Source organism: Phoxinus phoxinus (assembly GCF_949152265.1).
Source record: "Phoxinus phoxinus genome assembly, chromosome: 1".
NCBI lineage: Eukaryota > Metazoa > Chordata > Actinopteri > Cypriniformes > Leuciscidae > Phoxinus > Phoxinus phoxinus.
The window spans coordinates 33226648-33723447 of NC_136876.1; the positions used below are offsets into that span (position 1 = coordinate 33226648).

At 38.5% G+C, this 496800-nt stretch overlaps 19 protein-coding genes across 52 annotated transcripts; 9 read left to right on the forward strand and 10 right to left on the reverse strand.

Moving 5' to 3' along the window:
* Nucleotides 1–41444: 41444 nt before the first annotated feature.
* Nucleotides 41445–99763, forward strand: cacna1ha (calcium channel, voltage-dependent, T type, alpha 1H subunit a). 2 transcript variants are annotated; one of them, XM_079611656.1, is made up of 33 exons: nt 41445–41551; nt 43018–43151; nt 43510–43607; nt 50868–51027; nt 52163–52475; nt 54723–54815; nt 55553–56330; nt 58543–58898; nt 70366–70517; nt 72069–72254; nt 72451–72568; nt 73224–73379; nt 75022–75109; nt 75441–75649; nt 77471–77848; nt 80705–80805; nt 80899–81016; nt 81130–81198; nt 81282–81466; nt 81786–81912; nt 82007–82132; nt 82345–82434; nt 82555–82747; nt 86937–87088; nt 87402–87511; nt 89834–89967; nt 90085–90155; nt 90437–90515; nt 92897–93018; nt 93118–93414; nt 96100–96268; nt 96367–96521; nt 96618–99763. In XM_079611656.1, the coding sequence occupies exons 1-33, from the start codon at nt 41459–41461 to the stop codon at nt 97614–97616; spliced, it is 6609 nt and encodes a 2202-aa protein (XP_079467782.1). In that variant the 5' UTR covers nt 41445–41458; the 3' UTR covers nt 97617–99763. The 2 variants fall into 2 exon arrangements, with proteins under 2 accessions (XP_079467782.1, XP_079467783.1); XM_079611657.1 differs by having other exon boundaries at nt 93208–93414.
* Nucleotides 99764–102884: 3121 nt separating this feature from the next.
* On the forward strand, nt 102885–109376 carry ccdc97 (coiled-coil domain containing 97). Of its 3 annotated transcripts, none has more exons than XM_079611932.1 (7): nt 102885–103181; nt 103312–103450; nt 104692–104841; nt 104934–105261; nt 106021–106260; nt 106640–106763; nt 109103–109376. In XM_079611932.1, the coding sequence occupies exons 2-7, from the start codon at nt 103352–103354 to the stop codon at nt 109260–109262; spliced, it is 1101 nt and encodes a 366-aa protein (XP_079468058.1). In that variant the 5' UTR covers nt 102885–103181; nt 103312–103351; the 3' UTR covers nt 109263–109376. The 3 variants fall into 3 exon arrangements, with proteins under 3 accessions (XP_079468058.1, XP_079468060.1, XP_079468059.1); XM_079611934.1 differs by having other exon boundaries at nt 104695–104841; XM_079611933.1 differs by having other exon boundaries at nt 103315–103450.
* Nucleotides 109377–110561: 1185 nt separating this feature from the next.
* Nucleotides 110562–152296, reverse strand: llgl1 (LLGL scribble cell polarity complex component 1). Of its 2 annotated transcripts, none has more exons than XM_079611731.1 (23): nt 152028–152296; nt 149668–149765; nt 136305–136386; nt 135919–136049; nt 135676–135819; nt 131705–131867; nt 131242–131377; nt 129124–129178; nt 128874–129028; nt 126936–127153; nt 126226–126293; nt 125857–126010; nt 124302–124406; nt 123507–123799; nt 120899–121052; nt 120646–120787; nt 116671–116954; nt 116318–116582; nt 116107–116221; nt 115174–115250; nt 113776–113899; nt 113594–113695; nt 110562–112141 (listed from the first exon to the last, which is right to left on the reverse strand). In XM_079611731.1, exons 1-22 carry the CDS (start codon nt 152106–152108, stop codon nt 113617–113619), a joined length of 3123 nt encoding a protein of 1040 aa, XP_079467857.1. In that variant the 5' UTR covers nt 152109–152296; the 3' UTR covers nt 110562–112141; nt 113594–113616. The 2 variants fall into 2 exon arrangements, with proteins under 2 accessions (XP_079467857.1, XP_079467858.1); XM_079611732.1 differs by having other exon boundaries at nt 110568–112135; nt 152028–152274.
* Nucleotides 152297–152611: 315 nt separating this feature from the next.
* Nucleotides 152612–185764, reverse strand: myo15aa (myosin XVAa; the record flags this gene model as incomplete). Of its 6 annotated transcripts, XM_079611680.1 has the most annotated exons (64): nt 152612–153174; nt 153336–153476; nt 154336–154469; nt 154560–154693; nt 155514–155647; nt 155788–155948; nt 156075–156171; nt 156428–156505; nt 156591–156685; nt 156772–156902; nt 157008–157090; nt 157209–157282; nt 157398–157470; nt 157902–157974; nt 158080–158222; nt 158312–158517; nt 158801–158875; nt 159433–159544; nt 159630–159771; nt 159897–160015; nt 161143–161258; nt 161354–161429; nt 161753–161812; nt 161919–162034; nt 162123–162276; nt 162415–162505; nt 162713–162854; nt 163232–163310; nt 163975–164085; nt 164166–164224; nt 164383–164577; nt 165271–165394; nt 166682–166770; nt 166896–167002; nt 167521–167712; nt 167990–168062; nt 169079–169257; nt 169328–169563; nt 169828–169923; nt 170046–170176; nt 171721–171802; nt 172249–172302; nt 172389–172473; nt 173506–173681; nt 174198–174315; nt 174437–174561; nt 174654–174699; nt 174811–174965; nt 175046–175123; nt 175232–175357; nt 175468–175599; nt 175684–175779; nt 175894–176017; nt 177096–177154; nt 181623–181736; nt 181856–182017; nt 182120–182233; nt 182344–182407; nt 182655–182758; nt 184299–184389; nt 184973–185047; nt 185240–185349; nt 185534–185597; nt 185682–185764. In XM_079611680.1, the coding sequence occupies 64 exons, from the start codon at nt 185762–185764 to the stop codon at nt 153073–153075; spliced, it is 7170 nt and encodes a 2389-aa protein (XP_079467806.1). In that variant the 3' UTR covers nt 152612–153072. The 6 variants fall into 6 exon arrangements, with proteins under 6 accessions (XP_079467806.1, XP_079467802.1, XP_079467801.1 ...); XM_079611676.1 differs by lacking the exons at nt 158801–158875; nt 184299–184389; nt 184973–185047; ... (1 more) ...; nt 185534–185597; nt 185682–185764 and adding an exon at nt 183570–183670 and having other exon boundaries at nt 163232–163253; XM_079611675.1 differs by lacking the exons at nt 158801–158875; nt 184299–184389; nt 184973–185047; ... (1 more) ...; nt 185534–185597; nt 185682–185764 and adding an exon at nt 183570–183670.
* A 15829-nt stretch (nt 185765–201593) lies between these two features.
* On the reverse strand, nt 201594–210145 carry drg2 (developmentally regulated GTP binding protein 2). 5 transcript variants are annotated; one of them, XM_079611965.1, is made up of 14 exons: nt 209807–210145; nt 209628–209696; nt 209293–209392; nt 209025–209185; nt 208865–208954; nt 208607–208667; nt 208437–208527; nt 207198–207270; nt 206631–206721; nt 206453–206550; nt 206191–206356; nt 203733–203791; nt 202998–203051; nt 201594–202906 (listed from the first exon to the last, which is right to left on the reverse strand). In XM_079611965.1, exons 3-14 carry the CDS (start codon nt 209354–209356, stop codon nt 202820–202822), a joined length of 1095 nt encoding a protein of 364 aa, XP_079468091.1. In that variant the 5' UTR covers nt 209357–209392; nt 209628–209696; nt 209807–210145; the 3' UTR covers nt 201594–202819. The 5 variants fall into 5 exon arrangements, with proteins under 5 accessions (XP_079468091.1, XP_079468090.1, XP_079468089.1 ...); XM_079611964.1 differs by having other exon boundaries at nt 209628–209745; nt 209995–210144; XM_079611963.1 differs by having other exon boundaries at nt 209628–209745; nt 209807–210144.
* Nucleotides 210146–210197: 52 nt separating this feature from the next.
* Nucleotides 210198–213625, forward strand: gfer (growth factor, augmenter of liver regeneration (ERV1 homolog, S. cerevisiae)). The gene is made up of 3 exons (XM_079612092.1): nt 210198–210785; nt 212694–212902; nt 213009–213625. Exons 1-3 carry the CDS (start codon nt 210576–210578, stop codon nt 213169–213171), a joined length of 582 nt encoding a protein of 193 aa, XP_079468218.1. The 5' UTR covers nt 210198–210575; the 3' UTR covers nt 213172–213625.
* Nucleotides 213626–215340: 1715 nt separating this feature from the next.
* On the forward strand, nt 215341–221183 carry syngr3a (synaptogyrin 3a). The gene is made up of 4 exons (XM_079626238.1): nt 215341–215484; nt 216885–217119; nt 217350–217495; nt 219152–221183. The coding sequence occupies exons 1-4, from the start codon at nt 215383–215385 to the stop codon at nt 219353–219355; spliced, it is 687 nt and encodes a 228-aa protein (XP_079482364.1). The 5' UTR covers nt 215341–215382; the 3' UTR covers nt 219356–221183.
* Nucleotides 221184–225155: 3972 nt separating this feature from the next.
* znf598 (zinc finger protein 598) lies at nt 225156–236757 on the reverse strand. 2 transcript variants are annotated; one of them, XM_079633386.1, is made up of 12 exons: nt 236406–236738; nt 235438–235550; nt 234522–234651; nt 234216–234427; nt 233429–233646; nt 233213–233330; nt 232783–233138; nt 232601–232694; nt 230023–230879; nt 228140–228296; nt 226935–227079; nt 225156–226451 (listed from the first exon to the last, which is right to left on the reverse strand). In XM_079633386.1, exons 1-12 carry the CDS (start codon nt 236727–236729, stop codon nt 226092–226094), a joined length of 3084 nt encoding a protein of 1027 aa, XP_079489512.1. In that variant the 5' UTR covers nt 236730–236738; the 3' UTR covers nt 225156–226091. The 2 variants fall into 2 exon arrangements, with proteins under 2 accessions (XP_079489512.1, XP_079489511.1); XM_079633385.1 differs by having other exon boundaries at nt 225158–226451; nt 230023–230882; nt 236406–236757.
* A 363-nt stretch (nt 236758–237120) lies between these two features.
* flii (FLII actin remodeling protein) lies at nt 237121–251565 on the reverse strand. Of its 2 annotated transcripts, XM_079623174.1 has the most exons (31): nt 251254–251565; nt 249317–249427; nt 249129–249200; nt 248403–248483; nt 248146–248231; nt 246841–247002; nt 246586–246689; nt 246324–246499; nt 245974–246131; nt 245791–245875; nt 245300–245447; nt 245007–245140; nt 244704–244916; nt 244392–244571; nt 244219–244301; nt 244053–244127; nt 243881–243964; nt 243629–243800; nt 243439–243543; nt 243136–243327; nt 242845–243033; nt 242593–242732; nt 242161–242368; nt 240639–240793; nt 240484–240544; nt 240204–240332; nt 240010–240116; nt 238997–239102; nt 238615–238680; nt 238368–238516; nt 237121–237889 (listed from the first exon to the last, which is right to left on the reverse strand). In XM_079623174.1, the coding sequence occupies exons 1-30, from the start codon at nt 251314–251316 to the stop codon at nt 238382–238384; spliced, it is 3780 nt and encodes a 1259-aa protein (XP_079479300.1). In that variant the 5' UTR covers nt 251317–251565; the 3' UTR covers nt 237121–237889; nt 238368–238381. The 2 variants fall into 2 exon arrangements, with proteins under 2 accessions (XP_079479300.1, XP_079479299.1); XM_079623173.1 differs by having other exon boundaries at nt 237121–238516.
* Nucleotides 251566–251829: 264 nt separating this feature from the next.
* Nucleotides 251830–261162, reverse strand: top3a (DNA topoisomerase III alpha). 2 transcript variants are annotated; one of them, XM_079611758.1, is made up of 19 exons: nt 261045–261162; nt 260173–260232; nt 260008–260081; nt 259837–259912; nt 259650–259758; nt 258670–258813; nt 258404–258574; nt 258207–258310; nt 258018–258092; nt 257208–257290; nt 256749–256956; nt 256166–256351; nt 255953–256082; nt 255766–255879; nt 255480–255645; nt 255228–255374; nt 254991–255113; nt 253283–254016; nt 251830–252482 (listed from the first exon to the last, which is right to left on the reverse strand). In XM_079611758.1, exons 3-19 carry the CDS (start codon nt 260064–260066, stop codon nt 252328–252330), a joined length of 2784 nt encoding a protein of 927 aa, XP_079467884.1. In that variant the 5' UTR covers nt 260067–260081; nt 260173–260232; nt 261045–261162; the 3' UTR covers nt 251830–252327. The 2 variants fall into 2 exon arrangements, with proteins under 2 accessions (XP_079467884.1, XP_079467883.1); XM_079611757.1 differs by having other exon boundaries at nt 260364–261148.
* A 5-nt stretch (nt 261163–261167) lies between these two features.
* On the forward strand, nt 261168–264380 carry smcr8a (Smith-Magenis syndrome chromosome region, candidate 8a). Its single transcript, XM_079611775.1, has 2 exons — nt 261168–263707; nt 263889–264380. Exons 1-2 carry the CDS (start codon nt 261585–261587, stop codon nt 264334–264336), a joined length of 2571 nt encoding a protein of 856 aa, XP_079467901.1. The 5' UTR covers nt 261168–261584; the 3' UTR covers nt 264337–264380.
* Nucleotides 264381–266559: 2179 nt separating this feature from the next.
* Nucleotides 266560–321326, reverse strand: shmt1 (serine hydroxymethyltransferase 1 (soluble)). 5 transcript variants are annotated; one of them, XM_079611869.1, is made up of 12 exons: nt 321044–321178; nt 320160–320258; nt 285241–285383; nt 284965–285080; nt 283806–283936; nt 283456–283537; nt 276613–276825; nt 269814–269930; nt 267534–267656; nt 267303–267419; nt 266833–266943; nt 266560–266742 (listed from the first exon to the last, which is right to left on the reverse strand). In XM_079611869.1, exons 2-12 carry the CDS (start codon nt 320244–320246, stop codon nt 266570–266572), a joined length of 1413 nt encoding a protein of 470 aa, XP_079467995.1. In that variant the 5' UTR covers nt 320247–320258; nt 321044–321178; the 3' UTR covers nt 266560–266569. The 5 variants fall into 5 exon arrangements, with proteins under 5 accessions (XP_079467995.1, XP_079467993.1, XP_079467994.1 ...); XM_079611867.1 differs by having other exon boundaries at nt 283806–283966; XM_079611868.1 differs by lacking the exons at nt 320160–320258; nt 321044–321178 and adding exons at nt 290853–290951; nt 300206–300281 and having other exon boundaries at nt 283806–283966.
* Nucleotides 321327–321634: 308 nt separating this feature from the next.
* On the reverse strand, nt 321635–327191 carry pdap1b (pdgfa associated protein 1b). Of its 2 annotated transcripts, none has more exons than XM_079612071.1 (7): nt 327053–327191; nt 326692–326830; nt 326384–326475; nt 325440–325535; nt 323916–324034; nt 323538–323689; nt 321635–322166 (listed from the first exon to the last, which is right to left on the reverse strand). In XM_079612071.1, the coding sequence occupies exons 2-7, from the start codon at nt 326702–326704 to the stop codon at nt 322102–322104; spliced, it is 537 nt and encodes a 178-aa protein (XP_079468197.1). In that variant the 5' UTR covers nt 326705–326830; nt 327053–327191; the 3' UTR covers nt 321635–322101. The 2 variants fall into 2 exon arrangements, with proteins under 2 accessions (XP_079468197.1, XP_079468196.1); XM_079612070.1 differs by having other exon boundaries at nt 326934–327059.
* Nucleotides 327192–327285: 94 nt separating this feature from the next.
* Nucleotides 327286–329816, forward strand: bud31 (BUD31 homolog). Its single transcript, XM_079612103.1, has 4 exons — nt 327286–327426; nt 327647–327769; nt 327856–328022; nt 329620–329816. Exons 1-4 carry the CDS (start codon nt 327333–327335, stop codon nt 329668–329670), a joined length of 435 nt encoding a protein of 144 aa, XP_079468229.1. The 5' UTR covers nt 327286–327332; the 3' UTR covers nt 329671–329816.
* Nucleotides 329817–331028: 1212 nt separating this feature from the next.
* cpsf4 (cleavage and polyadenylation specific factor 4) lies at nt 331029–335105 on the forward strand. 2 transcript variants are annotated; one of them, XM_079612051.1, is made up of 8 exons: nt 331029–331727; nt 331868–331918; nt 332007–332159; nt 332822–332917; nt 333155–333248; nt 333341–333413; nt 334270–334464; nt 334570–335105. In XM_079612051.1, the coding sequence occupies exons 1-8, from the start codon at nt 331625–331627 to the stop codon at nt 334636–334638; spliced, it is 834 nt and encodes a 277-aa protein (XP_079468177.1). In that variant the 5' UTR covers nt 331029–331624; the 3' UTR covers nt 334639–335105. The 2 variants fall into 2 exon arrangements, with proteins under 2 accessions (XP_079468177.1, XP_079468176.1); XM_079612050.1 differs by having other exon boundaries at nt 331312–331727; nt 334273–334464.
* Nucleotides 335106–335354: 249 nt separating this feature from the next.
* Nucleotides 335355–337024, reverse strand: atp5mf (ATP synthase membrane subunit f). The gene is made up of 4 exons (XM_079612117.1): nt 336878–337024; nt 335924–336031; nt 335687–335803; nt 335355–335575 (listed from the first exon to the last, which is right to left on the reverse strand). Exons 1-4 carry the CDS (start codon nt 336993–336995, stop codon nt 335547–335549), a joined length of 372 nt encoding a protein of 123 aa, XP_079468243.1. The 5' UTR covers nt 336996–337024; the 3' UTR covers nt 335355–335546.
* A 333-nt stretch (nt 337025–337357) lies between these two features.
* On the forward strand, nt 337358–371929 carry slc29a4a (solute carrier family 29 member 4a). 9 transcript variants are annotated; one of them, XM_079611789.1, is made up of 11 exons: nt 337358–337484; nt 360029–360246; nt 360748–360879; nt 361728–361841; nt 363323–363451; nt 363566–363640; nt 363737–364002; nt 367814–367937; nt 370390–370577; nt 370673–370913; nt 371067–371929. In XM_079611789.1, the coding sequence occupies exons 2-11, from the start codon at nt 360084–360086 to the stop codon at nt 371198–371200; spliced, it is 1566 nt and encodes a 521-aa protein (XP_079467915.1). In that variant the 5' UTR covers nt 337358–337484; nt 360029–360083; the 3' UTR covers nt 371201–371929. The 9 variants fall into 9 exon arrangements, with proteins under 9 accessions (XP_079467915.1, XP_079467922.1, XP_079467919.1 ...); XM_079611796.1 differs by having other exon boundaries at nt 363737–363978; nt 371067–371805; XM_079611793.1 differs by having other exon boundaries at nt 337359–337484; nt 363737–363993; nt 371067–371805.
* Nucleotides 371930–395499: 23570 nt separating this feature from the next.
* On the forward strand, nt 395500–464226 carry tnrc18 (trinucleotide repeat containing 18). Of its 4 annotated transcripts, none has more exons than XM_079596746.1 (30): nt 395500–395695; nt 397088–397423; nt 416620–416763; nt 424910–425014; nt 426156–427904; nt 429515–429617; nt 434370–434575; nt 435126–435272; nt 435440–435624; nt 435881–436307; nt 437006–437971; nt 438374–438525; nt 438831–438964; nt 439096–439251; nt 439336–439513; nt 439777–440149; nt 440634–440894; nt 444370–444594; nt 445329–445774; nt 446164–446292; nt 447754–447898; nt 449065–449182; nt 455193–455268; nt 455706–455814; nt 456349–456465; nt 456918–457076; nt 457404–458689; nt 459693–459929; nt 460060–460134; nt 460220–464226. In XM_079596746.1, the coding sequence occupies exons 2-30, from the start codon at nt 397213–397215 to the stop codon at nt 460424–460426; spliced, it is 8826 nt and encodes a 2941-aa protein (XP_079452872.1). In that variant the 5' UTR covers nt 395500–395695; nt 397088–397212; the 3' UTR covers nt 460427–464226. The 4 variants fall into 4 exon arrangements, with proteins under 4 accessions (XP_079452872.1, XP_079452874.1, XP_079452873.1 ...); XM_079596748.1 differs by having other exon boundaries at nt 447757–447898; XM_079596747.1 differs by having other exon boundaries at nt 437009–437971.
* Nucleotides 464227–480228: 16002 nt separating this feature from the next.
* actb2 (actin, beta 2) lies at nt 480229–484070 on the reverse strand. Its single transcript, XM_079585292.1, has 6 exons — nt 483824–484070; nt 482407–482536; nt 482040–482279; nt 481292–481730; nt 481009–481190; nt 480229–480920 (listed from the first exon to the last, which is right to left on the reverse strand). Exons 2-6 carry the CDS (start codon nt 482527–482529, stop codon nt 480777–480779), a joined length of 1128 nt encoding a protein of 375 aa, XP_079441418.1. The 5' UTR covers nt 482530–482536; nt 483824–484070; the 3' UTR covers nt 480229–480776.
* Nucleotides 484071–496800: the final 12730 nt, after the last annotated feature.

The following is a 496800-nucleotide window of genomic DNA, read 5'->3' on the forward strand; positions in this document are numbered from 1 at the left end:
ATAATTCCACCCTGTTGTTATCTCAGAATAAACCCCGACAGGATGATCAGGACTTGCATCACCCTGAAGGGGGTTATTCTGCAATAACAACCGGCTGGATGTACATTATCCCGCTTATTACACAGCTAATTTCCACATAAGTAAAAAATCAGACACAAAATATTGACTAAATATTTTATTATGTCTTTAAATGCAAAGCTTCCGCAATGAAAGCAGTTGCTAGCACGCGGGTTCAAACTATATTGAACCCTATTATTTAAGGGATACGGTACAGTCATACCACTTATAACATGGCATTTTGCCACATAAATAATTATGGGGATAAGAGATATTGATTTGAGATGAAACCGTTTTAAAATTGTACCTGTTTGTTATCGTATAATCCATTACAGTGTACAAAACAATCGTTACAAAATGGCAGCAGCTGCGTTTGTATGAAACGAGAGAGCGAGTCCATGATACCGGATCACATAATTAAATAACTGTACACAAAATATTGATTTGAGTTTTAATATTTTATTAGCTCACCAAACGCAAAATTTTCCAAGCAAGCGGAAAGCGCTGACTTCAGTTACCCTTCAGTTTTGTTGGCACAAAATGTTTATTTCTTCATCGTTCATGGAATGTGTTTTTTTTCTAAAACACTACTTGTTTCAGAATGTTCAGAGAACATTCAAAAGTAACGTTCCCATAATGTTTGGGAAAATAATAAAATTGAATGTTACCTTAACATTTGCATAACCTAAAAAAAACCACTAAGAGATTTTTCTGAGTTTTCAGAGAACATCGGAAATATAATTTGTATAACTTAATGGCAACATTAACAAAACATTCTTAGTGCATATTTTTGTTTGCTGGGATTAGCTAATGTCAGAAATGTCATTTTGGGTGAACTACCTCTTTAAGTAAAAAATTAAGAAAGACTAATTGGGTTCAATCAGTAAAACTGGATTCATATATCATGTTCATATCATCAAGAGGGTTTGTAGTGTTGTAAATTTAAATAATCCCAAACTTGACTTGGCATTGTACGAGATCCAAGTTACCAAAGAAACAAAAACGATGGCTATCAGTATAATTTCCTCTATTATCAGGAAATATTGTCATCTAGCACAGCGCAAGCTTGTCTAGCTGCAGGTCTTTTTCCCACCCAACGCAACTTCTCACCATTAAATAAAAGCATGTGTTTACGTTGTGGATCATTCAGTTTGGCACTGTGGGATAGGTCATGGGTTGTGCATCACAGAGAAACAAAGAAAGGCTGCATGCGCTGGCAGAGAAAGGGTGAGACACAGTGAGAGAGATTGCAGTCTCTCAACATGTTCTCTTTTTTGAAACCCCACTCAGGGCACAAAACAGACAGGAACAAATGCACTTATAGCTTCACGTCACGACATAAGCCTACAGTACATCCTGATTTAGGTTCATCATGTTGCATCTGTACTGTGTTTAAAGGATGAAATTAGAGTGGACGTTTGGAGATCTGATGCTGTTTCGGTCGAAGACAGCAGAGTCTGATGGGAATCGGTGCTTGTTTAACCTCTAGTCTTTGAATGTAGCTATAGGAGAGGAAGCTGAATGATTTATTGGTCCAGGGCATATGGAGAAGAGAAGTCAGTCACAGCCAAAGCATGCTGATCAGAGGAGTGTTTAAGGATTAATATCATTTCAGCTGGATTTCTGTGTTTCTTTAGGCCTGCAGCTCGCAGTCTTTAGAGCAATGGCACGGAACTAACAAGGCTGTCTTCTCGTAGTTTTAGGTCTTCAAATGCACAATAGTGATAAAGGCACATGCGTCTGTGCCTTAAAAGGACAACCTGTACACATGTTTCAGATCTGCAGCACAAGCGAGCTTCATTGGTCAGGGCATGACTGTAAACATTAATGCACGTTTAAACTTTCATACTGATCCTCCGGGGTGGTAAAAGCTCTGGATGGCATTTTTACGACACTGTGTGTTTGAGTCTAGATAATGATAATGGGTCTCAGGCTTAACAGGGCAAAACAACAGCTATTCGTGCCAAAGTCACTGAGGGGCAACGACCTGGATATGTAGTTTAGACTTGACTTCAAGATTACAAACGATACAGCAGGTGGCAGCCTGTTCCCCGAAAGCAATTTGGACAGGTTTCTAATGTTGGGCTTAGGATGGGTGTATTGTATTGTAGCTTTAGATTGCTGTTAAAATGCTGCTTGCTGGAACATCAGTCTCTCGAGTGATTTAAAGCTTCTTTATTTAACATTTGTTGTATCTTAGCAACAGTTTTCTACATTGATATGTGTGCAGAATTGTAATCAAGGTAAAAAGCAAAACTGCGGTTATCAGTGCCAATCAGTGGTTGTCAATTTTGTCAACAAAAAAAGATGTATGACAATAATTAACCAATTTTAATTAGACCATATCGATGGTGAAAATATGCAGATAAAAAATTCTGAGGTCACACCTACAAATAATCAGATTTGAGTATGGATATTTGGCGTGCTGTCTGAGGGGAGGGCTCCGAGCTTGGAATTTGACCCCAAACCCAGAGTACTCCCCCTGTATCCCTGGCTGGGATAGGAACCATTCGAGAGTGAGGTGTCGGGGTGGCTGAGGGATGCAGAAAAACTGTTGAGAAACATAGGTGAGTCGGCTATGCATATAGGCCTCCTCTCGTGCTGATTGGGTTGATCATTTGAACGTGCTCCTCCTGAACTCCTCCTGAAAATCATGAAACATCATAATGTTAAAGTAAAGTATGATTTCCCTTTTTCTAACTTTAGTTAGTGTGTAATGTTGCTGTTTGAGCATAGCAACATCTGCAAAGTTACAACGCTCAAAGAACGCTTGCTTTTAAAGAAAAGGACTACAACAAACGGCTGGTTGGAACTACACGACATTCCTCCGGGGTTAGTGACATCAGCAACCCTAAAATGTACATAAACCCCGCCCCCGGGAACACACAGTCCATGTTGAGAAGAGGAAGATTTGTTGTATAAGAGTACATTTGCGAGTCAGCTCAAACTTTAGTATCCATCTTTTCATATGCAATAGAAAGTCAGTCTGTGTGCATCTCACAACAGTTCCTATACGAGCGATTTATAGATTACCATGACAGAATATGCTAATTGATGATAGTTAACGCCACATCAGCAACATACATTCATCAACTAACCTTTCAGAGACGTCCTGTTGCATTCTACATGTTGTCACTTCTTCTTGAGTCTCTCCATTTTGTCTGACTCCGTTTTAACATTAAAGGCAGAACAGTTTCTGTCATTTTAGTGTGTATGCGCGAAGTAATCGCAGCTGCTAACACATACGAGCTCTTTAAACCATTTAAACCATTAAACCATTTTAAACCCATTTAAAGGGCCAGACACAAAACGTTGCGTTTTTGCTAACCCTCAAAAAGTGACAACTTTAACATGCTATATAAAAATATCTGTGTGGTATTTTGTGCTAAAACTTCACACACACACTCTGGGGACATCAGAGATTTATTTTACATCTTTTACACTGTTTTTAGAAGATTTTTTTTATAATGTACAAATCATAGTATGCTGGCGATTGATTTTGAATTTGAATAGATGTGAATTTACTTCAAATCTACTTTACTTTCCCCCCATTTACTTAATTTTCCGGCTATCCATGTTTTCACTGTTATACAGTAGGGGGAGCTATTATGTGTCTTCTAGTACAGAATCTCCGGAAACACAGATGAAGAAGAAGCAGAAACAGGTGATAGGTAAATGTTAAACAACGCAATCATCAAACATTAAACAGCATAAACTTACAAATTCTTGCAGTATACTAGTAGTTTACTGAGAGAATACTTCAAAGTGTACTTTCATAAACTAAAAAATGGCTACACGTAGTATTTGACTAGTAAAATATCAATATACCTACCGGTAAATAAGTTCACTTGTATTGTTGCAGTACAAACAAAAACTTAGTTGTAAACAAGTTGTGTACTCAAAGTTTACTGCTGTTACACGTATACTTTAATACACTAAAAGGGCCAATTTAGTCCCAAGCAGTATTGTAACAGTACACTTACAAGTATACTTCTAGTACATTGATATTAGTGTTCTTACTAAATAAAGTATTCTTTTAAATGTACTTGAACTTAACTAAAGTACTTAAAAATGAACTTGAAATATTTTGTGACTTTGTCACAACAAAACAAAGTCCTCTCACTCAATCAACAGCTGACAATGTATATATCCTACATGTCACAGTCTCCGAGGTGTTGTTGATCTCAGCGGTTATTGATTTGTTCGTGGAAGGTGTGGCGCAACAAACTTGTGTGATTTATTCCCAACAGACAGTTATAAACAAAAGACAGAGAAGCAAAGGGCATGATTGAAAAACTAAGTGGCAATCGATTTTGAAGGCTGCCATGGACGGGTCCCTTTGGTGAACCTCAAATCCACCTGGCTCTGTGAAGTGTTTATACGAGGTGAGAACTGAAAGGATGATATTTGAGTGGCTGGTGGGAGGTGGCTGTTTAGGTCGCAGTGGACCTCCCTGGGGAGCAGCGGCCAGCTGGGATCCACTGCATTTGAGGGAGATGGATATATTCCGGCCTCATAAAAGAGCCAAAACAGTGGCAGAAAAATTTCCCATCTGTGAAAACAATACCACCGCTACTTTTTGTTGTCTGGCGGCCCCTGTCTGTATTTGAGTCTCTATTAAGTCTCGCTTATAATACCAGTTGTCAAAGGAGTCAATTCTGAAGCATCCGTTCCCAAATACCAGCGTGCTCTCGAGCTGGGCTTCTCTCAGACTGAGATGTTTCACGATTGTGTTGATTCAGCTGCCTTCTCACTTTGAAGTTAGACCACACACACAAATGACAGTGTGTTAAAAGCTGTGGATCAGGTGTTGATGCCAGTTTGAAATGTGCATTGAGAGTGACAATTGGACACAAGGAGAGCAAAGCTCACTTGACAGAAGATGACAATAAAGCTTGTTTTATGTTTCTGGTTCAGCAGATGTTAAATGCACTCGGCCCTAAACATGCTGGGCATGTGAATTGAGTTTTGTACCCTTTTCCTCTTGATTTGTTTTAGGATTTCTATGTGGATAATTAATAATGCCTTTTTATGCAAGAGATCATATAAAATACTTGACTTCTAAATATGCAGTCTTATGGTGTCAAGATAATAAAAATAATGCATTTTTAAAGATGGCTGTGTTTTGCAGTCTCATTGGGCGGCAGTAAATCTACTGCCAGAGATATCTAGAGTTCAAAGAGGAGAGGTTGTAGGAAGTAGATCACGATGATATTTTCTTGTTGTGATAAAATATCTGTTCATCTGATTATCATTTCCTTTGGCCTTGTTCAGAAATTAAATTATTAATGTTTATATATAAATGATTAATGTCTGCACTTCTTATATGGGAAGGAATGATTTGCTTGGGTCTTACTTAAATCTGCACATTAGCATCGTGCTCCTCCTATTTGTGTTAAAATGACATCACCCTTGTGTTTTTCCAAACCTGTATGACTTGTTTTCTTCTGTGGAACATAAAATAAGATATTTTGACATTTTCTTGTCCATACAATGAAAGCCAATAGAGTCCACTGTTGTTTGGACCCTATTGGCTTTCATTGTATGGTTAGAGAGATGGAAACTATAAATAATGTTTTTATTGGGCACCGTTCCTTACATCTTCACACCTGCCTCAGCCAGTCATGCTATTTTATGTGAGCTACAGCTCCTGCTTGGCTGTCAATCATGTGAGTTTGTGCACTGAATTCTCTGTGCACGATGAAAGCAGAAACTGATGAATAAATAAAAACTGCATTGCAAAAACTGGTGCTAACGGCAAGGTCTTTGTCCGCCACACTGAGGTTGTCATGGCAATGTGGACCATTAGTTTATATGGGGCTTATGAGGCATGTTCTCAGCACAGCAGCGTATTTTTCAGCATGACAGCAAAACAGCGTACGTTCTGTATTTAGATCCATTTTAAAACAGAGCTTGTATGCAATGGCGATTACACATTGATACGTGAAATTGAAGGAATACCATTATAGCTAAAAGTATGTACATATTTGAATTGGTGTGTGCTGAAATGAAGTATTAGGTAGTTTCGTAAAAGGTGAGTTGGGAGGGGCCTGGGGGCGGCACTTTGGGCTTTCACTGCATTATAGTATGAGGGGGTTTCTCTGAGGAGAAGCACTTTGCTAGGAACTACCTGGTTGCCAGGCAACAGACGAGCTCATGCCTCACACTTCAAGAGAAAATACAGCTCCCCTTCATCCCGAAAGCATGGGCTTTGCTGAGTCAATATCATACATTATTAATGGCCTGGGTTATGAGATGGTGTGGAGAGAGGGCAAAGGGGAATTAGGGTGGGAGAGGAAAGGATGGAAAATGAAAATTCCATTTGGACCAATTTAAACCCTCTGTGTTCATTTGTGTCGGTCAAGCAAACAATAAACTGCGGTAGATCCTTCAGATTAAGTCCTAAGGGCTTAAAAAGTTCCCTTTGGTGTTCTGAAATTTGATTTAATCATTGATATGATAATGTGCTGTCAGGTGTTTTACTCCAGACTCTAGTTATTAGAAATTAGACCGTTCCAGAGGTATATTTCCTATTCATTTTCTCGCATATGGATATAAATGAATTCCTTAATAAAGAGCAGAAGTCATAAACCAAGCTCTGAGATTTGATGAGATGAGAAAAGACAAAGGTACTATGAACTACATATCCCATGAAGCATTGCAAATAAATCAATTGACTCAAGAACAACCATACAATATAAATAATATTAACATATATGTTCAATCTCTAACATTCAAAATGCTTCAGGGGAGTGGGAGGTCACTGTTGAGCTGTTTTGGTCTGGTTTTGGTTTCTGGTTTGTGGTAACAGTGACTTTTCTATGATTGGAGGATCCAAGGAGAATCCCTCCTCAGGATTCTGTGTAGTGTAGTTCTTCTCTGGGACGTTGGCTAGTTAGCGCTTTTTTGTGTTGAAATCACCATGACTTATGGCTTTTATAGAAGCATACTGTAAATCATCACTGGGCTCACGGTAGGGCTGCCTTTAAAGGTTTAAACATAATCGTTAAAAATCAGTTCCTCTACACTCTTAAAAATAAAGGTTATTTTTGCATTTATGGTTCCATGAAGAGCCTTTAACATCCATAAAAACTTTCAATTGCACAAACCTTTGGAAAACTGTTCTTCAGATTATTAAAAAAGTTCTTCTCACTAAAAAAAAGTCATTTTAAGAACTATTTGCATTGCATTGATCCCATATTCCTAATAGTAACATTTATTTTGAAGAGTGTATGGTGAAAGTGATTGGGTATTTTATCACTGTTATACTAATATATGGTTTCATATCAAATCTGAGTAACAACCAACATGTTGCAGATTTCAACCTTTGTGATCTTGAGCAAGGCACTTGACCCAGTGGTACTTTACGGAGAATGTCTCTACTTTACTTAACATTTTAAAAAAATTACTCTAGTAGTCCTGGTCCTGTTGTTCTTTTTTAAAGTCATCATGAAATCAAAATGGACCATTCTTATTTTTGTGGAATATTGCAGTATTTATTATAAATTGTTTATCTGTTCACATCATTATTATTATTCAAATTCATGTGGCCTCATAATCTTCATAATCAAAATAACTTCCCCTCCCCCTGGCAGCGACATCTCTTCTCTTCTCTGATGTGTTTACTGGCGTGAGGGCGGGACAACCTGTCAATCACTTTTTCATGTACAAGAAGACGTTTCACTCTGCTATATAGGGAAGAATAGAATCACAACTTCCGTTTCATGGCGACTCTAAGTTCCTCTGTAATCCAAAAGTGCAAAATGTAATTGCTTTTGTAAATCAAGCAGTCTGCTTCAGTGAAGCGAATTCATAATTTAGCCAGAATTCTGTGTAGTTTGGCTCGCCGGATATATGAAATGTTAGGCAGCACTTATGCAGGGTAGGCAACCCCACAGAGAGACTTGTGATGGCTGGCATTTTGTGGTAACTCAATGGTGTTTAAATTGCCATTTAAAAGCACATTAGCTAATGTCAATGATGTAATGAAAAAATGTTGATACTCATTAGCCTTCCCACTAGGCCAGATGGAGCTTTATTATTACTGTATAAAAGAGATCACATTTGCCAGCTCAGTCTACCATGATCCACTTGTATATGATAAAAAGCTTTTTGAAATGGCCCACAAAACAACCAGCAATTGTACAATAAATAGCTTATTTTAGCTGAAGTGGCTTCCAACTTGCTGATAACGGTTTGTTTGAAGAGGCAGATGTAGTCGTCTTATCTGTGGATGTGCTTGAGAGAGCTGTGCTAATGTTTCAAATAGCCATGAGGTACAGCTACATGCCACAGAGCATTTATTAGCTTATCTGACAGGACGCCTACGCTAATGCCCTGATCTTGTTTGTTCCAGTTCATGGCCCTGAAGTCAGTCCAGTCCTAACACTTCCTGTCTTGACCGTGTGCCGCCCATCTCGTTGTTTAGCACAGAGAGACGGCCAAAGTTAATTGTCTGTCATTAATGCAACAAGGAAGACTCACTATTTCTGTCTGCCCCTCATGGCCATGTTTCTCTGATTGTTATTGCTCTACGTATATCAGATATGACCGCATTATATTTCAGAGTACAGTGTTAAAAAAGAGGTAAAATGCAACAGTTTGCATGTTTTTTTTATGGAAGCCCATTTCCATCACATAAGAAAATAAATTCATGCTTTGTTAAATCATAATTAAGACAAAAGTGAGATCCTAAGTCATAACTATGAGATAAAAAAGCTAAATTATGACATAGTCATAAATACGAGATAACAAGTAAAAATTAACATTTAAGGTCAATTTAATATAAAAATAAGTCATCATTATTACCTGAAATGTCAAAATTGACATAAGTCAAAATTATCACATACTAAGTCATAATTATGATATAAAAAGTCATTATTATGAGAAGTTGAAATTATGTAAAAGTCGAGACTGAAGGTCATAGTTAAGTCCATAGTTAACAATATTTCTCATAATTACTGTATGACTTATGCCAATGACTTTTGACTTTTTATGTCTTAGTATCCAGTCATTTCAACTTAATATGTTATAATTTAGGTTTACCAAAGCATGCTTTTTTATGTGGTGGAAATGGGCTTCCATACTTCTTTTACAGTAGGTGATTTGATCTTTAGCTAGCTGCTAAAATTGCCTACCCTACATTTAAGTTCCTCCAGTTGTCAACTTAAACTGAGGCTTAAGCAAATTGTTCCCTTTATTGAAGATGATTTTAAATGTTTCAGTATTTTTTTTCATCTAAGTTTTAAAAGATATCAGAAAACTTATTTCAATGCTGCTTGTTCTTTTTCCATTACAAAATACACAGAGCTTAAATTATATAATTTTGTAACAGAAAAACTGCATTGAAATGACAATTTTTTTAATTGTCTGTTGGTTAAACTTTGGAATAATAAGAAAACCGAAAACTTTTTAGCATTCAGCATGTGATCTAAGACTCATGTTTTATATAGTAGTGTCACTAGATTATATCAGTTACACACGTGACATTACAACAGTGGACATTTGTTAACGTGATTATGAGGGCAGAAAGGAAATATCCTGTGAAGCCATGTCATAATTCATCTTAGCGGTTGCGAGTAACAGAAATGTCCTATGGCAGTGAGGGCTATTTTAATACAGCTGTCATATTTGCTCATATTTAACGATGTGCTTGCTGTGTCTCTCTGCGCTTTACCTTGTTATTTGAGTCTTCTGCACCTTTGTGTGCCATATAGACAACTGTGATTTGAGCGTATGACCTACACACTATCAACTGTATAAATAGCCCACATTTGGCCTATTCATAATCACAGGTTAGTGATGAATCAATGGAATACATTTCAGAGGGGCTGTGACACACTGATTTATGGAGGTTGACTTTAAAATCAAGGCTCTGAGGGGCCACACAGGTGGACGGTCCTTAGTTGGCACCCTTACTAGGCGGCCCTATACCAGTAACTCACCAGGTTTACAGCGAGACCACCCGGGGGCTTCAGAAAACACAGACGAACTGCTCAGGCTGCTTGTTTTGCAGTTGCTCAGCATCAGGGCTGTATTTACACACGTGTGTTTGTTGTTTTTCATTCGGCGCGGCTGGATGTTTGCATGACGGTCAGGATTCAATTCCTAATTAGGTAAATTATCAGAGCGTGTTAGTGTGTTATAAATGTAAAATGCCAAGGTATCATATAAATCTTCCCTTACTCTAAACGCCACATTCCTTTGTCTGTGCTGAGTATAGAGTGTTACTGTTTGTAAGCATTCCTCCCCCAAGCGCTCTGGCAGACTGTCCAAATACAATCGCCTGCACCGGCAGACATGCGGTCCCTCAGCCCACGCCAGAAAGGAAGGACGAGGGGTTTCAATGAAGCTCTGCGAACATGCGACTTTCACACTGCTGCTTAAATATGATGGGCCCTTATATGTTGTTTATGAATCTTTATTTAAGCCCACCTTATTAACTTACCTTTCAAGAGCTCTCTCAAGTTTAGAGTGTATGTCATGCTCAGTTTAGACTTGCATAATTGAGAGGAGTCAGCTCAGGGCCAGCGCTCGAAACTTATGAAACTCCATGAGAGAAGACAGAGGAACATTCCCACTGTGTTTATATCCTGTGAAGTACAGCTTGTTAATCCTCACTGTGAAGAATCTCTCTTTTAGGTCCAAATGTTTATGTATTTGTATTGTCTTACATGGACAAATGTAAAAAAGGCATTGATGTATTGGATTGTGTGCTCGGAGGGATTGTGAAGACTGACAATTAGGATTGAGATTTATCTTTACATACTTTTGAGTGGCCGATCCTCACAGTTTGATTACCTTGTAATTGATTCCTTTAAAATAATGAGAAGCTTGAATGATTGTTCATAGTTCCAGTGATGGCTGGATCGTAGCCCAGACAGGCCCCTGATAGTCCTGGATTGCTCTGAACAAGCTCTGTATGGATTCTTCCCAATACTCCTGTCATTAACGGAATCTCGGCTGATGACGTTCTTTCCAAAGTGAAGGGAAAAATAGTGTGTTTAGAGGCATGTGTAGAAGGATACAGCAGGTCAGTCTTTGTGAAAAATAATGTCTGCGGTGTTTATCAGGCATATATATATATAAACAGAAATAATGCACATACAGTTTTAAATGCATAACCATTCAAAGGTTTAGAGCCAGTAAGATTTGTTTTTGTTATAATTTTAAAAGAAGTATCTTTTTTTCACCAAGGCTGCATTCATCTGATCAAAAATACACTAAAAGCAATACTATTGTGAAATAGTATTACAATTTAAAATAACTGTGCTAATATATTTTAAAATGTAATTTATTCCTGTGATGTCAAAGCTGAATTTTCAGCATCATACTGCAGTCTTCAGTGTCACATGATCCTTCAGAAATCATTATAATGTGATGATTTGCTGCTCAAGAATTTATTATTATTATTTTCAATGTTGACAACAGTGCTGCTTAATATTTTTGTGGACTGTGATTTTTTTTTCAGGATTCTCTGATGAATAGAAAGATTATTTTGAATGGTAGTGTGGATGTGGCAAAAGATGTGGCAAAAGTTTATTTTAGACCCTGAGATATCAGTTACACCAAAAACTGAGGTGAGGAGAGGAAACTAGAAGGAATTAAGGGAATCAGATAATGTCACAAGCTGGATTCAAACCAGTATAATCGGCAGTATTAACACTTACTGCTTGGCTGTTTCTCCAACAAAGCTGGTTTGTATTGTTGTTGCTGCTGCTTTTATCCTAAAATATCCAAATTGAGCCTTTTGCATTAAAGAATCCAGTCAATTCTGGAATGACCTGTGCCTCTAGACACAAAACAATGAGCTGCTTCTCTACAGACAGCACTTCCTGCTCTTTCAGGTATTAAAAAAAAAAAATAATCAGTTTTTGAGATCCCAATTCTACCATATAAGGTTCAGTAAGTAAAAGAGCTCAGAAATATCTTCCAAGATAGTACAACCTTGAGATCCATGATAATGGAAATTCCCTATGGAGACTGAGCAGAATGCCTTTATCCGTGTTCTGTCCCAAACATGATGTGTGGTACTCTGCTCTCTGTCATCTGACATATGTCAAATTCTTCATCTTTATACAGAGCCTCAGTTCTGATAAGATTTACACGCCTGCATGGCAAAAACAAATTGATTTGTAAATGTGTCAACGCTGAAAGGCGGTCACTTGTGCCATGCTAAGATAACCATGTTTTATAGTGGCTGCTGTCTCTGCTTGTTGACTTCTTGTCAACCAGCAATGGTAATGAAAGTGTTGTTGGGGGTAGAAAGATAGGTGCACTTACAGAGAACCAAAATGAACTATGGAATGGCTGGAAACCCCTAGATACCCCTCATTTAATATAATAAAGTGCAGCGTGGTGGAACGTCTGAGCAGCAGCATTTCTCCTGCCGTGGAAATGTAATTAAGAGGCCAGACTCAGATGCCATGGCTTCTCACACACTCACAGCTCTATTTCATGCTCAGGTAGACAAAAGCATTTGTTTTCTAATGGTTAGAGCCAGTTGGGTAATGAACACATCACATCATTTCTACTCTTGCCACTGTTTACGAGGTGTTGTTTATGTTTATGTCATTGTAATTATCCAGAGGACACAATGGGTTAAATGAAGTACACAAGTTTGTTGTAACTTTCTTGCTCAGAGGGTAGTTTGACTGTTAATGTATGCATTGTTGCATGTTATAATGGCTTGCTTGGAAGATTCTGGTGCACAATGCCTATGTGGATATATTATATGAAATATGGCGTGCAAGTCCTTTAGTTATGTGTGCCACTCAGCACAATGTCAGAGGGCCCTTCTGCTCACTGCTTCCTGCTCTGCTTTAAAGGGCTTGAGAGGAGCACTCTATAGGGATTCTCATTTGTCATTTTACTCTCATTTTTGTTGTCCGTCGAGGCGTAGAGAGGAGTAAAATCACAGGCAGCTCATAATTTGAGTGTCTTTACTCTCTAAGGACATTAAAGTGAAGATTTTCTGAACAGTCACGTCCTGAGAACATTCTGCACAAGCCCATATTTAGGCACAAGAATAAAACCACAAAACCGTGTAAAGGGAATTAATTACACTACAACAATCCTATTCTTAATCCTATTTCAGTGAAGTGACGTGAAGGCCAAGTATGTTAACCCATCCAAGTTAGTGCACACACATTAGGAGCCCTTCACTGCGGCGCTCAAGGTGCGATTGGGGGGTGAGGTGCCTTGCTCATTCGTGGGTATTGAGGGTAGAAGAAAGTGCTTGTTTATTCACTCCCCCCACCTACATTTTCCTGCCGGTATTCACTCCCCCCACCTACATTTTCCTGCCGGTATTCACTCCCCCCACCTACATTTTCCTGCCGGTATTGAGGATCGAGCCCACTACCTTTGGGTTACAAGTCCCTGACTCTCTAACCATTAGGCCACAACTACCCCACAAGTAAAAAGAGTTATCCCTAAAACGATTCATATTTACTTTATATTTACAAAGAGCAAAATTGCATAAGATATTAAAACTCATTTTTAGAGAATGTAATGTGAATGTAAGTCTTGTTGGCTGTTTTTTTTTTGCACAGTAAATATGTTATTTTTATTAATTTTTTTGCATATTTGCAATTATATTATATTATATTATTATAGTCATTGTTATGCAAATGTGGGCAGTTATTTGTACTCATGTTCGTGAAGTCAGAGAAAATTCAGTTGTCAGTAGTACAGTATGTCCCCTTTGAATAATGCGGTAATAGTGTTTAGTAATGAACACACAGCAGCATGTGTGTGTTGACGTGGTATCTGCAGCACTCTTAGTCCGTGTAGAGCAGGAGGACCGTGTGTCTTCCTGCTGCTGCTACTCTCTGACAGGCTTGTCAGGCTATGGACACCAGCAGCTCTAATGGTGACGGGGGAATTCTCCGCTCCCCTGGAACATCAAAGAAACCGTCCTTAATTGGACCCTAGGCAAGAGTAGCCAGATCTGCCCTGATTCAAGCGGTCCCGGCACCACTGCCGCAGTCTGCTAAGCTCGTAACCAAGGCAACATTAAGTTGGTGATGAGCTCTCACATACAGCACAGAGACTCGGCTCGGGCCATGATAGGAGCGAGTTCTCCTTTAGCTGCAGGCAATTTCTGAAGTTCATCTGGGCTCGTGGACAATTAGTCAGACCTCACAATACACTCGCGTGTGTCACCGCGTCTGCTATGGATGGGTGCCAGAGAAGAGCCTGTAATGAGTCAACTCTCAGTGGATCACAGACTCCGGATCAGCCACATTTTCTTTTACCTCTAATAAAGAAAAAAAGGGTCTGATCCCAGCCAAGAGGCATGCCTGTCTCTATTTGTTCTGGAAGCGCTCACGCTCGGATGAAATATGCATAAACTTCTCAAGTGCTGTTTTGTTTAAGCTCCGAAAGGGACGAGCTTTGGTTGAGGAGGCTTTGTGTGTTACTCGCTGCATCCGCCTCAGTCTGCCTGTGTCCTTACTTGGAGGACAACGTGAGCACAGGAAGTGAGAAAATATCACTTTCTCAGAAATACGGGGGCAGCTCTGAAATGCTTCACTGGCAAGTTAAATCTGGTTGACAGAGGGAGATATATTTGCAGCACCTCTGTGAATGGATCTGGCAGCAAACTATTAACACCCTGCGAGCCTATCGCAGTCCTCAGCGCAGTGATGGGGTCAAGCTGGAAATGAAGTTTTCTGCAGGCCCTCCGAGATGCATTTTACACATGAAAAGGTGTGACTGACCCCATGGTGGTGTGAAAGATCATGACCACGGACACACACCAATTAATGGCGGCCCCGTTTCAATCTTTTGGAGCACTTCACAGCATGTAATGTCAAAAAACTTTAGGCTGACACATCATTTTGATGGTGGTTTACAAGCTTTTCCCTTGTTATTCGATAAAAGTCCATAAAATTAAGTGTGTAGCATTCTGTTCTTTGCTCGTCGTATTGAATTACGTATTTATGCTTTTATATTTTCACTTAGGCACAAAAGGGAACAACAAACAAATGCAGTCAAGTGGAAATGATTAGGCCAGCTGAAAGCTGTTGAGTGGTGCAGAAGTGCAGCAGTGCACATCTTGCACTGTGAGTAATAGTATTATGGGCTGTGCATTCAAAGTTGTGAAAATTGATCTACACTGTTTCCTGAAACAGAAAAATAAGTTCATACATATATATTTATTGGATCTGAACAAGGAGGCGTGAATTGCCCAGATACTGCATTTCCATTTATCTCAATGGCAGTTGGTCGAATAGTTGGTATAATTTAGTCTAAGCTGTCAATGTCATGCGACTAATCACTCTGGAGTCAAGTGCAAATGATGTCATGACAACACTGATTGACCTCATAAAAAAACAATATTAATGAACTGTGATGGGAAAAGCAGTAGAAGATGAAATAAAGTATGTCTATTTCACACTTTTAACAGCCATCCAAAAAGAATTGGGCACTGGGAAAATGTCTACATTAATATAATTCAATATTTATAATGTGTATGTGGACTGCAAACACATTTCCTACAGAATATACTGTATGGCAACATTTCAATGGCTGTTAATGTGGGATATATGCTTTTTTGCAGGTGTGGTTACTAACTGTGCCATGCTATCATGCCAACTCCTTTGCAGCCAAATGATTTCAAACTGCATTGGTGGTCTGCACTGCCGTTACAAAAAAAATGTAGGGCTGTCAGTTTTAGTTGTACTCCCCGCTCTGTGTAAGTTTGTTTTAGTGAAGCGTGTTGCCTGTAGTGCCAGGCTCGACTTGCACAACCATTAAAGGATAAGGTTGCTTTGTATTGTTACAACTTACAATGTTGCTAGTATACAGTATGTAAATGAACAATATGTGCTCTTTTTTTCATCTGCACCATCATCTACCCATTTATTTGTCAGCCACTGTCAAATAAACATCTACCAGTTGACAGAAAATTGCGTGCAGACTTTTGACGGCTCCGGGGCTTTTGTTAAAAATGCAGATTGAACTGTATTCCCGCCCATGGACAGTCAGATCAACAGAAGTCTGATGCCAAAATCAAAAGTGGATTATGAGTGTTGAGGTATCTTTCTACTGAATAGACAGCCATGTTTTATTAAAAGCCCATCTTGTCTACCCTCTAAGCTGGTACTTCAAGCTTGAATTGCTCCTAATGTAGGAAAATCCATTATTGTGGAAATATACAGGTCAGGGCGCATGATTCATTTAGTTTTTTTTATCAGATCATTTTTTTAATAATTAATCACTCTAAATTACCATGTTTATTTGACAGTTAAATTATTATGCAACGGCTTGGCCTGCGGAGAAGTGTTTCGCATTTGAAAGGACTGATTTGTTTAGTGTTTTTTTTTAGGTGAGGTACACAGAGACATGTCCTCTCTGATTAATCAGAAGCTGTTTGGGGCGGTCTGACAGGACTGACCTTTCGGCGTACTACACTGATATTTTGCGCCGCAGGGAGTTGGGTGGGGCTGAAGTGAGAAAACGTAAATGCTGTCAAGACTGATGTGGTCCTTTTTTGACAGCTCAAATGGGAGAGGAGTGGGCAGTTTAGGCATCCATCCTGCTTTGTGCACGCCTGCGGACCTATGATTAACTGAGAACACCTGTGAGAACAGTGAAGCGCACACACGCACAATAGAGTACATAGACATCATCTGAGCATGTCACGACACACTGCTCTTGCTCCGGGAACATTAGCGCTCAATGATGATAGACATTATGCAATGACCATTACCATTACAGCCTAAACAATGCAGCCAGCTACCTCAGTGAAACAGACATGTTACATTCATTTTAACATGAATAAACAGCAATACACTACTGTTTGGATTTTTTATACTTTTTAAAAATTGATTTAAATTTAAAAAAAAAATGTTTTGTAGAAATTTGTACTTTGATACTTTTATTTCATTCTTTTGAACGGTCTATTCAATAAAGAATCCTGATTTTTATTTATTAATTAATAATTTATGCAACTATTTTCAACATTGGTAATAGTAATAAATGTTTCTTGAGCAGCAAATCAGAATATCTGAAGGATTTCTGAAGGATCACGTGAGACTGAAGACTGGAGTAATGATGCTGAAATTTCAGCTTTGACATCACAGGAATAAAATAAAATTTTATAATACATTCAAATAGAAAAAAGTTATTTGAAATTTTTAAATCATTTCACAATATGAACTGTTTCACAACAGTTTTTAATGTATTTTTGGTCAAAGAAATGCTGCCTTGGTGAGAATATAAAAAAAAAAAAAAAAAAAAAAAAAATCTTAAGTCCAAATGGTAGTGTATATGAAATAATTTAGATGAGGCATTGTTTTGGAATCCATTATCTAAACGATTTCATATATCTAATCTCAATAAACAATTACTATATGCAAATTGCTTACCTCTTTCGAAAATGATATACATATACAGTATACTACACACACACACACACACACACACACACACACACACACACACACACACACACACACACACACACACACACACACACACACACACACACACACACACACACACACACACACACACACACACACACACACACACACACACACATACACATATCATGCATATGTCTGCTCTTATGTATTATTTTGGAGATATGCATCATTAGTCCATGAGCAGAATTTTGAGGGAAACAAAACTTTAACTATCCCATTTTTTATGTAATAAAAAAATAACATTGAAAATTTCACAGAAATCTGTTCACCTTAATAAAAATTTATTAATCATGACAGGCTGTAATGATAAAGCAGTGCCATCTTTTGAATAAGTATTTAAAAGCCATAGAGCAAACGAGATTAGCAGGGTTAGCACAGATACACACAGCACATTCACACGCTTTTCTCTGCCCAGACTGAGCTGCTTTCTGTCATAGCAACGTTATCTAACCGTGCGCCAGATCTCCACAGGTGGATCTCAGGTCCTGCGCATGGTGCCGCTGAGTGTGGAGGTGGCATTGGCACCGTCGCTCTGCCACACACCCATAATTAGCCTTGCTAACCGCATGACCAAACTTGACCACCCATACTATTTTGTGTGGGTTTTGTTGGATGCAATGACTAGGGGGGGAAAACAAGGTTTTGTTACAGGAAATATTACAGGAAGTTCCTAATTGTCTGCAGAAATCATAGTGCGAGCATTGCATAATGTCTGCCACAGTGTCCTCGTACAGTGGACGACTGAGACTATCAGAATTCAAGATTACAGTGCGATGAGTGGTGAGCCGCATTACTTTAAATGTACGTTGGTTTCGTACAGTCATAAATTTGCATAAGCCTTAGCGGAAGCTTGCAGGATTTTGTGTATTATGAACTGTTGTACAGAAACCAATTGTACTCTATGAATTTTAATCTGCTCGGTGTGAGTTTATCGGTCTACCTTAAAGAGAATTCCTGCAGCTAAAATGCAAATCAAGACTCAAACCACAAGAATATGCTGATGATAATCCTTGAGCACCTCTTGTAGAGTGTTGCAGGCTTGCTTTGTGATGGCTATAATGAGTTTAACATGGAGAGGTGGCGTTTTCGCTTGCTTGAGTGGCTTTAGTCACACACATATATACACGGGTTAGTCCATCAAGTGGGGCTTGACAATCTGCAGTGACGTGCTCTTGGAGTCCTGTCAATAGAGTAATCAGAAAAATAAAGCCTGGGGAAGCCCTGTCCGTTCGAATGCATGACAGTGTCTGTCTTTGCTTTGAGCTGCAGGATGACACCCATGTTTCTTGGCCTCTGTCAGAAGAAAGAATGTGACAAAACACAGACCACTGAACACGCCACATAGTTAGAGCTAATGCTTTACTTCATCTATGCCTAAAGGGGGAAATCAAATCATAATCATGCCCATTGCTGTCAAATAAAAGATGACAAACAATATTATCAATTAGCAGCCGTTCAAGTTCAGTTTGTAAAAGGTTAATGTTGCGCAGCATAATGTATAGCTGTAATATTGCTTAATAAGTTATTTATTATGTTACCATTACTATTTAAAAGTCTATCTGTCTGTCTGTCTGTGTTTACACTTGGCATTAACATGCGATCACCATGATCCGATCAAGCAGATCAGATCATTAGCCAATCAGGACACGGTGCGTTTACATTTGTTCATATTAAGTAGCCTCTGTATCTGGATAACCGGTCGGATTTCTGTTTCCTGCATAATATTTAAATTAGGTCTGTTGCACGACACCAAATTAAGAGTAAAGATGATACAAATTAAGCAATGTCCCAATTGCTTTCACTCACTCACTTTACTTTCCTGGGCAATCTCCAGTCTTAGATCAAATTACGTTTTTTGAATGAATGAAGTTGATCATACAAAAATAACTGGGTTGATCATGTTAAACAAGACACATCATCGATCATCAGGGTTTTAGGTTATAGCATGCAATGACTATATTAACAGAAATGGGAGATTAATAAACATGCTGAAATAATAAAAACATTCAACATTTAAAACATAATTTTTTAAAAGTTTATTCCCATTATTCCTCTGGCAAGCGCACGCTCTTCATTAAGATCTCATGACTGATCACAGCTGTGATTGTACAGGCGATCGCCTCGTTCAGATAATGTTGCACAATTAAAATGAAAAATGACACACAGTATCATGTAAGTCTAAATAAACTGTTTTAAATATTGACGTTTATTGAAAGGCTCAAATAAGTTTAATTTATTGTCTGAACTGCCGTCTGGCCATTCTTTTCTGACAGCACGTGGGGAGACTGGGCGGGGATTTAAATGACGTCCACCTGTGAATGCAGACACGATGGCTGGATTGCGTTTACATTACACTGAGATCCGATCACAATGCGTCCTCGACTACCTCTGGACCTGGACATGCTGATCGGATAACATTCCGATCAGAAACGCGTTTACACTCGTCTTTTCAATGTGTATGTGGACAACATCCGGATACAGGTCGCATGTTAATGCCAAGTGTAAACGCAGCCTAGATTCTATCTGTCTAGATTTTTTGTTTATATATTTATTTTTAATTAATTATTGTTATTATGGCTGCCAGAGAAAAATTGCTCTCAGTCTTTTTTCCTCACATTTATTTCCCACAAATGAACAGTACAAAATGTTATTTTTTTTGTGAGCAGGTCGACACACAGTAGTCAAAATGTTGAGTGAATCTGAATATCACTTCACCTCTTTAATCTATTGTTGTTTGTCACTTTCACACGTACACCAAAAAAAAAAAAAAAAAAGGAATAATGTCTGACAGTAATTAGTGAATTTATGGAATCGATAATTGGAAATGCATCCACTACTGCACTACTCTGTCATACTACTGCAATATCGACCAGCACAACATAAATAAAAATGCTGAGTGTGCCTTTTAACTAATTATAAACATTTTTATCACTTAAATGCACCGATGAAACAAGGTTAAAAGCATCCGAGTAAAAGACAGCAGTGTGTCTGTGCTGACAAGCTCAGTATGATGAACATGTATTCCGTCTACTCTGCCTTCTACGTCTTTACCTCATCAGCATTCTGACAGCATTTTCCAGTTAGTCTTTCTGTTTTTTTTTTTTTTGAACAGTTTAAAGTGTCTCTTTTAACATCATGACAAATCATGTCCACAACATCCAGTTCTATGCCACCATCAGTGTTGCTGAACACACACACACACTTACGCATATGCCGACAGCATCTTCCAGTCGTGACACATTCGTGTCCAGCATGTAACTATGTCATTTGACAGACTAGGCCACGAGAAAAGTAAAAGCTTTTTCCAGTCACAGGGACGTATCACAGTCACATTTCCCCCTGCACACGGATTCCATATTTTCATGTTAGCACATTATATTGCTGCTTTGGTGCAATGAACTAATAACCTGAGATAAAGTGGCTGGGCAAAGAGACAAGGATAAAACACATCTATGATGTACTGGAGGCTGTTTGAGCACAAATATTTGATAAAGGCCATGAGTTATTTATTAATCTTGTTTCATGGCTCCATGTAGCCCTCGTGATTCTGAGGCTCATTAAAGCAGAGCTGTGCTGCAGTAGATTGACGGCAGAGACTGCAGATTGTCCACCCACAGAACCAAACCTGAGACTTTTGTGTGACAAAGCAGATGTGCCCTTCTATTTGTTTCATTTGCAATTATCACTTTTAGAAAATCTTAGGGAGTACTCAAGCACAGGGTATCACATTTTATTTATTAGCAACTATTTTTTATTTTATGTTACTTTACTTCAGTAGCACTTTACCTCAATAGCCCACTTTAGAGGTTCTACTGTAACTTTGCAACTACATGTCAACTAGCAGTCATTAGATTATTAGTAGACTGTCTGCTTGATATCTGCCAGCACTTTACTTTGATGGTCCCCTCAACACGTCAATCTATTCTTCTAACCCTGACTTAGTCTACTAATACTCTTAATTGACATGTATTTGCAAAGTTACTTATAGTTAGTAGAATGTCTAAAGTGAACTATCAAAATAAAGTGTACCTTTTATACCCTACCCTACTACTCTACTACTCTACTCTACTCTACTACTCTACTCTACTACTCTACTACTCTACTCTACTCTACTACTCTACTACTCTACTCTACTACTCTACTCTACTACTCTACCCTACTCTACTGTACTACTCTACTCTACTCTACTACCCTACTCTACTCTACTACCCTACTCTACTCTACTCTACTCTACTACTCTACTCTACTACTCTACTCTACTACTCTACTCTACTACTCTACTCTACTCTACTCTACTCTACTACCCTACTCTACTACTCTACTCTACTACTCTACTCTACTACTCTACTCTACTACTCTACCCTACTCTACTGTACTACTCTACTCTACTCTACTACCCTACTCTACTCTACTACCCTACTCTACTCTACTCTACTCTACTACTCTACTCTACTACTCTACTCTACTACTCTACTCTACCCTACTCTACTGTACTACTCTACTACCCTACTCTACTACTCTACTCTACTACTCTACTCTACTACCCTACTCTACTCTACTACCCTACTCTACTCTACTCTACTCTACTACTCTACTACTCTACTCTACTACTCTACACTACTCTACTCTACTACTCTACTCTACTACTCTACCCTACTCTACTGTACTACTCTACTCTACTACCCTACTCTACTCTACTACTCTACTCTACTACTCTTCTACTCTACTATACTACTCTACTCTACTCTACTACTCTACTCTACTACTCTACTCTACTACTCTACTCTACTACTCTACTCTACTACTCTACTACTCTACTCTACTCTACTACTCTACTCTACTACTCTACTCTACTACTCTACTCTACTACTCTACTCTACTACTCTACTACTCTACTCTACTCTACTACTCTACTCTACTACTCTACTCTACTACTCTACTCTACTACTCTACTCTACTACTCTACCCTACTCTACTGTACTACTCTACTCTACTCTACTACCCTACTCTACTCTACTACCCTACTCTACTCTACTCTACTCTACTACTCTACTCTACTACTCTACTCTACTACTCTACTCTACTACTCTACTCTACTCTACTCTACTACCCTACTCTACTACTCTACTCTACTACTCTACTCTACTACTCTACTCTACTACTCTACCCTACTCTACTGTACTACTCTACTCTACTCTACTCTACTACCCTACTCTACTCTACTACCCTACTCTACTCTACTCTACTCTACTACTCTACTCTACTACTCTACTCTACTACTCTACTCTACCCTACTCTACTGTACTACTCTACTACCCTACTCTACTACTCTACTCTACTACTCTACTCTACTACCCTACTCTACTCTACTACCCTACTCTACTCTACTCTACTCTACTACTCTACTACTCTACTCTACTACTCTACACTACTCTACTCTACTACTCTACTCTACTACTCTACCCTACTCTACTGTACTACTCTACTCTACTACCCTACTCTACTCTACTACTCTACTCTACTACTCTTCTACTCTACTATACTACTCTACTCTACTCTACTACCCTACTCTACTACTCTACTACCCTACTCTACTCTACTACTCTACTACTCTACTCTACTACTCTACTCTACTACTCTACTACTCTACTCTACTGTACTACTCTACCCTACTCTACTCTACTACTCTACTCTACTACTCTACTCTACTACCCTACTCTACTACTCTACTCTACTCTACTCTACTACCCTACTCTACTACTCTACTACCCTACTCTACTCTACTACTCTACTACTCTACTCTACTACTCTACTCTACTCTACTACTCTACTCTACTCTACTACTCTACCCTACTCTACTCTACTCTACTACTCTACTCTACTACTCTACTCTACTCTACTACCCTACTCTACTACTCTACTCTACTACTCTACTACTCTACTCTACTCTACTACCCTACTCTACTCTACTACTCTACTACTCTACTCTACTACTCAACTCTACTTACTCTACTTACTTACTCTACTCAACTCTACTTACTCTATTCTGCTTACTTTACTCTACTTACGCTACTCTACTTACCATACTTTACTTACCCTTTTCTACCTTTACCCAAGTGGTACAATTTCATGTTTTGTGAATGTGATTCTCCTAAAGCAAATTTATATTTATATGAATTAATAATTCAGATAGGGCTAATTCAAAGAAATGCATGAATATTACATTTAAAATGTTTTTGAAAATAGTAATGAAAATTGTGTGTGTGTGTATGTGTGTGTACTGTATATATATACTGTATATGTATACAAATACACAAATTATTCATTCATGATAAACAGTAATTTAAAGTGTATGTAAGAACTTTTTTTAAATAACGATTAAAATGTGTACAACAAATGTAACGAACTTGAATGCAAATAATACATTTCTAAGAATAATTAATTTAATAGATTTTTTTTGTAGATTTTATCTTTAACATATTTGTCACCGACCCATTTTCATTATATGGAAAAGGGAGTATTTTTGATAACTGCTACAAGTGATCTGCGAAAGGTGTGACTCAATTTGACCGATCAAATTTAGACGTGTCACTGGGTGATTTCTGCCACTGTGTTTTAGACAAACACTGTTTACCTACTATAATAGGGCATTGTAATTATAAAAGATACAAATATATATATTTTTCTTTTCTTTTCGGAGGCTGCAATCAAAATCCACTCCACTCACAAATTTGAGGGGGCACATACCCTCCCAGTTTGAACGATCGTGTTGCTTCTGCCCATGTGGGGTGTCTTTTTTTATCAGCTCGGCATGAAACTCAACCCTCTGCAAGCACCAGTCTCCCTCAGCAGTCTCCAGAGCCTGAAAGGGTAGCATGCAGGGTGATGATGCCTTTATTTGAAAGCCCACGCCGGTTTCTCTGTCCCCTCTTCCTCTGGTGTGGCTTACAGCTGGGATTGACCGCAGAAAACCATTCATCCCGACAGGCATTAAAGGATGCGATCTTGCCTGGGACATCAAGGCAGAGCACTAGTGTCAGCTAGCTGACTCGGGAGGAAGAAATTCAGTGTTTTGCCTCCTTTAGCTCCTTATTTTCTGCCATAAGCACGTGTGGATGTGTGTGCTCCCTGCGGAGTGAGAGGATTTGTTGGCTTAACTAGATCTTGGTCTCTAGAAGCAGATGCATCATTGCTAAGTCAGAGGTTGGGAGAGTACATTAAGGAAAGCAAATCATCACAAATTACAGTCTTACAGCTTTAACGCAAAGGGGAAATAAAGGAGAAAGTTTTGGCAGACACCATTGCCTGAGTTTTATTATTTGTATGAGGACAGTCGTAGATCTGGACACCATTTTGAAGAGTATGGAGGAGGAGCGTTGATGTGACAGCACCTGCCAAACGTCTCTCCTGTGCAATCGACGCATGTGTGCATCCACTGGAAGAAAAACCCCAAGCCACGCTTTGTGATTAATACAGTCTAAACCACCGCAAACTGTTATCCTCTTGTCCCTTGAGGTAAAAAAAAAAACTTTGAGGATCTGTCAGGGTGCTAAAATACGCAGGGGAGCTTTCAAACAGCTCAAAAAATACGTGGGCGTTTTAACGGACTGTGGAAACGGAATTTCTCATTCAAGCAGATGCACAGTCACGTATCTCCATGGCAATCAGGAGTGTGCTAATTGCGTGTCTATGTGATTCCCATCCACTTCGCTAGTGCTAGTGGGAGAACTTACTGCACAAACGTAGACTTGGACATATCAGTTTCAAAGCTGAAGACGCTCTTATTGACCGAGGGCCTCTGTTTAAACATTTATTTACCAAGTGAAATTGTAATCAATTTGAAGAAGCTGTTGTAGCACTTGGTTTTAAAGATTAATGCATGTTTTATTTACATGGGCTTTAGCATTTAGTGAAGGTAATGGAGCCAGAACTTCTATTGGGATTAGAAAAATATATATATTTATGCTGCCATTTTATGTCTTTAAAATGTGAAATACAGCATGTAAAAGTACAATAACTTACAAAATTGTTCATTGCAATGCCACAGACTTTTTTGCTCACTTAAAGGAACACTCCACTTTTTTTGAAAATAGGCTCATTTTCCAACTCTTTACCATTTTCGAATCCATTCAGCCGATCTCCGGGGCTGGAAAAATATCGAAACTCTTTGGTCATTTTTTTGAGAGAGATGCTAACGGTCTAATCAGATTCAATTATCTATGCTAAGCTATGCTAAAAGTGCAGTGTTTCTTTAACTCTAGATTATATGATGTCATCTATATTAAGTGCTTCCGCCATGTTTCAAATCGACACAACACTTCCAACATTCCAACTCAACAACTAGAATTGAGCGTTTCCGCTTGTAGTAAATACTACTTTGCGTACTCATTTTTATGCTCTGTAACTCATATGATATTACCGACTCAAAAGGAGACTACAGTTAATGCATTTAGTACCCTGGATGCTGTTTTTCTTCTAAATGTTGCTTGTTTATGGAAAGCTTTAGCTGATGTAATGTTACTAGTGTACGTGGGCTCTAATATTTGTGACTGATATCTGCACCTGCTTCTGTTTTTCTCTCATTTGTTGTGTCACACTGCATGTAAACTGGTCCATGGCATAGTGTTGCTTCTGAAATTGCTTGAATTTATGTTGCACAAAAATTAGGCTGTCCTTTCCATCTCTGAACCATTTGTAATCATGTTATGTAAGTTGCTAATTTCCACACACAAATCAGGCAAGCGACATATGGAAATATTGTTTATTGTCAACAGAGATGTGGGACAAAATATATAGAGTGCTTTTATCTCTCACAGGCTATCACCACTGTTGTGCCTGTCCCTTTTTAAAAGACTCTTAAAGTGCACAAGCCAAAATATGACATATCTATTGTCTGGCTAAAATTCAAGCTGCTGTGCAAAATGGATCCCACACTCTCTTTCAGAGGGGTTACATTTATAGTCACAAAAGCTGTTGCTTTGCAGGTTTGAAGTACAATAAAATGTTCAAAGGAAAGCATTGTGGGCAACCAACCATCACTTTCAACCATAAGCCTCATTACAATTCCTATTCACCCTTAGACCTAATCTTTGAAGGTAGGAAGTTACTTTTTACAAATTAATTTAAACAACTAGTGAGATTTATATGAAAAAAGCTTCTCTATGTGTATGTGCTATTAAAATGGCTTATTTAATATCACACAGATTATTTATTTATCAAGCAGCAGGATTGTTCATTTTTGAAGAATGTTCTGCCCATGCTTTTCCATACATTGAAAGTAAATAAGGACTAGGGGTGACTATCTTTAAATAAAAATCATTAAAAAAAACAAAAAACATATTATTTGTGTGTTCCAAGTCTTAGGTCACATGGTAGATAGATTTGAGATAAATATTTCTAGTATATCGATCCAATTAATACATGGATAATTCATTCACAAATCATGAATTGGTTCTCAGTTCAACTCACTGAATGCAGAGGTTTACAGCTCAATGGAGGGGAAAATTATTAGTGATTAACGACTTAAATTTAAGTCTATTAATCACCCAAACCTATTGAATAACTTTAGAGAACTTGAAACGTAACTTTTATAATACTTGTACGGTGCTTTTGTGTCCTTTTTTTACTTGAAAGCTTCAGATCCCATGTATCAGACCAGCACAGTCTTCAGAATTTAGCATATTCCATTGAAGGCAGAAAATCAGAAGGTGCATAAATGATGACAGGTTTTGCATTTTTGTGCGAACTATCCCTTTAAACTACCTTTCTTTCTTTTAAAAAAAGAAAAGTGCTATTATGCCCCTTCACAAAGTCTTGATTTTGTTTTTGGTCTGGTCTGCTAGAACAGGTTTTTATGCTTAAATGTTTTTAAAAAAACATTATTTTTCAAATATTTTACATTATTGCAGGACCTCTCTTCCCAGTCCATCAGTAAATCTCTGTTTAGTTCCGGTCTCATAGAAGCCCCGCCTTCTGAAAAGTGTTATGTGCTTTGATTGGTTGGCTGGGCCAGCATGTTGTGATTGGTCAACCTCTTCGAGCGTGTTTCGGAAATGTCACACCCCTTACCATAACCAAGAGTTTCAACACACTACTAACGCTACTCAACCAGGCCTCGCCCCCTTTTTTGCATATACTCTGGGAGGGAATTATTTAAATGAGGAATATTGTGACGTACTTTCCCAAAGAAAATGCAAACGGGAGTTCAGAAACAGAGCTTACTGATATAACTCACTTTGGAGTGGACTGTGTGCTTTGTACATTTGCAGATGTTTTTCATGCTCAAGCAGCAGAATTACACACTAAAGAAAGCTGAAAAATAGGTCTTCTTTAAAATGTAGTTGTGGAGGTTCTTCTCTCTCTGTCTTTGTTGTCGTTTTGAACAGAGAATTGACAGATGAACAATGGCAAGGACGTTAGACAGGAAAGCTCTCAGGGTGCAGAAGATTATAGGCCTGTTATGTGAAATTACAGCGTTGGCGATATCAGACGCTATTGTTTACACAGTATAGATATAATTTGTTGATTTAATTATTAATTAAAGAAAGCTGCAGGGCCTGCATATGACAATAGAAAAATAACCAAAGAACTTGTTGAATATTGCCAGAGGGGATGAGGTGCCAATAATGGAGGATGCTTCACCCGTTTAATGCAACGAACAGCATAAAACACGCTGCACTTATACGGAGCATTGTTTGGAATAATGTGTGTGTAATGGATACTGTAATGGAGTAAAAGAAGATAGACACACATTAAAGACAAGAGCATTGTAATATCTCTTAAAGGTGTTTTTTTTTTACTAGACTCTTAATCTAATGTAAGGCAGCAAAGGTTTGTGGGAAAGGAAGCTGCTGAACACTTATGCGTTGTCCCCAAGGCAGACACGTGTTCCTGTAGAGACAACCAAAGAGGAAATTAGATTATTTTTCTCTGTGCTCCCTGCCTCTATGTTTCTCCTCCTTATGTCTTTTCTTTTCTTATATGAAAGGAGGGTAATTTCAGACATGTTCCCTGCTGCAAAGAGCTGAGATTGCTGAATCCAAGGCAGTGTTTTAAAGTACAGATAAGTGAGTCGGAGCGAAGGACTTTTTTAATGATGCAACACTTACTGGCTGTTTAATCACAATTGTGACTTTTTTTCTTGCAAGTATGAATTTATATTTCGCAAATCTGACTTCTTTTCTCAGAATTCTGAGATATAAACTTTCAATTGTGCTAAAATCCAATTCTGAGAAAAAAGTCAGAATTGCGAGTTTATAACACGCAATTGCGACTTTATAACTCACAATTCTGACTAACTCAAAGTTCTGACTTTATTACACGCAATTGTGACTTTATATCATGCAATTCTGACTTTATAACATGCAATTCTGTTTATATCATGCATTTCTGACTTTATAACTTGCAATTGTGAGTTTATATCATGAAATTCTGAAAAGTAGCAATTACTTTCTTTCTTTTTTTGTGGCGGAAACAAGCTTCCCTAGTTCACAGCTGTTTCGCTAGTCTGTATTTGTATAGCCGTATCTTTAAAGGGGTGGTAAAATGCCCTTTTCACAAGATGTAAAATAAATCTCTGATGTCCCCAGTGTGTGAAGTCTTAGCACAAAATACCCCGCAGATATTTTTATATAGCATGTTAAAGTTGTCACTTTTTGAGGGTTTGCAAAAACGCACCATTTTGTGCCTGGCACTTTAAATGCAAATTAGCTGCAGCAGAGGGCGGGGTTTAAAGAGCTTGTGCGTGTTAGCAGCTGCGATTACCTCACGCAGACACACTAAAATGACACTTAAAAAACTAAAAAAACTGTTCTGCCTTTAATGTTAAAACAGAGTCAGACAAAGATGGAGAGACTCGAGAAGAAGTGACAACATGTAGAATGCAACAGGACGTCTCTGAAAGGTTAGTTGATGAATTTATGTTGCTGATGTGGCGTTAACTATCTTCAATTAGCATATTCTGTCATGGTAATCTATAAATCGCTCGTATAGGAACTGTTGTGAGATGCACACAGACTGACTTTCTATTGCATATGAAAAGATGGATGCTAAAGTTTGAGCTGACTCACAAATGTGCTCGACTATAACAACTTTTCCTCTTCTCAATATGGACTGTGTGTTCCCGGGGGCGGGGTTTATGTACATTTTAGGGTTGGTGATGTCTGGTGATGACGTTTCCAAATATCTTTCTTTGCTTTGAACTTTGAGTGTTGTAACTTTGCAGATGTTGTTTACAGTATGTTCAAACAGCAACATTTCACACTAACTAAAGTTAGAAAAGTAAAAATTACTCAACCACGCCTTTAAATCACTTCATTATAATCGTGATGGCTTTGGTGATTTACAGAACAATATCATAGATATCATTTTTTATATATTCTATATATTTATTATTATTTTCATGTATTGGCACATGTAAAGTTGAGCTGAAATAGCAGATTTCAAATGTTGAATTGGGATGAATTCAAATATACTGTCGAATTCGCTCTTTTACAAGTTCGAACAGTGATTATATTTGACAAATAGCTCATTGTGATGTAATAACTGAACTAATCTTTCTGTTTAAACCTGGAATTGACAAGATACATGCTAATTCAGTATGTGACCGTACCCACAGTACACTTTTTTTTTAAAGGAAAGTAGTAATAGATTTTTTTTAAACTAAGAACTGGATCCAAATTCTCTCTACTTATGTTTATTAAAAATGATTTTGTGTCAGAAACGTTTTTGGATTTTGTTACTATAATCACATTAGAGTGAGATTGGGCAAGTGCTTTTTAAAAGGATTGCAAGTGAATGTATATTTCAATTATCAGTGAAAGTGAATGCGCATTTAAGCATTTCCTCGGATTTCCTTTTTGCTGTTGTTTTTTTGGCTCACACCATCTGCTTAGCCTACAGTTTTTATGTTATACATCAACTACTGTCAATCAATGTCAGTGATATGCATTCATGCAATAAAGTGATCTTGCACAGAAGACATAAAACAACAGTTACAGCACTGCAGCTTCTCACTCTCTCTAGTGGAAGTAGTTTAGGTGGGCTGGTTCTCAGATGCCTATCTAGGACTTTAATGCTAAAGTGTCAGTCTGTGATTCCACTCTCTGTTCCTGTATAAATCATTTCTCTGTTGGTGTGTCACACCGCAGATGGCCTGTCCCAGTCAACGGCTGTTCCTGCTGTTACCAAGCAATAATAATAATAATAATAATAATGCTTTAATAATTTTTCATAAGCAATCTAATCAGTGCAATCAATGTTGGCTGTCTCTGTTGTCTCTGTTCCTGATAGCCTTTTTTATTTGCATCATGCACCTTTTTTTTAGTTACACAAATGGCAGTTTTAAAGACATGTTCAAATGGGAAGAAAAAACACTTTTCTTTTTAACTTGGTCGTAATTTACGTACAGGTGCTGGTCATATTACAATTAGAATATCATCAAAAAGTTGATTTATTTCAAGAATTCAACTTAAAGGTGCTATTAAAGGACGCTCCTGAGCGTCTCGGCTCTCGCCTCGTCTACTGACTTTGCACTCAACAGCGACGACACTGCAACTTTATGACATGGAGTCTGCTAATACTAGGAAACGACTAGCACAACACAGACTCCAACACAAACTCCACATAATAATAAAAAAACAAAAGAAAGAACACGCACGAGCACTCGCTTGTAAACGTATTGGTTGCAATCTGAAACATCACCGCTAGATGCAGCTGAAAACTCCATACAGCACCTTTAACAGGTGAAACTAATATATTATTATACTCATTACATGCTAAGTGAGATATTTCAAGCCTTTATTTGTTATAATTTTGATGATTATGGCTTACAGCTTATGAAACCCACGAAATCAAAATGTGAATATTACATGAAATCACACAGTAATTAGGCTACACAGTAATACCATGATCATTGAACCAGGTTTTGGTTCTTTTGGCAGTGTGGGCATGTGCAAATTCTGCTGGAAAATGAAGGAAGCATGAAGTGCTCTGTCCTGGTAGACAGCTGGTTGACTCTGGATTTAATAAAGCACAGTGGACGAAAGTCCTCTTTTCTGATGAGAGCAAATTTTGCATCTCATTTGGAAATCAAGGTCCCAGAGCAGTGGCGTAGGCGGAAATTTTATTTTGGGCGGGCCAATGAAAAAATGAAAAGCCTATAGTTTTTCCTAGAAAAAAAAATTACTTAAATATAACTAAACCTTAAAGGGGGTCGCACACCGGACGATAAGCGCAGTGCAGCTTCTAGGACAACTCGAGGTATCGCAGACCGAACGCGCACTTTCTCAGTTTATGGCCAGCAATATTGTTATGTTTAAGGACATTATGGAATTAAGATCATGTCTGTACTATGTTATGATTGTACTGTAGGCTACAATTAAATACAATTGTTGCTGAGTCTGCAGTCTGAACACTTTACCTCCGAGCGTCCGTTAACTGAATGAATTGAGAATATTACCTGAAAATCCGATAACATCAGCCATTTTCATTCTGCTGCTGATTTATGTAAATTAATGTAAAACTAAATGTCTATTGCAGCACAGGGTGAAGTGAGTATATACATTAACGACGATTTGAGACAAATAAGTGTAAATTTTATATATTAAAAATATATATATACATGGTGCTCTGTGGCGCGGCAGGATTTTGAACAAGGTCCTGCAGCCGTTTCTGGGCACCGCGGACAGACGCCGAATGGCGCCGCCGGTGTGTGTACTCTCATAGAGAATAATGTGTTCGAAATTTAAAGACGAGGCGCTGCGCTGCTCTTCTCGTCCGGTGTGCGACCCCCTTAAAAAGGCCGCCAGAACCTGCCGCCCAGAGTCTTCCTGTCGGAACCCCTAACAACCGTAGCAACCAATTACGGAACGGAACGGAAGGAGGCTTTCCACAAATTGCTTCAACAGTTACATTTTTCGGAAAACAAATTAAATACACACACCAGTCAACAATAAATCAGGTTTATATTTATATATTTTCTACATTTGAATAATAACACTAAACTAAAAATGTATTTTGATCAAACTTGCCTGGGCGGGCCAGTGAGTAATGTGGTCGAGCCAGTGCCGCCCTGGCCCATTACTGGCTACGCGCCTGTCCCAGAGTCTGGAGAAAGAGAGGAGAGCCACAGAATCCACGTTGCTTGAAGTCCAGTGTAAAGTTTCTACAGTCAGTGATGGTTTGGGGTGCCATGTCATCTGCTGGTGTTGGTCCACTGTGTTTTCTGAGGTCCAAGGTCAACGCAGCCGTCTACCAGGAAGTTTTAGAGCACATCATGCTTCCTGCTGCTGACCAACTTTATGGAGATGCAGATTTAATTTTCCATCTATGGGGTATTGTGAAGAGGAAGATGTGATACGCCAGACCCAACAATGCAGAAGAGCTGAAGGCCACTATCAGAGCAACCTGGGCTCTCATAACACCTGAGCAGTGCCACAGACTGACCGACTCCATGCCACGCCGCAGTAATTCAGGCAAAAGGAGCCCCAACTAAGTATTGAGTGCTGTACATGCTCATACTTTTCATGTTCATACTTTTCAGTTGGCAAGCATTTCTAAAAATTATTTTTTTGTATTGGTCTTAAGTAATATTATAATTTTCTGAGATACTGAATTTGGGATTTTCATTAGTTGTCAGTTATAATTATAAAAATTAAAATAAATAAAACATTTGAAATATATCTCAAATGTAAGTTTGAGTAATATATATATAAGTCTGTGTAATGAATGAATATAATATACAAGTTTCCCTTTTTGAATGGAATTACTGAATTAAATCAACTTTTTCATGATATTCTAATTATATGACCAGCACCTGTATAAATAGTATGGAGTTTTTGTATGATTTTATCCACTACTGTTCAAAAGTTTGGGGTCATTGAATGTTATTTTGGAAACAAATGAATACCTTTGTTTAGCAAGGATGCTTTAAATTGATCAAAAGTGACAAGACCACATAAACAAAATATGTATTTCAGATAAACACTGTTCTTTTAAACTTTCTATTCATCAAAGAATCCTAAACAAATGTACCATGGTTTCCACAAAAATATTAAGCAGCAAAACTGTTTTCAGCATTGATAACATTAATAAATGTTTCTTGAGCACCAAATTAATTAATGATGCTGACTAAATTACATTTGAAAATATGTTCAAATAGAAAAAATTATTTTAAATTGTAAAAATGTTTCACAATATTACTTTTTTTGATCCAATAAATGCAGCCCTGGTAGGCATAAGATACTTATTAATAAGATAAATCTCATCAACCCCAAACTTTTAAATAGTAGTCTGTAACATTTTAGATTTTGCATAATCTCATATAATAATAAATAATATAAAAAATGAAGATACATTTTAGAAGTTGGATTTAAAATCCACTGAAATCCACTTTATAAGTTATCTTACAAGTGTACTTCTGTCAGGACCACTATCGTCAAATACGATTGGCAATTTCATAAAGTTAGAATTGGCGGTATGGTTCCGTTCTGGGCAAGAACTCCCTGCGCATCCATGCAGCCTAGCATGGATATAAGAGCAGGGAGAGCAGCAATAACCCCCCTTAGGGTAAACAGAACAGAACCAACATGAATGTATTGCAGATATCATTCATTCAAGATTTTAAAGTACAACATGATTCGAGAATTTATTCTGATTCAAGGGGAATCAAAATGCTATCCTGTCTGACGAGAGGAGGAGCTGGGGAGGGAGGAGGGTAATTCGCTCCTGAAAAACGCGATAGCTCCTAATAATACTGAAGGAGCTTACATATGTATACAGTGATAAGTGTGGTATTCCTATAGGTAGACGTGGATCAGCTGAGAGTCAGCTGATGTGAGCTTGACTAACGTGACCTGCCAGAACTGACCCTACGCTTGGTTTGTGTGCTAAAACCAAATGCTGTCCACTTGCATTCTCCATGAAGTTTGAAGATTGGTGGCATTCAATAACCTTTTATTTAACGCCACCGTTGTGCCTGTTTCTTCTCCCGTTTGGAAGGCGTGTGATACTCCAGATCATTATGCACACAGCTGGCAGCGGCTGCGGTGGTTCAGCTGAAATAAACGGCATCTCAGCTCAAGGACACAGTGGAGGGCCACCACACGGGGCTTGTTTAATTGCCGCTGTACGTCCTCTATAAACAGACGTAGGTTTAACGGAGAGAACGGCCGGCACGTTAGCGAAGCCAGCGGTCGACTCAAGGGTCTGCTACAATTCCAGATGTTTCACTATTCCTGGACAGCCCAGGGCCCTCGCACACGTCACATGTGCGTTCAGAGCTTTGATTTTCACCTTGGCCTGGTCTCTAGATCATTCTCACTGATGTGAATCCACACATGATGTATATAGGTGTGGAGCAGCACATGCCCAAAGGGAACATCATGATAGCTTCAGCATTGCACGTAACGATTTCAATTCTCTATTGGAAACATGAAATATGTTAACCTTTTGTGAGTAATATTCCCTGTCTCTCAGATGTATGCTGCATTCATCTGAACACTTTACCATAAAAGATGTGAGCGCTTGTCAACTGCTCTGAGATAAATGTTTAAGCTATAAAAACTACAACCTTCTTCAGAGAAACAAAAAAGTGCTAATTGTCCTCTATGGTAGACTAAAAGCACCACTTTCAGGCAATGATGACCTGGACGTTTTTGCGCAAACTTTGAGTAGGCCTCATGTCGGGGGTTTTTGTAATCTGATATTGTAATGCTTGATAGTAGCCTCAGTAATTTATTTTTAAAGACCAAAATGTTATTGCAAGAATGCATGGGAGCTGTGGTACTTGATCTGTTTTTGTCCATACAGGAAAGTCTTTTATTTAGTTAAAGACATTTTTCAAAAGGGTTGCCAAGTTTTGTAATTTATACACCCCGTGGACAGCCATTTTAAAAAGTGTGTTGTGGGCAGCATTGGCTGAAATTTGTAATGCATTTTAAAAGGTTCCTGTAAAGGTTTTAAAAACCTACGTATGGAAAATGCAATACAGATGTAGCGTTAATTGAAATATATTTTGTCTTCTTTACACAATAATCAATTTGATGCTAATAAATTAATATAAAGCATGCTAAAATATGAGCAAGCGTGCAAAAATATTGCAAGCACTTTGATCTTTTTAGTTGTTCTATTTATATTAATTTTGCATTTAAGGAATTATGACCTCATGACCTCAGCGCAATTCAAGCTGTAGCCGTGCAATTTAAGAAACTTGAGTTTTTGTGTCACTATCTATGTTAGAGTGACTTTGCCTGTCAATCAAACACTATGACCTCTATTTTCTGCACACAAAAGCAGCTGCGGATTCTGGTTCACCAGTGATTGATAATTTGAGTTTGTCTTTGCTCCCGGGACCGTTTCTCCGTATTGTTCCTGTGGATGGAAGTGTTTAGCAGCATGTTGTGGAGACTAAGAGAAACGATGATGGTTTGGATGTGATCAGCAGGTTTTCTTGCAGTACAGCTGGCCTGGTGCGGTTCTTAGATCCGCTGGATCTGTTGTGGGAATTCAGCCACCTGACAGTGATAAATGGCTCGTCTCTCGCAACTGCATTCTATAAACCTTTTACTTATCCAGGTCCGTGATCATTAAAAGCCACTCAGCTTGTGGAATCTGGTATTTTATCATACTCCTTGTTAAAAGGATCCGACTTAGACCAGGAATGAATTTCCGTACTGTTTGATGCTGGTTAATGATGGCATCTGCCTGTCGGCTGACAGGAAAACGGATAATAAAAGAGGTCAGACGTTCAGCGGTATTTAATGTATAGGATTAATGATGTTAAGTGGTGGTGAATGGAGAACACAGGAAATGAGAATGAGATTATCTTATTTCTAAGAAGCCGCTTACACTATCACAGCCTGATACATCCACTGAAGCAGGGAGGCTTTATTGTATTTCAAGGCCAGGACTTACTCCCTCCCATCATTATAGTGTCATAGTTCATAGATGGTATGCTGAATCGCTGTTTTAAGGCATTGGATCTTCTGTCTCCTCTAAAGTCTCCCCAAAGTCCTTTTAAGGAAAGTCATTTTATTCAACGGCCATCTCGCCAATGACCTGGGTAGCAATTTTCTATATAGGTAATACATATACAGATAAACATGTACAGTACAGCTCCTATCTACTTGAATGGGAGAAATACTGAAAGCTACAAAACAGTTTGTTAAGATTACATTTCAATAGCATGTATGAGAATGTTGGGACTTTCATTCATACATCTGCCATAATTGAGCGATACAATTTCTACAATTTTTTTTACTGAGCTCTTACAGTCTTATTATATTTAATCACAATTAAGTAAACACATTTATTTGCATCCTATTAGGCACATTGTCAATTGTGCAATGTTGTAAAAACAAGTTATATTCAATAATTAATTAGTCTTCAGTGCTTGAGCTTGACCTGAGAATATTTCTGTCTGCTAAGTCTGGTACATACATAGTAGTAAATACTACTTTGAATTACAACACCAGAATATTCTTTGTATTCATATGCTGTAAGTCGCAGAGTACTGCAAAACAGGAAGGACCCAACAATATTGTCTGTCCCTGGGGTTTGGACCCTCTGACCTTACTGGAGAATGTTATTACAGACTGTCTTGATTGAATTTGCTCTCTGCTAATGAACGCACAGCAGAGGGGAGCAATACATCTCCACTTGCAATGTGATGAGTTGGCTGACTCAGAAGAACCCGGTCACCCTTGTGTCAGTGCGGTCCGTTAGTCTAGGTGGCAGGCTGTGACGGTCCTCTTGGCTTAATCAATGTGACGACTTCATTAATCCTTTTCTCCTACGCTAGCAACAAGCAAATAATCCAATTGTTAGCAGTGACAGTAAGCAGTGAGACTTCCAGTTTCAGTTTCAGAGTCCTTTTTTTTTATGGGGGGGGGGGGGGGGTCATGATGCTGCCAAGAAAGGTGAAACCAGCACTCAGCGAAAGCCCATTTATCATTTTGAAGGGTTTCACAGAAAAAGGAAGCCTCTCTTTAAGCTTTAACATCGCAGGATATTTGTATTACCGGTAGTATAAAAGGAATCTATAATGTTTTTTTCTGTACGTCAGTCATTCATAGGTTGATTTCCCACTACTGTGGCATTATGAAAACAACTTTTCTCATTATAAAAACAAGAGGGTGAACATTGTGAACAAATCTATTTAGTCAGTATTTTCTCGTCATATTCGTCAATTTTAAACTGACTGAAAATGCATCTAATTTTACTCAACAAAAACAACTCACCAAATATTCAAACATTTTATATGTTGCTAAAACGCGTCACTTGTAAAACATGTGAGATGAAAAGACTGAATTTGAAAATAACACAACATATTTTAATAAACTCAATTGTAATGTATCCAAATTCCGTCTTGCTTATTGCCACTTACTGGGGCATTGATGTAATCTGCAAAAAAAGTTCAGTGAATGAATCAGAATAAATCTTTTTAGTTAACTGATTCAAAAGTTTCAGTTCACTGCATGGGAGAAATCAAAAATCACGCATACGCTTTTAAATACCCAGAACAATCTTTTGTATATTTTTACCTAACTTTAATGCTGTTATAACATCGGCAACTATCAGAGAGAAAAAAATAAAGAAGCTACTGCTAATAATCTGAACAGCAGTGCCAAAAACCCACATTAGCACCTAGAATGTGTAAATGAACACCTCTGTTAATTGTCTTATTACTATTGCTTTATTTGCCAACTAAATGCCTTATTTATTCAGCAACACGATGCCAACTGCTGCAATCACAGGGATTTAAGTTTAAAGTGTGATTTCCAACCTCAATAGTTTTTCAGTGAGTCATGCATTTGCATGTTAGTGGGTTTCAATCAGGGCGGTAGCTGCGGCTTCCTCAGAAAAGAGATGCTGGAGGTTTGTTCTAACACACAGACACATTTTGCAACAGTCATATGGCAGATGTTCACAATTGAGCGTGATAAAGGAGGCAGTCTGCCACTTAGTGTACCACTTAGTCGGCAGGATGAGTTCTTCAAGGACAGACAATGTATTGCACAAACACAGTTCCATCTAACCATCAAAGTCGTGCAACTTTTCTGTGATGTTGCAGAAAGCCCAGTAAATTACTGCCATAAGCCCCATTGCTAGAGCTATCTGAAGACAATAACTGGAGGCTTTGGATGAAAAAACACTCAGACGAGCCAAGTTTTCTGTGTTGTTGCTGTGTAGAGAACGAATAAAATGACAGCGATTTTCATCACTGCAGGTCACCAGGTCGCTGTATTGTTGGTCTCTAGTAGGCGTTCATGCTGCTGGATGCCCTAATACCCATAGCTTTGAAAAATCTGGTCACATAATAGATCTGTTGATTGTAAAAAATAAGATCCATTTTGACGAGAAATCAGTTCTTGCTGCTTCACATTGTGCAGGGCAAGTTTGTATATGGCAGTGAATAATGTGTCATGTCCTGAACAAGATGAACAATTATCAATCAAAGTATGAATTAAACTCACTCAGAATACAGACAATTAAATCATATTGCTGTATGTGGGCAGCGACAAATCATCTAGAAGAGATTAATCATTCACAATAACATTGAACTAGATTGCTAAAAATGGCCCTTATCACATACACACTTTTAATATTTCTCTATAGGGAAAATGGACAAATATTGACTCATTCTGCACTACACCAGTTTCAGATGCTCTCTAGAATAAGAATGTCCCTCTCCTGATGCCGACAGACAGAAATTCATTAAATTTATCAAAATTGACAGTGAAGACTTTGTCATAGAACAATTCCAAGTCAAATAAATGCTGTTCTTTTGAACTTTCTATTGTCAAAGAAACCTGAAAAACACAACTGTTTTCAACATTGGTAATTATGAGGACTGGAGTAATGTCTGCTGAAAATTCAGCGTTGACGTCGCAGGAATAAATTTAATTTATGTATTCTAATATAAATCAGTTATTTTAAATTGTAAAATTCCATAATCAAATAAATGCAGCCTTGGTGAGCAAACAAACTTTTCAAACGCATTAGAAATCATATTAAACGAACACATTTGAATGGTTGTGTAACTTGTGTATATAAAGTCTATTTAAAAAAAAGAGAGAGAGAATTCTTTTAATAGGTCCAGAAGAAATATGTCAACACAAGACCAAAACTGTGTTCATCATGTGATTTCATGGCTTCTTTAAGACTTCCACCAAATGTGCTTGTTTGGTGACTCTTATTTTACTGTAAGTCTCTATTAACTAGTATGAAACACTTACATTTCCAAAACACATCATGTGCAAAGTATTATGAAGCAATGTATTTATTGTAGCTTGTCTGTGAATAATACAAGAAAGGTAAGAAAGGGGGAAGAATGGTGGAATAATAAAGGAGTAGAAAGAAGAAAACAATCTTCACAGTGGTTGGAACATTTTGCCTCCCTAGAGTTGGCTCGACTGGTGGTTGGGGAAATTCTTATTTTAGCAGCAATGCATTTCCATTTACCTTTTAAGGGGATGGATAGACCGCAGAGCTGGTAAACTTGGCCAGTTCGTTTCAACAGAAAAGCATTATTTATTAAGTGACAGATTATCAATTTAAGCCACTCCACTCAGACTGTAGACTGTGAGTGGGAACGTGACTTGTTAAAGTCCACTCCATTTCCTGTATTTCCCTGGAGAGTGTAGCCATCTTTATGAAGTGGGATTTGGGACCTGGATCTGCTTGGAAGTATGACTGAGACGTTATGTCTGTCATGCTAATCAAAGTATTCCACATCCTGATTTACCACGGCCCCCCCGGGCGGCCACTGTCCATCCTGGAAAATCATGTCCAACCCTATTTTTCTTCATTGTGTGCAAGTTGAATAGAAATCCTTGAAACTCTTGAAAATATTTTTTTTGCTTCCGTTCTCTTTTCTTTACACCTTATCTGTTGTTTGTGAAGGCACAGTGACTTGAAAATCCTCAGGGTTCATCAGCACCTGATTTCAGTCACTGCTCCATTGTGAGGGAACACAATGTTGTGACGCCCACAATCCGAAGCTCTGTGATTGCTTATGGAAATGAGTCCATGAAACAGTGTTCAAATTTCTCATTTGTGTATTGCATGGCAAATGCCCATCATTTGCCCCATTTTAGATGAGCGGACCTGCTGCATAATAGATGAGTTGCGAAGCCCTTGGTGGAACGAGGATGTCATTTCAACCCTAGGATAGCTGAGTGTGTCCTTGGAGGGTTTAAGCGCAGATGTTTTAAAGATTGTGTTTGAATAGAGCTAGATGATCAGAAATAATCTGGAGAACATCAGGATCCATAGGGGCCTGTGGGTGTTGTTGGTGCTGATTTGTGGTGTGACGGCCGCTGGTCATGATGGTCGTGATCTTCAGTGTAGCGGACAGCGCTTATGGAGATGCTGATAGGTCGTGCTTGGTGACAGCAGCAGCAACAGCTTGTTTCGGCCTCGTCGCTGACGGTTCTTATGGCATCTGACATCTCAGACAGCAGTGGAACCAATAGTTGTGCAGCTGAAACAGACATAACCCTGTTTCTGTTGCACTCACTAAATATTTCAGCACATAAGCAGTGAGAAGAACATTTTATTTCTGCTTGGATCCTTGATATGGCTGCTTTGGCTGTATAGTTTATTGAATGTCTTACGAATTCAGACACATTAAACTTAACAAAAGTGATGGCAAATACATTTATAATCGTCATATTAGAAAGATTTCTGAAGGATTATGTGGAGTAAGAATGGAGTAATGATGCTGAAAATGTAGCTTTTTTATTTAAATTTTTTGCAAACCCATAGTGTTGTTTGCTCTAATTTGTTAAACTCATAACTAAGGGATCAATAAAATCAATATTGGTGTTTACCATCTATGTATCTTTATGTTCCAGAGACATATTTCTTTGCAATTAGCTAAACACAATCCAGAAAGCATGACTATATGATATCTGTGATATACTGTATTTCCTTGACTCTTGTGCACATGGTTTGAGCATGTGAGCATGCTGGTGATTCTGTTGAACTGTGTGACTCTGGGCATGTTCCAGCCATGTGAGGACCTCAAGTGCCAGTCTGAGTGGTGTATCATCTTACAGGTAAGTCTCGCTCCAATATGCTATGAGAGATGGACTCTGAAAGCTCATTATATGATAATGTTCCCTCAAACATCATTCAAAGATAGTATTCCATAAAAGTTTTGGATAGAAAGTAGATATTGAATTGTATATACTGTAGATATTAAATTGCACAAAATAGCATTAAACCAAATGGCCCCTGCAATCAAATGTCGTTAGAGCTTTTCTCAGAACTAGCTTCAGTTTTCTGAGCCATTACTTCAAATCAAACTAGTTTCAATGAGATTTGTAGTGGATGTACTGTATGAAGATCAAACAGGCGTCCTAGAATAACAGCCATTGTTCATCACATTTTAGACTAACATGCTCCATGTCAATTTTTTTTGTCTTTAATCGGTTTATCCATATTTTTCATCATTTGAAACCTGACAACCTTTCCTTGTCTGCATGACATTCCTGGATTTTATATGTGCATCAGGGTATAGTTAATCAACTAATACTAAAGCAATACAATTATTATAATTTTTATTTTTATATATATATACCGGTAATATAAAAAAAATATTTTATTTCAGTTAGTTGGCAAGGCAACATTAACATAAACATCTAGTTCAACTTTATGTATTAAAATAACTAAAACTGAAAAAAAGATAAACTATGGACATTCAAGCAAAAATACACAACAAAATTACTAAAACTTTAAAACTAAAAAAAAAAATATAAAGATAAACATGTATTCAAAATATTAATAAAAACTATAATAGTATCTAAAATAACACTGGTGTGGATTATGGTGGATGTCCAAAATACTTTTTGGGGCCACAATACATCAGAATTCACATTTTAGTCTTAAAAAGATTCGTTACCCTTTATTTTATCTGTTTATTTTATCATTTTTGTGTCCAATGTCTGTGTTTAGGACTGTCCCACCATAGACTTGGCGTTAAGCCCATGTTTTGTGGCACACACAGGTCTAGGGGTCACTGGAACCTTTGCCAGATATCAGACTGAAGCATTTTGCTTCCTTAGTTTTGTAATTCCCTGTAATCCTGCCCACGCTCCCACCAAAGTGAGCTGGGTTGTATACATGGTACTGTGGGAAATTGTTATGTCCAGAAGAGCCTGACATCAGCATCGGCAGGATTTCGGAGAGCGGTTCAGCTGAGGCCAGAGCTGAAAATACTACATAACATGAATCATAGCTGATCTTCTCACTCTCTCCCTGTAAAACTCTCAAATGGTGCCCAAATTTATATACACACATTTTTGAAGTTCTTAGCCTGCTAAAGCGACATGGTGATGGGGAAAAAATGCATGAGAGGAAACAATTATATTGCAATGCTCTTGCGTTCTTTCACAAAGCAAAAATGTTGCACATAAGCAAAAGCATTGAAATATAATAGTTTCCCCCCATCTCATGTTCTCCCTCCTACGTAAAATGTCGGTCCTTCTATATGATTGAAAATACTGTGAGTTTTTGTCCTCAGGCATTTGATGACTGCATCTTCGCCTTCTTTGCTGTGGAGATGGTCATCAAAATGATAGCCCTGGGGATTTTTGGATCAAAGTGTTACCTTGGCGACACATGGAACCGCCTGGACTTCTTCATTGTCATGGCAGGGTGAGGAAACCTGTCTCTTTTCTCACTTGTCACTCGTGCATTCAGCCATTATCACCACGGTAAAGCTGGTCAGGAGGGACCCGCCGCTCGATTTACGGGCTGTCAGTTGGGAAATAGAATTACTGTGAGATTTCTCAGCGCTACGATTCATTAACCATTTAAAAAACATTCCCCTTCCCCTTGTTGTTTAAATTGACCTTTTAAATTGACACGAGTGATGAACGCATCAAGTCTTCTTTAAAAAAAAAACACTTTTCTTTCATTATCCTCACGTAAGATCGACAAAAAGAAAGGTTACAGAGATTGACCTTTAGTGTCTGACCCTTGCAGTACGTTTCCTCTGCTCTGCTTCCTCCAGGATGATGGAGTATTCACTGGACGGTCATAACGCCAGCCTGTCAGCCATCCGGACTGTGCGAGTGCTCAGGCCCCTGCGAGCCATCAACAGAGTGCCTAGTAAGTGTCTTTCATGCTGGAAAATCCTGATAAAATGATGCATTTATGGTCATTGATTGGATCAAGGTGGTTTAAACATATTGATCAATCAGGTTAAGTCGACCGGGTCACCTTGCCTGAGCTGCTGGGGATCCAAGGTGATTAATCACATGACATTTACGGCTAGCAATTTGTATATTTCCAGGAGAATCTTTTTCTCTGCTATGAATTTCCTTGACAGCAACAAACTAGCTATTATATTCCAGAAAGCAGCTTTAACCACCTGAGGCTGCCATGACCTGGTTTTTCCAGCAGGCTGATCTTTGGCTGCTGATGCTACCTGCCTCTCAAAGACATTGTTATGTGTCATTTCATCTGTGATGAAAGGAGAAATCAGCTGCCTGATCTATGACATGTGAAGCAGAGATCATCTCAGCCAATCACGTGATGAGCCTGTGTGCAGGAAAGACAACTTACAGAACACACTAGTCTATAAAATTACCCAGCAGAACATGTCCCACAAACGAGAGGCGTATTTCTTTTAGTAATGAACCTCTGTGTGACGGACTGACAGTTATATTCGATCTCCTAGATCCTATAAGAAAAAACAGCGAGTCCCATAATGTGTCCCATAAGTCTAAGGGAAAATAAAATTACAAGTGTGTCCAGTTTGCCTCTGTTTACTGTTAACAGACTTTTACAAAGGCAAGTGTCCTATATAGACAGTGCGTTTAAAACTTTCGGAATAGTTAGATTTTTTTGTTTCTGAAAGAAGCATCTCTTATGCTTTCCAAGGCTGCATTTATTTGATCAAAAATACAGTGAAAACAGTAATATTATGACAATTTTTAATTTAATTCATTATTATTATTAAAAATGTAATTTAGTGATGGTAAAGCTGAATTTTCAGCATCATTACTCCAGTCTTCAATTGACATGATCGTTCAGAAATCATTATAATATGATGATTTGCTGCTCAAGAAACATTTATTATTATACCATGGTCTGTCTGAATACTAAATTCTGATTGGCTGTGCAATAAAATGCACAGCTAGTTCCAAGTCAGTTTAATCAGCATTCTATATTAATGCGCTGCTTTCATTGAAGCAAACACACACATACGTCACTGACTCACACTCAGACAGCATACACTCACACACTCAAAGCTTCATTGCTAGAGAGACACTGAACAGACACAGGTAATTCACACACACATCTCTCTCTCTCTCTCTCTCTCTCTCTCTCTCTCTCTCTCTCTCTCTCTCTCTCTCTCTCTCTCTCTCTCTCTCTCATTCAAATAAAGTTAACCTTACTGCACTACTTTATCTCTGTCTGATTTAAAATGGAACGAATGCAAGATCTAACGAGTCGTAGCGGATGAACCTAAGTAACCACCATTTTAACCCTTCCAGTCAAATTTAAAACTGCAAACATCAATAACAACTGTTCAGTGCTGCATTCAAATGACCATGGTATAGACCTTATTTAGAGCAGCGCCATGTCAGGTATGAAAGCGATGCTGTGAGGGATAGACTTTCCATGTTTTCATTGGCATCCACTGTAAAACGCTGTATAAAGTTTCTAGATCACTTATCATTTTCCACAGCTCATGTTGTCTGGAGTTAGATTGTCTTGGAAAGATATTTTTGCAGTGTTTCATCAGCGGAACAATCCAAAAGCCCATTAAATAACAGTGCAACCCACTGAAGAGATGTATGTCTATACCTCACAGCCTCGCTTTCATTCCCGTTAAATAGATGGCGCTGCTGTGAATAAGGTCTATTAATAGCAGGATAATCCACAGCTAGCTGTGAATTAAACAATTTGAATGCACTTGATTCGGGTGGTTCTTTGCCTCCACGGCATGCATTAAAATTGTTTAATTCACAGCTAGCAGTGTATTATCCCTGACTAATTATCAATGTTGAAAACAGTCGTTCTGCTTACCGGTAATATTTTGGTGGAAACCCTGATACATTTACATTGAATAGAATGCTCAAAAGAACAGCCTTTATTTGAAGTAGTTTTTTTGACAATGTTTGTTCAATTTAATGCATCCTTGCTGAATAAAAGTATAAATTTCTTTCAGAACAAAAAAAAATATTTAGACTTATAGGTATATATGTATATAAGTGTGGTATATAGACTTAAAAATCTTGACAGCATACTTTATATAAAATGTTTTAAAACACTGCAAGAAAACCAACCCCCAATTTGTTTCTTTGCAGTGTTTTTTTAGGGAGCAAACTTTTAGTCCACTTGAATTTCAAGATTCCCTGGGCAGTGCACTCACTACTAAACTAGGGGGTGAATTGAGACACACCCCTGGAGCTGTAGATTTTAAGTATGAGTAAGTCTGCTCCACCACATCAGCTTTAATGACTTTGCTGTTGCCCAGATGGAAGACGAGATACCGTGATTTATTTGTCTCGGCGGAGTGTTGCCGCCAGCAGAAGTGCTTTTAGTATGCAATGATATTACTATTCGCTGGAGCGAATTGTGGATGTTACAGTAGTTTGAGTGCATGTGTGCGTCTCCGTTGTTTTGTTATTGCCGACATGCCATCTCACACCTGAAGCCGTAATTCAAATATCAAGCTAGAAATGCTTGGCAGAGCGATTCTCTATCTCCCCTCTATCTGTTTACCAGAGAGCGAGTTAGCATGTTCATCCTCTTCCACTGACCACGCTTTTCTCTAGGGGGCTCATTAGAGTGTCCGAGCGACACTGTGGCTCCACGCTGTCTTTGGTGGGAGGGATGCAGGCCATCGAGAGGATGTTCACACTCAGACAGGCCCATTTAAAGCCCTCTCCTCCCCATATCATACACTCAAATTACATCAGTCACACACACCCACATCAAACACATTAGTCACACGGATCCACCGGATGAATCGCTTCTCTCCTGGGGCACTTCTCTCAATGATGTTTGCTGATGTTTTTATGCGCATTTGAGAGAGCAATGCAGTGTCTTTTTGCTGCTTTTCACCATTGTTGTGTCATCTCAAGAAAGCAGAGTGATAGACAGGATTGTTTCATCTTAAATGAGAATGAGTACCTGTAGGTAACAGGTTACTCATTCTGCATGAAACATGCTGAACGGTGATGCTCTCTGGCTTATCCATTCTGACAGTTTTTTACACACGGTCTTAATCACTGGGTCATGTGACAACTGAATTACATATGCATCCATGCCTGTTCTTTTGCTCTTTGTTTTTTTTTGTTTTTTTTTGTCAGGGCTGTCAATTGATTAATATAATTGATTGTAATTAATTTCACATAATCTCACATAACATTTCAATTGCAGCTAAATATATGTGCACTACAGAGATGATCTCACTTGCACAAAAATATAATCTGCATATTGTTCAATGACAAATAACTTTATGGACCCCCCACCATCACATACTTAATAGATTATACTTGTAAAATTACTTTTGTCCCCTTAGACCAACCTTAGGCTCATTGGAAAAACATACCTCTACCTCAATTTTTTTTTTGGCAAAACAAAAAAAAACATACCTACATGCAATTCACAGCAGTTTCTAGCTGGAATGAGCATTAATGACAGTAAAACACCAACAACTTCGTTTCCACTCTCTGAACATTTCATTTCCGAACAACCAACTCAATAATATATTGCCAGATTCACGTTCATATGTTTCAGACAAAATTAAACACACTTTTAGCACCACTTACTGGACATTTCACTTCGAAAGTGTTGCAAAATTTCCCCAATGATCCTAGGTTGCCTCTGACAATCATCTAATGTTTGTCCAAATTACATTTCACTTCTACAGCGGGGATTTTTTTTTTTTGTAGAGACAATTAATAAATCCCTTGAATTAAGTATAGTAATCATTAATTCAGTTTTAATAAATTCTAACATAAAAACTTTTGCTCTTTTTAGTAATCACAGAATAGAATAAAGCCGTTATATAATGTCAGATTTAATGTGTTAACTGTGCGTAATAAAAATAACAACATTTGAGTTCAATTAAATGCATACTGTACGTACGTTAATGTGCTAAATTTGACAGCCATTGTTTGTATTCTTTAGGACAGTGGTAATATTTAACTGCCTGAAAATTCTGATGTGAGTTTATATTAGCATGTGAAATACATTCCTTAAGCTTTTCCTATTATGGTAATTCTCAGCACTACACTAGAATTCTGCATCCAGTCTCAAGAAAATGTGAGTGTTCCTTGCCTGCAAAACAATGATACTGTAGGGTGTTGCAGGACATTGCTACTTGGTAGCTGAGGTGTTGTGGGTGGGCTGCTAATGTGTTTTGACTGGTTGTTAGCACATTGCTATGTGGTTGCTAAAGTGTTCTGAGTGGTGGTTAGTGGTTGTGGGAATGGATTTGGAATGGGTTTTTGTTCAGTGGTCTTAATTTTCCATTAAAGTTAGACTCAGTCAGTCTCTACGGTCCCTCAGCAGAGCACTTAAAATATGCAATTTGTCTGCTCTGTTGAGCATTATTAAAAGTGGGCCCAATTTAGGTTAAAGGTGTCATTCTACAACATAAGGGCCCGGTTTCACAGACAGGACTTAGATCAAGCCAGGATTAGGTCTTAGTTCAATTAGGGCATTCAAGTAGCTTTAATAAACGTGCCTTAGGAAAAACAACTTTAGTGGTGTGCATCTTGAGACAACAATGCCATTTTATTTTAAGATATGTCAGTGCAAGTTGCTTTCAGTTAAAACAGCTCAAACATGCATTTTAGTCAGGGACTAGCTTACAGTAAGCCTTGTCTGTGAAACCGAGGGAAGTTTTGCCTTTTGATCTACATTTCACTATATACACTGTAAACAAAAATGTTACGGTTCTCTTAACTATTGTTTTAAAAAAATGTCCCAAGTAACCTTACTTGGTCCCACTTATATTAAGTGGCTTTAAGTACTATGTACTTACATCGAAAAATATGTACAATGTACTTATTGTGTTCATGTTTTATTGTAAAACACTTTTGCTGCTATTGCGGTGTGATACGGGTAGGGACAGGTGTGCTGGTATGGTCAAGTTTAAGGGTGGGATAAGGTGTAAGGGAAGGGTCAACTGTGTAATTAATTACAGCAGGTATTTTAAATATATAAGTACAATGTAAAAACATGTATGTACACAATAAGTCCATTGTATCAAATTATTAATTTCAATGTAAGTACATAGTACTTAAAGCCACTTAATATACCCATTACTTTGTTTTGTAAATTTTAATTTGTAAAATGCAAAATGACTCATTCAGGCAATAAATTCATTAAATTCATCAAGTCAGCTACATGTAACCGAGCTGTATCAAAAGGTCACACTTAACTCCCAAATATGCCACCGGGGACTTACAAATATATCATTTAACTTTCATTTAAATGTTAAAATCCCATTTTGGAGTTCTGAAACGTATGCCAAAATATTAAAACCACAACCCAGCACTTAAAATATTATAGGTTATACTTAGCCTGTGGGAAGGGAAAGAAGCAAAGAGTCATCGGACCACAACCCACAGTTTTAAGGGCACATGCACTGATATCTAAATCACTAACATGTAACTTAATAAATGCGGTGAACAATACAGGTCACTTGATGAATAAACTTCATCTCGATGTCCATGTAGTAAATAAAACCTCAAGCCCCCATGCAGTGAAGAAAGGGGAAGACCCTGATGACCACAGAGGACAGATACTCTCACTCAGGCTGTCTCCTGAAACACAGAGAAAAGAATCAAAAACTCCCCTTTGAACAATAACACAAAATAAACCTTAGCGGTGGGCTCATCCTTATCCCAGGTTTTAAAATCACACACTTAAACCAAATACATGAGTACAACATAAACACAAAGCCAAAAAACAATACAAAACTAAACAAAGTATACATAATAAAACTAAAATAAACCATAATCAAAATAGCAGGGCCTAGACATCAGAGGTCCATATGTACACAGCTCCACAATAAAACATCTGTACCGTACTCCAAAAGTGGAACGAAAACCAAATTCAACGTGATATTCCTCACTGCTATTAGGCTAAACATGGCGTCCTCAATCCTGCAATTAAACCCAATAACAGCTCACACGCTCACATTTATGAACCAAGGAGTTACGTCCCTCGATATGGCACTTCAAGGTCACAACACCGGAAGTCAGGAGAAAAAAAAGTCACGAAATTATGTATCCTATCCAACCTCGGGCCTATATATGTATAGGGCCTATTTATAGGGCCAAGCAAATATGTACTCCCCACACTATGCACCATTCTTATTTATTCACAAGGTCACATATATATGAATATATATATATATCTGTCAGGGCCACTATCGTCAAACACGATTAACAAATAGCATACAGTTTGGATTGGCGGTATGGTTCTGTTCTGGGCAAGAAGGAGAGCAGCAATACCCCCCTTAGGGTAAACAGAACAGAACCAACTTGAATGTATTGCAGATTTCATTCATTCAAAATTTTAAGTACAACATAATCGAGAATTTATTCTGATTCAAGGGGAATCAAAATGCCATCCTGACTGACGAGAGGAGGAGCTGGGGAGGGAGGAGGGTAATTAGCTCCTGAAAAACACGATAGCTCCTGATAATACTGAAGGACCTTATATATGTATACAGTGATAGGTGCTGTTATCTGTGCACACAGCCTCACACACTCGAAGCGCGTTCACGCAGAGAGAGAGAAAGAGAGGGAATGAGAGGAAGGCTCTTATCAGGCAGCACTTGAACACCGAAACACCTCTTTTGCGTTTACTTAAGCTTGAACGGACACATAGACACAAAATTATGTCAAAATACCCTTCTCTTATGTCATAAGTGAACAGTTGAGAAAGAAACCGTATGTGTGTCAGTATATTCGGTCCGTGCATTCGGTCTTAAAGTGACAGCAGCCTAATATTCGCTGTCTGTGTCATTAATGTTAATAAAATAAACATAAAAACATCATCATCTATCCTCGCTCATGACTCCTCAGGAAACTTCCTCGCTCCTCGTTCCTTGCGGTGCAATTAGAGAATTGAGATGTCCTTCAAGTTGGCTGAGTTCGATTGGATTCCTGTCACAGGTTTGAGGACGTAGGAGCGAGGAAACAAGGAAGCATCAATTTGAGTATTGAGAAGCACCCATTGTCTGATTAATCCATACACTGGTCTATCCACAATTTATACTGATACTTTGATAAATAAAGCATTGGATGTTATGCAAACCATAAAAGCAGTATGGAGTTAGCACAGGATAATTAAAATGCTGTTGCGTCTGTGTTCTCTTGTGCCTTTGTATTTCAGGTATGAGAATACTGGTGACTCTGCTTCTTGATACTCTGCCTATGTTAGGCAACGTCCTCCTGCTGTGCTTTTTTGTCTTCTTTATATTCGGCATTGTCGGGGTGCAGCTGTGGGCTGGACTTCTTAGGAATCGGTGTTTCATGCCAGCTGACGTGAAAGCGTAAGTACTGTCCTGCTCTTATCTAACCGGCAGCCTTCTTCCCCTCTTCTCCTCTTTTACCCTCTCTCCGCTGGGAGCATGTCAGCGCTATCAACATGATCCAAAGTGGCAGCCAACTGTTGCCAGCAGCAATGGCATTTCAGCCACTGACAGTCTTGTAAACTGAACATTGCACCCTGGTGTCAAATCAGTGGCGAGCATTGGTCCCCGAGCACTGAAGGTACACACACCTCCAACAAAGGTACAAGAGTAAAACAACATTACATAAAAAAGTCTTTAGAGGCATTGATGAGTACAGACTGCAGTCGTCAAAATGGGTTGAATTATAAATCGTATATTTTGATGTAATGGGACAAATTGGTGCTCTGTAAGTGCATGTGTTTGTGTAATGGCCCCTGTGATTCAAGGGGCCATTACACAAACATTTTCATCTGCCAGTTCTTATTTAGCATGAAATATGAGCTAGCGACATGTCCTGTTCTGAAGTGTTTTTCATTTTATTGAGATTAAATTATATTAAGCAATGGGCAGTAAAAGCAGAGTTTTGACCCTGTTCAGCCCTTACATGCATTCAGTTGATTTAATTTTTTCTTAGCAGAACCATTCGTGACATGAATATTCCCAGGCCTTCCATGGCATCAGAGTATATATTGTTTTAATAACAATGTTTGACCGTCATGTTCTGTTTTAAATTTAATTTGTTATATGCTTGGGGGTTCCAGGGTCCCCAATGATGTTCATATAAAATAATATTAGCAATTTAGAAATGTTCTCATTTAAAACACATTTTCCAAGTTTGTAGAAAGGTATTCTTTGTGTCCGGTTGGTTTCAGATGGTTTTGAACAATGTTTATACAATTTTCAATTTTCCCCCATTTTGGAGGAATCGCACCACATGACATTTTACAACCTGAACCAATCTTGCCTTGTCATAAAAAGGTCAAATATCTGATATTTTAAGAGACTTAATGACCTTGGCACGCAGTCCTGAGGTTCTGCAGGGGTCCTCAGTCTCATGTACATTAAATGACTAATGTAAAGATAAGGAAGAAGCTGTGGTCTCTGAGCATATAATGTGACAGTTACAGTCTGTTTTATATATATATTTCTCATTGTTTTTCATGTGTTTCCACAGCCTTTATAATCTGTCGTTTATGAGTCCGTACTACATGAATGAAGATGGTGAGGACAACCCCTTCATCTGCTCCACCAATAAGGATAACGGCATGCTGCGCTGCAGTGAGGTGCCCCGCCTGAAGGAGGGTGTTGAGTGCACTTTAAATGCATCTCCACCGGGACATGCCTACTCGGGCCTGGATGGGACCAGCAACAGCAGCTGTGTTAACTGGAACCAGTATTACAATGTGTGTGAGGCCGGGGAGCTCAACCCGCACAAAGGGGCAGTGAACTTTGATAATATTGGATATGCCTGGATTGCGATATTCCAGGTACGTTCCTCTTGAAATGGTGTTCTGTTCAGTTCTGTAATCCGGATCTTTTTTTCACATCACTGATGATCTTTTTGTTGGACGCTGTGGGAATGGAAATGCATTAGTAAGCATCAATGTTCTTTTCCCTGAAGTCAAAGGCTCTAGTTATTCGAAATATAGATGAGGCTTTTTACAAATTTTTATTGCTCAATCTTCTTCTTGAAAGGACAAAGTCTTGTTAAGCACGCTCCAACCACACCAAATAATTGAATCTCCAGTGAGCAAATGTCTGTTTTAGTCATTTCTGCCCCTTTCTCGGAAGGAGCTCTGCAAAGTGATGAGATTTTTCGATGGGAAAGTGATATCTTGTATCACAGCCTGTGTAAATTAGATAAGAAAAGAATAAGCATCACGCTGCATATTTAAATCATCAGTACTTTCAATCCATCCTCATCAGCAGAGTTGAATCACCACAGACGGACTGATGGCACAGACCTCTGTTAAAGTGTATTTTAATATGCGCAGTCATGCTCTTGGTGGAGGGCCCACCATACGGACATATAACGAGACCCATTCTATGGAAATTAATGTCGGTCTCATTTGTCCGATCATTACAAGTGGGTCAGTCACATGGCGTCCCTTTTGGCTGGGCTATAATGACAGTAAAGGTTATGCAATTATAAAAGAGGGCCTTTTCATCTGTGTCAACATGATATTTTAATAAGACCTGGATTCTACTCATAAGATGACACCCCCGTGAGCAGGTTATTGCCTTTTATGTCCAGATAAGCCTTCTTATATAATGATTACTTTAAAATTAAACTTACACATACCATGCCATCATATATTTTTTATTTCTTTTTAGAAACTATATTTGTTTTAAAGTTGTTCCAGATCCAGACTTACAGTACAATCTTCAAAAATAAAAATAGATAATAAAAAAATAGGTTTTACATTTTAAGTCATGAATTGTAACATGAATAATATTTTAGTTTTTTTTTTTTTTTTTTTTGTGAAAATGGATTTAAATCAGTTTATATAAAGAAAAGAATAGAAAAGAAATTTAACTTGTGAGCAAATATTTTTAATGTCTATTTGTAATTCTGCAGATATTTTGCTAAATTATGTTAAAAGTTTGAAAATATGAGTTAATTGTGTGTGTTTGGAATGCATAAAATGCTATCTATGAAAGTTTACTTAGCCACAAGCCGGCAGTTTTATTCTAAAAAAAAAAAAAAAAGTCAAATTAAACACCTGCCACATAAGGAAATATTCAAGGATTTTCGTGCTATGACCAGCTGAAAACAATCCAAGTAACAAGTTTTTGTTAGTCTGACATCCAATAAATCCTGAGCCCAAATGGACTCTCAAGCAATATTTTGGAAATTATGCCTGGCTGTGTACGGTATGTAAAAAGAGGCTATAATAAATGATGTTAAAATTGTGTGTCTAGCAGTACAGTCCCATTTACAAAATGTAAATGTGGCTAAGTTTTGAATCAGCTATTTTAAAGCCAACTGTGTGGATCCACTGTTGAAATCAAGAAAGAAGATTCATGTTTTTGTTTTTATGTGAACAACAGAAATTTGTCTCTTGTTAGACAGCATAGAAAGAATGAGAAAAACGGGGGTTCACACATGAGGTCTAATGCTAAATGATACAGCTGGATGGGAATGAAATGCAGTGCTGCAGGCGCAGAGCTTCCAAAGCAAATGACTCAATGCTAATAGACGTACCCCTGCGCTACTACTTTTACTGCAATCAAACTAACAATCAGACCTCTGGCATCACTCTGTACCATGAAGACTTTGCTATATTTCTCTTTGATTGATATGTCTTTATCTATAAAAACAACAACACAGACACACACATTCAAATTGAATCCCTGGGAAGAAACAACTCTTCCTCAAGAGCTTAAGTGTCTAACAGTGTTCAAGATAAAAAATTAGACATGTCTTAATCTGAGGTAAGGTAATTTATTTAAACTTTACCTCAGGTCAAGGTGTACTACATTTAAATGTGTTTGAACTCAATTATAATTTTCAAAACCTTGCAGAAAAAAAAATACAATAAACTTGCAGGCTTTCCATTCCCCAGACAAACTCTCAAAACTCTGTGTTTGAGCCACCAGCCATCTGCACAGTTGGAAATGAGAGCCAGTCCCTTGAGACTGCTATTGTGCTGAGCCAAGCTCAAACTAATGATCACTTGAATCTTCCAGCTCACAGCAATTCTCCTAATTTCTCTTCTGTTTTTTTTTTGCAGGTTATTACTTTGGAAGGATGGGTGGACATCATGTATTACGTTATGGATGCCCACTCCTTTTACAATTTTATATATTTTATATTGCTTATTATAGTAAGTATACTCTAATTTAAATTATTTCATAATGTCGGCCTGTTTCACACCGTATACATGAATCGAGTGCAATAACAGGAAAGTGGAATTTACTGAATTAAAATTCAGACATATGTAACAGGTATAACATTTCAGGAAATGATATGTTCCTCAACCCTGGTCCATACATTTGTTAAATATAAAGTGGTATATACAAATTTCTACGTGTTCAAATTTCAAATTGACATTACAAATAGATTTATCTGTTTCTCAGTGTGACCTATGAAAACTTAAATTGAAATTTTGCATCCTATGCGTCTTATTTTGGAATTCAAAGTTTTAAATTTGATTTTAAATTTAGGAAATTGAATTGAGAATGGGTATAAAATTGCAGTTAAGTTCCTGAGTTTGAATTGAGCAGAACCCCGGTTAATAGGGATGCCAAAATATACAAAACCATACTAACACTGATAATGATAAGAAATGTTTCATGAGCATCAAACCAGCATATTAGAATGATTTCTGAAGGAGCATGTGAGTAATGATGCTGAAAATTCAGCTTTGACATCACAGGAATAATTAAATTTTAAAATATATTAAATATTACTGTTAGTGAGCGTAAGAGACTTCTTTCAAAACAGAAATCTTGGCGACCCCAAACTTTTGAACTGTGGTGTATGTGCACCACTTACATGTGAGGTGTAAAACAGGCTCATCTCATGTTCATGGTAAACTACAGTGACCTTTGTGTCCCTCAGGTGGGTTCCTTCTTCATGATCAACCTGTGCCTGGTTGTAATAGCAACCCAGTTCTCAGAAACAAAGCAGCGTGAGAACCAGCTGATGCAGGAGCAGCGAGCATGCTACCTCTCCAACGACAGCACCCTTGCCAGCTACTCTGAGCCGGGGAGCTGCTACGAGGAGATGCTCAGGTACATCAGCCACCTGTACCGCAAGGTGAAGCGTCGCGCTTCCCGCATCTACAACAACTGGCAGAGCAAGCGCAGGAAGAAGGTGAACCCCAACAGTGTGCTGAGTGGAGGAGGAGTCACTGGCGGCGGGGTCAACGGTCACAGCAGGCACAGGGGTGGCGGGAACTGGGTCCGTTCCATCCACAACCTCATCCAACAGCACCAACGACAGCACTGTCACCTCAGCAACGGCAGCCCCAGTCCTGTGGTCTCTACTGGGTGCGGCGAGGCTCTGGAAATGAGGTCTATCGCAACGGGGCCGCAACTGACTGTGTCCTCTCAGCCAACCGGCATGCACAATCTTTCTTCCAGGACTCAGTCAGTGCACAGCATTTATCAAGGTGACTTTCACGAGGCCCCACAAGGGCGAACGAGCGCCACGGTGGGCGTGCCTCCGCTCGGACGACTAAACGGGGGTATGAACTATCCAACCATCTTGCCCTCCCTCATCTGCAGCTATACAGGCAGCAGTTCAGCTGGGAAAGGGAGAGGGGAATCGGATGAAAATGCAGGATGTGAAGCGATTGATCCCTTTGAGAAGCTGCACCAGCTCATGGGCGAACATAGTAAGTTTTTCATAGTCATTGTTTCCACTTCCAGGCTGTTCCAGTTGTCCTCCCCCTGCACAGCCTGTTTCAGGACAATGAAAGGCGTTCTGTGAAGTGATTGTCGGGCAGCCCTTTACGAACGCGGCAGAAAATCAATACCTCAAATGTTAAAGTCATTAACACAATCTTTAAAGGAGTGCGGCGGCAGCCAGCACTCCACTAGCGATTGTGGCTATCAAGCCCTTTGAAATCCTACGTCAACCGTTGATTCCTTGTGTTAGACGGAGGCAGCAGGCTTATTCTGTCACTGGAAGGAAAAGATCAGTTGGTTTTCAATGATTCAGACTACTGGTGTTTCTAGTTGAGTAGTATTAAAGATTTAGTTCACCCAAATATATAAAAAAAACATAAAAAATTAAAACCCATATAACTTTTAATTTTTACCACACATTCACATACTGTTTACATACAGTATATCCACATTACTTATATCTGTAAGGCATCTGCTTTTTAGAAATGTCACTAGTTTGATATCTATTAAATTATTTTATGTTCGCATTTTTAATTTGCATTCAAGTAAACAGTAAATTAAAATTCATATACAAGTTTATGCACTATAGGCTGAGATTAATTTTCTGTTTAATGTTAAGTCAAAATTTGACTTTAAAGTTTAAGTTTTGACTGTCTCACACCGAATAAGAGGCAAGGCGCTGGCATGTGTTCATACGACACTTCAGGCAAATGTTCAAAATTATGAAAGATTTGGAAAATGTGAAAGATTTGAATGGAAATGCAGCAACTGGTTATTTTGTGTTTGTAACCAATCATAATGGGAAATTGTTAAATGCAGAGGTGCAGATTTTCATTGAAAAATAACTTTTTTTAAATGATAGATCACCAAAAATTGACCTTCTGTTCGATTTTTTCAACATTTTTTCAACATTTAATCACCCTCATGTCATTCCAAACGTGTATGAATTTTTTTTTTTTCTGGAACATAAGAGAAAATATTTTGAGAAATGTTTCAGGTTTTTTTTTTTTTACATACAGTACAATGGAAGTAAAAGGTAACAGCACTGCTTGGTTTCCAACATAAAATCATACATTCAAAATCATACAGGTTTAGAGTTACATGATGATCAGTAAATTATATTTCAGAATTTACCATTTTGAGTGAACTATCGCTTTAAATTATGCCCTGTTCTTCACATAAAACTATTGTATGACTTCAGAAGACATGGAATATAAAAATATGTTTTTTGATAAAAAGACAATTATTCCTTTAAATGTTTGACACTTATATGAGTTCAAGTGACACATTTACTGCAGGAGCAGTACATTTTGTCCCAGTACTATACTAAATAGTACTACTATATAGTGCATTTGGTTTTGCATTATATCGTTTGTTCTGCCCCAGATAATCAAAGCATCTCTTTCATGCCCAAGCCAGTTTTCATTTTTATATCAGTCTGAAGCAGAATGACTATTTGTGGATTTCTGTCAACAGGAATGTGCACTGCATGTTTACTTCAAATTCACTGCCTCTGCCAGCAGTAATTTTTGATTGCTGCTCGAGTCACCTCCACTTCAGCTCATTACCACAGACTAAAGTGGGCCACGGTGTAAGATTATGTCCTCAGGAAACACATTAGTATAAGAGTACAGCCACAGACATACTCTGATTGGACCGATTAGTTTTATTTAAAGTAGTGAGATCACAAGACCAAGAGAGGGCTCAAACAGAATGCATCGAGCACTGACTTGACTGTGGCTAGAAAAGTAAACTGTTGAAGTAACTGATTTTATTGGTTTGACTAGTAAAGTGGAACAAATTAGGTCCAGATATGTGTAATCATTCATCACACAAGATCTGTTGATGTTTGAGTTATACGCCAGGTAGAATAAATCATGTGAAAGATTTAATTTAATCATGATTTAATTTGATTTAATTTGATCATGTTCCTCCTGAGAAATGTCCTCAATCCAGAAGGAAGTAATGCACAACAGAAACAGATAAATTAGCATTCAGTGTTAGGGAATGTTACTTTTAAAAGCAGTTAGGGTTAGGTTAATATTACAAATTGCATTATAAAAAATACATAATTATGTTACAGTGTTACTTTTTATGTGAAGTAATGTTTGGGAAACAATAATGTAATGTATTCCTTAACGTATTGAAATGCATGAAACGCGGTAACTTGTTGACTGATTGTGTTTTTCCCCCGTGTAGGCCACAGTCGTGTGCTGTTGCAGATAGCTGGTGTGGTGCCCACTCAGTTGCTTCTGGAGCTCCTGAGTTGCCCGTATTGCTCAAGGGCCCTGGAGACCATGGATCTGGAGTTCGGTGATTCAGACTACTCCAGATCAGAAGGGGACGTGGTGTACGAGTTCTCCCATGGAGCAGAGTTCAAACCCAGCCGTGCATTCCATCATAAAATACTGGAGAAGCGTAACCGCCTGGCTCAGTTCTGGGAGGACTTCCGGGACCGATTGACACGCATAGTGGATAGCAAATACTTCAATCAAGGAATTATGATTGCCATCCTTATCAACACCTTGAGTATGGGGATTGAACACCATGAGCAGGTGAGTGCAAGTGTGGGTTCCTTCATGAATTTTCTGCTGCAAGGACAATGTATTTTGTTGGCCAAAACCCAAAAACAAGTTATCATTTTTGCACTTCCGGTTCTGTTGCCATGAAGACAATGGGTTTTAAATGGGCTTTTGGCTAAATGCTTGCAATTAGGTCTTGGTTAACAAAAGCTCAAGACATTTTTACATTTTATTCTATGACCTAAATACAATGCACTCAAAAACAACGTGGTGTTATAATGATCTGTGGGGTATTTTGAGCTGAAACTTCACAGTTTTAAACACATATTACATCTTATATAAGGGGTAATATGTCCCTTTTAAAGCTTTTACAGTACTTGTCTTCGAAAGAGACTGCTGCTAACAAAATGTAGCTAAATATATGCTACAAAGGATGTCAGAGAAACGTCATCACACAGAAACAGGAAAAGTCCTACTCACTAGTCTGCCTTTACAGCTTTGTTGTGTTTATTAGTAAGCTCTAGCAAACCATTCTCACTCAAACTTTCAAATAAAATGTTTTTTAAATCAAGCCCAAACGAATTCCCAGAAGCTGTAGTTAATTTAAAGCCTACATTTAGCTTTTTATTTCTGCTTGATGTATTTAGGAGGGTGATGCTAACTTCTAGGTTGGCCTAACAAAAATGTGCCATCACTGTAGCACTCTATATTGATTGTTGAAAAGGAAAAACATAAGGATGGAAGTCCCCCTGTAGTCAATCATTGTATCCCTTAAAACTCATCTTTGATCACCAAAATCAGATATTTGAATGTTTGAATACCTGATCCCCTCGCTCAATTTCACTGAAGTTAATGCTTGGCAAGTGACCATACCTGTATGTTTGAACCAGAAGCTGATTCAGAAGAAGAAGTGGAAGAGTTAATTATAAAGGCTCGTATACAAGTTGATGTATCAGAATGGTAATGTGTTTTATGTATTGCTCTCTACAACGTCGGACACATAACGGTAATTAATATGAGTAGCCTTTTGCTTGACTACGTTATCAAGCAGCTAATAATGTGTTGCTAATGTTCCATCTCAGAGTCAGAGCTGCCTTCTTACAATCAGTATCCTTAGAAACGCTTTGAACAACTTAGAACGACAGTGGAGAAAGACATATAGGTCATCATGACATGATAATATACATAATTCACCCGCTATATTGCTAAATGTACCCGATTTTTCATATCAACAGAAATATATACCAGGATATCCTGGCTTCTCTTGAGACTCCACTGCTTCACAGCATATAGTTAATGATGATTTGCTAAAGAAGCCCATCCACAGGTTGACTAGACTACCTTTTGTTCCAGGGTTCCCACTCTTTTTCAGCGATCATTTTTCGGGACTTTTCCAGGACATTTTGAATTTTACTATGACGGGAATAAAAGACAAGGATCACGCCCTAAAGTAATATATTGCTCTCTAAATCTTTAAAAGGCATACAGTTTATTGCCATGAATTAACTATGAAATCACTTTTTATTATGAGCTCTTAATCAGACATCATGACTATGGAAGCTGTGCGATTTAGGGAAAATATCTAATTGCGATTTTTCGGGACAGATATTGCGAATTGATTTGTGATTCAATTTTGCAAAGTCAAGCTTCAGCTCAATATTCTCAATAGTGTGCAGAACACATTCTAAATTAAAGTAGTACAACATGTACTATGGCGCCAGGGGGGCCGCAGCAAGTTGGAAGAAAAAAAAAAGAAGAAAACAAATTATAGCATTATAATAATTTGTCGCATAGCCTATCTGAACATTATACTTTTAATGCTAATCTGTTAGAGATTAGGCGACCGGCCAATCAGTCTGACATATGCAGATTTTATGCCGGTCAAATGCACTCGGGTGCCGCATGATTAACATCGCGCAACATCAGCATCACACGTGCACACGGAATGGACATGTAGGAAACCTCGTGAATTAAGGCCGTTTCACACCGCAAGCGTGAGCAGCGCGGATTTTTTCCGGCGTGCATGTTAATCAATGAGTGCGTTCACATCGCGAATGTAACCCCTACACCCGGGTCCTACTCACCCCGCTCCGTGCAGGTCTTGAACCCGGGTCTCCGGCATGAGAGTCAGGCGTTCTAACAAGGAGGCTAAAGAGCTCTTACACGAGCAGGAGCGTGAGCAGCAGTGAAGCGGGGGTTTTGCTGCGCTGCTCACGCTCAATTAAAGTGAAAGCACACTTTTGATGGACAAAATAAATATGATTTCACACAAAAAGGGCCTAAAATACACATTATTTGCGTGTGTTTTGACAAGAACTGGAGTAGGCAATGTCAGAAAAGAAAATGAAAACTCAAAAATATTTATAGAAAATGTACCCATTTAAACTCGTTTTTATTATTCAGTTTGGGTAAAAGTATATGGTGTTTTATAATAAAAAAATATAGAATATAAATATTTGTGTGTGCTGTAAAGTGGTTTGGAAAATGAAATCGGAATCGGCTAAAATCTGTATCGGCAGGTCAAACTCAATGAAAAATCGGAATCGGCCTAGAAAATTGTAATCGGTGCATCTCTAAAATCTTTCTGATTGGCTGGTATCAAACACCATCACATAATCTGATGTTAACAGATGTTTTATTTATTTATTTCTACATTTGCCGTAGTATTGTCGATAGGTTCAATAACACATCCTGCAAAAGGGGGGCCTTGGCCAGAACCTAGATGTATTTGGGGGGGCCATGTCATGGAAAAGTTTGGGAACCCCTGGTCTAGCAGATGCAGAGTGCCTTTCTATTAGTGTTAGTGTCATGCATTTTGTCAGCTACTTTTATTTATTTTCAGTATTCTTAGTCCTGTGTCCAATGTACTTTTTAGTTTTTATCCGGTGTTTTAGGATCCCAAAACTCAGAATCCGTTTGTATCGAAACGCTGATAAGATACAAAGTTTTTACGTATACAGCTAAACGCGTCTCCGTGTGGATGAGCATTTACACTTAATGCACACATCTATTTTGACATCAGAATTTTTTGTCCCATCCAATGTCAATCTCAATCAATACAATTTTGGATTAAATCCCGCATTCATTCGAAAACTTTTTTCAAACTGCGAATGGGTTCTCGCCTAAAGAAAAAACGAATAACTTTTTTAAAAATAATTTTCCAGGACAACAACAAGATTTTCCGGGACATTTTACACTCTCTCTAATTTTCCATATGGTTTCCATGACTGGAAAGTTTATCATCAATTATCCAGGTTTTCAAGGTTTTCCTGGACGAGTAGGAACCCTGTGTTCACTGCAGTTTTAAGGAGAACATACTCAGCAATGGTGTTGACTTATGAATTTGCACATGGTTTGTTTTAAAGCATATTGAAAACACCACATAGACATATAAACAACATTAGAAACTTGATTTTCACCACCGGGGGTCTCTAGAGGGGTGGTTGATTATGATTTCACTTTTCAAACTTTAGTTAGTGTGTAATGTTGCTGTTTGAGCATAAACAACATCTGCTAAGTTACAACGCTCAAAGTATAAAGCAAAGGAAGATATTTGCTTTTAAAGAAATAGTTTTTTAAGGACTACGACAAACGCCTGGTAGGAGCTAAAGGAGCTTAATCCTGGGTTAGTGACATCATTAAAATGTACATAAACCCCGCCCCCGGCAACACGCAGTCCATGTTGAGAAGAGGAAGAGCACTGTTGTAGTCGAGCACATTTGTGAGTCAGCTCAAGCTGTCGCATCTGTCTTTTCACATGCAATACAGTACGTGACACAAATGCCATAGCATTTCACTCTATACTATAGGCATCTTACAACAGTTCCCACACAAGTGATTTTATAGATTATCATGACAGAATATGCTAATCAAAGACTTGAAGATAGTTAACTCCACATCAGCAACATAAATTCATCAACTAACCATTCAGAAACGTCCTGTTGCATTCTACATGTTGTCACTTCTTCTTGAGTCTCTCCATCATTGTCTGAGGCAGAACAATTTCTGACATTTTAGTGCTTGTCTGCGTGAGGTAATCGGAGCTGCAAACACACACAAACACACACACACACACACACACACACACACACACACAGAGAGAGAGAGAGAGAGAAAGAGAGACACACACACACACACACACACACACACACACACACACACACACACACACACACACACACACACACGCAAGCTCTTGAAGATCCGCCCTCTGTGCCAGGACTCCAGGAGCACCAGCTTATTTGCATTTAAAGGGACACACACGAAACAACGCGTTTTTACTGACCCTCAAAAAAAGTATCCACTCATAAAAAAATTATCTGTGGGGTATTTTGAGCTAAAACTTCATATACACACTCTGGGGACAACAGAGACGTATTTTACATATTGTAAAAAGGGGCATGATACCACCCCATTAATAACTGTTAATAAGAAAACAAAAGTCCTTTGCAGTTAAACTGACTATAATAATGTATTCCCCAGCAAAATGTCATTGTGACTCGAGCAGAGGTTAGCTATTTACATGAACAGTGATGAGGATTCAAAGCCTTATTGAGCAAAGAGATCTCCTTACATAACTGTGTTGTGCTGCAATGCACCTCTATCTCTCCTCACCATGTTTTTGGGATGTTACTACTCATGGTTTCGCACCCAATCCTGTAGTTTGACATTTAGCCAATCTGATAGAGGTCTCACAGTAAGGAATGTGTGTGGAAGCAGTACTGACATTTTCTGCAGCTGGTTTTGAGGATAATATTGAGGAATTGAGTCTTGCGTATAAAACTGAATAATTGTATGCAGGGGGATAAAACATTTACCTACACTGTTGTAATAGTAATAAATACTTAATCTTGGATTTACAGTAAGGATGGCCCGAGGGCCAACTGGCGGGGTTTCGTTAGTTGACTCAATTGACAAGATACACTTTTTTTATGCCTTGCAAACAGAGATGTACTTACTGTTGTTGTAAATTCGATTGATTTAAATGTCATCAAGTTTTCTAGATTTCTAACACAAATTAAGTTTTGTCAAAATTTGGGTTATGCGCAACAAACTGTATTCGACATAGTGGGTTATTTTACAAACTGTAAAACGGGTCTCATCGCTTCCGGTTCTGGTCTTTACTCTTTATGCATGTGCGTCGTTAAATACAGAGCCGTTTTACTCAAGATACCTTCAAAGGAGCGAGTCCATCGCATATGCAGATTGATATCTAAAAGTTTTTTTTCTTTTTTTCTCACCAACATTTACATATTTAAATCGAATAAAACAGGAAAAATAGCTGATTACCTTTAAAGTCATAGCTATTGCTGTCAGTTTGTAGAGCCGCGGATGCAATGAGACCTGTTTTCCTGTTTGTTCATGTGACATTCAGCATAAAGCCTATTGCATAAATGGCTTGTGATAAATGATATTGTTACTTTGCTAAAAGGTGGTTTGGAGAGTGATTGGTGTTGAAATAATGTTTAGCTGCTCTGGTAGAAATAAATTTCAGCTGCACCTTGACTTTTTTCACCATTGAAAGAGCAATTTTCACTATAGGAAGCTAGTGTGCTAATAATAGATCTGAACAAACCCTTTTATCTTACATTTAATTATGTGTGATTATATATGATGCGGGGCCAAGATAGCACATCTGCTTTTGAAGTAAAGTCTTTAATCGTTATGTTACTTTAAAGAACAGTTCATGTTGTCTAATTAACCCGAGACATGAAATAAGGCTCTTTTAATCCTTATTTGAGAAGCAGAAGAGGTGAAAATTGTTAGCAGACATTTGTTATGGTGGCTTTGGGGTTTAGAGACTTCCTTCCTCTGAGATTCTTAGATCCATTTTAAAGAATTAACATGAATTCTTCAGTAAAATGTGTCTTGAGGAGGGACTACTTTTTTAGGTTGAAGAACTTGTGATTATGTCACTAATGGCAATGTCAGTGCTTTACAGTCAGTTAAATGAGTTATGCTTTTGAGTATGTCTGATAGTAGCACATAAGAATCTATTTAAGTCGCTGTCTGCTTGCCTAGTCTTCCATAATATGTGTATTTTTTAATGTATACATATTTTTCCAGTTTGAAATTATTGTTGGCATGTCAAGTCAAGTCAAGAATATTTGTATAGCGCTTTTCACAATACAGATTGTATCAAAGCAGCTTCACAGTATTCAAATAAAATAATAATAAAACGTCCATGTTTGGTAATGCTAATCAATAGTAATATTGATTGATTCATTAAATTGAATATCCCCAACTGAGCAAGCCAAAGGCAACAGTGGCAAGGAAACGAAAAACTCCATCAGGTGACCCAATGGTGACAAAATGTCACAAAAGCTGATTCCATTTCAGAGTATGCAATGTTATTGCGAGGTTACTTCACTACTGAATCTTTGTTAATTGTAATTTTGACTTTGTATTGTAATTGCAACTTTATTTTTCATCTGAGGTGGTAACAAGCCTTCATAGTCCACATGCATTAAATTAAAGAACATAAATGTATGATATTATAAACAGGATGTTTACGGAGTAACTGCCGTTATTTGAAATCAATTGTTTTAAGGCTTATCCATATACAGTAGGTGTTTGTTCCGTTATTGGGAAAAATTGTCACCAGTCGTAATTGAGGGAGGATTACAGTAATGAGATAAGGCTCGGTTCATTGATCTATGTACTGAATGCTCTTGGCATAGTGGAGAGAAAGATCAGCAACTCAGCAGAGTCTCCACACTCTCGAGTCAATCAGCCCCCTAATCGGATTTACATGGGGCCACTGACAGTCTTCATTACTGCATTAGTCAGTCACCCCACTGAGATAACTGTTCACCCCATCACCGAAGATGCATGCATGTCTTGACTGCACATACTGTTATTTCCCTTTGATAAAAATTAGGCTGAGGGGCTGACATGAAATTCTTTTGGGAAGTTGACATATCCTGCAGTGTGATGTGCTATTCTCCTTCTAAAATTATTTTCAATTCAATTCAATTCAATTCAAATTTATTTGTATAGTGCTTTTCACAATACATATTGTTTCAAAGCAGCTTTACAGAAAATGCATTTCAGAAATGTACATAGAAAAATACAGTTAGTTAATCATGTATTAATTTAGGGCATAACATATCGCCGGCGTTGGGTCGTCTCTTCACAGGCGTCGAGTCGTCTCATCACTGGCGTTGGGGCATCTGAAGTCTCCATGAGAGGCTGGATACATAACTGGAGCTGACGAACTCTATTCAACAAACAATAACAACAAAAAAGGCAGATGGGAAATAATTAGCGTAGCTGCTGTTCATAATATGAATGCATTTGATCTGATTTAACTGTAGTATAAAAGGTATGAGATGCATCATGTGAATGCTTGGCTAAAGAGATGCGTCTTTAGTATAGTTTTAAACTGGGAGAGCGAGTCTGAACATCGGACAGTATCAGGAAGGCTATTCCAGAGTTTAGGAGCTAGATATGAAAACGCCCTCCCTCCTTTAGTGGACTTAGATATCCTAGGTAGGCTTCTGGTCGTACCTAGGATATCTAAGTCCATTAAAGCCATTTGTAAGTCATTTATTGGCTGATTCCCCTGAATGTGTAAACACAGTGACTCAAAACATTGCTCTGTTTGTTTGAACATCCTGATTAGCACAACATAGCAACAGTTGCTCAACCAATGGCACGAGTTTGGGGCAGGGCTATATGTTTCTGCCACCAATGGCAGTTTTTGGTTTTAGGTATTTCTGATTTGATTTGCATACAATCAATTATTTGTCATTTTTTTTGTCATTATGCTTGACAATTTTTATAGCATATTAATTAAAATACTTGTTTTTTTTTAAATGCATTTGTCACAGTGCAGACAATTTGCTAGTGGCAACAAAAATGTGAGTATCACCAGAATAGTTTTAGTTATGCTACGTTAATTACTGTAAAACTTCTGTACAGCTGTTTTACAGGATAATTGATGAATTGTGCAACTTTAACACCGTGTCTACACCAGATAAAAGCATATTGGACCCATTTTAATCAATGATGCTGTCTACACTGGTCACTGGATGCGGTGCGGCACGGCACAGACACAATAAATTCCCAACAGTAAACTGATGCCCCGTTCTATAGCTGACGTACTCCAAGCTCTCGAGCTACTTTTGATTCAAAGTACAAATGAATTTGCAACAGTCGCTTTGTTGCGTACACTGTGGATAGCTTCTATCTGTTGCAAAAATATGTCCATATACACATTATGCATAATCTACTTAGCTTCACGCAGAATCTTATCATCATCACACATTTATCTGTCACACCATGCCGTGTTTATCTTGAGATTGTGCTGGTCACTGATTGGTTTAGAGCTGTGAAATGATGTGATAGCTGTGAAGTCAAAGACAGTGTTGTTGTTTTTCCATTCCTTTTGCCTTTTCTGAGTTGTTCTGCACTCAGAGGTGTATAAAGAAGTGGGAATGTGTGCTATGCATCATGGGAAATGATGAAGGAAGGGGGCAATAAAGGTTGCAGCAGCCGACTCCCTCTGGACTGTCCTCTGCTAACACACGCTCTCCTTTAGTCTGCCATGTTGCCGCCACTGAAAGCCCACTGTCCCGACATGCATTTTCACTGTCATTGCTTTTCCATTGCTCTGTCCAGCAAATGTGCTGGATGCAGCAGCAGTGGGAATTTGTAGCTTTGCACTCAAGCAGACCATTTTCAGGAAAGCTGGGATGGATTTTCGATTTGTGTGTAGTGTACAGTAAGTGGGGTAGTGGTTCAGTCGGGAAACAAAAATTTCATCATTTACGCACCCTCATGTTGAAAGGACATTAAAAGAGTCTTGAAAAAGCCCCCAAAACCAGTATAAAAATATATAAAAATAGTCCATACACTATATTCCAAATCTGACCAATATATTTGTGTGAGAAACGGACATTAATTTACATTGATGTTTACTGATAATTTTCCCATTCGGGTGGTACAATAATTGCTGCGATCATTGAGGATCATTAAGTCATTGAGGTCAAGAACCGAATTAGTCTGATTTGTGAACAAATCCTTCAGACCACTTCTGTATAAGTGATTCCGATTAAGTGATTCATTGATCTGACATAAAAGAAAGATTTGTGAAAAAGTTTTGTTCTCAAATCGAACTACGCTACTTCTCTCATAAACTCATATCATGCTCCAAGGAAATCTGGGGTGGATGACAAGATTGCCAGTGAATTATTTTGGTTGTATGATACTTTCATACACACAGTCCTTTTTTGTCATGATGGAGGTTGACAGCCCCGGTCCTCATTCACTTTTATTATATTAAAGAGTGGTCAGGATATTGTTTTGATATTGATAGTGTGTGATTGTGAACCATCCCTGGTTTTGTTGCGGGGGATGAGCAAAAGGGTCTGGGGAGGAGGGATCAACAACAATACAGTTGTTTAATATTTTAAAAATAGACATGCACTGATCATCTCTGTCACTGGAAAAATGATGCACAGGCTTGAAGATTGTGTTTAGAATGAATCACGACTGAGCTCAGGCTATGGCACTGCATAATGGCACGTGTCTCACTTTATGAGGAAAACTACACTAAACAATGTTTTTGCCCCATAGTGTGTTTTATGAATCTGTAGCATTACATTTTATTTCAAGCCAAATTAGAGTTAACACACTTCAACAATCTTGGCACCTGAGGTGGTGTCCGCTGCTGCAATAATGATTCACAAAGCAACCTGTTCGACACGACACAAGCACATCTGTTTATGTATATATGTTGCATAAATTGTAAGATTTAAATGGAAATTTACCCACTGAAAATGTGACTACCATCTGTTTTATGTTGACACCGCTAGCTTGTATTAACAGATATTCTGGGTTTTTGTTTATTTCTTGTACCCGGCAATACCAATTAGCCTACAAATAGCCTACAAAATCTGTGATGCTAAAACTGTTTAGGACTACAAATTGATGCCTGTAAGGCGGAAAATGTTTGTCTAATCTAACATTGCAGTAGAAGATAGTATAATGAAAGGTTTTAATTTTTCTTTTACTAATCCATTTCTAATCTGTTGTTCCTGGGTAACAAGTAGTCTGGGGAAGTGGCATATAAATATTCATGAAGTACATTGATTAATGTATGTAGATAAATGCAGGCACCAGAGACAGTGGAGCCCCCTAGTGGTGATCTGTCAGCACAGGTTATTTTACTTCAGTTATTTACAGGGCATGAGTTTATACTTGCAAACTAATTCAATTATGAGACAGGTATAGATAACCTTCTGTATAATTTGTAATAGAAACATACTTCACTGGTAACAATTTACAATACAGGTTTCATTCAGCATTCTGTAGTAGGAATCATGAACTATCAATGAACAGCAATTTACAGCATTTATTAATCTAGATCATGTTAATTTATGTATTGTTGTTTTTTTGTTATAAAGAGAAATGTCTTAAATGATTGCATAAAAATTTCAAGTTTAATGGGTTATTTCAATTTGTTTCTAGTGATAACGTGAGCTGTTTAATTTATAAGATTGAATACAAATTAATTAAAGCAAAATTAATTAATTAATTAAATCTAAATCCATAAAATAATAACATGATGGGAACCTCTAAATGGTTCTAAATATGAAGAGCCTGACAAAACACTTTAAGGTCCAATATACCTTTTCTTCTTAGAGTGTAGATTAATAAATGCTGTATTGTTTGTTGTTATTTCATTATGTGCAATAATGCAGTTTTATGTGTCTGTGTTTGTCATATCAGAAGCAGTGAAACCTTAATGTAGCCGTTTTTTTCCTTCTAAATGGAAGTGTTTAACGTGATGACCTTCAGTTTGCCCATAGCAAGGGCGATTGTCTAACAGTTTGACATATTGATTTTATAACAGTGTGTTAATGTGAACAGTATCCAGGTGAATTCTGAGGGTTGCTGCTCTTATAATGGGCCGCAGAACTAAGAGGTTCATATAATTTATGCTTCCTTTAGAATGTGTTTATTGATTTGCTCTGTGCTAAAGAATCGAAGAGTGCAGTGGTAATTCTTCAGGCACAAGACTTGGTACAGTCTGCATCAGCAAATGCCCTGAAACTGCTTATGATGGACAGATTTTAGAGGTACTGTTGGTCTGATTGATCGGTGTTGCTTTTCTCTTAATAAAAGAGCTTATAATGCTTTGCGTTTGATTTTGTTCATCCAAGCACAGCGCTAGAGCTGTTTGTGTAAAACTGAACAATTGTAATTGCTTTGTAAGTGTGCTGAAATATCTTTCTCATTTGACCCAGAGGTACTGTGTTTACATAAACGCTCCATTTATCGTTTGAATGTTGCTCAGTTAGTTTTGCAGGTCTCTGTTCATATACAGTACTCTGACTCATGGCGTTTCACGTGATGTTGTGAGAGTAAAGGTGTGTGAAGGTACCATTATGAGGGTCAGTGAATAAGGTCACTCACATGTTGTATTCCCTGCAGTATCTTGGCATGACTTTGGTCTGCAGAAGGTAATGAGGTGTGGCTCTGTTTCCTCTCGCAGCCCACGCAGCTGACGAATGTCCTGGAGATCAGCAACATCGTCTTCACCAGCATGTTTGTCCTTGAAATGGTTTTCAAACTGCTGGCCTTTGGTACCTTCGGCTATATCAAGAACCCCTACAACATCTTTGATGGGATTATTGTAGTCATAAGGTAAGATCTGTTATATATCTATACTTATATTCATATCCCTGCTGAAAAATCCAGCATAAACCAGCATGAATTCCATGCTGGTCCTAATGCTGGTCACCAGCATCACATGCAGGTCTTAGCATGCAAAACATACCTTATGCGATGACCGGCATAAGGGAATTATATTATATATTAAATAGATTATATTGTAACATTCAATAGATGGAAAATTGATAAAATGCTTATCAGAAGTTTTTTAATGATTTTGAAAAGAAATATCTTATCCTCATCAACTGCATTTATTTGATCAAAAATACAGTAAAACAGTAATATTGTGAAATAGTATTACAATTTAAAATAACTGTTTTCTATTTTAATATAATTTTAAATGCCATTTATTAATTTGATGGTTACATTTTCAGCATCATTACTCCAGTCACCTGATTCTTCAGAAATCATTCTATGATTTAATGCTCAAGAAACATTTCTTATTTCTTATCAATATCTAAAACAGTTGTGCTGCTCTGTATTTGACATTTTTAGGATTCTTTGATGAATAGAAAGTTCAAAAGAACAGGATTTATTTGAAATATAATTTTTTGTAACATCATAAATGTCTTCGCTGTCATTTTTGATCAGTTGAATGCGTCCTTGCTGAATAAAAGTATTAGTATCAGTATATTTCTTACAACAACGACGACAACAACAACAAAAAAAAACTTATTTTTTCTTATTGACCCCGAACTTGGCAGCAGATTATAAAATATTTTAATACAATTATTATTAAAGATTTTGTGATAATGAAATGAAACATACAAAGGTTTTAAAGGGGTGATGAACTGAGAAATAAAATTTTCCTTGAGCTTTTGACATATAAGAGGTCATCATACTATAAGAATATCGTGTAAGTTTCAGAACTGAAAACTTTCTTGTTAGTCCAATAAAAGCTTTTATTGACACCAGGCACAGAAAACGACAGGGTTTTCAAAGTGGGGATCTATGACGTCAAAGGGTATGAAACATCGCCTCCGCAGAAGAAGACCAAAGCCTACTTAAACACTGCCTGTTTAGCCCCGCCCACCGATCTGCGCATTACATGAAACTCATTATAATATGCTAAACTTTTATCCAATCATAGCAGTGAGCGTTTACTTCCAAGTCTTCAATGCCCATAAAATACGAGCGTTTCAGGAGCTAGGCTTAAAACCTGGGTAGAAAATAACCTATTACTTATTCATTTTGATGTTTTTGAATGTAAAAACCAAACGAACGTCATAAGTTGACCTCAGACAACAATATAATTATTTTTTTTTAAAGCCAGTTCATGACCCCTTTAAATAAATTACATTAAAATTACCTAAACTTTTATTGATTAAAAAAATTCTTGGACATCTACCCAGATGCTATTGCTGAAAGATAGTGGAACATTTTAGCAGAGCCTTCTTGTTAATATGTTTAAAATATGTTTAAGCGCTTGTAAGCATACACAAGCAATGTTGAGGTCATGTTTTTTTCATCTGAACTATTCAATATATAAACTCCTTAAATATAAGCATGTGTTTCCGGTGTCAGTGTGTGGGAGATCATAGGGCAGGCGGACGGGGGTCTTTCAGTGCTGCGGACGTTTCGTCTCCTGCGTGTACTCAAACTGGTGCGCTTCCTCCCTGCACTGCGCAGACAGCTGGTGGTGCTGATGAAGACCATGGACAATGTGGCAACATTCTGCATGCTGCTCATGCTTTTCATCTTCACATTCAGGTGCAGACCAAACCCACATCCTCATTCAACCAGTTAGAACCGAGCTTGCTGCACAGTGCCACCAACACTATAGCTAATCTTGAACGTTTGATTTAAAAAAACACTGTGCTACATTAATTCGATTTTATTGAACGTAATTCTGGAATTATGCGCTTAAATGTTTATGCATTTCATTTTTATTTGACTGTCAATACAGCATTCTTGGAATGCATCTGTTTGGATGCAAATTCAGCCAGAAGATGGAGAATGGAGACACCATTCCTGACAGGAAAAACTTTGATTCCCTGCTGTGGGCCATTGTCACTGTGTTTCAGGTCAGAACAGAAACCATGCTAGCTGTACATAGATCTGTCCTTACTTACAATGAATAGAATAGACATTTTATCATACTTTGAAATATTAAAATATCAAATGTAAAGTGTGTTTTAAATAATTGCTTATTTTTGTCTAATTTATAATATTATAAATATTTGTTTATACCATTAACCAATTTATTAACTCCATATCTATATATTGAGCTAAAATAGTTACTAATGTGCAGCTCACTACAATGGAAAGCATCAGCATCATTTTGCATCAGCACAATTTCCTGAATTGCTGAACCTGCACTGTTATCTTCCTACCATGCGCATTTACAGCTATTCTCACTAGATTATCCCAACTCCATTTTGTGGTTAAAAAAGACTTAATTGCTAGACTGGGAAAGCCAATTACTTTTACTTCAGTAAGGAGCTGAACGCTGAATAGTTTGTACAGTATCATCACAAAACACAATTCAAATTGGAGCTACAGCATCAAATTCTGTATTAATTTCCCCACTGTATAATTCAGATACAGGAAAACACATGCACAAAACACTACTCTATTGCACATCTAATTAATATGTCACCGTTTTTATTTTTTATTTTTTTACTCCGCCCGTTCTATGTCCTCTGTTTCTCAGACAAACTGTTTGCGTGTGTTTTTCAGATTCTGACTCAGGAAGACTGGAACGTAGTCCTCTATAATGGAATGGCTTCCACCTCCCCATGGGCGGCTCTTTACTTTGTGGCTCTGATGACTTTTGGGAATTATGTCCTCTTTAATCTGCTTGTGGCCATCTTAGTGGAGGGGTTTCAGGCAGAGGTAAAAAAAAAAAAACATATATTACAGCTGGCTTATTTACAGTATTTTGTTTATATTTCTTAAGCATTTGTGCAAAGTAATTGCTTTCTGCAGATAGTCTAGGGAGTTAAACTTCATTGCTGTTACAATACTCCAGTCAACATAAGTATTTTTCAGCTTTTTGTTCTTTACATTACATAAATAAATAAATAATGCATTAAATGAAAAAAGTAAAGAATGTAAACTGTAAAATGCAAACAGAATGTAAAAATTGGTTTTCATTATTCTATAGATTCATAGTTTGAAAAAAAAAAAAATTCATCTTATAAACCAGCTCCAGATCTGAATCTAGTACTAAATATGTAGTCAATATGCTTTGGAGTACTTCCCCACTGGCAAAGTGGGTTTTTAATAAAACTTGGCTGCCTATGCAGAAGAAAGGCGGAAAATGTGAAAAAGATATCAGTGCTACCTGACTAGAGAAAACAGAAAAAAGGCTGTCATCTTTCCTTTTGCTAAATAAAACTTCAACACTGGGCATGTTGCCCTCTAATGGTGCGTTCACACTGGACGCGAATAGTGCGTCAGGCGCGAGTGATTTCAATGTTAAGTCAATGCAAAGACGCGTTACGCGCGTAAAACGCGTAAAAATCTGCGAAGTTACACTTTAAAGGGATAGTTCACTTTAAAATTAAAATTCTGTCATCATTTACTCACCCTCAAGTTGTTTCAAACCTGTATTAATTTATTTCTTCTGCTAGACACAAAGAAAGATATTTTGAAGAATGTCAGTAACCAAACAGTAGTCTGTACCCATTGACTTCCATAGTATTTTTTTTTCCTACAATGGAAGTCAATGGGTACAGACTACTGTTTGGTTACTGACATTCTTCAAAATATTTTTCTTTGTGTTCAGCAGAAGAAATAAATGAATACAGGTTTGAAACAACTTGAGGGTGAGTAAATGATGACAGAATTTTAATTTTAAAGTGAACTATCCCTTTAAGAAGCTTGTGCTGCTTTTTCACGACCCTCACAGCTTGTTTTGTACATTTAATGTTTACATTATATACAAAATATAATTTCAATATTGAATAGAAATTAAATCTAACACACTTAATTTATATGTATAGCTAAATATGTAGCTAATATGCAGTGTTCACCCCTTGAAGAGGGTCACTCTCTGGCACACAAGTTGATCTTGTGCTACAAAACATTTCTGAATTTGGCTTCTGAAGGATACATATTTTTGCACAAACTAAGTACTGTAGCTGCTCTCTCCAGATAGTCTGGGGAGTGGAACTGCATTGCTGATACAGTGCTGCAGTGTTTGGCCCATCTGTCATCCTGGGGACTGTGTGAATTGTGAGCTTATTATTAGTAGGTGTAAACCTGCAAAGGCTAAAACAAACACCAACTTAAAACAACCCTAACCATATTTCTAACAGAGTAGCAGGGCACGGAGAACACGGGCACCGCTGCTGTCTGTATGCACAGCAGGCTGTGACTGAGTGAAGGGCAGTTTGTTGTTGATGCCAGAGGCCAGCATCCTCCGAGAGAGCGACTCCTGTTTGGCTTCACAGCACCCTGAATAACACTTTAGTGGGCTGAGCGGTTACTGAAACACTGTGAGCTGTCCACAAAAACCTCTTGTGCTTTGCAGGGAGATGCTAATAGGTCAGATGTGGATGAAGAGAAGCGATCTGTGAACTTTGAAGAGGAGGAGAAGATGGGGGAATTACGAGCTTCAGGTTACTTCCTTTTTCACATAAAATGTTATTGCCAGGTTACAAAAAATGGCTTTTATGCACACTTTTTACACTACATAGATTTTTCCTATTCTTAGCCTGATCATTCAGAGTGAAGTCCGTTAAGACCCATTAAAGTGGGGCAGTGGTCCTCCAGAGTCACATTAAAGTCAATGCGTACCCATTTCACATAAATGAATCTACTGAGGAAAATGCCCTTTTTATGCTCTTCTGCCATGTACAACTTTGAGTAGTTCCTGGATAATCCATTTTACTTTTATTCAGTGAATGGTGTTGACTTTCATTGAATAACCTCTTTCATTTTCACAAATAGAGTTGAAGATGTACTCTCTGATGATGTCAGCGAATGGGCATGTGGATCCTCGTGGCACTTTGCCCCCTCCAATCATCATGCGCACTGCTGCCACACCCATGCCCACTCCAAAGAGCTCTCTTGGCCCGGAGTCAGTGTTTAGTTTGACTGAGTCCAGGCGGGGCAGTGGGATCTCGATAGATCCAAATGCTTTTGATCAGAAATCCCTGGTAAGAAAAAAAAAACCTATGTCAACCTATTTCAGAGGTGAAGTGATGTCATAATTTATATTTTTTTGACATAGCTAAGTTTGATTCAATTGTGACGTCATGTATTGTGGCTCCTCAAAAACGTAGTGATATTTATAAGTGAATAATTTATGATATTTTACTTTTTACCATGAAAAAGATGTGTGCATGCAACTGGTTAAAGGATAATTCCGGTATTTAAGACCTTGAGTCTATATTGTAGTTTGTTTTGGATGAACAAGAGTGGTGGACAAATTTTTTTTGACAATGGTTCCTCTCTCGAGTTTTTGACTATAATAGAATTGGCCATGGACCCATTTAACATTGGAGTCAATGTGCATGTCCGAAAATGTCATTAAAACAGCCAATGATGTTCGTTTACAAATCTGTTAAACTCACCGAGTGGTTAGTGGTGTTCGTTGATGATTATAAACAATATATCGTCGCAATATATGATTCCAATCCGTTTATTTTGCTATAGTGGAACTATTTTTTCAACAATGGGATTTTACAAAACGACGAATAAAACACGACAGAAACTGTATTTCGCAACACTTTTTGTTTCTGGAACATCAACTAACATCACTAATCACTCGGTGAGTTGCACAGTTTTGAAAACTAATGTTAAAGGTTGTTTTAATGACATTTTCGGACATGCACATTGACTCCCATGTTAAATGGGTCCATGGCCAATTCTTTTATAGTCAAAAACTCGAGAGAGGAACCATTGTCAAAAAAATGTTGTCCACCACTCTTGTTCATCCAAAACAAACTACAATATAGACTCAAGGTGTTAAATACCGGAATTATCCTTTAAGTACATTATGTATTCAAGTTGTAAGTTGGAAAATATGATATCACTATCTACTTGGTTACACCACATTACATTCTTAGATTCATTACATTTAAACTTTGCCTGAAATGGTATAAATGTTTTTTTTAAACAATATGAAACCAACATGAATACAAAGAGCAAATTTTTTACGAACATGTCACACGTTTTTAAAGATTTCTTTATTGTGGACACTGGTATTTGTTATTGACTTAAAAATCGAATGTAATGTCACTTTGGATAAAAGTGTCTGCCAAATGCATAAAAGTAATTATTTTATGTTGGTTTTAATTTCTCATTGCTATTAAGGGGCTTCGCTAGACCCTTTTTACTGGGGCATGAGTCCCAGTCAAATACCCCTGTGCCCCACTAAAATATTACTAATAAATCCTTTTCTATCACACTGGATATTACTGTATACAAATCTGAGAATCATTTTCTCTACTAAAATTTCAGAAATCAAATCAATTGTGTTTTTACAATCACCTGAACAAAATCAGAACAATCCTAGTTTTGCAAATAAATGACCCTTTTGATCTAATTAGTCAAATGATCAGTTTAATTCATTCGAACAGTTCACTCACGCACTGAATCTTTTGATGCAGTTTTCTCACACCGAAATAGTAACGGATACTTTATAAGACAGAAAACAAAGAGTGTGCTGGATACGGTGGGAATGTACTTACAATCCATCGTAGGAAACAAAACTTGTACTGTAAATGTCTTCTATCGTTTGTCAATGACAAACCAGCTGTTTATATCATGCAGCTTTTGCATGACTATGTACTGCAGGTACAGTAAAGCAAATTTATATCCATATATCCAAAACAGTATCAAATTATGGGGACACTTATTTTGATGCCCCAGTACCGATGAAAGGCAGTACTTCATTGCAGTAACAAGCAATATGTGTAACATAAGCACTGTAATGTAACATCTTACCAGGACAACATATTCTTTTACTAACTCAGACTAGCCCAAGAAGATCTCCGTGCCATCCACGTGGCTCAGGCAGTAACTGGGGCAGCCGCAGATCCAGCTGGAACAGTTTGGGACGGGCGCCGAGTTTGAAAAGGAAGGACACGTCTGGGGAGAAGGAGTCTCTGCTGTCTGGGGAAGGCAGGGGTAGTTTTGAGGACGAGGACCTGGAGGGTGAGAAACTGGCCAATATCAGTGGGGGCTCGCTGCAATATCCCAGCTCTCTAGATATCCCTGAGCTGTCCCAGACCCCCAGCTTCAGCTCTTTGGGAGAGTACCACGACTGCAATGGGAGAAGCCTGCACGTACCCACTGACCTGTACACCAGCCTGAGCAAAGAAGACTCCATCACAGAGGAGGACATGGATGATGTAAGTCGTGGCTTGACACTTGAGAAACACATCTGTGCTGTGCTGTTTGTTACAGTCAGGCATTGCTTATGACTTGTTTTTCGAAGATGTCTTCCCAGGAGTTTGTCTTGTGAGGAGACTAATTGTCATGCTGTAATTGATTCAGCACGGTAGTTTGAAGACAGTAATTGGTTTTCTTGGTGGGTGGAAAATGACCTTTATTGGTGTAAGTTAGATGATATCTCCTCACTCAAGAGGCCTTGTCTTGAAATTGAGTTTCAAGTGCTGTGAAATTACCAGAAACAATGGGGCTACAATAAAGGCCCACATACAAACAACAAACACAACGGGCCCTATCTTGCACCCAGTGCAAATTACTTTGAACGATGTATCATTCTTATTTTGCACCCGACGCACAGGGGACTTTTCCCTCCACAGACGCATGTCGGTAAATTAGGGAATGAACTTGCGCGGTTCAGCAAACAGAGCGCAAACGTTCCCTGGTGCTATTTTGCAGTTTGAGAAAACAATTCCGCCACAGACCGGGAACCGCGTCATTCAGATGTTATTTTAAGGGCGCATGCTTGGTCATAATGTAGCCTGTGCACAACGCACATACACTTTGCTTCTCTCATCCACACAGACGCAGCAGTTCCCATTTTTGCAAACCATACATAATTACAAGGAAAAATATTACCACATGAGGGAAATCATTGTGGTGTCCATGAAGATGTGTGAAAAAATATGCATAAATCTAGCTTACACATTTACCCAAATTATTCAGGGTAATTGTAGTAATGACAGATCAAACCTGTTTGATCAATAGTGGCAAGACACATAGGTATAAGGACATCTGACAAAGTGGGTTGTCCGTCAAGAACTAGGAAACAAAATTCTGAAGACTGCGAAATCACCTTTACCATCATGTAAGTTGCGTGCCCCGGCAAACACAATGTTATAATAGCAATCCCCCGTGGAACAAGCGCGTCTGCTCTTAAAAGGGAATGTGAGATGACCCTCTGATTGGTTTATTTCACGTTACGCCCAAACCACACCTATGAGTAATGTAGCTACTTCATTTTAGATTTGCGTTGGGCGCAAGAGTCATTTATCCCGCCGGTATAATAGTAACAGTGAGATACGCCCACAAAGTTACTTGTGTATTTTTCGTTTGATACTTGCATTTCAGATTGTTAAAATATGGCCCAAATAGTCAAAAGTCTGGACACACCTACACATTATTTATTATAATTTCTTTTTAGACATTTTAGAAAAGTAGTACATTTTAAAACAATATATACACTACCGATTCAGATTTGCCATCACAGGAATTCATTTCATTTTAAAATATATTCAAATAGAAAACTGATATTTTAAATGGATAGTTCACCCTAAAATGCAAATTAAGTCATAATTTACTCCCCCTGGTGCTGTTGTAATGCCATATGCCCTTCTTGCTTTTATGGGCCACAAAAGGATAATAAAAAAATTAAACACTCACACTCATTCTCACAAGAACAACACAAGGGGGATTTCATTTTCATTTTAGGGTGAACTATCCCTTTAATTGTAATATGTCCCAATATTACTGTATTTACTGTATTTTTTATCAAATAAATGCAGCCTTGTTGATCATAATGAGACTTTTAAAGAGACCAGTTTTTGTTTAGTTTAGTTTCTAGTTTTGCACATTCTGTTCATTTACTTAACTAAATACTTTTAAGCAGTACTGAAGGACAGTGTTGGTTTGCATTAGATAATGAGATTAATATGTAATGTAATACACCATAATATCCAAGTTTTGGGGTTTTCAAATAACCTACATGCATTACTTTTCTAATTGTATTGAAAAATACAATTGAAAACCCTTTCCTTTGTAATAGAATATAATATATAAAATAATAATAAAAATAGGTTAGGGTGTAATAATAGAGGTTGTAATATCCGTGAACATATTATTTTACTTTTAAAAGTTGCATTTGAATTCATTAAAGTTGCATTTAACATTGCATTACTCATATGAGTATTTATGAGTAATGTTCCCCAACATTGGGCACTTGTTGTTTCCTGTTGTTTCCTGTTGTTGTTTTGTTTTTGTTTTATTCACTATCTGGTCCAGCTTAACCATTAATATTAATACAAAAAGAAACAAGTGTGCCCAAACTTTGACTAGTTCTGTATTTATTGTTAGATGTGCAGATTTAAAGCACACGTTTATAGGCAAACTCCTCTCATCATTGTCTTGTGTTTTTTTTTGTGGCTGTTCCAGGAAACCAAATTGCATGTGTACATTTGTCTTCATGTTTCTATTATTTCTTGCAAAGGAAATTTGAGTTATGCATCATGAAGGAGTCTGAGTTGTTGAGGGAAAAACACTTTAAATTGTTGTTTAAAAGGTGCTGCATGGCGGTGAAACTGAAACTGCATAATAGAGTGCATAAAATGTCCATAAAAACAGCATAAATGTGTCAGTGCTGGAAATAATCTATAATGATTTCCCACAATTGTATTACAAGCTGCATAATTACAGCTGCATCATGGTGTCATTTCTTCAAGTTGAACCATCTTTCTTGCCAAGTACCTGGCAAATCAATTAGACATTGAGGCAAAGTGGATTTTAATTGCGCAAAATCTATTTTCCGGAAAACACATTTGCAAAATAAACAGCTAGTTAGTTAAATGGTAATTAATCACATTTAAACAAGCATGCATTTGAATCCCTATTTATTGATGTATTGAATCAAGACCATTAGCCTAATGCTTATAACAGAGGTTCTTATCTACCTCAAACACTTTAAACTCCTGACAATTTAGAGCTGTAGTAATTATCTGTAGATCTTGTTCAATTTGCTGACGCCTCTCTCTTGTGTGTTACAGAGTTTCTGTCTGCGTCTCAAGAGGACATTGGAAGCATATAAACCTAAGTGGTGTAAAGATCATGACGACTGGTCCCTTTATCTGTTCTCGCCTCAGAACAAGTAAGCATTTTCCATCTCCTAGCATCTCCTGACCAGTTTGTTCTTTTAAAGTTTCACGTTCACTTCTGTAACGGCTATATAATTCTGTCCTAGGTTTCGGATGATGTGCCAAAGGTTAATTTCTCACAAGATGTTTGATCATGTAGTCTTGGTATTCATCTTCTTAAACTGCATCACTATTGCTCTGGAAAGACCCACTATCCAGCTATCTGTAAGTTTGCTTGAGTGAAATCTTATCCTTAATAGTTAATTTGCATCTAATATTTGAGATTGGCATGCTTACTGGATGTATGATACAGTGTGTCATTTTGTTTTTCACTTCAGGAGCGAATGTTTCTCAGTATCTCCAATTATGTTTTCACTGTGATCTTTGTTGCTGAAATGACTGTGAAGGTATGTATATATTCTTATATATGCTGTAAAGAGGGTTCATTCCACAAAACAATTGCACTGACGTGATATGGCTTGTGTTAAAGGTGGTGGCCCTTGGCTTCTGCTCCGGGAAGCACAGTTATCTGCAGAGCACCTGGAATGTTCTGGATGGGGTGCTAGTCTTTGTCTCTCTCATTGACATTCTGGTCTCTCTGGCTTCCACTGGTACAAACCGAATCTTTGGCATCCTGAGGGTTCTTCGCCTGCTGAGAACTCTGCGGCCACTGAGGTGAGTCAGTGAAAGGTCACAACATGCCTGTCTGTGGTACAATCAATCAATGAAATCCGCTACACAGTCATTGTTCTAGTTAGGAAATAAACTCAAGGTTAGTTATGTGGTTGCATTATCTCTCGAGTCTACACGCTTCTCACTTACCGATTCAACTAAAGCTTGGCAGAATTAAGTTTATTATCCTTGCAATTTATTTCAGAGGTAAGACCAAGCGGTGGTTTATCGATCTTAAAGGTCACCCAGTCTATTTTACCATTACATAAATGACCATGTACCGTAAATAAATAGGTTGTGTCTTTGTTTTTGACCTAAATAGAGTGATTAGTCGTGCTCCTGGACTGAAGCTGGTGGTGGAAACGCTAATAACGTCCCTGAGGCCCATTGGGAACATTGTGCTGATCTGCTGTGCCTTCTTTATTGTCTTTGGAATTCTTGGAGTTCAGGTAATTGCTTCAACTGGAACACAATACATGCTTTTCAACAGAAATATGAGTGTTTTTTTTTTTTATAACATAGCATCGATATTATCTATCACAGCTCTTCAAAGGAAAGTTTTACCATTGTGAAGGTGGCGACACCAAAAACATCACCAATAGGTCTGATTGTCGTGATGCAAAGTACAAATGGATTCGAAGAAAGTACAACTTTGATAACTTGGGACAGGTAACTGTTATTCACTAGACATTATTCATTGGTTTGGACAAATTGAAGGCATTATAATGTGATTGGCTGAGTGAGAAAGTGAGGTCATGTCGCCTTTTCATTTTTATAGGACCTCCAGAAAATGTTTTTTGCTGTAATTTTTTTTAAATGATTTCCCAAACTGTCTGACTGAATGAATGAGGGTTTTGCTGGTTACTGTCTCTCTTCCCCAGGCTCTCATGTCACTGTTCGTGCTCTCCTGTAAGGACGGATGGGTCAATATAATGTATGACGGGTTGGACGCTGTCGGGGTGGACCAGCAGGTTTGGATCTGCTTTGCTCATTCTGGCCGGTGCTGTTTCAGTATTAATAAATTCACATGACTTTTCTAATTTGTCATATGATGGATGTGTCCTCTATCTTCCTGTCCTTCACGCCTGCAGCCTGAGCGCAATCACAACCCCTGGATGCTCCTCTACTTCATCTCTTTCCTGCTGATCGTCAGCTTTTTTGTGCTGAACATGTTTGTGGGAGTGGTTGTGGAGAACTTCCACAAGTGTCGTCAGGACCAGGAGGAAGAGGAGGCGCGCCTGCGCGAGGAGAAGAGGCAGAAACTGCTGGAGAAAAAGCGCAGGAGTAAGGAGAATTGCGGGTCTGGTCGGTAGTCTATTTTTCTGAGCACTGCCTGCTTCCAGAGCCTGAGAGAGAAAGCTAGAGAAAGATTTGTTTTAAAGACAGAAGCAGTCATAAGGCTGAGTAAATAAATTAAAAAAACGTGCACATTTTTGCACCGATCTGATGTCAGCCTTAGATTGTGATTGACTGCAGCATGTTCCTGCATGAGATGCCCGCAACACAAAATGATGCATGACAAGCCAACAGGGGAAGGTTTCACAGTACATATGGGGTCAGCATCAAGACCAAAGCAGCTGAGCGTCTTGCTATCAATATATAGTGTGATCGGTTAATAGTACACGCAGATTTATTTTGAATATAAGATTGAACCAGTACTAATTAGTGTTCATTTTGTGTTCATTTTCCTACCATCGGAGCAATTCAAGATTTTAGTACCAACCTTGAGTGTGTTGAGTCGACACACCTCGGTAAACCAAACTTACAGAGAACAGGCAGCACAAAGTGAGCAAGAAGCCATTCGCACGTCCGTGCATGCAAAAGCAGTTTTAAAAGTTTGCGACTTTAAAACTTGAAAAGTTGATTTTAATACAATAGAATCATGGCACAATATGCAGCGCAATGGCCAAAGAGCTGAGATCTACATCAGTCTGTATGTGTACTTAGACCAAGAGCGCATCCTGTGTGAACGAACGGCCACCAAGTCTACACTACTGTTCAAAAGTTTGGGATCTGTAAGATTTTTAAATGTTTTTGGAATAAGTCTTTTGTTCACCAATGCTGCATTTATTTGATCAAAAATGAAGTAAAAACAGTAGTACTGTGAAATATTATTACACTTTGAAATATTCCTGTGATGCCATAGCTGAATTTTCAGCATCATTATGCCAGTCTTCAGTGTCACATTGTCCTTCAGAAATCATTCCAAAAGAAACATTTTTATTATCAATGGTGAGAACAGTTGTGCTGCTTAATATTTTTGTGTAAACTGAAAAAAAATGATTTTGTAGCATTATACATGTTTTACTTTGACTTTTATTCAATTTAATGCATCCTTGCTGAATAAAAGTATTTTTTAGAACTGATCCCAAACTTTTAAACCGTTGTGTATCTCAGACAGGTTGACAAACTCGATTGCATAATAGGTTGCTGTGGACCATAGCCCAGTGATAGACTTCAATGACAAAGTAAACAATGTATTGACTTCTAAAGCTACTTTTTATATATTCAAGGATTCAATCCTCTGCCATAGTCACATCATGCCTTTGTTTGGGGGCTTTGCTAAGAAAATATTGCTAAATGCATTTAATTTAATTAATCTGCAAATGATTTAAAAACAAAGTACCTAGTCGTAATGCATCCAAAGAGGTGGTGAATTTTGTTTAATAGGGGTGGGGGATGTGTGGCTGATATTTATTAGAGCGCTGAACTCAAACATATGTAAAATGACATTGAGGAAAGTTACATCATATTATCCAGTTGAGAGATCAGAAATGGTTAGTTTGCCAATGATCTGGCTGTCTGTTTTAATCAGTTTGGCACACTGAGGACACTTATTAGGGTTGTCTGGTTCACTTCTGTGAGCATTAAGGACTCTGAGAATGCAGGCCATGATTTTACGTGACTAAAACGAATAAATGTGAAGAAGTGTTTTCTTTGTTTAAGCACCACGCCTGCCAGGGCAAAGCTTCCTGATAAATGATCTTTAGCATAAAAGCTGACGGTTTTATCTACGTTTGTCACACTTGGCTCCTCTAGCCTTTACTGCAGTCAGGGGATTAATCGTGTATGAGAGTGTGACTTATAGTACTCATAGCTGAGTCCATAGCAGATGAGTTTTTTATTTCCCTGGATATATTCAAAGAGCCCCTCAGTGCATTCATCTGGGATAGATTAAAGGACGTCTCACAAAACAGAGTGACTTTAGCAGGACAGGAAATAAAAGAAGGCAAATATTTGAATACATGATGCTTTTTCAACTTTGGCCATGTGGACTTTTGTGGAAAACATTTGTCATATATCACAGGAGAATTTTTTTTTTGTTTTTTTTTTGTTAAGTGTTGAAAATTCCTACCACATCTGAAATTATGTATTGTGTTCAGTAGCATTGGAAATGGAAATTAAATTTTCTAATATTTTTTTAATTAAAATGGTATACTAATTTGACTTTGTTTGGGCTAATTATGCATCCCAAATATGCTTTTGCATAATTTGACTACATTTTTATGGAAAAGGGACCTCTTTATTACCTCAATGTTTTGCTCCATTGTACACTCAGTATTATTTAATATTATTTCATTGCAATAAATAATGCAATTGTTTATATCACATTTTTAAGATGATCCCATTTGGGACATAAATCATATAAACCCATGGGACACAAATGTGCCTGAAGTTGAAGAAACAACCCTATACAGTATATATAACATATCCAAATAACATCTGTGGATCTGTGCATTATCCAGACTCACATGGAATCTGCTCCCACAGAAAGCTCAGTGGATTGCCTCAAAATTGCAATATCAATCTTGTACCACTCTTTAAATATTTTGGCTAATTTGCTAAAAAAATAAGCGTTTAACTATCATTAAGAGTACAGTGAGTTCAGCTTAACTAATTTTATATTCTGCAGATTTGTCCCCAAATTCAGAGCAGAAAATGTGGAAAATATCCAGAGATTCCATCTGGGCCTGCCATTATCCCATCATATTGAAAGACAGGCTGTTTCTGTGTGCAACTGTAAAAGACTTTCAAGGTGGCCATGAGTGTCGTATCTGCTAGGGAGAGATGTTCCATGTAATGGTTATGCTCTACCTGCATGTTTAAAGGGGTGGTTGAGTATGATTCCACTTTTCTAACTTAAGTTAGTGTGTAATGTTGCTGTTTGAGCATAAACAACATCTGCAAAGTTACAACACTCCAAGTTCAAAGCAAAGGGAGATATTTGCTTTTAAAGAAATAATTTTTTTAAGGACTACAACAAACGGCTGGTTTGGACTACACGACATTCCTCATGATGTTAGTGACATCACCAACCCTAAAATGTACATAAACCCCGCCCCCAGGAACACACAGTCCATGTTGAGAAGAGGGAGAGTTGTTGTATAAGAGTATATTTGTGAGTCTGCTCAAACTTTAGCATCCGTCTTTTCACATGCAATAGAAAGTCAGTCTGTGTGCATCTCACAACAGTTCCTATACGAGCGATTTAGAGAATATCATGACAGAATATGCTAATTGAAGATAGTTAACTCCACATCAGCAACATAAATTCATCAACTAACCATTCAGAGACGTCCTGTTGCATTCTACATGTTGTCATTTTTTCTTGAGTCTCTCCATCATTGTCTGACTCCATTTAAACATAAAAGGCAGAACAGTTTCTGTCATTTTAGTGTGTGTCTGCGTGAGGTAATCGCAGCTGCTAACACACATGAGCTCTTGAAGCTCCGCCCTCTGTGTCGGGAGCAGCAGCTAATTTGTATTTAAAGGGCCAGACACAAAACGGTGCGTTTTTGCTGATCCTCAAAAAGTGACAACTTTAACATGCTATATAAAAATATCTGTGAGGTATTTTGAGCTAAAACTTCACACACACACACACACACACTGGGGACATCAGAGATTTATTTTACATCTTGTGAAAAGGGCATTTCACCACCCCTTTAACTCTATCAGATATTCAGTAGCTCAAAAGGCTTCTCTCTTGGCATATGGTACTATTTACCTGTAAACATGCTTTTATGGCAGACTCAGAAAGATGGGTTCAAACTCAAATCAATTTTATGGTTGCTGTCATGTCCAGTATATCACACACAGTTCAACTAGGCTAATCGATAAACAGTCACCTCTAAGCTCTCCTTGGTAAACACTCAATATGTCCCCGTCACTGGTGCTACTCGCAGAAGTCCTTTCATATGTTCTCCCACACCCTGCCATGTTTACAACGGCATGTTCACCAAAGCGGCATGCTTGAAATCCATGAAGGCACAAGTGCTGCATGAGAGGACTGTAAACGGTTAACGTCCCAATAATAGCACAGCGATTAAAAGAGAAAGTACTGGTCCTCTCTGCAGCAGTCGTCCCCTCACACCAGTGCCTTTTGCCTCTGCCTCAGTGATTTGGTTTATCTGTATTTACCCTGCACTGACTCTTCTGTGCTGTCTGTCTGTCTGTATGACTGTATCAACAGAGGCCCAGCAAAGACCGTACTATGCAGATTACTCTCCAGCCCGGCTCTACATCCACACACTGTGTACCAACCACTACCTGGACCTCTTTATCACCTGCATCATCGGCATCAATGTGGTCACTATGTCTATCGAGCATTTCAATCAGCCTCGGGTGAGTCTGTGAACACTTTAAACACATCTTGATTTGTTTCATCTAGTGATCTACCATTGCATAAAGTTGTATTGCATAATTTGAAACCTGAAGTAACAAACTTATTTTTGTGAAATGTTCTGCTTGGAAAGTGTTTGTGCTCGTCATTCAAATAAATGACACATGGTTTATGATTTTTATAGAATTTATCCAATTTATAAAAAATGCAAAGGCATTTGTGCATTATTAAATGTGGTTTAAGTGTCAATATGCTACTTTACTATAAATTGTACTACATTAAAACTGGTGAAATCATTGCTCCTATCTCCCACAGTACCTTGAAGAGGCACTGAAATACTGTAACTATGTCTTTACCGTCATCTTCGTAATTGAGGCTTTGCTCAAACTTGTGGCATTTGGTGTTCGGAGATTCTTCAAAGACAGGTATTGTTGCCTTTGTGGCTCTAATGTGAACGCCATATAATGTGAATACCCTGTAAATAAATGTAACAATGGATGCATGTATGCAAATCTGTATTGTACTGAAGAAATTTCTGGAAGTAAAATCAGTATTTACAAATGCTTATTAGGGCGCACTTTAGATGGTATTATACTGACTATATACATTACATTCTCATTACCAATTTATTTTTAACTAAGCCATCTTATTCTAATTCTAATCCTGATTATACTAAAGTCAATTTTAAAAGGTCTAAGGGGAGTCTTGTCAGTCTCCAACCCCTCAGTGACCTTGTCCCTTATCACAGACTCTCTTTGTGCAGTGGATAAACTTGTGTTTTAAGATAACTGTAGTCATGCTGTAATTTGCAAGTGCTTAACCCAATCAAGTTAATTAAAGACTCCATCAGCTTTGTGTACAGCAACATATTTTTAATCTTCATTCAGAGATGGTGTGCACTAATTATTAATTAATCAAGCCAACAAAAATCAACGCATGACTGGCTGTTACTCAGATCAGAAAAGATAATTGACACCAATGTCCTTCAAAAAGATGTGTACTGAAAGGGTTAGTTCATACAAAAATGAAGATTCTATCATAATTTACTCACCCTCATGTCTTTCTAAACCCATAAGACTTTCATTCATCTTTGAAACACAAATGAAGATATTTTTAATGAAATCTTAGAGATTCCTGTCCCTCTATTGACAGTCCATGCAACTACCACTTTGTCACACCGAAAAAGTAAAAAAAAGATTGTAAAATAAATCCATTTGAATTTAGTGGTTTAGTCAAAATTTCTGAAGAGACACAATCGCTTTATATGATGAATTTAGGCTTTTATTCACATATAAACATTCATCAACACACACACATTAGATATGGTAAACGGAAGCTTAAGGATGTTTGTTTGACATGCGTGAACCAATGAGGTTCATTCTGAAGGCCCGTTCACACCAAAAATTATATTCATAAAGATAACAAAAAAATATAGAGGTCTAAAAATCATTCTAAATATAAAAGAATAGCAGATTCCACACCACAACGATAGCGCCACAGAGAAACGCTCACTTTCAGAACGATTTTTCCAGCTGATAAACAATAAAAACATTGACAGCCTATCAAAATCCATCCTGCCTTAAAGAGCTCGATCAATTAAAGCGGCAGACGACAAAACTGCAGCACGTGCTTAGAACAAACAGATCAATATCATCATATGTGGATGCAAATATAGTTATCATTTTAGTTCTCTTTATAGTTATAATTTTTGGTGTGAACAGGCCTTTACGCAGCCAATTGAGCTTCTTCAAGAACCAATGAGGTTTGTTCTTTTCTTGCACATCAAACAAGTACAGTTGAGCTTCTGTTTATGTTTACTGATCAATATTTATATGTGAATAAAAGCCTAAATTCAATCTGTTCATCATATAAAGCAATCGAGTCTCTTCAGAAAATGTGGACTAAACCGCTCAATTCATATGGATTAGTTTTACGATTTCTTTATGAAGTTTTTGAAGCGTCAAAGTGGTAGATGCGTAGCTGTCAGTTCCCACAGCGTCTCGACGCAGCTCGAGTTCCCTTGAAAGGGTACGTTTTAGGTTACGTTTGTAACCCTGATTCCCTGAAGAGGAAACGAGACGCTGCGTCGCCCTGCCATACTCCCAGCATGCCTGTGATCGACACTAGTGCGGTCTGATTCTAGGTATGCTTTATAGTTTCCTGGTCTGTGACGTCAACCGCCTATGACGTTCCAACATACCATCATGACTGATTTCACACGTGTTTCACGACGCAATCACTCAGGGGCGTTCCCACAGCGTCTCGACACAGCTCAAGTTCCCTTCAAAAAGGGAACCAGGGTTACATACGTAACCTGAGATGTTCTTTTGGCAATATTCAAAATATAACTGTAATTAACAACACCCAATCAAGTATTGAAATTAAAATGAATTATGTATACAGTATTATAAGAAGACACCTTTGTGATTAAGCGTGACAGCGTGATTAAGTCCTGTTTTAATATGTTACGTCTGATGTCATGCATAGGGAATGGGATGAATCCTTTGTTTCAGTAAAATGAAACGTGCCAAATTAAAAGGAGTCATGATCCCTGTTGTTTATCATTAATCCCACAATAGCACATGTACAGCTGCAATCAACCGTATGTTGTTGTATTTGCAATATGCTTATAAATCTGTGTACGGTTTGTTTGCTCAGCTTGCTTAATGTTCAGACACCGATTAGCTAAATGACACTCGTAGCTGGAAGTCGTATTGTAACTGTATGATGTTTTAATGTGCTGGCAGATGGAACCAGCTGGATCTAGCCATAGTCCTGCTCTCTATCATGGGCATCACACTGGAGGAGATCAAGATGAATGCAGCGCTGCCAATCAACCCCACCATCATCCGCATTATGAGGGTGCTGAGAATAGCTAGAGGTACTGCAGTTTTTTAGCTTCTTGTTTTTCTCTCAGACCATACAAAATGTATTTGTATGGTCTTTTACAAGTGGATGTGTTTTTGGATATGGGTTTCTCTGTGCTTTTGCCCAATAGTACTGAAGCTTTTGAAGATGGCTACAGGTATGAGAGCCCTGCTGGACACAGTAATGCAAGCTTTACCACAGGTACCTAATGTTGTGTGTGTTTTTGTTTATACATACAATTTATAGTAGAGACAAAATATGTTTACAGTGTGTATACAGCATGCTGTTGTGTGTATGTGTGATTTTGCTTTAGAGAGATGTAGATGTACTGCACAATTGCATTTGTTTGTGTCTTTGTGTGGATATGTAATTCATGTGGGAGGACAGAGTAAAAGTTGGAGATAAAGTATCTATAACACAATGCTACTCCCCATGATTGATTGTTTAATAACATACAGTGATATTGCGCTTCCTCTCTTTAGGTGGGAAATCTGGGCTTGCTGTTTATGCTCCTCTTCTTCATTTATGCGGCACTTGGCGTGGAGCTTTTTGGGAAACTAGGTCAGTGCTGCAATCCTGCTCACTCTTCATACTGAGCTCTCCATTTCACAGTTTTAGCAGCTTTGCTTTACCTTAGCTGACACTCTTATTTTTAGGCCAGAATTGCTTCAGTTTGGTCCCCATGAGAATGCTTCTCTCACAGTTTAAGAACTCTCCTTGGACTATACAGTACTGTCATAATCAGGGGTTAAATTGGGATTTGTTATGTGGGGGGCTCTGTGGTGTCAATGGCCCATGACCAAGTAAACACTGTAATAAATAAATCATGTAATATATTTGTAGAAATAATAATACTGGAATGCAGAAATACTACACAGAACAAACTGTCATATTATTTAAGACAGCATGTTAGAAAAAATACATAAATTGAATCATTTTTGTGCTGCATGTGCTTATAAGCTGGTGTCAGGTTATACGAGAATGTGCTGTCTTTATGTTTCTTTTGTGTGTGTGTGTGTGTGTGTGTGTGTGTGTGTGTGTTTTAATAGAAATCTTATAATATATATTTTCTTCAAAAGACAAATAAAATTGTATCTTAATTTAAATGGCCAGCAATACATTTAATCATGTCTGGCCATTTAAAAAAAATAAATTGGTGTCTATAAAAGTTAAATAAACATTTAATGATTTATTTAATTATATAAAACTATACTGTCAGTACACCATAGTTATACAAATGAGCAAAATCAAAGCATTTCCATTAAAGGGTATGGAAACTGATAGGACAAACTATTTGAAAGATCCTGTGTATTCCTAGATCCTAGTGTACAACATTAACATCACAATCTTCATCTTTTATTTAAAATGGCTGACCATTTATAATTTGCAGTTAGCCTCTCGAGCATCATAAATTTATGAAATCGAGCATGTTTGCTTTATGGAAATCCGCTGCTCCAATGCACAAAGAACTCAAAAAGAAAACGTATCCCTTTAACGTAATACAAGCAGCCAATCATAATAATAGTTTCAGAGAAGGCCAGCAGCCAATAGCATTTGTTAGGTTTGGACCCCGCTCCTATCAAAACGGACTCTAGTGCATGAAGATTTCAGCTCGTGCGGTAGGGATGTGACGGTGAGGATATTTTCTCACCGGTTAATCGACGTGTGACAACAGCGGTAATACCGCTATCACAGACGGGAGCTTCTTTTTTTTATTGCTAATTAAAAGGCGAAAGTAAAATGCGCACGTCCGCACATGCATTCATAATGGTGCGGAGCAGAGCGAGCATTTTTCCATAGGAATGAACTGGAAATGCTTGCTCTGTTCTGCTCACTTGTTAACACGTGTGGCCATGCGCATTTTAGTTTCGCTTTCAAATAAGCGCCAATTTGGGGGCGGATTGCTTGAATGGGGAGTTCATTAACCTATTATTATTAATAAAAAACACAACAACAAAACAGTGCAACAGTGCACTTCACATATCTCATTACAATTGTCATTGAAGACCTAGAAGCTAAACGGTGCTTACACAACAAACAAAATAATTATTAAGCATGCTACATAAAACATAAAAGCAACAATTATTAATAACACTTACAGGTTGTGATACGGAGGAGGAAGCTGATGCAAATACACTTGGAACTGAACCTTCCTTCAATATCAGCCGGCTCGCGAATCCAAGTTTGATTGCATTTAAAAAGCAATCGTCTTCAAAATGGCGCGAACAAAGCACAAGGCTCGGACTATACTTCTGTGGTATAGTTATATATATGAATTGTAGCCACTTAGTCTTCAAATGCTCCTCCTTGGGCAGATGAAAAAAGTTGGCTTTTGAGTCGCACTTCAGAACACAGCGTCTCGTCGCCATGATATTTTCCCTGGCATTGGAGAGCAATAAGTGGGCGTATCGTATTCAAATAACTTGACAAGTTGACGTCATCTAGTAAGAGAAAAAGCTTCGGTCTTCTAACGATTCATAAAAATGACTCAGAGTCGACTCTTACTTTTGAAAGACAATAACTTTATATACGGAGCACTTTCATATTTCAAACTTTGCAGGATGTTTTTGTTCACTTAGATCTATTTTACACACTACATGAAAGGTAAATTTCAAAATTCCATAATAGGTGCCCTTTAAATCCCTGCGAGAAGACTCTGGAATACAAATGACAGGATTATGCTTTCTCTTAAAGGGCAAACACTCTAATTACTTTCAGTAGCCTTCAACTTTAAAATCAATGATAATTATTGTGTCAGACGTGTCTGGGAGTAACGGCTCATTTGCTTCTTTAATGATAATACAGAAGACCCTGTCAGGTTATCTTTACTTTTAGCAACACATTCAGTGATAATCTGGGAGTCTAGCTATGCTTTTTGTGTATAAGATGTTTAAAGGTATTCGACTCTTGGTAAACTATTGTCTACCAATATTTTCATCTAGAATGCACTGACGACGACCCATGTGAAGGATTAAGTCGCCATGCTACGTTTGCGAACTTTGGAATGGCCTTTTTAACGTTATTCAGAGTATCGACGGGGGACAACTGGAATGGCATAATGAAGGTACTGCAATGCAGAAGAGTTTTTCATTGTTCTTCTGTAACTGTATTGAGAGGGTTTCACAGGTGCAGGTTTAATCATTAACATGTTGCACATGTGCAGGACACTCTGCGAGAGTGCCCTAAAGATGAGTACTGCTATCTGCCTCTGGTCTCCCCCATCTACTTCGTCACCTTTGTGCTGATGGCTCAGTTTGTGCTGGTGAACGTGGTGGTGGCCGTATTGATGAAACACCTGGAGGAGAGCAATAAGGAGGCAAAAGAAGATGCAGAAATGGATGCTGAGATTGAGATGGAGATGAAAATGGCTCGGCGTCTCAGCAACATCTCAGCGGGGAGTTCTTCAGGGCCTGAAGGCAGGGCAACTTGTGTAGGACCACACCCAGATTCACCCAAACAGGTATACATGCCCAGGTTTGCCCAAATTACTCAGAAGTTATGAATTAACATTGTCAAGCTATGTATTTATGATAATAGTATAACAAGGGGTTTTCAAACTGGGATCTGGGAAACTCCAGGCGGCTGCAAGACGATGCTAGGGGATATGTGAACATTTTCATGAAAATCAATATAGTACTAAATGTATTTTTAGGTCTGTCAAAGTTAACATGTTATAACTAAGTTATGGAAGTAAAATAATGACAAATATTTTTGAAATAAAAAAGCTTGTTGAATTGAAAGCTTGTTGAAATATGCATTGCATCAACCCTGCTTGCATTTTTATGGGCTGAAATTCAACATTGATAAAAATGCAATAATCCATATTCACCTTTCAGATTTCACTTACAAAATATTCATTCCGTTTAAAAATACAACCTATAATATTCGACAGGCAATTTTCTATCCATTTTATTTCGCTTTACGAATTCACTTCCACAAATTCAGTGGTTCAAATTTGACAAAAATATCAACATTTCACATCCGGGAACGGCAGGAATATCAGTAGATTGTTGATTGACAATCTCCATAGCTGTTAGTCGACCTCACCAGCAGGGGGTGCAAGCGGCTGTTGATGAAGAAAACGTGTGAGAGAGTCATTCATTCATGAAAACGGATTGACAAAAATGGAGCAAGTATTTGTGATGATGATATATCCAGTATATATACTGGTATATGGAAAAGCTGGTAAAGACACAAAAGCTGTGTTAACATTTAAGTCTTAGCAGTTATTGTAAGCAGCCTCTACCGTGAACGAGATTATGATGTTATTCCCAGATGCTGATGTACAGATAATACGTTAAATCGGAGGTATTTAGATAGGTATTTACACATAACTACTTTCTATTTAATTTTTAAAGCTGCAGTCCGTCGTTTTTCCTCATTGTCGCCATCTCTGTTTGAAATCTGCAATTGCAGTTATTCGTGGAATTATTAACTGTGCGTGGGTAGTAAATCGGCATGAAACAGCGCGGATGAACACAATGTATTGAGGAGAACCTGTCGCTGTGGATACTGTAGCCTACTGTCATCAGCAATGTCAGAGTATACTTTTTGAAAGTGTATAACCAACATTAGAATTTTCATCTGTAAATGTCATCTGAACAAGTAAGTAACATTCACTTTTGTTCTGACCAAATTCGGGGGGTGGGGGGAAGCATTGCAGTAACGTTAGGCTATATCATGCTGAGTAAATCTAACGATTGCTTATATCACGTCAAAACGTGAAAAATATATTTTGTTCTCAAATTATTAATGTTAACTACATCATTATTGCGTGACTACATTTAATGTGTATTAGGGCTACCTGTAGTTCAGTTTTCATTTCTGTGCAGTATAAATTCTAATTGTCATACCAACAAATTAATGTTCCTTATAACTGTTCCTCTTTGAAATAAAAAACACACGTATGTGTAATCAAATGCTTATTTAAAACTGTAATATAATCAAATTTTATTCACATGCATTTTGCACCCCTTCAAAACACGGAGTTCACGCCACCTTTCAAAAGCCCTGCCGATGTTTATCCTTGTTTTAGCATGGGCTCGGTTGCAGTCTCTTCTTTTCTGTAGCCACTGTGAAGTCCGAAGTCTTTTGGGTTTTACAACTGGTGAATCTCCAGTTGTCCCTGGTGATTGTCGCTTTAAACTTTCGGGATCCGCCATACCAAGTGCTAAGCTAAATCTCCACCTCCATCATCCACACACGCTATATAGCCGACTAGCCGGGGACTCATTCTCTATGCAGAAGTGATGTAATGACGCAAAGACATGCTCGAAATTCCCGCGGAAATCCACCAGTACCACTGGAATTAAAATCATTATTACAAGCTTACCGTTTTGAATCGAGGTAAGGCAAGGCGATCGTTTTGAACACTGGCTGGTTACGTTTTTTTTCAAAAATGTCTTTTTTGATATTTTTAAACACAAAAAAGTGCCGGACTGCAGCTTTAAGGAATATATTTCAGCAATCATGAAAATAAATAATCTTAAAACATACAAAAATATGCCATACAGACATTCAAATTAACAAATGACCCTTTTACACAAATTTACTCCCAAAACCTAAACAAAAGATATCTTAATACAAAGTAAATATTTTGTTATTTTAGATAATATTGTAATAATTTGCTTTGGTACAGTGACACTATTAAAACATCACACTTAATATTTGTCTTAATACAAATATATAGATGACTTTTATATTTTAGGTTTCTTATTAGGGGATCATCATATTGTGGCATCAAAAAGTTTGAAAACCCCTTGTATAATGAACTGGTCATATAGTATACAAAACATTGTCCCATTTGTTTTAGTTTCTTTAGTTTAGTTTTGCACTTACTGTGCACCATTAACTTTATAAGGAGCAGCCTGAGTTGGCTTCAGGCAACAGGATTGCATTTGTGTTTTATTGGATGCTGAGTTGTCACATTACAAAGAAAATATGCTGAGGCGATGTGGACAGTGAGAAGTGAGGCTCTACAGGGAGGCCAGAAACATTTGTTACCCCTCATGGGCTGCTCTGGCAAAGAGTAAATTTGCTTTGTCAACTGCAGTGAGCTGGTGAATGAACCTGGCAAACTTGGCTCTAGGTGTTTGTGAGTTTATGTGTGAGGGAAAAAGCAGTGGAATACATTTCTCTTCCACAGGAGGAGGAGATGCAAAAAACACAGGAGAATTTGCTATCTCCACGGAAAATGTCTGTGTCAAGGATGCACTCTTTGCCCAATGACAGCTACATGTTTCGCCCTGTGAGGCCAGCCAGTGCTCCATATCCACTAGAAGAAGTGGAGAACAGTCAAGGGTACCTTGAATTAGGTATAAAGACCCAGAATACATGACTTTATGCATGAATTAGTATTGACTTCAAAAGAACAAAAACTTAATGAAAGTATTCAATAACTTTTCCCATATAGGCTCCATCACCTCAGTCCACTCCCAGCCATGTGAAAGTCGTTCCCTGCTTCAGGTCCCTGGTGTTCCTCCCCATTCCCAATTCAGCTGCCTCCCCAAGATTACCCCTCCCATTTCCTCTCCAACCCACAGCATTGGCAGGACTTTATGCAGACAGGTATACTCTAAAATGTCCCATCGATATCAAGTTATTCACTGTTGTGCTCTGATTGCAGGCCACATGTTCATGAAGTCCTATGTTTATTCTTTTCAGGAAGCAATTAAAAATGAATCCATCGACGTGCAAAGTTTCGACTCCAAAGACAATCTTAAAAGACAGGCAGGGATAACCACAGGCAGCTTCAAGCTGCATTTTCCTCGGATCCCTGGCCCTAGCATTCCTCAGGAGTCACCCTTGCTGCCCCCACGTGGACATGCACCCAGTGTCCGCACCTTCCAGCAGCCCTATAGCCAGCACAATATCCCTTCACGACCTCCCAGCCTGGCCAGCAGCAGCAGAAGCACCAGCCCCAGCGGCTCCATGTTTGACTCTGCTGATCCGACCGACGAGGAGGTCCGCCACATCAACAGTACAGCACGTCTGTGGGCAGGGGTCCAGGCAGAAGCACGGAGTCACTCCCTTTCTCCTTACGCCACCTCAGGGACACTGCTTCCCATCCTCGTGAAGAACTGCAGCAGTGCTGCCAACTTAGGCGAGTTAAGCGTCAAAGACTCAAAGGAGTGCTTCGGTGTGGACACTGAGGGTTTTCTGGCAAAACCCTACGGTGCCGATGACCATCGCAGGCACTCAATTGAGATTTGCTCTTCAGTAGATGATGGGCTGTTTGGTCAAGAACTCAGCGAAAAGAGGCACGTTCCGATGCGCGGACAGTCGTTGCACATTCCCCGGAAGAAAAAGATGAGCCCTCCCTGTATCTCCATCGAGCCTCCATTTGAAACGGAGGCCCCTGCCTCTCTTGCATCCATGAAAAAGCTGTCAGAGAGCAGCATGTTACTGCGGAGGAGGACGCCATCATATGAACTGGCCCTGCAGCGGGACTCTCTGGATATGCCAGAGAACCAGCTGTCTACCCAGCCGCTCATCAAAGTAGAGCGGCACCCCTCTCACTGTGCCGAGTATCTGTCCCTGCCACACCCCGCCCCAATGGGCAGTCTGGCAGGCATTCTGTGTGAAAACACACAGCCACCCCCCTTTGATAGCAGATTTGAAGAATCCACGGACTTCAGCTCTGTAAACAGGACAGCCCAATGAGGGACATCGGCTTTAGCCAAATTTTACCGTTCGCACTCGAGGGTGCGGCAACTAGTTAAACAGGGGATGTTGACCTCTTTCTGTAGCCAAAGTTTTCTTTGTTTCTTTTTCAAATGTAATTTCATCATGAAAGCCAGCCAGGAATGGCAGCCGATCCTAGTGGGAACAGCGTTTGATCTGGAAGGGTGTTGAACATGGGATATGCAATTTCAGGTTTCCAAATGGAACTCTGGTTCTTATTTTAGTCCCAGTGCTCAATCACATTGATTTGAGTTCAGGATGTGTAGTGTTATGTATCATCTGTATCATATTTGTCAGTCTTTCCTCTCTTTGTCATGAGCATTGCTAATGTTTTCTGTAAAGACAGAGTATACAGATTAAAAGACTAATACGAACTGTACAAGTTATGTACTTTATTGACTCATAATGTGTAAATAGAGAACATATTGTATTAGTGGAGAAACAAACTCTATTCATATGGACATATTTTTTATAGAGATCTATAATGTTTTTGCACATATCTATTTGAATTGTCCTCTGTTGTCTTCTTGTGAATGTACAAGTTTTTTTTAATCGAATAGCTGTGGGATCAATTCTAGTCTGTTTAGGCCTACTGATACTGAGATGATTTTTATTTTTCTATTGAGAGGACGGAGTGTGTCGTGTTACATAGATCCAATGAGAACCAAACTACAAATGATCTGTAGCCTGAGTGCAATACACTATAAATGTTTCTGTAAGTTTACCCAGTTAGGTTACTCACTTTTTACACAAACATAGCCAGTAACGTGCATCTCACATTTACAACCCTTTACCATACTCAGGTTCATCTCTAAATGTATATTACAATTTCTGCTACACTACATTATAACCTAATTTAACCACAACATGCTATTTTGACATTTTGATGCCCTTAGCTGTGGCACAAGTTGCATGTGAAGGACAAAGTAATTCAAATGTAAATGTGACCTTGTTTTGTTTCTCCTGATGTTCAAACTTTATAACTATCAAAGCAGAAGACTAAGAGAGTTTATATCAGTACACTTCTGATCTATTTTTTGATCTGTTCTGCTTTGAAATGGCACCTCTGGGTTTGTGTGCTTGTGCAGCAATGACACATGTTTAATGAAAGGGACATATGAAAGGTTTTTTTTTTAAAGGGAGTAATGTGATTTATGTACAGTTAAACTAAGCCATGATATTTTTGGGAATTCACAGGTAAATGACTCCTGCAGATCCTGCTCTTTAAATGATCAAACTCATATCCAGTGTCATCAATGTATCACCTGAGATTTAAAAGACTCGATGCAGCTTTTGTGCTGTGTTAATTTACTATTTTCCTTTATTTCTGAATCTCCTCAAAAGATGGAGAAGGAAAATCAGTTGCATGTTACCGAGAGGTTTAGAAATATAAACATCTGGGTGTTATTTTTTTTAAGTTTTTGATATTTTGATTTTCAGATATTTTCAATTTGTAGACTTATCTAATTGCACTGAGATGTAATGACAAGGTATTCCTCATTGTAAAACTGAGTAAACACACTTGTTGTCTAATGCAATATTTTATGATAGTCTATGTTGAGATGAGTGCAAGAGGATTAGTTGTAAGCGAAACTCATTGATGATTACAAAAGTATGTACTCTGACAACATAATCTGACATCAGTTTAATATTGGGCTTTGAGACTAATGTGTGCAGTGTTTCATGCATCTTATGTGGTACTAGAGCCACTTTTTTTGCAAGAGGATTGTTGAGAGTTTTTTTTTCTAATTGCTATTGAATAAATGATAGATCTGTATGGATGGAGTAGTATATAATTGCTTAAAGTGTTTTAATCACTTTGGGCATGTGGACATTATTAGCTGTTTTTTTTTACTTGAGCTTTTGCCATCAAGCAGCCAGTCCTTTACCCTTCAATAAATAATCAACGCATTTTCCTCAAGCTTTCATGATTACAGTCATTTCTCAGTTTTTTTTCTCTTCTGTTATTGCAACTATAGGACTTGTTTATTTACACAAACTGTCTGCAATAAGTTATTTTTGGGGGATTTGATATGAGTTGGTTGATGAAGCAGAAGTGTTTGAAAAGCTATAGAATTGTATTTCTACATTGTATTACCTTGTATTGTGTAATGACCACAACTAATCTGAGGGATATTCTCTGTGAAAATACACATAAATATTTTATAGCAAAAGGAAGATGTGTAATTTGTTTTTTTGTTTTTTATTTATATAGACATTTCTATATTATTTTTATTATAATTAATTATAATTTGAATATATTAAACCATACCCCAAAAAAAATGTTTTCAAACAAATGCACAAATGTATTTTGACACGCATAGACAGTGAGAAGCAGTGGCAGTTCAGAGCCTTAAAATAGTTAACTAGTTTGAACCTCCAAATGTTGTTGCATGACCAGAAATATGATCACAGTAACTAAGGGATTGCAGACAAGCTCCCAGAATTCACCTATATGCTTTTCCAGCCATAGACCAAGTATGTTTAATATCATGAGATGCAAAAGTAAAAATTCAGCCATTTACCAAGGTGTCAGGCCAGGTTGGGCTGGTTAGCATGTTTCTGTTAGCTTCTGCTGATAAATGTAGTAACTAGTACACCATCTGGGGAGAAACATAACATTCGTACTGGGGTCTCCGGCGGGGGAGGCTGCACGCTAACAATAACGCTAAAGGCCGTCAGTCGCTAGCACGCCTCCTGAGACCAGGGGAGTGAGGTTTACTCTCACAGCTCTTACTGGCCTACAACAGTTACATACACAGGCATTTTCTGATGTTGCTTATCTGAGTAGTGTTAACTAACTGGTGTGGAACGCGGAACTACGGCAGTGGTGAATTGCCCTGTTTCAATCACTTTGTCTTTTATACGAGACCTCGGACGGCCCTCCATGCTCAAGCATACAGATGCAACAATGGCTTGTCATTATAATTTTCATATCTCCGGTCCATCCCTCTAAGGAAGTACCTCCTCTCTCAAACTTAATCTGGCACCCCAATCCAGAATTGTGGAATCTGGCCGCTCAGCGGAGCCTTCCGCCGTTACTCTGCCTCAGCGCGTGCTGAATACGATTAAAGTGAAGGCCTCTTCTACAAGGTGCTTTTATGCTCATTAATGGAGAGTTTTTGAGAGCCTGTGCAGCTCAAGGGTGGAAGACCCAGTGAATTGCTCAATTACAGTCATCCTGTCCTTCTTACAAGAGTGCCTAGACTGCAGCACACCTTCTACGCTAAAAGTATATATTGTCACTGTGTCATCATTTCACAGAAAGGTTAATGGCAAGTCAACTGGCATGAATGACCTGGCAGTCGTGTTTCTACAAGGTGCAATGAGGCTTTATTATTTTTTGAAGAAAGTTGTTTCCCCAGATAGTGTCATAGATGATCTATGACACACTATATGGGGAAACAACTTTCTTCAAAAAATTCAGGGAACCGAGGTTATGTCAGTAACAGGAGATGATTTCATGATGTTTTAAATTTGCCTCGTTGAAACGAATATGCACTGTCTGCTGTTTTTCATAAGGAGTGTTCGACTTCAGCAGTGAGTGCCGCTAGAATTTTTTTTGTCCGACTTGAGACGGCGACGACGCTACTTCACTGTGATGAATGCCGTACCGCAAGAGTAATTTGATAACAGCCATCAGTGCAGCTTCTTCAGAGCGACTGCACAGGGTCAGGTGATGACAAAACTGATTTACAATTGGCCGAATTCACAGATGACAGCGACCTTGTGTTTCATGTTTATTCTTGACACCTTCAGTTTCGCTGATGCTAACAAATCCGTAATTTTATAACAGTGAAAACTCTTTTCATGTAATTTTAATGTTATATTGTATCGTGTTTAGGAAAAATCATTCTGATAAAAGTAAATATATATATATATATATATACACATAGACACTCTATTGTTATTCAATCAGACATAATGGACTTGTCATTCACTTACTCAATCCAAATCCACCCGTTCCATTTCTCTTCCTCAAATCTTTGTGAAAATTGTGTCTCAGTTGTAGAATCTTTTTAAGTTCCTACTAATATTTATCCATGTTAAGAAATTTGCTGGGAAAAGGTAGGCTAGTTGAATGTGAGAGGACGTTTCTTTTTTCTTTTGTTGATAATATAACCATGTTACCAAAGATTTATTAGTAGGGGAGACTATATCTATACTATGTCTATATCTTGGAGTACTTTTAAACCAGTGTGCTCAAAATGTGATTCAAGTTACAAGTTACAAGTTACAAAATGTGACTAGTTACATGTGTCTGCTATCAAATGACATACCGGTAGCTATTATCTTTGCAACACAAACAGAAAATGCTTGGTTTAATTTCAGACACGAGGAGTGAAATTTTACAATTCACCCCATAGTCTGGGTTAGTTGTAACATACCCTGGGGTGAGATATAACATTATGATGTCCACCGGGGTGATAAGTTAACATAATGAAATGAGGATTATGACAAAAAATTGATTTTGAAAGCTTTTTATTCAACAGACTTTTCGATACTGATGGATGTGTGTGTGTGTATGTGTGTGTGTGTGTGTGTGTGTGTGTGTGTGTGTGTGTGTGTGTGTGTGTGTGTGTGTGTGTGTGTGTGTGTGTGTTAGGTTGTAACATTTAATTGTTGACTTATTACAACTAACCCCGGACCTTGTTGTCTTGTTACAACTAACCCAAAGTCTTGTTGTCTTGTTACAACTAACCCCGAGCCTTGTTGTTACAACTAACCCCGAGCCTTGTTGTTACAACTAACCCAGAGTCATCCATGACCATGAACTAGCTCACCTTACAGCTAACAGGCAAAACATTAGCACTAACAACTTGCATGAAAAATATCTACACAGACACACAATAAACAATTTAAATTTGATGAGTTTAACTACAAAGCAGAAAATCCCATAACAAAAATAAACAAAGTAAAAATAGTTACTTTCTTACCTCAAAATTAGTTTTTCCACTCTAACATCTGCAGTTTTTGCCGCAGGGCTCTACTTTATCACATGTGGAATACTAAACTCAGCGTGCGAAGTGAATCAGGTGATTTGTAAATGACCCGTATTACCATAGATACATAATATATCTATGGTTACAACCATCCCTGGTCTCCCCTACACTTTGGCATTTTGGCGACAGGTTAATGTGATAATTTTGTATGCGTTATTCAAGACTTACCTGGCTGGTTATTAAACAAGTTCTCAGTAAAAACCTAATTTTTTTTAAAAAAAATTATTCTGGTCAGATAATTCAGAAAGCTGTCGCTGTAATTTTTTAAAATTTCTGACCAGACAAATGCAAAGTAGTATAATGGAGTGTTGTCGTATGTCGCCATCTACTGGACAATGGTGTATTTACACAGGTTGAAATAAACGGAACCATTATGTATATCTATGAACGGAACTACCGATCTGCATGATGTTCCACACGGAACTGATATTGTGGCTACACTGATGGGCAGAACGTTAAACGCTAACGTTACTGTTGTTGATTATTTTTTTTTAAATGCAGAACATTTTAAAGGATCAATGTAAAAAGAGTACTTTAAGAGGTAGGGATGTCCGTAACATATCCTACTACAAATAAAGCCGATATTATTTACATCTTTCTGTACGCATAGTTGCACATTATTTCATTAGCGTTATTTGGCAGAAAACTAATTATCTGTTATATATCAACAGCAGTTAGCACTAAAACTGTCTTCGGTAGTGAAAGACAGACATGTGGGGAGAAATCGAGCCATGTATCAAACCCGATGAGGGTGAAAAGGTGAAGAGCTGCGATACAGACCAGAGATGGACACACTCCCCAGATCTGCAGGTGAGAGAGATGTCATCACATTCACATAACGTTACATGTGCTCAGCTCATTTGCGTTGACTTGACTAAACACTCTTTCTGTCAAAATAGTCTTTTTTGATTCTAAAGTATTTCAAAGTTTTACTGTGTCAAATCCAAGTGCAAATTTCAAGATAATCCATTGCCAACAAACAAAGCATAAGATAAAAGAGAGATAAAAGATTGCTTGCAATTGAAGAATTCACTCCATTTTGACAACATTTTAAAAAAATAGTTCATTATTAAAAAATGAAGAAAATGTGATGGGTTATGATAAAAGTCTTGACACATAACTTAGGAACACAACTAGAGATTTATTAAATACATTTGAAAGTCGGCATGAAATGGGAATTCATCTTTCTAAATGCATGTTTTTGATCTTATTGTGAATAAGTAATCTGTGCATGTTTCTTTTTCTTGACCTCGTTATGTTTAATAAAAATGTAATAATGACTTCTCTACTTCTTACAAACAACTGTAAGCTCAGATATGTCTCCATCCAATCAACCTATGGACAAAACCAAGACTGCATCCGAAATCACATACTTATACCTACTATAAAGTATGCATCTGAAATTGCATACTTCCCTTCTATATAGTAGGTGAAAAACAGTACGTGATGAGAGTAGTATGTCCGAATTCACAGTACTCATAAAAGTGTAGGCAAAAAGTAGGCTACCCGGATGACCTACTATTTCTGTTGAGACTGTATACAATGGACACGGGAGAGGATTTGTGAACGGCAGTGAAGCATCTGACGCTGGTTGGTCACATGATAATGACAGCATGGTGAATGTAGTACATCTGGATTACATTCATACTATATAGAACATACTTTTTTAGCAGTCACAAAGTACGTACTTGTTCAAAATAAATACCTACTCATGAGAGTATGTGATTTCGGACGTAGCCAAAGTCCCCATCCTCCATTTTTATCTTTTTTTGATAATCTGTTTTACTCGGATGTACGTCATATGAAAGAGAAGATCTGTTGCTACTTCAGTAGTTCCGTTACATCGTGATTTTAAATAAAAAAATAGAGAGAAAAGTGACAATGAAGACAAGATGCTAGCTTTTCTCACTCAAGTATTTTCATCAAAATGTGCTTACCATATATAAGCATATACCATATATTTATATATATATATACCATATATATATATTATTGTATATTGACCCAAAATGAGTCTAACCTCTTGAATCTCTGTGGACGCTCCTCTTTAGCAGAAGACAGCACTGTGGGGAGAAATCGAGCCATGCACTAAACCTAATACATCTGGCAACTGCAATAAACCTGCTCCTCAAGAAAGATGTCCTCCTGAGACAGATGTTAAGGAGGCCCAAAACACTACAAGCTACTCCCCAAATCTACAGGTGATGTTTCACCTGTGTTAAGCACATGAACTAACACGCAATATAATTCTGTACATGATTCTGACCCTGTTGCTCCTGCTTGTTTTTCTCAGGATGAGCCATCCAGCTGTCTGAGCGCAATGATCGAGGCTATAGCAGCCAGTGGGAGTCCGGTGAAAAGCCAGCAGCTGGGGGAGCCAGACTTAACTCTGGAGGAGAAGAAGGGGGTTTTAATAGATCAGTACAAATCCAAGCCCTTAGTCTTTCTAGAGCGCTATCAGGCCCATCTGAAGCCAGAGCACATGGACGCTTTCTCACACCTGAGCAGTGACTGCAGGGCGCAGTATTACTGCAAGGAGATTCAGAGACGGGCATCTGGCTCGGCAGACCGGACAAGGATCCGGAACCATCGATACGCAGCTCTTCGTGCTCTTCAGAAGGGTAAGCACAGGTTGTTCGAAGTGTGTTCCTGAAGGTTGCATAGGGATACTGCCGTTAAGACGCAGCATCACTTAAACCCTTCACAGAGGAGGCAATCCCATAACACATTATAAAAATACAAGATAGTAAATGATGCAAGATAAATGTTGATTCATTCAGCACTGAAAAGAATTGATACAATACAGTGCGCTACAGTTCAAAAGAGTCTAAGATTTTTCTCTTATGCTCATCAAGACTGCATTTATTTGATAAAAAAAAAAAAAAAAAAGCAAGTATTGTAAAGTAGTAATACAAAAAAGTTTTCTATTTGAATTTATTGTAAAATGTAATTTATTCTTGTGATGGCAAAACTGAATTTTTAGCATCATTACTCCAATCTTCAGTGTTACATGATCCTTCAAAAATCTAATTTGCTGCTTATTAAACTTTAAAAAAAAAAAAAAATTATCAGTTTAACACTTTTGTGGATTCAGGATTGTTTGATGAATAGAAAGTTCAAAAGAACAGCATTCATTTGAAATATAAATCTTTTGTAACATATCTCTTTACTCTCAGTTGATCAATTTAATGCATCATTTCTAAATAATAGTAGCAATATCTTTTTTTAAAAACGTTTCATTTTTAAACGGCAAGAAAAAAATCTATAAAATAACCCCTCTAGCACTTTGTGAACTTGCTGAAGAAATGCTTATGACAAGAATAGCATGCTTTTTTACTTAGAAGATACTTCTGTCTTGCTCAAAAACGTTGTCTCGGCAGAGGGCCAGTACTTCAGCGAGGAGCAGATGCGTGTGCGAGATCCACTTCTGTACGAGCAGTACATCGGACAGTATCTCAGTGAAGAGGACATCCTGCAGCGCTCAGAGGAGGCCATGAGGAACGGCCCAGGGGGACTCGCTGACCTGCTTATCAACTCCTACCAGGAGAAACTCATCCAGAACCGCCTGGAGGAGCAGGAGGAGAGAGAGCAGTGTGCAGTGGAGGAGTCGGATGAGGAAGGTATGAGTCAAAACTCCGATTCCATCTCATCAGTTTGATGGATGATTGGGTGTGATCTGGCATTTGTGGTTTATGAGGACACAAATGTGTTTAATGAATGACGTGGTTATTACAATGGAAAGGTTGTTTATTAGTACACTTTCTGTGTCGTCGTAAAACAAATGGCTTAAAAAAAAACACACTAGACGTTTTTTTTTACATTTAAAAAATGCTTTCTAAAAAAAAAAAAGTCAATTAAAATTAAAAAAGGTTTTCTGTGATGGGTAGGTTTAGGGATAGAGTTAGTGTAGGGGGATAGAATATACAGTTTGCAAAGTATAAAAATCATTACGCCTATGGAGAGTTCATGTAAACCGTGTGTGTGTGTGTGTGTGTTTAGAATGTGAGGAACCCAGACCGGCGGAGTGGGAGCCGACTGCAGAAGAGAAAGCCATGCTGAGGGAGGAGTTCCTGAGTCAAATGCATCAGCGCTTCTTGGATGGAAAAGATGACTTCAACTACAGGTTAAATCAGAGGACTTTCTCATTCTCCAGTTTTACTATCAATTAGGTCTAATTTAATATCAACTCTGAGAATAATATTAATAAATATTGCTTTGGCACAATGTATTTCTCTTCAAATTAGTTATTAAAGGGGTCATGACATGGTTTTTTTTATTTTATTATTATGTTCCCTTAGGTGCAATTATAGTATTAATATAGTTTTTTTACAATTTTTTTTTTAAATGTAGTGATTTATGACCTTTTCCCACCCTGTTTCTCATCCTCTGATTCAAACAGTCTGTTTTGGGGGTGTTTCCCCTTTAAGAGTTCAATGTTAACGCCCACTGTTATGATTGGCTAACGTCAGTGCCTATGCATCTGACGTTAACGCCCCCAGCCAGAACATTTGCGGATTCGGCGCAACTGTTTAGTAGCGGGTGATGCATGCGAAGCGATGGCTCTTGCGATGATAAAACCTTATTATGTTTGAGCCGGAATCAGAGGAAAATGAACCATCACCACAACAACGAAGACTGGATCAGCCTGTGTCCACATGTAACGTCAAACTATTTTGAATTAATAAAAAAATTGTAATTGTGTCTTTGAGCAACAGTTTTCTGGCAAAGCCAGCATCATATTGGGATTTTTTCCTCAAAACAGTCATCCTTAAATGTATAGAACAAACGCTTAAATTAACACTGCCGTGACTGGGACGTCCGCAAAAAATAAAGTGCATCCATTTTCCCCCTGACGACTGGATCTTTCGGCAGCGCATTCAGAGATGTTGTTTGTCCACCGCCAGGAACAGCACATCTGCGGCATCGTAATTTTCCTGTACACAGACCCACTCGCTGTCCGTCGACTGAACACTTGTGAGGCGCGCAGCGCGCGACAAGGATACGAAATGAGCGTAGTTGCCTTGCGCTTAAAGCGTAGTTGTCTTGTGCTGGAGGCGGTCATATGCAAACGCTGGTACATCACTTCTTATCGTGACGTCACTTCTTACCATGGATCCAGAACGAGCTGTATTTAGAGCTAGATTAAATAAATGATTCGTTTATAATGGGGAGGACGTCTTAAGCTATGAAACTTGCAGGACGTTTTAATGGTACAAAGACCTCTTATATACCAAAAGATCAAGGCAAATTTGGTTTCTCATGTCATGACCCCTTTAAAGGAATAGTTCAGCCAAAAATGAAAATTAGCCCATGATTTACTCACCCTGAAGCCATTCTAGGTGTATATGACTTTCTTCTTTTAGACGAATGCATTCTGAGTTATATAAAAAAAAAATGTCCTGGCTCTTTCAAGCTTTATTAATGGCAGTTTCTGTTTGAAGTCCATAAAAGTGCATCCATCTATCATAAAAGGATTCTACTTAAAGGATTAGTTTACTTTCAAAAAAAAAATTCTGATCATTTACAGATGATCATTACATTTACATCTTTCTTTCTTCAGTCGAAAAGTTAGGTTTTTGAGGAAAACATTCCAGGATTTTTCTACACAGAATGGACTTCAATGGTGACCATCTATCCCAATGTTCAAAAGAAGGTTCAAATGTCCGTCTGAATGCAGCTTCAAAGTCTCTACGCGATCCCAGTCGAGAAATAAGTCTTATCTTGCGAAACGATAAGTCATAAAAAAAAAATATTAAAAAAAAGTATATTCTTTTTAACCACAATTGTTCGACTTGTGCTGGTCTGCAACGCATATTGGTATAGATGGTCACCATTGAAGTCCATTCTGTGTAGAAAAAGCCTGGAATGTTTCCCTCAAAAAACTAAATTTCCTTATCGACTGAAGAAAGAAAGACATTGATATCTTGATGACATCGGGGTGAGTACAAAAAGTGAACAAATCCTTTAAGTCTAAGTGCAGCTTATGCGAGTAATGCAACGTACTGCTGATATTTACACTACGGCATGACGCACTACACTACTTCCGACGTCACAAGTTGCGTAAGTTGTGCTTTAGGCGCAAGTAGACTGCGTATGGCCATTTGGCCGGAAGCTAGAATTTTACTTTGTAACATTTTAAATATGAATATTTTTCTTACACAAACGCTTCAGAAGGCCTTTATTAACCCCCCGGGGCCGTGTGGAGCACTTTTATGATGGATAGATGCACTTTTATTGACTTCAAAACATAAACAGCCATTCATTGCCATTATAAAGCTTGGAAGAGCCGGGACATTTTTTTATATAACTCAGATTGTATCCGTCTGAAAGAAGAATGTCATATACACCTAGGTTGACTTGAGGGTGAGTAAATCATTCTCTAATTTTCATTTTTGAGTGATCTATTCATTTAATAATGCTATGTAATGCTTTAGTCTTTAATCTTTGATATTTTCATTGCAGTGAAGTGGATAGGAATCCAGATTTTGATAACCTGGATATCGTAAGCCATGATGCAGAGGAGCGCTACTTTGATGATGATGATCAGGTAGAAGAGGAGGAGGAGGAGGAAAAAGAAGAGGAGGAGGAGGAAAAAGAAGAGGATGATGATATGATGCAATAGCCCTTCATGTTTAAAATGATTTTCATATTTCTCCTGTTTGATATTTTTGTTTGTGTTGGTTAAATGTGATTATAAACACTTAATTGTCTTTAATAAAAGAGTACTATTTTTCAAGGTGTAGTTGCGGTCACATTTGAGGAATTCTTGTGACAACCCAGTAACTTTGTTTTGGTAAGCCTTAGCCTTTCTCTGAAAGCATATCAAAATATAAACTGATCAGGTTACGCTCCCCTTCTGACGTAGGAAGGGGATCTTATAATATTACCGTCCCTTAATCTGCACGTTTCCACCCACAGCGCCACCAATTGGTTTTCGCTAGCGACAACAGTGTAACCAGTTCTAACGCAATGGCAAAAGTTCGAGCAAAGCATGCAAACTGTTCTGTCTTTGGCTGCACAGATGAGCACAGAACACTATTTGAACAAAACAAAAGTCACAACTGTCTTATAGACATCAGGGAAATGTGTCAACTAACTTGTGTAAAAGTTAAACATGACATACAGGTCGATGAGATGAATCAATGTAACTCCACAACAACTACATAAATGTATCCGCTAACCATTCAGAAACGTCCAGGTGCAGTCTAAAAGTTGTAACCTCTTCCTGAGTCTCTCCATAAGGCTTCACTCCGCTACTGGTGGTTAGAGATTTTGGAATGTGAAATTGTTATTGCTGGATTATCCTAAGCTCGTGTAAAGGATCGACTGTCTTCTGAACTTGGGCGGGAAGCAGCAGCTCCCGCATTTGCATTTAAAGGGACACACAACTTTGACAAGCGATAATGAATTATCTGGGGGGTATTTTAAGCTGAAATTTCACATACATTCTGGAGACACCATAGATGTATATTACATCTTGTGAAAAGGGGCACAATGTCACCTTTAAAAAAAAAAAAGCTGAGAAAAATCAGTGTGTACAGATCGGATTTAAAATGCAAGCATTAGGGGATTAGCATGATTTTGATCATCAGAGTCCTATAGCTTGTTCTGGATCGACATTCCATTCAGTAATATAACATTAGGCATTTTTGATTTATAATCGGTTTGTCAATGGTCGCGTTATTATACATATGCATATGATTACATATCGCTTGTTTCTGCGCCTTTGCATGCCTGTTGAACAGGAGATTCAGTCATTTTTCAGAATATATGTAATAGCGTCCTCCACCTTATAACAGTGAAAACATGGAAAAATGATATCAATGGTGGCGAAAGAGTTAAATGTATAACATCAATAACCTATGGAATGGCATTTGGTTTTATTGCTAATTTGAGTACAGAAAACACAGACAATTCAACGAAATATGGAGTAAATACTTTATTAACATTCAAGATTTCATTAGCATTGCAATATCTCAAATTAAAATTCTACAAAATAAAAATAAAAATTAAATACTTGTTCACAGGATAGGTGCTGGCTGGATGAAAAGTAAAGGTTATGAAGGGCAAAAATATACAAACAAAAATTAAATCAACTACGATTAGTGAGGGCCCTTGGACATGTAACAAACAAAACAAAAACCTGGGAATATGTGTCAGTACCAAACAAATTGTTTGTGCAGTTTTACAATGTAACTAAAGCCTTTCACTTTTTAAGTCATGCTTCTAAAAGCACACGGACTAACATCTGCATTATCTGATCTGAGCATCCAAATGTGTCTGTGCAACACTTGTCCTATTGATTCTTTCCCTCTAGTAGCTACACTACCACCTATAGAAGTCATTTCTACTACACAGCTGTCTATACTTGCCCAACAAAATGCAGTGTTAGAAAGGCCTAGTTACTTAAATGCCAGTGAAATATCTATAAAATACAAAATACCAACCCTTATAAGCCATACAAAATTATTGGAATACTGTGTAAATAGAAAAGTCATTAGCTCCTTCATAATGTGTTAATACTGTGGCAAAAACAAACTAGTTAGAATTAAAGAGGAGAATACTGAAAGGTTACATACACACCATGTTCCTTCAAATTACACACTTCACAGTTAACTGCCAGAATTACTTACAATGGCAAGTGGTTAAGGGACATTATTTAAAAAAATAAAGATGACTGAATGAAATGAAAATATCTCTATCAAACCCACAGGGTCCATAACTTGAACTTTTCAATAGATTTGTGGTCAGAAACCATCACAGTATCATATATAGATAAAAAGGCAGGGGGAAAAGTAAACGCTTCATACAGACTATATACCGTTCTCCTTAGTAAATGAGCAGGGCACATTAATGTTTCAGCTTCTAAATGAGTTTTATGTTTTAATGGTTATTTTCTGTTGTGCCACGATAAACAACCTACGTGGAGCAGTTGTTTGCCCTAAAGTACCATTATAATTCATGAACTTTACTGTAGCAGCCATGTATTCTAGGAATTCAACTGATAAGGCAAAATATAAACTTCTGAATACAAGTATTTCAATTTGATTTAGCATAAGATAATTAATGGCACACAGTGAGAAGAGAGGTGACGTGAGAAAAGAGGAATGTTGAAAGACAAACGAAGAAGAAAAACTTCATGGGGTCAGTGCAAGCAGCCCCCTACCGTCGTACGGACATTGTGCAACACATCTTGGCTGTTTTATCGCTCGATCCCTTTAAAAGTCACCTCTCAAATGTACCATTTTATGGCCCCTCAAAGGAACCAATGGTTGCGGGGAGAGAAAAAAAGGAAAGGAAAACTGGAGGAAAGGTGAAGGAGAACAGGATAATAGAATGAATCATTCAGTCTTTTGGCACAGGGGGGAAAAAAGTGCAACATTCCCACTGTAAAACCTTGATGAACAATGTTTGGTGCAACTTCCGGAGTCACAAACCGCTCTTTCAAGATCCAATTTGAAGTAATGAGTTCAGCTGATGAGTTTTCATCCATAACTGCCCCTGAAAAGATACATCTTCATCAAGGCTTAAATACGGATGCAATTATATATAAATCACAGGCACTCCTCCAAACACACCATTCTCAAACCATTCTGCACTGCCAAACGTGTCCACAAGGAGGTACAATAAAACAAATGTAAAATGGCTAAGGCTAAATGAACGATGGAAAACGTAGTCTGTTCTTCATTTTCTGTACATTTACAGTTCAGATAATAATGCCTAAGGCTTAACTGAGGAGGATGAGAGAGGCAGATGCCCCACTGAGAGCCAGCTTGGAGGAATTTGGACTGCAGGAAACGCAGGAGTACATGAGAAGCTCACATGTACTAACTAGACAAGGAGAGGGATTAAAGGGTCAAGCATAAAGTGGAGGTCATTAGCAAACTAGAAAGTCACAAAGCATAGGACGAGGTGGTGATCTCTGGCAATGAAATACACCACGTGTGTGTGTGTGTGTGTGTGTGTGTGTGTGTGTGTGTGTGTGTGTGTGTGTGTGTGTGTGTGTGTGTGTGTGTGTGTGTGTGTGTGTGTGTGTGTGTGTGTGTGTGTGTGTACAAAATATACATATGTAGTACAAATATATACACTATATAAAATTAATGAATATCAGATATTCTGAACAAAATCATACACTTAAAATGAAAATGCATTGATTTTATATATATTTGTACATCTGTATATTTTGTACACACACACAGTAAAATTAATGAATATCAGAAATATATTAACAAAATCATGCACTTAAAATGAAAAAATGCACAGGGACTAAATTAATTTGTATAAAAAAAATAAAAAAAATTACTTATCCATTTAAGACTGTTTATAAGATCCATCTAAAAAAAAAAGGGATTTACTTGACTAATTCCCAAAACTAGATATGATTTCCTTCTAATTTTAACCAAAAAATTATTAAAAAACCCAAGATTATGAAAAAAAGATTCAAAACGGATACATAAGCACCTATTTTACTGGGATTTGTGATGTTTCCCTGACATGTTATCTTAGTAGTTTATGTTCGGTTTACTGCATAACTCTCGTTGGGTTCTCTTTTTAATCATATTTATTTTCTTGTAAATGTTCTTGGAAAAAAAAATAGCTTATTAACACAAAGACATTTTTGATATACCGCTACTGAACTTGTTGAAAAAAAGTAGCTTGTTAAAAGCCACAGGATTTAGAAAACAAGTGAACTATTCTCACGCAGCTAAAAAAAAAAACCCGCAGTGATGTTAGAAGTACATGTTGTTCCTCCCCTTCACGAAATACAGTAACACCACTTTTTTGCAAACTAAAGTCTAGCACAGATCTGCACAATAAATAACTGCCAGGCTCAGCGGGCTGCATGTCCTCAGTCAGACACACCTCCCTTCTGCATCCAATAACAAATCTCCTGTCTACTCTTCACAGACCACAGCGCTCCACAGGCCTGCTCGAGTGCTAAACCTTCCTCACCTCCAGCTGTCTGCCGGCTCGCCTCAGTTGATGAGAATTCCAGGAGGCCTCCCATCCTCCTCTGTGATGTTCCTGAAGTTATTCTCAGCTTCATCCACAGTCCTAAAGAAGCAAAACATTGAGAGGAACCCAAAAAACACTCAACTCTAATAGACCAGAACAGATCAATAAAAGGCGCTCACATCAAGAAGTCTTTGACGTCCTCAACGGTGAGATCGCCAGTGGTGTCCAGAGTGATGTCAGCACTGCTGTTGGGAGAATCCAAGACGGGCGAGGACAAAGCGCTCCTCATTTCCTCCAACAGGTCTGAGAGAAAGACCGCATATTATCTTATTTTATGCTTTTATAGCCTAAGCAATGCAATCATTGTATTTCATGAAATACATGTTCTTGACAGTGCGATTTGCATTGTCACAAATGGGGTGAGATCATAGTTTAACCCTCGGGGGACGAATTGGGCGGTACCGCCCAAAATGGCATACTTTTACAAATGTGCAATTATCTTTAAAACTATTAATGATAGAGAGGTCCGGTCTTTTTTGCCGTCTTCCTCAGATTCCGCTGAAAACAGTGATATCCCGTTTGTATTATACAGACGCTTCGCTGTTGCGCAATACCACTGCATAAAAAGGCCAATGAAATCGATGTTGTTAGGCAAATTCCACCAATGGAAAAATTGCCGCTGGGAGGATTTTTTTTTTTTACCCAATCAGAGGAAGGTTACCATGACGTATTCTAGCCAATCAGAGGACTCTGTAGCCTTCAACATGTACAAACAAACAGCGTCATGTGGACGGAGAATGAGACAGATCGCGAACGGAGCGGAGTATTACAGAGCGCACAGAGATCTATATAAGAGAGAGACAGAATAACTTAAATAGCATTATTATTGTATTGTTTTAGCACTTTTATGATGGCAAGCAGTAAGATTTACGGCAGAACAAGCTCTGGAACAATTACTGGAAAGTAAATCTGCCAGGTTGTGAGTTTGTCTGTTCTTCAGAGCAAGCAGTTCTCATTTAGTTCGAAGCAGACGCTTTTTCACGCCTGGGACTGTTTGTAAAAAAAGTTCCTTATTTCATTGTTCTTAACACATTTGATTGAACAATTACAAATGGCTGTCAAGCAAAGGGTTTAACAAATATTTTTTTGGTTCAAAAACTGTTCACTATTGTTGTGTGAGGTGTGATTTTCAGTAATAAATGACAAAAATCTAATTTTCGTTTTTGAAATTCTCTCGATTATTGTACATTTTTCACTCATACTTCCTTTATAAACACATTACATGCATGCTTATGTTAGCTTAGGGTCTTCTGAATCCATAGATACCAAACACATGGTGTTCCATCTCCATTACATATGGTTTATAAGCCCAAATGTAAAAATAGAGAAAACGGACCAAAAAGGGCTTAGTCCCCAGAGGGTTAATAAAAAAAGATTAACTGCTGTACAAGTACATAAATTAGACCTCGGTCATAAAAATTCTAATTTCCAGTAAAACAAAACCCAGACTAATTCTGGTTATTATGAAGAATGACATATATTTTCCATTTGTCAAGAGTTGCGTGCAGACTCGTTACCTTCAGTTTCAACAGAGTTGCTCTCTGCTTGTGTCTTGTGTGTTCCATTAGCCTGTGGTGGGAGCGTCGTGCTGGAACTGCAAAAAAAAAAGATTGAAATGTGCTGAAAATGCAGAAGTGCTTTTCTCTGAATATCAGGGACATGGCTGATGACTGATCCACCAAAAATTACTCATCTGTAACAACTGTTCAAAAGTTTAGAGTTAACGTTTTTAAAAGAAGTCTTTTATGCTCACCAAAAATACAGTAATATTGTCAAATATTATTACAATTAAAAATTATTTTAACCTATTTTGAAATGTGATTTATTCCTGTGATATCAAAGCTGAATTGGCTTTATGCACAGCTGCACTACTTCCTTAACTTCAGCCAGCTCCTTTGTTTCCTGTTTGTCATTATTGGACAAACTGATTAATCCAGGTGTGCCTGACCTAAGTAACATAATCAGACACACCTGTATTAATCAGTTTGTCCAATAATGGCAGACAGGAAACAAAGGAGCTGGCTGAAGTTCAGGAAGTAGTGCAGCTGGACATAAAGCCAATTCTCAGCATCCTTATTCCAGTCTTCAGTGTCACATGATCCTTCAGAAATCATTCTAATATGCTGATTTGCTGCTCAAGAAACATTTCTTATTATTATCAATATCGAATATTATCAATATTGAAAACGGTTTCCACTAAATATTAAATGGCAGAACTGTGATATATTCAAAATATACTTGAGTAGCCCTCCCAACAGTGAAATCTCACTGATCCAAAATAACAATTGCATTTTGTACATCAAATATCTTCTAATTGGCTGTGACTGACGCCCAGGAGTACGATTTATTATAATTCAGTGTATGTAGCCTATATAGAGGTCGATGTTTGGATGAATATTTAGGTGGGGCTGTGGCTGTTTAAACTTTAATTAGAGAAATCTGTTACTCACCTGTGTGCAGAGAGATCGTGAGGTCGCTCCACATCCATTCGGCACAGTGGCTCTGTGATCACACGAGCTGACAGCGAGAAGCGCTCGTACTCCGAGGGCGAAATCAGGTAGAACCCTGATAAAGATGAAGGCAATTTAGTTGAACCTCATTCCAGTGGAAAGGCTTCGAGCTAGAAATGATTTACAGGCTGTTTGAGAATGAACTACTAACCTTGTCCAGTCTTCGTGAACACACAGGAAGCAATGCCACTGATGTCTTCTTTGCGAATGCAGTCGTAGCGGACTTGCGGCCTCAGCGCTGGCACACTGAACACATGGAGGTCACCCAGATTGGTAAGGCACACTAACGCGTTCTCAGAGTACTCTTCAGAGCTCACGCTGGTGAAGTTCGACAGCGCCACCTTCCGTACTCGACAGCCCTCATGGGCGGTCAACTTGAACTTGGTTTTTGCGCTTACTTTAGGCAGCGTGAAAATCTACACAAAGCAGAAGATCGATTATTCACTTCCAATTTAGCTTTTTACGATCTAGTTAAATGGTAGATTTAGTTGTAAATATCCCAACCTTAAACTGCTCTTCGGAAGCAATAAGAACTGAGTGGCTGCCCTGCATGTCTGGAGCTTTGGCCAGATCTCTGGAGACTTCATACGGCTCTGGCAGAGGGGTTCCTCGACCATCCAGCACAGCGATGGACACCACTGGAGCTCTGTGCATGAGCTGGATCTCTTTCCCCAGCAGGGCCTCCACACTCTGCTCAGAGAACTTCTCCAGCGAGGGTACGTCCAGAGCGTATGCGTACACCGAGCCAGAGTTTGTGCCGGCCCACATTGTAGGGCCATGATGCGTTCCTGAGAAAAGAAGGAAAAATAATGGTGGCCTATAGCATGCCATAATGAAGATTATTTTGCATATCAATACATGATTGTCTTAAGAGCCTGGAGTCTTATTTACAAAACGCAAGCATGATTTGATCTTAGTTTAAAAAAAGAAAGGCGGCAAAGGCTGACGTGAAAGTGTTATTTGCAGCATTGTAACTACCATAGATATAGGCCCTGTTTCAAATGGCACACTTCATATGCACTTTCGGTCTTGTGGAGTTAAAATGGCTCCCGTGTGCATGTGTCCGTTAAGTCCACGAGACAGAAGGGTGTCCCATTTGTCATTTTACTTTACTTTACTTTACTTTATTGGTTTATAGTAATGTGGACAACCTCTTTTAATGAAAAGAGCAGCTTTAGCCTCTACGGCTAATTTCCAGCTGTAGTCCCCAGCCAGTTGTTAATTGGCATACATCAATAAATACATTACAATTAAAACAAGGCTTAAGCAAGAGCTTAGACAAACAGACAAGGTGGTACAAAATTGAGACAGACAAGCAAGCACAAATTACAGAGACATAAAAGCAGGTCAAGCAATAAAATAGAGAAAATTGACACAAAAGGTAATCATGCAAAGGCCACATAAAACACATATAGGACATAGCATTGAAACAGTCAGCAAAGATCGAGTGGCAGAAGCATGATCATGTCACATCTAGTGCGCACATCACATCTAGCATATTAATGTGTGCAGGTGTAATTGTCGATTAGCCAATTTTTAAGGTGTACAGTAAAAGTCGAATACATATGTATGTTTTTAATTGTAATGGGCAATGAGTTCCAGTTATGTATTGCAGTAAATGAAAATGATAATTGACCAAATGTGCTTTTTCTGAGTGGGATTACTAGATCGCCACGTGTGGTGCTTCTGGTATTATGACTGCTGTTATTGCGTTGGATTATAAATGAATTGAAAGGAGGCGGAGCGGTATTATGTAAAATTTTGTAAACCAGACAAATATTTTTGAATTTAATTACATTTTCCCAGCTCAGCAGTTTATATTTTTTTAAGATTATACAATGGTGTAAACTGTTGGGCTTCTGGTCCAAAATTTTAAGAGTTTTTTTATAAATAGTTGCTAGTGGCTTAAGTGCTGAACTGTTAGTTTGTCCCCAGCTTGTCAGACAATATGTTAGATGTGACATAATCATTGCATCCATAAATAATTTAGCAGCATTAAAAGTAAGGGCACTTCTAATATATCTAAAATTAGCTAAACTAAACTTGACTCTATTGCAGACTTTCTTAATATGTGTTTTAAAAGAGAGATTAGAATCAATAATAACGCCCAGATATTTAAATTGTGGCACAATAGTAATGTTTTGACCCGAAATTGATATGTTTGACACACTATTACATTGTCTTTTTGTAAAAAACATTCCCACAGTTTTATCTACGTTTAATTGAAGACATGAACGATTTAGCCAATTGGTGATCTGGTCCATGGCTTTAGTCAATTTTGTGGCAGCCAGATTTTTTTAGGTTTCAGAAGGGTGCTTTGCGGTCGATATGCACACTTTTGCAGAGGCCACACTGATACAAACTTCTTCCCAGCAGTCAAAGCGGTGTTACGTCACAAAAGACTCTTAGGAAGACCGCAAGTGTTTAGGGTGCCATTTGGGACAGGGCCACTGTCGCCTTTTGCTTAACAATATTCAACAATATTATTGATCTGCCCGCATTGACACAATTATATGAGAACTGAACTGAGCTGGACAAATGACATCACCGTTTTCTACAGAGCGGCTATATACACACATTGGATCAAAAAAGTCCCAATACAAGAATGGGGATTGTTCAAAATTCATGTATAACTTTGATAAAAGGGTTTGATCCACTTCAAACTGTATAAACTAACTAAATTATTATTATTTTTTACAACAAAAATGAACCATCACTGAACTTACTTAAGATAGTTTGTTTCTGCTGTACAGCAGCTCTAGGAGACAATCCGTTGCATTAATTTCCTGTGAAACAACCTGTATTGTAAAAAGCGCTATATAAATAAAGGTGACTTGACAGGGCCATAAAGGGGTATATGCTCAAGTGTGATTTTCAATTGTGAAACTTTTGCACTACCAAATGTTAAACTAAATGTAAAATAGGAATTTCTAATAGGAATTACTAGACTATGTTTTACAACTGGTCTACCATTGAATAAAAATGATTGAATTGAACGAACTAAAATACAGCGTAATGAATGGCAAGAGCAAGCTGAACTAAAGAAGCACATCTTATCTTACTGAGAAGTCATTTTGATCTTTAGACAAACTATCACAAATGCCACAAATTTTCAACATTAATGAAAATAAGCTTTTTTGGAGCAGCAAATTATCATATTAGACTGATTTCTGAAGGAAGACGATGCGTATTCAGCAGATTCAACAGGAATAAATTACATTTTTAAATGTATTAAATTAGTAAACTTATTTTAAAGTGTAATTTATCCCTGTAATGTCAAAGCTGAATTTTCAGTACTTTTTAAAGTACATAGTACTACTGTTTTTACTGTATTTTTGATCAAATAAATGCAGCCTTGGTGGGCATAAGAGAGTTTTCAAAAACATTGTGAAAAGAATCATGCAAAATGTCCAATATCTGTAAAAAAAAATCATGCATAATTTCCAATATCTGTATCATATTGAGTTACCTATAAACATACTTTTGTTCACTGAAATTTTGGGTATCTCTGTTATATAACATCTGATTCCACTTAAAAGATTATTACCGTAGTAGAATTCTCCATGACCTGATTTGCATTTCTCAATTTTATACGTTTTGTGTGACTGAACAAATTTTTTAGTTTTCCCTATTCAGTCAGCACAGCTGTTTCAGACAATAGCAACCTGACTTGACCTATTATAATGTTCCAAAAACAAACCACTCACACCCATAACTGCACAGTAAAATGTTTCACAATAATTGTAGGAATAACTTATTGTTTGTTAGTGCAATAAATTACAAACACAAATACTTTGTTTGGAACTCTCTCATGGAAATGTAGCTCTCCCTAAAAATGATCTGATCACTATTGTGCAAGAGCCTGTTTTGAGTTAAGAGGTCATATATTTTGAAGATGAGGGAAATGAGCCTGGCCTCATGCTTGTGACCCAGACATCATAATATAGAGTGATAGCATACATAACTTTAACACCACAAAAAAGTGGGTGACTAACAGCCTTGATCAGGATAGATATTAATATACACATCAGCCTACATATTTCACACAGGACAGACAAAACTAAATAAATAAAATAAAATTACATTCCTTCTCTCAACACTCAAGAGTTCTAGATTAGACTCGAAGCAAAATAGCTTATACTGGTCTGATATTTTGGCTTAAACTGGCACAATAACCGATGGATAAAACAGGCGTGTACAAATGTTAATTCACGAGTTCACACTTGCATACAATTAGAGGGGGTAAAGTTGAATGTGTATTGCTGAGTGCTCTCCATTTGTGTTAATTATCTGAACGTGCTCCGCTTTAACTTTTTTAATAAAACAATTTAAATTCAAGTACTATAAATTACAATGCACCAACATGTATGTACAGAAGTAAATTGTATCAAATGGTTAAATACAGTTACAGTAGTAGTTATAAAAAATAAATGAAAAAAAAAGCTAATTTTAGTCGTCACACTGTGCCCTTTTTCTCACCATCTCTGAGGAATGTGTCAGCAAAGCAGAGGCAGCGCACCACCCCAGACAGCGAGTCGTCTGCAGAACGGGGCTCAATCCGTCTCTGCACCGGCGTCACCTCAGCATCGCGCTCCGCCAATTGGGCGTTAGCCTCCCGCACCTGATGGAAACAAAAAGATCATTTTCTAATAATCAACAGGTCAGCAGACTCAATGGCCTCATTCCCTGTGTGAGATTGTGAGGCACGTATGGGAGATTTCCAGACACTCACTTTACCGGTGGGACTATTAACCACGGCACGTTTCTTTCCTGAGACTCTGCTCTTCCGGATTCGTCTGAAGGACTGGCGCAGGGATTTCTTCAGAGACTTTACTCGAGACAGCGGGCCCTCCATAGCCAGAGAGTCATTGGGGTGTAGGGTGCACCTATGGAAAGAACCTTCCTTTGAAGCAAACTCCATTCATACAAAAGTCAGATCTTTATTAATATCCTATGAGGTTATTCTGCTGTAACGGCTGAGGAAATGCTTATTCAGATTAGGGTTTAATTGCATACCTATAACAATCCAATGCATGCATTGGGTAATTCAATGGATAATCAATTACCGTTACTATACCAAAAAAAAAAAAAAAGAGGATTATAAAATCATATTTTTTTTTATAAAGTAGCCTATAATTATAATTATTTATATTAAATACAATTATTAAAGGGGTGGTTTACTGCTTTTTTTCTTTGCATGATTGTGTTTATGGGGTGCAATATAACATGTCTTCGTTTTTTTAAGCCTTATTTGTCATAAATTTGACCTTTATTGTAAGCCGCTTTCTCCTCAGTCATTTGAACGACCGGTTGACTTCCTGAATCTATGAAACCACTCCCTCAGAAACAGGCATGGGCTCAGATTGGTTAGTTGGGCCGGTGTGTTGTAATTGACTAAACTGCGTAGTGCACGTTGTCCGGAAACTTCACGCCCATCACCTTTACGGGCGAAAGTTGCATGTGCTCCGGTCAAATGTAAATAATGGTGTCAATACTGCAGTGTCAGTTTGAGCCAGAATCAGAGCCAATGAAGAGAGTCAAGCAGAACCTCCCCAAACACGGCTCTTACAGAACGTCTCTGAATGGTAAATTTTTATTACTATTCTATTCTATTATATAATAATTTCGATACGCTGTTACAATACGTTGTTTTCTCCTGATTAAACATTTAATATAACTGAATAAATGACTGAGTAATACCGCAGCTGAAGTTTGCTGTGCGATTACATAAAAAATTGTAAACTTTATACACGTGTCTTATACACACAAAATAGCATCAAACTAGCTACTATATAAACAAACTAGTGTTGGGATTGGTTTACGTTCTTGATCAAATACATTTACAAAATTAGTACATGATTACAAATTCAGGTCCAAAATGTTTGTACGTGTTTGTCATAGACACACGAAATAGCATAACTAATAAGTGGCTACTAACGCCAGCGCTAGCATTTGTTTACCTCCTTGATAAAACTGAAACATTACGTCTGAAACTATACATGCAAATACATTTAAAATGATTAAGTCTTACTAACAGGTTGTGGCCCAACAACGGCTGCCTCTGGGTTTAAAGTTGGAACTGCTTCATGTTTTAGTAACAGTTTCTTGTTTAATCCGGCATTGAATTCGTGGAGATTCTGGAAGCTGTCTTCCATAAAATGCGCAGCACAGAGAGCTAAATTACGGTTGTAATTTTCAGGAACTTAATCAAACATAAATTTTAGCCATTGTTGACGAACTACAGCGTCCGTAGGAAGCCCGAAAACAGAAGACCTTTTTTTGCATATTCCGGAGGGAGGGTTGATGTAAATTTATGGGTTAGTTACGTATAAAACCCGGGAAGTATCTCGTTGTAGTCCCATTCGAGTCGTTTTTGTAGGCATTAAACTTCCTGATTTTTAAAAGACGATATCTCTGCTTACGTTGAACTTTCAGCGCAGCAACTTTGCAGATACTGTTCATGCACCAACAGCAACATTACACACTATTTAAAATGAAAAAAGTGACATCGCAATCATCCACCCCTTTAAGAATTTTATATTAAATACAATTATAAAATGTATTATCTAATAAAAACATAAATTATCACTATTGTTGTTGTTAGTATATAATACTATTACTACCACATTCTTGTGACATGCTGAATATGCGAGAATATTATATGATATAAATACATTGTATGTGAATCCAGTTACATTTTTATTTTTGGATCATACATTTTATTGAGTATTGAGTTTGTGTTCTAGAATATTTGTAGAATTTGTTTGGAAATGCAGTTTCTGATGAGACATGCTCAAGATAATTCATTTTATGACCCTGCTAAATTTGAAGATGGGCTTGTACACGACAAATTTCACATATTTTAATTGTTAATTTAGTAAATGTTTCTACAAATCGAGTCTCTTCAGGAACTTTGTACTAAACCGTTCAATTCATACGATTAGTTTTACGATCTCTTTATGAACTTTTTGAAGCGTCAAAGTGCTAGAAGTGTAGCTGTCAATGGAGGGACAGGAATCTCTCAGACTTCATCAAAAAGACCTTCATTTGTGTTTCGGAGATGAACGAAAGTCTTACAGGTTTGGAACAACATGAGGGTGAGTAATTATTACAGAACTTACATTTTTGGGTAAACTATCCCTTTAAGGTATTATTACCAAGTTACCAGGGCCAGTATCTACAAACTCGAATTCTGCCATTGAGCCAGTCCCAACTCAGAATATTTCAATATCTTCATAGCGAATGACATCAATCTTTCAGTTTGAAGCGCTGATTATAAGTGCTCCTGAACAAGCATTTGGCCAAGTAATACAGCAGCCTTGGATGGCCCCATGAGTTACCTCGCCAGCACCGGACTCCGCCGATGGTAGTCAAAGAGGCCAAAGCCATGACTGGTGCCAAAGGCAATGAGGTTCCACTCTGCGTGCAGGGTTACCGCAGTAACGGCCGCAGGCGGCATGCACTGCACCAGGACAACCGGCTGGAATCCAGGAGCAAACACTACCGGGCCCATCTTAGGAGGCAGCCGGTCGTGACCCTTCCACGTAAAACCCTCTCGGTCCTGGAGCAGGTCCACCGTGGCCACATCAATCATGTGATCTGACTTCTCATCACTTAGAACCATAACTATAACCTGTGAAAAGAGCTTATGTTATAATATTACTATCATTTATTTTTGTGCAGACTATAGTCATTTGAAAAACTAGTGAGCTTCCCATCCAAGCAACATTAAGGCCCGTTCACACCAATAACTATAGCGATAACTACATTAGCATTCACGCCAGTGGATGACATCATTCGGTTTATTATGCTGCAGTTTTGTCGTCTGCCGCTTTAAATGCTCAAGCTCTTTAAGGCAGGATGGATTCTGATTGGCTGTCAATGTTTTTATTGTTTTTCTGCTGGAAAAAAACATTCTTTTAAAGTTAATTTCAAACAATATAATTTATATGTGCCGTTATCGTTATAGTTGAGACGTGAACTGCTATTGCTTTCCCCTAAGGAAGTGGGATGAATCCATGTTTCACAGACGATTTTGGATGGACAGAGTCAAAATGTTATGAGGTTTCATTAAGTGTATTATGCTGCCTATGTGGATATATTTGCATTAAATCATTAAAAACTAGTGATCTTACTTGTCCAGCAGTTCCAGCCACCACCAGTTTTCCACTGTATTTACAGAGGCTGATCTTCTGGATTCCTAGTCTAGGATCATCACTGTATGGGTCGAAACAGCCCACCTGGAAATAAATGAAAAGCAAACATAGATTGTTATTATTATTCATTGATTTCTAAAGCTGCACAAACAGTGCAGCAATATCCTATTTATGAGGAATGTATAGTGTAAAAACACACATGAACCAATTAAGTCTAGTAAAGCCCAAAGCATACTTCGGTTTTTGTGTGTACGCGAGGGTCCGCGTACATTATGTGTGATGCGAATTTCATCACTAGAATAGTACGCTCACCACCCGTTTTTGTAACCACTCATGCTTTTGGTGCGTTCAAGTCAGTAAAGTCGAAATGATGGTATTTACAAGTTAAACGCACATGAACGCCACCACAAAGTCGTAAATACGAGTTGGAAGCACAGATCTTTACGAATTGTTAGAGAGAAAAACCTGGATATACCACAATATTTACAGGCATTTAGCATTGACATTCTCAGGCTTTTTCATTTACAACAAAACAAGCTAATTGCCTGCACAAAATATAATAGCACTGTAATATAACAAAGTTTACAGTGGATTTATAAATGAATTAAAAACATTAAAAAGCATAACACACGTGATGAACATTCTTTGTTCTTCATTTTCTGGAAGTAGAGTACAAAAACCTTTGTTTTTTGTGTTAATTAAGAGAAGGTACACCACCATCTTGGTCTACAAAAGTGACTTGAACGCACATGAGGGCGTAAACAACTTCCCAACTCGTAAAATACAAACTACCCAGGAGCACTTGAACGCACCATGTGTATGTGCAAGTCGCACAGAATAAGAAAAATAGGCTACTTTAGCATGTAGAAGTTATTTTGTTTGTTTTTGTGACAGTTAAGACAAAAGAAGAAAAAAAAGAAAAACCATACAGCCTTAAAGAAAAAGCATCAGCCATATAGCGTGACTACATGTTATGAACATTATATAATGCAATCGGTAACAATATAAGACTGTATTTCCTTCCCCTCTAGACACATTGACCCTCAACCGCGTCTGCTCCCGCCCAACCAAATGCCGACAAAGTCAAGAACAAAGAAAAGAGGAATGTGCATGTTAGGGGGGGGGGGGGACAATAAAATAAAAAGAAATACAGCAGTGCCATCCAGAGCAACAATGTGCTTTATGTTCAGCAGACGCTAGCAAAGCATTTCAGTCGTCAGGCAGACAGTCTGCTTTTAATTAAGGTGCAAACGGAATCAACTCCAGTGTGAATCCCATATGCTTAAGTGGGCCACACGCCAGACTGCAGTCGGCATTTTATAGAGAAGCTGAAGAGGAGGAAAAGGTGGATTAGGAAAACAAAAAGAGAAGTGAGAGGTCAAGAAACTTGCAGAGCTGAAGCTGCCCTCGTAAAAAAGAAAACGGAGTAAAATAATATAAGATAACATAACATATATCCCAGTGTTCAGATGATGTGATAGCTTTGTTTTTAAAGTGAATTAAAAAACATCAGAACTCCCAAATAATCCCTGACCTTTCTGAAAGGAGGCCATTCCTCCTCCCCAGCCTGCGTCAAGCTGTCATTGTGGTCGCAGTCTGTCTGAAAGATGTTTGCTGTGCTCAGTTTGTACAGAGGTTTGAGCGACACTCCCGATGCATCCCAGAAGCGCACTGTACCGTCCTCATGACTAAAAAACAAACAAACATAGCCACACATCATCCTGACAACTGATCCAAATAAACTAATGCATTTCCTTAAAGCCTGTAGGACGTTTTAACCTTTAAAACCTTTAAGAGCAGCTGTTCAAATAACTCTATTTTGATTTGTAATATGTAAAGGAAACAGAGCTTAAAATAAATAAATAAATACTATTTATAAAAATAAAAAAATAAAAAAACTCACCCAGTTAACAGTAGTTCTTTTTGCTTTGGATCAGGTGCTAAGTTTTTCCCTCCACATATTGGCCAATTCTGTCAAAATACAGAGGAAAAAACACTTCAGGGCAGCCACTTCAACGAAAAAACATCTGGCAAACTTTTAATTCTGTAATGAAATAAAAAAACTTTGATGCTGGTTCATGTTTTACTGGAGGTTGTTAAATAAAATCCATTTCAGAAAGTCAAAATCACTTGCTCCTAAGCTATTAAATCTAAAAATACAGTATGAGCGTGCTGTATTAACTTAATTCATTTACATAACAGTAACAAAAACGAAGGGAGGTGTTGGTTTAATAATGTTAACGCTATACACATAACAGATGTTATATGAAATGCAGCAGTTTTCTGCTGAATTGGAAAAAAAACATTACACATAATAGTTGGATTTCCTACATTTACATATGTCTTGTTATTCAAACGGCAACACAATTTGAAACATTCTACACATTATCCAGAATTAGGCTTTATATTATTTGGCTATTATACAGTATTTTGAATAAAATATGAAACAAATATAATTTTTTTAATATAACTCAATATTTTCAGCTATTGCTCCAACATTTAAAAAGTATTCCACCAAATTTAATTTCAAACCAACACAGAACATGTATATAAAAAAATTAAAAATAAAACCGCAAGTTTTGGGTCTTTGTGTGGAGTCCTTAATTCACCCACATCATAGTTCTGCAAAGGACACTGCTGTTGGCCAGCACTGATCATTCTCTCCCAAAACTTGGGTGGCACGTTTGAGATGTGACTTGAAAAGGTGATGGCGGAGGAGTGCAGAGGAGCCAGATAGGGAGCAGGGACAGTGGGCCAGCCAGACATCTGAAGATCAATCACTACCAGCTCCTCTTCCAAAAGAACCACAAGGGCTGATGGCTCATCAAATTCTGTGAGGCACAAAAATAACTAAAGTCCATGCACAGGAAATAAAAATAACCATGTAGCAGACACATGCATCAGTGATTTATAGAACGGGTTATTACAGCCCTGGTCCAAGTGCCATGATCAAGGGTAAAATGGTGACAGTTTAGTGATTGCCCCATGTAAGAGTTTGAACTACGGCTGGGCGGTATGATGGTTTAGATTCAGCTGTACGGTTTATATGACAGTATGTATTTATGGTACCATTTTACTAGGGATGCACCAATGAATAAGCCAATTAGTATCGGCCGATAAAAGCAATTATTTTGTTTAAAAACAGCCAATGATCAGGGCAGATTATATCCTGTCAATCAAAAGGGGTCGGAAAAACATATCACACTGCTGTGGGAACTCATACTACAGTGTGTGAAGAAAATGTCTTTTGTTGAATTTATGACTGTTGAAATTAAAGCGACAATAACAGTTACAAAAAAAAAAAAAACAGATGTTAAAGCTGGCTCTACTTGACCCTTTGAATCACCTGTAGTAGCCATGGTTGCCATGTCCGTGGTTATTCAATACACTAAATCGCAAAGAGCTTACCAAAATGTATGTCATGTAATCACTCAGTGTTTCAACAACAGAAAAAAAATGTCAGTAAAACCGCTTGTGAACGATGGCACTTAATGTTGGCACTTATCACGTGGATAAATTTTACAAAATTGAGATTTAAACATCACATGAAAGCTGAATAAATAAGCTTTCCATTAATGTATGGTTTGTTAGGATAGGACAATATTTGGCCGAGATACAACCAACTGAAAATCTGGATAAGGGTGCAGAAAAAACAAAACATTGATAAAACTGCCTTTAAAATTGTCCATTTATGTTCGCGGTTGTGCTGCATTCACTCACAAAAATAAATGTTTGATATATTTACGGTAGGAAATTTACAAAATATCTTCATGGAAAATGATCTTTACTTAATATACTAATGATTTTTGGCATAAAAGAAAAATCAATAATTTTGACCCATACAATGTTTTGTTGGCTATTGCCACAAATATTATTGTACTTGTTTTCATAAATTTGTCATGAATACATAGCAGTTGAATACAATTGTTTAGGCTCTGTTGTTAATTTTAACTTGGTAACTTGGTATATACTTGGTAATGTATCAACGGAGAGTGTTCCCTGTATAGTTTACAGCATTGAGAGATTTTTATTTATTTTGTATATAAATCTAAATCTGTATCGGCAGATATCATTCCGTATAAACAGCTATCGGTATCACTGGAGAAATTTTGTATAGGTACATCTCTAAATTTTACATAATGTAGTGTGTTTTTGCATTGATGGGAGACTAAACACTGTATGCAAGTAAATTTATTAAGCTATTAATATGCATTACATATAACAACAACATTAATAATAACAATTAAATTACTTAATATATAATTACTGAATAATTATAACAATTATCGAATAATTCAATAATGATTATTATTTATCATTAATATTGTGATTATCGCATTTACAAGGAATTTATAGTTTCTGGTTTGCATCCAACAAGCAAATCTATCAACAACAGTAAGTGTTGTTGTTATTATTATTATTATTATTATAAAATACTTATAATTCAATAACTATTCAATAATTATTATAATAATAGATTATTATTATCATTACTAGACAGTACAGTGTTTTTAAGGATTCAACAATAACCACACCACCTGCCCCACTCACCCTTATCTCTGTCTGTGCAGTGAATGGTGAAGAAGTCTATGACACGCGAGGTGAAGTCCAGGGTGACGTGGCTGCTGTCCTGCAGGATGGTTAAGCAGTGTCTGTCTCCATAGCTGGCTCTGGGCATACCGCCACTGAACAACACTAGAGGAGCTCTACAGAGACAACAGAGGACACCCTCCCGAGTCAAACCAGCAGAGCTGAAACATGAGATTATGGGATTTCATTTCTCACACATTACGGCACGAACCCTGATTCTGTTGTCCTCCACAGGATCTTGTTCACGGCTTTGCAGGGAAAGGGGCCTGAGATGAATAACACACAAAAAGAGGGGGGGGGAAAAGACCAAATAAGTTTGAGAGAAACCACCAAAAATACAGTCATCTTGGCAGAGTATATGTTAAAAATTGGAAAATATGCGTAGATCCCCAAGCGGTTTGTGTCAACAAACCATCAGCTAATAGTGAAGAGTGCATTTGAGGTTTACGATCCCTTTAATAGGTCTGGAAAAGGATTTTAATGGCCTATTACAAAAGTTGAACAGACTCTAAGCTTCGCTATATAACAACATTTCCTGACATTGTGCGACTATGCAAACATTACATTATAACCTAATGGCTAATGGCTACTGGAATTACTACAGTGTATCTGCACAAAAAAAAATTCAATGTCCATTTACATGCATGTTAAACGTTTAGACTTCAATCAGAATAAAACAATAGCTAGTCTTTTTAAAATGTCATGCAAATGCTTTAGTGCAGTGGTTCCTAAACTGGGGTACGTGAGGTGACAGAGGAAAGGCTGAGTTTTGCCATTCATTTGATTCTAACCCACCTTAACAATAACACTAAAAAAAGAGCATGCATTTCTAATGCTACCTCTAATGCAAAATGCTACCTCTAATGCAAAAACAGGAAAATGGTAGTGCCGTAAAACGTCAAATATATGACATCCAATCAAATTAAACCAATCTTTTGTGATCAAAACTGACTGAATCCACACAAAGAGAGTCGATATGATAGGTTCTACACTATTGCCATTCTTTGTAACTTTGTAACAGTGGGGATTTAACATTTACTAGCATGACAAACAAATTTAGACAGACTGTGTCTTCAACACAAAAACATACCCTGTGTGAGTTCGTGTTTGTAAATGTGGATAATATATTATACGAGCAAGAATGCAATTTTTGCCGAATATCCACATGCTTGCAAGTGTGACATTTTATAAAACAGTTCAACAAGCAAAAGGGTAAAATTAAGTGATGTACATTTGCATTGTCAGTATTGTGTGCTCTATTTTGAAACTAAATAATAGCTACAACAAAAGCCTCAGCAGAACTGTTGTGCGTCTCCAAGCAACACACAGCCGTGTTTTGTTAGTACCGGTAAATGAATCTGTGGCTTTGAACGAATCAGGAGCGTCAATGATTCGATGACCCATTCGTAAATACAGCCATTCACTTTATTGCTGAATGAATGAATGACTCACTCATTAAGACAGTGACTAACAGCCACCAACTGGCAGTTTCAGTTTGAAATTTAAAAGCATCACTTCGTTTTTATCATCATTTCATATTTCTCTGTTGAACTTTTTAATTTAAAACATTATCTCATAACACTATTTATGCCATTGTAATTGTATTCATGCCACCTCTGAGCAGCATTTATCTGTATGAATACATCTATATGCAGCTTGTTGATACTGATTTCACTTTTGATTTAGTTTAATTTATTTCTTTATTAATTGTATTAATGATTAAATTAATGGAATTTAAAGAATTTGACAAAACATGAAATACATTTAATAGGGTTAGAAAAACTTTGCTTTTATAAAAGTAAAATAAAAAAACTGCACCTAAAATCTATTTATGGCTATTATTGCCCCTTCATGGAGAAGGTGTACAGCAGTCCAAGTGGAAGAGAGGTGGTACACAGAAAGATGTTAAATGCCTCCGGTTGTATGCCAGTCTAAATTGTTTAGGAACCACTACTTTAGTATGACTGAAATTGTACCAAACTTATATCAAGCAACTGGAGCTTGGCTTTGCTCAAAATGTATATGAATCATACAACAACTGGCCTCAGTGATGTTGACTCATATTTAATCCTTCAAATATTGTGTCATGTACAGTATATTTCATCCTTCATATTGTGTACAGTACCAATTAAAAGTTTGGGGTCAGAAAGATGTATGGTTTTTGAAAGCAGCAGCCGTCATGATCTTTCAGAAATCACTCTTACATGCTGATTTGTTGCTCAATCATTTCTTATATAATTGTGCACCAAACTTACTGCTAACAAAATCTGTGCGAGTGAAACAAAAAGAAAAGGGAAAGGCTGTCTAAATGGCATGTGTTGTGGCTCACCATATGGTATGGTGGATGAGATCGGGTCATGGGTGCAGGGATTGCTGCTGCTGACAGCCCACACCATGTATCCGCCATCACTATGGGAACTAACAAAGTTGTTCCCGGACCGTTCCCAGACCAAACTCTCCAGCTGCTGCAAGAGTGACAGTCCCACACAATACAGTGTCAAAAAAGGACCAAACACGTTGAAAGGAAGTCAAAAGGTTTGAGTTCAACCATCTGGACAACTTAACATCAAGCATGGATGATTTAAAGATGCAATTTAAGCGGAGTTATGAGTCTCGGACAGATCTCTTGACCTGCTCCCCTTTGAAGGTCAGGAGTGTAATTATTTGACATTTACAGACATTTTTTGAATTAAAATAGAAACATAGACATCAATGTTTAAAGTTTCAAGCTCATGACCGCAAAGAGTGTTTAAAGCCATTTGAGAGACAAACACACTTGCACACACACCCACCTGCTTTCCCAGGAAAAGGTTGTCTACATGCCGACTGTTGAGGTCCCAGAGTACAACCAGACCTCTGCTGTAACCAATGAGGATTTTATCAGAGTCTTTTGGATGTTCCTGCAGGGACTCCACAGGCCCCAATGATTTTCCACACTTGTACTCTTCTGGAACACTGAAGAGGGGAAGGAGACATGAGAATAAAATTACAAGATTTTATTCAGAGTACATCGAAGATAGAGAAAACCTACAGATAAATGACGAAACCAAGCACTATGCTACACAAGAGGACATTTGGGAGATTTATTCTCCTAGTGCCGCTCAACTGCACTTCTATTTGGTATAAAAACCCAAATCTGAGTACACACTACTTAACTCCCCAAACACAGAGAGCTACTGAAGTACACATCAGAGGTTACAGAAAACCTTCACTGCGAAACTTCACTCAGCACTTTCATTCTCAGCAGATTCAAATGCAGGCTTGTGTGGAAAAGCATTTCACATGGAAAAATGTGCAGGTCTCAGGGTTCAATGAGTGAAGAATAAACCAAGCTGCAAGCTTTGAGAACAATGTATTGAACATTTGGTAACAATTACTCTTGATTCATGTTTGCAAAGTCTAACGGGGTGAAATGGAAAGAAAACGCAAAGTTCAATAAACAACTGAAAAACATATCAGCGGTTCAAACACAAAAGTAACACGGCAGAAGTTGACACACACACATTATCAGACGCTGACATGCTTAAATTCAGTTTGAAAGCCAGACAAATGATGACCAATCAAAAGCCACAGTTCGGGATTCCTCTGTGGCTGTGGCATGGATTCAAGAGCTGGAATGTGCATGGTACACCCACAGAGTCGGGATGAGATGTAGCCAGGGAGAGGAAAAGTGGAAAGCGCATGGAAAAGAAGGACTGGAGTAGTCGTTTAATGGCATTGCTTGGGATGAAAACAGCCACAAGAAACAAAATTCACGCAAACAACAAAGACTTTAACAAGAAAATTTAAGAAATAGAGAAACAGATTGAAAGACTTACCCCTGTTTATAAGTCACTGTGTGATAACCAAATCATAAATTTGTATGGCAACGTTGAAATTACATTATTGCTCCGATTGTTGAACTGTCAAATTAATGGGAGATCTTGCAATTTTATTTCTTAATGATATTTGTATAAAACAAATTAAGTGTAGCACAAGTGTGTAAGTTTCAAAATAAAATTGAATAAGTTAAATTAAAGGATTAGTTCACTCTAAAATTAAAGTTCTGCCATTTATTAAACCTCATGTCCTTCCAAACCCGTAAGACTTTCGCTCATCTCCAAAATACAAATGAAGATATTTTTAATGAAACCGGAGAGATTTCTGCCTTTTATGAATAGAGAATAAAAGCAATTTAATTTAGGCTTTTATCCACATCAAATCATTATCATTCATCAACTTGCACATCAGTTGTGGTAAACGGAGGCTCAAGCATGTTTGCTTGATGTGTGAGAACCAATGAGGTTCATTCTCATGTGTTACGCAAGTACGGTTGAGCTTCTTTTTATGTTCACTGATCAATATGTTTATATGAATAAAAGCCTAAATTCTATCGGTTCATCATATAAAGTGATTGTGTCTCTTCTGAAAATTTGGCCAAACTAAACCGTCATCTGAATTTGTTTTACAATCTCTTTATGAACTTTGAAGCGTCAAAGTGGTAGTTACTGTACGTAGCAGTCTATAGAGGGACAGAAATCTCTCAGATTTTATTAAAATATATTAATTTGTTTTGAAGATGAACAAAATCAGGGTGAGTAACTGATGACAATATTATTATTTTTTGGGTGAACTAACCATTTAACAAATGTTCCCATACCTTGACCAACAAATCTTCCATGATTTTCCCAATTATTCATGAATTAAATAAGTATTCTGAAGACATTAAAACTCAAAACATGTTAAACTAGATGTCCCACATGCCTTAAAGAAAAACAAAATCACCACAAAACAATGTTTTCTACCAAGACGCAGAGTATACTCTGGCATTCTGGAACCTGCTGATTCTCAAAGATGTGTGCAAAGCTCATATCCTCCATTTTAAACGCCTCCTCGGATAGGGCCCAAGAGATTTGGCACTTGGTACAAAAGCATTTTGTTCAGTAGTTTCCTGGCTGACACATACTTATTACCAGTGGCTCAGATAGGATGCCCATTACCCCCAAATTGTGCTGAGTTAATGAGCAGTTCAAGGTCTCTCAGACGCAGATGAGGTCCACATTTAGCCACCCAGGCTATATCTGCAAGAGGGCACACTGGGAAAGCTGTAATTTATCTCAGAGTTAAACAACATCTTTAAAGAGTAAGATGAATAGCTAGTGTGATTTCCTGTCTTGTAACAGTCACAATTACAGCTATTAGGAAAAACGGGTTTCGTCTTAAAGACTGATGTATTAAATATTTATAAATATTCTTACAGTGACAACTGAATAGCAGAGGAATAAATATCTCATTAGATTGCAGGGATCAATGCCTTTCTGAACTCTAAACTTCTAACTGTGGCCATGTGAAGGCAGTGGCTTGGCAGTGGGATAGGAAAGCTCAAGCTGCATATAACCTACTGACAGAGTAACAGACAGCCACAGCTGGGGGCATAAAGGGGCAAACAGCCTTGGGTTAATCAGGAAGTTTGATCCGCTCCCCGTTCAAACTGTAGTTGAGAAGTCTGACAAAGGCAGCTTGGATAAGGGCTAAAAGAGGGAATGAAAATAAACAAAAAGTCTTGCTGCAGCTTCATTAACCCATGCGCAGTCCTTTCAGATGGGGTGGGAGTCCCCAATCGCTTATTTTATGAGGTAAGTGGTGTAGAATCTGTCTGCACTGCCATCTTTATTAGAGTCCAGTGTAGACATCCTGATTCACAGAGACTTAAAAATACTCTTGTCCCCTGAGAGACATTGAGAAAATATTTTTCAGAGTGGTTGTAGAGGGTTAGGGTTAATACTAATTAATACTTTTATTCAGCAAGGACACATTAAATGGATCAAAGGTGATATTTATAATGTTACAAAAGATGTATATATTTAAAAGAAATGCTGTTCTTTTGAACTTTCTACCCAAAACATAATTAAGAAAATTTGTTACAGTTTCAACAAAAATGTAAAGTGCCCATATTATGCTATTTTAAAGGTTCCTCCAATAGATTTATATGCATCCAAGGTCAAAAACACTTAATTTTCTCATAAAATACATAGCACATTTCTCAAAACGTCTGAAAACGGTTTGTTCGAAGATTCAGTCTCTCTAAAGCCCAACTTTCCAAAAGCCCACTCTGCTCTGATTGGTCAGATGGCCCAGCCTGTTGTGATTGGTCTAACACTTACAGCACTTGTCAGAAACGAAACGCCTATTACCATATCTGAATTTCAGCTCTGGAGGCTTCCTCAGCACAGTGATACAAATACTAACAATGGTGTCAGTTTTTTCACATCAATCCCAGTGAGAGTCCTCATCCTTTGGAAGTTTATCCAAAGTGGATTTGCAGCGCTAAAAAAAACTGAATTTTCTCGACATTTTGACAACACAAACCTCTTCCAAGCCTCCGCTACAACTACAGCGTTTGAGGGAGAGTCAACGTTGTTTGCGGGCAGCCAATGAAGACCATATGCAGGCAGGCAACACTATTTTACAGTGTCCTTGTTACACATAGTTACTATAGTAACTATAAATTATGCATTATTACGTGCAACTAGCCCTAAAACCCTAAACACTGGGTGGAGCTTGAAGGAAAACCTGATTTTGATCAAATAAATGCAGCCATGGTGAGCACAAGAGACTTCTTACAAAAACATAACAAAAAAAAAAAAGTTGGTTTGAATGGTAGTATAATAACTGAAATTTATGAATAAAATGCAGATAAATACAGCTAGTCTGACAACTGGTAAAGTGGTAACATCTGGGGGTGTGACAAGGTCAATATGGATACTGGAAGGGCAGCTCTCACCTCTGCATGACCTCGTCCTGAAACAGCGACTTGTTCAGCAACGTGAGGGTGGGCAGTTCCAGAAAGTGTACCCCGCCACCTTCAGTGCCCAGAGCAAGAAGATCACAGCCCAGATTCAACAGCATGACGGTCACACGTGTCGCACTACAGAGGAGAAGCAAGCAACCTCAAGGTCATAGGTTGGACCAGATTGGACAAATTTTAGTTTAAAAGAAAAAAGGAAAGGAAAGAAAAGAAACTTACCTGGTGCTCTCAATGCCTGGCCTGCCAGGCAGATTGAAGCTGTGAACCTCTATCAAATGTGAGCGGTTTTCTCTCTGCACAATCTCCCATAGGTGAATGGTGTTATCATCCAACAGAGAAAGTATCCTCCCCTATAAAGAGATATAGAGAGAGAGAGATAGCAATATATATATATAGAGAGAGAGATAGAAAGAGATATAGAGAGAGAGCGAGACAGAGAAAAAACAACATCCCATGCGACTTATTGACTGTTCAAATGGCCAAAAAACAAAACCAAAAAAAAAAAAAGACCAATACATTCCAATAAAACACACTCCAGCACCAAGCTACAATGATTGATGTAAACATGTGCACCTTATGAGTACAGGATTAAAACATGATCTTACCTGTCCATAGAGGAAGTGTATCTGAGTGACAGCAGCAGTGTCTTTGTGAAGTCCAGTCATCTCCACCCCAGGAGCGCCATATCTTAATGCCCAGTCAAAGAATATTTTACAGTGGTGCATTCCAGGGTTCACATCTGTTTTGGGAACAGATTACCTCAAGGGAAAACATTTCAGACTAGGCTTTGAGCACTGATCATTTTTCTTCTGTTTATCAAATATCTATCATGCTTTCTTCAAACAATGCACAAACTTAAACATGCATTAAGCGATTTCTGAGAAACACTGCTGATATTTGAAATCAACCCAAACAAACACACCCCTCCCTTCATTGCTCTGCCCCCAAAATGCACATAAACGCAATGCAAAAGTGAAGGTCTCTTTATCATAGCTGGTCCTAAAGCTCTTACCTGATCATAACCTTTCTTTTTCAGGAGATATTCCTCTGACCTTTTCTTTTTTTGTAATGTCTCTCAGCCATCTCTTCTCTCTACAGTCCTTCTTCAAATCTCCCTCTTGCTTACAGTCTCTCATCACCCATAATGAGTGGAAACACCCTCTACTGGTGATTTGCCCGATGTGTGTTGTGGTGCTCGGTCTAATCCACTTTCAACAGCGTTTCTCAGAAATCAGAAACTGCACCTTTAAGTCTTGATAAATGCTTGCTATTCATGGTGTACAAAAACGGACATGCATGTGTGTATTTGAAATTAACAGATACGTTAATCATTTAATTTCTCTTAAAGGTTTTTCGTAAAATGGTAATGCTTGTGCATCGGACTAATCATTTCATTTTCATTTTTTTTATTGATTGATTGAAGCCCTACATGTTTTGTCACATATCAGCTCCAATGAATCCCTTTTTCAAAGGGAAATCAAGCCAAAGCTTTGGTGAATGTAGTTAAAATGTTAGGTCAAGAAGCAAGTGTAAAGAATTAAAATCATGAAACATGATTCTCTGAGGGAAGTAATTGTAAACACATAACACTCATTAAACAGTCCACTGAGCTAAACACTAAGAAATGAGCCAAAATAAAATCAAAAACTAAATAGCTCTGATTGGCCCACACTCAATCTGATCCTGAATGTCTCCAGAATCAAGAGAAATCTCCTACTTCTCTTTTTCAGTTTGACAACAGCAGTTGGCAAAGCTGATTGTGCTTTTCTTCATTGCTCAAATGATTTCTGGATGGCTATTGTTTGGTGTGCTTTTCATTAAAAAACTACACAGCCTTCCACTCTCATAACAAAAGAGTGGATATCTAGGTCAAATCTGATCCACGTAAAAAAGATCCAAAGAAGGAGGAGACATCCTTAGAAAAACTCAATCCAGCAAGCCTTGTGAAAGAGAGGAGATCTTTAAAAGTAAAATCTTGACTTTAAACAGAGCACGAATGTGTTTGGAATCGCGCACTAATGAAGCAATATGTATACTGTGCAAAGTATGCACATTTTTTGGGTCAAAATGTGCAGTATACAACCCAACAACACGGTGTCAAATACCCTATCCCGGACCATCCATTTCCAGCTTGACGAATAAGCTGAAAGTTTACAAAGTGCTATTATTTGAACAAAAAGCAAAAGACAGACATTTGTGCACACTTGAATTAAATGTGAAATAAGTCTCTTTTCTGCACAGCATGCAGTTTGTATATTATATTATTATGATTATAATATAAAACACGCCCACATGCACCAGCTGCAATACTTGCTCACTTCTTTTACTAGAGAAGGAAAGTAAAACAGTATTAACAAGTTTTAATTTAATGTGTAAAGAAAGGGACCTGAGACCTTATATTTCTTATTTATAATCAATATCTATCTATCTATCTATCTATCTATCTATATATAAAAAATTACTTACATTTTTAATAAATCAATATGAAAATGAAAATGACAAAAAACATCATTGTTGTTTTGTTTTATTCACTTTCAATGGGTTGGAAAGGACATGATTCTGAACACAGTCCCTTTCTCTCAGCAAACTTGCTTGTGAGGCAGGGTAGGTACATCTGATTCAGACTAATGAGAAGAGATGCACTGATGGAGCGAAGGGAGCACAGGACACACCGTCAGCTCGACTGAGCCCAGAACAAAAGCTCAGGCTGTGTGGCACTGCCGCACGTCACCCTGACACCTCACACACACAGCTCTCTGAGAGCCACTTCAGCTGCTGCCTAATCAAGCCCATAATGTCTTACACAACCAGGCTCTTGAAACGGCACCCTAGACGAACTGCTCCATTCTGAAGTCCCCGTGGTTGCCATGGCAGCATCTCGATTATGTCACACGGGAACAGGCATCCTGTTATTCGCAGAAGAGGCTCATATGCCCCAAAAATGCTACACAATGAAAAGGTTCAAAAGCCGAGACACAGAGCGTTAACATGCACAATCTTAGACCAATTACGCTTACGTCATGCATGTTAACACCTTAAATGGGGTCATTTATCAGATAATGATCAAAAATGGTTTACGCAACGTTTTTGTCTGCATGTAACTCCCTTTACCATACAAAATAATTTGAATTCAAACGTAGTTTTTTTGAGTTTGTTTTTATAATGAGCTGATTATATTATTCTAATTTATGAATAAATAAATACAAGAAAAATATACATGACAGTTAGTGTTGTCCAATCGGTTAATCGCATCTAACATAAAAGTTTTTGAATATACAATATATACACCTTACACACAACAGACTTTTATGTTAGATGCAATTAGTTGTGAATTGACATCAATAGTATTAAGATATCTACGAATATATAAAATACTTTTTTATTAGTGTACATGTAAGCACACTCATTGAGTAAAGCTTGCTTTCCTATAGGACTAAAACTTTCATTCTCACAGTAATTCATATTAATGCATTAGGCATAAGCTTTTATCATCAGTTCTTGTATTCCCACATCATGCAGAGCCGCTTGAGCTACCGGAAAGAAAAAAAAAAGTGTTTTTAAATACATATGAATAATAATGGCAAGGGATGCAAAGAAAACAACCTCTAAGGAAAAAGAAATATACTAAATGTACCTAAACAATTTATTGGACTACATTAGAGAAAGTCCAGCTCAGATGTCCAATTAATTAAACAAAAGTAAATACAGGCTCCTTTGATGAGAAATTTGATTGAAAGGGGAGACAATGAATTTCAATAAGTGAGGTAAAAATAGAACAGAACCAAAGGAGGATCCAGGTGTGTGAAGCATGATGGGAGTGCAGGGTTTTGTGTGGGAATTAAACAGAAGAGCGAAGAACAGAAACATCTGTAAAATTCTCTCACACTCAGCCTTGATAGCTCAACAGGCCATTAACATGAACAGAGAGGCCCTGTCATTTTTTCCCCTCAAAAACTCCCCCTACAGTCAATATACCCTCCTTTTTGAGCCAATCCATCCACCTCAGTGCATTGCTAATGGTGTGGAGAGATTACAAACCATGAGATGACTGCACTCTGAATAGGGCACAGTATGATTTTGCTTTGTTGACATGGAGAAAGAAATGGATTTCCTTTTTTAGGGGTTAAAAATCATGAACCATTTGACATTTTTGACACTGGAATTTCCTTCCCATCCTCTCAGGCTATTAAGAGTTAGACTATTTCTTGTTCAGTCATAACATCTTTCAGAAACACTCTGAATTCAGAATTAATTTTCCTTAGCTACATGTCTTACATGAATACTGAAGTTTCAATTGAAGTAACAAGCGGACACTCAAAACAGAACCTGATATTCCCAAGACACAAAGAACATGCATTTTAAACAACTGAAGAATTCCAAATCAGCTCAAAAAACAAATTTTTTTACCTCAAGAAATTCATGAAAGTATTGCCAGTATTTAGATGCAAATTATTTTGACCAAGATAATCAATATTAAAGCCAAAGACGACAGTTTTCAGCAATGCAAATAGAAACAGAACCCAGTGAGCAGAAACCTGAAATTTTTTACTTTAAATTGCTAATCTGGAAATCCAATATACCTTAGCAGTTTAGTTAAGAGACATGAGAGATACTTTAATAGTATGGAAAAAAAGAGAAGCATAAACATTTTTCAAAGCATCTCCTTTTGTGGCCTACAACAAAGTCATGGGGTTTAGAAAATCCAATTGAGAGTAAATGACAATTTTCATTTTTGGGTAACCCTTGTAAAAAAAAAAAGTACAAGTTAGTAAACTTAAGAACAATATAATTGAAGTTCTGTGAGTACTTTTTTGTTTTTTTTTAAGTGTGAAAAGTATTGGCTTAAATTATATAAAAAGCAATTAGCCGAATTTTATAGTGACATGCAAAGTGTACTGACAAGTATTTATAATAAACTAATTTAACCAAATATGTAATTTCTATTGAAGCTTGTATGGCATGCATTTTATTATATTTGTAATTAAACCTGTAATGAAGTTGCAATTTAGTAATCTTAAAACAATAACAATAAAATGTAATATTGAACACACTACAGTTCAAAATTATAATAAAGTATATTATATTTGTTTCATGTTAGCTAACATCAAAATAAGTGTCCATTAAAGCATGATAAATGCTTACAACAATTCCTTAAATTAAGTTTCACTTTTTCAAAGCTTACTTAAGTGCGTTAAGAAACAGTCATGAAAGTGTACCAAGTTAAGCCTTTTATTTTATTCATATTATATTATCTTCAAAAAAAAAATTTATTTTTAATACTTGATTTCACACAGACACATTGATATACAGACGATTTGAAGTGCACATTTAATACAATGCTTTTTCACAAGGGAAACAATAGCTTTAAAATAACTGCCTATTAGATGATATTCATCTAGGCCTAAATAGTATAAATATTTACCACACTGACACTATAGATGTTCTCTCCACCCTCTCCATTACCACAAAAAGAGTTTTAACATGTCAAAGTCATGTAACAATCCGAACTCCCTTCCTGGGCCCCAAACTGCTCTCACAACATAAGCCAAACACTCTCCGAGGGCCCACGCTGGCCATCTCCTCTCCACATACTCCCAACAATGCTCGACAATTACTCACTCAGGCGCTAACAACAAGTTAGCAAAGGATAATGCAATTTCACGGTCTGAATAGTGACAAACAGCAGACATTGTGTCCGAAGTCTAATGTAGTAAACATACGTTGTCCTATATTCAAGAGACAAAACCCAAGTAATTATGAGGGTTTTCGCAAAAAAAAAAAAAATTTACAAGCAAGTCCTGTTGAATGAGTCATTGAATGATGGATTAAACCCAGTCTTTTTATGCTAAAACGCAAAAGTATCCACCATTTTTTTTTATACAAATTAGAAAAAATAAAATGTTCCAAAGATACATGGTCTCCCCAGTTAATTACTTAAAAAATATCGTCTGATTTGAGATACATATGCAATTTGAGATTCCTTCCTGTAAACCATCTAGTACTACAAAAAAAAAAAAAAAAAAACGCAAATGACGAAACTTGACATACACCAGCTCCGACTGAACTTTGGCTTTGTAAGCATTTCTAGAAACTGCAGTTTCAGTAATAAAGAACTAACCGTGAACTTTGTTTTACCCATAGTGCATGGCCATTTTCAGTTCATGTCACCACTGATTAGACGAACTGGAAGGAGATTCCTGCGTCTGTTCTGCTTATTTCCAAACCAGACTACGGTCATTATAAAGAAGCCACAGGCAAACCCTTTCCTGTCCAGTAACTTGCCACAATTCGTAATTAAACTGTGGCCCTTTAAGTGGAGGGTTTGGCAGCAATGAACATAAAACAGATTTCAATGAGTCTTCTTCACTATTAGAGTTTCCAAAAGGTCTATAGATTGCTTACCGGCCACAGAAGTGCACTACAGGGGGGAAGGGGACTGATTCTGAGCTCCCTGTGTGTGACCATGAGGCTCACAACAGAATACTAATGGCTTTAGGCTGAGACACATGAGAGAAAAGATATGCAAAGAGAGACATTTAAATTTCCTTCAGAAGCACCATCGAAAACCGTCAGGAAGAAACAGCTCCAGCAAAACGAGAAAGTTATGAATGAACCAATGAAGAGGCGTTCGAGTGTTTCCTCAGCTGTGTTCAATAAGAAGAGGACATCCCTATGTGGGAACGTGAAATGTGAGAGTATCAGGCTTTCATGAGGCAATCTGCCAAACTAAAAGTTGTGATAAGCCTATGCCTCCAGACCAGACAAATGTTAGAGTGTTTGCAGTGGCGTAGATGCAAGCTTCCTGGTTTAGATCAGAGAGCTGCAGCAATGCCGCTGGGAGAAGAAAACCGATAGCTAGCACACTAGGATAAGACTCTATGCATATACAGATCCATTCACGCAGAGCTACTGCGCCTGATTGAGAAGACCAACGACGATAGGAAAGATGACTGACAATTTCAAGATCTAGCAAGAAATATATCATGGAAGTGTTGTATGCGTTATACTACAATTCTTTTAACCCCCTTGATAATGATAACGGACAATAAGTGCACTTTAAAGTCGGCATGAAACAGAAATTGCTGATAAGCTGTAGTCGTATCGATCCTTGTGTATACCATAATGATATCATTCACTGTGCAAGCCTTAAGCTTGACCTCTTTTTGTTGCAGCAGTGTGATCATTCATAATGATTGTTATAGTCATAGAGTATAAGTGGCACGGGTTAGATTAGGTTAATGAGCTCTAATGTGTGCCAAGTAATCGAGGGGATGCCATGGCAATGACGAAGTTCATTTTGGGGACAGCACCTCAGTCATAATCAACAACAAAAGCAGCATTTCTGACAGTTGCATGCCAGAAACGGTCAATCATGGAAGCTGTCGCTCCTCAAATCTGAAGCACATCCTGATTACCAGCCTGTTCCAGCGGTGGCCCGGGAAACCATTTCAAAAGATGTCTTTGAGACAAGGACTGGCAACAATAGTGCAGAGGAATGTCCTCTTACAGCAGAGGGGGAAATAAGTGCACAGCCACATGCATTCTTTAGGAGTGAATCCGGCACTTCCAACTGCTCCTCTGTCCCAGCAGTCTCATTGCTTTCCGATCTTACCCCTCGTCTGTCCTCCCCTTTAGCTTTAAAATACAGTTCCAACCCCTGCGCCTCAATTTGTGGTTACAGCGGAGACACATTTATGATCAGACAAGCTCAAATTACATTTAAAGGATAAGTTCACTTTCAAAAAAAAAAATTGCTGATAATTTACTCACCCCGATGTCATCCAAGATGTCAATGTCTTTCTTTCTTCAGTCGAAAAGAATGTAGGTTTTTGAGGAAAACATTCCAGGCTTTTTCTACACAGAATGGACTTCAATGGTGACCATCTATCCCAATGTTCAAAAGAAGGTTCAAATGAAATGTCCGTCTCAATGCAGCTTCAAAGTCTCGACACGATCCCAGTAGAGAAATAAAGGTCTTATCTAGCAAAACGATAGGTCATTAAAAAAAAAAAAAAAAAAAAAAAAAAAAAAAGAAGTAATTTATATACTTTTTAACCACAATTGTTTGTCTTGTGCTGGTCTGCGACACGCCACGCATTACGTCATCACATTGGAATCACGTTGAAGCTGCATTGAGACGGACATTTGAACCTTCTTTCGAACATTGGGATAGATGGTTGTCATTAAAAGTGTAGAAAAATCCTGGAATATTTTCCTCAAACCTAAATTTCTATTCGACTGAAGAAAGAAAGACATGGACATCTTGGATGACATCGGGGTGAGTAAATTATCAGCAAACATTTTTTTGAAAGGGAACTAATCCTTTAAAGCTTACTAAACTGACGCCAAGAAACAAAAGGCAACTGAAAATATCTCATTTAAACGCAAGCCTTCAGAGGATCAAGAATATTGGGTCATTAAAAAAATGGCTGGATTTTAAAGGTTCGACATTTCTGTACCAGTAATGGTATATAAATATTCAATAGTTAGTAATTTCCCAACAGTTTTCCATCTCTTCCATTGTTTGGTTAACACTAGAACCGCCAGGGGTCGTTGTATAGGCATACCTAAAACCGCCAGTGGGTAAAATTGACCTATGCACATGAATACTGTTTTGATACGCCTAAAAAAAAAAACCTTATTCTGTCACTATATTATGCCACTGTCTTCACAAAGTAATGTCAACTCTAGAGTCATGAAATTGTTATTTTTAGTCATCAACCGGTTTTGTCCTGTTGTTTTATGTTCTAGGCTATTTTAAGCAGGCTACACTAAACACTTTTCTTAATGGTAAATTTAATGTAGGCTAAACCAGCCTGCAATAACAACGAGAATTAGAAGAAAATAAATACATATTTGGGTGGTGTAATATTATCCATTGTGACAAACTGTTTACCGCGATCTCAGTGGGTGAAAGGCAATGCCTAATAACATAGAACGTTAAACATAAGCGCCACAAAAATATAGGTACATTTGACTTGCTGGCCACGTTTTTAATCTGGTTTTATCTAGATCTAAACTATTTGAACAACATCTAAACAATTTCAACAACAACTGATTGTACATAACACAATTTTAATAAAAGTCAATGACTGGGAGACTTATTTTATTGAAAATCTGTTATGTACATTTTAAAAAGAGCTATGGGTACTACTACTTTTACTTTTATACTTTATTGTCAGACAGGCCTGAAATTTTTCTGGCATAACAGTGTCTGTTTACAACAACCAAACATACAATAAACATTGTATAAAACTCCAACATTATACATTCATTCACAATACTCTTGATTTCTGATTAAGTGTTTTGTTCAACGTTAAGATAGGCTGATGCACAAAAGAGTGTTTCAGCCTCACTTTGTTGAATCTTGGAACTCTGTACCTCCGCTTTGATGGTAGTAATTCGAATTCATTATGCAGGATATGAGTAGGGTTAGAAGCCATATTATTAGCCAGCCTTAATAAGCCAACTCAAAGCTTGTGGAGCACATCAACCTGATTACTTTATTTATCATTCATGTAAACACTGTGTTCGGATTTATCAATCGGATTGATTTCATTCCGATTGAACCAAAGGTGTCCATGTAAACGTCGCTAGTGAAGGACGATAGAGGACCAGGCCTGGACTATTTTATGTTAGGTTTTGTTTATGTGTGTGCGGCAGTCTTCCGTGAGGACGCTTTTACTTTCGTTTTGTGTTTGTTTATTTATTAAAGTGTGTTGAACGGTCGCCGGTTCCTGCCTCCTCCTTCCCTTATCAATTAACTTTGTTACAGTCATCACTAAGATTAAGACAACTTTGAGTCTATTTAAAAACATTTTCCCATAAAGTTTGAGTTAGAATAGTGCAATTATAAACACAACGAGGCTGTGGAAACAGAGTGAGAAGTTGAAATTAAAGTCTGTGACAAAACCTGTTTAGCAAATGCCTTTTTTTAAAGTCAAGTGAAAGCTTAATAAAATCATGAGTGGGGTATTACTTATGTCATAGAATAAAACGTGAAAATATCTTGAGCTTGTATTAACAAAAGACCTTATTCGAGCATTTAACCATAAACCCATTTTAAAAAACCATCGACTTAAGGTTAAAGGAACAAGAAGTGCTAAAAAGCGAACTAATTTGGGGTTTTTGGCCAACAACAACAAAAATACATAAACCCTGCAGCACTCTATATTAAACTGCAATAGGAGAAAGAATTGTATCATCAGAAAAGAAAAAAAATACTTCAGCTTTAAGAACTTTTTTTTTTTTTTAAAGGAGCTTCTTTCTTTTTTTTCACTGGCATGGTTAATGGCTTAGTCACATAATAAATGAATATATCAGAGCTTCTGTTAACAGCTTTGCACAGGATGAACTGGATAAAACTCTGATGACAGCACCCTTGATCAGACGCGCTTCAGACTGGGCCGTTCTGGCGTCTGACATCAGGGTGACCGGGGCTGTAGAGCTATGCACATCACAGCAATCTAGCCTTTGATGTGCAAACCACACATCTGGAGCTGGAACCAATCCAGATAAAAATGGAGCTTATCAAACCACAGCAGCGTTCCAGTTTTTTCCTAACTAATGAAGAAAGCACTGACAGCTTAATCAAATAACTCAGCAAGAACTGATAAAATTCTGGTGTGGACTGTATTCTGTTTTTACTAAATAAGTTGTTCATAAAGATCTTGAAAGTTTTTTCATCCAACCGATTATGGCTATTGATTCAGCCCATGTTTACCCATGCCATGACCGTCCTATAGACATGCGTAGATTTTCCTTAATTTCACAATGTTGTACACACAATGTTCCTCCCGGGTTACTGACACCATGAACCCTAAAATGGACATAGAACCCCAGGACCACGCAAGCAGAGTTGAGAAGAGGAAGATTTGTTGTAGTAAAGCACATTTGGGAGTCTGCTCAAACTGTCACATCCGTCTTTTAACATTTAGTGCAATACAGTAAGTAACATAAAATGCAATAGCATGTCACTCTGTAGGCATCTTACAACAGTTCCCACACGACACGAGCGATTTATAGATTACCATTAAAGAATATGCTAATCAATATCTTGAAGATAGTTAACTCCACATCAGCTACATAAATTCATCAACTAACCATTCAGAAACTTCCTGCTGCATTCTACATGTTGTCACTTCTTCTTGAGTCTCTCCATCATTGTCCGACTTCAGTTTGAACATAAAAGGAAGAACAGATAGCCTACTTTCTGACATTTTAGTGTGTGTCTGCATGACGTAATTGGAGCTTCTAACACACACGAGCTCTTGAAGCTCCGCCCTCTGTACCGGGAGCAGCAGCTCATTTGCATTTAAAGGGACACAAACAAAACGACGCATTTTTGCTCTCACTCAAAAAGGGACCATTTTACCATGCTATAAAAAAATATCTGTGGGATATTTTGAGCTAAACCTTCACATAGACACTCTGGTCTGGGGACATCAGAGACTTATTTTACATCTTGTAAAAAGGGGCATTATACCACAACAGGTTAACTTATGTATTTACTAGTGGTCAACCGTTATATCGCCAAGACTGATCTGCATTGGCCTGTTTCTGTTTGGCTGATGTGTCATAAGTAGGACTTTTATTTTGACAGCATTGAGACTGCCAGTGCCTGAGCACACAATATAATCATATTACATAGAACTATAAACAAAGCAAGTAAACAATATACAAAACATTAGAATTCGCTTTTTTATTATTACTAATAATAATAGTAATAATAATGGCAAACACTGTAATATCAGTCGCTTTCTCATCTACCGCTAGCATTCAGCATATACTCATTTATACCATTTAAACAAGTCTTTGAATGTCTAGTAAACAATTCATTTTCTAAACATTGCAGACAGTCGAATTCAGCCGTGAGATCTTCTGAGTGTGCATTTGTAGCCTGCATAAACGAGTGTTAGAGGTGATGCGTACGGGGCAACTTCCCATTGAGAACGGGCAACAAATTTCTAATTGGATACTTTAGATTGGTCATGGGCCCTGTGTCTCACCTGGTTGCCCATTGACGCAACATTGCCCATGAAACATTGCTCAAAGTTGGCCAGTGTATCATCACCTTTACTCTTGAGCGTGATGGTCGGTCTGTGAGAATCGGATGCAGACATGGGAGTTCAGCTACCAATGGAGAAGCACGATCGGCAACTTTAACTCTTGATTTCAAACTTTACTTCGCTTTGTCCTGGCGCGTACTATATCAATCCATGTCATTTTCACTGTGTGCTATGTAAAATTAATGTTTACCTTGTCTTTATTTGAAATATATATATATAATTCCCAGTGCACACAAACTTACAAGATTATAGAGTGTCCTATTTTTTTTTCAGTCTTTATTTCTAATTTTGTAAATATTAAGTAGAATAAATACAAATGTAATATGCAATGAATTTTGATAAATAGGTCTACCACCTAATATAATACGACAATGGGGGAAAAAAAGTTTATTACATATTTGGGCTAATTTGATTATGCTTTAGCATTTAAATCCATTCCACAGAATTCAGCACAAAACAAAATAGTGTGACGCCAAGTCATTTAGTTTTCCTTGTAAAATAAAATGAGGAAATGTCTGAACAGAACTTATAAGTCTCTCAAAAAGAACTCTTAATGCCAGAAAAAAGCAACCAAAAAAAAAGAGAGAGCGAGAGAAACTGACCAACACTAAGCTAATGCTTCCCAGCAGTTATTCAAAGACATCCAGTTTTAATAAGGATGGAGTCAGAATGGGTAAACCAAACTTTGATCTCTCATCACACAGCCTTCAACACCCAATCAAATGCCTTCAAAGCCAAACCTGTCATTACTCAACCCTTTATTTACACCCAACCAGTCTCTGTCTTCTCTCTATCCCGAGTCTTCTTGTCTGACGGACGAGGCATTAGCTTCTAAGTGCTGACAGACATTCGCTCAGATCTGGTGAGTGGCAGGTTGTCAGATCAGGCCGTGCTCAGCTCCCACCCTCCCCACCGAGTGAGTCAAGGCTGCAGGCTGAGCGTCTCTCAGCTGGGCTGTGCCTGACACTACCAGCCTCCTAAAGCTCAAAGACCTGCACTGTACCATCACAATCACCATAATATCACTGACCCTGCCCATATCTCAGCTTCCATCTCAAGAAGAAAAGAAAAAGCAAGCATTACTGTGTTTTTTTTTTTTTATGTATTCCATTCATGATGTTTTGGCTGTTTGACTTGTCCAGTCCAAGAGGACTAGATAATGATAGCTTACCAGAGGAATCTCCAACACTTTATTCTGGTAAACATTCCTTAAACCCACTGGACTTAAACATTCAGGCCTGGACAGCGTCAACTATAATTATGACAATTTAGAAAAGTTTGTTTTTAAAGTACCAAGTTTGATAGGACTAGGACAATATGAAGTGAGTCACACTGTGTACAAAGGCAGATGACTCAAGTCTTCAGCACAACAGAGCCATACATCCAGAGTAATTCATCACAATCAGTGAACCATAAACTAGGACGTTCCCTCACTGCATTGTATCATCAGTCGAGATAAACATGACCAAATCTTTCTCAACATTTTATGAAAATTACTGAGAGTTGAGAAGTATCAAGGATGCAAAGAGTTTAATACTATTAACATTGAAGTCAGGTGTGTTCAATAACCCTGTTGATGTAAAATGTCAGAGGTTCTCACCAAAGTTTGGACATATACAAATAACTCCATCCTTTTATAAAATAAAATAAATTGTCTACATGGAAAAGTTGTGCTGCCTACTATCTTTGTGGAAACATACACTGGTTTTCAGGACACTGTATATAATTTTTATTTTTTTGTAACAACGTGAAAGTATTTACTGTCCACTTTTGATCAATGTAATGCACTCTTGTTTAATAAAGTACACTTTTTTAAATAAATCAAGTGGTAGTCAGTGTTTAACAAAAAGTGAACTTTTATCATTAATTCCATTTTAGTAAAGCGCTCACAAAAGGATACAATTTGATAGCCCCTGATTTAGTTCCAATGGCCATAAGCTGCAGTTTGGGATCATAGGCCAAAGCGCTTGGCTGGTTTGGGAATCCATGTTCAACTGTCTAAATAAAAAAAAGAAAAGAAAAGAGAAAATCTCACATTCAGAACTTAAACTCGCATGTAATCTACATCAGATAGAAAATGTATGAACTCCTTTTTTTCAACTAAAAAAATAAACCAATTCATCCCTCATTGACCTCTAATGAGCCCTGATGCTACAATTAGCAATGTAGTTGTGTGATCCTGACAGGAAGGAGATTTCCTTGTTTTACAACAACAACAAAAATACAGAACCAGAAATAGTAAGGAAGGAAACCTAGTAGATTTGACAGACAATGTTAAATTCATCTTCACACAAGCTATCAAAAATTATTTGCAGAAATATGTTTCGGGGCAGTTTTAAAAACCTCATCTTAAAGGGTTAGTTCACCCAAAATAAAAATTCTGTCAATAATTACTCACCCTCATGTTGTTCCAACCCCGTAAGACTTTCGTTCATCTTCGGAACACAAATTAAGATATTTTTGATTAAATCTGAGAGCCGTCTTACTCCTCCATTGGTGTCTACTGTAATTGAAACTTGCTGGCCCAGAAAGTCACTGTAGTAAAGACAATGTTTAAAATAGTCCAAGTGACTACAGTGTCTCAACCATAAGTTTATCAAGCGACAAGAATACTTTTTGTGCGCAAAAAAACACACAAAAATAAAGTTTATTCAACTTTTAATTTTCTTCTGTGTGGACCTCTGAGTGAGTTCACGGGTTGTATGTCAGCCCAGCATCACACACATGACCAGCGTCGGCCAATAGTGAGCCTACGTTCTGACGTACAACCCAGAAGCGCTGCGCCTACGTAAACTCACTCAGAGGCCCACACAGAAGAAAATGAATTGTTGAATAAAATCTTTATTTTTGCTCACAAAAATTATTCTCATCGCTTGACAAACTTATGGTTGAGCCACTATAGGTCACTTGGACTGAACATTGCCTTTACTAAGTTTCTTGGCCAGCAAGTTTCAATTACAATAGACACCAATGGAGGAGTGAGACAGCTCTCAGATTTAATCAAAAATATCTTCATTTGTGTTCCGAAGATGAACAAAAGTCTTACGGGGTTGGAAAGACATGAGGGTGAGTTTTACTGAGGGATGAGGGATTACTGACAGAATTGTCACTTTTGGGTGAACTACCCCTTTAAATCAACACACAGAAGGCACAAGTTTAAGCAAACCAAGGCTTGAAGTTGGCCGAAGGATGCAGATCTCTTTTCACAGGTTGACAAAGTGAGACGTAGTAAATAACAGGACCTTATTGTAACATTATACACAGTGTCATGACACTTCATCAGTATGATACACAAACACCTTTCTTCCACACCACTAAACCATCTGCGGATAAAAGTCAGCATTAGATAAATGAACAAAAACTGAGGGCTAACCTAAGACGTTAAAAAATTGTCTCTCTCATGGTGCTTTACAATGAGGAGGGCGGCTAGACATGTTGCCAGAGTTTGGTCATCAGTAAAGAGCCAACAATCAAACCCTTTCTGTGTTTCTGGCAGGGGAGCAGTAACATGTTCATTAAGATTTAAGAGCAGCCTCGTTATAAAGAGCTCTACAAATCCTTACAATCACCCTGCTGCTGCCAGCACATTCAAGCCTCAGAAACCAACATCAATAAACAAACATTATTTAGTTTTAATTTAATAAAATTATCATTGAATTAAATTAATATATTTAGCTCTTATATAATCTCAAATTATTTATGTTGTTACATGCATGCAAATGAAAAAATAAAAGTTTTTTTTTTAAATCAAACATACCAAAATTAAAGAAACTGCATGACAGACACTTCCTGTTCTGCAATTGAAATTCGTTGGAAAAATGTAAAAACTAACCGCAGAAGATACAAACATGATTCAACTTTGAGGTCACTCACAAAAGACAACGCGCCCTGATCTCATCTGATTTAATGAGCTCCACTGATGAGGATGAAAAACAAACATAACACATTTTTCATTCTCGTAAAGCTATAAAAGTCCAACGGAGCATTAACAAGAAGAAAAGCTTGCAATACATAAAGTATTAATTGTTTCAAACAAGTTTCATGCGTGTATATTGTTGATACTTAGCCTATATATCTGGCCCCGATAGTTAGAAAACATTGCTGTTAACAGTTGCGTGCTAGTAAAAACAACATTTAAACAGTGAATGTAATTATTAATATATTTGCTTGAATTAAATGTTCTTTCAGTCGATTTCAGTGCAATCCGAAAAGCATGCATGCTCGAGAGACAGGAGACCCAACGCTATATATCCCACATACCTTATTGAATGCAAATAGATCCTGCTTGATTTTCTCACGATGAGGGTCATTTCCCTGCCGTCTGAACCTAAACTTCATCATCCTGAAGCCGAAACAGAGATATATCACAGCCCGCACCGTCTCAGGTTGATAGAAATTCCGTTAGGCGTGAATCGGTGCAGAGAAACAATGTGATCCTTCATGCAAGCTCCAGTTTCTTTTGTATCCACTCCTCAAGCCGTGCAAGTTTTCAGCTGTGTGTTTATGCAGTTTAACCACAGGGCAAGTTCGCAGGAACCACGTCTCAGCAGAGCCAATCAGAGGCAAGAATCTGTAACCAATTCACCAAACCACGCCCACTGCCAGCGAACGCTTGGAAAACACGGATCAGGATTTGGCTGGCTTAACTATTCACACGTTTGAATTGCCTAGCATCAATTTAATTACAATGCACGAAGTTATCAGCCAGTTAAAACTTTAAATTACATTCTCTTTTTTTTTTTTTTTTTTATACAAACATTTAACAGTTAATATTGTTAATTATAATGTTAATATTATTCAATGTGCATTCAGCATAATTAAATTAAATTGTGAGAAACAGTACTGCTGTGATTTATTTTATTTAGAATAAAGACTTCATATTATACCAACTACATTCATTGTACATATAGTGCATTTCTCGTCCACATAGAGAATTTAACATAATAAAAACATTGTACAAATATTTAAATCATAAAAGTCTCAAGTAGTGCAACTTCAAAAACAGTGGCTACATTTCTTTATCACTCTTTCTCTCTCATAAAAAAAATAAACTCTTGCTGATCATGTGTTCGGAGCTAGAGGTAGAAATATAGTGTTTTAAACTATGGGACCATATGTTCAACCTAATGGAAAGCATGCAAATTTTTGCGAATAACAAGCTAATCCTGGAACTTGGTTAAATTGCAAACAGACATATTGCACTATCAATAATGACAGCTGGCTTTGGACGTGTATGAGTTTAATAGTGTCTGATTGCAATTATTGCCATAAAAGTACTAATAAATAACATCAGTGAGAAGGTGTGCTAGAGCAGTGTGATTTCACTGGGCGGCAGAGTAAGTCTCTTCTCTCGTACGGACAGCAGGTTCTCCACATGCATGGCGATGACACGGCACAGCTCAAGGCTCTGTAAAGTCAAACGCACAGGAATAAGCTCAGCCCACACTGGCCCAGTGAAAATGAAAGCTCATTATATAATATGACTTATTTATATATATATATGACTTAGATTTATATTGTGTGATGATCTGGAATCATACATTCCCTCTTTTAGTTGAAAGTCCATACCTGGTCCAGCTGTAACTGTGTAATGCGTTGAGACATTAGGTCACCCAGCATTATCTCCACGTACGGGTAACTGGAGCCAGCTGTGGGCCTCTGTGTCCGGGTGGACTGGACCTCCTTCAGCGGGAACTTCACCATCGGCTCCTGAGGAACATTGAAAACAGCTGTGAAGTCTATACGTGACCATGTTATATAATATCTTGGGAGGAAATGCAAATACATTTGCAAATATAGGGTATAATGGACACTTTATATTTAGCAGTGCCAAAGCAGATTACATATTCAAATTGAAATAAATTTGGGCAAAATTCAATTAAATCTATATCTAGGACATGCATCATATTTATACTAAGATACAGAAAAAAAGTGCTAATGACTTAAATAGGAGCCTTAAAGAGATATATTCAAAAGTTTGGGGTCAGTAAGACTTTTGAAAAAAAATATACTTTTATTCAGCAAGGGCGCATTAAATTGATCAAGAGGGACAGTACAAAAACTTATACTGTTACAAAATATTACTTTTCTATTAACCAAAGAGCCCTGAAAAAAATGTTTATCATGATTTTCACAAAAAATATACTGTAAGCAGCACAACCTTTTTCAACATTAATAATATTGTTTCTTTAAATCAGCATATTAGAATGATTTTTGAAGGATCATGTGACACTAAAGACTAAAGTAATGATGCTCGGTTATTCTAAGCTGTAAACATTTTTCAAACATTATTACTATTTTTGCTGTATTTTTGATCAAATAAATGTAGCCTTGGTGAACATAAGAGATTTACTTCCAAAACATTAATATATCTCACCAACCTCAAATTTATGTACTAATTCTGTCATTATTTACTTACTCTCAATTCATTTTAAACATATATTACTGTCTTAATTATGAGTTGGAAAAAAAATAAGTAAAGCTATTCAATTAAGAAATAATGCAGTCTTAGAAATACAGCTTTAAAAGTTATATTAGTAAAGATTGAGAAACAAGGGGTTAAACGTACATGAGTCTCTTTGCTTAGAAAGTTCAGACCATTTTGATTGACAGCCAGTACACACGGGGTGTTGATAGCACTGTTGCTGCTGCTCTGTATGTAGAAGAATGACGAGCCGAACATGGGAAAAGCACTCACAAGCCCTGAAACAGAAACACAAGTCCAACAATCAGCCTTTTGAATAAATGGCTGCACGCCTTCACATTGGCTGTTCTCCTAAGTCAACACCTCACCCAAAAACTGTGCTTTGGCCTGATGAGGACTGAGGGCCTGCACCTGCTGCATATGCTGGTTTACCATGTTTAACCACTGCTGGGCCCGCTGGAGACCAAAGAGCTGGGTGGGAATACACTCCTGAACCTCATGGCTGATGGCGGAGAACAAGAGAAAGTTAGTCTATAAATGAGGTGTCAAACTTAAATGACCTCAGGGACACTAGCCAGGTGATTGTCTCCATCAGGGGCCAGCTGAACAATTACAATAAACACAAGTGTTTTTACTATCACAAGTTTTACCTCTATAGAATTATTAACACAGTAATAAATATGGAGACAGACATCTTCTTCAAAGTGAATAATTTCTCCCTCATACTAGTAATTATCCCTGGGATTGTATTCCTTCGACAACTACTGTTTTCTGCTTTGAGATCAGGCAGTTATGCTTAACGGTCAGTATGTGTACACGACTGTTCAAAGTTTGGGGGTCAATGTCTCTTCTGTTCACCAAGGCTGCATTTATTCTATCAAAAATACAGTAAAAATTGTGAAATAATATGACAATTTAAAATATCTGTTTTCTATGTTAATATATGTTAAAATGTAATTTATTCCTGTGATGTCAAAGCTGAGTTTTTAGCATCATTACTCCAGTCTTCAGAGTCACATGATCCTTCAGAAATCATTCTAATATGTGGATTTGCTCCTCAAGAAACATGTTTTTGATTATCAACGAATTTATGTTAAGAATTTTGTCCAACTGTAACACATTTTGTCCAAATTATTTTATGAATATAAAGATCAAAAGAACAGCATTTATCTTAAATATAAATATTTTGGAAAATGATAAATGTTTTTAATGTCACTATATACAGGTGTACACGTCTTTAATATACACAAAATGTATATGTGACATTTTTTAGCTTTTGATGAATACATAACATTTCAGTGACGCCAGATTAATGGCATTACATGGAGGGCAGGTAGAGCGAGTCCTTGGCACGATGTTGCAGGGCTGCCAGTTTTGACACTTGCTGAAGCTGCTGCTCACTGGCCGTACCCTGTGGGACAACATTGAGCAGCCCTTTCAAGTAGTCAGGGGACACCTGCAAAATATGAATGAAGATCAGATTAGTAGCCTGAACAGAGATAACTTAGATCAAATCAAGAACAAATGCCTTATGAAATAAGCAGCACAAGACATGAAAGGAATGTCTGGGAAATTGAATCAGTCTGGCTGATGTACCTGATTGTAATGCATAGTGACTCCGAGCTCGTTGTCAAACTTTAGTGGCTGCGTCCATATCACTCTTCGAAACCACAGACTGTAGTTGCTATCAACGTGTTCAGCCTCTGTAGCAATATCCAAGATGTACTCCCTTTTGTTTAGAGGCCGGACATTCTGACCTGGAGAAAGGGTGACAACACATGAGAAAACAGCTTGTATTACTTGTGTCATCTCTACCATCTCTTAGCTACTGAAAACAATCAGCGGCAAATTATTTGAGTGTTTTTTCCTTTTTGTCATCTCACCTCTGTTTGTGACAACAAATATAGCATATTCATCCAATGCCTCAAGTTTATGCAGACCCATCTCATAGCACAGCTCTTCAATGGCATCCAGAGCCACCTTCAAAGTAACAAATAGTAAATGGACTGCATTTATATAGCGCTTTTAACAGACCCATGGCCACCAAAGCGCTTTACATATTGCCTCACATTCACCCATTCATTCACTCATTCATACACTGACGGCGGTGTCGGGAAAAGCTGGGGTTAGGTGTCTTGCTCATGGACACCTCGACACTTGGTCAAGTGGAAGAGTGAATTAGAATCAAATGAATATGATTGGTCAAGCTGAAATAAATATCACAGAGGCAACTTACTGAGCAGGTTTTGATCTTAAGGTGGCGTTCAATTCCACCAGGAAGAAGAAACAACTGGCGCTTGGAGCTCCTTCCAGCCTTGAAAAAGATTGTGCATAATTAAGCACAGATTGGTGAAAATGTGACTGAAATTAGCATTGAAATTTACTTATGTGCAACTGACCAGCATAGCTTTCAATTCCATCCCATTAGGATGCTCAACACGTCCACCGTATTGGAACGTCTTCCTTAGGTTCTGCTCACAAGCCTTGGCAATGCCTATCGACGTATCGTGTTATTTGTAATCATCAGTTAATTTGTACTCAGTGTGATTTGTGTATTTGTGTAACATGTAGGCAAAATACCTTGAAAGTGCACCCCAGGACTTGCACAGACATCCTGAAGGTGTTTAAGCAGGTAAGGTTTAAGTGCCTCTGAACACTTGTAGTATGCAGTGAGGATGTACAGCAGCCTCCAGCCCCTCTGACAACTCTCCCTGCGAAACACAGTAAAGATCATCTGTTACTCTGCTTGGCACATTACAATGAGTCCTACTACATGGTTCGCTCATTCATAAACAAACAAAAAAGCAGGCTTATACGTCTTGGAGCTGGTGTTCCCAGTGATCTGCTTGAGGACTTGGCAGTACGCTTCATCCTTCATTAATCCATATTCGCCACTCAGCTGCAACAGAGATTGAGCTTACATCACAGTGACATTGAAGATATTAAGCACATTCCTGTCTGGTATCTTAATATTTCATGATGGCAAGGCTTGTTGGGCTATTTAAAGAGTTGCATACCCTTAGGATGGTGCTGACAACGTCCTGCTCGGCCTGACCTTTCATAGGGTAGTCTCCCATAAACTTCATTATAGCTGAAGGATAATCATCATTGAAGTCATATTAGATAATAAACATTAAAAAGAAAAAATTGATGACAGAAAAAAAAAGTCTGTTACTTCATTTGTGTAAACGTAACATTCTGCTTACCAAGAAAAATCTCTCCAGCTACTCTGTTCATATTTTCATCAGTGAACTCGATCAGGGACTCTTGAATTGGAGACTAAAAAAACCAAAGCAAAAAAAAGCTTCATAAAATATATCAACCATGTTTATTATTATTATATAACGGTATATTAAAATCATATAAAATGTATTTAAATTAAGCGCTGATAATATTCACCCTAGATCTCCAATGTACAATTCATTAATGAATCATTCTTTGAAATGGTTCTTTTCACTGAATGATCCAATTTTAGCGAATATTTTATTAAATTGTTCCTCACACAAAGCTATCATATGATTCAGTAGACTAGAAATATAGTGCACAAGATGAATGGGCTACTTTTATTGGTTTTAAAGCTGAAAAGACTCAATATCTGTTCATTAAATTACACAATGAGTAAATCATGACAGTATACTAATTTTAAATTAACTATATTCTTTTAAAAACCTCAATGATTTAAAATTGATGATATGGTGTGTATTCTGTACCTTGGAAAATTTCACCATTTCTGATGGTTCTCTGGATTCCTTTGTCTTCTTTGACTTTTTCTTATATGAATCACTGCAAAATCCAAGCATATGTCAGTATATCTATAATTTTTTCTTAATTCAGCTATGCAACTGTGAGAACCTGAGCTCGCAATGCCCCATGATGTAATCAACAGACCCGTTGTTTCTCTGGGCCCCTCTGAAATATTTCTTGGCAAACTCCACCATGTTGTATTGGCTGTCCTGAAAGATTCTCTCATCGATGTCCATATCAGCACTGTCTGTAAAGGCCTCTGCATACTCACTGACAGGAGACGCCACCTAGAGGTGAGATGCAGTGACACAACGGCACTCAGAAGGATCCATGGTACATATAAATCAGGATTTACATGCCCGTGAAGCACATATACCTCAATGGACCGGCCCAGTTCATGGGCTGCGGCAGCGGACCCCACAGCTACAGCCACAGCGGCCGAGGCGGCCACACGCCCCTGCTTATTCTTGGGTTCCTCTTTCTTGTCCACAGGAATGCTAATGAAGTCAGGAGCAGCCACTGGCTGTACAAACTCCACAGGAAAAACCCCAGATCGCCCATGAATGGCCCCAAACTTCCAGCCTTTACACAAAACAAGACATGGTGTGTGAAAATGTGCGTGTGATGGTAGTATGACATTTTAAGAGTAGAAGTGCCTGTATAAAAAGCATTGGTGAAAGCATCGGTGAAACCATCATGCAAAGAGAAGGCAGACCGTTTCTATACATGCAACTAGGGATGCATATTCAGATAAATCTGCAAACCAGAAATTCAACTGTGATGACACTGCTAAGTGCAGAACAGTAAAACAGCACATCAAGAAACCCCCAAAAAGCACTCCATGCAGCTTCCACGCATGACCCACCAAAATCAGGCGTGTCTCTTTTTAACTCCTCCAGGAGAATCACCTTCTTTTTCACTATGCAACCATAACACTGGCCTGTGAAACAGCCACAGAGCCAGCAGTCAAAGTTATGGCGTAAGTTATTGTCCCTTTTACTATACTATTTAGCTATATTATATAATTATGCTATCTTTTAAAAGTTTAGGCTCAGTACATTAAGAACACATTAAATTCATCATAAAGGACAGTTGACAATCACTGGAAACAGGGTGTATGTATGTATGTAGGTCAATGAAAAGAAAATATTTTCAAAATTATGGGGAAAAAAAGTAACAATTACCTAGTAAAATTAAAGTAATCTAGTAATTATCTAGTATGCATGTTCCAGTTTATTTGTGTAAAAAAATTAATGAAAATGAAAAGAGGTTTAATTCATTATTTAAAAACATATTCATCACGGAACAACTTCATAAAGTTGTTTTATGTATAAAAAAGCAGTTTTTTTTTTAAATTAAACAAATGAACAGATTACATTGTTGACTTTCAGGTGTTATATTTCAGAGCTGATATCCTAATGATTTAGGCTCTTTTTCCCCAAATATGAAGAGTAATGTAAGGTCTTCATGACCACTTTTGGTTTAAAGCAGTCTCACCTGCATCCAGGCCTTCCATTTTCTGCAAGCGTATGATGTCTCCCTTGTGGAAACTCAGCAGCGTTCTGTCATCTGTAATGTAATTACGCACAGCAACGACATAGTCTGAGTCCTAGAGCGTGAGACAGAGAGCGCAATTAATACACCGCACCACAGCCAATCATCCCCGAAGTGAATCAATGTATGAGGGAACTGACCTTTTTCAGCTCTGTGATAAAGTAGTCAATCATAGTTTTAACCTGAGGAGCTTTGGCAGAGAACAGAATCAGTTTCTCATTGGTGAGGTTGAACTCCAACATGTTTTTGGAAGGAATGGTGACGAACATGATGTCTGTATAGCTGTAAGATGTTAATAATAATGGAATATTTTATGATGGTGATGGTGGTACTGTATCATTACCTAAACTCATTCAAAATACGAATTCATTCAAAACAGAGATATTAACAGCCTCAGCAACTGGTACCTGTAGGGTCGTAGAACTCTGAAGTAGTCTGGGGCTACTGCACTGCTCCTGACCATTTTTAAAAGCTTGATTCCTCTATGAGATACAGACAGCACCTGGACCCCTGTGCCAACACTGCCCTGTTCAGGACAAGAACAAGAAGATTTTCTCTTTTAGGCTTATCTAGTTCAGTAATGAAGCTCTACATGGCGCATGCTAATAGGTCCTTTACATGCAATCTGCAAGCAATCACACCATTACCACATGGCACAAGCTGATTGCAGCCCATCTCATTGCAGTTTGCGCAGCATGACTGGTTCAGTGTTTACTATTTGCTAGTCCTGCAGCACTGAAACCCTCCACCTCCCCCAGCTCCACCTGCCTAGCTCTAGATTTATGTCAGTCATTCATGCAGCAGCAGCAGCATATATTACATGCTCACAGCTGTGTATCTATTAGCAAGTCCATACTTGTTCTGCAGCAGCAGCAGCGTAGCAGATTTAGGGGCAGATTTACCCTACAGGGCAAATTAGCGTGAGAGCACAATTCCAAAACAGCGCCGATGGGAGTGGAAAGTTCTGTGTGTGACCTACTGACGACACAGATCCTTTCCATAATGACCAACACAATCTACCAGGTAGCATCTGGTTTAAGAGGTGCTTTGTTTGGGCGATAAATAATGCTGCAAACCTTAGAAAATCACCTTGCGTGATTCATTTAAATACTCTTCTCCCAGAAATGTTGAGTCTGAAAGGGAAACTCCTACAAATGTATATGCAATAAGGCAATAACTGTGCAATAAGGTCAGCCGCGAAAATATCTGTGAATGCCTTTTCAATGCTAATTTTTCACTGCGTGTATTTAGTCAATCCTGACAGTAGTTTTTTTAATGCCAAAAGAGGGTTTGTGCTGGCCCTTAATCCTCCAAAACCAAATACATGAGCATTGCCATATAATTAAAATGCCAAAACTACTCTGAGAGTTGTCATGATTAGAATAGCATTATGAAGCAGCACATGCCCGCTGAAAACATTAGAATACATTATGATGTGTTTTGGATGCTGACGTGCCAGATATGACTACATTACTTTCAGCCAGCTTCACTAAAACCATGCTCATTCAGTAATTTCACAATTTACATTTTGTGAACAGTGTGCCATGCAGAGCCACCAGAAAAACCAGTCCTGGCCAACATAAACCAGGCTGGACCAGCACTGAACTTCAGGCTGGTCTTTCAAGCAGGGATAATCTGAGAGAGATTCCTTACAGATGCTGGGAAGAGGCGTGAGAAGTAGATCTCCCAGGTGTCTCTTGCGGCAACCACAATCTTCTTCTTCGCATTCTCATCCTGGATTGTGGCATTGATGTCAACGTTTTGCTCCACTGTCACAAAATAGAAGCCAAAATTTTCCTCCCCACAAGCAAAGTTCACATATCACAAGAGGAAAATGTGTATGTAAGTGAAACATAAATCATACCAAAAAGGGATTTCATCTTCTGCCTTTCTTCTGTTGTAATGCGAATGCAAGCCTCTGAGAATGTGTCATGGACAATCTGAAAGTTTCATTATAGTTACGATTAATAAACGTAAAAACAATCACAAATTTATACACTACCATTCACAAGTTTGGGGTCAGTAAGGTTTGTGTGTGTGTGAGAGACACTGTTGCATAAATTTGCACCTCAAGTTTCATGATCCACACTTATTGCCAAAACTATTAATTCCACCTTGACCTATATTGTTTGATTTTTTAGGAACTGAATGCACAAATGTGTTAAACAAAACAAATTATGAGATAAATCACAATTAAAAGCTTTACAATTTTGACAGCCCTAAAACCAAAGTTAACAGAAAGAACAAAAAAAAAATGTCAAACCTGCTTAAACAAGAGGTCTAGTATCAGCGGGTGGTTGAAGCTGTCTTTCGGATAAAAAACCTAAAAACACATGAAAGCATTTTTAATGTTTCATAATTATTACCACCATATTTTAGCGTAACAGCATTGTGTCCCATTGACCAAATACAAAACAAATGACACTAGCCTCTTTCCTCAGGTAGATTTTCCAGGGTACATTGGTGTAGGTGTAGTGCTCTTCACTGCTCCTCTTGTGCAGCTGAGTCTGAATATTCTCCTCTTCTACTGGAAGTTCTCTAGATACTGTAATGTGACACACCACAGTGACGTTAAAGCCATGCTAATATGGTTTCTATAACTAAATGAAATGACATAGATGATCTGAGTTTACCAGGAGCAGGAGCTGGGAATCTCTGACTAACAGCTGGCACAGGAGGTGATCGCTTCGTCTTTATGCTTTTTGCTGGTTTTAGTCCCCCATGGTGGTCATAATCAAACTCCTTTGCAGATGACGAAGGAGAAACTGGAGTGTAGGTTTTCTTTCGCTGATAGTTTGGGACATGAACACATCAGCTTTAACCACAATGATAATGATAAAGCCCACTGATAATATGTTATATCACGTTAACTCACATGACTTTAACACTGTCAGTTTATCTGTAAATTAACTATGACTGATCTACCTGTAAAGGTGGAGCACTCATCTGGTCCTTAAGAATCAATATGGCTTCGTCATGGGGGTCTGGTTTCCTCAAAAACACTTTAGCTTCCCTCCTGTATTGAAGACCAGTGCAGTTAGAGCTTTAGCCTTTGTTCTGTTCTACTTTAATTGTCTCTTTTGATGAATATTTTATCAATGTTTTGTTACAAGGTCAAGGAGAACATTGGTTTGCTGTGTCTCAGTTTTCAGTTCAGGTCATTCATTATTAATGAATGTGGAACTGCCGTTCAGATCTAAATATGTTCAGTTCTCATTCTCACCTGGGAAACTCTGCGGGTTGTACAGGGTTGGTCTGGTACTGCCTGATAATGTCTTTGATGTTGTGACTTGGCTCTAAGTGTTCTGTGTTTGAGATAGTGGCTCTCACCAAGTCCCCCGCTGGTGGATCCCTCCTAGTTGGGCCTTTTGGAAACATAGCAAAACACTGATGAAATGGTAACACTTTACAATAAGTTTCCATTAGTTAACATTAGTTACCTTAACATGAACTAACAATGAGAACTTCTGTAAATAATTTGTTAATCTTAGTTATAGATTATTAAAATAAAAAACCAGAGCTAACAAAGAACAGTTGCATTTTTATTAACTCACGTTAACCATTGTCATGTTTTTGTTTTTTTACTGTCACAAATGTATTGCTCATTGCTGGCTAATGTTAGTTAATGCATTAACGAATGGAACCTTATTGTAAAGTGTTACCTATGATAATCATTATACCTATAATCATTTTAATGAGTGGATTTAAGCATGAAGGCATACAGATTGAAATAATGACGTACTATACTGTCTCTGTGAAGGTTTCTGTGGTGGGGAAGCAGGGGTTGGTTTGTAGGAAACAGGTCCAGTTTCTTGTTTAGTCTTCAAATAAGATACATGACCAACAACAGCTTTTTTTGAATGTATCAACTGTTCATTAGTATGTTTTGAGGAAAAAATCAACCACCATCTCAAAAGTTTGGGGTCAGTAAGTTTTATTTAAGAAATGAAAACTCAGCATAGGTCCATTAAACTGATCGAAAGTGACAGAAAATTAATTTATGATGTTACAAAAGGTTTTAATTTCAAATAAATGCTGTTCTTTTGAACTTTCTATTCATCAAAGAATCCTGAAAATAAATGTATTACGGTTTCCATAAAAATATCTTCAACATTGATTATAATAATAATAATAATAATGTTTCTTGAGCAGCGAATCAATTATAATGATTCATGTGACTCTGAAGACTGGAGTAATTATGCTGTAAATTCAGCTTTGCCATCACAGGAATAAAATATATTAATAAAGAAAACAGTTATTTTAAGTTGTAACAATATTTATTGCTATGTTTACTAAATTTTTTATATAAAAAATACAGCCTTGTTGAGCATTAAAGACCTCTTTCAAAAACATATCCTACTGACCCCAATACTGGGGAAATGTAAAGTTCTAATATGACGTCTATCCATGGCATTATAATAAAGCTTTGACTTGATTTCTAAAGATTTATCATCCATATAGTAATCAGTGCTCAGAGATACTCACAGGGCTGTACTGGCTGGAGCGGGGAGCTGGCACATACTCGCTGTGTGTGTGGTGCGCTGAATTATACATCTGCTGCTGGAGGGCCATGGCCTGCATTGTCATCTGCTGAGCCTGTCGTACATTACATTAGCTCGCTATTTCAACACATTTAGCATTTTGCTACAAGTCTAAGTCATGCTTTGTTTGCTCACCAATATAATCGCTTGCTGGTTGATGATGGCTTGCTGCTGCTGTGCTAAGACAGCTGGATCTACACATTTAGAGATTTAAATAAGCACAAAATAAAGCAAATGTAATAACTGTGATTAAAACGCACAGAAATAAACAGTGCCGTGTTAAAAAAATGATCCCAGAGAATTAATCAGCGCCAAGCGTCATTATATAGAAGGACTTATGCAGCATTCATACCTGACATATCAGGCATTGGTGGCACATTAGGCATAGCTGGCAAAGGTGGCATAGCAGGCAAGGCTGGCATAGAAGGCATAGCTGGCATTAGGGGTACTGAAGGTACGGCGGTAGGGGCATGAGGCACAGAGGGCATAGCTGGCATAGGTATAGGTGGCATCATTGTTCCTCCCATAACAGGTAGAACTGGCACCGCTGAGAAGAGTAAATATGGCTATGGATCAGTAAGCAATGACCCCTTTCACATATCTTAATCAAATGATTTAATGCTAGTTGGCTAGGATTTTGAGGTCAGATGAAACCCAATTAGCTGTGCCAACCAACTATATTAAATAAACTTGAACAATACTGCTTAAAGTGATGTTCTGTATTTTACTTTTAAAAATGTGACTTTTAAAAGTGTTAAACAGTCTGATTTAATTGATTAATATATATTATATTATTTAGCTTGAGGTGTAACACACCTCAATACACCACATATATATGTGTGTTACTGTTTAATTTGTTTGGGGGGGAGAAGGAAAAAAAGTTTCTGGCTTTTTGTTGATGTGATTAGAAAAATGTCTTGTAAACATAGCAAAAGTTGTCATCAGCTAGTTATTTTTTTAAGTATTTTTTACACATAAGTATGAGGAACACGAATGGCACCCATTTTGTAATACCAATCACCAAAAGCCAAAAAAAAAAAAATCCCCAAAGCATTAAAGCAATCTAAATGGTAAATTGGTTATTCATCATGCAAAGCATTGGATGTGCAGTTCACAAAAATTTGCAATTCTTGTTTATCTGGCAATTAACTGCTTTTAGGTACAAATTGACCCTAGGGTACACATGCATTATTGATGTGTGGTAAGAAGAGGACAGAAAGAAGACAGATGCAGAACTCACCACCAGGCTGCAGTCCGGGGGGATAAGGCCTGCTGGAGAGGGGCTTCACTATGTCACCATCCTCCCCTCCAATCCCACCAGCTCCCTTCATACGGCTGGACATGCTGGATGACTTCTCAAAATCCTGGAGAAGAGATAAGGCAAAGCAAAACAGGCTCTCAACTCAGGGCTGGACCCTTCCCAGCTCAGTCATACGAGAAATCAATCTCCCCATGGGAGTACCTTATACTCTCTAAGAGGGGCATGGCCCATTTACTATTGCAACTGAGACAGAGCCGTGCTGGCCTAGACCACAGGAAAAAATAAAGTATGCTCAATGCTGTGAGAAATACGGTAAACTGGTAACTTAATCACCTTCATTGCAGGGGACCTGGCAGCCATAGAGCACATTGATACACTCAATCACTTACACTATGAGGATCAAGTGGCCAGTTGTGTTCTTCATGCATTCATGTTATATTTTTAAGCTTCTTTCCATAAATACACGGATGAGCCAAAACATTATAAGTCACAAGTGACGCAAATATCATTGATCACCTCCTAACAAGGCCACATATTAAGGTCTGGGTAGATTAGATGGAAAGCAAACAATCAGTTCTCGTAATCAAAGTGTTGAATGCAAGAGAAATTGGCAGGGATAAAAATCTGAGCGACTTTGACAAGGGACAAATTGTTATGGCCAGACGAATGGGTCAGATCATCTCTGAAACGGCAAGGCTTGTGGGTTGCTCCCGGTCAGCAGTGGTGAGACTTACCAACAGTGGTCCAAGGAGGGAAAAATCTGTGACAGGGTTTGGGCGTCCAAGGGTCATTGATGCACGAGGCCAACGAAGGCTATCCCATCTGGTCCGAGTAAGAAGAAGGTCTTTGTTCTGCTGGGAAACCATGGGTACTGCCATTCATGTGAATGTAAATTTGACACATTGTTGCAGACCAGGTACATGACAATGGTGTTCCCTGGTAGAAGTGGCTTCTTTCAGCAGGAAAATGACACGGCACACATTGTTCAGGAATTGTTTGAGGAACATGATGAAGAGTTCAAAGTGTTTCCCTGGCCTCCAAATTCCCCAGATCTCAATCCAACTGAGCAGCTGTGGGATGTGCTAGACCAACAAATTGTATCCATGGTGGCTCCCCTCACAACCTACAGGACTTGAAGGATAACGTCTTGGTGCCAGATACTACTGCAAACCTTCAAGGGTCTTGTAGAGTCCATGCCTTGGCGGGTCGGTGCTGTTTTGCCAGCACGTGGCGGACTAACAGCATAGTAGGCAGGTGGTCATAATGTCATATTGTGGCTCGTCGGTGTAGTTACATTAAACATCCAAATCATGTTGTTTCTATAACATTTGCACTTGTTAAAAACTCATGAACTCATGCTGAACTGGGGGAGTGAACAAGAGACACTTACCCCATTACCATCAGACAGCACTGGGTCAAACAGGCTGTCGAGATATCTGTCCATGCCTTTCTGAGTTGGTGCTTCACTGAAGTCTGATTCTATTTTTTTCACAGTTATTGAGAAAAAAACAAAACAGAAATCATCCCATTAGCATCATACAGAATATTATAAAAGTAGCTTAAAAGCTAGCCAAAAAAAGAAGAAGAAGAAAGGATCAGCTGACCGTGGCTGTAATACCCATCTGAATCTGGGAGACTGGTGCTCAGCATTGCCTGAGGGAGCAGAAGTGAGTTGTCGTCATCAGAATCAAATCCGCTACCAAACAGAGCCCTGTGAAAATTCATATTGAGGGCAAAGTATTAGATAACTCTACAAAGACACTGCAAAATATTTCCCCTGAAGTTGACTATACAATGTATTTTTTTGCTTATTAAAAACATATAATGATAAAGAAATATGCAATATGCATCACCTTACTCTGTGTCATTTTAAAGTTCAAATTAAAATCAGTCAGCAAAGAATAAAAAAAAAATGATTTCTAATATTAATATTTACTATTTTTACCATAAAGGAGAAGTTTGTCATTTATGTGTCACCAGCGGCAATAAACAGAATTTAAATTGTCGGTTAAATTTCATTTTCAAACACTCCCCGTCTCCCACTATCAGTCATTAGTTTGGTGTCACAGAACTTAAACACTCACATTTAACTCACTTTTAAATGACATGCAACGCAGATCTATTCAATTACAATTCATATTTATGATCATGTATCACATTATCACATTACCCATTTTCCAATGTAAATAAAAGTCAAATAAAATGCAAGACTCTCATGTAGATACTGACAGGCTGGCATTGGGCCTGGTTCTGGTGGGACTCTCGGCGGAGATGATGAAGTAGGACTTTTGCTTTGGAAAATTTCTCATCAGTTCCATGTCTGCGATCAAGTCCATTACATAATCGTGCCCTGCGAGCTCCGCCCACTGTCCGTGCTCCTTCATGACAACAGAGCACCCCTTCCAGCCCTCGTTCACACCCCTGTGGAGCCAATTAATGAGGCTATTCATTTCAGGCAAATTACAGATGAATAATGAAGGCCTCATTATAGACTGTACATATTCCAACATGCCCAAAAGAAAGAGCCATGAACTAATGACATGGAATACAGCTATTAAAAGGGTTCTTATGAAGATGAATGGATGGATGAATGCAAAATCAAAGATTGTGTGTTGGCTAACTCTAGGAAAGAGTAGAGTGAAAATGGTTGGAAAAAGAGATAGAACATAATATGGATAGTTTGTGTACGGTCGTATACCTGTGCTGTAGAATATCCCCAGCCAACTCCTCCCCACTCGTCCAGGAGTGCACAGGGCACAGGGAAGATGTCCCTGCCAATACAACATGACGTTTAACAGCTGTGGTTTGACAGGAGTGAAGATACATGCAAATGACTTTTTCTATTCTGTGTAGCACCACAGATCAGGTACCACCTGATATAGATGCGCATTACACATTTGTCTCCAGAGGGTTTTGAGGAACAAAGGAAACTGCCAGGCAGATTTAGGGAGATTATAGTAATGGAAGAGCCTTTCAGAGCTTTCTTTTAGTGTTTTGTAAGCTATCCTTTGTGTTTGTATCCTTATGTAAGTCTGCATATCTCTTTCATTCCAAACCAGGGCAAATAGTCTCCTTTCTAATTGACATAAGCTGTTTCCATCATCATTTTTTGTGCACATTTTGAAGTTAATTCACAAAAAAAAAAGTTTTTACACTCACTTGAGGTGTTTTTTTTAACTTTTTTAACATTGAACTCTTTTTGAAAAAGAGTTAATGTGAATAATGAGAGATGGAAACACATTTGCCGAATAAATTCTGATGTAGCGAACATTAAACCCACGTGACTAATCGGCTGTTTCCGCTGATGGTGTTTAATTTACTGTTGGTTACTAGGTTAGCAATACCACCGTCATCTGCTCTAACAACTTGATGGAAACGCACCTAGTTCGCTTTTCTTTTCTTTTTCGAACTTTGAAAAGATTCACTTCACGTTTGGATGCAAACCCAGCTAATGTCTTTTTAAATGTGCCTTCAAACATCTATGCTTATTTTTCACAAGTGTTTTATGATATGTGCAGTATAGGAGTTAACAATTGCCTTCAAGTGCTCAAATGTGGATTTGAAAAGCAAATGAGCAAAAGCTGAGGGTCGGTTGCACCAATAAAGATTATATTAGGCAGGAATTATAATTACTCAAGGATTTAATTAAGGGTTTATTTTAATTAAACTTCAAGCTTACTGTGATTGAAATTTAGCGTAATGGACCCAGGTAAATCACGTTCACTTTTTCAATGCAACTCAACATGGCAAACACTGACTGAAGGTTGCCGGGGAAACTGATACACACCATCAAAACAGTGTACTTGCAAAACCATGTTTGCTTTCTTCCTATTGGCTGTCCATTCCAGCAGGGACAGTGGGTAAGTCCTCGCTGTCTCCGGTCCATACAGGGACTTCTGCATAGCTTGAATGAGCTTCTGTTGGCCGACAGCTTTGAATCCATTATAGGCATGATCTGAGACAAACCTAAAGCCAAAAAGTAATGAATGCTTACAAGTTGCTAATGACCCAACATGAATACTGGTATGTTGCTTACTTCAGAAGGTATTTCTCAATTTTGGCTGATGGTGCAAACGCACTCAGGCAGGCCAGTAGCAGCAGCCAGCCCCTCTCTGAGTTTTCTGGATTGGTGTTTCTCCAAACCTGATTGGCAATTTGACATAAGACTTCATCCCGCAGACCAGGGTTGGAAAGCCCCTTCTGGATGATGTAGTTTCCAAATAAATTCTCCTGAGCACCATTTAGATGTGGGTCACCCATAAACCTTAAGATCTACAAAGTGAAAGAAGTAATTCTAATAGAGAGCTAACAGAGTTGAAATCACACTGACTTATGGCTACAACAGTGCCATGTTTCTTCACTAAATTTCATGTTCATTGTAGGTCTGTATTGAAAGGTTTACATGTTAAAAGTCTATTTCTCTGGGGAGAAAATGAATAGGATTTTTGCTTCCGGAACCAACATTTGTGCTTTAGTCTATTGCATGTAAAATAAATGACAATGGCAAAATCTTCAACAGTAAATAATGTAGTGTACCATGACAAAGGCGTCTAGAGCCTCATGTGTAAGATCATCGTCAATGTGTGTTAGTGGTGTCTTCAAAGGAGCAGTTAACATTCCAAACTTTGGCTCCTATTATTAATAATAAAAGAAAACATACAAGTTAATATACAGTATATCAGTCATTCCTGAATGAAATATGAGTATGAGAGCTTATTTGTGATTTTGGATCAACTTGTTCAAGTATGTCTTACTTTGAAGTGAATCTGGACAAATTTAGAGATAGTGTAATTGTTGATGTCAAGAGGTAGAGTGATCTGTGACTCCACCTGAACGGTGGGAGCCTGGACTAAAGCCAAGCAATCAGAATGGAGCTCTCTACCACCTTAAAAACACAGAGGTGAGTGATGACATGCAGTGTACATTATAAATACATTATATTTACTTTTTATATGCTACTTTTGAAAAGTCTGGGGTCGGTAAGATTTTGTTATCTTTTATGCTCACCAAGACTGCATTTATTTGATTTAAAAAACAGCCAAATTATAAAATATGTTTTCTATTTTAATACATTTTAAAAAGTAATGTATTCCTGTGATGTCAAAGATGAATTTTCAGCATTATTACTCCAGTCTTCAGTGTCACGTGATCCTTCAGAAATCATTCTAATATGATAATTTGATGCTCAAGAAACATTCTTGTTGCTTAACATGCTTAATATTTTTGCGGAAACCGTGACAGATTTATTTTCAACATTCTTTGATGAATAGAAAATTACTGAATTTATTTATTTTTTAAAGGTGACAGTTACATTATACTTAATTAAGTACAAAGTAATATTAATTACCTACAGTAGATGTATAGAGTTAGGGTTAGTTACTTGTAATTATGAATAACGTACTGTTATTACAATAGTAAGTAAATGTAGTAACATGTAACTACATCACCTTAAAGCTACACTGTGTGATTTTTACCCCCACCTAGCGGTGAAAAGGTATATGACCATCCAGTAAATATGAGTTTCTGTTCCTCTCAATTCCGATTTCATTTTAACTCCTACGGTGGCCAATGTAGTCCAAGATTAACATGGCTTCCAGTTCGACCTCGTCCATGAGTGTTCCTTCAAGTGATGAGGTTACTTTAGAAAACTATTATAATTTGCAGTAATTTAATTTGTCAGTTAACATATAGGTTATGACATCTATGTAAAATGAATAATAGTTTTATCTTTTCATAAATTTTTTTACCATTTCATTGCTAACATCAGCTATCAGGTTCCCAGACGAATGCAAGCTAATCTTAGTAAAGTAACTTTTATCAGTGCTATCGTTATTCTGTATATTGTACGACATCACTAGCGTAAGGCAACGTTTACATTGTAGGCTATATCATTTTCTCCGTGAGCAGAGATCAGTTGATGTGACGGAGGTGCGAGGGAGAGGTAGAGGGAAAGGAAAAAATAAAAACAGGGCCGGTGCCAGTGAATTGCGGAGACGCGAAAGGCGAAGCTTGAATTAACGGGTATGTCCCTCTTTGGCTAATGTACTTTCAAGATGGAGGGGCAACATGGCGACCGACATTCGAACCCCTCACCCGTATGTATTTTCAATGGCATATTATACACTCACGAGAATACTTTATTACTTGAACGAAGTAAATATACATTAATGAGCACATATATTTTTGAAAGAACTACGTGTTTTTAGCTAAGAATAAACTAAAAAAGTTACACAGTGTAGCTTTAAAATAATGTGTTACCAAAATCTTTTGTAAGATTATAAATCTCTTTACTGTCAATTTTGATCAATTGAATGCACTCTTGCTGAATAAAAGTAATTTTATTTTTCAAAACATAATCTTACTGAACCCAAACTTTTGAACAATATAAAAAATATATATATTTAACGTGAGGAAATTGCCCTGCAGTACCAGAGGCTGCCTGCAGCAATGATCCGAGTTCAGCTGGAATGACCAGATGAGTGACGTTGACCACTTCCCGTTTTGACAGCTCCTGCAAATAAAGAAGATGTGGAAACACTTTACAAAAAGGTCTAATTTGTTAACATTAGATAATGAATTGCCTTACATTAACCAACAATAAGCAATATATTTTTACAGTATTTATTGACCTTTGTTAATGTTAGTTCATAAGCGCATTAACTAATGTTAACATATACAACATATTAAACATATATTAGTAAAAGTTTAGATTAACATTATCTGAGATTAATAAATGCTGTAGATGTAATATTCATTGTTAGTTCATGTTAACCAATGCAGTTAATTAATGTTAACAAATGAAACCTTATTGTAAAGAGTTACCGAATATATTGTGATTGTGAGCAGGTTTTTTTTATGAATTATTCCCCAGTTTTTTTTATTATATTTGGTTAAATACTGTAGGCGTAAGACATTAACTAAAATGTGGTCAATTTAGACAGTAAATTTCATTATAACCATTTCTATTCTCCTTTGCTCCTCTTCTGCCTTTCTCCTGGCCTCGTATCTCAGCTAAAAGAAGAAAAATAAGTAAAACAATTAAAAGTGGGATTGCCGCTTAGCCTGACCACTACGCACTAAAACTGCATTGTTCTTACCTTAATATATCTCTTGCGATCAACATACATATGGATTAGAGAGCGTAATTTCACCAGGCTAGCTCTCATTTTCACATACCGCTTCCTGTAAAGAGAAAGCAAATTTATAGAAATAGTCAAGATTTAAAACAATTTATTGGATATAAATTGCTATTTGTTGTGAGTAAAAAATTATATATATATATGAAAATAAATAAAAATAACAAACTAGAAAAATCATGTAAATTTATTGGCTATAAAGAAAATGTTAAAATGAATAACATTCAGTTATTAAATATAATTATTTAAATTACTTAATTTAATTTTTCTTTTTCTTTTTACAGATTATCACTCCTAGGGCCAGACAGATAAAGTAGCCTAAACAGGGCAGTTAGTAAACAAGGCAGTTACTAAACAGGGCAAAGTAGCATGCGGCTGCAATCTAATAAAAGCGCTGATGGGAGTGGAAAGTTCTGCGGGTGAACTATCTACTAAGAATGTACAAATTCAATGTCATGCCAGGCAGTTAAATAATGCCACAAATACCAGTAATTTGACTAACGCAAACAGTGACACTTTAGTTTGGGGACCAATTCTCACTATTAAGTAGTTGCTTGTTAGCATGCATATTACTAGCATATTGGCTGTTTATTAGTATTATAAAGCACATAATAAAATGAATGCCTTATTTTAACAATTATACCTTATACCTAAACGTAACAACAACTACCTTACTCATAAGCAGTAAATAAAAAGTTTATTGAGGCAAAAGTCATTGTTAATAGTTAATGTGTTCCCCAAACTAAAGTGCGACCGATTACTCTCTTAGCGGTCTGACAAGGAAACTCCTACAAATGCATATGCAATAAGGTCATCCGCCGTATCCATGCTAATTTATCACTGCCTGTCTTTAGTAAATTCTGACAGTGTTTTTTTAACACCAAAAGAAGGTTTCCGCTGGTGCAAGTTGTTAGTAAATCTGGTCCCTAGTCTCTGTAAAAAAAATTGTCTGACAAGTAGCAACTTTGTCATCATAGCAGAAGCATCAGAAATATTGTCATTGACAATGAGGGAGCCTTTGGGTCAAAATGGTTGGAACCACCGATTTAGAGTGAGAATAAGATATTATGGTTTATACCTTGTGAGAAAGCCTCGGCAATGGGCCTGCAGCCGTATGATCTTCATGCGGAAGGCTGTATAGCGTTTTCTCACAAAGAACATCCTGGTGTAACGCTGCAGAGTCAGGGCAGCTACATGCCTTACTCTGTCCCTCTTACTCTCCAACAGGAAGTAGATGTCCTCTTTCATGAACAACTAACAAAAAATAAAAGGTGCAATCAAGTACTAAAAAACAAATGTGGAGAGTATTCTCACATAGCCAGACCTTTCTCATCATCATAAAGTCTAATCCACATTGCAATGATATTTTGACCATTAACTACCTGTGGGGGGTCCATGGTGTGACGTCTGGGTCACCGCAATTTTGCCAAGTAAGACACATTTTGTTGACCCTGGAACAACATTTCTGTCTGAAAATATATTCCTACACCTACCCCTAAACCTAACCATAACTTATCCCTTAAATCAGAGGGAAATGATAGGTGAATAACACTGATGTAGAAGCACCAAACCCTGGTTGTAAGCCTAAACTTGATAAAACTGTAAACTTGTCCCTCAAATCTGATTGGTCGATTGGAAAGTTGTTCCAGGATCAACAAAGATGTCGATCCAGGAACATGTTGTACTTGGTGATATCATGTTCACCGTGACGTCTGACGGTCTGAGACTAAGCGAATAGTAACAATTGCACTTAATCAGAATCATACACACCTTGGTGACACCGACTTGAAACGATCCTTGTCTAACAGGGCAAAGCTTCCTTAACATGATGACACAGTTTTCATCATTGGCAGGTGGAGGCTGTTTGAGGCCTAGCAGTGATTTATATCTAAATTCAAACGAATAATTTAGTAATTATTAGAATTTTCTTGATATGTTAAAAAACAGATACAAAAAGGAAAAACTTTGTGTTAATGGCCTCAGACGTGTTTGACATGTCTAGCTCTTACCTGAAAAGGAAGACATCAAATGGCATTCTGATCGGATAGCCCTCTCTCCTGATTCGAATGGTTTCTAAAATCCCAGAATAGTTAAGTTGGGCACTGACCAGCTCCATGTCAAACACAGCAGGCTCCTGCAAGGTTACATACTCTCTTAGTGGATTTCAATTCCAGCCAAGATGCAAATAGCTTAATACCCCTGAACCCAGCGATTTCGGCTCCTTACTTTGTTTTGATTTGGCTTTATGCATCGCACAAAATATGGATTGGCTCTGTAAGTACATAATGGAAAGAAGTTGGTGATAGAAAAACCTATATGGGTCTAAAACCAATAACAGAAGAGATTCATGTAGAAAGAGTAATGCACAATTTAGGGGGTCTACCTCTCCATCTTTTCAATGAGCTCCATGAGGGATTGTTGGAACTTGGCCGCCACCGTTGAGGCCTGATGGCGGCGTGTTACTGTGCTGTTCTTCCTAACATGAGATCTCTGTTGGGTGAGGGCCTCAGCATAGCTCATAAACAGATATGCAACCATCTAAACCCACAGCGAGATACGGGTCAGTTTATTGGGGTCATTTCATTCCTGACTCATGGTAGTTAAATAATATCTCTTACCTTGTTTTTGCTATGAATAAAAAGGTCAAGAACATCCTGGCGAACTTGATCGTAATTCTTATCCAGAAATTTATGGACCTGTGAAGCGTGTTTTCAAACACAAAGAGTTTGGTCTATTCCTCCACTAACACTTTATAGGGAATAATTCAAATGTTTGATAGTTCAAGGCAAGTAGTTTAAATGCACCTGATAGGAGACCTTTCCAGCGAAATGCTTAATTGTAAATTCAGGGAGAGGCATTTTTGGCTTGGAGTACAGTGGATTGTTGCCATGGTGATAGTGGCATTTCTGAAGGAAGGTATGGTCAGTAGCCTAGAGGAAATTTGTTCAAAAGGAGGTTAATTAAATTGCAAATTATGCAAACTAATTGTGATGAATAGATACTAACAAGAACATCAATGAACATTAAGAAGAAATGACACCTGTGGAAACCCGCTCTGATCATCAAGAATTCGGAGGATCCCATGGGGCTTTGCTGCAATGAGGTCTATGCAGGCCTGGTTATCAGAGAACGGCACCTCTTCCCAGTTGATTTGCTCTCTGCTATATTCATCCTTGCACATTCAAAAGAAAATAATTTTTCAGAAGCATACCACATGCAGTTTCTTAGAAGATTAGAGTGAACAGAGACAGCTTACTTGTTCTTCTTTGAAAATGACCCTGTTGAAACAGAACTGAAGGTACTCATTTGCATAATTTATGCAAAGCTGTTCAAAGCTGTTGAAGGTAAGATCCTACAAAGTACAAAAAAAGTGAGATTCAGTCGAATGCAATCCAAATTTTACCGCAATGAAGAGTATTAGCAAAATATTTTACCGTCGTAGGGACACAAAGTTACAGCGACATACCTCAAATCCATAGATATCAAGGATGGAGATAGATAGTGCTTCGTTCCGCGGATAAACCTGTGTATTTATTCTGTCTGTTAGCCAGCTGAACAGAAGGGAATACAGGATCTTGGCAACTGCATCTCTGTTATGTTTGAGAGGGAAAATTACCATAATTTGATTACCTCAACGGTCAATGCTGAGAAAGTAGTATTTTTTATGTCACTGATTTTACTCTACTGGATGTTCATTACTTTCTTTTTTCAATTCCATATTTCATTCTTGCTCATTCTTTAACCATTATTATTTATTAACCCCCCTTGTGAATTACATTCTTTTTAAAATTGTAGCCTATTGAATTCTAGAAGCCTTTACCAAACAACTTCACTTGAAGTTACTTTAAGAGATTTTTATGGAATTATTCAGAAAAGCATTCTAGGCTACTTGTACTTGCTGAAAAAAAATATAATTGACAAAACGGGCAGCGTCAGATTCAGCCAATCAAAATGCTTTTTTTAAGGGCCTTACATTTCTGCCTGTCAATCATTTACCGCGCCAACATAGAGAACCCGGATGCTGGGCCTGGGATAGATGGATAGACGAACATTTCAGGAGCTTGTAGAGTGCGAAATGTTCGCGATTTGTCATTTCGATGCGAAAAATGGCTTACAAAGGCTAAATGTCGTAATGGAATAAAGATTAACCAAAAAGCGACTAATCCAAAAGTAAAGAAGTAAGACGAGAGTGAACATCGTTAAACTTATCATCGCTGAAGGGTGCTGAACTTCACAGCGATTGAAAGCAGATGCCGCGCGCGCTTTTCTTCAGCTTGACAGGTCAAACAAACTCTCTCTCTCTCTCTCTCTCTCTCTCTCTCTCTCTCTCTCTCTCTCTCTCTCTCTCTCTCTCTCTCACACACACACACACACACACACACACACACACGTTACACTCAAACGGCAACCTTCCAGTCTCTCTTGAAACTGCAATTCATCGACTGGCCGCTAGAGACAGGCTCCAAAAGGGAGTCGATTCCATATATCCCCCATGTTAACCCCTTATATTGGCGGGGGAAATTTTCAGAGGGGACATTTTAGATAAAAAGTTGTAAACCTTTTAAAAAAATGATATATTATTAAAAAAAAAAATGATTGAAGCAAGCTTCCAAATGTTTTTATTTAGACATATTTATTTATTTATTTGGATATTAGCAATTTCCCTACCTGGCATCAATTGCACTCTCAACAGTCAGGGGTGTGTAGATCTTCTCCCTCATTGTTTCCTAAGAAAGTACATAATTAAGTACTGAAATACCAGAAATACTGGAAGCAAATCCGAAAGGGGTTAACTGGGACATTCTGTTTTAATAAAACACAACACTTTTATTGGAAACCAGCTTTGTTGAAATATTTTGATCTCTTGAGATGAAATGTTACTAATGCTAAGACAGTATCTTTAGGCAAATTAAACTGATATGGTCCTTAAGAGGACCAGCCTACAGCACTAGTGTCTGTATTCTAAACACATCCCGGCATCTGTGGCAAGACTATACTAATCCCTTTCAAATTATGACATTAGGGTTTTAAATAATAAAATAATAAAATATTTCCTTAAATAGTTTAACGTTGTGGTAGAAGAATTCCCTTTCTCATTCACTTTACTAGATCAGTCTCTTAGCAGGATAAAAACCTGGTGTCGATGTCTGAAAGCATGGTTTCATCAGATAAGAAAAGCCTGGTTGCATGAGATCCCTGTCCAATTCAATTGGACAAAGGGAAATTACTTTGAGTATGGCCTTCTCCTGTTACGTAGAGAGTACCTGTTCCTTTAATGAAAAGAATTAGCTAAATTACATTGAAGGGCCCTCAAAGGTGTCACACTTGCAGCCATGAGTAGTAGTCTAAATGCCTTAGCAGTAGCACATTTTAACATGGCAGTGGTACTGTGAACATTGATGAGCACTGGCTCTGACCAAGACTGAGACAAAGGCTGATCTGAAACAAGATGCTGTGTAAAGGATCATATAAAAGTTTTTTTCCACTGATACATCTGGAATCAGGAATTGATGTGGATCTAATGTGAGGAAAGATGCTGAAACAGAACAAGGACATGTTGATGGTCTCCACCAGAGGAAGGTTGAGGAATCAGCTCTTGATACCTCATATGTGGAATGGAATCAATTGTTCATAAGGAAACATTTTAAAAACCCTGGATTCTTCTTTATTTACAGAAACTTTACTGGACAAGGAATGATGGAACTTTAAACACTTTACCTTCACTTTACCTTTGTTGGTGTGGAATATTGGATAGTTTCAGACATATCAGGTTTGAATAGGAACTCTATTTAAATAAGCTCTCTATTGGGTTTGATTGACACATTTTAGAGATTTTCCTATTGAGCCTAGATTTTTCATGAATTGATTTAATAAATAATTAGATTGAAATAAAAGCTAATCTGTCATAACATTGTTCTGTTTGATTGAGGATTTTAATCCATAGAGTGCATCAGTCAGGTTCTGGAAATAAAAATCCCATGCTCTACACATGGGGATTTTGAACGATAACTTATAAACCTCTAAAGACAGACCTACTGTGAGCTATGAATTTGTTAGATGATATATGCTTTTGTTTTAAGCCATCAGCCTACACTATTTCAACTTAAAAAGAAAAAGAAAAATCCTGTTCAACAGTGGAATTCATGGTGAAAAAATAAACCACCAACAAAGAATCTAACACTTTAGTACCCAACCACTCCCATGATACATTGCAAATTATGTAATTGAGTTGTCTCCCTATGCTCTCAAACTACTTAAATGTTTACTGTATATATGCATATTTAGTAATAGACTTAAAGGGATAGGCTAGTTCTCCCAAAAATGAAAATTATGTCATACTCACCCTCATGTCGTTTCAATCCTGTAAGACCTTTATTCATTTTCGGAACACAAAGTAAGATATTTTTGATGAAATCCAAGAGGTTTCTGACCCCCCCTAGACTGCAATGTAATTGCCACTTTGGCCCAGAAAGGTTGTAAAGACATCGTTAAAATAGTCCATGTGACTACAGTGGTTCAGTGGTACAGTGTGACAAAATGAAATGAACCGTATTTTCCGGACTATAAGTCACACTTTTTTTCATTGTTTGACTGGTCCTGCGACTTATTGTCAGGTGCGACTTATATATCCTAATTAATTCATACTGACTGAGATGAACCAAGAGAAAACATTACCGTCTATATCCACTCTAGTTAGTGGAGTTGTTCAGAAGCGACACCGAGGAAGAATTCAATGGATTCAGTGTTGTGGAATGAGATCGCTGGAGCTTGGTGAACTTACTTGCTGACCGGTAACTTGCTTGTTGGACTCGCTGGTTTATGTTAATTTATCCTATTCAACCTCCCAGGTATATGTTCTTTATGCTATTGTGTATCTAAATAACTGTTAATGTGTTACGTTAACATACCGGACACCTATTCAGCCTGTTGTTTCTGTGTGCTATTGTGTAGTTGAATAACTTGCCTTTCCATATTAAATGTCTGTTCTTGGTCTTGGATTGTCCAGTGCGACTTATATATGTTTTTTTCCTCTTCATGACAAATTTTTTGACTGATGCGACTTATACTGCGGAGCGATAGACCAGATAATACAGTACTTTTTTCAACAATTTCTTCTGGTGTCAGTTTCTGGCGCTGTTCACATTGCAAACACAGTGCAGCGCTTCCGGGTTCTGGGCCTTGAAAGTTTCAATTACGTTGTAGTCTTGGGGTAGTTGTGGTCTGAAAGCTCTCGGATGTCATCAAAAATATCTTAATCCGAAGATGAACAAAGGTCTTATGGGATTGGAACGACATGAGGTTGAGTAATTAATGACATAATTTTCATTTTTGGGTTAACTAACACTTTAAAATAGATTTTTTCTTTATATATGATAAACAACTATACATTTATAATTGTATATTTCTCCATTGTTTTTATATATTTCTTCATTCAATTATTTCATTAATAATGCTTCATGATTTTGTAGTTCTTTCCCTCATTAAGGCTGTTAAATGTAAAAGCTATTAAAAATTCCCTAGAAATGAATGGGAAAAATACTTGTGGATCCAAGGCTGCTGAAAAAGTGGGCGTGCAGGCACTGTTGCTCTCTAAATTGAAATTTTGTTTCACAGTCCTTTTGATCAAATTGTATTCACGGTAGTACTGACTTTTAGGTTTTGGAATAACTACACAAGTTACTGTTTGTGGTGAACTGGTTAAGCTGGGTTAATACTGCGACGGACCTCTTGGTGGCACCCCTGCAGAGGGTTGAATGGTATCTGCTACACTCTCAGGACTGTAACACAGTCTATGATGGGAGCCTCATATTGCTGTAAGGCCTCTTGATGTCTGTCCAGGGTTTTCCCTGACTGGGTTACACTGGTTGCCATAGGGATATGGCATGCTGCCCTGCAATAATCAGCTTGCCATGTTATACTATATGAGGGATTGGGGCTAATACGCACCATTTGCGGCTATATTTTGGTTCCTTGTGCTTACTGTCAAATTGAACAGTGTTGGCATTTGGATCGTGTTTCCAAAGGACTTTAATGAAACTGATGTAATGATAAAACCTTCACTAACAGTGTGCTGATACTTGGCATGGGGCCTTGATGTGTGAGTTCTGCCAGGAGGTCATGTAAGGTCTAGAGGTGAGATGCGGACACTTCCTGTTGATATCCTCGAGTCCAGTCTGTCTCAAACAGTGAAATGCGCAATATACAGTGCCCACAAAAATATAGTCACACTTAAAAATATATGACAAAGTATGACAATGCAAGTATCATCTAGTGTAGAGAAAGACAGCAAGCCTTTCAAGCAAACATTTAAAAACAAGAAGTTTGTTCAAAATTGACACTTTGTCATATGTCAGTGTAGCATAGTTTATAGTTATTTTGATAAACTACATCTGTGTGAACTTGGGGAAGCTGACTTCCTACATAGTAAAAATCGCCTATGGCATCAGTTGGGTGTAAAAGTCATTGCAAAAGTTAGTTATAATGGTTTTGCATTGATTTGCTCTTTTATTATCTAATACAACAAGATAATAATGCGGTAGGATCATGTTATTACCTAATGCAATAAAAACACATTTTAAACGTGACTTAAGTGTCCAAATGATTTGAGTCTAGTTTATATATAATAATCCTCATTATAAGTATATTTTATATTGGCGCTGTGATAAAGGTACTCCTATACTGTAGAAGTTGGATAAGAGGAAGACAAATTAGGGATATTGTTTTAATTTTCAGTGCTGACGGATGATATGAAATTTACACAGTCAATAAAGGATTGCTGAGATATGACATGGGCAAATGTAAAGGCCGATTCACACTGCACCGACAGACGGCGACCAACGCGGACAATAACCAGATTACAGTGTCACTTCTCAGACATTCTTAGACATTCCTCAACCTGACAAATGCCAACTGAATAAATTCAATCCGTGAAAACCAGCACAACAAACTCACTGATCCGATAAATCCAACGAACGTGTCTGGTGCTGTTGGTCGGCATCTGTCGGTGCAGTGTGAAATTGGCCTTAAAAGTCGGTAATGTGACTACAGTTCTGCATGGATAGCATGCAAATACCACTAAATAAAGGCTAGGGCCTAGAACATATCCCCAAAAAATCAACCTACATTAACTTTTGTTATGTACAAGGTGAATCTTTTATCTAGTACTGAAGACATTATCAGGCAGGTTTTTTTTACCGTGACTTTGAAAGTAATGGACTTCTGTAGACCCTCTGGGGAAATCTGTAGAAGTTCAGCCACCACTCGGATCTCCTGAGCACTCACAACTGATGCCACTTCCTGAGATTCAGTCTGTCAAAAAAAAAAACTAACTTATCGCATTGCACCACTGAAATAGAGCATTATAGTGCAGCAACATGAGGGGAATCCGAGTGCGGAGGATGTAACCATTTGTTTGAGCTTCAATGTACCTCATATCTCTCAAAGAAGACATTTCCTAAGTGAAGGATGGAAGACAGGACTCTGAAGATACCGTTCTGATCTTCAGCACTGAAGTGAAGTATTTCCATGGCACTTAGGAGCCTGCGGAAATCCTCCCCATCACTCTTGCCAACAATCTCACAGTCTCCACCCTTGTGACCAAATAGAGCATCCATGAAAGAGAACAACCGTCTAGTTTTTGAGGGTTTTTTTCCCCCGCTATAATAATCTAGTTGATTAAACCATGGCCTCACCTGATTGAGGTAATAATACGTCTCTGCGTCTTGAAGGTAGAAAGACTGCTTCTGTTGTGAAGGAAGGCCTGCAAGCATCTCATAAAAAATGTGATAGTTTCTTTCATCTTTGGCCTGAGAAAGAATAATGAAGGAAATAGAGAAAAATGAACGTTGTGGTTGTCTATAAAGAATTTGTTTAATAAATTATTATTTTAAATATCTATGAGCATTATGAAGAATACCTGAAACACAATCCTGGACTTTTCAAGTAGATACTGTGAGGTTATGGCACCGCTGATTACCCCTCTGTTTGAGAGCAGTAAAATCAGACAAGCATTAATATGTAATTTGCAACTTAACCCATGTACTCTATCATACAGTCATTTTAACCAGAATCATGTGAATCTTGATCCTGTTATCCTCTTTCAGTTGTAAAGGTACTCCATAAGTGTTGGAGTACCTTTTTAAGGTACTCCAACACTCTTTACAAAGTAAAGAGTATTTGACTCTTTACAAATAACATTGTAAAGAGATTTGGAATTGATAAACTTACTCTTCCATAAATATTTCCATGTATTTCCCAAATCGACTGGAGTTATCATTCCGTACAGTTTTGGCATTTCCAAAAGACTCTAAAAGAGGCGTTGCTTCAAGAATCTGTAGATTAAGCCATAAATGAATATGTGAGACGTATGTAGCAATAATAACTGCAAAAAAACAAACATGTTATTAATGGTCTTTTCTTGTTTTCAAAATCGAAATACTTAAAAACAAGATAAATTTACTCGAGGAGCAACACTGCATGAGACTTGTGTTCATAGATTGTCTCTTAAAAGGGTCATATGATACGATTTCTTGTTTTCCTTTTTCTTTAGTGTGTTATGTAGCTGTTAGTGCATACATACGATCTGCAGAGTTACAAAGCTCAGTGTCAAACCTAAAGAGAGTTAAGGCTCAGCCACGCCTACCCAAAATGCTTCGTTCAAACACCCACCCACAAATCTACGTCAGTATGTGGGGGCAGATTTTCATAACACCACCCAAATGTATACGCAAAGAAAGAAGGCGTAACTTTTATTACTCGCTGTTTTATTGTTGCCGCCCGCGACGCCATGTCGTGTAGACGCTGTGTTTTTTGTTGCGGAAGCCAAACTACTTTGTTTGGCCTTCTAAAAGAGGACACAATTAGAAAACAGTGGGGCAATTCCATCTTTGCAAGTACATTCTGGCGCTTCTGACTCACAGACACTCACAGCCTGTATTTGTTTTCAAATTTTAAGAATTTGCTACTAACTATTCAAACGCGAGTTCTGAGCAGTAGCGCTTGCTTGTCGTTTCTATGATCACAAATGCAGACATGGTTTTATGTTTACATAGTGTTCTCCCCCCGTAGTGCGGCACAACGCGTAAAAAGACATTATAATCAGTAAAGTCATTATAATCAGTAATTATGTCTCTAATGAAATACCAATCTGATACGATCTGGTCCAGTCACGCTTGCAAAGTTGATCGATCAGCTTGGTCATCTGCATTTTCCAGATGAGTTTTGTAAAAATCGACGCGTTTCAGATAGGCGGGGCATAGAGGAGCAACAATAATGTACAGTATGTGTAAAATAATGCGTTTTTTAACCTAAAACCGTGTAAACACATTGCATTAAACTTTTTAGAGCCATCATATGACCCCTTTAAATGTATGTTGTCTTACTGCACTGGGCGTTTTTTTTTTTTTAACCTTGTTTCTAAACCTGTTTATAACGTCAAACTAATCTGCCAGTGTAATAAGAGAAATGCTATTTTTTTTAAAGATTGAAGCCAGCAAGCATGGCAGCCAGTCTTAATATTAATTATCTTCCATATAGCAATCCAAAATAGCACAAAACATTTTTTTGCTTTACTGTTTCCGGAAAGCATGTGATATTCTTTTAGTTGAAGATACTTTCAGTAGATTATTCACCACTTCTGTTAAATTGTTTAATATTCCATAGGTAATTAAAAAAATGTTTTGCACTCTTGCATATCACAAAGTGCAACAAGCCATGCAACATATAAAGGTTGCAAACAACAGAAGGCCACGCAAAAGTACAATACCTCAATCTGTATGGTAGCATAAGTAAAATAGAAGAAAAATATAAGTTATATAATGTGCATGAACTGAGCTTAACAGTTTTCAAAGATTTTATTAGCTTAACTCATACCTGCTGTGTGACGTTCTGTTTGTGGTGTATTGCGGCTAAGTACCGGAGAACTAGCTTTGTGGTCTCTGTTTTACCAGAGCCACTCTCCCCACTGAAAGACAATAAGCACATTTAGACCACATGATGACTCTAACCCCCTAAAGTACCAGTTTAACTACTTAATTGGCATTTTGGCATAGAATGCGGCTTGGCATGTGAGGAACCGATTTTCTTGTCTTTTGCCATGCACTTAAGTAATGAGCGAGGTGTCTGATCATCAGACATAGTGAAATTGAATGCTTGATTGGGACTGTCGTTCCAGCTACTCTGAACAGCCATGGGTGCATTTCACAGAGACATGATCTGCTGGTGCAATCATGGCCTAGACATCAGTAGTCTTTCCTTACAGGTATCTCCGTCAGAGCTAGGTTTAAAGTGTTCCAGGCGATCAGCTGTGTCAAGTAGAACTGACACTGAAGGCTCCATCAGTGTAAAAGCCTACTTAAGGTGACAGGACCTAGATTATCTTAGCTATTTCTATTTGAATTATGTCTGTTCTTTTAATTAATATTTCCAAAAACACATTATGAGTTAGGTTAGTTGAACAATGTTCAAATATATATATTTAAAAAAAAAAAAATTAAATATTACATTCTGTGAGATAATCTTACATGTTCACCTTAATTTAATCCTACCTGATAATAATGCACTGGTTTTCTTTGGCATCCATCATTTTTGTGTATGAGGCATTTGCAATAGCAAATAGATGTCTGCAAACACAATGAAAGTTCACAAAGTTCAAAACATTTTTAAAAAAAAGTACAATACTGTTTAAGGAATTAGCCTAGCATTGATAAAAAAGTGATCATGTTAAGTACCGGTTAAATACTACTGAAGTTTAAAGTAAAGGGTTCAAAGTATTATTACTGGTAATTAATTAATTAATTAATGAAAGATCTTACGGGGAATTCTCTCCAAGTGCATGCCCTTTGTGTTGTAGAACCATGTCTGTTCCGTAGATGTTGAACATCTTGTATGGATTAACAGCCACCAGAATACTTCCGATGTAAGTCTTGGAACACAAAAAACAAAAACAACATTGTTTTTCAAAACACATCATTGTTTAATTTCTTTTTTAAATTCACAAAAACTCTTTTAGTTTTACATTTTATTTAACCTGTGGTCAAAATACACAATTCTTCTAAAGAAACACATGGATAGCTTTCCCTGTGTAGTAGACTTTGCATTTGACTTACATATATCAAATTGCGATCAAATCTTTTCTTCAAATTCAGCAACACAGCACCTTCATGCAGGTCCCTGAAAAGAGTTTTATTTTTTTATGAAAGCATTTAAAAGTTTCACAATTATATAAAGCATTTATCTTATTCGATAATTTCATACTCAAGCTGTGTCATGTCCTCAAACCCATCCTCCTCTGCACGTTCACGATACAGCATTGTGGGCAGACTTCGAATTGAGTACATCTAAAAAGCATTTCAGTGAAAGAAAAATATTGTGTAAACAATGTGTAGGCCTAAACCAAACATTATATAAAGCCAGTATTTCACACAATAAGTATGTATAGACCTTAGTCAGGGTAAACACACAATATTGAATTTTACATGGATGAAAATGAGGCTGTGAGGGATATACTTGCAAGTCTTATAGTCTTTGCAATAGGATACACTATTTTATTGAGTTCTTGTCTACTGAAAGATTTTTGGAAAGATGTTTCATCAGCAACTGGCATGATGTTAAACAATAGTACAATTCATTGAACACACTGTACTTCTATCCCTCATTGCTTTGTTTTCATTCCTGTCAAAAATTAAATATGCTGCTACGGCTAAGGTCTATTGAAATGATAGCCTACCTGTACGCTGTTGTGATATAGCTGCCATGGCAGGTGTATTTTGGTGCACTGTATATTTTAAGTATACACAAACTTAAATACAGTACCAAATCATCCATCCCTAGTCTATATGGTCTAATTTCCAGTCAATACCAAAGTCATAACATTTTCCTTTGATATTTGACATTGCCCAACATCATTTTTGACCCATAGTTTTAAATTTCAGTATTTCTCATCTGATTGTTTAAACCTGAATCTTCAGTCATACAATTGACCCTTCGCTAAGCCCCGCCCTCCTTAGTTACTGTTGCTACGCCTGGCAAGCTTTCGCGCCTGGCACGTCTATTACAGTGTGTATGCACCGGTGTCAGACATTCCCAAAGAGATAATTGGTCATTTTTGGCGAACAAACAGGTGAAATATCTGAGAGAGCGAGACAAAAGGGACTGCACTATGCATTCGAGGGATATATCCACGACATAATATGCAACCGATTAGAGAATAATTTCATAAAAATTGAAGCTAAAGCCTAACTAGGCTTAACCCCAGTGCTAGCAGCAGCCGCCTCATTCACCGACCATTCAAATGGGAAACACACAAATTGAGGAACAGCTATGTTCATGCACAGCAGCAGGGTAAGTGAAATGTGAAAATAAATTATAATCTAATAATTATAAATCAAACAGCTTATCCATAAATCTTGTGGAATAACACTAACACCACTAACACTAACGCGGGAGAGCGCGATCGGATTGGGGCAACGTAACCTTAAAGTTACTCAGGGGTAGTAGCCCGTCGATTAACAAAATGCTTAAATATATTTTAAAGTATGTCAGTGAGCCTCCGTCTTGCCTTTAATTTTCTTATTTTACGTTCAAATATATGCATTATTAACAAAGAACCGTCATTATTTCCAAGTATAAGGTGTTTTTGTTATTCCTGTCAACATTAGTTGTGAATGGGGCGTCCCACACTGCTTGATCCACACCAGCATTTCTCCCCCCGGCTTTTAGGTTTCTGGAAGGAAAAAAATTCCACCCCACAGTCCAAACTTTTAGGATACCGGGTATCACGCCTAGTTACGGTTGCTAAGCCACGAAGGGTCAATTGCATTATTTTAGTGGCACAGATATTTAACTATTATTTTTGTATTTGTTTCCACTGTAGAAAAATTCTACAGGAAAGGTCTACTGTAGATAGCAATTAAAAGCTGATCAATAATTTCTTATAAAGAGTAACTATATGCAAGTTTTGTTACCTTGTCATACCAGTTCCCTTGAGGTTCACCTTCTCTATTTGGTAGCCATGCAGGTTCTGTGCTATCTGTCTCTTGGCCAGGAAACACAGGGACGACAAAATTCTCCAGTTCTTCATCCCTATACATGGACCATTTTGTGAGGTTCTGAACAGTATGATGAGGGAGGACTCTTTCTGAAGACCAGACATCATCTGGCTCATGAAGATCTATTATTTGATTTTGAGCCCAGTGTTCACCAGACTGACCCTGAATCTGAGGGGTCACTACTGCGTACCTTGGGTCCTCTGGAGAGCGTCCCAGTGTTGACGGCAACTTGTAGGAGGCTTTGCGTAAGTTAACGTTCGTCAAGGCATTTCCCAGAAAAGGTGAAGTGGGAGATTCACTTTGAGCTGGTTTACCTCTTGTCATGATTGATCCATCAGGCAATCTGTAAGATGCTTTACGAAGATTTTGGTTCAGGAGGGCACCGGACAGCATTGAAGAGGGAGCTTGCTCTTGTTTAGGATTTCTAAACAGGCCGGAGGTATTAGGTAAGCGATAGTTGGCCTTACCAACATTTTGTAATGCACTTGACAAATGAGATGAAATTGATTGCTCTGGTTCCGGTTCAGAGCTCTTTGTCAAAAGTGTTCCATCAGGAAGTCTGTAAGAAGCCTTACGAAGGTTTGAGTTCAGAAGAGCACTTGAAAGATGTGGAGAGGGTGACTGCTTTGCTGGTTGGTTTCGGGAAAAAAGAGTACTATCAGGTAGTTTATAGGAAGATTTACGTAGGTTAATATTCTGTAGAGCACTTCCCAAGTATGGTGAGGAGTTTGTTGTATCCACGGTTTGATCAGTGCTATTGGATACAAGTGTTCCATCAGGAAGTCTGTAACTTGCTTTTCGAATGTTTGGATTCTGAAGAGCATTGGATAGCAGTGAAGAAGATTGAGCTGGTTGTGCTGGCTCATTTTTCATTATTGTACCATCAGGGAGCCTATAAGTTGCTTTCCGGAGATTGGGATTTTGCAAAGCATTTGACAGAACAGATGTAGTAGCCGCCTCTTTTTGGCCTCCTAAATTTCTAGATATTATTGATCCATCAGGTAGCCGAAAGGAAGAACCTTGAAGGTTTCGATTCTTTAATGCATTTGACAAAGGTGAGGAAAAATCCTGTGCTTGCAGGAAAGGAGTAGGATTCCTCTGTAAAGGAGAGGTATAAGATGCATTTCTAGATATTATTGATCCATCAGGTAGCCGAAAGGAAGCACCTTGAAGGTTTGGATTCTTTAATGCATTTGACAACGGTGATGAATAATCCTGTGCTTGCAGGAAAGGAGTAGGGTTCCTCTGTAAAGAGGAGGTATAGGATGCATTTTTTAAGTTAGGATTCTTAAGTGCATTTGATAATACTGATGTTTGCTGTTCAGGCTGTGACATCACCGGAGCATATAAAGATGTATTTCGCTGAAGAGGTGACGTATATGAGGCACTGCGTAATTGAGGATTTTGTAGTGCATTAGTTAGTACTGAAGAAGATTGCAAAATGTTCTGTGGTACCTGCTGAGCTGCTGTGGGAGAATATGGAGATGTGTTTCTTTGCAGTGGGGAAGTGAGGGAGGCATTACGTAGGTACGGGTTTTGCAATGCATTAGAGAGCATTGGAGAATAATTCTGATTGATTACCTGAACCTCTTGAGGTGCCACTATAGAATGAGGAGATGCAGACCTTTGCAGAGGTGAGCGGTAAGTGGCATTACGAAGAAGTGGATTTTGTAATGCATTTGATAAGCCTGGTGAAGAGCTCTGAGATAAACTTTGGTTGATCTGTGACATTGGTGATTTAAACCTTGGAAGAGGTGAACTGAATGAAGCAGTAGCCAGATGTGGGTTTTGTAAAGCATTTGTTAGTAGAGGAGATGGCCCTTGTTCAACTGTCTGGGCAAATTCAGTTATCACCTGAGGCTGAGGAGTGCTACTCAATGGAAATTGTGATCTGAGTGAGGCACGATTGATTAATTCATTATGCAGAGCATTTCTCTGTGAGAGGATCGGCGATGGAGAGCGTACAGACATTGGTGAACCAGCTCTCACTGAAAACTGAGGTGACGGACACGGGGTTGGAACATGTCTTACAGAGAGTTGTGGTGAATGTACTCCTGGTCGTTTTATTGGAACATGTTGGGGAAAAGGTGGTTGAGCATTCATTACAAGTGGATGGTTCTGGCCTCTTATTGATTGTCTTAGAGGAACAGGACTTATTGGTACTCTCACAACAGGACGCCCTCTCCCAACAGGTCTATGAAACCCTCTCTGTGGATTTGGTGTTCCAGATGGAAAGAATCTCTTTGAGTCTTGAAAACCTGCTGGTCTGGAACCTTGTCTTGCCAACATGATGGGTGAGGATCTAGCACTCTGATTCAAAACTCCTGAACTCATGGGTACATTATGGACTGAAGATCTGAACGGGGCAACGTTTTGCATTTGAGGAGTGCCATGATGACTTTTTCTTTGAAAAATTGGATTAACAGGAGATGGCTTAACTGTTCCCATTGGCACTTTGTTGCCACCAAATCCTCTGAATCTACGTGTAGAGGAACGAGTTGGTAGATGTTGTCGGTCATGTTGAATTCTGCCAGAAAATGCTGATGGTGATGGGGAAAGAGGTCTCTGAGATCTAGAGGCAAAGGGGGATATTGGTCTCGGAGACACCGGTCTTTGGGTGGGAGATGTGGCTCTGTGATGTGGGTATGGAGAGCTCTCTTCTAGTGACTGTTGACCTATTGTTGGAGACCGTGGAGGGCTCCTCCTCCGTAAAGATGGTTGTGGTGAAAAAGAACTTTTCCTGATAGATCTTGATGACATGAAAGAGTCCTTATTGCTTCTACCAATTGGCCTGAAACGAGATTTTATTGGAGGGGCAGTCTGGGAACTTTGCCTCAGTGTTGGTCTAGGCGAAGAAGGAGGACTTCTCCTTCTCATTGAGCCACGTGGAGACATTGGAGGACTCTCTCTTCCATTAACAAGAGGGGATGGTGCTCTAGAACCAAATGGCTTTCTCTGGGGTGTTGGAGATTTTCCTCTTAAAGAAGCTAAAGGTGATGGTGCTCGTCTGGACGGTTGTGGAGAAGAAGGGGGGCTAAATTTTCTCCTTTGAATGGGAGATAACTGCCTTTGTGCATTATTATTGTATGATGTTGGGCTAAACATTCTTGACTGCCTTGGTGAGAACCTTGGATGCATTTCCTCATACATATCAGATCTTTGGCGAGGTATAGGGCTGCTTCGACCTGGTGAAAAATTACTTTGTCTTAAGGAGAGCTGTGGTGAGGGGAGATTGTTAAATTGTCTCATTGTTGGTTGGACATTTTCATATGGAAAATCATGTCTCTGAAACATAGGATCTGGATAGACTAAATGGGGAGATACTGGTTCAACCATAGTGGGATCAAATCTCCTTGCTGACAAAACCGGAGATGATGGTGTTGAGAGTGGTATGAGTCCAACAGGTCCAAAATAATGTCGACTTGGGACAGGTGACACTGGCATTGGAGATGAAAAGTGTCTTGCCTGAAGAACAGGTGAGGATGGTATTTGGGCTGTTCTGGTTAAAATGGGACTACCAGGTGGTATCATAGATGCTGGTGTTTGCTGAAAGAAAATAGGCGTGGGAGAAAATGACCTTTGTACAGCTTCTGATTGCTGTGGAGTATATAAAGGAAGGCTCATGGGTGAAGCATATTGGTTCTCATATTGGTCTGGAATCATAATTTCCCCATCATTCCTGGTGAATTGCATTGGACTTGCAATTTCAAGTTTTTCTTTTCCAAACATCTTTACTTGTGGTCTTGGAAATCTGAATGAATCTTCAGTCAATATTCCTTCTGTTGGTATTTGTACATATTCATTACCATACATTCCTGAGGGTTCTGTTGGTTCCATGGCATCCTCCACTGTGTACATAAATGGCTGGTTAGCAACCATCTGAGAGTCAAGGTAAACTGCAGTGGTTTCTCCATTGTATATGTACTGATTTGGATTGTATGCATATGGATAACCTGGATACATCATGTTGGCATCTGAAACACCATCATATTGAATGTAATAATTTTGCTGATCACCATAATAGTCAAACTGTTCTGGATAGTATCCATATTCATAGTATTCCACATCATTAACAGGGTAGCCAAATTCATCTTCCACAGCATAACCCATTTCGTCATAGTATTCCGTACCATCAACAGGGTATCCAAATTCATCAATTCTCTGGTGCCTGTAATCATAGTCGATTCTATTATCATAATAACCATATGGTTGTCTTACATCATACTGATACTGATCATAATAGTCTTCATCAAAATAGCCATACTCATCCTCATACATAGGATCATAATAATCATTCTCCTCATCATAAAAGCCATACTCATCTTCAGGATAATCATAATACTCCTGGTCATCTTCAAAGTAGTCATACTGATGTGGTCCTCTGAAGCGCCCCTCACCATAGCTGTCTTGATTTCTGCTCCTATAACGTCCCCGGGGGTTATTTCTGCTATAAGTACTTTGAACATAGTCATCTTCCTCATAGCTGAACTCACCCTCGTCATATTCATATCCTCCATTCTGATAGCCATGATATTGTCCCACACTTGACCTGTCATAACGAACAGAGCGACCCAGTCTTCCAGATGTTTTGGATGAGATGAATTTGTTAGTTAACCAGTTTGCTGCTCCTGCTATCTTCCCCAGAGCCCATCCTTTACTTTTGAATTGTGCAGCTCCAGTTTTCTTTTTACCAAAGAAGCCTTTGAATTTGCCTCCCAGTCCAGAGGTGGCTGCTGCATTTTTATTTGCTTTTCCACCAATATTGAGTAATAAAAATGTTCTTCCACCCTCCTCTTTTTTATTTTTGTCTTCTTCTGTAGCTTTTGACTTTCCAAAGCCTGAAAACAACTTTGATGTACTTTGTAATGCCTTTGGGGTCATACCTTTTTTCTTCTTGCTGCCAGATAGTCCCATGAAAAGCCTAGATGTGCTTTTTAGCCCTCTTTTTGATTGTTTTGGGGCTGGCTTTGAGAAAAATGGGGACTTTCCTGTCAGACCTGTGAGAACTTTAGAAGCACCTTTTAAATTAGCTTTTGGATCCTCTTTCTTTTCAACATTCTGCTGACCCTGAACAGCAAAGCCTGTTATAGCCGAAGAGGCCCCTTTCAGGTTTATGTCCTTCATTTTACCTAACTGAAGTTGTGGCTTTTTTGGATCAACACCTTCCTCCGCTGCTTGGCCACGCTTTGGCTTAGCTACAGCTTTAACTGCCATAGCTTTGGATGCTCCCTTCAGTGCAGCTTTCCCTTTCCCTTTTCCTCTTTTACCACCATCATCCTCGCTTTGCACATCCTCTTCGTCTAATGCCTCACTGTCCTCAACCTCACTCCTTTCCACATCGGAAGCCTCCTCAGATTCACTAGGAGCTGGTTTGCCTTTTCCTTTTCCTTTCTTTGGATCCTCTTTCCCTTTCCCTTTAGGAGGATCTTTGCCTCCCTTTCCCCCTTTCTTGTCATCTTTTGCTGTCTTTGTATCTTCTTTTGCTTCCCCCTTTCCTTTGTCACCCTTCTTAGGTGCAGCTTTGTCTGCTTTCTTTGGTGGCATTTTATCCTTCTCCAATAGTCATGCTAATATACGTCACTGTTTCAAAAATGGGTGGTCAGTGACAGAAAACTCAAACAGTAACACAAATGGTCCATGTGGATTCCAGGTTCAACAAAAGGTTATGAATTATATCTAATAATTCTCTTGAATGTAAGCCCAAGTCCAAATAATTTTCACTTAACACAAAAGCCAAAATGCTGATAGCTCTTTTTGTTCAGGACTCTACCTTACAGGTGTATTCCTCACATTTCAGAAATGTCCGACAGATTCTTGTCCTTGGCTGTAGTGCTAATTTTGGCAAGAGATTTCCCACAGACAAAAGGCTCTTTATCTCAGGCATCCATGAATGTCAGCATCCCTTTTGTCATGTTCTACAAGCTTTTTCATGCCTTGGGAAAGTACTCCAGTTACACTTTTTGTCCTCTTGAGTTTTGCAGGTAGTGTCCTTCAATAGCTCCAGATGCATGTGTCTGAAAGTATGCGAGGGCGATGCCGTAATAGCTGCGAAGGGCACCTTAAATGTATCAACTACACTGACTTAGAGTAACATTATCTGTTTGGCTCATTCCTGTATAAATAATGCACGTTGGCTGAGCTGTTACTAAACTGTGTCTGAGGACATTTCCAAAAAGTATGGTAATGATACTGACCGAAGAGGAATGTCTCCTCCATCACATCAAAGGTGGGTTAAATGTTTGACATTATTTGAGTACCAAACAAATAAAACGACGGTAATTTGATACTGTCATGCCAAACTTTTTTCAAATGTTCTGTTTTTAATTGAGCCATTACTTGCAGCAGTGACATTTTGATTTAAAGCAATGTTATAAACCACCCAACAGGACTATTGGAGATGGAAATCATTTGAATTCATTGAATATAATGAATATAACAAACTTTTTGGATTTGTTGATTTTGCATTTTTTAGGCCAATAAAACAAAAAAAGTATATTATTTGTACAAAGAATAAATATAGCTTGTAAATGTTTAGACTGACAATGAATTATATATGCTTTATTGGTAGGATGACTTCGGAGAGTTGTGAAAACAATACTTTAGGCTATCTTTTGACTATATTTTTATGAGCAGGAGAGAATCCAAACAGGTTTAACATTCATTATTATGATACTACCAACTCTCTGATACATGTTTATGTCAGCTCTGAAAAACATTTGAGCTGTCACGGACAAGAATCACATGTACATAATAAGCTGCGTGATTATCTCTCTGTTGACCACTTAATATTCCAAGAGTTCATGACACTGGTAGGGATAAATTCTTAATAGCCGGTCTGTATTCAGTTCACTAAGAAATAATTAAATATTAATCGGAAAAGTTCTAAATATAGAGTGACCTCATTCATTGTTAGCTTCAGATATTCGCCATCACATGCATATCTTGCATATTTATGTGATAATACATTTAGGTGATATTTAAACTGAACATTATTTTTATGATTTAATTTTAATTAATTTTTACAATTTTCTTTGCTTGAAGAAAAGATGGTTATCTGTAATAAAATAAAAAAATACAAATTCCTCTGCGGTGCATCAGCTGTTCAGCTGTTATGTTTTGAAACAAGTCCAAGAGGATGTGGGCTGCTTCCTTTCGAGAATGTCCAATCCGTTTTCAATACACAACATGACTTTACCTTTAGCTATCAATTTAATTAATAGAGAATCAATGTCTTGTTTCATTATAATACTAAATGACGCTCTTAAAGTCAGTTAAAATTCTTTATCAGCAGGATATATACAGCACTACTTTCATCAAGAATTAATTAAATATATAGGTAAGTAAAGAGAAGACTTAAACCCGTGTAGACCCATAGCTTAGTCTCCCTGGCGAGACGTAATGCATACCCCAAACCCTAAATGAACCTGTTTAAATCCAAGCCTAGCTATTCACCAGGCCAAGTGCTAGGTAAGGTTACAATTAAGAGGCTTGGGGAAGGACTAGATAAAATGTCAGTGGTGTTAGAAATGGTTAGAAGCGAGTTATCTAAATGAATAAATCTATACATTGTCTCACACCATACATATAAATGTCAAACATTATCTTTGCCACAATGAAATGTCAAATGGCTGGAACAACAGCCTCTTAACTGTGCAGTTATCCAATACTGTCTACAACCCTTTAAAGGGATAGTTCACCCTAAAATGAAAATTCTGTCATCATTTACTCACGCTCAAGTTATTCCAAATCTTTTTTGAATTTCTGGGTTCTGCTGAACACAAAAGAAGATATTTGAAAGAATGTCAGTAACCAAACAGTTGATGGGCCCATTGACTTCCATAGTATTTTTTTTCCACACTATGGAAAATCAGTTCAGTGCTTATATTCTTCAAAATATCTTTCATCAAAATATGAGAAAGAAACTCATACAAGTCACAAAACTTGAGAGTGAGAAAATGATGACAGAATCTTCTTTTTAACTATCCCTTTAAATTGCTTATTATATTAATGTTCAATTTATTGTTGTTTGTCTTGGGACAAGAACTCCAAAGTCACTGAAGAAACTACATTTTAAAAACAGTAAAAGCTATGAAAAAAAACATGAATTGACTTGTTCTTGTGTCAATGACTTATCTAATTTAACGCAATTAGGCTACACCACACAAATGCAGTTTTGTCCCACATAAGCGCAGTGTTTGATTAGTGTAATGAACCTTCTTATGCTTGCAGATGCCAGCCATTAATTAATAAATAATGAAGGGAAATCTTTAACAAGGCACCTGGGATCTATAGAATGGTTGTCAAATGTCCAAGATATGCCCATATAGTGATAAATTGCCAGATTTTAAAAGGAATAATGAAAGGAATATATAATTATATACACAGCATAAATAAAAATAAAAATATAAACAGCTGTATTATTTTTTAATATCCTAGAGAAGAAATATAAATAAATAAAAAACTAGCATTGTATATATGATTGTGCCAGTAGGTGTAACACTTACCTTGAAAATAGTTTTTAAAAAATCATTACATCTAATCCCTTTTCCAAAAGAGTCACTCAATGGCTATATTCTGTTCTGGAATATAAGATCCGTTCTCGGTACAATTAGTGTGCTGCACTGAACTATGCTGGACCAACACATTGTATGTTCATAAGGGCTGATCTATTATGTTGTTCCTCTGCCAAACTGCTCTCTTTCAGATGTAAAAGCTGCGCACACACGCAAACAGACCTTTTTCCAAAATACAGAGATAGAACAAAAGACATGGTAATGTGACTTGTTTTCTTATTCGGACAAAATGCATTTTAGCACACAAAGCATCATATCATATACCTCAGAGAAGCTATAGCAGGTAAACCATTTCTATTATTCTAGAGACCACAGGCCTGGCTCTGTATGCAAACAAACTACCTCACTCCTATTACAAGCTAATTGTTACAAGCAGTCGCTGCAGACATGGTTCAAAGATCTGCTCTTGCCTCTAGATTTTAGAGGTGAGAGTGCATCACAGCTACAAGGAATATTTCATTAAAATGATTCCTCATTGTGGCCAAAATAACACTTGTTGACTTAAAAATCCCTGTAACATTTGTGATACCAATAATTGTTCAGTACAATAGACAGTCAGCTGCCCTAAGGGGGAAAAAAAACTTCACGGGTATAACAACTTGTAGCAGGACACCCGTTTTAACATCAGTCAGAAATGTGTATCTTGTCTCCCCCTAAAGGACACATATTATTACTTTAAAGTCAGCTTGAAATCAAAATTGGCAATAATTGTTTTTATGGAACATTGCAGTGTTTATTATAATTTTTTATTACATGGCTTGGTTGAATTCTAATGTAGAATGCGGTCTGTTATTTCTTGATAACAGACTGCTGCTAAGTATAACACACCGTTGCCATGAAAAATGCGTTGCCATGGACACTGTTCTTTAGCGGAAGCAATACAATCGTTTTTAAATCAATAAACTCCTTTTTAAATCAATATTTTCTGTCAAATTATTGATTGATTTGGTAGGTAGCCATGTAATAAGCGGGATAATGTAGAGCGAGGCGGTTGTTATGGCGAATACAACCCCTTCAGGCTGATTCAAGACCCCTCAGCCTGTCGGGGTTGTATTCGCTAACAACCGCCTCACTCTACATTATCCCTTACATATTAATAATAATAATTTGTTACATTTATATAGCGCTCTTTCTGGGTACTCAAAGTGCTTTACATGGAAGGGGGGGAATCTTCTCAACCACCACCAATGAGCATCCACCTGGATGATGATGCGACGGCAGCCATATTGCGCCAGAACGCCCACCACACACCAGCTTGCTGGGGATGATGAGGAGGCCATGATGGACAGAGGCCAAGGGGCAGATTTGGCCAGGATGCCGGGGATACACCCCTACTCTTTTTCGAAGGACACCCTGGGATTTTTAATGACCACAGAGAGTCAGGACCTCGGATTAACGTCTCATCCTAAGGACGGTGCTCTTTGACAGTATAGTGTCCCCGTCACTACTGGGGCGTTAGGCCCCACAGAGACCACAGGGTGAGCGCCCCCTGCTGGCCTCACTAACACCTCTACCAGCAGCAACCTGATTTTCTCAGGAAGTCTCCCATCCAGGTACTGACCAGGCTCAGCCCTGCTTAGCTTCAGTGGGCAACCGGTCTTGGGCTACAGGGTGATAAGGCTGCTGACTATACTTATACTTGCACATTATTATTTAAACATTAATGTGCCAACATAATCTATAATCAAATGAACTTTTCCTTCTTGCAGCGACATCTCTTCTCTGATGTGTTTACTGGCGTGAGGGCAGGACAACCTGTCACTCACATGACATCTCAGCAATAACAAACCACAACCATCCAATCAATTCCTGATGAACAAAATCAAGTACTGACTTACATATATATACATATATTTTTGAGAAGCCTTTTCACACATGTTCTACTGATAAATCACCAGGGGGCAGCAAAGGCTCTTTAAAGAAGAGAGTTTGAGATAAACGGTGTGTGTAAAAATGATACTACTGTTTGTAACACCACATGGGAACCTCAGTTATTCCCTACATATGCAAACATCAATGTTGTTCAGTTTGAATGAAATATTGTTATACTCATTAGCTTCCTTCATACTGTCTTATAACAATACATTTTTTGTGTGTCAAAAGCACTTCTACTTTGCCCACGGATGCTAATCATTTCCAATGAGTGGTCGGCACCTTCCATGCTTTAAATACTGTAGTAGTCACATGACCTTGTTCCCATGTTAGAGCTCTATAAAATATGAAAGTAAAACAATAACTGAGCAATTATTACACCAGTTAAAACTGCGATCAAGAATAAAGCAAAAATCATTTCACTAACTTTTGAAAACTTCAAAAAAGGTCATGCAGTTTATTTCACTGGGCGTGTCTGTGAGCAATTTTACAGTAGCTGTGATATGGTTGTAGATCAGCACTGCTGTGATTCGACTGTAGGCACGAGTGCCGTAGCTAATCACAGCCTGCTGATATACAGCCATATTGCATGATGTGTGAGATTGCGTTTATACAAGTTTGACAGCACAAGTGACTAAATAGATAAGAAACAACAACGGAGTGTCTTTAAAAACCCTTTTGTGTGGAACTACTTCTTTCTACCACAAATTCAAATCTCAAGTTGACAGGTTGACGGGTGAGCTATATTTAAATTAAACAACAATAGCCATTATAAAAGACAATAGGAAACACATGCAAATAATTCAGTAAAACGTACAAAAGCATCACTCTAGTACAGGATTTCAGTTAAATATAGCCTAAATATAAAATTATGGAACTTATTTTTCCCCTTAAGCCAAATCGATTTGCTCTGGAAAGAGTTATAGATTAATAATAATACCAAAGATTGACCGTTTAATATCCCCCAAATGAATTGTTTAACCCTATATTATGCATTATGTTCTAACCATGAAATATTTTTTTCAAATAAGTTTCAATTATTTCAAGTTATTTCAGTTTCAATTATACAAATCAAAAAAGATTTTTGAAAAGTAAAAGTATTGTGGTGGGGTAGCCTACTTAGGGAAACGTTGCCATATAGCCTACCACCGTGTAAAATTGTCAAAAACGTTTTTCTATAAAATGTGGATCTTCTTTTTTATTTAATTGCACATTTATTTTGGAAATGGATTGTTATTCATACATAAATACAACTACAATAAAAACTTCAAATAAATAAATAACTGCAATCATGTTGTTGAATATACTATCTATAAAAAATCCCAATGGGGAAATACATACTGCAATACCATAGCACTGTGGTACAGCGTTGCCATACGGAAATAGGCCTACCTATTTTACCATAGTGGTACAGCGTTGCCATATGGAAACATTGATATTTTTTTTACTTAAAAACAACACACCATGGCTGCATTAAGGCCTGACCTTTTAATTCCCATAGTGCAAAATATGTAAGTAGGCCTATTTGTAAAAAAAAAAAAATTGGTGGATTTGATTGACCATCAGTCACCGAGTGATACAAATGGTGTAACGTTCCAGTGCTGATACTGGGGGAATATCACACAGCTGGAAAATGCTCTCAGCCAATCAGATTCGAGAACCAGGACGAACTGTTGTAAATGTAAATATATTTGCTCATCTAGAATCTTTTTTTTTTAAATGGTCTTAAGGAGCTTCCTTCTTCAGAAAGTTACAAATAGCTAAATAATCGTTTAGCTACATTTCAGTTCACAATGTCAGACTGCAGTATTCAAAATATTCCAGTATGTTCAAAATCTCACGATCAGCACAGCAGTAAATGATGCAGAATATCAGAATGAAGTAATAGTGAAGTACACAGTCCCGGCTTAGAGCCCCCCCACACACACACACACACACAGCACCATATGGCCCCAGCATCAAGTGTCATGTTTACAAGCGTAGCTCATTGGAACTCGTCCTTCTTACCATTATCTTTGTATCCGAACTCATTCAAAGTAACTCCAGCGTAGAAACGTCAATCCTCAAGTTATTCCAAAACAGTTTCTTGCCATCCTGCTCATCATTTTAGCGTTTTGAAATGTGGGCTAATTACACAAAGCCCCATCAAGCCTGAAGTGGAACAGCCTTCCAATGGCTTGATAATTCCCCACTCCACACTTGTCTGTTGTGTTGTACAGCCGAGTGCCTCAGCATGCATATTTAATGTCATCTATTATGCTAGTTTTCTGTAATGAATAGAGTAGGCAGCTCTAGGTTTTCAGATAAATACAGAAAGCTAACAGTTAACATCTTGTGATATAAAGAGTGCTTCTGAGTCACCACCCATGTTTAAGTTGTGAGTTGAACTTACTGGTGTGCAGCAAGCATATAAAGTCCATTTTATACCATACTTTATAACAATGCATAAATGTAAGTTTTATACTGGATACGTTTCTCAGCAAGTTAAAAAACATGTAAATGTTCCTTGGATATGTGTGCCGTAAAACATCACAATCTCATCACCTGGGCCATTACAGATGCAATTACCCCTTAACAATGATTTAAATGGTTAACCAATACACCATCAAGGTTGAAAAATAACCAACACACCTGGTTATGAATTGTAGTGTTGAAGTTCAACATAGTCAGCTACTCCTTAGAAGAACATGATCTTCTCTAGCTATCTTCAACTGGATGGACTGGACAAGTGTTCTTGTCTAAGTGCTTCAAATAAGAATGAACTATGATCTTTTAAGTGTGCCATGTTAGTTTTAGGGGATTGTGAAATACAGCGAACACAGGATTGGTGGAATCTATCTGCAAATCTTTATGATGGTCATTGCTTTGTGTTAAAACTTTTCTTTTGTCACTTTACCCTGGTAGTCTTATATATTTTCAATGTCTTTATATATATATATATATATATATATATATTCTTTCTAGTTGTGCCTTATCTGACTGTCTGCAAGGAGTTCACATAATCAATTTCACAGATTTGGTTAGTGACCTAGAGAAGTGCAGAATATGAAATATATCTGAAATATCACATTTCTTTTTTTCCTCCTTTTTTTGATGCCAGCTTTTTCAAGTGATTTCTCCAAAGCTTTCGATAGTGTCCAGCATAGTCTCCTGTATTTTACACTCATTAGGAATGGTATTGGTGGAAAAGTTTTTGGTGTACTGAAATCTATGTATTCTAAACTTAAATCATGTGTGAAAGGAATTGATGGGTTAACTGAGTATTTTGGATGTACCATTGGTGTATGACAGGGCTGTATGGTGAGTCCTCTTTTGTTTATTCTTTTCCTAAACGAATAACTATGATAAAGGAAAACTGTAAAGGTAAAGGTATTCAGATTGAAAGTATCACAGAAGTGCAGACCTTGTTGTATGCTGATGATATGGCCAATGTGTCAGATACAATTGGTGGATTGCAGAAGGAAATTGAAGAGCTCGAAATATTCTGTAACCGATATGGTATGAGAGTGAATTTGAGTAAAACTAAAGTTATGGTTTTCAGAAGAGGGGGCATTTTAAATAAGATCGAAAAATGGTATTTTGCTGGAGAGCAGATTGAAGTGGTTAATGCTTATAAATATCTGGGTATGTGGTTTACACCAAATTTGTCATGGTGGAAAACCAGACAACACTTAGCAAACCAAGGAAAGAAGGCAATGCTTTCTTTATTGAGGTTTGTTCGTAAGCAGAAAAGCTGTAACCAAGCGTTGTATTTGTTCGACCATATGGTTGCACCCATATTGTATTATGGATCTGAGATATGGGGCTTTGAGCCAGTGGAGTCAGTTACCAGAAACTCTTATGTATCAGTATGAGTGTGAGCAATGTAGCTGTTTTGGGCGACCTGGGTAGATTTGCATTATCCACTACCTATATGAAAAGGTGTATAATGTATTGGATAAAATTAGTGTCCATGCCTAATTATCGGTATCCAATAAAATGTTATAATATGCTCTTTCAGTTGGATGAAGTAGGTAGAAAAACATGGGTTACCTGCATTCAAGTTCTATTGTATCTCAATGGTTTCTCTAGTGCTTGGGAGGCCCAAAGTGTAGGTGATACAAGAATATTTACATCTATTCTGATTCAACGATTGAGAGAAAGAGCACAGAATGCATGGTACACATCAGTCTTAGATAATAAGAAGTTGAATATATATTCACAATGCAAATCAATGGTGGTACAGGAGAGCAACATTGCATCTGTACATAACATACAGTTGTTATGATCTTTATTGTTATTCAGATGCTCAGGACACTGTTTAGCTTTAGAAACGGGTAGATGGAGTAATACACCAATGACAGAAAGAATCTGTAGTCATTGTAAACTAACTAATATCTCTGCGATTGAAGATGAGAAGCATTTTTTGTATGACTGTTTGTATATGGATCTGCGTAAGAAATATCTGAGTGATCTCACACTTGTTGGTGATGTTTGTGTTGATGTATCACAGGTTTGTGAGTCAAAGCATGCATGGAGATTAGCGCTGTACATATATCATGGAATGAAAAAAAGAGCATCTGTCATGATATTGTAATCTTGGAACTATGGGCCGAGAGGCCATGTATTCCTGAATAAACTATCAGTATAACTCAGACTTTTATTCCTTACTGTACATATCCAATTCAGTTTATTAAAAAAAAAGACATTATGAAAGGCACAAATAAGAACAAAAATCTGAATATTATTTATTTGAATGGGTTTTGTCAGGATGTTTTTCATAAACAAAATAATCACTTTTCAATGACTGACCACAGGTTCTTCCATGAAGTTCTGTGAAACACTGCAGTTACAGAAAAATGTTCTGTTGTGCATGTATCAAATGTTCTGTTGATACTGTAGAGGATCTGAAGATTAGATTTTATTTCTTCACGATCTGAATGACATCCTCGTGTTCCATGATGTGTGTCAGTCCTACTCTCTGAGGACTGTACTTTGTGCTTGTTCCCTATGATCCAAAAAGACAGTAGTTGTTGAAGAAAAGCACATACGGAACAAAAACAAGACTATGTTTCACTACAGGTGAAGGAGAATCTTACCCAGACAAGTGCGTACTTGAACTGGCTAGCTAATGTCCTGTGAATGCTGTGACACTGGAAGAAGTAAGAGGTGCAATCATGAGTTCATACAAGTGATTGACATAATACAGAAGTGGTCAAAATTGATGTTCGGCCTCGGAAAATTGACATCTTCACACTTTATTCAAATATTGTTAAAAATGTGTGAAGATTTTGTAAGCTTATTGAGTAGTTGTGCTTGAAGTCAAAGTATAAGGCAATGAAACATGCCAAATTGTTGGATATAACTTTTGACCAGGCTGGCTGTCATATTAATAAATTATGAAACAACAAAATCTTAAACACTATGTTGTAGTCAAAGTATGCTTTTAGCATTTTTTTTTCATAATACAAAAAAAACCAGTAGCTGTAGTTTCCATATTTTGTCAAATAAATACCTTAACCAAGTGTAATGTTTTGTTCTTCCATCATATTTAAAATATTTTCCTCATATTTTAAGGTTTAATCAAACTTGTATGGTCATTGAAAACAAATATCCCCTCTGGTATATGAATATTTAGTTAGACAGCATATAAAATATAAATGCACATATTCAGGTAGATTTTTACACAGTGCACAGCACAACACGTCATCATCTACAATGCAGTTTTCTAAAATTAATAACTATGAAAATGTAAAGGTGCACTGAGCATGTTTTTCCACAGGTTGACCACAGCGTAACACATAAAAAAAGTTGCAGGTAATACAGAGACATACCACATGTTCAACTGATGCTCCTCGTCTCATGATTATAGGGTCACCGAAATCTGGTCGTGCTACACCACAATAAAAAATGGAGGGTAAGAATTGGGGAACAAAAACACATTAATTATAGAAATTAAATGATCTATTCTGCACTGGATTTTATTTTGAACAGGAAATGAACACCAATAAACCTCTTCAAGATGAATGCTTTGTAAAAAGTACCGCACAGCAGAGAAACATAGCACTTGTTCAGTTCTTATGACAATCTCTGAAAGGGAACTTCCCAAATTGATGTTAAGATTTAAATTTAGGAGGAATGATTTAATACCAAATGTGAGCCTTAATCCATATCACCTTTTCAAGTGGATGGAAAGCCACTGACTGCCAAACACTTGGTTTACACTAAAAACTCAAATAAATCATTAAAGGCACACTCCGACTTTTTGGGACTTTAGCCTATTCAACTTATCCCCCAGAGTTAGATAAGTCCATACATACCTTTTTCATCTCCGTGCGTGCTATAAGCAGGGTTGCCAACTTTGGGACTTTGGCTGGAGTGAGACTCTGTAAAATTTCAGTGCGCGCGAGCGGATAAAATTTTTGGTAACCCTATTTTTTTTTTTTTAAACTAACAGAATGGGAACGCTTTTTCAAAATGTACAATTAATTTATTTATTGCACTATTTAAAAAAAAGATAGAGGTGATGTTGTGCCACAGTGGCAGTTTGGCCTGCTTCACTGCCTCTGCAGGAGCTCGTATCTGAAGCAGGGTTCAGGGCTGCTCATTTTCATTGTCATTGATGACAGGGTGCCATCAAGTGACAGTCTGTTCCTGGTGTCAGTCTTGTTTAGGCCAATAACTGAAAAAGGTTCGCTCAGCATCTGCATTTGAGCAATGTTGGGTATTACTATAAAAAAGTAATTAGAGTTACTTCTCACAAAAAGTAACTGAGTTAGTAATTGAGTTACATCGTTACAAAAGTAACTAATTACCAGGGAAAGTAATTTCGTTACTTAAAAAATATATATATAAAAATACCCCCAATATTAAATATGTTAAATGAATGCAATGGACACTAAATAGAACAAATTATTATTATAAAACATTGTATACACTAACAAAAAGTGCTCTTAATATAATAGTGAACAATGTACCAACATAAATAATAGGCTAATAATAAAATATAATATCTTGGGGGTTTATTTTTATAACCTACAGGTCATCATCAGAGGTTATTTAAGACAAATTCTAGTCGTGTTTGCCGCACGTGTTCACAACCGGTCAAACAAAGATGTTTTCTTTGAACGTTCCCTGCAGGTTATTTTGGAGTTTTATTTTATAACCATGTAAACGAATTACAACGCTGCAGATTATACCAATAGGCTACAGAGATCATCCTAATGCGGAAATGTATATTTAATTTATAAACAAAATATATTATGCTCGGACACACTCGATCTCACTCGCGCACTGTCGAGCGCGCTCTCGGACAACGGTACTCTCGGCACACGGACTGATTAGGCAAGGCTACATCTGTAGTGACAAGGCACATTATTTTATTATCTCTGCTTACCTTGATTGTCATCCAAACTTTCAAACGCGCATCAGCGGCTCCGACTCCGAACTCTCTGAACTTCTCACACGCAACTGACCTATCACGCGCAAAGGTTTTCAGCGAATCAACGATCAGAAAATACTGCCGTGAGAACGTTGTCGGCAGATGTTACAGCTGTGGGCTCAGCTAAACTCCTCCCCTATCATTAATACACTGTGGTCTAGTCAATATAGTCATCAATAGAAAATTAACGGATTGAGAGGGGAGAAAAATGGATTTTGGCGTGACATTTCTTGCCTGTGCGTGAGAGCGTGAGATTGATGCTTGAGATTGACGCGCCGTGGTGAGGAGCAGAGAGTTCGTTCAGAGCGCGTCTCAGGTGCTGCGGTTATCACTCCGCCCAAGTAGCAGTGCTTCGCCTTCAGATAATATAGTTCCCAGTATTTATACAGTTAAAATATGTCTGTGTCTCATGTGACTTTGTTTTTTGTACATTCTGTGACTATACAAATCACAACATGTAAATAGGAAAATGTTTGCGTTATTTTGTCACTTATTTGGATTAGTATGCTAGCTGCAACCATTTACATCCAGTCTTTGTGCTAAGCTAGGCTAGCGGTGGGTGCGTCAAACAGACTTATAGCACGCACGGAGATGAAAAAGGTATGTATGGACTTATCTAACTCTGGGGGATAAGGTGAAGTACCAAAAAGTCGGAGTGTTCCTTTAATAGATTACAATAATCTAACTCTAATCTCAATTAAAATGCTAAAAAGGATCATTAAATAGGGGGAGGCCTTCAAATATGTAGGACAACGAGGGGCCTGGGCGTCAAAAAGCTTGAGCAGCACCCCTCTAGTGTGAAAGCCTGCTTACATTTTAAATGACTAAAATATGAGAACAAAAAGGCACACCTCCTCTCTTCTTGGTGTATATGCAGATCAGAGCCAGGTATTCCCATAACTGCTCAAGGAGGTAATCTAGATTCAGTTTCATGCCACAGCTGATCACTACACTGTTAGGTCTATGGGCCAGGCGATCCACTTCCTCTATTGAAATCTGGTCCACTTTGTTGTACACCTGTAACAAGATTGATCATATTCAAATTTGCCAACATACTGTTAAATCTGAGAAGCTTTGCATAAGGCTGATACTTGAATTGAAATATATACTCACATATAAGCAAGGCATGTACACTCTGTTGCCCACAATGACATCAATAAATTCATCTGGAGTGCTGTCCTCTCTGAACAAAACCTCAGCATTGAAGATTTCTGCAGTCAAGTTAAGGTAGACGTGTCGCTCTTCATTAGAGGACAATTAAATAAAGTGACTAAACTAGGCAAAAGGATACTGTACTCATGAAGAATGAGCTGAACAAGCTTCTCAGAGCAGTGTGTGAGGGGAACCGTTGAATTGTACGATAAGCCACCACCTTTTTTAGGCTGAAAAACAGATATATGAACAGATCATAAAAAAGGAATGTTCCAGTATGTGTGTGTAATCATATTAGTCTCTAAACAGTCTCAGTATTTCAAAGCTTTATTTGCTGCTCAAGAAATACTTATTACCATCAATGTTGGGGGAAAAAAACTGTTTTTACTGCTTAACATTTTTTGTCAGGATTCTTTGATGAAAAGAGTTTAAAATAAAAAATTGATTAATACGTCCTTGCTGAATATTTTTATAATTTTCTTTAAAAAAAAAAAAAAATCTTACTGACCATTAATTTTTGAAAAGTTTGGACAATCTGTGACAGCTGGACACTTTTGTCAGTTGCATATGTAGATTATCGTAAACTAAAATGTTATTTTCATCAAATAACATGGTATTTTGGAGAGAGTAAAGTGGACTAAAATTAATGAATGAGACACTACAAAATATTGACTAAAATTAAAGGACATGTTAGTAAAACACTGACCTTAAAATAGATATTTGGTTTGGGCCGGTTAAGTCTAATGCCAACAGTTTCAAGTTCTTTTTCCAGAAGTTCCCTGAAGAACAAAACAACAATCATCAAACAGAACAATAGTGCAAATATTGCAAACATTCTCCAGTGACTTTGGCCTGGTTTCACAGACAGAGCTTAGATTAAGCCTTCGTTCAATTAATTTAAGTAGCTTTTATAAACGTGCCTTAGGAAAAAAAAACATAACTGGTGTGTATCTTGAAACAAAACAATGGCACAGACTTATTTTAAGATATGTCAGTGCAAGTTGCTTTCAGTTAAAACCGCTCGAACATGCATTTTAGTCTGGGACTGAAGTGCCTTGAAACCCACAGCTTTCGATGATGCGTTGACTTCATTTCCACTGAAACAGGAAGCTAAGGCGGGACATATTGAATGGCCCCTCCCCCTTTTCAAATTGCCAATAGCGTTTAGTTAGACTGCGAGTTGTATTTGACAGCACCATGGAGACGAATCCGAGCGCTGATCCGTTGGATTCAATAGTAATGTTAGAGGTGTTAATAAATTCTAGCCATTTCATTCTAAAACTCGAGCGTTTGAGCAACCGAACACACATCTCCAACCCATATTGCTCCGTGACGCGACAACGGTGTCCGGTTCGTGAACGAATAGTTTTTTTTTTTTAGTTAGTTATTTGGTCAAACCAGTTCACCAAATCGAACTAAATCGTTCAAAACTGGATCAGCGCTGACTCTGTTTTCTAAAGTTGCTCGCTTTCACATGTGCCAGCCAGTCACTCCGACTAGAAATAAACAATATACCGGGGTATATGTTACTCCAGTATGTTATTCCAACTGACACTGAGCATGCGTTTACTGCCGAACGTACAGTCAAGTACAGCCATTGTCCCTGTGGCCAGATGGTATATATAGCATAGGGGGCGGGAGTCACGGGACACTTTAGATTCTAGAGAGCATTTGATTGGACAGAAGATGTGATGAGAAGCTGAAGTTCACGGTGACGTCATAAAAATTCATGATCCGGTTTAGCGGAAGTGAGAGACTGTACGTTTTGAATGCTAATATCTCCTAAATGCGAATTGTGTCATTGTTTTGGAACACACCAGCTTATTTATAACATTATGGCTAACATATTCATCCTAATAGCTAAAAAAAAAAAAAAAAAAAAAAACTTACATTTTTATTTCAGGGGGCCTTGTCTGTGAAACCAGGGGTGAATATTTCAACTCACCTCTGAACCTCTCCTTTAGTTGCATCCAACATCATGATGACCACATCTGCAGTTCTGGCCACAGCAATGACCTGTCTACCTCTGCCCTTACCTTTCAAACAAAGATTCATGAATTTAAACACATGTCAAAATAGGTTATACATAAAAATTTACATTACAAAAGAAAATACCTTGTGCAGCCCCCTCAATGATACCAGGCAAATCCAGCAGCTGTATGTTGGCACCTTTGTACTAGAATTGAATTTGTAACAAATTAAATTGAACCAATATCATGTCAGACATACATGTATATGATATTATATACAAAACTAGATAGATATTATATCATAATATTGTAATTACTATAATGACAATAGAAATGACACAAGCAGAAAGAAGATATAAACAAAAACAGAGAGGAAAGAGAAATATTTTAACACAAATGATACCTCAATGACACCTGGAATGCAGGTCAAGGTGGTGAACTCATATGAAGCCGCTTCACTTGCTGTTGATGTCATTAAACTGAGAAAAGTAGACTACAAGAATACCATCAATTAGAGCATGTCTTGTCCATCAGAAATATGGCACATTTGGTGTCATTGTTACCTTGCCAACTGAGGGGAATCCAATCAGAGCCACTCTAGCATCGCCAGATTTCATAACATCGAAGCCTTCCCCTTTGGCTCCAGCTGATTTTGAGGGCTCCAGAAGCTGGGCTCTGTATTTGGCTAACTTGGCTTTCAATAAACCCAGATGGTACTCAGTTGCTGCAAAACAAGTTGGAAACTAATCAGGATTTAATCGATATAGAAGTAAACAGATACAAAGCAACAAAAGGCCCACTGGACATTTAAACCAGGGTCTCTTGACTTACCTTTATTCTTCTGTGTTCGAGAGATTTCTCTCTCTATCTCAGCTATCTTCTCCAGAATCCCCATTGTCAATTAAGTGTGATATGTTTCCTAATGTGAAGCCTGTGAACATTACAGTTGCATGAAATAAAGCATGTCCATCTGCTCTCTAGCTACGTTGTCAGTAGTAAGCTAAGCTAGTAGGCAATTATATTAAACTTATCAAACACTGTTGCAGATTGATATGTGATGTCATACAAATATCATACCAAATGGCTACTTATACAAAGTCAAAACTTCAGAAAGTATTAGACACTGTCACTCGTGTATTTAAAGAAGTAAATGCTGTGATAATTACAGTTTTAGGCTGCCCGAACTCTGCGGCATGGACTGCTTTTGACGTCACCGCTCGCTGGTGGACACAGTGCTGCACAGAAATGGCTCCGGTGTGAAACTAATTCTTTAATGTTTAAATCCTGAAGAAGAAGAAAACTCATATAGTGCACATTTATCGTGATATGTAAGTTATATAATTACCCGTTGTTGCCATACTGTTTATCTTTTACACAAGACCAACATATGTTTGACAACAAACGTTCCTATCAATCATGCATAACAGTGGTTGGAATTCAATTCCGACTCATTTCCGCGAGTCGGTTCGTTCGAACAGTCGTTTCACAAAACCGATTTAGTGATTATTTCACGTTGCGTAGGCTTGTAATTACTTCGGATTTTAGTCCCTTACATACTGTTGTGAAACAATGTTCTAGTAAAGCCAGGTTAAGGCACATCGTCGTTCATGAATAATTCAGTTTGCTCATTGAGAAGAACCGACTGAACGGATCGCTCAAACGGGAAGTAGACAAGGTTGCCAAATCCGCGGTTTCCCCTTGAAATTCTTTTAAACTGTTGGAACGGATGTATTTTCATCCAGGATTAAAGTTTTGACAAATTATTATATTGAAATATTTTACTCTACCCAATATAAACCTGCTAGACTGGTGAGGATAAAAAATACGACAAGGTCAAGGACCAAGATGGAAAATAGGCCTATAGCATTAACAAGATCTTAAAACTGAGTTTGGTTACTTAGCCTACTTAATTTTATTTATAAAGCACTTCACTGGCTACCGTCAACTGTTTGGTTACCAACATTCTTTAAAATATTGTATTTCGTGTTAAACAGAAGAAAGAAACGTATACAGATTTGGGGTGAACTATCCGTTTAAGACTAGTTTTTATTGGGATGGGTTTATAGCGGAGATCTGGCAACCCTGCCTGCATAACACATCGTGCGAGTTTAAACATGGCAGCCGCTGCCGGATCGTGCTCCTCCACGCATAATAACGTTGGTATGGAGGGTTTCTCTTTCCCCGTGGTTGACAGACCACCTGGGGACATTACGAGTAAAGACCCGACCACTACCGGAGAACCGAAAAAGAAACCGTGCCGAGCGTGTACGGATTTTAAATCATGGATGAAGTTGCAGAAGCAGACGTCCTCAGTCTCAGTGCAGGTGACAGTGAAACTACAAGTTTGAATGAGAATCAGGAGTAAAACATCTAAAACAAAATAGATTGAATGACAACTAAACACATGCATCCTTGCTAAACATAGGCTATATCGACTTGTCAGTACAATTGTATTGTTGTAAAGGTTTGGATTTTTTTACATTTCAGAATTACATTTTAATATTTCTCCTCTTGCACTATAGTAACACTAAATTTAGTAATAATAACATTGGTATATGTTGTGTTGGCAAACAAAATAATATCACTAAATAAGAGGCAAACATTTCCAGTTGTCTCTGTCTAAGGTTTATTTTCTTGCAAGAAAAGGCCAGCAGTCGTACAGTCACACAGAGTGTGACAGTGAGCGAGCATCCTTCCGCCTTTATAGTCTTGACTCCCAGAATGTTATCTTTCTAGGCCAATGATGGTATTTTCAACCATATGTCCAACATTCTCAAATTTTGTACATTCATAATAAATAATCTATTTGGGGGACTAATGGAATCAAATTTTAATTATAGTATTATAGTAGCCAACATTCTAAATATGTTGGCTACTAAATTCAATATTTTTTGCAGTGGTTCTCAGCAGTTGCAGACTTTAAAGCATTTATGTTAATTAATCATTATTATAGTAATAAGGTAATACAATATAATAATAAGTAATATGACATGTTAAATAACCTAACAATAATTTACATTAAACTGCTTCTAAAAAAATCAAGATTTAAACTGAAATCATATTTGTATTTTATCCCCACTGTAACTATTGGTTTTAATGAGGAACATACCGTTTTAAAAACTTGTGGAATCACAAAATGATCTGTGGTTTATTGATTTAATATATCAATACCCTCAGTTTATTTCAATAAACATAGTTTGAAAACAAGCAGATTAATTACAGCAGAAGTATCTGAGCCTATGAGAGAGGGTGCCTTTGAATATTGTGTTCAACATCAGAGGGCCTTTGTGTCTAAGTTTGAGAACCATTGTTTTATAGGAACCAGTTACACTGAACTAGGCTAATTGGTAGAAGAAGCCAGTCATGGTTCTAGTCAGTGTTGGGGAAAGTTCGCATTGAAAAGTAATGCATTACAATATTGCGTTACTCCCTTAAAATGTAACTAATTGCGTTTTTTGGAAAAGTAATGCGTTAAGTTACTTTTGCTTTACTTTTTTTCACCTGGGCTGGGCTTGTTTTTTTTATTTAAAAAAAGTTATATGTTTGGGCAAATGTAAAGACCCTTTCACACCAAAAGTGAAATAATAAGCCTCAGGCCGAAGGAAATGCAAATTCAAGGTTGTACAGTAGGGGGCGCAGTTCAAATAAACCTTTCAGCTGTGCTGCCAATCTGGATTGTAGAAGAATAGGATGCAGGAGAAAAGTTTAATACTTACTTTACCAATAAAAAACTAAAAAAACTATAGTCAGAAGCAAGTACATTGGTCAATAATGTGGCATTAAATCCATACAAATAAAAATGTAGTTATTGGAGGTTTGCAAAGCATTTTGAGGAATATTGAATCTTTTTGTGCAAGTGAGATGAGTAAATGCCGGCTCACATTTAGTCTAGAACCACAATAACCACCATGTTTACACACAATGCCTCTGAACTTCGATTTCTCTCAACATGGGGTGAAGAGAGCTGTCAGTCAATAAATAGGAAACTTGCGTTACTTATTTGAAAAAGTAACTCCGATATTTTGTTGTAAATTTTAAAAGTAATGCGTTACTTTACAAGTTACTTGAAAATGTAATCTGATTATGTAACTCAAGTTACTTGTAATGATTTACCCCCAACACTGGTTATAGTTACTTTTCAAGAACTAGTTTAGCTGCCAGAGCAACACAATAATGTTGTGCTACAGGAGTTGCTATTGTTCACAGTAAATAATCATATGATATTTGAACAGGAGAGCAGGGCGGTGGAGGAAACTAAGCCTGTTGAATGCCCTCTGGACAGAGAGGAGCTGGGCAGGAGCTCATGGTCTTTTCTTCACACTATGGCTGCATATTATCCCGATACACCGACCACAGAACAACAGGGGGAGATGACACAGTTCATCAACCTCTTCTCAAAGGTTTTCCCGTGTGATGAATGTGCAGAGGACCTGAGATCAAGGTTGTCATCATTTATTGTTGTGGTTTTTACATTTTTTAGCAGAAGCATTGCAGTGTTTACATTTATGTTTGGTAGCATATGTTTCAATGATCTTGTCTCTTATCAGATTGAAAACAAATCAACCAGACACTAACAGCCGGCACAACCTCTCACAGTGGCTGTGTCGTCTCCATAATGACATCAACATCCGGATAGGCAAGCCGGAGTTTGACTGCAGCAGGGTGGATGAGCGATGGCGAGACGGCTGGAAAGATGGTTCTTGTGACTGAAATGAAGACGAGCTAAAAGTCGCCGCATACTGATTCTGTGGACCTGTCATTTTTGTTGCAACAAATGCAGGTTGCAGAGCCAATCAGGAGTCATGCATAAACATATACATGTTGACTTTGCACTTAAACTTTGTTCTAATTGATATAATGATTTATCAATATACAAATGTCTAAATTGTGCTTTTAATCAAGAGTTTGTCTGTCTACAAGAGTATGGTGTTATGGCCCGTACTTTTTTTTTGGATGGTTGAGCTCTCAGTGGATGTAAATAGCCCAGAGGTAACTGGATGAACTGTTCAACAGCTGGAAATAAAAATGTTCTGTTTGTTTAGAGCCGTGGTTCTCAGCCTTTTTGACTCCAAGGCCCCTCAATGTCAAAGACTATATTTGGACCCCCTATATTTCTGATACTTTTGCTATAATAACAAAGCTGCTTATTTTCAAAGTTTTTATTTACAGACACTAGAAGTGGCAATATAATTATAAATAATTTAACTAATTAAATGCCTGAGTGTTCTTCACACATTACTTTTCTCATTTGTAATTTCAGGGATTTACTCACAAATAGCAATTTGTACTTACAATTTTAGTCCTTGTCTTATATAAATTTGTTTATATACATTTTTATGAACCTAAGTATGTTGTGATAGTCAAAACAATGTCATTCTGTAGGCTATGAAACAAAACAAAATATGCTGAAGAACATTAGGATAAAACAACACTAGACCCTATTAACAAAATATTCGGCATGCCTCCTAAAATGTCCCATTTGGCCTGCTAGTGGTTAAAGCTGAACAGCCCCTATGAAGTTAGCAGACAAACATAAGAAATAACATGTGACTGGTGGAATTTTGAAAATCCAAATGAATAGACATTAAAGCAAAATAAATAAGGATCAAAATTATTATATTTAATTAAGTGTATATATAACAATCTACAAGGGGTGATAGAAAGCTACAGGGCACTTAACTCACGGAAAAAAATGTCTACTGTAATAGCTTGTTCATTTTAGAGAGCACAGAGGGATGAAACAATCATTTTAAGCTCATTTACAAAATGAGAAGGGAGGGAAAGAGAGAGAGGGGGGGGGGGGGGATGTTAAATGCCTATATTGAAATATTTTACCCTTCCCAATATAAAACTGCGCTAGACTGGTAGGGAGAAGAAATACAAGGACCAAGATAGAGAATAGTAGCATTAGCACAAGAGCTTAAAACTGTAAATTTAGTTTTCAAATACAATGCCACAATCAAAAGGAAATTTACATTTATGAAAGTCCGAAAAGGTTGTTAACCAGTTGTGTAGGCCTACAATGTTTCTTGAGCACACCAAATTTAACTTGCTCATATAAAGGGGTTCACATAGATGTCGATGTACATTTTGCTGTACAACTGAGAACAGAATAACTTAGTCAAAAAAGATGTGCTCAGTTTCGATGTAATTCTCACAAATTTGACAAGAATTTCCCCCCAATATCAAAAGTTGACCTGTAAGTAATGTCTTTGAATGGATATATGTCATTGCTTACTTTATATGAAAGTTATTTTATAGGGAAAATTGGAAAAGTATATGTTACCCATCTTATCTCCTTCAAATCAAAATCTTTAAAATAATATTATCTGAGCTGATTTGGTAGAAGTCTATCAATGTTTAGACACTTCTAATACGCATGTTGTTACATAAACATATCTAATATAATTAACATAGGGATGGGAGAGGTTATGTCACATGTGCAAGAATAGCAATATTACCATGTTTTGAGGTATGGCACTTACAACTGTGGACTGTAAAAACCAGGATGGCATGTTTTAAACAGAAATCATTGAAATTGAGAATATTACCATAACTGTCCATCATACAGTAAAGACAAAAATATTAAATTCAATCCATTTTTCATAATGGCCTACAAAGACTTAATTAATACGGGGCATAAAAACGATTATTCCAAATACAAGTCTTGTGAGGACTAAACTTATGAGAAAATGCTAATTTCCAACACAAGAGGACTTGCTGAATAAAGAGAGATAAGAGAAGAGAAGAGATCACCGAAGAGAAGACGTCAGTAGATGTTGCTGTTGAGAATGTAACACAGAATCAGAGAGATTGCGCACGCCTCTGACTGTGTGTGTGTGTGTGTGTGTGTGTGTGTGTGTGTGTGTGTGTGCCTACCTCGACCAAAGAGCCCAGAGCCTGAATAACAGTAGGAGGAAAATGGACGGAGTGGGTTCATTTGGCGCTGGGAGAGCCGGGGCTGCTTTCGACCCTTTTGCCTTTATTCAGCAGCCGCAGACCATCCTTAGAATATTATCATGGGTAAGACATGTATTTACCTACAGATAATCATGTCAGCCTAGAGGAGAAAAATGTAGTCTGTCAGAATAACCCAGAGCATATCATAATTAGGCTATAACGTTTTCACACGCTAATTTAATAATTTAACGAGGTCAATTGGAAATATGACGCTCGTAGATATGCGTTTATTTGCGACTTGTAAGATTATTTTTCGTTTTATTGCAAATTTTGACCCGTTAATGTCACGAAGCGTATTTGCCTCTGATGGCGAGATTACTCGTGTGATTACTTCTAGAATAATAACATATAGAAGAATATAGCGATACACGCGCTCATTCTTGAATATTTTGTGTTTCGTTTATTATTGTGAGATGAATTCGTTTATAATAGCATTATATTATTATGTAGCCTATTATATTTATCAATAGGCCTATTATCACGTAGACGTGACTTCATATAGGATATGAGGCTATAGGCTACTCCTAAATTGCCTAAATTGATGAACGTTTCTTTAATGCAATATGGGGGGTGGGGGGGCATGACTTCAGTTAGAGCATGACTGTTGTGTATCACATATATAATATAAGCGAGTGTCTCATTTTGAGCATTAATGTTGCTCAGAAATGCTGTTTAGATAGGCAGCCCATGGGTTTTGATCCGCAGCACAGTCTGCTTCTATATGACTGGCTCCTCGATTCTGATTGGTTGTTGCTTTACTATACGCTCATGTACTGTTACTTCCATTTTTGCATCAGACAAACACATCACGTGGATTATGGCTTTGTCCAATAAAATTCTCTTTCAGTAATTTTTTTTCATTTCGTGTAAAATAGGTGTTATATAGCCTACTGTAAATATTTTCAGAATAGTTTAAGGACATTTTGTCCTACAACTGGAAGATATTGATTTAGAACATTTACAGCAGGCCTACTCATTGCTATTCATTGAATAGCATTGATATGGTCATACAGTGGATATCATTATGACTGTGCAAGTTTATCTTTCTGTTTCATTTTGTAATTAAAACATTAAAAAAAAGATAGACAGCTTTAATTAAGAACATTAATATATAATATAATATATATATATATATTCTTTACAGACCCAAGGTATGTTTAATCAGGGAGTTAAACAATTTGTCCATTTTATTAGCATGAGGATTTTATTTAAAATGTATGTACAATTTTTAAAGGTACAAATAGGCTATAGGCTAGTCTCTCAATTGATATAAAACTGTAACTAATTCTACAAAAATGATACAAATGTTGTTATAATTTTAGATGGAGTATGAAGATATAGATGATATAGACGCAATAGTATTTAATGTAATAGTATTCCATGTTTAATGTCATTTACAAAGAGTTTTAACAGCATTATAATAAAAACACATAATTTAGTCATGCGTATATTTTCCCCTGCAGATCTTCTCAATAGTGGTGTTTGGATCCATAATAAATGAAGGCTACGTCAACCACGGCAGCGAGAGGCTCTATTGCGTTTTCAACAAGAACAACGATGCCTGCAACTATGGGACCACCATTGGGCTCATAGCATTTCTAGCCTGCATTTTCTTCATTATCCTTGACGTGAAGTTCCAACAAATCAGCAGTATTAAAGACAGAAAGAAGGCAGTGATGCTGGACATTGGATTTTCAGGTAAACAATGAGAGCAAGTCAAAACAGACTCTGACTCTCTGTGACTGCATGCTATTTTTAAATTGTGAATTATTCACGGGGTCTGGCAACGATTCATAATCTCCACAGAAGTACTGTATTGCCTTCAGACATTGACACTTTTATTTGTGATTTTGTCTTTTTATGTAAACACGGGGGCAGTATAGTAATATATTGTCATTAGTCTAATATTATTTTGTACATGATTGCAGGTTTCTGGGCATTTTTGTGGTTTGTTTGTTTCTGCTTCTTGGCCAACCAATGGCAGCGCACCACCCCAGATGAGCTGCCATTAAATCAGGGAGCGGATGCTGCCAGAGCTGCCATAACCTTCTCCTTCTTCTCCATCTTCACCTGGGTAAATGAGTAAATGGAAATGGAAACACATTTTACTGTCATTTTATGAGAGTGACCGCCATTCTTGCAGAACACCAATCCCTTTTGAGTTCATGAGTACTTGAAGAAGTTGTTAAATCATGACCCATCTCATCGACATTAGCTTGCTCTACATACTGGTTTCAGCCCTCAGGGGATTGGGAACATGTAATAGAATTACTTCCTTTTCCCTGGCCATGAATGAGGATAAGAATAGTGTTTGATGGTGTGTCCTGATGTGAGAGAAGCAGTGAAAGACATTGGCTACTTCTTACAGTAACAAGAGTGAAATGTTTATCTCGTCTATGATATTTAGAAATTGTTACATCAACGATTATTTTATTTTGTCTATATATATTATATATACTGTAAATGTTTAATTCATATTTCTTGCAAGACTTCGTACAAGGACCTGCAAATGTTGTTTTGATAATACTGTGATGTTTCAGCATCACTGTATACAATTATGATTAAAGGAGAACTCCGGTCAATTTTAACATTGAGCTCAATTTTTAGTAAATTTGGAGTGCTGTCAATACAGAGAACAACGACAAAAATCGGTGTTGCCTACACTGTGTTATCCTATTTTTAAAATTTGCACCCTATTGACTTGAATGGGGCAAGTTTTAAACCTGCTTTTATCCTCTTAACATATTTGATGTGTCATACAAGTGCCCAGCCATGTTGAGTGATTCCTTAAGAGTGAACACGAGTGAATCTGACTTCAGTAGATGTGAAAAATATGAATAAAAATGATGTTATATCAGCCAGCGCAAATACCTGTATTTAGTTCCTGTTTTCGGTGGAAGTCCAAAGTAGTCGATTGTCGAGTTCACGCGCGTGATCATAGTAACTAAACCTATGCGCGTGAACTCGACAATCGACTACTTTGGACTTCCACCGAAAACAGGAACTAAATACAGGTATTTGCGCTGGCTGATATAACATAATTTTTATTCATATTTTTCACATCTACTGAAGTCAGATTCACTCGTGTTCACTCTTAAGGAATCACTCAACATGGCTGGGCACTTGTAATGACACATCAAGGATGATAAGACTAAGAACTGGTTAAGTTTAAAACTTGCCCCATTCAAGTCAATAGGGTGTAAATTTTAAAAAGAGGATAACACGGTGGAGGCAACACCGATTTTTGTCGTTGTTCTCTGTATTGACAGCACTCCAAATTTACTAAAAATTGAGCTCAATGTTAAAATTGACCGGAGTTCTCCTTTAATAAGTTATGACAACGTGTATTTTTACATTGCTTTAACTCATCAAAATAAGTTAAGTCATTTTTTACTTTTTTTATAAGTTATACAAGATTCTACTCATTTTTAAAGTCAGTTTAATGTAATTTAAGTTGAAATGACTTAAACATCCAAGTTGATTGTACTTATTTTAAGGCAGCTTTTTTTTTTTTTTTTTTTTTTTTTTTTACAGTGATGTTGCTAAGGATACAAATTTAGCCATATGGCAAAAATACAAAACTAAATGCCAAGTACTAGAATAATTTGTCACCAATATTTCTGTAGTGCTTTGAGAACAGGAAAGTGGTCAGAGTTGAGAGTAGTTATTATTTTTAAAGAGAGTTGGATAGTAATCTAAGACTTTTAGTTGCTTTCTCTTTGTATTTCAGGCTGGTTCGACTGTAAGAGCGGTGCAGAAGTACCTGCTAGGGACCGATATGACCCTGTTCACAACAGAGCACATCGATGGCAACCCTCCCGTCCAGCCCTACCCCACCGTCACAAGCACCGAGCCCGATGACACATACCAGAGCCCACCCTTCACTGAAAACCTGGACCCCACCGGCCAAACCTACCAGGTGCCAATTTACTGAAATGCTGCCGAGCAAGAGTCCATGTGCGATGTCATTGGTCTATCAGTGTGGATGACTGGCACTGCTCTTCAAACTGAAGTGGTGTGACAATGTTCATAGGTATTACCGTTCTGTGAACTTCTGTACGAGAATATGTTGATTGTGATTTCACTTTCATTTGGAATATTACGTGTTAATTTATCAGCTGGAATGAAACTGATTGAAGGGTATCAGTGCTGTATAAAAATGAAAAAGGTTACGTTGCATGTATTATATTTAGAGAGCTATAAAGTGCCATGCATCCTAAACAATAACTTATATATTCAGTTTCCATAATGTTGTTGGGTACTGTATATAAAGTGCAATATCTGAAACATGGAATCACCAAACGTTTGACATGTTCTCCAACTAAAAGCTTATGAGAGGTGGTCTTCCTAAAAGAGGGTGGAGTTTCGCTGTAGATAAAGGTGTCTTCTATATCAAAGGTGTGTAAAAATGGTGTTGAATTTAATGTTTGATTTCGTGAAGCCTCTAAACCTGTTGAGACAAAGCAAGATTTGTTTTTGTTTTTTTGTGTGGATTTCGAACAAAAAGTTATTTTATTTCTATCAGAGCCACGATTAGTTACATTTTAAAAGTGAGGAATACAACTATATAGTTATATGAAAAATGTTGAATTGGCATTTAAAAGAAACATTTTATGAATGATTTTACAAACTTGGACTATGAAACCAATTGGTATGCAAGTAAATTTGAATAGACTGTTCAAAGGTTTTGTTTTGTTGAAAGAAATTAATATTTTTATTCATCAAGGACACATTAGATTGATCAAAAATGACAACGTTACAAAACTATATATTTCCAATAAATGCTGCTCTTTTGAACTTTCTAATCTTCAGATTATTACAACGTTATAACAAAATATTAAGCAGCACAACTGTTTTCAACATTGATGATAATCAGAAATGTTTATTGAGGAGCAAATCATCATATTAGAATGATTTCTGAAGAATTATATGACACTGAAGCCTGGAGTAATGATGCTAAAAATGCAGCTTTGACATCACAGGAATAAATTACATTTTAAAATATATTAAACTAGAAAAACCGTTCATTTAGTTTGTAATAATATTTGACAATATTACTGTTTTATTGTATTTTTGATCAAATAAATGCAGCCTTGATAAGCATAAGAGATTTCTAAAATCTTTACAGACCTCAAATGTTTGAACTCCAGTGTAAATTGCAAAGTGATGTGTTTGGGACATCCTTCAGATATTCATCAGTTGTTAAAATAAAAAAAATAAGCTGTTTGGTGACCATCATCAGTGCTTTGTCTGATATGTGGTAGATTTTGGTAATGTTTATGTGTTCAGAGATAGGGCAACATACAAAAATGATAGTGATTGTACTTCAAAACATGTAAATGAAGTATGTTTGTGAAAGTGGTCAGGGTCTTGTGTTTCCTGTACTTAACTCTGCACTCTTTAAAATGCCTCATGGACCAATATTTCTGATTTACTGAGGTATGTTTTGCTGGATCAAAATTTGCACCTCTAAACTAGTATAATAGGTGATGATGAGATGTGAAATTAAAAGCCTTATTTAATTTTTGTATTTGTACTCCTTTGAAGGACAAAGTGCAAAATTTGCATCAGTAAAAATGCCTTGACCTAGTCCATGACTCTTTTAAAACACATATTACATACTGTATCTGCAGGCAATATATGCCATCTTGTGATTGAAAGATGTACACAAAAGATTTGCTGTTGTCAGTTGGAATGTCTGCGGACTGCAGTTGTCAGACATTATAAAAAATAAAGACAAGTTTTTTCATGAGTGGATCACCTGTAATGTGCCCCTTTAATGACTTTTGCATATCATTTTAATGAGATGATTCAGTTGTAAGAAGCTGTACCCTGTAACATTTTGACTTTCTACTTTAAATTGTTTCAAATGGTTATATAATTGTTATATAATTCTGTATTCTGATATACGTATCCCAATGTTATTTAGTATTTAGCAAAGAAAACGTTTGTTTACTCAGGTTCCCTGAGATAACGGGAATGAGCATTGCGTTAGTTCACCAACTCTTATGGGGAAAACTCCCGTTTTGTCAGAATCCTGAAGCCTGATTGGTTCACGTCTGCGCAAGTCCACAGAAAAATGGCATTTCAGCCTGCCGAAAGGGGCGGGGTTGGCTGCCTTTATAAGCCATGCAGAAATGCCCAATCGTCAGAATCTTTTGACTGAGGAGCGGCTAGCATAATTCGCTGTGGAGCGTAGTAGCACGCCAGCTATGCACTGCTCGTTCCAGTTATTTCAGGGAACCAGGGTTACCATAAACATTACCTTTCGACACTTTCGGGTACGTTGCATATTCTCGACCTGAGGACCACTTTACAGTCGTTAGGAATGAACTCGAGGCAGGAAGGTTCCACAGCTAAAGCCAGCAAGAAGGCGGTCTTAACCGAGAAGGACCGAAGGTCAGTTGACTCAAACGGAGGGTCCCAGAGGGCCCTAAGGACTGTGGAGAGGTCCCATGACGGGACCGAACGTGGGCAGGGAGGATTCAACCTCCTAACTTTCCTAAGAAACCTAACAACCAGGTCATTTTTCCCAATCGATTGGCCGGCCTCCGGGGTGTGACTTACCGCAATGGCCGCCATGTGTACTTTGAGTGTGGAGGGGGCGCGCCCACCGTTCAGCATCTACTGCAGAAACGTGAGAACAGACAAAGTTTTGCACTTGGCTGGGTCTATTTTCCGAGCTAAGCACCAGCTTGAGAAAGCAGACCATTTTCTAGCGTAAAGTCACCTTGTGGAAGGGGCCCTCGCTTCCGAGATCGCTTTTATCACTTCTGACGGTTCCAGGCGAGGGGCCAAACATGCAGGTTCTACAACTGTTGGGGGTACCAATTTGTTGGGGACCTGCGGAAGTAGGGCTACAGGATGGAAGGCATAAAGGTGCAGACGAGGCCATTTCTGTGCCAGCATGTCCATTTCCTTTGAGAAGTATATCTGGCAATGGGAATTCTCTATCGTCGCGAAGACCACCTCCGCCTGACCGAAGGTGCGCCATATCGTGTTGACTGCCTGGGGGTGGAGTATCCATTCCCCCGGTGCCGGTCCGCCTCTTTAATCTATATATATGCTCCCACTGAGCCAAATAATGAAAAATAACCAAATTGCTTACCACAGATATGCAGACGACACAAAGATCTACTTAGCCCTAGCGCCTAAGAAGCCCCATTGACTCCCTGTGCCAATGCATTGATGTCAACAGTTGGATGTGGCAAAACTTTCTTCAGTTAAACAAAGACAAAACTGAAGTGATTGCGTTTGGAAACAAAGATGAAGTTCTCAAGGTGACCTTGACGCTAGACTGCCAGGATTCTGAGCAGAACCAGAAAATATGAACATATCACAGTCCTCAGGTCTTTACAATGGCTCCCAGTTACATATAGAATTGATTTTAAAGTATTATTACTGGTATATAAATCATTCAATAGCCTAGGACCTCAATACATTGCAGATATGCTCACTGAATATAAACCCAACAGATCACTCAGATCATTAGGATCACATCTGCTAGAAATACCAAGGGTTCACTCAAAGCAAGGAGAGTCTGCTTTTAGTTACTATGCGAGCCGCAGCTCAGAGATCAGATGTGCTCCAACTATAGTCACATTCAAATCCAGACTCAAAACAGATCTGTTTAGCTGTGCATTTACTGAATGAGCACTGTGCCACTGTTCGTCCAACTGTTTGTACTGGATTCTATTTTATTTTATTCTAAACTGTTTTAATCATTCTTATTTCTTTTGATTTTTTTAATTTCTTCTATGTAAAGCACTTTGAATTACCATTGTGTATGAAATGTGCTGTATAAATAAACTTGCCTTGCATGAAAGCATCTCTGCTCCTCCGTTGGAGGAGCCCGGCAGATTGACCGCCCTCACTGAGCAGAGTTCCTCTGTGCCAGGAGATGGTTCGCCATTATGTGCAGAGGGTGAGAACTGAGTTTATTAAGGCAGCCACCATCCTGTTGTTCGAGCAGACCAGGACATGATGACCCCTGAGTTCCTGCTGGAACTCCTTGAAGGCCAAAACCACCGCCATCATTTCCATGCGGTTGATGTGCCAACATGACATAGGGATCGCCCATGAGCCGAAGGCTATTCTGCCGTCACACAGGGTACCTCAGCCTGTCTTGGAGCCATCTGTCACGACCACTTTCCTCCTGAAAACCGAGCCCAGCGTAACCCTGTTTTGGTAAAAGCGGGGTGATTTCCAATGGATCAAGGCTTTGACGCAGCCATGGGTCACCTTAAGAGTATGTTGGCCTGTGTGCTACGCATGGGGTGGGACTAGGCCATTTAACCAGAGCTGGAGTGGAGCAGGTACAGCGGAAGGACTGAAGAAGCTGCCGGAGTTCCCCACTTTTCGCACTCAATAGGCAGCCAGAGACATCGAGTCTAACTCGTAGTCAGACCCGCCGAACGAGACCATGCCACTCGTGCCAGATGAGGAGCGTCAGCTTGCTTGTAGAATCGTCTTGCCTGCAGAGCGTCGTTGTTCTTTTGTTCTTCACTCTTTTGGTGGGCTGAAATGCCATGAGGAACCAGTTTTCCCCATAAGCGTTAGTGAACTAACACAATGCAAGTGAACCGTATGGAAAGGAAACTTCAGAAGCTGTGAAAACAAGAAACACCTAAAGATCCAACTATAAAATTAGATAAGACATATTAAAGGAATAGTTCACTCAAAAATAAAAATTCTATCATTTACTCACTCATGTTGTTCAAACTTGCATGGCTTTCCTTCTACCATGGAACACAAAAGATGATGTTTGGCAGAAAGGTTCCCTTTCATTTGTTTTACTGTATGGAAAACTAAAAGTGAACGGTCACAGAGTTTGTCAGTCCCTGATATTCTGCCTACACTCTTAAGCCCATTCACATCAAGAACGATAACTATAACTATATTAATGTCCACACCAGCAGATGATATACTGTTTATTGCACATGCTGCAGTTTTAACATCCGCCGATTTAAATGTTCAAGCTCTTTAAAGCAGGATGGATTCTGATTGGCTGTCCATTTGTTTTAACGTTCATCAGCAAGAAAAAAAAATGTATTCCAACAATTTCACTTCTCTGTGCCATTATCGTTATAGTTGTGGTGTGGACTCTGCTATCTTTTATAATTAGAATTTTTTTTTAACTATTATAATTAGTTATCCTTGGTGTGAACAGCCTTTAGAAACAAATTTCCATAAAGGCTGTTTTCGCAGCCAATGACATACATTCTTAAAAATAAAGTTTTTGCAGTGATGCCATAGAAGAACCATTTTTAGTTTTCCCAAAAAAAAAACTTTCTGAGAAAGGTTTCTTAAAAGAACCTTCTTAAGTACCAACTTAAGTTGGTGGTCAAGAAACCTTTTTTCGACTACAAAAAACTTTGGTGCAATGAAAAGGCTCTACAGACTTGGGCTCCATGGGCTTCAAACTTTCAGTGATCAGTTCTTAAAATACATTTTAATCAAAAGAACCCTCTTCCACTAAGCACCTTCTGTGCAGTGGAGGTTCCACGGATGGTAAAGTTTCTACATGGAACCACAATTGCCAATAAAGAACTTTTATTTTTAAGAATGTAACATCTCCTTTTGTGTTACACTTACCGTAATAAAGTGCTTCTTAAAATGACAGAATTGTCATTTTGCATAAACTCTTCCTCTAAATATCACTGTAGTAAATAGTTTTAAGTATGTTGCACACAACGAACAGGTGAGGTACAGAGACTTAATAAATGAATCGTAAGGTTGATAATGTTCGACCAGCATTTATTCTGCAGATATGTCCTGACACATCGCAAATTGTTGACGACAGGTTCTTGCCACAATTAGCAGTCCATGTAAGAGAGATTAGAAATGGTGAGCGTACTGAAGTTTCAACAGTCTTCTATGGGAGGAAGAAAAACCATTTAAGAGGCACAAGCACAATGGTAATTAACAAAAACTAAGCAAACAAATTAAAGAATTATCCATTTAGCCAAAACATTCTGTAATCTGATCATATCCGCCAACCTTTCAGAATGTCTGTCTGGTGTTATATTTGAAGGCAGGTGAAATTTTCTCACACGGATGTAATTGTGTAACAGAGAAAAGACAATCGCATGAGCCCTAAGGAGTGCTGAGTGGTGCATTGTGTTCTCCTGCTTGATTGTTTAATTGCAAAGTATTTAAGCACAAACAAACATTCAAAAATGTAATTTGTCAAAAGTCAGTTGACAGATCACTGTAGCTTACTGTAAGAAAACTATATATTACCATTCATTTTTATGTGCTGTAGAGTTTGTAAACATAAATTAATATTTCAACTGAACGGCGGGAGCATTCTGAAATAAATAGGTTATTTTTCAAAGGCAGCCAACCTTACAGTTAAAAACAAAAAAACATGCTAACAGCACTGGAAAAACCTGATCAAAAGAAGTTGTCAAGATGAACTGAATTAACGTTAGAACTCAAGCCTTCAAGTAGATTAAACCTGTTTCTCTCCAAAACAGTTACAGTTCCACTTGCACGTTTTAGGGTTGATCTTTCCTCTTTAAAAAAAGGTGTTGTCAAAACTTTCTGAACCTGAACAATCCGAGTAAACATTATCACTGCAGCTCCGACAACCCCTCATCCTTGCCAATATCCTGGTGCAGCTCCAGGTCGTGCGTCACAGACAGCCGTGGACACGTGCCTGCTGGCAGCTAGCTGATAATCTTGCTTATGGCCTGTAGAGAGGGGAAGTCATCATCGCCAATGTGCTGGGTCTTATGGGTGTTGAAGTCTTTCAGAGCCAGCACCTGCTTACAGGTGGGACACACTTGGCAGTCCAACTCCAGGCTGTTGCTGCTGGTGCATGTCTGCCAGGCTTTCTTTTTGTTTTTTTTAGGCTTCAAGCCTTGCTGCTGTTTCTCGAGAGCCTTGAAGTCTCCGTGGGCAGTGAGAAGCTCCTGTTGCTTGCGGGTGTCTGGTAGGAGAACCAGCAGCTCGTTGAAAACCCTGTTGAAATTCTCTCCCAGCAGCTCCTGGCAGCTTTTGTAGTACTGGACAGCAGGGATTATACCCTGATCAAGAGAAAAGAGAGTTTATTAACATCCAATAAAGGAAAAATGTTAGAGATCAATGTAAAATATAGTGTAAAATGATTTTAATAAACACTGAGGTTTTATGTTGAGATTTTTTCAAAGAATGTATCAAAGGTTCTATAATGGGTCAGCAGTTTCCCACCATTTTTAAACACCCTTCAAATGTCCTACAGGATGTGACAAATAAAACTTGAAAATAATATATTCAATTCATGTTTATTTGTATAACACTTTTTACAATACAAACAGTTTCAAAGCAGCTTTACCAAAAATGCATGTTTCAAATATTTTAAATACATTCAAAAGTATTAAATATCATAGAAGCTGCATTATAATTATAAAATACATCATGCTGCTTAAAATAGTTTTAGACATTGCAGGACTAATAATCCAAAAGTATTTTATGTCAATATGACACTGGAAAAAAGAGAAGAGTAATTGAAATCTTGGTTTGAAAGTTACCTGTCTAAACTGGCCTGAATAATTTTTGAACTCATCGAACTTGGTTTCATCATTTTGAAGGAAATTCTTAATAGACTGAATAAGGTCCATGTTTCTTTGCTGGAAATTTTCAGGTATGAGGTAGGATCCAATAGCAGGTGTCGGTCTGAAAGAAAACAATGCTTGAGTGAGGTAAAACACTTAGTTTACTTCAAACACTTAGTTTAATGCAACCTATTTTTGCATTAAATCACGATAAATACATCAAATCACTGTTGTGAAGTGATTTTATAGTGAAATATACACTACCATTCACACTACCTGGGGGGAAATAATTATTTTATGCTCAACCAGACTGCATTTATTTGCTCAAAAAATTCAGTATAATGCAATATTACAATATAAAATAACTGGTTTCTATTGTAATATTTGTGCATGTAAATGTAATTTATTCCAGCGATGGCAAAGGTGAATTTTGTCATCTTTACCAACACCTTTTTTAATTATTTGATCAATAGAAAGTTCAACAGAACAGAATTTATTTGAATTAGAAATCTTTTGTGATATTGTAAATGTATTTACTGTCACTTTGAATCACTTTAATGCCTCCCTGCTGAATAAAAGTACTACATTCGGTAACATTTCTCAATACTTTTTAATCAATTAGAAAAAAAAGAAAAGAAAAAAGTCGCATTAACCCCAAACATTTGAACGGTAGTGTAGGCAGGGAACAATATATATACCACAAATGTTTAATTTTAGCAATGTTGTGTATATTGTGAGCCAAAAAATACAATACAATAAAAATACTGTTAAACAGTATTTAGACATTTTCTGGTTTTCAAAGGTTAGCGGATCAAGTTCATAGTTAATGAGATCAACTACACGAGAGGAACTGACTCCATAAATCCACTACAAATCCACTTACTTACAAAATACTTTGACACCACTTGATTAAATGTACTTGCAAAAAAAAAAACTCAGAAAAATTAATTTAGTGCTGAGAAAAACTCTAACATGCCACTTGGTTTCTTACATTAAACAAAATATTATTAAAAGCATCACATATTGGTGCATTATATCGACATTATCTCATATTTTGGTTTTGAAACAAAGACTATGGGAAAAACCCTTTTATGTACTCAAAATAAACCACTGAGTGATGAGAAACACCATTCCCCTTCACATCACACACACCTATAAGAGTACACATCACATCCTCTAACCTGTTAACATCCGACACTGATGACTCCACCACATTACTGTTGAGTGGGATGCCAGTGAATCCTGGGGGAGGTTTGCTGACAACAGACCCGAGGCCAGGAGGAGGAGGAGGAGGCAGCGCACTCTGAGTGCTCTTCAACGGAAATGCACTTTTAAAGCCTACGAAACACAAGGAAGCACTTATGAGTAGGGCTGCAAAAACACACTCGAAGCGTGCAGCCACGCACATAGAAAGCTATCCAGAGCTCGAGGACTGAATTGAGCGCTCTTTTGCGTCTGGAATGGACAAATACACACAACATTATGTCTAAATGTCCGTTTTGGAAAATATTCACGTAAACAGACTGTTAAGTCTTTACCAAACATGAACAGTTAATATCGGATGTGATCAGTGCATAATAGTGCAATCTGCAGTGTGTAATAAACCTAATGCCGTCTGTGCCCTTAATATTAATCAAACAAGAAAAGAACAAGAGAAAAGCATTCACTGCTCTTTAATAGCTTTAATCAGGATTAATTATATTTAATTTATACAAATGATTATGTCTGCTGGAAAGAATAAAGACTGATGTATGCAAGTTTTTCTAAAGAATGCATATATCCTTCATTGAAAAGACTGTTCTACTTTAGAAGTGGTTTTATTTCATTTTAAGATATTTTTTATGTCACAGCAGTCAAATCTGTGTCTGTATTCATGTTCAAACTTTAAAATCATTCATATTAACAGGTTAATAAATGTTTTCTCTGGGAGTATATAATGGGTTTGGAATTGTTATTGAAATTCTAAATTAATGCTTTACAATTTAACTAAACCCATTAGATTTTGGTCTAAAATTAGACTGAATTTAGACTAAATCTTATTGTATTTCGTTGTATAAAACTAGACTAAAACAAACAATTCAGATGACTAAAATATGACAAACTAAAAATAACTTTGCTGTCCAAATTAACACAGTGGCCTCGTGGGCAGCGCTCCGACACAATTTTGAGTCCTGGCTCGTGGACCTTTCCAAATCCCCTTCCACATCACGTCCCATCAAATAAAGGCAAAAATGCCCAAAAATAAATCTTTAAAAAATATATATAATTACAAATAAATAAAATTTGGTGTTCATAGTTGGGTTTTTACAATTGAGATTTATACATAATCCCTAAGCTGAATAAATAAGCTTTCCATTAATGTATGGTTTGTTAGGATAGGACAATATTTGGCCGAGATACAACAAACTGAAAATCTGGATCAGGGTGCAGAAAAAACAAAAAATTGAGAAAATCGCCTTTAAAGTTGTCCATTTATGTTCGCGGTCGTGCTGCACTCAAACATATATATTTACAGTCGAAAATGAACAAAATATCTGCATGGAACGTGATCTTTACTTAATATCCTAATGATTTTCGATAATTTTGACCCATATTGTTGGCTATTGCCACAAATATGCCCGTGCGACTTGTGACTGGTTTTGTGATCCAGGGTCACAAATAAATAAATAATATTATATATATATACATTTATTTTTTATTGTTACTATTATTAAATATACATAAAATAAATATATTGTAATACTATTGTGCTGTAAAAAAAGAAGAAAAAAAGAGTAATAAAATGTATTTTACTATAGAATTACAATACTAATATTTTAGTCTTAATTTCTTCATTTTCAGATGGTATCAAAATAAAACAGTGCTTTTATTCATCAAGCTTTTATTTTGATGGGTTGTCGTAAATTATGCTTCACTCGAACCAGTAGCAAATTGCAGCCTGTGAGATTTGTCAACTGCACTAAGCCATATTGAGCTATCGATTTTATTTCAATATATCATGCGGCCCTACGTAAAAGAGGCAATGCACAAAATGACATCGCTTTTAAGAAAGAAACCCTCTTACCAGGTGGCGGCTTTTTGGAAACAAGAGCTGGGAAATCCTCTTCTTGGGAAGGAGGGGCTTGATCAATAACTGTCTGCTTGAAAGGGGAAGGAATATTTTGAGGAAATGATGTACAGGGCCGTGCTTCTGCTGGCTTCTCCATGAGTCCATTTATAAATGAGTTTGTTTTGGGCGCGGCGGGAGCTTTGGCAAGACTGGTATCTGCTGGCTTCTTCTCAGGAACGTTCTCTTTGTGAGCCATTTTGGACACGGACTCCGGAGTGTGCGAGGGAGAGCCCAGAGATGAAGTCGTCGCTGGCTTCTTCTTCTTACTGGCTTTGGGGTTTGGGCTGGGCTGAGATGAGCCACCTTTCACTGTCAGCAAAGTGGAAATGTCAAGCATAGTTGGTACCGTCCGGATTTCCTGGACCGTTTTACCGCTCTGGGGGTCCTCATCATCAGACGAGGATGGACATTTTACTTTAGATGGAGCTTTGTGGGTTTCAACAGGAGTGAGCTTCTTTTTGCGGCGAGAAGAGGCGGCAGTGAGAGGCTGAGGCACACTTCCACTGGGGGGCGGGTCACTAGCGGACAGTATGGATGAAGAGACCACATGGGCTGTTTTGGTGGGCAGAACCACAGGTTTATTGGGAACCACCACAGGTTTGCTTCCAGCTTGAGACCAGGCTGACGTTGTGCTCGACTGGGGCTTCAGTGGTTTGATCTTGGAGACCAGTGCAGGGAAGTCCTCCTCTTGGAAGGATGAATGTTTCTTGGGTTGATTCGTGTATGCAGGGGTCATTGGAGAGGAAACTAATGAGCCAGACAAACTTGGAAAATCATCTTCCTTCAGGGAGACAGAAGTTTGTTTGATCGTGCTGCTGCAACAATAGGGAGACGTGACATTGTTAATTGCTGATCTGTTCAAATTGAAGGGATACTTCACCCAGAAAAGAACGTTTTGCCATCATTTACTCACCCTCAATTTGTTCCAAAACCTGTATAAATGTATTTTTTCTGTTGAACATAAAAGGAGATATTTTAAAGAATGTCGGTAATCAAACAGTTGACGGTAGCCACTGACCTCATAGTAGGAAAAAAAATCTTATGGAAGTCAATGGGGCCCATCAACTGTTTGCTTACCGACATTCTTTAAAACATCTCCTTTTGTGTTCAACAAAAGAAAGAAACTCATAAAGGTTTGGAACAACTTGAGGGTGAGTAAATTATGACAATTTACATTTTTGTGTGAAGTATCCCTTTAAACTCAATGTATAATACTAGATTAAGTGGTGCTTGTCCCTGCAAAACTCGGCACAATGATGCTAGGGCGTTTCTTGCTGTTGCTAATTCTAAGTGCCCACTGAGAGCCCACCCCTTAATCTCTAATTGATATTCTGGCAAGTAGAAATGGCTTGGGACCTCTCTCTGGCATCATTCCCCTTTTTGTTTTGGCTGATTGCACCTCATCACAAAAGCAGTTCTGTTGAAATATTTTTTCAAAGAAATAATAATAAAAGTTTATGCCAAAATAGGGGTTTGTTTTCAAGAATTCAGATGACTTTTATGTCATTATGATACCAGGATAGTTGATTTGGAGGACAAAAGCAGTTAAGTATTTTTTTATGAAATAATAATAAATGACTATGACAAAAAACTATTTTTTTTAAGAATCCCTTTCTTTATGATGTAAGGTAGTGTTAGTTTAGTATTATTTATATGCCATTATATCATTTATTAATATTTTAAAAACAAATTTCACTAATTTTAGTTCACATTTTTAGTACCGGTAGTCATTTTATTACTTTTTTTATATAATATTTCTATTTAGTCTTCATTTTTATTTCAGTTTTAGTTTAAGTAATTTTAGTCTTTAGTACTTTTTTGTACTTTATCTTAAACTTATTTTATTTCAGTTAGTTGGCAAGCAATATTTTAACAGAAGTTAGGGTGGCCGACAGGAAAATATGTCTTAGACAGCAGAGAGTAGCCAGTTCAGCAATGAGGTTTCTTTACAAAGATAAATTAAGAAATTAGGTTTAATTAATTAATCAGTAAATCGATAAGTTGAATATTATTGTTACTTGTTCATCATTGTGTCAGTGTTTTATTCACTGACTTTAGCTTGCTTCTTTGCACGAAGAACATAGTGACGAAACGCACTTGTCCGTTTAGGGCCATTGTAGAAATATGTCAATGCATTTCAATGTAAGGGGGCCCGCGGTGTATGTAGATAGATATGTCTCATTCTAAGGTAATAAAAACATAACGGTTCATTAGGTAAGGTCTTTATACACCACTGAGTCTGAAAACAGTTATGTATATGATATTGCATTTCTGTCAACAGATCCTCCTAAATATTGTATATATACACAATGCACATTTAATGCCCCCAGAAACATAAATTTGAACTCGGGCATTAGAAACATGACAGAAAGTAGTGTATTAATGTCAATTAATGTGAATTTGAATAAATTAATAGATCTGGACAAAATAAACGTGCAGGCAAGCAATCACTACTAATAAAAAAAAATGCAAATTACCATTCCTACATGGAAAAATACATAAATGTGACAAAAAAAACCCAGGACAAACATACCTTTGAATTGGGGGTGGAGATAAAACTGCTACAGCTGCCCCTAAAACTGGGAAGTCCTGACCAGCCAAAGAGGCATTACTCTTCATTGATCGAGCTGAAATATAGGTAAACATGCAGTTTCATCCATTTAAAAAAAAAAAAAAAACAACAACAACAATTTACCGTATTTTCAATTCTCCTACCTTGCATTTCAGTTGTTGGCTTCACTGTGCCTCTGTTGTTTCTCATTTCATCTGGCTCCATCTTTTCTTCTTTGCGTGGCTTCTGACTGCTTCTCTCTTGCACATGGCTTCTCTCTTGCGCATGGCTTCTCTCTTGCACATGGCTTCTCTCTTGCGCATGGCTTCTCTCTTGCACATAGCTTCTCTCTTGCGCATGGCTTCTCTCTTGCACATGGCTTCTCTCTTGCACATGGCTTCTCTCTTGCACATAGCTTCTCTCTTGCGCATGGCTTCTCTCTTGCGCATGGCTTCTCTCTTCTTGTCGGCTGGCCATTGAAGCTCGCAAAGCAGCGGCCATCTCTCGGTCCTCTTCCTCTCTGCAGACAACAACTCTCTCAGTCTTCCATAAGCGCTCTTATACGTTTAGAATGCAGCACTGATGAGGACCTACCGAATATATCTCCAGCTCCTGACGTTCTGCTGTCCTCCTGGGCCTCGTCCTCTTCCTGGTCTGCCCGGTCTGTTGAAGCGATCCGCTTCCTCGTAGTCATCGCCACCAACTACCAGACCTAAAAAAAAAAGCCATTCAAATGAGTTTAAGGTCATATAAGAGCGCATGCGGCACCTGAAAAATCATATCCAACAAAAAGAGCAAATTCTGCTTTACCGTCATTTCTTCGTTGCTGTCTGGGTGCATAGCTGAACTGTATGTCGATTTGGCGATTCTGCCGTGCCTCTGCCCGGCTTTTGCTGTGGGCAGCAGCTTTGTGAGCCTTATAGTCAATCTCTGTGCGGAAAGCATGAGTGAACTGCTCTGAACTGCAGCGCCCTTCCTCGCAGAGATAATGGCTTTCTCTGAAGTGCTCGCTGAGGTACAGGTAGTCACTGTAGGAAAAATATATTTAAATTACGATATAATGATTCTGTAGTTTAGCTGACACTATGCATGTTTACGTACATGGACTACTTTTCGTCAGTCAGAATGAATCCAATCTGATTTCAGCAAATATTTAGTTCAGTCTCTCATCCATTAATTAGTTTATAATGATGAGAAGTAAAACATACATGCGTTTGCATGGCATAAAACATGCAAACATACGCATAACGACACTGAACATTAGGGGTGGAACGGTACATGTATTCGTATTGAACCGAATCGGTACGGGTGTCACGGTTCGGTGCACGAATTTACACGGAGAATACACAATAATAATGCAAATGAATTAATGTAATGCGGAACTACTGTTAGAAACGCAGGTTCTGTAGCCCTGCTTTAAGCTAGGTTTTCGCTGTCTATGGTTTCGGGATCAAAAAATGTATTTGGATCGACTTAAGTGTTTTCATGAAGGCTTTTCAGACCAAATGAGCCATTATTCGGGTGCATGTAAACGAGTTACTTCTGGAAATAAATGTTAATACAAGTAAAAAATAGTGAACAGGAACTGGTCTTCTACCTGTAATACTCCTGAGCTCCATCAGCATCACAGAAATGGCAGAAGTAATGATCTCGACGCAGGTGCTTTAGTAGCTCATCATTGTCCAGGTATCGATCATCACAGAATTTACAAAGCGGATGTCCACGATGCGAGGTGTCATCCGGGTCCCCTTGCGTTCGATGGCGAGCCAGGTCTTTTCGATTGTACCACTTCCGCTCGTACGAGAATATCTGTATACAGTTCAGTTCAGCAAAACATTCATTGTACGAACGAGGAGCTTGCAAACTGAATAATTCAATAATAAATTAAGATGTAAAACGCTACCTTCAGATGCTTAGCACATAACTTGCAGCAGAAGAGCTCATGTTGTTTCCGCATATGTTGCTCCAATTCTTCAAATTTGGAGAACACTTTTGGATCTGGACAATGTGGACATTCATGTAATAAAATCTTCCTGTATGTGTTGTAAAAGATAAAAAAAAAAAAAAAAATGGTGTTGATATTAAGATAGAAAATAGGGCTGGGCGATGGTTTTGCTGGCAATATAAAATTAATATTTTGTGGAGACCTAAATGGACTTTTTATTTGGTACAAGTAAATAGCCTAAAGATTGCATCAGAGCTGGTAACCAATTCACTGATTAACACTGTTCCATTGTGTTGATTCACAACCCTGATTCAACTTAGAATCTCAAAAATGTCTTGATAACACTATTTTACAGTGTCCTTGTCACACATTACATGTAGTTACTGTAGTAATAACTATAAATGATGCATAATTACATGCAACTGACCCTAAACCAAACCCTCTTCCCAACCCTACATTAAGTGAGTGTATGTAGGTCTTTAATATTACTCCGTACTTAAATGTATAATCACACTGTAACACAGACACCTTAAAATAAAGTGCAAGAAATGTGCCTTTTTTATATACATTCAGAAGTTTTAGTAAAATACATATGAAGGTAAACATTGCAGTTTATTACTTTGTGCTGTTAAATTATTATTATAATACAATACATACAGTGGTACATGGAAAATTCTTCAGAGAAACTAAGTGGGAAACATTTTAACAATTTAATTTAGTAAACATTTTGAATATACTTGGCAACAATGCATTTTTGGTTAAAAAGTGACAGTTTATCTAAGTTCTGAGCGAATATAATATACATTTAATATTGTTAAAAGCCTATTGAGACAATTTAGAATCTCTGCTGTAAAAAAAAAGGTAAAATGAACACCTGAACTGCGCACAGATCTTCCCATCTCCAAAATAGATGTCATATTTCTTCTCACACTGATATTGGTGAATTTTCAGAGCGGCAAATGGTTCAGGTTTGTTTATGAAGACCACCTGGGATATTAAGAAAAATAATAAATCACATTATTAATTACAGGATTTATTTTTTTATGAATGAAAGTCTTCCTTAAACAGCATGAACAACGTTGTCAATCAAGCAAAAGCAGACTAAAAACAGATTCGTATATCACATGTCAAACTTGCTGATTGATGTAACTTGTGGCAGAGCCGCGTGCACTCTTGATCGATTGACAGCGAGTAACCCACCGTCAACATGACGTCACACTTTGACAGCCTGTCAGAGAAACTACACGTCTAGTAGTTTCTACGGGAGTAGTTATTATCAGTGAAGCTGGTTACATAACAGCCCAATTCAGCTGAGCTGTCCCAAAATCATGTGTATTAAAAAAAACCTAAACAAATGAACTTTGACCCTAATGTATCAATGGCTGTCACATATGTTTTAACAAATGTGAAGTAAACTAACGTTACACTGTGAGAGACGAAGCAAAAAAAAAAGTAAACTAACGTTAGTTGTCACGGGAAACGTCAGGCAATAAATCACCACTGCTATGCTAAACCAGCTAACATCTAATCTGAAATCAAGCTTCCAAGTTTAACAACAAGCAAAAACAGATATCATAACAATTACCCAAACAAATACATCTAGTTCACTTCTAAGAGATGACAAAACGGAACTAACGTTAAACCTTTTCAGGTCATCTCGACCTGACAAACACAACCGCTGCCATTATGAATCGACATGCTAGCTAGTGTGATGGGAGTGGTGAGGCCGTGTTTCCGCGAGTATGAGGTGTGTGTGTGTGTAGTGTACACAGCAGCAGTAACGTCAACCGAGGCCTGTGCTCTCGCTGCTGGAGGAGAGGAGAGGAGAGGGCGAGGCGGCACCTTGTCGAGCTGTTCCCGGCAGACGGCGCAGTACTTCTGCTCGCACAGCACCCGCATCTTGGTGGAGCAGCGGTAACACACCGGGTGATCGCACTTCCCCACCGCGAACATGTCGATGTCCTGGCAGCACAGCACACATGTGCTCTCCGTGTCTTTCTTAAGGGTGGATTCCATACTGTTAGAAGGCACTGGCTGTGTGTGCTGTAGTTTTCTCGGTATAATCCGTATGGATTTGGAGGGCTTGTTGTAAACGACAGTACGGGCACGGGCAGTGAGGCCGGGTGAAGCGCGCTCCTGAGTGCGTAATCGTTCCGCGCAGTGCATTGTGGGGACTGATTCACTCGCCGTAGACAGGAAGAGCTTTTATTATGACACACCGGACTTTTATACTGCATTCCGAGCGTGAATTAAGTTAAAATTAATATTCTAATTATATTAATATGATTTAAATTATTATAAAAAAATAATTTAATAATATTAAAATATGATTGTATTATGTTAAAAAATCATGAATATAATAATATAAGGCATTACACGCTTACTATAACATCAATTTAACGTAAGCTTTTGGGCCAATTTCTGCTCATAAACAATGTGCAAAATCATGAAAGATTTTTTTAAATGTATATATTGACTTAATATTCATTCAACTGTCAGTATTAATGAAAATGACCATATATGCATGCAATGACAAATACTCAACAAGAGACATACAGATGTGCGATGAAACTTTATTCAATACAAAATACATAAATAGAGCATTTGCAGGTGAAATCAGTGGCAGAAAATATTTGTACACATATAAATACATTTATATATGCAGACAACAAAGCTACAGTGACAAGAAACAGAATAGGGCAACTCACCGGCGATTGCAAAAATTAATTTTACCTCTACCAATCCCTTTTATGACAGCCATAACAAATTTGATAAGCATAATTAAAATAAGAATATTAATTTCCTTGGCTAAACAAATTTCCCTGTCCAAGTTCAACAAACATTCAAAATTAGAAAAAAGTAGTCCATACACAGGACCATAACCTTTTCTCTTTTTTTTTTTTTTTTTTTTTTTAAAACACAATCTGTGACTGGTGAAATGGGTGTCAGCCAAATAGCTAAAACAGCCTCGATATGTTAAGACCAAACCGTAGTAGCACTAGACCACAAGATTGCCAGTCATAGTCATTTCAGATTGCTTTAATTAAAATTGCTGGTTTCAACCCAGTTAACTGCTGCATTAGTATGGATGTACTGGGCAGTTTAAGGGCATAAAAGCATACATTTTCATTCTGACACGTAATAAATGAAATAACATTCCACATAAACTGTGCAACTCATTATTCCATCAGCATTGGCATCAGAGTCTACATCCCAAAAGTGAAGCAGTAAAACAGGTCAAGCTGATGGAATGAAACATTCAAAGGCAAACGATAAAATAAAAAAATCCGGTGAGGCACCAAATCAGCATTGCGTTAGGGTGAGATCTGAAACAGACATGGGTGTTGTGCTTTCAATAACTAAAAGTCTTGGCAGTATATGTGATATGCATCTACTGAATAAAACACGAAAAGTGTAGCCCAAACCAATTATATAAAGAGTCTTCTTTAAAATAACCGCTGCAGAATAAAAAAAAAAAAATGTAAACAGACAATTCACAATACTTGTGCAGCTAGATGGTTAAAAAACTTTAGACTCTCCCTCAACAGATATGTTCTTCTAAAAACCATCCCTTTAAGAATACAGCATTTGATCTCTTAACGCTTACCTATGTGCTGTATCATTTAGACTCTTCCTGTGACTTTAAATCTACATATAAATATAAAACTATTAATATTGCATCAATTAGCAAATATATATGTGTGAGCTTTTTAAAGAGAGTGATGCAGTGCACATTGATAATGGAAGGGCTGTTGAGTGGTGTGGTTTTCTGAACCCTAATGCTCATTCTGTATTCAGACAGACCGTGCGAGGCTGATTTATGCCAGTGCAGTCTTGAAGGCGCTCCATGCGTGGAAACAACGGGTATAACAGTGAGGCTCGTTGCCTTTGCGCACCAGGCGCAGTTTTCTCGGGTGCTCTGCATCCTTGGACCTCATGTGTTGAATATAGACCTGATTGAAGGGCGACACAAATGTTAAGCAGGCATGGGAAGTGCTGGTGTACAATAAACTAAGTGTACAATAAAACTGCCACTCAATATGTCACTGACCTGACAAGCCTTCAAGCTCAGTTTAATCTCCACCTGGCTTGTCTGTGTGCCGACCCACATGTAAACCTGTGAAACAAGCAAACAAACAATAACTCAACAAAACAGTAGTAGTAGCAGTAAAAAAAAATAATAATAATGCAGTGCCAGCATCTGAGGCTATCTTAATGGCAAAAACAGTTACAAAAATACAAGAGTTTCATAAATATATAAAAAAATAAAAACAGCATGAAATATTATACAAGATGTTTCACATCAACATATGATACAAATTCTAAAATATTTTTTGGTAAAATTTCACTAAGCGAGTTCTTGTTTAGTGGGGGGGGGGGAAAAGTTAAGTGCTGCCAAGATAATCTGTTCGGCTGCCAGCATGAAGCTCTACCTCTTTCCCATTGTCCAAAAGCATGATGTCATCATCAGCCAGGTCATCTTGACAGAAGTCTGAGCACTTCTCTGATACAGCAAAGTAACCCTTTTCATTTGAGCACCTGAGATCAGAGATAAAATGTAGTATTACCTCAAAAATATGGTAAATGAAGGGAGGCAAATTAAATAAATAAACATAACTGTTGAAAAGTTTACAGTCAGTATGCTCACCAAAGCTGCATTTATTTGATTTAAAATGTCTACCATTCAAAAGTTTGGGGTCGATGAGAGTTTTTAATGTTTTTGAAAGAACTCTCTTATGCTCATCAAGGCTGCATTTATTTGATAAATACTGTAAAAACAGTCAAATTGAGAAATATTACAATTTAAAGTTTTCTATTTTAATATATATTAATGTGATTCATTCCTGTGATGCAAAGCTGAATTTTCAGCATCATTACTCCAGTCTTCAGTGTCACATGATACTTCAGAAATCAGTCTAATATGATGATTTGCTGTTTAAGAAACATTTATTATTATCATCAATGTTGAAAACGGTATAATATTTTTGTGAAAACCATGATACATTTTTTTAGGATTCTTTGATGAACAAAGTTAAAAAGTTTTTGAAATAGAAATATGTATTTTTTAATGTCCTCCTGTGGTGAAAAACAAGATTTTAAATGTTGTTTATATGTCTATGCGGTGTTTTTAAAATCCTTTAAGACAAACCATTTTGAAATTTATAAATCAACACCATTTATGAGTATTTTCTCTTTAAAACAGCAGAGATCTTAAGACAGTCTCAAAAACACAGTTTGAAATTAAGGCATGAAGACATTATTTCACAGGAAAATGTTTTTAAATGTCTCTTTGATTATCAATGATGAGTTTTAAGGGATAAAATTATTGACTACAGGGGGAAAATTTACTATCACTTTTGGTTAAAAAAATGCATCCTTGCTAATTTTAAAAAAAAAATTGACCCAAACATGTATTTAAATAACTTTTCTGAAACGAAATGCTCACCTAAACAGTCTGGCGTATTTCATGTACTCGGCATCTTCATCGTATGGCTTCTGTGAGCCAATGCCAACCCAGAAGAAATTTTCTGGCTCTTCTCCTTCATTTATCACCTGAAAAAAAGAAAAAAATTGTAAAAAAAAAAAAAAAGTCAAGATAATGTAGTGAGCATGTTTTTGATTTTCATAGCTGGAATGAACCTGTTTGCTGTAAGTGTCATCAAACATGGTGTTCATGATGTCCTCTGCCAGTTTAGCTTCATCAGGGTCTGCTGCTCGGCCCACCCATGTGTACACTATTCCCTGGTTGTCTGTACTTTCAAATGGCACCTAAGTAATATTTGAGTTATTAACCATTTATAAACCACTGCAAATATTAATCTCAATTCCTTTATTAACCACGGCAAATATTAATCTCAATTCCTTTATTATTATTTAATGATTTATAATACATGAACAGGTACATCAAATGCCAGTTTACCTTCAATATGAAGCAGAATTCAGAGTTGAGGTTACTGGAATCTGTGGCTATTTGAATAGTCCTAAAACACAACAGAAACACCACACATGTTCATTTCTTTGAGTTTAGAAATGGCTGCTGAAAAGATACTTCCTGCACATACATGATATAGTTACCTGGTGCATAGCGCACTTCCATTTGTCCTGATGTGGTATAAGCTTGGCTGCACACTGTCCACTTTTAGCTTCCTCTTGCCTTTGTGGATGATGAACTTTCTCTTGAAGTGTGACAAGAACTTGAGATTCTCCTGTTGCTGGGTCATCCTCACAACCTGAAATATGCATGAGATATGATGTCTCCTTAAAATGAAAGTCCAGTCATGTCATGACTTATTGGGTCACCCTTTACAGCGGTCTCTAGGTTTTGCAAATAATTAACCAATGAAAAGTATTTTTAAAAAAACTTGTGACTAAACCTCATAACTTCATTGAATCCTCAAACTGTCGCTCAAATATCCTTACCCCACCCCAACTCGATCATGAATGAACACCGTTTGTATGAGTGTAAGGAATAATTGATGATGGGCCGTTGAATTATTCGAAAAATAAGGCACACCGAGGTGGTAATGCGGTCACGACACAAAGCAAAGTTTCCGTTACACCTCGGGTGTGCATTATTTTGCAATAATTCAACGGCCCGGAGTCAACTATTCCGCTTATACTACGGTTACCACACTTCAAAACATTGTTCAGATATTGTAACTCAAGACATATGTCAGGTTTCGAAGATGGCTCCTGCCTTTATACGTGAAATGTACTTGTATGTCTTTTATAAAGAATCTTTTTATTAAACTGTCTGTACTCTTACACAGTTCTCAATGCTTCGGTTTGCATGTAGGGATCCTCATTATACTACCGTGTTAGTGTGAGGCTATTTTGAGCCTTGTTAGTGGTATTATTAACTAGCGATTTCTTTTTACTTATTCTATGCCCCATTTACTAGCGTTATAAGCTAATCAGTTTTTTAGAGATAAAACTCTTTACATTCGATTATCATGAAAACACATCCCAGAGAACGGTCGACTCTGTAACCATGTGTTAATTACCCCTAGGTTCATTTTGCGCTGGAATTGTCCTTTAAAATGCTCTTGGGTGTAGGACTAATTTCTTACTGATCTCATCCCAAGCCTCCCTTGCTTATTCCAAACCGTCATTTTAGAGCTAGTAACGGAGGCTTCAGTCAGACAATACTGTCTTAAATAGCCTGTTCGTAGCATTTCGCCTTTTATATCATGAGAGTTGGGCCAAATGACAGAAGAAACGAAGCCCCCACATAGCTACAGTAAACTTTATAACCTGTAAGTTGATGAAAACATAATGCAATGCACTTACTGCCTCAGATGCGGCCGTTCTAATGACGGACAAAACGCGTATGTTTGAAATTCGAGCTTGATTTTGCTAACATTTGTTAACAATATAATGACATGCAAGTGTCTGACCATATATAAAGCCGCACTATCAACGTTGACAACAGTGTTTCTTCTATTTCCTGAAAAGTAGCATTTTTGGAGATACGAGGTTTCAACCCGACAGCGACGCTATGAGGTCAAGGCAATAAGTCACTACAACACAATGAAGATGAAATATGAGATCACTTTCATAATTGATCCATTTAATTAACCATGTTAGCATGTAGTACCTCCAGTTTGCCTGGGAACAAGCTCTCAAACTTCTTCTGCAGGCTGAAAGTGAAGGTCAACCAGCCCATGTTGGAGGCCTCACGGCCCTGCCAGAAGTAAACCACGCACTGGAAGTCTTCCTCAGGCTGTTTGTCATCATCATCTCCCTCTTCTCCTTTCTCTTTTTTTTTCTCATGATCATCCTCATACTCCACTGCCACCCAGTACCTGAGACAGACACAAATATCAGATTTCAATGAAAGATGAAAGTTATAAGTATCTAAGACAGTAATAGTTAATTTAGTTATAAATAAAAGGATGAAATTTAATAGAAAGGGTGTCTTTTTTTTGTCTGAAGATTTCACCTAGTTTATCAGAACTCTGAGAATTAAGTGACATCACAACATGGCTGCAATTTTTGCAGTTAATTTTAGTGAAGCCCTCTGACCAACCTGCATAGAAATACGTAGCAATCCTGAGTGTTAAAGTGACCAAACTCCTCCTCTGGTAAACGTGCAAACTTCTTCCCCTCCAGAACGAAGCCCTCCATGCCGTCCAAATCCTCATTCCACTCCTCCATCATCTGCTCCGCCTATCAGATTTACAACAAACCCACAATTCATTTTATAGAATTTTGACAGAAATACTCAGGACACCCTAAAACTGAAAAGTTGGGATTAATGAGCCGTTAGTTCAGGTCTCACCTCTGTGAGAGGCATGGCTGGCTGTCTAGGCAGGAACAGAGCCGTTAGATCAGCTTTCATTTGGTCTTTCTGCTCTGCATCCTTCTTCACCTTTCCAGACAAGCCCACATTTTGTTTCACACTCTCTGCGTTCCTGGTATAATCCACCTTCAACACGTCATCCCAATTCTTGAACTTGGATTTAAAGACCTGTTGAGCGCAACATGGAATTAGAAGAGTGTTGTGTCATTTAATAGAGTATCTTTTTAAAAAAAAGGCTAAACGTTTTTTAATCTCTTATCATGTCATTACCTGTCCCTCGGTGCCCTCCAGATTACGGATGACCACGGCGTGTTTTGGGCGATGAAGCATGCTGCACACCTCTTGGCCCAGTTTCAAAGCAGCTGCCCTCACAAGACGTGGGGACTTACGGCCAATCCAAATGAAGACATCTGACCAGCAATCTAAGATGTAGACACCTTTAGTGTCCAAAAGACCTTGTACCTATAACGAGAAAATATTCCACCAGTTAGTGTATTCAGGCATGATTAAGGACACCAACCTTTTGAATGGTAGAATTTTTTGCTGCGACAATCATTATGGAAATGACATTACCAGTCTGTGCTCTGGAACCACATCTAGCTTGAGCTTGTCCTTGTGCTCCACAGACAGTTTGTAGTTGATCTGAGGAAGTTCAAGGTATCCCAAACCCAAGCCAACCTAACAGAACAAGAAAGTACTAAATATTTAACACCGTGGTGGTTTTAGAAAGGAATGCACAACAAACCATAGACCATTCCCTGACCTTATAGAGCTTGGGTCGGACAGGAGTGAAGTCATCTGGGACATGTTTCTTGATTTCTTCAGGCTGTCCCCCAAGCTTTTCCCAGAATTCCGGAGGTTCATGATTCTGCATCAAAGTCGTAATCTCTGCTTTGCTTTTTCGCTCATTTTTGTTCATCTTTTCAGCAAATAACCTGTAAATAGCATGGGGACGATTACAAATCTGAACAAACAGACAAGGGGAAAAAACTGCTTAATTGTTTGCACATATTACCTTGCTTTTGTAGTACCACCAAGTGTTGCATTTGCTCCTCTCCAAATAAATAATTCAAGACCAGTGTCCAACAAAAAGACAAATCTTTAAACAGAAACAGAACAGTAAAACTATCAGACTCACAGAGTCACTCTTATCAACATAAATAGAGCAAATGGCACACAAAACTCACCGTGGGTCCAGTGAGGATGCTTTCAGAGGCACAGATTCTAATCTGATGTTCTTTTTCCCATAAACCCTGTACAACCTGCCCAAAACACAAAACAAACAGGATTAGTGTGAGTCAGATCAGGGATGAGCTATAGAGGCAGTCCTGGCTGTTGTTTTTGGCGGGGCACCTGGTCGGGTATTGTGTGTCCTCTACGGTGAAAAATCCACTAGAAGTTCCACCCTCAATGTAAGAAATCTCATTGTCGAACACCTAAAACAGTGCAAAAAAATATAGCTAAGCATATGCTGATAATGCAGCATTACATCATTTTGCACAGGGAATGGCATTTGCTTTACTGACCGCAGTGAATTCTTCACTCTCATCTCCCATCTCCTCTCTGATTGTCCTGCACTCAGCACCCAAATAATTACGGAGATTGACAGCATGGATAGCAGAGCCGGCTTTCTTATCAAGCGTAGCTTCTTGCCCGATCCAGTAATAGATATGCCAGTTCAGGGCTCCGTTGTCATCTAAGAACGTCTGTAAAAGTGCATTACAAAGCATTAATTGAAAAAGTGGATGCAGAAGATCTTATAAATTAAAGAAACAAAATTGAAACTATAGTACTTTAATAAACATGATGATCATTAGAATTTTTTTTACAGGGCTGACCTTAAGAATAATGTAACAGTCTGCTTCATAGAACTTCCCATGGAAGGCCTCGTCCACCTGCATGGGTACAAAGTTTTCTATCTGCCAAATCGTAACACCAGGGATCTGCCCCACATCCTCCAAGAAGAACTCAGAGTAATCTAGCTGAGGTTTCTCTAGGTTCTTGTCCCAGCGTTTGGTTTTCAGGTCCGAGTATTTCATGTCTCCATTCTCCTAAAAGATCAAGAGGCATGTGAAGACCAGATAGGTTTGGACATGTACCAATATAATGGCTCTATCATTATAGCTCTGCTGTACCCTCACCTCAATGGATTTGTTCTTGTCATGAGCCACGTCTGACATTCCCTTCAGCACCTGTTTAGCCTGATCATCCTGGGCCGAGTCCTTGCGTCTCCTTAGCCTCATCTTCCTGGCCATATGATCTCTAGGACTATTTCCTGTATAACACACAAAGATCATGTTGCACTTTGAGCTGTATTACAGTCATATTTTCAGTTTTGTTACTTCAAACTCAGCATCTTCAGCCAATAAGGGTTAGTTTGGAATAGGTCATAATTACAATAACATAACTCTTAGAGGAAAAAAGCATATTGTACCTCCTCCAGCTGCTGCCACAGTGGCTGGCGACGCACCAGCTAGTCGCAGCTGGTTCTGCAACGAGAAGTCTATGTTGTACCACTCAGCTGTCCTGTCTACTGGTTTAGGGGGCATGACTAGATTTGGATTCTCACGAACATCCAAAACCTAAAACATCACAAAAGACAACTTTAATCAGCATTTATTAACTGGTTTAACATATGCATGAGTGTTTGTTGCTTTAGTCTTTTTAATAAGTACATAAAAACATACACTACTGTTCAAAATTTTGGGCCTAGTAAGATTTTTTTATGAATTTGAAAGAAGTAATTTTCAGCATCATTACTTCAGTGTCACATGATCCTTCAGAAATCATTATAATATGATTTGCTGCTCAAGAAACATTTATTTGTATTATCAATGTTGAAAACGTGTGCTGCTTAATATTTTTGTAGAAACTTCATTTTTCAGGATATTTTTAATAGATATTTCTTCATTTAAGTGTTCTTACCTCCAGGTCAGTGAGGAAATGGATGGCCTCTGGTAATGTCACAAGCCGGTTCTTGTTCAAGACCAGCTTCTTCAATTTTCCACACCTGAGCAAAATCAAAAAGCCACATATTACCATTATCAATATGATATACATTGGTTTTATAATTATATCTAACCACTAATAAACTGCCTCAGTTCTCACCTGCACAGCCCCTCTGGAACAAGCTCTAAATTATTATTTGCGGCCATAAACTCAACCAGGTTGGACAATTTTCCCACACCAGATGGAAGCCCATCAAAATCTATTTTATTCGAGTTAACATACAGCTTTTTCAGCTTGGACAGCTTGCAAATGGCAGACTGCACATCACACCAAACAGGGAAAAAGAAGAGACAAGATTAGTGGCAAGCAAATTTCAAATATAATCTGAATGACAATATTATTAATGTGATGAAGTATCAGCTCACGCACAAAAGCACATTTTAAGCCAAACAACTTCTGGTAACTGATAAGTTCCTCTGTTTTACTTTATTTGTTAATGAGGGACTTACAGGCAGAGATGTGAGCTGATTCCTAGAAAGGTTGAGCGTCTCGAGTTTGGTCCACTGATCTATACACAGTGACAGTTCAGATATCTGATTGCTGCTCAGATTTAGCCGTTTGAGATTAGCCAGTGAGTACAGGCATTCTGGTACCCGAGTCAGATCATTGCAGGACAGGTCCACATCTACACAAAAGATTCATTATACAAGGAACAACAGCAATTAGAGACACTGATGATTATTTTACAGAGTAACACCGCTAGATCTCTACCTGCTAGATTGGTGAGGCCCTCCAGACTCGTGGGCATATTATTTTGAGTACGCTGTGTGTTCCTTAAATGGAGGGTCTGAAGAGCTACCATAACAGGTAACTGCCTGTTACGACAAAGGCATACAAGTGACACAGATTGGAGTCAGAGTTTATCAGAGGCAATGTTGATAACACAATGATGTCATCTGAAATGAATGCAGCCTTCCTTCTATATGGCATAGACGGAAATTATACCATAAAAACGACCTGTCTTACCTCATCTGTGCGTGCATAAGCAGATTGTTATTGAGTATCAGGGTCTGCAAATGGACCAAGCGTCTCATCTGAGGAGGCAGACTGTCCAAATTATTGTTACTGAGGTCCAGGTACAGCAGGTCAGTGAGGTTGATGAACAGCTGATTCGGTATGTTATCAATGCTGTGGTAAAAGCAAACATCAGAGAACTGTTTCAGACAAACATTTATGTTCACAGAAATTCATGGTCAAAACCATTGTGACTACAAAAAAAAAAGGATGTGCACTTTGATCGCTGAAGTATTTAGGGAGGGATGGGGGTAAATGATAAAGCGCGTTCGACCTGCACAATTTTTTTCAAATTGCGAGTCCATGTACATATGTATTAGCCAGACATATAGATTAGAGGTTCTCAAACTGGGGCTCTTGAAAAACATGAATATAATACAAGGTAGCCTAATTTTTTTAAATTGTGATTTTCTCTCTAAAAAAGTAATGTAAAGTGATTAAATTAATTACTCCAGGAACATTTTCAGAATAAATGCACATTTTTATACTCCTGCCAAATTCTAAAATATTTTATTGGATAGAAATTGAGTAAAAAAAAAAGTTTTAAATTCCTATCCACTAAAATCACAAACAACTGGAAAAGTCATGGGGCCTTCAAATATCGTTGTGGAAAATGTGGGGCCTTGGCTCAAACTAAAAATAGTTAAACTTTTACAAACATATCCCAAGATCCATGTGTTCTTTTCCATTCCATCAGTAGCACATCTAGCACAAATCCAGTCTAATCTAAATGCATCCTTAAGGTGCTAGTTGACCCAAAAATGAAAATTATCCCATAATTTACTCACCCTCAAGCCATCCTAGGTGTATATGACTTTCATCTTTCAACCTAACACAACTGGAGTTATATAAAAAATATTCTGGTTCTTCCAAGCTTTATAATGGGAGTGAATAGCAACTTAGATTTTAAAGCCCAAAAAAGCTAATCAATCCATCATAAACGTAATCCATAAGGCTCCAGGGCGTTCATAAAGGCCTTCTGAAGCAAAGCGATGTGTTTTTCTAGGAAAAATATCCATATTTATATTTTTATAAACTATGGCCACTGGCTTATAGCATGGGATAATTTTCATATTTGGGTGAACTACGGTAATAACCCTTGTACATCCTCAAATCATCACACTGGACATCTTCCAAAATACCATGGTAACAGATCACAATATAAAATCCTAAAATGTTTAAAGTGCATTTTCAAGATAGATAATTATTCTTCACTTCCAAGAACTTGGGTGCAAAACAGACAGCCACAGACCGTACCTATTGTGACTGAGGTTTAAGACCAACATGTTTCTGGAGTTCTCCAAGTCCCGAGGGATTTCAGATAGTTGGTTGTAGCTCAGATCCTGAATAGAGGAGGGAACAATACATACACACACCATCATTGCAGCACACAAACGATGACAAATTTGCATAGTTTCAACTAATCAAAACACAGCCCTGCTTACATAAATTTAAATCATGCCTGTAATTTTGCACTTAACTAAGAAATAAACACGAAGTAATTCTCTACATACCAGCACAGAAAGATCATCCAGCTGAAAAATATCATCAGGAACACCAGAGTTCTTTAGGCTGTTTCCTCTGGCCACAACCGCCTACAGCAAAACAACAAGAGCAGATTAAACGCTAGTCTGAGCAATGTAAATATTTACAATAAAATTGAAATTCATGCTGTGTTTATTGACAAAAGCTATTTTAAGTACATACGCACTTCTGAACGGTAGTCTGAGTCAGTAAAAATGTCTTTAGACATTTTTGAAAGAATATGCTCACCAAGGCAGCATTTATTAAACCAAAAATACAGTAAAACAGCAATACTGTGAAATTTTATTACAATTCAAAATAACTTTTCTATTTGAGTGTAACATGATCCTTCAGAAATCAGTCCAATATGATTTGATGCTCAAGAAACATTTATTATTATTATTATCAGTGTTAAAAACATTTGTGCTGATTAATATTTGGAAACTGTGGTGGTTGTGATAAAACTGTGATAAAAGAACAGTATTTGCATGAAAATCTAAATATTTTGTGACACAAATGCCTTTACCATCACTTTTAATTAAGTTAATACAACCTTGCTGAATAAAAGTAGCAATTTCTTTCAAAAAAAAAATCTGACACCAAACTTTTGAATGGTAGTGCATGTAAACAGTTACAAAAATATTTATATATACACTTATGTGAAACGCTAGTAGAGAACATGTCAAGTATTTCGCAATATGGTCGATCATATTTACCCTCAGGTTGGGAAGACTTGACAATTCTCCATGCAGTGTTGTGAGGCTGTTGTGACTCACGGACAAATGTTCCTGATTTCACACAAAAGGGGGAAAAGAAAAAAAGACCCGAGATTCAATATTAGTAAGTTGACAAAGCCTAGTTGCAAAATATGAAATTGTGACTCAGCTGTGCAATACACAATCACCAGTTTCTGTAGGGAGGCCAGTTCCTCTGGAAGATAGCAAAGCCCCGTTCTGTTCAGCTTCAGCCATCGCAAGCTACTCATAGACTTGACATGCTCAGGAAAATAACCCCCCTGTGTTCAACACAAGAGATACAAAGTCTTAAATCAGACCATCACGAGTCAGTTTCTGCATTAGTGATTTGGTAGTTTTTGATGGATCTGCTACACTGATGTCATTTCCCAAATAATGCCTGATCTGATGCCTGAATTTGATCTAAAACAAAATAAACCTGGTACAAGTAAGTCATTTCAGGACAGAAATAAACTTGTGGGAGATTATGGCGTGTGTTTGCTATGGCAACAACGTAAGCATGAGCCAGAACCGGGTTTATCAATTCTTTAGACACTACAGAGTCCAAAATATGATCATCCTTATGCGAGAGACACCCATTCTAAAATTAATTAAAAGGCAACTACCGGTATGTAGTTTCTTAAAACCAATGTGTACTGTGACATAAAATCACTTTAATAATCAAAATATTATTTAGAAAATATTTAGTTTCCATTAAGTTACATTTATTGTATTGTTTCTACTTATTAGGCTATAGTACTGTATTTTAGTAGGGATGCACAGATATGTTGGCCGATATGATAACCGATAATTCTTTCTATTTGAATGCCGATAACCGATATATTGGCAGATAAATCTATCCAATTTTTTATTATTATTTTTGAAAGCCTTATTACAAAAACAAAAGTCTCACCATTAAAAGCCATGTCCCAAGCACACAATTCTAATGTTCTCATTATAATTTTATGCAACCTAATCCTATATGACAGACTTGCACTGCACCTGTTAGATAGATCTGCCTTAAAGGTGGACGATGATGAAATTGTTTTTTGTATTATTTTCATGTTATCACTGTGAAGCTGCTTTGATAAAATCTGTATTGTAAAAAGCGCTATATAAATAAAGGTGACTTGACTTGACCTGTTGCACTTAACTATATTTTCCTTTTAGAAGTGATTCCAATCATATTTCAAGCAATTCAAAACCATGATGGCTAACAGTGTCCATCTGAAGTGTCTCAGCTGAAGGAAATAATCCATTATTTATCGGCTTTAATATATCGTCCAAATTTACTTATCGGGTTGATAAGTTGATACCAATATGGCATTCCAACGCGTTTGTTATTGTTTACGTCCTTGAAATGCTCTATACAATGTATTTATTTTATTCAATCTTTTATTTTAATCTATTTTATATTTATCTTATACTTTTCTGTTAGTCTGTGCTAACAGTTGCACAGACCCCTAGTAGCACTCTCTTGAGGGCCTGGGGGCCCCCAGACCCCACTTTGAGATAGAAAACAGTAAGCTGCTCAGTGCACACACAGCTCATATCATCTCGATATGAGCAGACCTGACTGAAGTGGCTTTATATAAGACAAAAACTCAGAACATCATCACACATTTACTCAAGTAAACTTGACACATTTGAGAGGCTGGGTAATACTACTGCTTAAGGAATCCATGTAAAATACTTCTGTATTTAACTTACACATGATTTAAATAACAAAACCTTCCTTTTATGTGGATATTGATGATATAGCCTATGCTCTATCTAGTCTAAAAGAAGCTATTTCCTAACGACATGTTAAAGACTTTCAACCGCAGCGCATTTAATTTCTTGAGGCCAGAAGTATTACTGTCAACCAGCACAAACTTCTAATTATTTCCCCTGCCTGTCACACCACTTGATTGACCGCAACAAATTTTGACAAGTCGCGAGCTAACGCCCAGTGTTCTTCTAAGCTAACTTAGCACAGTTAGCACTGCTAGCTCACCATCTTAACCTGTTTTGACAAGCTAACTAACCTACATTGCTTTCCTCGTTTGCGTGAATGATTTATTAACAATATCCCGTACCTATAGACGTATTGAATCAGAACTCTCACCTTAAAGTCATTCCCACTCAGGTCTACTCCCCTGATAAAGGGGAGAACTCCGGTCGCGGCCATGTCTAATTCAGGATATGGCAGCAGTCGCAGCCTATTTCAGTTCGGCAGCGGCGGCTGGTGGAACAAACACTCGCTCCCCCGCCCCCCGCTCACATGGTACAGCCCACGAACTGCTCAGCGTTACCAGCCACTCACTTAAAAAGTGATTTATGTTTCTATAAGAACAACTGTTACTTAAACCCGCCTAAATGCGTGTGTAAACTACACCCTTTTGCAGTTATTAAATGCCGACTCATTACACACTGATTCACTTCTGAATCATTTGAAGTGCCATTTAAAGTACGTGGGGGAAATTTATAGGGACCCACTTATTACAGCTAGGGCCCATCACAGCATTCCCAGTTGTTCAAGTCATTTGTGGTATTTTTTTTATAGTTTTACTCTGGAGTAGTATTATATAGTCCATCCATACTACATTTACATAACATGAAGTATGCATTCAGCAGAGTAGTTTTCAAACGGGGGTCCTGGGACCCACAGTGCTTGGATGTCAGGGGAAAAGTTTAAAGAAAAACAGTGCAATTTTTTTTTTTATTAATGCATTTGAATAAATATATAAAATTATTAATTTGTAAAAGCATGATTAATAACACTTTATATAAACAACTATATAATAAAAAATATTAAAATGAACATAAAATACATCTTACAGAACAGGACTATAGTGAGTAGAATTCTTTTTAAATGTAACTTGTAGAAAATGAATATTCCAAATAATATTTTACACATTTGTATACATTTTTATAGTATAAGTTTCCCCTTTATACATGAAAATATATATAAATAGAAAAAATATAAATGACTGTAACAATATTGTAGGTCATGTAAACATTTTATTCATTAAAAATACATGACTATGCACAAAAAATTATCTTTTACTTTAAAACAACTTTATTTTACACAATACAATTTATTATGTATATATAAAAATAAAAAAAAACATTAATTACACATCAGACAACATTAATTTCATTTACATATGTATTTTACAAAAATTGCAGGAACTATTTTTTACTGGCCCTGAGGACAGGTGACCCGGGTATGACCCGGCTCATGACATATTCCACAGGTTCTTGGTCTTTTGGCTGTGGGAGGCTTGTTTGAGGCAGTGCTGGCCTTTTTGTTCCCAGGATGTTTACCACCATTTCCTGCAGAAAAACCTGTGGCTGAAAAAGTGAGAGGAAAGGTAAATTAATTATGAACAACAAAAGACAAAATTGAAGAAATTATTCCCAAATTAATTGTAGCACAATACAAAAAAACTAAACAAATCAAAGGCAACCCGAGAGAGAGAGAGAGAGAGAAACCAAGCAAATGACAAAAGGCCTCAAAAAATTTGACACCTGATTAGGAGTTTACCGGGATGTTTAAGTAAAATACTGTTCAAAAGTTTGGGGTTGGTAAGATTGTTTAATGTTTTTGAAAGTCTCTTATGCTCACCAAAGCTACATTTATTTGATCAAAAATAGTTAAACAGTAATATTGTGAAATATTACTATTTGAAATAACTGTTTTCTATTTAAATCTATTTTCAAATGTAATTTCTTCTGTGATGCAAAACTGGAATTTCAGCATCATTACTCCAGTCTTCAGCGTCACATGATCCTTCAGAAATCTTTGATGATTTGATGAGTTCTTCTTATTATCATTATCAATGTTGAAAACAGTTGTACTGCTTAACATTATTGTGGAAACTGTCATACAATTTTTTTCAGGGCTTTTTTTTATTTACAGAAAATACAAAAGAACAGAATTTATTTGAAATATAAATGTTTAGTAACCACTACTTTTGATTAATTTAATATCTTTGCAGAATAAAAATATAAATTTCCATTTGAAAAAAAAAATCTCACTGACCCCAAACTTTTGAATGGCAGTCTATGTAAGAATGAAGATATTCCAATTATATTTTGCCTATGTATATACAGTATCTTCAGTTTAAAAGCATGATAGATTGGTGTTATACCTGGAGCCACGTTTTCATTTGCCCACAGGAAGAACCCACACTGCTGATCACGTGGTTTCCCACAGGTGTGGAACATTCTGCCCTGGTTTGGCCCATCTTTCATGACAGTCCTGGTAACTGCAGGCTCATTACAGTTACACATGGTTTCACCTTCATCACCTGCAGATCCTCTGTTGTTTTGCCTCTGCTGAGGCATGTTCCCAAAGCCATTTGAGGGCCTGGAAGGTTGAAAGTTCTGACTCAGGGGTCCTCTGTTTCCTTCGGACGCTCCCTGCTCAGTCGGCTGGTCAGCCCACAGGAAGAATTTACAATCCCCTGTGTTACACTTGTAAAACTGACGGCCTTGGTTGGGACCCTCTTTGCGTACAGTGAGAAGAATGGCATCCTGACCACAGTTGCACACAATGGCGCCGCCCTGGGCTGAAGCTGGTGGTTGTGCTGCCCGAGGAGGTGGCAGACTGGCTGGAGGACGGTTGCTGTCGGCTCGGGGTCTGGGTGCAGGAGGTCTCACGTTCTCCACCCTGGACTGAGGTGCTGAGTTGGTTCGAGGTACATGATGCTGATTTGACCCAGAGCTGTTGTTAGGCCGAGAGCCAGAATCTCCTTCTCCTCCTCCTCTGAGATATTTTAAGTTCAAGACCTCTCTGAGAGTCTCATCACATCCTCCAATGCAGCCAACAAATTCAAGGGGCATCATAGGTGGCAAACTTCCTCTCTTGAATTTAAACTTCAGCCTGTCAAAGATGTTATGAATAAAACAAGAGTCAGTCTTAAAAAATAAACATTATTAACATTCTTAATACATGATACTGGTATTATTGTCCATGGTTAATTAGCTCAAATTTCCACACAGACAAACAGTAACACTTTAAAATAAGGTTCATTTTCTTAAGATTAGTTAATGCCGCATAAATCGTGAACTAACAAGTAACAACAATTTTAAAGCCTTTATTAATGAAGGTTAATGTTCATTTATAAATATAAATAACAATTGTTTGTTGTCAATACATGTCTGTTCACAGAAATTGTTAAAAACTGTTAATATACACAACTTGACATGTTTTAAATGTATTAAAATAGATAGAAATTAATATTAATTAAATGCTGTAAAAGTATGACTGGTTATATAAGCTATTGCATGAAATAAAGTTAACATAAAACCTTCTTGTAAAAACTTTACCCAAAATACACCACTGTGCAAAACTTTGAGATCAGTATGATTTTTTTTTTGTTGATGTTTTGAATTTGCTCACCAAGGCTGCGTTTATTTGACCAAAAATCTGGTAAAAACAGTTATATTGTGAAATATTATTACAATTTAAAATAACTGTTTTTTACTTGAATATATTTTAAAATGTCATTTATTCCTGTGATGTCAAAGCTGAATTTATTCTGTATATTATTGCTTAATATTTTTGTGGAAACCATGATACATTTTGTTCAGGATTCTTTGAAGAATATAAAGTTCAAAAGAACTGCATTTATTTGAAAAAATGTGTCAAATTAACTGATTCTCTGTCATTTTATATTAATTGAATGTGCTCTTTTTTAATAAAAGTAATCTAAGTATTATAATAGATGTGTTTATCTTATGGAATGATACATATATCTATCTTTCTTTTTTACTGACCCCAAACTTTTGAAGGTATTGTAACTGCTCTGCAATATTAAAATGATTACAAAGCAGCATAAAAACCACATTCCTTACATATGAACCGGATGTGGACGGCACGTCGAACAGATGCTCTCGTCTCTGCTGACCTCCAGAACTGTGTCTGGAAACCACACGGCTGCTTTACAAGCTGGATATCCCATACACGAAAGTAACATCCTGCACAGAGTGCGATAAAAAGGACGATCAGAAAAGGAGTAAACAAACAACATTTCCATTTCAGATTCAACCTGAAAACCCAAACTGTTAGATTAACCCATGATGTTGTCTCACCCTGTGCTGTCTTTCTTCCTCTTTAGCACCATGTCACAGTTACACTGAGGACACTTTCGCACTGGTAATGGCATCTCCATCTCTCCTTGTTCCTGCTCGGTAATCTCCTGAGCCGGGCCTAGATAATTGGACAAGGCTTCATCCAATCTGCACGCAATATGACAACAGTTACACTCAATCCAAATTTGTATGTAGAAATGTAAATTGCAGTGTAACTGAAATTGAAATAAGTGATGCTACATTCAGACTCACTTCTTTGCCTTCCTCACGGATTCAGTGAAAACAGCCTTGTATTTTGCAATATGATAACTGAGGACAGAAGCTTTTTCCTTCTGGCCCTCTGACACAAGTTTAAGATCCGCCTCCAGCTCCGCTCTCAGGTCTGGTTTAGACATTTCATACCCCATAGAGTTATACCCTGAAACAATGCGACACTCAATTTCACACCAATCACAGAGATTGAACTGCCTCTATTATGCTATTTTAAAGGTTCCTAATTTAGTTTTGCATGCATCCACTAATATGCTAATTTTGTTACCTTCAACAAGACCCATGCCGAGCTCTCCAGGTAGGAACCTCTGGTCAGCCGTCAGCCCCACGTACATGCGACTCTTTATGGTCTCAATGTGTTCAGCATGTGTTGCATCGGTACCTGAAACAGCAACTCAAGCTGTGAGCGCCACTCTTTTTCAACAATGATGACAAATATTTATATGTTTCAGTACCAATGCCATGCTTATCCATGAGCGATATCAAATCGGCCTCTGTCAGAAGCTGTGGTGGACTGGTCTGTCCTTCCACCATCTCAATCGCCGTGGGCTGGAACGTGGTGTCAGGCCTATATAATGGAATTACCTGTGTAAAAAAAAAAAAAAAGGCATAAAAAAACTGAACTCATGTTCAGCTATAAAATTTGTTATGCTTTGAGTAGTAATCACCTTATTGTACCACTTGTCATAAGGGTACACTTCCAGATAATTGCGCGCAATGATCGTCAATCCACTAGCAGAGAATCTCTCTTCAGCTATTTCAATTTCAACTGTCACCTCTTGACCCTGAGCATCTTTGGAGCAACAGGCCAGGAAGTGACGTACAATGAACTCATACAGCCGCTTTTCATTACCCTTCAAAAAAAAGGAAAAATAAATAAACATTGCCATTGTGTACATTTCTAGCTAGCTGCAGATATGATGGTTCTAACAGAGAGGTTGCACCAGAGTCGGCGCCAGGACACATGAAAGGGGGAATTCATAATTATTGAGGGAGGGCACACTGAGGGTAGGGGGTGGTATCTGTATGACAGATGTATTGCTTTTATTTCATTTATTCCTTTTGCATTCAAAATATTCAGATTGTTGAATAGGTGAAAGTGTTTCGTTGCTTAAAAACCTTTATAATGATCATGTTAGCTGATATATAACGCAATGGGTGCCGCCATGTTAATTTATATTTGAATGGATTGTTATTGCGGCTTCCATAGACATCAGTGTGTATTTAACAAACTATAAATTGTTTGCTCACCTGTAAACTGTTGGTATATTTGGTGGGGTGAATGGGGGGATGGGCCTGATCTGATTTGTTCCCATTTCGAGGTGTGGGCCCACCGCTTTCCAAAATGCGCTGAGCAAAATTACCCCATTCATTATCTTGTGTCTGTTGCTCAACCAGCGGGGTAAGGTTCAGGTTCTGAGGAAACATGTTGGTCTCAGTGCGAGGATAACTGATAAACCTGGAAGGAAACAGACAGGCTGATTTGTGAAGGAGCACGACAGACATGCTGTAGACCAGTGTTTCTCAAACCCAGTCCTCGGGAACCACCTACCAGAATGTTTTACATGTCTTACTAATTAAAACACCTGATTCAACTCATCAGCTTTTTAGTGTGTTGTTAAATAGGGAGACATTGAAAACATTCTGGTAGGTGGAAAACACTGCTGTAGACCACAGACATATGGATGGATGAAATAACCATTAACATACCCTTGAGTGTACAGCTTTTCTGCGGTTTTCATGGTTTCTTTGGCACTTATCCTCAATTTTCTTGAAGACAGTTTTTCAAGTTCCTAACCAAAAAAAGTAGTAGACATTATCACTATATGCTACATTTTTAATCTCCATGATTCAGTTATTAATTGCACTTAACTCATGCAACAACACTACTAATTTGTGGATAATTTTGGCCACAAGTCAATTAAAAAAAGACAAGTAAAAAAAACTTTAGTAGCTGATGACAATTGTGTACATTGTTGTAAAAGTCAAATTTATTAATATTCATCAACTTGTCTGTAGCTGTATAACAAAAAGTACACAATCGTTCGCATAAAGGAAGCAATACATTGATAAAAAATGAAAGTAAAATGTATAATGTTACAAAAAGATTTCTATTCCAAATAAATGCTGTTCTTATTAAGTTTCTATTCATTGAAGTATCCTGAAAAATGCATAACGTTTTCCACAAAAATAACCAAATATTATATTATATTATTATAATAATAAATGTTTCTTGAGCAGCAAATCATTATATCAGAATGATTTTTGAAGGATCATGTGACACTGAAGACTGGAGATATGATGCTAAAAATTCAGCTTTGACATCAAGGGAGTAAATTACATTTTAATATAGATTGAAATTGTAAAAAGTTATTTTAATTTTGTAATAATAATCCACAATACTTATTTTTACTGCATTTCAGTTATCTGTCAACTTTTGAACAGTCATGTGTGTGTCCACATACTTTTGAAAGATTTTTCTGGAAATTCTGGACAAGAGACATGCTCTTAATTACTCACCACAGTGTCAAGGGGTAAAGGTCGCCATTTGCTTTTTGGTTTACTTGTTACAGATATCACTTTCGCCATGGGATCCTAAAGAAAAGATTAAAGCCAAGCACAGGAAACTTGTGATGACAGAATAATGACCATCACATCTTACATATGTGTAATGCATTATTTCAATGAAGAAAAAGTTAAAAAGCAGACCTCCATGCACATCTGATAAAGCACAAGGCACGCTGTGTGATTAAAAAGACGATGTCTTTTCCAGCTGAATTCAACCGATTCCTCTTCGTTAGGCTCATGGACAACTAACAGACAATAAAGCGTATGTGAGAAAGCACTAGACGCATTTCGTTCATCAATATTAAATGTGAACTGTGTAAATTCAAAAATCAGAGTACCTTTGATTTTAAAGAAAGTTTCAGGGACGAAGGCTTGAATTGCTTTAAACCGCTCTACTACAAAGCCAAGGGTTGGGAACTGACAGCTGCCATAACTGATGAGCTGGTCGGAGAGAGATTCTGGGAATATCTTCTGCAAGCGTAACGTCTGGAACCTGGTGAACGATGCCCCTGAAGGAACATAATGTACATAAGATAAACACATTCAAATTCGTCTTAAAGAAAGTAGTTTGTGATAATGTTCTCTGATATTTTAAAATGTCTACCGATGCGGAGATCAAGCTCTTGTCTCACATCCACAGCATCACTGATGTTGATATTCGGCTCAGTGAGGGTCTCACAGGCCCTTCTTATGGAGTTTGGGGTGATCTCAGAGAACCGTGCACGGAAGACCTGAATGTTTGGCTTCACTAAATTGAAAGATATCACAGGAGGTTAAAGTCATTGTGAAATCAAAATGGTTTATTCTTACTTTTAATGGAAGTTAGCAGTATTTATTATGATTTATCTGTGATTCTGTGTACAAAGTTATAGATTTTCATGTGCCCTCGTAGCCTGGGAAAACCCAGACCACTCTCAGTTGTAACTGAGTAAGGGTCTGGCAAAGCTCCATAGACAATTCATTTCCACAGGGGCGTCACCAACAGACGTCGGATAGATCTAAAACCAATCAGAGCGATGAATGACATGACGTATGCAGAGCGACGGAGAAACATCTCAAGACTCTCAGCAATTCTCTGTTTGTGTTAACGAAAATGACCATTTTAAATCGCTTGAAACAGACACGATAGCTGATTCGAACGAGTGATGTTATGATGTTCCATCTTTGTAATGTACAAAATCTGCGTCACCGTCTCTGCTCTGTCGCCATCGTGTAAAGCCCGCCCCAACGTTTCTGATTGGTGCCGCGATTTCGACGGATTGGAAATGGGTTTCAATGGGCTCTTTGCCAGACCCACTTGCAGAGCAAATCTAAATTTGCCGGAAGTGGTCTGGGTTTTCCCAGGCTAGTGCCCTCGTAATCTTTAATCAAATAATTAATATTTTCTCTGATGATATGTTTACTGGCGTGAGGGCGGGACAACCGGTCACTCACATGACATCACAGCAATAGCAAACCACAACCCCTTCTTATTTGGATATACGTCACAATAAGGAAGAAAAGACTATCACAACTTCTGTTTCATGCCGATTTTAAAAAGTTGTAAGAAATATACAGCACCAATACATGATACACTAAACTTACCTGCTTTGCAGACATTAATGATCTCAAAGCCAATATTTTCTCCTTCCCGGTCACAATCAGTCCAAATGACCAGAGCTTGACACTGTCTTACCTCTTTCTCCAAAGTCCTCTGGATAATGTAAATATATTGTTGGTGGAATATAAAATACAAGCTCATATTCTAAATGGAATGAATAGAAATCAGTACCTTGATCGGTATAAAGTTTTCAGGGCAGTACTTTTCCACCTCAGCATCAAACAACAGGACTGGATTACAACTATGCCTGTGAAACAGATCACATAATAGAGTTTTAATAAACTATAGTTAGTTATTAGGTTAGTTATTATTATATTAAATCCCTCTTTATATATATATTACCATTTCTGAAAAGGAGCTTTGAATTCAAGACCCAAGAGATGCCCTGACACTGATGTCATGTTTACAGTTACATTCTGTGAAGAAATAAACACCATGATCAGCACATAAAGACAACATGTACTACAATATTTTTTTTCTGTGAAAATAAAATAAAGAAGTACTTACTTGGCCAAACAGGTTATATTCATACTCATATATTTTGTTGTAGACAGAGTATCCTTCTCTCTGTAAAGAAAACCAGGTTTATTAACAATGACGACCATCCTAACAAATAAAAAGAACAACTCTTTTGATGATAACAATAATAAGATTTGACATCACAGATTAAGATCACTTGTACAACAGTCAGCACTCACTCTTCTCGATCTCCCATTTGACATAATTTCTGCTATGCCCTTAGCAGCGTCGTTTTTCTCGGCAACACAAAGCACTTTCTTAATCTGAGTGCGTCTTATCATGTTTACAGATATTTGCCTATAAAGTTGACTGTGAATTGTCACTCTTAGAGATCTATGCAAAACGTTCATACCTGTGATCTAGCAGCAGCGCATGATCACAGTGAGTAACGTTACACTCGACATTACAGCACATTAACAGCAGCTTGCTTGCTAACTAGCATAGTAAAACACTGACAATTATAAGATAACCGAGATAAAATATATCAGTGTAAACTCAAAGTTTTGAAAATACATCTGTAAAAGTATAATGTGTGAACACAGCAGATGAATCAACTCTAAAAACTTCCAATTCCGGCGCCTGACGAGAATTGTCGTAAAAATACCGTAAAGCAATGTGTTAGAATGCCGTATGGCTGTGTTGTGTATTTCCCCATAGACAGTATATAAAAGTATTTCCACAACAAAATGGCATTAACTAACTAAATAAAGAAAGAAATAAATAACTTAAATTAAATAATTTCCAGAGATATAAGAACAAGTCTTGTCATACGACACGAATAATCTAATTTCTCTCTTCGAACAACCACAAAGCGCGTCATAACAAATGCCCTGTCGGTGTGTCAAAAACCTAGTTAGTACCTAGGCGGCATATTGGGCACTGTAAGCGCTTTTCGAGTCCGCTGACTGGGATCCTCCGAGATGCTGTCTAGCTAGCCAGCTCACTAGGTTTTGAAACACATTCACTTCCTCATTATGACAGTCACGTGGGAAGGTTACGATCGTTTAAATATGGCTGCTTTCAGAGGATGTCAGGTTATTGAGCAGCTGGATTGCACTGTAACAGTGGTGTTTTCGCGTCGATATACTATATAGATGGGCGATTATAAATAGGTTTATATAAGCGGCGGCCGTTGACAGATGTTTCATATTTATGGCAGGTGACGTCAAAGGTCTGTCAGGCTGAGCAGCATCGTCTTCAAGCTCATGCATAGCAGATCGTGATCTGGCTCAGTGGACTAACCAGCCTCGCTGCAGAGAGGGAGAGAGTACTCAGTGCACAACATATTTATGATTTGTGTTTTCAAAACGATGTCTTTGTGAAATATTATGTCTTCATTGATGGAGATACTGAGTATTGAAGGATATTTCTGCTGATGTCTCTTTATATACTCAGAGAACATGATTGGCTCACCAGATGTGGTGGCTTTTACCAAAGAAGATGACTTTGGGGATTCATTCTCGGATCCATTGTCACTTCCAGAGGAGTTTTCTGTGCCTTTGTTTACTCATACTGCCAATGCAAATCCATGGACGAAGACATCCTTTGCGAAATTCTCGAAAGATTTCATACTCATCTCTGAATTTTCAGAACAGGTTGGTCCACAGCCTTTACTCACCATTCCCAATGACCCCAAAGTGTGCGGGACATTTGACCTTAACTACTTCTCACTACGCATCATGTCTGTGGACTACCAGGCATCTTTTGCCGGACATCCTCCTGGCAGTAACTACCCAAAGCTAAATTTTGTGGAGGACTCAAAAGTTGTCCTAGGTGATTCCAAGGAAGGGGCTTTTGCCTACGTCCATCATCTAACGCTGTATGACTTGGAGGCTCGTGGATTCGTACGGCCATTTTGCATGGCCTACATTTCCGCAGACGAAAGGAAGATAATGCAGCAGTTCCAAGAGCTGTCATCTGAGTTTTCCAAGGCTTCAGAAATAGTCAAATTAGGAAACAGAAAAGCTTTTGCAAATGAACTGGAAAAGAAACTGAAAGACTTGGAGTACACCAGATCGGTGCTGCACAAAGAGGCAGAGCTGCAGAAAATGAACAATGGCTGTTATTCCACGCAAGCTATTGAGAAGGCGAATGAATTAGCAAATATGGAGAAGTCTATCTATGAACACAAAGATCTATTGAGGCAAATCACATCTTATCCTTCCAGGAAAAGGAGAGATATGGATTTTGTAGAATGCGAGACAGAAAAACAGGCTGACACAAGTCTATCAGATGATGCTCTAAATGGTAATCATTCTGAAGTTGCAGAGAAGACTGATAGAAAGTCTTCTTACACGCCTCAGCTCATCAAGGCCAAATCTGCGAAGTGCTTTGATAAACGCTTGAAAACGTTGGAAGAGCTCTGTGATTCCAACTTTTATCACCAAACTCTAGAGCAACTAAATGTAATTGAGATGTCATTCCGAGGAGATCTGTGCTCTATTTACACCAGCCAGATCGACAAGGCTCTTCTGAGCAAACAGAGAGTTACTAGTTTTCTCTTCGAAGCTGAATGTGACTGGGAGTACGAAGGAACCTCAAAGAACTTCAATTTCACTTCCAACATCCCAACAGTTCCCATTCTGCACTTATCTGGTGAGCCGCTGAGTCTCGAATCCTACACCACCTGCATAGATCTAGATCACATTAAGCCAGGTGTGGAGTCTATGGAAGGGCCTCCTGAATCCAGTACATCTGACATCACACAGGAAACCTCTGAAGCCGCCGACACAGAGACCAAAGGGAGTTTCAGTAGCGACAAGAGCATTGAGGCTCTTGGTGGTGTTAGTCCTTCCAGTCTACAGGCAAATTACTTTGATGGCCTTGAAAGAAAGTGCAAGGTATCCATTGCATCCTCATTTGAAAATGCGTCTCATTCTGTTGCTGTTCCGCGGAGGTCATCTGACGGGAATCTAGTCCCGATGGATGCATCCTGCTGTATTGGACAGGACAGTTTTGTTTTTGAGGAACCTTTACCTGAGCTCGCTCAGGAGTGTTGTGGCGACACTGTGGTGAACCAAGAACCCCTGTCTCTTTTTCAGGGAGATACTGCCTTGCAGGTAAACTACATTCCGGAAGAGTCAGCCCTCGCAGAGAGTCCCAACATGGGACTGACTTTTTCCGAACTAAACACTTGCGTTCTCTCAGAGGATGTGGCAAAAATTAACATTGAAGATGCATCTGATAGTACGAGCTACATGAGCGCCTCCACCAGTTCTGACCGAGCAGTTTCTCCATTCACTTACGGCAGTGTGTTGACACTAAAGCAGAAGAAGAAAGCTGGTCACAGCGCGCTTCGATTCATCAGGCAATATCCATTTGCTCAGCAAGCCATTTTCTGCCTTCTGAGTGGCCGAACGCTTGTTATTTTGGGGGTGGACGAGGGCATGGTGAGGAAGCTGGTCAATGCTTTGTTCGTTTTCGTGCCCAATCTCGGCAAGTATTGTGAAACCGTCCAACCGTGGCTTTCGACGCCATTTCAGCTTACCGACTTGCAGAGGTGGAAACTTATTGGATTGCAGAGGTATGTTGAGAAATTTTGACCTGTAGTCAATCAATAACTCCATATCATAGTTTCAAAATAGTGGTCAAAATATATATTTTTTGCTTGTAATGCTTTAAATCAGTGTGTGATTTAGTGTAAAAGTGTAAAAAAAAACGTGCAGTGTACTGAGTTTTGACATTTCCTTCTTTTTTTTCCCCAGAGCTGCCTCCCCGGCTGGATCCAGCATCCTCCACTCTTTGAATCGATACAGCCGTTACATAAGCATTTTGGATTGTGACAACAAGACCCTCCGGTGTCCACCATACAGAGGAACACTAATTAGCCATTTGGCGGACCACAGGACTCAGATCAAGCGTGGCAGCACCTACTTTCTCCATGTTCAGGGTATGTTGACTCAGCTTACAGCCAAGGCCTTCCTTTACACATTCTGCCATCACATTCATCTTCCCATGGACATCAACGAACAGGGCTCGGTAAAGTCACGCAGGACTAATTTCTTGTTGCAGCTCGGCTACACTGTTGAGGAGAGTAAAATTGTCCAGTACCTGAGTGAGCTCATCAAGCAACATTACGTTCAGGGGTCCTCAAAGTGGGTCAAACAGTCTTTTTGTTTTAATTACACCACCAGCTATTTGTACAAAATCTGAATTTGTCTATTATCTGTTCACCATTAAACCCGGTTAAGATCAGGAGACAAAATGTATTATTTGAATGTAATCACTGTGTGTGTGTGTGTGTGTGTGTGTGTGTGTGTGTGTGTTCTCGTGGCAATCCAGGAAGCAGTCCGGTGTTACAGAATGTGGTCTATTTGTTTAGTGTAAAAGTTGCCTATTTAAATATATTGCCAAACCGTTTTCCGTAAAATGGAGAAAATAGGTTCCTCATGTGGTTTTAAGACCTTGCAGAAGCTCTGTAATAAAATCAAGATTCAGCAAGATTTCACTGTCGTCCAAGCAAAAGTAGACATGTTTTGAAAGAGACCGTATGAAACTGCTCATTTAAATGTGTAGTTACAGGCTTGTTTTCATTAGCAGCTCTAGCTACACAGGAACAACAGCAGGAGAGTCTCTAATCACGATTTAATTAATCTGGTCCTGGTAGCCTGTTTAATCATTAATGTTTTTTGCCTTCATAAGCAATGAGACTATTGCAAACATAAAAATCACAAGCATAATTTTAATGGAACTAACTTAAGTGGCATCAGAAGTGTATTTTACAATACATGTTCTTCTCAGTATGCTGCTGCTGTTTACCATTGACCAACAGCCTCTATAAAATGCACTAACATAACATTAAATGCATTTAAATTAGTTGAAAGATTTGATGCTAATTCATGGATTGGTCTTTTATTAGCTTTTCGATTCTTGCATTCTGAGCGTGAGAAATGTAATGCGCTAATTGATTATTAATATAAGACATGCAAATTTGCTCCTTTTTTTCTGCCCTCTCTAGTGGACAAAAATCTGAGAGGGCTTTTTTTCAATATAAATACAAAGGTTGCAGACATTGTTAAACAAACAAAAATTGAGCCAACTGCCCTTTGTGTTTTAACATAATTGTGCGATAAGGTGAATGAATGTACTGCATGTAAAATGTCACATCGTGGAGAACTTTTACACAATCTTCTGCATGTTTGAAGAACACAAAAATGTAACAATGGCAAATTATGGGGGCATTTATGAACACTTCCATTGTATCTCACGTGTTACTCTTCAGCCTTTCTAGCTATATTTAAAATGGATATAAATTGTTGTCTAAGTTGTGTGCAAGCAACGTCAGCATGAGTAACTGTGAGGATGAAGTGGCACTTCATTCTAATGTCTGTTGTAGTGTTGTGAATTGAACGAAAATGGTGGTTGTTGCCGATACGTTGTCTGCAACTGTTATTCCCACTACTGCATGAACGCAGTGTTAGTCCAGAAATACAGACCTTAACTGCCACTGCTGTTTCATCACAAGTGTGTCTTAATATTAAGTTTTTTGGCTACCCAGTAATTATTGGCCTTGGTAACGATTTTCAGCATTTAATTGCAGAGTCTGTTGAATGTAAATTGAGAATAAGCCATACCACTATACGCACATTATCTTCTAAGAAGGTTGTTTCTTTTTGCTGATTTTGAACAAATTTTGTTTGCTGTAACTGTCTAAATCATGCAGTTTTGTTGCTACCTTTCACAAATCTATTTTAAGGCCGTATTGTGAGCTTGTCTGGGGTAAGGTGTAATCTACATGCTAAAATATTTATGGATGTTAAAGTCAAGTAAATTGAAGGTCATCTATGTGCTTTAAGTTGCTGCCCACTGTGAAATTACTCTGCCTTCAATCTCATTAAATTATTTCTGATTTAGCCATGTGCATCACATCTTTATCAAATGGTATTATACCTACCTTGTAACAGTTTGTGTATTCAGCAAAAAAATACTTTCCTTTATTATGTAATTAAAGGCACATGATTTGTCTCATTCTGAATTTGTAATAACTTACACATGTAAACTTTTTAGGGTAAATAAGTAACAGTGAAAAGTAGATTGTGTACTTAATTAACAAGTCACATGTTCACATTTATAATAGACTCTATTTGCATTGCATGTACAAATTTATTGCGCCAGTTGGATACTTTTTCTCTGTTGATCGGTTTCAGTGGACAGTAACATTTTTAGATTACGCAGATTAATCCACAGAAATAAGAGAACACAAGCAAGAGTACAGAAACCAACCCAATGTGTGATATCAAAAGACAAACAGGTCATTTGAATGATTTATTTAAATGGGAAGTCATCACATTAAGGTGCATGATGATCATGTTGTTATTCAAGCCTCTGTGCCCGTAAAATCAAAAGAAATCTTTATTTTGGGAAGACCAAAATGTCAGAAACATTATTATAACTCTGGCAACCCAGGCATTGGGAACTTTCCAGAAAAGTTTTCGACTTCCTTTCGGATTTTATTTGTTTTTAATTGGTACTTCTCATTTTGTGCCAGTTCCTCTTTATACTCCTTCAGAGTTGCTTTAGGATTCATGTTTCTCTGGATCTCCAATGTCAACTCAATGCCTAAGAGCAGATACACAATCAATGTCTGAGGTAGGTTAAAAGTTTGTACCATATCCTTTGATATTATATTATTTCTTAAAACAAACTCACCCTGGTGAATGAACTCAGCAACCTTACGGAAATCGTCCTCCAATAATCCACGAGATGTAAGAGCGGGAGATCCTAAACGAAGGCCGCTTGGGAGCAAGGCACTTTTATCACCTTCAAAATGGAGTTTGGGAAAGGGATAAGTGGAAAAACTGAATAGATTGTTGTAGTAAAACATAAAAAAATATCACATTCACTGTAAAAGTATTATTAAAATATTAAAAGTATTGTTAACACTTTACAATAAGGTTCATTGGTTAATGTATTAACTAACATGAAAGAACTATGAGGAATACATTTGTTACAATATTTATTAATCTTTGTAATAAAAGTAGATTAATAAAAAAAGATTAATTAATGCTTTAGAAGTATTATTCATTCTTATTTACGTTAACTAAGGTAGTTAAATGTTAACTAATAAACCTTATTGTAAAGTGTTACCAAAGTATTATTAATGGAGTATTTTAAGGCACCTGGGCAGTAATGCTTGTTGCAGGAAATGGCACAAGCCTCCAGCACTTTCTCAGCCCTTCCTCCATCAGTTCCATTTGAACGTAAATCAACCAAGATGAGATGATTATCTGAGCCACCTACATTTAAAATGAAAGATAACGGGAACACAGTTGTCTTTCTGTATCAAATCTCTATCACTATCAATGGTTTCATTTAGCTATAATTTATATCTAAATCCTTAAGAAACTTACCTGTAACAACTTTGTAGCCCTTTTCCATTAGGCTGGCTGCTAAAGCCCTGCAATTTGCCAGAACTTGCAATTGGTAGTTCTTGAACTCAGGAGTCAGAGCCTGCTTTAAAGCAACAGCTACCCCTGCACATCACATCAAATCAGATTAAGAATGACAATTTTCAGAAATATTGGTATCAAAAAATAATTCAATGTATAATTAATAAATATTTATTGCTTAATTTGACCAAAGCACATGTTTGGTAGAAGAAAAGAAAAGAAAAAAACAAAATCCAAATCAGATCAAAAATGCCAGGAATATTAAAGTCGTCGATCAAAATTGACCTTTGTTATTTTTGTGGTGAACAATTAATCTGTTCAAGTTAATACACAGAAAAAAAAACATTTATCAAAATCTGAAAATGTGCTTCTGCTCTGGAATGGCGTTCCTTCTCTGATGAAGTCAGATTTTACAGTCTATGGTTTGACGGCTTGGGTTGGGCTTAACCACTCCCCTCCAACTGTCAGTCTATGAGCGAGGGATGAAGAGGAGGTGCACTAAACTAAAACCCTGACCTCAGTTCAATATTTCATTTCACTTGGAAATAAGCCACAACACTAAGATTTTGGCCATATTGCCTATCTCTCAGTCATTAATTCCCTGTGTGACTTGCAAAGGCATGTCAGCGTTTTGTTTGTTCACTCCATAAGATGTCACTGTGGCCTCAAAGCTTCAGCACTGCCACTCTGAGCTCGTTTGCTATGTCTGAAGTAAAACAAAAAATATTTATTTATTTATTATTTTGGCAGCTATGGAATTCCATACTGCCTTTGCAGTGAATGCAATGTTTACATAGATAAGTCATTTAGAAATCATTTTTCTTTTCTTTTTTAAAAATTGAGTGTTCATCGCAGTGGTCCAAGACCTTGGGAGATTTTAACATGTGTCAATTCATACATCTGCTCTCTAGGGTACCCTGACAACTATAATTCACAGGGGTCACTGAAGTCTATAGTTTAAGGGACCATTTCTTTGTTAAAGCCTTACTTTAAAAGTGTCCTCTGCTTGAGAGAAAGAACGTATTATCTTGATGTTTTAAGAAGAATCTCCTGGTTATAGTTAGAACCTGGCCAAATCTAACCTTGAAGAACGTGTGTGTGTGTGTGTGTGTGTGTGTGTGTGTGTGTGTGTGTGTGTGTGTGTGTGTGTGTGTGTGTGTGTGTGTGTGTGTGTGTGTGTGTGTGTGTGTGTGTGTGTGTGTGTGTGTGTGTGTGTGTTGTTGTTGTTCTGGACATGTTGGCAGTGGCACCCAGCAACCCAGATCTGTGACCTGGAAGGTCACGACGTGCCTAAATTCAGAGTACGAGTGTCAGCCGCCTAATCGATGGAGATATGCTCCAGTCTATCCGTTTATGCCAATCAGAAACTGCAACCTGAAGTAATGACATAGCTTAGACCTTGGTTTAGGGTATAATTGCTGTGATCTTTGTAACTCTAAGTGGGGCGGGCTACAAACTCCTTGTGAGTCTTGAAGCTGACTTCTGCCTGATGAAACTACAAACTATCTTCAGTAAAACTTTTCTTTAATTTATTATAATTTTGACTCCTGTCTTAAACAGACTGCACTTCTGACTCCGGGTCCATATCTGGTCCTTGGGTCTTTAACTGTAGGCTACATGATCAAAAATAATTAAAGAAAAACTGACTTTAGGACCCACAGGGACAGTTCATTTGCTACATAAAGGCCATCTATATGCTATAAGGCCACCTAGTGGCAAGAGTCATGAAATATCATGTTAGATTTTTTTCTACAGGAGGTCGGCAGAGACACACAATGTGAGAGTTTTTGAGCTGTTTTAACAAGTTTTTGCATGTAATGGGGTGTTATTTGGTATTTAAGTGAAAGTATGTAAAGAATGTGCTTATGTATATAAAAATTATTGATAAAATCTAGTAATTTGTAGGTAAATACAATAAATAAAAAAATCTGTAAAAAAAACTGCATTAAAAATTTTTTAAAAATGAAATGATATATGCTTTCTGGAAAGAAAAAAAAAGTATAATTTTAGAGCTTCGGGTCATTTTGATCCACGAGGGAAGGATTTGTTACAGGTACGGGTAATGAGAGGATGAGACTTGTGCACTCTAGCATCAGATGGATGTATGTATTGTATTTTCCACATCTGATTAGATGGTTACTGAACTAAATTTAATTTAGGCAAGCTAATCAAATGTCAATTAATAGATCTTTGATTAATCATAAACATTCCTAGTGTAAATGCAAACTTAACAGCTCTTACCTGCAATGGCATGGTTGTGAGGGCCACCCTGCAGTCCAGGAAACACAGCTTGGTTAATCAGACTCTGCAGGTTATACAGGGTCTCCTTGCCTGTCTTTGCATCAACACTACGAACTCCTGAAACTCAAGAGTGTATCATGATCAGTGTTGGGGTAACGCATTCTAAGTAACGCAAGTTACATGCGTTAACTTTAGTTAGCCGGTCGGAGTCATCTTTATGACAGACCAAAATAATTGTATTTGCTACATACTTGTTTTCTGCCGGGTTTTAGCAGATGTATAAATTTTTTTCTGCTCATTGTGTATCTGCTACTGTTCTTAAAATAACCGCATCATCTGCAGCTCTTTATGTGGCGCTTTACGTCTTTAGTGGGAGAGAAGCAACGCACACAGGGCCTCATTCATGAAACATTCGTAAATATACGAGTAAATATGTGAGTGATCTGCGCGTAAAGAGACCTTCCCGAAAATTCTTCTCCTGATTCACAAATACTTCGTAAACGTCAGATGTGATAGTGAAACGTGTGTGTGTGTGTTATGAATTCCAATCTGTCGTAAATGGGACGCGCGTTCACGCTCATTCTCAATTACCATAAATCCCGCCCATTAAATCCGACTGACAACTATATGGGCATCATACTATGACACCAAACGAAGGATTTCAACATGTCTTCTTAAAAGCGAATGAAAAATAAAAATTTCTCATTATCAGATAATATTTTATTATCAGAAGTTCATTCAAAACGCCACATAACAGGGCCGGATTAACCATTGGGCAATTGCCCAGGGGCCCAGGACATCTAAGGGGCCCTGGGCACCGTCAAATATTATGTCAAATATTATGATTAAAATGTCTCCACGATCTGCTTTTGAATAAATATCGTAGGATCGTGCATTCTATCAGTTTGCAGTTCTGGCGCCTCCGTCTCAACATAGCCTACTGTACAGCGCGACGTATATTCACATGAAATGCAGAGGAACGGGACACTGTAGTTTATAAAAATTAATTATTTGCATGTGCTTTAAAGCCTTGCCGGTTAAACATGTCATTCGCTGCTGATGCGCTGTTCTAACGGGCGCTTTTCTGACCGCAATAACGTTACACCCGCCGACGCGCGCATGCACTAAAAGCCTACAGCGCCTGTTATTTCAAGCGTACATAGTGGCGTATCAGGTCCTAAAAAAAGCAAGCTTGGCAGATATTACAGATGCAGTTACTGGAGTTTCATCTGTTAATCGAACAGTCCCAGAAGTGAAGAGAAAATGGTTCGACATGAAGCACGACTGCAAAAAACGAATTAGTTCACTTCGAAAAAATATAGCCGAGCCGTATTGAGCAATTAATTATGTGATTAAAGTGTTCCGTTTGCAGATGCTATTACTGGCTCTTATAATAAAAGTAAAAAGAAAAAACATATGTAATTAATATAATAGCTATTTTTTCAAAATGCTGTGTAAATATGTCCCCGATTAAGGTGAATTAAAATGCAGCCTTATTAATGAGCAAAACGTTCGGAAGTTAAACGCACTATTTACACGTGGTTGGGAGCAGGTGTAGATTTCTTTCGTACCAACTAACATTTGGAAAATACGAACATTTTAATGAATCCGAAAATTTACGCCAGAACCACTTTACACACGATTTACACAAGAATTCGTTCTGCTCGTGTTTCATGAATGAGACCCACAGAGCGGAAAGGGCTTGAATGAAGCGATTTGGCTCTAGATAACAATATTTGGTAACACTTTAGAATACTGTTCCTTCATTAATCCAATCCAATCCACTTTATTTATATAGCACAATTTAAACAAACAACAAGGTTACCAAAGTGCTTTACAGAGATACAAATATAAAGCAAACATCATAAACAAAAATAACATCAACAATGACAGCGACAACGAAGACCACAGCAGCTCTCATGGTGAATCAAAAGCCAGAGAATAAAAATAAGTTTTTAAACTGAGATTTAAAAGTGTGGAGGGTGGGCACAACTTTAATGTGCAGCGGTAAATCATTCCACAATTTGGGAGCAACTGCTGAAAAAGAGCGGTTGCCTCTGGTCTTTAGCCTGGTTCTGGGCACATTCAGCCGCAGCTGATCACCAGACCTCAGTGATCTTGACGGGGTGTAAATGTGCAGGAGCTCTGAAATGTACTGAGGTGCCAACCCATTTAGCGACTTAAAAACAAACATTAAAATCGTAAAATGTATTCTAAAATATACAGGGAGCCAGTGGAGCAAGGCCAAAATAGGTGTAATGTGTTCATGTTTCCGGGTTCCTGTTAACAGGCGAGCAGCTGCATTTTGGACTAACTGTAAGCGTGAAAGGGAAGGTTGGTTCACGCCAATGTAAAGTGCATTACAGTAGTCCAAACAGGTCGAAATAAAAACATGAATTGCTCAAAAATATTAAAAGATAAAACAGGCTAGATTAATTTGTCTAAAAGCCTCAATTGATAAAAACGTACTCGGTTACCTAACGTAACCTCGGTTCTCTCTAGAAGAGGGAACGAGTACTGCGTACTGAAAGTACGCACCGGGTAAAGTCTCTTTGCTCGAGATATTGAAGCCAAAATGTATCCTTAAATTTGTATATATTGTCAACGCAGTGCAGCAGCAGTCAGACCTAGAGCGGGCTGTCTCGCACACTCATTGGCTGCCCCGCGGTAACTGCTGCAGCCTACCACTGAACTCCTGGCATGACGTCGCGCCCTCACGCGTCAAAGCCCGCCAAAATGGGAGTGGCTTAGTGTATAAAAGGGAAGCTCGGGCTGCAAACACTTGGTTTTCATAGCTTGAAGCTAAAAGAGCTCGTTGCGCGACACGGCAGGGAACGCAGTACTCAGGCTTCAGCACGATCTTCTGCCGGGGTCCCCGGGGGGGAGGCGGTCTGTGACGCTGCTGCGAAGCTGGTGGAGGCTGTGATGGGCGCTGTTGTGAAGAGCTTCGTGCATGAGGCTGTTTCTGAGAGCGGCCTGCAGCGGAGCTAACGTGCCGTGGAAGGAACAAGTTCATGGTGAAGGGTCGGTCAAAATCCCTTGTCTCTTCAGTCAGATATATATATATTTCATTCTATATCCTTTTGAATGCTTACATTACTTTTATACAAATCAATAATCAAATATACATATGCATTATCACATAATAATTTCTATATTCTTTTGTGCTTGTGAAATTATATATTTTCTCTTGAGAGCAATGCCATTTCTCTGCCTTTCTTCCTGAGGAGCTATGTTTTGGCTAACTGATAATACGAAGCTCAAGCACTCTTCGGCCTTGGCGATGTTATTTGGTGGTGTTCTGTGTGTGTGTGTTTGACTTTCTACGTAGGCATTTGGGACACAACGCTCATCCTCATCGACGCTCTCCTCTAACAGTTAGGTCAACTCTGACCTAAATCTAAGGATTGGCGACAGCTATCCTGACTAATGACGATAGGCACCTTTTATCTGCTCACATGTGTGAAATTGTTTATGGTTTTATATTCTCTTAGCCAATCAGATGTATGATGATGCGATGCTTGCCCTTGCAAAAGGATATAATTGGTGTATTATTTTGTGTAAGGTAGAGTTGGCTTGCGACCTCCTCGTGAGACTTTGACTCTCGCTCTACCAATGAAACTGCAAACTATTCTTCAGTAAATTTTTATCCTTTTGATTGAACTTCACGACTCCTGGTCTTCTTTCAACATATCTGGTCTCGGGTCTTATAACTGTTAACCCCTAACAATGGCCTGAGTCGTTTTCTGAACCTCTGAAAACCGGTCCACAAGGGGTGAAGGGGAACGCGAAGCTCGAGGGGAAGGTTTCCGGCGAGCGTCCGCGAGCGACGGGCTCCGGGAGTCTCTGGGCACGGCGCTTCTTCTTCCGCGGGCCACTGGAGAGAGGCGGAGCGACAGCTTCGGCGTTAAATAAAGCAAGTCGAGCCCGCAGGGTCGAAATTGCCATCTCATCGCATTCAGCGCACCCACCCAGAGACAGAGCGATGGCTGCGTGATCCCGGCCCAGGCAGAGAGCGCAGATCACGTGGCGGTCTCCGTCACTGAGCGCGGTTCGGCATGAACCGCAGGAAAATCGTGGCATTTTGGAACAAACGCCTCGCTCTTTTAGGAGAGTTTAAGCTTTGAAAAGGATACTTTGTCGCCGGATAGCGTAGCTGGTACGGACGGCTGAAGGTGGCGAAGGCGGCCGACTTCCTCAGGCGCTGTCCTAAGCTGGCTGGTCGCTGGATTCGACGGCGGCGGCTTCTCTCAGAGGTCAGCCTAGCATAGAGCGTCGCTGAAGAGATGAAAATCGAGTGTTTGCAGCCCCAGCTTCCCTTTTATACGCTAAGCCACTCCCATTTTGGCGGGCTTTGACGCGTGAGGGCGCGACGTCACGCCAGGAGTTCAGTGGTAGGCTGCAGCAGTTACCGCGGGGCAGCCAATGAGCGCGCGAGACAGCCTGCTCTAGGTCTGACTGCTGCTGCACTGCGTTGACAATATATACAAATTTAAGGATAAATTTTGGCATCAATATCTCGAGCAAAGAGACTTTACCCGGTGCGTACTTTCAGTACGCAGTACGAGAGAACCTCTCGTAAGAGAACAAGATTTCACCACCATGTTTATCTGCTATTAATGAATAACTACACAGGAACAAATGAGTAACACACTATTAAGATTCTAGTCACTACTATTAACTAACAAGAAACTCTGATTAACAAATTAGTAGTAATGGATCTCTAAACTCAGGGTGTGTTCCAGCAGCTTTTAAACATGCAATTTTGCAACCTCTCTTAAAAAAGAAAAATCTGGATCATTCAGTTCTTTCTAATTTTAGACCCATTTCTAAACTTCCTTTTTTAGTCCTGGAGAAGGTAGTTTTTAATCAACTGCAATCATTTCTGGATGAATTTTGTATTTACGAAAAGTTCCAGTCTGGTTTTAAACCACGCCACAGCACCGAAACCGCTCTTCTAAGAGTATATAACGACCTTATCTTAGCAGTTGATTCAGGAAAATCAGCTGTTTTAGTCCTTTTTAGATTTGACTTCTGCCTTCGATACTGTAAATCACTATATCCTCTTATCCAGACTCGAACAAAGTGTTGGCATTACGGGTACGGCCCTGAAATGGTTTAAATCATATTTGACTGATAGGAGTTTTTCTGTCCACCTTGGGAATTGCTCTTCATCTGCTGTTCCATTCTGGGACCCATGCTCTTTTCCCTGTATATGCTGCCCTTAGGGTCTATTTTTAAAAAACTTTTAACCAAGACCAAAAAACGTGACCACATTACACCGGTATTGGCCTCACTTCACTGGCTTCCTGTTTGTTTTAGAATTAAATTTAAAATAGCATTAATTGTGTTTAAAATCTTAAATGGGTTATCACCTCCATATTTAACGGAGCTTATACATGTCCACACACCTGTCAAAGTACTGAGGTCTTCCGATCAGATGTTCCTCGACGTGCCCAGATCTAGGCTAAGAAATAAAGGTGACCGAGCGTTTTCAGTGGCTGCTCCGAACATCTGGAATAGTCTACCCATTTATGTAAGGAAAGCTCAGACTATCGAAACATTCAAGTCTTTGCTAAAGACACATTATTATGTTTTGGCTTTCAATTCTAGTTGAGCTTTGACATCTTGAACTGGGTTATTTTATTTGTACGTTGTGTGCTATTGTCTGTATGATAATTTGTTTTAAAGTCTTTGATGGATCTTGTTAAGCACTTTGGTCAATTACGATTGTTTTTAAATGTGCTATATAAATAAAATGAACTGAACTGAACTGAACTGAAGTAATAGCGCTCAGTTTAATGTGGTAGTTCACTATTAGCTAATCAGTAACTACTATTTTTTACTATCCAAAACCTTACAAAAACCTCAAAAGCTTACAATGACTTCAGTCCATATTAGGTAGTTATCAAGCTTTTCACTTTAGAATACTGATCCAAATTATTAGTAGCTCCTTTAGAAGGATGTAACACTTGATTCATTAGCCTACTAATGGGTTACCATTACCTTATGTATACATTATGCATTATCAATATCAATTATGAACCTGTATATAGTTCTTAGTCTTCAGTGAGGTATGAAAAATAGTTGTTACTGATTAGCTAATAGTTAGTCTCGCATAGCCAGACCTTTAGACTGACGGCAGAAGGTCTGGACTCTATCCAAGGACCGTCCAAGAGGATGTTTGACTGACATATAATGCAACCAATCACAGTTTGTTTTGTTCCGCATCATGTTTAGGGGCTTGCCAATATAATTTCGATGTCACGGTGTTTGTTTCCAGGCGGACCGATAAAGAACGCGACACGCACGTCTCCCGGACATCCGATAGAATTCAACCAATCAGATTGCGACTTCGAAACTCCTTAAGTGTTTCCAGAAAAGTGTGCCATATGCATCAGAAGTTCAGCCAACGGTCCGTGGGCGTGACGTCTGAGGCTGAGACTAGCTAATAGTGAACTACCACATTCGACTATTAATTCGTTAATCAGAGTTTCTTGTTAGTTAACAGTAGTTACTAGAATGTTAATAGTGCATTACTCATTTGTTCCTGTGTAGTTATTCATTAATTAAGGAACAGTATTCTAAAGTGTTACCCTTTGAGGATATAGCACCGAAAGATCATTACTGTAAATTACTGTCATTAATGCTCTGTTCTTTTGACGTACTGCTCACTTTAAACTGTAGAAATTGTAAAATGGAGCAATTATGTCCTGCAGTCCAGATGGAACCAAATAGCCGCCATTTGAATACCACTGGCCTAGATTTAGTGTGACCGGTCAGTTAACACTGAACTCACCCTTCCTATAGAAAATGACTCCTGCCCTGCAGCCCCTCAGGGTCTTATGGGTCGTGGTGGTAACAACATCACTGTATTCAAACGGAGATGGAACGACTCCTGCTGCCACTAGACCACTGATGTGAGCCATGTCTGCCAGAAGATACGCTCCATTCTCATCTGCGATCTTCCTCAGTCGACTGTAGTCCAGGTTACGGGAATAGCAGCTGGTTCCTTGACAATGATACACAAAAATGTTAAAGGTGATGTTTGTCATTTCTTTCAATGTTAAAATACATTGTCCCAACAAGCAACACTGGCTCAACCAATGATGTGTATTTGGGTAGAGCTAATTGTTTATCTGACTAATAGCAGAAAAAGAGGGAATGTTCATAAATGTTTCTGTAGTGTTTTTGCAATTACTTTTGCATAATGTATTGTTTTTTTAGACACCACACCCACTCTGCCCGGTTCAGGCTCTTAGGGTGTACATTGAGTGCTCCAGCCAATTCAGGCAATCAGAGCAACTATTTGTGTGCTTGGGAGGTCGCTTTAAAGGGCTGCCGGTCAGAGACGGGCCATTTTGGGGGCCCCAAGCAAAGTCAGGATCTCAGGCCCCCCACACCCCACTCCCCAACATTACGTAACATTTTACTTTGAATTGCACAACAGTAATATTGAATAGAATTAAGTGAGATGTTTAAAAAATCTATTTTAATTTTACTTTAAACTACATAACAAAAATGTTATACACTTTGGTACTTGCTCCCTTAAGCTTTAAGATATAAACCTTCTTGGTTTTGGATTCATCACGACTCACAAGTCTTAATTTTGTCCATTGTCTTCATTATTCAAAATGACAGAGTTAATTTAGCTTTGAGAAAATACACCTCTTGGATTTAGCTTGATTGAACAATTGAAGACCTCCGATGCAAAAGCCTCTAAAAGCCACCTCTGTCAAAAATGAGTGAATGCTCTCCACACATAGTATACGTTCATCAAATACTTTCACTTCAAACTCACTAAATCCCATTCTCAGCTTATTCAGAAATGTCAGTACTTAAGTAGAAACCTTTACCTAGGAGGTCACCGTGATTTTACCAAGTAAGACATGTTCCTGGTTCAACATATTTTGTTGATCCTGGAATAACATTCCTGAAGGTATGGGTGATACTATCAGGCTGATTGTACAACCAAGGGTTGGTGAGTGCTACTATCCAAAATAATACCTCTCCACTTCACAGGACAGGTAGTCAAGGAAGTGTCTAGTATGTTGAAGATTAAGTGGAATCTTCACTGCCCATACAGGCCACGAGTGTCAGGACAGGTTGAACACAGGCCACAAGCATCAGGACAGGTTGAACGATTGAACAGAACAATCAAAACCAGGCTAAGGACAATGCATCAGGAAGGAGTACCATGGGTCAAAGCGCTGCCAGCAGTACTGTGTAGTATGAGAGCGTCACCTAACAGATCAGTAGGACTGAGCCCTCATGAGATTATTATTGGACGCCCAATGCAGATGCCAGGTGTGGAATGCTGATGTACACATTGCCTCAGATGCCCTGATTGCATACTGTGAAAACCTCACAAAGGCAGTACAGAGTGCCAAAGAGAGAGTTGAGTCGTGTTGGCAGACTCCACCAGAAGGTGGACACATAATCATCCCAGGTCAATGGGTCATGATAAAGTCATTCAGAAACAAGCCATTAGAGCCTAAGTGGCACGGAGCACATCAAGTGATGTTGATTACAGCCCAGGGAAGAACCGAATGCAACAGGATTCGGGGGCCAATCCTGCGATGAAGACTCCCTCATAGGCCTTCCCCATCCACTAGTCCATCTTTTCCTCACTGTTCTTTAGGTGTCACAGGAATTAAGAAATAGGGAAAGAAGGAACAACAATAGCAGACGGAAAATGCTAAAAAATAAAAAATACACAACGCAGAGACTCACATACAGGAACTTCTGTCATCCATCAACATGATCAAGATTGTCATACTACTAACCATCATGGACATCGCACAAAGTGTGGACTCCAGAAACAACATTCTTAGAGCTGATGAATATGTAAAAAAATGCCTTGTTTGCTGAAAAGAATGTTTGCATGCCACACCCGCCTTCAGTAGGAGCAGGAATCCCATGGGTGGCACACCCCATCTCCAACAAGAATACATGTCACAACATCACAACTCCCCCAGCTTCTCCGTGTTGCATTCCTGGATTACCATCCTGCAACCTAACTTCAGCTACTCCCATCATAACAGACTCTTGCCAATGACTTTTCCTTGGTGCATGGAAAATTATGCTCCAGCCTTGACTCCCTTGGGTAAAATTCCTCGTGAGCGTTGCAGCTTTGTGGTCAAAATGAGAACAGAATCCCATGTGGACATTACTCAATCAGCAGGAAAAGGACTTAAAAGGGTGTCTCCATAGGAAACTATCCCTCCCGAAACTCTTTGCAATAAATCAGTGTTGTATGATTCCTCCACCGACTGGCACTTTTGGGTTATGTGAAACTTCTGTCTACAACATCCTACCCAGCCAATTCAATGGCAGGTGCACCCTGGTTTATGTTCTACCGGCTATCAGAGAAAAGACACACTCCACCACAAGCTCTCCACATCTACAAAATTCAGCTTCTATCACAAACAAAGAAAATGGCTGCATTCCAGGACTCACTTGTGCACAAACATGGTGGTCAAGAACTCTTGGAGCATTGATCCCGTCTTATGGTGTCATGCGGGTCCTTGATTAAGTCAGAAGCTTATCGAATTCTGTACAGAAATTGGCCAATGATACGGCTTTGGCCCTTGGTAACATCGCGGACACTCTCGCTTCGCACAAGATAATGATCTTACAGAACAGAGCGGCCTTGGATTGCATTCTTGCAACACAAGGGGAACCTGCACCATTATCGGTTCTGAGTGCTGCACCGGGTTAATGGATCCAACAGAGAACTTGAACAAAATCCAACAAGACATTATTGATCTTTCAGCAAAATTCACCAGATGACTGAAGATATTTATTCATGGTTCGGAAACTTGTTAGGTAAACCCTGGCTGTGGATCAAGGAAATAGCAATTCTGCTGTTGTTTCCCCTACTGGCGTACTATCTTTGCGTCTACAGTATCAAGTGTTTCATTCAACAAATGACTCACGCCTCTCAAGAGAAAATGACAGTTCCAACCAGAAAAGACTATTACCTGTAAGAACTTCACGGACCCTAATTGCATGTTTGTTTCTGTGTCAGGTTGCAATTACAGAAAATCAACACAGAGCATGTGCTATGTGCCTGTAATGATCACAAGTTACAAGAATGAACTTTTAAGTGTCTAAATTTGTATTTTGTGAGAGTTATTAGAACTCTCAAAGGGGGAACTGTTGTATTACACATTTATTAAATGTTTAATTTAGGTTCCAATACAATAGTATATAAACTGAGAAAGTTTAGTAGACTGAATTTAGCATTTGAGGCATAGATGATGAGATTCAAAGAAGATTAAGTCAAGCAATCCAGGTGTCTGACATGAACCTTTTGTCTTTTGTCTTTATGCACCCCCTGAACAGTGTCATTGCCCCAAGTTAAGCTATGATAATGTGAAGGTATGGGTGATACTATCAGGCTGATTGGATTACCATCTATGCATTTGAATGACACTGTTATGCTGATGAGATCAGGTAAAGAGCTGAATCCTGTCCTTCATTTACATGCCACCTCTCTGTAGATCCCTCCCCCTTGGAATGTATATAAACTACAATGTATACTTTTTGAGTTAGACCTGAGTTGGATGACTACAGCAACGCACAGTGAAGTCCTCAATAAAGAATAACTTCTGCTTGAAAGATATCCCAACTTCTCCTCGTCTCTGCTTCGAAGGAAAAGTTTCCAACACCAGTAAACTGGAAGAATAAAAAGTAAACTATTTAGTTAGGCTACCTACACAACGTATTTCTGACGTGAATAAAACATGGTTTCAAATTCAAAGAAGAGTTCTGACTATATGGCTGTTCGGTGCGACTTATACAGGCAGTCGGCACCGCCCATTCTGACGGCCTGAAAGGCCATTTGTCTGTGAAATTCACAGACGTGAACCAATCAAGCTTCAGTATTTAGAGAAAACTGAGTTTTCCACAGCAAGAGAAAGAAAATCAGTGTTGCCAACTTAGCGCATTTATAGCTATATTTAGCGAGTATTCAGACCCCTCTAGCGGCACATTTTTTAAAAAGCGACTAGCGACAAATCTAACGACTTTTTCTGGTGTTATTGGTGACTTTTGGAGACTCTCTGACGTGAAAGCAAATATCGTTCATACTCTTCTCAACAAGCTGAAATCATTTGCTGTCATATGAAAGTCATCTGCTGCTGTGGGTCCCACCCACCCGCGTCCCAAAGCACTCACAGGCGGCCCAGTCCCCAGTCCACATAGGCCTATAAAAAAATGTAGTCATTGTCGTTCTAGCCTATTGTCTGACAAAAAAAATATAGGCTATAGGAAATGAGAACAGCTTTATTTTACATTCGGCTATATTATATTATATTACAATATATTAAATACAGTATGTGAGCATTCATTTAGAGAGAAAACACATTAGGAAAGCAGAACGCAAGTACCACGCGATGACGTCGTGAATATGCTAATTGACGTATGACGTCATCTAGCGACATTTAGGGAAGGCGTTAGCTACTGTCAGGATTCAGGCACGGAGACAGAGGTAAGTGAATCTCAAACACAGTTTTTTTTTACAGATTCTGTGAAGACCTCTAGGCGCAGGGATAACCGCAGGTAAGCCAGATAACTTCTGGAATATTGAAGCAACACAGTCTCAGTTCGTTAATCCTTATCTTCTTTCTATAAGATGTGATCGGAGTCAATCGGTTCTGCTGAGTATAAGGAAACTCAGGAGAACACTGGATCATAGACATCAGAGATCAGATCTGGAGACAGCAGAACAAAGTCACAAAGGTTAGTGTTTCTCAAGAGGGTATACGTTTAGTGATGTGACATTTGAACCAAGGCGTCGGAGCTTGTGTCGAGAAAAAAGGGGCGTGCCAGATGAAGCCGCGATTCGAGGCTTGTGTTGTTAATGTGAAAATCACGTGACTCATGACAAACGAGGCCTCGGTTTGTGTGGATACGTCACCGGTTCGTTCTGAGTGTCGTTTCCGGATAAAGGGGGTTCGAAACTCGCGCCACCTTGTGGGTGTTGTCAGGAGTAGTTGAATCAGTTGTAGTAGAGTCAGAAAGTTAGAGTTACAGTTAGATAGTTGTGTCGTCGTCATTATTGTGTCATATATGTGTTTAGGGCTGTATATTATTAGATTATATCAGGTTAGATTAGTTATAGTATATTGTTATTATTAATTATAGTAGTTATATTATTGTTAAATTAATTAGATAAGATTATTTGGATTGCTTTGGTTTTTGGATTTGGACTGGACTGCTTTTTGATTTGGATTGCCCTTTTTGATTTGTTTGCTTTTTGTGACCTCTTCCTTTTTCCTTGTAATGGAGCCAGCAAGAAAGAGGAAATCCTCCCCAGTTTTTTTCTTTGTACCTCCATTATTAGCTGACCTTTCAGGCATCTGCTGGATAGCACGGTGGATCACTGTAGAATGAGATCAAGTGCAACAGCAGATGCTACTGTAGAAGTGGATCGATATTTATCCGAAGTGAATCTCACAAGATCTGAGGATCCACTAGTATATTGGGCTCAACATAAACATCTGTATCCTCATTTATACCAGCTGGCACTGACATTTTTATGTTCCCCCGCATCCTCTGTTCGATGCGAAAGGATCTTTTCCAAGGCTGGAGAGGTTCTGTCCAAGAAGAGGAATCGTCTAAGCCCCAACACACTTGAAAAAATTCTGTTCCTCAATAAAAATAATGTGTGATCCTTCCTTCACCCACCCCAAACTGCAGTTTGTTCCTCTAAATCCATAGTCCCATAAGCACAACACTGCACTAAAACTAGTAACACGTCAAAGCACAAAACACACCAGAAACAATTCTTAACATTTCCCACCCCACACTTTTCTGTTGCAATTTGCATTATTACACTCCCTCCACCATTAGCACTGCACTCAACACAGTCTCACTTTTGTTGTTCCTACTGGCACTATTCAAACAATTTTTGAATAATTAATGAACTGTGTGTGACAGTTGTCTCTGCACAAGTAAATTCAGACAGACAGAAACATATTTTATTTGATACTCAGGCAATGGAAAAATGTCTGCTCAGGTAATTGATTCAGTATTCATTTATTGGTCTGCTATTTCTTTGCACAGTAGCTAGGTGTCACTAGTGAGCAATAATGAATGAAGCTTCGAGTAATGAACCTTCGAGTAATGAACCTTTTGGTGAAGCAATGGGCTGCGAGGTCTCAGTGGTTCAGGAAGCCTAATTTTGCCATCACTATATACGTTACATCTAGGAAGCGATGGTTCAGGATACAACAGAATCAGGTCAGTTCCTGTTGGAGGCTTGACAAGGACTGATATCACAGTGAGTGTTTTATGAGCTGGCTGATGAGGTAATTGATGATGAACAGGTGTGTGGGATTAATATTCTGGAGAGAGTGATTGCAGGTGCGCCAAAGAGGATTCTGGGGAATGTAGTGCAGAGACAGACGGTGAACGTGACAGCTACTTTCCTTTGAAAATAGTTGGCAACACTGGAGAAAATCTCTCACGCAATGCTCGTTCCTGTTATCTCAAGGAACCAAGGTAACGTCAGTAAGTGGAGCGTTTCCGAGTAAGGTTAAATGGACTATTTTTTGTCCAACATCTAAAATTATCAATACTTTACATCCTATAGTTCAAAATACCTTAGATTTTCTAAGAAATGAATTATGCTGACCTGCAATGATTAGTCTCGGGTGGAAGAGGCGAGCATTTTCCTCAAGTCTGTCATAATCAATGTATCCAGTTTCTGGATTTACCTGGGGGGAAAAATGGTAACACTTTACAATAAGGTCCCAATAGTTAATGTTAGTTAATGCATTAACTAAAATGTGCAATTAGAAACATAGTAAGAGTATTTATTCATATTTGTCAACGTTAGTTAATAAAAATACAACTGTTCATTGTTAGTTCTCTTCCATTAAACAATATTAACAGATACAACTTTTGATTTAATGTCTTAGTAAATGTTGAACTTAACACCTACTAAAGAGATCACTACAATGTTGATTATAATCACAAGGTTACCTTATAAGGCATAGATTCAAAGAAAATAGATGTGGCTGAGATTTTCTTCTTGTCAGTCATGAAGCCATGGGTGAAATGGCCGCCATCAGAAGGATCAAGGCCCATGATCCGCCCATGAGGTTCCACTATGGCTGTGTATACAACAAAGTTTGCAGGTGACCCTGAGGGGGGAAAAAACTATATTTTGAACAATGTGCAATTGAGTTAATGTTTCATATACATTGTTGGGAAGGTTACTTTGGAAATGTAATGTTACAGATTACAAGTTACCCTATTGAACATGTAAAAAGTAGCAGGGGTGTGATGAGATCATGTGCCACGGGCACTAAAATGATACATTTGTGGAAAGAAGTTCAATTAGGAGGTCACACACAGCTTCAATCGGAAGTTCTGGAAACTTGTGTACAGGTCTGAAGAGACTCATACAGGAGAGAAGCCAGTTTGTTTTCTCCTTTAGTTGGGTTGTTGGGTTGTTGGGTTGTTTTCTTTAAATGTATATGAAAATTCATACTCAGAAAGTAGAACTGAAATGACATTCATTACAAGATGATTAGTTATTTAAAACATTTCAAAATGCACCTGCAGACTATTTTTCCAGTCATGAATTTTGTCATTGAGGATTTCTTAAAACTTCAGTGCAAAAATCTTGTCTCATTCTTGTGAACCCTATCTCATGTCTCGTCACACCCCTAATAACTAGTGTTAGTAATTACTTTATTTAAGTAATGTAACTTATCACATTTGATTATTTTTCTAAATTTCTAACTAATGTTTTCAACTGTTTTCCACTGCAAATTCAAACAAGCGAGCCTATTAAAAGCATCAGAATAGTATCGCTTTACTAAATGGCCTTTAAATGGCTGTAGGCATTGAGCACATCAATAAGAGCCAAAGCAACAAATTAATATTATTTAACATATCGTATCTTTTTACAGGAATATTCAGATGTAACCCTCTTAATAATTGTCAACATTTTCATAAGTAACTGTACTTTAATTACATATAGTTATTTTTAGCAACTGTAATGGATTACAGTAATATTTATTTTGTAATTAAATTACATAAACCCATTACATGTAACTAGTTTCTCCCCAACTAACACTGTTCATATGTGACATCATTTCTTCCAGCAGCAGTCCAGTGACAGAAACAAGCCTACCAGAGTACGGTTGAACATTCACTCCCCATTTATCCGGGTCGAGGCCGTAGACCTTGAGAGCTCTTGCCTTACACAAACTCTCCAATTCATCAACTTCCTCTGTGCCTTCATTATATCTTAAAACATTAAACAAAATTTGACATTTAACACAAGCCCATTTTTCAATATGTAAGTACCAAGTGTAAATAACATAATATTCATCTTATTGTCATTACAACAACATAAAAATTGTAATTAAACAGTATCATTACAGAAATATCATTACACAATAGTCACCTCTGACCAGGATACTTAGAGTACTTGTTGTTCATGCAGGAACCAAGAGCCTCCAAAACAGCTCGACTAGTGAAGTTCTCAGAGGCAATGAGCTCTAATCCATACGTCTGCCGCCGCTTCTCTTTCTTTATTATGTCAAATACCTAGTGCAAACAGAAATTTCACGAGTACACACTTACAAATAATCATAAGGAAATAAACGTATGCATATTTGGAGTGCTGTCCGAGGGGAGGGCTCTGATCTTGAACTTTGGCCCGAACCCAGAGTACTCCCCCTGTATCTCTGGTTAGGATAGTAACCAGGCAAGTGTGAGGAGATGGGGTGGTGGTGGAATGCGGAAACCGTCAAGGAACATAGGTGAGTAAGCTATGTATATATATATATATAAGTTGTACAAGAATGGTGCTCCAAAATTTCTTGTGAGAATTCTGGTTTTCTGGTATGGCCATCAGTTAATATCTGGGCCAGCAGCCTTATCACCCTGTAGCCCAAGACTGGTTGCCCACTGAAGCTAAGCAGGGCTGAGCCTGGTTAGTACTTGGATGGGAGACCTTCTGAGAAAATCAGGTTGCTGCTGGTAGAGGTGTTAGTGAGGCCAGCAGGGGGCGCTCACCCTGTGGTCTGTGTGGGTCCTAACGCCCCAGTGTATCGACGGGGACACTATACTGTCAAAGAGCACCGTCCTTCGGATGAGACGTTAAACCGAGGTCCTGACTCTCTGTGGTCACAAAAAAATCCCAGGCCTCTGTCCATCATGGCCTCCTAATCATCCCCATATATATATATACTGTATACTAATTGGCTACATCACTGTCTCCTCTCCACCAGTAAGCTGGTGTGTGGTGGGCGTTCTGGCGCAATATGGCTGCCGTCGCATAATCCAAGTGGATGCTGCACATTGGTGGTGGTTGAGGAGATTCCCCCTTCTATGTAAAGCGCTTTGAGTGTCGAGAAAAGCGCTATATAAATGTAATGATTATTATTATTATTAGTCAATGTCTGTAAAATGGGGAAATTGTTTATCTGCATCTTTTTGTGTGTCAAATGGAGTGTTATGCAGGTAAGAGAGGACTCAAAAGCGAATTAACAAAAATAGAGTCTTTAATGACAACAAAGGGAGGCAGCAATGTAGAACAGAATATTCCTCTTGAGAGATAATGGCAAAACAGGCAACCCGCAGAGAGGGCAAATAAAAATGAAACAAAAAGTTTCTTCAGCAAACTTCAAATAAAAGTCTTTAGGCAGCAGACGGAGAAAGCTGTGATAGCGGCGACAGGCTGCAGGTCTCTCACGGTTGATCAGGGTCGAGAAAAGACTGCGGTAACCAGATCTTTCACAGCGTCAGACGAACTGGATAGAATAAAATGTCAAGATGATCAGCAGGGAACAGATAGCGTTTGCCAGGCAGAAACCAATAGGACAGGACTAGGACTGAGACAAACAGGACTGATGTTCGCTTCATGCATGAGAAACTCAGGTGAGAATCTGACAAAAAAAGAAGCAGGAACAGAGGGAGAAATAGAGACCTAATCAGAGGGAAGAGGGAACAGGTGGGATGAGAGTCCACGAGGTAGTCAGAGGAGATGAGGAACAGCTGGAGGAAGAGAGAAAGGAAAGAGAAAGTAACCAATAAAGACCAGCAGAGGGAGACAGAGTAGAGAGAAAGAACAGGAACAAGACATAACAGGACAAGACATAACAGGAGTAAGACAGGGCAGCATTTTGTCTCCTTTTTTATTTAATGTATATATGGACGACTTGTCAAGGTTTTTAAATTATTGTGGAACAGGCTGTAGCGTTGGCAACAGTCCAATTAACCATCTAATGCACGCTGATGACCTTGTTATTTTTTATAGCGCGGAGTTACAAGAGCTGTTGCATGTGTGCTCTCTCAGTATGGAATAGACTTTGATATAAGATACAATTCAAAGAAAAGCATTATCATGATAGCCCAGAGCAGAGAGGACTCCAAACTGACATTCCCTGATTTCTTTTTGTCAGGCAATAGACTTAAGGTCACTAATTAATGTAAATATTTGGGGCACTATGTGACTGCAGACTTGTCTGATGACAGAGACATTTACAGACAGTGTGGCATGCTTTATGGACAGGCTAACATGCTGATCCGCAGGTTTGGAATGTGCTCAATACCTGTTAAAAGGTATTCAGACTCTTTAAGGCATATTGCACTACCATGTATACTGCACACCTGTGGAGGCGCTACAAAAAGAGTAGTATGCAAACGATAATTGTAGCGTATAATGATGCCTTGCGGATGCTACTGAGGGTCCCACGATAGAGTAGTGCAAGCCAAATGTTTGTAAATGTGGGTTTGCCAAATTGCCCTGCTGTACTGCGAAATCTTATGTACAGGTGCATGTGCAGGCTTTCGAGCTCGGCGAACAGTATCATCACTGAATTGACCAACCCTGGACTAAGCTCGGTGCGATATTCTTCAAGTATTTGGACTCACTGGCTTATGAGCCTATACAGGAGATAAATGTATTGTTTTTATGTGTGTTTTCTTTGTAATATGGACCATTATTTATTTACGTGTCTGAATTTATATATTTATATTAGGGATAACTTCTTCTCCGTGTTGAAGTGCTGAATGTTTTGTAACTTTGCAACTTTACATAATAATAATAATAATAATAATTCATTACATTTATATAACGCTTTTCTCGGCACTCAAAGTGCTTTATATAGAAGGGGGAATCTCCTCAACCACCACCAATGTGCAGCATCCACCTGGATGATGCAACGGCAGCCATATTGCGCCAGAACGCCCACCACACACCAGCTTACTGGTGGAGAGGAGACAGAGTGATGAAGCCAATTAGTATATGGGGATGATGAGGAGGCCATGATGGACAGAGGCCAAGGGGCAAATTTGGCCAGAATGCCGGGGTTACACCCCTACTCTTTCGAAAGACATACTGGGATTTTTTGTGACCACAGAGAGTCAGGACCTCGGATTAACGTCTAATCCTAAGGACGGTGCTCTTTGACAGTATAGTGTCCCCGTCACTACACTGGGGCGTTAGGACCCACACAGACCACAGGGTGAGCGCCCCCTGCTGGCCTCACTAACACCTCTACCAGCAGCAACCTGATTTTCTCAGAAGGTCTCCCATCCAAGTACTAACCAGGCTCAGCCCTGCTTAGCTTCAGTGGGCAACCAGTCTTGGGCTACAGGGTGATATCTGCTGGCCAAAGTTTATACTTTCTTTTTTATAATTTGTCAAAAACAAATCTATTAAATCTGATGCTGTTGCATAGAACTGAATAAAGAATAATATATTGATTGTAATACATTGATATTTAGTATTATTTTAATATGGGCTGTCCAATTACTATTTTTTTGTCCAAATTCAGATTCTGTAAAATTATTGATTATTGATCATTTCATTAAAAAGTCCATCCATCCATCTTCTTCCGCTTATCCGGGGCCGGGTCGCGGGGGCAGCAGTCTAAGCAGAGATGCCCAGACTTCCCTCTCCCTAGCCACTTCCTCTAGCTCTTCCGGGGGGACTCCGAGGCGTTCCCAGGCCAGCCGGGAGACATAGTCTCTCCAGCGTGTCCTAGGTCTTCCCCGGGGTCTCCTCCCGGTGGGACGCGCCCAGAACACCTTCCCGGGAAGGCGTCCAGGAGGCATCCGGAACAGATGCCCGAGCCACCTCAGCTGACCCCTCTCGATGTGGAGAAGCAGCGGCTCTACTCTGAGCTCCTCCCAAGTGACCGAGCTCCTCACCCTATCTCTAAGGGATCGCCCAGCCACCCTGCGGAGAAAGCTAATTTCGGCCGCCTGTATCCGGGATCTTGTTCTTTCGGTCATGACCCAAAGCTCATGACCATAGGTGAGAGTAGGAACGTAGATTGACCGGTAAATCGAGAGCTGAGCCGCACCACGACAGACCGGTACATCGACCGCATTACTGCAGAAGCTGCACCGATCCGTCTGTCAATCTCCCGTTCCATCCTTCCCTCACTCGTGAACAATACCCCAAGATACTTAAACTCCTCCACTTGAGGCAGGAACTCTCCACCAACCTGAAGTAGGCAAGCCACCTTTTTCCGACTGAGGACCATGGCCTCGGATTTGGAGGTGCTGATTCTCATCCCAGCCGCTTCACACTCGGCTGCAAACCGTCCTAGTGCATGCTGAAGGTCCTGGTCTGAAGGGGCCAACACGACAACATCATCTGCAAAGAGCAGAGACGAAATCGTGTTGTTCCCAAACCCGACACCCTCCGGCCCCTGGCTGCGCCTAGAAATTCTGTCCATAAAAATTATGAACAGAACCGGCGACAAAGGGCAGCCCTGCCGGAGTCCAACATGCACCGGGAAGAAGTCTGACTTACTGCCGGCAATGCGAACCAAGCTCCTGCTTCGGTCGTACAGGGACCGGACAGCCCTTAGCAAAGGACCCCGGACCCCATACTCCCGGAGCACCCTCCACAGGCCGCCACGAGGGACACAGTCGAATGCCTTCTCCAAATCCACAAAGCACATGTGGATTGGTTGGGCAAACTCCCATGAACCCTCCAGCACCCTGTAGAGGGTATAGAGCTGGTCCAGTGTTCCACGGCCTGGACGAAAACCGCATTCTTCCTCCTGAATCCGAGGTTCTACTATCGGCCGTATTCTCCTCTCCAGTACCCTGGCATAGACTTTCCCAGGGAGGCTGAGAAGTGTGATCCCCCTGTAGTTGGAACACACCCTCCGGTCCCCCTTCTTAAAAAGAGGGACCACCACCCCGGTCTGCCATCCCAGAGGCACTGTCCCCGACCGCCACGCGATGCTGCAGAGGCGTGTCAACCAAGACAGCCCCACAACATCCAGAGACTTGAGGTACTCGGGGCGGATCTCATCCACCCCCGGCGCCTTGCCACCGAGGAGTTTCTTGACTACCTCGGTGACTTCAGCTTGGGTGATGGACGAGTCCACCCCTGAGCCCTCAGCCTCTGCTTCCTCAATGGAAGACGTGACGGCGGGATTGAGGAGATCCTCGAAGTATTCCTTCCACCGCCCGACGACATCCCCAGTTGAGGTCAACAGCTGCCCACCTCCACTGTAAACAGCGGTGGTAGGGCACTGCTTTCCTCTCCTGAGGCGCCGGACGGTTTGCCAGAATCTCTTCGAGGCCAGCCGATAGTCCTTTTCCATGGCCTCACCGAACTCCTCCCAGGCCAGAGTTTTTGCCTCCACAACCACCCGGGCTGCAGTTCGCTTGGCCTGCCGGTACCCGTCAGCTGCCTCAGGAGTCCCACAAGCCAACCAGGCCCGATAGGACTCCTTCTTCAGCTTGACGGCATCCCTTACTTCCGGTGTCCACCACCGGGTTCGGGGATTGCCGCCTCGACAGGCACCGGAGACCTTACGGCCACAGCTCCGAGCGGCCGCTTCAACAATGGAGGTGGAAAACATGGTCCACTCGGACTCAATATCTCCAGCCTCTGGAGCTCTCCAGCCATTAAAAAGTCTAATAATAATAATAATACAATTATTTAAAAAAATAAGAAATTAATAATTATTAAAAAAGAAAAAAAAATTGGTTTCGGCCAAGTGCATCCATATATATATATATATATATAAATCACACACTTACCTCAGGATCATTTGTGCTGAGAGGCTCCCGCATCATCTTGTTATGACATTCCCATGTTTTATTATTATGGCCGTTGAGCTGAGCCATAGTTGATTACCTCTAGAGGAAAACATTTTTACTGTTACATGTGAGAAGACTGCCATATGCAAAACATACTGTATACAGTGGGTTACATCATTTGTAATAGAAGAATTAATGTACTTGTGTTTGAGTGCTTAGACTTTAAAACATGGTATTCTTGGTTCAAATGCACTTGATTATTGATCTACAACTACTGAGTCTTGCTTAGACTGATATTCAGTAATCTGCAGTGTAGTAATCTGCGATGTCATTAACTGAAATAAAGCAGAAACAAATCAAAATATTTGACTAAAAACATATTTTTTTTCCTTAAAATGATAAACTTAATAAAACAGTGAAATAAGTTAAATAGAAATATTTAAAACAAACACAACTGAAAATATAAAAATAAATGCTAATTCAGAATATGAATAAATAACACAATAGTAGGCTAGAGCCCTATTTGCTTGTGAGCTACAGTGTAACATTCTCCAGTCACCATCCCAGTCACAACAGAACTACATTTCCCAGTATCCCTCCTGATCTCCACCTGCCCTCAGTCAGCTATCACCACACCTGCTGCTAATCATCACCTCATTACTAATCACACACACATAAACACTCACCTTACCTACCCTCAGGCCTTGTCCACACTAATATGTTTTCGTTTGAAAAAAGAAAACATATTTTTCTCTCCGTTTTGGCCGTCCACATTGAGACAGCGTTTTTATTAATGAAAACAAAGCTTTTTGAAAACGCTCTCCGAAGTGGATGAATTTGAAAGCACCTTTTCACGTTGTAGAGTGGACTGTCAAAAAGGAGGTATTTCAAAACTTTGACGCAAGTTTAGTCAGTGAATATTGTAACAATAGATATGCATGCTTCTTTGTGCCTGTTATGTGCTATTCACTTTCACGCTTTTGCTAAAATCTGTTACTTTGCGCACAATTCATATCACAGTCCTGCAAAAATGATTGAAAATTTACTCACATTTGCTGTCCTGCGGCAATGATAGCAGTTGCTTTTTAGACCTAATGTCCCTGACGCATCAGTGAGATATTTTGCTAAATAAAATAATCCTGTCAGAAGAATTGCGCGATAAACAAACAATTATAAGTTTAAACTAAAGCTTGGACTCAATATAGTGTTCCTTGCATCCAGTGATCCATATTGACATGCAGCCAGGAATCGTGTTCTCTTACGAGAGGTTCTCTCGTACTGCGTACTAAAAGTACGCACCGGGTAAAGTCTCTTTGCTCGAGATATTGAAGCCAAAAATGTATCATTAAATTTGTATACATTGTCAACGCAGCGCAGTCAGATCTAGAGCGGGCTGTCTCGCGCACTCATTGGCTGCCCCGCGGCAACTGCTGCAGCCTACCACTGAGCTCCTGGCGTGAAGCTCAGCGACGAAGACCGCCACGTGATCTGCGCTCTCTGCCTGGGTCGGGACCACGCAGCCATCGCTCTTTCGACGGGTGGAAAGAATGCGCTGAATGCGATGAGATGGCAATTTCGACCCTGCGGGCTCGTCTTGCCTTATTCAACGCCGAAGCTGTCGCTCCGCCTCTCTCCAGTGGCCCACGGAAGAAGAAGCGCAGTGCCCAGAGACTCCCGGAGCCCGTAGCTCGCGTACGCTCGCCGGAACCTTCCCCTCAAACTTCGCGTTCCCCTTCACCGACCCCCCCTTCCGGACGCGCAGATGCCGGCTTCGGCCCTCACTGCCGTCGACATAGGGGACGAGGCGGGGGACGACGCCATCGACAGCTGTTCTCTCCTGGCGTCGGACAGTGAAGAGTGGTCTGGATCCACCCACTCCACCTCCTCTTCGACTCAGGAATCTGGCAAGGCCCGGTCTAACGTGGACGCCGAACTCATCCACCTCCTCACCATGGCCGTCGACCAGCTAGGCCTGGATTGGTCTCCGCCAGAGGCGCCCGCGCCCAACAGGCTCGACGGGTGCTTCCTTCCTAGCCACCGCCTAGCGCCCGCCTCTAGGTCAGCACCCTTCCTACCAGAGCTCCACACCGAGCTCTCTAAATCGTGGAATGCTCCATTCTCCGCGAGACTCCGCTCCCCTGCTTCTTCGACTCTCTCCCAAGTGGACGGAGCCGTCGAAAAAGGCTACAGCCAGATTCCCCCAGTGGAAGAGGCGGTCGCAGTGCACCTTTGCCCGCCATCTCCAAAATGGCGCTCAAAGTCTGCCCTCCCGTCTAAAGCCTGTAGGACTACTTCAGCCCTTGTCGGCCGCGCTTTCGCCGCCGCCGGACAAGCCGCTTCCGCCCTGCACTCCATGGCTGTCCTCCAGATTCTCCAGGCTGAACTCCTCCGCCGGATGGACGAGAAAGGCCCGGTTCAGGAGGTCGTGGCGGATTTGCGCAGCGCGACGGACCTTTCCCTTCGTGCCACAAAATCCGCAGCACAGGCAATGGGACAATGTATGTCTTCGCTCACGGTAACGGAGAGGCACCTCTGGTTGTCATCTGGAAAGCTTGGGTCTCATGGTCAACTGGACCAAGAGTTCACTGCTGCCCCGTCAGTCAGCTTCCTTTCTGGGAAGACAGCTCGACTCGGTGGCAATGACGGCTCGCTTGTCAACACAGCGCGCGCGCCGTGTTCAGCGTCTGGCCGCGTCTTTCCAGAAAGACGGAGTGTTTCCCCTGAAAACGTTTCAGAGAATGCTGGGCTTTATGGCTTCAGCCGCAGCAGTGCTCCGGCTAGGTCTATTGCGTATGCGCCCTCTGCAAGAATGGCTCAACGCTCGTGTACATCACCGAGCCTGGGCTTCCGCCGGTCTCCGAATCAGAGTGACTCAGAGCTGTGTTGCAGCTCTGCAGCCCTGGTTAGTGACCGACTGGTATCAGTGGGGAGTGACGATGGGAACTGTCTCGGATATTCGAGGGCAGACCGGTCTTTGGCATCTGGTCAGACACGGAGAAGCTCCTCCATATAAACTGTCTGGAGATGATAGCGGTTGAGTACACTGTGAAACACTTCCTCCCGTTTCTGCGGGGCCACCACGTACTGGTTCGAACGGACAACATGTCTATGGTATCATACGTGAACCGCCAGGAACCGTGGAACGCCTCCTCGTCTGGGCTCAGCACCACTTGCGCTCGCTCAGAGCCGCGCATGTGCCAGGACGCCTGAACGACGGACCGGACAGACTGTCCAGGAACAATATTCCCCCCGGGGAATGGTCCTTGCACCCTCAGTCAGTCCAGTTATTGTGGCACCGCTTTGGCAAGGCGAAAGTCGACCTATTTGCGTCAACAGACAACGCCCATTGACCAAGGTTCTTTTCGAAGAACGAGGACGCTTTGGCCCAGACATGGCCCAGATGCCCGTTATACACGTTCCTTCCGGTCTCAATGTTACCACAGGTAATCAAGAGAATCAGGGAAATGCGTCATTCGGTGCTCCTCATAGCCCCCCGATGGGAGAACCAGACGTGGTTCTCGGAGTTGGTGCGGCTGTCAGACTCCGCCCCATGGCCGATCCCGGTGAGGAAAGACCTCCTTTCCCAAGCCGGCGGGTCGATTTGGCATCCTCATCCAGAGCTATGGTCTCTGCATGCATAGATAATCAACGGGTACCCGTTGCTTTGCCAGAAGGGGTCGTGAACACGATCACGCAGTCTAGAGCCCCCTCTACCAAGCGGCTTTATGCGTCTAAATGGTCTGTGTTTACCAAGTGGTGCACGGGCAAAAGCCTAGAACCACAAACGTGCAGAGTTTCGTGGGTGCTTTGCTTCCTTCAAGAGCTGTTGCAGGGGCAGGTCCCCCTCCACGCTCAAAGTATATGTCGCGGCCATCGCAGCGTTCGCCGAGTCGACGCGCGGCCAGGCGATAGGAAGGAATGAGCTCATCATCCGCTTCCTTAGAGGAGCCAGGAGGATGAATCCCCCACGGCCCCCCTCGGTTCCAATCTGGGATCTTTCCTTGGTCTTAGAGGCCCTGAAAGCACATCCCTTTGAACCGTTACACTCTGTGGATCTGAAGTACCTCGCGTTCAAAACCGCGTTTCTGATTGCTCTGGCATCAGTTAAACGTGTGGGTGACTTACACGCGCTCTCTGTGAGCGCTGCGTGCCTCGAGTTTGGACCTAATGACTCTAAAGTCGTCCTTAAACCGATACATGGCTATGTCCCCAAAGCGATCGGCACCCCGTTCAGAGCGCAGATCATTTCACTCTCAGCGGTCATTTCACTCTCAGGTCGATGCGAACCTCCTTTGCCCTGTCAGAGCGCTGAGAATTTACGTCACGCGCTCCGCCGCCTTCAGGCGCTTGGAGTAGCTTTTTGTTTCGTTCGGTGGGCGCACCAAGGGTCTCGCCGCCTCGAAACACAGCCTATCCAGATGGATAGTGGACGCTATTGTTGCGGCTTACGCGTCAAAAGACCTGCAATGCCCTTTGGGCGTTAGAGCTCACTCCACCAGAGGCATGGCCTCTTCGTGGGCTTGGTCCAGCGGGATTTCTATTCATGACATTTGTACGGCGGCAGGCTGGGCCTCCCCGTCTACATTTGTTAGGTTTTACAACCTAGAAGTCCCCGCCCTGCAGGCTAGACTTCTTTCAGTCTAAAAAAGTCCTAAACGACTTACTTGGTGAACTGCGCTACAACGGTAGATGTGTTCAATATAAGACCGGCGGTGCCGCTCTGTATGTGTATCCCCTTATAAAGTGCTTATGTACATGTGCGAGCCCACTCTGTTGGCCGCCTATTTCTCACTTATCTATGTCCCCTGGGGCGTCCCCCCCCTGGGATTCATGTAGTGACTGCTTAGCGCACACGCCGTTGACCAGGGGTTCCCGGTGCGTACTTTCAGTACGCAGTACGAGAGAACCTCTCGTAAGAGAACGTACTCGGTTACCTAACGTAACCTCGGTTCTCTCTAGAAGAGGGAACGAGTACTGCGTTCCCTGCCGTGTCGCGCAACGAGCTCATTTCGCTTCAAGCGATGAAAAACTCTGTTTTGCAGCCTCAAGCTTCCTTTTATACGCTAAGCCACCCCCATTTTGGCGGGCTTTGACACGTCGCGCCCTCATTGGGCGCTGAGCGTCACGCCAGGAGCTCAGTGGTAGGCTGCAGCAGTTGCCGCGGGGCAGCCAATGAGCGCACGAGACAGCCCGCTCTAGGTCTGACTGCGCTGCACTGCGTTGACAATGTATACAAATTTAAGGATAAATTTTTGGCTTCAATATCTCGAGCAAAGAGACTTTAGCCGGTGCGTACTTTCAGTACGCAATACTCGTTCCCTCTTCTAGAGAGAACCGAGGTTACGTTAGGTAACCGAGTACGTTTCCTGACATTTATGCAATTGCGACGCCGGGGCATAAAGAAAATTTGCCTGTGAACCCTTTATATAAATACAATATAGATACTGGTGGGTCTAAATTTGGGTGATTACTTATATCAATGTAATATATCATATCAGCCCTAAAACTTGTCTAGAAATGTGTTATTTTTCAGTGTTTATTTAAAAAAAAAAATCTAATTATGCTGAATATACGATGGGAAATATTTAATTGATCTTTTAATTTAGTTGTCAATATTTTACCCCTAAATTCAATAGACCCAAAATGATAACTGCAAATGCACCCTTTGCTGCCTGGAGTCCAGTTGTTTCTAAATTGCAGCGATCCATTAACTTTCTGTAGCTTGCGGAAGTCTCTAAAAATAAGTCTGATTTCTTGTCAAATTTGTACAGTCAATCGCAAAGCTCTTTCTCGCTTTAGATGTGTTTTGTGTGTTTTTAGCAGCATTCACGCTGAAAACAAATGCATGTCAGCTCAGTCTTTTTGCCACTCAGTGTGCGTAACTACAGTCGCCCCGGGTGGTGGTGACGTCACAGGCATACCCTCTATATAGACAGGTGTCCCACCCCCTTTAATGCAAATCAAGTTTGACATCGGCCGTGAGGTTATTATTTTTCTTTCTTTATGAACATGCAAACGGAAGCTAATTCCAATATAACAGAAAAACCACCAACAATAGAAAAAAGTTTCAATTAAGCAAAGTTAGCAACAGTCTCATGCAGCATGCAGCTTACAGTTCATTTTGTGTGAAAACATGAATGATTCACAAACGTCTTTCGATTCAAAGTTTGGGTTGTTACGTCCAAATCTGATTTTTGAACAAACAAAAAAATGACTGATTATTCAGATTTTTTGCACTCTCGGTAGGTGTGGATGTATTTACCCAGAGCGGTATTATCTCTCATAGTACATTAGTATAGTATTTGACAGGCTTCTTGGAAGAAATGCATTTGTAGCCCTGAAAAGAGCTGTTCAAAGCAGAAACGTCGTCTTGAGGAGCACATCCATTATTTTAGGCTACTCCTAGTTTTATCTGAATTCTATTAAATGTCAAATATTTTCATGTCTTGATGAATGAAACCATAAAACATTTTAATTCTAACTTCCAGATATCTCGCCACTGCAGAACAACATTCACAGTTGAGGGAAACTGGAATGTCATGGGTTTGGTTTCAATTGCAAATATTCTTGGTATTAATTTGTCAACCCTTTGTGTCTAGGCTTATTAACAAATGTGTTTGGATATACCGATGTACCGTTCAAACGTTTTACATCGGTAAGATTTTTTGATGTTAAAAAAAAAAAAAGTACTTTCTGCTCACCAAAGCTGCATTTATTTAATCCAAAATACAGCAAAACAGTATTATTGTGAAATATTATTATAACGTAAAATAGCTTATGTCTATGTGAATATATAGTGAACTGTCATTTATGATCCATCCTTCAGAAATCAATATGGTGATTTGCTCCTCAAGAATAATTTCTGATTATTATCAATGTTGAATTCTTTTTTTCAGGATTCTTTGATTAGAAAGGTCAAAAGAACAGCATTCTGTATTTACAGTCTATATTATTATTATTTTATTACTGATATAATAATGGAATTATGATTTTAAAATGGGATAGCCTAACTGCAATAACTTGAAAACAACAACAAATAGAAGTACAAAAATTACAAATCGGAGTTGGACATGCTCCACAAGACAACTACAGTATTGCAGCCTAAATCATTAAAGTTTAACAGCTCTTTCTGTGGATATAGGCCGACTTCTTCAAAGTAACATGTCAAACACTATAGCCTATAGCCTACTAATATGAAAGGTAGGCTTTAGGCCACGCCTACAGGTGCTGGTCATATAATTAGAATATCATCAAAAGTTGATTTATTTCAAGAATTCAACTTAACAGGTGAAAATAATATCTATTATATAGACTCATTACATGCAAAGTGAGATATTTCAAGCCTTTATTAGTTATAATTTAGATGATTATGGCTTGCAGCTTATGAAACCCAGAAAATCAAAATCCCAGAAAATTAGAATATTACATGAAATCACACAGTAATTGCATAGTAATACCATGGTCATTGAACCAGGTTTTGGTTCTTTTGGCAGTGTGGGCAGGTGCAAATCCTGCTGGAAAATGAAGCATGAAGTACTCTGAAAATGTCCTGACAGCTGCGTTGACTCTGGATTTAATAAAGCACAGTGGACCAAAGTCCTTTTTTCTGATGAGAGCAAATTTTTCCTCTTGTATTGTGAAGAGGAAGATGTGATACGCCAGACCCAACAATGCGGAAGAGCTGAAGGCCACTATCAGAGCAACATGGGCTCTCACAACACCTGAGCAGTGCCACAGACTGACCGACTCCATGCCACGCCGCAGTAATTCAGGCAAAAGGAGACCCAACTAAGTATTGAGTGCTGTATATGCTCATACTTTTCATGTTCATATTTTTTAGTTGGCCAGCATTTCTGAAAATCCTTTTTATGTATTGGTCTTAAGTAATATTCAAATTTTCTGAGATACTGAATTTGGGATTTTCATTAGTTGTCTGTTATAATCATCAAAATTAAAAGAAATAAACATTTGAAATGTATGATGAATGAATAATTATATTATACAAATTTCTCTTTTTGAGTGGAATTACTAAATTAAATCAACTTTTTCATGATACTCTAATTATTATGACCAGCTCCTATATAGGCTTACGTGCGAACGTGAATCTGGAGGAAAAAAGCAAAATAACTGAGAAAAAGGAGAAATAGTCATCAGATGCCATGTCCGTAATGTATAGCAAAACATCTTACATTAATTCGATCTCAAACAGATTCAAAAGTTATTAGCTACTTAAACACCTGTGTGACATCATTAACCAACGTGGTTTTAACGACAAAATACGCTATTGACAATATTGTTATTAAAACTAGATTAAAAAGTTCATCGAGACAAACTTTAAGTTGGCTTGAGAAAGCCGGACCAAGAAGTTTAAAGTAGTTTGGCGTTTGAAGTTTAAGTAGTTTGAAGTTTAAAGTAGGCCTAGTTTGAAGATAGATAGATAGATAGATAGATAGATAGATAGATAGATAGATAGATAGATAGATAGATAGATAGATAGATAGATAGATAGATAGATAGATGAGAAAGCGAGTCAGAACAGTTTGAAGGTCTAGTCTAAGTGTGGTGGTTGTAGCAAACAGTTTAGGAGGAGTAGCGTGGAGAAATTTAGTCTAAGAATAATAATAATCAGTAAGTTGGCTTTTCCATGCCAACTTAATAACGCAATAGAAACTGTATCAAAAGAACTAAGAAGAAAAGAATGTCGTGTCTGAATCTGAAAGCTGCAGCCTATCCTTACCTGCCCTCAGCCCGTGCCACTGCCCTTACTGGTCTGACAGGTTTGAGCTATCCCGAGAAAAGTCTGATGTCTCTGATCTACATATGAGCACTTCGAGGCAAAAAATGGATAATAAATACTATTTATTATCCATTTTATAGATTTAAAACCATATCAGTGGGCAGTAGATTATTTGTCAATACCTGCGCTCATCTCATCTCATCTCTAGTATTAGCCTATCTTTATTTTTTGCCCTGTCTCTAGTCTTCTCAGGACTCCTAAAGCTGAGCTTTGACTTAGTCTTTTTATTTTCATCTGTGTCAGTGAAGAAAGTAGGCTAGGTAAACATAGGGTTAATTGATATTTAATTGAGCTGTTTTATTAATAATTGTCTTAATTTACGAAACTCTTTTTTTAAAATATTAATTTACAATATGTAGCCTAGCCTACACTTGGCTATAGCCTAGCCTACATCTCATCTACATGTCTAATATGATGAAAACGACTAAGTTAGGCCTATTTTTAACTTAAAATGTCGAAATTAGACAAAAGTTTATTAGTTAGCCTCAATTTTTGTCTATCGTTTAACAGTTCTATCCTAAAGCAGCAATCAAATAAGAAATGTTTAGTTACTTACCTTCTTATCTCGCAGACTTGCACTTTATGACCGTTCTGGGTAAATATACATCCACACCCCGCTCCATCCCCCGGCGGTTCTAGTGGGCAGGGCCGCATTAATCATCACGGGCTTACTGGGAGGGCCCCGCGGTCATGATGATAAAAAAATTATAACCGCATTTTATTAAGTAATTTTAAATTCTAGCATTTATGTGCTGTTGCACATGGATATTCAAAAGAGAGCAAATTGGGGGAAACCCCAGCGGTGGGTAAAATGCCCCCTTTTCTTACCAAGTTTGCTTCATAGATCTACAGCAAAATGAACAGACTATAGTTTTTCATCTTTAAAAGTAATAGGCAAGTAATGTATCAACATGTATATATAGTGATATTTATTTCAGGAATGTCCAAAATTTGTAACATTTATATTTATAACTTACATATAACATATAACTGATCTTGCAAACAAATATGTTTAATGCATAAATAAATAAACAAACAAACAGAAAACCCTAAATAAATATTAAACTTATAAATTAGTAGGCTATATTTATGCAGTGAAATATATTCAATAAATGCATTAAAAGCCACTATGTTTTATCATTGGGTCACCTAACCACCTTCCATCAGAGAGCTAAACGTGCTAGCAAGCTATAATGCTTCCTTGAGGTAATTCTTTCATGTTTTTGTCAAATATTTTGATTTTACCACCTAGTTATATTGCATTAAGTGCAAAACAAATTATTTTACCCCACAAGCTATGACTTTTTTTTTAATTGTTAAATTGTTATAATAAAACTACAGACTTAACTATTCATCTATCACACATCCCTGGGATATGATATCCTGCAGAACAATATTCTCTTAAACACTGTTTATTAATATCTGAAAAGTATAGAGCATCACAGTCCCGCCCACAGCCCGAGAGAGCTTTATTGGTGCCGGAAGTAAATTTCCCATTAATTTCTCCCATTGACTTTTGGGAAAATCCGTATAGAGCATGTCTGAGGATAACCAGCTACGGCTGAACTCATAAGCATACAACATCATTTCGAGTGAAAAAACGAAGAGAAAATCCAAAAAAGGCAAAGGTATAGACTGTGTACATATTTTCATTTCCGAGCGAAGGAACTACTCGTCCCATAAACCACCGCGCCTCACTGAAGTCGACTGAAGCCACAACCGCGAAAGAGCCTTTTGAGTGAATTTTATATAGTGAATGTGTAGTTAATAGCAGTTCTTTCAGTAGTAATCGTGTACATACAAATAATAGTGTTTTATATAGGTATTGTGTATTGAATTTTATATTTATCATCGTGTATTTTATATTGTGTGCGTGTGTGAAAGCGGTTAACAATAACGTTAGCAACATGGTGCAGTGCTTTACCTGACTGCAAATCACTGCTCACTCAGTCGTCAACACATGTGTGTTCAGTCAGTGTGTAGTTTGTGTGTTTATTTCAAAGCCCTTTATGACACAGGACACTCTGCTGACAGGACAGGTTGAGGTCCATGCTCATTTTCATGAAGTTATAGTTCATCCTTAATTGTAATAACATTTAATGTATTTAGTTAATATCCACAAGTGAAAATTAAAAAGTGATGGTCAGCGAACCAGAAAGTGCACAACGCCACCGGTCTGATGCATGGACCGGTGCATGGTCTGCTCTTGGACCGGTGCATGGTCTGCTCTTGGACCATCATATTCAGTTTATTAACTTGCCATGAATTATTACACAAATGTTCAGTAAATGCATGAAGAGGTATGCCCAGGCTAAATATTGTTTTGACAGTGGCATCATAAAATGCTTGATATGACTCATACCATATGCTGATTATGAGCCAGACACGAAGCGGAGCCTGAAGGGAGTTGTATTCACTATAACAACCGCCTCGCTATACATTATCCCGCTTATTACATGGCTACCTACCAAATAAATCTATAATTTGACACAAAATATTAATTTAAAAAGGAATTTATTGATTAAAAAACTATTTATATGGCGTCCGCTAAAGAAAACAGTCCGTTCCGACTCAACAGTTAGAATCCTGCTTCCATGGCAACGCTCTGATTACACGACTTCCACCAATCAGATGCATCACTGTGGGATTGTTTAGGATTGTGGGTAATGAAGTACTTATCCAAGACATCGCGAATAAAAGGCATTTATCTCAAAACAAGGTTAGTGCCCCATGAACTTTTGGTGTTTATATGAGCATATACAATCGCTTAGTACAGCCGTAGCTGGGTTTAAGTCTACCATGGTTACGTTTTTATGGCTCATACCCCAAATGTCTATGGAGAAATTGTATTGAATTTTTACTTCCGGCACCGGCTGTGGGCGGGACTGTGATGCTCATGTAGCCTATTAGGAACTCCTTCATCATCTGCAAGAGAGAGAGAGACTTGGTTACACTTCAGTTAAGCATTCATCTGATGTACAACTTACTGGGTTACTCACCTGTTTCTCTGTACCGATCCGTTCTGCAAATTAAAGGCATTAACTTACCATTCTGTCTGCTTCGTCTATGCCAAACCTGACAATAAATAAAGGTGACTTGACTATATAGTGTGTGTAACACAAAAATATAAGTTATCAGGTGACCTTAAATGTATAAATAAATTAAATGAAAAACATAAGTCACGTCAAATACTATAACAATTGCGTCAAAATTAAGTAAATCTAGCATAAATGTCCGTTTTGAAGAGTATTCACATAAACACAGTCGGTTATGTCTTTACAGAATGTATAGTTGTGAGCAGAGCCGTTGAAAAACAGAGTTACGACCATAGACATTCCTCTTCTGGCCTGCTTTCTGCCATCTTTCTCTCCCTGTAGGAAGTCAAAACAAGTTTCTTTGAAGACTTACCTACCCTCTCCCTAGATCTATTATATAATTTAAAAAAAATTGTTGAATGCAATTGGTTGCATATTTTTTACTGTTGACCAAACTTCTTTCTTGACTTAAACTGAGCAGCTTTAGGCTAAATGATATTCACTTGTTGTGCAGGTTTATGTGAATGTATTTTAACATAACAGTAAATACTGTAAATGTATTATACCTTATGGGAGCAGTCCCCCTTCCCTCCAAAGTTAAACGCACAAAAAAATGATTAAATTCAAAGGGCTTTATTGACATGAAAGTTTCAAGAACAATGTGTGTGTGTGTGTGTGTGTTTACACACTACCAGTCAAAAGTTTTGGATCGGTAAGATTTTTTATGTTTTTAAAATAATTAGTTAGTTATTTTCTGCTCACCGAGGGTACATTTATTTGATTAGGGGGAGAGAGCAATATTGTGAAATTTTATTATAATATTATTCAAACACCTGATTCTATGTGAATATATAGTAAAGTGTAATATATTCCTGTGATCAAAGCTGAATGGTCAGCTACATTATTATCAATGTTAAAAAAAATTATTTACATTTTTATTTCAGGATCATTAGATGCATAGAAGGTTCAAAAGAACAGCATTAATCTGAAATAGAAGCTTTTGTAACATTAAACACTACCGTTCAAACGTTTGGGGTCAGTATGAACAAATATTTTATTTTTTGGGGGGAAGAAATAAAAGAAATCAATACTTTTATTCATCAAGGATGAATTAAATTGATCAAAAGTTACAGTAAAGACATTCATAATGTTACAAAAGCTTCTATTTCAGATTAATGCTGTTCTTTAGAACTTTCTATTCATCAAAGAATCCTGAAAAAAAATTGTACACAACTGTTTTCAACATTGATAATAATAATAAATGTGTATTGAGCATCAAATCATCATATTAGAATGATTTCTGAAGGATCATGTGACACTGAAGACTGGAGTAATGATGCTGAACATTCAGCTTTGATCACAGGAATAAATTACATTTGAAAATATTTAAATAGAAAATAGTTATTTTAAATTATCATAATGTATGCAAGTATATATATATATATATATATATATATATATATATGTGTGTGTGTGTGTATATGTATGTATATATATATATATATATATATATATATATATATATATATATATATATATATGTATATATATAGTGTGTGTGTGTGTGTACAGTTATTATATACATACGTGTGTGTGTGTAACTCCATTTTCATTTCAACTGACCACACTGTTAACGTTAATGCCGTCTCTCCATTACAGAAATTTGCAGCAAATGGTCGTTGCTGTAAATGTATTCTACGGTATGGGAGCACCCCATTTCCTACCCAAATTAAACACAAAAACGTATTAATGCTGTGTTTCTGCTACTCCCCAGAAAAAAAATGTTATTATATGCAAGCAATTCAAGTGTCAACGTAATAATCAATGTACATTATACGTCAATATTTACCGATAATTGCTGTAAATATAGCTGCTGCTGTCTGCCCCGCTTAAAATCATTGGCAACGCGGATTTGTTTGGAACTATTGAGAGCTACACAAATCACGTGACCGCGTGGCGGCGAGATCACAGTGTGTCGCAACCATAGACATGTATAAAGGCTAGATGGCTTACCGGCGCTGAGAGCCAATGGGACCCGACGACGTCACACGGCGGCCATTTTAGGACAGGTCCGCTCGTCCAGCTATAACATTAAAGTCTATTGTGTATGTAGTGCTGAAATAACTATATCTTGCTCAATTTTCAACCGATTTTCAAACGGCTTGGTGTGCCATAAACGTCAGGGATGCGGCTATTTAACTGCATACTGCATACATTCAAAACGTGAAGCTACAATTTAAACATCGGCATCAGCACAAATCATAGCCACGTTAATAAGGTTTGTAATAAACCAAACCGTTTGTAAATCCGTCAAGAATTCAGCAAGTTACGAGCATTTGTCACTCACCTTCCGTCCACAGCAGCAGGGAGCAGCAGCGCAGTCTCCTGACCTAAGATGGCCGCCAAGTTGACGACACAGCTGACTCCGCCTTGAGCCATCTAGCCTTTATACATGTCTATGGTCGCAACTCTCATATTTAACCTTAACGGCTCTGGTTGTGCATCAGTGCAATTGGATTCGCACATTCATTTGGTCTTAAAGTGACAGTGTGTAATAAACCTAATGCCGTCTGTGCTCTTATTATTAATCAAACAACAAAAGAAAGAAAAACATTAACTGCTCTTTAATAAGGATTAATTATTTGAATGTATACAAATAAATATGTCTGTTTGAAATAATAAAGAATGATGTATGCAGGTTCTTATAAAGAATGCATATATCCTTCATTGAAAAGAAGACAGTTCTACTTTAGGAGAACTGGTTTTATTTAATTTTAAGAATATGTTTTATGTCACAGCAGTTAAATCTATGTCTGTATTCATGTTCAAACTTTAAAATCATTCATAAATCTATCAACAGGTTAATAGATGTTTTCTCTGTGAGTGTATATAATGGGTTTGGACATTTTTGAGAATCTCTAAATTAATGCACAACAAATGAACTAAACCCATTCGATTTTAGTCGACTAAATCTACAAAAATAAAACATTTCAGATGACTAAAACTAAAATGGAATTTTAGTCAAAAGACTATGACTAAAACATAATCTAAATTTGCTGTCAAAATGAACAATGCTGGGAAGGCCTCAGGAGTAATGACAGGACAGGAGACAGCCAGCTGAGAGGTGTGTGTTGCCCAGAAAACAGGACAATCAAGACATTAAAGGCAAAAATCACCCACTGGGCCATAGCAGGACGGACAGGAAACGGTTGGCTCAGGAACAGTCTCTGGGCAGGTAGCGGGCTCCAGGGTAGCCTCCAGGCTGGGAGCCGATGCTGTGTGAGTGGCCCAGACACACACAAGGGCAGTGACATAGAAAGAAAGGGCCACATCTTCAGACATGACAGGGAATTCAGGAACCGACAGACTTGACGCTATAGAGGAAGCCTTCCTTCTCAGTGGTGGGGCGATGGCGTGAAGATAGTTGCTTCCAGGGGAACAGCAGCATTCACGGCCCTCTCAGGGAAAGCAGCAGCAAAAACGTCAAACCCTGGGTACGCTGCAGCTTCTTCAACTGCCACGGGGGTGCTACAGCATACACAACCGCCTCTGGAAAAACTGCAGTGGTCACAGACAACATGGGCAGAGCTGCAGGGTGTGCTGCCACCTCTGGGTAAGGTGATGCGCAGATGAGCCGGGCATCCAAGAGGAAGGAGACCACCTTCACCACAGTTGTACACAAATCCCACAAACGCCCAAAAGGACTAGAACCCCTTGCATTCCCATCTCCCAAGCACTGAGGGGCTCGTTCAGGGCGCTATTACAGTTTTTTCGATTGCGTAAACACATTTCTTTAAACTATGCCTCGTATTCTCAAAACAGTAAACACAAATTCATAACGTCTCACCCAATGCCCCAAACATCCTATTTTCAGGTCAAAATGAAGCTCTACACTCAAAACCATTCATCCTTGCTGAAAAAACAAACTTTGTCCTAAACTTTACATCACACACAAGCCCTCACAAACACACACACACTACAACATAGTCTTACGCACTGGTGCAATAAATTCAAAACAACATTTACAAAACTGGTAAGTTTATGTTGCTTGTAGTTCCCCCCATCACAAAACTTTTCACATGATGAACACAAAAGACAAAACCAATGGATACATTGCCACATTTTTATGCATTCATGTACTACACGGTACAACACACACACACACACAAATGATTCCGCCTCAGCATCCCGTCTTTGGTCTGGGTCAGGCCAGAGAATCTTGTCAGCATTACAGGCTATTATTGGCCCTAGCCAGGCAGCGGGGGTTAAATCCTCTTGCATGCCTGTTCCTCGCTGGCACGCATCAACTGAAATATTTGGTAGGCTTCTTCCATTTCATCGTCACTCTCTGTGTCCTAGAAAAATAGAAGTACTGATTACTGTAACACATACTTTTTACAAAATGGAAGCATTCAGAAAACTATCTGTATGTGAAGCAAGTTGATGCATTTCTTTTATGTGTGTTGTACCAGCACATAGTACAGCTCTCAAAAGTTACAGAGCAGCAGTCTGAAGTACATCTACCTGTTTTTCTCCCGGAAGGTTCTTATGATTGAGGCGACGGTGAAGCGACTCAAATTTGGCCTTACTCGTAGCCCAGCATCCCTCATACCATGGACAAAGACATGGGCAACTAGTGGCACGAATTTCATCCGAGACTTGTCTCCTTGCCCTTGCCCTTCACCTTCCTCCTCCACTCCAGTGTCCTCAACTTCCTTCGTGTCTTTCTGGATCTATTGTTCCAAAACTGAATAAACTGACTCTGGCCCCTTTATCTATCTATTGAAGGTTCTGATTGGTGTGTGATCAATTTGGACTCTTAGTCTTTTCACTTGGGTAATTGTGTGCAAACTGAGCTGTGCTGACTTGAGTGAACAATATTGAATGCTAGTGCTTTCTAAATGACAACATGGTGTAGGCAACAAGAAATGAAGGGATTTGTGTGTAAAGTTTTGCAGTGACAGTTCAACAAATCTGACTCATGTCAAAACAGGGTAATAGTGTTTATAGTTTAGGGAAATGGGTGTGCTTTTTGATAAATGGCATTATGGTTTTGAAAATTTAGTTCAAAAGTCTGGTTATAGTGTTTAAGTAATTTTAAAAAACGGCAGAGGTGGACAAAGTACACAACTTCCTTACTTGAGTAAAAGTACAGATACTACTGGTCAAATATTACTGCGTTACAAGTAAAAGTTGTAAAGACCGATTTTTACTTAAGTAAAAGTACAGAAGTACTAATTTTTAAAAGTACTTAAGTATAAAAGTAAATGTCAATGCACTGTTTTATTAGTGTTGCATTGTTGCATGTAATAGCAAATTTACAGTACCTTATGCCTCTGAATCTATGCCTACCTACACATCATATCAATATCACAATTATTTCTAGAACACAGTTCCAGTTGTGGGATTGAATAGTGTACTCAATAACGTCCACAATGGTTTCAGTTTTTTGCTTTTAGTATAAATATGTTAGCCTTGTTATCTATAAGATAGTGTGATCCAAAACAATGACAAAATTCGCATTTAGAAGACCAAACCCAATATTGAAAATTACAATCAGGTTGATGTCAGAATCCAATGTCAGATTGACGTTAATCTCCAACGTTTGGACAGACGTTGTTTTGTGGTTGAAAATCGGTTGACGTCAGAAACCAACATCAGTCGAGTTCTGACATAAACCAGACATTTTGTTGTTTTTTGTTTTTCCTTTTGTTTTCTTTTCTTTTCTCTTGTCTTGTATTAATTAATACCTGTGGAAAAAGTGACGCTCATTTGATTGATAATTATGTATAAAGGGTAGGCTTAATAAGCAGAGGCTTCAGCCTACACCTTTTTCGGTTATGAATAGCTTTATTTTATTTGTTTGAAAAGTGCTTATCTGTGAGGACCGAAATAAAAATCTTATGTTAAATCTTATGTTAAACCAGACTTTCATTTCCAACCAAAATGCAACCCAAATCATCCCTGACATTACTACTTTCTACTCAAGGCCCTTGACAGAAATGTAGTGGAGTAAAAAGTATGATATTTGTCTTTCAAATGTAGTGAAGTTAAAGTAAAAGTTTCCAGAAAATATAATACTGAAGTAAAGTACAGATACTCAAAAAGTGTACTTAAGTACAGTACTCAAGTAAATGTACTTTGTTACTGTCCACCTCTGAAAAACGGCAAAAAAATGTCCTTGAGAGCCGCGTTGTTTAGGTTGAGCCCCCCGCAAGAATGATGAATTGGTGGGCAAACTCCTTCACTGTCGACTCCCCTTGGCGAAGTGAGACAAGCTTGCTATCGCACTCCATTGACTGACGAGCGGAGGGGCACAGGGTGGGAGATGGAAATAAGACGCCCATACCTCCGCTGAGTCCTCTTCTGGACAGATCGTTATGTCACGAGTTTAAGTAATGGTGAAGTGAGAACTCGAGGATTCAGAGGAATATGGGCTTTATTAATATAAAAGTAAAACAAAACCCAAACAGAAACAGAAACTACTAGACTCTATTTGCATTGCATGTACAAATTTATTGTGCCAGTTGGATATTTTTTCTCTGTTGATCGGTTTCAGTGGACAGTAACATTTTTAGATTACGCAGATTAATCCACAGAAATAAGAGAACACAAGCAAGAGTACAGAAACCAATCCAATGTGTGATATCAAAAGACAAACAGGTCATTTGAATGATTTATTTAAATGGGAAGTCATCACATTAAGGTGCATGATTATCATGTTGTTATTCAAGCCTCTGTGCCCGTAAAATCTAAAGAAATCTTTATTTTGGGAAGACCAAAATGTCAGAAACACAGTAATTATAACTCTGGCAACCCAGGCATTGGGAACTTTCCAGAAAAGTCTTCGACTTCCTTTCGGATTTCATTTATTTTTAATTGGTACTTCTCATTTTGTGCCAGTTCCTCTTTATACTCCTTCAGAGTTGCTTTAGGATTCATGTTTCTCTGGATCTCCAATGTCAACTCAATGCCTAAGAGCAGATACACAATCAATGTCTGAGGTAGGTTAAAAGTTTGTACCATATCCTTTAATATTATATTATTATTGTTTAAAACAAACTCACCCTGGTGAATGAACTCAGCAACCTTACGGAAATCGTCCTCCAATAATCCACGAGATGTAAGAGCGGGAGATCCTAAACGAAGGCCGCTTGGGCGCAAGGCACTTTTATCACCTTCAAAATGGAGTTTGGGAAAGGGATAAGTGGAAAAACTGATTAGATTGTTGTAATAAAACATCCAAAAACATGTCCAAAAAGACTGTAAAAGATTGGGTCAATTATACAAGTATTATTAATGAAGCATTTCTAAGACACCTGGGCAGGTGTTCTTGTTGCAGGCGATGGCACAAGCCTCCAGCACTTTCTCAGCCCTTCCTCCATCAGTTCCATTTGAACGTAAATCAACCAAGATGAGATGATTATCTGAGCCACCTGAATTTAAAATGAAAGATAACGGGAACACAGTTGTCTTTCTGTATCAAATCTCTATCACTATCAATGGTTTCATTTAGCTATAATTTATATCTAAATCCTTAAGAAACTTACCTGTAACAACTTTGTAGCCCTTTTCCATTAGGCCGGCTGCTAAAGCCCTGCAATTTGCCAGAACTTGCAATTGGTAGTTCTTGAACTCAGGAGTCAGAGCCTGCTTTAAAGCAACAGCTACCCCTGCACATCACATCAAACAAACAAATAAAACAAATCTGAACTCAGATTAAGAATTCTCAAATAATATGAATAATCGATTATTATAAAATGTAATTATCGTCATCACTAAACAATTTAAATTAGTTTATATATAACTAATAAATATTTAACGTTCAATTTGACCAAAGCACATGTTCGGTAGGAAAAATAAATAAATCTGAACTCCAGGATGTCCATTTTCAGGAATATTAATAATTGTCTAAAGGGCCGCACACACCGGGACGAATATCGGCGCGCATTATTCGTCAGCGTTTTTAAACGCGTTTTTTGTGTTCACACCCAAGCGATTTTCGCTGACGATGAGCCGAGTGAACATGCAAATTAATTCCCTGACATTAGATGGCGCTTAATGTAAAACAGAAATACCCCGCGTAGTCGCTGGCACGTTTGTCATATAGTTCATGTAAACCGCAAGCTTAATCAAATGTCAATTAATAGATCTTCGAGTAATCATAAACATCCCTAGTGTAAATGCAAACTTATCTAACCTTTATATTAAAGACATCAGCTCTTACCTGCAATGGCATGGTTGTGAGGGCCACCCTGCAGTCCAGGAAACACAGCTTGGTTAATCAGACTCTCCAGGTTATACAGGGTCTCCTTGCCTGTCTTTGCATCAACACTACGAACTCCTGAAATAGAGTGCATTATGACCAGTGTTGGGGTTACACATTTCCAGTAACGCAAGTTATGAATCACTATCAGACCACTCATTTTCCCCTAGTAGTAAAGTAATGTATTTAATTTTAAATTTGCAGCAAATATCAGTGTTACTTTTTAAAATAAGTCCCATTTATTGACTGACATCTCTCTTGTCCCCATGTTGAGAGAAATCGGGAGTAAGTGCAGATGCGTTGTGAGCGCTGTGTGAACATGATGGTTATTGTTTTCCATATTCTTCAAAATGAAAAAAATTCAAACTAAGAATATATTACGCAAACCTGCAATAATAATAATAATCATAATATAACAAATAATTAATATACTTTATGCATTTAATCTCACTTTATTAATCGTACAGGTGTGAACTTGAATTTCTTTCAGCCTGAGGCATATTAAATTAGCTGGTGTCAAAACAATACACTTTTTTTGTTATAAAAAACAAACAAACAAACAAACAAGCCCAGCCCAGGTGGAAGAAAGTAGCGCAAAATTAACGTAACACTACTTCCATAACCAAGTAATGCAATTAGTCACTTTTTTTTAGGGAGTAACACAATATTGTAACGCATTAATTTAACTAGGGCTGACTTCTAATAGTCAAGGATTCGACGATTCGATTCGGAGAGGTCTGATTCGACTATGAACCTCATGGTCGAATAGTAGGGAAGTGTTATCAGAGCCGCTGCTAGCCATTTTGGTGCCCTAAGCATAATTGCATAATTTATTTATGATGCCCCCTACCCCGAGAAACTTCGTCATCATGAGGAACATGCGCGCGGACTTGCTCTCTCTCCCTCTCTGCCGTGCACGCGCTACGCGGTTTGGAGCACAGTCTCTGTCTCGCGGGCGCGCTCGCTCTAGATTCCGGAGATTCGCGGACATCAGTGTGCCGCTATCAATATGCGGGAGACTCCCAGAACTTCCTTTGGGATGTCTGTATTTCTATACTGAAATAATATCGGCATTATAATTATTGATTTTTCATTAGGCTATTTTTTTGGTGCTCTTGGTGCGCACAGCGCGTGATGCGCGTGGTGGGAGCGGCGGCGCTGAGTGTTATGTAACCAATGAGCAGCAGCACACTACATGCCTGTAACGTCCGGACCGCATTTGTTAGCATTTACGGATTTATTGGCTCACAATGGCTTCTAAAAAATCATCAGTGTGGGAGTATTTCGAGAAGGTTAAAGATGACCCAAAGAAAGTTAAGTGCAAGCTGAAGGCTGCGCACGAAGCGTCTCAGCAACGAAGACATCCTTTCCTTTTTTCTTTTTTTTTTTGCTGCATGTGCACTTTCTGAAGCCCATTCGATTATAACTTATATTAGGCCTATGTTTATATTCGTTGTTGTGTAATTGTTTTTATTTATTCAGGCAGGCTTATTGTATTTTGAAAAATGTTTATGACATTTTGGACTAGTGCAAGGCTGTTTCTCTAAGTTTAATTTTATTTATTTATTTTATCCCGATTCCCGAGTGTGAACTGAATTAAAAGCCAAGAAATAGGTTCCTAAGTGAGAGATAAAGGCATGTTTTGGCACATTGTTGTTGTTTTTGAAGCCAATTTGTTCCTATTTTATGTGAACTTTTCTGATGTTTGATAAATGTGTGATATGTTTTGTTCATCTGGCTTTAAATGAATAAAATGTATTTGTTACACACCCATGTTTTTCTTTTAGCTCTTTTGTTTGAAATGGAAAAAATCTAGCTGCTATCTAAAAAAAAAAAAAAAAAAAGTTTGACTATCAGTCGACTATGGCAAAATCTAACGAATCAGATTCGACTATGAAAATCTTTAGTCGAAAACAGCCCTAAATTTAACGCATAATAAGTAACTTTCCCCAACATTGATCAAGGCAGTGCTGTCAAGGGCCTAGATTTAGTGTGACCGGTCAGTTCACACTGAACTCACCCTTCCTATAGAAAATGACTCCTGCCCTGCAGCCCCTCAGGGTCTTATGGGTCGTGGTGGTAACAACATCACTGTATTCAAACGGAGATGGAACGACTCCTGCTGCCACTAGACCACTGATGTGAGCCATGTCTGCCAGAAGATACGCTCCATTCTCATCTGCGATCTTCCTCAGTCGACTGTAGTCCAGGTTACGGGAATAGCAGCTGGTTCCTTGACAATGATACACAGAAATGTTAAAGTCCCTGTAAAGGCAATTAAAAAATAATAATAATCTAAACACATTGTAAATATTAGAAATGCATTGCTAAAACACATTACAAAAACTGAACTGTGAAGAACTGAATTGTGGAGTTGGACCATTAAACAGTTTTTCACCATTGCTGTGTTACAAAACAGATCGGTGTCCTTATTTAAATTTCCGAAGAACGATAATATCAAGAAGAGGTGGATTAATTTTGTGAAGAGCCACCTTGATGGAGAGCTGAGGATCACCACCAACACCTGCCTCTGTAGTGATCATTTTACACAGGATAGTTTTATAAACTTTCGTCTGAGACAACTGGGGTTCACTGATAATCCACTGTTACTGGTGAATGTGGCCGAACCGACTATCTCCTGCCTCGGCCTTTATCCTCCCGTCCCGCAAGTGGGCGTGGTTTCAGCGCAGCCAGCGGACACGCCCCCAGCGTTTGACTTTTTTTATTTATTTTTTATTTATTTATGCTTAATTTATTTACTTGGCAGCTTTTTTATCATTCAAATTTGGCTGGGTGGCTCATAACACATTTTTCTGTGGTGTGACAAACTCAAACACGTACTTAATTTTTACTTTACAGGGACTTTAAAGGTGATGTTTGTCATTTCTTTCAATGTTAAAGGGCACCCATTAAGCTTCTTTTTACAAAATGTAAATTAAGGCTCTGATGTCCCCAGAGTGTGTATGTGAAGTGTAAGGTGGATGCCAGCAATTCTGGGCAACCCCGCAAGAAACCAAAAGGCTCTCCTGAGAATTAACATTTGAACTCTCTCTTAATATGTAACAGCAACATCCGAGACGCACCACACAGTGCAGCTCACACCTCACTTTTACAGTCTCATCTCCTCCTGCTCCCCCTCACCTAAAACTCACTAAAAACCTATACGATGTCAAATATGTACAATAAGTAACAATACATGTTTGGTATCATTTAAAATGTCTCAGTGCGCCTGGTAAAATGGTCTCATTCTCCCAGTCATAATACAAAGCTGCAGGAACTAGGAACGATTTTAGTTCTAGGAACTCCATTTGGAGGAACTAATTTAGCTCCTACTCCAGAGTAGGGTCTAAACCAGCACTATACCATAAATATCCGTGATGTTAGTATACACTGATGTAAACTTTATATCCGTAAAACTTCTAGGAACTGTAATAAAGTGCGTGGTCTAGCTTTCATTACTGGCGTGACCGGTATCGCTCTGGAGACTATAAGCTGGATCACGAACAGTTGGTACTGATCCATCCTCGAGTAGGGCTGTGACGGTGGCAGTTTTGTACCACCGCGGTGGTAAAGGACCAACTACCGGCGGTTGCGGTTGTTTTTAAATAAAAAAATAATAAACGAGGCTCAAATATCCATTTCGTAACAGACATGCCTGTTTATTTGAGAAATTCCGTCAAAGAAACACACTAAAGCCTGTAAAGCATTTAAATAAATATCAGTAAATAATGGTAACTTAAATAATATAATAAAAGTTAAATATTTAAAAAACAAACATTTGTTTTATATTTCCACACAAAGACGCGTCATATAGCCTACCGCTCTGCGCTTTGAGAGGGATGTGGGACACGAGCAGGAAAGAGACCATCGATCTCTTTTCTGATATCTTCATGTTTTCTACTTGTTGTAAAAGGTCTGAAGAGCGTATTTTTTCTTCCACAAGGGCAAGGCATTTAGGCTATGTTTGATTTTACGCTGCCAGAGAAAGCACAACTAAAATCACCTGCGTGTATGAAACACGGTTTACAAATAAACTTGACGAGCCTTACCATGTCTAATAACAAGCACAAACTGTGTTAAAAAGAATTTGACGTGCAAGTAAAAAGGTAGACTATCTGTCCTAAAGCGTTTTTCTACTTTACCACAGTAAAGAACGGCAATATAATAGGCCATAATTAAAAGTGAACCAATAAAGAAACGCTTATAATCCCCTTCGAAAATAGGTGAGGATTTGGGAAAAGAAACAAGAGATTTCATGTCCAGTGGAATAACTAATGGAATATAGTTAAATTCGCTGATAATCGGGTGACCAGATCGCAAACCAGGATACAAAGCTGACAAAGCTTAAATGTATGGGCTCACGCATAACTCTCTCATTCGTCATGAATCCAAATGTTTCCATGCCTGTGATGTAACATTTAATTGCTAACCTATTATCTATTTTGAATGAATAAATTAAGCATTTATATAGCACTTTTCATATGTACTACTTTACAATCATGTCGGGGTCTCTCCTCAACCACAACCAGTGTGCAGCGTCCACTTGCAGGGCTCCAGAATAACTTTTTTTACTAGGAGCGCTGTAGCCCCTGACTGAACATTTTAGGAGCACAAGCAGAAAATTTAGGGGCACACCTAAAATCAGCTTGCAATGCAATTATTCAAATTTCCTCCAAAATAACTGTAATACTGACACATTATTTAATAATAAATAGACTTAGCATACAGATATTACAATGTGCAGTTTTATTTTAAGTTCACAGACTCCAGACTAATATTTGAGGGCCGCAGCACCGGAGCCACTGAGTTCAGCAGAGAGTTTCTGGTAGCACTGGGGCTGACAATAAAGCACTAAGCTTAATTTAGGGTGTAGATGAAATTAACTTGAATTATTATTATCATCATGTCTTAATATTCATTAAAAAGCAAAACGAGTGAAAACATTTTTTATTAGGGAGTGAAAATAGCCAATAAGCATCCTACTGTTTACAAAAAAATATATAAATGTAAAAACATATTTAGAATTTTTTTATAGAAACAATTTAATTTAAGTGTTTAAATAAAAGAGTTTTCCTACATCTTACATTTTTTTTGTTTTAGGGCAATCTTTAAAGGATAAAAAAAAAATGGGTTGGTCATCACATTAAAAATAACATTTATATGAGATATTATAGTTTTTCAGTGCTGGAAAAAAAGTGGTAGTACTTGTAAGCGTTTGACTATTTCTGTCACAATACCATAGTTATGGTTAGAGTTAATACATTGGCCTAAATCCATGGTGAATGTTGCTGATTTGTTACAGTAACGTAACTACTTTTTCGGGTAAAAAGTAGTGTAACGCTCTACTGCTGAAAATTTGGTAACGAAACGTATTTACTTTTACAATTCGCCACGACGTTACTTTTCCCAGGAACAGATTTGACAGTGACACTGTCTTCTCAGCTGCGCTTGCAATACAAGCTCCACACGGTCTACGTGACCGGCTGGAAGCAGAGCAGTTAATTCACTGCGCAAACCAAAAGTAATACCACCGGATGAAAACGGGTTGGCATTTAAAACACCAAATATTAAGGATTGGCATATCAAGCAAAAATAATATTCGATGATTGTTCGAAAATCGTACCTCTCCCCCCACATGCTCACCGGTAAGACGGCGTTCACTCAAATCCCGCTCCGACATTACATTTCTCTGTACTGTAGTCTAATAAGCCTACGTGTTGTATCCTAGTTATTAAAGAAAACGATTTAACTTCATATTTATGTTTAAATAAATAAATAAAAAAATTTTTATTTCATCTATGTTGATTATATAAAAAATGAAAAATGAAAAGCATGAGTAAGATTATAAAATGCGCAATCGGGAGACAAATGGAGTGGGCAGACATGATTTTGACCACTTCATTAAGTCTGTTCTTGTAGAAAGCCTTTCTTTAAAGTGAATTTCGTTTTGTATTAATTGAATCTTAATTTTATTCAATGTTTCATCAACGAATTGCCTGGATTTAATAAATAAGAAGTAAATATAGCAGGCAATATAATCAGGATTTCTCATGAGCTCCGTTTCGGCGCGTGAACTGGAGCTCGCCTCATAAATGAACCCAAACTCAGCGTATAAGCTTTGCCTCAAATACCTGAGAAATTTATTGGAAGCTTGAAATGTGTGCTTTTAAACAAAACTATTAAAAACGAAAGAAAACATAATCTCTGCTTATGTAATCCGTATGAAATGTGCATTTCTCTCTGGCGCGCTCACTACTTACTGCGAAGATCGCGAGTCAGCATCATCAACTTCATCTTTGCAGCCGACACCGACAGAAAACACTTGTTTATTAATAAAGAATTGAAATGTCTCCTAGCTATATTTGACATATTCATAATCATTACTTTTGCTGGTTCTTTGTGACATTTTTCATGCGTCACCACCGCTCAATAGTTAATATTGTTCTTTGGTGTTCACTTTATACAGGTTTTTCAAATGTTTTTTTAAATAAAAATATTTATTTTTCTATTTTAAAATCTATTTTTTTCAAAAAAAATTCTTCTAGTTTTTCAATAAGTAGAGTTCATAGTAGAACTTTATGTAGGCCTACACATTTAGGAACAGATATTGGGTTCTGCCCAAACTCAAGCAACATAAATGTAACGTAAAAGTAACGAGTAACGTAAAAAGTTACTTTCCAAAGGGGGTAACTAAGTAAAGTAACGGATTACTTTTTTAAGAAGTAACGAGTAACGAGCAAACACTACTTTTTAAAAGTAACTGCCCCAACACTGCTGATTTCTGGACTGAACGCCTTCTATAGCCTAAGTGTTTCTCCTGGTTTCCACGTCAGCGCTGTTTCATCTGATATCTATGGTTTATAACAGAGAACTCTGCACCGAATCAGAACGTTTTTCACTGGATCTAGCAGCGATGATGTTATTAATTTTGAGGCGAATTCAATGGATTTCTTCACTGGATCTCCAGAGTCTGGATCTCCTAGTAAGTGTCGCGTGATCGATATCGGCCCGCGACTGGCAAGTTGGGGGGCGCTGCGCTGTTTATGATTTGTCCGAACTAATAAATGGTCCATGAAGCATAAATGAGTAGCGCATTTTCGTTCCGCTTTCGTTTTGTTTGCATTCGCTGCTCAGCAACGTTGTGGTCGCGCCAGCGCGACCTAAATAAATATTTGGTCGCACTGGCATGAAAAATGCTCGCAGTCTGGAGCCCTGACTTGGATAACTTTTGTAAACAAAGCATTTTGCTTCACTTGTGCCATAATATTCATGTAAAACAGCATTCACATACAAAAAATGTGTTTTGGTGGACCACCACCAGTGCTAGGTGGCGCTTTACAACCGCGGTGCTTCACTCTTACATCCAACTGACAACAGAATACCGGGATTGCTTACGAGACATTTGATGTCGCTACAGCTGCTCGAACGCGGAAGAATGGCTGAACGAAAACGAAGTAGTGTACAACTCACTGAGGGGGGAAAATATGGTAATGCAGGACTATCGGTCAGCGGCCGAGGGGGCGGGGCCTGAGCAGTATATCACACTGCTCAGACATTCAAAACGGCATGTCTAATGTGACTGCTTTTGTTTAATGGGGATTTAAAAAAAAGGTGAGGGTGGATTTTTATCATTGTAGGGTGAATGTGTTCACACAATCACATTTATGTCCAAAAAGTGGATTTTGAATAATAGGTGCCCTTTAAAACACATTGTCCTACCCAGCAACACTGGCTTCACCGATGATGTGAATTTGGGCAAAGCTAATTGTTTGTCTGACTAATAGCAGAAAAAGAGGGAATATTCAGAAAACCTGTTTATGTAGTTTCTTTTAACTCTCCCTGATAAAATTATTATTTTTTGATTGTCCAACAACTAAAATTATTAATACTTTACATCCTGTAGTTCAGAAATTCCTTAGATTTCCTAAATTAATTATGCTGACCTGCAATGATTAGTCTCGGGTGGAAGAGGCGAGCATTTTCCTCAAGTCTGTCATACTCAATGTATCCAGTTTCTGGATTTACCTGGGGGGGAGAATGGTAACACTTTACAATAAGGTCCCAATAGTTAATGTTAGTTAATGCATTAACTAAAATGTGCAATTAGAAACACAGTAAGAGTATTTATTCATATTTGTTACCATTAGTTAATAAAAATTGTTAGTTAACTGTTCATTGTTAGTTCACTTCTATTAAAAAATATGAACAGAAACAACTTTTGATTTGAATAATGTCTTAGTAAATGTTGAACTTAACACTTACTAAAGAGATCACTACAATGTTGATTATAATCACAAGGTTACCTTATAAGGCATAGATTCAAAGAAAATAGATGTGGCTGAGATTTTCTTCTTGTCAGTCATGAAGCCATGGGTGAGATGGCCGCCATCAGGAAGATCAAGGCCCATGATCCGCCCATGAGGTTCCACTATGGCTGTGTATACGGCAAAGTTCGCAGGTGACCCTGAGGAAAAAATTAACTATTTTGAACAATGTGCGATTGAGTTAATGTTTCAAATGTTACATCATCTCTTCCAGAAGTAACAGTCCAGTGACAGAAACAAGCCTACCAGAGTACGGTTGAACATTCACTCCCCATTTATCCGGGTCGAGGCCGTAGACCTTGAGAGCTCTTGCCTGACACACACGCTCCAATTCATCAACATGCTCTGTGCCTCCATAATATCTTATAACATTAAACAAAATTTGGCATTTAACAAGCCCATCTTTCAACATGTAGCCTAAGTGCTAAGTCTAAATGAAATAATATAAATCTTATTATCATTACAAAACAACATTAAACTGTTATTAAACAGTACATAAAAATATCATTGCACAATAGTCACCTCTGACCAGGATAACCCTCAGAGTACTTGTTGTTCATGCAGGAACCAAGAGCCTCCAAAACAGCTCGACTAGTGAAGTTCTCAGAGGCAATGAGCTCTAATCCATACGTCTGCCGCCGCTTCTCTTTCTTTATTAAGTCAAATACCTAGTGCAAACAGAAATCTATTAATGCGATAAACAGATAAGGAATGACACAAGTCGTTTTAATTGAGTCAAGCACAGAGGTGCTACAGCTGTCAGTCACGGGGCAGATAATAGTCTAGGAGACACATTTCACAATATCACTCATGGTTGGTAATACACTGCATGCTTTCAAAATAATATAGTCTTAAGGCTGTTTGTATAATCACACACTTACTTACCTCAGGATCATTTGTGCTGAGAGGCTCCAGCATCATCTTGTTATGAGATTCCCATGTTGTATTATTATGGCCGTTGAGCTGAGCCATAGTTGATTACCTCTAGAGGAAATTATGTTATTGTTAAATGTGACAAGACTCCCATATGCAAAACATACTGTATACACACTGGCATACATAATTTATAATAGAAGCATTAATGTACTTGAGTTAGAGTTCTTAAACTTTGCAGGGTATTCTTCGTCCAAATGCAAATTAGTTAAAACGCTTTTTTAACTTAAAGTACTAAAATTACTTAAAGTGAAATAAGTTGCATATAAATAAAACATTTTTTTAATGAAAACTGAAAATATATGAATAAATACCATAATAGTATCTAGTACTAAAAAAACACTGCTCAGCTGTCAATCAAATGATGCAACTGCAGCTGCCAGCGCGGAGCATGCTTACGAAACACAACTGTTTTTCCCATAGACTGTAAAAAAAAAAGGTTTTTCCACGTCTTGTCGATTACTTTAGGGGTAAAACTAAATTAGATTCGCAGCTAGTGTGACACACAAACCGGAACTACTGCCTTTAGTGTTACATTTTTCCCGCGAAATACATCCTGTAACTAAAATAAAACGCAAGTGAGTGATGGAAACGTTTACGAATAAAAACTGAAACGACGCGGCTATTTGCATATAGCACTAATGTAAACGCTCTTTACGCACATAACGTTATCTGCACAACCCTAAGAGTTAACATAAGTTAAATCGGCCAAGAATGTGGAGCACATGCAGACAGTCACAAGGTTTTGATTTGATCCACTAAATCACAACTCTGTGTACGTTACCTAAACTTTAAACATAGCTAGTTATATAAAGTGTGAATGTTCTTCCACTTACCCTAACAAACGTGATGAATGCTTCGTTCCTAATTACTTTTAGTGAATGTAAATGTTCTTTTAGGTTTCCTCGTGTCAAAGTCCGCGAAATTTGGAGACCGATGATCACGCTGCGGGGCGTGGCTAGTCGATCTACCCGCGCACTAACGACTGGCGTGGTAGAGAATACAGGGGGCACATTTTCTGCTTTGTTCAGATCTTGCATTTGAATAACTTAGACTTCACAAACACAAATGCTATTTTTTAAGGCTTAAGAACACCCTGGGCTTTTCTGGGACTTTGAGAACAAAGGTAAGGGGTTGTGTACAATATATGACCAATAAGATAATGCTAAAAATATATATATTTTAAACATATTCGCAATATGATTAAAAATGCACTCTAAAAATGATCTAGAAATATATTATAATATATAATGTAATGAAATAAAAATAATATAAATGTCAATATATATATATATATAACAACTACAAAATGTCAAAAATATAAATGCATTCAAGTACAATGTACAGAACTACACCTTTAAAAAAATCTAAATTTCCTCGGAAGGGATTCAAGAATACTATTAAGATTAATAAAACAATTCACGATATAATAAAAAAGTTCTGACATTTTATTGGTATGTTTTTCTTTACATTATTCGAAGGGAATACCATTCAGAACATTCTAAACGACACCCAGGTCCTTTACAACTGAGGACAGATGTCTTTATTCGTACAGTAATCCTTTAAACTGAGATGGCAAAGTTCACTCAGTTACATATGGCAATATGTTAATATATTAATAAATATATGTCTATAGGTAATATCACTGAGTGAAAACAAGCATTAAGATTTAGTCACTTTCACAGATTTCACAAAGGCATTTTATTTGGACAATAAAATGCCTGCTCTCTGGGTTAATATATTCTGAAATATTCCTTTTCAAAGGAACATTGTGTTATATCATCTTACATAGAATACCACATTATCTTTTGCGTTGTCTTCAAAAATAACATTGTCAATATGATTGTATACTGTCCACAAATGCATTGAAACCTCTAAGAATCCAATATTTGGATTACTTGAGTGACAATGTATGTAGTCCTTTAGCCGCTGCTGCTACCGCCGCTGTTGCGTCTTTTTCTACAATGACAAAGAAGAAAACATTAATTAATCTCTGATTTGCCATGAGACAATTTGCCCACATTTACATTGCATAGTTTAAGTGACCCATTTTTTCCTTCCATGTGGCACAGATTGGATATGACCCACAAACATGTAAGCAGGAAAAAAGAATATCCGATATTCTCAAATCGGTTTCACACCTCATTCATATGTGGAAATAAATCTGACATGAATCGGATATGTGCATTTGCATCTGTCATGTAAGCAGCGGACAGATCAGATATTCCCACTGTCAATGCGAGTCGTATGTCATTTAAAAAGCAATGGTGGCGAATGATGTCAACTCAGATGGACACCAACTGCGATCACATGACTTTTTTCATTGTCCAGGCTGCAACAAGTGCTCTCGTCTTTTTTCCCCTCTGCCTTAAGAGACCAATGTTTTGCTGACCTTAAAAGCAAAATTATCATTTCGTATGCGTCCATTGCAAATCGCGCCATTTTTACTTCCTTTTTGATCTAAGCTTTTCCGGGTCAGTACGTCTACATTGGGTTGTTACGCCAAGTGTATGGTGTAAATGCATATATCGGATATGGGTCACTCACTTTTAAAAGAAGATGTAAGCAGGGCCCACACAGTTGTTCAGAAGTAATCTAATCGAATTTTGGCTATTGGATTGGAGCAAATTTAAAATATAATAAATAAAATATATAAATTAAATTTAAAATATATAAAATATCTGAATAACTTTTAATGTGTTACGTTAACATACCGGACACCTATTCAGCCTGTTGTTCTGTGTTCTATTGTGTAGTTTAATAACTTTCCTTTCAAGATTAAATTTCTGTTCTTGGTCTTGGATTTTGTTAAATAAATTTCTAAATAAATGCGACTTATAGTCCAGTGCGACTTATATATGTGTTTTTACTCTTCATGACGCATTTTTTTGACTGATGCGACTTATAGTCCGGATAATACGATATGTTGTTTTCTTTCTCTTTATATAAAACACTTAAAGTGACCCACACTGACTCTTCTACCTGTTGCTCTTTGCATATCTAGCAGTCTACTACACTGTGAAATGTAACCCCATGAAATCCAGATTTGATCATCCGGAGAGTGTCTATCTGGATCAGAGTGATCCAATCCTATTTTACTTTTTTTTTAAACGGTACAAAAGAAAACAGAATACCTGATCCTGGATCGCAAAACATGGGATTTATAAATCAAGATTATTCTGATCCAGTTTCAACTTTTTAAACAACTGGACGTCAATTTTTTTTTATATAGTCAACAAATTAAAATTGGTCATCAAGACCTGCAGTGTAAATTTGTAAAGACCTGCAAGTTGTTCATTGTGTCCACAACATTGTGTGCTGAAGATTTACCTTTACGTTCGTCTTCTTTTTTCCGTGCGGCCTCCTCACGTTGTTTTCTAATAATGGCGAGTCGAGCGAGGTCGGCTTTAGCTTGATCTGTCTTTCCTGCTAAATGCATTTTCATATACCTCTCCTTGGCCTTTTGCTTTTCAATCTCTTCTCTGAAATATGGAGAGAAAAAAAGAAGAAAAAAAAGAAATATATATATTGAAATAGCTAAAAGTGAACAGATGTACATATTTAGAAGACTATGTATAAAAGTATATTAAAGTATATCAAACATTTAGTATAATGTGAGCAGCAATGACATAAAAAATTATACAAATAAAATTATGACAAATAATGAGATGGTAACAAGTAGTTAGAGATAAAGACGTTGGCTTTTACCTTTCTCTTCTGGAAAGCTGTTTAGGACCCTCAAGTTCTATCTCTGTGACTTTCTTTGTTTTTTGGGCAACTCGATTAGGATTTTCAATCTCTATCAATCCCTCAATACCCTTCTTTTTCTGTGATAAAAATGGAGACAGTGTTGTTATTGTTAACTGAAACTAAAACTATTAAAATGGTTTAGTTAATATATATATATATATATATATATATATATATACATACACTTTAATAAGAAAATAAATAGAATAAAAAAAAATTGAAAATAATATTAGATAAAAAGATGTGAACTTAAAAAAACAAAATGAACATAGTAACGTTGGCTTTGCAACTAAATGAAATAAAATAGGTTAATGTTGAAGTAATAAATTACTAATACTAAACCTGAAATAAAAATCAATTAAAGCTAAATAGAAACATAACATGAAAAATTTTACTTCAACTAAAATATAAAAATAAAAGCTAATTCAAAATATTTATTTATGAAGTATCGCCAACCAACCTTCATCCATCAGATGACTGTGACTGACATTCCACATCTATAATTCCTACGTTCTAAACACCGTGATTGAGTAACTAATCAAAGAGCAATGCTCTGCTCCACCCAGCGAGATTCCACATGAATTCAACTGAGTGAAGGTCCAATCAAACCAGGGGCGATAACTATAACGATATTTTAATAATCATTCTAGTTCTATGTGGTAATCCACCCCACAATTATGACAATAACGACACAGCAACAAACAATATTGTTGGAATCACTTTTTAAAACTATTTTTTTCAGCTGATGAATGAAAGAAACATTGACAGCCAATCAGAATCCACAGACTTTAAAAAGCTTAGTATTAAAGCCGCAGACGACAAATCTGCAGCACACACTTACAATAAACAGAACGTTAGAACATACATTAGTGTGGATATAGTTATCGTTATAGTAATTGTTCTTGGTGTGAGCGATCCACATCCACGTCCTGCCACGGTAGTCTCTGAATTAATGAATTAATCTGCAGAAGTATCTAAAAGTAGATGGACAGCTCTACAGGAACATGGAAGCATATAGATATACATAATAAAGGCTAGATGTCTTACGGCGGAGTCTCTAACGTCATCACCCGGTGGCCATCTTGTCACAGGCAAGTTTTCTGGCGGGCTCTGTGGTACCTGATGTAAGGTGAGTGCTATTACACAAATACTATTATCTCTGTGAAATCTTGACAAATTTACAAACGTTATTAACGTCGCTATAATTCTGGATGCTTGAACATGTTGAAATATATAATATTATAATTATTCATAAGTATGCAGTGTCATAACTACATCTCTGACGTTTATAACAAACCAACCCGTTTGAAAATCTGTATAAAATTTAGCAAGTTATGGTTATTTAAAAAGCACATGCTGATTCTGACAAGTTGGCCACCAGGTGCGGACGTCGACCTCCATTGGCCAGCAGCGCGGACGAGACATCTAGCCTTTATTATGTATATCTATGCTTGGAAGCACCAATTCTGAGATCAAATTTACCTGAGACCCCTCATCGTCACTGTCCTCTGAGCCTGATGCTGTCAGTTTGTCCTCACTCTGGTTGTCGTTCACTGCTGCACCTTCTTCTTCTTCCTTCTACAATGTCAAAATAAACCATTACCACATTCAACTGTTCATTTGTTTAGGTAATTTGACTTGCAGATGGCCACTGAATCTGCAAGTTGCAGTAGAGAGTGGAGCTCTTGAGAATCAATAACCTATTGTATTTTTCTTAACTACTTTAAATTGTAAGAAAGGAGGGGAGTTTAAACAGACTAAATTATTGTCTGGCGTACGTCACCAGAGAGAAGTCTGTCATGGCACTGAAAGTTTTATGAATTTTTTTTATTAAAATGACAAGGTCAAAACAACACTGCATGGATGAATCCTTCACAATAAGATAATTAAGACACATTTAGTGAATTAATGGGGTTCATTTTCATTTCATGCCGACTTTAGAAAGCGGTTTATAAACATTTCCTTTCTTAGAGAAACTACTCACAACTGTTCCAGCAGAGGGAGCTGCTGTGTTTGATCGTATTAAAGGGTTAGTCCACATCCATTTTTTTATTCTTTAATTAATTACTCACCCTCTAGTCAGTTATGTTTTTTGGAACGAACAAAGCACTCACATCGCTTCATAAAATTGAGGCTATCTCACTGGAGACATGTGGATTACTTTTATGATGTATTTACTTTCTGGGGCTTGAAAGTGGTAGTTGCATAATTGTCAATTTCATCAAAAAGATCTTCATTTGTGTTCCGAAAATAAACAAAAGTCTTACAGGTTTAGAAACGACATGAGTGTGAGTAGTTAATGACAGAAGTTTCATTTTTGAGTGAACAATCCCTTTAAGACTATTACATAAACATATGCTTACTTTAAAAGCTGATTCTTGCCCATATTTGTTTGTATTTCTGTCTGAAGTTGCAATACAACTTACCTTTTTTCGTTCTTTTTCTTCTTTCATTTGAGCATCTATTTCTTCAGGACTTGTGTAGGTTCTCATACGACCTTTATGGCCCCCTTTTTTCCCTAAAATAAGCAACAACAAAAAAGGCGGGGTGAGCTGGGGTATATCACTTTCTAACAGTATTATTCTCAATTTAAAATATCCAGATAAAGCAGAATACTTATTATAAAAGTAGAGAATACCGACTGTATATAATGTCAATCATTAAAGCAGACTATATGGGCAGAACCAGCTCATGACGTGCTCAATCAGTGATCTAAAACTAAATGATCTCTTACCTCCTTTAGGCATGATGATGACGATTAAACTTAACTTGTTATTAAAAAAAATCTACTCAAAGTCCCAACAAAAGCTTGGTAACAGTTACAGTTATGACAGCAGGTTGCCTCACTTCACCACACTCTCGCGTATCCAATTCTGTAGGTACAAAATTGCAGTAATTAATTGTAAGTGGTTGTGATTGGCTTGGGGGCGATACAGTAAATAAAACAAATATAAAATTCCACGATTAAGTAAGTACAGTCATCGATGATCACATAGCCAGCGGGTCCATATTTCTATATATTTACAATCAGGCACACAATCAGGCACCTAGCCTGACGCAATATACTGGAAGAGAGAATAACATCACAGCTTCACCATAATAAAACCAATGTTGATATGTGTAGGTCAGGATTTCAATGCAATCCATTTGAGCAATGAAATGTCAAATAAAATAAGCCTGATAATAGTTATAGGTCGTTTTATATATGTAAGAACAAAGACAGCTTGTTGACGTAGCTTTCGTGTAACAAGTCATTCTATAAGGACCCAAACTAGTGACGTCATATGCCTGGCGACAGAAATCGGGAAAGTTCCTAATGTATCAGCTCGTTGTTGCTAAATAACTGAGACGATCGTATATTGCCTAAATAATACAATGCCTAAGGTGAAAAGGAGTAGGAAACCACCTCCAGATGGTTGGGAGCTCATAGAGCCAACCCTTGACGAACTGGACCAGAAAATGCGCGAAGGTTCGTTCAGCAAGCTACAATCTATAGCCAAAATGCTAACAAGGCGATTGTTTATTTGGAACGTTTAATGTTCAAGAGGAACGTTGGAGTAATGCAACATTAATATTTATGTATGTCGTTAATAAAACATTAAAATACACTTTTTTATTGTGCTATTGGCTAATACTATCACGTTTATACGTCTACCACGGTGTTCTTAATAGATGCTTTACATTCACAGCTGAAACCGAGCCACATGAAGGAAAACGTAAAGTTGAGTCTCTTTGGCCAATCTTCCGACTTCATCACCAACGCAGCCGTTACATTTTTGACCTTTTCTACAAGAGAAAGGCCATCAGTCGAGGTATAGTAGTTAGATTCAGCTTTGTAGTATTTGTTTTATTTCGAGATATGTAAGTTGTTAACTTTTCATTTCTATTTCATTCCCAGAGCTTTATGATTACTGCATAAAAGAGGGCTATGCAGACAAAAACTTGATTGCCAAATGGAAGAAACAGGGTTATGAAAATCTGTGCTGTCTGCGGTGCATTCAGACGCGCGACACTAACTTTGGAACAAATTGCATATGCAGAGTTCCCAAGGGCAAGCTGGAAGTGGTAAGAATCAGAAAGAGCTTTTTTGCCAAGTTTTACACACACAAGGAATTGACCTTGGTATTAAAGCTTCCAGTACACACTACACGCATATAAATATAACAAGACATGATCAAATTTAAGAATAAAATATGCAATAATATAAGCATTAACAGTATTGAGTAATAATATGAATAAATATGACTGAATTAATTTACAAAGATATTGCGCAAACAGTTGGAGCACTTGCAGCCATGTGCTTTGGGAGGCATTTAAAGGGTTAGTTCACCCAAAAATGACAATTCTGCAAGTAATTAAGCACCCTCAAGTTGTTCCAACACCGTAAGACATTCGTTCATCTTCGGAACACAATTTAATATATTTTTGATGAAATCTGAGAGCTGTCTGACTCCTTCACAGGCTTCTAGGCAATTTAATTCTGCCGGTCCAGAAAAAATTAGTAAAAAACATTGTTAAAATAGTCTAAGTGGCTGAACCTTAAGTTTATCAAGCGACGAGAATACTTTTTGTGCGCAAAAACAAACAAAAATAATGACTTTATTCAACTATTAATTTTCTTCTGCATGGGCCTCTGAGTGAGTTCACAAGAGCGCCACGACGCATGTGCGAGAACTGAGATGGGTCTTGATGTAGTGTTTAAAATGGTTCTAATGTGTGCATTTCCTGGATGTCCGAATCATGAGAAACCAACGAGAAAACGTGAAAGTGCCTTACCAATGCAGCAAAATGAATGGCTTCTCCATCATTTAACCATTTTCACACTTTCCCATCAAATGATCGTAATGCATCTTCTCCGTTCTCGCACATGCGTCGTGGCGCTCTCGTTAACTCACGTCAGAGGCCCACACGGAAGAAAATAAATAGTTGAATAAAGTTGTTTTTTGCACACAAAAAGTATTCTCGTAGATGGTTATGGTTAAGCCACTGTAGTCACTTGGACTATTTTAAAGCCTCAATATGTAATGTTTCGCCGCTAGGGGGTCGCTAACCTCTGACAATAACAAAGGCGTCCGTTGATGACGCAAAATTCAGGTGGAATTATGGAACTTGTCATCAAGCTGGTGGATCTAATAATGTTTATGGATGAGTGAATACGTTGTTTTTAACATGACTGTGGGATAAAGTAGGGCGCGATTGCTAATGAGAGACATATCAGTGCCACACGCGAGTCCCACGGATATAAAGGAATAAGGACCCGCAAGTGCTGTATACTCACACAAGTCAGTTTATTAGACGAATGAAAGGTAATGCAGCGCTGGTTCACTTGGCAAAATTAAATGACATAGAAGCCTATGAAGGAGTGAGCCAGCTCTTAGATTTCATCAAAATATTTTAATTTGTGTTCCGAAGATAAACAAAAGTCTTACGGGGTTGGAACAACATGAGGATGAGTAATTACTGACATAATTTTCATTTTTGGGTGAACTAGCCCTTTAACTGTTTAAGAGGGAAATGGCCTGTGAGAAGAAGCTGTTTCTGTGTCTAAATGTTCTAGTGATTCCATTTTTCTTCACCAAACACTGGTCCTGTTAGTAACTATGTATGCCAAGGTTTGTTACATTTTCTTTCACTGTCCCTAATTTGCTCTCTGTTGTCTTAGGGTCGTATCATTGAGTGCACTCACTGTGGATGCAGAGGATGTTCTGGATGAGGCAAAGGGGAAACGGCTTACTGAGCTTTGATTTGTATTTTTAATACTCTTAATGGTGGTATTACGATGTTGGATCTGTTGAAATAATATGATTGTTTATGTTTTGATTTTTTTTTTTATTAAACTGCTGTATCTTAATCATTCTGGATCGGTGTCCAGTCTCGTACTTTGATTATCAATCATATATATTTATATATATATATAAAAATATTATTTTATATGTCAGGGTTTCCCAGACTGGGGATTGTGATGGAACTGCATGGGGGGGTTGAGTTTAATGAAAAGCTATTAAGTACTTAAATCACAAATTTAAAATAAAAACAATCAAAATAAAATAATAAATACATTTTGTTTGCCTGCATGTCATGTGATTATTAACCGACATCAGAGAGCCACAAACTTAATTTTATTTTGTATATTATTATTGACTTAATCCTATTATTGACCTAACATATTATCTTAAAATCTCAGGGGGTACTTCAAGTAAATATATTAGGTCAAAGAGGTTCAGCTGACAAAAAAAGTTGGGGATAATATCTGAATCTGTACATTTCAATGCGTTTAAAAAAGACAAAAGCCTTCAAAAGATATGCATGGTTAAATGACTAATTGAGCGTGATAATTAAAATAATGGATGTGTTTGTCAGGAGCTGATATGCAATGTTGAGAAAATTTAAAGTGAAATGATTTCAGTAAATCACATGCTGTGTAGGTCTCAGTTTTCAGTGTTACGCACTTAACTAGTATGTGTGTGCACTTCCACAAACCTGGAAGACATTCTGAATATAAGTTATATGCTTTTTTTTTATTTTTTAGAAAGGAAAATTAAAAAGATAAAAGTAGTAGTAGGGAGAGTCAATGAATTATGAATAATTTACTGCCATTGTGAGAACAAAAAATTATTTAAAAAATTAACTGTCTGATTATTTTAAAACAATATAGGATATAATTATAAGTACTTCATTTTTTGGAACTGGAACTGCCTACTCACTCAGCCAACACCTGCAGAATGCCAATTAAAATGTGCCTAATATTATTGACAAAATGTTTACTGATGGTAAAAATTTTGTTCTTTACATCAGTTCCTTGCAGCTTAAGAACAATTTATTAATGAGTGAATGGGTGTTATTCCGTTATCTTAAAAAGAATGAGTTGCCACATTTTCAGAAGTGGATGTGACTTAATTCTTATCTTATCTGTTCAAAATACTCAAATGGACATACCAAGCTTAAATATAATTCCTATTGTTCTACATTTTCTTAACTAAAATATGAAATGGAGAAATACATAAATGTATGACTAAAACTCAGATTTACACATTCACATTTGAAATCCCAGTACCATTTGTTCAGCCGCACCACTGTCAGCACTCTTTTATAATACAATTGGTTGGTACGGCATGATGGCGCTAGTGACTGCAGCAGACCTTTTAATCAACAACCAACACACTGATCAAGATCAGCATTTCGTATTCTTTATGGTTTATGTCGCCCAAATCACCATCTAACGACAAATCACCTGTAGATCATTAGCACACCTTTTTGATATTAATAAGTCGAAATTACTCCTTTTAGGAAATATATTTAAAAAAAAATGGAATTCGCGCGTTCCCAGAAACCTCGCTGCTGTTGTGATCGATTATATGGCCTGGAGTTCGTGGGTCAGGGGTCACTCTTGAGCAGCGCTGTTGAAGCAGACGGTTCTAAAATCAACTGTTTATTTACAATGTTTATCTCTTTTACCGATCCACTCATGCGCTACATTAAAAATCGTTTACTCAATTAATACATCTGCTTACTTTTTCGCTATTCTCTCTTTTTACGTCTTGTATTAACCCGATCAAAGGCACACTGATAAGTTGTTAGCCATCAAGTCTTTTAGTTTTCAGATAAAGTGTTACAACGAAAAGACGTTCAACTGCTGTTAAAAAAAGCATACAGGATATAATACCAAAATGCAGGAATTAATCGCTAGTGCCGATCACCTTAAGTTTGATCTAGAAATGGCTGTAGAACAACAATTGGGCGCTCAACCATTGCCATTTCCAGGAATGGACAGTAAGTTAACTGGAGCACTGATGGATATTTGTTTCGTTTTCTGATTTATTATTTTGAACATAAGACGAACTGCTTGATAAATATTGCTTAGGACAGACGACCTTTAATAACGGTACAAATATTTTCTTGTTGTTCTACAGAATCTGGCGCTGCTGTATGCGAGTTCTTCATGAGAGCTGCCTGTATGAAAGGCATGTATTCCAGACGCTTGTTTAAGGTTTTAACGTGTAAATCAGATTAACTGATGTGATCTGACTGTGCAGCTTTCTCTTTTGACAGGTGGAATGTGCCCCTTCAGACACATCAGTGGAGAAAAGACTGTGGTGTGCAAGCACTGGCTTAGAGGTTTATGCAAGAAAGGAGACCAATGTGAATTTTTACACGAGTATGACATGACAAAGATGCCTGAATGTTATTTTTACTCTAAATTCGGTTAGTATTTTAAAATCTATCTATCTATCTATCTATCTATCTATCTATCTATCTATCTATCTATCCATCTATCTATCTATTTGTCTATCTGTCTGTTTATCTATCTCTCTATCACTATCTGTCTGTCTATCTGTCTGTCTGTCTGTCTGTCTGTCTGTCTGTCTGTCTGTCTGTCTGTCCATCCATCCATCCATCCATCCATCCATCCATCCATCTATCTATCTATCTATCTATCTATCTATCTATCTATCTATCTATCTATCTATCTATCTATCTATCTATGTGTCTGTTTATCTATCTCTGTCTATCACTCTATCTATCTATCTATCTGTCTATCTATCTATTTGTCTATCTATCGCTGTATATCACTCTATCTGTCTATCAATCTATCTCTCTATTTGTCTGTGTCTGTTTATCTATCTCTGTCTATCACTCTATATATCTATCTATCTATCTATCTATCTATCTATCCGTCTATCCATCCATCCATCTATCTATCTATCTATTTGTCTATCTCTGTCTATCACTCTATCTATCTATCTATCTATCTATCTATCTATCTATCTATCTATCTATCTATCAATCTATCTATCTATTTGTCTGTTTATCTATCTATCTATCCGTCTGTCTGTGTAATAAGTGTTAATAACTTCTTTGTGCAGGGGAGTGCAGTAACAAAGAGTGTCCATTCTTGCACATTGACCCAGAATCTAAGATTAAAGATTGCCCATGGTATGATAGGGGTTTTTGTAAGCATGGTAAGTCTTTTTATTTTCGGATATTTGCATTTTTACATTTATATATTTTATTACATTTAAAAAAAAAGGTTGTATAAACATTGTGTTACATCCAATTCTGTTAAATCAAGCTAGGATGTTTTAAATGAATGTTTAAGTTAATATTTATGTTTAAATGAAAGTTACATTACAGATATTTCTAAATTAATTGTTGTTACGGAAAATATAAAATGTCCATTTCCCCCACCTCCCCTTAAGGTCCGGATTGCAGACACAGACACACAAGAAGAGTCATATGTGTAAATTACCTTGTTGGCTTCTGCCCAGAGGGCAAGTCATGCAAATTTATGCAGTGAGTATCTGTCATTGCAATTGTTAATGTGATTTAAAGAAACATTTCTGCTTCAATTTTAACCAAATCATTTTTTTATTTGTAATTCCTAGCCCAAGATTTGAACTCCCAATGGGTGGGGCTGAACAACCACCATTACCTCAACAAGCACAGTCTCAGCAAAAGGTTTTTTTCTTCTTCTTTTTTTCAAAATACTTGTAAAGGGGTCATATGATGATTTTTAATCTTTTTCTCTTCCTAATGTATCTGTTTGCTCATGTATACAATCTGCAAAGTTACAAAGCACATAGTCTCCCACAAAATGTATTTAGGGTATGTTTTGTTTACACTACAATGATGATGTACTAAAAACGGAAAAGTGTTTACTTTGCGTTTTTCGCATACAGACGACGTTGTCAAAACGAATCCCGTTCTCACGTATCTTCAACAATGTCTAAAAACGCTGTATTATTCAAGCCAGGCCAGTAATTGGCCTGAACAAATCATTTGCATTGCATCACCGGTTTCAAAAATTTGTGTTTTTGTAGTGTGAAAAAATTAGCATAATGCCTGCACAAAAGTATAAGCAAAGAAATAACGTGAGGCTTCAGTGAATTGTAGTGTTGTCGCGATTATGGTAAGCAGTTCAATCTGTGCTTTTCAGACAGACTGGGAATAGAAATGCTGCAATAATATACATTGTTATTTTTTTTCCCCTTTGAACACTAAAGCTTGTTTACCTATTCTACGGAGCCCCTAAAAGACATGGAGATTGAAAAAATATTTAATTGGAGAAAAAAATATATTTAAATGCGTTTGCAGTCTCTCACAAAACTTTTCAAAGAACTCAAGTTTTGCACACAAATGCAAAGTTTTTGTGGGAATACAAAAACATTGACAAATTTTTACTACTGTTTCCCTTTCGGGGCTCCGTACCTATCTAGTACAACCAATACACAAACTAATGAACTTTTAAAACATCATATGGCCTCTTTAATGCTTACTTTGATACTAATGTTTCATCTTAATTTTTACTCTCCAGCAGCAAAACATGCAGCCCATAAACAGATCGTCACATTCACTCATCCAGTTAACCAACCCCAATATCAGCAACAACCACAACCACAACCACCACCACCACCAGAGAATGCCAAATGTTGTTGGGATAATGCATTCTCACAGCAACATGGGTGGACCTCGCGGTCCTCGTCCACTGGACCAAGTTACATGTTACAAGGTGGGAATGCCATTTGATTTTATGCATACACTTTTTATGTCTGCCATATTAATTTGATGCCCTCCAAATGTGCAATCACACTCAATGTCTGTTTGCTTCTTCCAGTGCGGTGAAAAGGGCCATTACGCAAACAAATGCACAAAAGGACACCTGGCGTTTTTAAGTGGACAGTAGTTTTCTGAATTAAAGGATCTCCAATATGTGGTGATAACTTGCAAAGTGAGATATTTGATTCCTAGTACATTACCCTTTCACTGTAAAGGTTAGAGATGAGTGATGTAAATGTGGCTCTACCTCACTGTCCATGTGCCAAGAGCATCACAGTTGGTACACATTCAAAAGGTAGAAAACTGCTTTTTTACTGATTTTTGTTTTTCTTTCAAACAAAACCTTACATAATCACATACTTTGAAATGTGAGTCTTTTGTATTGGAGCAACAAGGGTCTTGATTGCTTCAGCTTTAAAGCAATGCTGAAATAATTGGAAAATATATGAAACAGTCTTTAGTGAGAACATGTGTCATTTAGCAGCCAAGATGATCTGAAGAGACATCATTTTGCAGTCAATTGACATGCCTTTTTGTATCTATAAAAATGGATGTTGTACTTATTACAATAAAGGTTAACTGAGTTTAGTATCATCTTTGACTTGTTTTATCTGTATCTTATAATGACAAGTAGCATATACCAAACTATTCATGCTGTTTTAGTTTGTGTCTGGATGAGAATCATTTTGTCACCTTTTCCCCACATTCTTGTGCTTTGAAAATTCAGTGAACATTTTCCCCCTATTTTCTTAGTTGCAACATTACTGACTGAATTTGTATTCTAAATCAGTGAAACTTTCCTAATGCTTAAGTCATGACAAAACACAAAAAGTCTAACCCCAATCAATATAATACAGGTTTATTTCATCACAAGAATGTGAATAATCAAGTCTTATAAATACAGCCTACACGTTTGTATCCTTTCAATAAAGAGTCCAAATTAAATAAATGTCATTTTATTCTTGGTCACAACAGTCACAAACAGAGAAAGCTGAGAGGTGTGGCGATCACACTGCTGCAGACGAAGGATTTGTTTTAGTGGTACTTCCTCCACCTGTCATGCTCTGTTGAGGGGCAAGAAAAGAAACACGTCCTTAGTAAATAACACTAAATTTAGACAACAGTACAATGGTGAAGGACATTACTATGATTTCTCCAATACTTTTAGTACTTACTGATGTGATCGTATTCCCAGAAGTAGCTCAGGGCAATGTAACCAGCAATGAACATGGCAATTCCACCAATACCTCCTTTCTTCACATTGATGTATTTGTTGTAATATCTGTCATAGCCTAAAATGAGATTTGATTAGTGAAATAACACACAAACAGAAATGATTATAATATTATTGATCAAAGATGTTTTTCTAATATTAAAACTACATTCATTTTGTAAATTACATTAGTCATTACCTCCACGAACTCCACCAATAAGTCCATTTGGGGTGAAGTCTCTTTTTCCGAGCCACGAAGGCAGTTCCCCAAGCTTGACATCCAAAAGCTTCTTCTGGGCCAGGGCAACTGAGGGGGAAAACACAATTAAATAAACACAATTGTCAAGGCATTTATTTGATAACCTCAGTAAGCCAGTTTCCTTGTGCATCCAAATAAAACTACTTTGCAACTAAGTAAAATACTAGGCGTATGCATTGTGTTAGAAAGGTCAAGTATGTCACTCTTGAGTTTGGAAATTAGTGGTATAATGTTTTTTTTTTTTTTACATATTAAAAGTAGTATCGTTTTCAGTACTATGACAGTATTATTTGGTCACTATTCAGACCATGATGTAAACATATAGAAAACTTTGGTAATGGTACTATACTTTTTGTAAAGACAACACTCCCACCCCACAATATTTAATTATATTATTATTATTACAAATATTAATAGTTACTAAATCATTTTGGCATTTTCTGAAGAATGTGAAATGAGTAAATGAGACACAATGAAAATCTTAATTCACAAAATGTAAAAATGTGAAAGCTGTCAGCCAGTAAGTAGTTCAATACAGTATAGCCTAACGTTATAGTAGTTCATCATATGTAATTGTTTTTTCCCCTCATTAAACCAGCACGATTCACTAACGAATATCTCACAAAACACTACTTGTGTGTTTTGCATGTCCTGGACAATATTAACTTAGTCATGAAGGTAATCAGGCAGCCAATGTTACTGAAAGTCCTTGACATGACTCGCGTCTGCCTGCATCGAGGCCTTCAGCGTCACTATACGCACAAACGACATCATGAACATTCACGCAATTATCGTCTTCAGACACAGAGATGAATAAAACAGCACGATTTCTGTAAAAACCTTAGCGCAATAAAGAGAAACATATTCAACTATGCAATTCCCATTCAGCCATACCTGGTTTATCCGCCATCTTGCTCTGAACTTCAAGATGATGGCTGCTGCAGCAGGGTACGCTGGGAGTAAAATGAAGTGACGTCAACGGGCAAAATGTGGGGCGGGGTTTATAGATCATGTGACCGCTAGAAGCTAGAAGAGCGGTGCCATAGATATACATAATAAAAGCCTTTATATGGTGCCAGAGCCGTTAAAACGGAGCGGTGCTAAACGATCATACGATCAATAATACCGTATATGCTGTTTGGCTTTGATATCAATGTAATGAAAGAAACAAACAAAAACAATATTATCGGGTTATTCTAGGATTAATTTAAGCAGAGGCCTACACAAAACAAATACGCTAATAAAATACCACGTTTGCTGGCATAACGACACCAAACAGTAGGCTACGTGAAAATAATATTATCTAAGCATCTAAAACACGCAAAATAAAATTATGATATTATATTATATTAGGCTATATTATATTATTTTCTTGAGGGAGACCACTACCACTTGAGGGAGACATTACTTCATGTGCATACGCACTTGTTTGTAAAACAGGCAATGATGAAAACATCAAATCACATACTGCATCTTTCTGGTGGTAAACATGTGCTTAATGGTAAGTAATCAGACCTACTTTTTGGTTTTTATAATGTGAACACTTGCATTTTGTCTTCAGGTGTGTATGTAGATCTGTTGTTTTGATTGTTTTAAGTTTAGCTAGAGAGAAACTTTACTGGATTTTTGCAGTGGTTATACGGTTTTAGGCAAAAGCAACATCATCTCTGAGCAACAGAGGCAAGTGCATTTAACTGTATGCCAAACTTAGTTAATAACTTAGGCTAATAGTAATATTTTTTTGGCAACATTACAAAATGGGATGGTTCAGTTGTGTCAGGATTTTTTTTCTTAATTTTCAAAGTTTTCATACAGTATAGATTATACAGATGACTAAAACAGTAGTTATTAGTTATAACAGTATATAGTATTTTATAGGCTCTTTCCTTAATTGAAGGCCAAGAGTAAATCTTAATCCGAGTTATTCCTACAGCCATTTGCCTTTAGGTGCACATACTATTTGTATGCCAGAAGACCAAAAGCTCTCATGACAGCTGAAATTCTTTGAGTGATACATAGGTAGATCTCAGGTAATGTATTTAGGATGTATATACTTTAAACTGTGAATATCCTTTATATTACATGGATTTGTTTTCTGCTGTAGCGTTTACGTAAATGATGGTAAACAAAAATAAAAAAATAGTAAAAGATGGTTTAACCATAGTGGCTATATATGCATTTAGTAGGGGGAATCATTGTAAGACAGTATATAACAATTAATTTTTACTATTAAAATGCTTGATTATTGTCTTTAACTTACTATTGTGTTGCACCAGTGTTCAATAAGATTCAGTAAATGAGAAAGAGAGACGTCTGTCATTGTGATCTCATTAGAATGAGAGACTGTGGTAGATGCGCATTAGACAGGAGGTCAAAGGCATAAGTGTCATTCATTACTCTGCTCTGCCATAAAAATCCCCGGCAGAATTATAATTTTGAGATTTTAATTAAGATGGTGCCGCAGTCACATCAAATGGACACATCACTTCATAGTCTTTCAGAACTGTCCAGCGTGCAGTTACATTATATTGATTTTCATTATTCTCATGTCTGCTCTGATTTTCACTATTCATATGTTTACTCCTCAAATATTATTATTTTATTGCCATAGGACTGTCACATTGTTAATGTGTTTTCTGTTGTGTCCATGGACTTTTAGGTTGTTTTTTCTCATTCAGTGTTTTTCTTCCTCTCTGTCGTCATTTTCATTAGTTCATTTTCATCACCTGTCTAGTTAATCAGTTAATCACCCTTCATTGTCTTCACCTGTCGTCACTCGTTGTCATCTGTGTATTTAAGTTCCTGTCTTTCACCCTTCAGTTGTCGGTCAATGTTTGCTTATGCTAAGGCTTATGTTTGATTATGTTACAGTGTATCGTGAGTGTTTCCGTTTTGTGTAAACTTTATTATAGTAAAAGTTTGAATTGGAGCTTTGTGCCTTTGCCTTTGTCTTCATCCGCACCATACCCGTGACAGATTGACCGACCAATCTAAAATGGACGAATGGGTAAAAATTTTCGTCCTGGCCAAGGAGAGCCAAGATCTCCCAGCCTTTGCCCATGGAGGGTCGTTTGAGGGAACCCGTCTGGCCAGATTTCGCGGGACCCGTGGAGGCCGCAGTAGAGGCGGTGGTCGAGATGGACCCCGACACCATTCTCCGCTTTGGTCCCTCTTCGACCCTGGACGGTTGACGTCCAGCTCCAAGCCGCCTGCACCGCTGGTCCCGTCCAGCCCAGAGCTTCCTGCGCCAGAGCCCGCTGATCCTGCGCCAGAGGCCGCTGATCCTGCGCCAGAGCCCGCTGATCCTGCGCCAGAGCCCGCTGATCCTGCGCCAGAGCCCGCTGATCCTGCGCCAGAGCCCGCTGATCCTGCGCCAGAGCCCGCTGATCCTGCGCCAGAGGCCGCTGATCCTGCGCCAGAGCCCTCATCACTGCCGAGCACAGAGCCCTCATCGCTGCCCAGCACAGAGCCCTCATCGCTGCCCAGCACAGAGCCCTCATCGCTGCCCAGCACAGAGCCCTCATCGCTGCCCAGCACAGAGCCCTCATCGCTGCCCAGCACAGAGCCCTCATCGCTGCCCAGCACAGAGCCCTCATCGCTGCCCAGCACAGAGCCCTCATCGCTGCCCAGCACAGAGCCCTCATCGCTGCCCAGCACAGAGCCCTCATCGCTGCCCAGCACAGAGCCCTCATCGCTGCCCAGCACAGAGCCCTCATCGCTGCCCAGCACAGAGCCCTCATCGCTGCCCAGCACAGAGCCCTCATCGCTGCCCAGCACAGAGCCCTCATCGCTGCCCAGCACAGAGCCCTCATCGCTGCCCAGCACAGAGCCCTCATCGCTGCCCAGCACAGAGCCCTCATCGCTGCCCAGCACAGAGCCCTCATCGCTGCCCAGCACAGAGCCCTCATCGCTGCCCAGCACAGAGCCCTCATCGCTGCCCAGCACAGAGCCCTCATCGCTGCCCAGCACAGAGCCCTCATCGCTGCCCAGCACAGAGCCCTCATCGCTGCCCAGCACAGAGCCCTCATCGCTGCCCAGCACAGAGCCCTCATCGCTGCCCAGCACAGAGCCCTCATCGCTGCCCAGCACAGAGCCCTCATCGCTGCCCAGCACAGAGCCCTCATCGCTGCCCAGCACAGAGCCCTCATCGCTGCCCAGCACAGAGCCCTCATCGCTGCCCAGCACAGAGCCCTCATCGCTGCCCAGCACAGAGCCCTCATCGCTGCCCAGCACAGAGCCCTCATCGCTGCCCAGCACAGAGCCCTCATCGCTGCCCAGCACAGAGCCCTCATCGCTGCCCAGCACAGAGCCCTCATCGCTGCCCAGCACAGAGCCCTCATCGCTGCCCAGCACAGAGCCCTCATCGCTGCCCAGCACAGAGCCCTCATCGCTGCCCAGCACAGAGCCCTCATCGCTGCCCAGCACAGAGCCCTCATCGCTGCCCAGCACAGAGCCCTCATCGCTGCCCAGCACAGAGCCCTCATCGCTGCCCAGCACAGAGCCCTCATCGCTGCCCAGCACAGAGCCCTCATCGCTGCCCAGCACAGAGCCCTCATCGCTGCCCAGCACAGAGCCCTCATCGCTGCCCAGCACAGAGCCCTCATCGCTGCCCAGCACAGAGCTTCCTGCACCGCTGGTCCCGTCCAGCCCAGAGCTTCCTGCACCGCTGGTCCCGTCCAGCCAGGGCCGGATTAAGAGTTCAGAGGCCCCTGGGCACAATGACTTGTAGGACCCCCCCCCCCCCCCCCCCCCCTAACTTAATATACCCCCCCCCCCCCCCTTAACTTAATATACAAATGAAATAAACAGTGCTTTATTTTTTCAGCTACAGTATGTGTATTTAACAGCATTGAAGAAAGTCATTAAATTATATGAAATATGAAAATAAAACACAACATAGACTTCACTGTATAAATTGTACATTGATTCTTATTAAAGCTACTATTAAAGTTCTCAGTCAAGAGTGAGGGGTTTGCTCTTTGTATTTTGTTGTTTTATTAACAGGGACATTTTTAATTGTCATCATTTAGCCTACTCTCTCAAGCCGTTTCAAACCCAAATAAGTCTCCCTCTTCTGTTGAAAATAAAAGTTATTTTGAAGAATGTGGGTAACCAAACAGTTAATGTACCCCAGTGACTTTCATAATAGTTTTTTTCCTACTATGGTAGTCAATGGGGACCAGCAACTGCCCGGTTAGCCACACTCCTCAAAATATCTTCTTTTGTGTTCAGCACAAGAAAGAAATTAATACATGTATGGAACAACATTAGAGTGAGTGAGTAAATAATGACATAATTTTTATTTGTGGGTAACTATCCCTTTAAGGACAAGCGGATGCATGTTTACTATTAGGGCTACTGCCACTTTAAGATCTGCTCGCAACGAGTCTAATATACACGCATTTGACAAGCAGATTTGTTTCTTATTTTCTTATTTTTCTTATCATAACCAACTTTGTTTATGTAAACCTTGTGTGTATTTGACAGTATTAGCGCAATAAGACTCAAAAGATAACTTAGTTCAGTAACAGGCGCTGTTAGACAGGCTTTTAGTGCATGTGCGCGTCGGGGTATAACGTTATTGCGCTCAGAAAAGCGGCCGTTAGAATAGCACATCAGCAGCGAACGACATGTTTAACCGGCAAGGCTTTAAAGCACATGCAAATAATTAATTTTTATAAACTACAGTGTCCCGTTCCTCTGCATTTCATGTGAATATACGTCGCGCTGTACAGTATGTTGAGACGGAGGCGCCAGAACTGCAAACTGATAGAATGCACGATCACTACGATATTTCTTCAAAAGCAGATCGTGGAGACATTTTAATCATAATATTTGACGGTGCCCAGGGCCCCTTAGATGTCCTGGGCCCCTGGGCAATTGCCCAGTTGCCCTAATGGTTAATCCGGCCCTGCGTCCAGCCCAGAGCTTCCTGCACCGCTGGTCCCGTCCAGCCCTGAGCTTCCTGCACCGCTGGTTCCGTCCAGTCCAGAGCTTCCTGTACCGCTGGTCCCGTCCAGCCCAGAGCTTCCTGCACCGCTGGTCCCGTCCAGCCCAGAGCTTCCTGTACCGCTGGTCCCGTCCAGCCCAGAGCTTCCTGCACCGCTGGTCCCGTCCAGCCCAGAGCTTCCTGCACCGCTGGTCCCGTCCAGCCCAGAGCTTCCTGCACCGCTGGTCCCGTCCAGCCCAGAGCCTTCGCCGCTGGTCCCGTCCAGCCCAGAGCCTTCGCCGCTGGTCCCGTCCAGCCCAGAGCCTTCGCCGCTGGTCCCGTCCAGCCCAGAGCCTTCGCCGCTGGTCCCGTCCAGCCCAGAGCCTTCGCCGCCGGTCCCGTCCAGCCCAGTGCCTTCGCCGCTGGTCCCATCCAGCCCAGGACCGCCTTCGCCGCTGGCCCCGGTCAGCTCAGAGCCCTCTTCGCCGCTGGTCCAGTCCAGTGCTGACCTCCCCAAGAAAATTTTGGGGGGGGGCAATAAGTCCTCTGAGGGGATCGTGGAGGCCCTGCCGACACGGTCGCCATGGCCGCCCGAAGGGTCCTCACCGCCATGGCCGCCCGAAGGGTCCTCACCGCCATGGCCGCCCGAAGGGTCCTCACCGCCATGGCCACCCGAAGGGTCCTCACCGCCATGGCCGCCCGAAGGGTCCTCACCGCCATGGCCGCCCGAAGGGTCCTCACCGCCATGGCCGCCCGAAGGGTCCTCACCGCCATGGTCGCCCGAAGGGTCCTCACCGCCATGGCCGCCCGAAGGGTCCTCACCGCCATGGCCGCCCGAAGGGTCCTCACCGCCATGGCCGCCCGAAGGGTCCTCACCGCCATGGCCACCCGAAGGGTCCTCACCGCCATGGCCGCCCGAAGGGTCCTCACCGCCATGGCCGCCCGAAGGGTCCTCACCGCCATGGCCGCCCGAAGGGTCCTCACCGCCATGGTCGCCCGAAGGGTCCTCACCGCCATGGCCGCCCGAAGGGTCCTCACCGCCATGGCCGCCCGAAGGGTCCTCACCGCCATGGTCGCCCGAAGGGTCCTCACCGCCATGGCCGCCCGAAGGGTCCTCACCGCCATGGCCGCCCGAAGGGTCCTCACCGCCATGGACGCCTGAGGGTCCGTCTGCTCCGCCATGGCCACGCCCTCATCCTGCTCCGCCCTGGCCACCTGCACGTCCTGCTCCGCCCTGGAGGCTTCCTGCTCCAGATCGGCCACCTGTCCATCAGCCTCCAGGGCGCCCACCCTCCCACCCCTTTGGATGTTTTACGGCGCGAGGACGCGCCTGGGGGGAGGGGGGGGTTCTGTCACATTGTTAATGTGTTTTCTGTTGTGTCCATGGACTTTTAGGTTGTTTTTTCTCATTCAGTGTTTTTCTTCCTCTCTGTCGTCATTTTCATTAGTTCATTTTCATCACCTGTCTAGTTAATCAGTTAATCACCCTTCATTGTCTTCACCTGTCGTCACTCGTTGTCATCTGTGTATTTAAGTTCCTGTCTTTCACCCTTCAGTTGTCGGTCAATGTTTGCTTATGCTAAGGCTTATGTTTGATTATGTTACAGTGTATCGTGAGTGTTTCCGTTTTGTGTAAACTTTATTATAGTAAAAGTTTGAATTGGAGCTTTGTGCCTTTGCCTTTGTCTTCATCCGCACCATACCCGTGACAAGGACGCATATTACATTTTAAAATAATATTGTTTCTAATCTATGTTTTCAGAGACCCAGGTTTATTAGTGCATCCATAATGTCTGGTAACAGGAGGCCAATTTCAATTCCAGACTCTAATTTAACAAGTTAATAATCAGAAATAATAGGAAAATTATGTAATGGAATGAATGTTATTATTCTAGCTCATTTATCTGCCATGGGAATGATAGAGAATATATGAATTTTCTGTGTGCCAGCAGTGCATTTTCAAACTTTCTTTTCTTTCTTTTTTTTTTCTTGAACATACTGACTCGTACTGCTGCATACCTCCAGTATATAGTGTGTAGAATGTTTTCTAAATTTAAGGATAACTTCCATTTGCTAAAACAAGCAGTATACAAATGACATTAGCTTACTGCATGGACTGCTGTATCCCACAATGCAATGTGCTGAACTTGACTTGCTATTTCCATTGTGATGAATGAAGCAGAAGAAATGTCCTCATCAAATCTCTTTCTTGACTCATTCAGTCTGCTTAATGTAAATGTAAATTTCTACACAAAATCTGATTCCCATAACCATTTTTATTTTTAAAATGATTTCTTAACGCAACATGCATAATTACAAAGTCATATCACATAGCATACTATTTAATATATTTATTGTGGAATAATGGCTTACCGTGTATTCAGTAATATGGTATTGAATTCTGAACACAGCCTACGTTTTTAATCTTACAAGTGCTGTCGAGGGAGATCAGTTTACACTGATTGTATTAATAAAATGAAGGCCTTGACGTGTGTCCAGGTAATTCTTCCTCACCGCATGTCTCACAAGCTAATTGCTTTTGACAATATATCAAAAATCTGTCTTGCAGAGAAGAGAGACTATTATGTTTTGCATTATATATTCATATCTGCAATAACTGTCATGATAGAAATGAACATGTTGTAGTGGCGATTTTATGATATTCATTGATATTAAGTAAAATATAGATGATTCAAAGAATGTCACATGTGTGACTCTCACTTGTAGTGAGAGAAGATTCTTTTATTGTACCTGGGAAGGCAGAAGGGAGAGACACTCCAGAGAACAGACGAACGAGGACCTCTGACCTAGATGTCAGAAGGCCATTTGGTGAAGGAGGGCTTAGGAGTTGGCTCTAGTGACGAATCGAAACTAGTGTTATGGCTTCTTTGTCTATGGAAAATTACTGAATGGAAAACTACTGTGGGAGGAAGGCTCTGCGGAGAAGGCCTTGAGACTTATAGATAAAAAGCTGGTTCAGTCTGTCTGGGGGTGTGTCACTCTTCTGCACAGGGTAACAGCTGTGTATTAGACTGCTCCTTCTTGCAAGAATAAATACTTTTAATTTTATAATTTGACTCTGAGTCTCCCTTACGCAGTGATGTTTGTTTGATGAATTTTTGTCACAACAATTTGGTGTCAGAAGTGGGATTCCTTGGACGATGCCTCCTGGACCTGAGATCGGACGGTGTTTGGCCACCTGGACTGAGTAAGTTCCAGCTCTACCTCGTAAACTTGAGAGAGAGAGGCCGGCCGATGTCAGAGCCCCGGGAGGATCGACCACTGGAAATCAAAAGAACTCAGGTGGCTCCGAACAACATATCTCTGGGTAAGGTAATTAAATTCAGTTTAATTGGGGGAAGAGTGAAATTGAACCATATTGGCTGGGGACTGTTTTCTGTGGTAAGGATCTGAAATTAATTGAGGTCTGTGACAGAACAAGATATTTCAAGCAGATAAATAATCTGGAATTAATTGAGAACTGTGACAGACCAAAACATTTCATACAGATAGGTACCTGAAAATTAATTGTTCCACCACGGAGCAGGTTATTTTTGGGTGCTGAGACTAATTGGGGGAGCCAAGGAAATCGTAACAGATTTTTGGTAAACCATAATTAGGAGAGCACTTAATAGTGCAAACCCAACCGACTTGGGTTAAAAGAAAAGATCGGGTTTGTTTCAGAGACGTCTGACAAATAAAGAGAACGCGCGCAGAGGAAAATCCACAGAGAACAGATAAGCGGCCAATATGGGGAAGTCTCAAAAGCAAGCTTGCGAAATTTTGGTACACCGGTGTTTTGTCAAATGAGATAAAATTAAGGGCAGAAATGTATGATATTGAGCGCCACAAGATTAAAGATGGTGCGGGAATCAGTTGAACAGGGCAGTGAGAAACCGAAGTTGTTGTGTCTGCGTTCAACGTGTGTAAAAGTGTGAAAAGACAATGAGTTGTTGGCTTGAAGCAGATAAAAGAGAACGGAATCGATGTAGAATGTATTTCCATATAGTAAGATTGAACATAACTGATAAAAGGTTTTTATTTTTTAAGACATTAGATGTCAGAAGATTTTGTTTGTAACAAAAGTTGAAGTAGCAAGCAGCAATAAGGCTGTCTTTGTGAAGGATTGAGATATGAGGAATATGATATTTTGGTTTCTGTAAAAACACTAGGGATAAGTGGGACAGAGACAGTAATGATAATACTTGTTGAATCGGCAGACTAACCATTTTGAGAAGAAAACAACTGTAGAAAATGTATGTTATGAAAATAACATTTCTGATAAAATTTATGGAACTATTTATGAACGGCTGTTAAGTCAGATTAAGAAATGGTATGAAAAGTGAGGTTCAGATTAAAAATAATAATGATAAGGTATTGAGTATGATTAACAGGGGTTAACATGATTTAAGATAATGAATGTTTCATTAAGCAAAATGGGGAACAATTCTATATTTTAGTGGTAAAATAAAGAGTGAAATTATGTTTACTTTTGGTTTGACAACCATTATCTTTTGAACCTAAAGACTCCAGCTATGCTGGGAGTACAGCAACAGCGCGTGCTTATTCAGCCCGGCTTCTGGGTGTTAAATGTGTACTTGCTATTGTAATCACTGTTGTTGATGATAATACCGAATTAGAGAGATGTAAAGACAGATTTTGAAATTCAATAATGTAAAATGTCGGATATTTTGTTGATATTAAGTCATTGAGGGAAAAAAGACATTGTCTGTTTTATAAAGGAAATTATGGGTCGGGGATAATTTCCCTGGACAAGTGTTAAAGTTAAACAGAAACTTTGTGAAAACTTTGTTAAAACAATTTATGCATTTCCGTGCAGAAAATTAATGTTCTGCCAATAATGATGAAAATTATGATTTGGCTAGTGTGATAGAATCCGCCACTGGTGGACTGTCAAAGAATAGAGAGAACTGCTTATCAGCTGTGTTTACATTCTGATTGGGACACACTGCTTCAAGTGTGCAGTAAGTTGGAGCTGCTAGAAAGCTCAAGGTAATCGAACTATAGGCAAGGGGACAGAGAATGTTTTAATTGTGGTCAGCTGCATTTAGCAGTAACTGTAAATGCCCACTCAGAAAGGTGGAAAAGAAAGTTGATGGAATGTGAAAGTGACGTGTATTAATGTGGGTTTTGAAAGTAGAACAGGATTTGAAGACGATATTAAAGTTTCGTCTGAGAAAGAACTAAGAATGTGAATGCAGTGCTAAGGAAAGTGAAAAGTGCAAGTAAATGAAAAGAAAGTTGAAAAGAAAGTTGATAGATGGAAGTCGTAAGTAGATTGAAAGAAAAAAAGAAAGTTGATAGATGGAAGTCGTAAGTAGATTGAAAGAAAAAAGAAAGTTGATAGATGGAAGTCGTAAGTAGATTGAAAGAAAAAAGAAAGTTGATAGATGGAAGTCGTAAGTAGATTGAAAGAGAAAAGAAAGTTGAAAGATGGAAGTCGTAAGGAAATCCTTTTAAAAGGAAAATAACTAAAGTACCAGTAAATGTAGAATTACAGATAGGGAAAATATTTGTAAAGGTAACTAAAAAGATGATTGTCTTTTAATGAAACGCTTAAACATTTTTTTTTTTTGCAGATTGTAATTGAGAATCTGACAACTAAAATTGAGAGGTTATAATGAAACCTTATTGAGAAATAGAATAACTATTTGTATTTAATATCAAATAAGCAGAAGCAGTAGCACTGGGTTGCTAAATGTAAAAACAATTTTGTAGAAAGGGATCTGATTAAACAAACAGCTTGGTGTTGACCATGAAGGAGCTAGAAGATGATGTTTTGGTTTCAAAGGATAAGCTTTGGGACTTGACTGAAACTGCCAGTGTGGCAGACTCATATGAGTGGAAAATTTTTAATGTCTAAATTCCCTGATGTATGGGCAAAAGACAACTTTAAAATTATTTTGATATTGAAAACGTATGTAATTTCTAGCAAAGGTGCCTTTAAACTGGGCTAGAATTAAAAGATAAAGTAGATAAAGTAGAGAATGTTTAGTATGACAAAAAGTGTACCAGGTCCTGAAGGCCTCAGAGTCTCGGTCTCATTCAATGTCAGAAGGCTGTTACCTTAGCCTGTCATGACGATTAAGCTATTTATAGTTGAAAATTATAGCATAATGAGATGTTAAAAGAAATCATGTTAAGGGAAATCATTGCCATTCAGAGGGCAATTAGTACTTAAATATTTTAGATTGTAAAACTGAATGACTTTAAAGGAGTCTTTAAAATAATAATGTAGACCTGAATGACAGAAGTGACATTTTTGTACTTTGTTATTTTAGGACCAGTAACGTATTTGTCTGATCTTGGCCTTCACCATGACACAGGACCTATGACCATGCTATAGATGTGCACTGAATAGACGGATGTGAATAAAGTTCACTGAGATTTTGTTGATCCGGACAGGTCTAACAGATTTGTTATTAAATACTGTTGTTATTAACCTGTCTCCCTTAACATTTATTAGGCATGCAGTCCAGATAGAGGTGACTCCTGAATGTGTCTTTCCTAAGCTCCAGAAAACAGCTGAGTTCTGTTGAAGAAAACTGATTGTGTGAGCGGGTCATCAGTGGGTACGAGTGGCCTATCCAACGACGGGGCAGATCCTTCTGGCCAGGGGACTATACCTAAGGCAGGGAGGTCACGCAATAACACTGGGCACCTCCGGATGGAGGTGCCATATGTGAGAAGGTATGAGAGTTGAGCGCTGATTACCGGAGGCCAACCGGGGTCAGCATAGCATTGGGAGGTCAGATGCTGTGTGAGGAATCGGGACGGTCTGACCCGAGAGAATGTAAGTTCCTCTATACCACTCACCAGAGAAAACCCCGCAATTCACTGTATGGCTTGTTTTCAATTGTGACAAGTCTGATGGAAATTATAGATAAAGAGCTGATGGGAAATGTGCTTTCGAGAGCCAGCTGGGGCCATCTGATTGTCATTATTTGTTGGGGAGACAGTAACATAACTTATTAATTTATATCAGGAACATGTTGCCTTATGGGCAAGGAAAATTATAGAAGTGTAGATTTTGAACTAATATGTCTATAAGATGGTTTTAACTCCTGAAGGTTAGACATGGTGCTGACTATAGATTAAGACAGTTTTTGTAGAGTTTGGATAACAAAAGTTAGGTGAATTGAGAATTTATACAAGTATTCAAACTAAAGATAACCTTATAAATACTCATAGCATAATGTATTTTAGATTAGTGTAATGGTTCTAATTTGAGTTAAACATTTGTATATTAACATTTATGAACTATTAAGGGTTCTATGATTAATTAAGTTTCAGTCTTAGGAGGCTGTTTTGAAAATATTATTTGTATAAGAGAGACTGCTGAGTGGAGGAAGGGACTTGGTACTCTGTTTGTCTTTCTGTTATCAGGCATGGTAAGGCAAGCTTAAACAAAATAATGATAATGAACCAAAACAAAGCAGCTGACTTTTCTGAAGGGACAAAATGAATAATGAACAGATAGAACATTTGAAAGGCCATGTAAAATTATATAAAAGCTACAGAAAGATGTGAAGGTTTAAATCTTATTTAAACCTTAAATATTATACTTTTAGAGTTAATATAAAAAAAAAAAAAAAAAGCGAACATTGTAAATGAGCAGTTAACATGCTGTATGTGTGTCTAGCATGAGTGTGTGTGATGGTGACAGCACTTTATGTCTTGTAGGTGTTAAGTGTAGGGCAGCTATTCCGCCTGAATAGTGAGTATATTGTGTCTTTAACCTCTGGAGAGTGTTTTTTCATTACAGATGTGTTAAGGCAAGTGACAAATTGTAAAGAAGGCAAATGCTGAGTGAATCTGATGAGAAGATGATAGAGAACATGGGACGAGCTTTAAGATCACGCTCCGTCTGGTAGTAATTACTTTTGTCATTTATGATGTGGATTTGAATTACTTTTGGATAAGTTTAGGTATTTATATAAATTGGAATTGTGGAGTTGTACAGTTATAGATTTGACGGCAACAACAAAGGGACACATTGGCTAAGTCAATATAAAATTATCCAGAGAGAGCCATATATGATTATCGTAAACAAGAGGAGAATGTTTTTGTTTTTTTTGACTGACATTGACCAAGTCTGTACAGCACGACCTGACCTGATAAACTATTGATGACTTTAAAATGGTTGAAGAGGACTGAGTTGCGAGACAAAATAACAGACCTGAAAAAGCAGGATACGGGGCGAGACTGAGGGCCGTTGCCCTTCAAATACTTCGATAAGAAAATGAGATTGTGGCTTTAAGTGAAGAATGTAATATTTTTGTTTCAGAGGAAAGAGAAAGATGTCTGGAGGAAATTTGTCTGAAGGACAACGTTTGGGTTAGTGTTGATGGCAGACTTTATCCAAGACACTATGTTAAATGTTATGTTAAATTGATGATCGAGTTGTGTCGACCATCAAAAGGGGGATGCTTTATGTTTTATTAGGAATAAATGTTGGGAGAACACTAGGGGTGATTGGGTAAAAGCCCTGAAAGAAGCCATTCTTCTGCCTAACAAAATTGTTTCAACAGGACGTTTCCAAGGGCATCGAAGGCCGTGGCAGAATAGTAGACAAAAGAAAATACGTACTTTACTATCTGATGATAACCTCGAAATTTGTTTTTCTTTACAGAGAACATGCAGGTTTGGGAGACAGGGCAAAATGAATTTTGCTAACTCTCCTGGCCTGGGTTATTATTGTGGCAGAAAGGTGCTACACCTTAACCTAAAATTTTCCTTTTGCAGAATGTCAGGAGGATTGCATCAAGCTGAACTGATTCTGTTTTTCCAAATGTATGAATACTGACTTGTGAACGATATGTGTTTTTCAGGGGAAAAGGACTCTGACTCTAATAAGCAAGAAATGTCTAATGATAATTGAAAATGAAATGAAAAATAATGATTTTTGAAAATTCCACAGGTCACACCAAAAGGGATGAGAGGGAAAGACAAGCGGTCACTAACAAAATACTTAAAGTCTCCATTCACAGGTCCATGGGGCGAACGAGATGATCAACACGCCTGGAGGAGGATGTGGACCAACTAATGGTTTAAGAATGTGGTTTTGTGATGATTTTGAGGATTTTATCTGATTATATTGAAATAGGGCTTAGTATTGATATTGGTATATGACAAATGATTTGATTGGTTACTGATTCATTAGAAAATATTTAAGGCAAATGTTTCCAGGAAGAGAAGATCCATTAATTAATTTAAATTATAGGGATTATTATTGAAGCTTATCAAGTAGAACCACTGCATGATTGAATTAAAAGTTAAAGGTAAAAGAACAAAATATGGGGAAAATGTTGAATGTGTATGAGTTATGATTGTATGTGTTATTCTGATCATTTTGTTATTCATGGGTGAATATGAGAAAACTGGAATGTCTGTTCAATTGGTGAAAATGACAGTCTATCTGGATGATGATGATGATGATGATGAACAAAATTATGCAGATGATTCAAGTAGAGATTACAGTTAAATGTGTTGATGTTTTTTTTCTTTCTGAGAACGATTGATATGTAAAGAGGGTTAAAAGTAGCAGTCATCCGTGTTACGAGATGGCGTACAAGGACAGGGTTTGAAACTGAGGGATTTTTTTTATTTTTTTATTTTTATTTATTTATTTATTTATTATCTGTTTGTTTTCCTACTGTGCTATAATCTTTTTCCTTACTAGTGTGACTGCGGTAGTGAGCCCGGCATTAGTAAATTGTTTACTTGCTTGCTAAATAATTAATGGGGCTTTCCCCCACAAAAAACAGCCTTATGTTTCTTCATTCTAAACTTTTTCTTCACAGGTTCAAGGAGACTGATTTTTATGATGTGATGTAATGACTTGAACTTGCATTTATTATTATTGTTGTTATTATTATTATGTTTGATTAATAATTATAAAAAGTGAGGAGTTGTAGTGGCGATTTTATGATATTCATTGATATTAAGTAAAATATAGATGATTCAAAGAATGTCACATGTGTGACTCTCACTTGTAGTGAGAGAAGATTCTTTTATTGTACCTGGGAAGGCAGAAGGGAGAGACACTCCAGAGAACAGACGAACGAGGACCTCTGACCTAGATGTCAGAAGGCCATTTGGTGAAGGAGGGCTTAGGAGTTGGCTCTAGTGACGAATCGAAACTAGTGTTATGGCTTCTTTGTCTATGGAAAATTACTGAATGGAAAACTACTGTGGGAGGAAGGCTCTGCGGAGAAGGCCTTGAGACTTATAGATAAAAAGCTGGTTCAGTCTGTCTGGGGGTGTGTCACTCTTCTGCACAGGGTAACAGCTGTGTATTAGACTGCTCCTTCTTGCAAGAATAAATACTTTTAATTTTATAATTTGACTCTGAGTCTCCCTTACGCAGTGATGTTTGTTTGATGAATTTTTGTCACAACAATGTATAGCATAATGATTTTTAATTTACAATATTCAATCTCATTACATATACAAGAAATAATTGTTATAGTAATGACCTATTCTGCATGCACAAGGCCTGCGGTACAATAAATGCCACCTCCTGTAAACCCTTCACCCTCACACAATCTCACATGATATTATTGTACATAGACTAACTCTATTAGACTCTGAAACAGCCTTTTCCCTGAGGCTATTAGGCTCATTAACACCCTCATACCTAATTCCAATTCTTGGAAAATGATTTAAATTCATCCTGCAGTGTTTACATTGTTCTCTTGATCTCTATACTTGTTCTTGTTCTCTCTGTATTCTGAGACACGTGCTTATGACTGCACAAGTGCATTGGCTTGCTGTTTATTTTGTCATGATTTGAGTGGTTAGGAACCAAATTTATAAGACAGTCAGATTTCATTGGTGATTTCAAATAGGAAAATCAATCATGAGATTAGTGAACAGCTTTGGAGAATTTGATGTTTTCCCATTAAAGGAGATGAGATGTACTTCTATGACTGGAATAGCTGCCCGAGAGGCTTTTCAAAGATGGCTGCCAAGTGAAATGTGGTGACTTAAAAGGACACAATCTCTTGACTTTGGGCACAGGTCTGTTTGGAGGCCACCTCCTGATGCCATTGTGAGATTTAATGTTCAGATAATAAAACATAGTAAAGCAAATATAAGATCTAAAATCACAATAGCATGATATAGGCTACTGTTTCAAAGTCATTAAATAAATTTGCAGTTACAGGATTTAGCAAGCGGTGTTCAAAATTCATTGCAAATAAGATTATTTGTGCTGAGCAAGTTCTAGGAAGGAACAGATCATATTTCTATATTCTTCATTTATTTGACATTATGCCAACTGTTATTCGCACACTACTCACATTGCTTGTCTATCAATATCTTATTTAAATCTTCAATGGCTTTATGTCAGATCATATATCATTCATTGTGGTTCAGATAAAATGTATCTTATCTTGCATCGAATTGTTATTTGGGATTTGTGCTATATATTTTGTTGGAATAACTATTAACTTGAAGCTTTAAAAATATAACATATTGATTTGTTATTATAGCAGTCGCTGCATGTTATGAGAACATTTCCTCTGGTTTGTCAAGGTAGCTCATGATGTGCTACAAACCCCAGCAGTAAACACGATTAATGAAGGCAGTGTTTAAGCCGTATCTCATTACTCTCCAGTCTGGATCTTATTCCTGCATGATATGGATCATCGCTTGTCTCCTGAAGCACCATATGCTGAAACAGCAGCCCTACCAGTAGCACTTAACTGAAAAAAGGCGATCTACGATCTAAACGCAGCTAGAGGGCAACTAGCACATAGATAAACTCTGGACCTAAATCTGTCTTGTTTTATGTATTTAAAGTCGACATGAAACAGAAGATACGATCTTTCGGTTCTGGTCTTTTCTCCCCTATTGTGACATATCTGAGGGTGAGTTTACACGACAACGATGTACTAAAAAGAAGTTTTTCCATTGCTTTTTCACGTACAGGCAACAACGTTGTCAAAACTATTCCTATTCTCACGGATTCACGTGAATGACTAAAAACGTTTAAAAAATCCCAAAAATGCTGTATTAAGATGCCAGGCCAGTACTTGACGATGTCACTTTATAAAGAAACACCAAAGCCACTGGAAGGCAAGCCTGCGACCTTTAGCCAAAAAAAGCTTAACAGCTAAAGCTAACACTCCGGCTTTGGCGGTATGAAGGATCAAGAGGCCATTTTTATTGATATCAATGGAGGAGAGGCTTCACTACGCTGAATAAACCGCTTTTGTGAGGAAATAGGTTAATTTAATGTCTTGAAAGTCTGTTCGCTAATCTTCAACATGTTTTACACTAAACCAGTGTTTATCAACCCTGCTCCTGAAGGACCCCCAACACTGCACGTTGCCCTAATCAAACACACCAGATTCAACTCATCAGCTCATTAACCCATGTGATAATGAGCTGACGAGTTGAATCAGGTGTGTTTGATTAGGGAGACTAATAATAATAATAATAATGTTTATTTTCTATGGTGCCTTTCAAGAACCCAAGGTCGCTTCACAATGCAATACAAATAACAAATAAACAGCAAGCAAACAGATACAAAGGCCATCTGCTTATAACAGACAAACAATTGACATGAATCAAAGAAAAACATATTGTACTATTTATCAAAGCATATAATTACGACAAAGTAAGTAGCAAATAGGGCTGAGAAAGTGGAGAACAGAGAAAACAGTGTCGAGGATACTTATTTATTGGGCAAGCTTGAAGATATGAGTTTTAAGTTGTTTTTTGAAAGACCGGATGTTGTTGGTCGCACGAAGATTCGGGGGCAGCTTATTCCAAAGCTTAGGGCCAACAACACTAAAAAAAGAAAACGTGCAGTGTTGGGGGTCCTTCAGGAGCAGGGTTGATAAACACTGCACTAACACAATACTTTTGTTGGGAACTGTTTGTAGATTTTACCTTGATAAAAATGTTATTTTTTAAGATAAAACAAATTCGCGTTTTTGTAGTTTACATGGGGACGATAATTGTATCGTTTTCAAAAACTTGAATTTTCAGACCCCCGAAACACAGTTGTCGTGTAATTGAACGTCCAAAATGCATAAAAATCGTTCCGTTTTTAGTTGAAAATGGTGTCGTGTAACTGCCCCTCAGTGAAACAGCTTCTTAAACAAAATAAAAAAATGTAGGACAGGACTTGATGTTGTCCATCCGGAATTGATTGGATCATTGTGGTTTGCAATTGGTCGATCTCATGTGAGTGAAAGATTGTCCCGCCCCCATGCGTGTACGTCATCAGAGAGGAGATGTAAACACAAGGGAGGGGAAGTTATTTTGATTAAAGAATATGAAGACACATGAATTAAAATAAAAAATATGATGTGCACAAATAAATTATTTATAATAAATATTGCAATATTCCATAAAAAATAAGAATTGTCCATGGTGACTTTAAAGAGGCAGTCTATAATTTTTGTTGCGGGTCGCTGGCTGATATGGTTGTTTTGGACTTTTTTGGAATGGGAAAGAGAGTGCACAGCTAAATACATGAAATTACAGATAGTTATGTCAGGAATTATTAACAATATGAGAATATGAGACTCAGAATACCTTGTTTTAATATAATTTTATGTGTTATGCCAGGAATGTTATGTCTTAATAAAAAATAATATATAAAACAGACACTAGATAATATGCATTCTGTCAATTTGCACATGGTAAAAGACAAATTACAGCAAACAATGCTATTAACATTTTACTCAAATTGTAGAAAATGCCTCTTGGGCAAATGCCTTTGAGCCATTTTGTACTCTCACAGAGCAGGTGACAGAGGAGGTAATGAAACAGCCCAGTCAGCTTTGTGAATACACAAGCACAGAAGCGTTCTGGGGAAATGATATTGGCTAGGAAATTAGATTCACTGGGAAACAGAACATCCAGGCTAAGAATGGACTCATTTAACTAATGTAAGAAGGATTCATTTTGCCAGTTCCTTATGCTTGCAAATGCAGCGTGTGAAAACAAAAGGAATATATAGACTGATGACTCACTGATTTAATTATTTTAATTTGCTTCCTCATGAATACCAGTCAACCAAACAATTATCATACATCAGTTTTTCTTGCATATAGAATATCCTGAATCAATCATTCTGCATGGAAACAAGTTACCTCACATTATTCAATTATGTAATGCGAAATGATCAAGTAACAGAGTCAAAACTGCTAATTCATGAATATAAGTGTGAATAAATTTGGAACAAAATCAAGGGATTCAAATATTGCTGGGCTCAGCCATACACAAAGTGTATTATTTCATTGCTAAATGGTAAATAAAGCATCATGTGTCTGAATTTTGCAACCTTCCTTAATAATATTGATTGAATTAATAGCTTACAAAAGTTTTCAGCTGACATTTTCTTTTACATGGTTACAGACAGAATGAGTGTGTGATATGCCTTTTGCCATAAATACAAAACAGAAAGTTAATTTCCCCTTTACAGGGCATTGTTGCTTTGGCAGGTAATTTGACAGGTGCATGAACACTGCATTTTCACCTTGTTTTTGGTGCCTTGTCACTCTATAAGAGATGACAGATATATAACAGCTGCACCGTGTATTATGCATGTGGTATAGACCTTCCCACTAGTACATTAAAAATGAAAAGGTATCCATTGAATCCTCCAAAAGGCAAATAAAGCAATGTATCATATGCACCTTCCTCATTGAGATTCACTGTTGAGCTTTGATCTTACGCAATTATGTTGTCTGGACATCTGCAAAATCAAGTTCAAGGCTAAATGCTGCCCAAGCAGCCCAACCATGTATTGTACAACAGGACAACACATTGATTATCCAAAAGATGACACTTTTAATAATGACAAAATTAATAATTTTGCAAATACAGTATGCATGGGTCCCACTTGTTCCAATATGTTGCCATGTATTATTTTTTCCCAAAATGTGGACTGTATTTTCTACAGAGGTTAATATAATAGACAAAATAACATACTGAGATGCAAAGCTGAATTTTCAGCATCATTACTCCAATCTTCAGTGTTATGATCCCCAGAAATCATTCTAATATGCTGATTTGATGCTCAAGAAACATTTCTGATTATCATCAATGTTGAAAACACACACACACACACACACACACACACACACAATAATTCTGAGGTTAAAATCTAAAACGATAAACAAATTAATGTGTTTGTATAGACAAAAGTAGACCAACATATTTTAAGTTTAAAAAAGGAAAGAGGGAAAAGAAAAAGTCAAAATTTACCTTTGCTGCCACCTATTGATGAATCATTGCAGAATTAAAAGGAGATTCAAGCTGTTTATCATATTTTTTATTCATAATAAAGTAAATGTTTATGGAAGTGAAATGAATAGGCTATATTTTGTTTAAAATAATTTCAGAGTAATATTGTTGTTGTTTTGTTAGGAAAAGAATATGCAAGTTTAACTAATTTAGACTATTTTGAGCAGTCATGAATTAAAAGTTTCAAATGAATTGAATTATATTTAAATATATATATATATATATATATATATATATATATATATATATATATATATATATATATATATATATATATATATATATATATATATATATTACTGCATCACACTTGTTTTTGCTGAAGCTCTGTGACATTTGACATTTCAAAGAATTTCTTGATTTTTCAATTAATAAAAAGGGGGTAAATGAAGTAATGGTAAAAACATTTAAAACCGTTGTGCATTCACTCATTAATGATAAGTTACTGATTAGATACAATATGGTTTTAGTCCAAAAATATTAATTTATGACTGTTTTATAAGCTTATAAAAAAGCACCGGGTCCAAACAGACCCTGGAATGCAAAAAAGTGTGTATACAGTTGTTTTTTGTTGTTGTTGTTATGCATTAGGAGGAAAATATTAAATCTTTCTGATCCCAAATATCCAAACAGTATAGCCTATATTATTATTATAAGGATTTGAATTTTTAGCTATTCAAAAAAAATAAAAACCGCAACTGACCAATCAGAATGAAGCATATGCACATACTCTAATTATTTGTTTATAGTTTTAGATTTTCCAAAAATATTAAAATTGTGAAACTGCATGATAATCATTTATTACTTTTGCATGTATTATTCATTGCATTATAAAATAAGTGCATTCAGAATCATGAAGTGCAGTAAAGCAGGTTTCCTTTAATAAAGCGATAATGAAAGCGGGTTTCCTAGGCAGACAGCTGGAGGCTTGTAGACCGATACAAACGCGCTGTGTGGGAGGGAGAATGATGACAGCAGCGGCTCTGTGGCTCTTCACCTTGCCAAGGAGGATATTTACACCGGAGAACCGAAACATCACCGCACGTATGATGAAAATACTTTATATGTAAAGAAGGGTTGTGGTTACACCGAATAACATGCGAACAAGGGAGGAAAGAGACGTTTAATTGTTCGGGGGTAAGATTTAACCTGTTGTCTTTCTGATAACTGTATCGCTTTTGTCTCTCTAAATGATGCATGAGCGATGCTAGATGAATAATGAAAGATATTTGGTGCGATAACAAGTCTCGTGAGAGCAACAAAGCACCTGAAAGAAAGCAGCCTAGGATAGCAGAAAATGATGTGAGATTTTCTCGCAGGGATGGTATGTTTTGAAAAGAAGAAAGTGATTAAATTAGTGCTCACCGTTGACTGCTGTTTTTTTGCCATACTGCTCATTATAGTGGACTACTAAGTGCACGATTTTTCATACGTAAGTTTTCATACTTCGTTTGGATTTAGACTTATTGGGTTTTTTTAAATAATATTTTTAACACATATTTCAGAGATTTAACTTGTGCTAAACACACAACAACACTCGGCTCACAACAAAGCACGCGAGCATCAGGTCCTTTGATTGTTCACATCATTCGTCTGCGTTCATCAGCCCATTTTCTATATTACTGCCTCCGCATCATTTTGGAAAGCTTTTATACATTTCTACATATTGATTTCCTTGTTTGTGCTTATCATTCTAGCCTATAGAAAATGACTGTAAATAAGCAGAGTAAAATGAGTCTGACAGACATTGACAGTTCGTTCAGGAGCAGGTGTTGCTCTGAGCTTGCATGTTTCAGCACTGTTGACATATCTTAGTTTAACAGCATGAGCCACTATGATACTATATGCTACATGACTGCTTTGTGGATGTGATGTAGCCTACGTCTTTGTGTTTGGTTACAAACTCGTACTGTGTAAATTATTGACAACAATTCCATTTGGTTTGGTCATCACTCACTCAATGCAACACAGTTGGATAAGGCACAACATTTATTTTGTACATTTTTTGGATAAGGCACAAAATGTGCCTAACCGCTCTCTAGTCAGTGATGTAACACTGATATCAAAGATTGCTTTTCTTTTGATCCAGTCATGCATTGCAAGCCACAGCCTCCTTCAAAGGACGCACTGGCAGATTTCCAAGATGAAGAATATTTCAATAGCACGTCCAACAGTGGCATCTTGGCCAAGGCTCTGCTCGCTGGAAGTGCCTGATTTGCATTAACAGAATAGATTTTTTTGAGATAGCCTACTGTCCCTTCCTAAAATAGAACACATAGGGATGCAATATATCCCTTGATAATTCATCAGTAATGATGCACACACATGCATATGCAAACAGATATAAGGACGTTACTTGGACTTGCACAAAGGCATACAACATATAGCCAAAAGTGAAATGTTACATATAGCATGGTCGACTTAACAGAAAGTGGCTTGAGGCTCCTCTTCACATGCTTTTATCACACTTCACTGTTCAGTCGCTAGAGCCAATTTGACATCACAGGCCCCTTTCATCTCAACTGATAATGCCTATAATGTGTGTACTTTATTTACATCAGGAATACGTGCAAAATAAAAATACAAAATACATGTAACTATTTCTTTTTTTTAGGATATTGTTAAGATTGATCAGGATGTCATCATCTTATGTGATTATGTTACATGGGGTATTAAAATACTTTTAAATGACATATCTTAGCTATACTTTACATTTTGAGGTTGATTAAAACTAAAAAATCTAGATATTTATAGTTGTGTATGTAATGTGTTGCATCGAATCTGTTTTGTAAGTTGCTGGCACATGAATCATTTTCATCCTCTTACAGATCATATTTCTGGCACTGTTAAAAAAAGGCCTTTTTGAAAGACATCTCGAGGACTATGGGCTCAAAAGGAGTAGAGAGACGTAAACAGGCCACCCCTGGCCAGACCCCCGAGGGCAATGTGGTGATGAGCTTCAGTTTTGAAAGCTATCAGCTGGAGGAGGAGGACTGCCAGGTGAAAGACATCTCTGATAAAGGAGTGCTGGCCCTTTCAGAACCTGGTGAGTCTCTGCTGCATATGATGTGCCTCAATGTATCACTATTATATTTGGTTCGGCAAGGATAAAGACACAAGTTACATTACTTGCCATGCATGCTAGGTCTAATCATGTTAGGTGGAGAGTCTTCTGTCACCTCATGTTGCCTGGTTACAAAGGGTCATGCTTATTAAATCAATGGATCAGGAGAACAGGTTACTCTATGATCTTTGGTAAAAGCTAAACATATAATAAGTTATATTTTACATTTGATACTATATGCACTTAAGACAGCAAGAGGCACAAAAGTGCATCCATCAATCAGTTCCTCGTCCCGAGAGAGAGCAAAATGTCAAATGCCTCATACATATGCATAAATATACTTCATAGAGACTGCAGACAGGCTGGGAGCCAAATATTTAAAATGCATATATTTTGAAATGTCACACAAATAAAACATGGGACAGTGTTTCTAACTCTGACTTGTTGTTTGTGCATACAAATGTGTGTGATTTGTGTGCATAGTGTTTGAAGAAGCTATTCCAGACGACCGTTACCATGGGATCTATTTTGCCATGCTCCTGGCTGGAGTGGGCTTCCTGCTGCCTTACAATAGCTTCATTACAGACGTTGACTACCTGCATCATAAATTTCAAGGTACTCCATTATATTTATGCCTCATATAAACTGTGAAATTAAGGAATTCACTTGTTAGTTATTGTGATATGTATTTGTAAATATAAAATCTAAATATACAATTTATTTTTTTACAAAAGTATATATACAGTATATAGTATATGATAAGATGTGTATAATATATATATTAAAAAAGTTTGGGGTCAGTATGATTTAAAAAAAAAAAGAAATTACTACTTTATTTAGCAATTAAATTGAACAAAAAAAACAGTAAAGACATTTATAATGTCACAAATAAATGCTATTTTTTACTTTCTTTTTTTTTTTACAGAATCCTGAAATAATGCATCACTGCTTCCTTTTCACGGAAATAATAAGCAGCACAACTGTTTTCAGCAGTGACATTAATAACAAATATATTAAAATAGAGAAAAGTTATTTTAAATTATAATAATTTTTCACAATATTACTGTTTTTTACTGTAATTTTGATAAATGAAATGCAGCCTTAGAGAGCAAAAAATCATATCGACCCCAAAAGTTTGAACAGTAGTGTAGACTGTAAATATAATATAAATAAGAAGATTGGTGAATTTTGATGAATTTTAAATATAAAACAAATGATCAGCAGAAGGTGCAACTCAGGTTGTGAATGGGATATTTCTTCCACAACTCTTTAGACTAACATTTTAATCTTACAATAACTTAACTTATGACTATGCTTTTTCTTTTTAAACAAATCCAAAAAGTCTCAAACATCTGATTATGTTAATATTTCAGGTCTGATATCTGAAAATGCATGAATCTTCTCTTTGTGGTTTGTGCATTCAATTTGGACCTAATTTCATTTTTCTCTTCTGTGTCCTTCAGGAACATCTATTGTGTTTGACATGGGTTTAACATATATTCTAGTGGCCCTAGTGGCCGTGATCCTAAACAATGCCCTGGTGGAGATGCTGAGCCTGCACACCAGGATCACTGTGGGTGAGTCTGTTTATCTAGAGAACAAAGGGATGGGGGAGGAGGACGCTGATTGACCTGAGAGAGCGGCTGGCCTGAGGGGAAAGCTGCATCACTCATCTGAACCTGAAGAATAACACTCGCAAAATACTGCGAAATGCACACTAAGAAGATAGAAGAAAAACAAAGGGAAAGTGGTTGATGACACCACAAAAACACACACTGCCACAAACCCTTCACTAGTGACCATCAAGAATGGGAGCAAACAGGGAATCATTTCATGCTTTTAAAGAAATAGTTCACCTAAAAATGAATGTTTTGTCATTATACTTACCCTCATGTGGTTTCAAACCTGTAAGGGGCAGAATAATGCTACCTATCAGATTGTGCTACCAACACTATATTTGCATTGTTTTAAGGGTATGTATGGGTGTTAATAAAGCCTCAAACCACATGAATATGATTCTGATGATGATAAGAGATGCCTCTCAGATAGTACAATCTGAGAGGTAGCATTTTTCGATATCGAATTCTGCTACCTACTGTTTTAATGGGAGGTAGCGGGTAGCACAAATCATCAGTGCACCTGCACATACAGAACGTGCTTTTTTCCATTCCACTGCGCTAGTTTTCCATTGTTTTTCAATGTAAACACGTGCTAGTCTTTAACCGCTTTATGCGCTCGCATCTTTTGCAGTGTTTTCGCGCATGACGGAGCATTCTAAAAATGCGGCACTCAAGTCAAAATAAGTTTAACTTTAAAAGAACGCATCTCTAGGCCGTGCATTTTTTTACTCAACTGTCCCGCGTCTCTGTGTGAATGGCCCCTATGCCCTTTTTTCTTCTTCTGTGGAACACACAAGATGAAAATTAGAAAAATGCCTCAGTTTTTTGTCTGTAGGCTCCTAGAAAAGAACCTTGGATTCTTGACTTTTTGGAATCTTGATTATTTTGGTAAAAAGGTTCTATATAAGGTGAAATGTCCTTAACTATTTTATAAAGTGATAAAGTATGTTTACGAGCTGTTTACTTTATGAAGTTAGTTTAAAATAAAAATGAATTAAAACAAAATTAAAATTAATTAATGAATTAAAGCTAAATTCATAAAATTACCCCATGATGGGAACCCATTAAAGGTTCTATATACAGTATATAAAGCAACTGACAGAATCCTTTAAAGGTTCTATATAGAACCTTTTCTTCTAAGAGTGTACAGTGTAAGTCAGTGGAGTCCAGTTTTTGGTTTTGGACCCCATTAACTTTCATTACATGGACAAAAACACTAAGAGATTTTTCAAAATGCATTTTTGTGTCCCACCGAAGAAAGAAAGTCATACAAGTTTGGATTTTTGGGTAAACTATCCCTTTAAGAGCCCTTCAAAAACAAATCAGGGCTGTTAAAACATCTACTATAATATAATGAAATATTCAATGACTTGCAAACATAGTTTGATTTTGAGCTGTGCTATGTCAGATTTGTTTATATCTGCGTCCATCTCTTGCAGGTTACCTCTTTGCACTTGGACCTCTGTTTTTTGTCACTATTTTTGATGTGTGGCTGGAGAAGTTCACCACAAAACAGGCGTATGTCATCAATCTGATGTCTATGGGCACTGTGGCATTTGGATGTACAGGTATTTATTCATATTTTCCTTTCCGCAGAATCATGTTGGGCTGAGTTAGGCTCAGAACATCGTGTTCTCAACCATTTCCAGACATAACCGTCTTTTACCCTGTTGTGTCTGCAGTGCAGCAGTCCAGTTTCTATGGATACATGGGGATGCTTCCCAAGCGCTACACACAGGGCGTGATGACCGGAGAGAGTAAGAGGCTTTTTGTCATCAAATGTGGTTATGAAAAACCATGATGTTTGGGCAAACTGCAAAAACAAGATTTTCATTGCTTGTTTTTTTGTGTAGGCACGGCAGGAGTAATCATTTCAATGAGCCGAATCTTCACCAAACTACTGATCAAAAATGAAAGGGAGAATACCATCATCTTCTTCGTCATTTCCATCTGTATGGTGCTGGTTTGTTTTGTCCTGCACATGCTGGTGCGACGGACACGTTTTGTCCAATACTACATGAGTCTGGCACGACAGGGCCTGTCCCATGCCAAAGACCACTCACACCATGGAACACAGTATCAGGTCCACCATGATGTAATTACAGAAGAAGTAAGATTTGTAAGTTTTGCATGTCAAATGTGAGAAGGACATATTAAGATGAAGCTGTTTGTGGTCTTTCTCCAATAGTGATTCTGTTATTGTTCTGAACTAGCAAATGGCATTTTCACCACATCTCACATACATTTTTTTTTCAGTTTGTGGTGGACATGAGATTTAAAAACAAAATCGGAATATTTTCAGACTCCTTGATTTCTCTAAGGCTAACTTTTTATGAATTGTAATTAAATAACAATTTCTATATTTTTGCATAATTTCACAAAATTACTGCCACGGCTGGAACAATGCAAAAAGGTGCGAGGACTCAAGTGCAGGAGAATGATATTTATTTACAAAATATAACAAACACAAAACAAAACCCACGAGTGGGAAAACATAACTAATAAATACAAAACTAAAAACAGAACCTGAAACGTACCGGAGAATCACAGGGAATGAAAAACATTAGACAACGTACCGACACAGACTGCAAACAAGAGGGGACTTAAAAAGGGAAACTAATCAGGAGGGAACAGGTGGATGAACTCAAACAATAATCAGATAACAAGGGGGCTCAGGAACAGGAACAGACACCGGCTCTGGAACAGTAACAGACACCGGCTCAGGAACAGGAACAGACACCGGCTCAGGAAATCAGTGAACAGTCTCTGGATCGGCAGACGTGACGTGAACAGTCTCTGGATCGGCAGACGTGACGTGAACAGTCTCTGGATCGGCAGACGTGACGTGAACAGTCTCTGGATCGGCAGACGTGACGTGAACAGTCTCTGGATCGGCAGACGTGACGTGAACAGTCTCTGGATCGGCAGACGTGACGTGAACAGTCTCTGGATTGGCAGACGTGACGTGAACAGTCTCTGGATCGGCAGACGTGACGTGAACAGTCTCTGGATCAGCAGACGTGACGTGAACAGTCTCTGGATCGGCAGACGTGAGCAGCTTGAGCGGGGCCGGCAGGGCGAACAGCTCGGGCGGTGCGGGCAGAGCAAGACGCCTGAGCGGTTGGTCAGGGATGGCAGTCACCTCCGGGATGGTCTCTGGGTTAGGAGCCACCGGACAAGTCGTTGCGGAGGCCTTTCCTTTCCTCCTCCGTCTCCGGACTACCCGCCTCGAGACCACCGGACTCGGGACCACCGGACTCGGGACCACCTCCCTGGCAATTCTCTCCCGATGGTGAATGAGACCCTCCACCATCGCCTCAAAACTGACTCAATCGAATGCTCTTCGGATCAGCCAGTCCATTGGCTCGTCAAGCGCATGATTAAATAAATCCTTACGAGCCTCCTCGCCAAGGTTCAGCCCCTCAGCTGCGCTACTGAACCTCCGGCTGAACTCTCACCTCCGTCCCCTGCTGACGGAGGAAGACTAGCTTCTTAAATTGGAGCATCCGCTCCCATTGCGAACAGGAGACTGGTTGCGCACCTCTTCTCCGCTGAGTCCTCATGTGGTCGGTACATTATGTCACGGCTGGTACACTGCAAAAAGGTGCGAGGACTCAAGTGCAGGAGAATGATATTTATTTACAAAAAATAACAAAACACCCATGTGCAGCACAAGACAGGACGGGCATGTGACAATTACAACTTGACTGGCAATGATGCACATTATAAACATACATTAATAGTAACATATATTTTGTATTGATATAAATATATTAATAAATTAATAAATAAATGAATACATTAAAAATACAATTTATACATATTAGCTATATAATACACCAATACATCATAAATCTAACCATATATATATATATATATATATATATATATATATATATATAAATATACGAAATGTAATTTGCTAATATATATACATGTAAATATATATATATATATAATGCATAAATAATATGTAGACATTTATATAGATAGCTTACCTTGAATTTTCATTTCAAGCATGATGTTCACTAATGTTTACTTCTTTGTAGCCAAATTCACTAACTATTTTAGGATTAAAAGTGTGGAACAAGGGTAAAACAATTAAATATATATCTGACAGGATCCAAAATAGAAGCTTAGCTAAATTAAAAAGTTTATTAGAAAGTAAAAAGTAAATGTGTCTGTAGTCATCAAACCCATAAGCAACTTTCGGATGAGCAGGCTTAAGGCCCATTCACATCACAACTATAACGATAGCGATATCGTTGGAATCACTTTCAGAATGATTTTTTCCAGCTGATGAATGATAAAAACATTGACAGCCAATCAGAATCCATGCTGATTTAAAGAGCTTGAGCATTTAAAGCACGACAATAGCAGACAATAAACAGAACGTTATTGTCAGCTGGTGTGAACACTAATATAGTTATTGATAAAGTTATCTTTATAGTTATCGTTCTTGTTGTGAACAGGCCTTTAACCCAGTCATATGGTTTGAGTGTTTCCACAATGTGCTCTAGCTTTCTCAAACTTTAGCTTGAAGTGTTTTTGTCACAATTACTGCTGCCCAGTCCAACATCTAAGGTCAGCTTTTGCAGGTGAAAGTCCCCAAGAACTCTGTGTAAATTAAACAACAAACCTTCTCTCTTTGTAATGGAGGCCAGCTAGTGAGAGCTGTGCAGGTAAACCTCACTCCCCTGATCTCAAGAGCGGCTGACGCTAGGTCTTTAGCATCCTTGTTAGCGCACCCGCTTCCCATGCAGGAGATGCCGGTTTGAGTCCGCTCGAAGCAGGGCGAGTAGGACCGAGGGGTTTGGAAATCCATTTGGAATTAAATAAATAAATGCATGCATGCACTGCTGGTAAATTCATTGAAAGGTAGATTCGTAAATCTCTTTAATTTAGCTGGACTCTGAAAAGACTGTTTTAGTAGTGCATACTCAGCAGTGTTTTCTGTAAAATCTCACATAACTTCATTCTATTTGTGCTGGTCAGTGCTCTCTGAGACTGAGAAGGACACAGGGAGAGCATGATTTAAGTGCTCACTGCTCACTCTGGTACAGGCAGTCCAGGCAGAGTAATCTATGAAAGCACTTCAGAGTAACCTCATGTTTTTCCTGTGGGTGACAGAGTGAGTACTCAGCCGTTTCTCCCCTCAAGATTTCTTCATCTTCATCCACAAATTCCTTGATTAGAAATCCTAAATGATTGCTAGTGGGATTTCTATCATAGTTGGAAATTGACCCTAAATTCTCCATAAATGTATGTACTAAGAATCAAAACAGATTCTAATGGTTTTTTATTCCTATTATTAATTATTTCTTACATTTATATTATTTTGTATTATTGTTCGATCCGGTATTTAGAATTGGTCCAAATTCAAATTATGAGAAAATAATGAATGACCAATTAAATGAAAGATTTTTTTTTGACTGGCCAGAATCCATGGCAGATTTTTACAATTTAGCAAAGACAAAATGCCCCAAAACGAGGCTGTATTTGTATCTTAAAGATTCTTTCTGTTAGAAGACGAGCATTGTATATATCAAACATAAATACACAGCAATGACTATGCTAGAGCTTAAAGGTGTAGCTAGCTACTCTGAAGGGGTATTTCAAATGCTCTTGTTTTATTCTCAGCAAATTAAGGAGAGTGGTTTTACTAGCTCAGCCAGACACTTAATCAAGTAATGGCCCTCCTCCTCACAAAGCCCCTGCAGAAATGCAAGTTCATCAAGAGAAGAATTACAATATCTGAATTCAGTGCACGCTCTTACAAAGTTGCAGTGACCTGCTTGATGTGTTAGATTTTGCTACATGTATTAGTGAATGCAAGGTTCCCATACTGAACTATTGATGGTCACTCCACTGTCCTATGCAGATATACTGTGTTCAGTATGAATTGTTCAGATGTCCTGTCTGTTTTCAAGGGTAATGGTGCAGTGGGCTCCTCTCCAGCTGAAGACGGATGCACAGATTTTGCTGGAGGAAACACTTACGTAAGATTTGACGTTCCCAAACCAAAGATTAAACGGAGCTGGCCAGGCATCAAAGGTGTGATCTAATTTACAATACTTTATTTTATATATTACTCCTCATGCATGTTACAAGGAAAGTATGATTTAAAAATGCATCAATATAACAATTCTAGCCTAAACTGATTATTATAAATTATTTTTTTTACATGGCCAGTAACTGAGTGGTTGATAAAAAAAAAAAAAACTATATTATTTTGTCTAAATAAAAATAAAACACTAAAAAGCATTTTTTTCAATACTACAAAGTAATTAAGGCTCAACAACACTATAATGTACATTTTGAAGTCATTAGGAGATCTATATTATTGGTGTTAAATTAAGTGTTTTTAAAGACAAGTAAGCATTAAATCACCTCAAACGTAATGTAAAAATATAAACTTTAAATGTGTAAATATATATATATATATATATATATATATATATATATATATATATATATATATGTAATATTTTCAGATAACTTATATGTTACTGTTACCGATATATTGTGGATTCCTAATAAGCAAAAATGTGCATATATTCTACCATTTAAAAGTTTGGGTGAATTTTTGGTCACTTTTTGAAAGAAGTGTCTTTTGTTCACAATGGCTGCATTTATTTGTAAAAACAGTAATGTTGAGAAATATTATTACAATTTAAAATATATATCTTTATGTAAATATATATTTTAAATATAGTGTAGCCTTGTGATGGTAAAGCTGAATTTTCAGCATCATTACTCCAGTCTTCAGTGTCACATGATCCTTCAGAAATCATTCTATTATGATGATTTGCTGCTCAAGAAACATTTCTTCTTATTATCAATATTTTTTCTTTGTTTTCAGTTTACTTTTGATAGAAAGTTCAAAAGAACCGTATTTATTTGAAACACTATAAATGGCTTTACTTTTATTATTAATCTGATGCATCCTTGCCGAATAAATCTTACTGACCTCAAACCTTTGAACAGTGATTGTATACTGTCAAGAGAACCTATTTTTCATGTTATTGGGTTAAAGGGTAACTGTCGCCAAAATGCAACCTAGGGTCTTTTTGTCAATCTACCTGAGGCAAACTTTCGTTTAAAAGCATAATTAGAATGGAAATGCCACTTTTAAGTTTGAACGTATTTTCGTTTTCGGTTAAATTGCCTTTTGAATGGGAGAGCTAGGGGCACGTATAAGATAGCATCAAAAATGGCTATTTTTAAAATTATAAGAAGGCTTGGCACAACATGAAACTTTGCTCGAAGTATCACCAGGGGCTCTACACATGAATTCGACCATTGAGAACATTGTTTGTGTACACAGAGTTTACAAAAAATAACGATTTTGACCAACTTACTGTAGCTGTGTCAGCTGGCATTTTGTCAGTCTATCTCTGAATGCAAAATGAACTAGTCTCAGCCTCAGACGTCACGCCCACGGAACGTTGGCTAACCGTCTGATGCATATGGTACAATTAACTGGAAACACTTCAGGAATGTCGAAGTCGTCATCTGATTGGTTGAATTTTATCGGATTTCCGGGGGGCGCGAGTGTCGGTCCGCCTGGAAACAAAGCGCAGACGTGTGATTGCGGAAGAAAAACTGTTGTATTTACATGAGTGACAATGAGCATTTATCAAGATCAGCTAAACGTAGGATTCTCAAAAGTATGCAAGGTTCACGGCATAGACTCTTTAAGAGATGTCCAGGAGTTTTGTTTGAGGCACTTAGTGGAGACTTGTTGCACGCCGGTCTGTTGTTGTGGGGACATTTCCACGTCCCGAAACGTGACGCTGAACGAAACGAACTGTAATTGGTTGTTTGACATGTCGGTCAAACGGCCTTATGGGCGGGCCTTGGCCAAAGAAAGCTGCTATGAATTCCAGACCTTCAGCCGTCAGTCTGAAGGTCTGGCTACGCGAGACTACAAATGAACTGACTCTGAGTTTTAGTATTGTCTCTTACATGAGGATCCTTTTTCAAATACAAGGTCAATATTGATTTTCACTGATGACAAAACAACAAATTATCCATTCATTTATATGGAACTAAGCTTTAGGAGATTTCCATCTTTACTCTCCTCCCTGTTAATTTGCATTCGGAGATCGACTATTTTTGACAAAATGCCAGCTGACACAGCTACTACAGTGAGTTGCTCAAAATCTTTCTTTTTAGTAAGCTCTGTGTACACAAACAATATTCTCAATGCTCGAATTCATGTGTAGAGCCCCTGGTGATACTTTGAGGAAAGTTTCATGTTGTGTCGAGCCACCTTAGTGTTTTAAAAATAGCGATTTTTGATGCTATCTTATACGTGCCCCTGGCTATCCCATTCAAAAGGCAATTTGACAGAAAACGAAAATACGTTCAAACTTAAAAGTGGCGTTTCCATTTAATTAGGCTTTTAAAAGAAAGTTTGCCTCAGGTAGATTAACAAAAAGACCCTAGGTTGCATTTTGGCGAAAGTTACCCTTTAATTGAGCAATGACCCCCTCTGTTGCAGACATGATCCTGCATCGTTATGTGGTTGCCCGGGTGATCTGGACTTACATGCTCTCTATTGCCGTCACTTACTTCATCACGTTGTGTCTTTTTCCTGGACTGGAGTCTGAGATCAAGAATGTCACAATGGGGGAATGGCTGCCCATCCTGATCATGGCCATCTTCAACATATCCGACTTTGTGGGCAAAGTATGTTCAGAGACGGTGATATAAGAGTATTTGTCGCTTTGAACGTTCTCTGAAATCACTTGATGTCTAATAATCTCGTCTGTCCATGTGTGTAGATCTTGGCAGCCATACCATATGAATGGAACGGAACTCGTCTTCTCTTCTGCTCCTGTGTGCGAGTAGTTTTCATCCCTCTGTTCATCCTGTGTGTGTATCCCGCTCAGAAGCCCATCTTCAGCCACCCCACATGGCCTTGCATCTTCTCTCTCTTCATGGGCATCACTAATGGCTACTTTGGCAGTGTTCCCATGATTCATGCTGCAGGCAAGGTGGCACCAGAGCAGAGGGAGCTGGCAGGTAAATGTATCACTCCGTTTAGATTCATAAAGTATAAATGCAGATGAACAGGTGCTTGTATTCAAGTCTAAACCTTCAGAAAGATGCATTTATAATCTCCTCTCTAGAGATGCAGCAGGCAGTAAATTTAGTTTGCGTGTTTTTGTCCCCCAGGGAACATAATGACTGTGTCCTACATGTCTGGACTGATGTTGGGCTCTGTGGTCGCCTATGCTGCCTACAGTTTCACCGCTTCAAGCTCCATCTTCTACTCAGAGACTGGCTACAACTTCACCCAGGGGAACTAGTACCCTATTGTCCAAGCCAAAAAAAACAGGAACAGACATGTCATCAATCTCATCAGGCAGCACCTTCGCCACACTGTGTAGCAACTCCGCAGTTCCCATAAATCAGACCTCTGCTGCAGGCTTCTTTTGGCCCACCTGCGATGCTGTGTGCCTGTGAATGTAGTCAAATAGATGAAGAAACAAGCTTTGACACTGTAAAGAGTTATATATATGTGTTCTAAATTGTGTTGCCTCTTTTGTTCTCTGAGAGTGTTTTCTTCATGTTGCCAAATGTTATTTGATGGGCGCTTTGGTTAAGATGCCAAATGTTAGTTGTGCGGTGATAAAGCTGGCAGCGCTGTGAAAATCACTGTGGGGTTTCTTCTGCTTTAATGTTTGACTCCACATTTTGTGGTGTTATATGGTATTGACAGACAAACATGAACATACACATTCTGACTGGACTGAGGAACTGTACTAGATGAGGGTCATTATGCCTGGATGCATGTAAAAGGGATTTGCCAAAAAGAAAATCATAGTCAGTGCAATATGGATACTGGACCTTTTTGCTAAAGCTAACTGAATGTAAACATATTTAAATAAATGTTTTTTTTCTTCTTCTTTGTAAACTTTCCTGCATTTTTATTTTAGAATTTTTTTAGTGAAGTTATCTTCATTTGGGGTGTGTGGCAGTATTATTTAAAAACTGCAGTCAAGTCAAGTCACCTTTGTTTATATAGCGCTTTACACAATACAGATTGTTTCAAAGCAGCCTTACAGCCTTACAGCTCTAAAAACAAAATAGTGTCATTGTTCAGCTATTAAAAGTCAATTCAGTGTTTATTCAGTTCTGTTCAATAGCTGTAAAGTTCATAAATTATGGAGTGAATGAGTTAAATTCAACTTTAGCTAAAAGAGCTCTGCACAAAATAGTAATCGCCGTCCTTCGGATGAGACGTTAAACCGAGGTCCTGACTCTCTGTGGTCATTAAAAATCCTAGGATGTCCTTCGAAAAAGAGTAGGGGTGTAACCCGGCATCCTGGCCAAAATATGCCCAGTGGCCTCTGTCCATCATGGCCTCCTAATCATCCCCATATACTGATTGGCTTCATCACTGTCTCCTCTCCACCAGTAAGCTGGTGTGTGGTGGGCGTTCTGGCGCAATATGGCTGCCGTCGCATCATCCAAGTGGATGCTGCACATTGGTGGTAGTTGAGGAGATTCCCCCCTTCTATGTACAGCGCTTTGAGGTCTCAGAAAAAGCGCTATATGAATGTATCAAATTATTATTATTATTATTATTAGTAGTAGTAATGTCATCTTAAAGCCCAGTTCAGTTCTCATCCAATAGTATCAGTGCAGTCAAAGCAATAATATTGCTTAATTTTAAGTGACTAAATAACTAAATAATTAAGCCAGAGGCAACTGGCATGTAACCCAAACTCCATTGGTGACAGAAATGGGGAGAGAGAAAAAAACAACTAGGGAGAAACCAGGCTGAGTCCGGGCCTTTTCCTCTGGCCAAACGAACAAACAAGGTATGATTGATCACAAGTCAGATTGTGGATTGATGTCATTCAGTATATTTCATCCAGTTGATAATGCCATCACAGTATCCAGAACATCCATTTTTTAAATGACAAAATCCTTACATGAAAGATTAACTGTAAGATTTAATCAACCTGATTGTATTTTGCAGCTGCAGTTCACTTAATGACATTAGGCCGATACATTAAGAAAATTTAATTTAATATATGACTCCTTCCTACACCATTTACATGCTTTTTTAAAATAATTTAGAATAGCATATATTAATGTTTAAAGGGATAGTTCACCTTCACCCACAAATTTAAATTCTATCATCATTTAGTCGCCTTTAAATTGATCCAAACCTGTATCAATGTTTTGCTTAAAGGGACAGTTCACCCACTGTCAAATTACATTTGAATGAAAATTCTAGAATTTTATAGAAGGAACTATCCCTTTAAGCTTCCCTTTTTTCGAGACTTGAGTTTAACTTTTTATGTCACAAAATATAAGCCTATGTGTTTGAATGTAATAATTATCGTTGTTATATCACAGTCCTAGAGCAACTGAGTGATTCTACATCACGCATGTTCGTTTGTTGGATTATTGACTCACAAGAGCGGGCCGTGGTTATTTTTTTTATTCTTCTTCTTTTCTTTATAGAGCCTAGGGCTGTCACAGGGACATATAAGATGTCTATAATACACATACTTCAGTAATAATTAGATCGCGGGCCATTTTATGTAAGGTATTAAACAGCTTGCTACATACAATCTTCAAGCCAGCAGATGGCGCTGCTGCACTACGTTTTCAGACTAGCAGCATATATTACAGAAACACTCTCCAGTGTTATTGGCAAAACATTAAGTTTTATAATAATGTTATGTTGGCTGCATGCGTTACGTTTCTGTTTAAATATAAATCTGATTAAACACAAATTATAACTTAATTTATAGCCTATACACCACGACCTACTGCTAATGATATATGCAAAATGCATCCCATATCCTCATGTGCTAATGCAGAGAGCAGATGAGCAGATGATTCACTGTTTTAACGGCAGGACATTCTGGATATACTCTGTACTGCGGTGATATGCTGCTATGAGGAGGAAACATACAGGGATTGTGGGATAATCAGCCAAATCCATTACAATTTCCAGCAACTCAGTGAGAATAAAAAATGCAATTTGCAATCAAATTCTAGGGAGTCGATCCCTGTCTGGATAGCAGACACAGTACAGATTCCCTCCTAATTTAGCCAACATATTCTTAGCTAATACATTCACATAAAACCTGCTGGGTTGGTATTAGCCCTCTCACCCAATTATTTTTACTGAATATAATGACAGTAGTCATGTTATTAGGTTTTAATTGCATGCAGCAGGAAAAGCTTATTTCCATAATTTTCTAATATTTAGTCACTAGATTTGCAGTAGGCCAACTTTTACATGGACAGGACAGCCCTCCTGTGGCAACCTGAGGCTGCTCAAGGGCACAATGGTGATGATGGGAGATCTTCAGCTTCTCCAGCTCATCAATTAACTCTACTGGTGTTTCAAAATAGCAACCCTTAAAGGGACAGTTCACCCAAAAATTAAAATGCTGTCATCATTTACTCACCCTCGTGTAATTCCAAACCCGTAAGACTTTCGTTCATCTTCGGAACACAAATAAAGATATTTTTATAAATTCTGAGAGATTTCTGTCTCTCCATTTTCAGCTACGCAAACCACTTTGATGAATCAAAAAGTTCATAAAAAGATCGTAAAACTAATCCAAATGAATTGAGCGCTTTAGTACAAATTTTCTGAAGAGACTTGATCGCTTTGTATCATGAACAGATTGAATTTAGACTTCAATTCACATAGAAACATTCATCAATTCACACCCCAGCAAACACAGAACCTTGGCACAACGTACCCAACCTTCTAACGTTTTAACAACATGGCCAAAAGGTTGCTTTAACTACGTTGTGTAGTGAAGGTTGTTACAGCGTTGACACAATGTTGACATTAAACACCGTTCAGGGCCAGTTGTGGTAAACTTGCAAGAACCAATGAAATTCATTCTTGTGTGTTACGCAGCACATTTTGGCTTTTGCAAGAACCAATGAGGTTTGTTCTCATGCGTCAAAAGCAAGTACGGTTGAGCTTCTGTTTAAGTTCGCTGATCAATGTTCATATGTGAGTAAAAGCATAAATTCAATCTGTTCATATTGCGATCATTCACCATAAAGTGTGTCTTTTCAATTCATATGGATTAGTTTTATGATCTCTTTATAAACTTTTTGAAACGTCAAAGTGGTAGTGGCGTAGCTTGGAGGGACAGAAATCTCTCAGATTTCATTAAAAATATCTTCATTTGTGTTCCAAAGATGAACAAAAATCGTACAGGTTTGAAACGGCATGAAGTTGAGTAAATTGATGACATAATTTTAAATGAAGTGAACCAGACTCAAACTTATTTCATCCATAAGGAATCCAAAACCAAAACATGTGAATTAACCATTAACCTGTGTTCTCAAATACCAACATAACCATCATTATTTAAACAGCTAACCACAGCAATAGCCTACTGGAAAAATAATAATAAAGGTAACACTGTATTTTAAGGTGATGTAGTAACTTATTAGTAGGCTAAGTACATGTAATTCATTAATATTATTCAGTATTTATTTGAGTAAGTACGTAACTACATCACCTTAAAATAAAGTATAACCAAAATGTTATACCACAATCCGACTTTCCCTCAAGTAGCCTATAAAATAACAGGAATTTATCATGTGTGAGGATTTATCTGCTACCATTTTCCCACACACTCTTGTTTTCACAAAACCACCTGAGCAGAGTACCGTAGAACCATTATGTATAGTGTTGTAACCACGCTGGCCTAATTAACTCCATAGAGAATTAAAATAGGGTGTAGACTTGGTTACAATGAGGTTTCTAATTTTGGTCTAGCCGCTGGAGGGTTTCTGGTGTCTAATAGTACAGTTCCTGAACATTTTTCACTCTGCTCTAGTTCTCTGGCACTTTGTTTTGAGCAGCCTCAAAAACTCTAGAGGAGATGGATCAACTCGTTGAAAGTTAAACGGGCCAGGATGTGCCAACTGACATCCAATTCATCACTGGGAATCATCTTCTATCCTTTGTTATAATCCCACTTTGCTCCCTGTCCTCTAAACTGGATACACACAGATATAACAATGTCAGAAAAGTATAGTTTTACTGACCTTGGTTATTCTGTTTAATTTCACTGCAACTCACTAAAAACATGTTTAAAGGAAATATCGATTTGACTTGAAATGAATACAAAAAGATTACACTAAAAGCTTGGTGTCTGGAATATTTTTGTAATGTTTTTGAAAAATGCATTTATTTAATAAAAAATTCTGTAAAAACAGTAGTATTGTGAAATATGATGAGAATTTAAAATAATAGATTTCTATTCTAATATATTTTCAAATGTAATTTATTCAGCAAAGCTGAATTTTCAGCATCATGAGTGTCACATGATCCTTCAGAAAATCCAATATGATGATTTGATTTGATGCTCAAAAAAACATTTATTATTATTATCAATACTGAAAACGGTTATGCTGCTTAATATTCTTGTGGAAACTGTAAAACATTTTTTTCTGGATTCTTTGAATAGAAAGTTAAAAACAGCATATATTTCAAATAGAAATCTTTTGTAAGAATTTAAATGTCTTTACTGTCACTTTTGATCAATTTTGAGTATGCTTGCTGAATGAAAGAATTAATTTCTTTCCATAAACTTTGACCTTCTTTTCCATGATTTGTGAAAATCATTGTTTTGTAAGAAACAAGAGAGAGTTGGTTCACTGTGTGTGATACCAGAGACATGAACGTAGTTTCAGACAGGTTTGTCATGGACGATTAGCCTGGGAAAACCCTGATGAACTTCCGGCAAATTTGAGATTTGCTCTGCAAGTCAGAAGTCCATTCAAGGCCATTTCCAATTTTTCCAAATCAAGGCACCAATCACAAACGTTCAGGCGTGCTTTACACGATGAAGATCGCTCTGATTGGTTTTAGGTCTATATCCAATTGTGCCCAGAGGCATTTGAGCGACATCCGTTGGTGACGCCCCTTTGGAAACGGGCTGTGAATGAACCTTCCCCATACCCACACTCAGTTACGACTGAGAAGGGTCTGGTGTCAACCAGGCTAATGGACAAAGGTGAATATTAGGAAATATCTGACAGCAGGGTGCCACAATTGACCAATGAGAATCAAGTTGTCCAAACTGCAGTGAAATAACTAATTTCTAAATTACACTGTTGTCCAGTAACAATTCAGAATCTGTCTGTCTAATTGATTTATCATTGTTGTCATAGTTGTGTTATCATTGTTGTCACTGACTATCTAGTTTACTATGTTTCAAAGCTAAACACCTAACGGTATGTCATTGTAAATATGCCACTTAAGAGTCCTTCCCTTGGGAAAGTAGGTGATTTTTATTTTTATTTCCAAGCTGTGGTGAAATATTCTTGTTCTTTGTAGCACGCTTCTCAGCTAGTCAAGGACATAAGGTTGCATTCATACTCTTTCTCTGACTCAGGACTGCACAGTCTCTAATAGCGGTTTCATCAAGTACAAGTGTCAGCACACTCAAGCAAATACTAGATGTGTGTGTGTTACTTTCCTCCAGGGACGATCCAATAAAAATGTACACTGGCAATGGAGTTATTTTGCTTGAAGGTTAAACTCATGAAAAAGACATGTGAATGGTTTAAATTGTGAGTATGTCAGAGCGGGAGTCTCAGGCGTGACAGACATACTGATTACAAGGAGGTGCACTCTCAAGGGATGGAGCAGATCGTGAACATCATATCAACATACTACACATGTCTCCCGCTTTGAGACCTCTAATCGAGACAGTGTTGAATGTTTAATGACATGCCAGACACGTCGGCCCCAATCTTATGACTTATGCCTGCTTAGCCAGGAAGTGTACTTAGAAGTCCCATTTTATACTGAGCGCTTTCTAGATCATCATATAAGGAACTAATTAAACAGCAAATTACATATTCGAACCATTTATGCTGACCAAATTAAAAAAATTACTTGTTAGAGCGTGTAAGTTAATTGATTTATACTTTTATTTTTTATACACTGCATCGCAATAAGCATACTTTTACTATGTATTCTTCTAAACTATAGTACATTGTTAGTGATGGTGAAAATGCATATGCACTATCAGTCAAAAGTTTGTAATAATTAAGTTTCTTATGTTTAATGCCATTAGAATGATTTCTGAAGGATCCTGTGATACCGAAGTCTGGAGTAATAATTCTGAAAATTCAGCTTTGCATCAAAGGACTGACAAAAGTAATTTAAAATGGCAAACCTCCGGAGAATCACCGGTTGTAAAAAAATAACAAAAAATTTTATTTATTTGTCCATCTGCTCTGATAAAATGTCCCATATCCATCAAACCACATTCATCAGATGTTGCGCAGAACAACAGAGCCGAAACACAACCAAGAAAATGTTCTTCTGCGAGACGCATTTTAATGGGCAAAAGTTGTATAGTCTAGCTTTAAACATTACCTTAAGATTATTTGCCTAATATTAAACTTTTGGATTCATGCATTTAAAAAATGTGGATGCAGCTTCAGTCTTCCATTCCTCAGCACTTGAAAGAAAAAAAGGACACAAACTGCACCTTTTCAGTAGTGCAAGTGGTCAAAAACAATTTTAAAAAACATGCACAAGATACACACACTCTAAAAAATGCTGGGTTGTTTTAACCCAATTTTGGGTCAAATATGGACAAACCCAAACGTTGGATCAAAAAAGCAATTAAAAAATGTAACCCAATGGCTGGGTTTGTCCATATTTGACCCAAAATTGGGTTAAAACAACCCAGCATTTTTTAGAGTGCACTTTGAAGATTCCAGAAAACTTTGGTATACTTATTTAGTATGATTTAGGACACACTACTTCTAGTATTGCATGCTGTTCAGGAAAAATATGTGGCAAATTGGGATGCAGTCACAGATAGAGTCATTCATTTTAGACCCGGCCAACAGATGGGGTGCTTCTGTTGTATGTTGGGTTAGATGTCTTATAGCACCACATTCATTTCCATGCTGGCTGGTTGTAAGTTATTGTACAGTCAGGGCTCTTGTAATAGCCACTTGTGGGTGTCTGAATTACCATGACCCAGTTAATGGCAGGGATACAGGGACTGTAATGAGCAGACTGGGAAGGTTACATTTGACACAGCTGCTCCAGACAGTGCTAAGAGTCGGACTTGACTGTGAAGGTGCTAATGTGGCTACACTAGATGACTCATAGAGCAGGAGAAACACTGGGAAGGACAGATGCAGCTGAAACTGAAGAAGACAAAAACACATTGTTTAAGAAATCGAAGTGTCTACACAAGCTTATTGTATCATGCTGCCAACTATGTTTTCCCTACTGAAAAGACCAGCTTAACATGGATTTCCATGCTGGTCGAGGCTAGGATATGCTGGTTATTGCTTACTTTCAACAAACCAGCATTCTATGGGAGGGACCAGCGTCCAAAAGACATGGTGGTTATCAGAGTTGGTGTAAAGCATTATAGTAACACGAGATACGTTTCAAGTTACTATAGTAAAGTAACGCATTACTGTTAAATTTACAACTAAATATCTGAGTTACTTTGTTTTTTTCCCACTGAGTTTCTCACATCCCCATGTTGAGAGAAATCGTGAATAAGTGCATACGTGTTGTGTCGCTGTGTAAACATAATACTTATTGTAGTTCTAGACTAAATGTGAGCAGACATTTACTCATCTCACTTGCACAAAAACAGAATCAGTATTCCTCAAAATTAATAAAAACAGTGAAATGCTAACTAAGAATATTATGCAAACCTGCAATAATTTAAATGTTAAATAACACTAATATACTTTTTGTATTTAATCTCACTTTATCAACCACTGTCTTTGCTGTTGACCTTTGATGATATATTCAACCATACGAATAAGTAAAAATGACTGTAGATCAACATCACATTTGTGTTTTTTTATTTTTTTTTTATTTGCTGAAGTAAGAGGCTGCATCCGAAATCGCATAGGGCCTACTCTCCTAAATAGGTAGGACTACTTATTTTGAATAAGTAGCCTAATAATTTATAAGTAGCCTACATTTTATAGTATGAATGTGTGTGTTGAATGTAATCTGGACGTACTACATTCGCCATTTGGACATTATCATGTGACCTACCAGCGTCAGTTGCGTCACTTCGCTTCCACTCATAAATCCTCTTCCGTGGCCTCAAGGGATAGTAGGCTAGTGTCCATCGTATGCACAACTTCAGAATCTCGCAGGAAGAAGTAGGCCATCCGGGTACGTTTTACCTATTTATGAGTAGGCTACAGTGAATTTGGACATGCTTGTTTTTCGCCTACTATATAGAAGGGAAGTATGTGATTTCGGATGCAGCTAGAGTAGCCTTTCTTTACTTTTCATGTGTCCTTTCTTCTGCAATCCAGAATTGGCAGCACAGCTGAAAGGTTTGTTTGAACTGCGCCCTCTACTGTACAACCGTGAATTTGCATTTCCTTCGGCCTGAGGCTAATTCATTTCCCTTTCGAAATGACCTTTACATTAGCCAAAAATAGAAATTTTGTTTTGTTCGTTATTAAAATCAAGTATAAGCAAGCCCAGCCCAGGTGAGAAAAAGTAACACGGTGACAGAGGTAATGTAACTCTTTACTTTCCATAAAAAGTAGCCAAGTAACACAATTAATTACTTGTTAAGAAAGTAGCCTAACACAATATTGTAAGGCAGCGGCTATTTGCAAATAGACACTTTGATATGGGGGCAACTTTCCCCAAACACTGGTGGTTATTATCAGCAATGTTTGCTTTTTATTTATTTGTTTTTACAGGATTTGTTTAAAAAAATTATATTAGAAAAAATGTGAATGTGTTGCCAGTGATTAAGATGAAAAGTAAAAGCAGTCATTTCCAAGTGAAACAAATTCATTTGTTGTTTAAGAGATATTCCAGAAACTGATAGACTTTTTTTTAATAACACACAAGGCATTAGCTGTAGTTTACAGGGCTTTTGGTGAAAACCAGGCTTATGGGATTATGCATTTACTTTTCTATGGCTTTAGTGGCAGGTTATGGATTGGATTATGATTTGACTGGAAGAGACAGAGGTACAGATTAGTATGACCTCAATTTTCACTTACACATGCACTCAATATGGGATTGAATTTCAGATCAGGTGTTACACAGGGAGCTTTATTTAATCTGGGCCAGAGAGTGTCTGATGGTGTTGAATGAAGCCGCTGAGCATGTCCACTGATCCCTCTAGGACAACATATATATATATGCTATTGTACTTATTATTTTCAAAAACAATTTTCAAAGCATTTTTTGGAGCCAGAACCAAGTGAAATATGTTCCCTCGAGAAAAAGAAAATTGGTTTCCCATCAGCTCTCAATGGTAGTTCTCCATTTTACAGCAACCAGCATGACTCCACTGAAATGGCTGCTGGTAGGATTCCTGTATTGTGTCGAAAAGGAGAGCATATAAACCTTGTGACGTCACTTTTGGTAAGCCAGCATTCAATGAAAGTCATTTTATGAATTGAAGCATGTGCTGTAACTCTTCTCCAGTCAGGCTTCACAGTTTGAGTACAAGTGCATTTTATTGTTCTATAAACCTGGTTTGTCAGGACAACCACTGCTCTCTTCTTCCACTAACAGTTTTCACAATGTTAATGGTTCAAAAAGGACCGCATGTACTGTAGGAAAACTCATATTTAATTTCTATTAAATGAGTCTGTGAAAAACTTCAGCTACAGAGGTAACAATTGGGCAGTTTTGTTATTAGAAACAATTCTCGGTACAAAAGGAAAGTGATCTGAATACTGAAACATTCTAACACAGCTTCTACATGCAATATTTTACATTATAATATTTATAAAATGTATATTTATAGTTTTATATCAATTCAATTTTCCCTTAGTCAAAAAAAGCCACAAAAAAACGTTTCTGTCTTAATTATAAAAAAGAAAATCCAATTTCTGTCATAATTTGGAAGCAAATCTAAGGGTTTTCAATGGGATTTCTCTTAGGATTAAGGCCCTGATATAAAAGTTCATTTTTGTTTTGTTGGGCCCTTTACAGCATAACACAAAATAGAATAGATATTTTAGAACACAACAGATTTGGCATAACTAGAAAAAAAATATTTATTTCATTTACATGGCTTTTCTAGGTTTAGTCACCACACTTTTAAAATAGGCTTCCTCATATATTCAGATTTTTCAAGAGGGATGGGTAATTTAATATACGACATATCTTGATTTGTAGTTGGTTTGGCTTATTTTAATGCTTGTTTAGTCTTATTTTATTCAATCTTTTTAGGTCATCTTGAGTCCCCCTTGTAAGTTTGCTGAGGCCCCCTGGTTGACAACAACTAGTCTATATAACATCAATAGGAATTTCAATAAAATCTCTTCAGGCTTGATTTTAAAGCTCAAATACTTCCCATGTGGGGTTTTTTAAGTACCAACAATATGTCATTTAAAACTAAGATTTCTGATAAAGATGACACAATATCCAAAAAGAACTGTAGATTCAGTAGATCACATTTGACTTGATCCCATTAGATTTTGAAAAATTCCTCAGGGATTTTTTTTTTTTTAACCATAATATGAATGCTTTAAACAATTCTTGTAAGAACAGCAACGATTTCAATCTTGACAAATGCTCGGTTCAAAGAAGACAGCCAAGTCATAGGAGTATTTAGATAATGTTGTTTCACTGAATATAAGGCACCGCAATTCAGAAAGCATCGGATCTTGCCATGCGAATTGCTGGGTGTGTTTTCAATATTCAAGCCACATTTACTGTCACTATAAAGCACCCCCAAGGATGTCTGGGATGCCTGTAAAAAATTGCATCCATCAATGCTCCGTTCAAGCGATCACAAATCCAGGAAAAACGATTTGACAGCAAGGACATGGGTGCGGGTTTTTGTAATAAAACATGTTGATTGAATCTGTGCAAAATTATAAAAAAACATTCTAAGGTCTTCAGATGATGGGATGGCTTCTGTTTGCCATGCTCCCTGGCTTCTGCTCTGTTAAAGGCCGTGCACGCTGGGCTGGTATGACCCAGATTTGCAGACAGCTGTTTCTATGCATTGGACACACCCCAGAGAGCACAGGAGATGGAGCCATTAGAAATTAAAAGGAAACAAAGTGCGATCCTTGCTGGGCTTGAAATAGCATGTTTTACTGCTCCTTCCTGACAATCTTTTATTCAGGTTTTATAATTTTATTCTCCACACACAGCTGGGTATCTCGTTCTGCAGAAGGGGTGTTGGTAACAGCTTATTTGGTCTGAGCCAGAAAGCTCATAAGGAAAAATGAGTAATGAAGGTTTCCACCCATGCGGTATGACTAACATTTTAGAGACATTACATCGTTGGAGGAAAAACACTACTTGCATAGGATTCAAACATGGCAAGGGCTGCTTCAGTAAATGAGTTTGACAGTCAATCCCTGCAGACATGAGCTGCAATTATATAATGTGTTGCTCGAGTTTAGAACTACACAATGCCAAAGGTCGTTGAAATTTGTGGTTTACGTTCACCACACATGCTACATTTTAAGCGAGAACATTATTATCCAGCTGACATTTTTTCTACTGCAGCCGCAGCAAAACAATTAGACTACGAGTGTGATAATGCTTTTGTACAAGTTCTATAAACTAGGAAACTATAAGTGAATATGAGTAGGCTACACTTTAAAAAAATATTTACAAATCTGAATTTTACAGTAAAAAAAAAAGAGGCAGCTGTGGTTGCCAGAACTTTAATGTACAAATACTACATTTTACAGATTGGCCTTCAATTTACAGTAAAAAACAACAACATGCATTTCGTTAACTGAAGTCGTGTTAATTACCAAATCACTAAAATCTGCTTTTTACATTTATACTGACAATCATCATTAGGAAACAAACCAGGTGGTTAGAAGAAAGAAAGCCAAAGTTCATCATGCTTTTACTCAAGCTGAGGTAAATACACAAGCTGAGGCACACAGTGTCATACACACAAACACAAAACACCATCATGGTAACACACACAACACTAAAATAATGCAATAAACATTCATTTAAAATTAACAGCATAAAATGTGACATACAACCTTATATAGCTGATAAGAAAAAAATAAGAATAGAAACTTTTTAGTATAGAATATTCTCTGTACAGAGTAAAGTCCCATTAACAGGTTTTTACTGTAGTATTTTACAGTCTTTAACCATTCAAATTACAATAATTTTTTACAGTGTAACTTACATTTTTGGCACAATATTGACAGTTACTTAGTGTTTTTTGCTAAATCAAAAAAAAAGGTACAAACAAAGAATGAACTGTTGAGTCTCTGTGGACACAGAGTAGCATTTCTTTTCGAATCAGTGGCTGTGTCCGAAATCACCCCCTATATTATCCACTTTATTTTTCAGGTAAGAGCGAGCGTGGCCATTTGTAATTTTAATGTGTCTGGCTTCTACTGTCACTCGCTTCCAGTTATTTTTAGATAAGTGTTTTTTAGATCAGAAAGTGCTACAGAAAATCCCTGCTTTTCTGGAGCAGTCACACAGACAAAACACAGTGAAAAGTCTCTGTGATTTTTGTCTGTGTGTATCAGCACCTTTGAAGAAACAAAAAGGTATATTATTATAGCCTACACCGTAATCAAATGGAACTTATCGTGGGAAATGTGACCCGAAAGTCTATATAAAAGCCAACACGATTTCGGCATACAACGCCATCATTCATCAGAAAGTGTTGTTAGCAACATGCACATATTTTCATGAGCATTAGCACGACACCGTCAGCTGGATATAGAACATCTACAGTGACAGTTTCATTATAGTCTTTCAAACATTTGTCTCTCGTTCTTGTAATATGAAGTTGCTTTTGTGCCAAAGCGGCAAAGCTTCTCTCTCATCTGCGTGCACTTGTCTACTTTGTGGAGTGACACGAGCAGCTGCATCTGGGCGCCTTTTCAGAGTCGGAAGCCGATACTCATGATGTCATGATTAAAAGAATGCTGAAAAGACCGAGTGCAACTGTAAAGGTATTGTTTGGCATGATAAGTCTCGGCTCCTGGGGTGAGCTGTGGTTTTCATGCCCAGAAATGGCATGCATGTTGCGGTTGATAGAGGCTGACGCCCGCACTCTAGAGGCCTCAGATTCATCCGACTACGCAAACCACACACGGGTAGATGAAAATGGGAGTGTGGGTGCATTCAGAACGAGACGGTGCATATTAACGGGAGTTTGTTTTTGTCATGCTATGCTATTTTTGCACAGTTGCTAGCAAACTTCAAAGCCAACTTCCACGCTGGGTTTTTGCACACGGGTACAATGCACATTGCTCTTTGTTGCATAAAACCTAACTTCCTTTTATTCCAGCAGCTGCTGAACATGATGATTACTGTAATTTAGTAATGACTAAAACGTTCGACTGTAGTTTTGTGCAGCAATATAAGCCTGTTTGTATTAAGCCAGCATCCTCTTTCTGTCAAGCTTATGCTGCCTTCCTTATGTATATATATGTCAATATTTCACGACACGTTTACCAAAACTAATAAAATATATAAAAATAATAACCTTGATCGTGGTCAGAAGCAATGACATATTAATCATTTATATCCCTAATGCATGCACTTGATATTTTTCAAATCCATGCAGGTTTACAGAAATGTAGGCATCCATCATCCGGTCATAGTTTCCAAGAGATCAATAATGCAAAATGACACTTTTTATATGCAGGTTTCAAAGCGAAAGCCTTCCATTTTCTGTGTGATTTATTTCTGTGCTAGAAGCTGTCACCTTCCATCACAGCAGCTTTTATCACTAAATAAAAAGCTGTGCTATAAATCGCAAGCATCGTGGGTCATTGTATCACAATGCACTGATGCTCACGCTGTGCCACAGCAATCCTGCTCTTCATCTGACCAATTTATTCAAAGCATCAGGCCTTTATTTAACACAAGAGAGGTCAGATGACCTTCCAAGGTAGGTGCGCCTGGGTTAATGGCAAACAGCTGAAGCACATCGCATTGTATTTCCCAGAATTCATGGCCAGCTACACTTACCATCCAGCTCTGAGTCACCTTCATGCACATAAAGACTATTCAGACTCAGATAAGCATCACGGTAGCACAAAATCAATATTGTGTTTTTGTTGCTTCATGTCCTAAAACATATCTGTTTTGATAAACACTCATTTGTGGTTTCATCACTTGATTGCATCACTTGAAAACATCATGCTGAATGTTTACCTTTTTATTTCTTAGAATGTAGCTTGAGGATGACATAAAAAAAAAGTCCACACCTGTTCATTTAGATTTACGTACTGCTCTTTTATTACTATCAGGCATTTATAACCATTGACATTTATAATTAGCCATTTCATGTGACTAGGTTCCCATAAACTGTTTATTTACGATACCATGCCGCAGTTTTAATCTTCTATGTATTGACACAGAACGCAAATGCATCAAACAAATGGATTTCTATTGTATGTGATTGATGACATGAAGCAAAATGAGAGCAAATGAGCAAGACTGATGGAGTCTAGTAACAAAGCAGAAAATGACTGTCATTTGTCCCTCTTATATGGATCAATACGAATACAATAAATTCTGAAAATGTCATAGGAGGGTTTTGTGCCACGCTTGTTTGTCACGGCTCTCATAACCAAATAAAATAAGCAGATGAACACTTTAATTGCAACTCATGCTCCTTTTTTAGGGTCTCTACTGTTCGTACATTCCACTTTTCAACCACAGTCAGTTCTTCTACAACAGTAAGAAGTCCTGCGTCTAAAATCGAGAGTGGGAAGCTTTAGCGATGGCATGCAACACTGGCATGTATGCACCATTAAGCATTTTAAAAGCAAAAAAAACATGTTTTGTGGTCAATTGAATCATAAATGGGTTTTGCAGGAATTCCATCTCAGTGTACATGGTCTGGAAATGTAAATAAACAGATCTAACTCATATTATAAGCCATTATTAGACAATTCCAAACCTATATTTAAACCTTGCTTCAAACTTATATTATTGTATGAAAACAATATAAGCCTGGGAGCGTAAGTTACTGGCGATGAACGCAGCTAAAAGCCAAACCACTTTCATGGTGCCTAAAACCAAGGGTTGGCGCAAACTAAACTGAAAGTGAAACATACTATCCACCTCAACCAGGTTCATGGTGTAGGCCCCAGACGTTTTGGGCTGAACAGGAGTTGGAGATTAATTTGATAAATTAATTGGTAAGTTATGTTTTTTTTTTTTTTTTGCGCTAACAAAGCACTCCCGTCGCTTTAGAACATGTAGGTTAAACCACTGGTTTCACATGGATTACTTTTACGATGTAGCCTATTTACTACCTTTGAAAGTGGTAATTTAGTTGTGTAGCTGTCAATGGAAGGACAGAAAGCTCTCAGATTTCTCTCCCTTTGAAAAAAATTGCACACTAATGAAGTTGGTGGAATTGGGGGAAGGGCTTGAAGGGGGAGGGTTAAAAAACACAACTTTTTATATTTTAATTGTAATTTTAAAAAAAGTAAAGTAAAATAAAATAACTGTGTTACAGACATTAAAGCAAATAATGTTTCAACACTCCCTGGTCTCCCCTCTTTATACCCGTGAAGTAACCTGGAAAATGGCTCATGGCATTTATTTAATTAGCTAGAGCTATTTCCCCCCCAAATAATATTTCTATTCAAAAGCCATGTTCACAATTGACTGTGACACCCACTAAAACTCCACCATAGATGCGCAGCTGAGATAAAGGATGTTTTTTTTCTCATGAAAATCAACCTCTTTCTTCAGAATCTATTATGGGTCTATTTACGGTTATGTTGTTCCCATGACTTTTTAATAACAAGTTTTCAACCATCGCCGTCCTCAGAACAGTGCCAGCTTTGTGCTATATTTAAAGATGGTGGGAACAACAAAGTGCGTGAACATTCTGATTTTGTTTACTTTTCATTATATTCCCTTTGTACCTAGCAGCTGTTTAAAAGTAACAAGATCTTTTTTCCATCACAGATAAAGCAAAATAATGTCCCCATATCAAGGAAACATGCGGTCCAGGCCTTCAAAGATATAGCATAAAATTAAAATCAGAAGCACTAGGAACATAAATATGCATGGTTGTATTCTACAATCTCATCTCTAATCCACATCAGCAAGCATGCAATCAGCTAGTCTTTCTGTGGAGTTTGTTAAAGAAATAAAGAAATAAATGCTTTAAAATCATGCTATTCTCAACTCCGAAGCCCTAAAGAACTCTTTTGATATTAAGATTAAATTGCAGCTCTGATGTACATCAGATCAGAGTGTTATTTGCATATAACAAAACACAAACTTGCATTAACAACGTCATTACGGCAACAGTACATTTAATCTCACTATTAAGCATCGAAAGCCAAGCACACTTACAAGAGGGGAAAAAAATGGCTTAAAAAGTCAATCTGTCGTGATATGTTTATGATCACAGAGCTTAAAATCAAAGCACGTCGAGGGACTCCAAATGCTCTGTGCTGTATTGTGAATAATGAATGGTCAGATAAGTCGCAGCCTCTTGCGAACATTGTGGCTAGACGACAGTAGTGTAGGGCCTTATTTCCCCACGCTGAGGACCGAGTGTCATGTGTGCGCCAACTCAGCCAAAGCTCAAGGGGAGAAGATAGACTTAAATTCTGCTCTGGCAACAAAATTCTATTCTGACTGACACTTGAGGACCAGAAGTCAGTTGAAGCTGGCAGAAAAAGCGAGCGGGAAGGTCACGGGAGGTCAGGCGTGCAGGGTTATTGGGGAAGAGCTCATGTATGTATAGTTCGGCTCTGGCTGAAACGTCTGAAGCATTGCCCTTTTGAATCTGCATCTCAACTACTGAGGTACACTGCTGGTTTGTGATGAACCCAGGGATAATACAAAGCCTGAGTTAATTAAAAAATGTCAAACGCTCTCCCACCCACATTGAACACCCCTTCAATAGGGGCTGATTTGAAGTGCGTTTAATTTTTCATTGCAATAAGTTTAATTTCCTGAAGGCTCTCTCTGACCCTCAGTCTGATAGACGCTTTGTGTTAAGTCCCTGATTGGATTTCACTAGAAATGTTTAAGCCACAACATTCTTATTCACAACGTTTCTTTCCAGAGGGAGATTAAGGTTTTACAAATGGATTTGCTGTAGTCCTTGTTCTAAAAACTGGAAACTAAGAAATATTTTGAAAAATAAGTCACCAAAATTAGTTATATAGGCGAATTTATTTCTCTTAGTCTTTATTACATTATTTTCGTGATAATTTCTAAAGTTATATTTAAAAAATAATTGTTTAATGTATGAATGTCCAAAAAATGTAGTCTAAAGTTTTGAGGACTTTAAATATAATATAACTGCCATCTATAGCTTTCATTTAATTTTTATTTTCATGGCTGTTGGGGCAGATAATGCTAGTTATTAAATACGATAATTTACAATAAATACAATAATTCTAAAAAAAAATAACTGTAGGCTATATTTTCCAAAAGAAATAAAAAATGTGTGACTCCAAAGAAAAATGATATGATGCAGGTTTAAACAATACACTTCGGCTTTAAATGCATACTATTCCTGAAAGCTATAAGAATGAAACCGTGGTAGAAAGGAAAACATTTTCACTAATATTAAAAAGTATTTTAGCAATGGTAAGCCCTTACAAGAGTATGGATTATTTACATTTTTAATATATATATATATATATTCCATTGTTGCAATTTTTGCCCTCAACAACTGTTAAAAAAAATGCATGAATGTCCAAATTCAGTATTATGAAATTCTTACTATAATTCTGTCAAAAGTAGGCTACAGCTTTTGACATTTCTTAAACCACAAGTTGGCAGTTAAATATAGTTTGTGAGTTATCAAAGAAAATGATCTTGCCTATTGATTTCCTTTTAAAATAAAAAGAAGACTATTATTAGATCTAGTGAAATATGCACCTGAATATCACATCTCACTGTATGATTTGATGTGTAATTGGTTTAGATCAGTCTGGTCTACCGGCCGTTCTCTTGTCACTCACAGACAGACGCTGCACAGGGGAGAGAGCAGTCTAACAAAAGGCAAACAAACTCATGAATAAAAGAGCCATGAATATATGTGATGGTGTAAAGTGGTTTGGGACACACTGGCTGCAATGTGAATATCCTGGGGTATTTGATCCAGCGCCCATAGCAGACACAGACAGTGCATGATGAATGTTGCCCAGTGAGAATTAAAAGCTGTCACAGGAGCGGCCCACCACACTGAGATTAAGCCCCAGAAGGGCTCGACATCCTGGGAAGGTCTCTGAGCTCTGTGGCAGGTTGTCTCACTCGCCTGTCAAGCGCTGAGTTGTCACTGCTTATAAGACCGAAGGCACAGGAAGGCAGAAAGCTATATTCCCTGAGGATTTCTACCAAGGATCTCTTTCTCTCTCTCTCAAAAAAAAAAAAAGTGAGTCAGTAAAGCGCAATAAATTCTGTATCCAAACATATATTTCACATAAATGCTATTCAGAAAACAAGCAGATTTTCTCTTAAGTGATGTAAAATAGGGTTGTCTTTTCTTTCTTTTTTTCAGTAGAGATCTCTAAGCTGTTTATTTACCTTTGGATGCACTGAAGTATTTTCCCAGTAAGCAGTTGTGCCTCCATAAAGTGCAGATAAAGCCGTAAAGTAGATTACATCTGCCCCAGGCGACCAATGTAAAGCATTCTTGTGACTGAAATCACAGATGTAGGAAAACCAATGGAATCAAACAGGCACGGCTGAACTTAAGGGCGTCATTTTTACTTGTGCACGCCGATTCTTAAAAAGTTTTTTGTATATAGGTTTAGCTCTGCCAGATGTAAGTGGCCAAACACAGAAAAATACCTCTCTTAAAAATGGCATTCCCCTTGAACTGCCCGTCTCTGCTTAAATTTCCAGTTGTTTAACTTGTTTAACATAGCTGTCAGCAAATATGATTCAAATATATTTAAAGAGAAGGTTTTCATCTTTCACACAAGCATAAATAATTGCAGGCCTGATGTATGACGCATCATTATAATAACATGCCTGCTGAAATATTGAAAAATTAGGAACTTTTTTTTTATGTGAATGATTTTTATTATAATTTCAAACACGTAGGCCTATGGCTTTATTTGTCCAATGTATTAGTGAACATATTACTTTTAAATAATGAAATAAATAAATAAATGGGGAAGGTTATCACAACATCTTTACTACACTTAGTGCACAGCACTGGCATTACTTTGCCCTTGACTGCAAATGATATCTGTTGATAAACAGTAATCTTTATTGCTGATGGAGTAGAAAAGATTGCACTCTTGGCTAGCATCCACAACACTGATATTTTCTGTTTATTGCAGAGTTAGTGCAAAAGATGCTTTGGTTTATGTCTATTTTATGGAGGTTTTTCCCCCGTCCACACTTTTATGAGTAGGGGTCTTACCTTCACTGAAAGAGAGGTGAATTTCTTTTGCATGTGTTGTATGAAAATTATAGGGTAATACGTTATAAAAATGAGCTTAGCCAGCTGTTAAAATATCATGGTTAGATACAAGTATGTTGAATTACATGGCTGGCTAAGGTCAGCTCTCTTCTCCTTCCTTTGAGAAACCTTGAGAAATTAAGCCCACTCACATACACTTCAACGTGTGCCCGCTACCTTTAGGTGGCGCTGTTTCTCGTGACACTTTCACATTTTTGCGTTGAATCACGATCTTTTCATCCTAATAAAGGGCGTATTTTATCCACAGTAATTGAGCTGGTGACATAATAACAGTGCAACAATTTCGGCTGAACTTGAAATTTCCTATGCAGCCACATGACAGCAGGCAGAGTGAAATCATCACGAGCTGGTCTTCTTTACCTTCCACAAGCCTGTGATCGATCACAATGAGGTATTTGCTCAAGCTAGTATGCTAAAAGCAATTCTTTGCCATTTCATACACAATTATCCACTGAATTGTCACACAGTGTACCAAACACTTCCATTCTAACCAATGTATTAGTCTTCCATTTTTATCAAACCACTCGAAAGCATTTAAAACAAAACACATAGGCCTACTGCATCAGATATGTTTGAGATTGTTAGAGAATAGAAGCCACAACAATCTTTTATCTCTCTCTCTCTCTCTCTCTCTCTCTCTCTCTCTCTCTCACTCACTCACTCACTCACTCACTCACTCACTCACTCACTCACTCACTCACTCTCACACACACACACACACACACACACACACACACACACACACACACACACACACACACACACACACACACACACACACACACACACACACACACACACACACACACACACACACACACACACACAGCTATGAGTCATCTGATTCAAAAGCAACACAGAGGCTGTGGGAGGCAGATCTTATCTTTATTTTATAGAATTGACCTTTTGCTAAACTGGCAGAGGCGCAACATTATACTATCATATCTTTGGTTACAATAAGTTAGGGCTTTTGTTACTTTTGGAACCTCTTTTGGTAAAAATGTGTCTGCCAAGAACATAAAAGTCTATTGTTTTAGGAAACTGATCCCTCATGATTGTAGGATATTTTCCCAGAATGCTAAAAAAAAAAAAAAAAAAAAATCACCCAGGCAAGATTCTACGTTTGTTTACCTTTACATGCATATTTTCGGTTATAGATAATATGCCATATTTATTCATCATAAATTCCTGCCAAAAGGAGTAAATTGAAAACACCTGAACATCAGCCATTTTTAACAATCAGCCACTTTTAATAATCATCAAATCACAAGTTATTTATACTTTCTGCACAGTAACGGTTTCCATATTTCCCAGAAGTTTTATTATTCATAACATTTATTTTCGTGAAATTGTGAACATATACCATATTTCAAATGCACTACAGTAGTCAACATTTGAAGTGGATCAAAAAAAGTTCATCAAAGTTGTCATAAAACAAGAATGGGTATTGTTCAAAATTCATGTAGACTTTGATATGGTTTTGATCCACTTCAGATGTTGACTATTGTACATGATGCCTCAAAGATGTCAATAATATAGTGTAGTAATAATGTTTGCTTATTCACAAATGTGTATATATAGGCTTATATAATGGTATGGCTTGTCGGTGGTGATTGTGTTTCAATACTTTAATCCGGTCATGAATTTTCTGGGAATTTGCATTATAATTACAAACATACCTTCCAGTTCATTGTACAAAGGAAGTACAAACCAGACTGACTTGCAAATTCAGGGTATTAGTTGCTTATATTTGCACATTTCAGGAATAAGGCCTGTTACGCACATCATGCAAGATGTGTGTTTGTTTACATCTGTACTTTGCTTATTAAATTATTTAGTTCCCTTCTGGTTTGAATAAACAAAGATTTGCATATAGCTCAAAAGTCTTCATGTCAAGCCCTGCATTACAATCCTCATTTGATCTGAGAATTGTAGACTTAACCATTTACTTATTTTAATACACTAACTTGACGTATGAGGAGAGGTTGGACAATGAAACTGGCACAATTCTCATATCATTTTTCACATTATTTTGATTACATTATTCATTTTATTTTTGCCCTCATCTAAAGCGTTCAGAGACGCTAACATGTTGTAAAGTTGAAGCAAAGTTTGTTTGTAGTAAATTAAATACACCAGACATTTATCTTTTTAAATGCATTTAATAACTTTTTGTTTGGATACATTGCACTTTGCTTTGAGGCATATACAAGATTCTGATCAAATATAAGTATTTGTGTAATACAATAATGGGTTAAATACAATAATAGGCTCATGCGAGAGTTTAATGTGTTAGTCCCTTAACATATTTTTCTTGGATACACATAATAATGTAGCTAACGTTACTAAATGAACGCTTAGGCTTCAAAATATTTAACAATTATACATTTCCTTTAAACAAGAACCATGAAAGGCAGAACCATTAAAAACATAGGCCTGGTATGTGTAAAATGTTTATTTCCACGACACGCATTCAACACCCACCTTAACAATAGAGATGATGGGTCTTCGAGAACAAAGGACGAAAGAAAGGATCCTAAATCAACAATCCATGCTGATTTTAGGCATTGGGAAAGGCGCACGTATGCAACAAACATCCAAAGGAAAATAGGTATTTTATCAGTACAGTTAAAATTGCCAACAACACGAACAAACCCGACTGGGTCTGCCATTTACTGTCGCTCCGCTGCTCATGAACATGAACGCGCTCAGAGAGCCACGAATCTGTAGGGCTGCACTGATGGCCATGCAGCGTCTCGAGACCAACGGCGTCCACAGAAAATCAGCGCTATTGTTCCCGCGGGTCCTTGGAGAAAACGACCAGTCCTGCTTTTCCCGAAAGTGTTGTCATTTGGCAGGAGTTGCAATTGAGGCATGGTCTTTTAAAACCTGACAATTCACGCACGTAGGTCTTTTCCTCCTGTGTGACCCGTTTCTCCGTTTCCACCGTCTTCACGAGGACGCCTTGAAACCGCCTCATTGGTGGTGAGTCGCACCAAGGGGCGGTTAGAAACCTCACCAGTTTTTTTTTTATAATCATCTTTTTTTCTCAGTGTGGAAAGGTCTCGTGAACTGATCGATTGATCGCCTAGAGTTTGCGGTTCAAGTTCAGATTAAATCGTGATGCCATGTTTCAATGACTGACTTTGGAAGTGAATGGGTGATTCAGAAAACTGGAAAAATTATTTTTGATATTTATTTCTTGAGCTTGTTTTACAGACAGTGATTTGTCGTATGTCGTATGCAAACCATCACAACCGGTTCATTCATTTAATTAAATTTAAATAAATAACACGCCTTCGGTAAAGTGGGTTAGAGAATCTCATGTGTTCCCAGCATTATTCAAATAAGATTATATTTCTGTGTATAAAAAAACAAAACATTTATACTTTGTGATAAATATGTTAAGCTATGATAAATAAATAAATACAAATTGTATGTTCCATTTGACAAAAGCCAAAGCTTTTAACAAAATGTAAAACTAAAAACATTATGGAGATATTGTTTGACAGCTTATTTTTCCGATTGTCTTGCATCTTCAATGTGAAGACGACACGAAGAGAAGCTCGATAGAAAGACCTATTACAATTGTTGAATGTATGTGTCGCTACAACTTAATTTTGTTCAGTTAAAAACTAAGGCTGTCAGTATAATAAATTATTTTTTGCGTTCTCGGGATAATAAAAGATGGTGTTGAACATAAACATAATTAATATATTAGGTTAACTTGTAACGTTGGCTGCCCCCAAAAACAAAACATCCTTTTTTCGCGGAACCCCAAGCCCCCTTTGCGATACCCGGACCCAACTTTGAAAATCCCTGGTCTGAGCTACTAGGCCAATACTACAACTCATAGGCTACCATGGATGCTTTATAGATTGGACTCATGTAACGTGTGTGTTCATTGAGTTAGCTATATACCGTAACCCAAGTCCGCATCCGTCTTTTTTTAATGAGTCGAATTTGAGCGGCCTTGAAACTGCCCTCCAAAAATTCTTCGCTTGTTTTTGATCATCGAAGTCTTGAAGGAAGGGGAGCTTGAAACAGTTCAACCTCCTTGTTCCATAATTGGTTTTATAGAGCTGGCGAGGACCCAAAGTGTTTACATGGAGTTGATTGACACATCTGTAGACCAATCATATGCCTCGCCGTAGACGTGTCGGGTGAGATTCGCGGAGGCGGAGCTTGTTAAACAATGCTTGTTTCATTGCAGAAGAGTTTACCGAGAGCTACAGTGGTTTGAACGCAGGGCCTTCCCCCCGTATGTGCTTTCACTCTGCGTAACTACGGATGGTTTGTAAATGGAGCATAAGAAATTTTCCACCACACGTCTCACGGATTTTGCGAAGAAACTGGATTTTATAAACTGAGTCGCCATTTCAAGTAAGATGTCGCCAGCCTTATCTCCTCACATGATCCGTCACACAGTAACATGATGTTTATGAAGCAAAATCGGAGACACTTTTAAAAAGAATGAGCTGCTTTCGCGATGAAAAGGCGGGGGATAGTTTGACTAACAAGCTTTAGTACTGCTTTATCTGCAACGCATTAAACCGTGTGTTCGAGCGATTAACGTTTGGGCGTAAAAGTTTCGTTGCTGGAAATGGAAATGGGGAAAGTTTGAAACGTGGCTGTCGATCGGCTTGGTGTTGCCATCATGAAGCATGGCTGTATAACATACGCGTATTTAAACTTTGATTCGTCGTGATTTTCATTCGTGTTTGTTTTCGTACCGATTACTTAACCTTGGCATTTGCAATAACGTTCAAGCTACTAAAAGTTGCTGTGTGAAAAGGTCAGTCGAATAGGCGTTATTACAATTCCTGAAATTATAAACACTACAACTTCATAACGTAATGCGTTAAATCATATCAGGAAAGGACGAAGGGGAACCGCACAAATGACATTTTAGTAACGTTAGCTAACGTTACCATCTGTTTGAAGTTAATAACGCCTAAAATTACGACGAGGCTGCAGTGACAAACTGTTCAGCAGGGTATTACATGATTCAAACGGTTTGTATCGGCATTTAAATCTAGCTATTAGTTTTCTGGGATACTACCGTCATAATTTAGATATTTATATATAACAGACTTATGTGCATTATGCCGTAGCAGCCCATTTGAGTAGACAAACCTGGTTTGTTTTCATACAAACCTTTCGCAGAGGTAAATAACAGTCCGTTAAACGGTAGTCTAACGTTAGCCTACAATAAGCGAAAAAGAAAATAATAGTGTTTTATAATCATTAATATGTTTAGTTTAGTAAATGTACACCAACTAGACATTCGTAAATGGTGGTTGTTACATACGTCCGTTTTCTCGAAATATTTTGTTTTGTGCCATTTCGTGCACGTCGCGCGTTGAAGCGAACACACGGACTGTTCTTCACCGTTAATAGCCTACGAAGAATTTTTGTAATGCGTTTGAATGAGCCCATAGGTCACTTATTGCGCGAATAATCGGTCAAGTCCCCACCAAAAGACTGGGTTTTCGCCCAATATACTGCCTGCATGCAGATTACGCGAGGCATTGCCGTCTGTTGATCCTAAAACAGACTTTTCGAGAGTGATATTTAACGTTTTTTTATGTCTGTTTGCAGCCTCACCACTCGCACTTGAGAAGATTACTCTCTTTTTCCAATGATCTAGTTGAGATTAAAACTGCGTCATTATGACAGCACTGTTTGTGTTCATCTCCATGTATTTTTCGGTTTCAGTTCGGTAGTGATCCGCAGCTATCAAGAATATTTTCTTCTTCTGTTTTGTTTTTGTAGGTCGGCAGAATGCCGGATAAGGACACTGATTTCCCTGGGAATCTAGGGACATTATAGCCATTAAGACTGGCTCATTCGGATTACCCCGATCGGACTGTTTCTTTGATCAAGTTGGGTCATTGTGGATGATGGATGGCCGAGACTTCGGACCCCCCAGATCTGTTCACGTTCCGCCGCCCCATCTCTCGGGGCTGCCCATGGAGTCACACCGACTCGGCGCGGCCGCTGCGGCCGGCAGAATACCACCGTCTCCCGGCCATCTGGGCGCGGGCCACCCGGCGGCTCTACACACTGGGAAATATCTCTCATCGGCCATGAACCTACATTCTCACCACAGTAAGTTCAGTTTTAATTTTCCTTCTGTTAGTAAACAGCATTTTATTTGTTTTTAACTTTTCTAGCGTCTTGTAAACAATTTGCTGTGCTGTTTATATCTTCGCATTTTTATATCACTATATGGGAATGCATACATTATGTTTAATAGTGTTGATACTTATTTAATGCATCCTTTTTAGTTTATGCGGAGGGTAACGTTAGTATATGTGCGCTAACACTTGTGTAAAATGCGTACAATAATGAATATTCACAAAGCAATACTCGCGTTCGGCTACAGATAAGCACTTTCTCATTCACGTCCAGCTGTCGTTTTAAACATTTATGCGAACAGTTGTTTTTAAAGCAGTAACGTTAGACTAGCAGTGTTTAAATCACCCGTGTAATAATTCTTATCTGTTCGCTCGCAAACAACATAAAAAAAAATACTAAAACCAGGGAGAGTAATGCATTTTGTCATATCTTCTAATTTTGCTGTTTGAGTAAAACACGAGGTGTGTTTTGGGCAAAAGACCTAATGTTTTAATTTGCATCTATTGAAAATCGACAGTATAGATTTATGACTGAAATTGCCCCATTTGTTTCATCGCTCCCCCTCCACTGGTTGGGGCAACCACTACAATTATTGCTCTTCTCGAGTGAACTATTGCCTTCCCTGTCACTCATTTAAGGCGCAGTGTCTGACCATTGTGTTTAGAAATGCTCTTTGAAGTCCACCCTGCATATGAAAGGAAAATTATGTTTACTGAGATGGATTTTCTTCTGTAAGTCTTATGAAGATCTTACGCAGAATGCATAGAGCTGAATTTACTGTTGTAACATGTTGATATGTTGTACAGTCATATGGGATTTAGTCATATTTGTTGTAGTTCTTTATTAGGGGAAGCAGATCTTTGTTGTGGACATAAGATGCCTAAAGAGTAGCAAATTAATTTTCAAGGTAAGAATTTCATACCTAATGATGACCCTTTTCAGGCAAAATCCACTCATTTGTACTGCATATAGACATAGCTTACTGTGTTTAATTGAATGGTGAGGAGAACATTGTGTTGTAATGTCCCTTCAAGAATGCGAAAAGCTTTATTGTAAGGATATTGAGTTCAGAGAAAGAACTCGTGTTGTATTCTGTATTTCTGCATAGATTTGTGTTTCTGTTACTGTCTCTGAGTTATTGTAAAATGGTGGCTTCTGTCATGTGCACTAATTGAAATGAATGTGTTACAGCTTATATTGCTAAAATAATTCAGTAGCTATTGTTGTTTGTTATAGTTGTTAAATTCTAAATTGTAGGTGTTCATTAAACAAAGAACAGCGTTAATAATGCCACAAAGAATAGCGGTGTCCTGGGGCTGGACCCAATGCAAATTACTAACAAATGTAGAAGAAACCTCCATCTAGCCTACATCAAAGGCTGTCACTAATGACAACAATGATTGTTTGGCGAAGAAAAAAAATCAGTGATGCTCCAGTCTTAAAAATTAAAAAAGGTGTTCTGTGTGGTATCACTGTATCTCTTTTTATAGTGATAAATGTTTCCGACTTTCTTTTCCTTTTACCCCTTCCACTAGATGTTACACTCTGCAGATGTCAAACAACCTTTAGATCTCTTTCTATATTGACATTAAAACTAAATATGTTGTAAGTTGTAATAAAAAATACAACTAAAACTGTGTGTGGGCACTAATCTACCACACAATGTCTTTGATTTAATTGTAATTCTGGATAAAAAAAACATAATTCTGACAACATTATAAGAGCATTTCTTTTAAACCATACCTCTTCCAAATGGGAATCACACTGACTTCTTTCTCATTGAGATGTTTATTTGTATTTTATGACCCCCGCCCCCCCATAAATAGTCGTCTTGCGTAGTTGTAATAAGTGTCGGATACATCATGTGTTTATAGAATGACTCAGTTTCCTGGGAACTGTCTGAACATTCCATTCTTTCCAATAATAACGGTTCAATAGCCAAATTTCCTCTGTTTAAAAGCAAAAACAGATTTCAGTTTCTTATTCTGTCACCAGATTCTATGAAATATGTTGTTTTCGTGACAAGATGCAGTAGTTACTGAACAGGATAGATGGAAGAGTTAAGAGCAGTATGTAAGCATGCTATAACTCAAATTTGTTCAATGTTCAGTATGGTGCGCAGTGTCGGGAAGTGAGTTTACACGGACATGTTGAAGTTGTAAAGGAAGGCTGCATTTGAACCCCAGTCTCAGTGCCAGGTTACGAGGAGGGTGGCTTCTGGTTTGTTAGATTTAAACCAAGTCACAGCAAAACTTTCATGTGGGATATATGAAAATATCTAATTTGAGTTTTGAATATACATGGCCTTGTACGTGTGGGGTGGAAGAAAGGAATCTCATTTTGTGCCATATGTGTGCTTCCCAAGTCCCAACAGATTAAGAAGTATACTGGTTTTACCCAGGTGTTTGTAATGCTGCATTACTTCCTTCTGCTCTTTGATTCTGTAAAACTTTGTAGAATTGCCCACTGTTCAGAAGAAAGTATAATTCCGTAGTTCTGGAGAGGATAGAACTGTGTAAATTAGTAATTTATTTTAGTTTGTTTTATTGTTTGTCTCTTACACAAGGAAAGTAGCTAAAGCTAAATGCAAGTGCCGCTTTGTTTTTAGAAGAGGGTGGTTGAACCTTTTGGAGTTTTTGCACCAGCTTGTGAAGCAAACATGTACTTGTACAACATTGAAAACTCGTTCCAAACATTTCACGCATGAATCCAAGTCACCAGATGGCTGTTATTCTTGGATTTCAAAGTGACAACATTCTGTCCCTTAACTTTAATGCTTTACATTGCTGTGAGGGAAAGCCTTTTTACTGAAATGTATAGTTGCAGAGCATTTCTATAGGAAATGCTTTTTTTTCCTCCACAGATTTTATCTGTAATATGTCATAATAGCAGCCAATTTCTTTTTTCCATTTGCCTTATGCATTATGAACTGTAAATTTACAGTGTAAAATAACTTTCCCTTTTTTTATTAAAATGGAAAATTGTTATAGGCCTATTTAATGGCCATTTTCCCTGAGCAGAAGCATGTTTTCCTTTTGAGTAATGTACAGTTTCGATTCTTAGAACATTGCGCATTTATCTACTCGTTTGATTTGCTTCTATAGATCAATTGATTCAAATGTTTTGAACACCTCTTGATATTTACAGTGCAGCAATTTAAAAGCAATCTGTAAACACTGCGGAAATTATATGAATCATCACCCTAAAGGCCGTGTTTTTGGGCGTCTTGTAGGAAATGCCAGCGGATGTTGAGAGCTTAAAGTGATGGTTTGAGAAACATGAATCCTGGAGCATTTTGTAACCTGCCCATCTGCTGGTCTTCACGTTTAATAACTGAAAGAGGAATGTAGCAAAGCATTATGCATTGCACTATATGAGTCCTCTTTATTTTATATAGCCTATGATACAATTTATATGACAGTGTAATTAATTAATTGAATTGAAAGTGATTTGCATGGGCACGTTGGAACTAGGTGGATTTACTCGACTTCATGATAACTGTAGTTTAGGGACTAAACTACAGTTACCATGGTTTTTCTGGTTGGAGGATAAAGGAGAGCAAGCTTAAATTGTGTAATACTCAATTTCTGGGCAATGACTGACATGTTCAGAGATTGTTAAACAAGGATGTTGTTAATCTACCTGAAGATTATCTTGCTTTTTAAACTTCAGAGAATGATTCACTAAGTTCGTTTTGACTTGGATTTTCTGGTTGATGGTTTTTCCTTTCTCATTGTCTTGGAGTCAGTAGGTGTCTATTACTCGGATTAAACGATCATCCATTAAATTTTTTTTTTTTTACTTCCTTGTCTTATATTAGTAATGCTAGCTTTAGCAATCGTAATGGTCTTACTAATAGGGGGATGTTAATGTTTGTTTGACGTGCTGAACATGAAATGTATTGCATGAAACTTGCCTTTCTACTCCACAAAGCACCCGTTTAACAGGGTTCCCATGAAACTTTGAATTACCGAAGCATCATGGGTAAATGCAAACCTTCGCTTGATGCCTTTGAAGTGCGCTGCATTTTGGAATGTACGATTGATCGATTTTCATATGCCGCATCAGAGGATCCTGGAGTTGCAGCCCTACTGGTGGTTTATGGGCTGTTTTTAATAGAGGACCCTGGTGTTTGGCCTCAAGATAGGAATGACTGCCTCCACATGGTTCACTCACTCCCCTCTAGATTTTGGGGATGTTTTTATTGATTCCATTTGAGCACCTTCTTTTTGCAAAAACCCCAAACGGCAACTCCGTTTTCTGTGAGATGTTCTATTTTTGAAGAACTATCTTAGCACTTTCTTGTCGTTGCACTAGCTTGCGGGTATTCAGAGCTGAGCATGAACGTTCCTGTTGTTACATTTTGTTATTTCAGCCTTTTCTGTTTAATAAGCTATACATTATACCGTCGTTTTGATGACTTCTCCAGAAATGGCTGCGCTGCCTTAATCAGGAAGGGAACAAACCCTTATTTATTCTCCGAGGGTGCTTTTAGGGGGGAAAACCACTTGTAAAAATGGCCTTTGCCATCTAGGTGTTATCCTTTCCTGCTCTGTATGCTGAGGTTTCAAGGTTACAGGAACCTTCCTATAAAGTGCTGAGAGGGGGAAGGAGCTAAACCAGTGATTTGTTGCTGTTTATTTAGCAATGGGATGCGGCGAGAGCCGAATTAATGTGTGACCGTCCTCGGTGCTGTCTGGTTCTATCACTGCAGTGGAACTTACTCTGTGGTCTGCCTGCAGCGTGGGCCGGGAGCGGGCCGTAGTAGACAGTATGAGACTTGTCCTTCATTGTGATCTGCTGTGACAGGCGAGGAGCTCGGCTGAAAGGGTGAATGGTAAAATGCAGGAGTCCAACCCCCTCTTGTCTTGAGTGGTATGGAAGGAGAGAAGGGACTGATGGAAAGCGAGCAAGGGGGGAGGATGTGTGTAAACGTCCTGCAGCCTTGACTTTCCTCTGAATTAAACATAAAGTGTTTAGTGTCCTGCCGCGTAGACCCCATTTGCTCATCCTACATGGGTTATGCGCTGCGCACTTTTGAAATAAAATGTCCCGGCTGTTAGACATGCTCACATGAACGTGTTTTATGAGGAGTGCTGAGAGAGGGTGTTTGCTGCTTTATTTTTCTTTTTTAAGTGTCCGGATGATTCTGCATTTGAAACTCTTCTCCCTGAGTGTTTGATCTTTAGTCTTTCTTCATCTTCATAATGCTGCCCGAAAAAACCCCCGGGAAGTGCCAGGAACTAATGCCGAATTTCCTTTAGAATTATCCTATTGTACAGCAAGAGTGGGAAATGGAACATCCTTGATTTAAAATCTGCAAGAAATGGCAGTGGGCAAAATGTTATAAAATGTGATTTGACGTGATTGGAAGAGTGATTATGGGGGCTTTCACACTGGGGGCACGTTTGCCAGGGTCCAAACCCGAGTGCGTTTGTTCCAGGCATTGGAAAGCAGTGTTACTCTTTGATTCTATTGAACCCTGGTGCACCGTTCATCTTACGTCATCACAAACATGATTATAGGATGTGGGTCAGGTTTTTTTTTTTTCTTTCTTTTTTTCCGGTTCTGTTATACGCAGCAGAGTGAATGACACTTCCATCTAGTGTATGTGTGTTGCAAGAAGGTGACTTTCTGCTGCTTGTAACTGACTGTTTTGAGGAGACTGCAGATTGCGAGCCATTCATTTGCCTCTCAGATTGCACTCATGCACGATTACACTGCACGCTCATTCTCGCTCGTATCCCAGGTAAATCATCACCATTGTCTTTCCCTACATGTGTTTTGTTGAACTAATGAAGCCATCATCGTCTAAAACGCATGTGCATGTTATTTTACTTCCTGAACAAGTGCGCAACTATGTCCGAGTTGCATTCACGCGAATTGCACCACAGTTCTAATATTGCCGAACTCCTAGAGGTAGTCTCGGGTTCAGTACCCCAGTGCGCTCCCAAGTCCATATGACCGCTTTCACTTACCAATTTTTTATGCAAACTGTGCTGCGTTTCTAACAAAACTGCCAATGTGAAAGCAGCACCCTAGATCAAGTTTTTATTAGAGATGCACCGATTGATCGGCTGGTGACTGAAATTGGCCGATTTTCACGTGATCGGCCATGACCGGCGACTGGCCGGTCAGTCTGACATATGCCGATTTTATGCCGGTCAAATGCACTCGGCCGCCGCATGATTAAAATCGCGCAACATCAGCATCACACGTGCACACAGAACGCACATGTAGGAAACCTCGTGAATTACGGCCGTCGCAAGCGTGAGCGGCGCGTATTTTTTCCGGTGTGCATGTTAATCAATGAGTGCGTTCACACCGGGAGCAGGAGCGTCGCATGAGCACCAGTGAAGCGGGGGTTTCGGCACCGAGTCTATTTAAGCTGCGCTGCTCACGCTCAATTAAAGTGAACATAAATATGATTTCACACAAAAAGTGCCCAAAATGCACAGAATTTGCATATCTAGTGTGTTTTAACAAGAACTGAAGCAGGCAATGTCATAAAAGAAAATGAAGACTCAAAAATATTTATAGAAAATGTTAATGTAACCATTTAAACTTGTTTTTTATTATTCAGTTTGGGTAAAAGTATATGGTGTTTTATATAAAAAAAATATAGAAAAAAAATATTTGTGTGTGCTGTAAAGTGGTTAGAAAAAATGAAATGGGAATCGGCTAAAATTGGTATCTGCAGGTCAAACTCAAACAGGTCAAACAAGAAAAATTGTAATCTGTGCATAGTTTTTATGTTGCAGAACCTCATGGCCTAGAGAAAGTACACCATGTCTGTTTAATTTGGATTTCTTTGCTAAAGGACAAAGCAAAAATAGCTTGCTTATTTATGCCATATTTAGGTTTGCTCACTCTTCACAATGATAATTAGGGCCCAAGCCTTGAAAAGGCGAAGGCCCTATTGTTTTCCATGGGATTATTATTTATTCTTCTTCTTTATTATTATTATATTACTACCTTTTGGGCACTTTTGGGGGCCTTAACGTGCTCAAAAACTCTTGAAACTTTGCACAAATGTCAGAACCCGCGGCCATTAGGGCCCGACTGAAGCTGGGACCCGGGCGTGGCAGGGGGGCTCGACAGCGCCCCCTGGAATGGGATTCAAAAACATGTCCATATCTCAAACACGCTTGCATGTAATAATATGAAACTCGGTACACGTATAGATCTCATCGGGCCGAACAACTTTCGTGCTCTAAGTTTTACGCCAGTCCAACAGGAAGTCGGTTATTATGGGCTGTATGGAAACGCATGTTCTGGCATTTGAAACACTTGTCCTAGAGAATTCATCGGATGACCACGAAACTCGGTGTGCATGAAGTCAAGACATGGAGGATGCTAAATTGCGAGGGGATTTTTGATATCTCGAACGGTTTGGCCGTGGCGAGGAAACGAATTTATGGCGAATATTGGAAACAGGAAGTGTGTTATAACATCCTCATACATTAATTGATCTGGATGAAACTTCAGCAGTGTGTTCGTTGTAAGAGGCCGATCACATGGATGTGACTATTGTGAGTCAAAGTTATAGCGCCACCAACTGGCAGCAGGAAGTGTGTCACTTTCAAAATGCTTTGAATTCACCCTCTTATTTTTACCCGATTTGCTTCAAACTTCATCTGTATAATGTAAACACACGACAGATGTAGACCTGTGAAAGGATTATTGATATCTTTAATACTGTCGCCATGGCAACGCTTTAAACTTTTATATTCTTTTGGATGCATTTGAGGCTCTTAACATGCTTCAAATTGCATGAAACTCAACATGCATATCACATTTATTGTGTAATAGACATGTGCGAAGTTTCAGAAACGGGCGTGGTAAGGGGCTCAGTAGCGCCACCTTTAGTCAAAAATGGGGTATTAGTTTTATCTACAGTAACCAAACTCGGTACGTATATTCTTCTCTTCGAGCCGGACAACTTTCTAATTTACAGTCATTAGCTCCGACCAACAGGAAGTCAGATATTTTGGTTTGAATGTGATATATTGATATATTTTAGACTCCGAGTTTTTAGCGGTGGTTGATTTTATTCACACCAAACTTTTTCAACATGATGAAAATACATTAAAGATGCTAAATTATGAACGGATATTAAATATCTCAAACGGTTTTGCTGTGGCGAGGGATTAAAGTAATGTCCAGAAAGGAAACACTAAAAGCCTCATATCTTCTAAAATTTTGATTATACACCATTTATTTCTATATAAAAGTATACAAATATCAGAACTAAACCCATTTTGTTCTTTTTTTCAATTTAAGAATTATGTATAAGTTAAAAAACAGCCAGAATGCGCTATTTAGTAAAAAAATAAGTCATACATAGGGCAATACTGCCCTCTTGTGTTCGAAATCAGGTAGGCCCATTGTATATTGTATTTATATATAAATATATTAGTGACTGTGAGAATATTTTCCTACGAGTTAATGGATGTGTGATTAAAGCGGGGGCTTTTAAATCGCTAACTTAAAAGCCAAAGTAGTAGCCTACTGGACGTCCAGTAGGAATGAACTAAAACACATTCACTCTGTTCTGCTCATAGACTGTAAAAAAATGGTTCTGCTCGTTCCTCGCCGTGAACGCGTTATTACCCGTGTAGCCGTGAGCATTTAGTTTCATTTTAAACATAGCGCCATTTCGGGGGTGGGATTGCTTGAATTGCGTGTTCAATATTCCGTCATCATCTTTTCAGTCAGCTGTCCACCCATGATTAATGAAATTGGACTCCTTGTGCTGATCTTTGCTGCGACTCTCATTCAGCTCACGATTTATTAAGCGGACACGTTCAGGTTTTAATTGTAGGTTAGTGCCCGTTCTCTAACTGAACTAAATTATTTTAACACACACACACACATCAAATCGACGGTGGAGCGCGATGATATATTTAATATATCTGTATATTTGAATATCTGTATATTTTTCCCACCGGTTAACCAACGTGTGACACCAGCGAGGGCTTTTAAATCGCTAATATAAAAGTGAAAGTAAGTATGATTATGGTGGCGCTTGCAGTGCGCTCGAATGAATTCCTATGAAAGTAGAAATTAACTAAAAAACGTTCGCTCTGTTCTGCTCACTCCTCGCGTTGGACGCGCACCGTTATGAATGCCTGTGCAGCCGTGAGCTTTTTTAGTTTAATTTTAAAATTAGCGCCATTTCGGGGGCGGGTAGACTATTGCTTGAATTTATTTTACAAAAACACGTGCTATATTTCAGATCAATATATTTGTTTTCCTTAAAATTATTCTCATCTGAATTACAAATAATGTATTTCTGTATAAAATAATACTATGACTAAAAATGCATTTGATGTTTCTTTTTTAATCAATAACTTAAAAATAAACGGATTAGGCTACTGCTCTGTTTGAGGACTAGAAATTAAAACCAATGCAATATGATGAATGTCCAAAAGATGGCACCGACAGACTGTTTTAAACGAGGTTGGATAAATATTTCTTGTTTTTAAACAGTGTACGTGTGCGTGTGTGCGCGGGTGTGTGTGTGTGTGTGTGTGTGTGTGTGCGTGTGCGTGCGTGCAATCAGTCCCAGGTAAGAGGCATGAATGATGGGAATTGGACTTCTGGGAGTGAGGTTAATATTCCGGAGACGGTTCCCTCAGGTTGTGAAAAGGAGGCGGCGCGGGAGCCCCAATAGTAACCAACTGCAGAACCCCAGAACCATACGTCATATCAGTGTGATCACGACAGCGCCAGCCTAAAAGTCTGATGCCAGAAGTGGGCGTGGCCAGACATTGCGCTACTTCTGTGTTTCAAAGTTTAAAACAATGCTGATATATTTTTTTTTGAACGATTTCATTACAAATGTTTATTTAATATATATATATATATATATATATATATATATATATATATATATATATATATATATATATATATATATAAAATATTATAAAATATAATAACAATGTTTTGTCCTATTAACAAAAGACAGACAATGTACTATGAACAAATGTTAATAGTTTTTTAAAAGTTAAAATGATACTTTATGCATTTGGTTAGTGTCAAATGATTAACAATATAAATTGAACAAAGTTTAAAACAAACAAAATAATAAAACGAAAACAAAGCTTGAACATCTGATTTAATTGAAAAGCATTTTTTAAATAAAATGTGTTTTTTTCCTCTGAAATAGCAAAAGCATCGCACACTAGCTGTACCTGCTCTAAATAAATAATAGTCATTAAATAAAAATACAAAATCGAAATAAATAAATTATATTTTATTGTTATTTTTTTAATTCTTGTTCTGTTCTGAATATCAATACATTTAAAGGATTTGTTGTGGAATATTTTGAGTATCATAATAAAATCAGAACAATTCTCGTTTTAGTGATTATTTTTATTTTTTATTTTTTTCACTGTTCTAATCAGGTCAGGCAAGTCAAATTCTTTGTCTTGTCCCTTAAAAAAGGTAATATATATATATATATATACCACACTTCATATGAATTTTTGGTGTTGTGTACTTACAATGGCTGCTGATTTCATGTGTCCGTTAAGTCCATGAGACTGTAGGGTGTCTAATTTTTCATTTTAGGTTTCAGAAGGGTGCTCACGCATACTTTGTGGTTGATATGTGCCCTCGATGCGCACTTTTGCAGAACCCACACTGATGCAAGCTCTAAAGCAGACTTCTTCTGGACAATCAAAGCGGAGTTACGTTATTGCCCATTGTGCACAGGAACCCTAAAGGCACCGGGGTGGCGGTTTTATATATATATATATATATATATATATATAAATAAATATAGCTGCAAGCAGCGATGGAGGGCCCAAGCCGGTGGCACCGCCACCCTGGTGCCTTTAGTGCAACTAAAGGCACCGGGGTGGCGGTGCCACCGGCTTGGGCCCGTAATCGCTGCTTGCAGCTATATTTATTTATATATATATATATATATATATATTTGGGATTTTTTTTTTGTGTGTGTGCATTTTATAATATAATATTTCACATAATTTATTATTATTGTTAGGGTTATATTATACTTGTCTTTTTTGTGTGTGTGCTGGTTTGATTTTCAAACCTTTGCTCCAGTGAATGCTTTGCTGGAAGTTCTTTTGCAAATTAGTATCTAAAAAATATTTTATAGGCTGATAATGACATTTTACAGTACATTGAGTCACTAGCAGTAATAATTAGTGAAGTTGCTGAGGCTGCATGTGCACACGTGTCTGAAGGATGGGCCAAAGGGCAGTGAGGGTGGTGTCGAGACCGGTCTGCTTGAGGATGGGGTAGTTTGTGTCGGGGGAAGGGCCATACAGGGTAGCAGTGACCTGACCTGGGATTAGGCCGTGCCTCTGAAAAGCTAACAAAGGATGTGAAATGAAAGCCAGCTCTACAGCCCTGCTCTCATATCACTGACTCCAGTTACAGTGCCTGGAAATAAGTGCTGAAGACGCTTGTACTATTTTAGCTTGCCCAGCTATGGCAAAAATGTACCAAATGCATACTGTTGGATTCATTTGAGTTACATGAATTATTTGGTACTTTCTTTAAATGTGCAGTTTTGGGTTACGCAACTATTTTTACATTGAGTAATCTTGATAAAGCAATCCATTTATTACTGTTATTTATTAGTTACTAGCCTTCTGATCAGCTGTTTTCTTTCCATCTGATTTGGATTAGAACTTCTAGAATGTTTTTCCTGTTACTTACTGTAAATGGTCTTTTTTTTGTATAATTTTGATTTATTTAATTCGTTTTTTTTTTTTTTTTTAAATGTGATCATCTCATGAAGAAATGTGCTATTTTTCCTTTTCTATTTATTTTTATTAACTAGGATTAATAATAATAATGGTGAATAAAAATAATTCTTCACAGTACCCTTTGTTTACTCAGGTTTTTTCTCCTCAGGCATGTGCCATCATGTGCTAATTTGTCTGAGGAAAGATGAAAGGGTCAGGTGAAATCACAGCGCCCTGTGTAATATCTGGAATGGTGGGATCTTGAATTTGGACACAAAGCCTTATTTTCCATGTCACTGAAGATGTACAATGTTGTTCTTGTGTAATGAAAAGGTGATGAGCAGCTTTTCTTCAGTGCAGATATTAATGTTAGAAGGGCAGTGCGTCACATCGCACAGCTGTTTGAAGTAGATATGATGAGAAAGCTTTCTCATACTACAGAGCTGCCTCTGTGTGTGCTTCATGCTGCGTTTTTTTTCTTCATGTTTCATTGTGGGCAAGTAATTGCAAAGAATTTCATCGCATGCGCACATCGTTCATTGGCCACAAGGTCACGGCTGTGTTTGCTGACAGTACCTTAAAAAGACACGCTGTGAACAAATGCTACTTTTGTAACTTTAACAGCATTCTGTCTTGAAAGGAAGGATTGAATGCTGGTGGTCATAAATGTGCTTGACCTTTCTATTGCTGGCTCATGTTTCTCCCTCTCCTGGTAACCAATCAGGCGTTGGGTGGAGCTCAAAGACAAATCCTCTGACAGTACTTGGAGTCTTTGTATTTCAAGTCTGCTTAAATAGTAAAGTAAAATACCTTTTGTCCTGAATCATATTTACTTCCCATGTGCTTTGACTACATATTCTGCTTAAACTAAAGGACCAACTCTGCATGCAAAACTAAACATTCATTATTGTATACAACAAAGGGCCATGTATAATCCTTGCCATTTTCTAGGATGAATTGCTGCCCAGACACATTGTTTAACACAGTTGTAGGCTCTGTTGTTGAATAGGCAGTGACGCCTAAACTCGACGCTTAAGCTAGTTTATAAGACAAAGATTACCTCAGTATGTTGGATTTACCACTATAGGCAGCAATTATTTTGTCACTCTTATCTTGTCAAAACATCTGAACAAAATTTTCAGTTTGAGCCCTGCAGTGCAAGTGAGATGCGGGAATTCAGTCTATTATATAAGATCCAGGTTGACTTGTTAGAACTGGTACAGTTTGACATGTTTTTGTTTCTTTGCAGGTGATGCATTGAGCTGAGATAGAATCCCAAATTACTCGTTTTCCATTGGGCCATAAAAATACACCAAACCTAGTGGATAGGAATGCTTCCAAAAATAACTCTTCAAAACATCTTAAATGTATACTTTTACCAAGTGAATGTTGCATTGCTCAACAAGGATGGTGTTTAATTCTTAATAGTAGGCTAGTTGTAAAAGTTGAACAGCTGTTTTCCACCATAATTATTGGCTACCAGTAGGGTTAGTTAAAAGGAACTGGAATGCAAACTTTTTTTCTAAATTAACAACAAAACTAGTGAGGAGCTTGTTAGATCGCTGTTTTGATTTTGTGCAAAGGTTTTTGTTCTTCTGTTAGGCCTATATATTTGGATATAAATAATTCCCTGACCATGTTTTAAAAAGCCACATGCTTGAGTGGAAGATGATATTATAATACATTAGGGTGTAGTGTGTATAAAAAAAGTAATTTCAAGTCCACTAATGTCTGCTATTGGTCATCAAAAAGATGTTTACATTTTTTTTGCACCTGAGGAAACTTTTCATAGTTCCTAAAAGTAATGGATGAAGTACCCACTTTTTGCCGTGTTCGCAGCGCATGAACCGGTAACTAAATTAGCTACAACTTCAGAGTAGGGCTTTGACTCCGAACTTAGTTATTCGAATATAATTCGAATATTTAAAAAAAAAAATATGATATTCGAATGAATATTAGGCAGCCTTTAATATTCTAACCTGTTATGGGCAGCATTATTTTTTGTAAATGTGTTTGCTTGAAAACGTTGTTTTCAATTCAGATTCCGAGGCTTTTTCACGGCTGGTGAAGCGAGCTCATTAGCAAGGCTATTATTATTAGTCATCTGGGCTCCTGTAGGTGACGTTAGCGTCCTGGTTAGCGCCTATTTTGTATACCAAAAAAATGGCCGCGGTTTATTTATTTTTGATAAGAACAGTGGATAAAACCTGTCGAAAGCATATTGTTTGTGTTTAATCCAGGGGTTGATTTTTTTTTTTTTTATCATAAAAAAAAAATATTTTCGAGATCACGTTGTGACTTGTGACTGTCTTTCTTCTGAAAACATCATTGCCTGCCTATTGACTGATACACTGCCCTCTGGTGTACAGAACATATACAACTTAAGTTTGATACCAATATAGGTCTATTCTAAAGGCATTTAATGGTCAAAATATTATTAATAATAGTCAAATATATTTGAATATTAATATTAATAAACAAACGAACTTCGAATATGATTTTTGGGCTAAAGTCAAAGCCCTACTTCAGAGTAATGTCTAACTCGGCACAATAGGAACTACCAGTGACTTGTAAGTGTAAGCTGATTGGCCGAATGCACGCGAAACACCAGCACCTGCCATTTAAAAAAATAAAAGCAGTGTACACACACAGTTTATAGCCTATATATTTACTCTACGAACATGGAAAACCACGATCGATGGACCTCTCAACCTTTACACTAAGGAGAAAATCCAACGTGACTTCCAAGGCGACCATGATTACTTCTGTTCAGCTAGCGACATTGGGCATCAAACACATGGCAAACGCTAATACTTTTTCATATACGGTTTACTTTCTTTGTATAACAGTTCTGTCTAGCGTATTAGACAGGACTGATAAACAGATCGTAAACTAATGAAGACGGAGGATGGGAGTGCTATGTGCTCAGGCTCAGGCGTTCTCAGCGCCATCAAAATAAAGGTCAGCCTGGCCTCAAAATAAGTCACAACAATGAATGGGTATAAATGGGTTTAATTTTTATTTTGATCATGACATTTTTTTATTTGGGTAAGAAATAATTTTTATTTGAATATGCAATTCACCATTATAAATCTTTATTGTGTATTCACAACGTTTTGCGTTCTTGTGTAATGCCGTCATGGTTTTTGCTTTAAATGACACTAAATCCAGTTTCCCCTTGATATGTGAGTTGGTTGACTGAGCATTCTTTGTCTACAGCATTGCAATGTCTATCATAATGTCATCTTTTGTCGTGTAGGAGTGCTCTTTATGTTTTTCAGAGCAGGTGGTGGGCTTTGAAGGACCAGTTAAGAGTGGCTCTGAGTATTTTAACGGCCCCGTTTTCTTTGCCTCAGTTTAAGACCTTATTCTAATTAGTCTCTCTCTTTTCTCTAATTTACAACAGTTCTTTCTGAATTGTTTTTAAGGGTCTGGCTTTAATTATAAGGGGTGTTGGTTGGGGAATTGCGAAAGCTCAGTGCAAGGCCTGTTGGGTTGCAGTTAAGTTGAGCAACATGAGCAATTAGGAAATTCCTGTCATATTCAGCTGGTCTTCTGACATTGGCCAATTCGTTTGGAGGAGGAAAATAGTTGAACTCTTAAAAAAAAAAAAAAAAAAAAAAAAAACTCCCATGTTAAGGAACTGAACTTTTTTTGACCTACTGAACTCCTTGTGTGTTTTTTCATGCATCCTATTTGATGACTGAGCGCTATAAAGCTGAATGATTGGAAACAATTAACATGCCCTGCAAACTCTGGGTTCAGAGGGATTATATGGCATTGGGAAATGTTTGCAGATGGGGTATGAATATTTCAGAGATAATGTGAAACAACTGACTTTGTAAATTCCCATTGAGACCTTCTTGGACGTACTTCTAGGTAAACGATCTTGTGGCACTGATCAGGGCAACAGTTTTATGGTTGCTGTTGTGTTGTGGTTTTCACACTGCGCCTGGAAACTACACACAGAAATGATGCTGTGATGCTGGCTTTGAGGATTTAGTTATATTTATTTGACAGGAGCTGCTGCTGCTTATGTTATAGGTTGTGGCATAGGCATAACTGTGATTTCCTTTTGAGTGGAACATTTGCCCTACATAAACTTAAAGGAGACTTGTACTCAGTCAACTCAATTTGCACGAATAGCTACTTTGTTTGCATGATCAAAAGTCTGGACAAACTTATGATTCAGTCAATCTATCCTCACCCAGCAGTGAAGTACACAGCCATAGACAACCATTGACAGTAAAATGGACCATACTGAACTGCTTTAGGATGTGATTTGGATAGGGGGGATAGCAGACATGCATAGTTACAGGACAATCATGTCATCATACAAGGGTTAGATATTGTTTATTGTTAAAATGATCCCCACCCATTAGCTGTCACAAAAGTAAACAAGCTAGTCTTCCTGGGGTCCACAAAAATAAATCACACAACAACGTCAGATAGATGATAGAGTTGTTGATTTTTTTTTTTCTTCAGAAAAATGTATTAGTTTCGGAAAAGGGGTATAATACTACACTGTAAACCCTAATTATTTGGCATAAAAATTTGGCTCATGCTCCACTCGTCACCCCCACAAAAACCCAACATTACAGAAACTCTTCTAAATTAACATAGCAAAACATTAAACACTTCTAAATATTCCACTTAACATTAATATAGCACACAAAAAAAGTATAACTTTTTGTAAGAGTTCAGGCAAGTCCCTTTTCTGTTTTGATGTCAGTACACACATAGCCATTGCAGTTGGTTTGTTGAGGTGGGAATTGAATAACTTGATTTACCTGCACACAGCATTGAACTGAACACCTTAGGGATAAAGCTGAATGCCAGCATGACTGCCCTATATCAATGCCTGACATTAATGTTATTGAGCTGAATGGAGCCAAATCCCGTAACCGTTCCAACATGCAAAATAGCCATGAATAGACGCATGCAAAAATGCATTGCGATTTTATTTAATATGCATATTTGGAGAATATACTTAGAAACTACTTTTTATGCATGTCATTGTCTTGTGATTTGATGTTTTTTATTTTGTCACATTCCATTTTTTTTTTATTGTTAGTTATTTTTATGACCCTGCATGATGTTATTGGTCAGTACGTTTTGGCACATTATGCAAATCTGTTGCATTAATAGTCTACTAAAGCATCTGTTTGCAGACTTGATATTATCCTTTTTCTATTGGATCAATAATAAATGTGCCTGGAATTTCTTGTATGAAATTCAGTCTTTGAGACATTGTATAGCCTGATGTATTTTGTTAATATTCGACTGTAGTGCAAAACGACTCTCCAGTTACAATAAGTATTCAGCTTATTTTTGGAAATAAATAGGAATCGTTCTAAAACAATCGAATCAGACTAAATCATGGCTTGGTTTCAGATTTCCCTAACTTTAATATCAATGCTTATTATTTTATATAAGATGTTTGTTGAACAAGTACCTTCATACTTTTGAAAATCCTGGAAGTGTTGGCGTAGACCCTAAAGGTTCTTTATTGAAAGGAGTGAACCGTAAACTGGACAGCTGAGTTACCCAGTAACCATTGCACTCTCGATGAGAGTATGACCCTGTAGTAAAAATGTGCCGCTCTTTGCTTTGGATTAGATGTGTCTCCTAAATTACTCCTTTCCCATTCTATGCATTATAGGTCTGGACTCAAATGGGTTAAAAAAAAACATGACTTCTTGTCACTTGACCCATGCCATAGTCCACTCCAGATCTTCTGTTTGAATAAATAAAGCAGTGCCCTTGCTGTGTGTTTGAAGAAAAGGTTTAAGACAAGAGCATCCCTGGCCAGGCCAATAGACCCGAATCACAAGCCCAGTGGTGTGCAATCCTGCATATTCCAAAAACTTTTTTCTTTCTTTCTTTTCAAAGCAATGTGGTGTTGCAAATGCAATAGGTTATAGTGTTTGTCTTGCATACTGCACTATATCCTTCCACATCTCCCAAGTATGGATCTCCTCCTCTACTATCTCCTCTCCTCCATTTGCACCCCATCCAGAGGTCTAATCTGTCCTGTGGTTAATGTTTAGATGCAGTCCAAAGGGTTCACATCTGCTGTTAGCGATGTGCAATACAATGGCCCAACGGTTCATCAGCAGAGCAAGACTGCTTCCCTCCTAGGTTAATCGCATGCTAACCTCTTCTACAAAAGGCTCATGTTGCCGTTGATGCCTTGTTGTTCCTCCTCCTCTTGTCATGCTAATGCACTATTTACACATGCAAAAAATGGACCCATTGTGCCAAGGTGTCTGCGGCACAGGAGGAAGTGCTGTGTGTATGTGTATCTGTGAAAGTGTGTCCGAGTCCATCTCTGGTTTGAGTAATAAGTGTGAAGTGCCCCTCCCACGCTGGATTGAGGAAAGGCATGTGGGAACGGAGAGCGGTTGAATTGAATTGGGGGAAGGGCTCATTAATTTCCACTGCCATCCGTTTATACGTCATGCTTGAATAGTTTGGCATATGGGTTTAATTCGTTGATTTAAAGGGATAGTTCACCCTAAAATGAAAATGTGGTCATTTGCTCTCCCTCATGCAAACCAATCTTCGAAACACAAGTTAAAATATTTTTAAGTTAACCTCAGTTGACAGTCCAGATAACCAAAATGTAAGAGATTAAATTTATTTAAGTATTGTGAAGAAATAGAATTGCTTTATATGATGAACCGATTTAATTTATGCTTTTATTTACGGTTTTGAAAATTAACATCATGGATTTGGAATAACATGAGGATGAGTAAATTATGATAGTTAAAATTTTTGGGTGAACTATCCCTTTAAATTCAAGCAATATCCCTACTAGGGGGAAACTTGAACAATTCCTTTGGAATTTTAGTGACCCGTCCAGAGTCGTTATGGACTTGAACAGCATTTATAAACATTTCTGCAGATATCAGTGGGGAAACCGCATGTCCTATTGCTGTTGTTTTTATCTATTTGACTTTAAAAGGTCCAGGAAGGCAGCGGACCGAATACCATACGCATCTCTGCGTCGACTCCTGCTCCAATGTCAAAGCTGGCAAAAAGAAAACACACTTATTTAGACATTCCCCCGTTTGAAGCTGCACATCTGGTGGCTATTGTAATGACAGTTAACATAACATTTAGGATGAGTAATAATTATTCATGACATTTGTTTACAAGCAAAAGCAATTCGTGTTTGTGGTTTTTCTCTGCCTCTCGGTAAACATTCTTCTTTTGAAGGGAATTAAAAGGCTGTCCGGCAGTCAGAACAGGTTTGTGACTGTGGTTCCTGAATTTCAAAAGAAAACCGCAGAGCTTCACAGACTAATCATTCCACTTTTGCCAAGGCTATTCTCCTGAGTGGAATGTCATCATATCAAATGACAGCGCTTACTTTTTTTTATGGCCTCATTTTATGCTGTCACTTCATAAGCAAACGTTTGATCCTCTCTTTTGCAGGTGATGCCTTCCCAGGTGCCTCGCCATTCCTTGGCGGATACGTCAGCACCTCAAGCGCTCACGGGCCGTCGGATCCGGCCTTCCGAGCTTCCAACCAAGCCAGCCTGCAAATGGCCCAACTCTGGGCCTCTCACCCTCATGAAGGTAAGAATCACTGCATGTTTTTGTGCCGTATAAGGAAGGTAGAAACGTCAAAGCATGTCACTGCTTAAAGCGAAACGGGACTTGCATTTGCGCACGGCAGCTTGAGCGTATTGGGTTTAACGATTAGGATTGTTGGCAGATCAGTGAACTCAGACAAAGGCTGTAGTCAGAGGTCTGGGTGACAGGCAGGGCCGGGTGGACGGGCTAATGGAAAAAACACACCCTCTATGATACAACCCACAGGGACTAGCCGGCTTTATATTTTAAGTTAATGGAAATCGACTTGGTATTGGGAGTACAAGCATGTGGTGTGGACTGTGCTTAAGCAGATAAAGGTGAAGTATTTTTTTGATAAGTGAGTGTGTGGCTGGTTAAGGCTGTCGGGTGGTGATGTGTAATATGCAGTCATGTCTGATGTCTGAGATGGATCTTTCTCTCTCTCTTAAACTGATGTTAATTCATTATTAAAGGGATTAATAAAATCCTGTATCAACATAGAGTACAGTTATTATAAGTTGATAAATTATCTGGAGATATTCAAATATAGATGGGAAGTTAATCAGTGTAGTTGTGAAATTAACTGATGAATGTTTGCAAATTTATATTTGAGTACCGGTAATGTTTTCTTGTAAAAAAAAAATACTAATAATTGTTTGACGTTTCACTTAATCATTTTTTAATTTTTTGTTATTTTTTACAATGTTCATCTAATTTTTTTATTTTTTTATTAAAGAGACCCTTAAAAGTCAAAAAGTGTCTGTCTGTCTGTCTCTGTGTCTGTCTATCAATAAACTAGATTTGTGTGAATGGTGTGCAAGGACTGTAGAAAAGACAATAAAAAAATCAATTTCATCCCTGCAGTCCTAATGTAGAATAGTCCACATCTGACAGCCACTCTGCTGCGATGTAATTGTAACCAATTCCTGTCTTGAAATAGCTGGTGTCAGTCAATAGTCAATATCCAAGAGCTTTGACAGAGCTTAAGACCGATATTAGTGCTGCTGTCCTTTATATAACAGTACTATGTATATTATAGCGTTATGTAACTAAGTTTTCTAGCAGCTTATAAGGTCTCAAAAATAAGGTTTAAAAATGTATTTATTTTCCTGTGATGCTGAATTATCTGCAGCCATTACTTCAGTCTTCAGTCACATGATCCGTCAGAAATATTCTAATAAATCCTTCAGAAATCATTCTAATATGCTTTTGCTGCTCAAGAAACATTTCTTATTATTATTATCAATGATGAAACAGTTGTGCTGCTTAATATATTTGTTGAGGATTCTTTAAATAATAGAAAGTTCAAAAGAACAGCATTTATTGGAAATTTAAATATTTTAGAAGCTGGAATGGTGTTAAGAAAGGAAAGTAAAAAAATAAGTTGTAACATTATAAATGTCTTTACTATCACTTTTGATCAATTGAATGCATCCTTGCAGAATAAAAGTGTTAATTTCTTAAAAAAAAAAAAGAAGTGGTGGTGTACATTCTTGAAACATTAAATTTAGGTTTATAAATGGCAATCAAATCTGGAACTATATAAGTATAATGCAACTCTGTGGCACCGATGGTATATGATGATTAATGTTTTTTTCCAATCCATTGTAACCAATGCTTCTAAGGCTATCACAAATCATTCTTGCAGTTTTAATAAAACCTCATCTATACCTATTGTCTCCATCCAAGTAAAAAAATATACAATAAAAACAATCTTATCTTAAAAACATAAATAATAAAGCAGCGTGGTAGTTTGTGCATGCATTACTGAATGAATAAATCAACTTTTATTTATTTATTCATCACAAGCAAAGTTTTATGCACATTTGGGAATTTAGTCATGTCTCGCTTTTATCCAGCATTTCCTGAAATTCACACAAAAATATGTGGATGAAAACCCCGCTTATATTAGCTAGATGGATCATTTTACCTTTTATATAATATAATGAAATATAATTTCAGTTTGCACAAGACCTGAATGTGATCAACCCCTGTAAGCTTTAGTGTCAATGGAGTAATAGTTCAACTGGGCCAATGACTGTTACGTCAGCTGGCTTAAAAGTCAGCCATACTTGTTGAGCCTTGAAGACTTTTGAGATTCAGTTATTTTTGCCCTGCAGTTGCATTACACATTTCCTTCATGTTCTCTCTTCCTAATCTTGGTGTATAAAGTCAAGACCTTATCTGTGCTGTATCTTCAAACTTGCATGTTCAAACAAGATGATTCATTCGGCACTGAAGCCGTTCCAGCCCCTGCCATTTTGAGAAGATGGAGATTTCAGCTTTCAAAATGGTTCACGTGTATGCCAAACAATCGAAAGAAAAGCAACGCTAGCTCTGTAAAAGGGCGTGGGCGGATTATTAACAAGGTTTGTTGAAGGGCCTTGTACCCATAGGCCTTTGTTTCAAGTCCCCGCAGAGAAAGTACAGATGAATTGTCTAAAACCTTGGCACAGATCATAGCAAGCCTGCCTCGCTCTGCCTGTGTAGAAATGCGATGAATAGCTGACATTGAAGTGTACTCTGTCTCTGCAGCCTGTGAAAATATTTGAACATGCCTGTTTATTCTGAAGGGTGCACCTGGCTCTTATTAACTCAAGGAAGTCGAAGTAGCAGCTGTGGAATTTGGCTATTTTTGCACGAAATGTGTGAAACAATCAAGCAAGCCGCACTCGCCCCACTGTGGATTGCAAATACTCCATAATCAGAGGGAAAAACCACTGCCTTGCTGTCAGTTTATCTTTGAAGTTTAATTAATAAACATGAATTGCAGCGAACTGTGAAATGTTACAGTTAGTTCGACGTGGGGCTTGTATATGCGCTGGGTCTTTGCGCGATAACCCCTTGAGCGGTGGTTAACTTTAAAATACACAATCTCTCTATACGCTGAGATTTGAGGATGAGGCGTTCCGCAACAAGGGGTGCCTTGCATGGATCAGGCGAGCGCAGATGACGGTTTGAACCAGTTTATATTAGGCAAGAAAGAATCAGTATCCCTGGAATGTGTCCTCCCTGGTCTTAATTCCCGGGCCGCTGTGGCTTCGCAGCTGCACTTTTTTTTAAACTTTTTTTTTTTGTGCGAGCATGTGTCTGGCCGTTATCTGCAGTGGTTTGTAATCAGATGCGTGGCCCTTGAGGTCTGCTCACCTTTGGACTGTGCAGGAGATGATGGTGGCTGCAGGGCGGTGCTCTGTGATTGATAGAGCGTCCATGCCTGCTGCTCCTGTCACACATTGGGCTCGGCTCAGAAAGGAATGCCCCTCTTTGACTATGATGATGGATTTGCGGGCGCAGGTAGCGCTTTGATGTTCTCCTGTGTGCTTCCTGTGGCATCCCTGGGGTCCAGATGACGGTTTTGAATGCTGATGTGTTTGTGAAATTGGAGATGTATAATAAATATAATAAACAGAGGTAGAGTGGAGGCATATGTATGTTGACAGAAATTCTGGTAGGTGCCTCTTTCTGGTGCACATAAATGGGTTTGTTGAAATTGGTGCAGCTTCTTCTGACCTTTTCCAGCCCCTCTGTGTCTAAATGCAGGTCTTGAACCACATCCTCTCCTTCAAAGCCTTTTCTATGACTTTTATATAGCCCGAACCTCAGGGAACAGTTTTTCTTTTTTATGTCAGCAAGGGTATGTCGTAGCATCTTTGCTTTTGAATGTTAATGGCCTGCTTTTTTGACTGTTCCTTTCTGAGCTAAATTCCCCTCTCCACAAGTAGCCCATTTACACGTAACCTTCCACTGTCCTTCGTCATAGATCCCTAAAGAATGAGCTAGGTTAAATGGTTCCTGTGCTCCAGATACACACACACACACACACACACACACTTTACAGTCACTCTAAACCAATTGTTATGGGAAAATGGCATTTTCTCTTTCTGGTTTTCATTTCATTTGATTTATTTTATGCATTTTTAGGATGTTCTCTTATCTACATTAAATCCCACAACTGTGGAAAACCTGGAAATATTATGAACTTTTAAAATTGACTGGAAACATCATGGAAATTAATAATCTTAAATTCAAAATTCATGCATGCAAAAAACATTATTATTTTTATTATTATAGTTTGCGCTCCTTGCGTTTAAATTGGCTTGATATTGCTGTTTTGAACCGCTTGGGTAGTGCTGTAAACATTGTGTTTGTCCAAATGTTTATTAGAGAGAAGAAAACTGACAATTAAATTAGTAATAGGCCTATTCCATTAATAAAAAAACTGCAGATCTTGCATACAAATTAATATTCTGTCCAGCCACCCATATAAAATTATTCTGATTGATTCTTTCCAGTAATCATGAACACATGGAAATGGCACTGAGAATTCATTGGTCAACACGGGGGAACCCTGTATCTAGCTTCCTGGTTTGTCAGAAAGTTTCTCTGCAATGCATTAGGCACGTTTGTGTTGCAGAACTGTAGGAAATGGCAGTGGCAATCAAAACTAATTAGTCTCCAGATATCATGTAGGTTGAGACTTTCTCTCGATTTCACATGAGAGAAACTGAGATTAGATGTACTGTACATTGAGAGCGCTCCTGCCTCCACCACACCCCTCTCAAGGCATGCAGAAAAACACAGAAATAAATGTGGCACTGCAGTTCTAGCCCTGTTGCTAAGAGTAGGACGCTTTCAATCATCTCTCGGTATGGTGTGGGAATGCAATCAGCGGCATAGCACTACCCGGACCGTTACCTGAGATGTACTAAATAAAGTGACAGCCTTTGAACTACCACTTTTCTTACTTGTAGTGACATAAAGAATCACACTGTGTTCTTTAAAACGAGGTTGTATTTTTAGACGTTTTGTTTTTGGACTGTCGATAACACTTAATGTTCTCATGTTACCGTTATCACTAATTACAAAGACATTGCTTTGACTGCGAGGCTGTGATTGTAGATAAGTGTTGAGTAACCCTGGTGTTTTATTTGCAATGTTTGTCTCTGACTCCCAATTAAAATAAAAAATGTATACAGTTTTTCCATGTGAATGTAGCTTATTTAGACGGATAGACCGAATAATGTCTTAGCCACTTATGCAATGCATAAATAAACATCTCAACCACTGGCATTTGGCAAACATGTGACTAGATAATATTACCACACTAGCTTTGTGGGCTGACTCAGCCCTTTATTTAGCATGCTGTTGACACTACTCGTTTTAAGCAGCACTGTCTAGTCTATCTGAGGAATTTAATGAATGGCATATGAGATCCACTGTTAGACCACGTAAGAGGCTGAAGACACTGCTTCCTTTTTTTGAGGTTTTGAGACCGTTTCCATGTGACCCCAATAAACCTTGCTTTAGAGCTCTGGTAACACTCATTGAAATGGTGCCGACCTTTGACCCTGCACCTCCAGGACCCTGTATCTGCTATCGCTCTCTAAACATTGCTTCAGAGAACTAACTATTCCAGGCCCTTGCAAGTCAATCCTTAATGGTTGATGTGACCTGATTTAAATAGCATTGACGGTAAGAACTAATCCATTACACCCAAGACATTCCTGCTGTTCATAAACTGAATTTGTCAATAACCTAACACAGAGGAGACTGTTCATTCAAATTTTAATGGAAAGAATGAACAGTTTGCTATGCATGGACAGCTGTGTTGTAAATATTCTCCCTTAATCTCTGTTTATTTAGACATTATTCCTAACCCCACTGTTTTCTGGTCGTCTTCAGTTGCATTCGTTTGTTGTGAAATCATAAAAAGTGTTTCAGCAGCCATGTGCCCCTGTAGCTTGGCCAATATAATGGCTGCTTGACCTTTCTCCAGCAAAGCCTCTCTGATTGTGTTGCAATTTTGCCATAGGGATGGGAGAAGTGCACATTCTGGCTTCAGTTTGCTCAATTAATTTGCAGCAGAGGCCGCTCATCTCGTTTCAGCAGTTCGCATTTAGCGCGAACACATTGTTTACTTTGCGTGGTTACTCATTTGTTCTTATGAGTCATTCCAGCACCACCTGACCTCTTGCCTAACTGCCACGCCTGCATGACGTAGCCGCTAGTGTTCTGAGTAATTGCGTGCTTTAAGACGCAGCCGTCCGAAAACAAACATTTTATTTGCCTGTCCTCATGCAGAGTCGCTCTCAGATCAGCACCGCGGGCCAGGGTGGTACATGCCTGCCAAGCCGCTCCGTAAAAGCAGCAACAGGTCTCGAATGCACCTTGGGTCTAGCTGGTTCTAAATGCAAGCATACCCCACCCACAATCAAAGTCTCACAATGGAGGTTCTAAATAAAGGATTTGATCCAGCCCCATTTGAATGTATCTTTTACAGCTAGGAATGATGAATGCACTTACATGATCCTCTACTCCAGAGGATAATGCTGTAAACATTTCGTCCTCCCCTTTCAATGTCAAGCATTTCTATCTTTAGAGGGCTGTTTGTTCTTGGCTCCGACAACCCTTTTGTCTTTCATTATAACTTTTTTTTTATTTTTTTAAAGGAGGGATAATGTTATGTGTCAGCACTATTTGTGTGTGCCTTTGTGATTTTTGTTTATGGCTGTTTGTAGTGTTTGTGGTTATGAATGTGCATTAGTGCCCTTGGTGAAATCTTAGATGGAATTCATGACTTTGCATGTGTGAATGGCCGCTCCACGGTTACCAGATGTCAGATGTGAGAAATATTTCTCTCCCTTTGCTTTGGGTGGTGGTAATAAGTCAATTTTATGACTGGATCGAGGTGAGCTGTTGCTCTGGCTTTGAAGCAGATTCATGAACTGATAAGATAATAAATAGTCCAAACCATGTGTTTGTAAATGTGCATAATTTAATGACTGAAACTATTTTGTTCAGCTGGAGAAAGGTCTTGTGGACCAATGTACAGTCAATGACTCAAGTGCCACTGTCATAAACTATTTTCAAAGGTTATTGTACTATCGTTCCTTCTGCCTGATGATGGCCAGATAGAGATGCTACATTAAATACTGCAAGCAGAACTGACGTAGTGCTGGGTATCGTTCAAAATCTTTCGATCCGGTGCCAATTTCGATACCTCAGTTTCGATACCGGTTCCTAACGATACTTTTTTCGATACCAATTTTATGAAATCCATTTAAACAAGATTACATAACATATTACCTCAGAAAAACTTTGGTTTTATTTTTTTCAGTTTGACTCATGCTCCTTAGCCAGTGCACAAAGGAACAAAAAAGCACAAAGGAACAAAAAATGTTTTATAAAGAGCTCATGCTCACCAAAGCTGATTTTTTTCAATAAAAAAATACAGTAAAACTAAAGTAATATTGTGAAATAGTATTACAATTTAAAATCTTATTTGAATATATTTCAAAATGTAATTTATTCCTGTGTTGTCAAAGCTGAATTTTCAAAATCATTACTTCAGTGTCACATGACCCTTCATAAATATGAAAACAGTTTGCTGCTTAATATTTTAGAAACTATTATAATTTTTTCCATGATTTTCTGATGAATAAAAAATTCAAAAGAAAAGCATTTATTTAAAAACTAAATATTTTGTAACATTACACATGTTTTAATGTCACCTTTGATAACTTTAATGCATCCTTACTGAAAAAAAATTCTAAACTAACCAAGTAAACCAACACATTTTTGAACGGCAGTGTACATTCAGTAGGTTATTATTTATTGCAATATAAACACTGTCAGATCAACAAGGTATCTCTTCATTTACCAGTCGAAGACGGAGCAACTTTCTGCTCTTATGTTTACTCCGTGCACTGTCAAGGTCTTCATCGTATTTATCGTGGTACCGGTCTTTGCAGCAATAGCCTACTGCATCGCGCGCGCTGTTGGCATCGAGCCTGGAGAAATGTACCCACACTTTTGATCGACTTTTCCACATCTTTAAGGTATTATGTGTGTGTGCTCGCGTCTCATATGAATATGTGCGCGGAGAGTTTGTGTGTGTGTGTGCTCGCGTCTCATACAAGTATGCGCGTCGAGAGTTTGTGCGTGCGTGCGCGTCTCATATGAGTATGTGCGCGGTATCGAAATCTGGAACCGAACAACATGCCATTTTTCGATACTCGATAGTATCGAGGCAATTCGGTCGATACCTAAAAAGTATCGAGACTCGGTACCCAGCCCTAACGGTGTGGGCCACTGTCTTTTTCTCTTGAATAGTAAAACCCTGACATGGCCATACTCTCTCCTTTCCTAGGTTTTTCTCACATGCCAAGCAGTTTGTACCCCAGCCCTTACATTCCCTTGGGCCACCTTGAGCATCCACAGCTCAGCCAACATGCACTCTTTGACTCCCAAAAAGGTCTGTATACGTCTGTAAAATCATGTTTAACCATTATCTCTGTGATTTATGGTGTGTGTGACCATCATCATAACATTTATGCCTAATGTGTGTATATAAAGTGAATCTCTCTGAACTGTGCAGAAATAGCCAGGTCAGATTTCACCCCAAAATTGAAGGGGGAATTGTGCAAAGAAAGTGCAGCCTATTAAGGACTCTTGATAGGCAAGTAACCTACTGTAATGCATAATAATGATAAGAAGAAGAAGAAACGCAGTCTGTTAGGTCCTAAGTGAAAGTAAACGGTTAGAAAGAATTCGGTTGAGTATCATTATATTGGATCTGTGTATTAAGTCTTAACATGACAGCAACCGTAAATACCTGCTGTTGTCATTGTTAATCAACAAAACACTGCTTTAACAAAGATTAAGCTATCTTAAATTTATAAAGTAAGCACAATAGTGTTCTTTAACATTTAATTATTACTTTTCTTTACCTGAAATGAATACTACAGTTAGGCCTTACTTTATTTGTAACTGTTATATTGTATTTATCTATGCTTTAGTGTATTTGTTCTTATTTTTTACTGACTGCCTTTGAGACCACAGCCAAAAGTACTTTCCTAACTAATAAAATTCAAACATTATCAGAGTACTTTAAGTGTGCTTTACATATTACATAATAAATGGAAGGAAAACATACCCACCCCCCCAAATGTTTTTTTTTCTTGCTGGTCCGAAAAATGAACCGATCTGTAGCTTAAATGTAATATGATGAAGTGTTTGATTGATTGCTAGCTATAATATGAGATAGGCTACTTAAAGCAATTGTAAAAATTGCATGGTTTAAAAAAAATTGCTCCATGTCTAAAGCCCTGTTTATTTTACCTGTCTCAGTAAAATATTACCAAGTAAAACTTTAGACTTTATTCTGCCTCAGAGCTGAGGGAAAAGGGCAGCACTTTGTTTTTGTTAGTCCTTTGATTTCTGTTTTGCTGTACTCGCAGATAGTGCCTTGTTTAGAGTGTTTTAACAAGTTAGTTTATGGTCCATCTTTTTATATACTTTCTGCAGTTTAGGGCATTTGAGCAGTCTTATCTTTAACACCAGATGTCCTAAGCTTTGTCCGGCTCACTGTTTCTACTTTGTTCTTATTCTTTCAGAGGGGTTTTACCTGCCAGGTTCAGTGCACTCCCAGTCTGCACTGGCCAGAAGCCCAGTGGCTCACATGCCCTGCTCCTTCTCCAGGGAAAAGGAGGCCCTACCTCCACATAAAAGCTCTAAAGACTCGAGCAGGGATCTGGGAAAAGAGAAGCCCTGTAAGAGTGACCTAGGCCACTCCCTTCCAAGGAAGGAACGAGAAAGGCCAAAAGAGGAGTCACGGCCCCACAGTGTGGTGGACCTCACCTTGGATGTCAAGGCAGAAGATGAGTGCAGAGCAGGCAACTCAGAAAGGTCTACAAAGACTACGGAGCACGCTCGGCCTTTCTTTCACCAGCACTCTCCTGCTCTGAGCACCACAGACACTAAGCCCAAACAATCTCACCAGAGTTTACTTGGCAACTGCGGGACAAATAGTGGCACGCCAGCCCGACACCTGAGTACGGAACAGGACAGGAGGGACAGAGACCGGGATGACGAAACCAGCCGGCCAGGGGGCCACCTTAACACTGACAAGCAGAAAAGATGCGATTCAGTTGCTACATCATCTGGCACGCTGCATGTGTCGTATGCCAGTCCTTCTTCCCTGCAGCCGAACCCGTCCCATCTCCCGCCCAGGCTGGTGTCCTCTGGCACCTACCCTCCCCCTCACCACATGCCGCCCAACATGTACCCGCTCTACTCTACAGCGAAAGAGCCAGGAAAAGAACAGAGAGTGATAGCTCCTACTTATGTGCCTTCTGTCGAGGTTTACGATGAGCGAAAAGGGCCAATTCAAATTGCCTCCCAAGCTCGAGATAATAAAAATGACAAGAGCAGGGAGAGGGACTTGCACAGATCAGCCCTGCAGGTGGGGAATGAGAGAACACATATGGACCATGGTCGGTCCTCCATTAGGAGTGAGTCACCCCCTCATGGGGACGTCAAGAGAGACATTTTACGAGAGGAAGGCTCAATAATTAGGTCAAACGGTTTGGCCATGAAAAAGCCTTTGCATTTAGAAATGTGCGCGAATAAATCTGGAAACAGCCCAGATGCCAGAGACTTAACCAACACTACATCAAAACACATAATTAAAACGGGACTCGAAACTGAATCCCGCAGCCAAGAGCGGGATAGGGTTCAAAGGTCTGCCCATCCGTTCTCTGGAATGGATCCGGGTACACTTAACTCGGAGCAGCATCCGTTGAAGGGCTTGGGTTCTGCTGAGCCCAAATGGAAGCCTTTCGAGATGGGCAATTATGCTACCAGTCACATCGCCACATTGGCGGCCCAACACACACATGGCCCCCGAGGTGAGGAAGAGGGCAAGCGAATGTACCTAGATACTACTGGCTTACACAGACCGGTAGGCAGCGGCAGAAGTCCTGAGGGCCACAGGGAGGTTTCAGCCATGCAGAGCCTCATAAAGTACAGTGGCAACTTTTCCAACGAGTCTGGCTCAAGGCACGGATCCGATAGCCATAGTCCATTTGGAGGACTGGGCAGCATGAAACTGGAGGCGGGTTATCCCGGAGTGTCTAGAGTTCAGCACCTTCCACCCCAGCAGCCTGGAAAGCAGTTGAAGAAGGAGCCTGAGAGACCAGAGAGTGCTAAATCCTTTGGCAGAGACGGAAGCTCTTCTCAGGGTGAAGCGGAGGTTCGTCATCCCCCGGTGGGCATAGCGGTGGCTGTTGCCCGTCAGAGGGACAACAGCAGCAAGCACAGCTCTGTATCAGACAGGGACAGGCCAATTGGAGGAGCCATCAAAGGTGCGTTGCCTCATATATTTGCATGCATTGTTCTTAAAGGTATAGCTCACCCAAGAACTAAAATTAATTTAAATTCTACCCCATGTTTTTCTAAATCTGTACAACTTGCTTTCTTCTGTGGAACACGAGAGGATATATTTTGCAAAAATGCCTTGTCATTTTCTGGACATACATTAAAAGTCAGTGTTGTTTTGGGCACTATTGACTTTCAGTTGATATTGTTCTATTACAAAACAGGCAAAAACAGTTGAGACATTGTTCAAAATTTCTTGTTGTGTTCTGCAGAAAAAAGAACAACTACCTAACCCTATAAGGTGCGTAAGTTGTACATTTCTGGCCCCTGTTGGTATGCATTCACGCCTTTAATGGAATCGAAGAACAACACATGGTCTTACTTTCCGTTGTTATAGCCCATTTACATTGGCCTGCTCAGCAGCAAGGTTTCTCCCACTTTTGTTTTTGTTTCTTAAACAGCATGAGCTTTGCTATTGCTTTGGCCCACAGTGTTTCCTGTTAGCCTAGGGAGTGTGTTAAACCTTTCACTAAGACACTGCATGCCTGACTGCTTATAAACACAATTTACCGAGCTCTACTAAAGGTGGCAAACAAGCAGTGCATTCTAATATGACTTTAGTTTTGTTGCTTAGCAATCGAATCAGCTTCAGAAAGAGAGGTGGGGAGAAAGGCATTAATTTATGTCCTCTTGTGTGCAAGGAAATTGCTGTAATAACATTAGTCTACATACTCCGAGTTTGAATTTACATTTAAAACAAGTGTTAGGGACAGAGCTTTGCTTGACTAATTTGCCCTCTTTTTGATGCAAACGGATAGCATGTCCGACAGGCTTTTGGTAACCTTGGAAACAGACTGAAACCTTTTCCCTGGAGCATGACCGAGATCTGTGTGCACTTTCGTCCCCCTCCTCTGTTTAAAAGAACACAATCTCTTCTCAGCCACTGTCAGTACTGAAAGGTTCAATACACGCCTAACTAAATCCCGCTCGTGTATGTTCTACGCGTTTATCTTTTACAGGGCTGTGTTGTTGAGGTATTCTGAACAAAAACTTCAAAGGCTCTTTTAGTTTAGTTCGGTGTGAAATACTACTTTTGTTTTGTCTGATGATTCTCCAAATGGCTGCTACTCTATGAAGAGCAATTTGAACCATGGATGACGCCGCAGTGGTGTTGAAACATTGATAAGTGTTTGATGGGCCTCAGTGGGTTCTTTCTTGTAAATGTGATATGTTACTCTGCATAGGTTCTCAGTTTTTTTCTTCTCTACACAGTCTGTCTGTAATCTCATAGATGTGTAAGACACTGAATATGACTGGTGCTGAGTGTTAGGACTGATGAACACCCTTAGAGTTTGGGCTATTTATGGAGAAGTGTATTTATAAAGAGAAAACGGTACAATTTTTAAGTCTTGCCAGACTGGCAGACGCTACTAGTCTTTGACTTTGTTTTTAGGCTGAGAAAGGTTGGAAATGTGTAAATTGGGATTAAACAACTGAAATGGTTAATAATTAGTTATTGGCAAACACTATGAAATGGCTCATTTATTAAAAACGGTTTGTCAACATCTGTAATTGGTGTAATATCCTAACCTTACAGGCCCAATCCACACAATGGAAGAACAAGGAGACGAAAGGATGCGCCACCGTGGCGAGCGCCTGCTGTCGGGACGTGTGGAGCGTGAGCAGGAGAAAGTATTAAGGTAAGATGAGCGTTTATAACTGCTGATGTAAAGCACCCTGATCTAGAGGTCTACACGGTAAACCCGAGGACCCGGGATCCCACCCGGAACCCATACAGTATTTTAAATGGTCAGCCGGGTCGGGTCCCAATCTATAACTTCGGGTCCCGGGTCTGTTTAACATTGTGTGTAATACCCGAGTCGATCGGACTCTGAGAACACCCGGCCGTGATCAGTCAGTTAGCACTGCTTGTGTGTTTTTTGTAACTTGTAAAATTAGGATAAGAAAAGTGTGAGCCAGGAAATAAGGTTTAAAAAAACATAAATTGCGCTAAAAAGCTCTTCAGGTTGCTCCAGGCAACTAACGTGAATGTGCAGTCTCAAGCATGTTTCTTTGACAACCAGAGCTTCTGCAGTGACACAATGACTTACCAATTGACGATTGGCTCTTTTACTTAAAAGGCGGTACTTATTTCGCCAAGCCAGAATACTTAACACATTCTCATGTTATTTTTATGATAACATAAATGAACAGTCCTGTTTAATCTTAAGTTTTGGTGGTCAGACTCGGAGCAGTGTGCACAGAGATGATAGCAAATAAATAATGCTAACTTCAGCAACAATGGCACTGAACGAGCAATCGTTATTATAGTTTAAAACAAGTTATTATGCGAGTTTAGAGACCACGGCTACTAAAATTATTTCCAGATGGAAATTTTCGCAACTGGTTTGTTACAGTCGGGTCTGTGCCTTCCCACCGGGTTCTAGTCCAGCTTTCAAATTATATACGGGTACTGGTCGGTTCCGGGTAGTACATTTATGTAATTTCTCGGATCTGCACGGGTCCGGGTCCAGCTTTTGAAATAATAGGCAGGTCCGGGTTGGTTCAGTGTAGCACATTACGGGTCCCTTCGGGTTTGAATTTTTTGACCCGTGTAGACCTCTTCCCGAAACACTTTGAGTGCATGTTGAAGCGAGCTCTCAGAGTACTAAGCATCATTATAGCTGCTAATTCAATCCTGTTTTTGGAGTTTTATAGGAGCATTGGAAACCCTGCCCTTATGTTATATTTATGAACTTACGTCGTCTTTGCTTTGTGAACTTCACGTCACAAGTCATTTCTTAGATTCAATTTGCCAAACTCTTACATTTGTAATTTTATGATGGTTTGTTTCATATTGACGTTTGTCATTTTTTTGGTAAACCAGATTATAACTTTATATTTATATATTTTATACTTAATATTTTATTTTTCAGATAATGTTATAATTGGTCCATAAAAAGTGTGTATACTTTCTCTCTCTCACACACACACACACACACACACACACACACACACACACACACACACACACACACACACACACACACACACACACACACACACACACACACACACACACATACATCGGTTTACTGATTTTTTTTTTAATCGCATTTATCCTAATCGGGTATCGGTTTTGTAATATCGGATTTACCGATAAATGCCACCATCTTGTGGGCCATTGCAGCACGGCCTCTGAGGGGAGACGAGACAACTTCATGCACAGGTAAAGTATACTTAATTGCTTTGCTGTATAAACTTTATCAAACATAACAGCCATTATTGCACCAATTAGGTGTGTTAGTTTATGCAGCTTGGCTCTAAGAAATGGAGACAAACTCATGGAGTCACGAAACTTCTAAATCCCTATCTTCTAAACTTCTAAGTCACGAAACTTCTGTCCCAATAAAGATGTAATTTTACATTGTGGATGTTGGAAGTAAAAGTACTGAATTTAATTCTCTCTCTCGCTATATATATATATATATATATATATATATATATATATATATATATATATATATATATATATATATATATATATGCTCATCATTAGTCTCGTAGAAGCACATTTATATATATTTTTACACTTGCTAGGTTGATGCTCAAGCATGGCCACCGCATGAAACTTTGAACAAGATTCACTTGTTTAAAATACCCTAAATTATATTATTTACTATTACCATTATTTCGCTAATAAACATCTAAATAAATACAGCTCTGTTTAAATTATTTATTATCTCCGTGAGTGATCGCAGTTTGAGTATAGTTCTTCTGTGTAAATGCATATAAACACCGCTTTGTCAGCAGGTATTTTATAATAGACTGACAAATAACATTATTAATAACTCTGATATAACATACCAGTTGAGAAATGCAATGATGTACTGTTTTGTTTGTTACTTTCCTGACAATGTATAATTCCAGCAAATATTTAGTAAATTAATATTATCCTGCTAATTATTCTTCACTCTTTATTCTTTCTACAAAGTTGATGTGACTCCCATGTCAATTATGTTCTCCATTTGAAAACATTAGATTTTCTTCATTTATTTAGCCTATTGTTAATATAACTGTTGCTGCTGATTATATTGTAATATGAAGATAAAAATGTAACATGAAAGACTGTTAACTTTCAACACGTTTTTGTTTTTAAGATGACTGAAAAGAAGAAAAACTGATTTGCCATGGGTGGCAGTTTGCAAAGAATACCAAATGAATGCCAAATGAAAATAACCCAAAATAATTTTGATGTGCTTTATTTATTTTACCTGTTTGTTTACCTCATCAAAGCTTTTTTTTTTTTTTTTTTCACACTTTCAGATCCCTCTATTTATTGGTGTATAAATAATAAGAGTTGTTTTGTATGCAAGGAGGTAGTGATTGTACATGTATCAGTTGTGGTCAAAAGTTGACATACACCTTGCAGAATCTGCAATTTTTTAGCAATTAAATATTTAAACATAAGTTTTTTACATAAAAGATGTTTATATAGTCCACAAAACAAAATAATTTCAAAAGTTTTTACATGCTTGATTCTTAATACTGTGTGTCGTTACCTAAAGAATCCACAACTTGTTTTGTTTTGTGATTGTTGTTCATGAGTCCCTTGTTTTTCCGGAATAGCGGTTGGTGGTTTGGGGCTAGATATTGTTTATAGTTTTCAGGCATAAGAGAGCCGCTATCAATATGCGGGGTATTTAAAAAGTTTTGAACGCATGCTGATTTTTCATTTTCAAATTCACAATCACACGTGTGTATAGGGTATGACAAGTAATGTAATCGGTGTACGGCCAAACACCGTGTAACACCAGTAACCGTCTACCGCAGCAAGCCTACTGCAAATGCGTTTTTTCAGTGGCATTGGTAGTGTCCACGTTGCTAGCTGTCATTATAAGCCTAAATTGACTGCCATATCATCCAGCACGAGATGAATAAAAATGCCTGAGCGCACCTCTAGAGTCCCAGCATTAAAATATGGGCATTTTCCACTACTTTCACACTCCAATGCAGGTATATTACCCTGTGTGCTTTTTCGTTACACATAGGGTGTCAACTGTGTTGGTTCAGGGGTTGTTCTGACTGTCGAACTCTGATGGAACAGGACGTTTTTAGTTTTCTCGCCAAAAAAAACCCCTCTAAAAAATGCTTTTTGCACCTTGATGTTCTGTGGAAGCTAGTGATGGGGCATTTAATGCATAAATGTCCTGTGAAGGTGACTCATTAAAGTTACTTAAGTACAAATCAGTTATCCTTCAATGTATGGATCTTTAAAGATACTCTTTCTGCTTCCTTGGTTGAAGCTAGTTTAAAATCTCAGAAGACATTTAGCGACAATCCTGAAGTGTTTATGCGCCACAACAGATGTTATCTTTGTTCAGGTAACTAAAAAGATTTTAGAAGCTAATTAAGGCACCCTTTTATTAAAATCATTCACCTTGTAGAAAGGACTAAGCATATCCATCCAGTGTGAAAGGATTCTTTTTTCTTTGATTCCACACACTGGCTAAACGGAGCAACATTTTACTTTCATTGGTCACACTCTCAGCGTGATTTTCTTTAGAGTGGACAGATTTATGGCAACAGTTCTCGGCAGATATGAGCCTATTTTCAAAGTGTGGCTCTCATTTCGAGGACTAGAAAAAGTCAGTCTTCCCCACTGGGGAAATTGCTGCTTATAAAAGTCACTGGGTCTCTCAGCAGGATTCCGCCCTCAGTGCCTAGCCTTAAGTGTAAGGCAGAATAGAAGTCATAGACTGGGGAATTTGTGTCACAGTTGGGGCTAAATGGTCACCAGTCCTACTTTTGGCCTTAAATAAGCATGCATTTTGCAAAGTAGAAACATCTACGTCATACATATTTCTGGTCGTCAAATGCGGGCACCTGGATATTGGGCACTTAGCAGTCTTTTAAAGAAATAGTTCAGCCAAAAGTTAATATTATTTACCCACCCTCATATTGTTCCAAACCATTTTTTTTATTTTTGAAGATTTTTACATTAAATTTTTTATTTTAATTTTAGAATTTAGTCTTTGGTGGGATTAACTAACCAAATTCTAAATATTTAGTAATTTTGTTCTTCGTTCAGGTAGCATTACTACCATAACATTAAGGTTCTAACAACTTTTTTTCTTTCTTTTTTTTTATGTTGGAAAATATTTTTTCAATATGTATTAAATTAGAAAACTGACTTTTGGCTAATATAAGAATATTTATTAAATTATAAGCATTTTTTTTTTGTCAAGTGTTTAAGGAATACACAGCAAAGCTTTGCCCAAAAAAATGCATATTTTCCTTTTTTTTTTTTTTTTTAAGCAAAGGTAGCATTTTTTTTAATTACATACATTTTTATGAAGATTGAGACTTTAATGTGCAATTAGGAAATGCAAACTAACTGAAATTGACATTGATTGGTTAATCACTTAATAAGTAAGTCTCTTAATTCACAGAGAGAATAAAGAGTTGGCAGACTACACTCAGATGCATCCACCTATGATGTCTGCTAGTGGACTGAACCCCAACCTGATGGTGACTGGTGGACCGACTCTGGCTGGTGCGGGCCGTTGGCCTGCTGACCCCGCCTCCCACCTGGCCTCCCACCCGTGGCTGCCCCGACCAGGAGCCCCCTCCATGTGGTTGTCTGGCTCTCCATATGGTACCCACATTTTTTACGCCTGTGCCTGTAGTGTAAGAATTATGTCATGTTACAACAAGCAATTGTTTCAAATGATCAAGGGTCATGTGGTCTGGAATGCTGCAGAACTGGGTTGTGAATGGGATTTGGACACCAAATTATTTCCTCGAGGCAGTCTGTTGACCCTGCCAGACGGCCCAAGCATTTTGTCTAAGCTGAGTGTTTAGTCATTCTTAGAAACAATCAGTCTCACTCCACAACTTCCATCCAAGAATAACAGCAAACAGCACTGTCAGTTCAGCTCTCTGACGTTCGAGTTTCTGTCTAGACTTTACTTTAAAAACAAAAATGTCCCATAAGAAAATAGCTGTAGTTAAAGTGCTGTGCATCTTGGCAGGAATTCAACTAGGTCTGTGCTCCATGCACAGGGGTGAGATTATGCTGGGAATGGTGTTTCTCTTGGGGATTAACTCTTGAGTGTTCACAAAGCTGCCAGAATGCAAGTGCAAATGGACCATCAACTACAAATATGGTGAACCCAACCATTTCTTGTCCCTCTGTTGTTGAACAGGACTGGGCCCCCCTTCCCTTCATCAGACGCTGCCTCCAGGATATCCTCCTGCCTTGACAGGTTCCATCCCCCCACCTTACCAGTTTGCCCGAGATCCACAGACCGGACAGGTGGTTGTTATTCAGACAGAGCATCTGCCACACTTTGGTAGGCCCCGTATATTCACCACAATTTCTGTATTCATACTTTACCATCTTTCCATTCACGCATGAATACGATGTGCATTTATAAAAGGGAGTGGTAAGGATATTCCTGACGTGTAGCAGAATAAATATACTACGTGATGCTCAAATATTCCTCTTGTTCTTTAAAAGCTGAGATGTTAGAGCGAGGCCCCCCGCTGTGGTCGGCCATGTACCCGCCGGCAGGAAGCTCTCTGCAGCATGCCCATCAGCTCCAGCTCCTCTCCCACCAGCAGCTCCTGCGGCAACAGGAGCTTTACATGATCCAGCATCAGACCGCACAGGTCATGGAACTGCAGAGGAACGCACAGTTAGTGGTATGAGATTCTTTCTGTCAATGTCATTATATTCGTGGAAAGACACTCCTGTATTTTCCATTTTGTAGTCCTTAAGGTCTGTTTGCACCAACTCTGAATGTTCAGCATGGAAAACGCATAAATTACATGGAAAACATGGAAATGCATAAATTAAGCCTTCCAATCATGTTCAAAATAATGTACTGGTAAAAATATTGTAAATTTGGTTAAATTCAGATTTTTTTTTATTTCTTATAATAATTTTTTTCTGGTGCAGGAGAGATTAAATGCAAGTCACTCTAGGGCCGATTTGGATGAAAAACCAGACAAGAGAGGAGCTGAAGGGGCCAAATCCAGTCTCTCGGGCATCCCCACTCAAGCCCTGCACTCACGCAAGCCTCCCTCACGCTCTCCAACCCCCTCCACCTCGTATAGAAAAGCCCTGACGCCGCTGCCCGTCCCACCGTTGCCTTCACCTGTCACTGCACTGAAGTCTGAGGAGAGACCCAAAGTGGAGAAGTCCCTCCCTCAACAGCCCTTCTCCCATCCATCATCTCCTGTCCCTCATTCAGTCAGCCCCGTTTCGGTATCGCCTCTTCCTACATCCCCCATCCAGACCAAAGAGGAATCTGTGGAAGTGCCTGAGAAAGAACCACTCAGTCTACAGAAGCAAACTTCTACTCTGTTCCCATCCATGTACCATGGTAAGTGAGAAGGTCAGCTTTCCAAAATTAAATGTCCAGGATTGAGCCTGCTTAATTTGTCAAAATTGCAACAACTATGAATTTGCATCATCATATGGAGTAATTATTGTTTGTTTGCATATTGCACAATAAATGAGAAGGAAACTAATCAAAATGAAAGGAAAGCTGTTTAATAATGCAAGGCCATTAATCTCCATATTGCTATTTTTAAGGAAATATGTTTGGGAGGGGACTGGGAATACTCACAGGACAGCAATCAAATGCAGTGCGCTATTCTTCATGTCAGAATATGCAGGGCAGTGGAGTCTTAATGGGTAGTCTGCAAATATCCCCACATATGGGATTACCAGCTGTCTCTTTACTGGAATAGAGACTTCTTATGACAGCAGCCCTTTTGTACCGTATCCCCTGGCGGTTTCCCTTTAAAAATGTTCAATGCTCAGGATAAATAGATTTTCTGCTCATGGTACATTTTGAATGTATGAGTATGCACGAGCGTGTTGGCCTGTGTATATAAGGGCTTTTGGGATGCTTGTGCTGGGGCATTTTAGTTCATGAAAGTTTCATAAAGCCTCTGTGCCGAAGAACATGGGGGGTTATTAATCACTTTGTCACTCTGTCGCAGGGAACTAAAGCCTTTCTAGTATTTGCATAAGCACTCCTAGCCCCTCAAATTGTTCTCTCTTCTGTTTCTTCAGCAGAAATTCCTCCTGGCTACCCATACCAATCGATAACCGCACCGTTCGGCAGCCATTACCCCTACGTCCTCCAGCCAGCCGCTGCCGCAGACGCTGACGGCCTGGCACCAGATGTGCCATTGCCAGCTGAGACATCCGAGCACTTGGCGACCACTGCAGATGTCAAACCCCAGCACTTGTGTTCTCCAGTGGTAGTGGAGTCACTTCAGGCATCCAGAGAGCCAGAGTCCATGGATGAGGGCAGCACTGTGTTCAAAAAGGAGCCAAACCTGGAAGACAACAAAGACGTCCTGAGCCAGAACAGTCTGAGGCTTGCACCCATCACCACCCAAGACCCTAGAACCCCCACAGAGGCCAAGGCCCTCCCTAGAGCCACAGCCACACCTTTGCCAGAGGATGAACCAGACCAGGGAGATGGGGAGGCTGTCAAAATCGAAGCTCCCGCCTCAAGCCATCCAGGGCTGTATGACCCAGATGCTGAAAGAACGGCCAGAGCAGAAACTGCAGAGGACTCAATTGGTCTGGTAGATCAAGTTTACAAATCTTCATTAAGTTACACTGACACACACCTTGTGGCTTGTGACATCCAACCAGCAAAACCACCCTCCGATCTCTCTGATAGTTTGAACCCAGTAGACCTCAGAGATCCTGTCCCTGACGCTCCACACCTGGAATTCAAACATGACAATCTTTTCCTGCCTAACAGCAGCCCTCCTCACCTTCAGCCCTCTTCTGTACCGGTGGCCATCCTCCCTGAAGACCCCATGGCAGGCATGTTCGCCCTGGTCACGGCCAGTGAGCTTCCGCAGGCCGGAGCAGTGTCCATCCTGGCAGATGCGTGTACCTCTAGGTCTGAGCTCTGCAAGGGCGTCAGTCCCCTAGAGTCCAGTGCTCTGGAAGGCATGGCCCTGCTTAGCCAGATGGCAGAGCTGGAGATGCAGAGGCAACCCAGAGATGACACACAGGGTGAGTCTCATTTCAGAGAGAGGAACGGTTATCTGAAGGATGTGGGACCTGATGTAGCGTGCTCTAACAGGTCAAATGGAAGTGGTGATTAGAGAGGAAGGTTTGCTCACTGTAGTGTGCTGTAAAGTAAAATGTGCTGAAACAAGCTCAGGAATTGTTTCAGCTCTAGTGAGTATATTCAGAATTTGCTGGAACAGTGTGCCAGTGCTGCTTGTTCATCTATGAATCTTTTAGAGTAAATACGTTCATTTAAAGTATAAATAAATGCATCTATCTGGTATTTTGGATGTATCTGTATGTCAAGTGCATTACCCATATACTGATGTATTGGAGAATGCGGGGCTGTCCCATGCTCCCTAGAGGTAATTAATGTTGGTATCGATCGTGTGTTTGTGTGTACAGCTGTAATACTCTGTGGACTGGAGAGTCTGCTGGAAGCTGGCAGGCAGGTTCTCCTGGAGGCCATCGAGTGTCAGTCTCAGATTATCATCAGCCTCCCCCGAGAGCTCAACCCTAATAAGAAATACAGCTGGAGACAAAAGAAAGATGAACCTGTATGTTTGCCTTTTTTTTTACTTCTTTTCTTCTCCCTCTTTTAAACCAGTGCTCAAGAAGTTAATATTTCTGTTATTGCTTGCATTAGCTTTTTCTGTTATCAGAATGGTAATTTCTTGGATGTTTGTAGTTTTAAATACAAGGAGTGCAAGCTTTTAGCTAACAATACTTAAGATTTCCAGCCTCTTTACACTCAGATGCAATTGTACTTGATTTCAGCCCAGATGTCCATAGCCAGTGTTAACAGCTGCTGAGAGATCTATAGAAGTTAAACCACAGATGCTAATCTTGCTCTGTCTCTTAGATGTTCTCCAAATCCTCTTTGGAGGGAATGGACACTGTAGAAGTGGACTACCGTGTGAGACTCGCTGAGCTGCAGCAGCGCTACAAAGACAAACAACGAGATCTTGTCAAACTGCAGAGACGGAGAGACAAAGAGTTAGTCACTCAATTAACATTAAATCCCTTAACATCACTTTATTAAGACCAGTAATGCCAATCTACCTCAATTAATCCTACTAACAACATTCAAACAACCTGCAATTTATGATCCCTGTGTGATTTTACAGAGAGAAACGTCAGCAGCAGCAACAACAACAACAGATCCAGCAGCAGGAGAGGAACAGGAGTTTAGTCCGCAGGGGCCCGGGGCGTCCCCGAAAGAGGAAACATGCCTTGTGCGCATTGTCTCCACCCCTCAGCAAGCTGGATTCGAAGTGTGCAAAGTGAGTGTGTAGCTCAGGCACCGATAAGGCCCAGCTGTGCTCACCACAGTCTGCCCTGCAGCTGAACGCTCTGTTGTTTTGCAGGTTGGGCAGAAGCGTGCTGTACTCGGAGGACTCTGAGAGTGGGGAGGTGCTGAGGAAGCGCTTTCGGGCCTCTAACAGAGATGAGGAGGAGGAGGAGGAAGATAGCAGTGCGTTGAGATTGAAGAAGAAAAAAAAGAGCTGGGTCGAGCAGGAGGCATCTTCAAGCTACTCTCACGAGGTCTGTCTCTATTATACTGGAGTTGAACAAAAGCCCCTAAATATCTGAAAATGTGAGTTTTTGTTAAACAAACATGTTCCAGTCGGAGCCATGGTGCAGTGGCAAGTTCACATGCTCCAAACATGTTGAACCCACATCACTCGTATGTGCAGCGCAGCTCAAGTCCTGCTTGCAGTGTGTCTGATCTCATTCCTGCTTTCTTTTCAGTTCCCTGTCCTATTTGTTTAATAATATACATTCATTGCTTTTGTCTCTTTGAACAGGCACCTAAAATGGGCGTAAAGAAGAGCCGAGTGAGCGAGCAGGAGCAGTTGGCATCCAAACTCGACAAGGCCTTGTCTCTCACTAAGCTCAGTAAACTCACCAAGTCCTCTTGTAAGTTCATAGAGGGTTCCTCAGGGAAGTCCAGGGCTAGCTCTGGAAGCAGAGTCCCCGTGCTCTCCGATTTAGACATGAGAGTCAAGATGGGAAAATCCAGCCTGTCAAAAGATCTCAGCATCTTTCACAAGTCTTCCAAGGGAGGTAAAAGCAAAATGGCTGCCAAAACGAAGCCTTCAGATCCATGCCTTAAGGGAAAAGGCCAGCGGAAAGCACCTTATTCTCCAATGAGGTCAGAAATCAGCAGCTATTCTAACAGTAAGTCATGCTTTTTGTAAGAAAAAAGTTGTTGTGACAGTATTTATCACAATATAGGAATTTTTGTTGTAAAAATAACAAATGTCTTGATAAGAATGTTTTGAAGTCTATCATGCTCGACTCGTGCATTTATTTGATCAAAAATATGGTAAAACTATTATTTTAAAAAATATTTTTAAAACTTTAATTTATTCCTGTAATAGTAAAGCTGTGAATTTGATCACATGATCCTTCAGAAATCAGTGTGATTTGCTGCTCAAGAAACAATGTATTGTTATTATTATTATTAATGTTATTATTTAAGCTCTTTAATGTGTCCTTGCAGAATAAGTATTAATTAAAAAAAAATATATATATATTACTGACCCCAAACTTTGGATTTGTAGTGCTTCGTGGATTTAAGTATAATTGTTTTAAATCAGTTTTTAGTTCATCATGCTTTTGGTCCTCCTTCCTGAGTGAAGTGTTTTGTGGTTTGTGCCAGACACTGATTCAGAAGAGGAAGATTCCCTGAAGGATGGCTGGCCTCCCAGCTCCTTGTTGGGGAGAACAGTGTCACGTCCACAGCTCCCGGACCTGTGCAGCACTCCAACCAAGAAAAAGCGCTCGTCGTCCAAGAGAGCCTCTTCATCTTTGTCTTCATCACTCAAGTCCAAGCAGGCGGCCAAAGAGAGGAAACATAAGCACTTTGCTTTATTGCTACAGGAGGCAGGAGTCAGCTCCTCTGAGGACTCATTTGACCAAGGTTAATAAAGCATACCTCACTATGCACAAAATCGAGATGGCAGCTGCTCGGTTTTAGCTTTTTTATTTTTGGTCTGTCTTGTATTTTTAACCATGACTATCGGTCATGGTGACATTTTTCATTGCATCAGAATTTGCTACCTCACATCCTGTATATAATTTAATCGGCTCTTGTTAGAGTCTCTTTTAAATGGTTACTTTTATAGGAATGTCTTGCCATTGTGCATTAAAATGTGTGTGGCTGTGTGGAAAGTGTTCTTTATTGTATTGCAGTTTGGTACCCAAGCTTTATTAAACATGCTGATTTCATTTTTACTGAAAGTAAAGAAACGCAGTGTTCTCTGTCTCTTTCGCTACATCTCCTGCTGTAGAGTGTTAGATTGCAACGCTCCACACTCCTGATCTCCTCTGTTGTTCAAATATCCCTTTCATCAGTGAAGAGCTGTCACAAGGAGATCTCTGCATAAATGCAGCGCTCCTGAGCAGTGCTGATGAGATTCATTAGGCCAAATGACTTTGAGAAGCAGAACTAACTTGTGGTTAGGTTTTCCCAAGAGATCAGATGAGAAAATTTTGAATTTATATTAGACGGATGTTGGATAATGTTTATCTGCATTTACAATATTGTATACATTATCGTTTTTATTGGTGATAAACCAATGTGAAACTATAGGCAGTAGAGCGTACTACCATTATAACCAAGTTTAAGTCAATAAATCAACATGCACACAACCAGAATTTGAAGAACTTTGAAGCATAAATCTTGAACCGTTCCAGCAATGTTTTTTTCACTATGACGAGTGAACAGGCAATGCATTGTGGGATATTTGAAAAATAGGGAGATCCCTGATTTACTAAAAAAAAAAAAAAAAAAAATGAATAACCTAGCTTCTCCAGACTGCTCGCTCTCTCCCTGCAGCTGCTTGGCCACCCCTCCACCTCTGACCCCTTCTCCTACCCATGATGCTTTTGAATGTCTATCGGTCTGTCCATTTGCTTGTCCTGCCGCAACAAAATAAGAAGCAAAGGGCTTGGCTGGGAGTAGGGCAGCCAGCTGTTCAGCGTGAGGTCACTATCCATGTCACCTGAGCCTTGAGCATTGTTCTGTAAGTAGGCCACCATCCTCTTTTGCTGTGACTTCTCCATAATTTTTACTAATTTGTGCTTCCACTGTTACAGAACCAAAAAGCAAACAAAAAAGACTGGATAACAGATTAAGGTGTTGAAATGCCTTTTTAACATGCTCACCTCCTGTTACATGACCTCAAGCCATGGTTATGTTTGTATTTGGTGGAGAACTTTTATTTTTATTTTTATAAAGTTCAGGTTGATCTTCTCCCTCTCCTAATTTTCCTTCTTGGCCATATTAATATTATTTTGTTCATTATAAATAATTTAAGGTCTTCTACAGCTGCTGTTTGTTTATATATTTGCCATTGTTGTACAATACATAACTGAGTAATGTTTCTTGTTGATGTTGAAACCAGTTATAATTAAGATTTAGTTCGTTTCTATACATCAAATTTAATTATCAATTTGATTAATTTTTTTCTTATTGAAGAGTCTATTAATTTTTTTCATTATCTACTGCTAAGGAAGTAATATGATTGAATTAAATTGAAAGGGAAAGAACATAACCATGGCTGAAGTGGTTGATGGTCTGAGTTGCGTCCAGGCTAGACTGAGTCTCAGGAGCCATGGAGGACTGTCCTCACAGAGCCTGCTTTGTTGTTCTTCAGCTTCTTCCTGTACACATCCTTTGCTTGCTGTCAGTCCATGTATTACATGCTTCAGGTCTTAACGCTGTGGCATCTATAAAGTTATGTTTACAACATAACCAATCGAAGTCCTTGTCTGCTACACAGTCCTTGTCTTTAACCAACTCACCTCTGGCTTCAGCTACTCACACCTGCACTCAAACATCCTGTGTGTCTGTTTCCATCACCAAACTTGTTCCTCACCCTCCAGAGAATGGGAGAAAATGGGGTGTTGCTTAAAGTGGGTACCTACTGTCTTATAGTTAGTCCTTGAGTTTTTATTTTTATCAGTTTAGACAAGCTCCGAGCTGAAGAGACTTTTAATAATTGATGACTTTCTTAGTCAGGGATTCTGCCAGCAACCTTAACTTTCTGCAGCGCTTGTGGCTTATTCTATTCCCTTTTTTCCTTCATTGATTCAGCTCATTCAGCACATTGGGCAAGGCCACTTTACTGGCTTCTCTTATTTGGTTTGGGCTTTTGCATTCCCTGCCCCTCTCAATTTGCAGCGAGCCAGCAGCCATGCTGATTTAAAATCCTGCCCTAAAGCTCTGAAGGTTTGAAAGCTACGCTTGCGAGATCCTGCCTACCCAGCTTAGTATTTGCTGCCCGCATGAAACCAGGCTTTGTCCCCCACCAGTAATCTTATGTAGCAGTGGGTGGGCTGCAGTATTTGAGCAAGAACACATTAATCTAGAGAAAGTCTGCTTCTGCGGTGCTAGATTACAGTGGATACATAAAAGTGAGAAAACACTACAGCTGGCAGAATGATGCATTAGGGCTAGTCATCTAGAATTCATCGCTATGCAGATTGAATTCAATGGGTTTATTGTTCTACATAGATAACTAGTAGGAAAAATTATCTTTAGATGTTGGATTTCTTACATTTATTTTGGGATTGAGGCCTTCATTTTAATAGGATATGGTTAAAAGTAGTAGTTCACCCAAAAATGAAATGACGTAATCAGTTACTCGCACTTCTTGTCGTTCCAAACCTGTATGACTTTTTCTTTTGCAGAACACAAATTATATTTTGAAAAATGGTTTGACGTTTTGTCTATGCATTGAAATTCAACGGGGTCTTAACATCTATTGGACCCCGTTGACTTTCATTGAAGAAAGTAAGGCAGAAGTCAGTCATGCAGGTTTGGAATGACATGAGAGTGAGTAGATGACAGAATTAAAATTTTTGTGTGATCTATCGCCAATTCTGGGCTCTTCAACTCCAGCCCTGGAGGGCCAGTGTCCTGCAGACTTAAGAAACAATCCAAATGTAACCCTCCTGTCTGTACACTCTTTAAAATAAAGGCTCTTTATTGGCATCTGTGGTTCCATGTAGAAACCTTGACATCAATGGCACCTCCACTGCACAAAAGGTTCTTTTATATTATTCAAATGTTCTTATCACTAAGAAAAAAAAAATGGTTCTTTTAAAAACTGTTCACTGAAAGGTTCTTTGGTGATCCCAAAAGTGTTCCTCTGTAGCATCACTATGAAAATACCTTTTATTTTAAGAGTGTCATTTAGTTGTCAAGTAGTTTTGAACGCCTTTATTAGTTTGTTTGGGTATGTTTGGTTGGGGTTACACTGGTCCTCCAAGACTGGAGTTGAAGAGCTCTGCTTTAAGTAATGGGTCGTGTTACAGGCTTCATTTTCATTCATTTCTGAAACTTATATATTTTGTCAAACATCCTAAATGATTTGTCTTCTTGTTAACAGAGTATTTCACCGATGATGATGACGATGATGAAGATGGGTACGATTATGAGCTCGATGAAAGCGACGTCCTGTGTTCGTCATCTGTAGAAGAGAGTGGGCTGGGTCTTCTGGCCCGCTTTGCCGCGAGCGCTATCCCGTGCCCCATTGTCACCAATCCGCTCTCCATCGTCCAAATGGAGGCTAAACAGAAAGCCAAGAAGAAAGAGGAACGGCAGAGTCTACTGGGTAAGGAAGTGCTCTTCCAGAATGGATTGCATCTTTTTCTACACTCTTAGACTCCTCTGTTATCTCTCTGTGACATCAGCTGCTTTTCCAGGTCCGCTGGGACTTAAATTCCCAGGTGACAAGGTGATGCATTGTTATTGGCTGTCTTTTGTTGAGCTGTGTCGTGCATGTGCATCGGTGAGTGAGGGAATTGAAAGGTGCTGGCAGATGAAAACACATTGTGCTTGGAGCATTCACTCAGTAGGGGTGTTATTCAATATAGACACCCATCCGTTGAGCCCCACCTTGAGAATGGAGTGTCATTATCCCCTAGCCGCATTTGTGTTTGTGTGTTTGCTGCGCCGCTTGCACTCACTGAGAATGTGATGCTGACAGGCCTTGCTTTGATGAGGTTGGGCTGTGATCCTGAGCGGGTACCCAGCAGCGCGCACGACAGGCCTGCCAGCGGAGACCAACAGCCCCCTTCATTAACTATTCCAAGGCCCTGCAACAATGTTCGGACTTAATTCTGCTCCCACATCTGGCCCTGTTTATTTCTTACATGTGCACATTATATTGTCGTTCTTTGCTGGCAAATGAGTTGACCACATGTAGATGGTTTGAATTATAGCAGATGGCCTAGTATTTATTTACATTACTGTTGTGTATTTCATTAAAGACACTTTGCGTTTGTGCAAGTGCATTTCATTTGCATGCCTTATTAATAACCGAAGGTTGTATCTTCTGGATTGTAGGTACAGAGTTCGAGTTTACAGATTCGGAGAGCGATGTTAAAATGAGAAAGAAGTTTCCGTCACTGTTGCACGGCAAGCGGTCGGCTCCTGAGCTCCCTCTCTTGCCGCCCGCGAGCGTCAGGCGTGACGACTCCAGCCCCAGCAAGCGTGGACGCAAACCGAAGAAACCCAAATCTCCGCGGGAGTTCAGTTTCGACCTTACCGCCGACGGGAGCGAAGACGAACAGTGGACACGGCGGAGGAGTGAACGCATTTTCCTCCATGATGCTGCCCAAGCCACCCCCATCTCCCCGTCTGGCAAAACTCCTCTTCCACTCACTCCCAAAACTGCTCGTGGCCCCAAAGCGTCTTCACAAAGCCCCAAAGCATCTTCACAAAGCCCCAAAGCGTCTTCGCAAAGCCCCAAAGAGCTGACCAAAGCCAAGGAGGTGAAAGACCCCAACAAGGTAAGCCCTTGTTTTATTGATGTAGATTGAGTCCTCTGTGCCAGCCCCAATGAAACCGTGAGGGCGCTTGATACCAGCTGGTGTCCTGCTACATTTGTCGGACAAGAAAGCCTCCCGCTGTGAGTGTCATGTTGTTGGACACAAAAGAATGGCTGCTACTTGCCAGGCTACAATTACCAGCCATCACCGTTCCTCCTTCCGAATCCTCTATTGTTTTTTTATAGTGTTCAATACATGACTGCCTATTAATGTTTACTTGTCTATCCAATGTTGTTGAATGACTGTAATGTCTGGGAGAACTGAGCCCGATTGTGTCATGCATTTGTATGAGGCTTTTCACTCTTGTCCATGCTGATGGTTTGGCTTTGTATTTGGTGTGAATGTTTCAGAAGAAGAGGATTAAGGATACCCCCTTGTGTCTGCCCCCACCCCAGCTCTCCAGCACACCCTCGGAAAGTGCCGGAGCTCTGCCTGTCAGCCCAGGCCGCAAGAGCAAGGTGAAGGCCAAATCCAGAGAGGTAACTATTGCCTAACTCAGCTGATGTTGCAGTGCCAATGAGTGATAAATTGGTCAATATTTTTCAATATTCTGGCTGATGAACAGAAATAATAGTAACCCCTGGAGCAAATTCCAAGATATATCAACATCCATCAACTGGGATAGTATTTTTTTTTAATTGTTTATTAAATACCATTAATAAAAAGCAAGTGTTCAATTAATTTTATTTAAGCTCATAAAATTATATTTTGTAGCAAGTATATTATTATAGCAATCTTCTGCCAAAAACAGTTTGGGGTCGGTAAGATTTTTTTTTTTTTTTTTATTACTTTTATTCAGCAAGGATGCATTAAATGGATAAAAAATAACTGTAAAGACATTAATGTTATAATTTATTTAAAACAGAAATATTTTGATAGATGCTTTTATTTTAAACTTTCTATTCAAAGATTCCTGGAAAAAATTTATTGGTTTCCACAAAATGATAATACGAATATAATGTTTCTTGAGCAGCAACTCGGCATATAAGAATGATTTCTGAAGGAACATGTGACACTGAAGACTGGAGTAATGATGCTGAAAATTCAGCTTCAGGAAATGCAACCTTACAGCAATAGAATACAAACATTTTATTCAAATATAATAAAAATAGGAAAAGTATTTTAAATTGTTAAAATATTTCACAATATTATTGTTTTCCTGCATTTTTTTAAAATCAAATTATAGTGCCTTTCCAACAAAAAATTCTGACCAACCCCAAACTTTTATATATTAAATTTACTTACATTTTTAACATCCCACTTAATAAATATTTGAAAGACCTAGTGTTGAGCAGCCATTTTGTGCTACACTGTGACTCTAAGGAGAAACACAGAAAGGGATTAGAATAATTTTACCTGGCAGGCTCAAGGCCTGTTGGGAGAAGCCTTGCATTTAAATGAGCTGCCCCTTCCTGCTCCCCTGTCCCATTCTGTATGGGCCTGCTCTCAGTACCCACCATGACCAAAGGGAGGGATGTGAGATGGGGAAGGAGAGGGAGAGAGAAAAGGGGAGAGCCCAATCGAGCAGCAAGCCTAATTAGACTGCACACTCAGCGGGAAAGCAGTGAAATTAACCAAACGACATCTCGCTCCATCCATTTCTCCGCCCCTTCTGCACAATTTATTTTTTCTTCTCAAGATAAATCTCCACTGCATTTTAAAACTCTCCACCGCTGCTGTTTTATCATTGTATGTATAAATCATGTGTTATAATGCACAGTGCAGAAGCTCGGGAACTCCTCTGGGTATTTGCCCCATTCGAAATCAAGAAATCCTACATCTCGCGAGCCGAGCTTGTCAGTCATCTAAATAGGTTTTACTGAATCAATTCCCTAGTAAGTACATGGGTCTCATCTTTAGAACTGAACCAACAATGGCTCAGTGTTCAATATTTCATATTGTCACTGGAATTGGGGCAAAATGTGCTTGAATTCCCCCAGCAGGCTCGAGGGAAGGGCGGTGCTGTCAGTAAACTGATGGAAAGTATGGCTGCTGATGAGGACTTTGAGCCCAACCAGGACAGCAGCTTCTCAGAGGATGAGAATCCCCCTGTGAGCGCTCAGCCCGAAAGACCCTGCACCCCCGGTGAGACTCTTTTCTCATTCCCTCTTGTCATCAAGGCCGCGGAGCTCTTTTCCTTCATTACCTCCCCATTTATAATTGCTGTTTAATGACTAAACCAGACTTCATTTTCTTGTCCATGCATGCAATTAAAAGTGAATGTCTTTTGAATGACGTGAGGGAGAGATAATTTCACAGCATATCTTATCTTAATCCAGCATTAAAAATCTGAAAATTGATTCGGCCTGATTGCATTCATACGTTAATGGGACGAGCTGAGAGGTATTGCACGCATTAGCTCCGTTTCAAACCCTTGTGAGCTGCTTGCTACCTACATTGACAGCATCGTAACCGTCGTGAAACCTCATAAGTGACCGATTTTGAAGGTTCTACGCAGACAGCACACATAGACTGGGGGGAGAAATGGACAGGGCATCTCTGCTTCCTTCCACTGTAGAAAGATGAAGCCAAACTATCCCAGTAACGGTTGTTGGCGATTATGTAGTTCGGAACCCGAGTCTTCACAGTAGTGGAGCCGCAGCATCAAAGTCCAGCCCACACTCCCTCTCCCGCAGACGCAATGCAAGCACAGCTGTCAATCATGACGTTGCACCCCTTTTTATAGCATCAGATAACTAACTAAAACCATAATTTTTTGGGAGAAACGTACATTTGCGTGATAAGAACCACCTAAAATTACAGAAAAGATCTTTGGAGAAAAAATTATTTGAAGTGTAATTGGATTTTTTGTGTGGCTTGCATCCCATTCGATTAAATAGAGAGGGCGGGGTTTATGACCTACTGTGGCCGTGTGTTCTGGTATTGGCTTCTTCAAGATTTCCTTTTTTACAACTACATTTTATAATTGACTTCATTTCATTCACCATATTGGGATTTTTTTTTCCACTGATCTAGTTGGAATAACTTCACGATTAGCACATGAAGTTGTCTTCGAATTTGCCTATAATTGGGTATGTTGGAAAGCAGCATAATTAAGCTAACCTGTGGGAACAGTTTTCACATTAAAATGCTGAATCTATAAGCAGCTCCCTGTGTTTTGGAACACCGCTATTTTCTCTAACATTTGCAGCTTTATAAGGTGGTGATGAGAATTATCATGTTATTTAGGAGCACAAGTTTTGACATGTCTCTTTCTCTGCTTATCTCCCTCTGTTCTGTTTTTCCCCAAGCCCCTCGGAACTGTGTCATTAACAAAGATGAACTGCAGGATGGATTACGGGTCCTCATCCCTATGGATGACAAACTCCTGTATGCCGGCCACGTCAGCACGGTTCACTCTCCTGACATGTAAGAGACCGCCAGCCGGAACTGTTTTCATTCTCTTTATACCTCTGCTGTGTCTTCAATAGGGCTGGGTATTGACACAAATTTCACAATTCAATTTTGATTCACAAGCTTTCGATTCGATATTTATTATTTTGTATATATATCAGGTACAGTACATGGAAAATTGTCTCAAGAAAAAAAAAAACTCAACTAATGCTGTAAACTATGCATGGGAGTCAGTTGGTACTACATTACTATAATATTAAAGGTTAAAATTAACTGATTTGTATACAAACACTTTAATACACTCAAAGAAGTCTTTATAATAATAGTTATAATCCTAACTTTACAATTACATAATTATATTTCTACTCCAATTCATGTTTGGAATATAAATATTAAATAGTGGCTGTCAACTTGACTGATTTATTCAAACATGTATTAAATATTGAACAACATTAAAAATTATAATGAATATATAAAGAATCCAAGAAATTATAATGAATATGTAATATAGTGCATTTATTTACCAAAATGTTTCTTGAATAATTTTTTTCCAATTTAACCAATGAGTCTAATGGTCACTGAATATGTTTTTTCTGAGGCAAATGTGACGTTACGTGACATTGTTTACAAGCTGTTTTATTGACATCTTTCCATGGTTGAAACACTGATTTATACATGATGCATACCTTTAGATGTTCATTCATGTTTATTTGTTGCTGTAACTGGTATTAAAATGGAGATGATCAGTTTGCGTGCACTCCGCGCTGCTGCTTCTTTTAAACTGAGGCGCTACATCGTTTATATTTTGAAAATGGACAGAATTTTAAATATGAGACTTTGTTTCATATCAAAAGTAACAACGCACAAAGCTTATTGCGATTTATGTGAGGAGCACTACAATGTTCAGGTCGATATTTCGGATTTCAGAATCTGTGTCCGTTCATAAAACGAGAATTGAATAAAATCGAGAAAGCAATTTTTTTTTTTTACCCAGCGCTAGTCTTCAATATTGTTTGCCTCAATGACAAATGAACCACCTTGGTATATGAATTAGGGTACTCTTCTATAGACTCAATAAGTTAGTGTGAGGTGTTCATTTATTTGTATTTTTTAAAAACATGTTTAATTGACATCCATTGCATCATTCTCAATTCTGAATTCACAGTAAATCTATCTAGGTACAATTATCTAGCTGCCTAAATCTGATTTGATGCATTACAGATCAAAAGTAGATGTTTTTTTATTGTATGAAAGTACATGACAAAGACAAATCCTGTGTTTATTTAATTGCATCATTCTCAGTGCTTTATGGGAGGAGTGTTGTCTAGTTTTGCGGTTGGTTTAGTTCAAGGCTTAGAACCAAGGTCACTAACAAAAGTTGGCTGTCATTCCTGCGCTCTATTTAACTGTAGCTCCCTGGCCATTTACAGATTATTTTTACCGAACTGTTTACTTGAGCAACTTAGTGTTACAGCGAGTGAAATATTGCCAAGTTTTTCCCATTGTAAGGTCCAGTTCAGAGTTCTCCATGGAAAAGTTTGGAAGTGAAACATTTTGTTTTCGTTCAGGAAACAGAAGGGGTGTGAAGTGTCTTGTGGGAGGCGATGACAGAAATGGGCAGTTTTGTTTGGACTTTGTATGCTTTCTGCAGTCTCCCATGGCCTATTATCCACTTGGATGAACAAGTTTTAGTCTATTGAAGGGCGAGAGAGTTCCTCTCAAAGTCATCCCTATAAAGGATAATCTAATTTAGTGAAAAAGTCAAACTGGTGCAGCATCTGGTAGGGGGATCTTTAATGAGAAGGGCTCAGTTGCATTTCTGCCCTCTGTGAAATGTTGTCCTCCATTTTAGTTTCATTAGAGCGGCGGCCCACGGTTGCTCAATGACTGTGTTTAGCATTCAGCACAGAATCACATCTTCCTTTTATCAGTCCGAGAGCGAGAAGCAGCCATCCTTCAAACTCCCATCACAGTCCTTCTCCCAAATTCCAGCGGTTTGAGAGCCAGAGGTCAGGCAGCATGCGCTAAATCTGGATTCTAGTTCCGGTTTAATACTAAACGTGTATTCCTAAATTAAGAGAGCAGAAAGGTGGTTCTTTATCTGTTAATTTGCAGCACATTTGCGTGGCATAATGAGATATGTTTGTCATATTTTGGCAGTGGAATATCTCTCCATCAGTTGCTCGCTCTGCATGTGCCTCTTGTACTAAAAATAGCCCGTTCCAGCCAAGGAAAGGAAGGTGCCTTTGTGCAGGACTGTGTTACCGCAGCTCTTCAAAGCGGGTAGTTCATTGTGACGGTGAGAACTGGTTGCGAGAGGATTTAATATGACGAGAGCAGGCGTTAGTGCGGAGGGCTTGACTGCAACAGATCGCTTGTTGTCCACCCTGCCCTCTGGAAATGTAATTCTGTGACGGCTTGTGCTACAACAACACCTTTAACGCATCCAGAGATTGAAAATCCGTGCTTGGGCTCTCAAATGTTTACATGCCGACGCCGCTGCTGTTTATATGCCTCGCCTGTCTTCATTAATTGAGCCCGTTGTGGAGAGCCTGGGCTTCTGCAGGCATGGACATACTTGCAGTCCATGAGAGCAGGCTGGTTAATTGTGCAGTCAATAACTCACACAGCCGGTGTCGAATTGGAACTGAAATCTAGGGTAAGGAAAAGTGTCTGTTCTCAGCCTGAGCCTCGGCTTTCATGAAGCCTGTGTTCTGCTCAGAAAAGTCCTTTGGCAAAGCCATTGTCACACTTTCCGACGTGAAGACCATGCTAATGGCACTGGCCCATTATTTATGGGTAATGGAAAACTAATTGAAGCTTTCACTCCATCCTTCGCTGGCTCGCCATTTTTCTCTCTCTGTTGTGCCTTTAATTATGCTTTAGAGATGTGGTTCTATGTAAAGAAGGGGAAATGTTGGGGAGATTTTCGCAGCTAAACTTCCCTCTGTCTTACTGCTCCAATAAAGATTTCTGAATGCCATGTCGTCTCAAAGCGAAATATAATATTGTAGAATTGCATTTTGTGCCTCTACACAACTACACGGCTAAAATAAAAAATATTTTGCTTAGTATTTTTGTCTTTTTTTGAGATGCAAAATAACTTAAGATATCAAATATTGCTTTCTGGAAAAAAATATCTAAATTAAGGAAATTTGCGCTTAAAACAAGAAAAATACACTTAATTTAAAAGGAAAACAGCTTTTTTGTTCTTTACCCCATACAATATTTTTTTTAAAATTAAGCATAAACTCTACAAGTCATTTTGTATCTCAAGTAAATGTATCTTGATTTAAGAATATTTATATATTTGTACTGGAAAACAAGACCGAAATGTTGAGATGGAATTTTTTTTTTTTTTTTCTGGTGTACTCTTTTCTTTTGAGTGGTTTTCCCAATGACATGTATACAGTACTTTTTAAATCTCGCCCAGAATTTCAACAGGACAGCATAAAAGGAAGTATTTATTTATATGAAGTGATGTTTTGCAGAGTGTGTGTGATTCATCAAGTACAGTTTCAAGATATTCAACAGCAAAATAAACCCATGCCGGGCGACTTGGACAAGGCTACTTCCAAAATAAATCAATAGATGTGAAAAATGTATCTGAGCTGACATTATTTTTATTATGTGAGAATAAAGAGACTGTGGAGTAATAAAAGACACATGATACTAGCTATTTAGGAAATCAGTTTTATTTTATTTTTGTGGTCATAATACCAAAATATGCGGAATGCAGAGTGACCAGTCGAAATAAAGTATTTCCCAAAGGACATTTTTATTACAATGAAATAAAATTACTCCATACTGACCTTTACTACCAAATACCTTCCCTTCCACTTAACAAACAAAAACAAATTTTAGGGTGACCCTTCCCATGTCCCCAAGCCCACATCAGGCGAGCAATCCACAAACATGACAGATATTTAACCCTGCTCGGCCGGTCAATCTTTTCCCCCCCTGAGGCAGCTGGTGTGAATTTATCCCAGGCTTTGCAGACAGAGCCAATCAGGTTTGGCCAGCAGAGTCCTCCCCCTCAGGCCAGATCCAGGAGGAAGTGATCTGGGGGAGGCTGTCCCACATCACCTCCCAGGTCCATGTCACAGTAATAAGGCTGCCACTCGGTGATGGACACCTCTGAAGCCTGGCTCTGGGTCCATGCTTGAACTGCAGGCACCCTCATGAATCCAAATGAAAAAAGGCCAAACATCCAACTGTTTTTTTTTTTTAGCGCAGAAGCCCCGTCTTGGACGTCACACATGTATGCACCCATGCTGATTTATAAGGCCCATGTACTCGCATCCAATAATAGAATGACCTGCACTTTATAGAGCCGGTCATTGTTGTTTCTCTCTTTTTCCTACAGCCAATAAAACTCTGATAGCTTCCTTTTTTCTTCTTTTTGTTTTTAAACAATATTGATATGTTTGCTTGTTGGTTCACTTTGGCAGTGGAAAGTCGTTTTTTTTCTTGAGCTGGAAAAAGGCTTTGCTAATTTTTCAAAGGTGAAACCGGCCAACTTCCAGAAATAATATTCCAGATCTGGAAGAGAGAAACCTATGTTTGGATTGTGCTCCGCCTACACACTGGCTTAGGCTGGTCTGCCTCTTTTTATCCCTTTTTTCCATTTGCATCAGAGCCCATTTTGGCTCTCACATGTGATGTCAAGAAACAGTTTGACTTATCTTGCATATCCCCAGGGCTCTGACTTCTTGACAGTAAAGACAATAACAACGCTGCAAAAGGATAAATTTATCGGGCAAGGATTTTTATTTTATGTTTTATTTTTTAAAGGGTAAGAGCCCCTCCAAATTTTGTCCCTGAGGGTTGCGCTTGAATAAGGAGGGGAGAGTGAGGGGAGATGGAGAGAAAGCCAAGCTCAGTTCAAAGCTCAGTGTGTTTCTCAAGAGATCTGTCTTCATGCTCTTTGGCTGCAGCGTCTTTAGGTTTAGACCCCCTGCATCTCCCCTCTATAGCCTACTACTATGTAATTTTAGACTAAACTATTAAGCTCTGGTTTTAGACAGCTCCTTTCCACAGTTGACAAATTGACCCTATTTACTTTATTATTACACCTTTCATTTGTGAATGATTCATCTGTGTACAGGTATGTTATACCAAAGAATGAAAACAATGGTATTCTTAGTCTTTCATCACATTGTAATAACTTGCTCGACTTTCACTTCTTGCAGATATCAGCTAGGGATATGCAGCCTATTAGTTAGTGTTAACTGATAGCCGTATAGTCTGTTGTTGTTAATGCAGCCTTTTTTTAAATATATTGCCCATTTAATGTCAGCATTAAATTTCATGTTAATTATTATTTTATTTTTTTCGTTGTAATAAGATTTCTCTCTGGTGACTTATGCTGAAATTCTCCAATCATTTAGTCCTCTTAAAGTAAATGACTATGGAAAAAAACATTACTGGTGTGCATCTTGAGACAAACCAATAGTATTGACATATTTTAAGAAATGTCAGTGCAAGTTGCTTTCAGTTAATACGGCTCAAACGTGCATTTTAGTCTGGGACTATAGGCTTTAGCCTTGTCTGTAAAACCAGCGGTACAAATTCACATTTAGATCTGCTAAATCCAATCAACAACCAATGGATTGAACCAAGTCCCCGCCCGCCCTACATTTATTCCCTTTTTTAATTAATGTTCTCAGATGTGCGGCACAATGTAAAAGAAAAGATCTGTCGCTACTTTCATTTAATGCCAGATAACATTCAATATAAAAATAATGGTGGCTGTGTTTCAGGAAGGGAGTATTCCCTCCAAAACCATCTGAAAACTCTATTCCTTTATGGAACGAGCATTTTTCGCCATCCGGTCATTTCCTGATGGATAAAATAGTCTTGCCCTACATTTGTTGTTGTTTCCATTGAATATCCTGATACATAACTCACATTATGGAAGTAAAATGGGTCGCAAATTTCATTTTAATGTTAATATTACCCTGACTTCAGGATGTGCAGTCCCTAGATTTTGTTTTTTGGCTCATGACTTTGTCCTGTCTTACAGATACAGTGTGGTGGTGGAGGGCGAGAGGGGGAACAGGCCACATATCTACTGCCTGGAGCAACTGCTACAGGAGGCGGTCAGTACGCCACACTGCCCTACACCGTTCACTGACCCATATACACGTTACGGCTCACCACAACAGGCCTGTGTGTTTTACTTCGGGCACACTCCTCAGTTTCCTCTCTCTGCTAACAGGCCCGGGGCACGCTGTAATATAGAAGCTGTTTAGCACCTTCCCCTGCTATTAAGCTAAGGGCATATTTTGCTCCAGTACCTCTGTCTGTTGGTTTAGGCACATGCTCCTGCGACTACCGCCTTTCCTTCCTAATGTACCTCTGCCAACAGCAACCTTAGCCATTACTGCCTCTCTAAGATGGATTATGTACAAAATATATATGTTTCCTCGCCAGAAAAGGATTCATTAGTTATTCATTCTAAAAGATAAATGACCGCGAATGCACACAGGTGTTGATTTAATAATCCTCTCTGATCCACACCTCCTTTGTTTTACAGATTATTGATGTGAAACCCCCCTCCGTCAGATACCTTCCCCAGGGGACCCGGATCGCAGCCTACTGGAGCCAGCAGTACCGTTGCCTTTACCCTGGCACGGTCGTCAGAGGTATAGCTTTCCTTTTCCGCTTAATTGAGCTCCTTTCACTGGCTATTACAGACTATTAACTAATGCGTTTTACTGCATCTGTCTCTCGAATGGAAAAATATGCACAAATGTCCAATGTGCTCCGCACAGAGGTGCAGTAAGAGAACCTTTCAGGGTTGTTTCATTTCCTTTAATCTAAATCTTTTAGCCAAGCCCATAAGCACTGCCAGATAAACCGAGCCGGGGAATGAAAGATGGTGTGGTTAGCTACATGCAGAGCTCTGCTCTATTATTATTTATTTTCCCTCATGCTGAGGAAGGAGGGAGCTGGAGGCTTGTCAAGAAACTCTTAAAGGGAGGTCGCTGCTACTGCCGCTGTCAACCAATGAGAATGAAAAGGCCCTGTATGAATCCCTGCAGCCGCTGCTGCACCACTGAGAAATATGCGGTCACTCTTTTCGCGCAGCAGTATTTGCTGTTTCACTCAGTGGAAATGAAAATTGAGGTGATGCATGTTCTTTTGCGTCAGTCGTCAACTCTGTTATGTGTCCACAGGGAGTCCAGACATAGAAGACGTTGACGATTTGATTACAGTGGAGTTTGACGACGGAGACACTGGCCGAATCCCTCTCTCTCATATTAGACTGTTGCCGGCGGACTACAAGATTCAGTGTGAGTATTCCGATAAGCAGGGAGTAAAAGCCAAGGCATGAAAGAGCACATGAAACGTTACCTGAATATCCAAGTTATGTAAACAGCCCATATGTGCTCTGTTTGATTTGGAGTCCATGCAGCCTCTGATTTTTGTTTGGTTTTGCTCTTGAAGCTTGATGATAGATTCAGTAAAATGTTTTTCCACTAGTTGCCATGGGGTTGCATATGATTGAGGGTGAGACTGAGATTTTTGAAGGTTTGTGTATAGTATTTAAGAGCACGGTGTAAATATTAATGTGTGTATGTGTGTTTGACTGTGAAAATGTTTATGTATGATCATTATCAAAATATTTATGAGGCTGAAAAGCACATGGGAATGTTCCAATATTTGATATTATTTTATCAATTGTCAAACAGAAATGTCCCAAAGTCTGTTATTAATATTTTCAACACGGAATTAATCTGAACAGGTGCGGAACCGTCCCCTGCCCTCCTCGTGGCCAGCACCAAACGGCGAGGAAGGAAGTGCAGTAAGGATGTACCTGATGGAAAAGAAACGCCACCCAAAAACACAGAGGAGTCTGCTCCAAAAAGTAGAGGCAGAGGAAGAAAACCCAAACCTAAGCCTGGTAATTTCCACTTCTTTTGAACCAAACATTTACCGTCATTTGCATTTTGGCGTTTTATAGAGGAGACATATTTTTGTAAAAGTGGTTATTGCTTTGATTCAGATTAAACCTCAAGCAGTCAGAACTGGTGTTACTGAAATTAGAAATGCAGCAATCTTACAGAAGTGTACTGGATTGGTGGTTTCATAGATAATAAATCACATTCTTTTTCTTGGAAAGAACTTACTGTCAGAACAGGAACAGCTTTTAGCCTCCCAGCATTTTTATAGAAGTAAGTGTGTTTTTGGTCTGGCATATTAAAACCTTCCCTCCTGTGCTGCTTTCCAGAGCCTGAAGTCACTCCAAAGGAGCATGAAAAGCCTGACACACCAACCCTGAAGCAGGTCCCTGAGAGGCCCCTGTCCAGCCAGAAAAGCGGCCCACGGCCAGGTAGAAAAATTAAGCAAGTCGGCACAGCCAGCCCCTCCATTCCCGTATCTAATGAAAGCCAGAAGAAAACCGCAGGAATCAAGCCCCCAGCCAAAGTGCGTTCCCAGCCCCTGTCTGTCTACTCGCAGCCACTCTATGGAAAAGTTCTGTCTGTGGATCTCTATAATGAGCCCTCAACTTCTCTGGCCTCCTTTATATCCAACAATGAGACTCTGAGTTCCACAGGGAAAGGAAAGCCGGTCAAACGCTTGCGAAAGCCTGAAGAGGAGGCATCTGGGTTTGGTGTGAAAATGCAGCGCAAGCAACCTCAGACTGAGATCCTTATCAAGTTGGACCATGAGGGAGTCATGTCACCCAAAACCAAAAAGACCAAAGCCCTGATGATGATGGAGGGCCAGAACCTCTCCAAAAGAGAGAATAAGTCTGTGATGGGTGTCAGCTACACTACGATATCCACTGCTGACAAAGCACTGAAGGCTAAAAACAAGGTGGTTGAGGCAGAGCCCCCTACTGCTGAGAGCGTGTCCACCTACAGCGTTCGTAAGCTGGGGAGCGGCAGCGAAGGTCTGATTAAGGTAAGCAACTCAGGGGAGAAGGACAAGAAGGAACTGGAGTGTCCCAACTGCAGTAGCAGTAGCAGCAGCAGTTCGGAGTCAGACGGAGAGGAGGAGCGAGAGGCCTCGCAGGACAAGAAGCCCAAACCAGACTCAACCAGCTCTAATAGCTCACGGGCATCAAGTCCCACCTCTTCCAGCTCATCCACAAGCAGTTCCTCTTCCTCAGCTGGATCCCACTCTTCCTCCTCATCATCCTCCTCCTCCACCACCAGCGATGAAGAATCCTCCTGTAGCTCAGATGAAGAACCAGTCGCTGGTTCTCAGCCATCCCCTGCTACAGAACATGCACCTCCTCAAGAGGAGGAAGACGAGAAGGCCAAGGTGAAAACAGGATCTGCTGCCAGCATCCAGAAGCAGCAGGCATCTGCTACTCAGCAGCAGAAGCCCCAGAAAGAGCAGAAGGTTAAGCAGGGTGTCGGTCGCCCCAAAAGACGAGAGGGAGTCCACCTCCCAACAACTAAGGAGCTGGCAAAAAGACAGAGGCTACCCTCTGTCGAGAACAGACCCAAGATCTCCGCATTTCTTCCTGCCAGACAGCTGTGGAAGTGGTTTGGAAAGCCTACTCAGGTGAGGCCATGGATTTTATGATTGAGTCTTTCTGAAAGTCCCAACAGTGTCATTTCTATCACATCTCAAATCATGTGTTGTGTTTAATAGCATTGTGTAAAGTGAAGTATACTTGACACAAACGTTTAGCGTATGTGTACAGCCAAAAACATGCCCTTTTAAAGTATACTTTATTTGTTAGCGTGCACAAACACAGTACAGACACTGGACAAGGATGAAACTTTCTAGAGTCAAGTGCCTATTTCTCTTCAGAAAATATGACCAAGTTTGTTGTTGTCAAAAAATTGAAGGGACATATGAGAGCTGAACATACAGAGTATCTGCATGTTCACATCTACATAGAAACACACATCTACATTTTCAAATCTACATAGAAAAATGTAGATGTGCGTGTACTATGCTGTTGAAATTAATGGCATGCACACTGTACGCATATCCTAGTATATGCATAGAAACCAAAGTATAATTTAGGCTTAATGGAAAAACGGTGATGGAAAATTAAATTGTGTATTTTTGGCATAAAATAGTCAAGGCCTTTGTCTTGCCACGGCTAATTTTAAAGCTAGCATTTTATGTATACTAAATATACGTAATTAAATATTCACATATCACATAGTCATATTTAATCAAACATACTTCTCATTGAAGCCTTTCTCTCATTGGTAAACAAGTAGGCACATTCTTTAGTGGGATAAATGTTTGGTGTTGTGGAAAATAAAAAATTATAAATAATTTTCTCCCAAATATTAAAATGGTTACTGGAAACTTCACTATTTGTTTAGATTTGTCAGATTTTAATAATTATATTTTGAAAATTGCCAATATAAATGATGACGGCCTGGTAAAAAGTTTCTAAAACTATTTTAATATTTAATTTAACTATTTTAACCTTCATATAATAAAAGGAAAATGTTGAAATCTGTTAGTTTTAAAAGAAATCAACCCCTGGGGCGTAAAAGTGCCCGAAGAAACATCCTTTTGCTTTTCCTTCAACTTCTGACAGAGGCGGGGAATGAAAGGGAAGGCAAAGAAGCTTTTCTACAAAGCCATAATGCGTGGGAAGGAAATGATCCGAATTGGAGACTGTGCTGTGTTCCTGTCTGCTGGACGACCCAACCTCCCATTTATTGGACACATCCAGAGCATGTGGGAGTCCTGGGGAAACAACATGGTGGTTCGTGTCAAATGGTTCTATCATCCAGAGGAAACCAACCCTGGGAAGAAACTTCATGACAAAAAGGTTTTTGTCACCCTTTCCTAAACATTAACAATGGTTTGCGGGCATAGTATATGACCTTTGTACTGTATTTGGACTTGTCCCAGTCTTGCCTTTTATCTGGGTTTGTAACTAATCAAATTTTGTTTGGCAGAACTGGGATCAAATGTCCGGCCAAAGTCTTCCTGCTGTTCTGCATGCTTCCAACCAGAGGAAAGACTTCATGGAGGTAAGAAAACCAATCAATGAAATGGATTGATCATCTTCTTCTCGTTGAAAACAGTCTGATAGATCACTCTGCTTTCTCTTTTCAGCGGGCACTGTACCAGTCCTCTCACATTGATGAGAATGACGTCCAAACCATTTCTCATAAATGTCTGGTGGTCAGCCTTGAGCAATATGAGCAGATGATTAAAACTAAGAAGTACCAGGACAGCGAAGACCTCTACTACCTGGCCGGGACTTATGAACCCACCACTGGAATGATATTCAACACGGATGGGGTTCCAGTAATCTGCTGAGAATCAACAAGTGAGACATGTGGATCAAAACCAATGAGACATAAGGACTAGACCAGATGTGTTGGTTTTACCCAAAGCCTGACTAATCAATCATGTATGGAAAACGTCCTGACAAAGATACAAGCATCCGTTGAGATCAGAGACTGCTTCAACAGATGTCATGTTTGCACATCATTTCATACACATCAAGTCAATGGTGTTGGTATTGTGGAATTGCGCCAGTAGAGATTCAATTGTTTGGCCTGTTATTGGAGCAACCCTAACCTTTTTTTGACCCAGTGAAGTGATTGCAGTGGACAAATGATGTTCAGGAATCTCCAGAAGAGTTAAACGTGTCAAAGAAAGTGAAGTCACGTCAAAAATGTCTTGAAGGTCAACTGCATCTGCTCTGCTGAGCCCAGCCATCACCGATGCGACTGGAATGGAGGTGACACCACTTCTGCTGGACCTGTTCTCTGGGTGAGAAGGCCTGCTAGGAACCCGCTTCCTTGGCCGTGGGACCAACAACAGAAAGAGTAATTGAAGCTGACAGGATGTATCACACTTCTGTCCAGTTACTACTGGTAGAACCCTGCTGGATTTTCAAGGGCTGGCTAATGAACTTGAACAGGGAAAAACGAAACCAGACGTAAAGCTGTGGCCCATGTGAGAAGCACTTAAAAGAATGGACAGAACTGTGGTCTGCGAGCCTGCAAGGACTGTTTATTAATAGGAAAGTGTGAGTCACTTTTCCACCGAGCGGCCAAGAAGATCTATCAGAATATTTATATGCGATCCTCATCCCTCAGCTGCGTGACAGAAAGGTTCCTTTTTATGAGTGAAGGGCTCTACTGGGATGGAAGCAGATGATACCCGTTTGTAAATACATGCATACGAGCTATATATGATATGGACAAATATATTTTATTTTCGTGTACCATAGATTTATGTGACAGTAATTTTTTTAAAGCAGCAAAAGATGAAAAAAGAAGCTTTAATAAACTGTGAATAAAGTTTAAAACGTTAACAAATATCAGGAACTAGTTTTAAGAGTACAGATCTTGTAAGTCGTTACTGGAATCTTAGACGCCCACTACATTGACAACGTAATGTAATCTTGATATCAAAACTACTATTACAGGACAAATGGTTTGTAGGATTTGACAGTGTTCAAAGCCAGTTGTCCCATAATGCAGTTTTACAACAATAAGCACTTAAATTCTGCCCTTGGTCTTACACAGGACAGACTTCCCTTGACAATCCCCTGTTCAGGTGGACGTGAAGCGTTTTGCGGGAAAACCATTTAGTTCTCTCATTGCTTCTCAGGGTTAGTGAGAGATGGAGAGTTTAAAAGCTACGCTTGCTTATCATGTCTGTTATACTCGACTTTCCCTTTTTTTTTTTTTAAAATAACCCCCCACAGAAAGCAATTACATCTCATGCATGAAAGCACTTTCTTCGAATAAACAAATAGCAGCGGTGCAGGTGACGTTATCTGTTAGCGCTGAAAGTTGAAAGCTGAGTTGTTTTTTGCCTTTCTCACTTCTGCGTTTTTCTCCATGTCGACTTTTTAACTCTCCGTTATTCCAAGCCGTTCTTTGATTCGTTCTTAATAGCCTTAACCTTGGTCCCTAAAAGCTGCCGTATACCGGCAGAATCAAAGTCTGAATGTTGTCTTTGAAAATAGGTCCTACTGATTGATATTGTGCTCTGGAGAAAGTGCCATCAGTCATCAGAGGCTGTTAGGACCAGGCTATATATTCGCTGCTTCTCTAATCAAGACCAGTGAAATGTATTTGATTTATGGCGTCCTTACATGGATGAAGAGACTAGCGAACACCTTATTTGCTTAATTGTAATTATGGTTCTTGTTTGTGCCTCGTTTTTATGGTTCAAAGGGGGTATGAATGTTTTCTCTTTTCTTTTTTAAGATTAAGACACGTGTTATTCATTAAGTACACGTGATGTGTTTTATGCTGTAAGGAAATCGTTTTCCTTTTTTAAAAAAATCTTTGTATATCTTTTTTTAAGTAATGAAAGAAAAACAATTGGATGATCTGTACTGACTTTTTTTTTTAGCATTTATGGTTACCAAGATATGTATAGAAAACATGAGGTTAGTGGCTACATATATATATTTTTTTTTTTCTCCTGTAGTTGCCCAGCCAAATTTTTTAAGCTCTGTTATTCTTTCTACCTCCCACGTTGGTTCAACGTTTCATGTTTTTGTTTGATATTTTCTCTTGGTGGTATTATTATACTTAGTGCACATGGGCTTTTAAACCATTGCCTGTTTTTAATTCTTTTGCCATGATGAATACCCTCTGTGAATGATGTTGACTTGATTCTTTCTGTCGTTTTGTTTTGTTTTTTTCCCCCCGTTCTTTGAGGGAGGATAGTGAGATCAAGAAGGGTATTGACACTAGAGCCTTCCAGTCTTTGTAATTGGAAAATATTTGGCCTACTCAGTATTTCGGAAATTTCTTTATATTATAGAAATGTTGACACTATTACGTATAGTAGAGCGGTCTGAAATGTCTGAAATATATATTTTTTTCATGTACGTTTCATATTACATTGCCCAGTCTCTCTTAAAGAGATATTATCTTGTTGATATTCAATAGGTTGTATTTCTTAACATGTTTTATCATTGTATGTGTGTAGTTTTGAGGCTTAAAACGATATTCAGCCTATTCCGGTTTGGACTGTTTTTCTAAGTCACCTAATTTGGTTGAGGATTTTTCACATACCCAAAGCTAATTCAAATGCCAAATGATCTTCAAATGCACAGTGAATCAGAAGCAACATTAAGCAAGCTCTTTTTCATTTGACACAGTCTTTTGTGTCAAAGATTTTTGCCTGTTTAGTGCGTTGTACATTTTAAGTGCCCCTCAAAACAAGTTTACTCGGAGCTTGAGTCAAGCTGTAAAGCACTTTTTAGAGTATTTTTGTCTGCATGTTTTAGAAACCGCATATATGCTTCTAGGAATAATATTAGAGCAATCTACAAAAGTATATTTTGCTTATTGTGACGTAATGTAACGTGAATGGAGGTCTGAGTCCATTCCTTCCCCTCGGGTCACTGCATGAGACAGTGGCCTCTGTTGGTAGCAGTCGTGGGATGAATCGCTCATGTCCTCTGCTACTCGTCCAGGGTCTGTTTGAGTGTATCTTATGACGTATAAGGTTTAACTGGCTTATTATAAAACCGCGTATAGCCGAGTAGAAGCGTAATAGTTCACTGTTTGCATGATTCTGTTCAACCTTTTTTTTTTCTTTCTTTCTTTGACATTCCCCCTCTCTGAACAATCGTCCTCCATGCTTAATGTGCAATACTGCTGAATTTAGATTCTGTGAGGTAGCTGCTAGTGAGGGAAGGAACGTGTTCATGAATGTGGGAGATGAGAGAGAAAGTTAGTGTGGACTGGAGGCTGGTCCTTCACTGGTCTTCATCTGCTGTTCCTTCAGCATTGGTATGGTCCTGTTACAAAATAAAATAATAATAAAAAGCTATAGTTTTGAAATGTATTATTTGAAATTTTAAAGCATCAAGGTTTTGTAAATGATCCTTTATGAGAGGGGGAGATGAATACGGATATACTTTGTACACATTTAATCTTGTAAAAACAAAATTACTAAATTCTTTTTCTTTTCTTTTTTAACTGAAACTGATGTTAAAGATTGCTGTTGACCTGTCTGTGTAAACCTAATGGGATTGGATTTTTTTTTTTACAGATGCAACCAGCATTATCAGTGTTTTTCAATTCTTTTAGTATCTCAGTATTTTCTAGTTCATCAATAAATGTCATGAAATGGAATTGAGTTTCTCTTTATTCGTGTATTATTTTTTTTCCATTAATTGAGTGTGTCGAACCATGTGGCTCTGAATTGCAACTATTTGAATCTGTATTACTTCAGATGAACAAATCACCGGATCCCGAACCTTTTAGGAGAACTGTTATTACGACCTGGTGTGTGCTTTTTGCAGCTCCTGTCATTTGCTGTATAAGTGCTTCTTTAAGATGCCTGTGAGAGCCGAGCAATATGACTTCGTATATGACCACCATCATACTGAAGTTTTGGTCATGTGACCACAGGAATGCTGTAAATGGGATTCATCTCACAACATGGCTGAATTGCATATTGATGTCCACATTGAGGAAAATTAATGTTGTCTTCAGTGAAAATATTGTGGGGCTCTATTGAATGAGTGTTATTTGTGTTATGGTAGTCCTTGAGCCATTTAACTGCCAATGGAATGCCCCCCCTTTAAAAATCCCATTTCTGAAAGAGCGTTTTTCAGCATGCGTGATGATTCATTGCACACTCGATGCTGTTCACAGTGGTGCAATAGATTCAAAAGGTCACCGGGGTGTTTTGTTAGGCAAGAGGCGGTTTCTGAGTCTCCCTCATGGGCAATCACATTCTTCAGATTACCATTTTTGAGCTTCCTGGACCCATTTACAATTTATAGCAGCTGTTAGCATTGAACTGAAGGCTCACTTTGCTAATGCTAGTGCAACATCTTTAGTGAATTCTCCACTCGCCGATAGAACAACTCTTGCTTTGAGGGGAAAAATGGTATCCTGAGCAATTAAAGGGAATCGTATTTGCTTTGTTGACCATTCATAAATTAGCTCTTCAACTGGAAATGAGCCGCCAAAAGGAGTGTTTGCGACTATGCATATACGCTAATCCGTGGTCGGAAATGGAGCTAAAGCGAAATACAGGGAACTCCTATTATAAGTGGGCTGGTAGACCGTGACCTCACTGTTTGAAACCATCTGAGCTGCTGTTCCACCATCCTAGTCTAAATAAGGAAGGGATTGCATTTTAAGTGCTCGTGAAATGGGAAAGAATGGTTGCATTGTGTTGTCACAAATCATGTTAAATTTAAACCCCTTGGCTTATTTCTTATCCATCAAAGGCACAACTTCTCAATTTCCATTAACACTGCAGATGAGATTTGAAAATGCATGTCTTTGATTTTGCTTGTAGTGGCATAAAATTAGCATAATGCAATCTAATGGAAGTGCTCCTTAAATTTCACTACTGACAAAATGCGTCTTGCTTTTTGAGGCACACATCATGAATTCTCATACTTTTTTAATGTTCTAAATAAGCAAAAAGAATGTTTATGATTAAACACGACTGCAAAAGTGGTTTAACTGAAATATTTGACCTTTAAAGGGATAGTTCAGACAAAAATTACAATTGACAATTATTTACATTCAATTCTAAAAAGCATTATACTCACCCTTATGTCGATCCAAAGTTTTGCAGAACACTATTTATTCAAAATATCTTTTAAGTACATATTTTTGGCCATGCATTGAAAGTCAGTTGGGCTTATTGGCTTCCATTGTTATGACAAAAAAAGTACAAACAATTATTTAATTTATTCTTTATTACACATATACAGGTTTGGAACGACATGAAGCGTAGTAAATGATGACTGAATTTTCATTCCTCCCTGAACTATCCCTTTAATTCCCAGATTTGGGTTCGCTATATATCAGGAGGGTTTCACAATCCTTTCATGGATCACTTTCATAAAGACAAAAGGGGAACAAATCCTCTATATCTCCAGTGTAAAATCATTCACAACCGAAGCTTCTGATGTGCTGCGATCTATTCAAGCTAAAGATATGTTTTAACCTGTTGCTTTGATGTCAAGTCAACAGAATTTGGGCAGTTTTTGTCAATCACTTAAGAAGAGGCATCAAATGAGAAAAAATTATCCAGTAATTCCAGAATCCAGTATATAAGAAATTACAGACTAATGACTTTCCATACACTGCTTGTGCTTCTAGCATGAGAGAAGTTGCTTGTGACTAAAAAATATGCAAAGTTGAATCACCTCTGAATTATCATGGAATTTAATTGAAATAAATAAGAGAACAGGAGCTCTGGGGCAAATGCAGCTATGGCTCAATAATGTGCCCGGAGTAATCTGCAACTTGCGTCATGCGTGAAAATTACAACAGTCAAAGGGAGCACACATTTATACTCTATGGCTACATGCATTATCATAATGCAAAAATAAATAAATAAAAAACATTGAGTATTAAGAGCAGCACTGTGGCCTTGTGGGAGTCAACTGCCACTGTCAAAGCTCATAAAAGCAATTAAACCCTCCAATAAGCCCACCAAAGACCACCTTCCTCTCTCTCGACAAGCTATGATTCTCTGTCAGAAGGGGCCACAGTGCAACGCAAAGAATCATTATGCTAATAAGACCAAAAAAAGCAGAAAGCAGCCATGCAATATTCATACCCTCCATCATGATAAACTATTCAGGAGTCATTTAGCTGGAATGCTCATTTAACGAACTGAGGCGTGGAACAATTAAAGCGCGCCGAACGATGGAAGCGTACTGTGATGGAGAGGACGGCGGCGGCTCAATCTCTCACCAGGGATGCCATTTGAAGTTCTACACACTAATGGTTGACTTTTCTTCAACACTTCCCCTCAATACCCAGGGTCCATTTTGTGTCTTACATCACCAAGGCCACCATAAAATGGCCTCCGAATGGAAGTGTGGCTGATTTTCGCTGTTACCCTTCACTACTCCGCGCAGGCTTCGACTGGAGATATGATTGAGTATTCGTTTTAGGACTGCATTAAACATTAAGGTCCTCAGAGCAAGTGTTGTCCATATTGCGGGAGCATTTTACCATTTATGCCCCATTAAAATGATTGCAGCATAAAAACAAACATTTACCAGCAGTCTCAGTCCATCAGTTTAAAAGGAAAAGTGGAATAATTCAGAAGTGATTGCTGGTTAGAAAATGGCTTCATTTCAGCGAAACAGTGCGTTGACCCTCTGGGTCTGCAGAGGGGAAGGAGTCTCAGTTCAGAGCCTCTGCCTTCCTTCATTACAGCTTGTGCTGACAGCAAACAAGCCGACCAGCATTGCTCGGGGCCACGAGGCCCAGGACCCGGTCCTGTCATGGCCCATATCGCTCTCCCCACCAAATTGCTTCCCCCTCAACAGGAGCAGGATTTATTGCAGTATGAAGCGCGGAGATGCATGTCTGACCGCGCTCTCGGCTGTACAAACTGCTTCAGGGAGGGAAACATTCATATAATAATCTCGGGGGCATAGCAATCACTGCCTCAGCATTAAGACAAAATGAGAGAACAACACTCAGCGCCGATGCATGTGCGTGCACCTTTTAGAAATAAACCAAGAAAATGTGTGCAATGGACCTCGGCTACTCACAGGAGAGCCATTCGCCTTGTTGTTCCAATATCCTGCTGTGTGGATACATTAGTAGCCAACTCCCCATTCAGACTGTCACCGAATCTCCGGGCTCCCATTGTGGGGAGAGAGACACCCAGAGCCTTAGTAATATCACACTGTCATTTTGCTTGAAATGGTTATCTTTTACAGGAAAAAGATGGCATTTTTTTAGTCACAGAAAGCAATAAATGACCAGTTGTATTGCGTTTTTGTACGTTATAAGCTGAAATTGCATGTGTTTTTTAAAGGAAAATTACACAGGGAAATTGCATGATGGAAGTGAATCATAGTATCTGTGGGTTATTCAGCTCTCAGTGTACTGAACTTATTACCAGACTTCATAATGAAATATGCAGTCAAGCGCTTCCAATTTGTTTCGCAGTACTTCATCGGAGAGGGGTGTTTGTTTAGTTGCGCTGACGTGCGAAGATGCATTTACTCTGATGGCGCCTTTGAGCGCGTGTTGGCTATCTAGTGGCGGCATATGCTCCATGGCAATTTAAAGGCGAATGTAAAATGTAGTTCACAAGCATTCCCACTTGGTTTTCTATTGGCCAATCTGTTGCCGAGTTAGTTGTATGATGAACTTTGCATGCGACTCACGTCAATGAATTCACAGCGTTTAACCTAGTCGCACATGCTTTGCTATTGATTGCAACAACATCATCATCAACAACTATAGCTGTGCTGGTAATAAACTGCAGGGCAGATGTGCCAAAGTTGACTTATGGAGGTGAAAAGCCACGCTCCAGATCAGCGTTTTCTTTCAGGTTGACTGTGCATGAATGAGAACCAGACAACCGGAAATCAATGTGAGCAAATGGCGGTTTAGAGGGGGAGGGGTGATTGCAGTGGTTGGATCAAGAGCCATTATATTCAACAAAATGGGACCTTCAAACCCTGCAGAGCACTTTTCCCAAAGATTGCCAAAGTACGCAGTCTGAGGGAAGACTGGGTGGGGAAAAAACAGATCTATCACTGGGAGGATTGCTTTTCCTGGTGCCTTCCTATAAAGTCACCGTTAACAAATTACTGCCGATCCATTCGGGAATTAGCAGTTGGATCCCTAGAAGTGAGGGGCTGATAGACGGGTGTTAATAAAGGCTGCTCACCTCCTCTAGCTGTGACGATTGTGGAGGAGGAAGGCGAATAATAATCAGCGATAGGCCACCTACACGTTCCTCTGCCAGCAGAGCGAATTCAGTGGCCACAGGATCCACAGGCACGCCGCACACACCTGGGAAGAATGTCTTTTGAAGAGGGCCATTTAACAGTAATTCTGGCTCTGTGTTGCAGAGAATGGTTTGACATTGGTGGGGCTGATGTCTGTGACGCCCATTCGGTTTGCTGTCGAGGAGGAGGAGGAAATCAGCTGGAGGAGAATTTTCGCCCTCAATAAACTCCACAAACCATGCAATCAAGGACTGGTTTCTCAAGGCGTCCATCAAAGCTTGGCCTGGAATTAAGTGTTTTTACACAGGAAATCACTTCAAATTAAGTTATTTCCAATCAGTCCAGTGAACATTTTGCCATTTTGACTGTCACTGTTTTAAACGGTGGGACAAAATGAAGCTCAGCTCAAATGCCAGTATTGGATAACTCACAAAAGCTGCTATTGCATTCTGTCTTACAGCAGTGCCAGGTTTCATTTAGGACCCATGAGGGTTCAATCTGGTGATGATTAGTTGGTAAAACTTATTTGCACAATTAAAATTTTTATTCATATTTAGATACGGCAAACTAAATTAGGATTAATGTGACCCACTCCATCATTTAAGTAATTTTGACCCAGGAACTCATTTTGAATTTGTTTTGCATTGAAGTTATTTTGATTAGTGTCTGTCAATAAACATAAATAAATAAACTTGAAAATGGCCACTACATTTTTCCCCCCACAGAATTAGATTGTCAACATATTTATATAATTAAAACATCAATAAAAGGTGAAGTAAAAATAGAATGCATTTATAATATAGAACATATATCCAACATATTTACCATTTTAGCATTTTATTTATTCATTTAATTAATAAACAACATAATTTGAGGCTAGACAAGGTTTGATTCAACCCCCCTCCTACCTCTGGATCAACGATGTCCCCGTTTTGAAGAGCGATATTGTGGAGCATATACATAATAATAATTCAAAGTGCTTTACATAGAAAAGGAATTAAAATAATCTTAAAATAATCACAACAGGTGCATAAGAAATAAAGATTGACAATAAAGGCAGAGATTTTTTTCATTAACATTATTCCTGAATTGCCTAGAGTGGTGTGAAAACTGAGGCTTTGTTTCATAGAAACAATTTAAAACACAAATCAATGTTTTTGCTTTTTTCCCCCAAAAACGCCATATTGTGATATATGTATATTTTCCCCTCTGTGTTGTCATGATTAAGGTATTTATGGATTGATTGACTGGGACTTTTTGTGTTTAGTTTTTAACATAGGCCTACGTTTAGCTTAGAACAAGATGCAATCCTCCTCAACCCACAGTTTAACAGCCTGAATTTGGAATAATGAAAACTTTTTCCATCATCTTTTTTTCTTTCTCTCATTTCCATTATGTGCCTTTTCAAATGTTTTGATTGTGCGAGACATTTTCTTTTTACTACTTCATAATAAAGAAGCGGATAGAAGACTGCTGTGTTCTCAAATGGCTCACTATCTGGTTATTAATCTGACAAAAGCATCTCCACCAAGATCAACTGAAAGTACTTGCAGTGCAGCTCCTTTGCCAGTAATAACAAAGCACGCTTTTTTAATATGCAGACCGAGAGTGCGAGTGCATAAGCAGTTTGCACTCAGGAAAGTGCTAAGACTGTTTTGAATTTTTATCCAATCTTGACTAATGTTTTTTTTTTTGCATAAAAGAGCGCATGTGACGTTAATGCGTTGAAACTACACACACTGAGGTTCTGAGCGCTCTCGCTGAATGCTAACATACGATGCATTCATCTGCTCAAAGAGAGGCAGAGGAGGCCATTGATCCGTGTTGCCCGGAGGGGCGAAGGTCTCCATTCCTGCGGGATCCATTGGGTCTGCCTCAAATATTCTAACAGGAGTCCCAGATGAGCTCTCCCATCCCACTGCTGCTGCGCCCCTACAGAGAACAAACAGTGAAGAAGGAGCTGTCAACACCCAAACTGCCTGGAGGTTCTTCACCTTCTTGGATTAGATGGTCCAGGCCGCTGGAAACACACCTGAAGCGCTGAGCTTTATCCTGTAAACTGTGTGTTGAAAGCAGAGTTCACTCAGCAACGACTGACGCCAGGATGTGAAAAAGTAAACCTCGTTCCTCTTTTCCTTTCAGCCGCCCTGCGGTGCCAGGCCTGCCGAGAGAGTTGGGCGGAAACTGTCTCTCTGCTCCCTGCAGGCAGGTAGACGGCCACTGTGATGTTCAATCAAGCCTCGCACACCTCTGCACTTTATAACTAGAAAAGAATCTAATCCATCATAGTCACCATAGCCTTTTTAGTTTTGCACAGCATTCACAGGCACTGCACTGAATGTATAACACCTCTACCTGTGGCACTAGTGCTGTCTCTATACATGCAGCGAACAATCCACAGCAACTGACTCAACTGACTCAACCTCGAGTAAATGAACAGAGACGGTAGAGAGGCCAAAAGGTTCAGTGTTCCCTCTGAGCTCATTAGTTTCATTCTATACCCAATGTCCTTACGGATTGATTGATGACCTTCATCTGTAGATCACAGCATCTGGAGAGCAGCAGGATAGCTGAGATTGTGCTGCAGCACAGGGTCCATTTAGTGTGGAGTCCAGCTGCTCTCGGTCACAGAGTCTGGAGTGAGTGACCATGAGCGATGTGGATTTCTCTCAGTGTCTGGAACATTTCTGACAGCTTTCAACAGCTTGACGGGGTGAGTCACATAAATAAAATGGCAGTCTATGACAAGAATCCATTAGCTCCAAAACACGTACGTTTAAAGCAAGGGCTCATCCAAAAATGAAAGTTCTGTCATCATTTACTCGCCCTCATGTCGCTCCAAACATGACATTCCTTATTCTTTCTATGTAGACATTTTGAAGACTGCGTTGTTCCCACGCTGCTGAATCTATGCCACTGCTGCTGAATATTTTAGCACCATGAAATCCTATTTTAACTTCGTTGTATTGTGAATACGCAGTCTAAATTGACAGTAATTCAATAAAACATTATTTAAGGATAAATAATTGCGAGAAACGTCTTTATATTGAGTTCTTTAACGCAGACTGCAGGCGACGTTAACAGTGTAGTTCGATTCGCGAATAAATCATTCCTATGAGCCTAGTAACATCTGTCCAGGAACTACAGATTGAAAATTTAGACTGTCAAATCATCCTACTCATTAATTTCATACTGGTAGTACCATCTGATGAGGTATTTTGCACTGTAAATCATACCCGTTTATTTCATACTGGTACAATCTGATGAGCACCGTAAAATCACCCTACCATTGCCTAATAAGAATCTTCGGCAAAGTTACACTGAATTATTTTATATATGCCTAGTCACAGCGGCAAAGCAGAAACCCTTCTTTTTAGTGAATCAAAAACATACAATGTGGCTAAAGACATTTGCTTACTATTTCTGCTATAGTACGTTATGGTAAACGTAGTACGAGTGGCTAGTACTTGTATGCGATTCGGAATTCAGCGATTTAATGAATTGGTTTTGAAGCGCCTGCTGTAAGTCTTTTTACAGCAGGCGCTTCAAAACCAATTCAATCTGTAGTTCATCCGACTCAACTGCAAATCATTGTCCGTATCGAAATCAATCCAATTTTGTCTCAATAGTGATTTTTTTGAATTAATGAAGGGCTGCTTCTACACTGAACAAAATTATAAAACAACACTTTTGTTTTTGCCATTATTTTTCATGAGCCGAACTAAAAGATCTAAGACTTTTTCTATGTACACAAAAGGCCTATTTCTCTCAAATGTTGTTCACAAATCTGTCTAAGTCTGTGTTAGTGAGCACTTCTCCTTTGCCGAGATAATCCATCCACCTCACAGGTGTGGCATATCAAGATGCTGATTAGACAGCATGATTATTGCACAGGTGTGCCTTAGGCCACAATTAAAGGCCACTTTAGAATGTGCAGTTTTACTGTATTGGAGGGGGTCCGAAAACCAGTCAGTATCTGGTGTGACCACCATTTGCCTCACGCAGTGCAACACATCTCCTTCGCATAGAGTTGATCAGGTTGTTGATTGTGGCCTGTGTTGGTCCTCTCCTCTTCAATGGCTGTGCGAAGTTGCTGGATATTGGCAGGACCTGGAACACGCTGTCGTACACGCCGATCCAGAGCATCCCAAACAGGCTCAGTGGGTGACATGTCCGGTGAGTATGCTGGCCATGCAAGAACTGGGATGTTTTCAGCTTCCAGGAATTGTGTACAGATCCTTGCAACACGGGGCCGTGCATTATCATGTTGCATGAGGTGATGGTCATGGATGAATGGTACAACAATGGGCCTCAGGATCTCGTCCCGGTATCTCTGTGCATTCAAAATGCCATCAATAAAATGCACCTGTGTTCGTTGTCCATAATATACGCCTGCCCATACCATAACCCCACCGCCACCATGGGACAGCTGCTGCAAACAACGCAGCTGCAGCCAATCGATCCACAACGTTGACATCAGCAAACCTCTCACCCACACGACGCCATTCACGCTGTCTGCCATATGCCTTGTACAGTGGAAACCGGGATACATCCGTGAAGAGAACACCTCTCCAAAGTGCCAGATGCCATCGAATGTGAGCATTTGCCCATTCAAGTCGGTTATGATGACGAACTGCAGTCAGGTCGAGACCCCGATGAGGACGACGAGGATGCAGATGAGCTTCCCTGAGACGGTTTCTGACAGTTTGTGCAGAAATTCTTTGGTTATACAAACCAATCGTTGCAGCAGCTGTCTGGGTGGTGGGTCTCAGACGATCTTGGAGGTGAAGATGCTGGATGTGGAGGTCCTGAGCTGGTGTGGTTACACGTGGTCTGCTGCAGTTGTGTGGCCGGTTCGATCTACTGCCAAATTCTCTGAAACACCTTTGGAGACGGCTTAGGGTAGAGAAATGAACATTCAATTCTCGGGCAACAGCTCTGGTGGACATTCCTGCAGTCAGCATGCCATTTGCACGCTCCCTCCCTCTTTGCCATTGTGCTGTGTGATAAAACTGCACATTCTAGAGTGGCCTTTTATTGTGGCCAGCCTAAGGCACACCTGTGCAATAATCATGCTGTCTAATCAGCATCTTGATATGCCACACCTGTGAGGTGGATGGATTATCTGTGCAAAGGAGAAGTGCTCACTAACACAGACTTAGACAGATTTGTGAACAATATTTGAGAGAAATAGGCCTTTTGTGTACATAGACAAAGTCTTAGATCTTTGAGTTCAGCTCATGAAAAATGTTGCGTTTTATAATTTTGTTCAGTGTATATATGCTTCTGCTTATATAATATTCTGCATGAAAACATCTTTAGAAGGGCAGATGATTTAAGGACTTAACTTTAAATAACTGGTTTCTCACCAGTTATTTAGCTATTCTTTATATAATATACTATTATAGTTTTAGTAATATTTAATTAAAATTTATGTTTATACGTTAATTTTAGTTTATTTTTAGTTGTGCTTCTGTCATTTTTTATTTTAATATTTGGGTTTAATTTATTTATATTTCAGTTTTAGTTTTTAATTATTTCCAGTTAGTAATTTTAGTGTTTCAATTTAATCTAAATAAAAAAATTTGCATTGGCAAGTAACTAAAATAAGTTTTTATTAAATATATATTTATTTTAATTTATTTCAGGTTTATTTTAATTAACAAAAAAAAGTATTTCATAGTTTTAGTTAACGATAATAACCTGTTTTCTCGCACAAAGCTATTGTATCGTATGGCTTCAAAAGAATATGCAATATAGTGCAAAGTGTATGGATCACTTTTAGAGTGCATTTACTTTAATGGTGCTGTTGTGTCCTTTTAGAAGCTTGAAAGCTTCAGTCCAGTGGAGTGCTTCGTTGTGACGTACTTGTCGAGGCCCATTGTGTCCGGCTGTGATGCACCAAGCCTCAACAAACACACCATTATTTGTCTGATAGCTTCTGTTCTGTTATTTTGTCTGTAAATGTCACGCAGCAAGGGGGTGACAAAAAGGCTGACCACTAAGCAAAATATAATTCAGCTTTTTTGGGGGGGCTGTCTGCCATTTCCTGATAATTCAACCTACCAATCTCGTGCCTGCACTGTAAATGTCTTGGATGCTACAGGGATGTCTCCTCCAGCTGTGTGAGTGAAAACACAGGGGGGAGATGTATAGATTCAAGGATGGAGTGTGTTTTTGACAGGTATATTCTTAACTTACACCCAGAACGGGACTCTGCACCTGCTGTGCCATCTGGGCACCGTCTCACGAACCCCTAAACATTCAGTAGCGTTTCTATGATTGACATATTCATATACCGTGCTATTAAAATGGTATATGTCTAAAAAAAAACAAAAAAACACATGCAAACTGAGCACAGGGAGCTGGTGTTACTCACTTATGTGCACATTACAACTAACACAACACTGTTTAAATGAAGACAGCAGGTCAATGGGCTGTGAAGAGATGAGTCAGAGAGGATTAGGGCCTGTAGAGAATCTTCCCATAAGAATATTCAGGTGTCATTATAACACAAATGTTATAATAAGATAGTCATTAGTGGGGAAGTACTCATTTTGTCTCAGGACATGATTACATGTCTTTGTGTACCACATCAGGGTCTCAATGAAGCAATAAGCCACTTAAAGGGACAGTTGCCCCTAAAATTAAAATTGAAAATGATGTCATCATTTACTCACCCCCATGTTGTTCCAGACCTGTTAAGAAGCTGCTGTTTTCCCAACAAGTAAAACTGAATGTTGGTCGAGTGTTGTCAAGCCCAGAAAATGACTCGGGTTCATGACTTTCGAGTGTGAGGTTTAGAATAAGAGTAAATAATGCCAGAATTTTCATTTCGGTTAATATTCTTTCACATACGTACATTATGAGGGTTTAAGGTTATTATGTTTGATGCGATATACATTTAGCTGATTGTTTTTATAACGTCAGCAACAACTTATTGAAAATAATTTAAATAATTTAATATAATATTAATAATAATAATAATAATCAAAAATGTTATTCTGCATAGTAATATAACCTAGTTTATTAGATTTATTGATCTGGTACATAAATACAGAAGTCAGCTGTTATACAGATACATTACAGATGCATGTAACGTCACTGTAAATATTATATTAATATTAAATCATTTGATATATCTTATTTAAATAGTATTATTGTTAAATGTTTTTTTTTTATCAGTTAAACACATGTTGGTTGTGTCATTGTATGTAGTTCAGTCAATGTTTATAGTCATGTTTTACACCGATGGCGTTTTGCAATAATGCATTAGCCATTGTTCACGGAAAGGGTCATTATGATGAATTCCTCACGTGACCTTTTGTTTTTATCAGTATTTTTTTTTTTTTGGTACAAAGCAGATTTTAGTATTTTAAGAAGGCTGTTGTATTATTATTATTATTATTATTATATTGGTTAATGAAATATGGACCTACGGAGACGTAAAATAGGCACCACAATTCCTCCCGTAATGCCTAAAATACATTGTCACCGTATTTTACAGTGAATATTTGTATTCTTTAACACATGGATTAATGAAACCTTGGTTTGATTCTTTCTAAAGTGGCATGACAGTGTTTGTTGCACAAGTCAAAGCAAATCAAGGATGATCACAACACCTTGACTTTGTGGAGTGACAGTGTAAAGCAACTTCCTGCACATTATTCAGTGCGAGCCTGTGCGGAGCTGTAATGAAAGCCTTGATGAATGTGACATCCAGTGAATAGGGACATTGTATAGAATCCCTCTGACGGCTCAGAAAGCCTCTAATCCGCAAGCAAATTGAACTTGGAATTAAAGAATCTATTTACTTGCATGATTTGATTTATTATTCCAAGACTAGAAGATGAAAGATGAGATATTGTTTATTAGAATAGCTGAAGATTTGACATCCAGATGGCCGTAGTTAAACTGCTCAAAGGACAGACTGCCTTGCGTTTGCTTCTCCTCGTGGATTATCCATTACTTCAGACAACATCTTTCTCAATTTCCGTCACTGCGGCACATTCCTGATGCTTTTAATGAATTATTTTAGTTTATATTGGGGTTAGGTGACATAGCAGATTTGATCTATATTTTTTTTTTACATATAATTCTAGAAGGAAAAATGCAAATAATGGTTCATTTTAATCAAATGCATAATTGAACTTGGCCTTTTTTCTGTTCTTTTGTGCTTTCATAATACTAATTCATTTTGTGTCATGCAGTCATTTAAAAACTATATTTCACATGGATTGAAATAAAAAAATATAGAGAGAGCAAAATGGAAACAGAAGCATCTGCGTCTCATAAGTATTGTAACATGAAGTGAAGTGTCTCCTAATGATGAGTTACCTGCCATTATAACTGTCCCCTGGGCTCTGCAGGAAATGGGACTCTAAAAGTGGAAGACGCTCTTTTCAAATGAAACTTTACAAGGACACTGTAACCGATCAATTATACTTCACTGGATGATGAAAAGATTTATTTCTTGAAGTTAGAAAGCTAGATCATCACAGATACTGAGCATATGGCAGCCCAGATATTTCTCTTCTCTTCTCTGATGATGTCTTTTTAGGCGTGAGGGCGTCAATCACATGACAACCTGTCAATCACATGACATCACAGCAGTAGCATACCACAACCATCCAATCAATTCCTGGTGGAAAATTTCACTCAGATATAGGCTACTTCACAATATAGGGAAGAAAAAACGATCACAACTTCCATTTCATGTTGACTTTAAACATTTTATTTCAGCAAAGTTGTGTCCCTAATGACACACTATAGGCTACACTATGTAGCATACTTATGCACTATGTACTATGTATGAATGTTTTAAGGTTATTTTGTCATTCAATATTAAAGTCTGATGAATTCCCGCGTCTCGCCAGAAGATGGCGCCTGCAGCAGAATCATCCATACATCCATTTTCCAAACCGCTGATCCAATGTGGCTAGCCTACAATGTAATATTATACAGGTATAAAATTCCTTTTTAATTGGCAATTAAATTGTTGAATTAAGGTTTATACATGCTAGTTTCCATGATATCTAGTTCAATATAAATCTTTTCATTTTACTTGTTGAGCTGTCAGTTTGCTATTGAGTGTCTAATGATTATTAAGAAGCTTCTAGGCTAGGCTACTCCGTGTCCGACTCACTCGTTTTCATTCAGTCCCCCAAGTGAACTATATTAGTGGATTAACGTAATAGCGAATAAGTTTCGATTTCGGACACAGTATTGTTTTTTCCCCTTGGTTAATTAAGTACATCATCCGGGTATTTAAAGTGCACATTTTCTTCTGCCAGTTTTCAGTATGAACACCCTAATTACAAAACGCCATAGAATAGTGTATAAGTATGCAAACCAAATTAGACACACCTCTAGTTGCTAAGGCAACATTTCTCGTTTTCAGGTTGACGTAGGCCTACTAAAATAAATAAAACTGAAATAATAATTAATAAAATAACTCAAAACTAATAAGAAAAGCACAAAACAAACTAACTGAAATTAAAAAGAAAACAATACAAAAATTAATTCAATTTTGTATTGAAAACTAGGCTATAATAGTATATTAATGAAACTAAAATAACACTGGGTAGACAGAGGGTCTGTCCTGGAGGTGACACCTCCTACACGCTCAGTTGGACACTGTGAGGCACCACACACTTGCTCTGAGACCTCATGTGCTCTAGAGGGGCCCGAACACAATGGATCTAATGGCACTGGAGTTCGTACATATCACAGACACTGACACAACCCTCCAGCAGCACCCCTCAATTCTGTTCACTTTAAGAACACAACAAAAAATAAAACAATCGAGTGTATTTAGCATGAAGCAATCAATCATAAATCATGTCTGTGGGATAGGACGAAATGAGTCTCTCTAATAATTGTGCAATCACTGAGAAACAGCACTGTGAATGCTGATGTCTCTGTCGCCCACCACTCACTTATTAGTGGCTTGTGTAATTATTTCATCATGAATGGAGGGGAACATTTGTGCATGGCCTGCGTCCCTGCGTGAACGTACCCCACCACAATCAAGAGACACACGTCCCCGTGGGATGTATGAATGTACGTAGGAAGCTAAATTAAAGGGATGAATGACATTTGATGCTTGTGTTGGGGGCAGCGAGCGAATTCAGAGTAACTCGGCTGATTTTGAGATTCGCAAGATTCATGCGTTTCATTTGTAAAACGTTTTAGCTGCTTAATGAATAAAATATTAAAGGCAGGCTAGTTTTTAAAACAGCTTTACAAAAATAACAATTTAATGGTAGGCTAAGTGGTAATAAAAGATACAGCTAAAGTAAATCTAAAGAGATATGTAGGTTTGACAAATAATGAATATTGATTAGTTTGATGCTATTCAACAAAATGCTACCTCGGCTAGAACCTGTATTATAGGCTTCTCTACACATGCACAGATGTACACAGCAGGGAAATCTCTTGATCATTTTTCATCAAGTGCTGTCAGACGAGAAGCTTGGAGTAAATCATATGCAACTAGGGCACCCATATTTTTCAGCAATAACCACAGTTCAAGCACAACAGGATCAACCTAAAAACAGAAGACACTTAGTGTATATTGTTAGCACAAATTGGTTATGTGCCGTTTTGTTATTCTGTCATGTCAATACTGAAAAAATATTCTTCCCAAGAGAACGGTCTCTTGCTCCTTGATTGAGTTACCACGCACGAGTCTGTTTAGCGGCTGTTTTCTCAGATTTTAAACAATATTTTTTTTCCTGTGCGTATAGCGTCATCTGGTGTACAGTTATGTGAAGTACAAATTAAAATGGAGTATTTGACCACGAGGAGGCATAATGCTCACAACGATGTTCAGACTTCAAACTAAAGGCACAAATATAAACGTGTAAGGATCACAACAGCTCCCTAATATTAAATGCAAGACGTAATGAACCGTTTAATAAACGGTTTAGATAAATTAAGCTAGACGTAATTTAACCAGTTTCTCTAAAATTATCACCTTGTTAATTAGAACTGATAAAGACCTATATTTTTAAATGTGGTCCTAAGTGTGTGTAGTTTAATCTCATGTAAACATTATATAAACCAATTAAGATCTAGGTTTATAAAGTAAACCTTAGTTAATTGATCAAAATTCCTTATTTTGGCTAGTTTAGTCTGACCATTTAGAGCAAGTCATTTTTCATGTACACCATTTCGATCACTTCAAAATAGTAATACATTTGTTAAAGCCCCCTACAATACCCAAGTTAAATCAGGTCATGACAACCCATTAACTTTCACTAAAGTTCCCTAGAATTGAATGTTAGAGAATGGTCCAATTTATAAAATGGATAACACCAAGACTATTTTTTTTTTTTTTTAAAGTCTACCAAGACACTTCAAAGCAAGTTATTCAGCACCAAAACATGAAGTCACACAGAAATAGGATGTCTTACACATGTGCACTTTTATTGGAATTGAATTAGTCAGTGTACAGGTTGGCCCCACCAAATGTCTGGCACCGCCACGTTCCACACAGCTTTTACAATATGCCCAGGGGGAATGGAAACCTTACATCTTGAATGGTAAAGCTTAGTTTTTTTGGAACAAAGAAAAAAAAAATAACCCAAGATTTTAAGGCTGAAAGTACAAAAACCCAGACATTGTTTTGTTACATAATTTACATACAATACTACAATGTTACGTATGCTCCCAATTACTGGGCAGCCTTCATAGAGGCAAATAAGTTTCGGAACAATGCATTTAACAAACATTTGGAATGACTAAAGAAACAAAACAAAACCATTGAGTCCTCAGATGCATTGTAGAACTTCGGGGATGCTTATTTGCCAAAAAAACTTGCCGTCACCTTCACCGTTCCAGTTTTTAGATCCTGAGTCAAGCGCCAAAAATAACAAAAGCCATGCCAATGTTGTTGTTTGAAGTTTTTCTCTGCGCAGTTCGAGTCGGCGTGAAGTGGTAACAGTCCGTTTAGAAGCATTTACGGTGGACAATGGATGGTCCAGACTCATCGTACTCCTGCTTGCTAATCCACATCTGCTGGAAGGTGGACAGGGAGGCCAGGATGGAACCTCCGATCCAGACAGAGTATTTACGCTCAGGTGGGGCAATGATCTGAGGAGAAACAGACAATTAGCACGATGCAGAGTTGCCATGTGTGTTCAGTTACAGACTGATAGAAAAAGCAAGGTTCAAAGCTCACCTTGATTTTCATTGTGCTAGGGGCCAGGGATGTGATCTCCTTCTGCATCCTGTCAGCAATGCCAGGGTACATGGTGGTACCACCAGACAATACAGTGTTGGCATACAGGTCCTTACGGATGTCGACGTCACACTTCATGATGGAGTTGAAGGTGGTCTCATGGATACCGCAAGACTCCATACCTGCAGAGAAAGACGAATAGTTAGTCAGCGTTCTTGTACTCTCCTTCAAATGAAATCTAGTGTACATACACACACCAGGTAATGTTTGTCATGAAACCTACCCAAGAAGGATGGCTGGAACAGGGCTTCTGGGCACCTGAACCGCTCATTGCCAATGGTGATGACCTGTCCGTCAGGCAGCTCATAGCTCTTCTCCAGGGAGGAGGAGGAAGCAGCGGTGCCCATCTCCTGCTCGAAGTCAAGAGCCACATAGCAGAGCTTCTCCTTGATGTCACGGACAATTTCCCTCTCAGCTGTGGTGGTGAAGCTGTAACCTCTCTCGGTCAGGATCTTCATGAGGTAGTCGGTCAAGTCACGGCCAGCCAAGTCCAGACGGAGGATGGCATGGGGCAGGGCGTAACCCTCGTAGATGGGCACAGTGTGGGTAACACCATCACCAGAGTCCATCACGATACCAGTGGTACGACCAGAGGCATACAGGGACAGCACAGCCTGGATGGCAACGTACATGGCGGGGGTGTTGAAGGTCTCGAACATGATCTGGAAAGAGAGAGGGGATAAGTTAACTGGTGCTCAAATATTTACAGCACACCATCCACACATCCATGCAGGGGTTAGTTGGAAATTCAGAGTAAAGAAACAAAAAGTGCACAAAGAATGAGTGCAGGGGACTGCAAAACAGGCAGGCAAAAGTATAGATAACCTGCTGCTTCCAGCAAAAGATGAGAAACTCAGGAGCTCAGAGGAAACAAAGCCTGGAGGAAGTGAACGAATGAAAAGGAGAACTTAAAATGACATAACAGGACAGACAAGAGACTTCAATGCACCATTTGCTAGCCAAAAACCAACCTGTGTCATCTTTTCCCTGTTGGCCTTGGGGTTCAGTGGGGCCTCTGTGAGCAGGACGGGGTGCTCCTCTGGGGCAACACGCAGCTCATTGTAGAAGGTGTGATGCCAGATCTTCTCCATATCATCCCAGTTGGTGACAATACCGTGCTCGATGGGGTACTTCAGAGTCAGGATACCTCTCTTGCTCTGAGCCTCGTCACCAACATAGCTGTCCTTCTGTCCCATACCAACCATGACACCCTGTAACAAAGAAAGCAATGTTAATTTTTGTAAAATGTTTAGGAACTAGAAGTTAATTAACTTTTTAAAGTAAGAAAATAATTCTCATTACAGGTCAGCCGAAATCTATTTATCCTCTGCTTCTTACCTGATGTCTGGGGCGACCCACGATGGATGGGAAGACAGCTCGGGGAGCATCATCTCCAGCGAATCCGGCTTTGCACATACCGGATCCGTTGTCAACAACCAGTGCGGCAATTTCATCATCCATGGCTAAACTGTAAAAGAGAGAGAAAACGTTTTAGAAGTGCACTGCTGCCATGAAAGAAAGTGTCAGTGAGCATGTGACCATGTGGAATCAACTTCCTGTTTCGTGCTGCATTCTACGGTCTGACCGCTAGCGGGTGCTAGAGTGACAATACGCGCCTCAGATATGCCAGACAAAGGAAGTCCCTCTGCATTCTCTCGTTATTACCATAAAAGGCAATGGATTGAGCCGCTTTGCGGCTGGCGGCGCTCAGCCAGAGTTCAGTAAAAAGGAACAGATTTCGAAATTCATCACGCCAGGGCCACTCCCTAAATTCTACACGAATTAAGTTTTACATCCTCTTCCATCCTCGCCTGGTATCGATTACACAACCGAATTTTGACGGGTGTCTGCCCAACATTACTGCGTCACAGATCTGCAGTCAGCTCAATGACTCCATAAGAGCAGACTTCACACCAAACCACCACCATCAGCCCATTCAGTTTATATTCTAGTCTTATCAATGAGATTTAAGCCAAGTTAGTGTTCGACACAATTATACAACTTTAACTGCAACCAGAATAAATTAAGACCAACTGTTAAAATTGACCACACCTTATATTTCGAAACGTGAATATGAAGTGCCTCACTAACTAATCTTCAGTCTTCATTAAAGACTCAAGGGCTGCATACTATGATTTAAAGCGCAGATATTCCCTAAAACGTTTGGATGTGATGAAACCGAACTAATATTCGGTCTTTGATTATTTAGAGATCGAATAACTTTAAGTAAATGTCAGATTCACAGGAGGTGAATGCTGATTAGCCGGCTAGCTAAACTAGGTCACACCCTGCTGCAGCACTGCCTGCTGCTGCACAAAGAACTTCCCATGCCGGCTATCCATCAAGTGTGCAACATGCCTCACGAATACCCTTAAAACTGTGAAGTCATGTTTATAGCGGTTAAAGCACGGTTAACCAGAGCACATCTTAATGTTGAGAGACGGAACTTAAAAGCTTATTTCACATCGGGCCATTCAATGTCGTGTCTACAACGGCTAACGGAAGTCACTTCCTACTGACATGCCCAGAATATAAAACTATGCGAATACAGCAATCATTTACATTAAAAAAAACACATACTAAAAAATAACTACCATTTTTAAACAGGAGTTAGTATTTAACAGCAAAAAGACCGGTAACTTTGTCTAACGACTTTATCCAGTTGTATTTATTCATTCGAGTTACTCTTTTAAATAATAACATTAATGAACTAAAAATACAATAAAAGGCTTTAAAAGCTGAAAAATTAACTCACCTTAGGTTTGGGGGGGTTTGTCGACTTAAGAGAATTGGTTACAAGCTGATGATATTCCGCACTAGCTGCGTGAGGAGGAGCTCAAAGTGAGGATGAAAACCTGGGCGCGCTCTTTTATACGACAGCATATGCCCGGCTCAAGCCATAAAAGGTAAACTTTCGGAGCTCTGCTCTCTGATTGGTCCAGCGTCACACACCCGGCTGTCGCGTGCACATTGCTACACTTGCTTTCTTGCAACTTGAGAGTGGAAGAAGGGGAAGCTAGACTAGTTGAAGTATAAGGCCTAGGCGATTTTGATCAAAAGTGACCCTTTTATTTGCGAATTGTAATATATATTCACACGTAATTGCGTATTTTGTTGTGATAACGACAATAAGACTCTCTTCAACCTATAAAAAATTCTGTGCAAGGTTACAAGTGCTAGTAGCTATTGGTCAACATGTGGACAGGTTCTGTGTTGTATTTTCAATCTAACAGCAGTAGCTCTATAGGTCATTTACTTCTTATTGTATTCACAATAATACCATAATACTTCTGTGTGTGAATCTACCAAGTATTTCTCAATGCAAAATAGGAGTATTTTTTATTGAAATAATGATAACCAAGTGACAAGACTGTTGTTTCCTGTAGGAGCAACTTGCTGGTCTGAGCTCATTAGGTAATGTTGTCAAGGAAATCGTAATGAAACTTGGAATGATTGGGGCTTTGCATTCCTGTAATTATGAGTTGCCTACCAAAACTTCCTGTTTTACAGGAGTAATATGTTTTACATACATAGGTGTGTGCATGTTACATGGTGATGATAATAAAGGTATAGTTGTTGTTGATGGCTGTAAGTGGGCCTAGCCCAGGTTTATATTATACATGACGTAAAATGTCAGCATTCAAGTCTTGGTCTTGACCAATTAAATGTTGTCTTGTAGATGTTTTATAGGCAAGTCTGGTTTCTCATTCAAAAATATATTACACATTATTGATGTATCATCATACAGACATTATGAACTTTGACTTTTTGTTTGGATAGATTTATAATAATGATGATTATTCAGAACGTTGTTTCCGTCGTTTAAAAAACGGTAAAGATATTCATGGTCAACTTCATAAACAAAATATTTCTTGCTGATTTCCGATGTTGCCACAGTTTGAATAATAGATGAGGCTGTGCTTGAGCAGAAGTGATGTTGGCAAGCTACATGTGACTTTTTAATGTGTAACTTGGGAGTAATGCACATGGCCTTCGATGGCAGTTATAAACAAAAACAGCTGATGTCCAAATCTCTTACTGATACCAAGGACAGTGTGGTTTTGTGACTTATATTTATTTATTTTGTCTTCAAAACATTTACAGCACATTTGACGAAAATGTTTTTACATTTCAAGTGCGTTTTTTGTTAAAAATATTAAAAAGTACAATGAGTTTCTTAGATGTGATAAGTTGAGTATAGATTATGGCTTATCAATGCACAACAAATATAACTATTTTTGTACTATTATTCTAGCATCAGCAATTAAACAGACATGTATGGCATTAATAGATTTAATGAAAAAATGGTTAAAGCATACAAACAGGACATCAATAAGGACTCATCAGGTCTCTTCCTCCCATCCCCCAACATTTCTTTTAAAGAATGCCAAACATCCATACCCCCGAATAAACACACCATTTGCAAATCGAAACTAGGCATCAAACTATGGTTAATGTGATGTGATAGAAATCTTACAATGCAGTTTTTACTGTGTTTTACTTTGAACAACCATGCTTCTCTTTGTAACTTTTGTAGGTTGGACTGGGGTCTTGTTACAGCAGATGTGCTTTTGTGAGTCCATAGTTCCCCTGAGGACCACCACCCTTCCCTGATAGCAGTCTGCCTTCCCCCATTGCAGAGCTCCCATTCATCTCTAAATAAGGTACTGTCCTAATGATCTTCAGCTTTGCCCCATGACATAAGATATCCAAAGTAATAAAAATGAAGCTTAGGGCTGTCACCATGATAATGTCATTGTTCTTTAGAGTTCACAAGTTCTTATCTAACTTCTGATACCAAAGCTCTCCTAACACACTATGCAACATGATGATAAGAAATATATTCATGAAGTCCTTCTCAAAGGACCACTTTCTGGGCGTGTTGCTTTTGTGAAATCTGTTGTATTCAGTAGTTTACTGTTTGGCATGAAACTCAGTTTAACAATTCAAATCACCAAACTAGCCTGTTTTTTTCCATTGCTTTTAAGTGTTGAACAGAAACAGAAACAGCATTTAAGCTGAGCAGAAGGTCACCATTTGCCACAGATTGATTTTAGATTCACTTATATTTGGTTTCTTGATGGTGTGTAAGTAAAGTCAAATACTCAAGCTAGAAAGGAAGTCACATTTATTCTGCCAGCTGGCCCTTTTAGTCTAGAGATTGGATTATCCCCCATTTTATTGCCCAAATGGATTCATATGCACTCAACTGTCTCCTTACATGCATTTTTGCTCTGACTCAAGTATTATGTGGGAAAGCTTGATTTGAGATACATTTATGGTGGTTTTACATTCAACCAAATGATTTCCCAAAGTGACTAAAGCAGACAGTGAATGTTTTTTTATCTTTGTTTATGCTGTCAACCCACTTTATCAACAGGATTTGATACTGACCAAGAAAATAAAACACTGTTCCTCCTTTTTGTGTTCCTCAGCATAACAGTTGTGACTGTTCTCTCTTACCATACCAAATTTTCATTACCTCTTTTCTGTAATAACTAGTTGAGAGTTTCCATTTATGGCTGTCTGCACACATTTGTCAACATATAGTTTTGTGTACCCTATATAGTGTTTGTCATTTTCATAATTTAAAGCAGGAACAGTTCAGCAAAAATGAAAACTTTGTCATTTTTCACTGATCCGAATGTTGTTCCAATCCTGCATGGCTTTATTTATTGGAACATTAAAGAAGAACGCTTCAACTGTTTAATGATTTTGCTTAAAACAGTCATTCTATGGTCAAAAACAGTTCTTTAAATAACATGCAGAGAAAAACACCTTCTTGAAAAAGTCACACAAGTTTGGGACGACATGAGAATTACATTTTTTGGGTGAACTCTCCCATTAATGCTGCTTATGTTTTGGCACCTTCTTGTACTATGTGTACTAAGAAAATGCTCACTCCACTGCTGACTGATCAATGGAGATCAGATCAGTGGCTTATTAGCACCCCACTGTGACTACTGCAGGGGCTCATTCCCTGTGACTGAGATATAAATATCTTATTATTATTATTGATGTATGCATGCTGGTTCAGATTTTGCATTAAAACCATATTTACCATTTTAAGTCCAGGCATTCTCAATGCATCCTTATGATCATTTAACATACTGGAATGCAGGATTCATTCATGGCTAGTGGCTACTTTGGTATAATGTGTGGCCTGCAATTTTCTCCTCTAAATGCACTGGAATTTACCCAGAGCTAGAGGGGGATGTGAGATGCCTACAGTATGGGTCAGTTTCAAGCAATATCTGTTTTTCTACTAGGACCCTAGGCCTGCTAATCTACCCTCCACCATCTGTCTGCTCGCAAGAGGAGGGCTGAGCAGGGATTGGCCCTGGAATGAGTAAGACGTGCCCGTCCACACTCCAGACTCAGTCAGCCTTTAAACCAGCATGGGAGAGATTACTGTGCCAAGCAGCATCGCTTAAGCCTGCCACAGGAAGTTGAGTAATGTCAGCAGGAAAGAGATCCTGCACTCTAATAGAAAATTATTATATCTGAGAGCAGTTTCGACATTCATGACCTTTGGTCAAACATACACTAAATGCAAAATGGAAATGATCCTTTCAGAACATTTGCTTTCATCTGTTGCAAATCATCATTTCATACCATAGCACATCCAAAATGTCAGGATTAGTGGGGCTAAAGCATGTGCCCCTACTACTATTGCCCATTGCGCTCATTTTCAAAACCCCTTAACCCTAATTATTAAACTTTAGCTCATAATTGGTCCTCCACCGTTTATTCTATGGAAATTTCATAGCGACATTATGGGGGGCTCTGTTGAATTGGGCAAGTTAAGAACCACTTAATAGCCCCTTTCACACAGAGACTCCAGAAAATAAATGTGTCCCTGGATTTGTCCCGGGATCATTTGATTTTGGTTCACTCACACTACCAGTGATTTTCTGGAATCTGTGAGTGCATTCACACACATCCCGTAAAGCAGGGATAGGCAACTTCGGTCCTGGAGGGCCACTGTCCTGCAGAGTTTAGCTTCAGCCCTGATAAAAACTCACCTGCCTGTATCTATCTAGTAATCCTGAAAACATTGATTGCCTTGTTCAGGTGTGTTTAATTAGAGTTGGAGCTGAACTCTGCAGGACAGTGGCCCTCCAGGACCGGAGTTGCCTATCCTGCCGTAAAGACATGTGACGTCAGGATGTGTTGTAAAGGCCAGTCTGATCTTCCACTATCGCTCTTTCCATTGTAGTCGTCCACTTGTTTTTTTGTTTTTTTTTACGTAGCGTCTTAAGTTTACTAATGACTAATGATCTGCGCTTCGATCTTGAGAAACCACGCTCAAGCATTTGTAGACAAGCGGTCGTAGACTAACGCATCGCGTACCGTTCCACAAAGCTGGCGAACGATCTTAGCTTCAGCGCGGATGGCAAGGAGCTCTCTGGCCTCTGCTTCATTCTATTTTGCAGACATTTTGTTGATGGCGAACACAAACTTTCTTCTAAGAGCAACAAAATACCCTTTTACGGCATTGGTCCTGGCTTTTGTTCACACAGGGTGCGTTCCGGGACTGATCCCGGCAATGTTACTAGGTCCCCATCCTGGTATCGATCCCGGCATCAATCCGGGATTTACGTTCACACGCTGTGTGAAAGGGGCTAATGTAACCCCTCCACCCGTGTCCTACACGCCCCGCTCTGTGCGTGCCTCGAACCCGGGTCTCCGGCGTGAGAGTAAGGTGCTCTAACAAGGAGGCTAAAGACTGTAGAGGCTAAAGAGGCATCTGTCGCTAGAGTGCCTATTGAGATCAGAGGAGTGAGGTTTACTCACACAGCGACTAGCTGGCCTCCGTTACATTAGCAACTACAACAGAAATTAATCAATCAAAAATTCACTTAAGCTGGACAATAACTTTCTTACTGTACATCCATAAAAATATTAGTTGCATTAATTTCTTATTATCACTGTAAAGCTGCTTTAAAACAATCTGTATTGTAAAAAGCGCTATAGGTGACTTAGAAGACTATAGAACAGCATAACAGCGCCCTAGCAGCAAAGCAGAATACTGTAGCAAAACTTCAGCAAGTTTAGCACAAGAAAGCTCCACTTTGTCTTCAGAAAATGTGGTAACACTTTATTTTGATGGTCCCTTTTGAACATTCTGTTAACTATAAGTAACTGTGCAAATACATGTCAACTATAACTCTCATTAGAGTATTAGTAGACTCTCTGCTTAATATCTGTAAACTAAAACTAAATGCTCCTCCAACAGACACTCAACTGACTATAAGTAACTTTGCAACTACATGTCAAATTATTCTAACCCTAACCCTACCAGTCTACTAATGCTCTGCTAACACTCTAATGATAGTTAGTAGACATGAAGGGGCAATGCTACTTAGACAACAGAATGTGTTAAAGGGACCATCCAAATAAAGTGAAACCTCTAAATATTGTAATGAAAACTTGAAAACTGTCATTTTGTAATTACCCTATTCATCAGACCTTTTATTCTCAAGAGTTTCAATGAATGTCAGTTGTGCAAGAAAGATCTGCCGTTCCTGAGTGATGCCTGTGTGAAACTGATGAGGTGTGGCACTCGCAACAGTTTTGTCTCAAGTCCAACATTAATATTGGCAGAGACCTATATTGGCTCATCTGTGCACAAAACAACTCTCCACTGAGATTTAATACCTCTGTCAGTCTAACCAACAGCTGAGCATTGACCTAATAATTAAACAATTGTCATTCTAACACAGATTCTTCTTAACTTTGACTTAACTTTGACTCTGGATAAAAAGATCCAGATCTGACCCAGTCAAGAAAATATGTTCATTAAAATATAGCTCCTTCCTTAATAGATTCAGATTCCACAGCCTGAAAACTAAAGGCCATTGTTAGTTGCCAAATAAGGAAATGATCTACGCATGTCTTACAGGAAGTGATTTTTTTTAAGGGATGTCATTTCTTCTGCAAGTTTGCACAGGAAATCACATTCAAATATGTTGGTGTGGAGAGAGATTTACTCAGGAATGTACCGGTACATCTGAGTAGTGTGTGCTTACTGTTTCTCATCATGCCATGCAATTCAAGCCTCACTCTCATACTGATGTGTAAAAAACAACATTACATCACACAAACTGTTTTTTGATGACTTTGTAAACAGCTGCCCACCAAATTACTTTTAGCTGAATCTGGTTTATAGTTTATAAAGTTTATAACGGCCATTTTAATTGTCTAATTGTATTATCTGATTATTTTATAAATATAACTCCTTCCACCAGAAGGCATTTTATATATTTGTTCAGTTGTTTTGTATGTACAACTAATGTTATCAGTCATTAATGTAATGCTAAAAACAAAAAACAAAACAAAAAAATCACTTTATTTTGTGACTTAGCTGAACATGACATTAACATAACCTTATACTGAGGGGTTTGTTATGACTGTTCTGTTTGTAAACCTTTGCCACAATCCTCACAAGTTTTTTGCTCTTTCTTCAGTGATTCCAGAGGCACTGATTGTGAATGAGAAGCAATAGACAAGTCCTTTCTTGTAGAACAATTTGGGAGCTTTTTCGGCACAGGTGTGGCGCAGAGCTATGAATAATGCCCAGCGGAAAGAGTAGCTTTTGTAAATGTATGAAAAACGTATCGTAATGTACATTTAACTAGTGTAATATAACGTAATTTACATGTAAATAAGTATGAAAAGCATATTTTGTAAAAGATGTTTATACACATTCAGGCCTGTGAAACTATGTCATTTAAATATGACAGAAACCCATGACATCACCAGATATGTTAGGAATTTAGATGCCGAGAGATAAGATACAATATAGCAAGAAATCCTGCTTGGCATTTGCTGCATATTTTCCCTCTAACTTTGTCCGCAAAAGGATTCTTCATATTTATTTCCTCAAGGGCTTTTGCTGTAGAGCGTTTGTGCACTTTGGCTGTGATAGGCCTCGCCCTCTGGTCGATGTAACAGCAACCGCCATAAAAGGAAATCTTTAAGTGTGTCACATGGTAACAATGTCAAGAATTCAAGGCCCTTGTCACATGGGGCTTTCTCATGGAAATCAGATTGAAACTTCTGGGCCTAATGAATGAAGCAGCGCTTGGTCAAAGATACTGGGGAGTTTTGATTCAAGAAAGAAGATTTTTTTACTTCTGGATTAAACCAATATAAAACAATCTCTTTCATTCACACATGCTTGCGTATTTTAATATCTTATCGTAAATCCAACCGTCACAATATACAGAAAAGTTCCTGATATCCGTTTATAGTATTTACTTTAGGTTACAGTTGGATTGCTTTTTTGTTTTTTTTAATGTTCCTCATTCATTCTTTAAGTGAAAAAAGAAATGAAGGTTTGCCTACAATCTGCCTCACTATGAGTAAGTAGGAAGTGGTTTAAAATAATGACAGCGAGGTCATATCCATATATAGTCAGCCTTGGCAGGGCAATGATGACGGATGATGTCTCAACTTCAGATAGCTGATTTCATCTCTCTGTTTTTTGCTGTCCTATCAACAGCACTCGCTCACATTGCACTTTCACACACTTACGCTTGACACGATACATTAAGCCCAGATATACTTATCAACAGTCTCTTATTTCCTTTCAGAATCTCTCTTACTCTTAATCTGCCTCTCCCAAACATGCACGCATTCTCATTCTTTCACCATCCCTCGCATGCTTGTCCCCTCCTTAAACTGTATAGACAGCGAACAATGGCTAGTACAGAGCCGGTGGGCGGAGCTTAGCTTTAACTCCAACTTCTCAGGCTCCATATATGGAGAGGACTAGCAGGTAGTGATTGCCAAACTTAGTCATCAAAGCATGCGTCTCATTCATTGCACACTCAGCTTCTGTTTTGCTGGGGCTCCGAAGGTGTGCGACTCTTGCCTTGTAAGCTCGGACAGCTTTGCCTTTTTCTTCACAAAATTCCATGACATAATATGCTAATGGTTTCTTCAGTGGCTGAGGTTTTTTAAAGGAGTTTGGGATCGCTTGTCACTTCCTTCAGCTGGATTTGCGAGAGGAAATGGCATTGTGTTGCAACAGAAGTCATATATCTTTACAATTGACTTGTGGATGTGGCCACAACAGCTTTTCCTTTGCGTTATGAGGCGATAAATTCCTCTCAGCAGATTGTTTAATGGCTGTTGTTTATTGACAGAACCAGTGTCATGTTTAAGATTGAGAGACACAAAAGATTTCCCTTCGGCCAAAAAAACAAATGTGACCACGTTAGCCAATAAAGATCCAGTTCGAGTTGTAAAGAAGTATGTTCATTGCACAATGCCACAACTGTTCTGTAGAGAGGAAAATTATATGCTGTCCGCATGATTCTTGACTCAAAAGATTTGCTAGGGTGAATATGGTTGATATTCATGGCAATCATCACCTTGACAAGTGGGAAAAAAGTGAATTTGTGTTAATGCTTGCCCATGTCAAAGTCTACTTTTATGGAGGCACAGTAAGACGTTCCCTAAACACTCACTAGAATTACCTGCAGCTCTTATGTAACTAAATCTTATAGGCTCATGGAAAGCTGACCCTGACGACCCTGTAATTAAGAGTTAAGCACTTGTATCAGTCAACAACATGTCAGCGGACACAGGTAATGTAGTAGACAAGGTTTATTAATTCCAGTGGCAGAGAGCAGGTGAGTAGATGGTATGCAGATCGTTTGAATTAACTTAGCTCAATCGTAACAGTCTCTGTTTCTTTGTAGATGCTGATGAGCTGAAGACGGATGATCAGAACTGAAGGATCATATGTGGTAAGTTGAACAGTAGGTATCAACGAGACCAGACAATGGCGAAGGGAAGTATGACTGCTTATATCCGGTGTACTGATGAGCTGGTGCAGGTTTGTGCCATTAGTATTCAGGTGAGGCTGAAGGAGTGAGAGCTGAAGGGTCTGGTGTGGACGATGGTGTAGCCTCCGTGACACAACCACTCAAATGTGCATTAACCATTTAATGTATGTGAGCAAAGTGTGCAGAATTAAGAAACATTGGGAAATATATTTATTTATTTATTGAAATATATGGAAGCTTGTTTCTGCCATGGAATAAAAAAGTAAATGCAGCTTTTTATCTCACAGTACTGACTTTTTTTTGCAATTAAGAATTGTGAGATATAAAGTCAGAATTGTGAGTTATAAAGTCACAATTACCTTTTCTGTGGAGGAGACAAGCTTCCATATAAACCTGATTAGTGTTTAATAATAAAAAACACATACAGCTCATGTAGCCAGTCAAAAAAAAATAAAAAAAATAAACTAAAACACACACACACGAAATAATACCTTAATGTATCCAAAAATAAGATTTTTTTTTAAGGTCTCTAAATGATGTGACTAAACAGTGTTTAAAAACAGTCTGTGAGTGAGCACTATTCAAGACATCCCTCAGTGCAGGCATTCCCAACATACAGAATGTAGGTCAGGAATAACATCCCCCTTCCTCATGTTACATAATGTTCGTTTCACACAGCTGGAAGACCCGGGCCCGTTAATGTAATGAGGCAGCAAAGTGCACGTAAACGCTGCTGATATTTAGAAAGCTTTAAACCTCGCTGACTTGCAGTTCAGGAATCATGCATTCAACTGGGGGCTTAGCATTTAAGTCTAATACTTTGATACACGTCATCCAGGATTTAATTCTATTAATTATTCACATTCAGACTTTGTTAAAGCTCGAACTGAATCTTCCATATCATGACCTACATTTTGACTGTAATGCAACCAGCTTTTTCACACGCCTTCTCTGGTAAGCACTCTTTCCAGTGCATGAAATGAACAATTCGAAAAAGGGGAGGCACGCCTGTTTTTAGGGGCTCTGCTGTTTTCTAGGGTATTACAATTGAGACATTTAGTATTCTGGCTGGCCCTTTGCCTACCCTCTCCCTCTATTAGCTCTGCCTCTGCACTGGGAAGCCTCTCCGCCCTGATCCCCTCTCTTTCAGCAGCATTTCATTCTCTCCCTCCCTCCCACCCTAAAACATGCAGTCAAGCCAACTGCCGCAGGCAGAAGAGGGTCAGTCAGAGGCCTTTAAGGGTACCTTGACTGCAGCGATAATCTTGCTAAGCCATAGAAAAGTCTTTATTTTCCTACAGACCAAGTCTGGGAGGGTCTGCGTTCACACTGTGTGCCCATTCCCATTACAACTCTTTATGTGTGACTGACTGGCTGAGACTGTTTACTGGATGAGGGCTGACGTCACTTCACCTGTTTTTAAACTCTGTAAATATTGCTTCCTGTAAGAAAGGAAAAATAGCACTGTGGAAAACCATTGTCATGTAAACTGTGTGGATGGAGGTCATGAATGTTTAAATGAAATATTAATTTGCAGAGAGAGTTTTCTTATTGAATACTGATGAAACATCATCACTTGAGAGCTGAATAAGTTTGTTTTGATTACAAATCATGTGAATGGAAAGGCAACCTGGGGCTAGGAGGAGTGTGACTGATAGAGATATAGTTTACATATAGGGACAATAGTGATAGGGCAAATTTCTTCCAAAAGCGCTTTTCTCAGTTGTTTACCATACCAGTACAACTTGAAATTAGCATCAAATATTTTAAATTGTATGTTATTGAAACTTCGACAGATTCTGACAGAAAGAGAGAGATGACAAAGGATACTGTGAATTGAATAGGAAAGGAAGCAAGGATCATGCTGAAGTACTGTGACAGCTATGCCCTAAAAAGGAAATCCAGTCTGTGGGCATGATGGGAGGGGCGGAGAGAGCCAGGAGCTCAGGCCAGGTAACCACAGACAGGTTTCCCTCTTGGAGCCGGCAGTCCCAGCTAATTACCTGCCACATTGCTTTACTTTATGACTGTTTGAATGGAGCTGGGGGAAGCCACAATCCCCTAATCTCTTTAGCTATCCCGTTGACTGTTGTGTTTACTACAGGTAAGCACTACCTTCATCCCACCTATGCCTTCAACACATGCCACACTGCCTAAAAAAGGCCATTGAAGGTTGACAGTGGGTAATTGGCAAAATATGTCTCTTTATCCTGTTTTTATTCCATCTTTATCTTTCTGTTATTTTTTTACTTTATCTGTCTGTCCTTCACCTCTCTTCTCTCTCATCTTGAAAAGAGGAAAATCTTTCGTTTGACCAGCTAGAGCCACACATTACTGTGAACACGAAGACTTCCCATATGAGATGATATTTCCGTATAGCGGATGGAATATTTGGGCCAGTTCAAGGGAAGAGGATGTTGAAATAACACATTTATCATATTTGTTTGTGTTTCCTGCAATTAATATCAGTGAGGAACGCTACGCTAAAAAAAAACTTTGAAAGGGGAGCATTTCTTGTTTCCACTCATCTTTACATATAGATACAGAATGAATAGAGATATACAATCTCATACCCAAACTTCATATAACCACATGTAAAACCTACTGTCTTTGTTGCTTTCATTCTGTTTAGGGTGTTGTCTTTTTATATATTGTCTTTCTATGTCCCGTCCTATGTAATAATAATAATAATAATAATAATAATAAATGAAATAACTTGACCTTTAAAGTACAAATTTTATGTTGTGTATTTAGTCAAATTTGATTTGACACAGGATTTAAATTAGGGTGACCACCATCAGACAAACCAAATGTGGGACGATTACTAAGTTTGTGTGGGACAATGTGGGACATGTTACCACTACTAAAAAATAACCTGAAACTGTTATATAATGTAAAGATTATATAATATAATCTAACTTAATAAAAACATTTGTATTCTGCCTTTCAGCTGATTAAAATAATTTGTTCTTTAGTCCCTTCCAGAAAACACCATTACATTACAATGTAACATAACATGTCTTTATTTTACATGTCATTTAAGTTCAACATCACTGAGCCCAAAGGCAGCAGGCATCATGCAGATAACTATTTTTGAAATTTCTGACCAAGTCCAACTAAAATCCAACAAAATAAATAAAGATCAAATAAAATAAAAAACAACATAAAATTAGTTAATTGACAGTCTTATATATTAATAATCTATTAAACCAAAAACTTTTATATTTTTAGAAAGGATGTGAATTAGAACAACCACAGCAGGCAATAAGTTCGAACTCTGTTAAATTCACATTTTAATTGACCGAATTATCCATTTGTTTTCTGACAGGGAACACATGGAACGAATCACCGCTCCAGATTTTGATTGACAGCCGACACAACCTACCAGTGACCGTGTTTACTCCTTTCATTTCAACCATTGGATAGGATTTTAAAAACGGCTGTTGTATTTGCACTTCTGACGAAGCGCTGTTAAATATAGGTGAAAAACTACGCCACAAAAACAATAAATAAAATGCTTTCTTAAAAAGGCAAAAGATCGCATGCACGTTTTCTTAATATGATCATTAAAAACCAACAGACTGATGGAAATGCGGGACATTTTCTCAATATGCGACGTGCGGGACAAGGGGTGAAAATGCTGTGCGGTACAACGCAAAGCGGGACGGGTGGTCACCCTAATTTAAATAAGTATTATTTCTCAGCACTTTGTATTCCGACAAGGTATAGCTTAACAGGTGAAATCCTGGCAATAATTGTCCTTGTCCCTACAATTTAAACCTGAATCGGTGAGAGGGTTTTAAGCATAGGCCTAATAGTAAAGCACATCTCATTGTAGAAGAAAGCTGCAGTCAACTCTGCCAGTAGCACTTCTCCACAGATAGATGGCAGAATTCTTCCCCCAGAGCATTTATTCTATGATTATTCCCAAAAT

Coding starts and splice junctions, on each gene's coding strand:
- flii (XM_079623174.1), bottom strand. CDS start 251,316: ATGGCCGCGACCGGAGTTCTCCCCTTTATCAGGGGAGTAGACCTGAGT. Junction 244,917..245,006: donor ACAAGAACAAATCCATTGAG/GTGAGGGTACAG, acceptor TTGATCTTTTAG/GAGAATGGAGACATGAAATA. Junction 240,333..240,483: donor AATTCTGCTTCATATTGAAG/GTAAACTGGCAT, acceptor AATATTACTTAG/GTGCCATTTGAAAGTACAGA.
- syngr3a (XM_079626238.1), top strand. CDS start 215,383: ATGGACGGAGTGGGTTCATTTGGCGCTGGGAGAGCCGGGGCTGCTTTC. Junction 215,485..216,884: donor TCCTTAGAATATTATCATGG/GTAAGACATGTA, acceptor TTTCCCCTGCAG/ATCTTCTCAATAGTGGTGTT. Junction 217,120..217,349: donor GCTGGACATTGGATTTTCAG/GTAAACAATGAG, acceptor ACATGATTGCAG/GTTTCTGGGCATTTTTGTGG.
- drg2 (XM_079611965.1), bottom strand. CDS start 209,356: ATGGGGATTCTGGAGAAGATAGCTGAGATAGAGAGAGAAATCTCTCGA. Junction 208,955..209,024: donor GATTCCCCTCAGTTGGCAAG/GTAACAATGACA, acceptor GTATTCTTGTAG/TCTACTTTTCTCAGTTTAAT. Junction 206,357..206,452: donor TGTACATGCCTTGCTTATAT/GTGAGTATATAT, acceptor ATCTTGTTACAG/GTGTACAACAAAGTGGACCA.
- znf598 (XM_079633385.1), bottom strand. CDS start 236,729: ATGCACTGCGCGGAACGATTACGCACTCAGGAGCGCGCTTCACCCGGC. Junction 233,139..233,212: donor AGGAGCTGGAGATATATTCG/GTAGGTCCTCAT, acceptor TGTTGTCTGCAG/AGAGGAAGAGGACCGAGAGA. Junction 226,452..226,934: donor ATTCAGGCCAGTTTAGACAG/GTAACTTTCAAA, acceptor TCTCTTGATCAG/GGTATAATCCCTGCTGTCCA.
- cacna1ha (XM_079611656.1), top strand. CDS start 41,459: ATGCTGGTGATTCTGTTGAACTGTGTGACTCTGGGCATGTTCCAGCCA. Junction 51,028..52,162: donor ATGCCAGCTGACGTGAAAGC/GTAAGTACTGTC, acceptor GTGTTTCCACAG/CCTTTATAATCTGTCGTTTA. Junction 89,968..90,084: donor GGTGCTGAGAATAGCTAGAG/GTACTGCAGTTT, acceptor TTTGCCCAATAG/TACTGAAGCTTTTGAAGATG.
- slc29a4a (XM_079611789.1), top strand. CDS start 360,084: ATGGGCTCAAAAGGAGTAGAGAGACGTAAACAGGCCACCCCTGGCCAG. Junction 364,003..367,813: donor TTACAGAAGAAGTAAGATTT/GTAAGTTTTGCA, acceptor TCTGTTTTCAAG/GGTAATGGTGCAGTGGGCTC. Junction 370,578..370,672: donor TATCCGACTTTGTGGGCAAA/GTATGTTCAGAG, acceptor CCATGTGTGTAG/ATCTTGGCAGCCATACCATA.
- ccdc97 (XM_079611932.1), top strand. CDS start 103,352: ATGTGGGGAGAAATCGAGCCATGTATCAAACCCGATGAGGGTGAAAAG. Junction 103,451..104,691: donor CACACTCCCCAGATCTGCAG/GTGAGAGAGATG, acceptor GCTCCTCTTTAG/CAGAAGACAGCACTGTGGGG. Junction 106,764..109,102: donor AAAGATGACTTCAACTACAG/GTTAAATCAGAG, acceptor TTTTCATTGCAG/TGAAGTGGATAGGAATCCAG.
- atp5mf (XM_079612117.1), bottom strand. CDS start 336,995: ATGATCTATAAACCCCGCCCCACATTTTGCCCGTTGACGTCACTTCAT. Junction 336,032..336,877: donor CAAGATGGCGGATAAACCAG/GTATGGCTGAAT, acceptor TTTCCCCCTCAG/TTGCCCTGGCCCAGAAGAAG. Junction 335,804..335,923: donor TATTGGTGGAGTTCGTGGAG/GTAATGACTAAT, acceptor ATCTCATTTTAG/GCTATGACAGATATTACAAC.
- tnrc18 (XM_079596746.1), top strand. CDS start 397,213: ATGATGGATGGCCGAGACTTCGGACCCCCCAGATCTGTTCACGTTCCG. Junction 437,972..438,373: donor ACCCAGAGATGACACACAGG/GTGAGTCTCATT, acceptor TTGTGTGTACAG/CTGTAATACTCTGTGGACTG. Junction 446,293..447,753: donor TGAAGGCCAAATCCAGAGAG/GTAACTATTGCC, acceptor GAATTCCCCCAG/CAGGCTCGAGGGAAGGGCGG.
- pdap1b (XM_079612071.1), bottom strand. Junction 325,536..326,383: donor AAGAAAAAGAACGAAAAAAG/GTAAGTTGTATT, acceptor TTGACATTGTAG/AAGGAAGAAGAAGAAGGTGC. Junction 323,690..323,915: donor CAGCTTTCCAGAAGAGAAAG/GTAAAAGCCAAC, acceptor TCCATATTTCAG/AGAAGAGATTGAAAAGCAAA.
- llgl1 (XM_079611731.1), bottom strand. CDS start 152,108: ATGATGAAGTTTAGGTTCAGACGGCAGGGAAATGACCCTCATCGTGAG. Junction 124,407..125,856: donor AATGGCCTCCTTTCAGAAAG/GTCAGGGATTAT, acceptor ATTTATTTCCAG/GTGGGCTGTTTCGACCCATA. Junction 116,955..120,645: donor TGACACATTCCTCAGAGATG/GTGAGAAAAAGG, acceptor TTCTTTTCTCAG/GAACGCATCATGGCCCTACA.
- shmt1 (XM_079611866.1), bottom strand. CDS start 320,246: ATGGCTCAGCTCAACGGCCATAATAATACAACATGGGAATCTCATAAC. Junction 319,637..319,796: donor GAGGGTTATCCTGGTCAGAG/GTGACTATTGTG, acceptor TAATGTTATAAG/ATATTATGGAGGCACAGAGC. Junction 310,358..310,911: donor TCACAACCATGCCATTGCAG/GTAAGAGCTGAT, acceptor TGTGATGTGCAG/GGGTAGCTGTTGCTTTAAAG.
- cpsf4 (XM_079612051.1), top strand. CDS start 331,625: ATGCAGGAATTAATCGCTAGTGCCGATCACCTTAAGTTTGATCTAGAA. Junction 332,918..333,154: donor TAGGGGTTTTTGTAAGCATG/GTAAGTCTTTTT, acceptor CCTCCCCTTAAG/GTCCGGATTGCAGACACAGA. Junction 333,249..333,340: donor AAGTCATGCAAATTTATGCA/GTGAGTATCTGT, acceptor TGTAATTCCTAG/CCCAAGATTTGAACTCCCAA.
- smcr8a (XM_079611775.1), top strand. CDS start 261,585: ATGATTGGCTCACCAGATGTGGTGGCTTTTACCAAAGAAGATGACTTT. Junction 263,708..263,888: donor AAACTTATTGGATTGCAGAG/GTATGTTGAGAA, acceptor TTTTTTCCCCAG/AGCTGCCTCCCCGGCTGGAT.
- bud31 (XM_079612103.1), top strand. CDS start 327,333: ATGCCTAAGGTGAAAAGGAGTAGGAAACCACCTCCAGATGGTTGGGAG. Junction 327,427..327,646: donor GGACCAGAAAATGCGCGAAG/GTTCGTTCAGCA, acceptor TTACATTCACAG/CTGAAACCGAGCCACATGAA. Junction 327,770..327,855: donor GAGAAAGGCCATCAGTCGAG/GTATAGTAGTTA, acceptor TTTCATTCCCAG/AGCTTTATGATTACTGCATA.
- top3a (XM_079611757.1), bottom strand. CDS start 260,534: ATGAACGTTTTGCATAGATCTCTAAGAGTGACAATTCACAGTCAACTT. Junction 260,082..260,172: donor AATATAACCTGTTTGGCCAA/GTAAGTACTTCT, acceptor ATTTCTTCACAG/AATGTAACTGTAAACATGAC. Junction 255,375..255,479: donor TCCGTGAGGAAGGCAAAGAA/GTGAGTCTGAAT, acceptor TATTGCGTGCAG/ATTGGATGAAGCCTTGTCCA.
- gfer (XM_079612092.1), top strand. CDS start 210,576: ATGGCAGCCGCTGCCGGATCGTGCTCCTCCACGCATAATAACGTTGGT. Junction 210,786..212,693: donor CGTCCTCAGTCTCAGTGCAG/GTGACAGTGAAA, acceptor ATATTTGAACAG/GAGAGCAGGGCGGTGGAGGA. Junction 212,903..213,008: donor GCAGAGGACCTGAGATCAAG/GTTGTCATCATT, acceptor GTCTCTTATCAG/ATTGAAAACAAATCAACCAG.
- actb2 (XM_079585292.1), bottom strand. CDS start 482,529: ATGGATGATGAAATTGCCGCACTGGTTGTTGACAACGGATCCGGTATG. Junction 482,280..482,406: donor TGGGTCGCCCCAGACATCAG/GTAAGAAGCAGA, acceptor TCTTTGTTACAG/GGTGTCATGGTTGGTATGGG. Junction 480,921..481,008: donor CTAGCACAATGAAAATCAAG/GTGAGCTTTGAA, acceptor GTTTCTCCTCAG/ATCATTGCCCCACCTGAGCG.